The following is a 576,716-nucleotide window of genomic DNA, read 5'->3' as shown; positions in this document are numbered from 1 at the left end:
CAAGTGAGATTTATACCTGGGATGCAGGGCTGGTTCAATATCCGCAAAACAATTAACGTAATTCATCACATCAATAAAAGAAAGGATAAGGACCATATGATCCTCTCAATAGATGCAGAGAAAGCATTTGACAAAATACAGCATCCTTTCTTGATAAAAAGCCCCAAGAAAGTAGGGATAGAAGGATCATACCTCGAGATCATAAAAGCCACATATGAACAACCCAACGCTAATATCATCCTCAATGGGGAGAAACTGAGACCTTTCCTCTAAGGTCAGGAACAAGACAGGGATGTCCACTCTCACCACTGTTATTCAACATAGTATTGGAAGTCTTAGGCTCTGCAACCAGACAACACAAAGAAATAAAAGGCAACCAAATCGGCCAAGAGGAGATTAAACTTTCACTCTTCACAGATGACATGATACTCTATATGGAAAACCCAAAAGATTCCACCAACACTGCTATAACTGATTCATGAATTCAGCAAAGTTGTAGGATATAAAATCAATGCACAAAAATCGGCTGCTTCCTATACACCAACAATGAAGCACCAGAAAGAGAAATCAAGAAATCTATCCCATTTACAGATGCACAAAAAAACATAAAATACCTAGGAATAAATCTAACCAAAGAGGTGGAAATCTACACACTGAAAACTATAGAAAGCTTATGAAAGAAACTGAAGAAGACACAAAAAAAATGGAAAAAGATCCCATGATCCTGAATAGGAAGAACAAATATTGTTAAAATGTTGATACTACCCAAAGCAATCTACATGTTCAATGCAATCCCTATCAAAGTCACACCAGCATTCTTCACAGAGGTAGAACAAAGAATCCTAAAATTTGTATGGAACCATAAAAGACCCTGAATAGCCAAAGCAATCTTGAAAAAGAAAACCAAAGCAGGAGGCACCACAATCCCAGACTTCAAGCTATACTACAAAGCTGTAATCATCAAGACAGTATGGTACTGGCACAAGAACAGACACTCAGATCAATGGAACAGAATAGAGAACCCAGAAATGGACCCACGAAAGAATGGGCAACTAATCTTTGACAAAGCAGGAAAGAATTACCAATGGAAAAAAGACAGTCTTTTCATCAAGCGGTGCTGGGAAAACTGGACAGCAACATGCAGAAGAATGAACCTCTACCACTTTCTTACAGCATACACAAAAAGAAACTCAAAATGGATGAAAGACCTCAATGTAAGACAGGAAGCCATCAAAATCCTCAAGGAGAATGCAGGCAAAAACCTCTCTGATCTTGCCCACAGCAACTTCTTATTCAACAAGTCTATGGAGGCAAGGGAAACAAAAGCAAAAATGAACTATTGGGACCTCATCAAATAAAAAGCTGCACAGCGAAGGAAACAATCAGCAAAACTAAAAGGCAACTGACAGAATGGGAGAAGATATTTGCAAATGACATATCAGATAAAGGGTTAGTATCCAAAATCTATAAGAAACTTCTTATTACACTCAGCACCCAAAAAACAAATAATCCAGAGAAGAAATGGGCGAAGGACATGAATAGATACTTCTCCAAGGAAGACATCCAGATGGCCAACTGACACATGAAAAAATGCTCAACATCACTCATCATCAGGGAAATACAAATCAAAACCACAATGAGATGCCCCCTCACCCTTGTCAGAATGGCTAACATTAACAACTCAGGCAACAACAGATGGTGGCAAGGATGCAGAGAAAGAGGATCTCTTTTGCATTGTTGGTGGCAATGCAAGGTGATGCAGCCACTCTGGAAAACAGTATGGAGGTTCCTCAAAAAACTAAAAATAGAACTACCCTACGACCCAGCAGTTGCACTACTAGGCATTTATCCACAGAATACAGGTGTGCTATTTAGAAGGGACACAGGCACCCCCATGTTTATAGCAACACTATCAACAATAGCCAAAGTATGTAAAGAGCCCAAATGTCCATCAATGGATGAATGGATAAAGAAGATGTGGTGAGTGTACACACACACACACACACACACACACACACACACACACACAACGGAGTATTACTCGGCAATCAAAAAGAATGAAATCTTGCCATTTGCAACTACGTGGATGGAACTGGAGGGTGTTATGCTCAGTGAAATTAGTCAGAGAAAGACAAAAATCATATTACTGCACTCATATGAGGACATCAAGAGACAAAACAGATGAACATAAGGGAAGGGAAGCAAAAATAATTTAAAAACAGGGAGGGGGACAAAACAGAAGAGACTCATAAATATGGAGAACAAATTGAGGGTTGCTGGAGGGGTTGTGGGAGGGGGCATGGGCTAAATGGGTAAGGATCATTAAGGAAACTACTCCTGAAATCATTGTTTCACTATATGCTAACTAATTTGGATGTAAATTTTAAAAAAATAAAAAATTAAATTAAAAAAAATAAAGTGAGGGAATAAAGAAACATTTCTCATGCCAGTAAGAAAGCCAGTAGCAATACTTATATCAGGCAAAATAAACTTTAAAACCAAGACTTTATTTCTGTTCCCTTTGGGTAAATACCGAACAGTGAAATTGCATGCACCCAATATTTATACCAGCATTATCAACAATAGCCAAACTATGGAGAAAGCCCAAATATCCATCAATTGATGAGGGTATAAAGAAGGCGTGAGGTGTGTGTGTGTGTGTGTGTGTGTGTGTGTGACTGTGTGTATGTGTATATATATGTAGACACATACACACATATATATGTATATACATATATACATACATGAATACATACGTACAATGGAATATTACTCAGCCATCAGGAAGAATGAAACCTTTCCAATTGCAGTGATGTGGATGGAGCTAGAATATATTATGCTAAGTGAAATATGTCAATCAAAGCAAGACAAATACATGATTTCACTCGTGTAGTTTAAGAAACAAAACAGATGAAAACATGGGAAGGGGGCAGGAAAAGAGAAGAGTGGTAACAAACCATATGAGTCTGTTAATGATACAGAAAATTTGATGGTTGATGGAGAGAGATGGGTGGGGAATGGGTATTAAGGAGGGCACTTGTGATGAGCACTGGGTGTTGTATGTAACTGATGAATCACTGAATTGTATTCCCGAAACCAATAATGCACTGTATGTCAACTACAGCTTAAATTAAAAAATAAATAAATAAAGCTGTAACAAGAGATGAAGACAGACACTATCTCATAATAAAGGGGACAACCAAACAAGAAGATCCAAGGATTGTAAATTTTTATGTACCCAACATGCCATCACCAAATATATAAAACAATTAACAACAAACATAAAGGAACTCATTTATAATAATGTAAGGATAGTAGAGGATTTTAACCCATCACTCACATCAACATACAGAAACTCTGAACAGAAAATCAACAAGAAAACAATGGCTTTGAATGACACAATGGACCAGATGGGTTTAACAGATATATTCAGAACACTCCATACTAAAATGGCAGAGTACACATTCTTTTCAAGTGCACATGGGACATTCTCCAGAATCAATCACATTTTAGGTCACAAATCAGGCCTCAACATGTACCAAAAGACAGGGATCAGACCAAGCATCTTTTCTGACAAAAAAGCTAGGAAACTTGAAGTCAACCAGAAAGAAAAGAAAAGAAAAGAAAAGAAAAGAAAAGAAAAGAAAAGAAAAGAAAAGAAAGAAAGGAAGGAAGGAAGAAAGAAAAAAAGAAAGGCCACAAAAAAAGGGAGGTTAAACAACATACTACTAAATGAATGGGTCAACCAGGAAATCAATGAGAAACTACACTGAAACAAATGAAAATGAAAATGCACTGGTAAAAACCTTTGGAATGCAGCAAAAGCAGTCTAAGATGTAAGTATATAGCAATATAAGCCTACCTTAAAGAGCAAGAAAAATCTCAAACAATCCAAACTTACAACAAAAGGAATGAGAAAAAGAACAATCCAAGCCTAAAGACGGCAGAAGGAAGGAAACAATAAAGATTAAGGCAGAAAATAAGTGATATAGAAACTAAAAAAACACGATACTGCATCAATGAAACCAGGGGCTGGTTCTTTGAAAACAGTAATCAACTTGAAAACCTCCTAGGCAGACTTTTCACAAAGAAAAGAGAAAGGACTCAAATAAATAAAATCACAAATAAGAGAGGAGAAATAACAGTCCACACCACAGAAATACAGTTAGAAGATAATATTAGAAAAAACTATATGCAGCAAATTGGACACTCGGAGAAAAATGGATAAATTCCTTGAAACACATAAACTACCAAAACTGAAAAAAGAAGATAGGTAAAATCTGAAACCAGAAAGAAATTGAATCAGTAATAAAAAAAAAATATATCTCCCCCAACACAAGAAGAGTTCAAGGCCAGCTGGCTTCACTGATGAATTCTACTAAACATTTAAAGAAGAGGTAATATCTATACTTCTCGAATTATTACAAAAAATAAAAAAGTAGGAAAACTTACAAACTCAGGCTATCAGGCTATCATTACCCTGATACCAAAACCAGATAGAATCCACTAAAACCGAAAACTGCAGGGGCACCTGGGAGGCTTGGTCGGTTGACTGTCCGACTCTTAACTTCAGATTAGGTCATTATCTTGTGGTTCCTGGGTCCAAGTCCCACATTGGACCCTGTGCTGACAGTGTGGAGCATGCTCAGGCTCCTCTCTCTCCCATCCCTCTGCCCTCCTTCACCTTTATGTACTCTGTCTCTCTAAGTAAATGAATAAACATCTAAAAATATATTTAAAATTTTTTTAAGTAAAACTGCAGACCAATAGCCTGATGAGTATGTATGCAGAAATTCTCATTAAAACACATTCAAAATAAAGTCAACAATACATTAACAGAATCATCTACCATAATCAAGTGGGATATATTCCTGTGCTGCAAGGGTGGTTCCACATTCACAGATCAATCAACATGATGCACCACAGCAATAGAAGAAAGGATAAAAATAATACGATGCTTTCCGCAGATGCAATATGATGCATTTGACAAATGTCACATCCATTCATGATAAAAAACCCTCAGCAAAGTACATTGCGACTCAACATACCTGCACATAATAAAGGCCATCTATGAAAAACCCATAGCTAATCTCATCTTCAATGGGGAAAAACTGAAAGCTTTTCCTCTAAGGTCAGGAACAAGGCAGGGATGACCCCTCTCACCACTATTACTCCACATAGTACTGGAAGTCCTAGACACAGCAATCAGACAACAAAAAGAAATAAGAGGCATCCAAATTGGCAAGGAAGAAGTAGAACTCTCGCTATTTGTAACTGACATGATGCTCTCTATAAAAATCATGAAAGACTCTGATAGAAATTGCTAGAATTGATATATGAATTTGACAAGTCACAATATACAGAAATCAATGTACATAAATCTATTGCACCTCTATATACAAATCATGAATTAACAGAAAGTAAGGAATCAATCCCATTGACAGGTGCACCAAATACCCCAACATACCAGGAATAAACCTAACCAAAGAGGTGAAAGACCTATACTCTAAAGGCTATGAAACACTGAAGAAAGGACATGAAGCACTGATGAAGAGGACACAAAGAAATGAAAATGCATTTCATGTTCATGGATGGGAAGAACAACTACTGTAAAAATGCCTACACTCCTCAAAACAATCTATACATGTATTGAAATTCCTATCACATCAACAAAACATTTGTCACAGAACTAGAACAAATAATCCCCAAATTTGTGTGGAATGACAAAAGACCCCAAACAGCCAAAACAAACTTGAAGAGAAAAGAAAAGTTGGAGACATCACAATTCCAGACTTTAGGTTATGTTACAAAGCTGTAGTGATCAGAATAGTATGGTACTGGCAAAAATAATAATAATAAGTAAAAAAGAAAAAGAAAAAAACATACAGACGCATAGATCAATAGAATGGACAAAGCAGTGCGTTGCTGGCAGCATGCATGGTACTAGCTGTGTCTGCAAATGTAGGGAAGGAAATGGCTAGTCTTAAAGGATCAGAGGGATAATTCCAGACTACTAAAGAAAAGTCTGTTCCACACACACAGTCTTCTATGTCCAGGACTACTCTCCACCCAGCCCTTCACCACCTCAACAGCTCTGTCTGGCATAATAAGAGCTGAAATGATGAGGAAGAATTATGTTTTCCTATCATTCATTTACATCTTCAATGCATTTCAAGTTCATACTTGTCAGTGGTGTAACATAAGGTTCTAAGCTTTATTCTTATGCATGTAGATATCCAATTTTCCCAGCACCAGTTATTCAAGAGACTACTTTTCTCCACTGTGTATTCTTGACACCCTTGTCAAATACTAGTTGACTGTGCATGCATGGGTTTAGTTTGGGCTCTCTATTTCTGTTCCATTGTCTTGTGTGTGTGCTTATGCCAGTGACATAACTGATTTCGTTAGTGTTACAATACAACTTGAAATCAAGAAGTGTGATGCCTCCTGTTTTGTTCTTTCTTGCTTTGGCTACTTGGGGTATTTTTCTGGTTCCAAATACATTTTAGGATATGTGTTTCTAATTGCATAAAAATTGCATTGGAGTCTTGATAGAGATTGCACTGAATCTCTAGATGACTTTGGGTAGTATGGACATTGTATCTATATTAATTTCTCCAAAATATGGACATGGGATGGCTTTTCACTAACTTGTGTGTTTTCCATTTCTTTCATCCAAATTGAATTTCTTCCATTTTCCACACAGGTTTTATGGTTTTCTGTAGAGGGATCTTTCACTTCCTTGGCTAAATTTATTCCTATATATTTTATTGTTTTTGATGTTATTGTAAGTAGGATTGTTTTCTTCTTTTTAGATACTTTTATCAGTGTGTAGGAATGCTACAGAATTCGGTATGGTGACTTTCCATTTTGCAACCTTACTGCATTTCTTGATTAGATATTAACAGGCTCTTTTATATTAAACTTTTTATTTCATTCCTTTATTTTAAAAAATCATTTTATTTGGGAATAGCTGACACACTATGTTACATTAGTTTCAGATGAACAACATAGTGACTGGACAAGTGTATACATTCGGCTACACTAACACAGGTGTAGCTATCATCAGTCACCATGCATCGCTATTCCAGTACCATTCACTATGCTCCCTACGCTATATCTTCTATCTGTGATTTATTCATTCCATAACCAGAAGCCCGCATCACCCAATCCCCTTCACATATCTAGGGCATCCTCGTCTTGTGCCTGCTATTAGAGGAAAATCTTTCACAATTTCAATATTGAGTATGATGTTAGGTGTGGGCTTCACATTCATGGCCTTTCTTATGTTGAGATATGTTCATTCTACACTGAATTTTTAAAGAGTTTTTTAGCACAGATGGATACCAAATTTTCTCAGAACTTTTTTCTGCATCTATTCACAAGGTGATATCAGTTTTCTTTTTAATTTTTAAAACTTATTTATTTTTAATTTAAATTTTTACACAATTTATGTATTTATTTTTTCAAGTTTTTATTTAAATTCCAGTTGGTTAACATACAGTGTAATATTACTTTCGGGTATAGAATTTAGTCATCATTCACTTACATACAACACCCAGTGTTCCTCACTACTAGTGCCCTCCTTAGCCCATCACCCATTTAACCCATCCCCCACCACCTCCCTTCTAGTAACCCTCAGTTTGCTATTTTCAGTTAAGAGTCTGGTTTCTGGTTGATTTTTCTTTCATTCAACTATGTGAGGGGTCACATTTATTGATTTGCATTTCTGAAACATCCTTTCTTTACAGGGAAAAAAAACCTTTCATCACAGTAAATGAGCCTTTTACTGTGCTGCTGAATTTGGTTTTCTTTTATATTATTGGAAAATTTTCATCTATATACATCACAGGGATACTGGCCTATAGTTTTCTGTTCAGGTAGTATCCTTTACTGGCTTCCTAACATAACAGGGTAATTACACTCTCATGAAATGAGTTTCGTGGTGTTCATTCCTCTTCAATCAGTGAGAGGACTGCTGTTAGTTTCTTCTACAAATGTTTGGTCAAATTCATCAGTGAATCCATCTGGTCCTGGGCTTTTCTTCACTGGGAGATTTTCAATTACTGATTCAAATTACTTTCATTGGTTATGTTCTGGTATTGATACAGTCTTCCATTAATTGGTCTGTGAAAACCTTCTCTTTCTTCCTGATACATTCTTGGTAGGTTGTGTGTTTCTAAGAACCTATCCATTTCTTCTAGATAGTCAGTTTGCTGGCATTTAATTTGGCCATAGTCGTCTCTTTGTCTCCTTTATGTTTCTGTGGCATCAGATGTAATGTCTTCTCTTTTATTTATAATTCTTTTGATTTGGGTCCTCTCTCTGTCTTAGCATACTCTATGTACAGTCTTGTCAATTTTGTTTAACTTTTCAGAAAACCCACTGTTGGTCTTCTTCATATTTTCTATTGATTTCATGGTCTCAGTTTCATTGGTTTCCACTCTCATGTGTATTACTTTCTCCCTTCTGAGAACACTGGACTTAGATTGTTGTTTATTCTACTTCTTTGAAGTTAAAGTAGGTTGTTCATTTGCGTCCCAAATCTATCATCCATACATGCAAATCCAGTGACTCATCAGAGAACCTTCAATAAATCTTTCCTGTCCGGTCTCTCATTCTCAGAACTCTGAGAAACAGAACTAGAAAATTTATTTGAAGACACAAAAGATGAAAACTTCCCTAATGTGGGGAAGGAAACAGATCCAGAAGCAGGAGGCACAAAGAACCTCCAATATATTCAACAGAAGCAGAACCATACCAAGTCATATAGTAATTAAAACGCAAAATGCCGTGATAAAGAAAAATTTAACAGAAGGAAAACAAAAGATGACAGTTACCTACAAGGGAAACCTCAGAAGGTTATCGCTGGATGTTTTTCAGAAGAAACTTTGAAACCGGAAGTAAGCAGCATGGTATGATAAAGGTGCTGAATGGAAAACATCTGCAGCCATAGAGAGTCTATCCAGCACACTGTCATTCAGATGGAAGTAGAGATCAAGGGGGTCCCAAATAAAAACTAAGAGAGTTCACAACCAACAAACCACCCCTGCAAGAAATGTTAAAGGGGACTCTTTGAGTGGAAAATAAACACCTAAAGTGACAGTATTAAAGTATGAAACGCTAAAGCAATAAAAATGAGTATTTGTCAAACATCAGTCAAGGTATTCGCGATATAAAAGATTTTGAAATATGATACTACATATCTACAACACAGGGAGGAGAGGAGTAAAGAAGTGGCTCAAACTTAAACAACTATCAACTTAACATAGACTTCTATATGCAGAAGTGGTTACGTACAAACCTAATAATAACTACAAACAAAACACCACTAATACATGTGCAGCGAATAAAGACAAGCAATTTCAAATGTGCTACTAAAGAAACCCAGCAAACCATAAAAAAGGGAAAGAGAAGAAAGGATCAGAAAGATTCAGAAACAACCAAAATCAAGTAATAAAATGACAAGTACATGTCTATCAATTACTTTCAATGGAAAGAGAATAAATGTTCCAATCAAAGGCACTGGGTGACAGATGGGGCACCTGGATGGCTCAATCGCTTGAGATTCTGACTCTTGATTTCAGCTCAGGCTGTGGCCCCAGGATCATGGGATTGAGCCCCATGTTGAGCTCTGCACTGAGCATGGAACTTGCTTAAGATTCATTCCCATTCTCATTCCCCTCCTCTCTCTCTCTGTCTCTGTCTCTCTGTCTCTCTGTCTCTCTCTCTCTCTTCCCACTCCCCCCCAACCTCCCATGCCTGTGCTCTCTCTCTTAATAATAAAAGGCACTGGGTGATAGAATGAATAAAATATAGGACCCATCTATCTTCTACTTACAAGAGAGTAATTATAGAACTAAAGTATCAAAAGAAAACTTCAGTAGCAATACCTATATCAGAAAAAATAGATTTAAAAATAAAACTTTAACAAGAGACAAAGAAGGACACTATAATAATAAAAAGCATAATCCAACAAAAGATAAAACAATTGCAAACATACATGCGCTCAACCTGAGAGCATCCAAATACACAAGTCAAAAACAAAAGTAAAGGAATTGATAGTAATACAATCATAGTAGGACACTTTAACACCCCCAATGGTATCAATGGAGAGATCATTCAATCATAAAATCAACAAGGAAGTGGTGACTTTGAATGATAGAGTTGACCAGATGGACTTAACTGATATATTTAGGACATTCCATCCTAAAACAGCACAAGACACATTCTTTTCAGGTACACATGGAACATTCCCCACACTAGATAAAATATTAGGTCATAAAACAAGCCAAAACAAGATCAAACACATCGAAGTCATACCATGTGTCTTTTCAGACCACAATGCTACGAAAGTAGAAGTATACAACAAGAAAAAAAAATCTGGAAATAAACACAAAAACAAGGAAGCTAAATAACATGCTCCTAAACAATCAATGAGTCAACCAAGATATCAAAGAAGAAATCCAAAAGGACATGGAAACAAATGAATATGAAAACACAACAATCCCAACTTTTGTAAATCAGGAAAAGTGGTTCTAACAGGGAAGTTTATAGCAATACAGGTCTGCCTCAGGGGGAAAAAAACTGAAGTAAACTCCTTAACCTTACTACAATAAATGCTAGACAAAGGACAACAAACAAAACCCCCAAACAGCAGAATGAAGAAAATAATTAAAAGTAGAGGAGAAATAAATGATATAGAAATTGAAACTACAGAAGAACAAGATAAATGAAATTAGGAGGTGCTTCCAAGAAAAGATCAATAAAATTCATAACCCCTAGCCAAACTAATCAGACAAAAGAAATGACACATATAAATAACAATGACAGAGAAGAACAACCAACACCAAAGAAATACAAACAATAGTAAAAGAATATTATGAAGAACTATATGCCAACAAGCTGGACAAACTGGAATATATGGATCAATTCCTAGAACATGGAACCTACCAAACTGAAGCAAGATGAAATAGAAAATTTTAACAAATTGTTTACTAGCAAGGAGACAGACTCAGTAATCAAAAATCAGCTAACAGACAACAGTCCAGGACCAGAGGACTTCACAAGCACATTCTATCAAACATCCGGAGAAAAGTTGATGCCTATACTTGTCAAACTATTCCAGAAAACAGAACAGGAAGGAAAATACCCAAATTAATTCTATGAGGCCAGCATTACCCTGACACCAAAACCAGATAAAGACACCATAAAAAAAAAAAAAAAGCTAAACTAAAGGTCCATATAGTTCATGCACACAGATACAGAAGTCCTCAACCAAGATTTAGCAAACAGAATCTAACAACACATTCAAAAAGAAAAAATAGTCCACCAGCATAAAGTGGGATATCTTCCAGAATGCAAGGGTAGTTCCATATTCAAAAATCAATCAACCTGCAATATCACAGTAATAATTGAAAGGATAAAATACATACCATTTCTACAGACACAGAAACATTATTTGACAAAGTACAACTCCCATTAATGATAAAAGCCCTCTAAAAGAAGGCTTAGAGGGAACATACCTCAGCTTAATATAGTCTATCTATGTAAGCCCACAGCAGACAACGTACTCAGTGGAGAAAACGGAGAGTTTTTCTCCAAGGTCAGTAAAAAGTAAAGATCTCCACTCTTACCACTTCTATTCAACATAGGTACTGGCAGCCTTAGTCACAGCACTTAGCCAACAAAAAGAAATGAAAGGCATTCACATTGGGAAGGAAGAAGTACAGTTTCACTATGTGCACATGATGTGATACTCTATATAGAAAATCCAATAGACTCCACCAAAAATCTACCAGAACTGAAACCTGAATTTAGTAATGTCACAGGATGGAAAAACAATGTGCAGAAATCATAGCATTTCTATAATAATAAAGCAATAAAAGGGAAATTAAGGAAATAATACCAATTACATTTACACACACACACACACACACACACACACACACACACAAATAATAAGATACCTAGGAACAAACCTAAGCAAACAAGTGCAAGACCTTTATTCTGACCACTGTGAAACACTGATGAAAGAAACTGAAGACAACACAAATAAATGGAAAAGCATTCCATGCTCATGCACAGAAAGAACCAGGGGCGCCTGGGTGTCTCAGTTGATTAAGCGTCCGACTTCAGCTCAGTTCATGATCTCATGTTTCTGGGTTTGAGATCCACGTCAGGCTCTGTACTGACAGCCCAGAACCTGGAACCTGCTTCAGATTCTGTGTCTCCCTCTCTCTCTGCCCCTCCCCCATTCGTGCTCTGTCTCAGTCTCTCGAAACTAAATAAAATGTTAAAATTTTTTTTTTAAGAAAAGAAAGGGGCACCTACCTGGCTCAGTCACTTAAGTGTCCGACTTCCACTCGGATCATGATCTCACAGTTTGTGCCTTCGAGCCCCACATTGGGCCATGTGCTGACAGCCCAGAGCCTGGAGCCTGCCTGGGATTCTATGCCTCTGTCTCTTCCTGCCCCACCCGCACTCATGCTCGCTCGCTCTCTCTATCTCTCTCTCTCTCTCAAAAATAAACAAACATAAAAAATTTTCAGTAAATAAATGAAAAAGAAAACCAATATTTTTGAAATGCCTACACTACCCAAAGCAATCTACAGATTTAATGTAATCCCTAACAAAGTACCAACAGCATTTTTTCACACAACAAAACAAAAATCCTAAATATATATGGAACCAGCAAAGATCCCAAATTACCAAAGAAGCTTTGGAAAACAAAAGCAAAGCTGGAGGGATCACAATTCAAGACTTCAAGTTCTAGTCCAAGGCAGGAGGCAGTAAAACAATACGGTCCTGGCAGAAAAATAAATACATATGTTGAGGGACAGAATAAAATATTCAGAAATAAACCTACAGTTTTATGTTCAATTCATCCTCAACAAAGCAGGAAGGAATATCCAATGGGAAAATCAGGCTCCTCAACAAATGGTGCTGGAAAAACTGGTCAGCTATAAGCAGAAGAATAAAATTGGACCACTTTCTTACACTACACACAAAACTAAATTCAAAATGGATTAAGGTCCTAACATGAGACATGAATCCATAAACATCCCAGAACAGAGAACAGGCAGTAATGTCTATGGTAACAACCATAGCAACATTTTTCTAGGTATGTCCCCTGAGGCAAGGGAAATAAAAGCAAAAATAAACTCTTGGGACTTCATCAAAATAAAAAGCTTCTGCATAGCAAAAGAAACAATCAGCAAAGCTAAAAGGGAACCTACTGAATGAGAGAAGATATTTGCAAATGACATATCCAAAACAGGGTTAGTATCCCAAATATATAAAGAATTTGTGCAAATCAACCCACACAAAAATATCCAATTAAAAAATTAGCAGAAGAAATGAACAGATCTCTCTTCAACGAAGATACAGAGATAGCCAGACGACACATGAAAAGATGCTTAACGTCTCCCCTCAGCAGGATAATGCAAATAAAAACTAAAAGGAGACATCAATTCATACCTGTCAGAATGGCTACAATTAACAACAGAAGAAACAAGGGTAGAATGGGTTGCGCAGGAAAAGGAGCTCTCATGCACTGTTGGTAGGAATGCCAACTGCTGCCACACTGTGGAAACAGTATGGAGGTTCCTCCACAAGGTAAAAAATGGAACTACCCAATGATCCAGCAACAGCACTACTGAGTATTGACCACGAAAATACAAAAACACTCTTTCACAGGGATACATGCACCCCATGTTTAGGCAGCAATATTTACAAGACAAATTATGGAAGAGCACAAGTGTCCCTAGATAGATACATAAAGAACTGTATATATGTATATGTACATATGTATGTATATATATATATATACATATATATATATATATATACATATATATGTATGTATGTATATGTGTATGTGTGTATATGTATATGTATGTATGTGTATATATATATATATATACACACACACATACACACACACACACACACACACACAATGGAATCGTACCAGCCATAAAAAAGAATGAAATATTCCCATTTGCAATCACACGGATGGAGCTACAGAGTATACTTCTACGTGAAATAAATCAGTCAGAGAAAGGCAAATACCATATGACTTCACTCACGTGTGGCATTTAAGAAACAAATGACTGAAGGAAAAAGAGAAAGAGAGATGAGCCATGAAACAGGCTCTTAACTCTTGAGAACTGATGATTACCAGAGGTGGCGGGGTGGGGGATGGGTGGAATCACTGATGTGGATTAAGGAGTGGACTTATTATGATGTGCTTTGGTGATGTAGAAAATTGTTGAAACTAACAGAATGCTTGAAACTAACAGAACAGTGCATGTTAACTATTCAGCAAATAAAATATACTAAAATAAGTAACAGCTTTGAATATAAGTGGACTAAATGCTCCAATCAAAACACACAGGGCGTCTTAATGGATAAAAAAGCAAGACCCACCTATGTGCTGCCACAAGAGTCTCATTCCAGAGCTAGAGACACATGCAGATCAAAAGTGAAAAGATGAAACACATTCATCAGGCAAATGGAAGTGAAAAGAAAGGTGGGGTAGCAATACTCCAATCAGGCAAAATAGACTTTCAAACAAAGACTGTATCAGGAGAGCAAGAACTCTACATAGTGATAATGGGAACAACCTACAAGAAGACGTACCAATTATGAATATTCACGCAACCAACATGGGAGCACTAAAATATATAACACAGCTAACAGCAGACATAAAAGAAGAAATTCACAGCAATACAATATTAGTATAGGATTTTAACATCACCTTAAAACAATGGACAGATCATCCAATCAGAAAATCAAAAAGAAAACAGTGGCTTTGAATGACACATTGGACCAGATGGATCTAATAAATATATTTCACACATTCCATCCCCAAACAGCAGAATACACATTCTTGTTAAGTGCACATGGAACATTCTCCAGAAGAGATCACGTGTTAGGCTACAAAACAAGTTTCAACAAATTCAAAAAGATGAATGTATCTCATGCATCTTTTCTGACCACAATGGTAGGAAACCACAAATCAATCACAGGAAAAGAATCAGGAAATGCAGGATAAATAACATGCTCCTAAGCAATGAATGGGTCAACCAAGAAATCAAAGAGCAAATCCAGAAATATAGGGAGACAAATGAAAAAGGAAACACCAGGGTCCAAAATTCTTGGGATGCTGTGAAAGATCGAAGAGGGACGATTACAACAAACCAGACCTCCCTCAAGAAGAAAAATCTCAAATAAAGCATCTAAACTTACACACGTAAAGGAGTTAGAAAAAGAACAAATAAACCCCAAAGATTCCGGAAGGCTTCAAAGAAACCAGAAGCTCATAGTTTCAAGGAATAAACAAAATTGATGCACCTTTAGCTACACTCATCCTCCTCCCCCCAACAAAAGAACTAAACTAAAAGCAGAAATTAAAGAGGATAAATAATGACAGACATCACAGAAATACAAAGGATTATAACAGAATATCATGAAAAAATATATACCTACCAAACGGACAACCTACAAGAAATGCATCAATTCTTAGAAACATCACATCCAAAAGTGAACCTGAAAGAAATAGAAAATTTGAGCAGAATGATGAATAGCAATCAAATTCAACCAGTAATCAAAAAACTCCCAACAAACGAAAGGCCAGGATCTGATGGCTTCAGAGCTGCATCCTTTCAACCATTTAAAGTGGTAACACCTGAGGGGAGGAGCCAACATCGTGGAGAAGTAGGGAAATCTAAACTTCCCTCTTCTCCAAAACAAAGAAGTATTGAAGCCAAAGGACTTTGAATCCCAAGAGTCCGGGAGGAAAAGAGACAGTCGCAATTCCAGGAACCCACCGGGACAACCTGACAGGCCATAGGTACATGATTGTTAACTGGGAGAGATGAAATGAACAGAGGGTGAGATCCGCTTCTTTGGAGAGACAAAGGGAAGAGAAAGGGTGGCTGGGGAAACTAGGACTGTATCTGGACAAGAGAGAAACCTCAGACCAGGTCAGAGTAAGATCCAATCTCAACTGCAGGGTGTGCTGCAAAGTGGGGCCAGCTGCCCAGATCACGAACCGGGGGAGGAGGGGAGCCAGCCCTGGGCTCAGGGGCTAGGTGAGGAACCCAGTTCACACTAGGAGAAAGCGATCTCCTCCCTGGAGTGCTGTGGGACAGGACAAAGCCTGCCTGCACCCACCAGCTAGGGACCACATATAAGGTGGTGCAGAGAGACACTTCCCCAGTACTGGGGCCTGTGGAGCAAGAGTTTGAATCCCAGCCAAGTGCCAGGCACAGGAGTCAGGGGAGCGAGACAGACTGCCTCATTTGTATCCATGGCACAGTGAGGACAGCTCGAACAGAACGGTCTGCAGAGGAGAGACTTTGGGGAGTATCACCATTTTTCTCCCCATGACCACCAAGATAGGGCCTTAGGGATCAGACAGCAGAACCCACAGTGGACATCCCCTCCTCCAGAACTGTGTTGCTACGCTGCCTGGTTTAATTCTTGGGCAATTCTAATTATATAGATACATTCTTCCTTCTTTTTCTCCTTCTCGTCTCTTCCCTCCTCTAGTCAGGTTACTCTGGTTGTTGGTTTGTTAAAGAGACATATTTAATCCGTTTTCTTGATACATGTTCCACACCTCCTTCTTTATTCTCCATTCTTTCTCTTTGGATTAAGCCCTATAGCTCCTGTTTCTGGACAACTTTATCTTACTTCATTCTTCTCCGCTTCATTCTTCAGTTTCCTTTCTCTCTCTCTTTGGATTAAACTGTATAGTATGTAGTTTTTCTGTCTAGATAACTTTATTTTCTTTTTCTTTTTTTCCCCACCTCCTTCTTTATTCTCCTTTCTCTTTCTCTGGATTAAGCTGTATAGTTTCTCTGGTCCATTTTTACTCTTTCTTTTCCCTGCCCCTTTCATGTCTTTCTTTGCATGGGATAAGGCCTCTTCCATCAGCACTGCCTCAACTCTGTGGTTTACTTGTAGCTGGTGTTTCTGGTTTTTTTGTTCTAGGTTTTTTTAGTTTGTATGTTTGTGTGTTTGCGTGTTTTTGTTTTCTGGTTGCTTTTTGTTTGTCTGTTTGTTTTCCTTTCCAGGGCTACTTCAATGAACAAGTTAAAGCACACGTAGTGGAGGGTCCAAAATATCACTATGAGTTGTGAGATAAAGGACCCAAGGTCACAACAGGAGAGAGAAAGTAACACTCTCCACAAAAACATCTCGGGAAGGGCCAAGCCCTGGACAGGGCATGGCCCCTCTTTAATATAGAAGTGCTCGCAGGTGCGGGGCACCTAACAAGCTTTTAAAACAGAAAACTAGCCAAAATGATGAAATTGGAGAGTTCTCCTCAAAAGAAATTCCAGGATGAAATGACAGCTGAAGAATTGATCAAAAAAGATATACACAATATAATTGCACAAGAATTTAGAATAATAGTCATAAGATTAATTGCTGGGCTTGAAAAAAAGCATGGAAGAAAGCAGAGAATCTATTGCTGCAGAGATCAAGAAACTAAAAAACAGTAATGATGAATTTAAAAATTCTATAAATGAGCTGCAAAATAAAATAGAGGTGGTCACAGCAAGGATTGAAGAGGCAGAGGGGAGAATAGGTGAATTAGAAGACAAAATTATGGGAAAAGAGGAAGCTGAGGAAAAGAGAGAAAAAAATTCTGTATCACAAGGGGAGATTTAGAGAACTAAGTGATTCAATGAAACGGAACAATATCCTTACCACAGGAGTTCCAGAAGAAGAGAGAGAAAGGGGCCGATGGTGTACTTGAACAAAACAAGGTGAGAACTTCCCCAACCTGGGGCAGGAAACAAACATTGAAATCCAGGAGGCAAAGAGAATTTCCTTCAGATGTAACTTGCATCAATCTTCTGCATGACATGTCATAGTGAAACTGGCAAAATACAAAGATAAAGAGAGAATTCATAAAGCAGCTAGGGATAAACGGGGCTTAACATATAAGGGTAGACAGATAAGGGTAGTAGCTGACCTGTCTACTGAAACTTGGCACGCCAGAAAGGAGTGGCAGGAAATTGTCAATGTGACAAACAGCAAAAAGATGCAGCCAAGAATCCTTTATCCAGCAAGACTGTCATTCCGAATACAAGGAGAGATCAAGGTTTTCCCAAACAAACAAAACCTGAAGGAATTCATCACCAATAAACCAGCCCTACAAGAGATCCTAAGGGAGACTCTCTGAGTAAAATGGTGCCAGAACCACAAAGAAAAGAGACATCACTACAAGCATGAAACCTACAGATAATACAATGACTCTAAACCCATATCTTTCAATAACAACACTGAATGCAAATCAACTAAATGCTCAAATCAAAAGACATAGGGTATCAGAATGGATTAACAAAACACAAGACTCATCTATTTGCTGCCTATAAGAGACCCATTTTAGACCTGAGGACACCTTAAGATTGAAACTGAGGGGATGGAGAATAATCTACCATGCTACTAGAAGTCAAAAGAAAGCTGCAATAGCCATACCTATATCAGACAAACTAGATTTTAAAGTAAAGGTTGTAACAAGAGATGAAGAAGGGCATTACATAATAATTATGAGATCTATCCATCAGGAAGAGCTAACAATTATAAATTTCTATGCACCGAATTTGGAGGCACCCAAATAGATAAAACAATTAATAACAAACATAAACAACCTTATTGATAAGAATGTGGTAACTGCAGAGGCATTAACACTCCACTTACAACAATGGACAGGTCATCTAGACAGAAAAGCAATAAAGAAACAATAGCCCTGAATGATACACTGGACCAGATGGACTTGACAGATATATTTAGAACTTTTCATCCTGCAGCAGCAGAATATACATTCTTCTCTAGTGCACAGAGAACATTCTCCAAGATAGATCACATACTGGGTCACAAAAGAGCCCTCAATAAATATGAAAGAATTGAGATCATACCATGCACACTTTCAGATCAGAATGCTGTGAAATTTGAAACTAATCACAGGACAAAGTTTGGAAAACGTCCAAATGCATGGAGGCTAAAGAACATCCTACTAAAGAACGAATGGGTCAACCAGGCAATTAAAGAAGAAATTTAAAAATATATGGAAACAAAAGAAAATTAAAACACAATAATCCAAACCCTTTGGGATGCAGCAAAGGCAGTCCTAAGAGGAAAATACATTGCAATCTAGCCCTATCTCAAGAAACAAGTCCCAAATACAAAATCTAACAGCACACCTAAAGGAACTAGAAGCAGAACAGCAAAGAAACCCCAAACCTAGCAGAAGAGAAATAATAAATATCGGAGGAGAAACAAACAATACAGAACCCCCCCCCAAAAAAGCAGTAGAAAAGATCAATGAAACTAAGAGTTGGGGTTTTTTTTTGAAAAACTAAACAAAATTGATAAACCTCTAGCCAGGCTTCTCAAAAAGAAGAGAGAGGACCCAAGTAGATAAAATCATGAATGAAAAGGCATTTCTTGTAACCAATCCCTCAGAAATACAAGCAATTATCAGAGAATACTTTGAAAAATTCTATGCCAACAAATTGGACAACCAGGAAGAAATGGACAAATTCCTAAGCACCCACATACTCCCAAAACTCAAATGGGAAGAAATAGAAAATATGAACAGACCCATATCTAGTAAAGAAGTTGAATCAGTTATCAAAAATCTCTGAATAAATAAGAGTCCTGGACAAACATGGCTTCCCTGGGGAATTCTACCAGACATTTAAAGCAGAGTTCATATCAATCCTTCTGAAGCTGTCCCAAAAATATAGAAATGGAAGGAAAACTTCCAGACTCATTCTATGAAGCCAGCATTACTTTGATTCCCAAAGAGACAGGATCCCCACAAAAAAAGGAAAACTACAGGCCAATATCCCTGATGAACATGGATGCAAAAATTCTCAATGAGATACTAGCAAATCGAATTCAACAGCATATAAAAAGAATTATTCACCATGATCAAGTGGGATTCATTCCTGGGCTGCAGGGCTGGTTCAATATTCACAAATCAATCAGTGTTATTCATCACATTAATAAAAGAAAAGAAAAGAACCATATGATCCTGTCAATCAATGCAGAAAACATTTGACAACATACAGCATCCTTTCTAAATAAAAACCCACAAGAAAGTCAGGATGGAAGGAACATACTTAAAGATCATAAGAGCCATAGATGAAAAGCCCACAGCTAATATCATCCTCAATGGGGAAAAACTGAGAGCTTTCCGCCTGAGATCAGGAACATGACAGGGATGTCCACTCTCACTGTTGTTGTTTAACATAGTGTTGGAAGTGCTAATATCAGCAATCAGACAACAAAAGGAAATCAAAGGCATAAAAATTGGCAAAGATGAAGTCAAGCTTTCACTTTTTGCAGATGACATGATATTATACATGGAAAACTTGACAGACTCCACCAAAAGTCTGCTAGAACTGATACATGAATTCAGCAAAGTCGCAGGATACAAAATCAAGATACAGAAATCAGTTGCATTCTTATACACTCATAATGAAGCAACAGAAAGACAAATAAAGAAACTGATCCCATTCACAACTGCACCAAGAAGCATAAAATACCTAGGAATAAACCTAACCAAAGATGTAAAAGATCTGTATGCTGAAAACTGTAGGAAGCTTATGAAGGAAACTGAAGGAGATACAAAGAAATGGAAAAACATTCCGTGCTCATGGATTGGAAGAATAAATAGTGTTAAAACGTCAATACTACCCAAAGCTATCTACACATTCAATGCAATCCCAATCAAAATTGCACCAGCATTCTTCTCGGAGCTAGAACAAGCAATCCTAAAATTTGTATGGAACCACAAAAGACCCCGAATAGCCAAAGTAACATTGAAGAAGAAGACCAAAGTGGGAGGTATCACAATCCCAGACTTTAGCCTCTACTACAAAGCTGTACTCATCAAGACAGCATGGTACTGGCACAAAACAGACACACAGACCAATGGAATAGAATAGAAACCCCAGAACTAGACCCACAAACATATGGCCAACTAATCTTTGACAAAGAAGGAAAGAATATCCAACGGAAAAAAGACACTCTCTTTAACAAATGATTCTGGGAGAACTAGACAGCAACATGCAGAAGAATGAAACTAGACCACTTTCTTACACCATTCACAAAAATAAACTCAAAATAGATAAAGGACATGAATGTGAGACAGGAAACCATCAAAACCCTAGAGGAGAAACCAGGAAAAGACCTCTCTGACCTCGGCCAAAGCCATTTCTTACTTGACACAGCTCCAAAGGCAAGGGAATTAAAAGCAAAAATGAACTATTGGGACCTCATGAAGAGAAAAAGCTTCTGCACTGCAAAGGAAACAATCAACAAAACTAAAAGTCAACCAACAGAATGGGAAAAGATATTTGCAAATGACATATCGGATAAAGGGCTAGTATCTAAAATCTATAAAGAACTCACAAAACTCCACACCCGAAAAACAAATAATCCAGTGAAGAAATGGGCAGAAGACATGAATACACACTTCTCTAAAGAAGACATCCAGATGGCCAATAGGCACATGAAAAGATGCTCAACGTCGCTCCTCATCAAGGAAATACAAATCAAAACCACACCGAGATACTACCTCATGCTGGTCAGAGTGGCCAAAATGAACAAATCAGGAGACTATAGATGCTGGTGAGGAGGTGGAGAAACGGGAACTCTCTTGTACTGTTGGTGGGAATGCAAACTAGTGCAGCTGCTCTGGAAAACAGTGTGGAGGTTCCTCAAAAAATTAAAAATAGATCTACCCTATGACCCAGCAAGAGCACTGCCAGGAATTGACCCAAGGGATACAGGAGTGCTGATGCATAGGGGCACTGGGACCCCAATGTTTATAGCAGCACTTTCAACAATAGCCAAAGTATGGAAAGATCCTAAATGTCCATCAACTGATGAATGAGTAAAGAAATTGTGGTTTATATACACAATGGAATACTACATGGCAATGAGAAAGAATGAAATATGGCCTTTTGTAGCAACTTGGATGGAACTGGAAAGTGTTATGCTAAGTGAAATAAGTCAGGCAGAGAAAGACAGATACCATATACTTTCACTCTTATGTGGATCCTGAGAAACTTAACAGAAGACCATGGGGGAGGGGAAGGAAAAAAAAGGGTTAGAGATGGAGGGAGCCAAACTGTAAAAGACTCTTAAAAACTGAGAACAAACTGAGGGTAGATGGGGGGTGGGAGGGAGGGAAAGGTGGGTGATGGGCATTTAGGAGGGCACATTTTGGGATGAGCCCTGGGGCTAGTGTAAAAAAAAGTATTGTTATCTTTTTAACAAAAAACCCAAAAGCCTCCTTCTTTTTGACAAGAGAAACCTGTAGCTCACCTCATTGCGGGGAAATGGCAAAGCCCATTGTACATATGTCCTGAGAAACTTTGCATTTATATTACACTGTCCTCAGGCAGGTTTGCAGTTGAATTTCCAAGCCCTCACAAGCATCGCTACATCAATCCCACAAAGTCAATCATCAAGAAGATGAATACGCTTTATAAGACACTCATCTAGTTCCGGTCATCTTACCAAATTGAGTACATGGAGAAGCTGGTGGAGGAGGGGGAGGTGGCCCATAGCCCATGACTGGTAATGAAGGGCAATCCATGGGGTACAACCTAAAAGGCGAACCTCGGAAAGGACCAGGCCCTCTTGCATACATAATGGCCTGCAGAACAGAAATGAAAGCTGTGTTCATAGGACAGAACCAAGCACCAACACCAGCAAAAAGCAAAAACCTAAAGAAGCAGTGCTCATCTCCTGCCAGCTTTCCCACCACCAGATTCCAAGCGGGCAGCATCAGCATCAAAAGACTCTACCCATACTTTGGGTTCTGCTGAGAGCTTTGGGGGTGGGGAATGGAGGCTATGGGAAGAAAATAGTGTCCCCATATGTCTGCAAATGTAGGACAGCAAGGGCTCTTGTCCTAGAGGACTCATGGAGTGAATACGGAGTAAATTAATAAAATAGCATATTCCCAATATGAAGGCACCTAAGTCCAGGATCAACCACCACCCCTCATCCTCCTCCACCACAGAGGCTGCTTATTTGTATGTGAAGAATTACAAAATGAGAAGAAATGACAATGCCAGTGTCCACACATGGAATCATAGCCCTCGTGGCTCAAAGCTCTTCCTCTAAACCCCCACCTGTGCCCAATCTGCTTCTCTCCTGACAATGGGGTCTTCTCCACTCTGGAAGTGCTGCTATCCATGGGCACAGACACACATGGGGCAATGGGAATCCTGAGGTCATGCAGAGAACCTGGAAAAGCATGTTCCTAGAGAAACATGTTACCTATACATGTTAGTTAGGCTTAGGTAATTTATTTTAATTCAGTGGTACTTCTCAGTTTAAGTACAGTATAATTTGCAGGGTAATCATATCCTCTGGAAAAATGAACTGAAATTCTAATTAACAATTAACACAAATGCACTTTCATTTCTGCTTTACATTTCCATGCTTCACCTGTAACACTGACACAGGACACAAGAGAACGTGCTCATGCGAATACAAATGAAGGACACACTGGGGAATTACAATGCAGGTAATAACGGATTTTCTCTCTTCGCCACTCATGTTCCAATGCATGTTTTCTTGGATAAATATGTCACCTCTTATAGTTCAGAGTATTTAGACTGAGGGCAAATGTGAAGGGATTCCAGACAGCACATTTACAAAAGAAGAAAGAGAGAAAGAAAGAGAGAAAGAAAGAGAGAAAGAAAGAGAGAAAGAAAGAGAGAAAGAGAGAAAGAAAGAAAGAAAGAAAGAAAGAAAGAAAGAAAGAAAGAAAGAAAGAAAAAGGAAGGAAGGAAGGAAGGAAGGAAGGAAGGAAGGAAGGAAGGAAGGAAGGAAAAAGAAAAAAAGGCTAAATGTTGATGGGTATGAAATTTATTTTGTCTAAGAACACTCTAAATGACACATTCTAAAATAAAGTTGGAGTGAAGGCATTTTGCATTTTCATACCATAAGGATAACCGTGGATTTTCTGAACACGTTAATCCCCTAGACAGAAACAGAACAGAAGTAACAGCAAAAGCAATGATTTAACTTTGAGGAGGTCCAGAAAAAATGAGGCAGGCCAGAAGACTTCCAGGTGGAGTGTGGTGTCATCCTCCTTGGGTTATTTCCAGGAACACATACTGGAAAAGCCCTCAGGTCCTCAGCCCTGACCATGTTTGGCTTCTAAACTTACCACAAGGAGTTGACGGGATGAAAATAGAGAAGCCCGTAGACACTTGGGTTAAGGTTGTACATTTTGAAAATAAGAAAAACAAGCAGACATATTATGCAACACAAAAAACAGACACAATGCCAGGAGAGAGTGCTGAACAGAAAAATAAGGGTTTCCACAAAGAGTTACAACTGAAAATGTCCACAGCACTTACCTTGTCCTTCTTGGTCCTTTTGGTAGAGTCAGTTTTGTTGTCAATCACGGGAGCAAAATCTGTATCTGCAAAAGACCCGAGAAGGGATGGAGGTTTATTTTGATTGGAGTAGATTGTGCAGAGACAAAAAAAAACAAAAAACAAAAAACTAAAAACAAAAACCATCACCTCATTCCTCAAACAACTTAAACTCTTTGGCCCAGTCACATCCCAAATCACATGCAGAGGGGGTTATCCCACATGCTTCAGGCGATCCCAAGGTGAAGGGGAGAACCATCCGTTAAACTTTGAATGAAGACCTGTTATAGCCCTGGTTCAGGTGCTTTCATGACTCATCAAACAACTGTGGATGAGTGAGGGCTCAACTGGATAGATACACGTTAGGCTGAGCCTCATGCCTCCCACTGCCCAGCACATGGACTGTGTACGGCACACATCTGCTGAAGCGCCATGCCTGCCTTTCTGTATATGGCCCCATTCCATCTCCACAAGAGACATATGTACCAACACAGAGTGGGAGAAATGACACAAAGATGATAGGGATCATGAGACACTTGAGGAATGTAGTAATTGCGGTAGACACATTTCTCTTGCATTATAATGCCCAGTGGTAACACCTCTGCACTTTGTCCAAGACTCAACAACAACAAAAATTAGATGAATGTGTTTTGCAAGTCAACACATACTGCTCAGATCATCTTACCAAGTGGTGTAGGTGGAGGGGTTTAGGGTGTTCCTCAGGGCCACCAAGGTTCAGGAGGTGGATGGGCCCAGGAGCCCATAGGGCGGCCTTTAGGGTAGGGTGTGCAGAATCTTCCAGTTAAGAGAGGAGACCCCCACGGATCCACACTGCCCTGCAGAACAGAAGTATCTGCTACATTCATATGCCAGACAAGAGAACCAATATCCAAAGGAGCTGAAACCCAGAGAAGTACGTGTCAGCACCTGCCACCTTGTCCGCCACTAGGATCCAAGAGAGTAGCATCACTACCTGAAAACTCTATCCTCCCACTGGGTACCACCTACAGCCTAGGCAAATACTGTCACCACATGTCCCTGCCCATGTCTGAGAATGGAGAACAAAATGATCCCATCTTAGAGGATTAAAAGAAGTAAGTCCAAACAAATGAAGTAGCATATTCCAGACAGGCAGACATCTATGTCCAAGATTACTCTGCATCCCTCCACTACAGTGACTGTAGAAGCTCTGTTTTTGGCATCTTCAGAACACACACACACACACACACACACACACACACACACACAATTCAGTGCAAATAAACAGCTCATTATCTGCACACACACAAAAAATCACAGCTACTACTGGGAAAAGTTCTGCCTGCCGGCCCCTCACTTTGCCCCCCTCTGCTTCCCTCCCTGAGAAAGGGGTCTTCCCCATCTCTCACTGTGCTGTCAAAGGTCTAAGAGGACACTGGGGAGTTGGGGGGTGCCTGGCATTTTGCAGGGCAACTGAGAAAGTGTTTGCTGTGACAAACATATTACTTGTCAATGTCTACTAAGCCCACATGTGTTTATCTGAATTCATAAGGAATTCTGATTTTGAGCACACTACAAGACACAGAGTAATACATCATATGGGAAAAAAGAGGAAGGAATTCATGTAACAGAATTAATGCGAACGTGTTTTGATTTTGGTATCAATTCCCAGGGATGTGTCATGAGTGATGGTATCAGCTCTAATAACGGATTGGAGACACAACTGAAGGACTTTGTGTGCAGAATATTTTTTACCTAAGATACAGCTTGAAGGATTCCAAACAGCTCATTGACCAATGAAGATGTGAAGGTGGTGAGTTATGACAATGACTTTGTCATAAATTGTACAGAGCACACAATATCAAAATAGAGGGGCATCTTTTCGCATTTCCAATTAACACATAGCTTTAACACGTAATCGCATGACCAGAAAAAGGAAAATAACAAGAACATTGATCCCACAGAGAGGCGGTATGGTAGGAGTCAACAAGCCTAGAGACTTTAGTATGGAGCGCAGTGTTATCTTCCTGTGGTATTTCCAGAACACATGGGAAAAGCAATAGGGTCCTCAATCTCTAAGTTCCTTTGGCCACTAAATTTACCAGAAAAAAGGTGACAGGCTGAAAAGAGAGAAGCCTGTAGACTCTTGGGTTAAGGATGTGCATTTGGCAAATAGAAACAGGCAGACATATCACACAACACACAAAACAGGGGAAAGGCTGGAGAGCACGCTGTATCGCAAATGAGGGTGTCCCGACAGATGGACAGCTGAAAATGGCCCCAGCATTTACCTGGTCCTTCTTGGCATTTTTGGTAGAGTGCTTGTTGTTGTGACTCACGGGAGTGACACCAGCTTCTGGATCGGCTAAAGTCTCTAGAAGGGATGGAGGTGTATTCTGCTTTTAGTAGACTGTGCAGAATTGAAACAAACACCACATCTTGTGACATCTTAAACTCTTCCCCACACTCAGGACCATGAAGAGAGGCAGAGAGTAACCCACAAGCCTCAGGTGACCCCGACGATAAGGGGGAAATCCATTCCCTCATCTTAATGAAGAAACCATAGGGCCCTGGTTCTTGTTCTTCATAATTAGTCAAATAACTTTCAACAGGTCAACTCAAATGGAAATCTGGAAATCGTCACCAAAACAGCCATTTCTTAATATACATTAGGGGTAATAAATCACCATCTCATGATAGATAAGAATTAAAATGAGAGTGTCAACTGGTATAACATCAATAAATCCTCAACAGAAGAGCATGGGTGTGTTTCTTCTGGCTCCAGAAGAATTGTTCAATCTTTCAGCTTATCTATAAGCTTCCTTTCACATGTGAGCAGGTATTATATAACTATTTCTGAATAGAAATCTACTTAGACTAATTATTACAGTCAAGAGAAGAGATCTGACCCTGACCCTTGAGAAAGATTCCACAGGGCCTTGGTTCAGGTGTTTTCATAACTGATCAAGCACCTGTGAATAGCTCAGGTCTCAACTAGCTAGAAATAAATTTAGGGGTGCGTGTCATCCCTCAGAGAGCCCAACACGTGGTCTCTGTAACAAGCTACATACTAAGGAGTGCTATGTCTTTCCACCTGTATAAGACCTGTTTCTTCTGTATAAGAGACAGTTGCTGCCCAGCTGACCATTTGGAAATGACAGCCCATTTCATGCATGAACTGAGAATGTTACAATGCCCTCAACCAGGTTGACCTGAAAGCCCTGTGATGCCATCACTGCACTTCCCCCAAAGACTCAACAAGAAAAAAAGATGAAATGTGTTTTACAAGTCAACTTCTACTATTCAGATCATCTTACCAAATGCTGGAGGTGGAGGGAGAGGTGGAGGTGGAGGTGGAGGTGGAAATGGAGGGTGAGGTCCCAGAGACCACCAGGGTGGAGAAGGTAAGGGTGGCCCCAAGCCCATGAACGGTGATGAAGGGCAGCCCATGGGATAGTGCCCCATGGAGGGCACTTCTGGTAAAGAAGGAAATGCTCTGGCAGCCATGTTGACCTGTAGGACAGAAATTAAACTTTTGAGATGTGTTAGGGTAAAAGGTGAAAAATCCAACACCAACGCCAACACTAACATAGCTGAACCACAATGAAGCAGGAACAGTGCCTGTCTCCTTCCCATCCACCTGGTTTCAACAGGGCAGCATCAGTGCCACAAAACTCCACCCCTCCCACTGGGTCCCCCCTAGACCTTATAGGAGTTTGAGGAGCCAAGACAGAAATTTCTGGCAGCATGCATGTTACTGGCTGTGTCTGCAAATGGAGGAAGGAAGTGGCCGGTCCTAGAGGATCAGATAGATAATTCCAGACTACTAAAGAATGTCTGTTCCACACATCCAGGCATCTATTTCCAGGACTACTCTCCATCCAGCCCTTCACCACCTCAACAGCTCCATCTTGGAATATTAAGAGCAGAAATAAGGATGGGAAATTATGATTTCATAGCATTCATTTAAATCTTTAGTCCATGTGCAGTTAATTCTTATGAGTGGTTTAACCCCAGAGACTCATGAGAGAACCTTCTACAGCCCTTTCATGCCCGAGCTCTGATTCTCAGAACTCTGTAAGGTAAGGATGGCCAGCCACACCCTGCTCTAAATGTAAGGAAACAGGCTCTAAGAGGAATGAAGGTAAAAGTCTTGCAAAAGGTGAAGCAGGAGTTGATACCAGCTCTGCCTGCAAGGTCCTGCTGGCAGCCTCTGCTTACCTGGCTCCCTCTCTGGACCTGCTGTCCGAAGCCACAGAGATCTCTGGGGAGATCACATCCCTAAAGGGGAATTGGGAAAAGTGTTTTCTGCAGGAACAGTGCCACCTACAGGAGTTAGTTAGGAAAAGTTATAGACAATATGTGAATTCACAGGTAATGCTGAATTTTTACGTACACTGTGACACACAGACTAATTTTTTCCCGCGGGAAAATATTTTGGAATTTGAAATGACAGAATTAAAATGAATATGTTCTGATATCAAATGGAAAAGACAGTTAAGGTATGAATAGAAGATGCCAGCTATAACAGCTACAGAGGCCATAAAAGAACCTGGTTACATGAACATGGCTTCAGCTCTTTTCCAGAAACTGGCACATCAGACCTGACTTTCACTCTCTGTTCCTTCAGTTCCAGTGTACATTTTCTACTGCCAATATGTCTTCCCTGAGAATTCATAATATTTTTACTAACTGAACAGCTGCAATGACTCTGCAAAAGCACATTTCCCAAAAGAGATGGGAAAACTGATGAATTATGAAATTTAGAAAAAAATAACCTTCAAATAAGAGCATTCAAAATTGCTAAGCACCTCTCAGAAAGTTGGGCTTTTCATGTTTTTCAGTTAGTGAGAATTACAATCGATGTTCTAAACAGGTTGGCGACTAACTCTGGATAGAAAAGGAGTAAAAGAACAACAACACTACTGTTTCAGTTTTCAGGAACATTCCCATGAAAGGGGGTCTGGAAGAAGTGAGCCAGGCCAGGAGACTAAGTGTGCAGTGAGATGTCATCCTCCTCATATTTCCACAAACACACAGTGACTTCCCTGTGGTCCTCAGCCTCTAAACACTTATGGCTTCTGGAGGCACCACCAAAGGTGGCAAACAAGCTAAGAACAGAGAGGCCCATAGGCTCTTGGCAAAGAGTTTTACTCTTTGTAAAGTAAACAACACCATAGATATATGTCAGAACACACAACCTTGAGACAAGACCAGGAGAGAGTGCTGTATAAAGAGACAAAAGATTCCAGAGAGAGACTTACAACTGAAAATTGTCACATCATTTCCTTTGACCTTCTCTGTGCCCATAGTAGGGACAGAATTCTTGTTCCTCACAGAAGCTGCACCAGGTTCTGCATTTGATAGAGGCCAAATAAGGGATGGAGGTTTATTCTGACGTGCATAGACTGGGTGGGAAAAAAAAAACCTCCGTGCCTTCCTCCACCATATTACACTGCTTGCTACAATCAGGTCCCTTACAAGAAACAGAGGGTTTTCCACATGGCACAGGTGACCGCTTGGGACTCAGGGGAGCCTTGAGGAAGGCACCAGAAGGCTTTCATTAGATATTTGGTAATCAACCACCTGTGGATATGTCAGGGCTCAATTCATTGGAAATCAACACTAAAAGGGTTTCCTAATACACATCATGGGAAAAGACAATTTATCACAGATTAAAAATGAAAATAAGAATGGCTTAGTTAGGATAATGTCGGTAAACATCAGCATGAAAGCACACTGTCCTTTTCTACAAGGCATGGGTGGGATTTCTGAAGTGGTTTACTGTACACATCATCTGCCTTATGTATCTGACAAGGGATTATGTCAGGATTCATGAACAGAAATTGCCTTGAAGAGACTAATGCTATAGTAATGAGGTAAGGAAAGGTTAATTCCATGTGTGGAATGACCTGCAAAGCTTTAGAGTTACACTAATAAAATAATATGAGAGGAGTGAAATTTCACAAGTATTTACTTTACTAATGGAGTACTATAGTTCACAATACAAAAAAAAAAACTTTCAAAGAATAAAGAGACCTCTAAACAGAGGAAAGAAATGTCTGCTTTCTTTATAGAAAGCATATTTTCTATGGAGCATTTATCCAAAAGCCAAATCAAGAAAGCTCATTGGGACATACAGCCTGCAATTCATGCTGTTGTTCACGTTATTCATGTGAAACAAAAGAAACAGCCTTCAACATTGTCTCAAGGTGAAAGGGGGGCTGACCCATGTCCATTCTAGCATCCACTCTCCAGTTAAGTGTAACTGGGAGGTTGCAGGGGGGCCCACAATCATTGGAGGGGCGTGAGCTACACCACTCACAAGGGACAGACCCAAAGAGCTCTGCTGGCTGGGGGCATCTGAGGGAAACAGTGTACTGTCACCACTGTGAGACAACTTTGCCCTCTAGTAACCACCTGGGACTGTTTGCAGGAGACCAAACAATTACACCCACGGTAACAAGAAGCCGATTGTGCGGATGTTGCCACAGAAGTTAAACTACTGCATTTCACAATGTGCTCCATATCTCTCCATGGAGGGATCTCCCTGTCAGGTCCTCTTGCCATTGGTTTGTGCCTCCTGAATTCCTCTGGAAGCCTCTGTCTTTGGATGACTTCCAGTCTTGAAGATCGAGATGAATCAGTTTCACTAAGAGTTACCACACCCAGGCCTCCACTGGACACCGAACGGTTTAGCCTTTTTAAAAACCTCACAGCACCCTTAAAATAAATATGTCAAAATCCTGTACCTGCACTTCAAGTAGGCCACCTCCCTGCTCTGCTCTGCCACCGCCCTCTCCTGATCATGAGCCCTGAGGTGGGAGGGAGAAACACATCCACGTTCAGCTGTGGCAGGGTGTGCACAAGAGGAGGAGAGAAAAACATTCTTACCCAGTTGTCCTGAGCTGCCTTCTCACCAAGAGCCATCTGAAAGAGTCAGCACATCAATAAAAACCCATGTGGAGACATTCAGTGGCCCATTATGATCATCTGCATTAGGTGCTGAAGCACTCAAGAACTACTGGGCAGAGTGCAGGCTACCTGGTGTCCGAAGGTGAGCTCTGACTGCTGCAGCTGTTCTTGTGTTTCTTTTACTCTTCTCCTGGGCATGAAATGGCTTTCATCAGATGAAGCACCATGTTGAGGGTGATGTTAATTGGCCCAGGTTCCCAGTATAGTAACTGAACTCTTATACACACAACCCAATCATATAAGACACATTTCACATGAGGAGGAGAGTAGAAAGCTCAAAGCCATCGCTACATCATCTTGGATTTATTATTTGATGCCTGTGGGGCTCCACATTGACACGGTCTCCTTGACTGTGGTGACAGCTCCCTAATTCTGCAATGAGGATCTTTCATTGTAAAGTTCAAACCTTTTCTTTGTATCCTCATCATATTTCTCATGGTTACAACAAGTGGGTCTCTCAAACGGGATGGTCATACTTGTCAATGTGATTCATCCTCCACCAAACTGCTTCCTGAGGTTTGTAATCATGTCCAGCACCTCCAGAAATATGTTCAGGAACCACATTTCCACATAGCCTGGCCAGCACCGGGGATCAGGAAATCTTTAGTGACTTAACTTGTTTAGATTAATATTTTTAATTTAACATCTGGAAAACGTCACATTTCTCTTGAAGTGTCTATATAAATAAATGTCTCCTGAATATTTGTGTATATTTGTGTGCTACTTGGGTCTAACTGTACAAAGTTTCAAAGTAATACAATGGGTGTCGTGTGAGATGCTGGTAAGAGCTGAACTCACTTGTAGTTCCACAGCTCTTTTCCAGCTAATTTCAGTTTCTCCTCTGTGGCCGACAGCTGCTTCTCCCCTTTCACCAGCTCCCATTCTTTCAGTCGCAGCTTCATTAAAGGGAAAGAAACATAGATTACCTGGTAGCCCATGTGAAATTCTGTCTTTTTCCCTCCCTGAAATCTGAAGGCAGGTCTCAAATGTGCCCTCTCCCATTCCCCGTAAATGCACAGATCCACAAACACAACCAGGGGAAAGCACTGATACCCCCTATTAAGGGACTAAACAAATGGAAACTCCAGAATGCTGGCAAGTCTTTGGCAACACTGAGCTTCTCTTCATAGCTCTCTATTCCTACTCATCAATACATCACATAAATATAAAAAGCCCACACGGGGTGCACTCAGGCTCTTGTGATTGGGACAGCATAAGCATATTTCTTTTCAGTGTACAAAACCAAGCCTGACCAACTCATCACAACTCAACACATAAGGATCACGCAAGGGTTCCTGACTTTCTCCCAAGAGCCCTGAACTCTCAATCAAGGCTCGGGCCATGACACTGCCATAGAGACATCTTTCTTGGACATGGTGTCACTAACACTGTACAATGACCTACTGGACATTTCTACACTTCATGAGGGAACTCCTGCCACCTGACTCAAAGACATCAGTTGAGAAGAATGCAAAATACACTGACGAAAAGAAAATGATGTGAATTTCCCACTTTAAGAATATTGTCTCCTGGAAAAGGAATGTGGGGAAGGGAAGGGAAGAGAAGGGAAAAGAGAGAAAGGAAGGAAAACTGAATTCACAGTAATGCCAGCACCTCTGATCTCCTGCCAGACATAAACTCCCATCTCATCTGCAGCAAGATACCATCCCAGTACACATGAATTCTCCTCCCAATATTTCCTACCCAATGTCTAGAGTTTAACAACAAAATATATACATATGGCAGTCATGTTGCTACGATGGGGCTGAAATGTAAAGAACAATGAAAATGAACCCTGAGGTTTCCACAAAGTGAGGGAAGGTGCAGATCACAGAAATCAAGGCAGAAGGGAGAAACACAATTCTTTACTGATTACTATGGTAAAAGTACGGTTGGCGTTAAATGTGCTCAAAGAAAGAAAATTATCCCCACTGTCTGACACATCTTTTCTTACGACAGTGTTTGTAACAATTCCTGAAAGTCTTACTCTTCTGTGAGCTTCTTTGTCCACACATTCCATCACAAACATCTACATTCTTCTTCAGCATGTCCCATTTGGGGTCCTTTGCCCCTTTGCCACACCTAGGTGCCTCACAGTTGTCCCCCAGTTCTCTTTTGCTGCCCGTCAAGCATAAAACAGTGTACTTGAGGGTGCGCACCTGTTCCCACGAGTGTGGCAACGAGCGGGGAGAGGAGAAAGAACAGGATTCCCAAGGCAGGAAGCCACTTTTTACCTTTCCAGAGCAAACTCATTCTACCAACTGCGGTTTTCTTCCCTCTAAACAACACCTCTTCCAGGTTTATGAGACGTCAAGACTCTCTGCATCGAATCCTTGATGCATGCACTCGTATCCCCTGACTTTAAGACAGATTTGAGAAAGGTGGAATGACTACAGAAGAAGGTGAATGTACTTACCACTCCTAAAATGTATACTTAAAAGTTTATGCTGGGAAACTTTCTAACGCATGTATTTTACCACAGTTAAAGAAGAGAAACTTAAAAAGGAAGTAGTGGTGTTCACTTCTGATTTATATAACAGTTGATGGTAAATTTTTTTACCTGATTCTTGTGTACCTTAAGCTGAGCATTTTCTGTCTGCACAGGCTGTACCTTCAGACTTCGATCTCACTTCCTGTTCTTCAGACTTCAATTTCACTTCGCTGGTATGAACTTCATTAAGGGAGAGGTGAACCTGAGCAAAACATTCTCTCTAGTGACTTCTTCCCAAGAAGAAGATCACTCAGTAGATAACATATAAATCGAATATTCTAAGATATGAAAAATTTGTTTTTCTTCAAAGCTAAAGTGTACAATGGAAATCCTGCAGGAAATAGAGGGAATTTACTTCTGAAACTTCTGAAGTGTTTACTAAATTAGCACCTTTCAAGTTCTTTATAGATTTTTCCTTTCCCCGATTTGCAAGTAGGATAGAAACAAAACGTGTACCAGGCTTTCCAAACAAACACAGGACAATGTGTCACAAAGAAGCATTGTCAATAGCACATATCCCACTGTCAGTCCCTGTATCATTAAAAACAGTCAATCCAGTTTGGGCCAAAGAGAAAAGCCAGACACATAAAGAAATGAAGGATGAAGAGAACAGTGGAAGGTGTAAATGATTCAGAGCAACTATGTTGGTTTTGACACAATGGAACTGTAACTGGATGACAATGAAAAAATCAAGAAAGTGTAAAATCTTTCAAGCCAAACAGCCCAATGAATGACTTTTCTTTATGGAAGAGAAATACTGTCACCAGATTCTCTTTCAAAATTCTCTGCTCTGCATTAAGAGGACCAGAACTGTTCAACATGGCAAGAAACTTCTAGTGCTCTCTCCCAGCAGCAGTGAATGATACAAAAATTAAGCCAGGGTTATGAAAACAAATTCTGCCTCACTCCTAAATAAAAGAGGTACTGTGGTGTTACTGCTTGAAACAGCAGTGAACAGCATGGAAGGTTGAGGGGCTCAATTCACCTAATGACCAGAAGGGCACAGACATCAAATTATCGTAACTCAGGAAGCCCCGATTCTTGACATTCTGATTTCTCTCAGATTGCAACGAAGCATGCACACTTGGAATGATGTCATTGAAAAATTCATTAGTGCACTCAAGTGTCTCACTGTTATTCTTCAACAAAACACATAGTCATCAGGAATACTTACTCATTACTTTTACTTCCATTTTTAAGGGACAAAGAAGGGATTTTAATACTGTTTTTAATTTGTGTTTTGAGAGAGAGCCAGAGCAAGTGAGCATGGGAAGGGCAGAGAGAGACAGAGGGAGAGAATCCCAAGCAGGCTTCCCACCATCAGCACGAAGCCCAATGCAGGGCTCAAACTCACGAACCATGAGACTATGACTTGAGCTGAAACCAAGAGTTGGATGTTTAACTGACTGAGCCACCCAGGCACCCAGGACAAAGAAGGGATTTTTATCTTATATCTATGTGCTTCGTAAGAGGGAAGCTTATTTTGCCATATGGTTTCTTGAGCACATTTCTTTGCTCCATTGATCTACACAAATACGTAATAAAGGATTCAGAATTCAAAAATATTAATTACGCTGACATAAAAACCTATCTCTGGTGGGTAAGTCATTACAGAAATAAATAATGTGGTATTTTACATATGTGATGATTGCTTTGAATTTAGCCTGTTAGAGAATGGAATGAAATGGGACATCAGGATGAAAGAGGAGATGGCAAAATCAGTGAACCAGAAGTGAACGTAATTCCAGGTGAAATCAAGAAAATGAAAAAAAGGGGGGGATGGTTATACCTTCTATTCACAAATGGATATGTTTTCTGCACGTTTTGCATTTTCCTTAATGTAGTACTTAATCTTATCAGAAATTTGATCTAAATTAACCAAAAAGGTAAAACAGCAATCTCTTAAGATTAGTACCAAAAGCAGTAAAATCAAATTACCCATTGTGTCAACAGCAAAGGCACATGATCTGGCACTGTGGTCACATATAACATTTTGGCATTACTGTGGTCCCTGAAGAAAGCAAGTTTTAGTTAGTGGCATTGTATTTTTCTTTCTCTCATTCTCTCCTTCCTCTCTCTCTCCCTCTCTCTCTGTCTCTCTCTCTCTCCTCTTTTTTTTCTTTCAGAGAGAGAGAGAACACATGAGTGGGTGAAGGGTAGGGAGAGAGAGAGGATCTTAAGCATATTCCAGGCTCAGTGCAGAGTCCAAGGCAGGGCTCAATCCCATGACCTTGTGATCATTGCCTGAGCCAAAATCAAAAGTCAGATAAACTACTGACTGAGACACCCAGGTGTCCCCTAATATCCCATCATTAAGCAACATTCTTCTTAGAATATATGAAGAGTTCAAACTACTCTGACATCACCAGAGGAGAAAAGGAGAAAAACCAAGTATCCTACATACTTACATTCTGTCCTTCATTATCAAATAAACAAATCAGTGTAATTACTTTAAAAACAAGAATCAAAAAGAAAAAATAACCCACCTAATTTCTTCCAGGTTTCCCCCCACCTTCACCCACCCTTTAAAAAGAATGAAAGGGGCACCTGGGTGACTCAGTCAGTTGAGATCCAACTTCAGCACAGGTCCTCATCTTACCGCTCACAAGTTTGAGCCCCATATCGGGCTCGCTGCTGTCAACACAGAGCCTGCTTCGGGTCTTCTGTCTTCCTCTCCCTCTGCCCCCTCCTCACTTGCACTCTCACTCTCTCTCAAAAATAAACAAATCCTTTAGATAGATAGATAGATAGATAGATAGATAAACAACAATAACAATAATAAGAGAGGCGGGCACCTGGGCACCTAATAAGTTGATTTTGGTTCAGGTCATAATCTCACAGTTGGTGAGATTGAGCCCCATGTGAGACTGTACTCAAAGTGTGGAGGCTGTTTGGGATTCTCTCTCTCCCTCTCTCTCTGCCCCTCCACCACTCATGCATACACTCTCTCTCTCAAAATAAGTAAATAAACATTTAAATAAATACTGAGAGAGAAATTATTCTAAATGTCACTTGTTTGGCACTCAGAGGCCTCCAACGTCTTTCTGCTGCTCCAAGGGTCCCATCCATGAGAACTAGGGTGGGATGCTCACTCAGGTGCATATGGCCTTGGAATCAAACACACTTGGGTAAAATCTCAGCTTTACTACTCACTAGCTAGAACCCTGGATAACTCCCCAAATCACAAGATGGTGAAAGCCCAAGATCCAAATGTTACCACCTGCATCACTGGTAAACACCATGCAGGAAACACTCACCTTACACGTGGATAGCACAAAGACAGCACGTAGAACAGGGCCCAGCACTCCAGAATCTTCTGACAGGCATTGAATTCTATCATTCGGTTCCAAACTGCAACCTTACCTTCTATTTGTACAATGTGAGAGCTCTGCTGCCCTGAGGTCACCCTTCTCTATACCAGCAGTGCTGCATCCCCATTAGCAACACCAGAATTTGAGGACCCGCTATGTGCCGGGTCACTTAATCAGCACAGTCCATGAAGCCCATTCACAATCCATTAGTCCCATTTTGCATCTTGTTCACTTCCGCTCAGTCTCCACTGGCATTAGAGGCTCTCTCCACCCAGGACTCATAACACATGTTTTAAACTTCTTTACTGATACACACGTGGTGTGGCAATATCTGACTTCTTCTCCAAGCCTTGAGCTTCTTGACAGGCTCAGATAGTGCCTTAATCTGTACATTTCCCCCAGTGGGCAGATCATGCCAAAATACTCCTGCCACTGGATTCTTAAACATTTAGGACCAGAGTTAAACTCATCCGCTTCTCTCTAATTGTCTGATTTTTTCCTCTACTTGGTCACCTGTGCCAGTTGTCTCAGGCAACTCAATCTGTGTTGTCACTTAGGATGCAAACAAGGAGGCTAAGTGGCTAACTAGTTAAGAGGCTAACTAGACTTGATAATCAATGTCTTTACTTCTAGCTGAATTAGAAACCACAGTGAACGGCTATATTAAGAAAAGATTACAGGGCACCTGGGTGGCTCAGTAGGTTGAGCATCCAACCCTTGATTTTGGATCAGGTCATGATCTCATGGTTTGTGAGATCGAGCCCCACGTCAGGGTTTGAATATTTTAAAAAGAGATTTAAAAAAGAATAGATTACAAGGAAAATAGAAGCCCAAAAGCTTACCTTCATATAATAGGCTCTTTACCTAGAAGAGGGACAAAGAAAATTAAATTTGATATAGAAACAATATTTTTTATAAAAGTAGAGTTCATGTCAAAAAAGTCAAAATCATAATCCAATGTGGTATTATAATAAAGGTGCGGTTCAGCAAAATAAATTATTTTCTTAAGTGTTGCAATTCTAGTATAGTTAATATACAGTGTTATGTTCGGTTCGGGTGCATGTATTAGGATTCAACAGTATTGTACATTACTCAGGGCTCATCAGGGTAAGTGTACTCTTTAATCCCCATTACCTATTTCTCCCATCCCCCCCACCAACCTCCCCTCTGGTAACCATAACTTTGTTCTCTAAAGTTAGAAATCTGTTTCTTGGTTCGTCTATTTTGTCCACCTTTGCTCATTTGTTCTGTTTCTTAAATTCCACATATAAGTGAAATCATATGGTATTTATCTTTCACTTGGCATTATATCCTCTATTTCAATCCATGTTGTTGCACATGGCAAGATTTCATTCCTTTTTATGGCTGAGTAATATTTGTGTGTGTGTATGTGCGTGCGTGTGTGTTTGTGTGTGTGTATTAACGTATATATCACCTCTTCTTCATCCATTTATCTATGGATGGACACTTGGGCTGCTGCCACAATTTAGTTATTGTAAATAATGCTGCAGTAAACATAGGGGTGTGTCGTAGACTATAAGTCTAAAGTTCTTTTGGCCAGCAAAAGAGCAGATGCAGGATTGAAACAAGAGATGGCTAATGTCCAGGAAAAAGACAAGAGCCCCAAATAAGGGTTCTTGCCTCATATTTATTCAGATCAGAAGGCTTGCAAACATGATGGGGGCATACAAAGAGACAAAGAAACTAGGAACATTAACTTGTGGATGTGAGAGGGGGGAAGGGGATTTTGAAGATATACAGTGTTTGGGGTTTCAGTCAATATAAAACAAAATCCAGGCACCAGGCAGATGGGTAGATGGTTGTTAACAGCAGACAGGAGGTGCCGTGCCTGTTTTTCTTTCTCAGCCTAGGGGATGAGACAGATAAGGGGAATAACCTCAGGTTAATAAGCCACCTTTTCTTTTGTTAACCATCTCCACTCCGGGCTGCTTTGCCTGAATTGCAGTGGCCCAAAGTCCAATTCACCAATTTACCCAACCTGGCCCTATTTTCCTATGAAAGCAGCTTTCTGCTATACTATTAAATTTGGGGTGTTTTCACCCTGAATATCTAATCTTGTTATTTCTGTGTATTGGCCACCTTTGCACCATTTCTATTTCAGTCCTTTGCCCCTCTATATATATTTGGGGGCTCAGCACCCCCTCCCTATTTTGGGGTATCTTTGCACCTCCCTATTCCTGGCACCTTTGTTCCTCCCTATTCTCAGAGTGTCTTTGCACCCCCCCATTCTTGGGGTGCCAATCTGGTTTACCCAAACTCGGTTGCATTATCTTGACTATGTATTTCTTTGTGCCTTGTTGACCCATTGGTGTAAGCCCAGGGGATTCCTAAGCTTATCCCGCACAGCGGTACTTATATCCTTTAGAAGCAGTTTTTTTTTCTTTTGTATTCTTTAGGTAAATACCCAGTTGTTCAATTACTCCAACACAAATTAGTTCTACTGTCAATTATCTGAGGAAATTCCATACTGTTTTTCAAAATGGCAACAGCCTTTTGCATTCCCAGCAAAAGTGCATGAGGGTTCCTTTTTCCCCACATCCTCGCCAACACTAGTTTTTTTCTTGTCTTATTGATTTTAGCCGTTCTGACAGGTGTAAGGTGATATCACGTGGTAGTTTTGATTTGCATTTCCCTGACCATGAATAATGTTGAGCATCTTTTCATGTGTCTGTTGGCCATTTGAATGTCTTCTTCACGGAAATGCCTGTGACTTCGGCCAATTTGTAAATTGTATTATTTGTTTTCTGGCTGTTGAGTTGTATAATTTCTTTATATATTTTGGGTATTACTCCTTTATCAGCTATGTCATTTGCAAATATCTTCTCCCATTTAATAAGTTGCCTTTCAGATTTGTCAATTGTTTCCGTCGCTGAGCAGGAGTGATTTATTTTGATGCAACCCCAATTGTTTAATTTTGTTTTTATTTCCTCTGCCTCAGGAAACACTCTAGGAAAATGTAGTCATGGCCTAGCATACTAAAAACTTAGAAGTAGAACAAGCTATAGAAAGAATTTCCTTTCTACTTGCTGATATTTTAACAACCATTTCTATGGAAAAGAATTAAGCTAGATATCTTTTGACCAAAAGCTCTGTTTCCATTCTATTAAACAGATACCAAACTACTAATCTTCAATAATGAAAATGGCAGACTTACTTTAACTTAATTACCAATGCACCATTTACTTGAAATTCTTTTTTGTCAAGTCCAATAGCCATAACAAACTCTAGAACCACAAATATTTCAGAGATTCAGAAAAAGACAAAAGTAAAGGCAAAATCTTTACACTAAAAGATGCCTCTGACTCACCAGAAACACTGGAGAAATGTCTCCTGCGGTTGGCTATTTCCTGAACTGACAAACAATTCTATCAAATCGGGTCCTATGATTTTTCCCACATCACCAACAAGGTTTTCAAATGAGAAAGGAAGTGGGAGATGGCTAGAGAAAACACACAAGCAACAACAGAAATGAAAACAAACGTTTCCAGAAAGTGCAAAAAGTGCTTCCTTGACCAGAGTCACTCCCTAAGACATTATAAAATTATAGCAGGTACTTGAGACGTCACAGAGCGATCTGAACAAAGTAAAGGAAATCATAGGAAGTATGTTCTCAGACCACAAATGACTCAAACTAGACGTCAAGAACAAAAAGTTCTTAGTTGGACCATGACAAAAAAAAATGAGATTAAACAACAACCTTCTCAAAAAGACAGGGATTCGAGGGGAGTTGGGTTGGGGGATGGCTGAAAGAGGTGAGTAGATCAATAATACACTTGTGATGAGCACGAGAAATGCATGAAATCACTGAATCATATGGAACACCTGAAACTGATATTGCACTGTATGTTAATTATAGTTGAATTTTTAAAAAAAAGTCCATGTAGGTCAAAGAAGACATTTCTACAGAAATTTTAATGTATTTAGTCTAAATGATAATGAAAATTGAACGTATTAGAGGGAAATTTGTAATATTGAGTGCAAATAAAAGGTCCAGCTATAAAATTTTCTGCTTAATTATGATTACAAGTCTATCTAAAGGTACTTTAGTATACTCACAGCAAAAACAGTTCACTGGAGGTAAATTAGACAAGCATTATTTCCCATGGAGGCAGGAATAATGCTATGTTTCCAGTGAATTTCAAACATATCAGAGCCAAGAGGGGAATGGTCAGGCAAAATATGGACAGGCTGAAATAATATTGAAGATGATGAGGAATCTTAAAGACATTTACAATATATCTGTCATAAACAATCATCTTTATAAATCCTCTACCAGCCTCCAGGAGGTTAATAAGCACACCTCTCAAATGTCTCCTCATGGAAGAGCGAGAGGACAGATGGCTTACAAAGGAGCAGGAACAAACTTGTGGGGGTGATGACTGTGTTTGCTATCTTACTGTGGTCATGGTTTCATTGCTGCTTACATATGTCAAATATCAACGAACTGTATTCTTTAAAAGGCTGTTGTTATTCTATACAAATTAAATGACACTGAAGCTGTAGGAAAGATGTAATAGGCAACACTGAGAAGTTTTATTTTGCTGACAAAACATATTTCAACTGTGTTTTAATAGTAAGAATTTGTAAGCCAATATATAATAGAAAAATTAAGAAAATGCAAATTTATAGTAGATAAGAAGTCAATGACTTCTAGTGTACATTCACAAAGTACCTGGATAAAATCCTTTGGAATATCTCCAAACTATGCCCCAATTCATGGAAGAATGAAAGAAAGTAAAAACACAAAATGTACTAGAGATACAAATGAGATTGTTCTAGAGAAAGATGTTTATAGATATGGATATATCTGAGAGAGACGGGCAACTGCTATGATAATAAAATGGGATTATTCTTCCAAGAAAATAAATTACATATTATGGTTCACTTTTTGATGTTTTCATTCAATGTTCACTTTGATTCTGAATCACAGCTCAAAATGTCAGATTTCTGAGGCACATAAAGATTTGCATAATCAGGTGATCGTGTATATTTTGATAATATCTTTGGGATTTTAGGTTACCTGAACACACATCTCCAAATAGCCAATGAAAGGAATTCATGTTTCTATTTCATGGTGTTGTGCTAAAATCAATCAATAGCAACTCTGAAAATTGATCTCTCAAAGAATACAAAATTCCTGAATATGGTCACCAAAACAACAGAACACATCTCATTCTACAAAAACTGGACTTAAAAGCATTTTAGGAGCAAAACACTCACAATGCAATTCACACTAATTCACATACCAAGCTTAATTTTGTGCAAAGGAACCTGTCTAGAAAGTAGCCTCTGAAATGTGTAACATTTTCATCTTAAGCTCTCAGAGATGAGGTCACAAAAATGTGTAACGGTGGGAAATACTCACTGTCTTTGACTAGCCACTGTCTGAAAGAAAGAAGTAGCTGGAAGCACAATGGTTGATCATGGGGCTCTAATGCACCAAAGACAGACGCCATCTTTTCATGAAGGTAAAACATCTTTGGCTGTGGGCACTGTTGGTGCATCTGGCAGCTGTCTGACTGCTGATATTGGTAGTTGATGCTGAACTAGATTAGATCCAATGGGGCCAATAACACTAGGTTCTCACAGTCAATGGCCATGAGTAGGTGGAGGTGGAAAATGCAAGACAAGATAGTTGATGGAAGAATTCAGAGATGAGGTAGAGAGAGAGAGCTGAACCAATCTGTGAGAGGTAGCCTAGGTACAGGGGGAAAATTCTCATGAAGATGATCAAGAATTTTCCTCCTTCAGAGTCTCAAAAGAAATAGAAACGATTCTATTTAGATGGGAGGCATTCGTATGGAATGATTCTGCCTCAATGCAAGGGTTATTCCTGACTACTGGGACTTTCCAGATCCCACTCTAAGGATCTGGTATATGCCAATCTAAAGAAATCTACTTATCTCTATGGTGTTCTCTGTTTGTCTGTCTGTGTCTCACTCTCCTAGGGGTACAAGTTTTGCTTTTCAATATTACAGTGAAATAGTCACACTAGGTACCAGGTATTTCATTATATTTGGACAATATTAAGGACATTCAGAACCCTTCTTGCTTTGAGGAAATCAACACTCTGCACATACTTAGCTGAAGAAAGGACAACAATTCTTTCACTTCCTGATCATGTCGCTCCTCGTGATTTTCCTATTGTAAATATCCAAGCAAGATGCAGCCACTTAGTTTCTTCTGGGCTTATGAGGCTCCCATCAACACAGTTGGGCACAGAATCCCTGGGGACAGCCTCCAAGACCAGAGACAAAGGGATGACTCAGAAGTTGCTAAAAGCCCACAAACCAGGAAGCACAGAGCCCAAAGACATTTCACTTTTTAACACTCTAGTACCAACGCCAATGCTTCAGTTACCACTGTTCCCAGAGCTACCAAACTTCACAAATATGAACAATGTGCTGATAGGAAAACGAACTACATAGAATATGGACCCTAAGCTTACAAAGCTTGAAGCAGGATCTTAACAGGGCTTCCAGGAGCCAGTCTAATACCCATAGTTCCTATTAAATAAGAGTTCTTGACATTTTTAAAAACAACTTTAATGAAATAATTCACACATCGTAGAAACACCTATTTGAGTCAGTCAGCTCAATAGCTTTTAGTATCTTCACAAATCCTTCCTTCTTGACACTATAAAACTACTATGTTTGGGTTTACATCCTGTCACCACTGCTCTTTTTGGACCACGCAGCACAGACAGGACCCAGAACTTGATGTGGACACTTGTGGCCACAACCACTTCAGGCTGGGGGAAAAACGTGCCCTGTGGTCCTCAGTCTTCAGGAAGAAATGAAGTTCTTCTGAAGTTCCCATAAAAAGCCCCATGGAAAAGCTGTTATTTAACCACAGTGTGAAATAACCCCCAATAGGAAGGGAGAATCCACCGACGTCCATGTTTACTCACATTTGTGTTTGGGTAACCAGGACACCCAAGCACAAGGAGCCAGAAAAGCAGCCTCTGCACCTTCCTGTCCTGGTCCTTTAAGGGGACTCTAGGGTTCCAGGCAGGAGGTGGAGACAGGGGGTTAGCAAGGGAGGAGTGGGGAGGGGTGGGAAAGGGAGAGGGGTGGTAATTGGGGATGGGGGAGGAGTATAAAAAGGGGGTGGGGTTAGGGATGTGTCAGGAGAAGATGGGGGTCAGAGACAGTACCAGGATCAGATCAAGTACAAGGGGGGGGGGAGGGTTCACACAGGCTAGTAGGTCAGCAGGTCAGTAAATCACTAGGTGAGCAGGACACAAACAGCAGGTTAAGTGGACTCTCAGGAGCAGGTGGAGCAGGGGAAGATCCTTCTTCTTCCAAGCCCTCACCTGTCTGGGTGTTGCCTTAGCAACCCAGAGCCTTGATACTCTCTCTCCACCAATCAGCTGCCCTCACCCCTGGTAGAGCCATATGGACACCCCACGTGATCTCATTTTAAAAAGCCACTTCCCACCTGGTGCACCATCACGTGCCATCCCAACGACAGTTCCTCTCTGGAAACTTGGCCGACCTTCTGGTTTCTGGGCCCTCCCAACCCAGCTCCCCGTCACCTCTTCTGAGTGCTCTCTGCTTCCTTTCTGAACTCCCATCTCCCATGGGCAATAGCTGAACAATCGAGAAAGCAAAGGAGGACACAACTGCAAGAACAATCAAATACACAAGCAGACAGGAAAGTATAACCCTCTCTCAGTAAGTCAAAGCAGATAGAACATCCATAAGGTAGTCATCTTGATAGCAAACCATCTGAATCCCACAGCTATATCCATATATGTGTCCACATGGACATAACACTGTAGAGGACACATTCACTTTAGGCACAGAGGATACAGTTACAAACATTCACCCTATTTATTACAGCCATAAGGGAAATTTCAAAGGAATGAAATGATTTCAGAGAAAGGAAATCACACAAAGCATATTTTGGTAATAGAATGTGCTAGAAATCACTAATAAAGAGGTAACTAGAAACTCCCATATGTTTAGAAATTGAGAAGTTCCTCTAGAAGTAGAATATGAGTCAAGAAATCCCAAAGAAAAAGAGCTATATTTGAACTGAATGATAGGTGCACGATAAAATTGTAATAAAAAATGTCTCCTGGCCTGGAATATCCTGGAATATTAGTGTGAGAAGATTGTCTGGTCCCCAAATCATCTCTAGTTGACCTAGGCATTTTAACACCACAAACGGTGGTGGATCTGTCACTTATCTGTGTGACCCTCCTACCTATTGGCATGGGCTGTACATTATGAACCATACGGGGGGGGGGGGGGGAAGGGGGGGTGGTGAGGGGAAATCCAGCTGACTCACAAGGGATCTCCTGCAATCTCCAGGAATGAGAGCATTGTAAGAGAAATAGTTCATCAGCTTCTCTCCTGGGGGAACTGGGACAATATCCAGATTGTTGGCAGTACCAGGTGTGCTGGGCGAGGAGTGCCAAGCAGGTGGGCATAGGCCAGGGACCCAGGTGACTAGACAAACCTACTGTGATCACCTGTCCTGGGCTCTGTGCTGAGCTGAGCTTCCTAAATAGTTTCTCTACACGATTGACTCAGTGATTCCCCAACTGAAAATCATTGCTCTAAATCCCCTCACTTTTATTTTTATGTAAATTTATTGTAACAGGAACCACTCTGGCACTGCTAAAATAGCAAAGCAAGGGCTCCAACCTAAATATAAAGAAACCATACAAAACAACGAAAACCAAAACAAAGCAGGAGTGAAAAACCAATAGTGTTACATTCCCTTTAGATCCTGCTGCCTACCTAAAGAGCCCCAGTGTTGGGCTGTCCTGGTTGTACAAGGAGAGGCCAGCTACAGAGGGGGTGGAGTTTGAATGGCCCAAAAGTGAATGGGAGAGAGGCCCTGACTATAAGAGGGCCTAGGGAATTCCATGAAGGGTGGCCAGGATCACCCTGATTATAACTGGAGCAGGAACCAGGGAAAGAGGAGGCAGTGAACAGAGTTTGGGGGGCCTTGAACAAGTGAGATCATTCATGGAGGTGAGAAAGTGTCCCCAAAGCCAATGTCAGCCTCCCATCTGGGGAGTCCTTCGTGGTCCCTGGGGGCAGGGCCAGGAGCATAGAGTTTGAGATCCAGTGTGCTGCTTAACAACTGTGTGAGCCTGGGCTGGTTTCCTACAGTAAAATGGAGTGTCCATGCCTGTGTCCAGAACTGTGCTGAGGACAAGAGGAAGCCATGTGCTATGCACTAGTGGGTATCAGTGTCACCACCTCCCTGGGGCATGAGTCTTCCCAGTCTGGTGCCTTAAAAGTTGCACAGCTGTTAAAGGCAACAAAGGTGAAAACCTCAGTTCCCTCCAGTTTCAGGCCTGTGGCAATCCTTTGCCTTTGCAGACATCACCTCTCAGGACCCAGCGGCAGTACCATCTCTAACCCCTTGCACAGATGGGGAACCAGGCTCAGAGCCCTCAAGGGGAAGGCTAGACCCAGGCTGAGAAAAGGCTCACTGCTGACTTGGGTCTGGGAGGGGATGTTGGGAGAGTGGGAAGCTGGGGCCTGGGGACTCCAGAGGGAGCAAGGGCCACAAAGATGCTTGGCCCCATAGCCCCACTTTGCTCCAGGTCAGCCTGTACAGAAGCTGAGGCCAAACGAGATGGCAAGGTCACAGCCTGGCTCCTGCACCTCAGGTTGCTGGTCATTCATCTCTGTGGTGATGATAGTGCTGTCATATACTAGTCCTGATGATGCCATTAGTGCTATTATTGCTGTGGGAGCAGGCACAGCCCACTTTGACACACCCCAAGGATCCTGGAGAGACTCGCCTGTCTCCCTCACCTGACCTGGTCCCATGCAACACCCCACTCTAAGTATACCCTGTCTCTGCCCTGTGCCCCTGTCCCTGTGGCCACTCTATCCTGGCCACTCTCTGGAATCCAGGCCTGGGCATGTTGCATCCACACGACTCCTGAAACAGAATGCTATGGGCACCAGTGACAGTCACAACAAAGTTTATTACAATGAGAGGCAAGGCCGACCGATCGGGACCAAAACTCTTGATAAGAGTGTGGCCTCGAACAGCCGGGGTACAGAGTTTTTATAGCCGATCATATCGTTTTATCATCACCTGGGAACAGAACAAAGAAAAAGTTTCCAGGTGAGTTAGAAACAGTTGCCTAATGAGGTGTTTATTTTAGACTTTCTGCCTCCAAGATGCAACCAGTGGATCTCTTGACCCTGCCTCTGATGCTCTTTTCTTTGAACTTTTGTTTCCGTAATTGGTGAAGCCTAATTTACAAGAGTAAGAGGCGTAATTTACAAGAGTAAAGCAAGGCTGTTATCTCTTAATCTGCAGTGTCAACACAAAGCTGTTATTTTTCAAGCTAAGCATTAGCCCTACACTACAATTTAACCCTTACAGGCACAACCCTCCATAAGGCACTGACATGGGGCACATGCCCAACACAGGGTTGGAACCAGGAAACCATGGAACCCCTTCCATGACAACTTAGATGGGAAAGGTCATGCCAGGGTCTGTGCACCCCTTCTTCTTGTAGTGGCCTCCACTGGAGTGCCAGAGCTGTCCTGGAGTGTGTGTGTGCGCGCGCGCACATGCACATGCACTTGCGCACGTGTGTGTAATCCGCATCATGCGCCTGTGAGTTGGAGTTCTGTTTCTGTGGTTATATTGACTGTGGATATGAATTTCCTGTTATTTGGCTGTTTTCACGTTTTCTGATGAGGTTTTGGGGTGACAGTGGGGTTCGTGGGGAAAGGATTTTTGAAGTCATCTTTGGTGCAAAAATGTGATTTCATTAAAGCACGGGACAGGAGCAGTGGCCCTGGCTGAAGAGCTGCCCAAGCACCATGAGGAGAGACTAGTTATATACTATGGAGCTGGGGGGAGGGAAGTTTCCAGTGAGACTTTCATATGCTAAATAAGACTCCCAGGATCCTGGAGGCCTAGCTAATGTCAAACTAGGGTTGTTTGCCCTCTAGCAAAGCATTAGCATTAAGACACAGGGAGTTCCTGGAGAAATGTTTCACTCTGCTGGCCTCAAGTATCTGTCAATGGGCTGCAGATTATAAGGAAATTTAGTTCTATCTGCCATTCCCTTCTGCCTTAGTTTCCTACATCACTATGGAGGGATGATGTTGGGGCTCTAGGAAACCAAGTCCATAGGTTTCTGGAGATTACCATTGCCTTTGTCTCGTGATTTATTAAGATATTTATAAATAGATGGAGACGGCCCTGCAGGACTATGATCTCTATCTGTTAACCATTTGTTTTTCTTTTCTTTTCCTTTGTTCTTAGGCAGCCAGGAGTGCCCAAGGATTATCACACATATCCCACCTGAGGGTGGGGGCGGGGGTTTGAGGCCTGGCAGCTTGCCTTATGCTCCCTCATCATTTTCCTCTTGTGTTTATCTGTATGCATGTGTATCTCTGTGTCTGTGTCTCTGAATGAGCATATGTCTGCTGTGCAAATCTCTGTGTCTGTGACTGTATTATCTGTATCTCTCAGGTACATGTGTCCCTGTGGGAGTATCTGTGTATTGTGTCTGTGTGCGTATTGGTTGTATGTATGAATTTGCTGTCACTTTGAGTGTTTCTGATTACAACTGTGTGTGTGTTTTCTGTGTCCAGTGTGTGTAGGGTTTGCTTCTTGGGAGTGTTGCACATGTCCCTGAAAGTGTGTATGTGTGTATCCCTGAGTGTGTGTATCTACGTGTGTGTGTATGTGTGTATGTGAGAGAGAGAGAGAGAAACGTGTGTGTGTGTGTGTGTGTGTGTGTAAGAGAGAGAGAGAGAGAGAGAGAGAGAGAGGGAGGGAGGGAGGGAGAGAGTGTTCCCCTCTGGGTGTCTATGTCTGCAGTGTGGGTCTGTGTGTGAGCCTGTCCATGAGCCCATACCTGAGTCCCCAGATGAGGCTGTGGGTGGTTCCATGCCTGTGTGTCTCTGTGTTTGTGGTGTCTATTTCTTCCTCTGTGCATGTGTACTTCTGTGCACCTCAGAAATGAGCAGTTGCAGAGGGTACCCTTCAAGGGTGACTGGAGTGGGTGAACAAGAGACAATATATGCTTCCCCCACCCTCAAGCTCAGCTCCCTCTGCCCATTTTTCTCTCATCCTCCCATGTCTCCCCTTGTGATGCCATCTCAGTCCCCAAGGATGGACGGAGTGAAGGGTCAGCTCAGGATCACAGGCCAGCAGCTGGGAGAGCTGCAGATGGCAGGACAAGGTTATAAAGTGTGGTGTGGGGGGCCCTCTGGGCCCCTAGCAAGGCTGAGGGATTCCTGTGCCCTGGGAGGGGTGCATGAGTGTTTCCATCTAGGTGGCATCAGTATTAAAAAGTAACTTGAGTTCCTCTGTGTGTGGGTTTCCCCAACTAGACTTGTCTGTATATCAGGCATCAGAGGGAATTTCCCCCATTTCCTCTATAGGCCACAGAGGCCAAAACGCAAATAAGAGTGGGAGCATTTGAAAGATGTACATATTCTATAGGACCCAGTAGCACCCACATTTCTGGAGACAGTGGGCTGTGCATGGAAAATTATAAAACTCTGATGAAAAAAATTCAAGAAAACAGAAACAAATGAAAAGATATCCTATGTTCACAGATCAGAAGAATTAATATCATTGAAATGTCCATATTACCTAAAGTTATCTATAGGTCAATGCAATCTCTATCAAGATTCCAATGGCATTTTCACAGAAGTAGGGGAAAAAAAACCTTAAATTTGTATGTAACCACAAAAGATTCCAAATAGCCAAAGCAATCTGAGGAAGTATATAAAGCTAGAGGCATCATACTTCCTAATTTAAATTGTATCGCAAAGTTACAGCAATCAAAACATTATGGTACTGGCATAAAAAAAAAGACACATAGGCCAACAGAATAAAGAGCCCAAAAATAAACCCATGCATATGTGGTCAATTAATTTATAACAAAGAAGGCAACAATATACAATGGGTAAAGGACAGTCTCTTCCATAAATGGTGCTGGAAAAACTGAGTAGCTACATGCAGAAGAATGAAATTGAACTCGTATTTCATAGTAGTCACAAAAACTAACATACTTAAATGTTGTACGTGAAACTGTAAAACTCCTAGAAGAAAACCAACAGGAAAAGACCCTTAATATTGGTCTTGACAACATTTTTTGGATGTGACACTAAAGCACAAGCAATAAAAAATAAACAAGTGTAACTACATGAAACTAAGAAGCATCTCACAGTAAAGGAAATTGTTATGCCCAGAATTTGTGATCCCCAAAGACCGCCAGGGAGCCGAGTCCGATGTAAGAGCAAAAGAGCCTTTATTCGAGCTCAATTCCCTACCTGCAGGACGCAGCGGTGAGATACTGGGGAAAGAGAGCGAGTTTCAAAAGGACAAAGGTTTTATTGGGGCCTAGGGGCAGTTGGTGAGGTAATGGCTGTGGCCTCAGCCGATTGGCTGGGGAAGGGTCGGAGTCCTGTTAGGCAGGTGTGGGGAGGGGTTGCTCAAGGGGAGGAGGTGTGGTCAAGGTGAAGGACACAGAACAAGATGGAGTCGGCTGGTGTAGGCCCGCCCTTTCAGAAATTATCAACAAAATCAAATGTGAACCTACAGAATGAGAGAAAATATGCGCAAATCATATATCTGATAAGGGATTAGTATCCAAAATATATAAAGAACTCATATCACTCAATAGCAGAACCCACACCTGGTAATTTTTCTCTTAGTCTCTCAGAGCTTACAACTCTTGATCTCAGGGTCATGAGTTTCAGTCCCACGCTGGGTGTAGAGATGGCATAAACAAACAAACAAAGAAACTTAAAAAAAAAATAGAACTAGCATATGATCCAGCAAACCCACTCTGGATGTACAACCAAATCTGTTTATTCTCTTGGGAAACAAAATCACTACCTCAAAGAGATATCCACCCCTGCATGTTCATTGCAGCATTATTCAAAATAGCCAAGACATGGAAACAACCAAAGTAACCACTGACAGATGAGTGGATAAAGAAGATATGATTTATACATATGTGGCATATAGACATATATATATAGATATGTCTATATGACATATATATAACATATGGATATATGGTATGTCATATGAATATCACAAATATGTTGAAATATTATTCAGCCATAACAAAGGAAACCCTCCCATATGTGACAACAGGGATGGACCTTGAGAGCATTATGCTAAGTGAAATAAGTCAGAGAAAGACCAATCTTGTATAATACCACTTATTTATGAATCTAAAAAAGTCAAATTCACTCATAGAAACCAAGAGCAAATTGGTGATTGCCAAGGGCTCAGGATGGAAATATGTTGGTCAAAGTGCACAAGCTTCAAGAATATGATGAGTAAGTTCTGGGGATTGTGCAGTGTCGTAGACTCTAAGTCTAAAGTTTTTTGTCTAGCAAAAGAGTGGATGCAGGATTAAAACAAGAGACGACTCATGTCCAGGAAAAAGACAAGAGCCCAGAATAAGCGTCCTAGCCCAGTATTTATTCAGATCAGAAGGCTTGCAAACGTGATGGGTGTGTACAAAGAGACAACGAAACTAGGAACATTAACTTGTGGATGTGAGGGGGGAAAGGGGGTTTTGAAGATATACAGTGTTTGGGGTTTCGGTCAATATAAAACAAAATCCTGGTGTCGGGCAGATGGGTAGATGGTTGTTAACAGTAGACAGGAGGCCCCAAGCCTGTTTATCTTTGCCAGACTAGGGGATGAGACAGATGGGGGGAATAACCTCAGGGTTAATAAGCACCCTTTCTTTTGTTAGCCATCTCTGTTCAGGGCTGCTTTGCCTGCAGCACAGCGATCCATAGCCCAATTCACCAATTTACCTAACCTGGCCCTATTCTCCTATGAAAGCAGCTTTCTGCTATAGTACTAAATTTGGGGTGCTTTCACCCTGAATATCTAATCTTGTTATTTCTGTGTATTGGGCACCTTTGCGCCATTTCTATTTCAGGCATTTGCCTCTCCCTCTCTACTTTTGGGGGCTCAGCACCCCCTCACTATTTTGGGGTGCCATTACACCTCCCTATTCCTGGCACCTTTGTGCCTCCCTATTCTTGGGGTGTCTTTGCAGCCCCTATTCCTGGAGTGCCAATCTGGTTTACCCAAACTCAGGTGTGAGCATTTTATTGACTTTGTATTTCTTTGTGCCTTGTTAACCCATTGGTGTAAGCCCCGGGGGATTCCTAAACGTATCCCCCACAGGGCAGCATGTGACAACGGTTAACAATACTGTGTACTTGAGAGTTGCTAATAGAGTTAAGTATTTTTAGCAATCCCCCACTCCACATACACAAACAGGTAACAATGTGAGGTGTTGGATATGTTGACCAACCTTACTGTGGCAATTATTTCACAATATATATGTGTACCAAATCATCACATTGTACATCTTGAACTTACATAATGTTATTTGTCAATTATATCTCAATAAAGCAAGAAAAAAAATCAGGTCAAGTATCTACTTCCTTATACAGCCTTTCTGGGGCCTTTTTCCCATCCAGTGAGAGTTGACTCAGTTCTTCTGTTCCAACCATACCATGGAATATGTTCTAATAATAACATTAATCACATTTTATTACACTTATCTACCTATATGCCTATCACCCACGAAGAGACAGGGGACTGTCTTTGAGGACAGGGACTATTTTACTCATCTTTATACCTTTCATGACTAAAATACAGCTTGACATAATTAGATTATAAATGGAGGGGAAAAAGGATTATAAATGGGAAATGAATAAACTTTGCTTATCCAATAAAAATTCAAACTGGAAAAAAAACTGCTGTCAGAAATTTGGCTCAATCTTCTCAATCATGCCTTAATAATTCTATTTGAGGGGCACCTGGGTGGCTTGGTCAGTTAGGCATCCGACGTCGGCTCGAGTCTTGATCTCGTGGTTTGTGGACCAAGCCCTGCGGCGGGCTCTGTGCTGACAGCTCAGAGCCTGGAGCCTGCTTTGGATTCTGTGTCTCCCTCTCTCTCTCTCTCTGCCCCTCCCCTGCTTGTGCTCTGTCTCTCAAAAATAAATAAACAAAAAATTTTTTAAATTCTATTTGCGCTGACAACAAGGTATAACTTTTTAAAAAACCAAGAGGGAAACAAGAAGTTGTGACATATCCTGAGGTCATACCTCAGGCATGAGGTCATGCCTACATACGTAATGCCCTTAAAGTCTGAGGCAATGAACATAATACAAAAAAAAAAAAAAAAAATCTGTTTATTCTCTCGGGAAAAATAACTGTTTACACAAATGACTGATATGTTTTACATGGGAATAAGTGCTCACTTGTAAGGAATTTTCTATTTGGTAGTGTGCTTTTTAAAAACGCAGATTCCTAAAGCCCATGCCAAACAAGCCCTATTGGATCTCACTTTCTGAGCAGGTGTAACTTTTGCAACATTCCCCGATGTTTCCTGACGTTTGACCACAGCTTCTCTACCCCCAGTTTATTGTCAAGAGTCCCAGGTTCTACTCCTGGGGGCTGGGGTTGTTTTCCCCTATTTCCTGACAGTTCTTAGAACTGGAGATTTTCTTCTCTGATTCAAACCTAATGGCCCAATTATACATAACTTTCTAACCTGAAATCTTATTATTGCAAAGCACATTTTTGCTTTTAAAATTACTTGAAAGTGGGAGATAACCCAAACATTCACTGGCTTATCTGATTAAGATTCTAAGCCCTTCTGATTACATCACACCTGTCCTCTTCCCTCTGCACTAGCAGCATCCAATTTGCTTCAGGGCACAGGCTTATGGGCTAGAATCTGATCAAACCTAACAGCAGAGTTGCAGAAAATATACATATATGTCATTATGCTGTCATTAATGTCAGTAAGTGAATCAATATAAGATTTTGTTGTAGTAAGTTATATGCAGTACCTATTGGACACAAGTGGTAGAATTTTTCTTATCAATCAAAGCAATACTATTATAGTATTTTCAACAAATTTATAACACTGTAGAGGTGAATTAACAATTAGTGATCCTCACAGATGCCAGTTTACCAAGATATTATTCTATTCTCTTAGGAATGGAGCTATAAAGCCCTCCAAATAAGACAATAGATTATTTTACAATTTCATTGTTGGTCTCATGGAACTTTTCCAATAATCTATGAGGTTTTCTGAAGGTGTTAGAATTACATCCATTCGAACAACAGAAAATATACAGGTTTCTATTTATATCTATCACGAGTCAAATGTTCAAACAATAGCTTTTTCTCAGATTGGTGCCACAAATGCAAAATAATCCATACCCAATGGAGCCTAACAGAGAGAATTCCTTACATTCTTTTCTTATCAGAGAAGTAGGCTCTGCTTTGAGAGTGGCTGGGTGTTTTTATCTGTCTTTTCACTAATTTTACTAGGAAACAAATGCATAGATTACTTCCACATATAAATTCACAAAGCTGTAGAACAAAACATCCAGAAGGGACTTTAGAGGTCAACCTCCTTGTTCAAGGTCAGTGGCAAAAATGGGACTAAAACCAGATCTGCTCTTTCTACTGTTCCATAAATTCAGTTTAGTTAATTTAACATATGTATATTAGATACCAGCTTTGTATAAAGGAAATATCTTTTGAAGCATAATGTTTGTAAAGTACAAATGTCCCAAAATATCTGCCACAAATCCCTCCTTCAATATGACACCATCTGTTGATAAAGTTTTTGTTAAAACAGAATGCATACCCAGTAGCAATAACATAATCTGAAAAGAGAAATTCTTTGTCCACCCATGACTCATTCATTTGTCCAGTCAATTATCAAGGATAGAGTAAGAGTCTTCCCATCAGGCACAAGTAAGTCTAAGGGTAAATAGGTCCATCAGAGATGGTTCCTACCCTTGAGTTTACTGGCTAGTGGGGAGAGACGGAGATATTAACTAAGGACTAACAGCATTATGATCAAGGCAAGGAAAAGTTGAGACAGTGGTTTAACATTTAGCCTGAAGGAAGTCAATAAGATAACATTTGTGATGGATTTGGAAGTACACCTGGTCATCTTTCTTTAAGGTTTGAGTGCAATTAATGGGATGCTATCTCTGCTATGCTTGGAGTTACCAACGACCAGGTACTGTAACAGAAAGTTCACTCATTCTGAATCTCTCAGATTCTCTTCTCTTTCATACATCAAAACAGCAGTGGGTTTCAGTTTTGCCCTAACCCAGTTTGCTAAGTGGAGATTTAAAACCTGGCATCAGCAGGCTGTGTTGGAAGCATGGTACTGGAGGCTCAGAACTTATCTCAAGGAGTATGGCAGCATCTATTCACAGCTGTAAAGATTCTGAGGATGGAAGAACACACTCCCCAGCATTATGCTCAGAGAAGGGTCCAGGACTCTGAGTATCAATGCTTTGTCATTCCCTCGCCTATGCATATTCGTAAGGCATAAGGCAGCCCCAGAGTGGTGAGGTCAAGTCACGTTTTTAGAGACAGCCTGTCACCTCAAGGGTTAGTGATTATGGAGTTCAGGCTGTGAGAGGAACCTTTTTAGGAATAATGGCAAGAACTGAACAGAAGGCTGTAGGGGGCTGTGCTCCTGCAGAGGAAACTTTTTCCAAAGCCCCTATGATGACAACTATACGGTTCGGTTGAGATGATGTCTTGCCCTAATGGGCCCAGTTTTCAAGGCTTCCCTGAGCCAGTTTTTCAGTCCACCAGCCCAGCTGCTTACAGGAGAGCTATCTGGCTGGGTTGGGACTAGTTCCAGGGTTTGCTGCATCATAGAAACAGAGCACTCTCTTTGCTTCTTGCCACAACTCAGAACTATTTCTGATCCGATGTCTCACCATGACAGTAAGAGTTGTCACCTTCTCCAACACCGTTAAGCACCAGAAATGAAATCATAACTCAACCTTTCTTCCTGAAATATCCACAGACTCCTTTATGCAAATTTATCCAATCATTTTTAAGAATACTTAGATGCCATCACTAAGAGAAACTGGCTTCCATAAGTCAAATGAAAGTCTCTATTCACCTTTTCTGCAGACCTCCTTAACACAACTTCTGTCTCTAAGCAGCATAATACAATGGTTGAAAGTATAGCCTTTAGAGCCATATTCCTTGAGTTTAAAATATCCTGGCTTCACCACTTACTACCTGTGTAAATTTAAATGTCCTGTGTCGGGGCGCCTGGGTGACGCAGTCGGTTAAGCGTCTGACTTCAGCCAGGTCACGATCTCGTGGTCCGTGAGTTCGAGCCCCGCGTCAGGCTCTGGGCTGATGGCTCGGAGCCTGGAGCCTGTTTCCGATTCTGTGTCTCCTTCTCTCTCTGCCCCTCCCCCGTTCATGCTCTGTCTCGCTCTGTCCCAAAAATAAATAAAAAACGTTGAAAAAAAAAATTAAATGTCCTGTGTCAACTCATCTGTAAAATAGACATTACAATAGCTCCTACTTCATGGGGTTGTTATGGTACCTATAAAAGAGATAAAGCATTTAGATCAGTCAGCATAATATAACCGGTAGTGATGATGATGATGATGGTGATGGTGATTATCATTATTATTTTAGTAAAAGAAACTAGGAGCTGTTTTCATAAGAGAGGAAAATCTCTCTGACAGGATGCTGTATTACCAAAAGATTTTTTAAAAATTGCAAAACAAACAGCATTCAGGACATCTCAGAGGAAAGAGTTCATATAAAGATACGAAGGTATTCGATCTTTGAACATGTATTTATTAAAGCCCTGTTCAAAGCAACAGGGATACAGGCATTCACAAAACAGACCGTACTCTCTGTCCTCATGGAGCTAATACTCAATGGGGGAATTGGGGAACAGATAATTTACCAAAAACATAAGCAAAATGATATAATATATGAGCTCGGGATGAGTATTATGGAAAAAAATAAATGGGTATGAGAATTCAAAGTTTGGAAAGAAGGTGTAATTTAGTTAGGGTAGTTGGAAAGTTTTATTGACAAGATAGCATTTGCTCTAGGGCCAGAAGGAGGGAAGGCTGCAATCCATGTGTATAGTTGAGGAAATCTTTCCAAGTTTCTTGCAAAGTTTCGGAAATAAAAACTTGGTGTGTTTGAAAACCAGCAAAGAGGTCGATATAGGTGGAGTAGAGTGAGGGAAGGAGAGACTGGTAGAAGATAAGGTCAAAGACTAGCAAGGATGGGGGCAGATAATATAAGATCTCGTTAGCCACAGGGTAATGACTTTGGGTTTTACTCTGAGAGAGCTGGAAGACAATGCAGAATTGTGAGTGGAAGAGTCACACAGTCATACTTCAGTTTTTAAAGGACGATTTTGGCTTCTGTGTTAAAAAAATAATAATAAAATTATGAGTCAGACAGAAAGCAGGATACCAATGAGAAGATGGCTACAATGTTCTAGATGAAGAATGATGGTAGCTTGGACCAGGGTGGTAAGTTCAGAGAGGATGAAACGGAGTCTGATTTAGAAGTATTTTAAAGGTAAGGCCAACAGTACCTGCTGACATTCTGGATATGAGGGTAGGGTATGAAACAAAGTGGGGAGTCAAAAAAACTCCAAGATATTAAAACCCAACACCTGGAAAAATAGAATTTATATTTACTATGGGAAGAGGACTGTGGAATGAGAAGGCTGTAAGAGGATCACGATTTTCGTTTTGAATATAATGTGTTTGAGATGTTTGTTAGACAAACAAGCAAGGGCATCAAGTGGAGAAATAGGAGACAGAAGTTCAGGGGGAGGTCTGGGCTGGTGATTTAAATTTGAGGATCATCAGGGGGAAAGGTATTTAGGAGAATGATAACAGCAAAAAGAAGAGATGTAAGGATTGAGATGGGGAGCCTCCAATATTTAAGGTTTGGGGAGAAACAGGAATCAGCAAAGAAAACACTGAGTAAGAAGAGACTTGATCGATATGGTATATTGTAAACTAAGTGATGAAGCTGTATCAATAGGAGTGTCTTAGTTCTGATTAATATAACAGAATACCACACATGGGTGGCTTATAAACAATACAAATTTATTTCTCAAAATTCTGGAGTCTGGAAGTCCAAGATCAAGGAGCATCATGGTCAGGTTCTGGTGAGAGCTCTCTTCTGGGGTGCAGATTTCTCTCTGTATCCTCATGTGGCAGAAGCAGAGAAATGAGGCAGGCTCTCTCATGATTCATTACAAGGGCACTAATCCCATCCCTAAAGACATCATCCTCATGACGGCACCTAATGCTAATTACTTCCTGAAGGTCTCACCTCCTAATACTATCATATTGGGGAGTAGAATTTTAACATATAAATATAGGGTAGAACAAAAACATTCAGTCCCTAACAGTGAACATTGGCATTGATCTAAATATTATTGATAGGTCAAGTAAGATGAAGACTAAGAATAAAGAAAAAGTCTAGTATTGCCCAAGGGACTTAGCAATATGGAGGTCTTTGGTGACCTTGAAAAAAACAAGAAGCCTGATTTGAGTAGCTTCTAGAGGTCATGGATGAGAGAAACTGGAAAAAATGAATGTATCTCTGGTTTAGGCAGAAAAAGGGGAATGGAAACATGGAATGGTATCTAAGAACGAGGAATGGGATCAGGAGAGGAATATTTTTCTTAGGGGAAAAGCAATAACATGTTTATATGCTTTGGGGATGACGCAGTCAAGAGGGGGAAATTGACATGCCACGGAGGTGAGAGTTGCCAACATCCTAAGTAAGAAGGAAGGAATTGAATGTAGTGAATCTAATGGGATCTAATGTAAGGCTGGAGGGGCTGGCCTCAGGCAGGACCATAGACAACTCCTCCCTAGGAGCAGCAAGATATATCTCCTAACTAATTCTGCTTTTTCAGTGGGATACAGTACAAAGGAATCAGCTGAGACGAATGAACAAGGCTGATGTATTAGAGAGGTGCCTGGGTGGCTCATTCAGTTAAGCATCCGACTTTGGCTCAGATCATGATCTCACAATCCGTGGGTTGGAGCCCTGCATCAGGCTCTGTGCTGACAGCTCAGAGCCCGGAGCCTGCTTCAAATTCTGTATCCTCCTCTCTCTGCCCCTCTCCTGCTTGTGCTCTCCCTCGCTTTCTCTCTCTCTCTCTCTCTCTCTCACACACACACAAATAATGAATAATCATTAACAATTTTTTTTAAAACACTGATGTATTACAGATTGGAGGAGTGAAGGAAAGCTATGGAGCAGTCATGTAGGTGAGTGGACCAAAGAAACACAGTAGGATGGCAGGATGGCACCACCACCCGATTAATATTAGCACTTAGGGGGTACCTGGGTGGCTCAGTCAGTTAAGCATCCGACTTCGGCTCAGGTCATGATCTCACAGTTTGTAAGTTCAAGTCCCGTGTCAGGCTCTGTGCTGACAGTTCAGACCCTGGAGTCTGCTTTGGATCCTGTGTCTCCTTCTCTCTCTGCCCCTCTCCAACTTGTGCTCTGTCTCTCTATGTCTCTCAAAAAGAAATAAATGTAAAAAGAATTTTAAATATTAGCACTTAGGAATTCCAATGAAACCAAGCAGCTGGAAAAGGCAGGCACAGAAGAGGTGAGAGTGAAGAGTTGGAGGGTTTGGTGAATAGTATAAAAACTAACCCAATAGGGGAGGAGCCAAGATGGCGGGACAGCATGGAAGTTTTTTTTTTTTCCATCTTGCATCCATGAAATACAGCCAGATCAACACTAAACCATCATGTACACCTAGAAAACTTATTTGAAGATTAACACAACAATCTGCACAACCTGAACCACAGAACTCAGCAGGTACACAGCGTGGAGAGGTGAATGGGGGATAGAGAAGCCACAGAGGGCTGGGAGCTGTTTTTGCTTCCAGAGAGATGACAGAGATGGGAAGAGAATGCAGGAAAAGCAGCCACCTCCAAAGCAGCTAGAGAGAAAGTAGAAAACTGGAAATAGTCACAGGGACTGAACTAAAAAGGAAGAAAGGAGAAAGGAGACGGTTTGAATTCCATTAAGATGCTGTAAACAGGGGAGTGCAGAATGTGAAACTCCACAACTCAATACCTGGTGGTGCTGTGGTGGGAAAGGTGAATCCCCAGGAGCAGAGTGGGATCCGGGAGGTCCTTGGGCCACCCAGGTAGAAGAGGTTCCACTGCTGGAAGGACATTTGCTATAGGTTGTGTGGCCACCTGGTCCCAGCAGACCCCAGAAAACAACCACATTTGCTGGTGCTGGAACAGGGTCGTTGAGGGTGAAGTCTGGTGCCAGATGTGGGTTGTGATTTTGCCATAATCCCTGAAATGTTGCTGCTATGGGATGGCGTGAACTTTTTCTGGGGCGGGATGGCACCCAGCTGCAGTCTCTGGGCATCGGCAGCAGCACGATCCTCTGAGTGGCTGGCACCTGGCCATTGCTCAGTGAGACCCTCCTTGAGAGGATCTGAGCAGGTCAAAGCCGCAGTCCCTCAGAAGTGAGGGGTCAGGAAACACAGCCGCATCTGAGATAAAACCCAGGAGGGAGGTGCACCTGGCAAATTGATGGCTTGGGCACGGACAGTGTTAAGGCAGGGAGTAGAAAGAAACTGGAGACAAAGGATGGGTGTCTGATTGCTGTTCGCGCAGAGCACAGAGTTCCGACACTAGAGACTGGGTAGGTGGGTGACGCCATTTTCACCATTCCCCTGCATGCACATACACACCAACAAGCGCCACAACATTCCACCCCTGCCCCCCCCCCCCCGTAAGCTAAGCAGCGCCACCTAGTGGAGAACAGAGCCGTTACACTAAGCCCCGCCCAACTGGGCCAAACTCACTATTCAAGAACACCACAAATCTCTGCACCCACTTAGTTTATGGACTACAAAGTGCTTCATAGTTTCACTTGTAGGGGAAAGTGATGTAATTTCAATCATATTTCACTCTGTTCGTTGGTCCATCTATTAAATTTTCTTTTTATTTATTGCTCTTCTTTTTCTTGAATACAGAAAGGGAAAAAATTACTTTTATTGTCAATTATAATTAAAAATATTTTTATTTTTCTGCTATATTTTGTACTTTTTTGTAATTTTTTCAAATTCTATTTTACTTCCATCACTTAATTTTATTCTTTTTCATTGTATTCTTTTTCTCAAATTTTCAAACATTTTCCTTTTTTTCCCCCTTTTTATCTAATCTATCAAGCTCCTTTCAATAGCCAGACCAAAACACGCCTAGGATCTAGCATCATTTATTTGATGTGTGTGTGTGTGTGTGTGTGTTGTTTTTAATTTTTTAATTTTTCTCCTTATTAATTCCTTTTCTCCCTTCAAAATGACAAATCAGGAATTCACCCCAAAAGAAACAGCAGGAACAAACGACAGCCAGGGACATAATCAACACAGATACAAGCAAGATGTCTGAACCAGAATTTAGAATCACGATAAGAAGAATACTGGCTGGGGTTGAAAATAGGTTAGAATCCCTCTCTGTGGAGATAAAAGAAGTAAAAGCTAGTCAGGATGAAATTAAAAAATGGTCTAACTGAGCTGCAATCTCAAATGGACGCTGCGGCAGCAAGGATGGATAAGACAGAGCAGGAAATCGGCGATAGAGAGGACAATCTTATGGAGAATACTGAAGCAGAAAAGAAAGAGGGAGACTAAGGCAAAAGAGCACAATTTAAGAATTAGAGAAATCAGTGACTAATTAAAAAGGAACAATATGAGAGTCATGGGGGTCCCAGAAGATGAAGAGATGGAAAAAGAGGTAGGAGGGTTGTGTGAGCAAATTATAGTGTATAACTGTCCTAACCTGGGGAAAGATAAAGACATCAAAATCCAGGAAGCACAGAGGACTCCCGTAAGATTCAACAAAAAACGACCATCAATAAGATATATCATAGTCAAATCAACGAAATACTCAGGCAAGGAAAGAATCATGAAAGCAGCAAGGGGAAAAAAAGTCTTTAACTTACAAGCAAAGGTAGATCATGTTTGCAGCAGACCTATCCACAGAAATTTGCCAGGCCAAAAAGGAGTGTCAAGATATATTCAGTGTGCTGAATCAGAAAAATATGCAGCAAAAATTCATTATGCAGTAAGGTTGCCATTCAAAATAGGAGAGATTAAAAGTTTCCCAAAAAAAAAAAAAAAAAAAACTTAAAGAGTTCATGACCACTAAACGAGCCCTCAAGAAATTTTCAGGGGGATTCTCTGAGGGTTGAAAAGATGAAAAAAAAAAAAAAGACCAAAAGCAACAAAGACTAGAAAGCACCAGAAAACACCACCAGAAACTCCAACTCTATAAGAAACATCATGGCAATAAATTCATATCTTCCAGTACTCACTCTAAACATCAATGGACTAAATGCTTCAATCAAAAAAGACGGGTAACAGAATGGAAAAGAAAACAAGATCCATCTACGTGCTGTTTACCAGAGACCCACACATTAGACCTAAAGACACCTTCAGATTGAAAGTAAGGGGATAGAGAACCATCTATCATGCTAACGGTCGCCAAAAGAAAGCCAGAGTACCCATACTCATATCATACAATCTAGATTTTAAAATAAAGACTGTAACAAGAGATGAAGAAGGGTGTTATATCATAATTAAGGGGGTCTATCCACCAAGAAGATTTTACAATTGTAAACATTTATGTTCCAAATGTGAGACAACCCAAATATATAAATCAATTAATTACAAATATAAATAAACTCATTGATAATAATACCATAAAAGTAGTGGACTTCAATACCCCACTTACAACAATGGAAAGATCATATAAATAGAAAATCAACAAGGAAACAATGGCTTTGAATGATACACTGGACCAGATGGACTTAACAGATATATTCCTAACATTTCATCCTAAAGCAGCAGAATATACATTCTTCTCCAGTGCACATGGAATGTTCTGCAGAATAGATCACATACTGGGACACAAATCAGACCTCAACAAGTACAAAAAGATCGAAATCATACCTTGCATATTTTCAGACCACAATGCTAAAAAACTCGAAATCAAACACAAGAAAAAATTTGGAAAGACAGCAAATACTTGGAGACTAAAGAACATTCTATTAAAGAATTAATGGGCTAACCAAGAAGTTAGAGAGTAAATTAAAAAGTACATGGAAGCCAATGAAAATGATAACACGACAGCCCAAAACTTCTGCGATGCAGCAAAGGTAGTCATGAGAGGGAAGTATATAGCATTCAGGCCTTTCTAAAGAAGGAAGAAAGGTCTCAGACACACAACCTAACCTTACAACTTAAAGAGCTGGAAAAAGAGCATCAAATAAAACCCAAAACCAGCAGAAGAAATGATACAGATTAGAGCAAAAATCAATGCTATCAAAACAAGCAAACAAACAAACAAAAACCAGTAGAACAGAAGCTGGTTCTTTGAAAGAATTAACAAAATTGATAAACCACTAGCCAATTGGATCAAAAAGAAAAAGGAAAGGACCCAAATAAAATCAAGAATGAAAGAGGAGAGATCACAACTAACACAACAGAAATAAACCAATAATAAGAGAATATTATGAGTAATTATATGACAATAAAATGTGCAATCTGGAAGAAATGCACAAATTCCTAGAAATATATAAGCTACCAAAACTGAAACAGGAAGAAATAGAAAATTTAAACAGACCCATAACCAGTATAAAATTGAATTAGTAATAAAAAAATCTCCCAAAAAACAAGAGTCCAGGGCCAGATGGCTTTCCAGGGGAATTATACCAAACATTTAAGGAAGAGTTAATATCTATTCTCTTGAAGCTGTTCCAAAAAACAGAAATGGAAGGAAAACTTCCAAACTCTTTCTATGAAGCCAGCATTACCTTGATTCTAAAACCAGACAGAGACCCCCCCATAAAAAGGAGAACAATATACCAATTTCCCTGATGAACATGGATGCAAAAATCTTCAACAACACATTAGCCAACCAGATCCAACAATACATCAAAAAAATTATTCACCACGAGCAAGTGGGATTTATACCTGGGATGCAGGGCTGGTTCAGTACCTGCAAAACAATCAATGTGATTCATCACATCAATAAAAGAAAGGACAAGAACCACATGATCCTCTCAATAGATGCAGAGAAAGCATTTGATAAAATACAACATCGTTTCTTGATAAAAACCCTCAAGAAAGTAGGGATAGAAGGATTATACCTCGCAATCATAAAAGCCATATATGAACGACCCAACGCTAATATCATCCCCAATGGGGAAAAACTAAGCACCTTCCCCCTAAGGTCAGGAACAAGACCGGGATGTCCACTCTTGGCACTGTTATTCAACATAGTATTGGAAGTCTTAGCCTCCGCAATCAGACAACACAAGGAAATAAAAGGCATCCAAATCAGCCAGGAGGAGGTCAAACTTTCACTCTTAGCACATGGAATGAAACTCTATATGGAAAACTCAAAAGATTCCACCAAAAAACTGCTAGAACTGATCCACGAATTTAGGAAAGTGGCAGGATATAAAATCAATGCACATCAATCAGTTGCATTCCTATATACCAACAATTAAGCAACATAAAGAGAAATCAAGGAATTGATCCCATTTACAATTGCACCAAAACCCATAAAATACCTAGGAATAAATCTAACCAAAGAGGTGAAAAATCTATGCACTTAAAACTTTAATGCATAGTTTTTTTTTTCAACGTTTATTTATTTTTGGGACAGAGACAGACAGAGCATGAAGGGGGGAGGGGTAGAGAGAGAGGGAGACACAGAATCTGAAACAGGTTCCAGGCTCTGAGCCATCAGCCCAGAGCCTGACGCAGGGCTCGAACTCCCGGACCGCGAGATCGTGACCTGGCTGAAGTTGGACGCTTAACCGACTGCGCCACCCAGGCGCCCCTACACTTAAAACTTTAGAAAACTTATGAAAGAAATTGAAGACACAAAAAAATGGAAAAATACTCCATGCTCCTGGATAGGAAGAAGAAATGTTGTTAAAATGTCAACAGTATCTAAAGCAATCTACATATTCAATGCAATACCTATAAAAATAACACCAGCATTCTTCACACAGCTACAGCAAACAATCATACAGTGTGAAAAGACCCTGAATAACCAAAGCATCTTGAAAAAAGAAAACCAAAGCAGGAGGCATCACAATCCCAGACTTCAAGCTGTATTACAAAGCTGTAATCAAGACAATATGGTACTGGCACAAGAACAGACACTCAGATCAATGGAACAGAATAGAGAACCCAGAAATGCACCCCAAGATGTATGGCCAACTAGCTTTTGACAAAGCAGGAGAGAATATCCAATGGAATAATGACAGTCTCCTCAGCAAGTTATGCTGCGAAAACTGTACAGCAACATGCAGAAGAATGAGACTGGACCACTTGCCCACACCATACACAAAAAGACACTCAAAATGGATGAAAGACCTAAATGTAAGATAGGTAGCCATCAAAATCCTCGAGGAGAAAGCAGGCAAATAACTCGCTGACCTTGGCCTCAGCAACTTCTCACTCAACACGTCTCTGGAGGCCAGGGAAACAAAAGCAAAAATGAACTATTGGGACCTCATCAAAATAAAAATCTTCTGCACAGTGAAGGAAACAATCAGCAAAACTAAAAGGCAACCAACAGAATGGGAGAAGATATTTGCAAATGACATATCAGATAAAGGATTAGTATCCAAAATCTATAAAGAACGTATCAAATTCAACACCCAAAAAGCAAATAATCCAGTGAAGAAATGGGCAAAGACATGAATAGTCACTTCTCCAAGGAAGATAACCAGATGGCCAACCGACACATGAAAAAAATGTTCAACATCACTCATCATCAGGGAAATACAAATCAAAACCACAATGAGATACCACTTCACACCTGTCAGAATGGCTAACATTAACAACTCAGGCAACAACAGATGTTGGCGAGGATGCGAAGAAAGAGGAACTCTTTTGCATTGTTGGTGGGATGGAAACTGGTGCAGCGACTCTGGAAAACAGTATGGAGGTTCCTCAGAAAATTAAAAAGAGGACTACCCTACGACCCAGCAAGTGCACTACTAGGTATTTATCCAAGGGATACAGGTATGCTGTTTTCAAGGGACACATGCACCCCAATGTTTATAGCAGCACTATCAATAATAGCCAAAGTATGGAAAGAGCCCAAATGTCCATCGTTGGATGAATGGATAAAGAAGATGTGGGGGGTGTGTGTGCATATATATATATATATATATATATATTTCAAAAACAATGAAATCTTGCCATTTGGAACTATGTGGATGGACTGGAGGGTATTATGCTAAGCGAAATTAGTCACAGAAAGACAAATACCATATGACCTCACTCATATGAGGACTGTAAGAGACAAAGCAGATGAACATAAGGGAAGGGAAACAAAAATAATATAAAAACAGGAGGGGGGGAAAACATAAGAGACTCTTAAATATGGAGAACAAACACAGGGTTACTGGAGGGGTTGTGGGAGTGGGGATGGGCTAAATGGGTAAGGAGCATTAAGGAATCTAGTCCTGAAATCATTGTTGCACAATATGCTAACTAATTTGGATGTAAATTTAAAAAAATAGAATTATTAAATAAATAAATAAATAAATAAATAAATAAATAAATAAATTTTTAGCTTCATTTTTCTGAGAAACAGAGAGAGAGAGAGAGAGAGAGAGAAAGGCTGGACACAAGTGGGGAAGGATGCAGAGAGAGAGGGAAACACAGTATCTGAAGCAGGCTCCAAGTTCAGTGCCGTCAGCACAGAGGCCAACCCAGGGTTCATACCCACAAACTGTGAGACCATGACCTGAGCAGAGGTGGGATGCTTAACCCACTGAGTGACTGAGGCACTGCAAAAAACGTCTGACCTATAAGGAACATCACTGCTACATCGCTGATGAAGGGACGTAGAAGGGGCACATGTATGACCCCCTCCTGTGCCGTGGTGGGGCAGAGTGCATGAGTGACACAACTCCTTTGCTGAGGCGACGACGCAACGGTGACCCCCCCTCCCCAAGGGCAGGGGCACATGCGTGAACCCCCTCCTGTGCTGAGGGGTGATGGGGCACATGCATGAACCCCCTCACTCATTGAGGGGAGCAGAGCGCAGGCAAGATCCCCTCCTTTGCCAAAGGGTGGGTGCAAGCATGACCTAACATTTACCCTAAGCCCTAATTCTAATCTTACCCCTAACCATTACCTTAACACTTGCCTGCTTCTTTAGCTGTGAAAGTGAAAAGAGCCATTCAGGAAACGTCATATTTAATAGTGGCATCACTACTCCCTCACCGATGGGTTGCAAGCGTGACACCTCTTCATCGCTGATGTAGGTGTATCGAGGCTGTCCTAGAAGGGCAAAAAATATGATTCGTGTACTGTAGGCAGCTGTTAGGGATGCAGTGATGAGCATTCATAGTAGGGCTCAGGCATTGGTATATGATCTTAAGATCTGAAGACCAAAAGTAGACAACCAACTCCGAAGTTGAGACCAGGTGAATTTCACAAGACAAGCAATAATGCTAGTATGTGCAACAAGAAATATTTGTCCTTGTATCAGCTTCTATCAGAGCGAATAACCATGGATAGTTAACGATAAAATGAAAATAACCTAACTGTAAAGTCGATATCAAAGCAATTGTTGACCCAACACAGATAGGCAATCAAGGAAAGATGAAAAGAAGTAAAGGAACTCAGCGAACACAAACCCTGCCTGTTTACCAATAAAATCATGTCTGGCATTTCTAGTACTAGAGGCCATGCCTGACCAAGGAGATTTGTGAAAGGGCTTTGGTATCCTGACCGTGCAAAGGTAGCATAATCACTTGTTCCCTAAATAGTGACTCATATAAATGGCCACACGAGGGTTTTACAGACTCTTCAAATGGGTGAAACAGACCTTCTCATGAAGAGGCGGGAATAGGACAAGAGTCAAGAAGACCTATGGAGCTGCTTTAAACTGTTTTTACCTTCATTTCATCCCTCAAAGAGAGAGGGAGAGAGAGAGAAAGACAGAACACGAGTGGGGAAGGGGCAGAGAGAGAGGGAGACACAGTATCTGAAGCAGACTACACATTCAGAGCTGTCAGCACAGAAGCCCACCCAGGGATCAAACCCACAAACCGTGAGACCATGACTTGAGCGAAGTGGGACGTTTAATCCACTGAGCAACCAAGACACCACCAAAAACATCTGACCTAAAAGGAACATTACCTCTATATCACTGATGAATGGACGCAGAAGCGGCGCCTGCGTGACCCCCTCCTGTGCTGAGGGGAGGCAGAGCACATGAGTGACACCATTCCCTCCCCGAGGCGATGGTGCAATGGTGACCCCCTCCTTCACCACGGGGGGGGGGGTGGGGGTGGGGGGTGGGGGGGAGGCCATGCTGAACCCACTCCTGTGCAAAGGGGGGCACGCTAATGCCTGAAAACCTTCCGTGCCCAGGGGGGAGGAAGCATGACCCAAGTCTTACCCTACCCCTGATGGTAATGCTAACCCTAACCCTTACCTTAAGAGATGTGTTTCTTCAGCTGTGAATGTGAAAAGAACCATTCATGTAACATCACATTTAATAGTGACATCACTACTCCCTCCTCAAGGGGTGACCCTCTCACCCGCTGATGGGGGCATGGGGGCGAGGCGAAAGCCTCAAACACCTCATGGGCTGAGAGGGGCGGGGCACCTGTGCAAACCTTCCTCGCAGAGCAGGGTTGTGCACGTGCATCACACCCTCCCACCACAAGGAGTGGCTGTGCACACGTGTGAACACCTACCGTGCCAAGGTGAGTGGGGCACATGCGTGAACGCCCTCCCTGGCTGATGGGGGGGTTGTGTGTCTGCGCAAATGCCCTACCTCACGGAACGTAGGTTGTGGGCATGCATGAACACCTTTCTGCCACAGGGGCTGTGTGCATACGAAGGGGGGCTGTACGCATGCATGGACACCCTTCCATGCCAAGGGAAGTGGGGCGCATGCGAGATCGCCCTCTCTCCCTGATTGCGGGGAAGGGGGTGTGCATGTGCAGACACCCTACCTCGCTGAGCCTGGTCGTGCGCATGCGTCAACACCCATCAGCAACTAAGGGGTGCTGTGCACATGCGTGAACACCCTCCTGCACCAAGGGGAGTGGGGAGCATGTATGAACGTCCTCCGTGGCTGGGGGGTGTTGTGTGCATGCGCGAATGACTACCTCCCAGAGAGAGGGTTGTGCGCTCCCTAGAACACCCTCCCGCCACGAGGGGGAACAGTGCGCATGCATGAACACCCTCTGCCAAGGCCGCGGGGTGTGGGGGGGGAGGGCGGTGGATGCGTGTACACTGTTTGGCACCGAGGGGAGTGGGGCACATGCGCGATCGCCCTCCCTGGCTAAGGGGGTGTTGTGTGCATGTGCAGATGCCCTACCTCACCCAGCAGGACTGTGTGCATGCGTGAACAACCTTCTGCCACGAGGGGGCGCTGTGAGCATGCGTGAACTCCCTCCCTTGCGGAGGGGGGTTGTGCACATGCACAAATGCCCTACCTCATCCAGGAGGGTGTGCACATGCGGGAAAACCCTCCCACCAGGAGGAAGGGCTGTGCGCATGCGTGAACGCCCTCTGGCATTGAAGGGCGCGGAGATACATAGTTTGCACCTTCCCTCCCTGAAGAGGGGTGATGCACATGCGTGAAACCCCATCCCCAGTGAATGGGCGAGGAGCATAGCGCAACACCCTCCCCTGCCTGAGTGCCATCTGGTGCGTGGGTGAACGCACTCCCATACCAAAGGGGGGGAGCGCACTAATACTTGAAAACCTCCCGTACCCAGGGAGGAGATGGCTTGACCTAACCCTTGCCCTACCCCTGATGGTAATGCTAACCCAAACCCTTATCTAAAGAGCTGCATGTTTCTTCACCTGTGAAAGTGGAAAGAACCTTTCAAGAAACATCACATTTAATAGTGACATCACTACTTCATCCCTGAGGGGTGAAGCTGTGCATGAGTGAAACTCTCACGTGGGAACCTGAGGAGAGGCAGAAGTCTATACACTACCTCTTGGGCCAAGTGGGACGGGGCGATTTGTGAACATCCTACCTTGCAGAGGGTGGTTTCTGCTCAGTTCCACGCCAACGGAATTGGGGCACATGAGCAAAAGGCCTACGTCACTGATGGGGCATGATGTTCATGCGCAGAGGACCTGCCCAGTGGAGCAGCATTGTGAGCATGTGTGACCACATTCTGTCATGAGGACGTGTTGTCCTCATGCGTGAGCAAGCTTCCCCAAAAAAAGGGACTGCGCGCATGCTTCAACATCCTTCTGCACGATTGAGCGTGGGGACCATGCGCGATCACCCTATGTCTTTGAGCGGAGGTTTTACATATACACAGACACCTTACCTCAAAAAGTCTGATCATGCGCATGCCCCAGAAGCCATCCAATACCAAGCAACACTGTGCGCATGTGTGAAAGAACACCCTCTCGCTCCCACAGTGGGGAGTATGCGCAAACACCCTTGCTAATGCTTGAACCACTCCTGTGCCAGGAGAGACGTGGCTTGAATTAACCCTTATTCTACTCCTGATGGTAACCCTACCTTAGCTAACCCTAACATAAATCTCCTAGCCCTAACCGCTTAACCCTAATCTCTAACCCTAAACCCAACTCCGAAACTCCAATCCCTAAACCCTAACCACTAGCCTTAACACTCTAACCCTAACCCCCTAGAGCTAACCCTCTAACTCTAACCCTAAACCCTAACTGCCAAACAGTAACTGCTAACCCTAACCCTCTAACGCTAAACCATAACCCCTAACCCAAAACATGACACCCTAACCCTCTAATCACCTAACCCTACCAAGTAACCCTCAGCCTCTAACCCTAATCCTCTAACCCTAAACCCCTAACCCTAACCCACTAACACTGAACCCTAACCCTACACCCGAACCCTGACCCCTAACACTTAACCCCTAGCCCCAACCCTAACCCCTAACCCTAACTCTAACCCCTAGCCGTAACCCCTAACCTGAACCCAAACCCAAACCTGAACCCTAACCCCACCCCCCCATTTCTAAATCCAACCTTCCCTAACCATCAACCCTAACCCTTAAACCCTCACCTCACCTTGATCCTGACCCTTTACCCTGACTTTATACCCTGACTTTCACCTTGATTCTCAATTTACTCACCTCTTCTTAACCCTGATTCTGACCTTTAACCCCTACCTTTATCTTTTACTTTGGCCATAACCCTGAATGTCACTGTAAGCTTTACCCATCCTCATCCCATCCCCATAATTTATTCTGGACACAGCCATAGTTCTTTAAACCCTAATACCTCTTCTAGTCATATAACATCAATACAACACAAAACCAGAAAAAAACATATTTGTATCCCTTTAAATACAGATCTAACAATCCTCCAGAGAATACAGCGATATAAAACCAAAGCACATAAAAGAATCACGCACCATAAGCAAGTCTACCCCAGATATTCAAGGGTTATTCAACACGCTGAAACCAAACATTGTTATGCACATTTTTTTAAATGAAAACATGTGATCATATTAATTGATACAGAAAAAGCTCTAAACAAAATCCAATGCTAGTTTATGATACGCACACAAGAAAGTCAGAATAAAGAGTAATTTGTTTAATAAACCTACAGCAAAAATCATTCTCAATTTTGAAGACTGGAAGGTTTCCTCTGATACCGGGAACAAGGCCAAGATGCAGGCTTTTCACTCATTACTCAATACTGTACTGAAAGTTCTATCCAGAGCAACGAGGGAAAAAAAAAGTCATCCACATGTGAAAGGAAAAGGTAGAACTACATCTATTCAGAAACCAGAGATGACATCATCTTATATAAAGGACTTCCAAAAAAAAAATCAACAAAAATTATTGGAGTTAGTCACCTAATTCAGGAAAGTTACAGGGCAAAATTTTGATGCACAAATATCTCACTTATTTTTATACACTCACAATGAATCCTATGAAGAAGAATTTAAGAAAACAATTCCATTTTAGGTAACATCATCAATAAAATACTTGGTAAAAGATGTAAAAACACTGCTGAAAGAAATTAAAGATGATCTGAAATGTACTATTGCTAAATGGCGATAGTACACAATGCAACATGTAGATTCAATGTGATTCCCAGGAAAATTCACAAAGGCCTCTGAGAAGAAATGCACAAGCTCATCCTGACAGTCATATGGAAAATCAAGGGACTACAAAATCAATAAAACAATAAAAAAAATAAAAGGTAGAACTCATACTTCCCAATTTCAAATCTTCAAACAAAGCAATAAACATTGTGATACTGTCATAAACATATACATACAGATCAGTGGGATTTAATTGAAAACACAGAAATACACCCTTTCATCTATGGTCAACTGAATTTTGACAAGGGTGGACAACATGCCATTATGGATACAATGGTCTTTGCGACAAAAGGGTGCTAGACAACTGACTATCACATGCGCAGAGGAATGAAATTGGACCCTTACCCTCACACCACATACAAACATTAACTCAAAGTGGATCAAAAACTCAAATGTAAGAGGTAAACTTATAAACTCTAGAAGAATAAATGGGGATAAATCTTCATGAGCATTGAGTTTAACAATGCTCTTAGAGCTGACACCAAAGCACAAGCAAGGGGAAAAAAGTAGATAATTAGTTTCCTCAACATTAAAAACCTTTGTAGATCAAAAGGTGCTATCCCAAAAGGGAGAAGACAATACCTAGAATGGAAGAAAATATTCGCACATTATTTGTGTTGTAACAGTCTGTTATACAGAATATATAAAGAGCTTTTACAACTCATCATCATCATCCACAACAAATAAGTTTTAAAATGGACAAAGGACTCAGATATACCTTTCCCCAGGGAGATCATGGTGAATAGACATGTAAAGATGTTAAACATTAGTCCTTATGGAAATGGAAGATTTGAACCAACATTAGATACCCTTTTACACACACTAAAATTGCTATAATCAAGAAAACTACAAAATAACAAATGTTGGCAAAGATATTGACAAATTGGAACCCTTAATGTGGAAATGTAAAATGGTGGAGCCTATGTGTAAAATAATTTGGCATTTCCTCAAAAAGATAACAACATAGAATTACCATATGGCTCAATAACTCTACTCTTAGATGTATATCCCAATGAATTGGAAACAGTAGTTTAAAAAAAGAGCACGTGCACAAACATATACAGCAGCACTGTTCACAGTAGTGGAATGGTAGAAACTATGCCAATGCCCCGCGGTGGGTGAGTGGATAAACAAACTGGGGCAAACCCACGAACAGCAATATCATTCTGTCCTATAAAGGAATGAAGTAACATGGTGAGGCTGTAGAGAACAGTGCAGTGGTTCCTCATAAAGTTAACACAGGACTCCACCTCTGCACACACGTACCCAGAAATTGAAAGCGAAGCCTTGAGCTGACATTCCTGTTGCTGTGTTCATAGCAGCTTCTTCACAACAGCTAAAACATGGAAGCAACCCAAGTGACGGCGGGACAGGTGAATAAATAAACAAGATGTGGTCTCTACACAATGCAACAGGCTCAGCCTCACAAAGGAAGGGAATTCTGACACCTGTTACAACATGGACTGAACCTTGCAGTCATCGTCCTGAGGGAAATACGCCAATCACAGGAGGTCAAATACTCTCTTCTTTACAAATAAACCCGCTTTTGCTGGTAGAAACTGGAGGTGTTGTTTTTAAGGTAAACAGAACCAATGAATAAGCACACTCGCAGGATATGAGACCAACACACAAACACCACATGCACATCTACACACTCCTGACGACCCACAGGAAGAAGAAAGAGACCATCCCATTTACAACCGCATCAGAAGGAACGACGTGCTGGGGGGGGGGGGGGGGGGAGGTGGGTAATCTAAGCAAGCAGGTGACAGGGCAGGCCTGCTCTCTGAGGACAGGACACTGGGGACAGAAACGGAGGAAGACTCACAGGGATGGAAAGCCACTCTGTGCTCCTGGACGTGGAGGAACTGACACTGTGACCACGTCCGTCCTGCGCGGAGCGATCTACAGATCCTGGGCCAGATCCGGCACCGAACTCCCCAGGACTACGTCGCAGACACGGAACAGACACCCCGACCAGAGCGGCCAGAGCGACTGGAGCGCAAGCACCGCCCGGGCACCTGCTCCCAGACCGTGAACCGCATGAGGACGTGGCGGAAACCGAGTTGGTGCGGAGCAGGAACACGGACGCGCGGCCCCGGGGCCCAGAGCGGGAAGACCCGACGGCCGCGCGCACAGCCCCGCGGGGGACACAGTATCACCGCGCACGAAGCGGCGCCGGGTCCTTCCCCCGATGAGTCCCCTGAACACCGACCCCCTTCAGCGTCCCTGCCCCGGAAGCTCCTCCTCTCGGGCTTCGCTTTCTCCTCACCTGCTCCTCCCCAGGCGGGTCCTGAGGAGACCGGGTTCTTGTCGATGTGGACGCGGCCCCACGTCCTCCTGAATCCCCCACGGCGGTCCCGAGGAAACGTGGCTCCTGTCACACAGGAGGCGGGCTGAATGCGCGTGCGAGCGCCTGGCTCAGGCGCCCCCTTGCAGGCGGTGGAGGTAGTGCTGGACATGCTGGGCTCACAGGTCCACGGAGGCAGCGCCCCTTCCTGGCCAGGAGCTGAATCCATGACATTTTGGAAATTGAAACTGACGCGGAGCCCACTATCCCCTAACTGTGCCAAAAATAGTTAAGGAACAATTAACTGGAAACCATATGAAATGAAATGTACACACAAACTTTACCACCTACACCAAAATTCACTGGAAACTGTAGAGAAATTTAAAATGCAAACACAAGGGGCAGCTCTTGCTGCCCACGGTCCTGTCCCTGTGCTTTAATAAAATCACCCTTTTGCACCAAAGATGTCTTCAAGAATTCTTTCTTGGCGTGGGCTCCGGACCCCGCAAACCCCACTATCACCCCCAAAACTTCATCATTTATATGGCACCCATCATGTGGGGCAGTCTTTTCATCTGGATTCTGGGCTGGTGCAAACTTGATGAGTACTCTTTCCTTCCTTTACCCTCTTTCAGGGTCTTTTGAGAAGTATGGTCTTATTGGAACATTGTCATGTCAATCGCTCAGGCTGCCATCCCTTCAAGCGTGGCTATTCTACCCGGAAGAGAAAGCCTGCCTTATGGTTGGAAGTTAGCACCCTAGCCAGAATGGTAACATCTTTAAGAAACTAAGATTGACTATGAAGCATAATGCCAATAAAGCCCCTTGGAAATGCTGGCCTGATACCTTGCTTACAGAGTTCCCAGCAGCCTTACCAGGTGAGTAAAAAAGTCACTTCCTGGAAGGTACAGGAACCTCAGGATACTGTAAAGACCTCATGAAAAGGAATCTGCCCAAATCTGCAGGTTTTGCAGACAGGTCTGATGCCAAGTACTTGACCTGGCTTTTGGCCTAGACAGGCTACTAGAATTTCAGTCTAGAGGTTCCTTATGAAAGGTTCCAGCAAAGCAAATTTTCAAAGATCTATATGCTCAATCATCAGTCTTGCTGAGCTTATGTAATTATTAGCTTGTGAAAACTGGACTTGTTTTACAAATGAATTAGTCTTGATTTGGCTTCCTCTGGAAATGAGGGTTTTTAAAGAGAAAAACTATGTTTCAATAATGCACCTTCGTGGATGTAAAATTCTACTTCTGATAGTCTACAAATATTGTTTACCTAAGCTGGAAAACTTGAGATAAACTTGAAAAAAACTGTCACAATAGCATAGGTATGGACAATCTTCTTGCTTGTTATTCTGTGCAGAGAGTAACAGGACCCCATGGGCATATGATTGCTTAAACAACTAAAATTGGGATAATTGCATATGGAAAGTCTTTTCTCACTGTAGACCTATAAATAGACTATAGCGCTTTATTTCATTATTCACTTGAGGCAGGGTTAATTGATACATCTCTAAATGAATATGCAAGTCATAGCCTTGCTTAACCTGATCTGACTGTTACTAGAAACCCACCCCATATAAATCCAGGAGACATGATGTATTTAAAAGACTGGAAGTCTAATACAGCAGGGGTTTTAACTCCAAAATGGAAGGTCCCCTTACTGGGTTGTATTATGTACTTCCACTACAGTAAAATTAGAAGGCCATTCTTCATGGACTCACATATCAAGAATTAAACCTGAACCTTCTTCACAGGAATCTAGTATGCAAGCTGACATGCCTTCTTATTCCTGTGAACCAGTGGAAGGCCTCAAATCTCTCTTCAAATGACAGTAATGGACTGAAGGAAAATTACCAAAGGTTTGTGTATATATGCTTCTCTTTCCCATAACATGACCTTATTTTGTTGTCTTTTTCTGTGTCTTCCTGCCTGGTGATGTTACGGAATCAGGCTGGAATGCTGGCGGAAAAACCAAGTGGCACTCGGAGATCTTGGTGAATCGGAGATTTATTTAACGCCGGCGGGTTCAGAGGAGACCACTTCTCCAAAGATCTGAGCCCCGAATGAAGGGGGGTGAGGGTAATTTATAGTTTTCAGCTTCCATATCTGTGGTGGGGTTTCATGTACGTGGCAAACAGGGCAAGAAGAACCCGGAAGAGGTCTCTAAGGTAGAGAACAGAGCTTGTTTTAGTCCTGTCAGCCATCTTATGGTGTAAAACTTTATTCATTTTCCCAACAGTCCCCCCTTTGATGACTTTTTAGAAATATTTTCTTAGGCATCACCTTTTAGCTCTAGGGGTTGGTACCCTCGGAAGGCTAAGATACATGCTGCAGTTTGGCGAACAACAGCATTTTCAATAAAACATACCAGGGTATTTAGTATACAGGGGCCGATGGCCACAAGTAAAATTACGGAAAGGAGGGGCCCTGCCAGGGAAGGGAGCCAGGACGCCCAGTCTGTGAGATCCCATCCTCTCCATTGACTGATATTTTCCTGTCGTCTGCATTGAATTCTTTGAGTTCCTTAACCTTAGTCCTGACTATTTCTGATTGGTTTACAAAATAGCATTCCTCCCCCAGAAAGATACAAGTCCCTCCTTTTTCTGAAGTGAGGGGGTTGAGGGCTGGCCTATTTTGGAGGCACACTGCTGCCAGGGAGTTTATTTGCCTTTGTCAGGTTCCCAGGGAGTCTGCCATCTGTTCCATGTCCAGCTTGTTGGTGCCGTCTCTATTAGCCCGACAGCAAGAAGCAAGATCAGGGCGATGACACCAGTAAGGGGCAAGGGCTGGCAGAGTTGCATCTGAACCCCTGGGCTCAGTCTACATGTTGATTCCTCAAGCTTCTTCCATGTGCAGGCCAGCCAGCTTCCAGGGTGTGGCTGGAGCAGGGCTGGAGATCTCAGGGGCCAGTGTCTTTTTGAGGGTCAGTTTAAGTGGGTTGACTGGATCTGGATCACTTCGCCAGGTTGAGGGTTCCTCTGAGTTGGCCTTCTTAAGTCTGGAGTGATGGACCCATAGGGTGATACCTGAAACTGAATCCTCTATTTGGTTGTATATCTGTAAAGTCCACCTCCAAGTCTCAGAAAGGGGTGGGTTTCTGGTAAATGTCAGATAAGTTTTAGGGAAGATATGGTTTGCATATTTAGAGATTCATCCTGTTTTCCAGTTGTCTAAATAATCATATGCCCATGGGGGTCTTATTGTTATCCCCACAGAATAACAAGCACAGAAGATTGTCTATACATGATATACTGTGACAATTTTTCTGAAGTTTACCTCAAGTTGTCTAGTTTAGGCAAACAACAAACATTTAAAGAATATCAGAACTAGAATTTAACATCCATAACAGTGCATTGTTGAAACATAGTTTTTCTCTCTAACCGCCCCCCTTTCCAGAGATAGCCAAATTGAGACCAGTGCATTTGTAGAACAAGTCCAGTCTTAACAAACGTGGTCTAATTATTTAGTAAGTTCAGCAAGAATAGCGATTGATCATGAGGATCTTTTAAAGTTTGCTTTGCTGGAACCTTTTATAAGGAATCTCTGGGTTGAACATTTAGTAGCTTCTCTAGGCCAGAAGCTGAGCCAAATACTTGCCATCAGACAGGCCTGTAATACCTGTAGAATAGGTCTAATTCCTCTTCATGACGTCCCCAAGATATCCTGAGGGTCCTGCACCTGCCAGGAAGTGACCTTCTTTACTCAGCTGGTGAGGCTGCTGGGAACTCTGTAAGCAAGGTATCAGGCCAACATTTCCAAGGGACTTTATGGCTCCATGTTTCATAAAGCCAACCTTAGTTCCTTAAAGCTCTCTGGTCATATCTGAGTCTATGAATGTCACTCTCAAATATGACATTCCAGTCAAAGCCTTGGTAAAATAACCAGTATTTCCAATGGTGACCTGTTACAAGATGAACAGATTCTTACTGAACTTATGCAAACTGTAATTGCCATGAAAGAAAGAATACTCACTGAGAGTTTTTGAATTTCAGGGGAGTTATGTAGAGAGAAAAGATAAATGTTTCAGTTTGCAAATGAATATGACATTTCTGTATATCATAGATATCTTGAGAGAAAGTGTCCTTAATCTGGAAGAGCAAACATTAGAGAACCAACAATATTTCCAACAAGAATCACAAAACTATAATCTTCCTGAGTTCATTTAATCCCATGTTCCTAATTCTTGTTCATTTTGAATGCAGCTTTTTAGTTCTGGAAATTCTTACCCATTTTAATATTAATCTTAAAGATGTCAAATACCTGTATTTGTCCCCAAAGTCCTTTTTATAAATCTCCTTGAAGAAGAAACACATTTTGTGAGAGAATAAGAACAATTATAAATGACAAAAATCTCAGAAATAGACATTGTTAAAGATCTGATGAGAGTTCACTATGATGCAATTGACAAAGAAATTCAGTTGTTTCTGTGACACATAACAATTCAAGTAATCAGAATATTAAGTGATGACTGTATGCCAAAACATTAAAACATTAGGAAATGCATATATATTTGGGCAGTTACAGCACTTACCTGTGCAATACAATCTAAGGTTTACCATTGTACGACAGTGCTTTTCCCAATAACTTAGCATCCCAAATAAAAGGGCCTAATTGGTCAAAAAGACTTCATTTACAACTTAAATCCTGGGAAGTTTTTTAAAACCTTAGCAAGTTATAAGTACAGCCTAAATAGGTTTACAGATGATTACAAATCTTAAGACTTTATTTATTCAACCAAGGTGGCAATAAAAGATCCAAAAGGTCAATGGATAGCATTATGTAGTTCTTACCAAAACCTAGCTCCCTTAACATTGAGAAATTTTAAACTAAGTGATCAAATACCTTATAAAGATGAAACCTAAAACTTTGGTTTTCCCGGAAAACAAACCTTTGTTTGCACTGTCTTATCAAGAACAGATCAGCAGTCCAAGAAAACTTTGTAATTTGAGCAGAGAGAAAAGCAGAATTTCAACCTTATACCAGTATACTTTTAAAATTCCATTCATCTCAACCTTAGTCTATCCTGAGCACACATAAATTCCTTGGGATTGCCCTTCATGGACCTTCTACAACTTCCCTTTGCCTTCAAACTTTGTCCCAAAGCCATTTCTCTCCAAATAACCAGTCTCATTTAGAACAAAATTACCTTCTTCTACCCTCAACAAAAATGTATTTCCATTCCTTGTATCTTTCTTACATACCTCCTACTTTCCTACATACAGGGTTGCTTTCCCTATTTCCATCAGTCTTAAGTACACTTAGCAGAATTTTAACTCTTAAGAAAACTTAGTCTCCAATTGAGGACTTAGTAACCAACTGAGAGGTATTTACACCAGAATTTTTCTTACATGGTAAATTCATCAACCAATTAAGTACAAAGCATGTTTTCCAATAGGTCCAAATAGCCTTAATTTCTCTGCAATAAGAAGTTAAAAATACAACCTATGTTCAGTAATCAAAGCTTTAGCAATTCATTCTATTTGGAAAAGACCTAGATGTCCAAGAGGGTGCACTTTACTCCTTGACCTTGAGGATGGGAGGAGAAGCCAATGGTGCCTGAGGCACTGAGGAGGGTATAGGAACCAGTTATGTAGACCACACCCAAGTTGGTGCAGAAACAGCAGGGGGAGGGGAAGGCAGAAGAGGCAAGGTGCCAGTAAAAGGCAGAGAAAGAAAACCTAATTCAAAACCTTAACTCAGAGAGAGGAGCAGACGCCATGTTTTTTCCACCAAAGTGGAAATATGGAGTCCACATCAGGCCAGAGAAGACTGGGAATTTCCCCAAAACAAATGGAGTTTCAGAAACTGCTTGGGAACATTCCTTAAAGTCCCCATCCCGAGGTAGACTAACCACATTTGGCTCCAATTATAGCTGTTAACCTGGGAAATGAGGGAGAATCCCTCACATCCATTAGGCAGAGGAAGAGGGAGAGAGAGTCAGTGTCCCCTTCAGTCTGATTCTATCTCGGCCAGACCAATAAGGTCCCCTTCTCGAGGTTCCTCCTGATATCGGCTGGGTTTCCGGGACTTTCCCTGGTTGTGACATTTATTCTTTTAATGTCCTTTCTCCTTGCAGTAGTCTCGTTGACCCCTTGCTAAGGAGGTTCTGGGCCTTACACCTTTTGGCGGGTAGACCTTCCCCATCCTTCTGTTGTGGCTCTGTTGTGCCTCTGGAGCAAACAGGGTGTAAGCCTCACATAGCCTCTCATAATAATCCCTGGGGGAATCCCCTTGCTGCTGGGCCTATTCATGGGCTTCTCTGCCCCTGCTCTGATCCCCTGGAGGAGAGCCTCTTGGTACCTGTGGATGTGGATGGGCATCTGGAGAGTGTCTGTGCCTGACTGAGGGCACAATCTGGCCACTGGTCCTTGTGGGGGAGGGTTCTCTGGGTCCGTGAAGGGAGGAAAGATGGGCAGCACATCCAGGGCTGGAGGAGAGGCAGACAGAGGAGGAATTTAAAGCACAGGGGCAGGGGGGAGGGAGCACGGTGAGTCATAAGGTGGCGGAAAGATGGGATCTTCTTCTGGGTCTCCTGCAAACACTAGGGAAGTGGTGGGTTGCTTCTGTGGTTCCCTGGGTGAGTCTCCAGATAAGGCAGCTAAAACCTTTGCCTATCTCTGCTTGCTATGGATGAATCGCACCCAAGGCAGAGGATTTGAGGCAATTTCAAGCCAGGAGTCGATGTATGGAAATCGATCAGGGTGACCTGGGTTCCCAGTGACTATCAGCCAAACCTGCTGCACTACTTGAGCATCTAATGTCCCTTCCAAGGGACATCCTACATCGAATATGGGCCATTCTAGTTCACAAAGGTCCTTAACTTCCCAGGTGTCGTTTTTACCCCATAATCACCTGAAAAACCCTTTTTAAAATTTTTGAGCATGACCTCTAAAATCGTAGGCTTACTCTGTTTTGATCCCATTATTAATTCCTTTCTCGTGTTCGGTGTCATGGAGACAGACAAAGGGAGGGTATCCCCTCAGATGAGAGAACCAATCAGATACTCCACTGGTTGCGTTCCCGTGGGAAACTTTAGGTGAGGCTTGGCCATAGTGGATTCGGCTTTGTAACTTGTGACTGGAGTCTAATCTGATGCCACCCTGGACTGTATGCTTTTCACTGCAATGTAGGTGAGCCCACTCAGACTCCATAGACTTGTGGGGACCTTAAGGGTGCCCGTCCATGGAGCCACAAACTCGAACTCGACTGGCAAGCCTCGCCAAGCCACACATTCACACACACACACACACACACACATACACACACACACACAAACACATACACAGCAGAGGCTACTACATTCCCTCCTGCAAAATTTTCTACCTGTGAGATCACTCAGGTCTCCAGGCAGTGATCAGGTCCCCCTTCCACCCTTTTGGGTGGGCCTCACTACTTTGGGGCTCTGGCCTTACTGGTTCCGATGTCGAGTCCAGTTCCCCACCTACCAGGCCTCTTTGAACCCGGCGGGAACGGCAGAGCGGGGCTGGCCAGAGGCAGCTGGACAGGAGACTGACGAAATTCAGGCAGGGGGCACTTTCTCCTTTGCTGTTTCTTCACTCCATCACCATCTCGCTGTTCTTCCAAACCGGTGGCAACCATGGGCCAGCGCAGTTGGTTTTCCTGGTCAGGGAGCCAAATATGTTACAGAACCAGGCTGGAATGCTGGTGGAAAAACCAAGGGGCACTCAGAGGTTTTGGTGGATTGGAGATTTATTTAATACCAGCGGGCTCAGAGGAGGAGACTGTTTCTCCAAAGATCTGAGCCCCGAATGCAAGTGGGAAGGGTAATTTATAGTTGTCAGTTTCCATATCTGTGTGGGTTTTCGTGCACAAGGCAAACAGGGCAAGAAGAACCCAGGAGAGGGTCTCTAAGATAGAGACCAGAGCTTGTTTTAGTCCCATTGGCCATCTTTGGTGCATTACTTTATTCATTTCTCCAATACTACCTCTAGGTTGGAACCCACAAACTCCAGTTAATCAGTCTAGTGCTCTCCCTAATGAGTCCTCTGGACAACTGGGTTCTCCTTGCATCTTCCACCACCCCAGCCTAAACACATTAACCATTATCTCCAATGACTCAAGGTTCACCCTAACTCCTATCCTCATATCCTAAACCCTCATTCCCTAAACCATTACCACCCTATCCCTCTAATCTCTCAAGTAATAAGCACTCATCCTCAAAACCTTCTAAACCCACACCAAATACTGTCACCCCCTTACCACCTAAACAATTACCCTCTCAGACCCTCACTCACTCACCCTTAAACCATCACTTCCAAATTCTGAACCCACTAGCTCCCCCCCACACCACCCACTGAACCTCCTAAACCCTCCCCTACAAACATCCACCAGCTTACCCCCTCATCCACTCACCCACAAGAAATATTTCATCTCAAACCCAATAACACTCTTCTTCCCACCTCCTCACACAAAAACACCCAAATCATAACGGCGTGTGAACACAAAGCCATATGCCACAAACCCAAAACTGTACACCATTAAACAATAGAATCCTAAAACCATAATCTATAAGCCATATACCACGATGCACACATCATCAACCAGAACCATTATCACAACCAAAGCCAACATAAACATTCACAGCAATACTATTCACAAGTGGAAAATGGTACAAAATATGCAAACATGCCACAAAGGGTAAATGAACATACAACATGGGGTAGATCCATAAACTGAAATGTTCTTCCAACATATCAAGAAATGAAATAAATTTGTACAGCTACTGAGGAAAACTGAATGGGAGTTCCTCAATATCTTAAAAATATAATTAATTAATATACCTCAGGGTATATACCCCAAATATTTGGAAGCAGGGACTCACTCTGTAATTCTTCTCCAAGATTTGTAGCCCCATCATGCACAATAGTCAAAAGGCTAACCTGACCATTGAAGAGTGAATGGGTGATGTATACACAATGGAATATTACCCAGCCATGCAAAGGACTAAAGTACTGATTCATATTACAATATGGGTGAACCGTCAATTCACTACGCAAGAGTAATAAACCAATCACAGAAAAGAATATTATAAGATTCTACTTGTTTGGGGTATCCAAAATAATTTGATTCATGTGATCAAATTCACCAAAAAAAGTAAAATATGGTTTCCAGGCAGATGGGGAAAGAAGAATGGGGAGTTAATGTTTAATATACACAGACTTTCACTTGGTCAAAATTTAAACATTCTCAAGGTGAAATATGGTGATTTGTGCACAATGGGAATATATTTAGTGGCATACAACTCTAGACTTAAAGTCTTTCAGGGGCGCTTGAGTAGCTCAGTCAGTTAAGGGTCCAACTTAGGCTCAGGCCATGATCTCACAGTTTGTGGGTTCGAGCCCCACGTTGGGCTCTGTGCCAACAGCTCAAAGCCTGGAACCTGTTTCAGATTCTGTCTCTCTCTCTCTCTGCCCTTCCACTACCCAGGCTCACTCACTCGCTCTCTCGCTCTCTCTCTCTCTCTCTCCCTCTCAAAAATAAATAAACATTTAAAAAACTTTTAAAAATTTAAAAAAATCTTTTAAATGGTCACTATTATGTTTTGTAAATTTAACCACAATTAAAGTCATGACTGAAGTACTCAAACATGTCACAACATGAACAAAGACTGAAAACATACTAAATTACAGAAGCCACACAGGAAAGGCTGCCCAGATTGAAGCCCTCTGTGATCTTTAAATCCATCATGGTTGTGAAGTGAGTGAAAGTCTCAAGAACAGTAAAGTGGGTCACAACAGGAGGAGTCATTGTCACAGAGTTCAGGCAGGTGATGACAGTTGCAGTTGCCTCTGGATTAGATTATAATGAAGAAACCATAATGATTTCCGTGTTTGGGAGTTCTATGACAGTTCCTGGGGAAGATGTCCCGTTTTGAGTAAAAAACAAAGAAGTATGTCATAAGAAGGGGCAACTGTGTAAAATGACAGCTGGTGAAGCTGAGTATAGAGATAAAGAGTATTTCTACACTACTGCAGACTTTCTATATGTTGGAAATTCATGGAAACTACATTACTTCTCAAAACAACCATATTAGTAACATACCAGAAAAGTGTAGAACACATCAAACTTCATGATGGAGGCCAAACCCTACCGGGACATAGTTCACAAGGTGCAACATATTACTAAAGGACCTTGTGGTAAAATTATATTAGTGGCCATGATGCTGTGGATGTTGTGGATGACCTAGGATATGGTAGAAACACGCCATTTTGATTTCCCATCTTCCACCACATCACTCCACAAAAAAACAAAACTAAAAAAAAGTTACATAAACAAACTCAGTGAAATTGTAGGATACAAAAACAAGATACAAAAATCATTACATTGGACAAACTCATAATGAACCATCAAGAGAAGTTAAGAAAACAATTAGGAAAAAACCTTACCACAGACGAGAAAAACCTATACCATGAAAATGATAAGACATTGATGAAGAAATGGAAAGATATTATGTATTCCTGGATTATAAAAATGAATATTATAGAATTGTCATTTTACCCAAAGTGATGTATGAATGTAATCCCTCCTGATCAACATTCTAGTACCATTTTACACAGAAGTAGAAAAATCCTAAAAGGTGCATGAAACCACAGAGGACCATGAATAGCCAAAGTATCTGTATAGAGAAGAACAAGCCGGGAGGCATCACATTCCCTGATCTGAAACTATATTACAAAGCTACAGTAACCAAAACAGTATGCTATGGGCTAAGAGACAGAAAGACCAATGGAGCAGAATGGACAGCCCAAAAGCAAATCCACACATATGTGGTCAACTAATTCACAACAAAGGAGCCAATAATATGCAATGGTGAAAAGACAGTCTCTTCAGTGAATGGTGCTGGGAAAACTGGACAGCCCCAAGTATAACACCAGACCTCTTACACACCACACAACAACTGATGGAAAACCCACAAGAGCTAAGAGGAAGGAGGAGCACCAGTACAGAGGGCAGGGCTGCCCTGAAGTCAATGAGCCCTGGTGTCCTGATGGGATTTATTCCCAGTGAGGACATTGGCGGGACCTTCAGTGGTTCTGATTTCCTCCTAAGCTCCCCTGATTAAGTATCAGCAAAGACAACGCTGGGCTCAGGTGTCTCCTGGTGATGTTTCCAACTCTGAAACAATGGTTTTACAAAGGATGTACTTCAGAACTTTCCTCAATGAGTGAAGGAAGAGGGCAATTGAAAGGGATGAGCCCTAAGAAGCTTTTCCTGCAAGGGCCCCTGTGGGGAAAGGCAAGGACCAGACAGCGGGGAAATGATAGACAACAGCACCCCAACTGCCTCCCTTGCACATGGGAAAGGCCCTGCTCTGAGGGCACGAGGACCAAACACCCACTTCCATGCCAGGGGGCTCCTTCTCTCAGTCCTCGCTGAGGATGTTATCCTGGGGAGGGGTGTTCCAAGTTTGCACATGCATCTCATTGTTTAGGGTCAGAATCCTGATCGGGAACCCCTTGCCCAAGTATGTGATCCAGGTGACACTTTGGTCATCAGACATATCAGCCTTTACCTACAAGGGGGCCCTCCCATGAAGACTTCTGAGAGGTGGGCCAGAGAGGGATAAAATGGGCTGTAATGGAAGGTTCATGCCTTACCCACGAACACCATCTCTGGGCCCCTCCAAGTATCAGAGTCTTGGGGGATTCCAGCCAGTGAATCCGATCTCTTCCCCTACTCACTCTGAACCCCTAACCCCAGCAACTGTCTCCTCAGCCTTCACACTGGGATCAGACAAGTTATTTAACACATCAGGCATTCAAGGAATTCTTGTTGACCACTGATGGGCACAGCTTATGCCCAGGCACTAGTCCTCCAGATACATCATGCCAAGCAGGCATCAAAGGAGATACTAGAGTGGCATGGGTAGGAGGGAGCAGCATACTGGGCTGGACCAGTTATAATATTCTATTTTTAATATCTTATAAGTGCCTACCTTGGCACAGGCCCCAGCCAGTCACTGGGGTTACAGAGACAGAAAAGCCCCATTATATGCAGGAAGGGCATTGCAGGGGGCCCACTGACCCCAGGCCCACCAATGACCACACAGCCCTGAGCATTGCCATGACCTCTGAACACACCTACAGCTGGCCCATCCCCAGAGCACCAGGCCTGGGTCTTAACCATGTGGCATCTTTCCTCAAAAACACAGGCCTAGAATGCACCCACCACCCACTACAGCCCTCAAGTTTCCAGAAAGCCCACATATTCTGTTGGATATCTGTGGGCTGGATGGGGATAAGCCAAGAAAGTGACACCCCTGTGGAATCAATGCTGAGGAGACTGTCTGACTCAACCCTATGGGTCCTTCCCTCTGGACCCTTGAACTTCACCCCTGGACCTCAGGGCTGGTGAGCAGGGCTGGGCTGAGAGGCTCTCTTTGCATTGTTGCTGATCTTTCCTTCCTCAGATGTGGCTTGGAACCTTGGAAATAAATGCTGAGATTAACTTTTTCAAGTGTTTTCCTGACACAGTGGTTGAGGCCAAAGATGTCTTGATGCTGCCATGGATGGGTCCACAGTGGAGAGCAGTCAGAGCTGGGGACAACTTGCTGCCCTCCACGTCCCTGGGCTGAGGTCCCTCACTGACCTGGTAATGGAATTTCTCAGTATCTGCTGGTGGCAGGAGAAAGTGGAATCGGGGTGTACAGGGGTTGTTCCAAAACTATGGAAATCTCTCTATAGCAGCCCCGAATACCTGGTGGCTCTGCTCTGCATACTGGATCCCCTTAGAAATTACACCTGGGATCAGATTCTGTTAGTTCCCAGTTCCAGCCTCCATGCCAGCAGTCCATCTGCTTGCGCTGAGGCCAAGTACAATGTCATGGAAAGGAGGCCAACCCAGGGCTGATCCCCACTTGGCAGCGGCAGCAGACATGACACAAGCCATGGGAGGGGAGCTTACAGGAGGGTCTCAACTACAAGACAAATCTTTAAGTTGCTGCTCCACAAATGCTGCTCATTTTCTGGAAAAGCCTTCTCAGTCAACTGAGATTTTCAGAAGTATCTCATCGGATTTGATGTCAACTAATGTATTATGAAAGGACCTTATTTGATCTTATTAATTTGATGCAGCTGAATTAACAAACATGGGTCCTATTTACAAAATTCACCAGGTTGCCAATGAATAGACATCTTGAAGTCAGAAAGTACTGCATTGGGAATCCAGGTCCCCAGCGTCATCCCTTTGCAAACTGTGATGTTTGCAAACTTGTGAAGACACAGGATGTACTTTGCAAGGACCAATGATACCCTTGATCCTGAGAAGGTGAGAAGGATACAAGCTTGAGTTATGGCTGACGAGCACAAGGTAGAGATGCCTGGGCGATCCCAGGGCCTACTGGGGCTTTGGCACACACGTCTGCAAGACCAGGCCATGGCTCATTGAACCATAAAGCAATGATGTTCCCAAGGAAGCAGCCCTGACACCCCTGCCCCATCTACTGGCTTTTTTATTTCTTGGATCTGCTGCTCACGGTTTCCCCATTCTTGCTCACGTCACTGCTGCCAGCATGCCTCTCCTGCAACAGCAACCACCTCCTACCTTCCATGGTCTATGTTCCAGGCATCCTGCAGCTTCACTTTTTAGAACACAGCAGAGAAGAGAACCAGCAGTCAGGAGGTGGTGCCTGAGGGCTGCCCTTGCATGCAAAGTCATGCCATCACGGTGACTGTCTGGACATTGTGTGGCTACTTAGGGCCTCCTGGATGTCTGGGTTATCCACACACATGTCACACGGTCACATGCACATATGTGAGCAACTGGCTATGCCTAACTCTTGTTACCCAAAATGTTTGATCTTACAGAGGCTACAGCCCCACACACCAGGTGACATTTAATCTCCTGAGGTTGATGACCCTGAGGAACAGCTGTTTCTGGGCCAGCCCAGATCTTGTGTCCTACTCACAGAAGGAGAACACAGGGTTTGTTTGCTACGGCCAGTTGCCTCCATAATTGCACAGTCCCTCAAAGGCAGGCAGGAAGTCTCCTTCCACCTCTGGAGCACTGGGAGGAGCTACAGCTGGAGGAGGTGGTAAAGACACTGCCTTGTCTCTGCCAGGTGCATTGCCGGACAAGCTACCCCAGAGGTCATGGACCACAAAGGCTCATCGACCAATCAGTATGCTGGAATCACAAAGTTCATTAAATAAATGAGACATTTATTAACGAAGGCTCATCGACCAATCAGTATGCTGGAATCACAAAGTTCGTTAAATAAATGAGACATTTATTAACGAGCACATTACCCGAATCCAGAGGTGCAAACATTAACGTGCCCAGTCTCACTCTGACACATTAGCCTTTCCTGCTTGTGGGGACCAGAGCTCAAGTCTGAGCAGGAGTCCCACACCTGGAAGGGCCCAGGGCAAATGGCATACACTGGCTCCATCAGACAGGCATGGGGACAAGTATGCCTTGTCACAGCATACCTGCACAGCCCTGAGTGTGCAGATGAACACTTGGCCTACATCATACCTGAAATATATGCCAGTGCACCAGCTTGACCCCCAACAGAGAGGCTACAAGGAAGGTTGTGGCTTTAAAGACATGACTGCACAGAACAGAGGACAGGTTCATCTGGGACTTCAAAGGCAGTGTCTATGGAAGGTGGAGACCCCTTTGTGAGACAGCTGGCAATGAGTCTGGAGATGCAATACCTCTATGGTCTGAATGGTCGTGTGCCCCCCAAGCTCGTGTTAGCATCCCAGCACCCAAGATGATGGTGTTAGGAGGTGGGGCTTGTGGGAGGTGGTTAGTTGAGGAGGATGGATCCTCCATGGATGGGAGTGGGGCCCTTACAAGAGACCCCACAAAGTTCACTCACCCCTCGCCCAAGTGAGGACACAGCAAAGAGGGGCTGTCTGTGAACCAGGAAACATGCTCACATAAACACCTGATCTATGGGCATCTTGATCTTGGGCTCACTACTCACTCGGGGCGGGGGGGGGGTGGTGCACAAATAAATGCCTCCCGTCCCCATGGGGAGAAGATTGAGGGGTTCATGCAGACCCTTGGGCAAGGTTCTGCACTGCCTGGACTCATGGTCAGGCCCCAGCCTAAGCCAGACCCTGCTCTCTACCGTCCTGGGGTGTGTCACCCCAAGCCAGGATGCCCCCTACGCCAACATCCCACAGAACATGCAGATGATGAGGTGGGAGGGGAGGGGTGTCTCCAGAGCCCAGGCCAAATGGCACGGTGGTGCTGCTCCCTTCCCCAACCTGGTCTTAGCATAATTCTCAAGCTTCCTGGATATATCAGAAGCAGCACAACATGCACAGAAGGGCGGGTGACACTGCCTGAGGACACTGAGCTTCGCAAGGTGATTCCAGGATGCAGTCCTCAGAGATTCTTCAGGGGCCCGGACACCCTTGAGAAACAGAGAAACAAGAGACAGTGTGTGCCCTGTACAGAAATGGAAGGGGGTCTCCGTGGTGATGTTTCTTCCCAGGGGGCACAATGCTGAGGTGAATGTTCAGTCTCCCACTGTGAAGGCACAGGGAGGAGACTGAGGCTTTCAGAACTAGCTTCCCTCTCTCATGCTGCATCCCCTCACCCCATGCTCTGCAAGAGCCCTGCCCAGCGAGCCTGTGAGCCGTGCCCCCTGCACCACAGCAAAGTGGAGGAAGGCCTGGAGGCTTCTCTGGTCAGGGTCCCACCAGCCCCTTCTGGACACAGTGCCACACTGCCCTGCCTCTGGTCCTGTGCATCTGCACGAGGCTCCTGGCAGTCTCCTCTGAGGGCCTCTAGCTTCACTGTGCACATGGTGTCCAGCACAGGCACACGGCTAGGCGGGGCTCCAGAGAAAGAACATTCTGCTTCAGGAGGACAGATAATTATCTCATGTTGGCCACAGTCAATTTTCTGGGTCTGGAGTTCACAAACAAAATTCCTCTCTTTGAGAAGGCAAAATAGCTTCTACCTTGCTATCTGTATAAATGGTTTGTACTGAAACCAATCTCTCTATTCTTTAAACAGGATTGGGGGACGGGGGTTGCAACATTGTTTCTGGGCTCCAGGCTCTGCTGGCAACAGGGAACTGACCACGAAGGAACATTCTCAGAGACCAAACAACTGACAGGTGGTGATGTTTAGGGAGGAGCCTGGAGGTAACAGCAATTAGGAGCCTTCAAGGAGACCTCAGACCCCCCAGGGAAGAGCAGCCCAACCGCCAACCAGTGGGGCAGGGGAAGACCACGCCCATGAAAGTACCTGGCCTCTGGCTTAGCAACCCAGAATTTCCCACTACTGATAAGTTAATGAAATGAACCAAAGGTGTTAAACAGGAAAACAAGGGGCACCTGGGTGGGTCAGTTGGTTGGGCATCCGACTTAGGCTCAGGTCATGATCTCATGGTTCGTGGGTTTGAGCCCCGCCCCGTGTTGGGCTCTGTGCTGACACCTCAGAGCCCAGAGTCTGCTTCGGATTGTGTGTCTCCCTCTCTCTCTGCACCCCCACCCTCTCGTGCACGCTCTCTCTCTCGCTCTCTCTCTCTTAAAAATAAACATTTAAAAAAAAACCAGGAAAACAAGGTGGCCCACAGTGGCTAAACCAGGAGAGGGAACCTGATGCAGTCAACTTCAAAAACAAGAAGTCCTCCAAAGAAAGGAGGTTACAGAGAGATGCCCCAAAGCTTGGCTCCTAGCTCCTGGGAGGCTCTAGGCCTGAGCACACATGGACTGAGAAGGACTTCCTTTATGAAGGACCACTGTCAGGAAAGCTTCTCATCTGGGGTGAGGCCCCATGGGTTGCCCTAGATGGGAAAGCCACCTGCCCCTTCAGGGGATAAGCTACACCGAGGCTCAGCCCCAAGGGGCCCACCTATTAGATGTGAGAAAAGAATGAATTTGGGGCACATGACTGGCACAGAATTATTAAGCAAAGAACCCAGAATATCACCATGACATTTCTATGGCTGCGATGGAGCTGTAGATGGGGATACTGTGCCAAAACCTTACCCTGGCCCACATCATCAAGAGGCCCATGAGCCTAGATTCTAAGCCTGACATGCACCCTAATGCTGGTCCTCCACTCAGCCCTCCGGGCAGATCACTGCCCTGCTGGCTATTTGGCCACTGTCACTGCCACCTCCCTCTGGCTTTAAAGGGGCCCATCTCTTATATCTAAGGAATAAATGATAGAGGGGCCCATGACCAGCATAGAATTATTCAGCAACAGACCCAGAATTGTACCATGACCTTTCCATGGCCTCTATGGAGCTATAGATAGGGATCCTGAGCCTAAACCTAACCCTGGCCCAAACAACTGGCTGCTCCCTGAGCCTGAAGCCTAGGCCTGACCCACACCCTAACATGTGTGCTCAACTCAGCCCTCCTGGAGATGACTGAACTGGTGGTGGTTCAGCCCCGACCACCTCCCGGGGCCACTTCTTAGCCAAGGCTCTTCCCCTAAGGGGACCTACCTCCTAGGTCTGAAGAGAACAGATTGGTGGCCCATTACTGGTGCAGGAATACTCAGCAAGGAACCCAGAAAATATCCATGGTATTTCCACAGCAGGGATGGAGTGGCCAAAGGGGATCCAGAGCCAAAACCTAACACTGGCTCACACAATCATCCAGCCACTGAACTCAAATCTAAGCCTGACACACCCCATAACACACAGCCTCAACTCAGGCATCCAGGGAGATCACTGCACTGATTGTGGTTGGGCCCCTGGTGCTTCCTTGGACCTAACACTAACCCTAGCCATTGCACTTGCCCTAGGGAGCCCATCTTTTAGGCTGAGATAAGAAAAGCTTTGAGGGCAATGAGCAGTGCAGAATCTTTCAGCAAGGAACCCAAAAATTTTGCCATGACATTTCCACAACTGGTATGGAGCTGTAGAAGGGTATCCTGAGCCAAAACCTAACACTGGCCAAACCATAAGCCACCCCCAGAGCCTAAACCCTAATCTGACCCACATCCTACCACATGCCCTAAACTCAGCCCTCCTTGGCGATCACTGAAAGGGAGGTGGTTCGACCCCTGCTGCCTTCCAGGACCAACCCTAACCGTAGCCATGGCCTGGCCCAAAGGGGGTTCCACACCTCCTAGGTCAGAGGAAAGAATGGATATGGGGTCCATGACCTGTGCAGAATTATTCAGCAAGGAACTCAGAAGTTTGCCACAACATTTTCGTGGCTGGGATAGTGCTGCAGTAGTGGATCCTGACCCAAAACCTATCATTGGCCCACACGATGGCAGACCCTTGAACTTAAACTCAAAGCCAGACCAGTGCTGTAGCATGTGCCTTCAACTCAGCCCTCCAGGGATATCACTACACTGCTGGTGGTTTGGACCCTGCTGCCTTCTGGGATCTCACCCTAACCTTAGCCATGGCACTTGCCCTGAGGGGGCCCACCTTTTATGTCTGAGGAAAGAAGGAATTTGGGGCCAAGAACCAGAGCAAAATATTTCAGCAAGGAACCCAGAATTTTGCCATGACATTCCCAAGGCTGGGATGGAGTTGGAGGAGCAGATCCTGAACCCAAACCTAACCCTGGCCCACCCAATTGTCTGGCTCCTGAACCCAAACCCTAACTCTGACCCACGGCCTAACACATGCCCTCAACTCAACCTTCACTGCAGTGCTGGTGGTTGAGCCCCTGACACCTCCTGGGGCCAAATCCTAACCCTAGTCATGGCTCTGGCCCCATCCTGAATAGGATGGGAAGTCACAACCGGTCAGACCTGGGTCACCTGCCTGAGCCTCTGGCAGGATGTGTCCATCATATAACAGAATCTTGGGTCTGGGTGGGAGCAGAACCCTGGCAAAAAAAAAAAATGGTGCTGAACAGACAGAACCAGCACAGGTCCTAATGTGTTAGATAGAGCCAGAGGGTGAATGTGAAATCACCGTGCATTCCTTTGGGGCCATCGTCTGCTGCAATAATAAAGAGATCTGAAATACAGTGGCTAAATAAAGGTGTACATCTCTTTACTTGTTACATAACATTGCCAGAGATGGACAGGTAGACTGTGGGCAGCGTGGCTGTCATCCACCTGCAGGGAGGAAGGGCAGGCTCACAGATTCACTGGGACAGGAAGTGGCATACATCAGCTCTGTCACATACTATTGACCAGAACTTAGCCATGGGGCCGCTTGCAGCTGCAAGGGAAGCTGGGATGTGCACTCACTAGCTGAGTGCCCAGGTGCCCAGCTACAAGTGTACTACATTAAGGAAGGGGAAGTAGATGGGCGTGCCAAATTAGGAACTGCCCCCAACACTCTAGTGTAATTAGCACAGTAATAAACGTACATGGAAACTACTCACCCAAGAGAATTCTAGAGTTGACAATACCGTGTGCTGGTGAGGATGTGGAGCAGTTGGTGGGGACATGAAGTGGTAAAGCTGCTTTGGATATTGGTTCAACAGCACCATTAGAGGCAGAAAGGCACATGTGCTCCAACCTGTCAGTCACTCTTCTGGGTATAGATCAACCAAATTAAGGGCACATGTTGACCAAAAGGCATATACGCGAATGCTCACAGATTTACTGTAACCTGGAATTGCACTCAGCCGTGGAAAAGGAAGGGTCCATGCCAGGAAACAGATGAATCTCTGAGACACAGCTCTGAGTGTCAGGAGTCCCACACACAAGCACGCAATCTGTATGTTCTATCAAGTCTGGTTAGAGAACCCACCCTGACTGGAGCATTCCTGGTGGGCAGAGGCACCTGGGTCTCTAATACCCCAGGGCTTGAATTTTCCCACTACCAACAGGCTGGCAGGGCATGCTGGCCTCATTGTCCAGATAAGTGATCATACAGACAGGGGCTGATGGCTTTGGCAGGGGTGGAGGGCACATATTTTCATTCGTCCTGGTTAATAGGCCAGGTGAATGCTTCCCTCCAGAAGAAGCTGCCAGATGGTTGCCTGGTGGCCAAACCACTTACACTCACATCTGCACTTGGCTTCTGTTGCTGGGTCCTGCCCAGTGCACATGCCATTTGCTGCCCCATGTCCACCCATGCTGGGGTTGAAGGCTGAGGAGATGTTCCTGTCATTTCCCAAATGTATATGGTGACAGAAGATTTCACAATTCTGGTGGGAGAAACATACCAGCCTGGGAGACCCTGATGACAGGTGGAGTCAAGACTCAGACACATCTGCACAGGTTTCTGACCCAGATTGGCTGGGAGTCCCATGTGCAGGCTGATGCCCATTTTGGGGAGCTCCCGGAGAAGTTGTCCTTGCAGCTGGCCCTCCCTGCATCCATCTGGCCTCAACTAATCCTCTAGAGAGGGTCGGTGAGACCATCGATGCCTCAGCAGGATTTTGTTGGGACACAAACTCCTTGGCTCACTTTTGTTTCAAAGACAAAATGTGGGATGCGGGATTCAAATGACGGGCTACTGTTGGCTTCCTTGCTCACATTTCTATGTTCTTCCTTCTCTAATCCAAACAGAATCAAGATTTGACCTTATTTAGGAGCTCTGAACATAGGCCCTGCCTGACATAAGAAGCCATATCTGGGACCTTCCCCACCCAACCCCACACTCGTGGAAGACACCGTCTTCTTCCTACTCACTGGCTCCTCACTTCTTTCCTTGCCAGAAGAATCGAATTCTGCATTTGTGTAGCAGGCAGAGAACCCTTGACTCTGAGAAGAGAGGGTTCCCACATTCCTTTGGGGTAAACCAGTCACAGCAAAAATGCCCCTTTCCTTTGCCCCTGATTCCAAGAAGTGAATGGCACCCTGCAAGGCAAAAAAAAAAAAAAAAAAAAAATCAGTGGGCCCCCGGGTGGCTCAGTAAGTTAAGCATCCGACTTAGGCTCAGGTCATGATCTCATGGCTTGTGGGTTCGAGCTCCACATCGGGCTCTGTGCTGACAGCTCAGAGCCTGGAGCCCACTTCAGATTCTGTGTCTCCCTCTCTCTCTGCCCCTCCCCTGCTCATATTCTCTCTCTCTCTCTCTCACTCTCAAAGATAAATAAACATTAAAAATTTTTTTTTAATCAGTTGGAGACTCCATCGGCTTTCCCCCCTGGCCCCTTCCTTCAAGCATGGGATGTTGGTGTCAAGCCTGGAGCTCTGGTAGCTATTTTGTAATTAGGAGGTGGCCAGCATGAAGGTTAAAAGTCCTCATGCAGGGAATGGAAACAGAGGTAGGACATGTCTAGCTGGGGGGCATGATTCAGCTCTGGACCCAGCTCTATTTCTTCAGTGACACCACTAAATTTCATTAATGTAAGACCCCCCTCTGAGATGGCCGTTCTCATATTTGCAGCCCAAACTTCTTGTCTGGAAATAGCTTTACCAAATATCAGCCTGATTTTGTGTTACTTCACACAAACATTCATTCCTGTCCAACCCGGCTGAACTGCTGTGTTTTTCATCCCTTGGCCTGTAAACATCATTCGTCAGAAGACAGGGCAGGTGCAGGGGGGCTGGAGGGTGTCAACTCCAGATGGAAGAGGAGGTGAGAGGCTGCCTGCCAACCCTATGGATTGTGAAGTCCATGTGCAGGCAAGAGAGGATCTGACCAGATAGCTGTGTCCTGAGGTCAGAGTGGGGCTTTGAGATGGTTGACCTCCTCCTGGGTCCCCATAGCTCCCCAGGTGGGCTCTGTGACCCATGGAAATCCTGAGGCTTCCATCGAGGAGGCTGTGCAGCTATGCCCACTTCTCTTGCGACACCTGCATGGGTAGTGTCCATGTGACAAGCTGGATTCTGAGGGCACCCAGCAGAGGGACCACATGGAGTGATAGAGACAGACAGACTGAGAGAGAGAGATACAGAGACAGGGCCTGGCCTGTGTGTGGCAGGTCTTTCAGAGGAGGCCATGTTCCAGCCTCTGCAGCCCAGGTCTTGGTCACAGCACTGATGGGCCCTGGGCTGGATCCCTGCAGAGTAGGGTGGCCGACCCTGCTTACCAGGGTCATTATGTTGTGTCTCAGGGAACTGCTGAGGCCACTGCACAGAGAAACATCTCAGGCTATTGGAGATCCGTGAGCCTGGTGGAGCAAAGAGAGTAGACCCATCGCCTGGCCCACCACCCACAGCCTGCCCTCCCAGCATCTAGAAGCTTCTTTGGGGAGGGCAGGGCTGGCAAGAGAGCCAGAGGGATGTATGCCACCAAGGGCAGCTAAGCTTGGACCACCCAACTGGACTTTGTCAGGGTCACCCACCCCAGCATCCAAACCACAGAAATGCCCTTATGGAAACAACAGGCATGTAATGTTCTGCACGATTCTGTATGTGGCAAGTGGGGCCCCACTGATTTTCCCAGGGCCCCAGCAGGCCTGAGTGGGGTGCTAGGGGCTCTTCACTTGTCAGGAAGCCCCCAGGCACTCCCCACAAGGCGTCTTGAATTCCAAGCTTCCCCATGCACAAGGGGTCCAGGCAGGTTCCCCTAGACCACCTCCCACCTGAGGAGACCAGTGTAGAGACCAGCACAAGTGATGCACCTGCTGAGGCAGAATCACGGCACATCTGGTCGACATATGGTCCACTGCAGGCAGATGTCCGGGATGAATAGGATGGGGGTGTCCGCTCCTTCCTGTCACCCCCAGTGTACCAGACAGGTTCACAGGTGGCTTCAGTCCTAGAAGGTGATGGCCCTGCCCTTCTGTTGACCCACCTCTATCCATCTACCTGGAGTCCCTGGAGAGCAGGTAGTGGCACCACTAGTTCAGGACACCCTAACTATCAAAGTGAGTACTAGAGACACATTCTCGTGGGCCTGAGGCTTACACTTTGCACCTGTGCCCCCAAAATCTCCACACAGGCTAGTTGTTTTACTTTTAAAACTTTAAACATTTTAGTAAGAACTGCATCTATTTAGGGTGTTCAGCACAGTGATCTGAGGCGTGCATATCAGTGATGTGATGGCTTGAGCCAAGCTCTGGACCTGCCTTCCCACTCGGTTACTGTCTGTGTGTAGTCATAGCACCTGAGGTCACACACATACAGTACAGCGCTGTCAGCCGGTCACTGTGCCAGGTGCCAGGTCTCCAGACTTCCTCCTGCATGACTGACACCGTGTGCCCCACAAATGATGAGGCCAACTGATCCCGACCTGTCCCTACACCAGGTCGTTCTGTGCTCAGCTTCTGCCTGTTCTTCAGATTCCACGTGTAAGTGACACCACACAGCCTTCTCCTTGTGTGTCTGGCTTATTTCATTCAGCATAACATCCTCCAGATCTGACCGTTCTTTTTTTACAGCTGAGCGATATTCCTTCATACGTACATCAGTCAATGGATGGACACTTAACTTGCTTCCATGACTTGGCCATTGTGAACAATGCTGCCATGAACATGGATGTGCAGAGATCTCTTCCAAACAGTGATTTCCTTTCCTTTGGGTAAATACCCAGGAGTGGAGTTACTGGACCATCAGGTGGTTCTGTTTTTAACTTTTTGAGGAACCTCCAAACTGTTCCCCAAGGTAGCTGCACCAGTTTGCATTCCCACCAACAGTGCAGGAACGTTCCTTTTTCTGCACATCCTCATCAATACTTGTTATTTTAAAATAATAAAGATTTAAACAGTGCCCTCATTGCCAGCAAAGAGCCAGGATGTGCCCAGAGAGACAGTCTTTTGGCCTGGGGGAAATAGCCAGAATGTCCTGAAACTCATTGACGGTGGCGAGTCTCTCTTGGCCACCCCATTTCCCCCGAGCTTGTAGGAATACTCAGCAGGAAGTTAGGGATTGGGGACACAAAGGCAGAGGGAAAGGAATGAATGAGAGACACAGAAACAGGGAAGAACTGGAGAGCAGGTTTTGTGTGGGGTGGGGGAAGGCCAGCCTGGAAACAGGTCCCTGCCATCCAGGTTGCTCTGAGCAGGTGGGTCCAAGAGGTGCTGGCACTGTCAGTCAGGTGGGAACATTGCCTTGTCAGCCACTGTGAACCTTTATGGGCAGCAGGGCCATTAGACATGTTGGTGTGTCTCAGGAGGACCTGATATAGGCCCTGAAACTGCAGACTCTGTGATTGTTAATAATGATTCATGCCAACAGCTTTTTAGTGTCCATGGGCATTTCCTCTGACCACACTCACAGTAGCAATCGCGTGTGCATCAGGTCTGATGGTCCCAAGCACCTAAAGGCATGTGGCCTCTTCCAAAGTTTCACCAGCTCTTCCATTTCTCTGCTTGTCTCATGGACACCAGGAGAATGGAGGGTGGGAGGTCAGAACAGCACCTTCCTGGAGGCCCCACAGCCACCCACAGCCAGTGGGATTATCTTGTCACTCATGCAGAACATTCCTCCAGGGAAGACATTATAGGACAACAAGTCAGAAGTTCCACTCATGGGCTTTCCCCTGAGATAAACCTCCATCAATGTAGGATCTGAATCCAGAAAGATCCCAAGGGAAACTCTCCTTTTCATGTTCCAACTTGGATGAGAGCTTCCCTGGCTTCAGTTGTGTTGTGCAGCCTCTCAGGCCCATCAGGGGCTCAGTCGCACCTGCTGCAAGGCTGGGCACCCCTTCTTCCTCCCTGGGAGGCGATGCCACAGGATTTTTCTGCAGGTGCACCAGGTCTCCCCAGGAGCACTTGGCCTCATTTCTTCCCTCCAACTGTAGCACCCTGTAAGCAGGGCAGGGGGGTAATAGAGGAAGATGTGGGACAGAGGCCCCTGGGGTGAGTGATGACGGGTTGGTGCGTTCAGGAGCACATGGGTGCATGCAGTGGGGGAAGGTTTGTGCGTGTAGGAGGCAGGTGAGTGTGGGGAGGGGGCAAGTGTGTGTGTGCAGGGGGGCCCACAGGTGAGTGCAGGGGGCACTGGGTATGTACAAGGGGGCAGTTAAGCTGCTGGGGGCATGCAGAGGGGGAGAGACGGCCAAAGGGTGTGTGCCAGGGGTACTAAGGTCAGGCCCATCATTGTCCTGGGGTCAATCCTGGGCAGGGACTCAGGACAGTCCTTGCTGCTTGAGGGTGTGATGTGGGTTCCAGCAGGGGATGCTTTGCCTGCAGGGTCTCTTGTCCAAGGTCAAAGGTGGCTGTAACAAAGAATTAGTCAATTAGAGAGTGAAGACCCCTGTCAGGGTAGAAGGAGTGAAATCCTCTTCCTGTTCTTGGCGTCTTCACTGTTGACACTCTACCTACCACGATGCCCCCTTGGGGAGGCAGTGTGGCAGTATGCGTACCTGAAATATGCAAGTGTAGGCCCATGAGTGAGGCTGTGATGAGTCTTCCCTGCAAACATATGCAAGGGTCCTCATCAGACGTGCTTGGCTGCTGTGAGTGACTAAGAAATCACAGTGGCCGTCTCCAAGGGGCCCACAGGGACCAATACGTGGTGTGGCACCACCTCCCAGGGGCACACGTAGCTTTTATCTGCGTCCCTCACAAGGGAAGAAATGGGGAAGACTGATATCCAGCTGCAGAGACCTATAAAAAGTAGAATTCCCAGTGCATCCTTGTCTCCTATTTCCAAGGGGACATCAGTGATGAAGTGGATGGACACTTCTCCAGAGCTCTGAGCCTTGTCAAGAGCCCCCAGCGACTGAGCCACATGAGCCAGGGTGCAGATGTGACCCTGAGGAATGACAGTGCCATGCCTCCAAATCCATGGCTTTTCTCTCCTCAGTGGACAAAGCCAGAGCCAGAAGCATTTTTGCATATGGTGCCACCAACTGCAGCTTCAGCGGGCTTGGTCTCACAACTATGGATCAGTACCTGATGTCCCAGGCAGGGAGCCCCTCTGTTCTGTCTGGCAAGCCATGGCATTACCCCTCCCAGCCAGCCCCAGTTCCTCAGAGCCTGGCTACTCTCACGCCTACTCCAGTGGGCATGTGGTGCCAGAGCCCCAGCCTGATAGGAAATATGAGCCCTCCTTAAGCCTCCTCCAGCAAGACTGATACCTAGCCCCTCCTCAGGAATCTGCAGCGTGGGAGGACTGCAGCTCTGCCCAGATAGCCGGAAGCATGGGATTGCTCTTCAACTTGCCTCCCAGCTCAGCCCACTATAAGAAAATACACTTCCCCCCAGATCGCGCATCTGCCAATGCCAACCTTGCAAGTGAAAAAAGCCAGTCTCCAGAGAGAAGAAATGTGTTCTTTTATTGAATTTCGGTCTGAAGAAGAGAATTCCTTTTCCCAAACCTGCTCATGATTTTCTACTGTGAACCTAGAGGGTCTAGAGACTGTACTGTCCTTTCTTTCTTTCTGTCACTAAACAGTATTGCACCAGGAGCAAGTTTCTGTTCTCCCTAAAATTCTACACTTCTGTGCCTTGGCACCTATGCGCTATTACAGGAGTACTCAAACTTCAGTGACTCCCCAGCATATGAAATGTTTAAAAGAGTTCAGTGATGGGCCCACAGAGGCTCATCCCACCCTCCCTGCACCCAAAGCCCTCCTACTTAGAAATCACAGTCCCTTCGCCCTCTACCAGCAGGGTCTTTGGTGTTGTATGGGGTTATCCCACTTTGCCAACTGAATGGAGGGGATCTGAGGAACAACCTGAAGCTTTCTAGCCTCACCAAGACTGTGGCCAATTGCACTCCAGCCTCCACCAGAAGCAAAATGAACTTACAATGTGAAACACCCATTGAGGAAGAGTTGAGGCTGGGCATTCCCTGCATCCTCAGAGTATGGAAGGATCCTGAAAAGGTTTCAGGAAGGCTCTCATGAATAAAGTACTTTCTTTTTTTTTAATGTTTTATTATTTATTTTTGAGAGAGTGAGTGTGAGCAGGGAAGGGGCAGAGAGAGGGGGATCAGAAGATCCAAAGAGGGCTCTGCACTGAGAGCCGTAAGCCTGATGCAAGTCTCGATTCACAAACTGTGACATCATGACCTAAGCTGAAGTCAGATAATCAACTGACTGAGCCACCCAGGCACCCCAAATGAATTTCTCCGTTAAAAAAAAAAAAGTGATTCCAAATAGACTCACTGAGAAATCTGAGAACTAACTTACTGGGAGTTAGTTAGGAAACTGCCCTATCCCAAGATGGGCCTGGAGTAAGTTCTGTGCCAAGAGCATTTCTTAGTTGCAATTCCAGAAGTTTCTTTCTGCTCTCACTCTGAGGATGAGGATTCTGGCCTCTGATATACCCCATAAGTGCTCCCCTGGACCTTGGTGACACCTGACAGCCTGCCACCAGGGCCCACCTGGCTTCCACAAACAATGAAACCTTCCCTTCAGCTCTCTCACTGTTAGGGACATCTGGGAACTATTAGCTCTCTTTTCAGTACAGAGCTGCTGGGGCCACCCACGTGGATACCCACAGCATCTTAGACAAATTGGTGGTGAAAGACAAGGCTTAGTCCAAGACATGGGAGCAGGACCTCCCTGCAGATTGTTCCAGATAACCTGACAAATTTCTCCAAACTCATTCATCCCTCTGACCTAGTAGACACCCTTGTGGCCAGTGTGAGCTTGGCAATTAGCCCATGAGAATCCCAGAAGGCCTTGATGTCCACGTTCTCCATTCCATGTAGCCCGCACTTGTCTCTGAGCAATAACTCAGAAGGTGAATAATAAAACTACTTTTTTCGGAAAACAAAACAAAACAAAAAACAAAGAGAAAGGTTTAAATATGCCCAGACACAGGAAGATGCTTCTTCCATCAGCGACTCTGGCATAAACAACATTACAGTGGACTAGGTGGCTTGAAACAAGGCACATTTACTATCTCACAGTATCCGTGGGTAGGAGTCCGGGTGCAGCTTACTTGGGTTCCCTGAGAGGAAGGTGTGGGCTGGGGATGCAATCCCATTTGAGGCCCCCACGAGGCAGAACCTACCTCCTCATTCAGGCCTGTTCTGCCTCCTAGGTCTGAGGAAAGAAAGGATTTGGGGACCAAACCTAGGCAGAATTATTCAGCCAGGAACCCAAAGTTGAACATGCCATTTGCATGGCTGGGCTGGAGCTGCAGAAGGGGATCCTGAGCCAAGCCTAACCCTGGCCCAGACCATCAGGTCATGAGCCCAAACCCCCAGCCTGACCTGCAACCTAACACGCGTCCTCCACTCAGCCCTCCAGGCAGATCACTGCACTCCTGGCTATTTGGCCAATGCCACCTCCCTCGACCTAACACTAACCCTAGCCATGGTTCTGGCTTGAAGATGGCCCATCTCCTAGGTCTGAGCAATCAACGAGAGAGGGGCCCATGACTGGTACAGAGTTATTCAGCAATGAACCCAGAATTGCACCATGACATTTCCATGGATGGTATGGAGCCGGTGATGGGGATCCTGAGGCAAGACCTAACCCTGGCCCAAACCATACGCCATCCACTGAGCCTAAAGCCTAGGTCTGACCTGCAACCCAGTATGTGCTCTCAAGTTAGCCCTCCAGGGAAAAAATTCAGCTGGTGGAAGTTTGGACCCTGCCACCTCCCAGGACCCAATCCTAACCCTAGCCATGGCTCTGGCCCTAAGGGAGCTCATCTCCTAAGTCTGAGGAAAGAATGGATATGTGACACATGATTTGTGCAGAATTATTCAGTGACGAGTTTTCCATGACATTCCCATGGCTGGGATGTGGCTGTAGACGGGGATTCTGAGCCCCAACCTAACCTTGGGCCAGGCCACCAGCAGGCCCCTGAGCCCAGACTCTAAGCCTGACCAACACATGTGCCCTAAACTCAGCCCTCCAGGGAGATCACTGCAGTGCTAGGGGTTTGGCCCCTGATACCTCTGGGGACCTAACCCTAACCCTAGCCATGGCTCTGGCCCCTTAGAGGCTCATCTCCTAGGTGCGAGAAAAGAACGGATTGGGGACCCATTACTGTCACTGAATTACTCAGAGCAGAACAGAGAAGCTGGCCGGGACATGTACACAGCCCAGATGGAGCTGCAGAGGGGATCCTGATCCAAAAACCTAAGCCTAGCTTGTGCAAGCAGCTGGCCCCTGAACTTGAACCTAAGCCTGGGCCACATCCTAAATCGCGCCCTCCACTCAGTGCTATGGAGAGATCAGTGCACCTCTGACAGTTTGGCTTCTTCCACTTCCCGGGACCTAAGCCTAACAGCATTCTCACTCCTAAACCTTAACCCCAGCCTAACCCAAACCCTAAACCCTAATCCTAACTCACACAATCAACTGGCCCCTGACCCCAAAGCTTAAGCCTGACCCGCCACCTCATCCTTGCCCTGAACTCAGCCCTCTGGAGAGGACTCCACTTTGCCGGTGGATTGGCCCCTACCCTCACCCAGGTCCTAACTCTAAAGCTAGCCCTTGTTCGGCCTGAAGCGTAGGTCTGAGGAGAAAACCAGTTCAGATCACATGACCTTGCAGTATAGTCTGCCAGGAACGCCAATGTCACTGTGCTATTTGCAATGAGGATGGGGCTACACAGTATTATTCTGATTGAAAACCTAACCCTAACCTATGCCCTCCCCCTAAGCTGCCTTGTTTTAGGTCCTTGTCTGCTCGGATCTCTGAGTGGCCCACATACATGCTGTCTAGGCCTTGCCAGCCATGTACTCCTGGGGACACTCCAGTCTGTAGAGCACCCGAGACACTTAACAGCCCCTGCACAGCCTCAGGACAGAGGAAGCCTACCCCAGGATAGTCCCTCTGAGGTGGCAGTCAGATCCTAGCTGACAGTTCCAAATTGAACTGGCTGTCTGATGGTGTCCAGCACTGGAGGCTCCAAGGTGTCCAACCACCCCTCTCAACTTTGCTCCAACGCATCCCAGATTACTCCAGCTCTGCCTTCTGGGCAGTACACGTGATTTTGTGTGATACGACTTGGACTGTGTAGGTACCAAGTACCTCTGGGAGCCAGTTCTCAGGCCTGGGTTCTGCATTCAGCTGCCCTTTATAAAGTCCACGGCATCCAAGGCCTGTGGTGGCCATGAATGCACAGTTGGCTCATGCTGAGCTGCCCTCCAACTGGTCACTGCCAGGCTAGTTTGCCTGTAGGGGCTCTGTTGGGCAGCTGAGTTCACACCAGTCCACCAGGGGCCTGCTCAGGGGCTGGGCTCTACCTATACTTCTCTGTTTCAGGTCCAGACCTCCCCTGGAGCCTGAATAGCCCATACGTGCACAGCTGGCTCTGTCTCAGCTGGTCTTAGGCTGTGCATGAGCATTCAGCTCCTGTGCCACCCAGCCTTGACCTACAAATTAGTTCCTGGCTGTCAAGCTGGGGCCAGTCTCCCCAAAATGCCCACTCCCAGGGTGGAAAATGCTTCCTTTTCAAAATTCTTTCAAGGAGGCTACTGCACCTGGCCACACACAGTCCCCTGTGGAGTGGGTGCCTAATGTGACTCATAGCTTCTAAAACAGCAAAGGCTTTCAAAGTTCTGTGCTGGGGACAGACTGGCCTCCTGGCAGCCTGATCAGGAGCCTGGGCTCGAACATACAGTCCTTCATTTCAATAGCAGGCCTCATTTTGAGGCTGGGCTGCCCATGGGTGGGCCCTCCCTCTTCCAGCCTCTGCCTTGGCATGTGCAGTGGGCCCCTGGCAGTCTGGCTCAGCTCATACAGGGCAGTCAGCCACTTCTGTCACCCTGCAGTTTTTTGTTTTTGTTTTGTTTCTGTTTGGTTTTTGGCTGGCTACCCATGCCAGTGGCCAGGCCCTGCTCTGGCAGGGCAATCCATGTCCCTATGGTGGAACAGACTCAGTGTGATGGTTAAGGATTGGAAAAAAAGGCAGGTGCCAGATACCCCTAACAGCTTCTCCTGTTACCAGCCCCATTTGTCTCATCTTGCCCTGTTTCAGGCCCCTGGCTACACTGACTGCACCACCTAGACCGGGGCATCTACACACTGTGAGCTGGTTTGGAGCTACAGGGGTCACTCCAGCCCTGTGAAGATAGGGCCCATCCTCAATCACAGGGAAAGACTTCAGAGTGGATAGCACCCACATCCGTAATATCTTCCTGAGCCTCCATTTAATGGTAGGGATTGTCACTGGCTGCCACTAGAAAAGGTCCCAGGTTTCTCCAGCAGTCAAGGCTGCCTAGGTGTCTCTTATTGGTTTTTACCTAGACCATCCCACAGGTGCCCCACCTGCAGATGCGGTCCAGATTCCTCCAGGCCTGCCTTCAGGGCAAAAAGGCGTTTGTTAGATTTCATCTTAGAGTCAGGCAGAGTCTGCCTATCCCAACGGCTGCCCTGTCCCAGGTCCCTGAGCCCCCTGACATGTTCTGCCAGCTCACATGCCCATCTTCACAGAGTCAGCAGCCTTGCAAGCCTCTAGAGTGAAGCTTGTCCTGACTCCTATGGAGCCTCCATGCAGGAGAGAAACCTCACCCAGAAAACCTTGCTAAGGCTTTGTTTCCAACTGGCAACCATCAGTCCCCGTTCACTCCCGCTGCCTGAGGGGGTGAGGGTTTTCCCAACCATCTAGGCTCCCAGATGTGTCCAGAAGGTGGGCATACTGGCCATCCCTTGCCTTCTGGTCAGGGAGTCCTGATTTCTCCCTCTCTGCCTTGTGTGGGTGTGGAGTCAAATCAAGCAAGTTGTCATGACCCTCCCAAGGGCCTGTTCCTGTGCCCTGGGCCCTCCTTACAGCTGCCCTACTCCAGTTGTCTGTGTGGTCTGTTAGCTCCTTCAGACCCAGTCAGTCAGTCTTGGGGTGCCTTTCTTCAGCCCTGTGGATTTGGGCTTATCCACAACCAGGCTATAGCTTCCAGGCTATAAGGACACCACCCACCGAAACTCATTCCAAGCTGGCTGCTTTTAACTGGCTACTGTCACTCACCCTTCAGACAGGCTGCACAATGCATTCCTGGCCTTCTCCAGAACTCAAGGCCCCCAGGTGTTGCTTTTGGCTGGAGTCCAGTGGGCAGGCCCCGATCTGGCAGGGCAAATCCAAGTTCTCCGGGTCTGCCCTAAGGGAGACCAATAGGCCCAATGGTGCAGGTTCAGTCTTCAACGAAGCCTGCCCAATGGTGCAGGTTCAGGCTGCCATGAACCCCCCAACAGTTCCCACTGTCCCCCCCCCCCCAGCCTGGCTGGACATTGTCCTGTTCTGGGTCCTGGCTCCCCTGACCTGCTCCACCTGCCCTCACACGGTCAGCACGCTGGTGGCTGGCCCCAGGCTGCCAGGCGTATTCTAAGCCTGTGAACATCTGACCTGACCCGTCCACCTGCACAGCATCCAGGGTGCAGAGGCCACACTCTGAATGGCCTTCTGGGCTTCCTTTGATACTAAGGACTGTTGATCCCTTTGGGGACTAGCACCTTCTGTGGGGTCTGAGGCTTCTTCAGCAGTCAAGGCCTCCAGGTATCTCTTCTCAGAGGGGACCTCCCTACCTCCCATGGGGCCATGCCAAGGTCCTCCAGATTCTTCCAGGTCTGCCTTCAGGAAAGACATGCACATTTGTGGAGTTGGAAGCTGAAGTTGGAGGCAGAAGCCAACGGCTCCCAGTTTCCTCCTTCTGTGGCCTGGCATCTCCCTACAGCTGCCTCCTTGCAGATTCCTGGGTCTACTGGCTTGCAGGGCCTGCAAGCTCACTGACCCTGTCAGGGAGCCTTGAGGAGCCTGGGAACTCCAGGTCTGTGGAGCTAGGGCCAGCCCTCAGACCCCTTAGAGCCTCAAGGGTGCAGTGACCACACGCAGCCAGCATCTTTCTGATGGGTGGGGGTGGGGTGCAGTTTTCTACTTCCAACCATCACCCTCCATTTGCACAGGCTACCTGATGGGGTGTCAGTCACTTATAGAACTGGAGGCTCCTGGAGTCTCATGTGGCTGGCTACCCACAGATCGTGAGCTCTGGCAGTGTACACAGTGCTCCTACAGGCGGAGTCTCGCATAAGGAAAAGGATATTGTGCGAAGAACTTCTTTGCCTTTCAAGCAGTCGAGTGAGGATGTGTTCCAACAATCCACCTCTGCCATGGCTGGAACCCCCACTGTGACTATGGGTCTCTCTCAGCAGAGGACCACCCTGTGTACCCACTATCTCTAGAAATAAGGGCAAAACTAGGCCCTATAGAGTATGTAGATGCTCCAAATGCCACACCCTGTCTTCCTGGAGCATCCCTGGAGCCTGTGGACAGGGAGCAGGGAAATTCTGGCTGATGCCTGTCCGCATTGTTCTCATGGATGCAATTCACCACCTGAACTGCAGTCACTACTCCACCAACATGGACACCATCCGGATGGAAACAGAAACACACCACAGTAGCCAGATCAGGCAAGGCCCAGTGCAGAACTTGGCTGCTTGGCTGGTGATCACTCATGGGCATGTAATCCATTAGATGGAGAGCTGGGCTGTTCTAAAGGGATGAACAATGAGAAGCCGAAAGGCGGATGATCATCAATAAGCCTCTGTGGGGTCAAGATTATGTGGAAAGACATTTGGGTTTATCTGCAAGACCCTGAGGTGGTCCTCACTGTTTTTCATATCCTGGCTCATAAGGCACTGACAGCTCCTGGTAATCAGGCAGCAGATGCCCCAGATGAGGCATGAACCCCATAGCAACAGACTTTTCATAGAGATATTGCAGGCTGGGCACGTAGACAGAGTGGCCAACACAGTACCTGGACGGGTGGCACATTGCCACTGGTCCCAGGTGCCCTTGAAGCCCAGTGATTCGGTTAACACAGTGACACCATGCCCTGTGTGTTGTCAACAATGCCCAACACAACTGCCAAAGAAGCCCTGAAGCTTCCACTCCAGCTCTCAGCCGGGATGAGATCAGCAAACTAATTATAACAGCCCTCTCCCTCCAAGTGAAGATTGTAAATATGCCTTAGTTTGTGCAGACACTGCATGTGGCCTAATGCAGGCTTTTCCCTGTTGTCATGGAAACCGGGCTGCAAACACTAGGGGACCAGAGCAGCTGAGGACCATGTATTGATAAGCTCGCTGAATAGTGATCAAGGGGTTGACATTTCAAAGATCATAATGTGCACGACTAAGGACAAGAATGTGGCAGTGACTGGGGGTTCCATCCTCTCTTCTGCATCCCACAAGCAGCAGCTTTGGAAGAGAGAACAACGGAGTATTCAAGGATCAGATTAAATTAGTAACAGGTAAAACCACCTAGGGTGGGTGGACTAAAGTACTATCCGTTCTTTAATTCATTTGAATTAAAGATGAATTCAACGAGTAGGGTCTCTTGTCTCATATGCCACACAGGAAACCCCTGCTGAAGCACCCAATACCGTAAGGGTATGGAAGTTACAGGACTCAGCCACTGCCCTGATCAATGTGCATGCTGGAGAGAACAGCAAGCCAGATCACACCTCAGAAAGGAATTTGTACTTGAATTTGCAATGGGAAGTCCTGCTGGCATAGGCAAGTTATTTTGCACCCCGAACGATGGGAAACTATTCAGTCTCCACCAGGATCCCACTGTACTGCTTCAGTGAAACCTGTTACAATGCACTGTACCTGGAATGGAACATATGGCATAAAAAGAGGGGAGAAGGTCAGGGTTCTGGTCTGCCAGATCCTCCCCACAGTTCATCTCTTGACACCTGACAGGACTGTCTTCCATGGCCAACGTCACTGGCACACACAACCTGGTCAAATTCCTAAAAAGGCAGCCATACTAACATCTAAAGATCAGGCCACAAAGGTCACTCTTGTAGAAGGGAGAGACCTCCCCCCATGCAAATTCCTACTATTTCTCTTTTTGACCTTAGACTCTGCTGCTCCCGTGGTGTCCAGTCACATGATGAGCACCTAAAGAATACACCTTCCTGGAGAGAGCCCATTCATGCAGGAAATCAATTCAGGTGTTCAGTACATGGGCACCTGCCCTCTCTAGTTCAACAGGATTGCCATGCTAGGTATTGCCTCTCCAAGAGACAATTGGAAGGCCCTAAAGCATTACATTAATTGAGAACAAGGTAGGTCGAGCACTCTCGTTTCATCTGATATTATCAGTAGTGTATTGATAACACCGGTCATGGGTATTCTTTTTCTATTCTACAACCTATAAAGGCATCCCATCAAATCACTCACTGGAAAGGGCCTAGAAAGACCACCATCAGACCCAAACGAGGTTATGCTCAGGTTAGGAATGGGCTTATGTGGCTTTGGCTATGGACCATTATATCAGGGCACCCCTTTGTTGAAAACAGAAATATCACTCTAAACAAAATCAACCCAATTGCACCAACAATGTGGGATGGATACCACTGAGACTACATCCATCCTGTCATATGAAGGGAGAGTGACTGGTTGGCAATGACTGATCACAACACCCAGGTATTTGGAGGGTAGCCCCTAATGGGATCCCACGGTTTTGTGGCACAAATATCTGGCCATGTCTTCCAGTTGGGTGCTGAGTCATTGTACCTTTGTTTTCCCTAAGCATAACAGTTGACAACCTCCCTCTCCTTCAAGCAGATGCACATACTTGCTGCTTCACGGCTACCGGGCTGCTGTCTTTGTTTGCTCCACTGGCTTTGCTGACATTGCAGCACATAAAGCCCTTACTGAATTCACTCAGTAACTCTTGAGGGACAACCAAAAAAAAAAAAAAAAAAAAAAAAGCCTGCCTTTACCAAACATCGAAATGTCTCTAATGAAAACAGTAGTCCTCTAAAATACAGTGACCTTGGACACTGCTGTTGTCTTGCAAGGAGGCACCTGTGCCATTATCCAAACAGAATGTTGTGTGTTCATGCGTGAGGAGTCTGCTAATGTATCGTATTTCTTAAATCACATGAGGACATAAGTGAATGCCCTGAGTGATCCAACCATAGCCATGGGGATTTAATAAATCAAGGGTTGTAATCATGGGCCTCTTAGTGGAAAAAGCTGCCACTCATTTTCAGAATCACTGTCTTAATCTATGCTTTATCTTGCATGTGCCTCTATTATTGCTGTGGCATCTGCCTCAAATGCCACCAGATAGCTGGCACAGGAGCCATGTCCATGCTAGTGAAACCCCTTCTTGACTGCTCAGGGCACATTGTAGAAGAGAGATTAACATGAGACTAACTGCTGCTCACAGAGGTTGGTGTTTTGGTAAAGGTCACTGACAGGATATTACCAACACTTGCCATGATCTGGACCAAGGAATCTGGAGGCTCCTCCTTCGCTTCCTTGACCTTGGAATGTGGCTTTTGCTCACCTTCCCCACTCCCAGAGGCTGCCCAAAGGATATGGCCTTGAGATATTGATATGGTGTTGAGACTATGTGGATGAAGTGCACACACTCTGACTGAACTCTATTACAGCCTCTATATAAACTTCTAAGATATGGAAGGCAGGTGTGGAGGTCTACTCTTTTTGCTGCTCCCAAGACAAGCCATAGATGTAAATTACCTTGCTTCTTAAACCTGCCACCTACCGATCTGGAGTGCTCTGACCCTTCTTTAGTCTCTCCTTGCTCACCGACCAAGGGCTGGTTTCAGATTAAATCTGGGAAGCCCCCAAGGAACTTACAACTGTCACTAATTAGATCATTAACAATAGATCCATGGACACTATGTCCAGACTTTAACAGAAAAGTGACACTTTGGGGCGCCTGGGTGGCTCAGTTGGTTGAGCGTTTGACTTGGGCTCAGGTCATGATCTCATGGTTTATGAGTTTGAACCCTGCATTGGGCTCTGGGCTGACAGCATAGAGCCTGGAGCCTGCTTCCGATTTTGGGTCTCCCTCTCTTTCTGCCCATTCCCCGCTCATGTGCACGTGCACACATGCGCGTACTGTCAAAAATAAACATTAAAAAAAAAGTGACACCTTGTATTCTGTACATAGCAAACTTAGCATATAACACACATCATTATCCTTGGCAGTATATGCCAGTCTTCAAGCTTATACCACATAATTCCTTCCCAGCAACATGGAATTCTCTCTTAACAAACCTTCTCATGATCATATTAGAAGTTATAACGGTAGCCTATGACCGGAAACTTAATAGACAGGGCTTTGTAGACACATACAGATCCCCAAAATGTGCTAAATTTTGTCCAACTTCATGTATGCCCAATGTACAATTTATGCCATATGCAGATTTGCTAAAAAGAAGAAAACCCTTACAATTCCTTGTTGAACTGGTAGAAGGTTTAACTGGAGGAACAGTGGCAGCCACTTTTTCTCAAATGCGAATCAACCAAACCACATTAAGTTTTAAATAGTCTGAAAACAAACAAGCTCAATTTCACACAGACGTTATGTCAGCTTTGTCATCGCTGGGTACACAGATGGATAAAATTAGCAATATATTACAAAATATAAGTGAATTCACACAGAATTAAACAAAGTGATAGAAATTTGGCATAAGGCAATCAGAGAAATCACAAAAAATAACAACATATTCAAAATTGACATGAAAGAGGTTTCTCTAATTGTTGCAGTCAAGATTGGCTGATACCAGGAATACTCTTACAACAGCTATAATCTTGGGGGCAATCCTGGTTGTCCGAGATGCCAGACAACCTGGCCACAAGTGAATACCACACATCCTAATGACTGTGATTCCTTGGGTAACCGTGATATTAGAGTACTGGCATTTGAAGGAGGAAACAGGACATCGGCTTACCACCTCTTTGTGGTTCCACAATATCAAAGGGGAGCGCAGAGTGAACCTACAGGCCACAGGAAACCCTTTATGATGGAAGGATAACATGTTCTTATAGAGATTGTGGAATGGAATGAAATTACCCTGTAACTCTGAGACCTTTGACTTTACCTATGGTATGAGTAGTTATGAATATGACCTTGATGCCTCAACCAGTTACACGTAATACAGGAACTTGGTCCAGTATAGTATGCTCTAAGCCAAGCCTCAGCCTAACCTACTAGAAACAAGAGAAGAAAACAACACAAAACGATGAGATGTATACAATTAGAATGGGTCATGAATGCAACAAAAGAAGAAAATATTACCAGACAGCAGAGAAGATAAAGGAACTATTAAAATAACCAGGGTAGGAGCACCAGGGTGGCTTAGTCAGTTAAACATCCGACTTTGGCTCAGGTCATGATCTCACGGTTTGTGGGTTCAAGCCCCATGTCGGGCTCTGTGCCGACAGCTTGGAGCCCGGAGCCTGCTGTGTGCCAGATTCTGTGTGTGTGTGTGTCTCTCTGTGCCCCTCCCCCTCCCCCACTCATTCTCTGTCTCTCCCTTGCCCTCTCCAAAATAAACAAACATTAAAAAATGTTTTTAATAAATAAAATAGCCAGAGTAATATTTCACATTAAGCTTCCAAAAATTAATCTGATAAACCTAAGTAATATATTAGAAAAGTGAAGACAATAAAGAAATATTTGGAAGTTGAGACTGAAAAAATAATTTTGCAGGAATTGAAAAGAGAAAAAAAAAAGTCATTCTCTAAGATATTGACAGCCCTGATTCTAATGTTATGGCAACCAAACATGTCCTAGATGGTGCTATGCAAGCTAGTACCCCGGAGTGCCTTATAAAAATGATCTTTCCTTGGAAGCCTAATTGTCAAGGAACTTAAGTGACTGGCTTAACAAGTTTAACTTTTGATCCTTTGATAATTGGATACAGGACCTTGCTAACGGTCTTGTTCTTGTGCTTCTATTGACCATATTAAAGATACAGTTCCTTAAACTGATCATCAAATTATGGTGTACAAGTATGTGCATCAAAGAAAAAATACAAAATACAATTCAGTGTTTGTGATGAAGACTATAAGTGATGTAGAATCACAGGGTGGATGGATATTTCTGAGAACTAGAGTCTGTATAGGATATTAGGCCCTAGTATGAATTGGTGTGTGAGTGATTTGAAATCGCAAGATAGATTGTTGTGTGTTGGTTTGATATAATTTCAAATCCACTCATTTATGTCAAAGACAAAAAAATACTGTTTTTTATATTGAAGTTGTTTTGATATAAGAATGCAGTAGTTGTATTGGGATGTCATTGTCTCATCTGCTCTCACCCCTAAGAAGTCAGCAGCTCAGCTGCTGTGGGGACCCTGCTGGAGGCTCATCAGTGAAGATGTAGGAAGAAGCAACCATGACAAGGGAACACACAGAGTATAAATACTGAGAGTTGGGAGACTACCTGAGAGTGTTCCGTCTGGACATGGCTATTATTTGCTGATTTCAGATCTCTCTCCAAAGACCTTATAACTACTCATACCTGCCACAGGAAAGGAGACAGGCAGTGGTGAAAGCCATGCAGAGGCCCCTTAGCCAAGTGCACCTCACTCATCAACACCAGACTCTCCTTCCCTAGAAACAAGCTCCAGGAACACCAAAATGCACTTTGACTCTAGCAGCTGGAGGTCAGATCTTAGTTGGAAAAGGTGCCTCCCCATGTGCCAATTGCTATAAAATTACACCTTGAGGGGCGCCTGGGTGGCTTGGTCGGTTAAGCGTCTGACTTCAGCTCAGGTCACGATCTTGCGGTCCGTGGGTTCGAGCCCCGCGTCGGGCTCTGTGCTGACAACTCAGAGCCTAGAGCCTGTTTCAGATTCTGTGTCTCCCTCTCTCTCTGACCCTCCCCTGTTCATGCTCTGTCTCTCTTTGTCTCAAAAATAAATAAACGCTAAAAAAAAATTTTTTTTTTAAAAATTACACCTTGAGTAAATTTGAACTTGATTCCTTTCATCTCCCCTTGCCTGCAACAATAGTGTGATTAACTTAGCATTAGTTCAGACCATGTGATTTCTTTAATGGTAAATTTAAAAGCATTAATTGTCTGGAGATACCTGCACAGTGAACCAGTGTGGGAAAGGGAAACAAAAGGCAAGAGAAATAAAAGCAAGCATGAACTATTGGGATTTCATCAAGATAAAAATCTTCTGCACAGCAAAGCAAACAATCCATAAAATTAAAAGGCAGCCTACAGAATGGGAGAAGATAGTTGCAAATGACATATCAGATAAAGGGTTGGTATCCAAAATCTATAAAGAACTTATCAAACTTGACACCCCCAAAACAAATAATTCTGTTAAAAAAAATGGGCAGAAGACACAAATAGATACTTTTCCAAAGGAGACATCCAGATGGCTAACACACATGAAAAGATGCTCAACATCACTCATCATCAGGGAAATACAAATCAAAACCATGATGGGATATCACCTCACACCAGTCAGAATGGCTAAAATTAACAACTCAGGCAACCACAGATGTTGGCAAGGATGCAGAGAAAGGAGAACCCTTTTTCACTGTTGCTGGGAATGCACACTGATGCAGCCACTCTGGAAAACAGTATGGAGGTTCCTCAAAAAATAAAAAATAGAACTGCCCTATAAGTCAGCAACTGCACTACAGATATTTACCCAAAGGATACAAAGGATACAATACTGCTGATTTGGAGGGGCGTGCACATCCCAATGTGTATAGCAGTGCTATCAACAATAAACAAACTATAGAAAGAACCCAAATGTCCATCCACTGATGAATGGAAAACGAAGATGTGGTGTATATATACAATGGAATATTACTCAGCCATCAAAAATAATGAAATCTTGTCATTTGAAGAGACATGGATGGAGTTTGAATGTATTATGCTAAGCAAAATAAGTCAGTCAGAGAAAGATAAATACCATATGATTTTACTTATATGTAGAATTTAAGAAACAAAACAGACGAGCATATGGGAATGGGGGGAATTTTAGAAAAGAGGAGACAGGGAAAGAAACCACGAGAGACTCTTAAATATAGAGAACTGAGGGTTAATGGAGGAAGGAGGATGGGGCATGGGCTAGAATGGGTGATGGGCATTAAGGCATTTGTGCTGAGCACTGGGTGTGTATGTAAGCGATGAAGCACTGAATTCTGCTCCTGAAACCAACATTTCCCTGTATATTAACTAAAATTTAAATTTCAAAATTTTAAAAAGATATGTTGGTAAAGACAGTATTCATCCGAGCATCATTTGCTTCCCCAAACCCAAAAGACAATAGACTTCAGTGGACACATGCAAATTTGTGTAGATTAATGCTTGGAAGTAGGCAGATGCCATGTAGTCCACTAGGCTACTTCTGTGACGTGGCCTCTCCAGACACTTGCCCTGTACCAGATCCCTAGACACCTTCCCCTGCATGGCTCCAGGATGCTCAGTGGGCACCCCATCAGCCCACAGACGGTAGTCGGGTGTTATCTGAGACTGTGGAGCCAGGTTGGTCATGAATCACACGCGCAACCGCCAGGCCAGAGGGAGCCCACCACCCAAAAAGCTTTCTTAGACATACCTCTCAAGTGGCCAAGCTCAGTCCCCATTTAGAATGGCTGCCTGGTGATCCCAGGCTTACCAGTCCTCAAGGCTCCCAGGTGTCTCTGAGTGAAGGCTATTCTCGCAGCCCAACGAAGTCGTGGAAGGGCAGTCCAGACTCCTCCACCTGCACCTTCATAAAGCATACGCACCACTGTGTAGGATATAATTTGGAACAAGCAGGTGCACTATAAACCCAACAGCCTGTTCCGGAGACCGAGACTCAATAGGCACTTGCCCCGTTCATAGCCACTGGCTTTGGGAACCACCACAGCTCGCTCCTGCGCAGAACATGCCTTGTCAGCCTGGAGGTGGGGGAGCACTCATTCAGCTGCCTAAGCAGCTGGCCAATGGGATCAGCCCCACCCCAGCCTCAATATCTTTGAGCAGCAGTTTTAAACTGGCTACAATTAGCCGCAATTGGGGCTGGCTGCATAAACAAGCCCCCACGTCCTCCAGAACCCGGCACTCAGGTGTCTCTTATGGGAGGATAACACCGTGAACTCAGACGCACCCGGGCAAAACAGTCCAGTTTCCTTCAATTCTGGCTTAAAGGGAAATACACCCATTTGTGCAGGTTCAGGCTGAAAGGTGGATGGAGTTTATGTGTCACCACCAGCCCATCCTGGAGACGCTGCCACACCCGACTCTTGGCCCACGTCCCGGGCTCCCTGACAAGGACAGCTATGGGCTCCATCAGCATCGTAAGACCCACCCCCGACCAGCGATGGTTCAGAGTAGCCTGAATCACTTGAACAGCCTCCACATTGAGGGGTGGAGGGAGGGGAAAGGCACCGACCCAACACATTCTGAGGTGACGGCGTGAAGTGGTGAAAGTCAGTCCCCACTGAGACTGGTTGCCCGCCTGCCGAGGAGCTCGGGGCTTCCCGGGAATCAAGGCTCCCAAGTGTCCGTTAGAGAAGAATACATCTGCAGCCACAAAGATGCCAACGGCCAGGCACTGCGCACTTTCCAGCTTTACCTCCCAGGGTGACACAGGGGCACCTGCACAGGACAGGGCTTGGGATCACGTGGAGGCCTTGGGCCGCCCGGGGCGCACTCCCGTAACCGAAACCGTCCACACACAGCCTTCTTCTAGGGCCCTGGCTCCCGGCGCATGCGCAGTCGGCACCCAAACACGGGATTCTGGGAAGCCGGCTCTCTGGGACAGCCCGCCTTTCCCAACCGCCCTGAAAGCCTCCAGGGGAAAGAGATCCCACCCCAGAGACTGTTGCAGCGATGGCAGCTTCAGTGTGGTGGCACTCAGTCCTCATGTGGCCTGCCCGCCCAGTGCGGTCCCTGATTTGCCAACAATCAAGCCTCTCCCGGGGCCCTTTGTGGGGGGAGTCAGCAGCCAGCAGGTCCCCACCAGGTGCCAGAAGGCTGTGCAATTACCCTCTGATTTGCCTTCAGGGGAAATATGTGCCTCTGTGACAACTAAGATTACAGGTACCCCCGAATAGCCTGCTCTATGACCCGGCCCTGTCCCAGGTCCCGTTGGCCTGAAGATGCACTTCTGCACCTGCCATCCCACTTCCGGCTGCAGGGGATGCTCCGGTTCCTTGGAGCACGGGGTGACCCCCAGAGCACCTGAATGGCCTCACACCACAGCAATCTTTGAGAACATGTTTGACAGTTCCCAACTGGGCGGGATGCCTGATGGGAGCCAAGGCCCCTCCAGCGAGGGAGGCTCCCAGAGTTCCCTCTGGAGGGTAGCCAGACCATACCTCTGGACCCTCCCTGCCAAGACACTCCAGATTCTTTCCAGCTCTGTCTTCAGGGGCGAAATGAGTGATTGTGTGGGATATGACTTGAATTGTGCAAAAGTTCTATACCCCAGGTGCCCAGCCCCAGTCTGAGGCTCTGCTTATGGTTGTCCCCTTTAAAGTCCAGGCCATCAGACACTAAGGCACTCCTGCATCCACATTCACCCCACCGTCAGCTGTCTTCTGCCTGTATGTGGGTCAACATTGTCACCAGGCCAGCTTTGCCTTCCATTATCCCCCTTCCTGTTGGTGCCTGGCTGCTCTCCTGTAGCACGCCCCCCCCCCCCCCGCCCTCTGCTGCCCTGCCCTCCAAAAGCATGGGGTCTCTACACATATAAATCAGTTTATAAGAAAAAGCTGGCATGTGATTAATGCTTTATTTTCTACTGCTTCTTGAGTAAAGGGTAACTTTCTTATTAAACATAGTATGAGAAAAAGGAACCGAATGTGTGAAGTTGCTTATGCTCTAAGAGGCGAATGGAAATTAATCAGGAACTACCCAATGTCTGGACAATGCCAACATGACATGGATTTGATACATATGCTAATAAATAAGCTGTGAGCACATAGCAGATATACTAAACCTAAAACAAATGAGTCCACGCTTCATTTTCTACTTTGTGGATGTTGAAGTAGATGTTTCTTTGCAGAGGTTTCTTCTTAAGTTTGTTTAGCCATCTAGAATGAATAAACTAAAATAGGCTTCATGGAACTAGCTTGTAGTTCAAAGTCAACTACTTGTATTCTGTTTCTAGTCCTGCTACTGGTAACAGTACCCAGCATATTGCAACAAATATAGTAAATTTTAAACAAAAGTTTTATGAGTGGGGTCTAATATGGCACCTACCCTAAACCATCTTATGATAACTATTATAAAATGATAAAATAACTATGATCAAAATGATAAATACATATTGAAAATTTCCTCAATATTGTGCAGATATTTTTTTTCAAGGATGACATATATCTGACATGAGAGACAACTTTCCATGTCCCTGTCAAGTATTGTTAATTGTCTGTCATTCTTTCCTGCTGACCATAAAAGAGTCTTCAAAATCTTGCGTAACAATATTCCAGACACTTTCTACCACCTGATCAGAGACATGTAAGTTGAAACCTAAATTTTATTAGATTTTATGAGGGTTAAGAGGGGGTGGTATAAAACCATGTAGAAAAGGAATTCAAGAGCCACATCCTTTCTCTACAATTGCTAACATTGGCTGAATGTGGATATTTGCCAAGCACTATTTTCTGAGTCTAAGATATATGAACTCATTTAATCCTTACAAAAACCTAATGAAGGAGATAATGTTAGGTTTTCTCCTTTCTTACCTGTAGAATTAGATAATGAGGCCCAGAAAAGTTAAGAAATTCAGGGAAGAAAAGTCTGCTAGAACTGATACATGAATTCAGCAAAGTCGCAGGATACAAAATTAATGTACAGAAATCAGTTGTATTTTTATACACCAATAATGAAGCAACAGAAAGACAAATAAAGAAACTGGTCCCATTTACAGTTGCACCAAGAAACATAAAATACCTTGGAATAAACCTAACCAAAGATGTAAAAGATCTCTATGCTGAAAACTATAGGAAGCTTATGAAGGAAACTGAAGGAGGTACAAAGAAATGGAAAAACATTCCGTGCTCATGAATTGGAAGAATAGATATTGTTAAAATGTCAATACTACCCAAAGCAATCTACACATTCAATGCAATCCCAATCAAAATTGCACCAGCATTCTTCTCGGAGCTAGAACAAGCAATCCTAAAATTTTTTTTTTCTAAATTTTTTTTCAACGTTTTTTATTTATTTTGGGACAGAGAGAGACAGAGCATGAACGGGGGAGGGGCAGAGAGAGAGGGAGACACAGAATCGGAAACAGGCTCCAGGCTCCGAGCCATCAGCCCAGAGCCTGACGCGGGGCTCGAACTCACGGACCGCGAGATCATGACCTGGCTGAAGTCGGACGCTTAACCGACTGCGCCACCCAGGCGCCCCAATCCTAAAATTTGTATGGAACCACAAAAGACCCCGAATAGCCAAAGTAATATCGAAGAAGAAGACCAAAGCAGGAGGCATCACAATCCCAGACTTTAGCCTCTACTACAAAGCTGTAATCATCAAGACAGCATGGTATTGGCACAAAAACAGATACATAGACCAATGGAATAGAGACTCCAGAATTGGACCCACAAATGTATGGCCAACTAATCTTTGACAAAGCAGGAAAGAATATCCAATGGAAAAAAGACAGTCTCTTTAACAAATGGTGCTGGGAGAACTGGAAAGCAACATGCAGAAGAATAAAACTAGACCACTATCTTACACTATTCACAAAAATAAACTCAAAATGGATGAAGGACCTGAATGTGAGACAGGAAACCATCAAAACCCTAGAGGAGAAAGCAGGAAAAAACCTCTCTGACCTCAGGTGCAGCCATTTCTTACTTGACACATCTCCAAAGGCAAGGGAATTAAAAGCAAAAATGAACTACTGGGACCTCATGAAGATAAAAAGCTTCTGCACTGCAAAGGAAACAATCAAAACTAAAAGGCAACCAACGGAATGGGAAAAGATATTTGCAAATGACATATCAGACAAAGGGCTAGTATTCAAAATCTATAAAGAACTCACCAAACTCCACACCCGAAAAACAAATAATCCAGTGAAGAAATGGGCAGAAGACATGAATAGACACTTTTCTAAAGAAGACATCCAGATGGCCAACAGGCACATGAAAAGATGCTCAACGTCGCTCCTCATCAGGGAAATACAAATCAAAACCACACTGAGATACTACCTCATGCTGCTCAGAGTGGCTAAAATGAACAAATCAGGAGACTACAGATGCTGGAGAAGATGTGGAGAAACGGGAACTCTCTTGCACTGTTGGTGGGAATGAGAATTGGTGCAGCTGCTCTGGAAAACAGTGTGGAGGTTCCTCAAAAAATTAAAAATAGACCTACCCTATGACCCAGCAAGAGCACTGCTAGGAATTGACCCAAGGGATACAGGAGTGCTGATGCACAGGGGCACTGGTACCCCAATGTTTATAGCAGCACTTTCAGCAATAGCCAAATTTTGGAAAGAGCCTAAATGTTCATCAACTGATGAATGGATAAAGATGTGGTTTATATATACAATGGAATACTACTTGGCAATGAGAAAGAATGAAATCTACCCATTTGTAGCAACATGGATGGAACCGGAGAGTGTTATGCTAAGTGAAATAAGTCAGGCAGAGAAAGACAGATACCTTATGTTTTCACTCTTATGTGGGTCCTGAGAAACCTAACAGAAGACCGGGGGGAGAGGTGGGGGAGGAAAGTTACAGGGAGGGAAGGAGGCAAACCATAAGAGACTCTTAAATACTGAGAACAAACTGAGGGTTGATGGGGGGTGTGGGAGAGGGGAAAGTGGGTGATGGGCATTGAGGAGGACACCTGTTGGGATGAGCACTGGGTGTTGTATGGAAACCAATTTGACAATAAATTATATATTAAAAAAAAAGAAATTCAGGGAAGAATGCACATCTGGTAATCTTCAGAGCTGGCATTCAAGCCCACACATTCTGGGTCTCGATCCTATACTCTGAACTACCAGGCTGAAAATAACTGTAGGAGTGGCAGGTAACATATAGTGACTAGAAAAAGTTGGAATCATGAAAAGAAAGAAAGAAATGATAGGACAAGAAAAGAACCAAAAACCAAATCAGTATTTATAAGCATAATGTTTTTTGTAGGTTCAAAACTATGCTTTGAAAATGTATTTTACCATATATGTGTATTATGTGCATATACTGGATGTGCATTTTATGAATATATATTATATATTATGATAAACTATATAGATGTATATATGTGTACATACCTTCTTCTACAATAACAAGTCATATCAACAATATGGCAACATGTTAATAGTTTTTGAAATATAAGGAAACACAAAATTTGACCTTTTCCAATTATTCCAAAGGCTAGTCCATTTTCTGAAGAAGAGTGAAGGGTAAATGTCGGATGGCGAAATCGCAGCATACTGAAAAGGTTAAGGCAAAAGCAGAGTGTTGCTATAGTTCTTTCAGTCTGAGACATGATAACGAGTAAACTTATTTTATTCTGAAATAATTCTTTATGGTGAAATGAAACTCTATTTTCCTGGACAATGATTGGAACAAAAATGCAAGATAGTGGAGTTCAAGACTCATTTCCCAAATGTCATTACTAAGGTTTTTTCTAATGATTTAGAAAGAAATTCATAATGTTTGTGCATTTCCTTGAGCACCTGCCTGTCTACCTACTGTTTATTGGTGGACAGTGACAAAAGCCTATGGCTTGCAGTATAGACATTATAAACAGAAGAAAGGTGAACATTTTTTCAGATTTTGTACCTACTTCTTTTTCATGGTTTTTACTTCAATGTTCTAGATAACATCGTACTTAAGGTGTAACTGTTATGAACATGATCTGGTAGGTGTAATTCCCCTTAACGTCGAATGAGGTGGCTACTTAATATGTCATTTTCATAAGAGTCTGAAAAACATGAATCAATAGCCCTATGATCCACTTACCCTGGATAAATTATCCATCACATGACATTAGCAAAAAAAAAAAAAAATCATACAGTTGGTCAGTGTCTCTAGCTATTTTCTCTTAGCTTTTGTTAACTAACAAAAACCCAACCAATTACACTTTAAAGATTTAACTGGCTCTGTGAACCAGTTCTTCAACCGGGCAGCAGCCCCCTAGCAGGTAGAGGGCAGCTCCAAAGGGCTACACAAAAGTAAAGGTTTTTAAAGATAGAAGGGGAATGGAAAAAAGGAATTAGCAAAGAATCCATTATTTTAGGCAAGGTCGCCCTTATAAGGGGAATTAAAGGAGACTGTCAGTTCATTTCCTAGTGCTTACCAGGAAATCCCCATGTTGACTGGTTAAAGGTTACATTCCTGGGGGTTGAAGCTGTAGTTAGGTTAGGTACTAAGTCTTGGTTTGCTGATGTGGGGCCTTAACTAAGTGACGCCATTTGGGGCCTATGGTTTTCTTTTTAACAGTACAAAAATCCCAAAAATTGATTCCAACATAAGAGTTTTTTTATAACTTGTGACTAGGTGTTACCATTGAATTCATCCTGGGAAGATGCTTGAAAAAATGACTGTGGAGACTTTCATGGCTGTAGCTGTAATATATACAGAGTAAAGAAGAAAATTCAATCAATCATTATAATGATTAGAAAAAAAATAATCTGCATTAATTAGCCAGGTCTTCCAGAGCTTTCGTGGAAGGCTAGTCACATATAAAAGTAAAGACTCACACTATGAGTCAACATTTTGTACAGTAACAGATGTTTAGTTATTTTCAACTTCCATCCCTGTTAGGATGCTGGACTATACTCCTACACAACCTTTGAGTAACTTGCTCAGTTGGAAAGCTCATTAGATAGAGTTCCTGAGTACAATGTAGAGGTGTGGGTTAGGAATTCATATTCTTTTCTGCTTCTCCGGGGACTCAATCTGCACACTTTACACCAAAGGGCAGAGACTCTAACTAGTGTAGGAACCCATCTCTGGCACCATTCAGGTGTAGCTGTGGGGACCATTGGCATGACTCTCATAACCACCACCACCCCCCCCCAATTGGCACACAATGATGAAGGAAAACTTCAGACTGAAGAAGGAGGTCATATCTGCTTGTTGGAACAAATGCAGTTCATACCTAAATGTCACTTGGAGAAACGTCTCTTCCTTGGCCTTGATGCTGGCAGGCTGGGCCAGGAGACACAGAGGGGGTCCTTCAGGACCAGCCAAGAGGGTCCCGGGCCACACCAAGGATGGAAATGAAGCGTGAGCCAGCAGGAGGTGAAAGCAGAGTTAATTGAAGGTATAGAGAAAATGCAGGAACGGACCGAGGGTCTGGCAGACTCATAAAGGAGACAGTCTTGTCTTTGTTCGGGGTCTGGGTTTTGTTTTGTTTTGTTTTGAGGATTAGGTCTGGTGCACCTGTCCTCTCAGGCATCCAGGAACTGGTGAGAACAAAGACAAGGGCCCAGCTGTTATTCCCTGGAGCCAGGAGGTCTTAGCATTGAGATGTTTAGTTCTGGAAGTCTGGAATACAGGTATAATAGCTTCATCTGGTCATCCTTACCCGGCCCTTTCTTAGATATTACCTGTTCTAGAGAAATCGTTAACTTCTTGTCTCTCACATGGACGACATTCACTGTTTGCATTCGACGCATGTGTAGAGGGGGATACCAGTTCCTTGCAAGAATAGAAGCCAGAAAAGGAGCAAAAAGTCTATTTTTATGGAGTCTTCAGTTTCTCTCAGCCTGAAACTGGAAATTGGTCCCGACAGTGATGCTACCGGTTGGTCGGTCTGCCTGGTTGGCAAATACTGCCGCATGGTCTGGATGGATAGGACAGACTTCTCAAAGTCAATCTGTTCTCCTCACCAAGTTACAGCCACTGGATTTACCATTTCTTTCTGCAGAACCTAGTGTCCCCCACACATGCCCAGCTCTTGGCCCTGCTCACACTGTCTCCAACCCCTAATGTACATCCCCATCTATTATTTTTTTTAATATGCAATCCTTTCAAAGCCAAATCTTCTCTTTACCCACACCCTTCCATGATTAACACCATTGTCTGTCTCTGCATTGGCAAGTAATGGACTTTACGGTGTTCAGATACAGCCCATTTTTCCTCACCTGGAGACTGAAAGGTGAGTTTTGCAGTGAGACAACCACGCTCCAGTATTTTCTGTCAAGACCACAGGTAAATGTGAAGCCTCTGTTGTGAGGCAAGTCTGGGTTTTGTTCCCAGCTCTGGCACCTATTCTATATTTAAGTTACTTAGTTTCTAAAAGCCTCAGTTTTCTCATTTCTAAAACGAGGGTATTAATAGTGTTTACCTCATACAGTTGTTATCAGCATAAAGTTAGATTAAATTCAATAATGCATGGAAAGCACTTATCATGTGCCTGCACACAGTAGAGGCTCAGGAAACCTTTCTTGTAGTTGTGTGCTTCTTATACTCCTGTTTCTTTACTGGGCTGTACGCTCTTTGAGATCAGACATTCATTTTTCATTTTTGGTCCCTAGCAAAGTTTTAAGCAGACGGTAGATTCTGGTCACCCACTTGATATACGTAGTAAAACCATACTGAATTTGTGTTAATTCTCAGTTTCAGAGTAATACAAATAGCAGAGTAAAACGAGGCAGTGGGACTTCATTTTGTTCACTGGTAGTAGGTCTGCTATGAGGTGTGACTGTGGCTTGGCCTCCAGGAAGCAGCTGTATGGTCAGAGTCAGACATCACTGGGCTGCCCTCCTTACAAGCGTCCAGAAAGCACCGAATTTGAGCAGAGAAATATGACTGTGAGAACAGGATGAACAAATACATTTAATCTGATTAATCATTTTATTTTTATTTGTTAGGCTGACTACAACAGGAATACAAGAGTTAAAGCCAGTGGCTTGACACTTGTGCAGGATAGTCATGCTTATGGCCATCCTCTGACAATATGCCTTTAATTAAGCTCTTGTTGGAATTTTTAAAAACCTTTCTCAAAACGTGGTTGCTTTCTTTTCATGTTCCAATTGAAAGGAAATTGGAAGAGGTGCCAATTCCGTCGGACTCTGAGGAGATCTACTGACTTCAGGACATATTAGTTTTGCACAGTCACAGAGGTAGCACTTGATGACTGAGAAAGCCACAGTCATCCCTGTTGCAGCTCCCAAAACTTTCATCTTGTCAGGTCAGCCCAACTTAAAAGACACTGAGGAATGTGAGTATCTTTTCTGGATTCTTTGGAGTCAAGCCCATTTGCTGTCACAGAGCACCCCTTGGCATAGAGGCCAATCTCCTTCATGGCACAACACAAAGCTTTGTGGGTGTTAGGTTATTTTAACTTGCTAATAGTGCATTTGCTATGAGGCTGATTTTTACAACTTCTGGCTCAGATGCTGTCACAAAACATTTGAAAGCCTACCTTTTCTGTATTACTAAATAACTTCTCAGTAAATGATACCCACAAATACAAAATCACTGAGTGCAAATTTCAGTTGCATTTTGTGATCTGGTTACATAAAACTACTTTGACTTAAATTAATTCAAAGTTGGGGCTAACTAGATTTTTGTGACTATTTTATCTCTAAAATGAAGTTAAAAATTTGCATTTGAAACCTCTCTTTACTGAATTTAAAGAAACATTTCCAGTTAATACCCAGCATCATTTAAATGTTGGTAGTCTGTGTAGTTGAAAAGATGAACTTTCACCTCTCTCTTTTAATCGTTGTAGATATTGCTTCACATCGTAAGAGCAGCCTACGTGGATGCCTACAAACGCACATCCCTGCTTCATATATTTTGACAGAGGGTAGAACATACTGAGAATAAAGGTAAGTATTTGCAAGTTCCCTCCACAGTTTCCTTTATACCCAATGCCAAATGTGGGATTTACCTGTAAATGCCTCAAAAAAAGCACAACATTATGCTATAATTGGACCAAATAATCAGTTGTGACTTTGATACTTCTCCAATAAAGGATTCATTATTTGGACAATAATTTTTCAGTCACAGTAGAAATCAAAAGATAAAGAGGTTTTGAGAGTCCATATTGGCTACAAAAGAAAACAGGACAAGCATTTCATATACACTTTTCTATGTGCACTCGCGTGTGTATGCATATGCACATGCACATACACACACAAACTAAACCATGTTCCCAGGGCTCAGTAGAGGAAGCACTTTTTCACTGTTAAGTGTAACGTTTTCAAAGAGGTGAACTGGCAAATTTAGGAAAGATTTAACCCAATTTTGCACAGATATTACCAATCATATTCTGTGAGGGCTTAGAGCAGATGATTAAATAGCATTTTCCAAACAGCTACAGGTTATCTGTCCCTAGATTTCAGGGCTGGAAGTCACCATCAGGGAATCCATAAGGTAGGCAAGCAGTTACCTGAAATCACCTTCAAGGTAAAGACCACACGGAGAGTGTGCTGTGTCAGCCTCCTCCTACCAGCCAAGACAATCCCCAGGCAGACACGAGATAGCAAGCACAGCATCACGATTGTTATGCTCAAGAAAACATCAAATAGTCGGGCATGATTTTCACCATAATCCGCAAACTTTAGCCTGAACAATGAAATTTAATCACCAAAAATATTAAATATTAGGGTTTCAGATAATGGAATTTCCCAAGTTATCTTTGGACATTTTCTTGTCTAAAAGATGGTCACAATGGCACTTAAAAAGTAAATTGGAAAATAATATGGCTTCAAGTAGACAAATAAATAGTATTTTTAATGGACATCTTTGCATTATCTATTGCCTTCCTCTTGCTTTGGTTCCGTTGATAATTTCTCCCCAAGTTTTCTAATAAGTTCTGCGAGGTCTTCTGAATTCTGAGTTTTCTCTTCAAGGAGCTCATAGCGGAGGCTTGAGATGTCCTGTTTAATTTCCTTCAGTTCCCCTTTAAAAAACAAGAGAGATAGGAAGTCAACTATAAATATATAATGCAGAGAAACTAGTGATTCTGGAACAGAATGAAATCAGTCAGTTCCACACACATCTGTAGTTTGAATCCTTTCAAAGGAAAAAACTTCCTAAGGGGGCAGGTTTCAATTTTCTCAGCTAAAGCTTTTGGTTAATGAAAAGGTTATAGAGAAAAAATTATAACAAAAGTCCCAAGGAAATTGGAAGAGGTGCCAATTCCGTCGGACTCTGAGGAAATCTGCTGACTTGAGGACCTATTAGTTTTGAACAGTCACAGGGGTAGCACTTGATGGTAGTGCCTTCTACTGAGAAAGCCACAGTCATTACTGTTGCAGGTCCCAAAACTTACATCTTGTCAGGTCAACCCAACTTAAAAGACACTGAGGAATCTGAGTATCTTTTCTAGATTCTCTAGTAAAAAGGAAACATTCATGGCAAATGTTTGCAGGATTGGGGGCAAGAGCCTTTTACTTTTCCCAACCACTTCCTCATCCCTGCAAGCCACTCCCCAAAAGCAACAGTTACTTATGTCGCAAGTGACACCTGCCCCAACTCTGGAAAAACAGCCTATTTTCCGACACTATTTAGTAGTGCTGACGGTTGGTGAGACCCTCCCTCTCTTCCCTAGGAGGCTCACCCTCCCCAAACCGCTCTCTCCAGCTTTTCTCCAGCTCTACATCAGGGTTGCACCCACACTCAGGCTCAGGGGCCGGCTGGTCCCTGTTCAGCTCACCTTCATTCACGTCGTCACTCTCCCGATCTATCTGGGCTTGTAAGACGTATCTTTTAATGAGCCTCTTCATAATTTTCTAGACAAAGGAGAAACCCAGCTCAGTTTTATGTTTATGACAAATCTTTCATTTGGAATAACTGTCTGGGTCTTTCCCCTGCAAGGACCTTAGAAGTAATGCTAACAAAGACTAAGAGGATTTACCTGGCATGGAACGCACACTATTGGCAAATTATTACAGCAATTTTTACATTACCAGAGCTAATGACTCACAAGTTAATTCTTGAGAAAAGAATAGGCTTAGCAAAAACATCTACCCCTTGATGTTTACTGCTTATATTTTACTTGCAAAGTAGTAGAGCAAAACAATGCCTTTCATTTGAGGAGCTTGACGGTGTGTATAGTACTGGATGTGGAAATGGCAAATTAAGCAAACATACACTCATTTATGTTTTGACCTCCCTTACCAAGAAAGGTAGTTTTGATTTTATACTTGCTAATAATTCAGAAACATCTAGTTTCTTTTTTTTTAGTGCATTACTTCTATTTTTTAAAATTTATATTAGCATATAGTGCAATAATGATTTCAGGAGTAGAATGCAGTGATTCACTCCCTACATATAACACCCAGTGTTCATCGCAACAAGTGTCTTCCTTAATGCCCTTTGCCCATTTAGCCCTTCCCCCACCCACAATCCCTCCAGTAACCCTCAGTTTGTTCTCTATATTTAAGAGTCTCTTATGTTTTCCCCCCTCCCCGTTTTTATATTAGTTTCCCTTCCCTTATGTTCATCTGTTTTGTATCTTAAAGTCCTCATATGAGTGAAGTCATGATATTTGTCTTTCTCTAATTTTGCTTAGCGTAATACATTATAGTTCCATCCACATCGTTGCAAATGGCAAAATTTCATTATTTTTGATTGCTGAGTAATATTCCAGTGTGTGTGTGTGTGTGTGTGTGTGTGTGTGTGTGTGTGTGTATGTATACACACACATTCCACATCTTCTTTATCCATTCATCTGTCAATGGACATTTGGGCTCTTTCCATAGTTTGTCTCTTGTCCATAGCACTGCAATAAACATTAGAGTATACGTACCCCTTCAAAACAGCATACCTATATCATCTGGATAAATACCTAGTAGCGCAATTGCTGGGTCTTAGGGTAGTTCTATTTTTTAATTTTTTGAGGAACCTCCGTAATGTCTTCCAGAGTGGCTGTACCAGTTTGCATTCCCATCAGGAGTGCAAAAGGGTTTCTCTTCCTCCACATCCTCGCCAACATCCATTGTTGCCTGAGTTGTTAATTTTAACCATTCTAACAGGTGTGAGGTGGTATCTCATTGTGGTTTTGATTTGTTTTCCCTGATGATGAGTGATGTTGAACATTTTTTCATGTGTCTGTTTGCCATCTGGATGTCTTCTTTAGAAAAGTGCCTATTCATGTCTTTTGCACATTTCTTCACGGGATTATTTGGTTTTTGGGTGTTGAGTTTGATAAGTTCTTTATGGATTTTGGATACTAATCCTTTATCTGATATGTCATTTGCAAATAACTTCTCCCATTCCATTGGTTGACTTTTAGTTTTGCTGATTGTTTCCTTTGCTGTCCAGAAGCTTTTTGTTTTGATGAGGTCCCAGTAGTTCATTTTTGCTTTTGTTTCCCTTGCATCCAGAGATATGTTGAGTAAGAAGTTGCTGTGGCCAAGGTCAAAGAGGTTTTTTCCTGATTTCTCCTCTAGGATTTTGACGGCTTCCTGTCTTATGTTTAGGTCTTTCATCCATTTTGAGTTTATTTTTGTGTATGGTGTAAGATAGTGGTCCAGGTTCATTCTTCTGCATGTCAGTGTCCAGTTTTCCCAGCACCATTTTTGAAGAGACTGTCTTTATTCCATTGGATATTCTTTCCTGCTCCATCAAAGATTAGTTGGCTATATGTTTGCAGGTCCATTTCTGGGTTCTCTACTCTGTTCCACTGATCTATGTGTCCGTTTTTGTGCCAGTACCATACTGTCTTTATGATTACAGATTTGTAATACATTTTGAAGTCTGGAATTGTGATGCCTCCAGCTTTGGTTTTCTTTTTCAGAACTGCTTTAGCTATTCAGGGTCTTTTCTGGTTCCATACAAATTTTAGGATTGTTTGTCCCTGCTCTGTGAAGAATGCTGGTGTTATTCTTATAGGGATTGCTTTGGGTACTATTGACATTTTAGCAATATTTGTTTCTCCAATCCATGAACATGGAATATTGCCCCCCCCTTTTTTGGTGTCTTCTTCAGTTTCTCTCATAAACTTTTTATAGTTTTCGGTGTATAGATTTTTCACCTCTTCGGTTAGGTTTATTCCTAGGTATTTTATGTTTTGTGGTACAATTATAAATGGTACTGATTCCTTGATTTCTCTATCTGCTGCTTCATTATGGGGGTATCGAAATGCAACCAATTTCTGTGCATTGATTGTAAATCCTGTGACTTTGCTGAATTCATAGATCAGCTTTAGACGTTTTCGGTTGAAATCTTTTGGGTTCTCCATATAGAGTATCATGTCATCTGAGAAAAGTCGAAGTTTGACTTCCTCCTTGCTGATTTGGATGACTTTTATATCTTTGTGTTGTCAGATTGCTGAGGCTAGGACTTCCAACTATGTTAAAAAACAGTGGTGAAAGTGGACATCCCTGTCATGTTCCTGACCTTGGGGGAAAGTTCTGTTTTTCTGCATTAAGGATATTAGCTGTGGGTCTTTTGTATATGGCCTTTATGATCTTGAGGTCTGATCCTTCCATCCCTATGTTCTTGAGGGTTTTTATCAAGAAATGATGCTGTACTCTGTCAAATGCTTATTCTGCATCTATTGAGAGGATCGTGTGGTTTTTATTCTTTCTTTTATTGATGTGATGCACCACATTGATTGTTTTGCGGATACTGACTCAGCCCTGTACCGGATTCAACAATACATTAAAAGAATCATTCACCACGATCCCACTTGAATAAGTTTGGAAGTTTTCCTTCCATTTCCAGTTTTTGGAACAGCTTCCAAAAGTAGGTGTTAACTCTTCTTTAAATGTTTGGTAGAATTCCCCGGGAAAGCCATCCAGCCCTAGACTCTTGTTTGTTGGGAGATTTTGGATTACTAATTCGATTTCTTTACTGGTTATGGGTCTGTTCAAATTTCCTATTTCTTCCTGTTTCAGTTTTGGTATTTTATATGTTTCTAGGGATTTGTCCATTTCTTTCAGATTGCCTAATTTATTGGCATATAATTGCTCATAATATTCTCTTATTATTGGTTTCATTTCTGCTGTGTTGGTTGTGATCTCTCCTCTTTCATTCTTGATTTTATTTATTTGGGTCCTTTCCTTTTTCTTTTTGATCCAAGTGGCTAATGGTTTATCAATTTTGTTAATTCTTTCCAAGAACCAGATCTTGGTTTCATTGATCTGTTCTACTGTTTTGTTGTTGTTGTTGTTGGTTTTGACAGCATTGACTTCTGCTCTAATCTTTATTATTTCCCATATTCTGCTTGTTTGGGGTTTTATTTGCTGTTCTTTTTCCAGGTCTTTAAGGTGTATGTTAGGTTGTGTATCTGAGACCTTTCTTCCTTCTTTAGGAATGCCTGGATTGCTATATACTTCCCTCTTATGACTGCTTTCACTGCATCCCAGAGGTTTTGGGCCGTCATGTTATTTTAATTGGCTTCCATGTACTTTTTAATTTCCTCTTTAACTTCTTGGTTAACCCATTCCTTATTTAGTAGGAAGTTCTTTAATCTCCAAGTATTCATTGTCTTTCCAATTTTTTTCTTGTAGTCGATTTTGAGTTTCATAGTGTTGTGGTCTAAAAATATGCATGGTATGATCTTGATCTTTTTGTACTTGTTGAGGCCTGATTTGTGTCCTAGTATGTGATCTATTCTGGAGAATGTTCCATGTGTACTCAAGATGAATGTGTATTCCACTGCTTTAGGACGAAATGTTCTGAATATATCTGTTAAGTCCATCTGGTCCAGTGTGTAATTCAAAGCCATTGTTTCCTTGTTGATTTTATGCTTGGATGATCTGTCCATTGTTGTAAGTGGGGTGTTGAAGTCCCCTGCTATTATGGTATTATTATCAAGGAGTTTCTTTATGTTTGTGATTGACTGATTTATATATTTGGGTTCTCTCAGGTTGTGGGCATAAATGTTTGCAATTGTTAGGTCTTTTGGTGGATAGACCCCTTAATTATGATATGATTCCCTTCCTCACTTCTTGTTACAGTCTTTATTTTAAAATCTAGACTGTCTGATATAAGAATGGCTACTCCAGCTTTCTTTTGGCAACCATTAGCACGATAGATGTTTCTCCATCCCCTTACTTTCAATCTGAAGGTGTCTTTAGGTCTAAAGTGGATCTCTTGTAAACAGCATATAGATGGATCTTGTTTTCTTATCCATTTTGATACCCTTTGTCTTTTGATTGGAGCATTTAGTCCATTGACATTTAGAGTGAATACTGAAAGATATGAATTTATTGCCATTATGTTTCTTGTAGAGCTGGAGTTTCTGGTGGTGTTCTCTGGTCCTTTCTAGTCTTTGTTGGTTTTGGTATTTTTTGTTTTCTTTTGTTTTGTTTTGTTTTGTTTTGTTTTGCTTCATCTTTTCTCCCCTCAGAAAGTCCCCCTTAAAATTTCTTGCAGGACTGGTTTAGTGGTCATGAACTTCTTTAGTTTTTGTTTGTCTGGGAAACTCTTTATCTCTCCTATTTCGAATGACAGCCTTTCTGGATAAACAATTCTTGACTGTATATTTTTTCCAATTCAGCATGTTGAATATATCCTGCCACTCCTTTCTAGCCTGCCAAGTTTCTGTGGATAGGTCTGCTGTGAACCTGATCTGTCTGCCCTTGTAGGTTAAGCATTTTTTTTTCCTTGCTGCTTTCGTAATTCTTTCCTCGTCTGTGTATTTTGTGAATTTGACCATGATATGCCTTGTTGATGGTTGGTTTTTGTTCAGTCTAATAGGAGTTCTCTGCGCTTCTTGGATTTCAATGTCTTTGTCTTTCCCCAGGTTAGGAACATTTTCCATTATGGTTTGCTCACATAAGCCTTCTACCCCTTTTTCTCTCTCTTCATCTTCTGGGATTCCTATGATTTGGATGTTATTCCTTTTTAATGAGTCACGGAGTTCTCAAATTCTTGTATCATTCTTTTGCCTTAGTTTCCCTCTTTTTTCTCTACTTCATTATTTTCCATAATTTTGTCTTCTGTATTGCTGATTCACTGCTCTGCCTCATCCATCCATGCTGCCGTGGCATCCATTCAACATAGCATGTCAGTTATAGCATTTTTTTAAAATTTTTTTTAACATTTATTTATTTTTGAGACAGAGAGAGATAGAGCATGAACGGGGTGGGTCAGAGAGAGAGGGAGACACAGAATCTGAAACAGGCTCCAGGCTCTGAGCTGTCAGCACAGAGCCCGAGGTGGGGCTCGAACCCACGAACTGCGAGATCGTGACCTGGGCTGAAGTTGGACGCTTAGCGGACTGAACCAACCAGGCGCCCCAGTTATAGCATTTTTAATTTCATCCTGACTAGATTTTACTTCTTTAATCTCCGCAGAAAGGGATTTATGCTTTTTTCAAACCCAGCTAATTCTTATTATCATGATTCTAAATACTAGTTCAGACATCTTGCTTATATCTGTGTTGATTAAGTCCCTGGCTGTCATTTCTTCCTGTTCTTTCTTTTGGGGTGAATTCCTTCATTTTGTCATTTTGGAAGAAGAAAAAGAATTCGTAAAATAAAAAATAAAATTATAAAGTTAAAAACAACACAAAAAATTAAATAAAGGGAGCTAGATCCTAGATATGTTTTGATTTGGTTTTGAAAGAAACTTGATAGAATAGAGAAAAAAGGAAAAGAAAAAAGGTAAGAAAAATTTTTTAAATGTTTAAAAATTATACAATAAAATAAAATGAAATGAGGTAAAATAGAATTTAAAATTTTACAAAAAAGAAAAAGTGTAGTAAAAATATTTTTAAAAGTTTTAAACTGAAAAAAAAATTTTTTTTTCTCTTTCTGTATCCAAGAATAAGAAAAGAAAAAAACAAAAAAAAGAATAGATGGACCAGAGAACAGAATGAAATCCAAAATAAATTACATCCAGTTTCCCCTAAAAATCTAACTAGGATGCACTTTATAGTCTGTGTAGTAAGCAGGTGGAGAGACTTGTGGTGGTTCTCTAGGGCATGTTCTTGGAGGGCGCAATTGGGTAGGGCTTGGTGTAACAGCTCCGTTCTCCACTAGGTGGTGCTGCTTAGCTTAATGGGGTGTATAGGTGTGGCGTGCATGTGTGTTTATGCACAGGTGCGGGAGAGGTAAAAATGGCATCACCCAGCTTCACAGTCTCTAGCACCAGAATTCTATGCTCTCACTCAGTGGCAATCAAGCACCCCTCCTTTGTCGCTGGCTTCTGTCTGCTCCCTGCTTCTACACTGTCTGTGTCCAAGCTGTCAGCCTGCCAGGCACCTCTCTCCCAAATTTTATCTCAGATGGGGCTGTGTTTCCAAACCCCTCACTTCTGAGAGCCCTACAGCTTGGACCTCCTCCAACATTCTGAGGGAGGGTCTCACTGGGCAATGGCCAGGTGCTAGCTTGCCCCAGGTAACATTAGTGTGGCTGCGCTCTTGCAGAGGTTCAGAGAATGTGGCCGGGTGCCTGCTTGCCCCAGGAAAAGTTCATGTGCTCACACGGCAGCAGAGGCTCAGAGATTATGGCAAAACACAACACACAGCTAGCACCAGGTTTAACCATGCCCTGGCATCTTTGTTCCAATACCAGAAAACATGGCTGTTCTCTGGGGTCCACTGGGACCTTTTCCTATGGGGAGGTTGTATGGCCTCCACCAAATGCCCTCCTAGCAGAGGAACGGCTTCTCCCCTGCGGCCCATGGACCCCTCACACCTCACTGTATGCTCCTAGGGACTCAGAGCTCTGTCAGAACTCCCTATCAGAGCTCTGCCAGGTATTGAGCTGAGGAGTTTCCAACTCTGTGTTCCCCTGTTTACAGAGTCCTAATGGTACTGAAACCCTCTTCTTTCTCCTTTCTCCCTTTTTTGTTCAATCCATTGTGGGTGTTTTCACTCTTTCTCTTTCTCTCCATCTACTTTCAGGGGGAGTGCTTTTCCTATACTATACCGCCTGTCTCTGTCCCCTCTCTGCAAACAAAAACAGCTCCCTACCCTTCACAGCTTCTCTCTCCCCCAGTTCACCTCTCTGTGCCGTGTACATGCTGAGTTCTGTGGTTCAAGTTAAGCAGATTGTTTTGTCAATCCTAACATCAATTTTCCACATGTGAAAAATGGGTTGTGCTGATCTAGCTGCATTTCAGGGATGAGAGAAGCCGAGAACTTCCAGGCTGCTCCACCATCTTGCCCCTCCCAGTGCACTGGAATGTCTAGTTTCAATGTAACAAAGTTTTCCCCCATCTGGGCTTCAACCATGAGAATGTTGGAAATGCAGGAGGTTCAGTACCATGTGCAGGAAGTCCTGGGTGGATATATAGTTAAACCAAATCTAACTCTCTAAACCCCAAATTAAATGGTGGACAGTAAAATTCCACTTTTAAGAACTTATTCTAAGGATGTAACTGGGTGCATGGACAATGTTCATAGTAGTACTACTTATAATAGTAGAAAAAACTGTTAAAGTTCCATCAATAGGAAATTATTTTAATTATCATATATTTGTACAAAGAGTACTATACATCCATTAAAATTAATATCAATATGTTTTGTGAAGTGAAAAACTGTTAGCCATTATTTAAGTACTATTAACTCCTTTATATACTATATATACAGTTATATAATATTGAAGTATATGTAAAATTATACATATACACATAATCACCTGGCAGAATATCACCAAATAAGTAGTCTTTAAATCTCAGTAGTGGGTTTTGAGGTACACTTTATTCTCTCCTGTATGTTTTTTTGTGAGGATAGACTTTTTACAATGAACATATAGGCCTTTTACAATGAACATGTAGACTCTAAGCTCTGGGATGCCAAGACTTCATCTATTTTATTTACTTACGTATCTCCAGTCCTGAGAAAGTATAGGCACATATTTGTTGAACTCATGCATTATTTTGATATTGAGAAAAACAACATAATAGTTCATTTTCACTTAAAGAATCACATAGTTTGGGATTTTAAATATTACAAATAACTAGTCTTAGTTTTCTAAAAAAAAAAATCATGCTTACCTGATACTTTCCTGGAGGATTATTGAAACTATTTAACTGGAAATCTTGTGAGCTCCTTATACTTGATTGTTTACTATGCCCAAGCTGTAATTTGAAAAGAATCAAAAATTCTTATTTTTCTTCTAAATAATGTAATGATATTTATTAGTTATATATAGGAATTTATAAGTTACATGTATAAATTTTTCATTTAATTTGCTTTATAGTCTATCTTCCAAGACGAACCAGAGGCACCTGAGGGGTGCCGGATCTCTCAATGGTTATTCAAGGTTGTCTGAGGACTTTCATAGACTTTATGGCTATCAGTCATGTAGTCATAACAGTCATGCTTTAACATTCTCACAGGCACATCTCTGAGAGAGGAGGAGGCAAACAAGTTGGGGAAGTGATGGTGGTGATCTAAGAAGTCCTCTGTTAAGGGAGCAACAGGCCAGCATCCATGAGCACTACACCCACACTTGTAGGTGGGTGCCTGAAGTAACACAAGGGTAAGACTTTGTTGTGAGACAGAGTTCAGGGGCCAATAAAAAACACATTAATGCATTTGAATTTTAGGATCTACATAGTATCACATTTGGGCAGTACTTTTGAAACCATATATTTGCTTGAACAGGCAAATAAAAAAGATCTAAAACAATCTGCAATTAAGGTGGTAAAGTCCTGTATACACACGCTAATAGGACACCTGGGTGGCTCAAGCTGTTAAGCGTACAAGTTCATCTCAGGTCATGATCTCACGGTCCATGAGTTCGAGCCCCGCATTGGTGCTGTGCTCAAAGTTCAGAGACTGGAGCCTGCTTCAGATTCTGTGTGTCTCTCTCTCTGCCCCTGCCCCACTCATGCTCTCTCTCTCTCAAAAATGAATAAATGTTAAAAACTTTTTTTTAAAAAAAACATGCTAAGAAAATGATTAAAAAAACTCTTCATGGCATTCTCTAAAAGGAAAAACATGGTTTTAAAAATAAGTAAGTAGGAGAACCTGAGCAAAACACATCAGCTTCACATTTGTGTTTTTGTTTTTGTTGTTGTTGTTGTTTTTGGTGTACAACTGTTTTCCAAGGGACAAGAAACTTCAAGACCATCTTCAAAGACAGTGATGATTCATATTTCCCAATGGCATCTAAGTTGCTGTAAGTAAATCTCACTGAGAATTAAAGTCCTTAACTTCAGTGCCTTGATGCTTTAAATGGCCACATGCTGACCTAAAACAGCTATGCACACATTCATCCAGTAAACACTGGACATTGATGGAGGGCCCTCTATATGAAGATGCTGTGCTATGGATTCTGGGTATTCAGTGAAGAACATAACAATCATTATCTTGCTAAGTTATATGCACAGGAAGAATATACTAAGGCTGATAAGATCCATAAAAACACAATACGCAATTTTGAAAATATTAGCACCCCTTTTCATGTAGCTATTTCCCCTTGTCTTTCAACCTCTCTAACAGTGTCAGCAAAATATCCATATTCTTTCACTTTATATTAACTTTAAACATAATTAAGATAAAATTATACAATTGGCCAAATGAACCAAAGAGAGGCAACTTGGATTCTCTAATAAAAGAGTGCTTGACAGAAATGTGAAGACTAAGGCTCTGCCACAACAGCTCTGGAGCAGCAGGTGAGATGCTGGAACTTTCTGCACTGTGTCCAACAATGAAGGGACTAGTCCAGTGGATACCTATTCTCCTTCAAGTCCTACTAATCTATGGATGTGGGAAACAAATGCAAACTTCAACATGTTTTTAACAATGTAATTTTTAATATTTATTCTTAAAAATAGTTATTCATTTATCTTTATGATGATATAATGCTTCCTGGCTTTCAAACTATGACTTATGCTTTAAGGGCACCATTAAACGTGACAAGATTCAAGCCCACTTTCATCCCCCATTTTTCATGATATAGCATGGAGGGTGAGGACAGGTTCATAATCAGAGGAGAGGATCCAGACAAAGGGATCTTTGTGCATTGTGCCTTTGACTTATTTACCACCTATTCATTAATTTACAACCTCATGATTGGAAGTTATTAATTTGATGTCTCCTTCTTTCGTTAGGGGCCACTACTAGTACATCCAAAAAGTGTTCATGGAAATAAGAAAGTGAAAAAAAATATGTTTCTTTGGGATTTTTATTTTTTTGAAGATGAAGAAACCTTAACATTTGATATGTCAATCACCTCCAGTTAAGGCAGCTCAGGACACTACATGCCTATAGGGGCGGGGGGGGGGGGGATTTAATAATATATCAACATCACCCAGGCCTTCGTTCATTCACTCATTTCTATTTTAAGGGCTTTGCGTGTGCTGTTCCCAGTTCTTGAAATGCTCTTTTCCTGACTGGCTTATTAGCTCTGCCTCCTCTTTTGGGTTTTAGCTTAAAACATAAGCTCCGCAGAGAGGTTTTCCTGCCCACCTTATGAAAAATAGATCTGGAGCCAGCTAGGACACTTACTTTATTCACTGGCTTGGTTACATGTTTGTCTACATCCTGCTGGGCTCTATGGAAGGAGAGATTTTGTTTAGCTCACCTCACTGTCCCTGGAGCCAGAACTGCTGGCAGATGGCAAGTGCTCAGAAAGCACTGGTTGGTGAAATAAAGGAAGGAAAAAGTGCTTCTGGGTCCCTGATGGGGTTCACTGGCTGCTAGACACCTTGCTATAGAAAACAGGTTCAATCGAGGTTTGTGAACCAGTTGGCTGCAGCTCAACATAGATGGTAAAGGTACATCTAAACCGTAAAGAACTGAACTGAAGGCATGAGGCTGATGCTGTACCAACGAACACACCGGAGGGCACAGCAGAGGTAACGGTGGCAGGTATGTCAGAAAATGGCATGCTGTTCATTTGAGAATGTGTGTGATTACAGATTGTCCAGACTGTAGATCTTGAAGCGTCAATGGCCACAGCTTCTGTGTATTCGTAACATTTCAGTACAACACACAGTACCCCCACCACTTCATGCTCTCAATAGGTAGAGTCCAAAGATTCTTCATTCCAACAGTTATTGACACTTTGGGCTGGACAAGTCTTTATTGTGTGGGGCTTCCTGTGCATTGTAGAATGTTTAGCAGGATCCCCGCCCTCTACCTACTAGATGCCAATAACAGCTCCCCTGTCCGGTTGTGACAACCAAAATGTCTCCAGGTATTACAAATGTACCCTGAGGTGCCGGTAGTGGGGGCAGGGGATGGATCACCCCTGGTTGGGAACCACTGGTATAGCTGAATGGTATATGGCTAAACAGTTATAAATTCACATGGATCACTTTTATGTGACTAGTTCTTCTCTAAATCGGAAATATAAACTTGGATACAAATATAACAAAAATTTCTAATCAATTTCTAATACATAATAGTCATATAATAAATACTTGTTACAATCATATGAAAGAAAGGGAATGTAAGGATAAATTTACTCAATGGTGCAAAGAAGCGCTATTACCACTTGGTGGCAGAAAATTCTAATGTAGAACTAAGTGTTCCATGGCCAGCTATTCAAGCAGGCTAGAAAGTAAGGGGGATTCAACTGGCCAAATGAATAGTATTTAAACCTTAGGGATGTGGATATCTATAAATGGTAGTGATGTGTGAAATGCAACGGAAGTGGCAGCAGGAAGAGCTGGCTTTAAGCTTTGTTCCTGACTCATGTGAAAATACACTGATTCTGAATGAGCTACTGTCTATCTTTGTTTTTATACCACATCTCCTGCATTCTTTATGTTTTCTCTTGTTCATTTCCTAGTAATTATTTTGATATTAGCATTTAGAGTAAAGCCAGGAACAGAGCAATGAGCTAAAAATGTACAGATACCATGTTCAGTCCACAGGGATGCAGACATGAAATGCACCACGTGGGGGCAGTGCTTATAAGCGCTTGCTTTGGAATCAAGTAGATTTGAATTTGAATTCTGGCTGTTTGAAATGAGACTGTGGGCAGGTTACTTCAGCTCTACTGTCCTCGGGTTTCTAATGCATGAAATAGGGGAAATAATATTACCTACCTACTAGAGGTGGTGTAAGAATCAAACAGGAAGGCTGTGGGATACACCGCTGGACATACAGTAGATGCTCTACAAGTGTCAGCAGCTATTACTGTTCTACAGAAGGATAAATATCTACTATGTGGATTTAGTCCTATTTCATGTTTCTTTTTCTTTATTTTTATTTTTAGTGTTTATTTTTCTTTGAGAGAGACAGAGACAGAGACAGAGAAGAGCATGGGCATGGGAGAGGCAGAGAGAGAGGGAGACCCAGAATCCAAAGCAGGCTCCAGGCTCCCAGCTGTCAGCACAGAGCCCAACATGGGGCTCGAACTCACGCACTGAGAGATCATGACCCGAGTTGAAGTCGGAGGCTCAAGCGACTGAGCCACCCAGACACCCCTCATGTTTCATTTTAATCTAGTCTAGTCTACTCTGCTGAATATTACTGTTCACTGATGTGTCCATGACAAAGTCATTCAGGGAATGAAATATTCTGTGATTCCCATGATTCCCACACCCAGATGGGCCTTAGAATATCCTAAGGCCTAACTAAAGTACACACTTCCACACCCCAATGCCAGAAATTTTAATTCAATATGCCTGGAGAAAAGGATTGGGAATTTGCACAAAATCAACATATATCAGTTATATGTGACTAATAACAAAAAAAATCTGCACATGTCACTCAACCCAGTGCCAAACAGACAGAAAATGCTAAAATGACATCTATTGCATAGGACGCCAGAGCCTGTCTCCAACTGACAACTTGAAAGTGATCCCTCCTGGAGCTCGAAGAGAGCGGTTATTCAGGAAGTTACCAGCATCTTCAGGTTTATGCATCATACAGTGTGGCAGAGATGGGACTTGAGTTATGCTGGCCTCTCAGAATTTATCTGAAAAGCTAATGCTAGCAGCCAATTCAGGGACCTTCAGAGCTAAAGGATATAACCAAAGATAATAAATAGGTCTTCTCACTTTGTTTCAAAAAGTATTTTTATGTGGCTCATTCCACTGATTTCTATGGTGCACCCAGAGCACGTGTGGAGGTGATGTTGGTGGAACCTATCCACTTTTGTCCTCAGGGAGTCAGAAGATCTGAGTGAAATGGAAACTTAAGCATTGTTTTGGAAGTAGACTTCATGAAAAAGAGAGCAAATATTGCACAAATTGGTAAGAAAGAAGGAACCGTGAGAGTTTTTCTTAGTCCCTATCAGGGCCAAGCACATTCCAGTGGAAACCCACTTCAGTAACAATAGGCAAACTTGACTGAAAATATAAACGTGTGCTGTAAAAGCACTCTCCCAGGAGTGTAGCTAATGTATCAAGCAAAAGCAAGCTGTGGGCGTCAGTTCTGTTCATCACAAGCTTACATGGCAAGGAAAAGTAAAGGAGATGGCTGCATTATGTCAGTCCTCTAGGAACCAAATGCCAAGACACAGTAAGAAGTAGGAGTTGTGGTCAGAATCATGCCTGTGACAGGTAACAGGGAGTAGGAGCAGGGGGTAGAAAACGGTCTTAGACTGTGGGGCTTGGCTCACCGTGAAAGAGGGAAAGGTAAAAAGACCAAAAAAGTCAGCCAGCCTGACTGGGAGCTCCAGCACCAACTGCTCCGAGGCAACCCTGCCCTGGTGAAGAAAATGACGGACAGGTAGAGAGGCTCTGCTGGATGTGTGTATGCCCACCCCCACCCCACACTGCTCAAGGGCAGTGAAGGAGATCTCCGTTGGGTCCTGGACACTCCTCTATCAGTTTAATTTTTCCTGCTTTACATCACTATCCCTGTATTTCATTACCCACAAGTACCCAAACATATATGCTTAATATCTGTCTTAAAGATATACACAGTTCTTTCTTCTGATTAACTGGACATAAGCTTATTTCCATCACTCAATAACAGATCTTTGAGGCATTATTAACACAATTAAAATCTTTAATGTATATATTACCTGTTTCTTGAAATTGCTTCTGAACATTTGTCCTTTTTTCTGAAAAGATAAGCCTGGACACACATATGACTTCATGTTTTCAAATATGAGCTTACCTGTTTTTTGTCAAGTGATAATTTTGAAAGGTCTTCATGACTTCCCCAAATTCCAAATTTCTTTTCTTCATTTCTCTTTTAAAAATAGATAGTAAGATGAGTACAATTGCTAATTCTTCATTTAGAATTACAAAAACAATTTCATTCTTTATTCCATATCTTAAAAGCCATCTGGTCTGATTCTGTAGCAAGTTTCAAGAAGAGAAACATGTTCTTATTGGGTGCTTCCCATTGGTGAGAACAATGAATTCTCTCAGGTTGCTGTTCCATTAGAACTGTAAACTCCATTAATTAATGTAAGTAAAGGAGTATTAAGTAAAGGGAGAGACATTCCTGCCATCAACCCACTGAGTTCTAGAAGTTAGACATCCAGAAGAGTGCTATAGATGGCCTGTTTCTCCAAAATTTTACACAGTATAGTAATAACTACATTTAAAGCAGGTTTTGTAATTCTCAAGGTCCTGGGGCGCCCGGGTGGCTCAGTCGGTCAAGCGTCCTACTTCGGCTCAGGTCATGATCTCACAGCTCCTGAGTTCAAGCCCTGCATCAGGCTCTGTGCCGACAGCTCAGAGCCTGGAGCCTGCTTCAGATTCCGTGCCTCCCTCTCTCTCTGCCCAAACCCACTTGCATTCTGTCTCTGTCTCTCTCAAAAATAAACAAACATTAAAAAAATTATAATTCTCAAGGTCCTTTTACATACTCATTTCATCTTTATGATGTAGATATAATTTTTATTCCCATAGTACAGTTGAAGAAACTAAAGCTCGGGGAGTTTATTATTTATTTGAGAACCCCAAATGGTGAGTGGCAAGCAGAGCAGGGATTAGAATATTTCCTTTTCTCTCAGTGATAGAATCTTAGAATGGCTAGAAACTTTTACGATCATTTGGCTCAACTGCCCACTCACCGTTGGAATATCTTCTATAAATTCCTAATATTGGTCATTCAGCATTTATTGATTACATGCAATGATGGGGAACTTACTACTTTGCAAGACAGCCCACTCTGTTAGACAGATATTTTCTTTGATTTTTTTAATGTTTCCTTATTTTTGAGAGAGAGACAGAGCGTGAATAGGTGAGGGGCAGAGAGAGAGAGACACAGAATATGAAGCAGGCTCCAGGCTCCAAGCTGTCAGCACAGAGCCCAATGAGGGGCTCAAACTCACGAACCTCAAGATCATGATCTGAGCTGAAGTTGGACCCTCAGCCGACTGAGCCACCCAGGCGCCCCTGGACAGATGTTGTTGTGACAAGTTTGTTTTTAAATAGAACTACAGCTGAACTATTTGCAACTTTTGCCCATGGCATCTCTCCCTGTTTTTGAAGGGACAAAAAACAAGTATACCCCCTAGTCAAAACTGAGAGTTCTAAAGATATTCGCCTTGTTCCCCTTCAATCCTCCTTTTTTGGACGTAATCCCCAAGTCCTTCAACTCCCCATCATATGACGCCTTACATGCACCTGTTCCCATGCTGGCCCTTCTCCTCTGAATGCATCCATCTCTCATTGCTTCTCCTGGATGTGGTTCTGCACCAGCAGAGTTCCTGCACAGGGTAACTGCCCCTCCTCCATACACAGTGGCACACAACTTTCCACACTTCTGAATATACTGCTAACCCTCATCTAAACACTGCACCTCTTCTATGTTTCTTGAGATTGCTTCCTGCATAACTGTTTCCATTTAATACCCCTAGATCTTTCTTTCTTGAACTACTTAATGCCAAGCCTAGACTCACATATTACATGTGAGTAATTGATTTCTAAGTTTTCAGTGAAGAAGGTAGAGTCTGTCAAATTCCCCCAGGCTACTGATGCTTTACCAGGCTGTGTGAACTGAACATGAGGTGGGGCTTGTGGCCACAACAGCAAAAATGGGGCCAGAATAGCTCTCCTTTCAAGTACCCTCTACAGACAATGTAATACATTATTATAGTTACATTTCATGAATTTTTCCTGTATTCTTTTAAGTAGGAAATGTCCAAAGTGTTCCTCTCAAGTAGATACAAGCCAAAGGACTGTGCTCATTTGGCAATGATCGGACGTGTCATCATGGATCACTTCTTTTAAATGATCCTAGCATTTAAAAACATAATTTTAAATTATGAAGTCAAATTACCTTGTTCATCTCTGCATCCTCCTGGAAACCTTTTTTATGGGCCTGGAACATCTCAGAAATCCATTTTTTAAGCCTCAGTAAGAGATAAAACAGGGACTTTGGACTTGGCACCAGGTTGAAGGGAACAGGTAATGTTCTCCCCTCTTCAAAGTAGGAAAACCAAAGCTTGGCCCTTGCAAATTTCCACTCGACATCAGCATCGTCCTGTGCAAACACATACGTCAGTTCAGCAGAGAGATGTGAAAACTGAATTACTGCGATGTGACCCACAGTGTGTACCTAGGCAGGAGCAATGGTGCCTGCAAACACTCTCAGGCCCCAAACACCACTCCAAGATTTTTTTAATGTTAAGGTTCTACTCACACTCTCTCCAAAATCTGTCTGAAATTTTATCAGGCTTAGAGAACTACAGATCTCAGAATGTGCTTATGTTTATAAACACCCTGAAAAGTATACATGGATTTTTCTACATTCTGAAAAGAACACTATGAAAAATTATTCACTCTTTTGTTCGACACAAGATCATAAGTTTGATTACTTTGGGACACATTCCAAAATTTCTGGAATAAAAGTTTGTATTATCACTCCAGATTCGAGAAATGGTCACTTTCGAAAATCACTACAAAAAAGATTTGAACACTAGTGGTATTTGTAAGCAACGATTTTTAAAAATAAAATGTAAATTCAAGCTGATATGGTATTTCTAAGGTTTTTTTTTAAAAAACAATAATGAATCTGACATTTCTCCTCCTTATGACCTACTACCCACCACACACATTGATGTTGCATTTGGAACCAAAGAATTAAAATTTTCTAGATTACTGGACAAACAACTATATGAAACAGGCAAAGAACAAAAGGAAACATAGCCTATATTTTCACCACCAATGAGGAGTTGATGCCTGGCATAAGTTAAAAGATGTAGTCACAGACTATACACATGTACAGAAATCATACCTCAATTTCCTGGAATGAACTGTTGATCATTGCAATTAACATATTTAACAAAACAATGACCATTGTGACATTATAGACTCCATAAAGAACATAACCGATATTTTCAATGAATTTGTGATTATAGTTGATGACCACCGACTTCACTTCAGAAAGTCCAAATATAGCCCAGAACAGTGTCTTAAAACTCTCCTCAACTCTGGGGAAAAATAAAGAGAGAAAGGAAATAATACAGTGTATAAATGACAATAATACCATAAAAAAGTGAGTTGATTGTGTGTTTGCAAATTACTAAATATTCATGAGAAAATCCTTTACTTCTATGAACCTCGGTTTTCCTTTCTGTAAAATGAATACAATAGGTTTTATTTCCCAGAAGGTTGCAGGGCTGAAGTCATACTGTGCATATGAACCAGTCAGCTCAGTATCTGGCACATAATAGGCACTCAATAAATGTTATTAACATAACTTCATAACCACAGATACTAACATAAGTAATCCATGGCTTTGGTAATGGAGTGTTAAATGTATTACTTAATAAAAATAATACAATGTTAGAGTCTTATTAGGTTTCCTGCTCATCTATACTTCTACTCACATCCAATAACAGTGTGTGTCTTAAGGAAAATGTGACAATATAAACATAGACGCTGTAACCAAAATCACTGACAAGTCTTAGGTAGGAATTTCAATGCTTTACACATAATTACTGACCAATGTTAAGCCCAGCCTAACCCAGCTGGTTTCATTTCTCTGATAAACTGCACTTTATGAGAATAGGGCTAACAACAGGTTATGCTTCAGTTGATGCTTCATATTGGAACATGGACCACCTAATATCTGAGTAATCTATTCTAAGCATATTTTCTAAAAAACCACTGTGGCCGTGGTGAACCTCAGTCAAAACTGGGGTTGATAACCAGGATCTTCTCAATGAGAAGATCTGACAAAATGAATTAGGAAAGAAGCTGTTCTCCCTGTGCACCACCCCCCCAAGAGCCTCTAATGAGAAGGCTGTACGAGTAGGAACACACATTCTAGAGTCATGGACAAGAGGTTACATACAGCCTGGCTTGTCCATACACTAGCATCTCTGTGAAATTCAGCAAATTATTTAACTTTTCTGAGCTTTGTTTCTTCTTTTTGTGAAATAGAGATAATGAAATGTTGTGAGTGAGGTATTTTCCCAGAAGAACTGGCACTAAAATGTTAACTAGTATTGCTTAATGACAGGAAGGTGCCTATATTTTCAAGTTCTTCCAATTAATTTAAAAATCCTCTCATTGCTAAAGAGAAACTGGAGATGGAAGTCTTCACTGAAACATTGTCTATCCCATAGACACATATGAACACACGTAAGCTATCCTATAATTAATCTGCAGTCTCCATCATCAAAACATCCAAGATGACATACGTTGTGAAAGCTTCATTTTGTTTTGCACCAATGTAGTAGGAGTAGAGGTTGAACATTCCAATCATAAAGGCCACAAACACCATGATGAATATGACCATGAACTTGAAGATGTCCTTCACTGTTCTTCCAAGTGATATCTGCAGAGGTCCAAAGCTTTCATTGGCTGGTAAAATATAAGCTATTCTTGAGAAACTTAGAACTACAGCAATTGCATAAAGACCTTCAGATATAATTTGAGGATCAGAGGGGTCCCACTTTATCCTGGCTAGGAAAGAGAAAACACAAGAGTTATCATGAGTTTCTTTAAGTTGTTTACTCAGGCAACTTCTTTTCTGCCACTAAAGAAATATAATTACATTAGCCATCAAGTCTCTAAAGGAAATCTGTTATCTTACAGGGCTTCTATAAGGGTCAGGTATATGGGAGCTTCTGAATATACTGAGAAAATGAGCCCCCTGGTCTGCCGGCAATTTTCCATAAGCATACAGCAAAATGGTTAAGAGCTAAAACTAGGGACTCAGCATATGAAAAAATTCCAGTGTGTGTGTGTGTGTGTGTGTGTGCGTGCGCACGCGCGCGCACACGTGCACACACATCCCTACCAGAAGAACAGGTACAATTATTTAACTTTTCTTACTTTCATTTTTCCATCTTTAAAAATGAGACAATACCACTCCACCTTCTCTCATCTACTTGCAAATTCATTAAGTCAATGTATAGTCAGTGTTCAGGAAGTGCTTGGTGCTCCATAATTGGTAGCATTAATTATTTAATCTTAAACTTATAATTACACTATAACGCAATTTGGGGCTTGCAAAGTGCAGTTATTTCAACTAGAAGTCATTTTTATTGATCACTCAAATAAGTATTTTTACCATAAAAATGTAGTAATTATTCATTTTTAAAAATTTTCTGGCATTATTATATTAGTTCATCAATAGTTCACCCAATATTAGTTCATTGGGTTAGTTCACCCAATAGCTCACCCAATAGTTCATTGGGTTCATCAAAACCCAATTAAGAAACCATTATGAGGAAAAATGCAAAACAATGCGTAAGAAAGAGGAAAAACATGATTTGCTGATTTGTATTTGCTTATTTGTTGGGAAGTAAAATTAGTAAAGGATACAAGAAACTAATAAAAGCAGTTTCCTTTTTTATAGTAAGTTAGTACAATGTATGGATAGCTTTGACTTTTTAGAATTCTGTATATGAAAAAGTATTAAACGTTAAAGTAAATATTTTAAAAATAATAAAAAGATCTCTATGTGATCCAGCCAACAAACCCACGGAGATGTCAACTGAATGTTAACAGATTTCTTATCAGAGCCTTATAGTAAGTACCGACAAGGGGTCTATTCTCCACCCACTAGGTCTCTTCAAGGAAGGGTCTTCCCTCAGCAAACAAAGGCATCTCTTTCCTTGCCCTCCCCCACCCTGAGGTGGATCACCTCATCGGACTCCTATTTTGGGACAGCAGATAAGCGAGCGCAGTTGCTTCGGCTCCACCCTCCTCTGCTCCTCCGCTAAGGGACCTCACACCACCATTGGCTGCCATTCCTGCCTTGGGGGGGACTGCCCTACCCATGTTGTCCAGAGACCAAAGGATGCACCTGCCTGATTCTGGAGGGAAATTTCACTGAGCCCCTTGGCTAGGAGACCCAGGACTATGTCATCTGCCTGGAACTTGATTGGTATTAGAGGCCACGCTCCAGCCTCTATCGCTTTGTTTTGTTTCTCATCTGCCTGGCAGGTTCGAAGCCTGGCAGGGAAACTGTGGTGTCGTGTATCAGGAGCCATCCAGAGACACCAGCAGCTCCCTTGCTGTCACACAGTTTATGTGTTTTGAATGGAAATGGTACTCAAATGTGTACTGTTTTTACTAGACAAGAAGAACAAAAAATCTAAGACCTAAGACAGGCATTCCCAGTGGAGTTTGGTAGTTGTCAACTGATCGAGGAGAGAGAGCGGGAGGCATCCAGCCGGCAAGGAGATCAGGAAGGGAGAAGCCAAAAGCACACGTCTTCACACAGATGCTTCTGAAGATGCCAGTAATTCTGTGAGAACTGAGCAGGAGCCAAACTACTAGTCACTTCCTTTCATCAGAAAACTCTGCATATCTATTAACTTAAGTTGACTGTGCACTACAAACTCACCCAAATTGTAATACTTCACATTGTCTCCCAGTGTCACTTTGGTCAAGTCCTTCAAAGTATCATTTGCATCAATGATGTGTTGGGCTTTGGAAGCATGCCAAAATGCCATGAATCTCGCAATGAATGATGCAGCAAAGATCGCCAGCATACCAAAATCAAGCATATTCCACAACTCAAACAAGTATTCCTTGGGGCCTTCCGTCCAAATTTCTTTACATTCGGCCCATATCATGCCTGCATTGGAAAGGGGTTAAAATAGACCCAATTCAATTTCATTCCAGCCTTAGCTCTTCAACAGAACAAAGTAAGTTTGAAAGGTCTTGGCCTGACATTTGAAGCCCTTCAAAATCTGGCCTCTTCCCACCCGTCCAACCCTAAATGCCACGTCCCCACAAAAGCCACAGTCCAGCAGTATCAGTGCATCAGCTAAAAGCAGTCCGACAAGGTTCAAGCGTGTCCAAACAATCTCTGGTATCCACAGATCCTATACATAACAAGTGTATTTATGACATGTTCACGGCGGACTCTTCATAATAACCAAAACATCCAAACACAGCTGCTCACACAGGTAAAACCTAAGTGATCGTGGACCTCCACAGATGGAGTATTATGCAGCCATGTAATATATATTTTAATTACTATGGAGTAGTGGCCACAAGCACAGACCTCACAGACCTCCAACTACAGGAACTTACTTGGCTAAGGGCCTCAGCAACCGCATTCTGGAACCGTGGGCGCTTTTCCCCCAAGGCCATGCTTCCCAAAGGCTGCTTCCAGCTGGTGACTGAAGGTACCCCTTCTTGGGAGACCCTGGGCTTCTCTGATGCCTGACTTCGGCTCAAGTATTTCCTGCCAGCTTTGCTGACCTGTCCTCAGACTGAATAGACATCTGAGATGCTTGTATCAGACCTTCCCTCCTTGCCCTCTTACCTCAGGATCAGACTTGCCTCCCCCATCTGACAGCCCCTGAAACCTTCCTCACTCCCCTCCCCATTCCCTCTCAGTGAACGCCCTTTAGCAAAACTGTTGGCATTTAACCCTGTCTCTGCCTGTGCTTCTTGGACGGCCTAAGACATGCTGGAAAATGTTTATGGCATAAACATTTAAACATGCTAGGTAAAGGAGTAAAAAGTGTCATAGAGTCTACGACTTTATGTTTAAAACCAGCACCATATAGGACTGCACAGAGTCACAGGAGCATATTATTCATGGTCACCTCCTGCTGGTGGAGTAGTAAAGACACTACACTCTCACAAGAAGTCAGCATGCTGCTTAGGAGCACAGGTTTGGGATCGGAGTGCCATGGCTTGGGACCCCGTTCGTCCACTCATTGGCAGTGTGATCTCTGGCACATTATTTAAACTTTCTAAAGCTCGGTTTGTAAAATGGGGATGACAGTGGTTTGTATCTACCTCATAGGGTTAACACTTAAATAATGCGTGTAAAATGCACAGGGCATGTGGCACTTGGAAAAAATAACACCTAATATTTATTGAGCACTTACCATTTTAAATTTTCTACGACTGGCACATACTTTATCTTTTTTTAAAATTTTTTTTAAGGTTTATTTATTTTTGAGATAGAGGCAGACAGAGTGCGAGTGGGGGAGGGGCAGAGAGAGAGGGAGACACAGAATCCGAAGCAGGCTCCAGGCTCTGAGCTGTCGGCACAGAGCCCGACGCGGGGCTCGACCTCACGGACCGCGAGATCATGACCTGAGCCGAAGTTGGACGCTTAACTGCCTGAGCCACCCAGGCGCCCCTACTTTAGCTTAATTTAAAGGATGTTACTGTGTTAACAAGATGTTGCTTTACACCATTACCTTTAAGATATTCTTTCCAACATTGTACCTACTTCTAGAGCCATCTGCAGAAATATAACCCAAACTCCAATGATCGATCAAGCCTACCTCTATTAAGAAGTCTGTCATAGTCCCCCGGCTGAAACTCATCTCCTCCCCTCCCCAGCAAGCACCTGCCCCACATCCTTACGCTCGTCATGACCCTCTATCACAGAGCCCACACACAGCTTACTGTGGGCTTTTCTCAAAACGGGCATTCTGCGCACACAGAGGAAGACAACTTCATTACTTACTTGAGTGCTTCCAAGGTACGAGGGATCTAGGACTGGATTCACACCTATGCCAGTGGGTCAGGTTAAAACAAGAAATCCTTCCTATGTGCTGGTACACACCCCCCAGGCACACAGTGAGCAGGAGTGAGGGAAGCCTCCTCCAGCCTGTCCCTCTGCAGGCTGCAGGAATGTGGAGTGCCTGCAGCACAGGGGCCGAGGCACCTCTGAACGCCATCCAGCCTAGTTGTGTAGGGCCTTCCGTCCTGCTGGACTGCAGCTTTTGTGGGGACGTGGCATTTAGGGTTGGACGGGTGGGAAGGGGGCCGATTTTGAAGGGCCTCAAATGTCAGACCAAGACCTTTCAAACTTACTTTGTTCTGTTGAAGAGCTAAGGCTGGAAAGGAAGGCTCTCCCCCTCCTCTCCCACCTGCCCGCCACCTTTCCTCTCCAGACATAGAATTCTTGATGAAACCTCATCTTACCAAAGCTTAAAAAACAAAACACAGTGAATTAGTCTGCCTGAAGGAAGCTTCCGTCCTGTTCACTCCAAGGAGCCCTGGGGGCTGCCAGGCACAGCTGAGAACCCCCCAGCCTGGGCAGCTTCTCGGGGCAGGGGAGACTTCTACCTGGGTGTCAGCCGGAGACAGGTGGCCAGACTGCTGAAGGCTGCCCGTCCCACAACTGGGTTTTCGAAGAATCGCTTCAGTGTGCATCTGCCGCAACAGCAGAGAATGAGCAAACGCCCTCTGCCTCTAAACTTCTCGAAACAAAACAGAACCACCTGTGTGCTCATTCTGTCTATTCCCCAGGAAAGGCCGGTTTACCATGAAGCCTGAGCCCCGTTTCATCTTCTTTCTCTTCAGATGAGGCTCTCCAAATAAATAAGGGTCCTCTTACCCGCACCCTCCAGAGCAGTCTTTCCCAGTCTCCTCAAGAGCTGCTCCATGGCGGGGACACTCACTGCCGTGGCCGCTCTCCTGGACATGCTCCCGCGTGTGGCGCTCAGATGTGGTCTGGACACAGACGGCTCACACAGTGCCCCCCGGGATCTTTGCACATTGGCATCACCAAGCATGTCTCCCCCACTGTGTTCCTGCTGCACCCCCCTCTCAGGGGTGTCAGCTCGCCAGTCAGCCTCATCAAGCTCTCCTGCAGCTCAGTTCCATAATTCAGCATTCCAAGTTTGTCTCCAGTAAAAACTGGATAAATTTGCCTTCTGCGAACAACAGAAGGCCTCAAGCCCACTAGCTGACCCAAATAGGCCATTTCTTACTAATATTTCCAGAAGGCACAACAGCTTTCTTTCCAGAACAACTCCAAGAAGAAAACGATTACCCACGTCAGAAACCAACACACAAGTCTGACTAATGCTGTAATGCTGAAGCTGCCTGCTCTGGCTTTTCCTATAAACTGACCCTGTGAGCGAATCTGGGAATCTCAGGTAGAAAGGGTGCTGGGCCAGCAGTTCTAAGGAAAATGTATTCATAACATTAAAAGTTAACATAACATTCCTGGTTTAGATTTCTAAGTGAAAAGGGGAAAACTTCTAATGTTTATAATAAAATATTAGTATGAGGTGCATTATATTTGATAAAGGATAAAAATGAACATTCATTATATCTAATCCCCTTACACAAAATCGAATGTTTTCAAAGTTTCATCTTGAACTAGAATCTTATCTTGCTTGTTTTCAGTAGGAAATACCACTCCTATATAAAAGTAACAGACACTCTCAATGAAAAGTCTAATAACCATAACTACCTGAAATTTATTAAACATCTCCTACGTGCCAAGCACTGTGTTACATACTTTATACTCACACACACACAGACACTAGCACACAGGCGGTTAGTTTACTAAGATAAAGGCAATGTCCAAACGACTGTTCTTATTTTAAATCCAATGCTCTAAGTTGGAATGTAATTTATTTCTTGTAGTTCTGTGATATAAGGTAAATATCAGTTACATTGGAAAAGAAGTAGTGAGAAATCACACTCTTCTTCTTTATCCAAGGCTTATATCACCCTCGGTGATGTAATTCACACGGTAAGCCCTCATCCTATTTCTCCGGGGTGCTGTATTTTCTAGTACTTGGTGGGCATCTTCGCCTGAAAATCCCCAGGGCACTTCAAGGGCAGCTACAACCCAGACTTAGTCATCAGCTTCTCATTCTCCAGGCACCAATGGTGATCGTCCCTCCGTTCTCTCCCTCTCAGAGAAGTGCAGCACCGCCGAGTGGTCCGGGGTGGAGTCCACATCTCTCCCTCCATGGGCACAGTGCACCACCAGCTCCCCGAGGCCTGAGTCTCCACCCTCACCCTGCTCTCAGGGAGCCAGTGGTGGGCTCTCAGCCTCCATACTCACCGTCCTCTGGCTAAGATGTGACAGAGCCATCACCAATGCTGAAAGCCACCCTCAGCCATCTTGCCTCACTGTCTGCCATCACCCATGCCCTCAAAGGCACCTGCCTAACTCCTTACATTTCAAGGGTGCCTGGTGCACCCTAAGGCCCTAGCCTCACATGCAGTGTTTCCACACCTTGTAGCGTCCGTACTCCCCCAAAACCTTCTGCCCAGCTAACACTACCTCATCTCCAAAGTCTTAGATGGAAGGTACCATCCAGGGAGGCTGCCTCTGCCCTTTCCACAACCCACCCCGTTCTAGACTTAGATGTCCAGTCTGTGTACATTCACAGTACCCGAATTGTGCCTCAATTACAGTATTTGTCTCAGTGGTTTTCATTATTGATTTACTTATTGAGCTGACCCCCACACTTAACTCTCCTGGCTGCAAGGACTGGGTCACATTAAGCTCAGGATCCTCCTGACCTAACGAAGGCACCACTTGCCTATTTAATCTATTCATTCGTAAAATCCAATTGAAATACCTTTCTCGTTTGCATTATGTTTAAGGGCAAGCCATGTGTACAAGTGATTCTGATGACAAATAGTGTATTAGTTAAGACTGCTTTCCCTCTGCCTCACCTGTCATTGGGAGATCTAAAGGAAATTACTCAATCCTCACCTGAACACTGTAAATAGATGCTGGTATCATGTTACAGATTACAAAACCAAGGTGCAGGGAGAGTGTGTGAGCTCAGGCATGTGAAGGGCTTTGAACAGTTCTTGGTACATAATAAAGTTCAATACATGTGAATGACTATTAGCTTTGGTTCCCATTACATCTCAACATAAAATCATGCAGTCGTTGTGACATCTCAAGTCCTAGCTCTCCCAAAACATGAATGGGAGTACTTAGTCCCTGGCAGGATTCAATTAATACTATCTTATTGTTTCCTCCTGGGTTTTTCTTGGAAACTTAAAAAGCACATGGCATGTGACAAAGCTGTGCCCCAATAATGAACCCGAGATAACTGTGTTTTAAAAACAGAAAATGATGCACTGTATCGTGCGGAATGTACTTGCCTAGCTGATGTGTGAAGGAATCAGTGTCATTCAAAGTGCTAAGCTGTGAAAAAAAAAAAAAAGAACAAAACAAAGATGACACAGTATCGGTCTTTACCTATTACCCAGGATATAATGAGCATCTCCATCCATGAGAAGCAGGACGTTTTCATCCTGAACAGCTGTTTTGCATTATCTGTGCTGGTTTCATTGGGAAGGAGTTTGGTGCCTTCAAATCTGTCAGCAGCATTCATCACCAGCAGCCCCAGAAAAATGGTGAAGGAAGCAGCGTGTGCCACAAACTTCATGAACGGTCCGCGCATAATCTTCCCCATCTGCCACAGTGCACAGCAAAAGAAAATCTTAACTTTGTTTTGTACACTGTGCAAAACACACACACGTGTGCACAAGAATAAATGTCTGGATACTGCAATATTCTCCTAAGAAGGTTACGTATATTTATATAATTGATGAAAGAACAGCAACTCTTTATGCTGTGCTAAAATTCTGGTCACATCCGTCATCCATATATGCTGCTATTCTGGATTTATGTTTAAATAAATTAACTTTTGTGTTAAATGATACTTAAGTTCTAAAAATATTATATAACTCTGACAAATAGTATTTTACAACAAAAGGCAGGGCATGGTATCATCATCATTCATAAAAAGCAAACTACTCGGGGCGCCTGGGTGGCTCAGTTGGTTAGACATCCGACTTCAGCTCAGGTCATGATCCCTCAGTTCATGGGTTCAAGGCCCGCGTCGGGCTCTGTGCTGACAGCTCGAAGCCTGGGGCCTGCTTGCGATTCTGTGTCTCCCTCTTTCTCTGCCCCTCCCCTGCTCATGCTCTGTCTCTCTCACTCTCAAAAATAAACAAACATCAAAAAAATTTTTTTTAAGCCAACTACCTTACTAGGTACAAAGTGCTGAGGAGGCAGCAGTGAAACTACTGAACTGAATCTACTTTGCCTGGACCTTGGTCGACGTTGGCCTTGCTTGCTGCCCTTGTGTGTTTCACGGACACGCAAGCAATGCCGGTGTTGTGTGTGAACAATTCCAAGGAGAGAAATCCCCACTGAGGACAGGGCAGCAGGGCAGTTCCCATTATACATTCGGAACAATACCCTGGAAAGACACTGGATTGAAAATCCAAAATTTTCACGTCAGGTTCCAGTTTCATTCCCTCATTAGCTGAGTGGCAATGAGTAAATTTCCTAAACTATGTAAAAATCAGACTCTCTGTGTGAACTATGGAGGCAGTGAAAGCTCTTGTGCTTCTACAGGCCCAGATTAGTTTCCATCTGAGACGCACAAATCCCCTCGCTACAGCAGAAGGATGCTTCGCGTCCGAGATGTGTCTCAGGGGCTCTGCGCACCCCCTAAGATGGTAACCGCCACCCAGGAGGTATGGACAGGACTCTTCCTTAGGAGAGGGTTCATAACTTCCAACAGCCTTTCAAGCGAACCTATTATTCCAGAAAAAAATGTGTAAATTGATAAACACACCACCAGCACTTAGCCAGCACTTGTTTGTGCCAAGTACTGTTTTCAGGGCTTTACTCTGTGAACTCATGTCACCATGACAATGGTTCTAAGGGCAGGTGCCCCTAAAATGCCACTGTTGTTGATGAAGAGGCTGACAAAGGTCCAGACACTGGCCTAAAAGTCACACAGCTCATACGTGGTGGAGCTGGAGCCTGAGAGCAGTTCTTGTTTCTGAGTTAATGCCTCTATATGGTTTACAAAACAATTTCATATTTTTTCATTGAGGTACATAAGTATGTCAGTTCTTCTAGAAAAAAAGAAGCTCCTTCTAATATTGAAAAAAGGTAAATAGTACAATGGAAGGAATATAATCAATGTTCTCTGTTCCTACAGACTTTACTTGTTTATGTGGTTTTCAAAACCATAAAAGTTAAAGCTGAAATAAATCACACAGTTTAGTCCCTTCTCTCTTGGTATTTAGGATCTTATGTCAGAATATCAGAATGCATGTGCACACAAGTATTTATCTCACTGTATCTAGATCGAGCTAGCTAGCTAGCTAGCTTGAAGCCAATGGATCCAGAGAATTAGCTATATTTAGATATACTGCGGAGCCAATCCAAAGTTACTTTGTAAAACTCTGCTGTAATAATGTCTAAAAATCCTACTTTCATAAGAAAACTCATTAGATTGAATCAAACAGTGTGTTTTTTTAAGATCCTGTTTAAGTAGAACTCTCAAATAATTGAGTAAGTGTAAAGCAAACACAAATGGGTGACACAGTAGGTTTGATTTTGTTTTGCCCACTGTCCTTAACTATGTTTCCGTACAAATATGAACTGTTACAGAGGTTGGGGATAAAAATGGAGTTGAGAATAAGCAGGTTGGATCACTCTGGGACATGAGGTGAACTGTCCTGGACAGTGTCCTGTCCCTCAGGGCAGAGTGTGCGATTCCCCACTTCCACTGGGGTGTGGCCCTTGTGTAATATTGGCTCCTTCTTGATTTTATTCAGAAGGGGGAGAAGAGACTCAAGCCAGGCATTTTTGCTGTTATGAAACATGCTGGTTTAAAGGGGGAAAAAGCAAACAAACAACAAGCAAACAAAAAGTTCATTGGCAGGAAACTAAAATGGTGTGTTCAGACATTTATCATACCCTCTATTTCTTATTACAAATCATTTAGAGTTTTGTTTCTCTTTTAACTAAGGGAGATTTTTGGCACCATTCAGTGGACTTTAAGAATTGAAGTGAGTTGTCCATTTTAGTAAAATTTGTCATTTATACATTGTGGGATGTAAACAAATTTCTAATAAGGTTAAAGAAGGGCACTAATCAATTGAATAAGGTGCATAATTAATGCACCTGACAAATTTTCGAGGTTATGCACTGAAAGAAATACTTGGCTTTAAATATTACATATTATACTTTTTTCAAGTATTTTTAATGACTAAATACCTAACTCCAAAAACCGATAGAAACAGAAAAGTTTGAAGATAGCTTAAGCTAAAATGGTTTGAAATCACAGCATGACCTATTTTTATTTTATTATTTTTTTAATGTTTACTTATTTTTGAGAGAGAGAGAGTGAGGGAGGGAGGGGCAGAGAGAGAAGGAGACACCGAATCCAAAGCAAGCTGGAGACTCTGAGCTGTCAGTCCCCTGACGCAGGGCTTGAACTCATGGACCATGAGCTCACGACCTGAGACAAAGTCGGATGCTTAACTGACTGAGCCATCCAGGCACCCCTGACCTATTTTTATTGTAATGATCATAAAACATATTTGGGTTATGGTGTTAAAAGAAAATAAGTGAAGAAAAGAAAGTTTCTGAAAGAAGAAAGCAGACTTGAGGAAAGAAAACCCAAATTTAAACAGGAACAGACTCTGTTAAGGTGCACAGGCTTGCAATTAGATGCCTTAATTTTCATGGATGTATTGGAAATTTTTTAGTATTTAAAATGATATTTTAAATAAAAGCATTAATTTTGAGCAATCTTCCCCCATAACCTGTGAATAATGTTTATGTTCACTGCTAAGGGAAAATTTGTCAAAATCGATTATATCATAATGCTTCAAAGGCTAAATAACAGGCAGTAAAATAGATTTTAGATATTAAAATAAAATACCTTAACAGTGTCCTTATAATTTAATTATTTGCCTCAAGGTTCCTACACAAGGATGAAAAACAGATGCCAAGAAAGAAACATGACCAGGGAAGAAGAAAATAGTAAAGGAAATCAGGTTAATTGGGATTCAGTCAAAATCTAAGAAATTCTACAGACTGCCCCAAATAGTCTCCTGTCAGAACAGCAAGCATTCTGGAAGGCATCATGCTTCAGAACTCACTGGATATGGAGAAGGACAAATACTCAGTTTAGGAAGATATTGTAATTTTACTGAGCACAGGGTAATCAGTGAACAAGGATAATTCAAAACATCCCCACCCCCACATACTTCATTCAGCTCACATCTCTGAAGACTCAGGAAATGTACGTTAAAGAGAGAAGAGACAGTAAATGCATAGATGGAGCCCATGTGCCCATAAGGATGGGTCAGAATTTTTGTTTCAAAGTGAAATCTGTCATTTCTGTGAAAAGGGAACAAAAAGAAAACTGTACCTTTCTAGAAGAAAATCTATGCTGCAAATTTCTAATTCTAGTAAATCTCACTATTTTCATCATTTATGTTTTACTTATAAAAGCTCAGTTTTGGGGCCTTATCTTTTTAAAGGAAAAACAACGTATAATGATAGCTTTTACCCTCAGGAGAAAACGCCCAGTTTCCAGCGGGTTTCTATCATCGCCACCACAAAGAATAATGTTGTTCCCTCTCCGTAGAAAGTCTTGCACCTATAAACCATTTAGGAAGGTCCTAAGCTAAAGCATCAAGTATGTGACTATGTAATAAGAAGACAGTATGTTGGTAATGGGGATACATGTGTTTGCATCCATGTGTTACAAAGTTTGAAAATGAGTCAGGCCCACATTAAGAACAGCAGATATTGAACTGGCATTTTCACAGAGCACACGGATGGTCCAGCTGACATTTCAGCCACATAGCTTTAGAATTATTTCAGTCTGACTTTCAGATTTGAAACTTAAACGTTACAGAAATGTGGTTTCAAAAACATGGAAGAATAAGATTTTTGGCAATGCAATTCTGTGCCTGTTAACAGAATGATAAGTCCACATGTTTCACACTTGTTCCATCACACTAAAGAAAGGCTGGATCCATCTGAACATATTTTCACCAAAGTCTGGGCACATGGATTTTGCTGATAGGCTATCTTTGCTGTCCAGTTACGGATGACTCCATCCCTAAAGTAAATATTCTTGACTGAACCAAGCATCACATTAGTATTTACACGATTATTCTTTCTTTAGATTAAGATTTATCTGGTAATATGAGCTAAATAAATACAAAAAAAAAATAACTTTAATCTCAAACTTTGTCAAAGGAGGAATAAAAGACAAAAAATGTTTATCTTTTAGGATTATATTTGAAATATGTGCTCAATGCATACTATAACCTCAAAACATATATGAATTAGACATGCCTACAGAGAGGATGGAAACATAGTAACTAGGTTTTCTTTCTCAGTTTAACAGTGGTGCTATTACAGGTTAATTTTCTACCCACTTTTCCCCTTATTTCCTATAGCAAATAGATGTCATTTTTGTAATATTAAAATCAATAATATTATTTAAACCCAACTCTGACATCTATGAAATTTTCATTTGGAAAACAGAATTTTCCTTGCTTAACTGGCTCTGATATATACAGCTTGACCTACTTGTAGGTGACGATAAGGTCCAGGCTTCACAGACATACCTTGCTGCATGGAGCAAACCAGTAAATGAGAGCCAGGAAGGGCAATCCGACAGCAACCGCCAGGACCACGAGAAACTTAACCGCCATGGTCTGCTGCCGCAGACCGGAGAGGTTCTCATACCATATGGACAGAAGCTGCTGTTGACAGTTTGGATGAGCTACAAACTAGCAGGGAAGTGACAAAACATTTAATAGCTTGATTAAAGAAAAGTTCACCAACTCTTGGATTCTAAATATTTTGTTCTGTGGTTTCCCATGAAAACTACTGTTAGAAATAAAGAGTAAACATAGAACATCTAGCTGACAAGCATCAAGCAAGGCGGCAGGAGGTTCTAACATGTATTATATAAATTCGAAGATTCCAACTTATCAAATTTTTCCTTTATAACTAACGGGATTTCCTTGAAAGTATAGAAAAAATTCTGAAATTTAATATTATAAAAAGATTCGTAAATGCTTCACATAAGGACTTTTACATTTATATGTTATTTTCCATCTAGAAACAGTGATGTAAAGATCCTACTGGCCCAGGGGTGCCTGGGTGGCTCAACTGGTTAAGCATCAGACTCTTGATCTCGACTCAGATCATGATCCCAGAGTTGTGGGATCAAGCCCTGCATTCCTGCACTGGGCTCTGTGCTGAGCATGGAGCCTGCTTGGGATTCTCTCTTCCTCCCGCTGCCCCTCTCCTGCTGCTCTCTCTAAGAAGAAAGAAGGAAGGAAGGAAGGAAGGAAGGAAGGAAGGAAGGAAGGAAGGAAGGAAGGAAGGAAGGAAGAAAGGAAGGAAGGAGAAAGAAAGAAAGAAAAAAAGAAAGAAAGAAAGAAAGAGAAAGAAAGAAAGAAAGAGCAAGAGAGAGAAAGAAAGAAAGAAAGAAAGAAAGAAAGAAAGAAAGAAAGAAAGAAGGAAAGAGAGAAAGAGAGAGAAAGAAAGAGAAATCCTACAGGCCCAGATGTTTAAATACTTTCTTAAAACAGCATGCCATCTGTTCTGCACTGACCTACAATGCTAAACTTATTAACTCCCATTTGTATATGGGTCTGTTTCTGGACTGCCTATTCTATTCACTGATGTATTTTTATTTCTGTGCCATAAATTCTTTCAATTAACAAAACTTTATAATTACATTTTACTTGTTATTTTTCAGAATTTTTAAATTCTCACATATTTATTTTCTACAAAGAATATATGGCAGGGGGCAACATTATTTAATCTACAAAAAGCAACAATGCAAAATAAAAATTGATAAAAAATGTTGAAAGGTTAAAAGAACTACAAATGCTTAAGGATGGCTCATCTCGAAGATCATTAAAACAAGAAACAATGTTTATCTTCTCAGAGTTGCAAGATTTAATAACACCTATTGTGAGTAGAAAAAATAAGCCCTCTCATACACCTCTGGCATGTATGTAAACTGGTGCACTGTTTTTAAAGAAAACTTAGCAAATGTTTTAAATTAACAAAAACCTGAAAAAAGTAATAAACACCCTTAAATAGTAAGCTGATTAAATGAAATAGTGATATAACAACACAGCCTTTGAAAAGATGAGATGGATGTTTATTTACTGAAATGTGAAGATGTACAAGATATGAATTTGTGGAGAGTAATATAATGGAGAGAAACTACTCTCCATTAAGAATTGAGAAGACAGGGGTGCCTGGGTGACTCAGTAGGTTGAACATCAGACTCGTGGTTTCGGCTCAGGTCATGATCTCATGGTTTGTGAGTGTGAGCCCCCGCTTCAGGCTCCATGCTGATAGCAAGGAGCCTGCTTGAGATTCATTCTCTCTCTCTCTCCCTTTCTCTCTCTCTCCCTCTCTCTCTCTCTCTCTCTCTCTCTCTCTCCTTCTCCTCTTCTCTCTCAGCTCCTCTCTCTCTCTTTCTCTGGAAATCAATAAATAAACATTAAGAAAAAATAATTGGGAGGATCAAGGGAGCCTGGCTGGCTTAGTCAGTGGAACATGCAACTCTTAATTTTGGTGTTGTGAGTTCAAGCCCCACGGTGGGTATAGAGAGGTTGCCTAAAAGTAAAATCTTAAAAAAAAAATTGGGAAGATAGAAAGGGGGCGTATCTATACTGTTTTATCCTTAAAAAGTATAGTTTTAAAGATACGTAACCTAAGAAAGCAATCAAGAATGGGAAGTGCTGCATGAAGACAGAGACTGAAAATGCCCCACAGATACACAAGGTGCAGGAGGAGATTCAAATGTTCTAAAGCAGGAACTGAGGGCACTGGTCCTGGATCGGAACACAACAGATGGGACCTGGAACGGAGTCTCAAACACTGATGTTCCTCTCACATGACCAACGCCTTACCATCTGGACACACGAAGTCATTTCTATACCATTAGTTAAGTAAAGGAGAGTGGCTGGCAATCAGGGCATAAACACGTCCAGATGTCACAGACTTGTGTGGAGTGTAGGTTACATGACTCACAGCTAAGCACGTATGATTAGAGAAACTGCCTCATGCAACTAACTGTTGGTTAGAAAAACCCAGCTCGAGCTGATTATGCCAACTCTTCAGCCTTATACAGCAGCAGTAATAACGGAAATGATGTAAATGGGGCTTCAGGTCTGGCCTTACTTTTTTTACTTCATATTTAATGGCAAGTTTCAAGCGGCTGAGATTTGGACGGCTGTGATCTCCCCCACCATGATACACTTCGATGTCCCCGTTCAGAATGGCCTCCACTTCTTCGGTATTTCTGCACAGATCAAGGAGTCCGACAACAAAATCCTTGCACTGCATTGACAGTTTTTTGTAGTCATTCTGGGAAAGACAAAGCAAAACAAAAAACAATAATGGAGAAGTAGCACATTTACTAGGTGACGCAGTGGAATTTATCAGTCACTTGACAGTTGGGAGAGGAAACAAACAGAAAAATTCTATCTTTGGGTTGACTGTTCTTTTAATGTGCTTTAACTGCTGTTCTACTGAGTGATTTCTGAAGTATCTTAGCACCATAAAGATGTTCTTCATATCCAAAGAAAGGAAATTTATCTAAAACGTAAGCAAAGCTATTGAATAGTGTACTGTGCCCAAGTCACCTATAGGATCAGGAGAATATGAAGTAAGCAACTTTCCCCACAGCAGGATCCTACCACTTTGCGTACATCATGTCTCATGTTCATGACTTCACCAGCAAGCACATCATGTACATTTGGCAGATCTTTGTAAGATCTTGTAAACTGTTGGTAAACTTGAGAAACACAGGACATGTGGAGAGATTCCAGAGAAAAGCAAACATATGTCATTTATCTATGTAATAAATTGTATTGAGAAACTTAGCGTACCAAAATCAGGGTCCAAGACAAGATCTAATATAAAGTCTGAAAACCAGGATTCTTCTTTGGAGAAAAGAAACCTTAATGCAAATGCTTCTGTTGTGATTTGTTGATGATGACCTAATATTACGATGGGAAGACTTAGGAAGTATAGATTATATTCAAACATAAAAAATTCACATCTTGAAAAGATGCCCTACATCACTGATGACCAGAAAAATGCAAATCAAAACCATAATGAGATACCACCTTACATCTGTCCGAGTGGCTAAAATCAAAAAGCCATGTGTTGCCAAAGATGTGGAATAAGAAGAAGCCCCCATGCACTGTTAGCAGGAATATAAATGGTACAGATGTGGTGGAAAGCAGTATGGAGGCTCCTTAAAAAATTAAAAATAGAAATACCATAGGATCCAGTAATTTTAACACTGGATATTTACCCAAAGAATATGAAAACACTAATTCTAAAAGATACACGGACCCTGATGTTTGTTGCAGCATTATTTACAACGGCCAAGAAATGGAAGCAGTCTAAGTGCCCATTGATAGATGAATGGGTAAAGAAGATGTGGTGTGTATGCTATGGAATATCACTCAGCCATAAAGAAGAACGAGAACTTGCCATTTGTGACAACATTATGGTATTATGCTAAGTGAAATAAGTCAAATAGTGAAAGACAAAGGCCATAGGATTTCACTTACATGTGGGCTCAAAACAGACAAACAAAGCAGGAACAGACCCACAAAAAGACTGGTGGATGCCAGAGAGGAGAGGCATGTGGGGGATGGACAGAATGGGTGGAGGGGAGTGGGAGATAAAGAATTCTAGTTATGAAATGAGTAAGTCAAGGGGATAAAAGGCATACAGTCAGAAACACAATCAGTGATACTGGAATAGTGCTGTTAGGGGACAGATGGTGGCTATATACACTTGTGGTGAGCACAGCATGATGTGCAGACATGTTGAATCACCATGTTGTGCACCTGAAGCTGATGTGACACTATGTGTCAACTATATGTCAATTAAAAACACAACTCTGTCTAATGTATATACACCAGGTATTAACATCTTCATGCAGGTCTTTCTAATACTTCCTCCCCCTTTTTTCTCTTACATTGAAATAAGGCCATTTATAGGTCAATGTTAATCAAGAAAACCTATCAGCTTGAGTTTGTTGCATGGCAAATGGATTATATTACCTAATTTAACCTTTAGGTCATCTTGCTCAGTTTGGTTAAATAATGTGTCCAAGATCATGTAGCCACTAAGTGTCAAAATCAAACATTAAATACAGCTGTTAGGCCCCAAACCCTCTGCCTTTAAGGACTATGCCACTTTGTCCCTTCTTTGTAGAAAGCTTTTCTATTTTGAAAAGTGGGAAGAAGTAGGAAGCACGTAGGGCAAACACTATTCCCATTTTCCACATCAAAAAACTAAGGCTCCCTGAGGTCACATAGCCTCAGTGGCAGAGTTTACTCTTAGAGTTATAGCTTTGCTAGTTATTTCCGCCATCCTGAAGCTGCTGGTGTGTTTAGAATGAAAATGTCCCTTGGGAGAATCAGGAGAGGAAGATGGTGCAGTTCGAGCAGCTCTGGATGTTAGGCAATAAGGAGGTATTTTAGGGAAGCCTATATGGGTGTGGGTGCAGCACCTACCTGGGCTCCTCTCTGTAAATCCTGCCAAGTGACCTATTACAATTCAGTGGCTTCTAAACAGGCTATGCCTTCCTAACTGCGGGTCCAAACAGACTCCATGAAGGCAAACTGATGAAACAAATCCTGCCTAACGGAGACTGGCTCATGCTCCTTCTAAACAGGTATCTAGTCAGATAGTACAAGGAAGTCACAAGGAAACAGCTTTATCCTTTTCATGAAACAGTCAGTTAGGGTCACAGGGACAAATGTTAAGGTGTGCAAGTACATATGTTCCCCATGTCCACTGTCTATAGAGTGGTTAGGGGCTTGGGTTTTTCCACTCAAATACACCTGTAATCAAATCGCAGATCCTTCAGTTTTTAGCCATGTGATCTTAGATAAATTAAAATCATTCCATGAGGTAGGCGCTATTATTATTCCCATGTTACAAATGAGAAAACTGAGTGTTAGTTAGATTAAATAAGTGTTAAAGAAACTACACGTGCAGGGGCACCTGGGTGGCTCAGCTGGTTGAGTATCTTGGTTTCGGTTCAGGTCACGATGCCAGGCTGGTGAGATTGAGCCCCGCATCAGGCTCTGCGCTGATAGCTGCAGAGCCTGCTTGGGATTCTGTCTCTCCCTTTCTCTCTGTCCCTCCTCTGCTCATGCTTGCTCTCTCTCAAAATAAATAGGTAAACATTAAAAAAAATAGCTTTAAGAAAAAAGATTGTCTCTCTCCCTCTCTTTCTGCCCCTCTCTGCCTCAAAAGAGAAAGAAAGAAAGAAAGAAAGAAGAAAGAAAAGGAAAGAAAAGAAAAGAAAAAAGAAAAAAAAAGAAACCACACATGCAAAGTACTTTGCATGGTGCTGAGCATCTGGCAAGCATTCCATAAAACACATTTATTTTATTCTATATCATCAAAGGCAAGATCTGAAAACAGGCTGTTTCTTGACATTTGTAAGTATCCTTGCAGCTAAAGGCAAAAGTTATCTTGCTCTGAAACGTCTTTTCCCTCTTTCTCAGCCTCCTCAAATCCTATGCATTCTGCCCATACGCAGCTGAAATGCCATGTACCTGTACCTTCCCTGAAAACTAATCTGAACCAAATGTTGCTTCCTCTGGATTCCACAGCACATCACTTACAGTCCATCTAGTGACTTCACTTCTCCCTCTATTGTATATATTTACGTGTGCATGTGTCTCTCAAGTCACCGTGACTTCCACCAGCTTATTCATCTTTCTGGCCTCAACAGCACTTCTCGCCATGCTGTGAACACAGACACAGTTCCAGAGGAAACAGAACCTGGCTGTAGGGTACAGCACGCCTGGACACTGGTCCCAACTCTGCCAATCACCAGTTGTTGGTCTTGGGCTTTAAGTGACCTTTCTGTGCCTCCATGTCTTCATCTGCAAAGCAAGTAAGGTTCTCAAGGTTGTGATAAGAATTAGACATAAATGTAAAGTCTATAGAACGTGTCTAAATGGTGGTGACCACAAGTGTTACGACATATCATTGTAACAAAGAGCTTGTTGAAAAAAAAATACAAAATTACCTCCTGTCCGCAGTAGCTAGCACAATCCTCAGCACCTATGGAAGCTTATTAATACACCTTGACTGATGAGTGAAGAGTGCAGTCCTTAACGTTACAGACCTACCTTGAACTCCTTCTCAATGTTGGCCAGCACGGCCAGCTCATTGCTGAGTTCTAAAGCTGTCATGACTGGGTCTTCACTAGACAGTGACAGGTAAGCTGGACTTGCCAGGCCCTTGTAGGCATTAATCCTAGATCTGGAGTGACTAAAGGAGTCATGCTTCTGTTTCTGGCTGCACTCACTGCACTTGCAGAAATAGTCATGAGGCCGTTCAATCCGAGCACCCTTCCGCAAGAGGGTATGCACGATTTCATATTCCTGGCAGTGGGCGGCCAGAATGATTGGAGTCACATCATGAGAGAACCGTGTTCCATCTTCATCATAGGCATAAAAATCATCTTGCTGCAGTTCCGACTGGCTGGGGCTGGTTGCTAACCTCTTGCCTTCAGCAAAAGCTGGATGACTGAGAATAGCTTCCACAATCCGAACATAACCTTTACTAATAGCTAGAAGCAAAGCATCCCCAACACGAGAGAGGTTTTCTTTCTTGAGAAGAAGTTCTGTAATTTCCAGATGCTCGTTGGCCACGGCCAACTGCAGGGCATTCTGGCCCATGTAATCCACACAGTTAACATTGAGGGACAGACATTCTTCTAACATCTTCCTCACCACTGGGATGTTGCCATATTCAGCAGCATCTAAAAAACGTTCCTCCTCAATAGATAAGCTTGTTGAGCGATCGTTAAACATGTAAGCTGGTCCTCGGTTGGCTAACCTTCTCCCCTTCTCACGGAGAATCGTCTGCCGCCGGTGGGCCAGTCTGTTGTCGGTGTCCTGGCTATAAGGAAATAGAAAGATTGGGAACAAATCATATTAAGAGCATTTTAGTGAGCCAAATGACTTGCCATTCAACTAATGCAACCCTCAAGTATATGAGATGTTGTCTCATCATCTCTAGACCAACTATAATAGAAATGAGAATGCATTTATTTGTTAATGGATTCCAAGAACTTCTTTAAGAAAGCCAAGCACTTTGCAGATTTTAATGTTTCCATTTGGAGTGGAGACTCTGGCAATTCCTATAATCTCTCTGTGCCATTGAAATAAGGATTAATGTGAGTGTTTCAATCACAGATAGTATAAGAAAGACCCACAATCAGTCACCAATATTATATACAGTGTGAAAATATTAAAAAATAGACAAAATAGTAAATCCATTTAACACATACTTACTGGTTCCCTCCTATGCTAGGGCCAGGCACTGTATAAGGCCCAGGAAAATCAATGGTGACAAAAGTAGAAACTTTTCTGCCCTTATAAATCTTATACTCTACTGGGAGAAACTGGGAACTAGAACATTGCCTTGTTATCAGTTGTTTGTCATGATAAACCTATAGCAGGGTTATGTAGCATAGCTTCCAGGAGAAAGTTAAAGGCTAAAAATGGAAGGATGAGTACAAGTCAAGTGAGGGTATGCTTTAGGAGGGTGGGACAGAGGTTGGGTACAGGTAGAGCGCTTTCTCCAATGGAAGGGTCAACCAGACACTATAGCACAGGTTTCATTAATAGGAACAGTTAAGACTTGGACTCTGCTAGGTGTTCTAAAAATCACTGGAAATGAGAACATTATGAGTAAGGCACAGGTGGGAAGGAACACTTCTGTGATGGAGATGGGTCAAAGAGATGGCCAGCCTTTAGTGCAGGCCTTCAGTCTGTGATAGGAGACAGTGATCCCTTCTCTAGTCAAATGCTACAATGGACATTTTCTTCCTTATTGATTTATAACTGTATGTCTTAAAGTTTACAGCTCAATCCTTATCACTGTCACTAGCCACAGACTCAAAGGTACAATTCACTGCAGAACAGGGAAGGGCCATGTTAGGAGGGTGGGGGCTGAAAGGAAGGAAAAAGGTGTGGTTGGTGATAGATATGATAGATGTTTCCTCTCTTTGTAAATGTTTCCTAGAGTCATCCCTCTGAAGACTGTCACAAATTTCCCAGTATGAAGACAACTTAAATTGGTCCAAAGACCCCATAAATGATCTTCCCCTCCAATGTGGCCTAAATATCTTTCTCTACGAGTCCTTAACCATCTTGAAATCCAACATCCAGGTAGTGTTGTCTACGGTTCTGTGATTCCCAAAGAAATAGCAAGATGTCAGCCAACTCACAAATGATTATGATTCTCCAAGGAGCTTGCACAGTATGCTGCCATATTAACCAACGTTTTCCATAGACTCATTCAACAGTGAGCCCTCCAGCCATCCATGGTGTCTCTTCAAAAGTGACCAGCCTGATGTGTTATTTTTTTTTAATTTTTTTTTTTAACGTTTATTTATTTTTGAGACAGAGAGAGACAGAGCATGAACAGGGGAGGGTCAGAGAGAGGGAGACACAGAATCTGAAACAGGCTCTGAGCTGTCAGCACAGAGCCCGACGCGGGGCTTGAACTCACAGACCGTGAGATCATGACCTGAGCCGAGGTCGGCCACTTAACCGACTGAGCCACCCACGCGCCCCCCTGATGTGTTATTAAAGAGACAACTTTGTAAATTTAAAAAATGATGTCACGGGCAATGGCTACAACACTAGTAATTTCTAAAGTCAGTCTTTTGATATTGTATGGGGAACTTTTGTTAAGTATTAAGGGAATGATTTCTACATGTATTTTGCTTTCTGTAACTACTGCTTTGTTTTCCATTCCATTTTTAATGTTATCAAAGTTGTGCACATACACAAATAGAGGACTCTATGTGCTTTATGAAAACAGCAGCCCTCTGTGTTTCATTTTCCCCACTTCCTGATCCCCAGAGGCAATAATGTCACTATTTTAGCTTATTATTTTACAATTTAAAAACTTACAGCCATACAACTTATTAATATTGTTATTTCTGAATTTCCAGGTTTGCAATTATCTATGGAATTCTCACCAAAGGTGAAATTCAGCCCACTTTAACAATCTCCCTGCCCCTGCACACACACCCCCATGGACACACCTCAAACACACCTCATGGCCCTTTATCATTCCAGGGTAGTTGCAGCATAACTTTGGCTAGATAACTACAATAATACAGTGATAGTCCTAGCTGTGACAAGGAGTGTACCATGGTGTCTTTCAGGATACTACTTCCCTATGTCCTGAAACCCAGGTGTTAATAATTCTCTTCCTGTATTCATATGCTTAATGTTCTGTGTACTTATGACCAATGCAACAAAATTCTACTCTCCTTTGGTCTAAATCTTGTTTTAATTCATCCAACATCCTATGTATTTTTTTAATTTTAGCCTCTTGAAGAGTCTTTTCTGTAGCCTCCTGATCTGCTAACCTGGACATGGTTACAGTCTAGACTCAAACGTATGTTGTCTTTGAATCTTCCTTTGGCATCATCCCAACAATTCTCTTTGCTTTGCTTTTATGTTGGGTTCCTTGTGTTCTGAATCCCAGACTCTCCTCTTTCTTAGATCACTCCTGTGCCCTAGTATAGCACATGCTCCACTAGCTGACTGACAAAGTATGTGCAGGAGGTAAACTTCTTGAGATTTTGCATGTCTAAAAATGACTGTATTATTGACAACCTTGATTGGTAGTTTAGCTGGGTAGAGAATTCTAGGTTAACAATAATTTTCAAAGCTTTGTACTGTTACATTCTAGTTTTTGTAGTTGCTATTAGGAAATATGATTCTGGATGTTCTCTTTGTCTCTGTTGCCCTAAAATTACATAATTTTTTGTTGGAGGGAACCTCCTTTCTTCTGTGGTTCTGTGCACTCAGTAAATCTTTTCATCTGGAGAAATGGGTGCTTTTCTGAGAAATATTTTTAACTCATTTCTCTGATAATTCTGTTTCCTGCTGTCAGTGTTGTTTCTGGGACTCCTTTTGGATGCTGGACATTCTGGGATTACCACTAAATTTTCTTATCTTTTCTGTCCAATTTTCCAGTTAATTGTGGGTTTGTTGTTTGGTTTTTGTTTTTGCATTACACTATGGACATTTCTTTAACTTTATCCTCTAATATATCTTTTGAAAAATATTCTCTGCTGCTATGTTTTTAATTCTCAAGAACATTTTTTTTTGTTCTTTACAATAACTTTTCTTCAAGACAAAGACACATTATCTTCTCTTACCTAATCCAGAGACATTAGTGATAAAGACCACACAGACCAGAACACTTTAGAGAATTTACTCCTAAGTTGCTTTTTAATGTACATTATGTACTGTAGATTTTGTATTAGAGTTTTTCATCCAAAAGCTAGTGACCTTTAGTAGGCATACTTTTCTATTTAAAAGAAATAAAATTAATTCTAATGTCTCTTCTAAAAGAATGCAATTTTCCCTCATAAAAAAATTTGCCAGCATCTAATGTCAGTTTTGGTGAAAGGCAATTCTTGGAGGTGAGTTTTTAGAAGAGCGGCATTATTTCTGACTTAACAGAATGGATGAAGTAGAAGCATGGAGAGTCTCGTCACATGAGCAGCTATCATTCTTCTTCCCTCTAAGATTCTGAACCCCTTTCCCTCCTCTCTGTCACTCTTCTGGCCTCTAAAAACCCCTTCCAGCGTGTATTACCCCACAGCTGCTGCTGTAGATTGTAGACTAGAGGAACCACGAAGATTAGGGGGAGAGGAAATGTTGCTAACCACAGAGAATGTGTTCAAAAAGAAAAACTGTAAAATGAAGGGAGAAAAGAGCTAAGATCAGGGGCTTTATGAAAGTGAGATGAAAAAGTACTATAGGGAGAACTTGGGGAAAGTTCCTGTAAAAACAAAACCAAAAAGGCATAAAATGGACACAAAATAGTACCAAGAACCAAGCCTCTGTTTTGTTCTTTTTCTTCCATAAGAATAAGAGAAATAATTACTCCAGCCTATGTCATAGGATTTTTCCAGGGTCAATTCAAATCACAAATTGGAAAGCACCTAAATTTGAGTTTCATTTTTTTTTACAGCCACAGGTTTATGCATTTATATGAACAAGAAGGTCACCAACTTTACTACTTTTCAGCTGTTATTCACATGGAATACCCATGAAAGGCAAGGACTGAGATGGTAATTGAGAGGCTTTTGTCTCTTTAAAAAAAGGAAAATCATTATAAGTAATTTAACTTATATCTCAATTTTTAGTTTCCAAAGTACTATTTGTTCATATAACACCTCTAAATTTACACAGAGGTAGTTTTGTGACATCTTCAATTCTAGAATTTTAAAAGACTGATTTATGACTTTAATGCCTATTTATCTGAATAATGGCAGGCTCTATCCTAGCAAGCCACTGTTCCAAGGATACGTCCCATTTTCTTCTAGACTGTTATGGCTTTCCTACCTATAGCAGCCATTCTTTTGAGGAAAGAGCAAAAACATTTCCATAGAAAATGTTTTCTTCACGTTTAAAGCATCTCTTGTCCCATTGTGGCAACCATAAATATTAATCCTATGCAGTGACATGAATTTCTGACACATTTTTTGGAAAGGCCTGGATTATCATTACCTCTTCAGTACTTTGTGGCCAGTAAAGACTGATACAGGACACGTCTAGAGGCATTTGAGATTGCCCTAAGGAAGATAACCACTGCATGCTCTCGGAAGGCAGTTCTTGCACTGGTAGTGAGATAAACCAAGAGCTGCCAGTATGGTGACCCAACAAAATGCATACTTTGCTGCCTCTGGTCTTCCCTAACTGCAGTCTCAAAGGCTCCATGTATTGTATTTTGCCACAAGTGGTGTTGCTTAGCCCTGCATTTCAAATGCAAAAGCAAAACGTGTAAAACCACTTTTTCAGGAACGCACATTTTAAGACTTTCAAGAAAGCTATGAGATGCTGCTAGATTACATTACCCCTCTGGGGGATTTTACAAGGCTATACTGTAGAACTGTACATTAATTGCAAAGTAACCTCATAAAACCACCTACTAGAAAGAGGAACAACCGCCCAAAGCAATATATCAACAAAAGAGATATTGTCATTCCAGCTAAAGGGCACATTTTTGCAAAGTCAGTTCTTCTATTTAAGAAAAATATTTATTAAGAATTTTTCTTCATCCATTCAGCCATATATAGCAGGATTAAATGTTTAGTAACCTACATTTTCATGTCTGTATTTTAAAAATTTGTTTTATCACAATATTTAAATACCAGTTCTAGGAAGGAATGTAACTAGCCACTGCCCACTTGGTACTCAAATACTGATTAAGTCATGAAAATCAACGGTTTTTACATACCTCATTTTCCTGATTCTTTTTGCTGGCGAAATATTGCCTGTTGCCCCAGACAGTGAGAGATGAAATAATCCATCTCTATTGAAAATGCCAGCAATGCAAATTAGCTTCTGAGTCGAATGGACTGTGTGCTTTGGGTCCAGAGTATATGTAGTAATTCCTCTATTTCCTGTTCAAATATAATGTGCTTTTATCAAATGGAACTGCTCTTATACAAACTAAGCTTTACATTAAGTATCTAACTTAATTTTTTATTTTGTTTCCAAAATACTTGAAATTTTAAAATCAAAGCACAATTCTACCAAAGAAGACGTGTGAAAATATAAATGGCACATAACTATCCATGCGGCATGGAACGGCCAAGATAGCAGATTGTTAGATTTAATCTGGGAAGGTGAAAATAAAGGAGATTCTAGGATATATATTTTATTACCTGCACGATTATACAAGGAAAAATTGGGACTTGAGTACTTACAATTAACAGTCAACACAACTAGCAATTCTGCAGACCACTTTAGAAGGATGAATGATGAAAGTAGTTTTGTTCTAATTTATAACAATGAAATTATTTTCACTTTATCTGCTTAATTCCTGGCCACACACCCCTGGCCTTCCCTCCAGGGTTGAGGGAGCAGTAAACAATTAGAGTGGTTTTCCTACATCCAATGAGAGCAAGGAATATTTTGCTTTATCACCAGTGGATCCCCAGTGCTTAGCAGAAAGGCACACTGCAAACCCTCACACAATTGTCTAACTCATGCATCTTTCTCATCAAAGGAATTAAGGTCAAAGCCCAGAGCCCATTAGTTCCGATTAAACCAAGAGCAAATACAAGGTACAGCCCTACAAACAAAACACGATGGTTGAACCTCAGTGTGTCCTGGGGTATGTACATCATTTTATATTACTTTCAAATTAGCATCGAGCTTAATAGGGAACAGAGGAAGTTGGAAGACATATCTTTTTAAGGGCGTCTTTGTGACGGCCTTGATCCAGAAGTAGAGATTTTCTTGTCCTTTCCTGTCACTGATTCTGCTCTCTGCATGTCCTTGACACTACACATAAAGCATAAACCCATTTTCACAACATATTACCAAATCCCTGTGACTTCCAGAGAGTTTTCAAGATAGAAATTCTATATATATTATGATTCAGTTAGCTTCAATTTTCCCCTGTTCACTCAAATACTAACTTACTGAGTGATCCTTCACACATCACACCACCACCTTGTTCCAAGAGTGAAACACAGACTCCTGAACTGCTCGTCATGTTCAGTTGGGAGCCAGCTGGTTGTGTGTAAGTTACATATTTTTTGGTTATTTTTATCACCGATTGACATTTGCTTGTATAAATTAGAAACCCAACTACGTAACAGAATGAAAATAGTAGTAAATAATGAAAGTTATAGAAACTTTCTACATGATAACTAAGTCTGAAATGTCACTGTTTCTTTTTAGCCTCCACTTTCTGGATTATTCTAGGTATCATGGCTTCCTCCTCTGAAGTGTTCTTTGGTTGGTCTCTGGACACATGCATCTATTTTGGTCTATTTTAGTAGAGTACTCTTGAGAATATTAAAAAGTTGATGTGTAATACAAGCAAAATATATCCTAATTATCTCATCAAAGAAAGAGATTTAAACTATTTGCTTCTAATAGCAGAAGCTGTCATAGTCCTGTGTATTACACAAACCTATTTTCCCATTCCACAAGTAACCTCTGTGTAAGACAGATTCCAGGCTAGAAAAAAACCAGCATACTTAAACTGGGTAATAGGAGCAATTTAATGAAGAGACTCTAGGAATGTGTGGGCAGGAATTAGGGAAATACAACATGGTGCCAACACTTTACCCAGGTCTAGGATGGTGCAGGATTAGGCCTGAAAGGGGCATGAGGAGGTAATAGTTACTGCAAGTTAGGATAACTATAAGGATAACACTTGACAGAGTTTCTGACCTTTGGAAGAGGGCAGCAGCCAACACTCAAGGAGAGAGTTAGGGGAACTTATACCCTGACCTCCCTCTCTCGTGACCTCTGTTATCCCACAGGGACCTCCCATGGGCTGCACCCACTCAAAGCCTGGGGACAGAGGAGCCCACTGATATAGCCTGCACAGGTCTGCATTGATGTCCTCCCTAAGGAAGAGGACGGTGTGCGTGCAAAGTAGAAAGTGGACCAGAAGAGCCAGGCCAACAACAGCCAGCACACACTCTAAGAGTGAGTCTGACTTTGCCATGATTAACTCCCTCAGAAACTACTGATGAAAGCACATGCAGAGAGAAGATGGCAAGTGTACAATGTGTTTATTATGAACCCAGAGGCATCAGTTCTCATCTTTCTAGGCTTATTTTCCCTTCAATAAGCTAACTATCAGGAGAGACACTCATATTCAACTTCAGGCAGTACACTATCTTAAAAAATGAGCCCATAACTAAGATTCATCCACCTGAATTTTAAGTTAATACTCATAAGAGGCTTAACATGAGCAGTTCTGACTCTGAGGGTGGGAAGGATAGTAATGTAATGTCATAGAAACATTCAGAATTGTTGAAATTGTGTGTTCAGCAGATGCTGAAGCTGTTGACTGCTGGAGGTATCCATGCTAAAGGAACGGCCTTCACTAACAAGTCTGGAACACGCTCCCAAACTCCACCACAGGGGCCAGATCCAACTGCCCACGGGGCAGGTTAAATCTACACAAGCCTGGCATGAACAAGAGAGTGCAATACAGAGGGGACGATGACTGCATGACGTGGGGAACACTTCAACTGATTTAGAAAACAAACTTACAGAATGCCTTTCTTTGCTGATTTTAGACAGCTCTCAAACCTCATATCCACCATCAAGATCTTAACAGTTCTTCCTTCCTCCCTCCCTCCTTCCTTCCTTCCTTCCTTCCTTCCTTCCTTCCTTCCTTCCTTCCTTCCTTCCTTCCTTCCTTCCTTCCTTCCATCATTTCAAACATTTACTGTCCCAGGCACTATGGCAGGCAATGGGAGATTCAGCAGGGAAGGACACTCAGAGCGCAGAAAAGAGAGCACTGGTTAAAGGCATGGACGTAAGAGTAACTAGACACAGGTTCAAGTTCTAACCTGCCCATTGTTGACTCTCTGGCTTCCTAAAAAATAAGGATTATAATGATCTTATTTCCCAGGATTGGTGGGAGGGTTACAATATTGTGTGTATTTTACTTGGAAAATGTTATTTATAGCCCTGTCATGATACTACAAGTCTTAGACATCTTAAGAACGTTATGCAGTACTCATTATTCTCATTGACGTAAAGATAATGCAAGCCATTTAGTACTTGATAATAGTAAGTGCTCAATATGTAGTCTTAACTGTTATTATTCTACAGTATTTTCAAGTAATTTGTACTTGTCATAAACTGAAATACACATATCCACCTTCAGTAAAAATGAGGTATGGCAATTTGGTAGAGTTTGATTTTGATCACACTTATTGTGTCAAGGAAATTGTAAGTTTACTATATACTTACCCCTAGGTTTTTAGCTTCTACATAAGACTATCAGGTGAACTCCTATGAATATGTATATTATATTAACTAACTTCACTAGAACTGACAGGCTGAGAACTGACATTCACTAAAAGTTTACTATGTGCCAATCACTTTATCAGTGTTGTTTAATTTTCCTGTAGTTGGTGAAGTTGGCTTTATTACTTCTGCTTCACACATAAAGAAATGTTTTGGGATTTGTCCAAAACAGAGATGATACACATTGGGGAAAGTGTTGTTGTTGTTATTATGTTTTAATACAGCTGAAAAAAGCTAAGATGGAATACCCTTAAAACAAAACAAAAACGAGGCCTCTACAATTCCTGTATAATACACAGAAAACTCTTTACTAAACTCATACTAACAATAAATGGTAAAGCAAGATTGTATACTTAGGTTCACAGATATTGTATTTCATTTTTATATCTTATTTTACTATTGTGAAAGATAGAGCTATAATTTTAAGTTTAATAAAATTAACAGCATGTATCCCCCACAACGAGCCCCCGTCTGAGGACTAGATCACTGATAACCTTGAGAAGCCCCGTTGTGACCATTCTGAATCACTATCTGCCCCTACAACGCTACCTGGCCTTTGCGGTGAACGTTCCTTCAACTTTACTATTTTTTTTAGCTATTCCATCTTTGTAGCCCTGAACAATAGAGACTGGTTTGCAAAAAGGAGGTATTTAGCACAAACCCAACAGAGGAGGGAAGGGAAACACTGCCCCCGCTGGCAGAGCAGAGGCGTGCCTGCAGCTTTTCGGAGAGCTCATCCGCACCCCACCCCCACCCCACGTGAGTTAGTTGGAGTGACCACGAGTGGGTCCTGGGACACACAGGTGACATCAGGCTGCTGTTCTTGCCTCTCTTACAGAGGAACAGGTCAAGGCAAAACCCCTCGGAGGGAAGGGAGGACTCACCGTTTCTCTACTCTTCCGTAACACCAACATTGTTAGCCAAGGTCTTTTGCACCATCTCCTTTTCTGTGTTTTCAAAAACCAATTTCACCAAAACAAAACACTGCATTACACTGCAGGCTTCATAGTGTGACTATAGCCATAGTAGCTGGAAAGCTCCCACTTCCACTGGGCCAACAATGGAACGTGTCTGCTTCCATTGGCACAGCTACATTCCGCTGTCAGGGGCCTGGTCAGCAAGCTGCAGCAGGAAATGGGATTTCCAGGCGGCTGGAGCTATAAAAGTTATACGACTTCCCTGAAGATGGGTGAAAAGGAAAACCACTGAAACCATTGCTTTGGGGCAACACAAAGCAAACTCGCTGACTAACTCCTAGAGGCTTTGGAGTCACATGTACAAAAAACAAGGCTCTACTTTTCTATGGAAAAGTTATTCTTATTTTACCCTTCTTCCTTCATGGCAAAAACAAACTTCAGTCCCTGTACAGGCAACCCACACCATTTTGATGAACTGCATTATATTGCTATGCGAGTAAGTTTAAAATTGAGAACGGGGCCCAAGTTTCAGGTTTTCTCTATGCATCCTACTCGGTGATTCCTTATTAACACCCTGAGTCACAGAGTGAATGTGAGTGCACGGGATATATTTCTGCATCACTTCTGCTTTATCCACCAAGGCACTAACAGTGAAACTACAGACCAAAATGCCAGGTGAGCACTTAGAAATGGTGTCTTTCAGGGGCGCCTGGTGGGCTCAATCAGTTAAGTATCCGACTTCGGCTCAGGTCATGATCTCACAGTCCACAATCTCACAGTTCATGAGTTTGAGCCCTGCGTCAGGCTCTGTGTTGATGGCTCAGAGCCTGGAGCCTGCTTCGGCTTCTGTGTCTCCCTCTCTCTTTGCCCCTCCCCCACTTGCATGCTCGCTCTCTCTCGCTCCCTCTCAAAAATAAATTAAAACATTAACAATTTTTACAAAAAACAGAAGTCGGTGTCTTTCAACCTTCTCACTTTTCAAGTACCTGTCTTAAGTTTTTTAAGAAGAGGAAATGTGTAAAAATTATTTTCTAATGATATAGACACTTTCCATGTGAGGAAAGTAAGGCCCCCAGTAACTTACCCAATGTTAAACAGCTACCTATAACCTTAAACTATTGACTCCTTCTTCACCCCAAGACGTTATCGATGTGGGAAACAAAGGCAAAAGAAAAAAATGAAATTTCATTACTACCCATTGACAACTCCTTGAAACAGGCAGAGTGACCTTCCTCTGGGAGCTCAGCTGCCTGGATGATGACATTTTGCTAAATGTCATCTTAGCCTGACGCCTCAGGATTCTGTAAATCTACTTTAATATGTATAACTTCCTTTGGAGGGGCGCCTGGGTCACTCAGTTGGATGAGCATTTGACTTTTGATCTCAGCTCAGGTCATGATCTCACAGGTTCGTGGGTTCAAGCCCCACATCAGGCTCTGTGCTGACAGTGCACAACCTGCTTGGGATTCTCTCTCTCCCTCTCTTTCTGCCCCTGTGTCACTCACTTCCTCTCTCAAAATAGATAAACTTGAAAAAAAAAGACACCTTCTCACAAGGGGCTTTAAAAGTAAAACCCCAATCTTTAAATTCTAAGTCTCCACTTCCTGCTTTTTCCCCGCATCTTACCACATATCACCATCATCTATATTTTACCTATTTGTCTTATTTATGATCTGTCTCTCTCACAAGAATGTAGTCCTGTGAAGGCATTCTACACAATTCCCAATGCCTGGGGCAGTGCCTGCACTTGTGAGGTCCCAGGGAACATCTGTTGAATGAATGGAAAAGTGTACAGATACAACCTGAATTGACTGGTATAAGGAAATGAATGTCTCTCCAGTGCCGGCATTACACAAAGTTTTTTTAGGAGGTCAATAAAATCTATAAAGCTCTCCCAGATTAGAAACAGAAAAGAGAGAAAATACAAATTACTAACGCCAAGAAAGAAAGAGGTACATCATTACAGATTCTGCAGGCATTGAAAGGACAGTAGCATATGAGAGACTACCTCATGCTTACAAATTTCATAACTTGGACTAGCAAAAACATTTTTAGATACAACACTAAAAGCATGATCCATGAATTTTAAAAAACTGGTACGTTGGGTGTCATCAAAATGAAGAACTTTCACTTTTTGAAAGACACTGTTAAAATAATAAACAATAAGCCAGAGTTTGGAGAAAATGTTTGCAAATCACATATCTGATAAATGAGTTGTAATCCAGAATAAAGACTGTACAATATTCAGTAATAAAAATCTAATAAAAAAGAGCAAAAAGAACCCAATAATATGAAGAATCCAATTAAAATAAGCAAAACTTTGATAGACATTTCACTAATGCTTAAGCATGAATGATAAGCACAGAAAAAGCCACTCAATGTTATTAGCCAACAGAGACGGAAATGATGACCTCTGTAAGGCACACTGCACATCTATGAGAATGGCCAAAATTAACAGGAATAATTGTGCCATACTCCAGTGAGGATGCAGGACAATGGGAACTCTTTTCTGTTCCGACTACTATTATTTTACTACTACTACTATGCAAGATTTCCAGTTCACTAACATCCCCTTCTGTATATGGAGAGTTCAGACACTTTAGCGCACTGTTGGCTGTCTTGGTGCAGGAGACGGGGCTGTGGACCCTTCAAGTTGTTGGTTATCTACCTTATTCTAAGACAAAACCTTTTTCCTTTTTGCTCTTTTTCTCTTTCACTAGCTAATAGCCAAAAGACACTTCACTTTTGCCTTTCTCTCTAGATCAGACACATCATGAAGCATACTTTTTCAAAGTGTGCATGCTTCCAAGTCCTGTCTACGCTCTGATCTACCGGGGCACCGTCTTTAGGATTTTTCAGACGGAAGGTCAGCTTAGTCTTTCTGGCAGTAGTTTTAGATCAACCCAAAGCTGTTTGCTAGTTTTCTTCTGATCTCTCTCCCGTAGTTTTTCTTGCTCTGTCCTTGCTTGTTCCGGAGCAGGCCAGGGTGGAGGAGGGCAGGGGAGCAGGATGTGAGAACTTGCATTAGGATCTAGTAGGATTTTCTCTTGCGGTTATTTTGAACTTTGGTCACCTCCTGTTGTAGGGGCCAAGGGCAGGCTGCCCCAAGATGGGCCACTTTGTCATGAACATTATTCTGCGTAAAATCAATCCAAACCCAGCAGATTCAGGAAAAGCTCTTTACCTCCCCCTCAATTGCCTGCTTGTACCAGGAAGAGATATTAACAGAGATTCCTCTCCAGCAAAGGAACTCATCTGTGTAACAGAGCAGCCCTGTTTTCCCAAACATCTCCTCTCACCTTCCTGCTAATGGCCTTCATGTCCTCTGTGTCTGCTTCCTGTCCTCCAACTTGACCCCAGTCCTGAGCTCCCGGAAACATCATGATGCCTCACTGTTTTTGGAACTCCTGGTTTGTGTGGACTCCCTGTATGTACTCCTAGTAGATGTGATTTTCTCCTGTTAATGTGTCTCATGCCAATTTGATCTAAGTCCAGCTAGAAGAACCACATGGCAGGAAAGGTCCTCCTCCCAACACTGTCTTCAGGTTATGCCATAGGCACGGTTTCTGTGAAGTTTATTTGCCTCTTCTTATTCTGTATTGTCTCTGGGATAAACCAGCAGATGGGAAGCTGAAGAGTAACCACTGTCTCTCACTAGCTGGAATTTTCTCTTCTTTCTTCTTTCTCATGAAACATTTTGAACCAGTCATACCAGAAGTAAAACATATATTCCACTAAACTTTGGAGACTAATTCTGTAATAAAACTAATTTCAACCCTCAATGGAGAGTAAAAAAGCAAAAAGCCCATATTTTCCCTAAGGTTAGGTAGGCGTCCATTTCACTGACACTTATTTCTGGCTTACTTGGAAAGACTAAACCATTTCAGTGGTTCTACATTTGAGATGACCATTTCAGGCGTGTGAGTAGAAAATAAACTTGTTTAAAATCTAAGGTTGCACAAAAAGATTAAGAATGGATATGGTGATTCTCTGTGAAATTTTCTTCCTCTTCCATGTCAACATTTGAGGAAAACATTCTTTCCTCTCTTACTTCTGTCATCCCTGTGTTCCTTTGTCATTTTAAAATTATAATGGCTCTTAATTTGAGAGACATATCTCTGAGCAGACTGACTTTGTGCTTGCCTGAGTCAGCGGGGAACACTCACTGCTACCCAGAGCCTTCCTCCAAATGACTCCTTTGCATTCCTTCCATCTAAAAGTAGCCTCTCTTCAGGGGCGCCTGGGTGGTTCAGTCGGTTGAGCGTCCAACTTTGAATCAGGTCAAGATCTAGCAGTTCATGAGTTCGAGCCCTACATCAGGTTCTCATAGCCTGGAGCCTGGAGCCTCCTTCAGATTCTTTGTCTCTCTCTCTCAAAATAGGCTCTCTCTGGAGCCTTCTCTCTCTCTCTCTCTCTCAAAAATAAATAAACATTAAAAAAAAAAAGTAGCCTCTCTTCATATTACTTATAGAGGCCGCCTTTGGGCAAATAGGCATTGAGCAATGGAATACAGACAGTCCCATCAGACAACCCACCTGAAAACATCCACAGGCCCTAACTAACCAATGGGCTACTTACAAGTGCGCAGTTACCAAAAAAGGGAAAGTTCCATACATCAACTCCATCCTATCTTCTCCTTTGCCCTTTAAAAACAGCTCCCCACCCACCGCCTCCTGGGAGACAGTCTCTCCTCTGCTGTACTGGTGCCTTCAATAAACCTCTATGTGTCTGTTTTGCCCAGGTGAATTTTGTCACCATCGGTGCCACTGGCTTCCTCCTGATCATCCCCCCACGTTTGGAGGTCCCCATCCTATCAAGACAGACACCTCATTACTTTTATCTATATTGTGGTCTTACATATTTTTTTTTTTTACAAATTTGGAATTGTACGCCCATCGTGGACACTGAGTAAATTTACCAACATATAAAGGGCCTTCAACATCTGTCAGGCCTTCAAGTGTAATTCTACCACAGTGCAAGAGCTTTCATTAAAAAGTGGAGTCTTTCATTTCAGTATATCCTATTTCTCAAAATCGTGAGTAGTATGTGGTAGGGTATGTATGTATACAGTATATGCAATCTTGATCTACAAAATACAACAAAATCTCATCACAAAGGTTATCTATGGGTGACTGGGGAATTTCCTACAGTGCTTTTTTTTTAAGAGGAAATCCAGAATTTTAATGGCATTTTTCCAGATAAAATTTTTATTCCACTCTTTAATAAAAATTGTATACATTTAAGGTGCACCACATGATTTAATAGGCATATACACAGTGAAATGATTACAACAATCAAGTTGATTAATTTATGCCTCTGCTCACACAGTTACATTTTTCCTCTGCATTGAGAGTACATGAAATCTACTCTCTTAGCAAAGTTCTGGTATTGATGAGGGATAGAAGCAGAGAAATATTCACATTTAGCCCAGAGAGCTGACCCATACCCTGCCTGGTTCTAAAAAGCATCAAATACGTGCTGGCTGCTACAGCCTTAAAGGGGCTCATGACTGCCTGCACATCTCACCAATAGTTCATATCAAACTGCATGATAAGCACCAGAGAAATCTTGCAAAAGTAGTTTTACAAATAGAAAACTGAAGAAGACATTTATGATCTAATACTCTGCATGCCCCCTCCTCCTTGAGCACTAAGCATATATGCACCAGCTTCATACAGCAAAAGTACAGCTCGTTCTGCCCATGGGTCCGGTCCCCATGTTACTTAAATAAATTTCATAAGTTGCACCACAAAACGTCCAGTGAGGCTCAACAATCTTACAATGATCGGTGCAGAATTGCTATCATTGTTATGCTCCACATTAGATCTCTAGACTGTCTGCACTACACAACTCAATTTTGTGTCCTGGACCAATATGTCTCCATTTCCCCACCTCTCTGTCCCTGGGCATCAGCATTCTATCTTCTGCTTCTGTGTAGTCAACTTTGTAAGAGTCCACATACGAGTAAAATCAGCCCACACTACTTTTTAAGTAATTTATTTTTCTCTGATACAAAAAAACACCTACTTCATTCATTTTCCAATCCTTTCTCACTTTCTAACCTTTAGACATACATATGCATCTAGAAAATTTCATTTCCTAGCTTAAAATAGGTAAATACTTTAAGTAGAAATCTAAAAGGAATTGTTAAAAACATGAAAGTATGTAAAAATCTAGTATTTTTTATTTGATTTGATTTTTGTATAACCATGGAAGAAACAAACAAAATGAAATTAAACATCTCCAAGTAATGATGTTTTTGGAACAAAAAAACAACGGTTGTTAGTCTAACCCTTGCCTTGGCAAAGCATGTTGGCCCTGGAGCCAGGTGGAATTTGGTTTGTCTTCCAGACTTGTGACTTATACAGAGTGCAATCCTGGGTGAGTAACTTAATCTCTGAGATTAATTAATTCTCTGATAATGCGGAACAAGAAGACTAACCTTGCAGGTGTGTTTTAGTGAGTAGGAACAATTTCACAGTGGCCCATGGCAAGATGCTTAGCCCTAGAGTTTTCAGGATTTGGTGAGGGAATGGAAAACAAGAGACTAGGATGAAATGTGTATTTCTGGTTTGGATGGAAGGATCTGAACTGAGACCGAGATGATGGGAATGAATTAGCCAGGCAGAGCTTCCGTAAGGGAAAAGATGATGGTCTAGAAAGCAGGGATGAACGCACAGAAGGAAGAAGGTGAGCAAGAACATGTAACATATCTGTGGAATTCTCGTTCGTTTAATACGCCTTGAAGGTCAAGGGCAGCAAGACAAGTAGAAATCGGAATGGTAGGAAAATGGCAGTGCAAGGCTGGAAGGTCTCTCAAATTATAATGTTTGGACTTTATTCTGAGGATGATGTGGACACAACGAAAGCATCTAACTCGGGTTTGGAGTGGAGAGGAGCAAGGGAAGAGGCCAACGACCAGTTAGAAGACTTGTGGCTAAAAGCTGAGTGCCATACAGTGGCGGCCTGAGGTAAGGTAGCAGGAATGGGGTCTGAGGAGCACCCTGGGAATGCCTTCCCTGACCCCAGGTTGGGGTGGCTGCTTCTCTTCAGTACTCCACAGCCCTCTGTGCTGGCTGCCTCCACCACAGGGTGCGTATTGCTGTGTGTTCCTGTGACGCAGCAGAGGGTAAGTCCCAGGTAGACAAGAACCATGCTCTGTCTCCAGCCCTCACACAGTTTCTGGCGTGCGGAGTTCAAAACATATGCATTAGTAAAAGTGTAAATATGAATTTCTCTCTTCTGCTATACACCTGTGCTTGTAACAACGACCACTCACAGGGATGATGCAGACACCTCTAATTAATGGAAGTGCCTCCAAAGGAGAGAGGACGACACCATTATCCTCATAAAAGTTTTGAGTGCTGGGGCGCCTGGGTGGCTCAGTCGGTTGGACGTCCGACTTAGGCTCACGTCATGATCTCATGGTTCATGGATTTGAGCCCCATATGGGGTTCTCTGCTGATGGCTCAGAGCTTGGAGCCTGCTTCAGATTCTGTGTCTCCCTCTCTCTCTGCCCCTCCCCTGCTCATGCTCTGTCTCTCTCTCTCTAAAATAAATAAAACAATAATTTTTTTTAAATAAATAAAAGTTTTGAGTCATAATTTCCATGTGAAATTATATTAAACACTGAACATTAACTTAACTACGGTATATTTTCTGCCCTTAGAAGCTTATATATAAGCTATATATATTTTTAACTGTCAAAAAAATAAATTTCTGTATATTTTAGTTTCCTTTTTTTCTTTTTAAAATCAGGATTAATTTACCCAAGGGATACAGGAGTATTGATGCATAGGGGCACTTGTACCCCAATGTTTATAGCAGCACTCTCAACAATAGCCAAATTATGGAAAGAGCCGAAATGTCCATCAACTGATGAATGGATAAAGAAATTGTGGTTTATATACACAATGGAGTACCACGTGGCAATGAGAAAGAACGAAATATGGCCCTTTGTAGCAACGTGGATGGAAGCTAAGTGAAATAAGCCATACAGAGAAAGACAGATACCATATGTTTTCACTCTTATGTGGATCCTGAGAGACTTAACAGAAACCCATGGGGGAGGGGAAGGAAAAAAAAAAAAGAGGTTAGAGTGGGAGAGAGCCAAAGCATAAGAGACTCTTAAAAACTGAGAACTGAGGGTTGATGGGGCGTGGGAGGGAGGGGAGGGTGGGTGATGGGTATTGAGGAGGGCACTTTTTGGGATGAGCACTGGGTGCTGTATGGAAACCAATTTGACAATAAATTACATATATTGAAAAAAATTAAAATAAAAAATAAAATCGGGATTAACAACTATAGTTACTTTTAATTGAGTGGACCTTTCTAGGTGTTATTCCTAAATTGCCTCTTTGTTTTTATATGCAAATATTTTCTAGAATTTTCTGAATATCAAAAGATGATTTAATTAAATATTCTTAGTTCCCAATATACAGGGAATGTACTTTTTAAAGTATAGCTGATTAGGTCATGTTTATAATGAGTTATACCATTTACTGTATACATAAATGCTGAAGGCATTTACATAAATAAAAAGGCTACAATTCAAAACATTGTATAGATACAAGGCTGTGCGGTCTCTTGTAAACAGTATTGACGCTGGACAAGGAAACATAGCTGGCAGTATAAGAGTGATTTTAGTTATCTACAATTTTTCAGGAATAAAAATTATTTCTTCTTTGTTCTTTTTCTTTTTTTGCAATGCATTTATTTCCTGCTGAAATCTGCATTTCCCCTGAAAATGCCAAATGGAGTTTCTGGGTTTTGCTCTGTTAAATCACTTCCTCTGCATCTTGGTTAAACACGTTTTCACTAATTTGAAAAACAACACTCGAAACCACTCTGTTCAATTAAAATTGAAGCCTCTAGATGCTTAAAAAATTTATGAAGCAAAGTCTTGCTTTGCTTGATCATTTTATACCCATAATGATTGAACTGAGCAAGCAAGTGTTCCTCTATAACAATGAGGGTAAACGTGAATTTCACAATTTACATGTTTGTGACAAAGTCCCAGTATTACCTATTAACCAAATAGATTATATGCATTTGTTAAGTGGTGTATGGAGTATGTGTGTGCACGTGACATCTAATTATTTTAATGGACATTCTGCAGCTTTTATAAGAACAGCACTATCTGAAACTTATTCATTAACCAACTTCATGAAATTATTTATTTACAAAAGGATGCGTCTTAAAATGAAGTAACTAAATAATAACTCCTTTTAAACTGTGTTTCGTACTTTGTTCGGCTTACTGCTAACCCAGATACTTTCTGGGATGCAATGGAGCATAAACTATTTTTAGCAATATCTGCCTGTACATCCATATCTATAGCCAGATTTATATCTATTTGAATAAACAAATATGTTACATGTGTGTATTCTTCATGCTTTTAAGCACGTGTGATGGAAAAGGCAAAAGGCCAACTAATGGAGTATTACGCAACTATCAGATCCTGAGAAGCCGACATGCACAGATGTATACCCACATGATCCGCCACTAAAATGCAGATCATGATGCAGCGTGTGCAGTATTTACAAATACGATCTCATTATGAAATACTCTGGTTAAAAATTATCTTTAAAATGCAAATAATAGCTCAGAGTGCGTCCAGTCTCAATATTACATGGGTAAAGCATGACGAAGAACTGCTTAGCTTGGCCTTGGGCACACATTAAACGCTCCATAAAAGCTCTTATCATTATTTTATTATCGCTGTTGTCACTATTAACTCTTACAGGAAGTCTGTTTTCTCTTATCACAGAAATCACTGGGGCTGTGGACCGCTGCCTTTGCCGTGGGGAGTATTCTCAGCCTGGGCACGTTACAATAACGTATGTGAAAGTAAACACACTTAGGGGTGTGAGGTCATAAGTAAATATGCCAATAACAATTATTGGAGCCAAGCACAAAACGTTCTTAGGTGTTTCCGGGAAGTTTAAGTTGACCTAAGAGTGCATGTGAAGGAACAATTTATAAACTAATACCACAGGACGACTGACATCTGGAATCCGGGAACAGAAGCGATTCTTCCAAAGCTACACATCCTGGAGACGTGAACCACGGACAGTCACTGTTTTCCTCCTTTTAACTCCTAATGAACTGAACTGCAGTTGAAACCAAGCAATAAAAAAGCACACCTTCTCAGGGCGCCTGGGTGGCGCAGTCAGTTAAGCGTCCAACTTCAGCCAGGTCACGATCTCGCGGTCCGGGAGTTCGAGCCCCGCGTCAGGCTCTGGGCTGACGGCTCGGAGCCTGGAGCCCGTTTCCGATTCTGTGTCTCCCTCTCTCTCTGCCCCTCCCCCGTTCATGCTCTGTCTCTCTCTGTCCCAAAAATAAATAAACATTGAAAAAAAAAAAAAGCACACCTTCTCGGGAATTCCCAAGTTCCTTAACTTCCAGACTTGTGAATCCACAGGATTTCACTTTGTGACACAGAGGCTTAAAGAGCAAAAGGCTAGAAAAGCTTCACACTTCAGGAAAAGCCGAGTGAGATCAGGAAGGGTTAACGGAGGGCACAGACTGCCCACGGGAGCAGCAGCGGTCACACCCCAGCTGGAACACGGAGGGAATGGAAGTCTACGCCAGGTGCCGGGGCAGCGTCCCGCGTGAACGCCCTGCCTCTGGAGCATTCTCCTAAGGGAACCAGCACAGGCTGCTGCTTCATGACAGAAAACTGAATGGTCTGGGTGAAAGCATGAGCACACACCGAGCTGTCCTTTTTGTCTTTTGAGAAGGTCCTCTGATACACACAATGTTCTTAAAATTGTTTGCTTTAACTCAGAATCATTGAAAGGCAAAGTGAATCAATGCTGAAGACTGGGCAGAATAGACTGCTGTTCAGAAGTGGATAATCTCAGAACCAAGAAGAATTTCAGAAAACATTTATTTGTGAAATACTCAGACACCACTTACGTGTGCCTGCCAGGCGCATTCCAGACTGTGTCCTGTAAATAACAACCCAGTCCTCACTAGAATCCTACGCAGCACTTTCTGTGGGCGTCTCCACTGCACAGAGTGGTCACTAGGGGACAGAAGCACAAGCGAGTTCCTCTTGGGCGCCCAGCTGCTATGGGGCAGAGCAGGGACGGAGCCAGGGAAGTCTGCCTGCAGCCTGCATGCTTCACCCCCTCACCTGGGTAGGCTGTTAGCTGGGCTCTGGGGCTGAAAGGCTCTGACACTGCAGACGGCCAGCACACAGGGTGTCCGTTCTGACACATATTTTGATTCACAATTTGGACTCTAAGAACATCTGATGGTTGTTGGCACAGGAAGGTTATTTGCCAATTGCTTTTCCTGAATCCCAGGAACATAATGAGGGAGTAGAAGTAATTTGAGGCTTTTTGTATTTAACTCAATTTTACTGCCTGCTGTGTTTTCAACCAATGTGAACACACGGGCCCACATCAACAACTGTTGCACACTCACCCCCATGCCCAGTCCTCAGTGTTGATGCTACATGTTCCACTTTCCTCTTTGCATCCGCCACAACCAACCCAGCCCCTCTCCTCCCTGGTCTCCTTGCTCCGCTGAAGTCCCAGAGCGGCTTACCCATGTGCTTGCAGAGCACCCTCTTGGCCTCCTCTCGGCCTGTTTTAGCCACCGCAGAGACAGAGGGCAGAAGCCGGCTCTGCAGGTCAGCAAAGGGACAAATACCCTACAACAGGGGCGTCGTCACACGGAGAAGGACCAAAATCAGACTAATCACTTGTGATACAGAAGCAAAAGCAAGGACAGAGGTCAGGCCCAGGAGCCATACAGTTGGACCCATGGCACATTTCTCGGCAGCTCAACCCCTGGAGCCTCTGCTGGAAGGTCCCTTCCAAGGCGTGGGGAAGGACTCTGGCAGCTGGTATTCATAATTCTGTCTTTCCTTTAAACAGAGCCCTTAAAATTATATAAGCATCAGGCCCTATAAAGCCTAGATCAGCTCATGGTTAAAGCTATGGTTTTAATCACACCTTCAAGTGGCATTCGGTTCAGCTACTTGGAAACTAGAAATCAGACAAAATGCATCTCTTGTGCCACACAGACAGCCTCCTAGCACCTTGGAGAAACTCTTACTCTGTTCTATAAACTATGGAGTCTAACCTGAGTTGGAGGCAGATCTTCTCCCTTCCTCTTTGCTTGCTAGATTCCTTCATGCTAGACGCTACCTGCCAATCTGGAAGCTTCCACTCCATCTAGTGCTGGAGGCTGCTCTCCCAGGACAGGTCCCTGCAGTCAGGACGTTTTCTCAGACCCTGCCCTTCCCCAGCGTCTGGTACTGCTCTCGCTCAGCTCGCTCTCACTTCTAATGTAACCCGCGCTGCTGCCCACGCTCAGTATCGCTGCAAGATACAACCACAGGAATTGTTGTAAAGTTATGTAAACCACATCACCCTAAAACAGACAAGTCCATCTACAGTTACATTTCGATAATGCCAAGGAAGGTAGAAGAAGAAGAAGAAGAAGAAGAAGAAGAAGAAGAAGAAGAAGAAGAAGGAGGAGGAGGAGGAGAAACGGAATGATAAGACAGGCAAAAGATCAATAGCTCCATACATTCTTGATCTAGTTGAAGATTAAATAAAAACCAATATGCATTTAGAAATAATGGTTCCTTTAGCAAGAGATGGCTCATGTCCCTTTAACACACCCACTTCACAGCAAAGTGATGTTTTAATCCAGCATGATTTTTCAGAAGTTGAAACAATGGTTTATTAGGAAATCCTGACTTGCACAGCAGAAACTGTGTAGTTCACACACAGCTATAACATTTATGTGAGAAAACAGACACATTCGCGTCATTTGGGATGCCACAGCAATGAAGAAAGGCAGAATAACATAAAGAGGAGTTCAAAAGTTTCCAGAATGCTCGAGGTAAGATGTTCTGGTTAATTTACTTTTGTGGTTACCTTAGTTACTAGTCAAAGAATTCATGCATTCTATTTTTTGCTTTAGAAAAACCTCTGTTCTTGAAAGTCTTCTTTCAAGAGTTTATCAACTTCTGTGCCATGACAATTCAATCCATTTTTTTTTCATGACTTGGGACTGCAGAGGACTATAGGATCATTATTTGGAACAACCTCAAATACGGGAAATGTAGAAAACTGGGCTGACTCTACGCATGACTTGGTAGTTTTGTAAAATTTTAGTAAAATCGATGATAATAGACTTTTTCCCCATTATGGTTTGCCTACTCTGTTGATAACAGAACATAAAAGCATTACTAACTGAGGGTACTAGTTAACCAGCTTTTACTGGGTTAGAAGCAAGGATGGAGGGACACCTGGGTGGCTCACTTGGTTAAGCAACTGACTCTTAATTTGGGCTCAGGTCAGGATACCACAGTTAGTGAGACTGAGCCCCACATCAGCTTCTGCGCCGACAGTGCGGAGCCTGCTTGAGATTCTCTCTCCCTCTCTCCCTGCCCCTCCCCGACTTGTGTGAGCCCTCTCTCAAAAGAGAAGCAAGGAAGGAAGGAAGGGAGGGAGGGAGGGAGCAGAGGAAGGAAGGAAGGAAGGAAGGAAGGAAGGAAGGGAGGGAGGGAGGGAGGGAGCAGAGGAAGGAAGGAAGGAAGGAAGGAAGGAAGGAAGGAAGGAAGGAGGGAGGGAGGGAGGGAGCAGAGGAAGGAAGGAAGGAAGGAAGGAAGGAAGGAAGGAAGGAAGGAAGAAGGAAGGGAGGGAGCAGAGGAAGGAAGGAAGGAAGGAAGGGGGGGAGGGAGGGAGCAGAGGAAGGAAGGAAGGAAGGAAGGAAGGAAGGAAGGGAGCAGAGGAAGGAAGGAAGGGAGGGAGGAAGGAAGGAAGGAAGCAGAGGAAGGAAGGAAGGAAGGAAGGAAGCAAACAGAGGAAGGAAGGAAGGGAGGGAGGGAGGGAGCAAAGGAAGGAAGGAAGGAAGGAGGGAGGGAGGGAGGGAGGGAAGGAGGGAGGGAGGGAAGGGAAGAAAGGAGGGAGGAAGTTAGGGTGGTTAATTAAATGACCTGCCTGGAAAAGTTTTGAGAATTGATAGGCAAATTAATGACTATGAATGTGAGAACATCCTAGAAATAATATCCCCTTAAATATAAAATAGATGGCATCACACTTGGTTTCAATAAATGCAAAGATTAGAGCAAGGAAGGTAGCAGACTTTTCTCCGCCCCAATCCCCTATATTTAGACAGTCATTCCCTTATCCATTCAGTCAATGTTTAATCAATATCTGCTATGTGTTGGGAAATGGCATAATTTGGGAAATAGGCAGACAGGTTCTCTCTTCATGAAACCTCGAGGTTAGGGGAAAACTGGCTCAAAAATGTAATTACCATGCTCACAGTGTTCCTGAGAAGTTTAGGGTGCTACACACTCAAGCTGTATTCTCCAATCTAGGGTAAAGATCTGGAAAATCTTCCTGGAAAAAGTGATACTTCAGTTGAAATCTGAAACCCAGAGGAATAATAAGATATTGCAGCTGAAAGAGAATGCATTATGGAAAGAGAAAACTATTAATGTGATGGCCCCTAAGACGCTGGCTGGCATGTTTGAGAAGCCAAACATAGCCAGTAGGGCTGGACAACCAGAAATCTGGCCGGGAAGCTGGCCCTTAGGGCTCGAGTGTCAGCCAGGGCCCCATCCTTCAAGCCGCTGTGGCTATTCCTGGATTCTGGGGAGCCAGCGATGGGTTTACGCCATGGAGTGGTGCCATCACATTGTTTTGAGAGCTCACAGGAAGACAGGATAGAAGGTGGAAGTGGCAGATGCAAGACCATTTAGGAGACTATCACTGTGCTCCGCATGCGAGGTGGCCGCACTGTGGGGACGGCGAGGAGCGACAGATGTGAGGGACACTTGGAAGGCAGAACTGGCAGGATTTTTAGAATGACTGGCAGTGAGTGAGGAATTAAGGACTGAAGGGGTTAAATGCTCACCAGGTGTATGGACTGAATGTCCAGGGTTAGAGTGGAGCCATCACACCTAGAAGTAGGACTTCAGGGATGCCTGGGTGGCTCAGTCGATAAACGTCCAACTTCAGCTCAGGTCATGATCTCACGGTTCATGGGTTCAAGCCCCACATTGGGCTCTGTGCTGACATCTTGGAGCCTGGAGCCTGCTTCAGATTCTGTGTCTCCTTCTCTCTCTGCCCCTCCCCCACTCACACTCTGTCTCTCAAAAATGAATAAATGTTAAAAAAATTTTTTTAGAAGTAGGATTTCAGGGCAAAATCATGCAGTGTGGAGGGTCACTTCCTTGGGGATTTTTTTTTTTTTTGAGAGAGGGGCTGGGGGAAGTGCTCACAGCAGAGAGGAGAGAAAGATTCTCAAATCTCAAGCAGGCCCTATGCTCAGCACAGAGACCCATGCTGGGCTCAATCCTGTGAGCAAAAATCAAGAGTCGAGGCTCAACTGACCAAGCCATCCAGGTACTCCCCTTTGGAAAATCTTTTAACACAATTTTACCTTTTAATATTTATATAGAATTGTAAATATATCCCTAGATATATTCATTTACCTTACCCCCATTAGAACATAACAGTTTCAAAATAACAATACCAACACTACTATCACGTATAAAACCCCTGGGAACCTGTTTTCTGGTATTTGGACTACCCTCCATGTAAGCACATGGCCATCATACACTCTCTCCCCTTCCATGTCCTGCAGTCCCAGTTCCAAAAGTAACCATATATTAAATGCCACCACAAAGCCTCATTCTGATGTTTCTCTAGTCATCTGGAGAGTCAGGAGCACGTTCTCTGAAAGCTTCCTCAAAAACGTATCTTGAGCACTATTTCCCTGAGTTCCTGTATGTTGTTCAGTTTGTCTGTACCTCTTATATCTAAAGGTCAGTTTTCTGGATATAAGATCCCTGGCTAACGTTTCTTTCCTGGAGCATCTTAAATGTGTTACCTCATTTTCTGCTAGCATAAAATACTGCTGTCAAAAAAAGGCCTGATAATAATCTGAGTTTTCTGTCCTTATGAATCACTTGCCGGTTTTCCTCAATGCCCAGTCAGCATTTTCTTTGAAGTGCAATAATTTTACTAGAATGTAGCTTAATGTTGGTCACCCTGGGTTGATATTCTTAGGTGCTCATTGTGTTTTCCACATACAACTTCAAATACACTCGAGAAGTTTTCTTGAGTTACTCTTGTAAGTGGCTTTTTTCTGTTCCCTCGCTCCATTTTTAATTTTTCCAGAGACCTCAATTATCTTTATGTTAAATCTTTATGTTGAATTGCGTATTCTCCATGTTTTTGTGACTTTCTCTCATCCTTCTTTAAATTACCTTCTTCTCTCTTTTATATTCAACACATTGTCTGTTTCCACCTTTTGTTTCTCTTAAAGCACGCTCTATTGTATTTATTTCTTGTGCTACATTTTTTAAATTTCTAAAACCTCAGTTTTCTTACCTCCATTCTGAAATTTTCTCATTCTGCTTATTATTGTTCTTTCACATTCTGTGTCATATTTTTGCCTTTTAGTTTGTTTTTGGAAAAAGGCTATGTCTATACTTTTCTGTTGCCTGTTTCACCTGAATTTAGCCTCTGAACTTTTAGAAGGAGGCACAGTTCAGGGAAACTTGGCTACTGTCACAGAGCTCCCTCTTCTGTTGCTTTTGAACAGCAGCATGCTTCCTGAGATTTCCGGGTTCTGTGCCCCTCCCAGATTGGGTGAGGCTGAATGGTCCCCCAAAGTTGCCTGTGTCCTAATCCCTGAGACCTGCAGATATGTAAGTCACATAGAAAAATGGAGTCTGCAGGTGTAAGAACACTGATTGACCATAAAATAAAACAAGGGAGAGAGCCAGCAATTATCCATGTAAACCCAACCTAATCCCATGAGCCCTTACAGCACAGGACTTTCTCCACCTGGAGGAAGGAGAGATGAGGTAGAACCAGAGACAAGAGCATGATGACATGTGAGAAGGAGATGATGAGGAGGGCCACACAGCACAGAATGTTCACAGGCTCCAGAGATAGAGAATGAGTCTTGGGACACACACCAAGGACGTTGGACCCTCAACCACTGGGCTGTGCCATTGACCTGAATGGGTGTGGACGTGGATTCTTCCTAGAACCTTCTGGAAATAGCCCAGACGGCTGATGCCTTGGTTTCAGACTCAGAAGAGGGAACCAGCAGAGACCACCCAGAATTCTGAAGTACAGATCTGTGAGATGATATATTTATGTTGTTTTAAGTTACTAAATCCGTGGCAATGTTTTGCAGTACTAACTGAAAACAAACACACCCACTTTCTTTTAATGGAGTTTATTATTTAGGGCAGTTGTGGGCTCACAGGAATGTTGAGCAGAAGGTATATCCCTTGCCCCACTTGTCGACAGCCTCTTCTATCATCAACACCCTCTACCAGAGTGGCACCTTTCTCAGACTAGATGACCCTGCACGGACATACCAATGTCACCCAAAGACCCAGTTAACGTTGGGGTTCTCCTGGCGCGGGGCTTCCTATGACTTTAGACAAATATATAATGACATGTTAGTGTCGTACAGGATGGTTTCACTGCCCAGAAGTCATCTGTACTGCGCCTGTCCATCCCTCCCTGCCCTCCAGCAACCACAGCTCTTTTTATTGTCTCCACAGTCTTGTCTTTTCCAGAAGGTCACAGACTTGGAACCATACAGACTGGAGCCTTTTCAGATCAGCTTCTCTGACTTAGTAAAACGCATGTAAGGTTTTTCACGGCTCATCCACTTCCATTTGAACCTTCTTCTTCTTTTCTCTGTCATCTTTGCCATGTTAATTTTAACTCCACTCCTCATTGTGAGCTCTCATCCCAGAAAGAAGCTCTGTAGGCTGAGTTTTGAGACCTCACGGGGTCCAGACCTCTCCTGTGTCTAAGAGCCACCGTAAGCCCTGTCCTGGACTCCACCGCCATTCCCGCACCCACTGCTGGCTGTTGTGAGCTGACCTGCCCTGCTCCTCGGAGGCCACGCAGAGTGTCCCTCTGTTTTCTGCAAGACACTGATACCAAGCAGGCCAGGGGGCTGCTGCTGGTTTATCTCATCAGCCTGCATTTTTGTGGTTTGTGGAGATACTCTGTCACCAGTTTATTGCCCACGTGGTCAATCAGTTTTTGGTTTTGCTAAATCGTTGTCTGTGCGAGTTGGAAGACATTAAAAATGCTGCATCTTCTGTTGTCACCATCCTCTCAGAATCCTGCTCCTAATCTAGACATATTTTTGAAAAATTGTTTGTAAAATTATTCTTCAAAATTAGGACACATTTGAGGTCATGTGTAGTGGTTTCTCATTGTATTTTTAGTCTGCTTTTTCATGATGACTATTGATATTGCACACTTTCCTTTGTGTTTATTCCTCATTCTTATGTGTTTCTTGAGGAAGAATCTATTAAAATTTTTTGCTCATTAAAAAAAAATTAGGCCACATTTCAATCACCAAGTGGCAGCTCCTCTTGTAAAGAAATTTAGTAGTATGCTTCTTTGTAAGGACATTTACTTAAAATGTATTTACTTATGTCATAGGACATCGACTTTGCGAATCTGGGGTGTCTATGAAGCGAGGCCATCTGCATATTACTGACAAGGTGCATCAATTCTGAGAAAATGGCACGTGGTGAAGGCAATAGCCATTCATAGTCAATCACTGAAGTTTCAGGGGGATTGTTCATCTTTGTTCTGCAATTAATTATTGACTTGAAATACTAAATCATTTTTAAAGCTTCCAGTTACGTCAAAAAACAGCAAGGAATTGTGTGAGTTACATAAGGAGATGAAAAAGTTATTCAAAACTTCTTAGTCCCTCTTAGCAATGAGCTATGCATAGGTATAAAACTTTCGATTTTCCAGGAAATGCCGAAACAATTATCAGCAGTGGAAATGAGGCAGCACTGTGGGGCAGACACACGGAAGACTGCCTGGGGCCTCTGCTCTCCAGCTGCAGTGGGAAAGGGTATCAGCCGACTCAGAGCAGATGAAGAAACAGAAAATAATGCAGGGTCTAAAGAATAATTTGAGAACTCGGTAGATTTAGGTACTCAAAGCAGTTATCTTTTAAATTTTTATTACTCTTAAAGACATGAAAGGCAAGACATGGTATACTTTACAGTACATATTTAAATTTTTTATCATATGCATATTTTTCCAAGATTATGTAGTGTTAAAAGTCCACATTGGGGTGCCTGGGTGGCTCAGTCGGTTAAGAGTCTGACTTCGGCTCAGGTCATGATCCCAGGTTTCATGGGTTCAAGTCCCATGTCAGGTTCTGTGCTGACAGCTTGGAGCCTGGAGCCTGGTTTTGATTCTGTGTCTCCCTCTCTCTCTGCCCCTCCCCCACTCAAGCTCTGTCTCTCTCTCTCTCTCTCAAAAAAAAAAAAAGAAAGTCCACATTTATCTTATACGTCCAGAGCATACTGAAATTGATTCTTGTTTATCTGTGTGTCATACCTAAACATGACTGGGGCAGGTGGAAAGGATGATACAGGGTGAGGGAATTCTTCATGAGTGATCTCTGATCAGAGGCTCCACACATGCCTACTTATGCCAAGGACTGCAAAACACCTTGGAGGATGCTGGGCTGGAGGATGCCTTTTCCAAACACCACTCAGTGCTGGAGAAAACCAGCATTACTCTACTAGTATTCTTCACAATGTAGGAACTAAAAGATCAGAGTATGTCAACATATATGCATGTTTAGCATTGTTGATGACAATGTGTTCTCAAGTGGCCTAGAGTGGGGACCTTAAGCAGAACTCCTCCAAGCAGGATCCACCCCTGTACTTTCTATTATTTTAAAATTTTTAATGTGCCTCAAAGTCTGGGGTATCTGGAAATACCAGGCAACTTTTGGACAACTCAGATTTGGATCAGCAGTTGTCAAAATGTTAACAGTAGAGTGGCTGGTAGATGCTCTATGAGAAGAGAGGACAGATCTCTAGATAAAGTCTTAAAATAACTGAAATTAGAACCATTATTATATTTAGTTTACTGATTGTCTCCAGTGTCTACTTTCTTGGTCTCTACTGTCCTCACCATTGTAATTCAAGGACACAATCATCTGGGATACAGAGTCAAACAGAAGTGCAGGGTCTGTTGGGCACCAGTCTCAGGCACTCATCTAAATAGGTAATAAATTATCACTGCAACCAACCATAAACTAACTCCTCATGAATGAAAAAAAAAATGTAAATTGGTCACTCTGTTTAGTCCCAGTGATGAACACAGTGCTCTTAAATGAAAGTCTAAAAACATATCCTGCTGAGACATCTAGCTTAGTTGGGTAGTTTGCAAGTTTGTCTTGTGTAAATACTGATTTCAACTGGCTGATAATCACTACCAAAACCAGCAGTCACACCCCGCTGATATTCAGAAACCAAATGATGCCTGTAGCATGATTTTTACCTTCAGTGAGTGCTTCATTATCTAAAATTTAAACCTATCATGAGTGTTAAAAAGTAACATTACTAAGAAAAACATAAAACAAAACTGAAGAGAGAACAGTGTCAACTAAAAAGTAGAAATATTTTGCTTTGAGGCCAATGAATAAATTATCCAAACAAATTTCGAACAAGTCTCTATAGCTACATTCTCTAAGCTACCATTATGCTTAGTGAATGTGATATGTGTATAATTATAAATTATTTAAAAAAGGAAATGAAAGATGAACCTAAATAGATTAACTTTCTATGGACATTAGACCTCAACATAAGAGGTAAATCTTTAAAAGCAAATAAATGAGAAAATATTTGTGACTTTAAATTAGACAAAGATTTCTTAGCATGAAACCATTAAAAATTGATAAACTACACATCATCAAAATTAAAACCTTATGCTCTTTTATAGACACCCAGAAAGTAGACAAGCTACACACAGCGGAAAAATATTTACAAAGCACATATGTGACAAAGAACTTGTGTCCAGAATATATAAAGAACTCCTATAACTCAGTAAGACAAATTCTCCAAAAACTGGACAAAAAATTTAGAAGACATTTCAACAAAGTAAATATAGAAATGGCCAATAAGCACATGAAAAAAAAAGCTCAACTTAACTAATAATCAAAAGGATAATTACAAGGATAATTACTAGGACTTATACATTGCTGCTGGAAAATGCAAAATTGTACAGCTACTTTGAAAAGTACTTTGGCAGTTTCTAACAAAGTTAAACATATACCTACCCAATGACTCATCAATCCTACCCCAAGATAAATGAAAACATATGCTCAACAAGTGATTGCATGCAAATATTCAGAGCAACTCTATTCATAATCAAGAACCAGCTATGACCCAGCAACTGCACTACTAGGTATTTATCCAAGGGATACAGGTGTGCTGTTTTGAAGGGACACAGGTACCTCAATGTTTATAGCAGCACTGTCAACAATAGCCAAAGTATGGAAAGAGCCCAAATGTCCACTGATGGATGAATGGATAAAGAAGATATGGTGTGTGCGTGTGTGTAAATATAGATATATAGATATAGATATAGATATAGATATAGATATAGATATAGATAGATATATACAATGGAGTATTGCCCGGCAATCAAAAAGAATGAAATCTTGCCATTTGCAACTACTTGGATGGAACTAGAGGGTATTATGCTAAGCGAAATTAGAGAAAGACAAATATATGACTTCACTCATATAAGGACTTTAAGATACAAAACAGATGAACATAAGGGAAGGGAAGCAAAATAATACAAAAACAGGGAGGGGAACAAAACATAAGACACTCTTAAATATGGAGAACAAACAGAGGGTTACTGAACAGGTTATGGGAGGGGGAATGGTCCAAATGGGTAAGGGGCACTAAGGAATCTACTCCTGAAATCACTGTTGCACTATATGCTAGCTAACTTGGATGTAAATTAAAAAAAAAATTCAATAAAAAGAAAGAAACCCTGGAAACAACTCAAATGTCCATTAACTAGGGAATAGACAAGTTGGTATATTCATCCAATGAAATGCTACTCATTAATAAAAATAAATGAACTATGTTCAAAAACATTCTGCTGAGCTACAAAGGCCAGAAACAAAAAGTATGTGTGACTTTAAGAAACAAAAAGTATGTGTGATTCTATTTGTTTGGCAGTCTAGAAAAGGTAAAATTATAGGGACAAAAAAATAGGTCAGTGATTACAGGGGCATGGGATCAAGAGGGGGAAGTGATTGCCAAGAGATAAGAGGGAAATTCTGAAGTGATAAAATGTTCTATATCCTGATTTTGTTGGTAGTTTAATGACTGCATGCATTTGCCAAAACCTATTGAACCATATGCTTAGGGTGAATTTTATTGTATTTAATTTCTAACTCAATAAAAATTTTTCTAAAATTAGATTTCAGGCCAAGTGAATCATTGAGACCCTTTAAAATGCTGTGGAAATTTACTGTTCAATTTATTTACTGAACAATTTATTGTTCAAATATTGCTGCCAATGAACACCTCTCCAATGAACCACACACAGTCATCTTCAACAAATGACATGTTTAGACTTAAGATGAGCACTGTTTGAAGGAAAATCTAATTATTAGCTTGCCTTGATCCCACACATCAATATCCAGTGCCAAAAAGTCATATAGAAAGCAGATATTTGCCCAGTGTCTTCATATTACTTGTGACTTTTTGGACTTTCAAGGAATGGAGTTGGAGTACCAGCAGTCTGCTATATGTACAAACTCTGTCCTATCATTTAACTTACTTTAGGAATTTGTTGGGTTTGATTTGTAAAGATCACCTACTCCTTTAGGTCTGTGACTCCTGTAAGAGTTATGTTTCTGAACAAGAAATAGGTCTGTACTGATATTTATTCACACCCACATCATGTATGTGTACCCATAATATGGCCACCATATTTGAAGAAAAAATTGATATGTTCACAACACACACGGCCTGTGCTTTATAATCCATAAAATAGCTTTCTTGAGGCATCACATCGAATAGTCTGCTTGGGCCTGTTGAATGCTAGTCCAATACTCTGTTAACTATCAGAGAATCTCCTGGTGAAAACCACACAGCTGGATAAAGCACACATCCACTTTAGCACCAGCACGTTCCTTACAGTTCAGCGACCACATTAGAAGTTCTTCACCATTCCTTAACACAAGGCTGGTGATGATGGCCATTTTCTTCTTCCCACAACCACTACCTCTCTCCGTTTGCTTTATTCTACGGAGACAAACTTTATTTTTCACATCAGCTACTAAACAAAGGCAGGAGTTTCACCTGACCCTTCATCCTTGTAGTATGCTTTGCGCCATCTGGTTTTCACACAGATGGGCCCTCTGTTTATTTGTTTTGCCTGTGACTATCAGCTTGGTCCATGCTATGAATAGAGCAATGCAGAAGAGGAGAAAGAAAAGGTGGATTATTTGAATTCATCCAAGAAGGAGAAAAGTGAAGAGTCTGGCAACACACTGCAGAGCTCTTTATACTCATGCTCACTGAGAAGATAAAGGCAGCAAATGCAAAGATTTCCAGGGAACATGGAGGTCCTTCAGTAACAATTTAGTGAATAAATACATGTATAAATGAACAAATAAGTGAAGAAAGTGGCCAGAGAAATTGCAGTTTGATCCCAGATTTTCAACTTAGTACCTAAAAATATGGACAAGCCACTTAATCTTTCTGAGCCTTGTGTTATTTTCATCTGCAACATGGCAATAATATCACTTACTTTGCAAAACGGATTTGAAGATTAAACATAATGTACATAAAGCATCTCACACATCATTTGGGAAGTACTGAATTTCATAAAAGTAAAGTACAGCTGCAGGAAAAAATGTTTGATAAAATTCAACTTCTATTTGTGATTAAAAAAAAAAAGTCTCTTACCAAACCAGGAATAGATGGGAACTTAGTCTGACAAAACATAGCTATAAAAAACCAGGAAATGCAAAGGGCCAAGTGCAGCTGAGAAACTCTTAAAGGAAGAGAACACGTTGGAAAGACTTGCCCTATGGGATAAGACTGACCGTAGTACAGACATAGAATATTGACATAGTGGTAGAAAAGCAGACCAAAAGAACAGAATCAAGTAGTATCAACAGACCTATGGAAATTTTATACAGAGAAAGTCTTTGGAGAAAAAGAATTTCAATAATGATGCTGGGAAAATGTTTTAACTGAAAAAAAAATGTTTTTGCCCCTACTGAACGTAAACAGTCCCAGGTGGAAATATGACCTAAGTGGGAAAAAACAAACCAGTTAGGATTTTAAAAGATGGTATAGAAAAAAAATGGTCATACCCTCAGGGTAAGGAAGGACTTCTCAATAAGACACAAAAAGTACCAACCATGAAAGAAATGTTTGTTAAACAATAGATATTAATTTAAGAACTTATTTTTATTAAAATAAAATAATTAAAAGACAAACCACAGAGTAGGAAAATATAACTGTAACACATAACCAAAAGCAGCATAGTAAAAAAAAAACTCCTAAAAAGCAATTTGAAAAAAACAGTCAGGCGACTAGAAAAAAAAATGAATAAAAATCTTAATCAGGCACTTAATAAAAAAGAGGATTATCAGAGTGCCTGGGTGGCTCAGTGGGTTAAGCAACTGATTTCAGCTCAGGTCATGATCTCGCGGTTCCTGAGTTCAAGCCCTGGCATTGGGCTCTGAGCTGGCAGCACGGAGCCTGCTTGGGATTCTCTCTCTCTCTGCCCCTTTTCCTCTCTCTCTCTCTCTCTCTCTCTCTCTCTCTCTCTCTCTCTCACACACACACACACACACACACACACACACACACACACACACAAAGAAAAGAAATAAACTTAAAAAAAAGAGGATTACCAAATGGGCAATAAATATGTGAGAAAGGTGCTCAACCTCTTTAGTTATCAAAGGAAATAAACTTATAATGCAATACCACTGAACTTCGTCCAGGTTTGCAAATATTAAGGCATCTAAAAGATTTGCTGTGGGTTGAACTGTGCCCTCCACCTGAAGTTCTAACCCCACTACCTGTGAATGTGACCTTACTTGGAGACAGAGTCTTCACAAAGGTAACCGAGGTAAAATGAGGTCATTAGGGTGGGCTCTAATCTATTATGGCAGGTGTCCTCATAGAAAGAGGATATTCGGACCTAGAGATGCATACGGGGACATAGGGAGAAAGCAACCATCTGCAAGGCAAGGAGAGAGGTCTGGCACAGGTGCTTTCTCACAGCCCTCAGGAGGAGCCCACACCATTCTGACAACATGACCCCAGACTCTGGACTCCAGGGCTGTAAGATAATAAATTCCTGTCGCTAGGCCACACAGTGTATGGTATTTTGTTACAGCAGCCCTAGCTGGTTAATGCAATATCTAAGTCAAGTGTGTTCGGGAATGCACAAGTGTAGTTAGGAGCAGGGTTCTCATATTGTTGAGGGGAATATAAACTGGTACAACCAATAGTTCTGCATTACTTGGTTAAGGTTAAAGATCTGATCTATCCCAGGTCCTAACATCTACTCCTAGGTATGTACCTAGAGAAGGGCTGTCCAATAGAACTCTCTGGAGTGACAGAAATATTCTGGAATGTGTGCCATCCAGTACTAAAGCTACAGTACTAATAGCTACTAAAGGTATTAGTCACATGTCTATTGAATACTTGAAATGTGACAGACCTGAGGGACTGAAGTTTTAATTGCATTTAATGTTATTAATTTAAACATAAATAGTCGTCTAGTGCTTGCCATAGTTGGCAGTGCAGGCTTCCAGCAACTCAAATAAACATGCACCAACATATACAGACAGGAATGTTTCTAGTAGCATTGATTATAATGGTCCAAACCTAGAAATAACACAAATGCTTATTAATAATAGAATGGATAAATGATGGTATATTAATACAATAAGAAACCATACAGTAATGAAAAGGAATGAACTAGAGCTACACACCAGAGTGATGAACCTCAAAATTATAATATGAACAAATCAGGCAAAAAATGAAAGAATATAAATGACAGTATATTTCTGAAGTATAAAAATACATAGGAAACAATAAAGGAAAAACAAGAAATGATAATCACAAGACTCAGATTGGAAAGAGGCCTTGTGGGGGATTCTGGGTTTTGGTAATGTGTTTCTTGACCTTGGCAGTGGTTAGATGGAATTCATTCTACAATTGTTATCTAAACTGTACATGTATATTTTCTTTACTTTTCTGAATGTGTTGTATATGTCTGTCAATAAATAATGAAGGCAAAAATAAAGTTACCATTCCTCTTAGACATTAGGTTTTTTTAATTATTTTTATTTTTGTTCATAAACACATGAAATGCACACACATGAAACCATAGAGAATTTCAGTAGAAATTCAAATCCTCACATTCTTTAATGTATCTGAATTCTTCAATTTTAAGGCACACTCCGATGACCACATACAAGATACTCTCCTAACTGACCCTCTCTTACATAGCCCCAAATTTAACCAATGTTTGCTGCTTGGAAGGACAATGCACTGGTGCTCTTTGCACACTGAATGCTTGTGGCCAGTGCACATGGTCCAAGAGCTCCAACAAAAGTCAGGTGTATATGTTTACTAATAGAATAGGAATGTAAAATTAGATTTGTCAATTCTATGAAGAGTAATTTGGATATGTGGGGAAGAATTGATAAGGATGAGTCTGTTAAGAAAAAAAAAACTGCTCTATCATTAGATTGAGCAAAGCAACTCTAAGAAGGAGAAAAATCCTAAAAATCTAGAAGGATCCTATACTCAGATTGCTTTGGAGGAGTTTTTAACTTCTCATTATATGTTAACAAAACTGATTATTGTAAATTAAAAATGATGCATTGTAGTGTGGTTGATGGGAGAAAGACATGTAGTACAATTAGTGACTCCAAGTCTTAAATATGCTCAAGGTAAAACCCTGACACTACATCAGAATATTGGTGACTCAATCCTAATTTATATTTCAACTTAAAGTGTTAAGCAATGAGTAAGGCATTTTTCATAAGTCTGTGCTTCAATTCATTTTTCCAATTAAACTATTAACTGTCCCAGTAGGGTCAGATCAGAGGGCATTTACTGTATTTTCAATAGGTTCATGTAGGAAAAGTGAGCAAGAGGAGAGCACCCAAAGTGTGGTTTTAAAAACACTCCCCGTGGATAGCAGTAGTTTGCAAAAGTCCTGTCTACACCTTCTGCCTCCATCTCCTTAACCATATACTCTCCCCAACTTACTCCAATCAGTATTTTGTACTCATACTCCACTGGACACTTTTTATCATGGTTGTTCTTGACATCTCTCTTGAAAATTCAGTCAATTCATCTATTCCCATCTTGCTTCTTGTCCCAGCACCAGTGACAAAAACAAGTATTTCCTCCTTCTTGAAAAATTTGCTTTCTCTAGTTCGTAAGATGCCAAATTCCCCCATTCTTCTCCTATCTTATTGGCATCTCTGCTTCAGTCCCTCCTCCTCTGCCTGACCTCCAAATGTCAGAATGTCCAAATATTTTCTCAAATTATAAAATCAGACCATATATACTTTAGAAAAAAATAATAAATAAACTCTAATAGTTTCCCTATTTCCACTCACCTCTTAAAAGAGTTCTTCCAGGATCTGGCTATAAATGTCAAATCAATATCCCCAGATCTGAATTCCTGACTTATTGATGCTACTTCATGATACCTGATAGGCATCTAAAATTTAATATGACAAAATGGTACCCTTGTATTCCATTTTTTCCTGTTATTCAGTCTTCCTTAGCTCAGCCAATGGCCACTCCATCCACCTTAGGCCAGAAACCTTGGAGGAGTCTTTAATTGCTCTCTTTTCCCTACATCTAAAATGTCAACAGGTTTCTCAGTTGTTGTATTTTCAAACTATACCTGGAATCCAATACTTATCAATATGTCTGCTTCTAAACTCCTGGTGTAACTCTCCATTATCTCTTGTCTGGTCTCTTAAGTAACTCCCTCACTGGTGGTCTCCTGGCATCCGTTCTTGCCTCCTATACAAAGGTCCAAATATTTTCTCAAATTATAAAATCAGACCGTATATACTTTAGAAAGAGGCAACAAATAAACTCTAATAGTTTCCCACTCAAATAGTGTCAAACTCTTTCCCAACACCAATCAGGGGGAAAAAAATCAAATGGTAGCTGGGAGTGTGATTACATATGGTTCACACTGCTCCCCATCTACTCTGCTCCAGACACAGGGTTTCTTGTCACTTCTGTTCCTGGTTATGCCAGGCTTGTTTCTGTTTCAGGATCTCTCTGTTCTACCTGGAATGAGCCTCCCCTCCAGACCTGCACATAGTTGTCTCAGTACTGTCATTTAGCGCTCTGGCCCTCAGACAGTACTTTCTCGCACAGCCTGGCTAACATAGCTTTCCATCTTATCATATGTCTCATTGCAGAATTTTATTTTCCCAAAGTAATACTTACCTGTCTCTAAAATTACCTTGGTTAACTTAGGTATTTGTTAGGTTCCCCCATGAAAATGTAGGCTTCAGGGGCAAGAATTGGGATCTAAACACTGGGTTACAGTTTTCAGCCTAAAGTGTTGAAAAATAATAAACAACTGAATGAATAAATAAGAGAAATAAGACAGGGTCTCAAGACTACGGTCTCAGGTGGAGAAACACCAAAGGAAGACACCCATAAAGGCCTGTTATATTCAATATTCTTGATATCCCCTAAATACCTTGATACTTAGAGGAGCTAGGTGGGCTCTGAGATTTCCAGGTGCTTACAAATACTAGCATGGTGAGACTTCCCTTTATGATATGGGAAATAGCAAAGTAGCTCAAGTTCTCCAAAATCTGCACAGAATGAATGGCATTGAACAAAAGCTCTGCCACCAAGGACATTTTTCAGGATTCTAGTACCTGTGTTAGAAACATTACACAACCTCCTTAGTTCAAGGTAAGGAGAACTTATGGCCCCTGCAGGTTTAGTACAGGCCCTATCAATTGTGCCAAGCATACCCCCAGGGATCATCAATTTCTGCAATCTATAAAACAGAGAGTTATCAGAAACCTTTTACAGAAGACAGACTATCTTGTAAGGTATCCAGGCGGTAATCTTTCTGCAAGTTTCAGACTTGTGTCCTAAGAGATTGTGCTAAGGCCAGACAGAGACTAATCAGAGAACAGACATACACAGCTGTATTTCCTTTGGTCTCATTAGGCACTATATGCTCCTAGTCTGCTGTCTTTTTTCTTCCTACTCATTAATCTCCAATAGTCAATGTTACACAGAAAACTAAGAAACACTAAAAATGAAGCTACTAGTCAATTCAACAAATATGCTACATTCAAAACATATTCATATACTTCTCATATCTAAACTGTCTCTGGGAAATACAATCATGACTCCACTACTCCTTACAGTGGTTCAGAGCATGAAAGACGTACCTTATACAATGAAGCTATTATTTCAGTAATGGGACTTAAATGGGATTTCTATAAAACTGACCATAATCCAAGTAAACTCCAACAAAGTAGGCTTTCTGAAATACACTTCACTCATTCGTTCCTTTCTTGTACTAAATACCAGGCATTTAAAATTGACCACCTCATTTAATCTCCCCAACAGACTTAGAGAAGAAGTATTGTACTTCATCACAGATGAGGAAAGAGGTATTTAAAGAGGTCGGGTAGTTTGTCCAAAGATAAAACAAGCCATTTAACATTAGACTCCAGTTCCATGTAACAGCAAAGCACACACCCTTTTCACTGCAGGAGAACTATGTCCATAAACAGTTATGCTTATTTGTAAGAAGAAGACTGAAATGAAACAACTACCAAAAACTTTAAAAAATATATTCCATACAATGGAATGCAATGCCCCTCCTAGAAAATGAAATAAGTTTATGGAAATGCAGGATTCTACATATATATATAATTGAGTGCAAAAAAAAATCACAGTGTAGAAGAGTATGAAAAAAATCACAGCACAGAAAAGTATGAAGAAATAATACAATCTTACTTTGTAAAACACACACACACACACACACACACACACAGTGTTGCATATGTGGACATTTTCTGAAAGGACATGAAGGGAAATATTAGTGAGTAACTCCTGGTAGTGGAACTGAGGTTAGAGCTTACAAAAGGTGACTTGCATTTTCCCTTATTACTTTCTGTATTTTCTGATTCATTGCATGCCCAACTATCACATTTTTACAAAGGAGAATCAAGCTGTCTTTTAAAAACATGGTGTGATGTTCAGGTAAGAAGAAAGGTCTACTCAGCAACATGCAGAAGAATGGACCTGGATCACTTTCCTACACCATACACAAAAATAAATTCAAAATGGATGAAAGACCTAAATGTGAGACAAGTAACCATAAAAATCCTAGAGGAAGGGCACCTGGGGGGCTCAGTCAGTTACACGTCTGAGTCTTAATTTCAGCTCAGGTCATTATCTTATGGTCATGAGATCGAACACAGCTTCAGGTTGAACATGGAACATGCTTGAAATTCTCTGTCTCTCTCCCTCTGCCTCTCCCCCACTCACACACTCTCTCATCTCTCTCTCAAAAAAAATACTAGAGGAGAACAGAGGCAGCAACTTCTTTGACCTCAGCCACAGCAACTTCTTAGTAAACACATCGCTGAAGGCAAGGGAAACAAAAGCAAACATGCACAATCGGGACTTCATCAAGATAAAAATCTTCTGCATAACGAAGGAAACAATCAACAAAACTAAAAGGCACCCTACAGGATGGGAGAAGATATTTGAAAATGACATATCTGATAAAGGGTTATGATCCAAAATACATAAAGAACTTATAAAACTCAAAACCCTAAAAACAAATAATCTAGTTAAGAAACGGGCAGAAGACATGAATAGACATTTTTCCAAAGATCACATGTAGATGGCTAACAGATACATGAAAAGGTGCTCAACATCACTCATCATTAGGGAAATACAAATCAAAACCACAATGAGATACTACTTCATGACTGTAAGAATGGCTAAAATTAACACAGGAAAGAATAGATGTTGGTGAGGATGCAGAGAAAGGGAACCTGCTTACACTGTTGGTGGGAATGCAACCTGGTGCAGCCACTCTGGAGAACAGTATGGAGGTTCCACAAAAAGTTAACAATAGAACTATCCTGGGGAGGAGCCAAGATGGCGGAACAGCATGGAAGTTTTTTTGTGTGTGTCTCGCATCCATCAAATACAGCCAGATCAACACTGAACCATCCTGCCCACCTAGAAAACTGATCTAAGGATTAACACAACAAGCTGAACAACCTGAACCACAGAATTCACCAGGTACATGGTGCGGAGAGGTGAACTGGGGGAGAGAGAAGCTGCAGAGGGCTGGGAGCTGTTTTGCTTGTGGAGAGAGGATGGAGACAGAGGGGAGAGTATGAAAAAGCATCCCCCCAAAAGCAGGTGGAAAGAAAGTGGAAAAGTGGGAACAGCCACAGGGACTGAACTAAAAGGGAAGAAAGGAGAGGGTTTAAATTCCATTAAGAGTATAAACAGGGGGAGCACAGAGTCTGGATACTTGGCGGTGCTCTGGATACTTGGCGGTGCAGCTGGATACTTGGAGGTGCTCTGGTGGGAAGGGCAAATCCCCAGGAGCAGAGTGGAGTCCAGGGGTCTTCGGGCCACATGGGAGAGGCGGTTCCCCTGCTGGGAGAACACCTGGTAGAGGCTGTGTGACTCCCCCAAAAGCAAGGCCCCAGTGGACGCAGGGGTACAACCACATTCGCTGGAGCTGGAACAAGATCATTAAGGGTGAAGCGTGGTGCCAGATGCGTGTTGTGATTTTCCATAATCCCTGAAACACTGCTGCTACAGGATAGCGTGAACCTTTTCTGGAGCGGGCTGGCACCCAGCCAGTCTCTGGGCATCGGCAGCAGCACAGTCCCACGAGCTTTCCTGGAGGTGGCCAGCACCTGGCCATCACTCATTGAGACCTTCCTACAGAGGGGCAGAATGGGTCAAAGCTGCAGTCCCTCAGGAGTTAGGGGGCAGGAAACACAGCCATATCTGAGATAAAACTCAGGAGGGAGGTGCCACCTGACAACCTGACAGCTTGGTCACGGACAGTGTAAAAGCAGGAAGTGGATGGAAGCTGGAGACAAAGGACAGGTGCGCGCTTGCTGGTTGGGGTGAGCACACTATCCAATATTAGAGACTGGGTAGCTGAGTGACACCATTTTCACCGCTCCCACGCATGCACATACACATCTACAAGCACCACAACAATCCACCCCAGTAAGCTAAGTAGTGCCATCTAGTGGAGAACGGAGCTGTTACACTAAGCCCCGCCCAACTAGGCCAACCTCACTCTTCAGGAACACCACAAATCTCTCTGACTGCTTAGTTTGTGGACTACAAAGTGCTTCACAGTTTGAGTTCTAGGGAAAAACAATGTAATTTCAATCATATTTCAGTCTGTTCCCTGGTCCATCTATTCAATTTTATTTCTTTTTTTTTTCTTTCTTTTCTTTCTCTTGAATACAGAAAGAGAAAAAAATTATTTTTATTTTCAATTTTTGTCAAAAATATTTTTTTCTACTATATTTTGTACTTTAAATAACATTTTCAAATTCTATTTTACTTCCATAATTTCATTTTATTCTATCTCATTATATTCATTTTTTCAAATTTTCAAATATTTTCCTTTTTTTCTTGTTTTTCTCTTTTTCCCCTTTTTTCTCTATCAAGCTCCTTTCAGTAACCAGGCCAAAACACACTTAGGATCTAGTATCATTTATTTGATTTTCTTGTGTGTGTGTTGTTTTTAATTTTTTTAATTTTAATTTTTTTACTTCATTAATTCCTTTTCTTCCTTCAAAATGATGGAACAAAGGAATTCACTCCAAAAGAAACAGCAAGAAGAAACGACAGCCAGGGACATAATCAACACAGATACAAGCAAGATGTCTGAACCAGAATTAAGAATAACGATAATAAGAATATTAGCTGGGGTCAAAAATAGATTAGAATCCCTCTCTGCAGAGATAAAATAATTAAAAGCTAGTCAGAATGAAATAAAAAATTCTATAACTGAGCTGCAATCTTAAATGGATGCCATGGAGGCAAGGATGGATAAGGCAGAGGAGCAAACCAGCGATACAGAGGACAAACTTACGGGGAATAATTAAGCAGAAAAAAAGAGGGAGACTAAGGCAAAAAAGCATGATTTAAGAATTAGAGAAATCAGTGACACATTAAAAAGGAACAACATCAGAATAATAGGGGTCCCAGAAGATGAATAGAGAGAAAAACAGGTAGAAGGGTTATGTGAGCAAATCATAGCAGAAAACTTTCCTAACATGGGGAAAGACACAGACATCAAAATCCAGGAAGCATAGAGGACTCCCATTAGATCCAACAAAAACTGATCACTAAAAAGGCATATCATAGTCAATTTCACAAAAATACTCAGGCAAGGAAAGAATCATTAAAGCAGCAAGGGAAAAACGTCCTTAACCTAAAAGGGAAGACAGATCAGGTTTGCAGCTGACCTACCCACAAGAAATTTGGCAGGCCACAAAGGAGTGGCAGGGTATATTCAATGTGCTGAATCAGAAAAACATGCAGCCAAGAATTCTTTATCCAGCAAGGCTGTCATTCAAAATAGAGGGAGAGATCAAAAGTTTCCCAGGAAAACAAAAATTAAAGGAGTTCATGACCATTAAACCAGCCCTGCAAGAAATTTTAAGAGGGACTCTCTGAGGCAATAAAAGACAAAAAGACCAAAAGCAGCAAAGACTACAAAGGACCAGAGACCACCAGAAACTCCAACTCTACCAGAAACATAATGGCAATAAATTCATATCTTTCAGTACTTACTCTAAAAGTCAATGGACTAAATGCTCCAAAAAAAAAAAAAGACATAAAGTATCAGAATGGGTAAGAAAACAAGATCCATCTATATGCTGTTTACAAGAGATCCACTTTAGACCTAAAGACACCTACAGATTGAAAGTAAGGGATTGAGAACCATCTATCATGGGAATGGTCAACAAAAGAAAGCCGGAGTAGCCATACTTATATCAGAAAATCTATATTTTAAAATAAAGACTGTAACAAGAGATGAAGAAGGGCATCATACTATAATAAGGGGGCTATCCACCAAGAAGACCTAACAATTGTAAACATTTATGCTCCAAATGTGAAACACCCAAATATATACATCAATTAATCACAAACATAAAGAAAGTCATTGATAACAATACCATAATACTAGGGGACTTAAACACCCTACTTACAACAATGCACAGATCATATAAACAGAAAAATCAACAAGGAAACAATGGCTTTGAATGACACACTGGACCAGATGGGCTTAACAGATATATTCAGAACATTTCATCCTCAAGCAGCAGAATACACCTTCTTCTCCAGTGCACATGGAACATTCTCCAGAATAGACCATATACTGGGACACAAATCAGCCCTCAACAAGTACAAAAAGATCGAGATCATATCGTGCATAGTCTTAGACCACAACGCAATGAAACTCGAGATCAACCACAAGAAAAAAATTTGGAAAGATAGCAAATACTTGGAGACTAAAAAACATCCTACTAAAGAATGAATGGGCTAACCAAGTTGTTAGAGAGGAAATTAAAAAGTACATGGAAGCCAATGAAGATCATAACACCACAGCCCAAAACCTCTGGGACAGAGCAAAGGCAGACATAAGAGGGTAGTATATAGCAATCCAGGCCTTCCTAAAGAAGGAAGAAAGGTCTCAGATACACAACCTAAACTTACACCTTAAAGAACTGGAAAAAGAACAGTAAATAAAACCCAACACCAGCAGAAGACAGGAAATAATAAAGATTAGAGTAGAAATCAATGCTATTGAAACCAAAAACAAAAACAAAAACAAAAAACAGTAGAACAGATAAATGAAACCAGAAGCTGGTTCTTTGCAAGAATTAACAAAATTTATAAATCACTAGCCAGTTGGATCAAAAAGAAAAAGGAAAGGACCCAAATAAATAAAATCAAGAATGAGAGGACAGATCACAACCAACACAGCAGAAATAAACCAATAATAAGAGAGTATTATGAGCAATTAAAAGCCAATAAAATGGGAAATATGGAAGAAATGGACAGATTCCTAGAAACATACACTACCAAAACTGAAACAGGAAGAAATAGAAAATTTTAACAGACCCATAACCAGTAGAGAAATCAAATTAGTAATCAAAAATCCCCCAAAAAACAAGAGTCCAGGGCCATATGGCTTTCCAGGGGAATTCTACCAAACATTTAAGGAAGAGTTAACCTATTCTCTTGAAGCTGTTCCAAAAACTAGAAATGGAAGGAAAACTTCCAAACTCTTTCTGTGAAGCCAGCATTACCTTCATTCCAAAACCAGACAGAGACCCCACTAAAAAAGGAGAATTATAGACCATTTTCCCTGATGAACATGGATGCAAAACCCTCAACAAGATATTAGCCAACTGGATCCAACAATACATTAAAAAAAAATTATTCACCACAACCAAATGGGATTTATGCCTGAGATGCAGGGCTAGTTCAATATCTGCAAAACAATCAATGTAATTCATCATATCAATAAAAGAAAGGACAAGAACCACTTGATCCTCTCAATAGATGCAGAGAAAGCATTTAACAAAATACAGCATCCTTTCTGAATAAAAACCTTCAAGAAAGTAGGGATAGAAGGATCATACCTCAAGATCATAAAAGCCATATATAAAGACCTGGTGCTAATATCATCCTCAATGGGGGTAAACTGAGAGCTTTCCCCCTAAGGTCAGGAACAAGACAGGGGTGTCCACTCTTGCCACTGTTATTCAACATAGTATTGGAAGTCTTAGCGTCGGCAGAGAAGACAAAGAAATAAAAGGCATCCAAAATGGCCAGGAGGAGGTCAAACTTTCACTCTTCACAGATGACATGATATTCTATATGGAAAACCCAAAAGATTCCACCAAAAAAACTGCTAGAACTAATCCATGAATTCAGCAAAGTGGCAGGATATAAAATCAATGCACAGAAATCGATTGCACTCCTATACACCAACAATGAAGCAACAGAAAGAGAAATCAAGGAATCAGTCCCATTTATAATTGCACCAAAAATCATAAAATACCTAGGGATAAACCTAACCAAAGGAGTGAAAAATCGATACACTGAAAACTATAGAAATCTTACAAAGAAATTGAAGAAGACACACAAAAAAATGGAAAAATATTCCACACTCCTGGATAGGAAGAATAAATATTGTTAAAATGTTGATCCTACCCAAAGCAATCTACATATTCGATGCAATCCCTACCAAAATAACATCAGCATTCTTCACAGAGCTAGAACAAATAATCCTAAAATTTGTAAGGAACCAGAAAAGACCCTGAATAGCCAAAGCAATCTTGAAAAAGAAAACCAAAGCAGGAGGCACCACAATCCCAGACTTCAAGCTATACTACAAAGCTGTAATCATCAAGACAGTATGGTACTGGCACAAGAACAAACACTCAGATCAATGGAACAGAATAGAGAACCCAGAAATGGACCCACAAATATATGGCCAACTAATCTTTGACAAAGCAGGAAAGAATATTCAATGGAATAGACAGTCTCTTCAGCAAGTGGTGCTGGGAAAAGTGGACAGCGACATGCAGAAGAATGAACCTGGACCACTTTCTTACACCATACACAAAAATAAACTCAAAATGGATGAAAGACCTAAACATAAGACAGGAAGCCATCAAAATCCTTGAGGGGAAAGCAGGCAAAAACCTCTTTGACCTTGGCTGCTACAACTTTTTTTTTTTTCTTAACATTTATTTATTATTGAGAGACAGAGAGAGACAGAGAACAAGCATGGGAGAGGCAGAGAGAGGAGGATACACAGAATCTGAAGCAGGCCCCAGGCCTGAGCTGTTAGCACAGAGCCCGACACGGGGCTTGAAACCACAAGCCACGAGACCATGACCTGAGCTGAAGTCAGACGCTCAACTGACTGAGCCACCCAGGCGCCCCCTTGCTGCTACAATTCGTTACTCAACACATCTCTGGAGGCAAGGGAAACACAAAAGCAAAAATGAACTATTGGAACCTCATCAAAATAGAAAGCTTCTGCACAGCAAAGGAAACAATCAACAAAACTAAAAGGCAACTGACAGAATGGGAGAAGATATTTGCAAATGACATATCAGATAAAGGGTTAGTATCCAAAATCTATAAATAACTGATCAAACTCAGCACCCAAAAAACAAATAATCCAGTGAAGAAATGGGCAAAAGACACGAATAGACATTTCTCCAAAGAAGACATCCAGATGGCCAACCGACACATGAAAAGATGCTCAACATCACTCATCATCAGGGAAATACAAATCAAAACCACAATGAGATACCATCTCACACCTGTCAGAATGGCTAACGTTAACAACTAAGGCAACAAAAGATGTTGGCGAGGATCTCTTTTGCTGGTGGGAATGCAAACTGGTGCAGCCACTCTGGAAAACAGTAGGGAGTTTCCTCAGAAAATTAAAAGTAAAACTACCCTATGACCCAGCAATTTCTCTACTAGGTATTTATCCAAGGGTATTTATCCCTGTTTCAAAGGGGCACATGCACCCCAATGTTTATAACAGCACTATCAACAATAGCCAAAGTATGGAAAGAACCCAAATGCCCATCGATGGATGAATGGATAAAGAAGATGTGATATATACATACAATGGAGTATTACTTGGCAATCAAAAGAATGAATTCTTGCCATTTGCAACTACACGGATGGAACTAGAGGGTATTATGCTAAGTGAAATTAGAGAAAGGTAAATATGTGACTTCACTCATATGATGACTTTATGATACAAAACGGATGAACATAAGGGAAGGGAAGCAAAAATAATACAAAAACGGAGGGGGACAAACACATAAGAGACTCTCAAATATGGAGAACAAACAGAGGGTTACTGGAGGGATTGTGGGAGGGGGGATGGGCTAAATGGGTAAGGGGCATGAAGGAACTACTCCTGAAATCATTGTGGCACTACATGCTAACTAACTTGGATGTAAATTTAAAAATAAGTTAAATAAAAATTAAAAAAATAGAACTACCCTGGACCCAGAAATTGCACTACTAGGTTCCCAAAGGATATAAAAATACAGATTTGAATTGGTAAATGCATCTCAATGTTTATAGCAGCATTATCAACAATACCCAAACTATAGAAAAGGCCCAAGTGTCCACCAACTGATGAATGGATAAAGAAGATGTGGCGTATATATACAATGGAATATTACCCAGCCATCAAAAAGAATGAAATCTTGCCATTTGCAATGATGTTAATGAAGCTAGTGTGTATTATGCTAAGCAAAATCAGTCAGACAAAGACAAATACCATATGATTTCACTCATATGTGGAATTTAGGAAACAAAACAGATGAATACATGGGAAGGGAAAAAAGAGAGATGGGGGATGTAAATCATAGGAGACTCTTAATGATAGGCAACAGACTGAGGGTTGATGGAGGGATGTGAATGGGGAATGGGTTAATTGGTGATGGGTATTAAGGAGGTAACTTGTTATGATGAGCACTGGGTGTTATATGTAAGTAATAAATCACTAAATTCTACTCTTGAAACCAATATTACACTATATATTAACTAGAATTTAAGTAGTATTTTGGAAAGAAAAAAGACGAAAAGTCTACTTTAATCACTCGAAGTGACTAGAGAGCAAGATACAAAATTAAACACCCATGTTAGATGAAAAGAACTCAAAGCCTAGAAATACACCTGATTTATTCAATAGTTTGATTTTAAAAAGGATGTATCTTAAAATAAAGGAATTATTGTTGAAATTATAAGAGGATATTTTACTTCTTCCTTTCAAACTGGGGTACCTTTTACTTCTTTTTCTTGCCTGACTGCTCTGGTTAGGGCTTCAGAACTATGTTGATAAGAAGTGGCAAGAGTGGACACTCTTGTCTTGTTCCTGATTATAACGGAAAGTTTTTAGCTTTTCACCATTGAGTATAATGTTACCGTGGGCTTGTCTTATATGGCCTGTATTATGTTGAGCTATATTCTTTCTATACCTGATTTGTTGAAATTTTTACCATGAATGTATGTTGAATTTTATCAAATGCTTTTTCTGCATCCTTTAAGATGATCATGTGATTTTTATCCTTCATTTTGTTAATGCAGTGCATCACATTTATTGATTTACATGTGTTGAATCATCTTTGCATTCCAGGTATAAATCCAGCTTGATCATGGTATATAGTGTTTTTAATGTGCTAATGAATACAATTTGTTAATATTTTGCTTAAAACTTCTGCATCAATGTTCATCAAGTATTTGGCCTATAATATTTTTTTCCTTGTACTATCTTTGACTGGCTTCTGTGTCAGGGTATTGCACCTCAAACTATGAATTTGGAAGTCTTCCTTCATCTTCAAGTTTTTGGAAGTGTTTGAGAAGGAGTGATATCCATTATTTTTTAAATGTTTGATAGAAGTCACCAATGGAGCCATCTAGTCCTGGACTTTTCTTTTTTAGGAGATTTTTGACTACTGAATCAACCTCCTTACTCATTGTTGGTATGTTCAAATTTTCTTTTTCTTCATGATTCAGACTTGATAGGTTGTATATTTTGAGGAATTTATTCATTTCTTCTAGGTTATCTCATTTACTGGTACATAATTGTTCATAGTAGTGTCCTACAGTTCTTTGTATTTTTGTGGTAATGTCTCTTCTTTCATTTTCAATTTTATGTATTTGAGTCATTTTTTCTTAATCAAGCTAAACATGATTTTATTATAGATATATACATACATATGTATGTATATATTTACATATGTACATGTATATGTACATATACATGTATACACATGTATATATACATGTATGTACATATATGCATGTGTATACTTTTATACATGTGTATATATACACATTAAACCATTAAAAAACACCAAAACTTCTAGAATGCATAAATTCTGTAGTTTCAGGATACAAAAATCAATATATAAAAATTAGTTGAGTTTCTATACAATAATAAAAATCTATCTGTAAAAGAAATTAACAAGCCCATTTACAATAGCATCAAAAAGAACAAAATACCTGGGAATAAATTTAACCAAGCAGGTGAAAGAGCTATACAGTGAAAACTAGAAAACATTAATGAAAGAGACTGAAGATGACACAAATAAATAAAAAGATAACCCGTGTCCTTGGATTAGATGAATGAACATTATTAAAACATCCGTACTACCCAAAGTGATCTACAGATTCAGTGCAACCTCCATCAAAATTCCAATGTCATGTTACACAGAAACAGAAAACACAATCCTAAAATTCATATGGAACCTCAAGTGACCCCAAATTGCCAAAGCAATCTTGAGCAAGAAGAACAAAGCTGGAGGCATCACACTTCTTATAATCAAAACACTATGCTGTTGGAATAAAAAAAAACAGATACACAGATCAATGGAACAGAACAGAGGCCCCCAAAATAAACTCATGATATATGGTCATCTAATTTTCAATAGAGGTTCCAAGAACACACAATGGGGGATAGACAGTCTCTTTGATAAATGGTATTGGGAAAACTGGATATACACATGCAAAAGAATCAGAGTGAACCCTTATCTTACACCATACACAAAAATCAAATCACAATGGATTAAAGGCTTAAACATAAGGTCTGAAAACATAAAATTCCTAGAAGAAAACAGGGGGATCTCCCTGACACTGATCTTGACAATAATTTTTTGGATCTGACACCAAAAGTACAGGCAACAAAAACAAAAATACATCAGTGGGAGTACATCAAAATAACTTTCTGCACAGTAAAGGAAACTGACAAAATGAAAAGGTAACCTAAGGAATGAGAGAAAACATTTGCAAACCATGTTTTTGACAAAAGATAATATCCAAAATACACAAGGAACTGTTAAAATTTAACAGCAAAAAAACAAATAACCTAATTTTAAAATGAGCAAAACACTTAAATAAAAATGTTTTCAAAGAAAACATACAAATAGCCAACATGTCTATGAAAAGATGCTCAATGTTTTCAATTATTGGAGAAGTGCAGATCAAAACTATAATAAGAAATTACCTCGCAACTGTCAGAATGGCTATGATCAAAAAGTCAAAAGTTAATAGAATTCTCAAGGATATGAAGAGAAGGGAGCCCTTGTACATTGTTGATGGGAATAAAAAAAGGTGCAGCTATGATGGAAATCAGTATTATGGTTCCTCAAAAAACTAAAATAGAACTACCACAAGATCCAGCAGTCCTGCTTCCGGGTATGCAGCTAAAGGGAATAAAATCAGTATCTCAAATGGATACCTGTAGCCTTATGTTCATTCAGCACTGTTCACAACAGCCCAAAAATGGAAACAATCTAAATTTCCGAGGACATAATATATACATCAATATATATCATGTGTATATATATATATATATATATATATATATATATGATTTTATTCAGCCTTAAAAAAGAAGGAAACCTTGCCATTTGTGACAACATGGTTGGACCATGAGGGCTCTATGCTGAGTGAAACAAGTCAGACATGGAAAGACTAAATGCATGATGTCACTTGTATATGACATATATTAAAAAACAAAAACAAAAAAACCCATCCTGAACTCATAGTGAAGAGAGTAGAATGGTAGTTTACCAGAGGCTGGAGTATGGGGGGGAAGGGGAACTTAAAGACAAAACAAAACAAAAGGAAATAGAAACATGGTGGCCAGGAACCAGGGAAAGAGGGTCATGGGAGTTATTGTGTAAAGGGTACAGAGACCCCTTTTGCAAGCTGACAAGCTTTCTAGGGGTGGATGGTGGGGAGGTTACACCACAGTGTCAATGTACTTAATACCACTGAGCAGTACACTTGGAAACGTTTAAAACTGTCTTATTTTATATGCATTTTACCATAATAAAAAAGTTTAAATAGTTACAAAAGAAATTATGTGAGAAAATTACATGAACTGTATGGAAAACTAATTACTCATATAATTTGTACATATTGTATCATATAAACAAACGTGAATAAAATATTTATGTGTTTTATTCAGCAAACTAAACAAAAACAAACCCAAGAGCAAAAAAGGCATTCAATATTTATCATATCTGTATTATAATAAAAAACTTAAGTGCGATAGAAGGGACCATAATGAAATAAAAGTTTTAAATGTTTATAATAAAATAATTTCAATGAAAAGAAAGTGGCTGAGAGAAAAATGCTACATTGAATAATATTAGAAGAGGGTTAGGTACTGTATTTGAAAAGAACTTATATAAAATTATGAGGATATATTAAGGCTCTATAGATAAATAGCCAAAGTTCATGGAAATATAATCCACATGATATAAAATATAATTGGTAAAGTAGTACATGTAAAAATATTCAACTAATAACTAAATGCAAATTAAAACTAATAAGAGGCTTATTTTTCATACACTAAACTAGCAGTAGTATAAAGAATGATATCACCACAAGTGTACAATACTGAAGTGAAATTTATATCTGCCCTTTTTTGCTGATGACACAGAAACTGGAATAGCCTTTTTGGAAAGTAATTTAATAATACAGTCAAAGAATCATGAAAATATTTATATTAAGTTTTTATGTTTCATAAATTCTACTTGTAATTTATGGGGCACCTGGGTGGCTCAGTTGGTTAAGCATCCACTTCAGCTCAAGTCATGGTCTCACAGTTCGTGAGTTTGAGCCCCACGTCAGGTTCTGTGGTGACAGCTCAGAGCCTGGAGCCTGTTTCAGATTCTCTCTCTCTCTCTCTCTCTCTCTCTCTGACCCTCCCTGGCTGTGCTGCCTCTCTCCCAAAAATAAATAAGCATTAAAAAAATTTTTAAAGAATCTAAAGTATATAAAAAATATGTAAGATATTTTTGGCAACACTGTATGTGAGAACAAAAATTTCTGTTGTTGCTTTTATGAAAATATTTGTGCAATAAATAATATTTCCCATAACCCTAAAACACAGTATGGTGTTTTTAAGGAGCAAAAAGGAAAAAGAAAATTTAATTTCAATCACAAAATTTATAATATTTATCATAAGCATGAATAAATAGGGACAGGGAAGTTGATAATTATGTCATTGTTTATGTATAAATGTCTCTTAGACATTGATACATCATAAAATATAAACAGATTAAGTTAAAAAATATATGATATGTAGACAGCAGGTGGTATAATCTCTCTACATTTGGAAAAATGTGCTCTTATTAAATGTAATACTTTTTACTATTCTATGTTGCTGTATTTCATTGCTATTTAAAAAAATTATTTACTTATTATATGTTAATTATGTTCACTTAACAGTGTCATGGGTTAAAACATGATTCCTATATTTTATCGGATTGTAATATTTATAATAAATTAAACCATGTGATTTAAAAACGAAACATTTAATTTTGGTACAGCATTAACCAATGTTAAAACTATCATTTCCATTAAGAGTAGTTATATGACTACAGTCATTATGTATAGTCTGGTGTGCCTGGAGAAAATGCTTCTGTACTTCAAAATAAGAAAATATTTTATCCGTATAAAAAACATATTTTCAAGTCAACATACTTCTATAAGTAAATAATTCAATTTCAAACTCCTGGAAATGAGTATTTAACATTTAATCAGTAAGTACATTCAGTAAAACTACTGACCTAATTAAAAGGACTAAATGCATATCGTGGATTCACCCTCATAAGCATAACATACTAAAGCATTAAGAGTAAACTGTTTTTATGGCCAATTTAAGGTGACAATCTTAACAACAAAATCTTTATATAAACAGTTTGTCAAAAAGAAAGCCACAAATATTAGATTTGAGCATTGTAACTATTTTTCTTTTTTGGCATAATTTCCCTTTTTAAAAAATAAGTGAATGCATTAAACTAATGAGCCTCTGCATAGCAAGGGAAAATCTTCAAAGAAATGAAAAAAATAACCTGAGTGAGAGAAATATGTGCAAATCATATATCTGATAGAGGGTTAATATAGAAAATGTATAAAGAATATATACAACTCAATAGCAAAAAGACAAACAGTCCAATTAAAAAATGGGCAGATCTAAATAGAAATCTGTCTAAAGACATATGATGGCCAAATGGTACAAGATGATCAACATCACTACTCATCAGGGAAATGCAAATCAAAAACACAGTGAGATACCATCTCATATCTGGTTAAATGGCTATTATAAAAAGATAAGAAACAACAAGTGTTGGAGAGGATGTGAAGAAAAGGGAACCCTCATGCACAACAATGTGAAAGTAAATCGCTGCAGTCACTTTAGAAAATAGTGCACAGTTCCCTTAAAAAATTAAAAATAGAATTACCATATGATCCAGTAATTCCACGTCTGGTATTTATTCCGAGTAAATGAAAACACTAACTCAAAAAGATACACATATCCTCATGTTCACTGCAGCATTATTTACAGCAGCCAAGATACAGAAACAACTTAATCCAACTATGGAGAAATGGATAAAGAAAACATGGAAGAGGTAGATGACAGATAGATAGATAGATAGATAGATACTAGACAATGCAATATTATTCATCCATAAAAAGGAATGAATTCTTGCCATTTGCAAAAACACAGATGGACACTGAGGGCATCATGCTAAGTGAAATAAATCAGACATACAAAAAAACAAATACTCCATGATTTCACTTATGTGAAATCTAAAAAAAGAAGAAAAAAAAACCCTCATCGATACAGAGAACAAATTGGTGGGTAGGGGGGAGGGTGGGAAAAATGGGTGAAGGTTTTCAAAGGTACACATTTCCAGTGGGCCATGGGGTGCCTGGGTGGGCCATGCGGCGCCTGGGTGGCTCAGTTGGTTAAGCATCCAACTTTGGTTAGGGATATGATCTCATGGTTCCTGGGTTTGAGCCCCGTGTGGGGCTCTGTGCTGACAGCTCAGAGCCTGGAGCCTGCTTTGGATTCTGTGTCTCCCTCTCTCTCTGCCCCTCCCCTGCTTGTGCTTTGTCTCTGTCTCTCAAAAATAAACATTAAAAAAAAATTTTTAAATAATATAAAGAAGCCGTGGTAATGTCACATACAACATGTTGACTGTATATTTGTGTTTAAATAACATATAATAATTATATATAATAATACTGCTTTGCATATTTTAATGTTGCTAAAAGATCTTAAAATTGTTCATCACAAGAAAAATAATTTTTGTAACTATGTATGCTGATAGACGTTAACTAGACTTACTGTGTTGATTATTTTACTACATATCCAAATACTGAATCATCATTTTGTGCACATAAAACTAATATAATGTCATATGTCAACTATATCTCAATAAAAAATAAAAATAAAGTGAGTTTAAAGGAAGACAAAAAAAATCATGTTATTTAAATTACTCTCCCGAGAAATAACTTTTAGAAATACCTGATTTATCATTTTCAAACCTAAGGTAAATTGCTTCTATTACTTCCTCATAGTCAGAGTCTGAAATATTTTTCTGTAGTTATGAATAATTTTAATTTTTTAATTTCTTATTTTTTTTATTTTGAGACAGAGAGAGCTAGAGAAGGCTGAGGGGCAGAGAGAGAGAGAATCCCAAGCAGGCTCTGCACTGTCAACACAGAGCCCCACACAGGGTTCAACCTCATGAACCATGAGTTCATGACCTGAGCCAAAATCAAAAGTTAGACACTCAACTGACTGAGCCACCCAGGTGCTCCTGTCGTTATAAATAAATTTTAAGTCAGTTTTCCCCCAATATACTGTCTCTGCCAATTACTGCTCAAAAAGACTCCTGAAATCCAATTATTATTCACAGCTGAATCTACAATTTCTACACATTTGTGTTCAAGGCAATGGCAGTCCTCTGTTTCACACTATTATTTTCAAGGATGTCTGTACAGTAAACAGCTTTGGAAGACAGAGATAGCGTCTCTCTGCAGGGCCCAGGGGCCACTGTGTGACTGCCCACTACAAAGATTCAGTTTCCCTGAGGTCAGGGTCCCTCTCCTGCAGGACAGCTCACTGCGATCACAGCACCACCTCGTCCTCATATCTCCCTGTGGAAACTGGCACTTGAACTGACCCAAACATGAGGCACATGGGTACCATTACTGCTCTGACAATAAACTATTCTTTACCTCCAACCCAGGTTTGTGTCCTCTACCAGCATCCACAAAACTGGGACAGGCTACCTTGTAAGGCTGCAGGGGAAGTAAAATCCCAAGCTCTAGACAGTTCTGAACATCAATATGCTCATATAATTCACTTATAGCTTATAAATTTTTGCAGGACCTACGAAGGTCTGATTTCTCTTTAAGTGAAGCCAGGACCACCCTTGTTCAGCAGGTGACCCCACACTGTAAGAGAGACAAAAAATAGAAGATGCAAAGAAATCACACAGCCCATATCTGAAACAAGCAATGACCTATTTTTGAAAAACTAATAATGAAGTCACACGAGGCAGAATTTTCTAATCGTCCAAGATTACTTGGTTCTAACTATTTTTACCACCATCTGTCTCAGTAATTTATACATCAAGAGTCAAAATGGTCCAGGAAGCATCTAGACCAAAGAATAAAATTTTGGTCAATCCATTCTGGCGCAAAACAGAAACTAAACAGGTGAACCAGAAACCTTTTAAGTTTTGCTTTTAAGACATATTTTTCTTTTCTCCATTTACGTTTGTTTACTTGTTGCCCCAAGCAAAAAGAGGGCAGTGGTTGATATTCCAACAATGAACTCTAAAGGAAATTCAGTCTTAGCTATCAGGTTACCTACTTTAAAAAAAAAAAAATCAATCTAATTAGATTATAAATGTCTCAAAGTGCACATATTTCCTATACAATTCCTACGGTATTCTTTTTCTGTTGGTAGTGGAATCTGTCTTTCCCCAGTGGACAGGGATCGGGTCTAATTCTGGGTTCCGGGCTGTGCCTAGAATAACATGTATAAATGCTCTGGTGTGAACATGAATGGTGATAACAGTACAAATACTTTACCCAGTGTGCCTCTTTCTGTTTCAAGTGCCAGAAACGAGATGACAATATCAGAACCAGGAAATTGCTCTTTTCTTCAAAAACAGAAAAGAAACGAGGTTGTATTCAGTCAATGTGAAAAGAGAAGTTTACAGTGGGTTTGCAGAAATTCAGGAAGTAGGTTATTACTGGGAAGTAAGATAGGAGCCGGAGGGGAGGGGTAAACAAAAAGAGGTAGTCAGTCCCTTCTTCCTCTGCCTGCCTCAGCTGCCAATGCTCAAAACCATGAACCTGAACCAGTCCTGCCCAATTACTCTAGAAATGAAACAGGGCTCATGCAGAAACCTGACACACCTGAGCTCTTCTGTATAACCTTCCCACATCTGTCCACCCCAAGGGCAGCTTTTTTATTTTTTTTATTTTATTTTATTTTTTTTTGCTTTTGTGTCTCCCTGACTAGGCTTTGTAACCCTCTCCCTTTCCTTATTATAGCTGATATCTTATTTCAAACCGGATAAGTAAAAATAATGAAGATGACACCATAAGCTGAATCCCAATATCTGACTATCAGTCACCTCCTGCCACCTTGCCCACCACCACCAGATCAGACCATCTGGAGGCTGAAGTTAGTCTAAACCAAGTGATGCTTGGATCACTTTGGATACTATGATCTAGAATGCTGATCAATACTTTAGAACTCACCTAAAGCATGCTCCCAATATTTTCCAGCTCCCTTCCCCTCTCAGCAGCTCAGCATACATTGTATCAGGTCCACTAAGTTATAAATGAGAAAGCCCCTTATTATAGTCACATGTTTTGGTTTCCATACTTAGTTCTAGAAGAGTAAATGCACCTCATTCTGTCCACAAAAATTTATGTAATATTTATCAGATATCAAGCCCATAGCAATAGGGTGTATACAAAGAAAGATAAGACAGTTGCCAAAAAAAAAGAAGCATTTTGTAAATACTGTGTACTAGATACTACTGTAAGTGTTCATAGTTTGGCGGGAAAAACACTCACATGAGCACTTTCTGTGTTTAAATACCTCACTAGAGGTATGTATGATGGATACAGAAATACAAAAACAGACAGGCTGAACTTGGCCTGAGTTTGAAGCTGAATTCATAAGTTATTTTCTGTGCACTGATAGGACACAAAAACGTTCTGTAAGTGAAGAGGAAGGAAGAATCAGCATGCAGCGGGGTGGGGGGACAGACCACTGGATACAATGGAAAGAGTGTATGAGGTTGTAAACTGTCATTTCAACGGCAGCACTAAAAGTGGAAATTGTTCTTTTTCACTTCTATTTGGTTTTATTTGTTTATTTAAGGGGTCAGTTTCAGAGAAGCTGGACAGAAGAGTTGTGATTTGCAAATAATTCTTTTTTTTAATTTTTTAATGTTTATTTATTTGAGAGAGAGAGAGAGAGAGAGAGAGAGAAACAGAGAAACAGAGCAGGAGCAGGGGAGGGGCAGAGAGGGAGGGACTCACAGAATCTGAAGCAGGCTCCAGGCTCCGAGCTGTGAACACAGAGCCCAATGCAGAGCTCCAACTCATGAACCACGAGATGATGACCTGAGCCAAAGTCGGATGCTTAAACCACTGAGCCACTTAGGCACCCCAAATAATTCACATTTTTAAACTTTATTTGCATTTATGTTATCCTTGCTATATTACCAAGGCACTAAGCCTACTCACAAGGTGAGCAACAATGGAAAATTAACTATTAAGAGAATAAGCAAAGCCTGAGCACACCGGAATCTCCATTTTCTCTTGCCTGCATGACCGTCAGTGTAAAACACATGGATTGGGACTATGGTGAACTCCCTGGCTCCGTGGACAGACGCTGGCCTGGACCGCACCCCCAGTGCCTGGCCAGTCTCAGCTGGTGGCTGCTGGGGCCAGCTGGAAACAAGAACTGATAAGCTGTCGGTCTCACTGCATCTCTCTGACTGTTTTACCCAGTGAGGGTGAAATCCAGTCAATATACCTCAATCTCTAACTCAAAATGAAAAGGAGTTACTCTAACCACCAGGCTCAGACAGAGAGCAGAGGGTCCCATTCAGAGCTGGGTGCTCCCTCAACAGATCACTGCCCGACCTGCCCACCCTGTTCTCTCCTCCTGTGGGTTGGCCACAGAGCTCCCTCCTCCCTCCCAGAACCATCCTCCTTCAGCTGGTCTGGTTTCTCTATTTCAGAGTCTTCAAACATGCCACAAAGATCCTTCCCAGAGCGTCACACTGCTCCAGGCTGGACTCCCTCTCCTCAGCACCAGGACAGTCACTCTGTGCCAGCCCTCCAGGAGGCCACAGGGACTCTGCAGAGAACGGCAGAGCTCAGGCTTGAAGTCATTCCCTGGGACATGTTGAGGACGTGGAGGGTGCGTTCACTGGGGTACAACCCACTCTCCTATTGGAGAAATCAGCCTTCTTCACCTAGTCTTCAAAGGCAGAATGTCTGCAGCTTAGTGCCAGCTGCTCTAGAACATATGGGAGGCTCTGACTTTCTCCTGCTCCAAATGCCTCTCCTGTCAACATGGCCACATAGCATCCTACTCTCCCACCACGCTCTGTGGGAGAGTAGAATTCCGTTATTCTCAAAAGGCTTCCTCTTGGCTCCCCTATCTTTTCCTGTCTAGAAAGGGTCCTGTGTGCTCACTTGATTTGCTCACAGTCTGAGTCTGGGAAGAGATAGCGTGGGTATTTTCCCATCATAATCCTTGATGTGGATCACTGGCTCTCCCCTCCCAGTATGAGTACCCTGGGCATATGGCAAGACCCAAGGGCATACAAAGCTGTGGAGAAACATATTACATTTTCCGGGAAAAGTGGTGATAGAAAAATGATTTTATTTTCAGATGAACATGGAACAGTATGGACAAGATGCCACATCTAATGTAAAACAGATGTCAAAGACTATCTGAATTTATGGTAGGTGATACCAGTTTTCATGAGAACCAGTCAGTCTTTCTGCAGTCAGGGTTATAAAATGCTGAGAACTTTATGAAAATAAAATTTTATTTATAAAACTTTGGGGAGCACTATTTCAGCTATTCCCTGGAGTGTTTCTCCAAGAAGTTACCTCTGTAGATTTCCACAGTTAATACTTTAAATCTTTAAACCTTAATAACCATGACACCACGGAAATACCTCTAACTGAAGGTGAACTGGTTGGTTTTGTTTTTAACAGGGAGCTAACAGAATTTCTTGGTAATTTGAAAGAATTTTCATTGCAGTGTTTTTTCCAGAATTTATGTTTCCATATGCTTGAAAGCATCTACTCTCAATTCTATCTATCTTTTTTTACCGTTCTTTTTTCAAAGCAATAGCTGAGCATGTTGTGGAAAAGTAGTATCTGTCAGCCCAAGTTGAGAAATAAAAATTAAAACTCTTATGACATCAAGATGATAAAATTGTTTTTTGTTATTTGTTTGTTTTGTTTTGGAGAGGGGAGGTGAATGAAAAAGGAGGTTTCATTGTGATGGTATATTATCTAGCAAAATGTGTTCAATCTCTAATTAGGATTTCTTGGAAACTGACTTTGTATTCATTCTAAATCCTTAAAAACCATCTGCCTGGGAGTTAGATTTGGTCTATAGTCCTTTTGTAATTCTTTGAGTTTTAAAAACCAGTTTTATATATTTTTATATATAAGTTTTATATATTTCACATATAAAATCTTACTTCTGGCTTCTTTAAAAAAAACAATCAGAGGATTTAGAACGTGGTCCCTAGTGCCTCATGGCCACAGCTGACAGGGCTAAGGGGAGACTGTCATTTTGAAGCAGGGCATCCTCTCAAAGAGATTCTGTCCCTAATTTACATCATACTTGATTTAAGTGTTTTCATTACTTGCCTAGGATTAGAGTACACTAGGGAGTAGACTAGACTGAGTAGACTGAACCATCTATCCTTCCAGACGTCGACTTTTCAGAGTATGACACCTCGCTCCGAAGCTAACACCTGTACCGCTAAGCCCTGGCCCTGCCCTTGAACACCCACAGCCCCACGCAGCAGACCATGTGTGGGGAGAGCAGTGAGACACCTCTGCTCAGAAGGGGTGAGAGCTCTAAGAAGCACGTCCTGCCTGGGGCTCAGGGAGGGCTGCACTCTCTGAAGGACTGTACCTGACAGAGCAGGAGGCAAGTGGAGCACAGGCAGAGGGGCCAGGAAGGAGAAGCGTGAAGGGAGGCAAAGGCTTATCCAAGATCAGGAAGAAGCTGGGCCAGCTGATGCTGGACAAGAAAGGGGTCAGACCGTACGTCTGTCTACTGGCTGCCCCACGTTAGCACCTCAGCTTAGATCTGATGGTTATCAGCGACCTGATCCACGTGAGGGGTGGGACAGTCACCAGGTCTTATAGCATGAACACCTTGGTCATCTACACTGGATTTAAAACCTAAGATGCACTGCATACATCTCTCCTTTTTGGAGTTAGGTTCAGAGTGGTCAATTCTTGTTCTGATTACTCAAGGGTGCCATCATAAATGTTAATCATTGCTCCAGGCTGCCAACAAAATACCAGTGCCGCAGGGGGGTTTGAGGGTTATGGAAATTTTTCCTCCTACACTGATAATACTCTATCTGAGTAACTCATCTTCTTTTTATATTCACATAAAACTGTTATGCAAATTGACAGCAATTGCTATAAACGTAAGAAATTCTGAAGTACTGTCTCCCCCTTCTATTTGTTGTTGTGATAAGCTAAATGGGAGGATCAAACCCATTAGAAATACACACAGTAAGTCTCTTATGCATTAGCTTCATGCCAACTCTCTTATTTACTCAGACGCCCATCCCCCACCCAAGCTTTAAACACAAGTTTTTCTTAACTTTGCCGCAGGCTCCTGAGTGTGTCGGAGGGCAGCAGCTCTCACCCTTTGTGCCTGTCTGCTCTGCAGCTGATCTGGGTGTCAAAAGGGAGAGACGGTCCCTTAGGCTGGATGCAGATGGTACAGGCTGGGCTCTACAACAGCACTGCTTCTCACTCAACAAAACCTGTGACGAAGCGTGCCAGGATCGGGATTCCAGGAGTTACCTGAAATGCCCTACAATTTAATTTCTACAAAACAAAATCCTCTGATATTTTGGTCCTTTCACATGTAGTAATGAACTGCCTGGTACATTCCTCATAAATGCATACAATACACTGTAGCATCACGTAAGCATGGTTTCAAACTGACAGGACGAGTGAAGCGAGCCTGTGGTAAAATAAATATCTTGCGATGCTAAAACTCCAAACCCACTTTGACCTTGAATGCTTCCTAATTCTTCCTTCTCCAATCCTCCTGAAAACGGGTAGGACAGGTCATTGAAGGGAAGAGAAAGATAAGGGATTAAAAATAAAGATTGTAACTAAAGAAAGAAGTGTGAAGAGGGAGAACAGAAACTAGGGTAAATCACCCTATTTCAATGGGACTTGCAAGGATTTGAATAAGCAGTTATATATTTAGTATCTACAGATTTGGGGGCAGTCCCCAAACTCAAGAAGCTTATGACTTCACCCTGAGTCCCAGAATGTTGCCTGAGTAAATCCCTTTGCAAATCACACTTTAAAATCCCATCTCTATTCTCTTTCCTTTTTACTCCTTTCATTACATGAAAATGCTTCTTTGTGTACAATCTGAAATTTTAGATTAAGTGGTTGAGGTTCTGTCCCGGATATTCCTGAGGAGGGTGGGAGGCGGTCAAGTGTGGGTCCATCACAGGCAGGGAGAAGTTGGGCTGGGATGTGCTGAGCATTGGGGCAGCTCAGAGGGAAATATAATAAAAACAGAAATCAGCTGTACCTTATGGGTATTTATGATAAAAGACCCAGAATACCCCCTCTGGGTGGCTGTGAAAAGATCACACATATAAAAACTTAAGAAAAATTTGTGTACACGCTTAGTTTTATTATAATGAAGAAACTTGTATCCTTTTAATGTTTAAAACTGAGCATCATCTTTCCTTTCCAGTGAAACAAAATTTAAAAATAAACAGGAAATATATGAAATAGAGAATGTCAATTCCAAACAAGATCGTATAGGTTCCGCTGAGTCTCCCATCAACTGGCGGTGCTTAAGTCATCATTAGGAGAGAATTTCATTTTAAAAGTGTCATCTTGGGCCACTTGGGCCAGTCAGTGAGGGTCAGACTCTTGATTTCAGTTCAGGTCATGATCTCACAGTTCGTGAGACTGAGTCCTGTGTTGGGCTCTGTGCTGACAGCATGGAGTTGGCTTGAGATTCTGTCTGTCTCCTCTCTCTGTGCCTCTCTCTCTGTCTCAAAATAAATAAACATTTTTAAAGTGTCTTCTTCAACTGGAAGGCTGTCTGTTAAACCCCATCTCAGGATTACAGTGTGATTTAAAGGAGTTAATATGTGCCAAATGCTTAGGATAGTGCCTGACACATAGTAAGCTCCTTATTAATGTTTCCTCTTGACAGGAATCTGGAAAACTAACCTGTGCAAAGGGTGAGAATAGCACTGACCAATATAGTAGCCTATAGTCACAAATAGCAATTTCATTTTTAATTCAAATTAACTACTATTAAATAAAGCTAATAATTCAGTTCCTCAATTGCACCAGTCACACTTCAAGTGCTCAATACGCAAAAAAGTTATACTGCACAGTACTATTTAGAAACGGATAGACGGTGGTGATGATGGTGATGGGTGATGATAGTGATGGGTGATGATGGTGATGGTGATGATGGTGGTGATGATGGTGGTGATGGTGATATTGGTGGTGATGATGATGATGGTGATGGTGGTGATGGTAATGATGGTGGTAATGGGGTGATGGCAAAAACAACAGAGACCTGGGGGAATGGAATGTGTTGAGTCAGGCACCCATTAAATATTGAGAAGGTTTTGTTGTATGAAGTGCTGAGGAGGCTGTGTATGTGCAGGTGTCTGTTTGTCCCATGTGCCTACAAGGGTGAGGTGGGGCTGGTGGATCAGGAAAATTAATTTTAAGGAGACTTGAAGGGTAGGTAGATTTTAGGTAGGAAAACATCACAGAACTTTACAGCTATTTATTACATGTCTCCCTGACTAAAATCTAGATTCCATAAACCAAGACTCTGGATTGCTCACCATTTTTATTTCCTGTTCCTTGTACAGTTTACTGCATAAGAAGTGCTCACCACATGTTTGCTGAATTAATGAATCTGCAAAGGCAGATATGAATGGAGTGAAGCTACAGGGAAAAGGAAAGAGAAGGCAGGATGTGGGGAGAGACTGATGGTTCTGGCAGATGGGGTGAGCAGAGCACAGTGCAAGGAGGTGAGTGTGGAGAGGAGAGAACAAAGGTCAGTGCAGATCTGCCTTTTCATCCTTTTACCCAAGAATTCTCCAACTAAGGATGGCCTGGGAGAAAACAGGGTTATATGTTTGCTACATGAAGCCACAGAAATGGAGAATATCCATGCATGCACATATTGCAAGAATTGAAAGACCTTGCTCCCCATCCCCCATAAAAATGTGAGGGAAGCTTAGCGGTTCAGGCTACGCTAATACCCTCTGCTGTTAATTTGTTTTCTGACCTGGGCAGACCTACAGGTAGCCTACAATGTCTTCTTAGGATTGTTTCATAATTATTTGATATTAGAAACAACTGGAACATTTCTGTGTGGATATCCTGGGGCACATGGATAAGAGTTTCTCTTGGGTGGTGGCTCTCAAATTTTAGCACATATTGGAAAAGTATCACCTGGCGGGCTTGTTAAAACACAGTTTGCAGGTTGCTGTATTTGTAAGCAGAATCTTAAAAAAAAAACATTCATAATTACAGAGAACAGATTGGTGGTTGCCAGTCTGGGGTTGGGGGTGGGCGAAATGGGTGAAGATGGTCAAAAAGTACAAACTTATCGTTTTAAAATAGTTAAGTCCTGGGGATGTAATGTACAGCACAATGACTGCAGTCAATAACACTGTGTTGTTATATTTGAAAGTTGCTAAGAGAGCTTACAAACTCTCAGGAAAAAAATTTGTGACAATGTGTGGTGATGGATGTTAACTAGACTTACTATGATCATTTTGTAACATATCCATATGTTGAATCATCACGTTGTAGCTGAACCTAATATAATGCTGCATGTCAGTTATATCAATAAACATAAATTTTTAAACAAAAGCTTGAGAAACACAAGGATTTATATTTTGCAACTCAATGTACATGAATAAAATTTAAAAAATCAATTATTATAAATAATTTTCCCACACACAAAATTCCTCTCAGGCATTAGTAAACCTCAGTCCACATACTTATTCAATTGTTTATTCAAAGCATATTTATTGGGGCGCCTGGGTGTCTGACTTTGGCTCAGGTCATGATCTCACAGTCTTTGAGTTCAAGCCCTGCTTTGGGCTCTGTGCTGACAGCTCAGAGCCTGGATCCTGGTTCGGATTCTGTGTCTCCCTCTTTTTCTGCCCCACCCCCATGCACACTCTATCTCTCAAAATAATAAATAAACATCAAAAAACACTTTTAATAGGGGCGCCTGAGTGACTCAGTGGGTTAAGCATCTGACTTCAGCTCAGGTCACAATCTCACAGTTCATGAGTTCAAGCCCCGTGTCAGGCTCTGTGCTGACAGCTCAGAGCCTGGAGCCTGCTTCCGATTCTGTGTGTGTCTCTCTCTCTTTTCCCCTCCCTGCTCATGCTCTGCCTTGCTCTCTCAAAAATAAATAATAAAACATTAAAAAAATTTTTTTTAATTTTAATAAATAAAATTTAAAAAGCAAAGCATATTTATTGACTGTCTGCTATGAGACAAGTTCTATTCTGGGCACTAGGAATAAAGTAGAAAGTGAGTCCACGTCTATCCCTTCATTGAGATTATACACTAGAAAAGACACATGGGAAAAAGTGAAATAAACATCATGACTTCAGATAATGTAGAGACAAACACTAGTCAGCCAGAGACTACTTCCTTCCCTCCTCTCTCTAACCCCATCTTCCTCACAGCAAAGGACACTCTCCTCTTGCCTAGGGTCCAAAGGCAGAAGCAGTGACTGCTTCCCTCTTTGCACAACCCGAGATACTACCAAGTTCTCCAATTCCTACGTGACTCCAATTCCCAAAACCAGCCGACCACTCCTTTCAAAATCAACGAATCCACAAATGTTTACTCAGCATCTACTACTTCCCATGGTGAATCTGTCAGGCCAGAGAAGAAGGGAAGAGAAGGACGCAGAAGACGTGTGACAGACAAAGCAGGCCAGAGCTGATGAGGACTCAGCAAGTGTCTGCTCAACCCAACTCAATACAGCCAAACAAGCGCCGAAGTGTCAGAGGAACAGAGGGAGGAAGCCAGGATCTTGCCATAGGGAGGACCAATCTCATAGGCAAAGCAAGACCATATTCGTTCAGTCGAAAACACCCATCTCTTGGCATTTTAAAATCTTTAAAATTGGATTTCATGGGGTGCCTGGGTGGTTCAGTCAGTTAAGCATTCAACTCTAGATTTGGACTCAGATCATGATACCAGGGTTATGGGACAGAGACCCATGTCAGGCTCCACGCTGAGACTGAGTGTGGAACCTGCCTAAGATCCCCTCTCCCTCTCCCTCTCTCTCTCTCTCTCTCTCTCTCTCTCTCTCTCCCTCCCTCTCTCTCTCCCCCTCTCTCTCTGCCCGTCTCTCTGCTCACACTCTAAATAAATAAACAAACAAACAAATAAATAAAATTGGATTTTATCTTACGATGTTAATGCCTTCAACTGGATGAAATACAGCCATGACATGCTCTGAGAACTGTGTAGAACAGTGGTCCAAAGTGAGGCTGTACATTTACACACGCGTGTGGCTGGACTCCACCCTCAGAGATTCTGCTGCAGCAGTTCTGGAGAAGGGTCTGGTGACCGGGATGTCTAGGAAGTTCCCAAGTGATACTGGGCACATTCTCTGAGAAGTCCTGCTCTGGGGCAGCAGTCTTAACCTGAAGAACCCAGAACCCTGGAGCACATGAAAACTTGGAACAGGCACATGACAGGAATAGTTTTACTAAGATCTATTTCCCAATTCTCCATATCCACATGTACTCTTTCCTAAAACGTCCCCTAGATTTTCTTCAGAACACTTGTGTAGTCGGTCAGTCGTGCTGACTCTCCACTCCCTCCTCCCTTTCACACTCCTCTCTTTACAAAGGGAAGCATAGCCCTGGTACACTCTTAGCATTGCCCTAATGTGTAAAGGCTCTTGAACATTACAGAAACGTCCCAAGGTGCAAGCTAAGCCTGCAGTAATCAGGGCACTCCAAGTTTCCCCATCCACCTTTTTAAAAGATACATTTCTGATAATGAGCAAACAAAATAAAGTCCAAGATCTAATCCTGAACTCACTACTTCCTAGTTGTGAAGTCTTGAGAAACTCAATCTCCCTGTGTCTCAAATTCTCCAACTATAAAGTGCAGACAAGTATAAGTTCCTTTAAAGAGTATTGTGAGCAGTAAGTAAGTTAATATAAGCAATTAGAATTGTCCTTAGCAGATACAAAATGCTCTATGGATTAGCTATGATTATTATTGTTGTACTTATTAAGTGTAATAATAATTCAGAAGAGGTTTTTAATTTAAAATTTTTATATAGGTTTTATTTTGGTTCAGAAAACCAGACAGTCTTACAATAAAATAAAAGCTTTTTTTTTTAATGTTTATTTATTTTTGAGAGAGAGACAGACAGAGCATGAGCAGGGAAGGGGCAGAGAGAGAGGGAGGGAGACACAGAATATGAAGCAGGCTGCAGGCTCCGAGCTGTCAGCACAGAGCCCGACGTGGGGCTCGAACTCACGAACTGTGAGATCATGACCTGAGCCAAAGTCAGACACTTAACGGACTGAGCCACCCAGGCGCCCCTAAAAGCTTTTTTATCAATAAAAAGCTTTCAAGAAAAAATATGTGTAACGTGACAGTTATTTGAAAGCATGATTTCAAGTAAAAGGATGGAAGCAAATGTTAAAGAAGAGCTTGTGTGTTTTTAAATTGATGGTGATGAATATTGTACTGCTAGCATTTAGATTTAATAACATCCAATTTTAAAAGTGATGGATCTATTCTATTTCCAAATATTAATTTTCACAGTATATTGGTAATTACATCCTTTGCAACTATGTGACCCCATGATGAAAAATTTTAGATGGTAACAAAGATGTGTGGTGGTTTATACTTTTTAACATTCTTTGAGAATAACCAAACTGAATATTATTACTCAGGCCACTGCCAAGAGTAAAACTGTTGGGTTTTAAGGTATTCTCATCTTCACCTTTATTGAGTGTTACACACTTTTTTTCTAACAAGGCTGTATCCTTTTGGTATATACTCCCCCCAGCTCGGTATAGGGTTTCATTGACCAACATCATCATAGATACTTGATATTATCAAGCTCATTTTTTTTTGCCTATTTACTAGATGTCAAATGAGATCTTTTTGTGATTGCCTTGACATTTTCAAGATTACTAATAGGACTGAGGGTGATTACTTGTCATTTTGTGTTTCGGCTGCCGTGAGAAAGCTATGTAACCTTGCCCATCTTTTAACGAATTAATAAATTGTCAGTATTTTATAAGTGGTATCTTTTTTTCATCTGCAGTGTTATCTTTCCTTTGTAGTTATGATACTTTTTGATAAACAGAGTTCCTTAATTTTTACGCATTAAATTTATCAATTTTATAATCTATGCTTTGTGATTTTGTGTATGCATAAGAATCCTTTCCTACTCCAAAGTCATTAAAATTTTTTTAAGTTTATTTATTTATTTTGAGAGAGAGAGACAGCAGGGTAGGGGCAGAGAGAGAGGGAGAGAGAATCCCAAGCAGGCTCCACACTGCCAATGCAGACCCTGACACGGGACTCAATCTCATGACTGCAACCTGCAAGATCACAGCCTGAGTCAAAATCAAGAGCCAAATACTTAACTGACTGAGCCCATTAAAAATTTAAAGCAACCACAAACATGCTTTGTCCCTTAAAATTCATCTGGAAAAGACTTTTGTGTAGGATGTGAGGTAGAGATCTAAAGTTTGGGTTTTTTTTTTTTTGCCCATATGGCCATACAATTTCCTTACCACCATGTAATAAAAGATTTTTTTTTCTCATTGAATTACCTAGACACCTCTTTCATATAAATTTGATTCAATTAGTCTATTATGGCCATTTCCACCAGCTTAGTTATTATAACCTTATGATGTATTCTGATATCTGGTAAGTCCCTCCAGATGGTTCTTCTTCAGGAGAGCACTGGCTACACTTTGGTTCTCTCCACATCTGTGCAAATCTCAGAACCAAGGTTGGCCAGTGAGCTCAGCTGGTTAGAGCATGGTGCTAACAAACTTTAGAATCAACTCGCTAATCTTCAGAAAGAAAAAGTCTTAAAATTTTTATTGAAATTGTGGTGAATTTGTAGATCAATTTTGGGAAAAGGCTATTATCTTTAAAATAATCAAGTCTGAATATCTGTGAAGACTGTATATACTTGCATTTCTATGAATATTCTTTAATGTTTTTCAATATAATTTTAATTTCATTCCATTAAAGTCATGCACTTTTTTTTGCTAGATTTATTCCTAAAGACCTTAAGCTTTGTGTTTTCTGTGAATAGTAATTTTTATATTGATTTCTAAGAGTTCAGTGCTGATATAAGTAAATGTAATTGATTTCACATATTGGTCTTGTACATAACAATGTGCTAAACTTTTATTTCTCACAATTTGTTTATGGAATCTGGGGATTTTACTATGTGGACAACCTTATGCTAATAATGGCAGATTTTTTTGTCATTTCATCTTTATTGAGGTATAACTGACATATAAAATTATAAGATATTTAAAGAAAATGTGATTATTTAAAATACATATAGATTGTAATATGATTACCCCCATCTAGTTAACACATCCATCATGTCACAAATTTATTTTATTTTTTTTTTTTTGGTGTGAACATGTCAGATCTACTCTCCTAGGAAATTTTAATTCCACAATACAATGTTATCAACTATAGACAACCATGGTTTATATAGATCCCCAGAGTTTACTCATGTTACAGCTGAAAGTTTGGACACTTTGAACAACCTCTTCCTATTTCCACCACCCTCAGCTCCTGAAAACCACTTTTCTACTGTTTTGGTGAGTTGTGTGTTTGTTTTAATTTTTTCTTAACGTTTATTTTTGAGAAAAAGAGACAGAGACAGAGTGCAAGCTGGGGAGGGGCAGAGAGGGAGGGAGACACAGAATCTGAAGCAGGCTCCAGGCTCCAAGCTGTCAGCACAGAGCCCAATGTAGGGCTCGAATCCACAGACTGTGAGATCATGACCTGAGCCGAAGTCAGACACTCAACTGACTGAGCAAAAACACTGTGTTTGTTTTTGAGTCCACTTATAAATGATGCCATGCAGAATTTGTCTTTCTCTGTCTGGCTTATTTCACTTAACATAATGCCCTCCAGGCCCACCCATGTTATTGCATACTGCAGGATTTCCTTCTTTTTCATTGTATATATATCACATCTTTATTCATTCATCCATTGATGGGCACTTAAGTTGTTTCCATATCTTGGACATTATGAATAATGTTCTAACACTCATATAATAATGACACGGTTCTATTTCTTTATTTACAAACTTACCATTTTTATTTCTTTCACTTTTTTCTATGCTTATTGAGGCTCCATTACATGCTTACAGGAGCAGTGATGTGGGCATTGTTTTGCTCTTGAATTTAAGAAGAAATGTATTCAAGATTTCAATATTAAGAATATCTTCCTAAAGATTAGTGGAGATTCCTATTTCATTGAGTTTTATCATGAATCAATACTGAAATTCATCAAATGCTTCTGTCTCTACAGAGGTGATCATATATATTTTCTATTTTAATTTACTGATGTGGTGAATTACATAGCTTATTTACTTTACATTCTGGATTTGGTTTACCAACATTTTGTTCAGAAAATTTTGTATTTATATTGATGAATAAAATTTCCCTATAATGTTATTTCTTTATACTATTTTGGATGGTGTATGATGGTTACAATGATTCCATTGTAAGAGTTTGTGTGCGACTGAAATTATCTTTTTTTTAATGTTTATTTATTTTTGAGAGAGAAAGAGCATGAGCAAGGGTGGGGCAGAGACAGAGGGGGACAGAGGATGAAGTGATCTACCTTTAAGAAATTTGTAGTTGGGGGCACCTGGGTGGCTCAGTTGGTTAAGTGTCTGACTCTTGATTTTGGCTCAGGTCATGATCTCACAGTTCATGAGATCAAGCCCCACATCAGGTTCTGTGCTGACAGCAAGGAGCCTGCTTAGGATTCTCTCTCCCTCTCTCTCGGCTCCTCTCCTGCTCACATGCTCACTCTCTCTCTCTCTGTGTCTCAATTTAAATAAATAAACATTTTAAAAAGCAGTTTGTTACTGGTTAGAAGATGGTAGTGGAGTAGGAGTACCCTATGCTCACCTCCTTCCACAAACACAACTAGGTAACTGCCAGATCACCCTAAATACTCCAGATATCGACCCAAAGACTGACAAAACAAACTCCACAACTAAAGGGAGAGAAGAGGCCACATCAAAGAAGGTAGGAAGTGTGGAAATGCAGTTTTGGGGAAAAACAGACTGGGGACTCCACAGTGCAAAGAAAGCCACAGTCGTGGAGAAGGGAAAAAGACAGACTAGCACACAAGGGAGCACATGGGGAAAATGACCTCTTACTTGGGAAGTGAGAGGGGCCAAATTTCCTGAGTTCTTGCCACCAATGGGGGGGGGGGGGTGGCTTAAAGCCTAGAGTTTCAAAGGTCAGAAGGCTTGGCTGGGAGGAAGCCCAGAGGGCACTTCCCTAACTCCTGGGGAGAAGGCAGGCAAACAACCTGGAGATGGACAGCATGGAAAATTCACCTGAGGAACACCTGGGCACACAAGGCAGGTTACTTGCTCATCTCAGACCATGTCCGAGATACGCAGCATTCACAGAGAAACCCCTCTGGCAACAAAGGAACTAGCTGGCACCATTTCCCTCCCTTGCCCCTTAGTGTAAGCACAGGGCCACCTGCATGAACAAGCACAGTGCCAACACTCATTATGTAACTTCCTTCCACCAAGACTCACTGCCCCCCACACATTACAGTGAAAATGCCCTTCCCAGTCATGCACCGCTCACCCATCCCAGAGAAGCCAGGTCCATATCCTTGCTTTCACCACATCTCCTGACACAGGAATTTTGCAGAGCCTCAATTCTAGGGGAGGTGGTGACAGGTCCCATTTCACAAGAAGATCAACAACACACCTAGTTACAACTCACCACATAAAGGCCAGGGACCAAACACTGCCCACAGCAGGCAAAGAGAGTCTCTGAATACAACTGGCCTGAAGGATAAAGTGGCCATAACACGACAGCAGTGCATATGCAGCACACCCTGGAGACACTCCCAGAAGTGCCAGACCCTGGGGAACAGGGGACACTACACAGCAGGGCACTACACGACCTCTTCCTCATAAGGTTATTACCCTCAAGTGCAGAAGATGCAGCTGACTTTCCTAACACACACAGAGGCAGACAAAATGAGGAAACAGAGAAGTTTACAGAGAAGAAACAGAGAAGGTCATGACCAGAGAATTCAGGCAAAACAGATATGAAAAATACATCTGATAAAGAATTTAAAGTAATGATCATAAGGATACTCACTGGAATTGAGAATAGAGTGGAAAGCATGAATGAGACCCAAAACACAGAGATAAGGAATAAAATAGCAGAGATAAAGGGCTCAATAAATGAAATAAGAAACACACCTGACAGCATAAACAACAGGATGGAAGCAGAGGAATGAATTAATGATCTAAAAAGCAGTCTAATGGAAAATAATTAAGTTGAACAAAAGAGAGAAAAAAGAATTACACAAAATGAGAAGAGACTTAGGGAACTCAGTGACTCCATCAAATATAGTAACATTCATATTACTGGAGTCCCAGAAGAAGAAGAGAGAAAAGGGGGCAGAAAATTTATTTGAAGATACAATAGCTAAAAACTTCCCTAATCTGTAAAAGGAAACAGATATCCAAATGCAGGAGGCACAGAGAACTCCCATAAAAATAAACAAAAGTAGATCCACACTATAACATATTGTGATTAAATTGACAAAATACACTGAAAAAGAAAAAAATTTTTAAAGTAGCAATACACCCACAACCATATGGTCAACTCATCTTCAACAAAGGAGGAAAGAATATCCTATGGAAAAAACACAATCTCTTCAACAAATGGTGCTGGGAAAACTGGACAGCAACATGCAGAAGAATGAAACTGGACCACTTTCTTACATTACACACAAAAATAAATTCAAAATGGATGAATGACCTAAATGTGATACAGGAAACCATCAAAATCCTAGAGGAGAGCAAAGGCAGCAAATTCTTTGACCTCAGCAGAAGTAACTTCTCACTGGGATAGCCGGATACAAGGGAAATAGAAGCATAAATGAACTATTGGGACCTCATCAAGATAAAAAGTTTCTGCACAGCAAAGGAAACAATCAACAAAACTAAAAGGTAACATACAGAAAGGTACAAGGTATTTGCAAATAACATATCGGAAAATAATCTAGTTTCCAAAATCTATAAATAATTTATCAAACTCAACATCTAAAAAATAAATAATCCATTTAAGAAACGGGCAGAAGAAGGGCACCGGGGTGGCTCAGCTGGTTAAGCCTCCAACTCTTGATTTCAGCTCAGGTCATGATCTCGCAGTTCATGAGTTCAACACCCTCATCAGGTTCTGCACTGACAGTGCTGAGCCTACTTGCGATTGCCTCTCTCCCAATCTCTCTGCCCTTCCCCTGCTCTCACTCTTTCTCAAAATAAATAAAAATAAACTTAAAAAAAAATGGGCAGAAGACATGAGTAGACACTTCTCCAGAGAAGACATCAGATGGCTAACAGACACATGAAGAGATGCTCAATATCACTCATCACCGGGGAAATACAAATCAAAGCCACAATGAGATACCACCTCACACCTATGAGAATGGCTAAAATTAACAATTCAGGCAACAACAGATGTTGGTGAGGATGCAGATAAAGAGGAACCCTTTTGCACTGTTGGTGGGAATGCAAACTGGTGCAGCCATTCTGGAGAACATATGGAGGGAGGTTCCTCAGAAAGTTGAAGATAGAACTACCCTAGACCCAGCAACTGTACTACTAGGTATTTATCCAAAAGATACAAAAATGTTGATTCGAAGGGGCACATGCATCACGATGATTATAGGAGCACTAGCAATAATAACCAAACTATGGAAAGGGCCCAAATGTCCATCTACAGATGAATGGATAAAGAAGATGTGGTAAATATATACACACAATGGAATATTACTCAGAAATCAAAAAGAATGAATTATCATTTGCAACTACATGGATGGAACTAGAGAGTATTATGCTAAATGAAATAAGTCAGTCAAAGAAAGACAAATACCATATGATTTCACTCCTTTGTGGAATTCAAGAACAAAACAAATGATCAAATGGGAAAAAGAAAAAAAAGAGAGAGGCAAACCAAGAAACAGACTCTTAACTATAGAGAACACACTGATGGTCACCAAAGGGGAAGTGGTTAGGATGATGGGTTCAATAGGTGATAAAGATTAAGGACTAAACGGTGATGAGCACCGGGTGATGTATGGAAGTGTTGAATCACTATATTGTACACCTGAATCTAGTATTATACTGTATGTTAAATAACTGAAATTAAAACAAAAACTTAAAAGGAAAAAAATGAAATGTTAAAATTTATAAAATTCTCTGAATCCATCTTTTCTTTATGAGAAGATTTTTATATACTGATTCAATTCCTTTATTTGTTATAAAAACCATTTAGGACTTCTCTAGCTTCATGAGTCAGTTTTGGTATGTTCTATTATTCTAGAAATTGGCCACTGTGTGTTAAATTTTCAAATTTTTAGCATCTGAAATATTTTCATTGTAATTTATCTTTAAGTATTTTAAAACTTCTATTATGATTTCTTCTTTATCCATGAAATGTATATATAAATGCATAATTTTCTAATTTATGAAACTCTTTATTTTTGCTATATGAGAGTTCCTTTCCTCCACATCCTCACCAATACTTGTTTCCTGAGTTTTTTATTTTAGCCATTAGGTGTGAGATGACATCTCATTGTGGTTTTGATTCATATTTCACTAATGATCAGTGATGTTGAGCGTCTTTCCATGTGTCTGTAAGCCATGTGGATGTTCCCTTTGGAAAAGTGTCTATTCAAGTCTTCTGCCCATTTCTTAACTAGGTTATTTGTTTTTGGTTTTGAGTTTTATAAGTTCTTTATATATTCTGGATACTAACCCTTTATCAGATACGTCGTTTACGAATATCTTCTCCCATTCCATTGATTGTCTTTTACTTTTGTTGATTGTGTTCTTTGCTATGCAGAAGAGTTTTATTTTGATGAAGTCCCAATAGTTCATTTTTGCTTTTGTTTCTCTCACCTCAGGATATTTATATAATTCAATTGTATTGTGATCATACAGTCTATGAGATACATATCCTTTGCTACAATTTATATGTGCTAGACCCAGAAGCAGAGCCAACAAATTTTAATGTTTCACATGTGCTTGAAAAACAGTGGACATTCTTTAAATAGCCAGATTTTATGTCAAATAAATCATGCTAGATCATTTAACTTTCAAGTTTTCCTTATTTAAAAATGTTATTCAACCTATTGAAAATTGAGATTCCCCACTATGATGGTAGGTTTTCAATACGGCTTTTAGAGTTCCTTTATATTTGCTTTTATTTCTAAGGCTACTTCATGGTAGGTATGCAAGGTTTTTACTTTTACACCTGAAAGATGAATTATACTTTTTATAATTTTGTAGTGGCCCCTCTATTTCCCTACTAACAGCTTTTCCTTTAAAGCATTTTTTCTTTTGGTTTAGTGTACCTACCCATATTTCTTTTTGTGCTTTCTAGATATATCTTTCTTCCTCTGTTGATAACCAGTTTTTCCATATCCTTATGTTTTAGGGATATCTCATATTTAAATGAAAAATAGCTAGATTAAGAAAAATCCATTTTGCAAATCTGTGTTATCCCCTTGGTGAATTTCACCAGTTATTTTTATTATCTTAACTGATATATATGGACTTGTTTTTACCATCTCATTTTTGGCTTTGAATTTATCCTGTTTCTTTCTCTAGGCTTCTTTTCCCTTACTTGTTTTTTCCCTAGTTCTTTGTTTGTCTGCTTTCCTCTTCCTCTTTATTTTCTCTCCAGTGATCTGAGGAGTTCTACTCTATTTCTACTTTTGTGTATATTCTTGTATAGTCTACCTTTGATGTTAAATCATCATCCACTCCCAAACAATACATCTTTAGGATTTTTTTAAGTATGGTGACTTGCTCCCAGCTTACATGACATTGTTGAGTATTTTATTTCTGTCCTTTTTTAAAACTCACACATTAGCAATTAATAGTATAGGAGAATGGTTAAAGTTACCTATATATGTATCTGTTTCATTGCTCTCCTTCCTTTCTTACCTCAGACCATCCTCCTAGGAAAAGTTTCCATTTCCAAAATACAGTACAGACTGTCCCTGGTTTACAATGGTCCAGCTTACAATTTTTTTACTTCATTATAATGTGAAAATGATCTGCATTCAGTAGAAACCATACATCAAATGCTGCATTTTGATATTTTTTCCAGGACCAGCAACATGTGGTATGATACTCTGGTGATGCTGGGCACAGCTCCCTGTCCACCAGGGAAAACCACTCTGCTTTCCACTTCCAGTACAGTCTTCAATAAATTACATGAGGGGCGCCTGGGTGGCTCGGTCGGTTAAGCGATCGACTTCGGTTCAGGTCATGATCTCACGGTCCGTGGGTTCGAGCCCCGCGTTGGGCTCTGTGCCAACAGCTCAGAGCCTGGAGCCTGTTTCAGATTCTGTGTCTCCCTCTCTCTGTGTCCCTCCCCCGTTCATGCTCTGTCTCTGTCTCAAAAATAAATAAACGTTAAAAAAAATTTTTTTTAAAAATAAATTACATGAAATATTCAACACTTTATTATAAAATGGCTTTTAGGGGCGCCTGGGTGGCGCAGTCGGTTAAGCATCTGACTTCAGCCAGGTCACGATCTCGCGGTCCGTGAGTTCGAGCCCTGCGTCGGGCTCTGGGCTGATGGCTCAGAGCCTGGAGCCTGTTTCCGATTCTGTGTCTCCCTCTCTCTCTGCCCCTCACCTGTTCATGCTCTGTCTCTCTCTGTCCCAAAAATAAATAAAAAACGTTGAAAAAAAAATTTTTTTTAAAAATAAAATGGCTTTTATTAGATGATTCTGCCCAACCGTAAAATAATGTAAGTGTTCCAAGAACCTTTAAGGCGGGCAAGACTAAACTATGAAATTCAGTAAGTTGGGAACGAGTTATTGGGATGTAACCCCATCATAAATTGAGAAAGATCAGTACATCCTTTACATGTCCTTTTCATGTGAATATGGTGGTTATAAACTCTTTTGGGTTTTTTTTCCCTGAAAATGTCTTTGTTTCAAACTCTTTCTTGAAAGAGAATGTTCCTTAGTACAAAACATTAATGTAACTTTGAATATGTCATTCTGCTACCTTCTCTTGCCAATGCTGCTGTTAAGAAGTTCACTAAAATAAAATTCTTTCCTTGGTAGGTGATTTGTATTTTACTCTCTGGCTGTTCACAAGAATTTTTTTTTTTTTTTTTTTTTTTTTTTTTGAGAGAGAGAGACTATCCCACTTGCAGTCAGCACAGAGCCCAATGCAGGGCTTGAACTCACAAATCATGAGATCATTACCTGAGCCAAAATCCAGAGCTAACCAGCTGAGCCCCGCGGTGTCCCATACAAGATGATTTTTAATGAAGTTGGTATAATCCAGTTCTAGTTCCTTGTACCTGTGTGCGGATCTCTCTATTCTCTCATTTTGTGGCTTCTCTGTAGCCTTATCTCTCACCAGTTCTTAGGACTTATACACTATTTTTCCAGTTATTTCCTCAACCACAATTCTGTTTATTGTTTACGGGATTTTGAATATATGTAACCTGGTCTTTCCATTTCTAGCCTCTACATGTCTTAACCTCTCTCACAGGTTATATTTCTTTTCTTTCTGCATTTTGAGAAATTTCTCAATGTGTATCTTCCAGGTTACAGCTAACTTTTCTTCCCTTACAGGCAATTCTGTTTCAGGCTACATGCAATCTTCCAGAGCTAACTCTGGTCTATCGATCTTTGTAACTCACTGATAATTTTTATTTATGAAAGTTGTATTATTGTTTTCTGGGGTTTTTTTTCAGTATGCTTGCTCATTTTGAACAATTTTCTTATGCTTGTTCACTTTTGGGATTCCATCTTTATTTCTTTACACAATTCATACAAAATCATTTTATACTCTTATTGCTAATCCTTATACGAATTCCTTCAACAGTTTATACCTTGTATGTGGTTTCTGCGGACTCCTACTCATGATGGCTGTTTTCTTGTGTTGGGTGAATTAAATAAATACACACTCAAATCAAGGATCACCAATCTGCACAGAAGCTAGGGGATTGGAGTTAACTGAGGAGTCCAAGGTGGTGTCCTGAACCCGATTTCAGGAATTCTGCCTTTCATGAGAACTCACTCTGCAATGCTGCTCTGCTAGCCTAAGCCTTTGTACATGTGTATTTACGTGTACAGACAGGGGCTGGGCTGGTTACTTCCCTTACTTCCTGCAAGCAGAGAAATATAAATTGTTTTATGCAGAACCTAGTTGTTTTGTAATAAGATGACTGCCAACATACATCATCGGAGGCAGAATTTCAAAAAAGTCTTTCAAAACCTCATAATATTTAGAAAAAGAAAGCCAGCTAAGTGATAATGAGCTTATTTAACAAGAAAATGTTCACCCCTTGGGTAATTCTACCCCATAAAATCTTGGGTGATCTGAGTAAGAACAAACTTACTCCACATCTTCTGAAATTTCAGATAATCCACATCAGGAAGAAGGTCAATATGAAGATAAAAATAAAATTTCTTGGTCCTTTAGTACAAATGTAAAATTACTTCATCTTATTTTTATTTAAGAAATAAACTTGAAAAGTCATTTTTCTCATACTTTCTCATAAAACACTAAATTACTTTCCTGACATTGTATCAAGTGTAAGATACAGACATGTCATTATTCTCCTAAAATATATCAACGGTACCTGGTATACAGTAGTATTTGATGAGAATTTGCTGGATAAAAAGACAATATTTCGCAACTTATCCAATAATATCTGATCATTGGATCCTAGTTAGAAAAATGAATGTTTTAATCTCACGGCTTTATTCTTAGATGAATACACAGTAATGGTTTTCTTGATTTAAATTAGCTTTAGTTCCTAACTCTGGTTTTCATAATGAATCTAAATTAAGTGGCTGATACAACTGAATACCAAAATGCTAGTGGAGTTTAAAAAATGTCTAGTATTTATTTATTCTTGAGAAAGAGGGTGGAGAGGGGAGCAGCAAGAAGAGAGAATCCCAAGCAGGTTCCACACTGACAGCGCAGAGCCTGACACCGGGCTTGATCTCGTGAACCATGAGATCACGACCTGAGCCGAAATCAAAATGCTGAACCACCTAGGTACCCCTCCAGTGGGATTATTTTTAAATGTTACTCTTAGGCAATACCCTGGTAATTCTGATTTAGTTGGACTTTCATAATTCTTAGGGAATCTATATTTTTAAAAATAATCCAGGTGATTCAACAGCCAGATTTGCAAACCACATCCTCACCCTCTGGTATATGTGTTTAGACAAGAAGCTGCTAATATATTCTCAGTGTTTACATCACATAATGTGCAACACTGCTCCTTTAGTAAATACCTCTCACTGTAATTTTCTAGTGAGTGTGTCTCAGACTCTTGCATGTAAGAAGGGGGTGAAGATAACTGCCAAGCCTCTCTGGGCAGACGGGGGATTATAATACAATTTGAAAATAATTGATCTAACTTCTAGAAGACAGATTATAATGAAAAGCAACTAAATGACTTTGACTGTAAGGTTTGCCCAGGCACAACTTGGTCCAAATCAAGGTCCAAATCTATTATCAATAATATGCAACTTTCAGACCATTTTCACTTAACCATTCCTTTCCCACTTTCTCCATTTTAAATTGGATTATTTCATTTAAGTATTGAAGACTTTCCTAGATATAATCAGTTTTGGTCTTTGGAAGTTCAGTTTTTATAAAATTATTTCCATGAGCTTACATAAAAATCCAAGAACCTTTCCTCTTACCATTTTAGTAAAAAGAGAAAAGATAAATTCCCATGGGTGTTTTATCAGCACAATGCAAAAAAAGAAATAGTTTATATTCATATTTTCTTGTTTGTAGGATTATCACAGATATTGAGCACCATTTCAGGGCTCAAGTATATACCACATGCTCTTGGAATTCATCAAATGACCTGCGCTGCAAGAACAGAATCTGACAGTGTGGTGTTTCTGAAAAAGCTAAGATGAAAACACGGCACCTTAATGCCAAAGTCTAGCAACACCATTTAAGGACCAGAAAGACAAGCATTTCAGAGATAAGGCCAATCCACTGACATCAGTTTGTACAAAGCAAACACCGATTCACTCATTCACCAAACATTTAATGCTGAATAGTCCTCAGTCACTGTTCACAGACTAGATCCCTGTCCTCGTGGAGATGTGGTTCTCCTGGAGGGAAAGAGGTCCAGACAGCGAGGGGCAAAAAACAAGCGAGCAAGCAAGCAAGCAAGCAAACATGAGCCCAAATAAGCTGTCCAATATGAGCTCAAGTTCTGGTTCAGATGCCTGACAGCCATAAAACGGGAAGGCACCTTGTGCTTTTGAACCTCTGCTTCCTCTTTTACAGACGGAAATCCTAGACCCTACCACACAGGTTTGCTGTGAGGATCAAAGTAGTTCACCACATAAAGCAAGACTGTCATAGTCTTATCTGTGTTTTAAAGTCAGCGAGAGAAGAAAGTTCAAACCTCGTAAATGTGGGACACACCATCAAGGATAGCCTTTGCCTCCTCATCTTTCCTGCCCCACGTCTTCTGTCATTTACGCTAACAGCAAACACCAGAAACTATTCAGCAAAATAGGCTAGCTCCACATAATTGCAAAGTCCTGTTAATTGCCCAGCACCAACAGCGTTTGGTCTATCAGGGAATCCACAAGTTCTTTAAGAAAATGTTGCGTCCACTGTTCTGACACAGAGGACACCTCCACGTGGGAAAACATGGGCAATGAAGTCTCTGAGTTGCAAAGCGACTCAGAAAGTCCATTTCTGGATGTGAAGGAGCTGTGGGAATACTTTAACCAAATTTATTTTCTTTATATTTCCTCTTCTCATATGTGTATAAGAGTTACATGTGACCAAATCTGTATCTAAGTACAAAGAGCTGTTTCAATAGATACAAAACAAAAACCTAAAGTATAGTTTAACTGACAGCATTTTTTGCTTGTGTTTTGAATGTATATAAAATATCAGGGCAGGGGCGCCTGGGTGGCTCAGTCGGTTAAGCGTCCGACCTCGGCTCAGGTCATGATCTCACGGTCCGTGGGTTCGAGCCCCAAGTCAGGCTCTGTGCTGACAGCTCAGAGCCTGGAGCCTGTTTCAGATTCTGTGTCTCCCTCTTTCTGTGTCCTCCCCCGCTCATGCTCTGTCTCTCTCTTCTCAAAAAAAAATAAACGTTAAAAAAAATTAAAATAAAATATCAGGGCAGGCTTCACAATTGATAGAACTTTAGATTCAATGAAATATGGTGCCTGGAACATCAAAGGAGCTTAAACAAATATTTACTGAAAGAAAGTAATGCATTCTGCAAAATGGAATACAATGTCTGGCCCTGAATGCCCTCCAAGAAAAGATGTTCTGCAGAAAACGTTGCCCTGGGCAGTAGTGGGGATTCTCACTGTGCCCAGGGATCAGCTTTGAAGTCACCACAGCAAGCCACCCTTCAACCCTTCAATGCACAATTCTTCCTCAAAGAAGTCAACATAGTAGCAACAGACCCGAGTTTTATCTGTAACAGTTTAAGTACCTAAAAGAATTTTAGGCTTTATAAATCATGTCATTTCCAATTATTGTAACTTTCAAAATGATTTTGTTGGAAATCCCCACAAAGAAAACTCTTCCGAGTTTTGTGTGAAGGTTTTGTGCTACAAACCAGAGGCACTGGAATTTGAAAATGAAATCGGCCTTGAATAGGCATCGGTCTTCACATGGCTATCCACACTGTCACTGCCTTCCAGTAACACACACTTTCAGATGAATACCACGGAAAATGCCTTTAAAAATCATGCACATCATGCATTGAAATCCTCACTTTCACACCTCACACTGGAGTGAGGTCAGTTTTTCCAATACAGCCTGCGTTACCGCACAAAATCAACTTCATCCACATGACAGGCAGAAATGAAGCCGAAAAGAAAGCTTCCTCTCTTGTGATCTTGGAAGAGCCATCATCAGTTTATGTACCATCTGGTAAAATTAGTAAGTAATCTACAGATTATGTATGGAGTTTTTGTATATTCACGATTTTCTTTTGGTGACAAAGATTGGCTGTGTTTTAAAACCTAGTTTCCCTGTTTATCTGCAAAAGTGATAAAATAGAGTTTTCCACTCCTTCCTTTCTTCCTTCCTCTTTCTGTCAACTACTAAGTGTGCAATCTTTAGCAAGTCACTTACCCTCTCTGCTGTGGTGCTTTCTTCTTTCCTATCAGGGATTATAACAGTGCATACCTCATAGGCTTGTTAAATAAGTATTAAATCAGGTAGAAGGTATGCAGCACTTAGAAGAGAGCCTAGCACTTGGAAGCCCCTCATAATTTTTATTATTTTCATCTTTATTAATTTTATTACTGCTACACATAGTCATGTAAGGCCAAGGTCGAAATAAATGAATAAATAGATTCCTAAGTTAGTGAAAGAGCAAGTGGAGTATAAAGCTTGGTCTTTAAAGATGATGATTTCAATAGAAAGACAAGGCAAAGGTGAACATATGTGTCACTGCTCATCATAACCTTCCTTCCTGCCTCCTCCCCTCACCCAGAGTACAACCCAATGTCAGGCGCATGGGACAGCAATCTTGTTTCAGGGGATCAGAGCCCACCTGTGCTCTCTCAAGTAGCCATGAGAAGACGGAGAAGAAGAAATGACGAGGGTGCCCTCCAGGAGCACATGTCACCACATACCCCACCGAGCAACCTCACAGCCTTCTGCCCGCGTGAGCCAGCCCGCACTCCCTAAGATGTGCTGCCTGTCCAACCCCCAGCGACTTACCAGCTGTGCAACTGCCTCCACATCGCTTAACATGTCTACATTTCTGCACTTTTATAAAAGGGACATTAAAAATAGCCAGGTGACCACTCTGGAGAGGAAACTATATTTGCATGATAGCAAGAAAAGGGCCTGCTCCAAGGTAGGTATTCAAAACTGTTCGTTCCCCCCAGATATATGTAAATATTTTCGATGCCTTCTCTACTGAAGCAGCACTGGCACTACACTGTCAATGATTTTGGTTAACATTTCTCCCCTTCGTCCTGGCTGAGCTACCCGGATCAGGTAGAGAACAGGTGCCATCATGTATGTTCTGCTCCCTGTAACACTCAGTCCTGATTGCTTGCTGCCAACAGACGTTCCGTAAGAAACGAGTCAATCAGTTCCGAGGGTTGAAGGGTCTTGACCAGCGTACCAACTTTAGACGCCAAAGTGTAACCGGAATTTGGCATTTGGATGAGCACTTCTGCCTGGACTGAAAGCAGCAGAAGATTCCTAAACAAAGAGCAATCACAAGTGGTAATTTTACCCAACTGGGTCCAATGATATTTCGCATATTTTATAAAGGAGTGAGAAACACAAGAATGGACTCAAGAAAATGTTTTCATTTTATGATCTACTCTCTAGGAGCAAAGATGAATTGCCTTATGAAGTTACTTCTTACAACACAAGGGACAAAACTGTCTAGAAAAAAACCGATGCAATGTCTTCCTAGAGGTAACATTCTGTTACAGAATAAATGTGGGCCTTTCGGTACATCTGGCAATAACTCCACAACCTACAAAGCTGACCCCCTAAAAAAACAGGTTCATGATCATAATTTGTTATCAGCGGATGTTGATTACTTCAAGCCAGAGGACATTTGGAAACAAAATGGGTAGTTTCTGTTGTGCAAAACAGATCTCCAAAGTGGTCAACTAGAAAAGACCCACAGTAAATCCAACAGGCTGGGGCAGATGTCCACTCCTAAAAGCAGGGGAAGCAAATCCGAAGGTGATTTTTACATTTCCTTCTCCCCTGCTAGCAGCTCCCAAACTGCAAACCCTTAACCAAAGTCCAGGTCTTGCTTTATGGGTTTTCTGAAAGGTCATAATAGATAATAGGATTCTCTATGACATCTAAACCACTACATACGAATCCCTTTTTATGCATATCCATATTTAAAGAGATCCTATCAGCAAAGGAACACTAACTTGGTATATACAACATTACATTAATACAGAATAAACAATGCTTTTACGTGAAAGAAAAACCATAGTTCTTTCAAGCTACACATGACATAACAGGAATCAAGAGACATTATGAGTGCATTTCCATTGTGTATATTTTTATTTTAAAACTTATGCACTCAAGTATCTTGTTCCTAGTTCATTTGTATCTTGGTATATTTCCTCTTATCTTTAATGTTCTGCAATTTCAACATGGTATGTTGAAATGGGTTTAGTTTTGTGCATTGCCCTAACATTGTTGTACTTCAATTCATCATTTCTGGAAAATTATCACCCCTTATCTATTCAAATGTTGCCTCTCCGTTGTTGTCTGTATTCTCTCCTTCTGAGCCTCCTCCCTTCTCGCTCCATAACTCACCAATGTTTATATTTATCATTTAGTTCTGTCTCTGGACCCTGGCTATTATCATCAATTATGCTATGATTAATCTGCATTTTAACCCTTCCAGTGAGTTTTTTATTTCAAAACTATATTTTTATGTATAGACTTTCTATTTGTTTTTAAAAAAATAAGTCTTTTATTTTCTTAGGGTATGATTTCTTCTTATATGCTGTCAACATTTTATACCCACCCATTTTCTATCTCTTTCATGTTGTTGTATTATGTCAAGTCTTTAAGTTTAAACACTGCTGTCATGCCTTATGCTGACTCTGCCTCATGGACGGTATCATCTGCTCACGCTCAGTCTTGGTTGATTGTTTCCCTGGGTGTTTGGTCATGTATTTCAGGGAGCATTTTCTCAGCCGGCTTGCTGTTTTCTTGAAAGTCCTTGGCACTCTAGGTGGTTGGTTCCAGCTTTCAGGATGGTTTTGGGTTTTACTCTTTGAGGAGCCCCAGGGCTATTTTTCTACTTGAAGATTTCTAGGTCAGCAGGTGGTGTGCAAAACAAAAACAAAAACTCACATGACACGCAGGCTAAAAGAACACAATTCTTAGGGGAAGATTTCTTTGCCTCTCACTAATAACGTTTCTTGTTCTCACTCTGTGCTGGTGGTATTTTTCCAGCCTAACCGTTCATTACAGTAACGGTCCTGGGTTTATGCAGGAGGCAGGCATGTCTCAGTCCCAGCTCTGCGCCTTATCTGGGACCAAGGCCTTCACTTCATCTCTGTCCATGCAGACGTCAAACTCCACCTTCTGTGTTCACACAGAATCCCTGGGGCAGCCACGGCATCCGTTCATACACAGGCTACCCTCTGACTTTCAACTTCTCTGCTTCAGGTACATGGTAATAATCCTTTCTCATTGACTGATTGGCTGATTACAAAATTAGTTACTGTTTTAAAATCATGTCAAATATTTTATCCAGTATTACTAAGTGTTTGTAATCATGAGCTTTTTAGATGATCTCAGTCTACTGCATTGCTTTAGTGTATGAATACTTTACTGTTTAATTATTCACAATCATTTAACCAATTAGTCCTTCCAAAGCAGAAGTTTAGTGGAACTGTATTTCAGATCCTGAGTAGTTAGAAACCCTTCACATTATTTTTTACGTCCAGGATTCTTCCCCTTGTTTAGAAGTAACGGACTAGAGAGACATATTTTTAAATTCTAAATGAAATAACTCTCTGAAATACCTCCTGGGATCCTGGAAGGACATGGACCATTTCCTCCTAATCACCATTACAAACTGATCAAAATACAGTATATTAATTGATTTGTGAGAAAACTTGGGGGAAAAAAAAGGGAAACAATCTTCTTTTTCTAAACACCATTTGAATGTTACCACTTATACTATTAAGTCCTTAAAATCTGTAACTGCTCTCAAACAAGATGATTTGCCATACTCCTCAGGAATAGAAGCCTCATGATATAAATAATGTAACATAAAAATCTTTCTACATATACAAACTATGAAACAGAATATTTTGCAAAAGTCATAGAATTTATCCCACAGAAATGACAACTTGCAATGATTTGTGATCTTATAAAGGAAAAATCTCAATGATTTGAGAAAATGGTGAGGCCCAATCCACAGTGCCTCTTTCACAAATAGTAAGCCTCCCACTCTAGGAAAAGACATGAAATTGTTTAAATCAAAGTCAAAAGTGTAAGGAAGGGCTTATTTCTATTCTCCACCAGAAGGAAGCAGTCTTCTACAGCTTGATCTCATATATCATAGGTGGGGAATGCTGTTGTTGATTAAATTTTTACTTACTAGATTATTCCACTGGAAAAACAGAGTAAGCAGTGATGAACACTATAATATATATAATATAATTATATATAACATAAAGAATCTTGGGAAATAATAGATTTAGACAAAAGCCAAGTCTTACTCCAGAATATGGTTCACTCTTAAATTCATCATACTATCTTCAGCATGATACAGGGGATGTTCATTACGAATTGAAGCAATTAAAATGTGTCATCTGTCTACTGCCCTGGTCTATGCATTTAGTTGTCTGAGATTCCTGAACTAAGAGAGAAAAATACTTACTTTCTAGATAGTAGGTGATGTTAAGAAGTAGACAAATCAGTAAGGCAGGGGGATCACATTTGCATAAAGCATTGGAGAAAGTTTACACAACAACTTGGAACCAGTGTCTCTCACCACTAATTTACAACCACAAGTTTTTAAAATCAAATTATTTTTCTCACAGACATAGTAACAAGTGACTGACTATAGAATGATCAGTTGAAAAAATTTAAATTTTGTCTATAGGACAGTCTAATTTTTAAAAAGCAATGTAGCTTTCTAAAGTTGTTTAAGTTAGCTTCAGACAACATTACTAAATATATAACCCTCAGGCTTAGTAGATCTCAAGTCTAAGCCAATTAAAAAAATCACTTACGTTTTAAACATATACCCTGAAAGCAAATTTGAAAACAGCTGTATTCAGAATATCCAGGATCGATTTGTTTTTCCTGGTTGTTTTTCTTGGCATAGATCCCCATGCTCCTCATAGTGTGGTCCATGGACCAGGAGCCTCAACACATCTCAGAGATCGCTGTTAATGCAGAATATCGGGCTGCACGTAGGCCCTATTGGAGTTACAGTCTGCATTTGAACAAGATTCCCAGGAAATTCGTATGTCCATTAAAGCATGAGAGACACTGTGCTATAAGACACAGAAGTGTTTTCTAATTTAAAGTCAAGGACAAGACTTCATTGGGGACGATGAAAATGTTCCCGGTGTTTCTTCACAGCTCTGTAGATGCATTAACCACTGACCTGTACAATGTAAACGAGTGAATTCCATGGTATGTGAAATAGACCTTAATTTTTGGAGAAGGAAAAAAGATAATAGTAAATGCTTTCAAATTGTACAGCACATAGACGAACGGTACCAGTTCCAACTTACTTCTTTTATCTTGGGAAAAATTAGATGCACCGTTTCCGGGGGCTCACCTCTCCTGAGAAAGGGAAGGGCACCAGGCCTGGGCTCTGGGCGGACCTGACCAAGACTGAAAGGACACGGGTCCATAACAGGGGTTTGCCAGGAGCCTGCCCCCACGACCCCACCCCCGACTCCACCCCCACCCCCAGCACACACAGCTATCCCGGAACCGCTCTCGGCCAGGAACCCGGGAACCGCGTGCGGAAAGAAAGTGACGCTTCAGGAAGCCACACTAACCAGAAGGAGCCAAGCGACAGGAGCAGAAACGCTATCTGGGCCGCAAGTGCGCTCGGGGTGGCTGGGGAGGGAGGGAGGGAGGGCTTGGCCCTCATTCCACTCCCCTCCCCCCAGAAAAACCTCCAGTTTCTTAAGTAAAATCCCCTCGTTACTCAGAGCTGGCTGCAGACGACCTCGACCCCCTCGCCGGGACCGCGACCGCGGACGAGTCTCCCGCCCCGCACGTCCGCGCACCTGCGCGCCCTCGCGCGCCCTCCGTGGGAGCCGGGTGCCAAGGGGTCGGGGAGAGCCCGCGGGTCGGTGCCCTAGAGTCGGGCGCTGAACGACCCGGGGAACGGAGGGGCAGGGCCGGGCGGGTCCACTCCTGCAGGGATACCTTCCAACTTGTGCTCGACCGGCAGCCTGCTGACCGAGCTGGCCGCGAGCAGGGCAGGGGCGGGCGGGGACCCCGCAGATCCCAAGAGTTCTGGCATCGCCCCGCGGACCGAGTCTAGCGGCCGCGAATCTACCCCGGTCCCCCGTCCAGACCGTGACCCGCCCGACAGGGCGCCCCGGGGTCGCGCTCCTCCCCCAGTCCCGCCGACATCCCCACGAGCGCTCACCGGGGACACACAGCGACGCGCCCTCCCCCGCGCCCGCCCGTGGCGACCCCTGCCCGTATTCACACGACGGGTGGTAGCTCCCCCTTGCCCCCCCCCCCGCACTCACTCGCAGCGGTGGTCTCCCCCCCACCCTCCTCCCGCACTCACTCGCATTGGTGGTAGCCCCCTTCGATGCCCCCCGCACTCACCCGCAGCGGTCGTAGGCCCCCCGCACCCGCAACCCCCACCCCCGACAGCCCCCCAGCACTCACCCGCAGCGGCGGTAACCCCCGCACCGCCACACCGCACTCACAGGAGGGGTGGTAGCCCCCCGCACCCCTACATCCCCCGCACTCACAGGAGGGGTGGTAGCCCCCCCCGCACCCCTACATCCCCCGCACTCACAGGAGAGGCGGTAGCCACCCCCCGCACCCCTCCCCCCCAGCACTCACCCGCAGCGGTGGTAACCCGGCTCCGGCCGCGGGGGCTGAGCCTCGCCGCCGTCCCCCGGCCCCGCGTCCAGCAGCAGGTAGTCCCGGCTCTCCTGGCGCCGTGCACCGACCCCAGCCGCCCTCCGGGGAGACCCGGCCCTCCGGGGCGCGAACGCGGGGCTCCGGTTCATGGCCGGCCCGGGACCCGCTGGCCGGGGCGCCGCGGGGACCAAGTGCAGGGGGGGCGTGCGGGCTGCGCGGCTCCGAGCTCCGCCAGCGGCTCCAGGCCGGCCTGGGGGCGAGTCAGCACTGGGGGCGCAGCGGGGGCCCCGCCCGGAGCGCGGCCGGAGAGGGGGCCCCGCGGTGTGGGGGGGGAGGTGGGGGGGGCGGAGCGAGCAGAGGCGGGCGCGGGGCCCGACCCACGAGTTACCATGCCGACCGGACGCCCGCCCTGCGCCCGCGTCCTCCCGGCCGCCCCCTCCTTTAAAGGGATCGAACCCGGCTCTTGGAGAGGGTTGGGGCGGGACAGCCGCGTGCTCCTGCCGCTTACTTTCCTTCATTCGTTCCTCCCTCCCTCCTTCATTCTCTCCTTCTTCCCGCCTTCATTCTTTCCTCTCTCCCTCCTTCCCTTTCCTTCCTTCCGTCTCTTCTTTCCCCCTTCCTTCTTTCTTTCTTTGACTTTTTCTTTCTTTCCTTGTTTCTTTCTTTTTTTTCTTTCCTTCCTTCCTTCCTTTCTCTCTCTTTCTCCCCCCTAAAAGTCCGCTTATTTAGAAATCATACATATTGACAACTTTCTAGAAGTTCCTTTAGGTAAGTTTCTTGTAGAACCAAAGGAACTTTTTTTTTTTTAGAGGACAAGACCCTCTCCTTTCTCCAGATTGTCTTCATTTTTTTAAAGCATTTTCTCTCCTATTCCCAACCCCTGGAGTTACTGCAACGCTTTACTTTAAAATGAACAACGTTCCATGTTCCCAACACCAGATGTGCACAGTTCCTGAGCAAACCAACAAAAATAGGCAGGCATTTTCTGATGATACGATAAAGAGGACAACAAGCTGCTTACTTCAGAGGAAACCTTTCCTTCCATCACTGCAAATGCTGAAATTATTTCTCGGCCAGATGTTCCCCACATTTCTAAACTGTTTTTAATGTTAAGACTGAGTTTTAAATTCTGATTTAGTCTTCACAGATGTGAGAAAGCTTCTCAGTAAGGATGAATCCATATCTGTAGTAGTTGAAGCAGTAGTCAATTAGGAATCCATCGATTCATTCATTCAATGAGTATTTAATCAATGGCAGCTGTGTGTCAAGCAGCATTTTAGGATTCAGAGGTAAATTTGCCTGATAAGGGCCCTATCTGCCTTCAAAGAGCTTTCATGGAAGAAAAGACACAGAGTAAACAGGCAAATGAAAAGTACCAGACAAAGCCTACAATGAAAATAAGGCTGATGTGATACTAACTGGGACTATTTCAGGTTAGGTGGTTAAAGGAGACCTCTTAGAGGAGGTGCCAGTTAGGTGAAGAGACCTGGGGAGGAGCCAGACTTGAGAAGATCAGAAGCCGATTACAATTGGATTGAAGACAGCCAGACTGTCTGAAATTCCAGAGGAAAGGTACCTTCGCTTCCCACGAACAGGTAAGCAATGCAGTGCATATTGGAAGCGTGAGCAAAAGCAATCAACTTGATCGAGGGGGAAAGATAACAAATTCAGAATATCTGACTCTGCCAGCACACTAGGAACTAAAGCTCAGAGAGGCTGGGAAGCAGTGTCTCTCGAGGGCCTCAGCCTGTGTTTGGCACAGGTATGTGGGATGGATGGATGGACGGACAGACAAAGTGTAGACCAAGAAAATAAGAAAACATTCTTGACCACTAAAAGCACCTTTACCCAGAAAAACTAACCTCTGTCATTCTGAAGTGTATTGTTCCTGATTTAAGAATCTCTTTTTGATCTCTCAACATCTGGAGCCATGATTTAAAATTTTTATTGTTTTCTGGTGATTATACATAGCAATAAGACACTCTGCTTGAAATGTGTTTGTTTATGGTGAATACTATCTGTAAGAATTCAACAGCTTTGATACTTGAATGAATTAGTTAATAAATGTTTAATTTAAATAGCGCCAAGGTAGTCTGCTTAGAAACATCAAGGGTGGGAAACAATTTAGTGGGGGAAGTAATATTCCCATGTTTTCAACCTGACTCAAAGTCTGTGAGTCAAAACAAAGTTGGAGAAGACCGATGTCGTTAGTTGAAGTACTAGTCTTTAACTTAAAAAAAAAAAAAATTGGGACAGAATTACTTTGCTGTTACAGTTAGTTGAGCTGTTTGTGTCTTTTCTCATAACACTGTTTTTCATTCTCAGGTACCAACCTTCACACTGAAAAAATTATTACCCTAAACTTACAATGTGACATCAGTTTATTGTTTTGCAACACAGACATGCTTTTCCCTACTATTTGACAAACACTGACTACTGGACCAGTAAATCCCCATCTTCACAGGTGGAGAAAGGCAGTGCACACAGGATTGGGAGGTTCTGAAGGGCTTCACGAGGGACTAGGAAGAAGTTAACATTAGTAGTCTGATAGCATGTGTTCTTATTTTAACCAATCCCCTAACTGAAAGTTTGTGATTGCAGAGAAGACGTTTGATCTTCTGCTTCATTTATTTACCAGCAAATGGATATATGATTACTGCGGGCTCATCTATCTCTTTCTGTGTGTATGGTTATCTATGAAGTTTTGTCTCTTCAATTACATTAAAAAACATGGTGGAACAAGAAGACAAGACAACTTCTCAGCTAATTAACATGTTTTAATCAAGTGCAGCAGTGTTGAGTAGATCTAGACCAGTGAAGAAAATTGGGTGAATGAAAAACGATAGTTCTCAAAGTGAAAACCTGTCGGATGAGTGAAGAATTCAGGATTCTCACAGAGTTAAAAAGTATCATGTAATTTCATGTGTTTATGTAGTATGTTGATGGTACGGAGATAAAACAGAACATTCAGTTGTAACTCCAAGATACGGGGATGAAGGTGGGCTTTGTACCTCTATGGGGGCAGGAGGGATGCATTAAGAAAGGACTGTCAACTCATTGCATACATCTGCACTGTTTGATTATTGATTAACTTTTTAAAATCTGGCATAATTATTATAACAGTATTTTGACAAGTCACTGGAGGCAAAATGAATAAGAAAAGGGTTGCCCTCTAGAGGGTCACAGGCTAAGAGCCCAAAGGGAAAGAAAACAGAATTGCCTCTGGCATCAGGGACAAAAGGCTGAGAAAACATTATGAGATGCTTAATGACTCGAGAAGAAGCTAGGAAGGGGTCACATGGAAGACTTGGGGCGGCTGCAGATTATGAGGTGCTGGGGCTGAGAGGAAGCCACTGACACAGAGCTTTGCTGGGAAATGCAGTTTGGGGTTAGCTGGCCAACTGCTACAAGTAATGGTTGAGTCAGCAATTCATCTGGATAATTTAAGGTATGCAGACCCTGAGTTCTGACTCCTAACTTGTGTAGAATCCACAGAGGGAAAAACAAAAACACCCTACAAACTTCAAAACGCCTGATCTTCTATCAGTGAAGACCTTGTGTAAATTAACATTTGAGTGAAATAATTACAGGTGCTACATCTCTGAACCTCTGTATCTTAATTTTTAAAGTAACGGATTATAATAACTACATTTAATATCTCTGCTGCAGGGGTGCCTGGGTGGTTGAGTGCCCGACTTTGGCTCAGGTCATGATCTCGCGGTCTGTGAGTTTGAGCCCTGCGTGGGGCTCTGTGCTGACAGCTCAGAGCCTGGAGCCTGCTTCGGATTCTGTGTCTCCCTCGCTCTCTGCCCCTCCCCCACTCATGCCATGTCTCTCTCTGTAGCTCAAAAATAAACATTTAAAAAAATTAATATCCCTGCTACAGCTAAAACTTTATTAATGTTAGGAACATATGAAATATTAGCAACCTGTTTTTTTTTTTGCTTTAATTTGAGCTTAACATAGATGTCCAGAATCCTAACATTACTATATAGGCATTTTTTTATGTTTATTTTTGAGATAGAAAGAGAGACAGAGAGAGGGAAGGGCAGAGAGAGAGGGGGACAGAGTATCCCAAGCAAGCTCCACACTGACAGCAGCAAGCCCAGTGTGGGGCTTGAACTCACAAACCATGAGATCATGACCTGAGCCAAAGTCGGAGGCTTAACCGACTGAGCCACTCAGGTGCCCCATATGGTATTTTTTTAAATAAAGGATGAAGTTTTTTTTCTTTAGTGTTTACTTATTTTTAAAGCAAAAGAGAGAGTGTACAGGAGGTGGCAGGGGACAGAGACAGAGGGAGAGAGAGAGAATCCCAAGCAGGCTCTGCACTGTCAGCACAGAGCCTGATTCTGGGCTTGATCCCATGACTGTAGATCATGACATGAGCCAAGATCAGGAGTCGGACGCCTAACCAACTGAGTCAGCCAGGTGCCCCCAATGGGTATTTTGTAAGCCCTTGTGATTACCATGGTTTCACTTAGAACAAGTCATGTTGGACTAAATTAACTTTTCTTTGGTAGAATTTTTGGAATGCTTTCAGTAAACTACTGAACAAGGACATTGTGTAATATATTTGGCACCAAAATTTAAAAATGTGAGCCAGGTAACAGAGGAGTGGTTCATAGTCAGGAAACTGTTGAGAAGACTGCTGATTTATGGGTCAGTGTCACCCAGGTTCTGTAAATAAGGATGTATTAAGAACGTATGGAGCTCCTTTACAGGTAGTTATTTTCCTATCACTGGAAGTATTCAAATACAGCCTGGACCTCAGTTTTCTACATATGCTAAGTGTATGCTAAAGTTAATGAATGCCAACTGTGGTAAATTAAAGAAACACTAAAAAAAAAAAACAACACTAAAATCCTTTAAGAAAAAGTACAAAATTTAAAAATCATTTTCATGGATCCAAAATTTACAGTTGATAAAATTCTAATATCTACTCCTAATGTATGTTTAAAATAAAAAACTTTGTACACTAAGAATAACACACACATCATTACCATGGTGAAGAATACCTATTTCAGATAAAACCAACAGGAAGATATACTAGAGATGCTCCCATCAACATAAGGAATAAGATAAAGATCTGACCGTACATTACTGTTACTCATTAACTAGGAACTTCTACAATATGATAAATATAATGTGATAAATAAATAAGATAAAAGGTTTTAAGACAAATATAAACCTATTAGTTGACAGATGATGTAATTGTCTGTTAAAAAAATTAAGATTTTTAACTGAAAACTACTAAAACTGAGAAATAAGAAATGTGTTTGGAACAATGTTAGAGAATAAAGGAAAACAGAAAATTCAGTGGTTTTCCTAATGCTAGCAACAGCCAGTCAAAACATAGTAAAGGCTACAAAATACAAAATAAATAGAAATAAATTTAACCAAGAATTACAAAACCCATGTAAATTGTAAAGCTTTAAAAAAAATGAGTCAAAGTGTACATAAATTATACATTTTACTGATACTTGGATGAGACTGGAATTAAGTTTGTAGATGACTTTAGGATGTAGTATTTTCAGTATTTCCCCTCTGTGGATGGGTTTTCTCTCATTTATTTTTTCTAAGAATAAATGTGACAAAAGCAAGTAAATTCATTTTTAAAAAGCAATGAAAGGAACTTGCTGTATAAAACATTAAATGATTTAGTAAAGCCACAATAAATAGCTTGGTATTCACAAAATAGAAACATTAAAAGACTAGAATAGAAAGTTCAGTCAAAGACTTCAGGATACAAAAGATTTTATAGTATGATGTAGAACCTATCTTAACTCACTGGGGGAAATGAATCCATATTGAATTAAAGAAATTTCTGTCTCCATCTCTGCCGTAAAAGAAATGGGATCCAGGTGTGCCTGGGAGACTCACTTGTTGAGCGTCCAAGTCTTGATCTCGGGTCAGGTCACGACCTCGCAGTTGATGATTTCAAGCCCCACGTCAGACTCTGTGCTGACAGCGCAGAGCCTGCTTGGGATTCTCTCTCTCCCTGCCTCTCTCTGCTCCTCCCCTGCTCGTGCTTGCTCTCTCTGTAAGTAAATAAATAGAATTTAAAAAAAGAATATAAATAATGGGATGCATTAAATTTCAAAAACCGTAAAACCTCTAGATTCAGGTGAACTTCTTTTTTAATGTTTAATCTTCAGGTGGAGAATGCCATTCTAAGGATTCACCAAAAGAACTTACTAATAAAAGCAAAGATTTACATCTGGGTGTATTAAATGTAATATATATAATGAGAATTGTGCTAAGGCCACCCACCCAAACCACTGTGTCCCTGGAGGGCGTGCAAAGAGGACGGCATTGAAAGTCCCAGCATTACTGTGGCTCATGGGTCCTTTGGCAGAACTCGCCTCTCAAAATTCAGAAAATGTCTTCCCATTTGATTCCGATCAGCTTCACGGGCCAGTAATCACACACACGTTTTTGGGGGCTGCGTTTCTTATTTCGGCCACATTTCATTCCATTGTCTCCTGCCCCCTTCCTTCCTCACTCTCCTCCCAAGAGCAGAGCCCTGCAGTCCTCAGGCCTCGGTTGAGGAGCCCCTCACCCCTCACTCCTGCCCCCCCTAAATCCATCAGGGATGTACACACCTGGGATTTGACCCGTGATTGTATACGACACAGTTATACATCTCTGTGGGTTCAGTAATGTCACAACGTCACGGTTCCCTGTTTGGGAATGAGAAGCAGCAGCCTCTTCACTGCCGAGGAATCTCTAAACCGGAGGACTGTGGGCTCTCATCACATCTGCAGACTTTCTGATACTCTTCACAGCTCAGCCTCTTCCCTTGTGGGACTGGGACACAGCCAATGGCAGCCAGCACTTGCTAGGGACGTTTGTATTTGTAAGCCCTCCTTAGAGTGAACACCTCGTCTTTAACAAAATTATGTGTTATGTATACCGATACAATTTCACATACCATTGGTGGGACATTGTCAAAAATCACAAGTAGATTTTTTTTGAGAAGTAGGGAAGTTTATTGTGACAGGATTTGGTTTTGCTGTGATAGGTATGGTTTGATTTCTCATCTCTTTTAAAGTTTTAATTTTTAAATAATTTCAAATGAAAAGTTATAGAAAAGTTTCTAAAAAGTGGAAAGAACTCACATTTATCTTTTACCTATATTCACCAATTATTACATTTTTATTTATCTTCCAGATTTGGTACATCATCATCGCTCTACAATCCCATTACATTTTTTCGCATCCACTGGATAGGAAATTGAAGATTTCATACCCCTATACCCCAAAATATCTCAATGTGAATTTCCTAAGAACAAGGATATTCAGATACAGCTATCATGACCAGAGATTTTAATATTATATCATTCCCTTGTCAATCTTCTGATCTTAATCTGATTTTGCAAATTATTCTGAGAATGTCCTTTTTGTCAGTTTTGTTTGGTCCAGGATCCAGGGCAGGCACACGCACTGCACTTATGTGGCACGTCTGTTTAGTCTCCTTTGATCTGGGACAGTTTCTCAGCTTGTCTTCTCCATGGCATTGGCATTTCGAAGGCATAGGTCATTTATTTCTGTGGAATGTCCCTCAGTTTGGGTTGGTCTGGCATTTCTTCATCATTAGATTGAAGTACTACTTACTGGCTAGGAATACCACACACACACACACACACACACACACACACACACACACACACGGTGCCTCAGTATACTTGCATAAAATTTGGGAGATTATGTGTTCAAATACCTTTTTCTGAGCCATCCTCCCCTCTCCTTCCTTGACTCCAGATGCAGATAAATTATTCTACTCAATATCGTCCCAGCGATTCCTAAAGCTCTGCTTATTTTCTTTCGTTCTTGTTTCTTCTTCTTCAGATTAGATATTCTCTATTCTTTTCCTCTGTCATCTGAATTCCTCTGTGAAAGCCATGCAGCGACTCTCAAATTTCAGATGCTGTATCACCCCCAGCGCAAGTCTACCAACATCTCCCCTCACTCCGTGTGGAGCTGGAGCGGCCCCTTTGAATCCCTGGCTTGCTCACCCCAACATCTGGACCATTACTGCTAATAAGTAATGGTTTACATGTTAATTAATTTTGGATTGTATCCTGGGAAAACTCTGGAATATTATGTTTTGCAGACTAGAAAGCAATTTTTTTTTTTTGCCTCGAAAGCAATTTATTTGACTGAAATTAAATTGCAGGCTGTTTCTCCTGTTTGGCAGTTCAAATCTCAGTTTGGTTCTTCCACATTTACTTAACCCTTTGTGTCTGGTCCTTATGTGCACAGCACAGGGTCAGCAAAGACTTGGTCAGAGTTTACTCACAGAACTTGGGAATCACCCCACCCTGGCTCCCCGTTCAGGAATCTCCCTCCACTTCCCAGCTGTTGAAACTGCCCTGAATTCTGGGCTCTGTTGCACAGGCTGTGAGCACTCTAGATGCCGGGGTTTACCCCCCGTCCTTGGTGGCTGCTTGGCCTGTCCCCAAATAAAAGCTATAAAAGGGAAAAACTTATTCCATGTGGGCCTCTTCTTCCAAGTTTTCTCTCAAGAAATCCTGACTAAATTATTCATTCACCCTCAGTGCCTTTGTGTGTTTTTTGTATCTTGTCTAGAGTTAATAGTTGTTACAGAACGAAAAAAAAAATGTTTTTAATGTTTGTTTATTTTTGAGAGAGAGACAGAGACAGACACAGAGACAGAGACAGAGACAGTGTGCGAGAAGGAGAGGGGCAGAGAGAGAGAGGGAGACACAAAATCCGAAGCAGGCTCCCGGCTCTGAACTGTCAGTGCAGAGCCCAACGAGGGGCTGCCCCTCGAACTCACAAACCACAAGATCATGACCTGAACCAAAGTCAGATGTGCACCCAACTGAGCCACCCAGACGCCCTGAGGCTTACAGAAAAATAATTTGTGATATAGAAGTAGGCACATCGTAGTTGAACTGCTAAAAACCAAAGACAGATGATTCTGAAGGAAGCCAGTGGAAAATAACCCATTATTCATAGGGAAACAGCAGTTCAATTAACCCATGATTCCTCCCTCGAGGGCCAGAAGACAGTGGTGCCGCTTTTTAAAATCTTATCAAATCTGGATTTTGAGTCATAGTTTGACTGCGTGGGCACAGGGAAAGTTAACCCTTCTTAGCTTGTGTATGATTTGATCTTTATATCTGTTGTATCTGCTCCGTTTTAGAGTTTGTGCTGTCGTAAGGGGTGACAGACGGATTCACTCCTTTCTTCTTCCACATGGCTATCCACTCACCCCAGCAGCATTTGTTAAAAACTTCGCCCCTGTCCCAGGGATTTTAGATACGACCTTTCTTAGCTTTCCCCTTCTCTATTTCCCTAGCTATTCCTGTATGCTTATTTTTCCACATGAACTTTGGTTCTAACTTTTCTAACTCCAAAAAAAAAAAAAATCCAAACAAACAAACAAACAAAAAATAACACTTTCTGGAATTTTTATTGAGTTCACATTAAAATTATAAATTAATTCAAGCAAACCTGACATATTTGTGATTCAGAGTTATCATATCCAAATACAAGGGATGTCTTTTTTATTTGCTCAGGTCTACTTATGTTTTGCAGAATTGTTCTAAAGTTACTTTCTTTCTTGTGAAGAACATTCCTAGGTTTAAAAATTTTTATCCCCCTATTTTAGATATGGTTAATGTTCCATTATATTATCTAAACAGTTATTTTGTTGACAAGAAATCCATTAATTTCTGTGTTCATTTTACATCTGGATACCTTCCTGAACTCGTTTATTGTTTTAGTTTATCACACATGATTTAGAATTTTCTAACAATACCATTATATCATTTGAACTAGAGATAGCTTTTCTATTTTTTTTTCAAATTCCTATGACTAGCTATTTCCTGTTGCCTAATCTCATTGGTTAATGAGACCAGTGCACTTTAAAATAGTAGACTAAATATATGCAGGTATTTAACTACATACAAGTGGAGGGGGAACACCTGGGTGGCTCAGTCAGTTAAGTGGTTAAGCATCTGACTTCAGCTCAGGTCATGATCTCACAGTTCATAGGTTCAAGCCCCACGTCAGGCTCTGTGCTGACAGCTCAGAGCCTAAAGCCTGTTTCAGATTGTCTCTCCTTCTCTCTTTCTCTCTGCCCCTCCCCCATGCTCTCTGTCTCTCTCTCTCTGTCTCTCAAAAATAAACATTAAAAAAAAACAAGTGTGTTAAAAAAAAACAAGCGTGTGAAGTGTGTGTGTGTGTGTGTGTGTAAGAAAATATCCATCAATTCCTGTTTTCTGGAAGTTTTCAATTTTTTTTCAAAAAGGCTTTCTAAGCAACTATGGAGATAATTATATGATTTTTCTTCTTAGATTTATTAATATGGTCCATTATATGAATGGATATCTTACTATTGGACCATTTTGCAGTACCAGAATAAATCCCAATTGATCATTATATATTACTTCCTAAATATGGTGTATGATTTTGCTCTCTAGTATTTTATTTAGGATTTGCACCAATGTTCACAAGAGATACTGATCTATGACATTCTTTTTGTGCTCTTAAAGTAGATGTTTTGAAAAGCATTCAGCATCAACAAAGGGAATGTTGTGAGATATTTTTGGTGCTAAAAGAAATTATGTTACTTTATACAAAGCAGATATTGGTTAACAAATAAATTAGGTGTCTGGTGATTAGGAAATTATATTTCAAACATTTTGTACCCTAACATGTTAGTTTATAAAGACTACAGATACTTATGAATAAGTTCTTTACTGTGTTTTAGTAACATTTTAGGAAATTGGTTGAGGGTTTGGCATTAACATGAATGCATTAGAGGGTTTTTTCCACATAATAATACATAGGGTCCTTATTAGTGTTTTTGCATAAATGTCATTTTTCCATGGACATATGACTGATGTAATTTCTCGTATAACAATTCTCAATAATAAGACCTCAAAATGCATAAAACAAAAAGTAATAGATCTACAAACAGAAATCCACCATCTCAGAGATTTTAACATATCTCTTTTCATATGTGATACGGGAAATCTTTTTTACTGAAAGATATAAAAGATATGAATAGATTGGCAAACTTGACCTAGTAATCAAACATAACAACACATTATAGATGGACAAGCAAACTGAGCCAGACTGTGTCGGTAGCCTGTTTGTGAATGAAATGTGATGTAAGAATGGCGTTCAAATTTTAAAAGAGTTGTGAAAAAATGAAATTAAGGACAAATGTGTGACAAAGACCAGATGTGGTCCACAAAGTCTAGACTATGTGTTATTTGGTTATTCATAAAAAAGTTTGTGCTAGACAAGCTACAGAGGACACTCCTTATAAATACACCTGGAATATTAAAATAGCAAAGAGAAACTCATAATGAAAATTAGAGGGGTGCCTGGCTGGCTCAGTTGGTTGCACATCTGACCCTTGATTTTGACTCAGGTCATGATCTCACAGTTTGTGAATTCAAGCCCCGTTTGGGGCTCTGCACTGACAGCATGGATCCTGCTTGGGAGTCTCTCTCCCTCTCTCTGCTGTTCCCCCCACCTCAAAAATAAATTTAAAAATGGAAATTAGAATAGGGTTTTTAATAAACGATAAAAATGCTGCTGTATCTACTTGTAATATGTTCACCAAACCCAGTTTCATTTTCCTCTTTCTGAGCACGTAAGAAAACATTTGTGAGTTATGTTGGAGCCACGTAACTAGCTATGAGGAATTCTGAACATTTTTGCACACTAATTGACACTCTTCCAACTGATAGATGATATCTATGTCCCCTTGCCTTGAATTGGGATCAACTCTAACAACTCACTCTTGGCCATTAAAATGACACCTAAGCTCTAAGGCAAGATACAAGAGGCCTCACTGTGTCCATTTAGTTCTCCTGGGTCACATGTATTTGAAGTCAGTCGGTTAGAAGTCCATATACCTCGAGGCCTCCATGCTGTGAAGAATGGACCATGGGGAAGGGCTCCCTGGAGGTATTCTGGTGAAAAGTCCCAGTGCCAGCCATATGTGTGAAGATATTCCCGATTTCAGCCCTTAGCCTTGAAGTGACTCCCAGCCAGCGAGTCTTACGGAATACCTGATGCACAAAATTAGTGAATGGAATAAAATGGTTATTTCATGCTACTAAGTTTTGGGGTGCTTAGTTACACAGCAATAGTAACCCGAACACGAACCAATGGAATAGAGGTGGGAACTATATATACCACCTGTAGACCTAGCCACAAATCCCTCCTACTATTAAGTCTCTTCTACAGTGGCTCTGTCCATGATGCTTGGTGTCACTGTAAGACGGAAGGAGCCTGGTTCCTTGAGTGGAGCTGGGTCAGTGAAACCCACCATACACTCACACATGAGTGAAAAAAAACTCTTCACTGTGCTGATACCAGATTAATAGCCCATCCTATCATACAAACACAAATACGTTCTGCAATTTGAGGGATGAAACTAAAGCAGAATTTATGGAACTTATCTCTAAATCCAAAAGTTGTAATGAGCAGAGTGGTGAAAATTAGTGACCTAAGGCATCCATTTCAAGATGTAATAAAAACAAAAGCAAAGTAAACCCAAAGAATGTAGAAGAAAAGAAATAATGACAACAGAAAACAAAGGAATAAAATTCAATTATGAAAAATATAAAATTAAAAAAATCCAGTTTTTCTAAATTAATGAAATTGGTAAACCTAATGTAAGACTTACAAAGAAGAGAAAAGGCAAAAGGAAGCAATTTCTAGAATTGCAAATGGAGATATCACTGCACATCTTGATGCAGCATCAGGATGGTTTGAGGACCCAAGGAGGTGGGGTCCTGCAGGACCAGCCAAGACGGTGACTGGCTGCATGCAGGACGGAAATCAGACATGAGCCAGCAGGAGGTGAGAGCTGTGTTTGTCGAAGACACAGAAGAGAGCAGGTATAGGCGGACCATCAAGGGGACACAGAAAGGAAAGGAGCATGAGTCTCATCTTCGCTCAGGATCTGGGACTTTTACTGATGACAGTCTGGCGCACATGTCCTCTCAGGCATCCGGGACCCGGTCAGAACAAGGACAAGGTCCAGGTATCCATCCTAAGTCACTTACTACCTGAAGCCGGGGGTCTTGTGTTGAGTTGTCTAGCTCTGGCGGTCTGGAATACGCATGCGATGGCTTTGTCTGGTCATTCTCACCTGGTCTTTCTTTAGATGTGCCGTCTTCTACAGAATCATTAACTCCTTGTCACTCACAAGGAGGACATGCACTGTTTGCATTCGAGGCATGTGTAGAGTGGTGGTACAGGTCCTGGCAAAAATAGAACCTGGAGAAGGAGCAAGAAAAAACAAACTAACAAACCTTTGTCTTTCAGGGGGTCCCTTTGGTTCCCTTGTGTCAACCTTACAGATATTAAGAATCATGGGAAAATATTATAAACAAGGTTATGCCTGTGTGAAAGCTGAAAAAATTCCGAGAAAAGGGCATCTTATCAAAACTAACACAAGAAGAAATAGGAACTCTTACCAGTCCTATATTACAAAAAATTGAATCAGCATTTAAAACTGTCTGATAAAGAAAATGGTGCCAAGTGACTCCACTGGAAAATTCTACTGAGCATATTGAGAAGCAATGAATCTAGTCTTAAACTAACTCATTCACAGAAAGTAAAAGAGGGTACGTTTTCCAATTATGTTTACAGGACCAACCTAGTCTTACTATCAGAACAACCTGGATAATGTAAGACAGAAAACTACAGGTCAATCTCCTTCATTGCTGTGCACTCACAGATCTCCAGAAGTCCAGACACATGTGAGCGAGCCAAAAACACAAATACCTAAAAATCAGGTACATTGTGAGCAAACTTGACTTTATCCTATGAATAAAAGGGGGTTTAATATTTAAAAATCAAACAAGTTATTTACTGCATTAATAATTTCAAGGAGAAAACTCAAAAGATCACTTGTCTATTTCCTGTGTTTGGTTTTTATTCTAAGTGAATAATTCTGGATGTGGGTAAAGATTTTCTAAGATCCGTGCAATTTTTCACCTGCTTCTCATCCGTTTGCCACGTGACTTTGCAGAGCCTCCCACTGAAGAGGTGGTTGATTTCCTCACCTTTTGACCCTGAGGAAGACTTCCTTTGGCGGGGTGTTAGCAGATGTGATTCCCTCAGAGCTGCAAATGCTTCCCACTTCCTCTACTCCTCCCCTAACATACCTGCTTCTGCCTCAGGGCCTTTGTCCTTCCTGCTCCCTCCCCCTTGAGAAACCCTCCCTTGCAGATATCTGCACAGCCCACTTCTTGCCTTCATCCCCATCTCTGCTTGATTGTTATTTCATCAGGGAAGGCTTCCCTGAATAGTTAAAATAGTGCATCTGTGAAAGAGAAATTCAAGACATCTCTCTAACCTATTTCCCCAGTTTTCTTTACAGCATGGAATTGGCTGTCTTCCGGACTGGATTATGAGATCCATGAGTGCAGGGACTTTTTCTATCTTACCACTGAATCTTTAGTGCCTGGAACAGTGACCGGCATATGGTTTGTTTTCGAGGGCTATCTGCCACCTCAAAAGCATGCCTTGAATCTTACGGATTCAACCACTTGAATATTTATCAATTTATCAAAATATAATGCACTAGAACCTGATATGTGTTGGGATAAGGCTGAGGAAGTAAGAAGTTACTAGAAGATAGAATAGTTACTTAAGATGTGATTGAGAGTTTTTAACCAGAAAGTACTTAACCATGGAAAGTACACACTTGCCATTAATCTTTCCAGCTATCCCACACACAGAGAGAGAATCACAATCTGGATTTTCATAAAAAGCTATAGGAGGAATTAGAAAGAAGAGAAATGTTTTGGAGAATTTGAAGGAACAACTCAGAAAAAATAAGGAGTAAGAAATCTAAGCACGGATGAAGAATTAATGATCATCATAGTGTGCCAGAAAGAAAATGAAAGAGGCATCTTCACTCTAATAAATGTATATTTGTGAAATAAAAAACACAGAACCATATGGACTCAAATGCACAATATAGAGTGATCTATAAAACCAGAAATTAAAGACAGGAAAAATGTGTAAAATTATTTAATTTTCTTTAGTTGGAACCAAAATATTGAGATGTTAAGAATGTGTCTGCATAATTGAATATGTTGTTTAGTAAGTAGGCAGATGATAAAGGATTGATGGTTTTAACATAACAATGGTGTGCATTAAAATACAACTGGAGACACAAATACTTTCAAGGAAGTGACTCAGTAAGTGCAGCAGTCTTGTTCAGACCATGTAGATGTTTTCAGAGCCTTAATGGAATGACTAGATGTTTGAAGAGGGGGAAAAAAACTATGTGCAACAGAGTAAATAGCTTGCCTAAGTGAGCCTAAATTAGTCTGAGCTATTTTTAGTCTGTGATTCTGCCCTAGAAGGCCCCTGGGAATTGGAGGGAACTATGGAGAGAGAAAATTTGTTTTTTCCCAGCTGAATAATACCAAGATATTCCTGAAATACATTTGAAAAGGCTTTACATTCCAAAGATAACTCAGTTTCTGTCAGTCACAGAGAAAGTTTATTTTTATAACACATTTCCTCCAGTGGGTCCTCTCTTTTTGCTATAGGCAGTGGAAATAGGGAAGTCAACTCTAGGAGTTAATTTTAAGTCAGATCCAAAAAATGTTTGTTTTTTTTTCAGCTTGGGAAAAATTATTTTTAATTTTATCTGTCTGTATGTCTCTGATTATCCCCTCAAATCCAAATCCAGACAGTTCTCATTTTTTTTAATGTATTGAGACTCTCAGTTTCTGGTCCAACACATAAAAGTGTTGGAAGTTATCACTTCAGCCTAACAAGGAAAAAACTGAGAAAACTGAAACATCAATTATTCTTCTTAGATTCATACAGGCAGGGAGGTTATAGGGCAAACGTCCAGAGAATCACAAGTGGACAGGGCAGAAACCTCCCTGGGATCCAGTACTGAGCTAGGAAAACAGGAACTGTAGTTAATAAATTGCTGGAGAATATGCTAACTAATTTGGATGTAAATTTTAAAAAAATAAAATAAAATAAAATTTATTAAAAATAAAATAAAATAATAAAATAAAACAAAACAAAACAAAATAAAATAAAATAAATTGCTGGAAACACAGTAGGGATAATTCTGGGGAATAAAAACTCCAGGGGACTCAATTACTGAGGTGAGGAGGGGCTGGGGAGGGGCTTGTTTATGAATTTTACCTCCCGAAATTCCACCGGATTCTCACAGTGAATATCAGAGGAAAATCTCCCAGTGCTTTCTGCAGTGGGAGGGGAAAAAAGGACCATTTTAAAACACACAGAGCATTCTCTTCTTCTTCATAAGGTCTGCCCTCAGGAGAAACTAGTTAGCCAGAGCTAACCTGCCAGTGTTTTCCCAGACTGTAAGTGACCAGGCAGAAGGAAAATGCCCAGCTCTAGCTCCTGCTGCCCATTCCACTCCAGGGGGCAAAGGGCAGACTGAGAAACTGTGTCAGGTTCACAGCCTAGAGGTGAAGGCTCACCGAAAGACAGATCTAACCACAGGACTATAGAACGCTTCTCCCCGCCCCATATTACTGAAAGCCTATTTGTAACAGTTCCATTTACCTAGGACATGTCCAACGAACAGTTAAAAAAATTGCAAGATATGTTAAAAGACAGAAAACAAAACAAAAGTTTGAAGAGATGTAGCAAGCATCCAAACGAGACTCAGATATGGCACGGATCTGGGAATTATGAGACCAGGAATTTACGAGCTATGATTAATATAGTAAGGGCACTAATGGAGAAAGTACACAGAATACAAAAGCATATGGCAGTGTAAAAAGAGACATGAAAACTCTAAGAAAGAATCAAAAAGAAATGCTAGGGATCAAAATCATGATGACAAAAATAAAGACTGGCTTTGGTGGGTTTGTCACTAACCTGGGAGCAGCTGGGGAAAGGACTTGCTGCTTGAGAATATCCCAACGGAAACCTCCAAAACAAAAAATCAAACTGGAAAAATCAGAACAGAATATCTAAGAATTATTCTGCAGTTCGGCATAATGGGAATACAAAAAGGAGAAGAAAGAGACAAAGGAAAAGAAGACCTTTAGAAATTAATGACACATAATTTCCCCACATTAATGTCAGATACCAAACCACTGATCCAGAAATCTCAGAGAACACCAAATGAGATAAATGCCTCCAGAACTACACCTAAGCATCTAATTTTCAAATTACAGAAAATTCAAGGTAAAAAATACTGAAAGAAGCCAGAGTGGGAAAAACACCTTGCCTGTGGAGGAGCAAAGATAAGAATTATATCTAGCTTCTCCAGTATCCTGCCAGCAAGAAGAGTAAAGTGAAATCTTGTGTTGAAAGTTAGCCAGTTAACCTGTCAAGTGTTTTCCCAAACCACCAACCTAGAATTTTGTACCCTGTGAAATTATCCTTCAAAAGTGAAGGAGAATAAAGAATTTCTCAAACAGAAACTGAGAATTGAGTGAATTTGTTGCTAGTAGACTTGCCTTGCAAGAAATGTTAAAAGAAGTGTTTTTAGGGAAATAGAAAATGATATACATAGGTCAGAAATTTGGATCTACAGAGCACGGAAGATCATTAGAGAAAGAGTAAGTAAAGGTAAAATAAGAACTTTTATTTTTCTTATTCTTAATGGATCCAAGTGATAACAGTTTCTTTAAAATAATAACAGCAACAGTGTATTTGATCATGTACACTCATGTGTAGATATATGCTTATATACATAAACAGGAGCAAATTGAGTGACAGCAATGATACAGAGACAAGAGGGGGAAATTGGGATTATTTTGTTACTATGAAGTACTCACAACTACCCATGGTGTTGTGCACTTTAAAAAGTGGACTTCTATTAACTATAAATGTGTGTTATAAGGTTTAGGGCAACCACTAAAAAAAGGGTAAAAAATAAGTATAAGTCAGCAATAATATGTTGTGTAATTAACAATTTATGAAGAGGACACATATTAAGTGTTCTTCCAAAGTTAAATAAAATTAAAATTAAAATTAAAGAAATAAAATTGATATGCTAAGAGAGGTGAGAAAGTAGAATCATAAATTGCTCAACAACCACAAAGGACAGAAAAACAGTGGGAGACAAAACAGGAGCAAAGAGCAAGGACAACAAACAAAAACAATAAAATCTGGATTTTGCATTGTCTACAGTTGAATATTAATCCAACTATAGACAAAATCACTTTGAACATCAGTGGTCTACACGCATGAATTAAAAGAGACTGTCAGAGTGGATCAAAACCAAGATGCAGTTATGTCTTCTATAAGAAACCTACCTTGAATATAAAGACACATCTACATTAAAAGTAAAAGGATGGAGAAAGATGTATTACGCTAACACTAATCAAGGGAAAGCAGGACATGCTGATCTTGGACAGAGCAGATTTCAAAGTAAGGCAAATTACCAGGAACAAAGAACGGCATTACATGGGGTGCCTGGGTGGCTCAGTCGGTTAAGCCTTTGACTTAGGCTCACGTCATGATCTCACAGTTTGTGAGTTTGAGCCCCACATCGGGCTCTGCACTGACAGCTCAGAGCCTGGAGCCTGCTTCAGAGTCTATGTCTCCCTCTCTCTCTGCCCCTCCCCAGTATGCTCTCTGTCTCTCCCTCTCTCTCTCAAAAAAATAAATAAAAAACAATAAAGAATCTTTCAATAAAAAAAAAATAAGGGCATTATATAATGATGAAGAAATCAATTCTCCAAGAACACATAACAATCCTCAACATAACACAAGAGCATTGGAGAACTTGAGGTAAAAACTTGATAGAACCACTAGAAAGAAGAGCTAAACCATGAGCACAGCTGGCGGGTCCAGCAGCCCTCTATCAAAAATGAACGGATTCAGCAGTAGCGTGATGGTGGAAGTCAGCAATTGGATATAGTGGACATCTGCAGACGACCTCATGCATCAACAGCAGAACACACATCTTCCTCAGGCTCACGTGGAACACACCCAAGGAGAGACAACATATTGGGCCACAAAACACCTTAATTGCTCTAAAACTATTTACGTCTGCTCTCAGACCACAGTATAATTAAACTAGAAATCAGTAACAGAACAATGGCTAGAAATTCCCCAAATACTTGGAGGTTAAATAATATACTTATGCCACAATTTTGTATTATGCTAAAATAAACAAAATAGAGAGCCTAGAAATAGACCTGTACAGTTCCAGTTAACTGATCTTTGATGAAGGGGTGAAAAAATACAAAGGAGAAAAGAGAAGCTTGTCAACAAATGGTGCTGAACAACTAGACATTCCCATACCAAACAACAACAACAACAGCAAAAGAATTTATACACACACCTTTCACTCTTCATGAAAATGAACTCAAAATGGATCACAGACCTAAATGTAAAATGCAAATCATAAAACTTACAGAGAGTCACATAGGGAAAAAAAACAGAAGGCCTCAGAGTTAGTGATTGCTTTGTAGATAATAACACCAAAGTCACAATCCATGAGAGAAACAATTGATAAGCTGGACTGAATGAAAATTAAAATTTTCAGCTCTAAAAAAGACATTATCAAGAGACTGAGAAGCCACAGACTGGGAGAAAACATCTGTAAAAGACATATCTGAGAAAATACACAATGAACTCTTAAAACTTACCAATAAGAAAATAATGAGTTGAGACCAGTTAAAAAATGAGTTGAGACCTTAGTAGACACTGTGACCTAGGAGATACACGGATGGAAAATGAGCACCTGAAAAGAAGCTCCACATCATGTGATCAAGGAAATGGAAATTATAAAAGAAGTACCACTACAACCACCACCGGAATGGCCAGAAGAGAGAAAGAACACTGACGACATGGAACAAGGTACGTCTTGTTCACTGCTGAGTAAAAAGCAAAATGGCAGTTGCTTTGAAGACAGTTGTGGTTTTTTACGAAATGAAACATGCTTTTACCAAACGATCCAGCATTCTCCTTGTTATTTACCCAAAGAAACTGGATGCTGACTTCCACACAAAAATCTGCACATGCATGTTTATAGTAGCTTTATTCATACTTGCTGAAATGTAGAAGCCACCAAGATGTCCTTTGGTAGGTGAATGAATAAATAAATCCAGATGATAGAATTTTATCATGAAAAGCCATGAAAAGACATGGAGGAAACTTAAATGCACATTGCTAAGTGAAGGAAGACAATCCGAAAAGGCTACAGACTGTGTGCTTTCGAACTATATGGTGCTCTGGAAAAGACAACACTATGGAGACAGTAAAAAGATCACTGGTTGCCAGTTGTTAGGGCGGAGGAGGAATGTGCAGGCAGAATGGAGGATTTTTCGGGCAATGGAACTACTCTGAACAACACGATAATGGTGGATGCATGTCACTATACGTTTATCCAAACCCATAGAGCGTGCATCAAGAATGAACTTCCATGTGCACTATGGACGCTGGGTGACAATGATTTGTCAACGTAGGTTCATTGATTATAACAAATGTATCACTCTGGTGGGAGACGCTGCCAGTGGGGAGGCTATGCCTATGTGGGGCTATGGGCACATGGGAAATCGGTGTCAACACCTACCAATTGTGCTGTGTACCTAAAACCATTCTAGAAGATAAAGCCTATTTTTAGAAAATATTTTGAGTTCCACTTGATGTCTAGCACTGTCAGAGATGCTGAGACACAGAGGTGAACCACATATATGGTACCAATTCTAAGAAGCTCAGGCTGTTTTTGTTTTGCTGGAAAAACAAATGCACTGTGATGGCGTCTGTGATGGGTTAACAGAATGGCCTGGGGATGCCTGGGGCAGGGACTGCATCTTTCTCTAACATCAGCGGAGACATCATAGCATCAAGAGACTGGCCACTAGGAGTTAGGGCAGGTGGCAGGGGCGTCCCCAGACCTCTGGAGAGCTCAGTCTGATTGAAGCCAAGATTCGAAGCAGGAAGTGGAGAAAGAAGAGATGGCCTGACTTCCAGGGAAATCTAACTTCCCAGGGAAAAGTATATTCCTGAAAATTCCAGTCTCTTTGAATACTAAGCTCAAAATCTCTCCTGCTCACGTTCTTCTTCATATCCTCCTCCATGAAGCCTGATTCCATTTATTTTCTTTTCCTAAAAAGTTAGTAGTCTTTCAGAAACTAGGAAAATCAGTTTTCCACAAAATATTGACTTGTATTCTCAAGATCTTCCTGGCCCAGAAGCAAAGGAGGAAACATTTCCATGTGTTTATCTGTGTTTGTCAAGGACACTTGTAAGATACTCAGTGAGAGTGTGAGATAAAGCTACCCCTGGTTCCTAAACTATTATGCTGATATTCCTATATAATGTTTCCTTAGTGTAGGACAAACCCCTACAAGTGGCTATGTTCCCCACACCATTTAACAGAGTTTTTGCCTGGGGAGTGGACCTACTGATCACAGCAGCTGCTGTGATTGAGGTTGGGAATCACACTATGGAAATCTGGAGGAGGAATTCCTCTTGGAGACAAACATGAAGAAAGAAAACATTCTCACGGCTAAAAGGTAACCCCTGGGTAGCCTTAACTTCTGTTGTGTATTTCTCATGGGCCATAAAGATTATGAAGCACACAAGTTAAAAACTACCGTGGCCCCTTCCCACCAAACACACATACCACATCCCGATTCCCTTGTTAAGCTGGATGTTCCACCCCGTGTGAGGATGGTACAGTCCTGACATACATTCACTTCTATGCTGGTTCACCAGCCAATGCACAAGTGCCTCCCTAGAACCTTCCTCCTGAAAGTCTTCTCAAGAATTTGTTTCCTATAATATTCTTTCTTTTATATCACAGACTAAATATTTGTGTTTAAAAATATAAACCACTAAAAATAAAAATCATAATCTACCGCCCCCCAAAAAATCAACATTTGATGTATATTCTTACAAAATTTTACCTTTCCATTTATACTTTTCTTTTACAAAAATGGCATAGTCTATAGATAGAGTTTGTATCCTTTTTGTTCACCTAACCACAAGTGGTAAATATCCCCACATGCGATTTAAATATTCTTTTAGAATAGCATATTTAGTGGCTGGATAGTATTCTATTATATGGCTGTACTGTAATTGTTAAGAAGGATGTCTTATGGTTCCATTAATTTTGTATTGTGTATTTGTAAGCCAGAACTTTTCAAAATATTTGAAAAGTGGCTGTCTCAGAGGGTTTGAATATTTGAATTTTGTCTATATTTCTCCCTTCGCATTCAATAAACATTTAGAAAGTTCCATCTAGGTATCAGGTACTCTGCTATGCCTAATGAGGACAAAAATTAATACATTTAATAAAGATTCTCATTAGAAGTTATGTAACTACTAAGAAATCTTAACCCTCTTTAATCTTTACTAGTGCAAGAAAAGTTCAGAGATGAACCTTGATGAATAACTATCCAAGTTGAATTTTAATGAGTGATTTGGAATTAGTTAGATGAAGAGTGACATGGGAGGTGTTTCAGGCAGAGAAAGCATCTGTTCAAATCCCCCCAAATCAGAGACAGTGTTATTGTCAGGGAGCTAGTCCCGCATCCCTAAGATATAAGACAGGGCAGGCACAGGAAAGATACGACTGCAGAAATATGAAAGATCAAGTCATGCCCAGAGGCTGAGTCATTATCCTCAAGTGGATGGTGAGTCTTTGGAAAGTTTTAAGCAGACAAGTGACAGAATTAGGTTTTAGAAATAGCACTCTGGTGGGGCGCCTGGGTGGCTCAATCAGATGATCGTCCAACTCTTGATCTCGGCGCAGGTCAAGATCTCACAGTTTGTGAGTCTGAGCCCCGCATCAGGCTCTGCCCTGACCGCACAGAGCCTGCTTGGGACTTTTCTCTCTCCCTCTCTCTCTCTCTGCCCCTCCCCGGCTCATATATACTCTCTCTCTCTCAAAATAAATAAACATAAAAAAACTTATATTAGAAATAGCACTCTAGTATCAATACAGGAAATGGACCAGAAGGAAACAAAAGCCTGAAAACATGAGGATGTATAGGAATACTGACTCATGTGTTCCTTTTTCTTAACTAGAAATATGACCTTTTATTTTTTTAATATAACTTCTTGTCAAGTTGGCTAACATACAGTGTATACAGTGTGCTCTTTGGTTTTGGGGGTAGATTCCCGTGATTTACGTATTCTGATTCAATCATTTGAAATAATGCTGCTTTTTGATATACCACTGGATACTGTCTTCCAAGTCCAACTGGCGCTGACCAATTCACTCCACTCACTCTGGATATGATCTCTTCATCAGTTAGAAACCACTCAGGTGCGCTAATGCCTGCCCACATCTTTGCATCCACTCAGTGCTGTCCTGATGTTAAGGGTCACTGATCTACCAGTAATCCTACCAAAAAGGAAGAATGCACAGTATATAAAAATATTAACAGAATCTACTCAGGAATAATAAATTTACTTTCTCCCAATTTCTCCTCCCATGTTACTTTAATGGAACCAGAAAACTTCTCTGGAAGGTCAGGTCTGCCTGAAGTTTCAAGTAGAAATTGAGTAAACCCCAAATATTGTGAGACATTTAGGTCTCTGACCACCTGTCTGTTTTCTCACCATTACAATAAGGAAATAAATCTCACGAGTTATTAACTATAGGTCTTTTCCATCAGAAGGAACTTAAATGGAGCCTTAGAAGATGATCATCCAAGTTTTTACTACAAAAGGTGGTACGAACTTCTCTGTTCTCCACCTTCTTTGACTTACCGCCTTGCCAAATGGGGCTCCATTGACTGCTGTAGATGGAAGATAAATATTACTTGTCATAAATTAAGCTTATTTGATAAAGCTGTGGCTGAAGTTCAAGTATTATTACTTTCCTCTGAAAATGTTTTTTCTAAATTCTCACTGCCACACTGGTGAAACTTTGTATATTCTTAAGCAAATCTGAGGCTGGATTGCAAACGAATTTGTTAGTCCAGAGGAGGCCATTACACATACCAAAATCTCTCTTTGCCTTTCTAATATCTGGTCACTTGAAATACATTTTTCCTTTTTGAACTTAATGAAATTCCATCTTTTCTGCATGCAGTCAATAACAATTGCTTATTATAGAAATGCACTGCTGAGTTGTCAGTTACATATTGCATTGGGTATCATTGAGAGACCTTTTAAAACCATACATTGGTCTTGTTATTCGTTGGGAAAATAAAATCCAAATCCTTATTGTGGCTCAAAACCTTACATTACCTCCTCTACCTTTTTTTTACTCCTTCAACCTCACTCTGTAACATTCCCCTAGGTTTGCAGACTTTCCTACCGGACACAGCTATGCAGGTCTTCAATGGCCCTCAATCCCTGATGCACAGCATTGTCTCTTTCACCCTGGATTTATTGCAGGGTACCAGGAATGCAGTAGCTCGGGGAACTGCCCATCTGTCAGAGAGTCATTATGGGCCTGGCATTCTCTGAACTGAGCAACAAAGTTCTAGTGACCAGCTACCTTTTCCTAGGATCTATTCTTAGCAAAGAACGAAGTTGATAGTGACAGGAGATTTCATATTGTATTATGGCAACGTGGTATAGATTTCCTTTGACTTGGTCCAATAGCCAGGGAGACAGATCTCAATTGCTTGATTTTTTATGCATAAAAGAACTACTTGGTACCATTGTTCCTCTGAAAGAGATGGTGTAACCTGAAGGATTTGGGCACTCATGGTCCGGTCAGCATTTATGGTTTAGCAGTAAGACCACTGGGTTAGGGCAGAGGAGACCTGAGTTCTTGTCCTGACTTTGTCACCATCCATACACACACTTGGCACATTGAAGACCATAAAAATACTTAGGAATAAATTAATGTGTTCTGTGTTTGACTAAGTCTCTTTCATCTTTCTGGGCCTTTTTTCTCTCCACAAAAATAATGAAAATGTTGGATTATTTCATTTCTAAGACCCCTGTAACTCTAAAGCAGCGTGACCTAAGCTAAGAATGTTTTCCAGAGCTCATTACTACCCTTCACACTAAACCCCTTTGAGCAAGATGAAATTGATAGTTAAACTAATACTTTTAAAAGTATTTTTAAAAACTTTACTTCCTATTACATGGGCACTATAAGAATGGTCTGAGCCACTGGACAACAGCTTCAAGTTTCCCTGTGGCTAATGTAGAACTCTCACAGAAACTTTCTATTACATTTCTATTTTGTAGTCCTCTAGGTTAGGTTTTTCTTATTCATTCGCTTCACAACTAAATGTCGGCGTGATAATCCACGCTCTGATTCAAGATTTTCAGGGTGTCCCTGACTGGCTCACAGGGATGGGTGTTGGTGAGGTCGCTCCTACCAGTGACAGACCACAGGTGCCAGAGAAGCTGCAGTAGTGCCCTCAGGCCACCAGGGGGAGCCCCCCAGGACAGCTCTGAGCACATCACAAATGTTTCCCAGTCCCATCCTGCTTCCTGCATCACCCTTGGCTTCGTGGGGCGGCTTCTCCCTCACTTGCTCAGATGCAGTGCTCTAAGCTGCTCACAGCTCTGCGTTACCCCACTGGTTGTGGTCCCTCACTTCCATGCCTCCTGGTTTGACCCAGGATCAAATCTGTTGTTCATCCAAAGGACCCAGAGCTCCAGGAACATGAAGGGCTTGGCATGAACCATCTCAGCTTGCTCTCCATCTGATCTAAGTGATTATCACTCTTGGCCTTTGCTCCAGCTCCTTCTCCTTGGACTTGTTTTTCACACTTGGCAGCTTTCCTGCTGCTGAAGAAATGAGCCACTGAGATGTCCCTCACTGTCCAATCTTCACCATCAGGCTCTTTGATAATATTGGGACAAACACACTTATTTAAAGAATGATACCGTTATGTAAATATCTCAAATTAGACATTGGACAAATCAGTATACTCGACCAGTAATATTAGATCAAGCTGCGTCATTCTAAAATATGGATTTAAGATAGAAATTCTGTGCCATGTTTAATGTATCAAAATTCACTTTCTTAGCTTTTGTGCCAGAAGTTCACATATTCACAGATTTTTCAGGAAGACAGTTTAACTTTCAGAAGTGGTTGGGCTCAGGATGTGCTTTGTTATATGACATTTACAGGTGATATTTACATAACCCTTGTATATCAGCTCTCTTAAATTTGGTTTGTTTTCTACAGACTCTTTAAGGCTCTGTGTCTTGTGAACACTTCACCCAGATAGACTCTGTTTAGAATCCAGTGTAACTGAAAAAGTCCAGCAGTCAGATAACCCAGACAGTCTCAACTTCATTCTGTTTTAAGCTCTTAAACATATTTAAGTCTGCTGCTTCTCTCCCTGAAGCAGCAAAAATAAGCAAGGGTGACCTTTACTATCCCACGTCAGCAGAACCAATTCCTTTGAGCCTCCCTTGGAGGATTTATAGACATCCCCCCGTTAATCCTAGGATCCTCACTTCCTAGATTTACCTGCTCCCACTGCCTTGGTTTTCCTTCTCACATATATGAACTTAATACCTAAGGGGAGACTCTAGGTTAATTTTTGTTTCTCTGAAAGGATGTGACATGTACCATAAACAAGTCAGAGCTGTACTGAAAACCAACATAGATATTAGGAAAGATCAGGAGCTCATTCTCTGCATATTGGTGAGAGGGCCAACAGCTTTTGCCCTGTGCTACAGTAAGTATGTATGACAGGACAAAGTAAGTATGACAGGAGAGAAAGGGGAGAATCTTTAATTCTATTTTGTTCATGACCAAGCACCTACAACTTTGAAAAAGTACTTCAACCTTTTTTCATTCCTGTTCTCATGTCCTAAGATAAAGTTATAATATAGGAGCTATCAATCACTGAGCAAGTGTTATACATCAGGAACTACATGTACTAGACATTTTTACTCTGATAGTTTAAGAAACATGCCTGTCAGACAGCTAAGCGGTAGACCTGAAGTTTCTGATGGATCTGTGTGAGTCCAAAACCCAGGATCTGGATCTCATGGCCTTTCCATATTTCTTTACCCCAATCCATGCGATGGGAAAGGCAGGTGTAGGTGATCAGATATATTAAAGGAAGAAAATCTTCCTAGTATTGGGTGAATGACACAAGGACATTTCATTGGTTTTAAGGGGGTGTGGAGGGAGGAGGAGACCAAAGAGATTAGTTCAGCAGAGTGTATCCTTCCTCCCACCCCCGTGCCCCAACTTTCCCAACTGCTCACTGGGGCTTGGTTTTGGAGATTGGCTTTAGTTCTGAACACCTGTTAAAGGACTTGTATATTTTAGTATTTCCGAATACCGACCTATGGCAAAAGTTTTAACGATCCAGGTTAGAGAAGAAAAATAATGAATTTTACATGAAAGTATCAAATTGATGTAATATCCTATATTCTAAAAGATGTCTATCCTGCTATTCTCAGAATCACTGAATAAAAATGTTTAAAAGTAAAAATAGTTTCTAGCTTTTATTTTATTTGTTTTTTAAGGCTACATGGAAACTCTCTCTGAAATCCTAAAGTTTGCAACCATAATTCTGACCAAAGGAAGGTTGCGCATGAATGGTTCAGGAAGATTAATCTAACAGGCACGTGCAGAAATTGAAGAACAGAAATACAGGCCTTGAAGAGATAAAGAAACAAATGCCTGATCCAACATGGCGGCGGGAGGACTAGAAAGAAGGGATGGGATGCAAGGCGTGTTTCAGAGTTACACAAGTGGGTCTCTGTGCCACGGGAAAGAAATGAAAGGAAAGAATCATTGAAGACACGTAGTCATGGTATGATTGGCTAAGCCTGCATAGCCAAAAGTCTGCAGATTAAAATTCAGGGAGCCTCCCAATCACCACGAGGAAAGCAGACCTGAGTGAAACCCCAGAGAGAGCCAGTGGGGTTGGAGAAGACGAGGGCTCGACAAACAGTGCCATGCTCATAGCTGCTGCATAATCATTGTTGTCCGCTCTCAGTTATACAATTTTCATCAGACTTAACATGCTCCAAATGTAACTGTGGGGACTCACTTTAAAATGCAAAAGCAGGGGCACCTGGGTGGCTCAGTCGGTTAAGCGTCCGACTTTGGCTCAGGTCATGATCTCACGGTCCATGGGTTTGAGCCCCGCGTCGGGCTCTGTGCTGACAGCCCAGAGCCTGCTTCAGATTCTGTGTCTCCCTCTCTCCCTGACCCTCCCCCATTCATGCTCTGTCTCTCTCTGTCTCAAAAATAAACATTAAAAAAATTTTTTTTTAAATAAAATGTGAAAGCAAAGGTTCAGAGAAACTGACTTCATATGACTAAAAGTGGTGTGTGAAGTTCTGAACACAGGCCAGAGAGCACCAAGGGCACGGGACGGAAGAGCACCAGGGGTACAGGACAGAGAGCACCAGTGGCACAGGACAGAGAACACCAGGGGAAAAGGCCAAAGAACATGAGGGTCACGGGCCAGAGAGCACCAGGGGCACAGTCCAGAGAGCACCAGGCCAGGACGAGCACCAGGGCACAGACAGAGAACACCAGGGGCACAGGACAGAGAACACCAGGGGCACAGGGCAGAGAACATGAGGGCCACAAGACAGAGGTTACCAGAAGCACAGGCCAGAGGACATGAGGAGCACGTAGCAGAGAGTAGCAGGGGCACGGGCCAAAGAGCACCAGAAGCACAGGACAGAGAGCACCAGGGACATGGGTCAGAGAACCTGAGGGGCCCAGGCCATAGAGCATCAAGGGCACGGGCCAGAGAGCACCAGGGGCAGGGGCCTGAGGACACCAGGGGCACAGGGCAGAGAATACCAGGAACACAGGCAAGAGAGCACCAGGGGCACAGCCAGAGAGCACGAGGGGCAAAGGCCAAAGATCACCAGGGGCACAGGGCAGAGAACACGAGGGGCACTGGGCAGAGAACATGATGGGCATGGGCCAGATAACTTTAGGGGCACAGGCCAGCGAGCACAGGGCCACAGGGCAGAAAGCACGATGGGTACAAACCAGAGAGCACCAGGGGCACAGGACAGAAAGCACGAGGGGCACAGGGCAGAGAGCACCAGGGAACGGGCCAGACTGCACCAGGGGCACAAGCCAGAGAGCAGGAGGGGCACACGCCAGAGAACACAAGGGGCATGGGCCAGAGAACATGAGGGGCACAAGGCAGAGAGCACCAATGTCAAGGACCAGAGAACACCAGGGGCAGGGGCCTGAGAACACGAGAACATGGGCCAGAGAGCACCAGGGACACAGGCCAAAGAGCACCATGAGCACAGGGCAGAGAACACCAGGGGTATTGGGCAGAGAACATGAGGTCATGGGCCAGAGAGCACCCAGGGCCATGACCAGAAAGCACGATGGGTATAAGCCAGAGAGCACAAGGGGCACAGGCCACAGAGCACCAGGAGCATGGGCCAGAGAGAACCAGGGGCAAAGGCCAGAAAACAAAAGGGGCACAAGCCAGAGAGCACAAGGGGCACAGGCCAGAGACCACCAGGGGCACAGGCCAGAGAGCATGAGGGGCATGGGCTAGAGAGCACCAGGGGCACAGGCCAGAAAACACCAAGGGCAAGGGCCAGAGAGCACCAGGGACACAGGGTGGAAAACATCAGGGGCACAGGCCAGAAAGCACCAGGGCCACGGGCCAGTAAACACCAGGGGCACAGGCCAGAGAGAGCCAGGGCCACGGGCCAGAGAGCACCAGGGACACGGGCCAGAGACCACCAGGGACACAGGCCAGAAAACACCAAGGGCACAGGCCAGAGAGCACCAGGGGCACAGGTCAGAGAGCACCAGGGCTACAGCGTCTGCGTCAGAAGCCCCCCTTCGAGTCTCAGCCAGATAGCTGGTCGGAGAAACTGAAGAGGCCGAAGCAGTCCAGTCTGGTGGCCCCAGGGGTAGACTGCTCTGAAGTTGATTAGTGACAGCAAAATGGCAATGGTGCCTTGGGCCCCTGCCGTGTGCCAGGCATTGTTCTTGGGCCTGAAACCAGAGAGTCAGTTAGGTGTCCTGCCCCAGAGGAGCCAGTGGTCAGGCAAGAGAGATGGTATAGTTGAGTCACAGAAACTCAAGAGATGCCTGAACCTCACCACCCCCAATTAGCTGGGAGGGGAGAGGCGTGTAGATGGTTCTGCTTCGTACACAGGAGATTCCCAGACTTCTATCACACACAGGCATCGAAGGAAATTCATTGAGAAAGAAAGTTGAGCTTTGAGTAACATCAGGTATATTTTAATTGTTACTAAAGCATGAAAACCCTGGACAGAGTTTCCTTTGCGTTCATATATATTCCCATCAAAAGTATGGGTTTTTGAAACTAAGACTGCTCCAAAAATAAAGTTTGTTTTAAAGTAGGAGTTTTCTTTTCTCACTACACAGAACAGCAGGAGGACGCTAACAACAGCCATCATGAGGCTCCTGCTGGCTCAGTCGGTTGAGTGTCTGGCTCTGGATTTCGACTCAGGTCATGGTCTCCAGGTAGTGAGACAGAGCTCCCATCAAGCCCCGAGTCAGGCTCCACGCTGGGCAGAGGGCCTGCTTGGGACTCCTCTCCTGCTATCAGTCATGAGCACGCTCTCTCTCTCTCTCTCTCTCTCTCTCAAATAAAAGAGAACAGCCATCATTTAAATTTTACATACTGTATTTGGCTTTAAACATAGTCAGGGCTTCTGAGGCCCTGACTTAGATACTGCACTTTACCCGCTGTTGCTCTGGTTCAGCAATCCACAGTGACTCCCTACTTCCCATCCCCTTCCATCAAGTTTCCTTAAGTGTGACCAGGGGCTAGTAGCCTAGACTTACCCTCCCTAGGACTCGCACAAGACCTTCTGAGGCCCTAGCAGGGGCGTTCCTGTCCCCACACAAACATCCACAGCGAGGGCTTGTGCCAGGCCGGGCATCCTTGCCCTTCTGTGTGTGTAGAGCTGCAGGGTCAGGGAGATGAAGCCCAAGTCTTTCCAGTTGCACTGCCCAGGGTCCAAGTAAGCTGGCCTCAGCTGGATTAGGATGACGGACGCAGCATTCCTTGAAGACTGGGAGTGCAGGTGCAAAGGAGAAACCAGAGCGTTTCTTTCCCTCTGTCCGCAGCAAGGTTTCCTTCTCCAGCCGGAACGGCAGCCTCTTTGTGGCTCCAGCCCCTACTCCGTGGACCCTGTGGCTCCGTCTTGCACTGGGTGACCCTGAATCTAACACAGACTCCTCCGTCTTGCCTCCAGCCCAAGAATGATAGGGCCTCGAAGTGCTGCCTCGCTTGCCCTGTGGTCTTCACAGGGTTCCTCCCACCAGGGGCAAATTGTGAGCATTGCTGTCCCTGTTCCCAAAACTCAGAATGTTCTGTGAACTTGGTTGGGTGCTTACTGACCCAATGCTCACAGGAGGGAAGGTTTTTACTGTGTGTCTTCAGGCATCGTCTTCTTAATTAGCCTTCACAGTAATCCAAAGGGATATGTTTTATACTTTTATGCCTCATCTCTCTAAACCTCCAACTCACACAGTTGGTGACAGAGGCCAGACTGGAACTTGGGTCAAATTACTTCTCACCTACTTGTTCATTCATCTGTTCAACTAGCTCATAAACCCTGCCGAGTCTGGGTCTGTGAGTGTCCTTCTCAAGTCTCCTCCACGCTGTCACACACAACTGGGAACACTGGGGGTAGAGGCTTAGCACGCTGATTAACTGGGTAATTGTGCAGGAGGTATTGGCCACGGGAAACCTGTCTTCTGAGGCTGCGTGCTCCCATCCATGCTCTCTCATCCCATCCTACACAGGCAGACTTAGGGAGGAGCGAGCCGGCCAGAGTGAGGAGAACCACTGGGGTAGAAATGCTTTATCCTGCAAAGGGTGGCCGCCAGGGTTCACGTCAAGTGACAAGGCCTCAAGGTTCTAGAAACAAAACGAAGGACTTATTTCAGGAGGGCAGAGCAGAGACGACCAGACGGCAGAGATATGCCCTGGACAATCTCTTTCTGATGTGCACAGTGGAGTATACTCAACAGGGCTGACTACAAATACACAGAGCTGGACAGGAATGGGACAGGAATGCAGGCAGGTCCCAGCCAGCTGGCTTCGCTGTAGTCACAGATGCCTGATGGAGTCCACAGACCTGGTGAGGAGAGGGCAGCTCTGGCAGACAGACCTCCATGGGAGGCCACTCAAACTCACACTGGAGAATTTAATTCCTTCCGGTAGGTGAGCCCTTTGGTATGAAATTCTGTATGATCTTTATCAGCTCTGAGGAGGATGACACCATGCCCGGCTCAGTGACACAGCATGACAGGGACAGTTGCATATGGCAGCTGGTTTGTAGCTCGGCCTCAGGGCAAGGCTGACAACACCCACACTACTGGACGCTGTGTGATCTATTAGATTTCCTCTCCTTTTCAAGAAAGATGTGGCAATTTCCCTGGGAATTTCACATTTCTAGTGTCCATTTACTTTGAACAAAATAGGTTTTCTCAGGGAGATTCCTGGGGATGCTTGGAACTACCTTCTAACTCCTTTCTTTCCAGGAAATATTGTCCAGTATTTCCTCTTTGGCCATGCCTCCCCTTCCTGTTCCTTCCCATCAACATAACACATGTGTCCTTTCCCTGTTTAAGAGGAAAGAAAGACTTAGAGGAACTGATCTCACAGGGACAAGTAAAGAAAGAGTGTGAAGGTGGAGGTCAATAGAACAAAATCCAGCAGTAAAGTTATTATTTTTCTCAAGCCTTATTAATGCATAATTGGTATATGACACTGTGTAAGTGTTAAGTTGTACACTGTGATGACTGGATGCCTGTATGTGTTGCAAAATGTTTACCAGGGCAGGATTTGCTAACACACCCTTTACCGCGTGGAATTATCGTCTTGTTATTGTTTGTTATTGGGTTGAGAGCGTTGAGGCGCTACTCTCGTAGCGACTTCCAAGTATGCAATATGGTTTTGTTAACTATAGTCACCAGGCTTACAACTCCGACCCCAGGAATATGTTCATCTAATAACCACAAGTTTGTACTATTGAACCAACACCTCCCCATTTCCCCAGGCTGCCCTCCTTGGAAACCACAATTCTACTCGCTGTTTCTAAGTATTTGGATTTTTTAGATTCCATACAAAAGTGAGATCACACAGCATTTGTCTTTCTCTGTCTGACTTACTTCACTTAGAATAATGCACTGTAGGTCCAAGCAAATTGCCACAAAGGCCAGAGTCCCTTCTTTCTCTTTCCTTCTTTCCCTCTTTCCTCTGTGTATTCATCTACCACATCTTCTTTCTGTATTTATTCTTCAGTGGACACAGGGTTGTTTCTGCATCTTGACTATTGTGAAGAAAGTGGCAGTGAATGTGGGGGTGCAGACAACTGTTTGAGAGATAACAATTTTCTTTCCTTCAGACATATTCACAGAAATGGAATTGCTGGGTCATATGGTAGTTCTATTTTTAATTTTTTGAAGAAACCCCATGCCTTTTCTGTAATGGCTGTAACACTGTACATTCCCACCAACAGTGCACAGGGTTTTCTTTTGTCTTCATATGTACCAGTTCTTCTTACCTCTTGTCCTTTCAATAACATTCATTGTAACAAATGTGAGGTGGTTTTGATTTGAATTTTCCTGATGATTACTGATGTCGAGCACTCTTTCATGTACCTGTTGACCATCTATCTGTATGTCTTACTTTGGGGAAAAAAAAGTCTATTCAAGTCTTTTGTCAAGTCCCCTACTATTAATGTACTGCTGTTAACTTCTCTTTAGGTTCTATTAATATTTGCCTTATATATATTTAGGTTTTCTGATGTTGAGTGCAAAAATATTTACAATCTTGGCTGAGAAAAGAGAGAGAAGTAGGGTGTTGGTTAGAGGAGGATACATGGATGAGTATATGGGATAAACCTATGGCCGGATAACACAGGAGCACAGGTAGATTTATAAGACTCGTATTAAAGAAGAACAGCCTTTCTTTAAGAAAGGGAGTTGGAGGGTATCATGCTAAGTGAAATTAGTCAGTCAGAGAAAGACAAATATCATAGGACTTCATTCATATGAGGACTTTAAGAGACAAACAGATGAACATAAAGGAAGGGAAACAAAAAAATATATAAAAACAGGGAGGGGGACAAAGCATAAGAGACTCATAAATATGGAGAACAAACAGGGGGTTACTGGAGATGGTGTGGGAGGGGGGATGTGCTAAATGGGTAAGGGGCATTAAGTAATCTACTCCTGAAATCATTGTTGTACTATATGCTAACTAATTTGGATGTGAATTAAAAAAATAAAACTAAAAAGAAGAAAGAAAGAAAAGAGAAAAGAAAGAAAAAAAAGAAAAGAGAAAAGAAAAAAGAAAAGGAAGGAAGGAAAGAAGGAAGAAAAGAAAGAGGGTGTAAAAGAGTAAGAATCAGTGTCATGTAGAGGAGTTTGGTAGAGTGGAGAAGGGTAATGGGAAAACTTCTGACTAGGTTCTTCTAAATGCTTTTCACTAACTTTATGTCTTATTAGTTTCTCATTAGGTTAAATACGGATTACTAAAGTAGCATTTATGCAGCTCAACAGTCTGTTTTCTCTCAGATCCATTTCCTCCCCTTTCCTTCCTATGCCCTGCATAGTAGAGAGATACACTTCCTAGGATCTCTTCCTTCTGGCCTCATAGTAACTCTGAGTAACTTGTGTCACTGGCAGAGAAGAGAGAGCCAGAGGAAGGGATAAATTAGGGTATTTCTTCCTTCCCTTTTTCTCTCTGCTTCTTACGGTGTCTGGCAGCAGTTACATCTCACCATGGCTCAAGATCCTAAAAAGCTGTGTTCTCAGCTTTCAACCAGCAACTCCCATCTTCTTCTGGCACCTTCCAAATAGTCCAGCTTCTGGAGTCTGCCATCATTTCTTCTGTTTCTGCTGTTCCTAATGTCTAGATTGCCTCAGCACCTCCTATTGGCTTTTCATCATTTCTACTTCTGTTTAACCAAGTTCTTACATTAAATCTGTTCTATTGGAAAGAGCTAAAGTGATTTCTCTTTTTCCAGTTGGATGCTAACTGATAAAGCATCCATCCCATCTAAATCATTTCTAAGACCACATGTAAGGTGATTCTAGTGCCAAAATAGATTAACCTTAATTAGATGTCTTCTTTCCGAGTCACATATTCAACTATAGCCAAACCTTTCCAAAATAAAGATCATCAACTATTCTAATTTTCCCTTTTTCAGACTCACTATTGATGATAAATGTAACATGATGTTGCACACTGGGTTTTAAAATTATTTTTTAATTATTGAATACAATTAACCATGAAAGTGAATTCAAAGTGAATTCGAGCTAATAGAAGAAAGCTGATAAATGAGGGGAGCACTTTTAAGAGGAAAATGTGTCTGAGATTCCATGAGTATACTGAAGATATGGAATGCTGCATAAATAGAGGAATTCACTTCCTCATCCGGATGGTCATCTCCTATCCTGAGAAATGCTATGCACACATGTGCATGGAGGATTTTCAGTGTCCACCCACTTCTAGAGTTGGAAAATAATTGTCAGACTAAAATATTCACATGAATTTTGAATTTTATGTTATGAAGTTTCATTGTAACACTGAGATTCAGTCTAGTTCACCCAGCTGTGAGGAATTAGGAAGCAGGAGCAAGGTCACCGAAAGAGATGATGGAAGGGACTAGAGCAGCTACTATACCCACAGCCTGGCATTCACCTCCCCTGCTCCTGGGAGCCAGGGCTGCACACCTGGGTTATGAACAAGTGAAAACCCACAGTCTTGTACCTCAGCTGGTTCCTCAGAGCTGGTCAGGAAACCTGCTGCGACTTCTAGGTACAGCCCACTCTCAAATCCTTCACCCTATTCCCAACCTTCAAAATCCACCTCCAATCTTCTATGTATCAGCTTCCTCCTCATTCTCTGCAGATTTCCCCTCCTGTTTTCTAGGGTCAAACTGAGGTCCCCATGGAGTCAACACCTTGATTTCTTTCCCCACCTGAAAATTTGTCTGTGTCTCCCATTCTCTTCAGCTGTAAAAATGGAGTAATAATTATACACATTTAATAATACTTTGGAAGGAAGATCAGATAACCGCAAGAACACTGAGGCAGGTGTGGCAGATAGTGATCAGTAGTTACCATTGTTGCTCCTATTACGGCTGTTGTCCAGACCTGACCCAACACTTGTCCTCAATCCACACCAGACAGCCTCTTAGGGGCCTCGCATCAATGTAGCTCATCCCTCCCCTGTATTTGCTGCCATTTCCTCTCAACTAGTTCTTTTCTCTCAGCATCTAAGATCAATTCTGTGACATCTGAAAGAGAAAAACCTACTCAAAACTTTTTCCTCTGCTTTGTTTTCTGTTCTGAAGTCACTCTCTGTGTTTTTCCTTTGCTTTACATCAAGCTCCCAGAAAGCTACTCAGAACCTTCCATGTCCACCTCCTTCCTTTTTTTAAATATGAAATTTATTGTCAAATTGGTTTCTATACAACACCCAGTGCTCCTCCCAACAGGTGCCCTCCTCAGTACCCATCACCCACCCTCCCCTCCCTCCCACCCCCATCAACCCTCAGTTTATTCTCAGTTTTTAAGAGTCTCTTATGGTTTGCCTCCCTCCCTAACTTCATTTTTCCCCCTCCCCCTCCCCCTCCCCATGATCTTCTGTTAAGTTTCTCAGGATCCACATATGAGTGAGAACATATGGTATCTTTCTCTGCCTGACTTACTTCCCTTAGCATATTACCCTCCAGTTCCATTCATGTTGCTGCAAATGGCCATATTTCATTCTTTCTCATCGCCACATACTATTCCATTGTGTATATAAACCACAATTTCTTTATCCATTCAACAGTTCATGGACATTTAGGCTCTTTCCATAGTTTGGCTATTGTTGAAAGTGCTGCTATAAACATTGGGGTCCCAGTGCCCCTATGCATCAGCACTCCTGTATCCCTTGGGTAAATTCCTAGCAGTGCTATTGCTGGGTCATAGGGTAGGTCTATTTTTAAATTTTTTGAGGAACTCCACACTGTTTCCACCTCCTTCCTTAACATGAAGCCACCATGTTCTGGCCTCTACCCTGCAGAAACTGCTTCTCAAAAGCTGCTTTAATGTGCCAGATACTAAATCTAATGGATGTTTTTGGTTCTCATGGTATCTGAACGCTTGGGAACATGGACACTCTCAAGAATTTCTTCCTTTTAGACACTCCCCTCCTCCCTCCTTCCTGACACCCTCCTCCCCCCTCCTGGGTTGATTTTATGCCCTTATAACCATGAGTTTGCCTGCTTAGCATGGCATTTGACACATGTTTAGGGCTCAGTAAACATTTGTGCAACTATCACGACACCGTTGATAATGACAGTATGCTGAGCAAAGATGAGTTTTCCTTGGGGATTAAGTGCCTTTTAATGTCTAAAGACTATTACGTCTGAGTTACAGACATGCTCAAGATAGAAAGCTGCCTGCCTATATCAGTGTAGAAATTAGGCCATTCCCTGAACTATCTTTTCTTAATAGCATAAAAAGCCGATTAGCCAGTCCCCAATTAACCATATTTAAAATTATGCAGGTTTTATTTGCTATCTTTAGCAGAAAGAGGCACACGATAACAGAGCTGACTGTGGATTCTGCTTATCATCTTGTTTGATTTTTAACAGGTCATGAAGGTTCTCATTATAAAAAGTCTCCTGGCTGCTTGCAGGTATGGGCACTGGGATATAGGCAAGTGAAGCCTCGGCGTGCCCTGTGAGAATGCGGGCACCCTCACGGGGAAACAAACGGCCATTTCAGGTTTCCCAGCTGGCATGGATGGTGGTAAGATGCACCTGTTAGGGTATCTCAAGTCTCTGATTAGTATTCAGAGGATTTGCAACTGAGGCACAGTAAGAATTTCATTGAAAGTGCTCTGCGCTGCTTTCTTCATCACAGTCTGCGTATCTGTCAGCATAGCAGAATCAAATGTGGTGACAAAGGCTCGTTACCATAGCCTGACAAACCACAGGACCCACTTTCCTTGGCCCACTCTGTTCATGGAACTATGACCACCCACATCTGTTTCACTTGTTTCTTAGTTATTTATTAGTTAATTTGCTCACCCGGTCATGTTTCCACACACACTATGCATAGACTATAGGCTATAGACTTGGTCCTGGTGAGTCCCAATTCCGGAATCCCCAGTGGTGTCTACATGGCAGCAAAACCACCCCAAGACTACTTTATGTCTGACCTTTCTATCCCAAATGACACTGCTCTAACCTAAGTCCTTATTGCCTGTCGCCTAGACTACTCTCATCACGTTCTGACTAATGTCACAGACTGGGTTGCCTGGAAAACACACCAAGTGGAGTTTAGCATGCAGGATGTTTGGATGAATACCTGTGGAAGGAAGGAGAAGGAAGAAAGAGGGGAAAGAGAAAGAAGTCTGGCTGCAGTCAGGTGCCAGGACGGCCTGAGGTCCCCCCCCCCCCCCGCAACCACATACACACACCCCATGGGATGAATGACCCACAGAGCAGTCCCAGATGGGACAGGACGTCTAGGCCTTTACGGTTGGGTACAGAGCAGCCTTCGGGTGTGAGTCTTCTGCAAGGGGCCCAGCCGGAACCAAGGTAGCTGTCTGCATGAGCCAATCCGTGGCCAAGTGTGGTAAGTGTCGGCTGTCCATGAACACCGGAGGAGCACTTCCCACTGTTCACTGCAGCAAGCTTCCCTACCTTCACCGACTCCCCATCAGAATCCACACACATATGTGCCCATAATCATCTGTCAGCCTGGGCTTGATCACACAGTATTGCTGCTCAAAGACCTTCCCATGCTTTCATTGGGCTAACAAATTCAGTAAAACTAAATTTGGCTAATTCTCCATCATTTATCCCCTACAAACCTCCTTTTTAAGTTTTGTCCACAATACTACTTATCAACCTTCAATTTAGTCAAACCACAATCCCTAGGCCAGTTCAGGCTCCTGTTGTGCCAGATGAACAGTGTCCATGTGACACTGGGTGGACAATCTGGAAAGGCATTTTAACGAAAGATCTGTGTTCACACACATCCACTATTCTTACCTTTGCCTCTGGTGTTTCCTCCCTGAATGTCCTTTCCCCCAGTTTCTAACTGTAAAAATTCTACTGCACTTTAAGACCCAGCTGATTATGTTATTTCTTCCACATAATTTCTCATGCAGAGAATGTCAAGTGACTTTTGTGAATCAGGATGTTTAATATTAAATTTTACATGATTCAGTCTGTGGCGATGCATCTCACCCCCACCCTCAAAACTGCAGACAGACTTGCATAGGTGATGCTTCTGAGACATCACAGGTGGGGACCTGGTTCACTGTCTCGAACATCTCAGAGACAGACAACAGAATGGTTGCAGGAGGGAACTCTTGAATAAGACCAAGGGCTTAAAACCACAAGTCTGGAGTGGAACTGGCCCATAAAAATTTAAATCCCTGACAAACTGCACACCTTGGGCAAGACACACTATTTCCCCGATACAAGGGATGGAGACCTCCAGCCATTTAAATTTTAAATATTAAGCCAAAGAGTCTATGAATTTAAGATCTGTGACCTGCTTACACCGTTTATAATTGGATTTAATGTATAAAATGAATGGGATGGATCAGATGGTTTCCAGGGGCCCTTCATGAACTACAATCGGGGGGACGTGGGTAAAACTTTCTGTTTGCATGGTCACTTTGAGGGCGTTCGTGTTGGTGAGCTGTTTGAGAACACAGGCTTTGCCTTGATCATTCTTCTGTCACTGAAAGAACAGTGTCTCACACATAGCGGATATTCAGGGAATCTTTAGTAGATGTTATTGAAGCAATCCCTCATCACAAGTCAGTTCACCATGAGGAAAACAGCCAGGTTTACCCTTTCAGGTGATTGATTTGATAAGAGAAATAAAATATTTCCAGTGAATAAGCCTTAAAGATACCTTGGTATGTGGTCTTCTCATTTCCTCATCCTCTTGAGAGCCATCAGCTGAAAGGGCCAAACATCACAGCACAGAATGATACACTCAAATGTGGGAAAATCTGAGTCTGGGGGAGGAGGAGCTTTCATTACTTTTTTGGGGGGACGGGGAGGAGGAAGGGTCCTAATTCAATGACATAACAAATTTAAAGCAGTTATCCCAACATTTAGCAAACATTTGTGAAAAGCCAGCTGTTGTTTACTATTTCAATAATACTTGTTTCCAGAGGTTGACCTTAAACAACAGAGTTCAGGCCCAACCATCTGTAAAAGGTCAAACACCACAACAGGTAGGAGTGGAGCCAGTTGTGCAGAGGGGGTTGGTTGGGAGGGACATGGAGTCTTACCTGCTCCCTACTCTGTCAGCCCCACAGCCCGGGCCCTGGCTGGCTCCAGTACATGTAGCCGAAAATCACTACTATCTCAGATGACAGAGAAAGCCCCTCTGGCTTGGATTCCATGGTTCTGTGATTTCAGTCTCTAGGCCAGGGAAATCCCAGTGTAAGAAAACACTCAGCAGAGTCCACGAGGCTGCCGGGCTGCTACTGAGCTCCATACACACATCCTGTAAGATGCAACAGACACGAATTATTTTAAAACTGAGAAAGCAATCATGTCCTCTGAGATGGTCACAGTATTCAAGGCTCATGTTTTATTTTGTTTTACGTTAAGCAGGTGTATCAGGCAGGGTCTTGGGAGACATCACACCCAAAGAGGAAAGCAAAAAGAATTTTAGGAAGAGATGATGTGAGAGGCTCTGGGCAGGTTCCAGGAATGCACAAGTGGCGAAGAATCTGGGACTAGAAATGGTGAGAAGCATCTACCCTAATTTGACTTGAAGGGGTGGAGGGGGTGGCTTTTACCGGAGGTCAGCAAAATGTATAGTTGTGGGAGAGAAGTCACCGGAAAATAATGGTGGTCTTAGTGGAATGCAGCTACTGCAAACCCTCTACCACAAAACTTAATACTCCCATTTCTCTCTCCCTCTCCCTTCCCACTACCAGTATCTGGCTGGTAAGAGTCACCTGCAAAATCCAGTCAGAAGCTAGACAGTGAACAAGTGTGAGTGAAACAGTCAAAGATGTCAGTTGACTTGCAGAAGCAAACAGAAATATTCCCAATAGGTGATCCTATATAGGGTCCTATATAGGATACACGACCTATGGAGCTGGTAGTACATATTAAGGACAGAATGCCAGATGGATCCAGGAAGACTGAGTGAAAAGCCCGCAGTAGAAAATGCAGTAGGAAGTCATTACCTTGAATTCTAGAGTATGGCTGAGGGAATCATAAGAAAAATGATAGAGAAAAAAGCTGGAGCATGAGAAGAAGACAGGGAATGAAATGGGGAAGGGGTTTAACATCATGGGTCATAACACATGCTGAGTTGGTCAGTCAAAAGCCCCTCCATCTGTGGATGCCATCACTGAAAGTAGAATCAAATGACAATCTGGGTAAGTGTCCTCATATTTATTATGCCGTCTTCACTCTTCATGAGAAGTGTGCCAAGTCTTAAATTATGGTACAACCCTGGGAACTGAGATAGGGACTAAATAGGAAATTTACAGTGAGAAGAAAAATGACAGAATTTGAAAACCATAAATAGCAGAATATGAAACTTACAAACCATGGTTTATAAATATGTTCCATTGTTGCTGCTATCCAAGATAAGTATTCATGTGGCATTATTTAGGATGTTAAGCTGTTTATCTCATGGAGCCAGAAGGGAAGGTCATCTTGCTGTTATCATAGGTTTGTAAGTGTTGCTCACAGTGTGATATAGTTTGCTTGCAATAGGCAGACATTAGGGCAATTTCTGTTGTTTGTAGACTAGAAATTATGGCTTTTTTTTTTAATTTCTTTGGTTAATAAGAGTTTAAACTTTTGGCTTGAAATTCTGAATAGCAATTGATGTTGTTTCATTAGCACTTATAATTACTGTTTTAAAATATGCAGCATTAGTAAGTGTTTGAAATCCACTGAGATTAGTGTCATTCTAAAGGAAAAGTGTATTGTAGGCTTTGTTGAACATTTTCTTGTGTGTATTAAACAATTTTCTTATTCTATCATTCAGTACATATTTTTCTTTTTTTTTTTGGTCTAATTGTTAATGCTTTATAAATACATGCAATGAAATATACAAATCTTAATTACATAGCTCAGTGAATTTTCATGTGTACATCCACGTAACCACCACCTCAATTTGAAAAGTTATACAGAACATTTTCATCCTAATCAAAAATCATAACAGATCAATTTGTTTGTTCTTGACCTTCATCTGAAAGGAATCACATATTACGTACCCTTTTGGCCTCTTTCCCTAATTATAATGTTTTGAGATTCTTCCGTGCTTTTTCATGTATCAATTGTTTGCAGTACACTCACACCAATACCCATTCTCCTGTTGATGAATATTAATCAGAGGCAAGAGAGGATCAGTCACTGCCATTGCAGGACAATAGTCCTGAGGCCCTAGAAAGCAATAAATGCAGCCACCTCTGGAAGACTGTGTGTCGGATGTGCCACACAGCCTCCAGGGTGGGTGCGTGATCACACTGGTTCTGGCCCTGAAGACTTACACAGGGTAATGGATGCCTACTACCACCCTTCGCATTCCCACTGGTATAGACCAGGTGGAATCTTAGTCAGACCACAGATGATACGAGCCCATGCATAAACCTATGACACAACTCAAGCCCTAACGTGTCCTATGTCCAGCATGAATGGAAGTAGCTCCAAATCAGTGTGTTGGCTTGGTTCTGGTGATCTAATCTCAAGGCCTGTGGGAGAGATCCACTCAGCAGATTGGAATCAGAGGTGGCCTGCTGGAATAAGGGTTCTGACAGGTGTGAGGTGGCATAAGGGTTCCGGAATCACTCTATAAGTTCAAGTTTCAGAGGTCAGGGGGCAATAGATGGAACCCACAGGTGTCGGATGGTTAAAGGGGATTGGGGACCATATACATCCTAATCTGGGCTTGAGGCACCCTTGTCAGCATGGCACTGCCTTCCCATGTTTGTCCCAGGCACTTTGGGGAGATTTAGAAAATTTCCCAGGCAAATACTTTCAGTGGGGTCTCTTGAGACAAAAGTCTAAGGAAAAGGGTCACCTCATTTGTTTAGGTCTAAAGGTGGCACTGGAGATAAAACTTCACACTATGTAGGCATATTCAATCACCATGATTTATACTTTAAATATCTGACAATATACATCAATTATACCTCAGTAGACCTGAATTTTTTAAAAAAGAGCTTTATGTTGATCAATTAAATTTGAGATGCCTACTAGATACAGAAATAGGGATGTGGTATAGGCTCTCAGACACACAAGTCTAGAATTTAACAGAACTGTCTTATGTAGGTATTTAATTTGGAAATCATTAGAATATCATAATATTTAAAGTAATGGAATTTAGTAAGATTGAATCTGGAAAAGATATAATCAAAGAAGGAAAGAAGGCTCATGACTCAGTTTCATGACTGAAGCATTACAATAGTAAATGTTAAAGTCAAAGAGCAGAAATTCAGTAAGGAAACAGTATCTTTGAACAGCACATTAGACCGAATGGACATAACAGATATGTATGGTACACTTCATCCTAAAGCAGCAGCATACACATTCTTTTCCACAGCACATGGAACATTGTCCAGAATACATCACATTGGACAACAAAACAAGTCTCATTACATTCAAGAGGACTGAAATCATATGATGCATCTTTTCTGACCACAACAGTATAAAACTAGAAATAAATTACAAGAAAAAAAACTAGAAAAAATACATACATGGAGATTAAACAACATGATACTGAACAACCAATGGGTCAATGAAGAAAGCAAAAACTCCATGGAGACAAATGAAAATGAAAACACAATGGTTCAAAATCTCTGGGACACAGTGAAAACAGTTCTAAAAGGGAAATATTTGGTAATACAGGCCTACCTCAAAAAACAAGACACAGCTTAAAGGGGCACCTGGGTGACTGAGTTGGTTAAGTGTCCGACTTCAGCTCAGGTCATGATCTCACGGCTTGTGAGTTTGAGCCCCACATTGGGCTCTGTGCTTACAGCTCAGATCCTGGAGCCTGCTTTGGATTTTGTGTCTCCTTCTCTCTCTCTACCCCTTTCCCACTCGCACTCTGTCTCTTTCTCTCAAAAATAAATAAACTTGAAAAAAAATTAAAAAAAAAAAGAAACAGCTTAAATAAACAACACATGCTTACACTTAAAGGAACTAGAAAAAGAAGAACAAAGCCCAAGATGAATAGAAAGAAGAAAATAATAAAGACGAGAGAGGAAGTAAACAGCAAAGAGACTTTAAAAACTGGAAAATAATCAATGAAACCTAGAACTGGTTCTTCGAAAAGATAAACAAAGTTGGTAAGCCCTTAGCAAAAGCCATCCAGAAAAAAGAGAAAATACCCAAATAAATAAATCAGGAATGAAAGAGAAGTAGCAACCAATACCATGAAATACAAAGGATTATGAGAATACTATGAAAGATTATATGCCAACAAACTGGACACCCTAGAAAAAATGGATAAATTTCTAGAAACATACAGTCTTCCAAAACTGACTCAGGAAGAAACAGAAAATCTAAACACAACAATTACTAGTAACAGAACTGAATCAGTTATCAAAAACTTCCCAACAAACAAAAAGTCAAGGAACAGATGGCTTCACAGGTCAATTCTATCAGACATTTAGGTAAGAGTTAATATCTATTCTCCTCAAGCTATTCCAAAAAATAGAAGTGGAAGGAAAGCTTCCAAATATGTTCTCCAAGGTCAGCATTACCCTTATATTGAAATCAGACAGACACCACAAAAAGGAAAACTACAGTTCAATATCCCTGATAAACATAGATACAAAAATCCTCAACAAAATTTTAGCAAACTTCATGCAGCAATACATTAAAAGGATCATTTACCATGATTAGGTGGGCTTATTCCAGGGATGTGAGGATGGTTCAATATTCACAAATCAATCCACATCAGGGATGTGAGGATGGTTCAATATTCACAAATCAATCCACATGATACACCATACCAACAAGACAAAGGATGAAAATTGTATGATCATCTCAATTGATGCAGAAAAAGAATTTGACAAAATTCAACAATGATTTATGATAAAAACTCTCAACCAAGTGGAGTTAGAGGGAATATACCTCAACATACTAAAGATCATACATAAAAAACCTATAGCTAACATCACACTCAATGCTGAAAAACTGAGTTTTTCTTCTGAGATCAGGAACAACACAAGATTGTCAACTCTCACCAGTTTTATATTACGTAGTACTGGAAGTCCTAGCCAACACAATCAGACAAGAAAAAGAATAAGAGGCATCCATACTGGTAAGGAAGAAGTTAAACTGTCACTATATGCAAGTAACATGATAGTATATATAGAAAACCGTAAAGACTCCACCACAAACCTATTAGAAGTAATAAATGAATTCAGTAAAATTGTAGCATACAAAATTAATACCCAGAAATTGGTAGAGTTCCTATACACCTATAACAAAGTAGCAGAAAATTAAGGAAACAACTCCATTTACCATTGCACAAATTAGAATAAAATACCTAGGAAGAAACTTAACCAAGGAGATGAAAGACCTGTACTCTGAAAACTATAAAACACTGATGAAAGAAACTAAAGACAATACAAACAAATGGAGAGCTATTCCATGCTCATGGATTGGAAGAATCAATAGTATTAAAATGTCCATACTACCCAAGCCATATAGACTCAACGCAATCCCCATTAAAATACCACAGTGAAACCAATGTTACATTGTGTGTCAACTGTATTCAAATTTAAATTTTTTTAAAAAAATAAATGTTAAAGCCAAAGAGAAGGGGCCAGCAAATAATTCTGAAAAAGATTCATTCCTGAAGCTGTAGGGAACCAGGACTCAACCTTGTGTACTCCCACTGACTGGCCCAGCATGATAACTGACACCAACACGACCAGAGCCCTGCACACACACTTCTAATGACACACTTGCCTCGTTCACGTCCCCAGGCTTCGGTGTCCATGACTAACCTAGAAAGAAGCCTAGTTTGTGATGACCCTTTCGGGCTCGATTCCTAATTGTTGCTGCTTCCCTACGTCCCCTTATTTGCTCCAAATGTTACGAGCTTAGTGAGCTACCAGCATGTCTCAGTGTTCATGCAATCTAACCCTGTGCTAAAAGTATTCCCAGATAGTGACTATAAAATTAACAGCCATGAGTATTTATTTTAGTGGTTTTATTTGGGGCCTGAGGTGGCGACACTGAGATAGTATCTGTTAAGCTGTGATACTAGCTTAGAAAGTTGTTAAGCTGATACTATCTTAGAAAGTTGATCTCTTTAAGTAAAAAATTATAATTACCATTTTCTTTATTAATATTTAATATTAGGATAAGGTAAGTGAGCTATGTGTGTATTCAAAATATCCTACACTAAGCTGTTTATGTTCTGAAAAGTGTTTTTACAGTTGCTATTTATAAATATATATTCATGGCAATTTTTAAAAATAATTTCTGTTATATTCCAGAACGTGTGAAGATATATTTTGGTATAATTATTTAGATTGTACATGTTTTTGCTCTAATTTGATTACACCGATGATTTCAGTGCTTTTCTAGATTTATCGTAACATTGGAACTGTAATGACTCTTTGTGGTGTACTTCTAGGATTCATGTCAGAGGCAGGCCAACATCTTACAACACAGTGTCCTCATTGTTCCCCTCTCCACCCAGTACTCAGGGCGACCTGCCACTCAGAGAGTAAGGCCTGTTACTGAGTTAAATGATAACTCTGGTGGGCAGCTTCTGGAATGGCCTCCAAGACCCCTCTCTCCTGGTATTCACACCATGTGTGACCCCCTCCCCTGGAGTTTGGGTGGGACTTAGTGACTTGCATCTAAGTAATAGAATATAACAGAAGTGATGGTGTATCAGTTCCAGATTCAGTTATAAAAAGCCTGTGACGTTCACCTCAGAAACTCTTTTGTGAACACTCTCTTGTTCTTTCTTGGATTGCTTGCCCTGAGGGAAGCCAGTTGCCATTTATAGGGACACTCAGGCAGCACAAGGAGAGGTCCATGTGGCGAGGTACTAGACAACGTCCAGTGAGGATGTGGCCTGCCAATGGAAACAGAAGTGATTTGGAGGTGAACGCTTCAGCTCCAGTCAAGTCTTGAAATGACTATTATCCTGGGCAACAGTTTAGCTACAACTGCACAAGAGAACCCAGGACAGAGACACCCTGCCAGGTCACACAGCATTCCTGACCAGGTAATCAACATTTACTGCTTTAGGCCATGTGAGTTTGGGGATATTTTGTTGCACATTTACAGGTAACTAAGGCAATGAGTAAACATGGTCACCCTAAAGGGCTGACTTCCTCTCTAAAACCTTCCAGAACACTTCACTTCTTAAGGGTTCACTTCTTAGAGTAGAAGTCTAATGGTCTGCTGGTGGTCCCTAAGTCCACTCAACCCTGCACGTGGCCACTTTATAGAATGCCTGCAGTTAATCCTTTCTGCATCGAAGAACTGAGAGCAGGGGAAGGTGATACAAATCATCAATTGACAAATTACTCTATTTATTTATTTATTTATTTATTTATTTATTTATTTATTTATTATTTGAGGGAGAGAGAGAGAGAGAGAGCATGAGCAGGAGAGGGGCAGAGACAATTCCAAGCAGGCTCTGCACTGTTAGCGAAGATCCCAATATGGGGCTCAAACTCACAAACCTTGAGAACATCACCTGAGCCGAGTCAGATGCTTAACCAACTGAGCCAGCCAGGGGCCCCTGAAGTCATTAGATCTTTAAAACAGTAATTTGTCATGACTCCTGGGTGGCTCAGTTAAGCGTGGGACTCTTGATTTTGGCTCAGGTCATGATCTCACAGTTGATGAGATCAAGCTCCATGCAGGGCTCCGTGTACAGACAGTGCAGAGCCTGCTGGGGATTCTCTCTCTCTCTGCCCCTCCCACCTCCCAAATAAATAAACACTTAATAAATTATTTGTTAAAGATCTAATGACTTCAAAAGACCATAAACAATGTAAATATTCACGTTACCACTCACTACCTGCAACTGCAGTTGGCCAACCTCACTCATGGGATGACGCTCAGGTGTGGTGGTTTCTATTTCTCGTGATGATGTCTGTATCTCGCTATCTTGATGTTTATATCTTGCTACCTTTTCTTTAAAAATTGTTAATTTTTTTTTTTTTTGAAAGAGAGACAGAGCATGAGCATGGGAGGGGCAAAGAGAGAGAGAAGGAGACACAGAATGTGAAGCAGGCTCCAGGCTCCACGCTGTCAGCACAGAGCAGGACACGGGGCTCAAACCCATGAACCATGAGATCATGACCTGAGCTGAAGTCAGACACTTAACTGACCGAACCACCAAGCGCCCCTATGTCTTGCTATCTTAACATCACTGATGTTTGTGTGTTGGGGCACTAGACCATCAGTCAGGTTTTAGTTGTGTTGCCTGGCAGTCCTTTCCTTTTGTAGATATGAGTCTCAATTATCAGTAACTGTGAATGTCACCTTAAGAGCTGTTTGAAGACAAACTGGTTTTCGGCCCAAAATGATAAGGAGCATGGGTGCAAGTGATACAGCATCAAGGCCCTCATGCTACTGATGTTTCTGATGTTGCTTCTCTGTTGACGTAACTGCTTTTCAATTTGCACATTAAAAAAATCTTGCTACCCTTAGCCCTAGTCCGTGTGCCACTAACTGCCTCATTCCACACGTTCCCCCACACATGACCTGCCCTGCTATTTATTAGTCTCACTGGATTTGGACCTTGGTCCTACCCTCTTAGCTGGGATGTGCCAAATTCTGCTATTCAATCTGATATCCCCTCTAGGTGGCCAGAATTTACATGCATTGAGCTCTTCGACTCACTGGTCACCAGCCTATCCAGAGAGTCCACAGGTCATCCCATGGAACCAGCCTAGATCAGCTGCTTGTGTGTTACCATGGAAACCATGCTATTCTGGCCTGGCTGGACTGCCCCTCATCACCTCACTGCGTCTGTTCCCAAGGAGCAGCCAGCTCTGTTGGATTGTCTATTACCTTAGGGTCAGGTCTGATGACCAGGTCTGCTCTCTTCTTCCACCTTTGACAGCATATCACAAATTCTCTATTCCAGATACTATGTTCTCAAGATAGTTAAGACTTTCATCTGTGCTCAGATCCAAACTCTATCCAGGCTAGACCCCCTTAACCCAGCCTCCTGCCTTCCCATTCCTTTCTCTTTCCTTCCTTCCTCCGTCTAAGGATTTACCCTTCACATTTTCTGTATCCCTCTGGGCTTCCCCTTCCCCCACGACTCAAAGTAGAATTGTTCCCTCACTTCCTTGCTCTCTCTTCAAACAAGGTCTCATTTGCATTAATAATCTATTGCATGTTAACATAGGAAAATAAATGTAGGAGTATCACACACACACACACACACACACATCACACTGGTATGTCACATGGATTCGAAACCTCTCACAAAGTATTTATAATAGTCACCCCCATCTCTACTAGAGGACAGATTGAGTTTGGCCAAACTTTATTTTAGCATCTATTCCTAGATTCCTTTAGGTCATGAAGAATTGGCATATTTGAGGAACGAAGGGGCCAGTGTGGATAAAGTATGGAGAGTGACTGTGCATACGAATGCAATGATGTTGAAAAGATGACAAGGGCCACTTTAAGCAGACGTTAAAGGCCCCCTAGAAGTTCAGATTATATTTGTCATGCAAAGGAAGACACTAGAGGCTTTAAACTGAGGAATAATAGGATCATGCCAGATGCTATATGAAAAGTAGACATGGAGAGCCAGTGGGGAGTCAGGAAGAGCAGTAGGAAGAGAGGCTAATGTGGTACTTCCACAAGGTGGTGTCAGTGAGGGTGAGCAGACACTCGTAAGCGGAGAGGTGCTGTGGATATAGAAAGTCTAGTTCTTTCTGATAGAGTGGACTGGGAGAGTAGTAAGAAGGAGGAATCAAGCAGGATATCAGAGCCGTTGTGCCAACACTTGGGTAGATTATAATGACATCTATTGTGAAGGAAGAGCCTAGGGGAGAAATAGATTGGGGGGGTAGGAATATTTATTTGTGGTTTAGGAGTCCAGCTCTGAACACACTTAGGTGTGAGATGACCAAAGAGTAAACTTACAAGCAGTGCCTACCGAAGTGTGGAATTCAGAGGAGAGGTTGGTGGATGATGGAGACCCGAGAGCCACAGGGAGAGACAAGAGAGGAGGGGTCTCTGAGGAAATGAGGAGCAAATACCCAGCAGATGCGAGAAGCTGCTGGCAGTCATAAATGCTAGGAGAGGACAGTGCGGAATTTTGTCAAATGCTTGTTTTGCATCTATTCACAAGATTGAATACTTCTTTATTGTTTAATATGGTTAATAACATTGATTTTTTATTGTTAAGCCAACTTTGCATTCCTAGAGAATAACGAGACTTAGCCTTTTTTTTTTTTTAATATATTAATGGGCTGGTTTCCTAATACCTTGTGAAGGATTTTCACATTATATTCACTGCTCATGATAGATACTGTTCTATAATTTTCTCTTGTTGTCACGTGTCTGGAAAGTTTTGTTTTTCTTATCAGGGTTGTACTGGTCTCATAAAACCAGCTGAGCAGTGTGACTCCTTCCTATTATTTGAAATAGTTTGTATAAAATTAATATTCTTTCTTCCTTACATGTTTGTCACAATTGAAATATCTAGGTCTATAGTTTTTCTCCTTGTTGGAATTTTGTTTCAAAAACATTCAGTGTCACACAGATAAAAGGTTATTCATATTTCAATTCCATCTTGTGTCTATTTTGAAAAGTTTTTACCAGAAAATTTTCTAATTCAGTAAGTTGTCCAACTTATTGTCGAATTTATAGTTTTTATGCTAGCCTCTTTTTTACCTTGTTAGGTATGTAAGAGTGGTAGTTAAATTGCTAATACCAGCAATTAAAAAGAAGATGTGTTTTGTTTTATTTCTGGATTTACCTAACCAGATTTTTAAAAATATATTTTATTAATCTCTTTAAAAATGGACTTTTGGTTTTGTTAATTTTGTGTCTGTTTTCTATTGATTTGGCTTTCACGTGCACACCTTTTTGAAGCTTTTTAAGTTGGAAGGTTAAAAAAGCAGGTTTAAAATTGATGATATACAATATAAGGATTTAATGTCACAAACTTTACTCAGCACTATTTTAGCTGCTTCCAACAATTTTTATATATTGTTTTCATTATCTTTAAATTGTGAGTACTTTGGGGGCTTCTGGGTGCCCAGTCGGTTAAGCATCCAACTCTTGATGTCAGCACAGGTCTTGATCTCAGGGTCGTGAGTGCAAGCCCTGAACTGTGTTCCACACTGGGCATGAAGCCTATTTTTAAAAAAATATTGTAAATACTTTTAAATTCTATTTTTTCCCTTTTATGCACAGGGTATTTATTTCTTTTAATTTTAATTTTTTAGTTTATTTTTTGAGAGAGAGAGGGAGAGTGAGAACAGAGGAGAGGTAGAGAGAAAGGGAGAGAGAGAATCCCAAGCAGTCTCCACACTGTTAGTGCAGAGCTCCATGTGGGTTGAATCCATGAATGATGAGATCATGACCCGAGCTGAAATCAAGAGTTGTATGCTAAACCAACTAAGCCACCCAGACGCCCCATCCACAGGATATTTAACAGTGTGCCGCTTAATTTCTCCCTTATTTGGGCTTTTCTAGATAATTAACTTTTTAAATATTTATTTATTTTTGAGAATGAGAACAAGAGCGCAAGTTGGGGAGGCGTAGAGAGCAGGGAGGAGACAGAGGGTCTGAATTGGGCTCTACACTGACAGCAGAAAGCCAGATGCAGGATTCTAACTCAGAAACTCTGAGATTATGACCTGAGGTAAAGTTGGACACTCAACCAACTGAGCCACCCTGGCGCCCCTAGATAATTAATTTTTAATGATTTCTAATTTAATGTGATTTTTGTCAGAGAACACCCTCAATAAGAGTCAATCTTTTCTAACTAATGAAGGATTTTTTTATGGCCCAGCATATAATCTATAGTGATATGCATGTTCTGTGTGCTTGAAAGGGGTGTGTATCCTTTCGTTCTGTTTATTGGTCTATACACGTCAGTTGATCACATGGCCGATCATGTTGTTAAACACATTCTACATTCTTACTGGTTTGTTGTCCAGTTCTCCTGCTAATTAAAGAAAGAGGGATGGTAAAATCCCACACTATGATCTTGGATTTGTCTACATCTCGATTCGTCTGTCCATTTCGCTTCATGTATTTCAAAGCTGTTTTTATGTACATATATATATATACATGGTTATGTCTCCCTGATGGGTTTTCCCTTTTATCATTATGAAATGCACTGTGTCCCTTGTCTTCAAGTGTGTTGGTATTTAGATAGCTACACCAGCTTTCATATACTTACTCTTTGAATGGTATATTTTTTCCACTCTTTTACATCCTACATACCTGTGTCTTTATATTGATAGTGTATTTCTTGTACACAAGTCAGATACTACTTTTTTTAAATAAAAAGCAATCTGATAATCTCTACCTTCTAATTGTAGTGCCTAGTTCATTTACATACAATTCTTTATATGACTGCGCTTAAGTCTGTCATTTTACATTTTGATATCTATTTGTCTCACTTATTTCTCCCCCATAGCCTTTATTTAGCATTAATTTGGCAACCATATTATTGCATTTTAATTTCTCCTTTTTAGGTGTACATCTCCTCTTTAAATCGCAGCTCAGGGACTATATCATGCACTTTAACTTGTCACATTCCACATAGATTTAATATTCTACTGCTTTTCATAAAATGTAAGAATGCTGCAACATTACAATTCCATTTACTCCTTCTTCTGTGTTACTGTTTTCATATGTTTTGTATCTGCATAGGTTATAAATTTTGTTTTGTTTTGTTTTACTTGATTGTATGTACTTTACAAAGCTCAGGAGAACAATTAGTTTCTACTAAATTTACCTGCATATTTAAAGTCTCTAGTGCTTGGGGCGCCTGGGTGGCTCAGTCGGTTGAGCGTCTGACTTCGGCTCAGGTCCTGATCTCACAGCTCGTGAGTTCAAGCTCAGCGTCAGGCTCTGTGCTGACAGCTCAGAGCCTGGAGCCTGCTTCGGATTCTGTGTCTCCCTCTCTCTCTGCCGCTAACCCACTTGCATTCTGTCTCTGTCTCTCTCAAAAATAAATAAACATTAAAAATAAATAAATAAAGTCTCTGGTGCTCTTCATTCCCAACTGCAGATGAGATTTTTCATGTTGGGTAATTTCTTATGCCTAAAGAGTCTCTTCAGTATTTCTTGTAGTGTCAGCACTGCTGCTGAAGAATTTTCTCAGCTTTTAATTATCTGAGAAAATTGTTACTTGTTTTTACTTAACTTTATATATTGTAGAAGGATATTTTATTGAAGGAATTCAGAATTGACTTTTTTTTTCTTCCAGTACTTTAAAGATATTGTTCCCTGAGTTCTGGTCTCTGCTAGTTCTGCTGGAAGGTCAGCATATGATTGTCGCTCTCTATTGATGAATCATTTTTCCTTGTCTGATTTCAAGATTATCTATCATGATTTTCAGCCGTTTGACTATCATGTGCCTAAGGACGATGCTCTCCATATTTATCTTCTTCAAAGTTGCTGAACTTTTTGAATCTATAGGTTTCTGTTTTCCCAAGTTGGGAATGTTCCAGCCATTATTTTTTAAAAATATTTTTTGTCCCACTTTCTCTTCCTTCTCTCTTTCTGAGACTACAATTATATACATGGTCTCCTTTTGTGACAGGATTCCACAGGTCCCTAAGGTGCTCAGCACCTACCTCTTCATTTTCTGTTCTCTCAGTTTCTCAGAGAAATATAGTCATCATCCAATTTTAATTTTGGACTCGCTCTTTTGTTGTGCAATCAAGATGTTTAATATGCTATTAAGTCCATGCCATGAATTTTGTTTTAGAAATGTTATAAATCATTTATATTATCTTAGTATTTATTTTATACTTCAGTCTTTTTATTTTTTAGCTTAGAATCTCTTTTGAGATTTCCTACTCATCTTAAACATATCTTACAACAATTGTGTGTTCATTTTAAATACATTTTGTAGTTCAGGGTCCAGTCAGGAGGTAGAAAACACACCAATAATTTGAATAGGAAAAACATAATAGAAAGAATTATTAACTAGTGTCAGGGGATTAACCACTAAGAGGTAAAGAGAATTCTAAAGACTATATAAATAGCAGATATTGGGAGCCGAGGCATGACTAGACGTGGAATAAATCACTTCCCCCCCACCCCGCCCCTGCCAAGACTGAGATTCATACATCATTAGAGAGGCTATGGTGTTAACACATAGAACAGCAGGTAAGTTCACGATGTATTCCAGGCTAGGGATGGCAAGCAGGAAATCACCTCCTGGTGTGCCCGCCCCCAAGTGGGAAGACATGTGGGAAGATACCTGCCGACCTGCTGCTGAGGTTCACGGGGAAAGCCACCTGCCGGGCGTCACACTGTCTTCTGGCAGCCTCATACTGCAAGAGCCAGAATTGCTTTTTAATTAAAAGCACAACAGAACCGGGAAGAGAAACTCCTTCCTCCTGCAGCCTCCCCATTCAGGACCTTCTGTTAACAAAGCTCAGTACTGGGACAGCTGGCAAAAGGGGAATGTTTACAGACTCTTGCTCCAACATCACAAAGCAGGTCACAGAAAAGCAAAGTCGAGGCTGAGAAACGGTAAGTCGATAACGTCTAGACGAGCATAGTTACAAGAGCTGCTGAAAATTCTTGTCTGCTAGTTCCAACATCTATGTCATCTTAGGGTTGGTTCTTCTGACTCATTTTTCTCATGACTGTGAGTCACATCTTCCTGCTCCTTTGCATACCTACTGATATTTAATAAGTACTAGGCCCTGTGCACGACGTATTGCAGAGACTCTGGATTCTGTTACCATCCTTGGGATGGTGTTGATTTTTGTTCTGGCAGGCAGTTATTGGCTGATCACACTGAACTCAGAGAGACTTGGTTTTATACTTTCCGGAGTAGGTCTCATGGTTTACGCTTAGACCTAGAACCCTTTAGGTCTGGGACACAGTCTTTGCTCCCACGGCTTGAACCTTGTGGGGTTTCTGTGAATAGGGTGAATTTACCAAGTCCTCCAACATGGCCAGACTCAAATTCTAAACTCTCTCTTTTATGAAGAGCAGCAACTGAAATTTCTTTCAACCTTTCATCTGTTGCTTTCTGTCAGGTTTTCCCCAGGCAGACGCGTATCAGGAGTTAGCCAAGGATTTGAGGGGACTTTATACACAGATCTGTGACTTCCTTCTTGCCACAATTTCTCAACTCAACTTCCAGCTTCTCTAGCGGCTCCCAACTCTGTCTTCGGATATCTCAACTCAATAACACAAGAGCCTTCAACTTATTTCCAGCTTCTCTGTGCCTTTCAGACTAGAGAGTTATCTCAGATAAAAGCCATATTAGAATGTATCCGGTCCAGTGAGGTTTTCCTCCTTTAAGGGTGATATCATTTGCAGTTTCTATCCTGCTCTTTGTCACTCTCAAATTCCTGAGATAAGCTTCTCTGCTGCTACTGGAAACAGAATCAGACAAGATGATTTCTGAGGGACATTCTTATTCCAGCTGCTCTGGATCCAATTTCAAGGAGTAAGTAGATTGTAACGTACATAGAAATGAGTCTCTGCATTTATTGAAGAGCTATAAATTGTCATTTTAGTACAATATGTATTGTACTTCAGTGCATACTGACTGTTCTGGATGGAATATTATCCAGGAGTATAATAAAATGGAAAAATAGGATAAATGTGCCCATATAATGATTGGTCTGATTCCCACTTTCAGAGTCAGTCTGGAGTATTATGTCTTCATGATAATTAACTGTTTAGTCAACTGAGCAAAGTAAGTGTCTGACCATAAAGAAGAGATCAGCACAATGTAACCATCCGTGTTGTTCTCAGACCTGCATAATCCTCCCCTTTGGAAAGACAGAAGTGCTTCTGCACTGGTTCTCTGTTGCTGCCCCACGATCCACTGAACGTGGATGATCTCCTAGACACCAGGTCACAGTGCACAGCTGGCAGGAGTGGAGTAAGTGGGGAAAGGATTTATGGCTCAGTGACCAGCAGACATCTCCAGTGGCCTGTTTCTGTCTCCTCTCATTAGCTTGTCTGAAGTCCTATTTCCCTGTGACTGTAAGCAGCTGCGCGTGGCTCCCTCCTTGCTCAGACAGACCTCTAATAAACCCAGTCTCAGGTAGTACTTGGTCCAGGTGCCAGAGACAGACTTAGTAAGAAGAAAGGCTCTTCTCTGTGAGGATCAAGGTCATCAACCTCCATCTGCAGAAAGGATGCTTAGAGGTAGCCTATCCGGATTCCTTTTTCTCTATTTTATTAAGTACTTCTATTGTTCTTCTTTTCTCACCATAAGATAAAATCTTACACATTGTAAAAAATAATGCAGAAAAAAACATAAAGAGCATATTTTTGAAGATAGCCCTTCATCTTACCACCCAGAGGTAGTTATAAATGTTCTGCTGTGCAAACTCATACACACATCAAATGCATGTACAGCTTCCACTTTGACCAAATGTACATCATCATTAGTTTTAGTGGCAGCATATTATATGGATGCACTAAACATTATGTTATCAATCCTCTAGTGACAGGTATTTTTTAAGATCTTAGTACATACATTTTTTAATTTTTATTTTACTCATTCTTATTTTTTTGTTGTTGAGGTGTAATTAACAAATATATTTTTACTTCACAACATGTAATAAATATAAATAAAAAACGTAATGTATTTAAAGTATACAACATGGTAATTTGGTATACATCCCACAATGTAGCTAATTAACACACCCATCCCCTCGCACATGTATCCCTCAAGCATTTTTTAGAAATTTACTCTCAGCAAAATTTCAGGTGTACAATAAAGTATTATCAACTATGGTCATCGTGCTACACATTAGCTCCTCAGAATTACTGATCCTTTAACTGAGAGGGTGTACCCTTCGACCAACCTCTCCCTATTTCCACCCCTCCCCCAACCCCAGCAACCGTCAGTCATTCTACTTCTGTGTTTCTACGTCTTTGACTTTTCGATTTTTTTAGGTTCCACATGTAAGTGATACCATAGAGTATCTGTCTTCCTCTTTCTGGCTTCTTTCACTCAGCACAATGCCCTCCAGTTCCATGCATATTGTCACAATTGGCAGGTGTCAATGGACACAATACTTAGGTTGTTTCCACATCTTGTCTGTGGGGAATAAACCTCAGCATATAGTTTAATTCTTCAGAGACGCTTCTTAATCATGTAAACTTCAGTTACTCATTAATACCATAGCTTATTTTAGTTCCCTACAATGCATTTATCATTACTTCATGTTTTTATGTTTGCCATTGATTTACTTGCTCATTGTGATTTTTTATAGATTACAAATGACAAGAGATTAAGGACATTCTTTTGTTCATCCCTCTATCTCAAATACTAAGAATAATGTCTTGCACAAAGAGAGGTTTCATAAATCTTAGTAGTGTCAATGAAAAGTGACAGTGTGGTGTCCCAACTGCTTTGAGAAGAGGGTAAGAATACTGGCCAATATGCCTGTAACTTCAGACTCAGAACCTGTGGGTCAACATAAGTCAGACATTAGGGCAGAGAGATGACTTGGAGGGTGGAATAGGCTAAGGCAATCATCTAACAGAGAAGTGTAATTTCAGGGAAGCAAATCATCTGTAGAATCTCCAACAACAGTGTTGGGAATGTAAGGAGGAAGGATTTCAGGCAACAGCCACAGATAAAAACAGGGGAGCAGGAACCCCAGGCAGTTCAGCAGAATTCTCATTTCTCTTCCCTTCACCCCCCAGCAGCCATGTCCCTGCGGGCTCAAAGCCCTATATATTCCCCCAAATATTTCACCACTGATTGAGAGTCTCACCCAAATTATTTTTGGCATTGACAAAGTAAGGTCCCAAGACTGTTGCCTGAGACCTAACTGGTCTTAGACTTGTGCTGGAATAGTCTCTGTGGAGAAAAGAACATAACGTGAGTATGTGAGGGAGGGTGATATCAGTAAGATCCAAGATTGTTATCCTAAAATGCAGTACCCATTAAAACCAGCTCAGAACTTCACTGAGTACGTATTATGTGCCTGTGCTAGTATTCCCAGTTGTTTGACCTCCCCATGGTCCAGGTAATTGCTGTAAGAGTGCCAGGCTGAGGCTGTGGAGCACATGATGGGACCTAGATCCAGGTCGTGAGACATGGAGGACATTGGGGTCACTCCCAGCTGTAGATGGTAACAGGAGCATAGGGACAGAGAACGGGATCTGCCCAGACAAGGACCTGGCATCAAAGATGCAAAAGGGAGGGGTGCCTGGGTGGCTCAGTCAGTTAAGAGTCCGACTTCCACTCAGGTCAGGATCTCATGGTTCATGGGTTCAGGCCCCGCATTGGGCAGGGCCTCTGTGCTGACAGCTCAAAGCCTGGAGCCTGCTTTGGATTCTGTGTGTCTCTCTCTGCCCCTCTCCTGCTTGTGCTCCGTCTCTCTCTCTCTCTCTCAAAAATAAATAAACATTAAAAAGAAAAACAGAAAGATGCAAAAGGGAGTGATCTGTGTCCTGAAATGGAGCCAGCACACAGAACAGGCAATAAATCACTGAGTAGAAGGGAGATGGGCACTGAGCCAGGACTCCGACCCAAGAGTTTTGGGAACCGAGGGTGGAGATGAAGGGTGGAATCAGTCAAAACAAGCCCCGAGTACTGTTGATTGATTCACTGCACATGTTACCAAGGCAGGAACTCTGGCAAGGATGGGGAAGTCCACATATGGGACCTTCCATGGCAAAGATGCCTCTGCCAGCACGGGCAGGAATCAACATGGTTTCTCTGTTTGGGGTGGCTGGAGGCCGACCTCGGAGCATGGTTTCCTTAGGAGGTCAGTATCGGACAGGGCACTTCAGCATTTAGTGTCAGCAAACCTTAAGGAACTCCCGGGGCCGGCTGGGCAGAAGCAGCAAGTTACCACCCTTCCTTCCTTCGTAAAAGATCCCCTGCATTATTTGGCAACAACAGCTCCAGTTAGGAACTGCCTTTCCCAGCCTCTCCCTCAGCTGTAACTCGCTCACATGGCCCTCAGCAACATGTCAGATATGTCTAAAAACCGATGCCTTGCTCTGCGGGACTTGCAGGACAGCTATGGAGGCTGCTCCGGCCGCTCCAACTTTTTCTCTGTCTGCTTTTCCTTCTTTATGCTACTGATGGCTGTAACCATTAACAGACATGTTGGGCCAGGAAGTGCCCTTAAGACTGGAAGCTGGGCCTGGAAGATGTACTAAAACTTGCAGAGGCCCCAGAAGCACAGGTGGAGCTGCCAGACCCATCACGACACAGCTTTCTCTGAATTTACTTTCTTTGTTGACTCGAGAAAGAGATAAGGCCCTTCTAGCTTTAGTCACTGGTTTTTCCATTATATGCTGCTCTCCCTAACCTGCATTGATAGGGCCGGTTATGGGTAGGGTGGGGCATGATCCCCACCTCCTGCCGCTCATGGCCTTGTACAGCTATCTCCCTTGCCTGTGGGCAAAGCCTGGCATTTGCTTCTGTCTAGTCGAGAACGGCAAAGGTGACGGGATGCACTTCTGTGTTTATATTATGTTCATAAGACTGTGTCTTGTTAGCAGAGTCACTCTAGAGATGGTCTCCCTAGCTTCCTGTGAAGAAGTGGCCATGCTGGCATGGTACCCACCTGGCATGGGGCTCGGGGTGGTGTCCAGGATCTGAGAGCAGTTGGCATCCAACAGCGGCAACAAGCCAGGGTCCTACAACCGAAAGGACTGTGGCCACCCTGAGTAAGCCTGGAAGTGAATTCTTCCCCAGTTGGCCTCCAGACGTTGACGCCACTTAGCCAACACTGTGATCACAGCTTTTGGAGACCCTAAGCCGGGAATGTGGGTAAGCTGTTCCCAGACTTTGGGCCTCCAGACACTGTGAGATAATGAACGTGTGCTCTTTTCAGACCCTGGGTGGGTGGGTGCCGCAGGAACTTGCTAGCACAAGGACTCTAGACTTCATCTGTGGGTCTCAAAAGCTTCTTGTGGTTGCTGTTTGCCTTAGCCTATGAGTTTATGACTTCATTATTTTGCAGAATGTGTGGATGTGGAGTTCACAGTTACTTGGCTTCACCTAAAATATAACAAATATTAAATAAACATTAAAAAGTGAAAGTGTGATCTTTATCCCCAAGAAGTCTGTGAAATGCTCTTGCATGCTCTCTAACGCCATCACCAAGTACGGGCAGGAAAGTCGCCAGGGCCCGTTCAGTCTCGAGAACAACAGCAGGTGAGACCCTCCTTTTCTTGGCACAATATGCCACACAAATGCGATGCTGGACAAAAAGCGGGCATTCTGAATCAATGCACTTTTTATACTTAAAAAGGAAAAAGCAAAAAAAACACAGATTCACTTCTCCCCGAAGACAGGATAAAGACAAGTAAACACTGAGATTTTCAGACAAAAAGGTGCTGTGGAAGTGCAGAACGTTATTAATTAACATAGTTGTAAAATTTTAGGTTCCAAGGAGAGAAAAATCTTGGAAGCAATTATAAAAGTCATTATATAACATTTAGATTAAATAAACAGTTCTCTTAAGGAAAACAAAACACTGAATTTTCCTTTGATTTTCCAAATATGAGTAATCCAATTCGCTAGCTCTCACCTGACAATCAGTGGTATTGAAAAACTTGCAGATGACCCAGTAAACACAGAGCTCCTAACAATGTCACCCCAATCAAATGTATTGTGTTAAATCAAACATAATTGCTCCCCGTGTCATAACAGAACATAAATGTCACAGAGGCAGAGGCAAAGGATATGCATTCACTTCCTCTTGACTTAAAAAGTGAATAAATTCTAAATAATAAAGCAACTTGTGAGCCAGTGCTTTCCCACAAGTTATTCTGGGGAGAACAGGCATGTATGAGAGTGATAGGTGTTTGTATTTAATTCTTTTTTTACTTTTCAAGAACTGGAAGTTCTGGAGCGCCTGGGTGGCTCAGTCGGTTAAGCGTCCGACTTCTGCCCAGGTCATGATCTCACGGTCCGTGAGTTCGAGCCCCGCGTCGGGCTCTGACAGCTCAGAGCCTGGAGCCTGCTTCAGATTCTGTGTCTCCCTCTCTCTCTGACCCTCCCCCGTTCATGCTCTGTCTCTGTCTCAAAAATAAATAAACATTAAAAAAAAATTAAAAAAAAACTGGAAGTTCTAAGTATGTTAATTATCCACACTCTATGTCCCAATTAGAGACGAAATACATGAAGGGCTAGTCATCAGTCCAATATTTATAACTAAAATAAATCTTTTGACATGCAGCTTAATTTTCTAGGTTCAAAATATTTTTCCAACTAGGAATTTTACTACTACAAGTTTGTCTCAGATATGACCTACATCAGTCTTTGCTTCTTCCTCCAACCTCTACCCCACCAAAAGCAACAAATAACTAGAAAATTTTCTATGCTGATCCTTAAATATTCCATATGATTCTTTGGAAATAAAATATTTTAATGGAAAAACGTGTCAGCCAACAACTGTACATCTTAATTCTGTTCCATAAGCCTTATGGTTGGTGACCTGCATCTGGTAACGGGTTAACCATCATTCTCAGCTGTCGGTGATGGTATAAGCTGTTAACGTTTTGTAACTTTGGGAGAAATTATGTACTGGGAGTGGAGGGGAAATAACGTGGTGTCTGAAGCTGGTGGTGTTTGACTCATACCAACATAAGTGGGTCATGAGATTATTATTACAAAAATTAAATTTCCACATGCTTTTAAGTTTCTGACAAATGATAACATATAAGCCTCATGTATTTTGTGCCAGATTACTGCTCTTTCCTGAGCTTGGGAATCTGGTCCCTTTTTAGCATGATGTTTTAGGTTAAATAATTGTCTATATTAATGATAATACTTAATTGTTAAGTCTTAATTTATAAGGAGTTTTTAAAAAGATCATGCTGACTCTTCAGGAGAAGGAGAATGGCTCAAAGATCCTAAAGTGGAAAATAACAAAAACAAAAATGAAAACGAAAACACCTCAAAAAAAAACAATTCAGGAACATAGGTCGAGGACAGTGTCCTTATGAGAAAGGGAAGTTCACAGAGTGACAGCTGGGGACCAAAAGGGGGAATCAGGCTGCATGCTCAACCCACAGATTACATCGAAAGGTGTACACTCTCCATGAAAACTTTCTCTGAAAACACAGATAACATTGAATAGCATGTGGTAATTTATAGAGGAGTTTCTCATCCATTATCTTAAGCTTGAGAGTCATTCTGAACCTGTGTAGTTGGCATCAATCATTCCCGTCAAAGGCATTCATGGTCATACACTCGTAAGTGGCTCCTCCAAGTGTTTTTTTTTAATGGGTGCATTTTATTGTATATAAACGGTATCTCAATAGAGTTGCTTTTATTTTTTTTAATGTTTATTTTTGAGAGAGAGAGACAGAGCGTGGGGGGGGGGGGTCCAGAGAGAGAAGGAGACACAGAATCTGAAGTAGACTGTAGGCTCTGTGCTGACAGGTCAGAACCCACGAACCGTGAGATCAAGACCTGAGCTAAAGTCGGACGCTTAACCGACCGAGCCACCCAGGAGCCCCTTGAGTTGATTTTAAAATACAAGATCATGGAGTATTTTTTAAATGTCTTCTTGCTTACCATTTTGAGAGTGGCCTCTAACATTGCATTTCTTTCTTTCTTTCTTTCTTTCCTTTCTTTCTTTCTTTCTACTTCTGGTAGATCTTTTCTACACATTTATTCTGTGGAGATCCTGAAGGAAGAGACCATGTTATCCATCACTGCATCTCACACAAAGCATAGAACACCATAGAAAATCTATACTATTGTTCTTAGCAATGAGCCTAAGGCTCCACAGATTTCTGGGTGTGTGTGCATGCATAAATAAAGTGAAGGCACAGTAGAATTTCAATAAAATTCCAGAAAGAAATCCTGCATTACTACCAACCTCTTGACTATATCCATGCTCATAATCATCCTACTTAATATAAGAGATGCAGGAAGGGCCTGGAGAGCTCAGAGCTTCACAGTTTGGGAAAGACTATCTCATAGGCCAAGTATGTAAGTAATAAACAATTAGCATAGCCTAATCTGAGTGTTCTTGAGCAGTGTTTCTCAAAGCTTATTGAAGATTTGTTAAAATGCAGATCCTATGTTAGTAGGTACAGTCTGCACTTTCTAACAATCCCCAGGTGGTGCTGACATTTCCGGTTCCAGGTAGCTCACACTTTCACTGGCAAAGCTCCAGACTGGATACCGTGATCCTTCCATTATTACATGCAGTCTCCTCTCTCCTTTCCACAGCTGCTGTCATTTGTATCAATATTTTGTCACTTAAATATGTCATCTGTTGTGTTATTTTTTTCTATTTTCTCACGTATAAATATATCACTTTTCAGTACAGCATCTGATAAAGTTCTTTTGAATAAATGAACTATATTATAGGAATCTGAAGGGTATAGTCTGTGTCATGTAAGCCTTTGATTTCTTCAATGCTGACAACATAGATTATATAGAATCTGAAAATCAAAATTAAAAATGTTTAAATAAAAAACTGGAATAAAGTTTGAGCTGATGGTTTTGGCTCTCCAGAGATATTCAGGAAAATAGGAAACAGTCCTGGACTGAGAAGAGACGGGAGTCTGAGGCAGAGTCAAAGAACAGAGCGCACCCCTAAGTCAAAGTCAAGACTCACAAGGCTCGTGAAGCTGAAACTCCACCTCTCATTACCCACCTGCTGTGGTTTGTCACCTTGATCAATCCTGACAATGGCAGAAGAGCAGTGAAGGCAGAGACCTTCCCATCAAGGTCTTCACCAAGACACACGACACAAGAGACTCTGTGCCCAAGTGAGGTGCCCAAGCACGACACACAGTCTCCTGACCCCTGGACAGCGTTACCCAGCATTCCTGACACTGCCTCAAGTCTCAGTACTCGACCTGCCTGAAACAAAGATTTTATCCAGACACAAGGACACAATTCACCTTGCTGCCTGATCAACAGATTAAATAGTGACAGACACAAGGAAGACTGTGATTCTCTTATAACCTACAAGTCACGATTGTTTAGGATATCCTTCATGTAGTCTTGGTGGCTTGGGCTAAATTTAAGGGGGCTGTTGTGAAAGCACGATGGACTACTCACAATGAGGACAAAACAAGGGATGAAGAATGAAGCTGTGATGTCATGGTCATCGGCCCAGGAAGGGACTTCCCATCTTAGCAAAATCAGGGGAGCAGTTCATGTCACGCCACAGGTACAGAGAACTGGGGTGGACGCCCGGAGCTCTTGCCTCTTGGGCCACTGAGCAAACACTAATCAGAAGTTTGATTTTTTAAAAGTATTGTAGTAGCTAATAATTTTTAAATTTATGACCTAGTTTTTCTACTCAGTGTGGAAATCATACTGGTTTAAAATGAACATACCCAAATGACTCACAAGATAAATTAGTCTCAGAAAGATGCACTGCCTAAAATGGACAAATGCTGAAAATGTTTACGTTTTATGCCTGTGTGATCCATTAGGTGTGCTGCACAGAGCAGCATTTTCCTTTCTCGTAGGACATAAAAGCAAAACATCTTGAAAACAAAGCAATGATAAATAGTTATTTGGCAAGACGATATTGAAAAAATAAATAACCAAGTCAGTGATTCAGATGTTTTTTGGACAAACCTAACTGCTCCCTTCCGTGATTCCAAGTTACTACTTGAAATATTTATATATTTATCAACTTGGATTTAGAGTTGAATCTAAGTTGGTAAATATAGTTTTAAGCCTCTATTTGCATACCGATATATGAAAGATGTAAATGTTTAAACAAAGAAGTATTACTTCCCTAAAATGGACTTCCCCCATAGATGTAAGGTGTCAGCAATATTATTAAATATAATTAATCAGAGTCTCTCATTTTAAGAGGAAATAGGACCATTCAAGTCATTAGTTTCTTTTTCACTTGAAATACAATAACCATTCTACATGTTGTAACTTATTTTGAAGAGAAGAGAATATACTATTTTTTGGGAAAAGACCATTTTGCTTTAGTTTCTTGGTTTGACAGCAATGGTGACCATCACCAAACATATTTCAACAAATTACACTGATGGGAATTCAAGAAAATGGAAAATAAGGCAAATTTATACATAAGTAGATTTAAATTATCAATATTTTTATTAAAGAATAATAGGAAAAATCAACTAAGAATACATAGCCCATTCTCTATTTTTTAATTATTTGGAATAGTAATATTAAAGAGGTTTTACTATATACAGTATTTTATGAATAAAGATCAGATAGTTGAATGGGAATGCAAGCTGGTGCAGCCACTCTGGAAAACAGCATGGAGTTTCCTCAAAAAATTAAAAATAGAACTACCCTATGACCCAGCAATTGCACTACTAGATATTTATCCAAGGGATACATGTGTGCTGTTTCAAAGGGACACATGCACCCCAATGTTTATAGCAGCACTATCAACAGTCGCCAAAGTATGGAAAGAGCCCAAATGTCCTTTGATGGATGAGTGGATAAAGAAGATGTGGTACACACACACACACACACACACACACACACACACACACAATGGAGTATTACTCGGCAATCAAAAAGAACGAAATCTTGTCATTTGCAACTACACAGATGGAACTGGAGGGTATTATGCTAAATGAAATTAGTCAGAGAAAGACAAATATCATATGACTTCACTCATATGAGGACTTTAAGAGACAAAACAGATGAACAGAAAGGAAGGGAAATAAAAATAATATAAAAACAGGGAGGGGGAGAAAGCATAAGAGACTCATAAATATGGAGAACAAACAGGGGTTTACTGGAGGAAGTGTGGGAGGGGGGATGGGCTAAATGGGTAAGGGGCATTAAGGAATCTACTCCTAAAATCATTGTTGCACTATATGTTAACTAATTTGGATGTAAATTTAAAAAAATAAAATTAAGTATTATGTTGAAAAAAAAGATCAGATGGTTGAAGACAACTCTTATGAATATCTTTGTTTGAAATAACTCCTTATATAAGAAAAAGAGCAAAATATGAGATTTTATTTGATTTTTTCTTAAAAGAAGTTATTCTTTTGATAAATTTTCTATCCATTTTAATTAAAGCAGGTAGTTCTAAATTACTTTATATGATACTTGGCTAGATATTATCAGGCATTCATTAAAAATGAATTTGACATATCATTGATATCAAGATAAATATCTAGAAGGGAAAGGAGATTAACACAAGAAACTACAAGCAAAATGCTTAAATCCATAATGTAGATTCAATAACTAACATGGAAAACAAGAGAGAGATACTAGTGTGGCTGGTTTGATCACAAATAGCTTTCGTACAGATTAGTACCCAAATCACTAAGTTATTCTACCTCTGATCTGTTCTTTTTATACATATGAATAATCTATTAAACCTACTTTAAGTTAAATTTCTCTTTCAAAGCTGACGGTATTCTGCATAGATCAAAGAGCCTCCTAACAACTCATGCCTCTGTATGGGAACCACCTAGTTAATCACCTGCTTAGTATGCGGAGCCGCTCTGGAGGTCCTAGACCACAGACGCCTCTCCAGCTGTTATTTGTCTCATTTGTTAATTTAAGCCTCAGTAGGACAAAGGAAATTCTGTACTTAATCATCCATTTTAATTTCCTGTATTCCCTTACTTTTGACTTGCTGATGGGAAGAACAATAAAGGACAACCTCTCTGGGTACCACACTGGCCTCCTCAGGCTCCTTATTCAGCTCCTCCCTGCACCTTCTGCTATTCTTACTTTCACACATTCCTTCTTTCCTCCCTCTCTTCCTTCCCTCCTTAATTCCTTTTTTTCTCCCAAATCAAATACACGGCTGAGCACTTTCAGAAATGTGAGTTTGGGAACTGGAAAGGCAACAAAAAAGTCTTGGGAAAAGGTCCAGGTTTGAAAATCACAAACAGTTACCATTGAGATTCTACTATTTACTACCTGTTCTACTCTGGCCTGGTCTTCTCTTTCATCTGTAAAATGAAAATAATAATAAAAGTTTTTTATACACTTGATGTAAATATTAAATGATAAGACATATCTGAAAACACTCTTGAAACTTCAAAATCTTATACTGTTACGGAACCAGGCTGCAACGCTGGCAGAAAAACCAAGCGGCACTCAGAGATCTTGGTGGATCAGAGATTTACTTAACACCAGTGGGCTCAGAGGAGACCATTTCTCCAAAGATCTGAGCCCAGAATGCAAGTGGGAAGGGTAATTTATAGCATCATCTTCTGCATTCGTGGAGGCTTTTGTGCCCGTGCAGCAAACAGAGCAGGAAGAACCCGGAAGAGGAGTCTGTAAGCTAGGAACTAGAGCTTGTTTTAGTCCCGTCAGCCATCTTACAGTGCAAAACTTTAATTTGTAATGTTGGGAAAATATGTAAAGAACTATTGTAAGTTGCATATGCCCTCAAAGTAGGTATTAATTGGCCCTCGATGCCTAGAATGTTTTTTAGGGTGCCCCATTTGCCTAAAAATGCCTGGAGTTGTCACTCTTGAAGTTTACTTTTAAGTGAAAGCTGGAAGGGAAAACACCTTTTAAGATTCATAAGTAAACTTAAAAATTTTCAACAGTGTTGTCAATGAAAAGGCAACCTATCTGCTTACTAACATATTAGGAGTGGTTTTTTATCAAATCAGAATAAAGAGCAGACTCTGAAAACATAAAATGGAATTAGGTATTGATGTAAGAGCGAGAAGGGTGGCAGGTGGGAGAGATTAAACTTAGAAGAGAAGTTCAAAGACCACGAGAAGACTCAAGATTTAAACAAACCTGGGAAGGAAAGGGAGGGGTGTCCCAAAGACTCGGGCTTTGATTACAAACCACCTCCCACAATATAGTGTAACTGCCTGTTCACATGTGTGTCTCCCTAAATGAAATGTAAGCACCCTGCCAGCAAGAATTACATTTCCTGACCTCGTGCTTCTGTACATAACTGGCAAGGAACAACTGCGTAAGTTGGAAAAAAGTCTGTTTCTGTCTTCTGAGACCTGCCCTTCCATCCACTGGCCCACTATCTCATCTTTCTTCCCTTGTCACCTTCCGAGCTCCCAAGCACGTTTGGAGTGAACAGCAGGAGGAGACAGTGCATGGAGTGCTGTCACCTAAGGGGAAGGGATGCAGGTCCTGTATAAATGGAAATTCACACAACTGAGCACCTAAATTCCACTGAAATTACTGATGTGGAGTACACTGAGGACTTGTTGCCCCTCGTGCAAAACTGAACTTGGGGCACAAAATAATCTGCTCCAACAAGATTTCAATCTATGAACGATTGTAGATGAGGATTAAAAATCGTCCGAGAGACCGTTCTTTTCCAGTGAGTAGTTTCAGGAGTGTCGGTCCCAGAGAGCTCAGGCTCAGACTGCTTCCCCAGGCCAGGGAGGTGGGTGTGTCACAGTTCGTTTCCTGGGTCAGAGGGGAGGGAGTTGGTATGTTTGCTGTCTAGTACCGTTGTGTGCGTGGTTATTTGTTAAGTGTAATTAGCAGCGCTCCACAGTGAAACTCATTTCCAGCCACTGTGATATATGGGGAAAATGCCTGCAGCTTGGACAGACGCCATCCATGTGTCTTTCCTGAGGACAGCGATGAATGACTCTGGCTTTGAGCCAGGGTCACTGTCACTGGCATGCCTGGGAAAATGCTAGAACAAGTCATGATAAAGTCAACTTGTAAATGCATCTAGAAGAACATGGCTCTGTGAAGAACACAGGTTGTAAAATTAATCTTGTATGCTGAAGTCCAGAGTGACAGGAGTTGGGTAGTTTAAGAAGATCTGTTGTAGTTAAGTCTGTAAGGCTTTGACCCTTCTTGCATGAAACCACCAACCCACTGGAAAACTAATGGAGATGAGCCAGGGAAACAGGAGTGTCCTCCTCTGCAGGGATCCAGTGAAATCATGCTGCAGACTCCACTTGCACTGTATGTGGGACATCTGGTCACAGAGGGAGATGGTCCCAGTCAACCCTGCTCTCTGGTGCTACACAGGTACCTCCACACTGTCATAAGCAACATCTTAAGTTTAAAAACCCTCCTGTGACCACACTTCCTCCTCTGGCTCCATTTTTCTGATCATATGTATGAAAATTTCATTGAAAGCATTGTCCATAATCATTGTCTCCAATTCTTCTGTTGCAGAACAAGCAACATAATTAGCTGAGGCTGGTGTAAAATAAAAGTGTAGACCTTTTATTCAAATTTATTAAGAATTTCAAGACAGTGATAGCAGGGCATTAAGCCATGGGTTAAACTCTTCTGAAGGTGGGGCATTCATTGTCTGGGGCACCTGGATATCTCAGTCAGTTGAGAGGATTCTCTCTCTCTCTCTCTCTCTCTCTCTCTCATTCTTCCTCAAGGGAGAAAAAAAGGTGGGACATTGTGTGACTGTACGGATCGTCCATCCATGAAGCTGGCCTGCTCCATTGTCCTCTGAGCCTTCTCTAATCAGGCTTTCATCTGCCACCAATTCCACTAACAGAGTCTTGTCAATGTCAGCAGTGGTTTCCACTCATTTAAACCTAATAGTCACTTCTCATCTTTACCTTCCTGGATCAATGAATTTAGCAGAGCGATTACTCCCTTCTTCTTGAAGCACTGTCTCTACCTCGTTCTTTATTTTGGACTTCTGACTTCCTTAACTACAAGACATGTTGCTTCAAGCCACTATATCTGTGGTAATTTGTTGCAGCAGTAAAAGTAGCACACGGTCCTCATCAACACAGTCTCCATATGTTGGTCTGCCCCAGGCTCACACCTAGGACATCCTGCTCCTCAATCTATATCCATATCCAAGTAGCCTTAAAATACCAGCTATCAGAATGAAAATCAAAACTACAATGAGTTATCACCTCATGTGTGTGAGAATCGCTAGAATCAAAGACAAGAAACAACAGGCGTTGGCAAGGAAACAAAGGGGAGCCCTCTTGCACTGCTGGTAGGAATGCAAACTGGTGCAGCCACTCTGGAAAACAGTATGGAGGTTCCTCATAAATTTAAAAATAGAACTAACATGATCCAGCAATACCACTTCTGGCAACATACCCACAGGAAATGAAAGCACTTTCTCAGAGAAATATCTCACTGCAGCGTTATTTGCAACAGCCAACACATAGAAACAACGTTAAGTGTCCACTGATGGATGAGTGGGTAAAGAAGATGTGTGTATGTGTGGTGTACACACACACACGATGGAATATTATTCATTTATTAACAAGGAGGAAATCCTGTCATTTGTGATAACATGGATGGACCCCGAAGGTGTCACATTGAGTGAAGTTAGTCAGACAGATACTGTATGATCTCACTTACATGTAGAATCCAGAAAAAAAAGCAGAACTCTGCATCAAAGGCCAGATTTAGTGGTTCCAAAGGTGGGGAGTGGGTTGAGGGATATGGGTGAAAGTTGTCAAAAGGCACACACTTCTGGTTATAATATAAATCAGTTCTGGGTGTGAGGGACAGCATGGAGACCATAGCTAACGTTACTATCCTATATATTTTAAAGTTGCTAATAGAGTAGATCTTAAAAGTTCCCATCACAAGAAAAGAAATTGTAACTGTGAAGTGATAGCTGTTAACTTCTCGTGGTAATTATGTTTCAATATCTGCATATATCAAATCATTATGTTGTATACCTTAAACTAATATAATGTTACACATCAATTATATCTCAATAAAGCTGGAAAAGAAATAATAAAATAAAATACCAGCTAAGCATTGATGACTCCCAAATTCATCTCTCTGGATCAGACTTCTTCCCTAAACTCCAGATTATTATAGCCAATGGATCACTCGACATTTTTACGTAAGTGTCTAAAAGACATCTCAAGGGGCGCCTGGGTGGCGCAGTCGGTGAAGCGTCCGACTTCAGCCAGGTCACGATCTCGCGGTCCGTGAGTTCGAGCCCCGCGTCAGGCTCTGGGCTGATGGCTCAGAGCCTGGAGCCTGTTTCCGATTCTGTGTCTCCCTCTCTCTCTGCCCCTCCCCCGTTCATGCTCTGTCTCTCTCTGTCCCAAAAATAAATAAATGTTGAAAAAAAATTTTTTTAAATAAATAAATAAATAAATAAAAGACATCTCAAATTGAACATGTCCCCAGAAACAGTAAATGATAGCTCCAGCTCACTTCCTCCAGTTTTGTGGGCTAAAAACCTCAGTTGTATCCTTGGCTCCTCTCTTTTTCTCTCCCTCCACCTGTTTGGAAATCCTGGGTCTCCAAAATAAATCCAAAATATAGCACTCCTTACCACCTCCCCTGCTTCCACTTCTGGATGGAGCCACCATCCTGGTCAGTTGGAATATTACAACAGCCTCCTAACTGGTCTCCCAGCCTCTAACTGTCCCCCACAATCTAGGGTCAACCCCGCAACCAAAGCGGTTCTCTTACAATATTTGCAATGCAGCCTCACTTCTTTGAAAAGCTTTTTTAATGGTCTTTCATTGCACTCAACAGGCATAATCCCTACAATGACCCAGGGGCTCTATGTGATTTGGGGCTTTGCTGCCTCTTTCACCTGCTCCCCTGCCCCCCACCACTCCGACTCAACCACTGTTGCTTTTGCAGCCCTTATTGCTCTTCCTGGAACATTCTCAAGCAAGCTCTTGCCTCAGTGCAATGAAATGGAAATTCCTTCTACCTGGAATGGAAATGCACACATTCTGTCTTACTTTCTTCTTTCTTTCAGGTCCTCTGATCAGCCGCCATTTTATTCCTGTCACTATCCCTGAACACTTTCCCCATTCAACTCCTTGTCTTTTGTATCCCGTTTTGTCTCCATAGCTCTTTGGCCACGTAACACCCTGTACGCACACTTACTTGTTTCTGTAATGTTTGGTACCTGCTACAAGAACATGGGCTCTATCACAGCAAGAGCACTGACTTGGTCTCTAATATGTTCCCAGTGCTGGAACAGCTACTAGCTGATGGAAAACACTTGAAAACACTTGTTGAATTAAATGAATGAATAATGGCACAAAGCTAGTAGTACTGGAGTCACCATTTGCCAATTTATTTATTTTTCCAATCTGGCAATTTCTAACTAACTTATCAGTGGAGTTCCATGAATAAACCATAGCCCATCCCACATTTTGAAATGAAAACGAGAAGACTATTACTAAATTCTGAAATGTCCATTAATTTCAAGATAGCCTGTGACCACTGTGACCCAGGGGCTGGCTTGATGAGAAAACTAGCTAGCCTTCTCTCTCTCCCCTAAATGCACATGTCATGGCAGAGCTATCTTATAAATCAGGAATTTTCAACTGGAGGTGATTTTGCCCCCTGAGGGGACATTTGGCAACATCTGGAGACATTTTTATTTGTCACAACTGGGTGAAGGTCCTACTAGCATTTAGTGGGTAAAGGCCTAGGATGCCACCAAATAGCCTATAATTCACAATCCTACAAGACAACCCCACAGGTAAGAATCCCATCTAAAATGCTGTAGTGCCAAGGTTGAGGATGTATATTCTGCTATTGTTTGGTAGAGTGTTTCTAAAATGTCAGTGCAGTCACACTGATCATAGTGTTGTTCTAGGCTTCTCTGTGTCTACTGATTGTCCTTGGACTTGTACCGTCAATTGAGACATGGGTGGGGGCTCTTCAACTATCATTGGAGATCGATTCCTCCTTTTAATTCTATCACTTGGCTTTATGTATTTTGAATCTCTGTTATCAATATACAAACACTGCTATGTCCCCTGGATGAAGCTACCCTCTTATCATTATTGGATCACCCTATTTATTGTTGGAAAGATTCCCAAATCTACTTTATAATAAACATAGCTGCTCCAGCTTTCCTTTGATTAGTGTTAGGAAGTCCTGTTCTGTCCTTTTACTTTCAATCTGCTGGTGTCTTTATATTTAAAATGAGTTTCTTATAGACAGTACATAGTTGATCCTGTTTCTTTGTCCAGTCAAACAACCTCTACCAGTTAATTGTGCTGTTTAGATCATTTAAATTTAATGTGATTTTTGATATGGTTTGGTTTAAGTCTACCATCTTGCTAGCTGTTTTATTTCACCAATCTACTCTGTGTTCACTTTTTCTTTTTCTGCCTTCTTTTGTTTTCCTTGAGTCTTCTTTATAATTCCATGTGATAGGCACAGTTCTGCCCAAGACTGTTACCCCTGATGTCCACACCCTGTATATTCCTCTACCCTTGAGTGTGGACAGGACTTGCAAATATGATGGAATTTCACTCCCATTATTAGGGTATACCATGGTAAAGATGAAGAGATTTTGCTACAATTAAGGTTCCTGGTGATTTGATTTTGAATTAATCAAAAATGAAATTATCCTTGGTTGCCCTGACCTAATCAGGTGAGTCTTTTAAAAAAGTATCCAGTTCTTCCTTGAAGAGGGAGATTAGAAGTAAGAAAGATTCTCTTGCTGACCCCCATGACATAATGGTGTAAGTTCCTATGACGTGAGCGGTACTGAAAACAGCACAGTGGGAATGTAAGGGCAGCCCTGGGAGTTGAGAATGGTCCCTAACTGAACAGTGGCAGAGGAGGAGGGGTGCTTGCAATGAATTCTGCAACCTGAACGGGCTTGGTAACAGATCTTCCCTCTTCAGATCTCCAGATGAGAATGAAGCTAAACCAACCTCTCCGTTTTGGTCACATCAGATCCCAAGCAAAGGGCTGAGATAAGCTGTGCCTGGTTTCCTGACCCACAGAAACTGTGAGATACTCAATATGGTTGTTTAAGCTGCTAAATGTGTGGTTAAGTTTTACGCAGCAATAGAAAATTAATACATTACATTTAACTTCCTTTATTGGCTTATTAGATACACCTTTTTTTTTTTTTTTTTTGCCATCATTGCTTTAGGGGTAATAGTGTACACCTTTAACTGATTCCACTTTTAAGTGGTTTTATACCACATTATCCATAATATAGGGACTTAGAGCAGGCTACCTACATTTCATCAATCCTGATCCTTGTGCCATTGTCTACATTTGACTTCTATGTGATAGAAACCTACAATACACTGTTACTATTTTGCCTCAAGCAGTCAATTATCTTTGAGTTATTTTTTAAATAAGAGAAGTTCTCCCTCCCTTATCTGCACCTATTTTTACCATTCCCTGTGCTCTTCAATTACCATCTGGCATCATTTTTAAGTTGTCTGAAGGACTAATGTTCACATTTCTTGTAGTGCAGGTGTTAAATTCTTGTATGTTTTGTATATGTGAAAAAGTCTTTATTTACCTTCATTTTTAATGATTCTTTTGCTGAGTACAGAATTCTAAGTCAGCAGAGGTTCTTTTTTCCCCTCTCAGACCTTTACAGATTAGTTCACTGTGTTCTTGCAGGCAGGGATTTTGGTAAGTCAGATGTCACTCTCAGCTTTTCCCTTGTGGCTGTTTTTAGTTTCCTTGTATTACCCACTTCAGCAGTTTATTACAGTGTGGCTTGGTGTAGTTTTCTTCACGTTTCCTGTGTTTGTGCTTTGTTGAGTTTTGAGGATTCATAGATCATTTATAGTCTCCAAGAATTTTGAAGAATTTCAGCCATTGTTTTTTTTTTCTGCCATTCCCCAAAGTCTCCTCTCATTACACATATCTTAGGCAGCTTCTTAATGTTCTGTTCATTTATTTTCAGTCCTTTGCTTAATTTGAAGCCATTTCTATTATGTCTTCAGTTGCTAATTTTCTCATCTGAACTGTCTGACCTGTGATTAATACCTTCTCAGATATTGAGTGTATCATGTCTAGAAGTTTGATTTTGATCTTTCTGGAAGGGAGCATCTTCTCTGTCTTTTATTAGTATCTTCATGCTTTCCTCTCCACTTTTTGATATAATATTTTGGTAATAGCTGTTGTAATGTCCTTATCTAACAATTCTATCATTTTCATCATTTCAGAGTCTATTTTTATTAATTTCATTTTCGTTCTGATATAGATTATATTTTCCTGCTTCTTTTCATAACTGGTAGTTTTCACTGAATGGCAGACCTTGTAAATTTACATTATTAGGTGTGAAATTCTTTTTATTTCTTGAAGTACTATTTTAGCTTTTTTCGAGGACTCAGCAAAATTATTTGGAAACAAATAAGCTTCCAGGTTCTATTAAGATTTGTTAGGGACCAGGGCAGGCTCTATCTAGTCTCAGGGCGTTTCAGATCTTACTGCATTTAAATACCCTCTGAGTACTTGACCCAGTGCCATAGGTATTATGAGATTCTTCTACTCTGGCTCTTGAGCACATGAATCACTCCAACCCTGTGTTGGCTCCAGGAATTTTTCACCTGCTCCTTCACAGTGGCTCTTGTCCTGGCCCCACATCGTCTCCTCGTGTGCATGCTCTAATCAGACGTGGGTGAGAATGGAGAGAAACCATCTCTGGATCTCCAGTGCTGCATCTTTCCAGGTCTTTCCTTCCGCGTGGCATTCCAGGAAGAATTCCAGATGCCTTGTTCTCCCTGAATTCTCTGCTCTGTCTTCACAACTCGGGGAGATCATACACTCTGTTTCGATTACTCCTCTCTGCACTGTGACTTTGGAAATTCCCTCCAGACAGTAAACTGAGGCAATCATAGACTTCATTTCTCCATTTCCCTTCTCTCAGGGATCACTGTTCTATGCTGCCTGTGTCTAATGTGTAAAATCCATCATTTCATATAATTTCATTGTTTAAGGCAGGAGAGAACAACCAATCCCAATTACTGTCATGACTAGAAGCAGAAATCTGTATCTAAGTCAATTTTGTAGAACAGAATGGGCAACTGGCTTCACCATATATCAAGTTTTCTTATAAAAATATAGCAATGTAAAGAATATAATGTTAGTGGGGTGTCTGGGTGGCTCAGTCGATAAAGGGTCTGACTCTTGATTTCAGCTCAAGTCATGATCTCACAGTTTGTGAGTTTGACCTCCCATCAAGCTCTGCACTGATGGCACAGAGCCTGAGTGAGATTCTGTCTCCTCTTCTCTCTGCCCCACCCCCACGGGTGCGCACGCGCGCACACACACACACACGCACGCGCGCGCACACACACTCACACACACACATTCTCTCTCTCTCTCTCTCTCTCTCTCTCTCAAAACAAAAAATAACCTTAAAAATAATATATAAGCCTCTCTCTTCCTCAGAAACTTAAAACTAGAAGCACCCTATGATCCAGCAGCCCCAGTTCTAGGACTTCTTTCAGGAGAATTGAAATCGGGGTCATGAAGAGATATCTGCCCTCTCACGACAGCCGAGATATGGAAATAGTGTAAACACCCCTTGTGGATGACACATGAAGAAACTGGTGTACACGTGCATACAGTGGAGTGTTCATTCGGCCTTTAAAAAGAAGCGAATCCTGCAATATGCAGCAATACGGATGAACCCTGGGAACACAATGCTGAGTGAGATGAGTGGTTACAGAAGGACAGGGATGGTATGACTCCACTTCGAGTGGTCAGACAGGAGCAGAGTGTGGAGCGGTGGCTGCTGGGGGCGGGGGGACAGGAAGGTGGACTCGCTATTCAGCGAGTGTAAAGTTTCACTTACACAAGGGGATTAAATCCTGGAGATCCGTGCACAACACTGTCTCTATAATTGTACTCTTACAAATTTGTCCAGAGGGTAGATCTCCTGTTCTGTTCTTACCATAACTGGTTTTAGGAAAGAGCTCCTCTCCTATTAAACCTTAACTCTATCAGAGTTTGATTGTGCCCCTTGTCTCAGACTTCTCTGATGTGCCTTCTGAAAGCCAGAGTCTAGAACAGCTCCCAGATCAGTATTCCTCAGAGCTGAATGGATATTGCCTTTATGCAATCGTCAAGGCTTCTGTTATCTGTGTCACTGTCACGTGACAGAAATCCTGTGCTCCCCCTCTTTTTGCACTTGCTGCTTTAACTTTCAGGCTGAAGCCCAGATCCTCAAAAGGAGGAGCCACGTCTTTGTATCCACAGTGCTAGACACACCGTAGATGCTCACAAATGTGTGTCAAACGACTGGATCCGTGGCTTTAAAAATCAGTTCTTTAGGAGTCAGCTCTGCTGCTCTCCACTGCCAATCTATTCTAGTTTAGGACAGCATCACCTTTATCTCCAGTACTGGGGGTGACTGTTCTCATGGACAACACAAAGGAGTTCTTTATGACACAGGTACATGGAAGACTCTTAACTTAAAGTATCCAGGCTCCAGATCATGAGTTGCTGATTCATTAGCAAAATATAACACACATTTGAACAACTTTTTTCCTTCCAATCACTGTACATTCGTACCAAAGAATGCTGACACAGATAAAATCATAGCTGGTTCAAGTAAGGATACTTATACTCAGAATACGGTACAGTTTTAATACCCAGATTTTCAGGCATCCACCCCTATATTCCCTGATGATAACAGGGAATTGCTGAAGGCATTTAGGTAGGACTTTGTCCTTACTCTTAACTACACACTCTAGTTTCATATCACTTTTGAAGATTAAATGAGAAAATATCTCCAAGGTTCTATAGAGACTATTTGCAGGGGAAATCAGTTCATTAGCATTTTACAGCTGAGGCTGTCTAGGCTTCCAGAAGGGGTGTGACCTGTCCAAGATCACATAGAAAATGGCAGAATATGAACTGGAACCTAGACCCACCAGCATTCCCATGGTTTACTGCATTTTAGTTCTGTCCAGTCTCCCCACCAAGACAATAGCAACATTGGAGCTGGGGCTGGGGTGTAGGGCTGTCCCCAGGGGAGCCTGGTGGGGCACAGTGACAGGATGTCTTTTCACGGCTCTGTGCCATGGCCAAGGCAGCATCTGAGAGCTGGGGTCGAATCAATAGATCATCATTAAGAGGACCTGCGATAGAAAGCCAGAGAGACTATCCAGCCAAGCTTTGGTCTACAAAGGGCTCAGCAAAGAGAAGAAACAGAGCACAGGCTGGAGAGGTGAGAACAGGGTGGAAGCACAGGCTGCAAGTCCACACCTGGAGGTCACTCTCAGCGGGAGGACACAGGTCTGTGCTGGGGGCAGTAGGCAGGTGGGTACCACGGACCAGATAACCTACAGATAAGCTGCTCCCATCTGCTGTAGCTGTCCTGCACAGGACAGTTAGGGGGAATCTTCCTCTTTACCGCTTTGAGAGCTCACATTCCCCAAAGCAGACAGACTGGAAAGCCACACTTTTGTTCTGTGTTTGGTTGCCCCAAAGTGCAAGGTAAAGTGTGCAAGCCTAACAAAGGAGAGAAGCAATTCCCTCAAGGCATATTTTCTAGAAAATTTTAAGTGAACAGTTAGTGAGCTCACTGACACAAGCCTTAGTCTCAGGTAGGTTTCCTGCCCTCGATCTACCCTCATAGCTTATCACAGATTGCATCCTTCCACTGATGAACTTGAAAATCAAATACATTTGCAGTGGGACACTGGAATGGGATTTTATTGCATGGCTACCGCTCAATTGCAATTTGAGTATTATTGGCCTGAAACCAGCTTTAATTCAAAACATTGTTTGAAACTAGGTCAGATGACATGTCACAGTAGTGGGCTTGGTCTCTACTTGTCTGCTTCAGGTTCTGTGACAAGTTGGCACATGTTTTATGTCCAGTGTATCTGTCACCTTCTACATAATTTACAGTTTCCTCAGTCAGAACAACATGGCACTGTCTTTGTTCTAGGTTATGTAACCATTAATAATTTATTTTATAAATAAAAATTTTGCTGACATTCCAACTCAGCAAATACTTCCATCCTCAGTGGGAAGGAAACGAAGTGGATGCTCTATAGTAGGGTTGGAAGAGCTATGATATTGTGTTTCTCAGGGAAAATCTTGCCCACAAAGCAGTGAATTAAATTTATAGACTTCAAAGCGATTCTGCCAGGGGTGCGGAACTGATAGGTTTAAGGAACTGAAGAGTAAAAACTAACTGAGAAGTTAGTGAGGCCAGAATTCTATAAATCTTTTTTGTTTTATAACAAAACAAAATTCTTATTTAATAATTTTGGTTATTCTTATTTAATAATTTCAATAACCCTAAAATATAGTTATATTTATATCTACTTTAAAAATGGAAACAAAAAACAAACAAAAAATCCCCAAGCTTCCTAAAAGTTAAGTAATTTGGTCAAGTTACCTGAAAGGACCAAGTTTTATTCAGGGCTTGATCTAGACCTGCCTGACTTCGTATGTGTGACAAAGCAGTGCAAGGTGACATGCCAGGCAGCATGGGCCACCCACCAGCACTCATCGTTTCCCCTTCCTTGATAAAGCCCAGTGTTGGTAAGGTGTCCACCGTCCCCACATCAGTGTGCAGGTCGGGGCATCCTTGTCTGTTACTCAAGGGCACCTGAATGGGCAGTCCTCACCACTCCTCTTGAAATGGCAGGGTAGAGCAGGAATGCATCGCAGGTGTGGTGGTGACACATTAGGAGAAGTCGGGGGGTGGGGGTGAAAGGACAGGGGGTGGGAAATGCTTTGGGGAAAATGTTTCCTCTTTCTTTACAGAGAATAAACAAGACACAATGGTCTTCATCTTTGGGATATAGAGTTGCTGGAGTTGCTGTCAACACCTGACACCAGCCTGGGGGAAAAGCCACTGCTGAAGAGGGCAGATCAGAGGAACGAGAGAATCTTGGAGCTGATCTATTAAGTAACCCTACAGTGCACTACCCCCCTACAATTCCCTTCATGAGATAACACATGCCTGCATTCACCCTTGTTTAAATCCTGGTTTCTGTGTCTAGGAGCCGGAACACCCTAACTGGATCTGAGACCACATGCCCGGGCTCAACCAAGCTACCCCTTGTGGATTTCATGGCAAATGGAATAGAAGGTCCCAGACTAAAGCACATTCATCCAAACAGGGCAGGTAAAAGGATCGCTGTGGCCAGGACTTGTCACTGGTACTTGTAAGGCAAAAGGTTTAGGAAATCAGGGGCCAGCTGGTAGAGAGGCAGGAACATTTGTTGGAATAAAACCTACAGCTCATAGCAAAGCAATCTGGCTCGTTTCCTACACAGAAGCAGAGCATGTAATGGGCACTCAGGACAGGTATCCCCGCCCGTCAAGCTGGGTCATCTACAAGGGAAGTAGAAAGGAATTGCCTGGCACGGGCTATGCTCATGTAATCCATCTTCCAAGAGTTTCTTCTGGGCAGCTATTTTTTTTATCTAAAAGAAAAATTTCAAAACCAATTATTCCCATGACCACTCTGCATTCATTGGCTTAGAGATGTACTTTAATGTATTAAACAGTGAATTAGTAGCAGTTTTAATATGTCTAATATCTTGGTGAAAATTCTGAGTTTATAGTTCTGGTTAACAATATTCGTGCTGATTAGAGAGGGGTGGTGAGAGAGAGAGAGATTGAGAGAAGAAAGAGAGAAAGCCTAACAAATTCTAAAGCTCAGTCAGTTCTTGTCACTAGTCACATCCCTTCTTTTCTCCCAGGATTCATAACAGAGAAACACACTTGCAGCATCTTATGATTCTATTTGTTAGAAACAAGAGAAATGCCCACCAAAAAACCCTGTGCAAAGGCACTGGAACAGCTCCCCTGGGGAAACTGGGTCACCATTAAAGTATAGACTTATACAAACGAATCAACATCAAATTACCATTATCTTCTTCCATGTTCCTATGTTTTTCCATTGGGGTTGACCATGAAAACAGGCCAGCTTCACAGCAGGCTCAAGAAAAATGAGGAGGATAGTGTACCCTGACTTAAAAAGGCATCTGGCCAGATATGATTCCCTGTAATTTTTTAAAGACATAAAAAGAAATACAAATAAATATTTTTAGGTAAACATTACATTTCCTCAGGTAATGGAAATGGTAGGCATAGTTCCCATCTAATAGTGAAGATAAGGCTACCCTACGACTCAGCAATCACACTAACAGGCACGTATGCAAAGAATACAAAAATACTGATTCAAAAAAAAGATGAAGATAAGGTAAGAAGTTTTACTTATGCTTTCTAGTAATCTCTGATGAAATCAGGAATTGAACTCCTAGTGAAAGATGAGATTATAATACAAATACACTAACCATTGGGCGGGATATTGTTTTTAACCCACATATAACTGAAAATTGTAATTCCTCTTACTAAGACAATTTAACTCAGAGGTGATGGAAGCCACTGTGACTTTGTCAAGTGGATCCCCAGGAGGAAGGATTCAATACCACGGCATGTATGCAGTTATGTTTCCCACAGTTTTTCCCCAAGGTTTCTATAGCCTGTAGCTGTACTTCAAGACTATTAGACACAGGGCTCAAGTGGAGACTGATACCTAGACACCCAAAGCATCATTACAGTCTCACTGTTAGATGGCAGCATCGGGAAACCAGAAAATACAACAGTCCTGGCCAGGCTTAAAGCGGGTCCTCTAGGTCTACGGATCCATATGGTAGTAACTTCCCTGATCACCAACTATATAACTAAAATAGTCATAAACCCCATGTCGGTTTCTTCACCTGTGGGGTGAGAGGCACCAATGGGAAGCTTCTGAAATCACTACCCTCCCCCAGCCAAGATGAAGGCATTTGGAGGTAAGCAAGGGCATCTTTAGAGACTTAAAAGATGCAGAGGAGCTAGTCCTTATTATGCTTCTTCCTGGCAAGCATGCTGCAAGCTTAGAAGAACCAGGGGAGATTTGATCCTTCACATTAACAGTCTCTTCTGTTCTAAAAGATACATTTAAGATATAAATTTCCTTCTAAGGTGAATCGAGAATTCAAACTTAGAACAGCTTGAACACCATAAAATAAAACATTTATCTCAAGGAACACTGATTTAAGTCACCTCTCTGCTAAAAGACAGTAATTATTGCATGACATCCCATTCTCAGGTTCCATTTCAATAAATGTTCATTGATCGCCCACCAATCAATGGTAGGTACTAGGTGTGCAACAATAAACTATGTAAATCTGATTGAACTTTCAGAGTAAAGAGAAGCATGGAGAAGTAGTAAGGAATAGAGACCAGACAGCATACACCTATAATACAACAGACTGCGCTGTGCTGAGGTCCCAGGGAACGCCTAAGCCAGCGTCGGTGGACACGAGTGCGTGGTGATGAACCTGAGGAGAGGACAGGGGTACGTGTTCCAGGAAAGGTGAGGAAACTGTCTCTGGCAGAAATGCCAACATAGGTAAAGACACGGAGGAAAGAAGCAGTGTGGTAGATGCCAGGGACAGGGAGAGGCAGCTGTTCTGGCCCCAAACTGCCAAGAGTAGCTCTCTCCTAGAGATGTGCTGCCGTGCATTCTGGGTTTCACATGGAAGAGGAAGACTCCGGTGAGGAACTTGGAGGGAAGCAAGCGTGCAAAGCTCAGAGGTGCAAAGCACCTCACCCTCCCTCTTTTCCTCTTTCCCTTGCCCTCACTCCTTCTCCTCCTTCTTTCTCCATATCTATCTCCTTTCGGGCAAGGGTGATTTCCTTACCTTTGTGTGAGAAACAGATTAGAGCCCAGGCCAGCTTTTTTTTTTTTTAATGTTTATTTATCTGTGAGAGAAAGCAGGGGAGGGGCAGAGAGAGAGGGAGACACAGAATCCGAAGCAGGCTCCAGGTTCCAAGCCTAGAACCATGAGATCGTGACCTGAGCCGAGGTCGGACACTTAACTGACTGAGCCACGCAGGCATCCCGAGCCCCGGCCAGCTTTTTAAAGGCATGTCCAAAGGCGTGTCTGTCTCTGGAAAGCATCATCTGCTGTACTGGCCTAGTGCCCCATCCGACTGGTGGTCCCCAAATCAAGGCTTGTGGAGAGAAGGTTTTAGGAAGGCTGGCAGGGGCTTTGAAGACACAATATCTAACCTGGTCGTTTCCTAAAAGTAAAACAAAGACTTTGATTTCTCACACCTTTGTGTATTTTCTCACCTGAGCCTCCCTGAGGGTAAAAGAGAGTTGAAATCTGATTAACCAGGATTCCTCTGAACCCCATCAGGTATTAGTACTGGTAGGATGTGAGCTCCTAAAGGGGGTTTTGAGAGAGATACCGCCAAGATCAGGTAGAAACTCACCTTCATGGACACTAACAGCCATTGTCATTCACTGCACTGTGGGAGGATTGACTTCAGTCACAGTCCCGGCCCCTCATATCCTACCTGCTTCACTGATACTTAAACTATAAACCTTAAATCCCAACTGACACCAACTACTCCACCCTCATCCCTCACAGGACTCACTTGTCAGCATCTCAAATCCTCCTTATTTTGAGAGGTAGATGGCAAAGCAAACAGCAGCAAAATCTGACCAAAATGGTGATGCAGGAGAGCCCCTCCTGCCCTCCACAGGGACAAGCAATTAGAAAGCTGCCTGGGAACAAAACAAGCACCAGGAGACTCTGAAGTCCACAGAAGAAACTTCAGCCACAACAACAGGAAACAAACGAACAAACAAACCTGAAAATAACCACACAAGCAGCAAAGGAATTTAGCTTCCTTGTGCCTACAGGTGCCATGAAGCTGGCACCGCTGGGCAGCAGGAGGGAACTCCCCAGTTAGCCTCCCTAACCAGGGAAGGAAGCCGGCAGGCAGTGCAGAACAGTCGGCCTCAGCTCACCCAGATGAGCTAAGACAAAGCACAGGGAGAGCCAGGAGCACCGGAGGGAAGCAGGGGCTCCCAAGAGCAGCCACCCAGTGGGAGCAGCCTGGGCCCACCCAGCAGAAAGCCCAGTAGCTTTCACAGCCGAAAAAAAAAAGCAGTGGACAGCACAGTGGCTGCAGACCCATGACAGTATTGAAGGTCCAGCTAGATCAATCAGCAAGAAAAAGGAAAGGCATCCAAATCAGAAAAGAAGTAGTAAAGTTGTCTTTGTTTGTAGATGATGTGATCTTACATATAGAAAACCCTAAAAACTGTTGGAGCTAATCAATGAATTCAGTAGCTTCGGGAATCAAAATCAACATACAAAAACCAGCCGTATTTCTAAACACTAACAATAAAATATCTGAAAGAGAAATAAAGAAAACTATCCCATTTTCAATAGTATGAAAAACAATAAAATATGTGGGAATAAATTTAACCAAGGTAGGGAACAATACCTACAATAAAAACGACAAGACTTTGACAAAAGAAACCGAAGAAGACACAAAAAAGGAAAGATGCTTCATGTTCACAGATCAGAAAAATTAATATTGTTAAAATTTCCACACTACCCAAAACCATCTTATAGACTCAATGCAATCCCTATCAAAATTCCCAGGACATTTTTCACAAAAATAGAACAAACAATTCTAAAATTTGTATGGGAAAAAAAGACTCCAAATAGCAAAAGCAATTTTGAGGAAAAAAACAAAAAAACAAAGCTTAAAGCATCTGACTTCCTGATCTCAAACTATACTACAAAGCTGTAGTAATCAAAATAGTATATTGATAAAAACAGACCCACAGACCAAAAGAACAAAAATCGAGAGCCCAGAAATAAATATTCGTGTATGGTGTCAACTAACATTCAACAAGAGGGTCAAGGATAATGCGGGGGGGGGGGGGGCGGGGGGGGTGAGGAGATTATTTTTTAATCTGACACCAAAAGCACAAGCAATGAAAGCAAAAGTCAACAGATAGGACCACCTCAAACTAAAAAGCTTCTGCAAGAGAAACTATCAACAAAAAGGCAGCCTATGTAATGGAAGAAAACACTGCAAACCATGTATCCAATATACATTGGATTGGATACATATCCAATATATATATTGGATAATTCCTTATCCAATATATATAACAAACAACTCAATAACAACATCAACAACAAATCTAATTAAATAATAGGTAGAGGACCTGAATAGACATTTTCTAAGGAAGGCATGCAAGTGGCCAACAGGCATGTAAAAAGGTACTGGACAGCACTCTTCATTGGGGAAATGCAAATCAGAACCATAATGAGACCAACATACACCTGTGAGAATGGCCGTCATCAAGAGGACAAGAAATAACCAGTGTTGAGAAGGACATCAAGAAAGGGACTCTTCGTGGGGTTCCTGGGTGGCTCAGTCGGTTAAGCTTCTGACTTTGACTCAGGTCATGATCTCATGGTCCGTGGGTTCGAGCCCCACGTCGGGCTCTGCGCTGACAGCTCAAAGCCTGGAGCCTGCCTTGGATCCTGCGTCTCCTTCTTTCTCTGCTCCTCCTCCATTTGCACTCTGTCTCTCTCTCTCTCAAAAGTAAATAAACATTAAAAACAATTAAAAAGAAAAGGGACTCCTCGTGCACTGTTGGTGGGAATGTAATTTGGTGCAGCCACTGTGGACAACAGTATGGAAATTCCTCAAAAATTTTAAATAGAACTAATATATCATCCAGCAATCCTACTTCTTGGTATATTTGCAATGGAAATGAAACAGGATCTCAAAGAGATATGTTTTCATTGCAGCTTTATTCACAATAGCCAAGATAGAGACACAACCTAAGTGTCCTTCAGCAAATGCATGGATAAAGAAGGTGTGGTGTTCCCATCTACAACAGAGCATCACCCAGCCATGAGAAAGAAGGACATCCTGCCATTTGCAACAGCATGGAAGGAACCTGAGGGCTTTGTGCTAAGTGAAGTAAGGCCAAGAAAGACAGTTACTGAATGATAGCAGTTGTATGTGGAATCTAGAAAAGCCAAGGCCCTAGAAACAAAGGGGAGAGTAGTGGTTACCAGGCACAAGGGGGCGAGGAGAATGGGGAGACGTTGGTCAAAGGGTACAAGCTTCCTTTATACAATGAATAAAATATAGGGAATTACCATACAGCATGGTGATATAGTTAACACTGCACTATATACTTCAAAGTCAGGAAAAGAGTTCTTAAATATTCTCACCACAAAAAAAGAAAGGGCAATTATGCGATGTGATGCGAGTGTTAGCTAACAGTCTGATGGGAATCGTTCTGCAAGATAGAAATGTATCAAATCAGCCGTGTGCGCATTAAACGTATACAGTGTTACATGCAGTTGTACCTCATCACAGCTGAAAAAATAAATAAACCAGCCAGTAGCTAGGCAGGAATATTTATTCCCATGGTCCGTTCAACCTGTTTGAGTTTCAAGAGCTATTTGTCTCTATTTTTAGTAACAGCATATGTATCAGAAATCTATGAGAAATGATCCCTTTAATTTACATGACATACAATGAAGCAATCTCACTTCCTGGGAAATTTAATGGGTAAAATATTTTAATTTTGTTTCATCAAGTCTCCATAACCGACAAATTTACTGCAAATGGGTTTCGTCTGTCACCAGTTACCTTTGGAGAATTTTACCTTACTGTGCTTTGGTTTCTTCACGGGTAACAGAATAATATTACTTTCCTTCAGTGTTTTGTGAGGATTAATAAAAATATATGTAGAAAGTCTAGCACTTTTCTGGCAGACAATAGTTCTCATTTGCTGAACACCATTATTACTAAGGTCTGGGGATGCTGGAGATGTTGGAGAAAACAAAACAGCCAGGAGAGAGTCCCAGTAGGATTTATTACCCAAATGAGCATAGCCTGTGGGTTCCAGAAGATTCACATAACTTGCATGTGTCAGGTTGGGTCACTGCATGGATGGTGGGATAATTCTCCAGGTAGAAGTGAGCTAGGTTTTGAAGACCTTCAGTCTGAATATCCCTCAGTTACGAGAATGGATGTCACACAGATTCTGAGCTCAAGAGAGGGGTCTGAGCTGGAGATGAGGATGCAGGAGTTATCGTGTGTAGGTGACCAAGGAAGACATGTGCGTGGAGGAGTTGGGGCTGAGGGCTGAAGAGGGAGGCTTGGGGAACATGACATTTAGAAGATAAAAGAAGAAAGACAGCTTTGGACTCTTGCCCTGGAAAGAGTGTTAGACAACAGTCTGCTGGCCCACACGTGTGGGAAGCCCTAAAAAACTATCTTAAAGAAAAGGGAGAGAGGATCTGAAAGAAGCTGCTCAGATAAAACCACTTATTTCTCTGACTTCCAAAAACATAAACAAAAATCTAAATTGAGTCAACAGAACATACCATGTTCGAGAGAAGTGAGACAAACACACAAGCAAGTGAAACAGAGCTAGAAAGCACCACACACAAACCCACTCCCTCTTGTGTGCTTGGTCCTTGTCCTCCAACTGGGCACTGCAAGCCGGCAGGTTTGAGGTTCACGCTAGAAAAGGACTTTGCAAAGGTAAGATGTTGTGACACGGAATGGGCTGCCTTTAAAGGTCCTGAGCTGCCAGTCCCTGGAGAAGCTAGAGACTGAGGATACTTTGTCAGGGAGGTGTGTGAAGGTACTGTGTGATGGTTCATTTTGTGTGTCCATTTGACTGGGCCAAGGATGTGCAGGTGGGGGCGCCTGGGGGGCTCACTCGGTTGAGTGTCCAACTTTGGTTCAGGTCATGATCTCATGGTTCATGGGTATGAGCCCCACGTTGGGCTCTGTGCTGACAGCTCAGAGCCTGGAGCCTGCTTCAGATTCTCTGTCTCCCTCTCTGCCCCTCCCTTGCTCACACTCTGACACTCTCTCTCTCTCTCTCAAAAATAAACATACATTAAAAAAAAAAAAAAAAAGGTCATGAATGCCACCTTCTAAAAAGGATGTGCAGGTGGCTGCTCACACATCATCTCCAGGTGTTTCTGCGTGGGTGCTTCCAGAAGAACTTAGCATCTGTCTCAACACACCTCATAAAGAAGATCCGCCATCACCAGTGTGGGCCCCAGGCCGCATCCAATCTACTGAGGGCCCAAAGAGAGCAAAAAGGCAGGGACGGGAAATATTTGCTCCTCTGCTTAAGCTGAGACACCCATCTTCTATTGTCCTGGGATTCCAGCATTCCCATTCTCCAGGCCTTTGGACTCAGACTGCGACTCAGCCCTTGGCTGCCCTGGTCTTCAGGCCCATTTTCTTGGTTCTGGAACTTGCAGATGCTACATTATAGGACTTCCCAGCCTCTGTGAGCCTGTGAGCCAGTCCCTTGTGGTGATGTCACTGCAGCCCACTGATTCTCTGTGGGAATGATGCTGCCTGTTGGGGGGTGGGGGCAGATGATTATGTGTGAATATGTGTGAGTGGTTGTGGACATCACAAAGATTGGAGGGGCACTCTTGATTTTTAGTGATCAGGCACCACGGATGTGAGAAGTTCCACACTGGCTCAATTGATTGCAGAGAAGGTAAACTATGTGATTCTGAGGAAGAACTAATCATACAGCCTCATGAGAGATTGCTAATGCAATGATAGGAAGATTTCAATGAAATATCTACTCCATATAACATTTCGAGAAGAATCAATGATTTAGTAAAAGTTCCCAAAAGCAACTGGGAGTGTGTTGCAATTAACTGAATTTTCCTTGCAGCAGGATGAACATATTCTGTGTAATAATAAAGCTTTTTTAATCACACATATTAGCTTTTATAAAGGATTAAAGAGTTTGCACGGCAATGTTAATTTTCAAAATTACTTGAAATAGATAAAAAAGAATCATCAAAATTTAGGTGCTTAAAATCTTTATAAGTACTTCATAGAAAAAAATACTTAATGCCTTTACATTAGAAAAACCAACGGAGCACCAGCAATCTTTAGCAATGTGAATGTGTAGCAAACTTTTGAAAAGCAGCACTAAGCATTTTGGAGATTCATTGCCTTGTTCATTTACCACATTTAGTCACCAAGATTGTAAATGGGACGCTCCACAAATCAGGGAGTACTATTCAGCGCTATTAATACAATTAAGAGCAGTGTTTTAGACTCTGCAGTGACATTGAAGAAGAGTTTGAATGTCTTAAACATGGAAATAAGGGGATTCTCTAAAGAAAACTGTCTAAAAGATTTTATTTACTATTTGACACTGTTGTTCATATTTTCACTCAAACAATGAAAAAATAAATATTAAAAATTGAAATAGTGTGACATGATATACTTCTTTGATGTGTATTTGAAAAGTTAATGAGATTCTTACTTAAACGCAGAGAACCAAATCAACCTCAGCAAAGCAATGAGAATCATTTGGGGATTTAACCACAGACCATTTATTTATTACTTTAGTCACAGAGGATTTTCAAGTTTCATCTTTGTAGCAGTTAAGATAAGAATGAGCTCAAAGAAAATAAGGCGACAAATCAGTAATACTGTTCAAATAACTAGATTAGCCAAAGAGGACAACAACAACAAAGAACACTACTGCATTGAGATGTTATCACATAATGACAGGTACAGTCTCTCCTGCAGGGTCCCAGCTAGGACAAGTGGGTGGATGACACACCTGAACTGAGTGACACAAGGAACACGCAATGAATGATTCTCAAAGACACTGTTAGAGAGGAAAAAATCACAAGAGGTACTTACTGACACCAGTAAAACTAAGGCATCAGCTAGCTAGCTCCACAATCAAAGTAATCATACTTGTTGACTTAGCGAGTGGGAAAAAACAGAAAATATGTGTGTGGGTCTTGCCCCCAGTTCCTGCCACAGAGCTCTGAAGCCCTTGACATTTCCTGAGTGATAGGATTGATTTTCTTCTAATAAGATGCCTCTCGTTGGGCTACCTGATGACTTCAGAATGAAGGCTGAGTACCAGAAAGACCAAGCCATGATTAAAAGCCAGGAACTTTTGCTCCGACTTCCATCCTCCGGGAAGGGGGAAGGAATAATGCAAATCCAATCAATACCCAAAGTGTTATGGTTGGAAAAACTATATATATATATATATATATGTATATATATATATATATATATATATATGTATATATATATATATATATATGTGTGTGTGTGTGTGTGTGTGTGTTTTATACTTATATTATTGTACTTCATATTTATATGTATATATATTTGTCACTAGTACTTTTAGGCATTTACACTATGTGCCATGTTCTATAATTAGTGGGTTTGATTATAATGTCCATGTTTTTATTCATTCTGGCATTACTTCTTTAAAATTACTGAAGGAAGGGCTTAGAAATAATTAAACATACTATAATATGCAATCAGGTAGGAAATTTATTGAAATCCTATGAAATCATTATAAATGTACATCTTGAAAAATGGTTAACGTAGGAAATACCCATACTATAAATCAATGATTAAAAAATACAAATGAAATTATATGTCCAATATGATCCCAAGTCTATAAATAAAAATGTACATGACCACAAAAAGACTGGAGGGAACTACAATGAATTATTAATGATGATATAATCTCAGAGTGGCAACATTACTTTTCTTCATATTTTTAAAAACATGACCTAACAAAAGCAGGGATAAGGAACATACCTCACCATCACAGAGGCCATATATGAAAGGCCCACAGTTAATATTATCCTCAATGAGGAAAAACTGAGAGCCTTTCCCTATAGTCAGTAATATGACCAGGATGTCCACTCTCACCATTACTATTTAACACAGTACCGGAAGTCTGTGCTTCAGCAATCAGACAACAAAAAGAAATAAAAGGCATGCAAATCAGCAAGGAAGAAGTTAAACTTTCACTATTTGCAGATGACATGATACTCTATGTAGACTTCACCAAAAAATTGCCAGAACTAATACATGAATTCAGCAAAGTCGCGAGATCTAAAATCGACCAGCTGAAATCTGTTGCATTTCTATACACCAATAGCATAGCAGCAGAAAAAGAAATCAAGGAATTGATCCCATTTGCAATTGCACCAAAAACAATAAAATACCTACGAATAAGCCTAATTAAAGAGGTAAAAGATCTATATTCTGAAAAATATAGATGGCTTATGAGAGAAATTAAGAAAGACACAAAGAAATGGAAAAGCATTCCATGCTCATGGACTGAAATAATAACCATTGTTAAAATATCTATCCTACCCAAAGCAATCTACACATTTACTGAAATCTCTATCAAAGAGGTTCTGTATTCTTCACAGAGCTAGAACAATCCTAAAATTTGTATGGAACCACAAAAGACCCAAAATAGCCAAAGGAATCCTGATAAAGAAAAACAAAACTGGAGGCATCACAATTTCAGACTTCAAGCTATTTACAAAGCTGTAATCATCAAGACAGTATGGTACTGGCACAAAAACAGACACTCAGATCAATGGAACAGAACAGAAAACCTAGAAATTGACCCACAAATATATGGTCAACTAATCTTTGACAAAGCAGGAAAGAATATCCAATGGGAAAAAAAAGTCTCTTCAAAAAATGGTGTTGGGAGAACAGGATGGAGACATGCAGAAGAATGAACCTGGACCACTTTCCTACACCATACACAAAAATTAATTCAAAATGGATGAAAGACCTAACTATGAGACAGGAAACCATCAAAATCCTAGAAGAGAACACAGGCAGCAACCTCTTTGACCTCGGCCAGAGAAACTTCTTACTAGACACAACGCTGAAGGCAAGGGAAACAAAAGCAAAAATGAACTGTTGGGACTTCATCAAGATAAAAAGCTTCTGCAGAGATAAGGAAACAACCAACAAAACTAAAAGGCAACCGATGAATGGGAGAAGATATTTGCAAATGACATATCTGATAAAAGGCTAGTATCGAAAATATATAAAGAACTTATCAAACTCAACACCCAAAAAACAAACAACCCAGTGAAAAAATGGGCAGAAGACATGAATAGACATTTCTCCAAAGAAGACATCCAGATGGCTGACACATGAATAGATGTTCAACATTACTCATCATCAGGGAAATACAAATTAAAACCACAATGAGATACCACCACATACCTGTCAGAATGGCTAAAATTAACAACTCAGGATGTTAACAACAGATGTTGACAAGGACGCGGAGAAAGGGGAGCCCTCTTGCATTGCTGATGGGAATGCAAACTGGTACAGCCACTCTGGAGAACAGTACGGAGGTTCCACAAAAAATCAAAAATATAATCATCCTACAATCTGGCAATTGCACTACTAGGTATTTTTACAAAGGATACAAAAATGCAGACACAAAGGGGCATGTGCACCCCCCCCCAACGTTTATAGCATCACTATCGACAATAGCCAAAGTATGGAAAGAGCTCCAGTGTCCATCAACTGATAAATGGATAAAGAAGATGTGGTATATATCTGATGGAATATTACCCAGACATCAAAAAGAATGAAATCCTGCCATTTACTAGATGTGGATGGAGCTAGAAGAATGTATTATACTAAGCAAAATAAGTCAATCAGAGAAAGACAAATATATCATTTCACTCGTATGTGGAATTTAAGAAACAAAACAGATGATATAGTAAGGGGGTGGAAAGGGAGAGGGAAACAAACCACTGGAGAACAAACTGAAGGTTGATGGAGGGAGGAAGGTGGGGAATGCACTTAGATGGGTGTTGGGCATTAAGGACGGCGCTTGTGATGAGCGCTGGGTGTTGCATGTGAATGACGAATCACTGAATTCTACTTCTGAAACCAATAGTGCACTGTATGTTAACTAGAATTTAAGAAAACGTGTTATGTTACCATCAGAGAAAAATAAGCTATTTTAGTCATTATATAGGCACTATAATTATAATGTTCAGTAAAAGCTCTCTTAATGGGAGTCTCTGTTCCCTTGCTCCATATTCTCCTGATTCTTTCACATACTGAGCACTCAGAGTCAGCATGAAGCTCTCCAGGATGCTCCAGCATTAACGGTCCCAACAGTTAAGTAATGTTTACAAGGGTTGAGCATTGTTTCCCAAGTTTGTGCATGCCAGCTGCACTTATTATTGCTATGCTGTAATTTAATTAACTAGTATATAAATAGTTGAAATGGGAGCAGGGAAACAAAGAAAGCTGCTGTTTTTAAGAACCAAACTGAAGGTTTTGAAAGGACTCCATCAAGTCTAGTCAGTCGAAGGAAGGAAGGAAGGGAGGGAGGGAGGAGGGAGGAAGGGAGGTAGGCAAAATTTGCCTTACTGTGTGGGGCTAACAATTTAAAAGAATGGGGTGGGAGAAGGAGAAAAATCTGGAAAGATTCAGCACTCAGATGACTTTGTGTGTTTAAGTTCTCCAACACCCTAAAGAAATGGATGCTGGAAGAGTAAATGCTGTCTTATTGGTATGACTTATTCAAGAAAAATTGTGAATAATCCAGTTAATGAGCTTGTACCAAGGTCCCGTATCTGGCTCCCATATCAAAAGATTGGTGAAAAATGCACATTTAGGGTTTTAATTTAAAATAAAATGTTTAACATCTATGTGTGTTTTCGTTTATCAATGCCCAGCCCAGGTTTTTCACCAATACTGACAGAATTATAGGACAGCAGCCACGTTGTGCTGTGAACGTCTTACATTTAGCCTGGATTAAGCTAGGGTGTGAAGAAGGCAGGATGGGGTCTGTGACCTCGGTTATAATCCTCTGTCTCTCACCCACTAGCTATGGACTTCTGTGCATTGGGCACATCTCTTAACCTCTCAACCTTAATTTCCTTACTTGTAAATGAGAACTTTTGGGTGGAACATGAATTCAAGTCATTTGCACTGAAATAACAATTCTACTACTTGTTAATAAACATTTATAAAGTAACCACTAAGCTTACAACAATAGAAAAACAATATATTTCAATCATTTATGGTATACAGTATCCAATTAAAAGTAGCTTTGCAGGGAGAATATATGAAAGGGGTATAAATTTAGCCATATCACTTTTTTTGCAAAGGAGAGAAGCAGAAAATCACATTTATAAACTTGAATACATACAATAAATTCATATATCCAGTATTAAAAATCATTGTTAAGACTTTAGGAAATGCATCGCCTTCTCTAAGTTAAATCTGGTGTGAAGCTATTTTATTGTTAAATAATTTAACACAACTGAACTACGAACGCAGATCTATTTCTGAATTGCTCTGGTACCTAGAAAAGTCTCTCAATCGTAACTTGCAAAGAAAAAAATCTATTTTGTCATTTACTCCCTGCCCAACCCTACCCTAAGGTGTATGAATAATTGAAGAGTTTGTGTGAACATGTTCCATAAATTAACAATTATTATAAACTTGGCAAGGAAGCCAAATGCCTGGAGTGACCTCCATTCTTAGGCCCACTGACTGCAAGGGCCCCACTGACCACCAGGAGCCCACTAGCCACCAGGGGGCCCACTGACCACAATGGCCCCACTGACCACAAGGGCCCACAGGGCTGCTGTTAGGGTCTCTGAATCCTGCCAAATTGCCTATTCCCAACAGAGAAAGAAAAACACCCACCCTAAAGTAGTCCAAATGTCCTGGGGGGAAAAATGCCCCCAAATATCCCCTTCACCAATTCGTGTTTTATATAAAGAGCCAATCAAAAGGCAGTCATCAAGCAGCTGATCATTCTGTTGACAGCAAAGTTCAGACTTAAAACCGAAGTGGCAGAAAAGCACGTTCCAAGTAAAATCCGTTACAAACATTTTCACTCGGGTTCAGCTCATCCAAATGCTTCAAGTATGAACCAGTGTAGGTATTGCATGCAGGGGGGCCCAAAATGATGTGTATTCCACTGTAACATTTCAGTTTTTGACTCTCACATACACATGTCTGTGTAATCATCTTTCACGCTCTGCATTTCGAGAGGTGGCAGCGACAGTGAAAAGAACCTGGAACTTACAGGGAGGGTTTGAGTCAAGTTCCTTGTTTTTTTGTTGCATTACTTTGGAGAAGTCACTTGACTTGTTAGAATCCCAATTGTGTACGAAGAAAGCTGAGACTCTAGTATGTATGTTGCTTGCATTCTAGTGATTAGAGGAATCTAAGAATATAGCAAGTGCTTTGTAAACTCTAGATTCTACCCATCATTTTCCATACTTAAACATTAGTAAGTATTCAGCTATAAATAATGTGTGCCTATTACTTATTTCCTTTACAAATTATAACCTCCACAACATTTTACACAACTTGCTATAGTTCAGAGAAGAAACTTAGTTTCTTTTTGTGTATATGTGCTTGCTTATTTATTGATTGGTGTAATGAACACCAGGAATACCACCTCTTCCCCGCTCAAGTTTAACACTTCCCCCAAATAGCTGATACTCATTCTTTGTCTTTATTCTTAATAACATTTTATCATGCATATATTTTTTAGGGGTATGTTGTTTAAGCTGCCTTTAATTTTTTTTTTTTAAGAGACAGAGACAGGGTGAGTACACATGGCAGAGGAGGAGCAGAGAGAGGGGGAGAGAGAGAGAATCTCAAGCAGGATCCACACTGTCAGCACTGGATGTGGAGCACTAACTCACGAACCCTAAGATCATGACCTGAGCTGAAACCAAGAGTCAAACGTTTAACCAGCTGAGCCACCCAGGTGCCCCAAAGCTGCTTTTAATTTTTAGCGTGTATCCTGCTATATATATGCAATCTGCTGGAATTTGCTCAAAAAGCTACAGGACTCATTTTGAATGCTATAGTAGTTAAAACAGCACAGGGACAGAGAAATTGACCAACAGGATGGAATAGAGAGTTTTCATCAGATCTATATAAAACTAAAATTTAGTTTCTTCATTTATAAGAATTTTTAACTACAAGATCTCTGAGCTTCCAACAGATGAAGTGATTGGCCCAAGGTTACAGAAATACTGAATAGTCCATTTATAGGATTCATACTTTACATTTGCAGTTTTTATTATAAAAATATATTTGCCTTGCAGTCTATTTTCTTGTGGTGGTAATGGTTGTTTCAACATCTTTATCGAGCAGCTTACATACCAATAAGTTTATCTGTTGCAATTGTAGAGGTCAGCAATTTTTAGTAAATTCACAAAGCTGTGCACCCACACCACCAGTGATCTCAGAACATTTCCTCACTCCCTCTGGCCCCCTTCCACAGTGTTGCGAGGTGCCCATTCCCAAACATTACTCCCATTTGTAGGTAACCACTGATTCACTTTCTATTGCTTATAGATGTGACTTTTCTGGAAATATGACATAAATAGAATCACACAATAGATAGTCTTTTCTGTCTGGCTTTTTCAATTAGCAATAGTATTCTTGAGGTTTTGCCATGTGGTAGCAGGTATCAGTAATTTGTTCCTTTTTACTGCTAAGTAGTATGCCCTTTATGGCTACATCACATGCCATTCAGCAGCTGATGGATATGTGGGTGTTTCCAGTTTGGGACAATGGTAAACAGTACTGCTATAGATATTGGCAAATAACTATTTGGGGGGGAGCATGTATTTTTATTTGTTTTGTGCAGATACCTAGGATTAGAATTGCTAAATCATATAGTAAAATTATGTTAACTTTTTAAAGAAACTGCAGACTGTTTTCAAAAGCAGGTGTACCATTCCATTCCTCAGGATTGTATGAGGGCTCCAGCTGTGAGTTTGGTCAGCATGATTGTAACCATTCCAGTGGATGTGAAGCTGTACCTTGTTGTAGTCTTAATTTGCATTTTCCAATGGCTAATGATATTTAACATCTTTAAATGAGCTTATTAGTTTGTACGTCTTCTTTGTAAACTGGCTGCTCAAATATTTTGCCAATTAATACAAATTTCTAATTGACTTAATTAGATTGTGTGTGTTGTTATTCAATTGCAAGCATTCTTTATGTATGATGAATATAAACCCTTTATCAACTATATTATTTGTAAACATATTCAACAAGTTTTTAGCTTGTCTTTTCATTTTCTTAATTGTGTCTCTTAAAGACCATAAGGTTTTCACTTTGATAAGATCCAGTTTATCGGTTGTTTCCTTTTGTATCATGCTTTTGGTGTTATACCTAAGAAATCTCTGCTTATCTCAAGGTGTCCTTACTTCTCCTATGTTTTCTTCTAGAAGTTTTATTGTTCTCATTTTTACTTTTGGGCGATGATCAATTTGGAGTTAATTTTTGTATATGGCATAAAGTAAGAATAGAAGCTAGTTTTTTTTCCTTTTTAAACACAAGATACCCAATTTTTTGAGTCACATTCATTGAAAAGACTATCCTCTTTCCATTGAATTTTCTTGACAGCTTTGTTGAAAATCAACTAACCATAAATATAAGTGCTAGTTCTGGACTTTCTGTTCCATTCCATTGACATAAATGTCTATCCTGATACCAATACCATCAGTCTTGATGACTGATATCATCATACATTGTATAGTGTATGGTGAGCATAAGTCCTCCAACTTTTTACTTTTCTATATTGTTCTGGCTAATATAAGTTCTTTGAATTTCCACATAACTTTTAGGATCACCTCCTAAATTTCTATTTAAAAAGTCCAATGTGATTAGATGTGCCCTAAGTTCTCTCAGCCATATTTTGTAGTTTTTAGTACATAGGTCATCCACTTCGTTTTTATCCTAATTTATTTTTATTTATCCTAAATAATTTATTCTTTCTGATGATACTGTGCATGAAAATGTTTTTGTAATTTCCTTTCTGTATGGTTCCTTGCTAGTATATAAGAAATGCAATTTATTTTTGTATATTTACTTTGTATCCCCAAAGCTGTTTTTTTAGTTTTTATTTAAATTCCATTTAATATACAGTGTAATATTAGTTCCAGGTGTACAATATAGTGATTCAACACTTCCATACATCACCCAGTGCTCATCACAAGTGCACTCCTTAATGCCCATCCCAAGTGCACCTCCCTGTGGTGACCATTAGTGTGTTCTCTGTAGTCAAGAGTGTATTTCCTGGCTTGTCTCTCGCTCTCTTTTTTTATTCCCTTTGCTTGTTCGTTTTGTTTCTTAAATTCCACATATGAATGACATCATATAGTATTTGTCTTTCTCTGTGTGATTTAGCTCAGCATAATACTTTCTAGCTCCATCCATGTCATTGCAAATGCCAAGATTTCATCCTTTTTGATGACTGGGTAATAGTCCATCATATATATACCACATCTCCTTTATCCATTCATCAGTAGGTGGACACTTAAGCTGTTTCCATAATTTGGCTGTTATTGATAGCACTGCTATACACATTGGAGTGCATGTGTCCCTTCAAATCTGTATTTTTGCATTGTCTGGGTAAATACCTAGTAGTATGATTGCTGGATTGTAGAGTAGCTCTACTTTAAACTTTTTGACAAAACTCCATACTATTTCCCACGATGGCTGCACTAGTTGGCATTCCCATCAACAGTGGATGAGTTTTTTTTCCTCCACATCCTCACCAACACCTGTTGTTTCTTGTGTTGTTCATTTTTGCCATTCTGAAGGTGTGAGGTGATATCCCATTGTAGTTTTAATTTATATTTCCCTGATGATGAATGATGTTGAGGATCTTTTCATGTGTCTGTTAGTCATGTGGATGTCTTCTTTGGAAAAATATGTATTCATGCCTTCTGCACATTTTTTAATTGCATTATTTTGTTTTTGGGTGCTAAGTCTGATAAGTTCTTTATAGATTTTGGATACTTTCCCTTTATCAGATATGTCATTTGCAAATATCTTTTTCTATTCAGATTGTTTCCTTCGCTGTGCATAAGATTGTTTTTTGTAGTCCCAATAGCTTATTTTTGCCTGTATTTCCCTCACCTCAGGAGACATATCTAGATGCTACAGCTGAAGTCAAAGAGGTTTACTGCCTATGTTCTCTTCTAGGATTTTTATCATTTCAAGTCTTATGTTTAGGTTTTTAATCCATTTTGAATTTATTTTTGTGTACATTGTAAGAAAGTGGTCCATTTCATTCTTTTGCCTATGGGTGTCCAGTTTCCCAACACTATTTGTTGAAAAGACTGTCTTTTTCCCACTGGAGATTCTTTCCTGCTTTGTTGAAGATTAATTGATCATATAATTGTGCTTTATTTCAGGTTTTCTATTCTGTTTCATTGATTTATGTGTCTATTTTTGTACCAGTGCCATACTGTCTTCATGACTACAGCTTTGTTATAACTTGAAGTCCGGAATTGTGATGATACCTCCAGTTTTGCTTTTCTTTTTCAAGATTGCTTTGGCTATTTGGGGTCTTTGTAGTTCCCTACAAACTTTAGGATTGTTCTAGCTCTGTGAAAAATGCTGTTGGTATTTTGATAGGGATTACTTCAAATGTATAGATTGCTTTGGGTAGTACAGACATTTCAATAATGTTTGTTCTTCCAATCCATAAGCATGGAATATCTTTCCATTTCTTTGTGTTCTCTTCAGTTTCTTTCATCAGTGTTTTATAGTTTCCAGAGTACAGATCTTTCACCTCTTTGATTAGGTTTATTCCTAGGTATCTTATTGGTTTTGATGCAATTGTAAATGGGACTGATTTCTTAATTCATCTTTCTGCTGCTTCATTATTGGCATATAGATCCAAAGTTGATTTTAATACATTACTTGGTTCTATTTAAATTAGTTAACTTCAAGTTTATCTCATTCATTTCCTATTTATTTTGCTACCATTAGTTTTTGCTTCATATTTTTTCATATACCTACATTTCATTTTATTAGAATTGATTAAATTAACTCCATGCAATTGTACAATATTTTGTGCAAATATTCTGAATAAATGTGTGATTCTTAATAGCTTTTTTCCCTGGGTGTTATCCAAGAAGTTCATTCATATCAATTTAATTTGTACAAATTAAAATCATGTGGGTAAAGGCATCAAATACTATTCTTCAATATCATTACAAATATAAATATGTACTTATTTTATTGTCAAAATTAAACTCAGTAAAGTATGCATTTTTTGAGAATCTAATTATTTGTGCTTCGGTCGTGAGTTCAGTCTCATAATTATTTGTGCTTCCTCTAGTGTTAAAATAAACTATGTACAATTTGATAACTTAGTTTAACTTAGAAGTTATATTCAGAGATGCTGTGGTCTGTTGACACATATATGAGTTTGTCATCATGTACTGAATAATATTCTAATGCAGCATTTTCCCAAACTGTTTGATAAGAATGTTTTTGGTTATGAATAAAGAACACCTTAAGCAAGTAAGTTTGGAAAATTACAGGATAGCAAAGCTAAATAGCTCTTGTTTCTGAGGGACTTCTCAAAGCATTTGTTAATATAGACCACACCTCTCAAGAGGAAAATGCATCATGTTTTTTCTTGCCACATACAATTTCAAATTCAGCAAAGGTTTTTAGGCAAAAAAGCAGCTATGCCTTAGTGGCCCCTCAGTCTTCAACTTTGTTCTCCAGCCCCATAAATCTAAACTAAAATATTCACTGATTTCTCTGCACCTAGTGCCTTCCTCTTCCCAGGCAAAGTCTGGGTTCCATGTCTTGCCCCATCCCACCAGTCAGCACAAACCCAGAGGATGAAGTGACTCAGGAAAGAACATCAGCTCAGTTCACTGACTCTCCCTTCACCTGGATTTTGTCCCTTACAGCCCTCATTGGGTCAGCAGCCATCTAGTATTGAAACTTGTGTTTTAATTCATCTTTCCAAATTGTTTTTATCACGAAGACTGGATTATCACAAGCTGTTGCACACTATTCAAAATCTTGTCTATCCGAAGCAAATATGCGAGGAAAGTAAAATAGCACCTATAAATATTGAAAAGTAGGACAAAACCCTTAATTTCTGATGATATTATTTTGAAAACACCAATGATCAAACTAAAAACCAACTAGAAATAAGGTGGCCAGTGAGAAAAGATGCAGGCAGCTCTGTCTCCCACATGTTGTCCCTGGCTGCTCAGAAACCATAAGGGACCATTATGGGACCATAAGGTCCCCATAAGGGACCATTAATAACAGCAAAACAACAAAACTTCAGCAAGACACACATAGATTCTTGAAGGAGAAAATTAAACTGCTGCACTAAAAGGAATAGGAAATGACTAAGAGTAGTAAACATTTGAATAGAAGAAATAATAAAGGGCAAACGGTCAACATGTTAAGATGCATTTGAATATGTGATTTAAACAGATATTTCTATGCCACATCTAATATTTAGCACATTTATTTATTTAAAGCATAGCTAGGTATGTGAGTTAAAGATGTGGAAAAGATGGTAAAATTAGTAAACACAGATTCTCCATAAATGTAGTGGGGCCCCTCTGTTTAGAGTGTAATGCCTCAGAATCCAAATGGGTTGAGACATGAACAGATGTTTCACACAAGAGAAAAAATAAATTTATAAAAAAGTATAGAGTGAAATATTTTCATTAGTTATCAAAATTTATAAATTGAATAAATAGGAAGATACTACTTATCATTTATCACATCAATTTAGCAAAAATTGATTTAGCACATATAATACTGTACATACATGAGTGTATGTGTGAAATGATAAGAATTTGGAGAAATTAAGCATTATTATACACAGTAACTGTGTAAATTTTACAAACTATTTGGAAGCAATTTATATATCAAGAGTCATTTAAAAAATAGCTCCCTTACTAATTATCTTGGGCAAAAGTCCAGTTTTTTTAAGTTTTTTAAATTTATTTTGAGAGAGAGATAGCAGCAGACAGGGGAGAGAGAGAGAGAGGGAGAGGGAGAGGGAGAGGGAGAGGGAGAGAGAGAGAGAGGGAGAGGGAGAGAGAGAGAGAGAGGGAGAGAGAGAGAGGGAGAGAGAGAGAGGGAGAGAGGGAAAGAGAGAAAGAGAGAAAGAGAGAGAGAGAGAGAGAGAGAGAGAGAGAGAGAGAGAATCCCAAGCAGGCTCCACACTGTCAGCACAGAGCCTGATGCAGGGCTTGAACTCACAAACCGCGAGAACATGATCTGAACCAATACCAAGAGTCAGCTGCCTAATCAAATGAGCCACCCAGGCACCCCAGGCTTACTATTATGAATAGTGCATTCAGTGTTTTTTCATCATATTTATCACATTTAGAAAACAATATCTAAAAACTTCTTTAAATTTTCTGATGGTAACAAAATGCCAGTTCAGTGCTACATTCTCAGTACCTAGTGCACAGCAAATTATAAGGACTTAAAAAATATTTTTGAATGAATAGAGTACCTGATTCACATCTTCTCAATAAAACATTATATATTTAGGATAACTAAAAAGCCTAAGTAGCAATATAAATATATGTTGCAATAAGTAAATAGGATATAAACTTTTATGTATCTTCTATGTATACTGTCATTAAACTAAGTAAATAATATATATATGTACATATACAAATAATGGAAGAAACAATATTAAGGTAAGTTCAACTATGAAAGGGTGATACCAAGTTATTCATCATGAAATACTGGAAAGTCATAACTGAAATGAATCTCAGTTTCCTGATCTGTTACACATGAATGAATTTATAGTTACAGAGGCACATAGGAAGAGGTGAGTCAGATAATATACATAAAAACCATTTTACAAAGATCTTCACAAATGATAAGCAGTAATTTTCATGATTCACCATGAGTTATGATCTCCACTGATTACTAGTATTTGTATGTTGTGAATGAGTGACTATTTCATCTGTGGCTTAATGACTTCCCTAGAAAAATAGGAACCAACATTTGAAAGAAGTAGAAAAGGAAGGAGGAGGAGGAGGAGGTAGAGAAGGGAGAGGAGGAAAAATAAGAGATAATTAGATTTATCATCTAGTTTGTCATCTATTTTGCTCTTTTAAGAAATTAATAATAAATTAGGCATGCTGTATATGTCAATGAGTTTCAAATTTTCAAATCTGGGTCAAAGATTTACTGTGTGTGTGTGTGTGTGTGTGTGTGTGTGTGTGTGTGTGTGTGTGTATGGAAATATAGGGAACTGTTTTAAGGAAAACCCAACAACTACTGAAGTGAAGAATCTTGTGTCTGATAGTTTTCATGTCATTAGATTCTCATAATTCTCATTTGCAAGATTATTTAGGAATATTGAGCATGCCTTGAGTATGGCTATGATGAAGATATTATTAGATAAATTAAACTCTATTAGATAGACATTTTGGTTATTAAGCAATATTTTCAGATGGTTTAATTTTTCCCATTAATTCTGGGCACTAGATATTGAATACCATTGTACAGGTTTAATATATTTTATATTTTTTATAGTTATTATTTTAAATGGTGATAGTGCATAGTAACTGGGCAGTTACTGCATGCTAGACACTTTCATAAACAGTAAAGATAAGGTGTGAGCCAAAAAATGTTTCTACTAATTAGAAATCGACATCTGAACACATTAATATTAGCAAATCTAGCTATTCAGAACAAGAAACTACAAAATGAAAGGAATCTCTGGAGCTTCTATTTATATTTATAATATTTATAAATACAGACAGAAATAAGTTGTTCAACAGATGAGTCTCTCTTCCCCAAATTATTACAGTTTTCACTTGGCATTTAATAGAATTCATTATTTATTACAATATAAATTCCACTCTCTGCTCCATAGGGATTGGCCCAGCTGCATCCCCTGCCATTAGCATCCATAATATCTGGTGCATAACATGGCACACTGGTATGTGCTCAATAACACTATGTATATACATATGTATATATATATATATTTATACATATATGTATATATATGTATATATATACACACACACACACACACCACACACATACACACACACGCATATATAGTGCTTAATAACATTATTTTGCAGAATAGGTTTGTTGTCATTTGTTTAGCCCTCTTAACTTTTACAAATGATGAGAATATGAAATTCAGTGACAAATTTCAAACAAAAGACCAATAATTCGATCAATTCAGTAACACAGACACAACACTTGAGGGAGTAATCTCTGTGTACAAGCAGAGTGCTAATGGTTTCTTACATAGAAGGTCTGTTTTCTGGTAATATTTACACCATGTCATTTTTTTTCTGAATCTAAACACTACAGTCAATTTAAAAATCTGGATTACAATTAGAACCCATTGGGAAATAATCTACCAAATGGATCATAGTACTTTTAGTTCAGATGAAAACTGGATTAATATACAGATTCTCTAGTCAAAAATGTCCAATATGCAGCAGGTATGTCCAGTTGCCTGATAAAGACATGACCATATGTGTGTGATTAACTATATGAGTACTTTTTTCTCAGAGCATATGTGGATATTCTTTTAGAAGTCAATTTCACTAAACTGATATTTCTTTTCCAATTCTCACAATATAACTATAGACTAGTTTGGGGTGCCTGGGTGTTTCAGTTGGTTAAGCGTCCAACTTCAGCTCAGGTCATGATCACAGTTTGTGGGTTCAAGCCCTGTGTCAGGTTCTGTGCTGACAGCTCAGAGCCTGGAGCCTACTTCTGGTTCCATCTCTCCCTCTCTGTCCCTTCCCCACTTGCAGTCTGCCTCTCTCTCTCCCTCAAAAATAAACAGTAAAAAATTTTATAACTAGACTAGTCCACAATCTTGAGAACAATAAATTATGGGTGAGGGAAGCCCTAGAAATAACTAAGGAGACACATTCAGTTTACTGTGTATCAAGGTGCTATTCACATTAGCAGGAGTGGAAATACTGTTGCCATTTTATTGCAGAATAATGCTTCTGTTCTCAGGGGATTTAGATGATGAGCAGCTCTTGGGAATTGAAGAGTCTTCAGGACTGTTCTAATTATAACATTCCGTATTTTTGCAACCACCACAGAGTTTAGACTTTAAGTTTACAAAGACATCACTCAATGACCTTACCTAGTAAGTTTCCTTTGTAGACCATATACCACCATCAGGACACTCAGTTCAGATTAGTAAAATGTTGTCTTTTGTTTTGTTTTTCTTCATAAGTGTATTCTTTAATCCCCATCACCTATTTCCCCCATCCCCCCATCCTCCCACCCCCTGGTAATCATCATAGTGTTCTCTGTAGTTATTTCTATTTCTATAGTCTATTTCTTGGTTTGCCTCCCTGTTTTTCCCTTGCTCATTTGTTTTGTTCCTCAAATTCCACGTGTGAGTGAGATCATACAGTATTTGTCTTTCTCTGACTGACTTATTTCATTCGGCATTATATTATACTCTTTAGCTACATCCATGTCATCGCTAATGGCAAGATTTCATTCTTTTTATGGCTGAATAATATTCCATCCACTTCTTCTTTATCCATTCATCTATCAATACACACTTGGACTATTTCCATAATTTGGCTATTGTAAACAATGCTGCAATAAACACTGGAGTGCATATATCCCTCTGAATCAGTGTTTTTACTTGTGAGGTAAATACCCAGTAGTGTGATTCCTGGATCATAGGGTGGTTCTATTTTTAATTTTTTACAAAACCTCTATACAGTTTTCCACAGTGGCTGTACCAATTTGCATTTCCACCAACAATGCAAGAGGGCTCCCCTTTCTCCGCGTTCTTGACAACACCTGTTGTTTCCTGTGTTGTTAATTTTAGCCATTCTGACAGGTGTGAGGTGATATCTCATTGTGGTTTTGATTTGCATATCCCTGATGATGAGTGATATTGAGCATCTTTTCATGTGTTTGTTGGCCATCTGGATGTCTTCTTTGGAGAAATGTCTGTTCATGTCTTCTGCCCATTTTTAATTGGATTATCTGCTTTTTGGGTGTTGAGTTGTGTAAGATCTTTATATATTATGCATACTAACCCTTTTAGAATTTACCATTTGCAAATATCTTCTCTCATTCAGTACGTTGCCTTTTAGTTTAATTGTTTCCTTCACTGTGCAGAAGATTTTTATTTTGATGTTAGTCCCAATAGTTTATTTTTACTTTTATTTCCATCACCTCAGGAGACATATATGGAAAAAAGCTGCTACAAGTGATGTCAGTGAGTTTACTGCCTATGCTCTCTGCTAGGAATTTTATGGCTTCAGGTCTCACATTTAGGTCTATAATTCGTTTTGAATTTATATTTGCAAACAGTGTAAGAAAGTTGTCCAGTAGGGGCGCATGGGTGGCTCAGTCGGTTGAGCGTCCCGATTTCAGCTCAGGTCATGATCTCACAGCTTGTGGGTTCAAGCCTCGCATCAGGCTCTGTGCTGACAGCTCAGAGCCTGGAGCCTGCTTCAGATTCTGTATCTCCTTCTCTCTCTCTCTCCCCCTCCCTGCTCATGCTCTGTCTCTCTTTGTCTTTCAAGAATAAACATTAAAAAAAATTGTTTTAAAGAAAGTTGTCCAGTTTCATTCTTCTGCATATTGCTGTTCAGGTTTCCCAGCACAATTTGTTGAAGAAACTGTCTTTTACCTTTGGGTATTCATTCCTCCTTTGTCAGAGACTAACTAACCATTATACTTGTGGGTTCATTTCTGGGTTTTCCGTTCCACCATGGATCTATGTGTATTTTTATGCCACTACCATACCCTTTGAATAACAACTGCTTTGCAATATAACCTGAAATCTGGAATTATGATACCTCTAGTTTTATTTTCCTTTTTCAAGTTTGATTTGGCTATTCAGAGATCTCTTGTGGCTCCATACATATTTTAGGATTTTTGTTCTAGTTTGTGAAAAATGCCATTGGTATTTTGATAGAGATTGCATTAAATCTGTAAAATACTTTGGGTAGTATTGACAGTTTAACAATATTTGCTCTTTCAATCCATAAGCATGGAAAGTCTTTACATTTCTTTGCATCCTTTTCAATATCTTTCATAAGTGTTATGTAGTGTTTAGAGTACAGGTCTTTCACTTCTTTGGTTAAGTTTACTCCTAGATATTTTATTGGTTTGGGTACAACTGTAAGAGAGATTATTTTCTTAATTTCCCTTTCTGCTGCTTCATTATTAGTGTATAGAAATGCAACAGATTTTTTAATGAAAGTTTTCTCTTTAACAATATATACGGTTTCTGGGACAAAGTTCAGAATAGAAAACAAGGTAAGAACTTTGAATTAGATTAATTTTGAATTCTTAGTTTTGGTTTACCCAAGGATATAAGGTGATCACCTTCTTAAGGCATTTGGTATTATCTTGTAATGTTGAAAAATCACATACACTTCATCCTAGTAATTCTCATTATAGGTATATGCCTGAAGGAAATTCTAGCACATATGCGAGAAGACTTGTCCAAGAACATTGATAGTATTCTTCTTACTAGCAAAATGGTGAAAAACCAAACCCCAAAAGTCTGTTGATAGGAGAAGAAATAAGTAAGTTGTGGTTTATTTGCACAATGGAATAGTATACAATAGTAAGAGTGAATGAACTACAGCTGCATGTAACAACATAGGGGAATCTTAGAAGCATGATGTTGAGTGAAAAACACCACACTTCTCCAGGCTTCATATAGTATGATACCACATTTTATAAAGCTCAAAAACAAATAAAGCTAAACAGTACATTATTTAAGCACATATATGCATGTAATAAAAATATAAGGAATGAAAGTGATAGAATTATAAACCAAAATTTCAGAAGTCATTACCCACAATGGGGGAGAGAGGAGGCTGGATGAGGGAGGAACATGTAAGTACATAAGAGTTATTGGTAATGATACAGGACCTGATTTGGATTGTTGATTGTGATTAACTGTTAATCACATGCTTTATTCTTTGTATTTATTCTTTAATATGAAACAAATACTATATTAAAAGAAAAAATATATATAAATAATTTTAAAATATGATTAAAAATTGACTAAATACTATGGATTATCCAGTAAATATTATTCTCCTCTAGTAATTTTAAGTAAATATGTAGTCTTTTCATTTACTTATTTATTTATTCTCCCCTTACTGTAGAAATACACTGAGTCAGGCACTATGCTAGCTAGGTACTAGGGATTCAAAGACAGTCACCATCCTTAAGTACCTTATGATCTGGTAAAAGAAGTTTAACAACACGATTTCAATTCTCCATGAATAGGAAGGATAAATAAAATGTTGCATAAAAATGATTAGAACATAGTAACTACTTGAAAATATTAACTATTAATAATATCAATATTAATAATATTAACTAAAATTATTATTGCTATTACTGTTGCTATTTGAGTGGGGTGGGAGGAGTAGCCTTGAGGACACAGAGGCTGAGCACTTATATTCTTCAAGTAGTACACTTTTTCTCTTGCTAACCCAAAGTGTATACAACAATGGATGTTTCTGTTTCATAAGGCGCCTCTGAGTAAGCAAAATGTGAAAGGTAAGAGAACAAAGCAAACCAAAGACTATTTAATCTAAGCTCTACACCACACTGCCCGTTCTTTTAATATTTACTCTCTTTATAAATGTTTGCTCTTCATGTTGCTCTGATAATTCTAAGAATGCAATTTCCTCACAGAGCTCTACTTATCTTTAGAAAAGCAAAACTAGACATAGTTTATAGGCCAAATGGGAGAACAAAAAAACAATACATATAACTGAGAGATTTTCAACTCTGCCTCCTGAGTCACACAGCTCTAATCCAACAGCCGCCTCTTAAAGTCCTGGGGGTAAACTAAGGCCCCTCGTCAGATGAAGGAATCCACACACATCAACTGATGGTGTTTTAGCCTGGGATTAAAATTGGGAGTATAAATACAGTCTGCTAAGTAAAGAATATTAAAGCAAAAAAGAAATTAAACTTTTTAGAGAAAGTTATACACTTTTGTACATTCTTACACAGAACAATTGCCACCACTGTATAAAGTAGCTCACGGCCAAAACTATTTTACTCAGGTCTCAGTGGACAACACTACCCAAGGCCTGAACCATATAAAACCAAGAGTTTAGATGCTAGATGCCCACACGAATCACACAGGTTTAAAATCAAGTCTTCAACCCAGTAATGCTGATCACTGGAAATTTCAAAACTATCTCCGCCCAATGAGTAATTTAAACAGAGAAGCAAACATAGCCCTCGACAGAGGTTCCCCCATGAGCAGTCCTGTGGACACCCGCTGCTCCCGGCCACCTGCTGCTTCCTGACTCAAGTTAAAGACTGAAACGAGTGGCTGATTCCACCACAGGGAGCAGCTCCTCATACAAAGCTCCCTCACAGAGTGAAGTTCTAGCCAAAGCATGAGTGCTCAGATCCTCTGTTTTACTGGAGTCAGAGGCAAGAAAGGGCTCTCATTTCATCTTTCTTATCTTTTCTGACCTTTCTACAAATAGCCCAAAACAAAGGGGAAATAATCCCTCTAGTGGTAAAATATATCAACAGCAAAGCACAGGCTGAGGTGGCCCAGCTAGAGTTGCCTGACTTTGATTGCAAAAGGTAGACAACATTCAGAACTGTGAGGCAGGCAGGCAGGACATGCATGCCAGTGATTTTCGTCATCAGATAAAATACAGATGTCCAGTCAAATTTGAAATAGTGAATATTTTTGTATAAGTATGATCCATGCAATATTTGGGATATACTCACGAAAATATTTGTTGTTGCTTATCTGAAATTCAAATTTAATTGGTCATCCTATACTTTATCTGCGAAATCTGGAAACGATACTAATGATGGATTTCAACAATTACAGCAACAGTGTCTGACTGAGCTCCAAACAGAAATCCCGGGATCACCATATACTCAGCAAAAATGGTTCGATACACGCCCATGATGCATATGGCCTCCCGACACAGTCCAAATTCACAGAATACTAGAATTAATTCAGTTAGAAAATATGTTGCACCTTTGAAGCTTATAGCATAAAGTTGCATGTTAAAATATCTCATCATTTCTGTTGCTAATATATTCAGATGACTTTTCTTTTTTGCTTAAAATTTTTATTTTGCAAAATTAACAGACAACTACAATACATTATTTTGAAAGCTAGGAAAGACAAGCTAGAAAACAAAGCCTTATAACTATTCCCACCAACCTAGAGAAATATTGATACCAGATGACTTTTCGATATACAGGTATAAGTTCACGCCTTATTTATTTATTTATTTATTTATTTATTTATTTATTTATTTTAAAGGGCGGGGGGGGAGGGGAGATTGTGAGTAGGTAAAAGGGGCAGAGAGGGAGAATCCCAAGCAGGCTCCACGTAGACCCCGACTTGGGGCTCAAACCCACCAACCATGAGATCGTGGCCTGAGCTGAAATTGAGTCGGACGCTCGACTGAGTCCCCCAAGAGCCCTGCGTGCCATTAATGACTGCTTTTTCATTAACGTATTCATTCTTAAATAGGACTTTACCCACATGGAACTTACCTTCCCGTGGAAGGAGATGAAGTTACAAATAAAAATATGATCCATGAGAGAACCCATGACGCGAAGGAAAATGAAGCCAAGCAGGAGAGAGTGTGTTGGGAGCCGGGGTGAAGCGCGGTGTTTATGTCAGATGATGACGGCCTATACCCGCCCCCTCAAATAGGGACACAAGAGGAGGCCGGGAGTCAGCGCTGGAAGCAGTCCTCGCAGTGACCGGTTTTACCTCAGGGAACACAGAAGCTTCCGGAAAGTAAGTCCTGCGCGTGCGCAGCTGGACGCAGCCCGGCCGCAGGGAGGCCCGAAGCCTTCGGGCGGGCGATGCCAGCGGCCAAGCTCGGGGGTGACACGCTCCGCAGAGCCAGCGAACAAGCAGGGGAAGGGACACACGACCCCAGCCCTCAAGGGCCTTCCTGCGGCGACAACCGAAGCTTGGTATTTGTGCGGAAGATTATACCGTCCCACCCCCAGGGCGAAGCAGTGCGCATGCCTGCCGCCGCCAGTCTTCCCAGCAGGCTGTGCGGGCCGGCGCGTGACCCGCCTATGACCCGGAGAGCCGAGTAGGCAGGCACCGTGCGGCGCGGGGGGGTGGGGGGGGGAGGACTTGGACCCGCATCCGGATCCGGAGCAGACGTGCAGCTGGGTTCTCACCCTGGGCAGCCACGTCCGCGCTGGCAGGCAAGTACTCCGAGGGCGACAGTGCGAGAGTATGTCCTTTAAGTGCGGGGGTCGGGCACCTGGGGGCAGCTGTTAACCCTCTGGTTCAGCTCAGGTCATGACCTCTCGGTTGGTGGGTTCAAGTCCCGAGTCAGATGAGCCCCGCTCGCCTCTCTCTCTCTCTCCCTCCCTTCCTCTGTTCCTGATGGGATTCTCTTTCTCTGTCCCTCACTTACTTACGCCCTTTCTGTCTGTCTGTCTGTCTCTCTCTCACAAAATAAAAATTAGAAAAAACTTAAAGTGCCGGGTTTGCTTCTCAGCCTTTGCGCAAAGATGGAGCGGAAGGGACTTGGAGAAGGCATCGTGTGGGGCGTTTCCGGGACAGGGCCATCCAACGTGGCTGAAACTAGGGGGCAGAAGTGGTACCCACAGGGGGTCCCTGGGGGACTCAGTGGGTTAAGCGTGGGACTTTGGCTGAGGTCATGATCTCCCAGTTCATGAGTTCAAGTCCTGCACCGTGCTTTGTGCTGACGGCTCAGAGCCTGGAGCCTGCTTCAGACTCCGTCTCCCTCTCTCTCTGCCCCTCCCCTGCTGGCGCTCTTTCTCTCTTTCTCAAAAGTAAATAAACAACAACAAAAAGAAGTGGTACCCACACTACTGAAAACTTGCCCCATTGTAACCAGTTTTGTCTGATGATGTCTTTTAGGCAGAAATGACGTATAAACCAGATTGGCAGAGACCAAGCACACTGCTTCTGCACACCGCACCTCGAGACCTTCTTGTGGAAAAGGAGGACACTGCATGCTGATTTGCAGGCAAGTGCATGTCATCTGACAGCCGCCGCTCCCGTGGGAGACCACTTTCCACTCCTGACAGTCCTGACCGATGCTGGTGGTGCTCACGTGACAGAATTCGCCTCCTAGATCTCAGAGGTACCACAGAAGCCACGGCTGGGGAGGGGATGGGGGCAGAGCATGGAAATGCCACTGATTAGAAACAAATCTCTCTTCCAGCCCAAAATGGTCTTTTGTTATTTTAAAGTGCCTTTGAGGAAAATATTCAGCTAATTCGGAGTTCATTCTGTCAGGACTGCCATTCTTCTCCCAGAAGGCTTGTCTTCCTCCTTCACAGGATGGATTCTGCACACAAAGGGGAAGTCCCACGTGCCTGGGGGTTGGGGGGCAGGGAGTCCAGGCCATCTTGGGCGGAGGTCCAGATGGAGAGGATGTGGAGGACACATACCCGCAGCTGAGTCCGCTGGCCTCTGTCCTCACCACCCAACTCCCGGAGTGCTCGGCTGACATCACTGTGGCCTGTGCTGTCCTCATGTCACTTGGTTCTGGCTGTCACCCCCACCCCCGTCTGGGTCTCCCTGCTCTCTGCGCCTGGCCTGGCCCCAGCCGGCCGCACTGTGGCCTCTGCCGTGTGGCCCACACAGACCTCAGCAGAGGGTTCTCGCTCTGCTACTGTCAAGTCCTACATGAGAACACTGGGGAATCTGCGTCTCCCCTGTGCTGGAGAGAGAAGCAATCTCCAGCATCCTCTCTGTCCAAACATGCCAGCTCACCATCTCTCTTCTGTTGTGTTCACTCCCCATGAAGGGGCCTCCTTCCTGAGAACCTTAATCTACCTAAGATTTCTCTACTTCTTTGATATCCACCCCACACTTCCTTCTTTACACAGCTTTAGTGCCGTATGATTCACTTGCCATGAAACTGATCCCTCGTAATGCCCAGATCAGTGCATTTTCATAAATGCATAGGGTGCACAGCCATCACTGTGGTGCAGGCTCAGTGCACCTGCACCTAAATGTTCCCTCACACTCATCTGTAGTGGGTCTGATTCTCACTGAGTGCTCTCTGTGCTGGGCGGAAGCACTCCCAATGCCAGGCTGTTGGACTGGGTACTTAACCAGCTTTTCCACTGAGGACAGCTGAAAATCAGCACTAGGTGTGTGAGGTGTGATGTTCAGATGAATGATAATTTGTATGAAAACTACCAGGCCAAAATGTAGGATCAGGTGAGAACCCACCCAAAAAAGGTACGAATGGTTCCCCAAACTATTTTGGCCCTGAAAACGCCCAAAGGAACAGACAGCCGTGAGCAGAACTGGGGTTTGAGTGGCTTCTTAGAACACAGCACCTAAGGCAGCCGGGGCCCACCTGTCAGGAAGCCTGAGGAGCTCCACTGTCCCCTCTTTCCATAGGGACCCTCAGAGGAAGAGCTAACATTTCTCCAGATTTGCAGCCCAAGTATTACAAGGAAGCTGAACACTTATACTTGGGTAATTGGTCGTACAAGACCAGCAATATGCAAGGGAATAGGACAACATGAGACATGAGCGGGAGAAGCCAGAAACAATGGACAGACTCATAAACACTTCATGTAGAAATTATCATACATTCTGTGAATTTTTTTAATCTTTAACTGAAAGGAATCAGACACTGAAAAGTGAGGAGGCAGATCATAAAAAGCATTAACTAGCAAGTCTTGAGCAGAAGATACAGTAACTGAAACTTAAGTCCCTATGATGCATTTTATCCAGTGTTTTTTGGCAAACTTCCCCAATTCTCATCCTTCCTTTTATTCTTCCTATTATTCTATCCTCCAGCCTCACTGAACTCTGGAATCTGGAAACAAAAGGAGCAGGGGGTATTGGCAGCTCATCAATTAATGTGTCTGCACATAGCTTCTTATTTGATGGTTTGTTAGTGCCCTTCCTAGAAATTGACATCCAAACTCTTTATTGGAAAAAAATAAAATAATCTATCTCAAAACTGGGCAGGGATTCTGCGTTTATTCAGTTGCTTTCTGTTGGATTTCACAAAAACCCATCTTGAGCTTAAAACATAAAAGGAAATCATTCTAACAACACCATATTTTCATGGCATCCAACTACAGAATTTCTACATGACCTCAGAATAAAAGTTGGAAAATGGACTCAAATATTATTCCTTCTCTCACTCCTTTCCATCCCCCACACTTGTTTCTCTTAGTTTCTCAGCCTCCCTGTCCTCTGGAGAAAGAAAATGACCTCATACTCCCTTATCTCAGATCCATCACCCTGGTCCTCTGGCCAGGGTCTGTACTATCTCCAGAGAGAGAAGGAGATGGGAAAACAAAATATTAACCATCCACTATCATGACAGCACTCATAAGTGTTAAACTTCTAAGGTTCATCTGTAGTTTCTGTAGGTCTGACAAACTGTATCAATAAAACCGTAATCAGTCCTACAGGAATACATAAAACTTCCAAAAAGGAGGGGAGAGGAACAAGAGGCTTTTTCTTCTGGTTCCAGCCAACAAGTTTATTTCAATTAACCATTCTACCTCAGACAAGTAAAACAGGAAGAAATAGTTTTTAATAGTAAAAACATGTTCTGACCTGTGTAGATACAGGGTTTTCTTTTAATAGTAACTTGGTATGAATTTTTCTGTGTGCTATGGTTCACAATAAAAAGGGGTTTAAAATATCTGAATGAATGAATTCCCTAATATATAAAGAAGTTTCATAAATAACTTTATTTATTTATTTATTTATTTATTTATTTATTTATTTATTTATTTAGAGAGATAGAGAGAGAGAATCCCAAGCAAGCTCTGCACTGTCAGCACAGAGCCTGACTCGGGGCTTGATCCCATGAACTGTGAGATCATGCCCTGAGCTGAAATCAAGTCAGACAACTGACTGAGCCACCCAGGCGCCCCATAAATAACTTTAAAAATATAAGTAAGGAATAATAACAGTAACATCACAAAAAAGAAATAGAGTCAATCATCAGACAAAAATATGCTCGCTTTCACTAATAATCAAAATATGGAGGTTTTAAAGAGGTTTTTTTTTTTCCATCATCCAACTGTTAAAAATTAAGAAGACTTTATAGCCAGGGTTGATAAGAATGTGGGGAATCTGACACTGCAATGCTAGTCTGCAGCACTCCGAAACAATGAACTGTATCTATATACACCATCATAAAAAGATCACCAAATCACACTGTTAGCTGTAAAACATAAATTGCCGAACAATTGAAAACCCAAACTGTGTTAAGACAGGATGAGCAGAAAGAAGGGACCTGTGGAATGTAGGTCATAACCATCTGGCCATGGGGAAGATGGTGAGGCCCTGGGGCAGTTACAAGGACCACAAATAGCTCAGTGGGCCAGGGGCAAAAGTCTGGAAGCAAGGAGAACAAGACCGTACTCAGGCCATCAGCAGTTTACCAGCATTAAAAATATGTTGAAGGTCTAGGAACCCAGATAATACAAATAAGTGCCTGGAATTCACAAAATGCAATGTAGCTGAAACTGCATCAGAGACAGAAACAGATATGAAAAGGTAAGTCTGGTACAGAAATCCGCAGAAGTTATTCTAACTATGGGAAGTATGATTGTGCTTGTGCTCTGCTCCTGGAGAAGACAAGAAAGGAGGTGACAGTTCATGGGCTGCTCACACAGGAAAAAAACAAGAACTTTTATTCCAAGTATATTCATGGCAAAACAATGTGACTCAATCCATGGGGAAAAAGATGCAGCATTGTGCTATCTCTGCGACCTCTGACTCGAGACTAAACTCAGCTTTTGGCTACCTCCTTGCTAACCGCAGTTGTACATCAGAACAAAAAGTTCTATCAAACAAACGTCTGACATTCTAAACTTTGAGAAAAGCGAGTACTCTCAAAACACACTGAATTCAGAGGACACATGTCAACAAAAAGTGACCTAACAATTTCCCTGAAGCAGAGAGAGAAGGGATGGAGTTGCTGGCCCCAAGAATACTTTCATTTCACCATTACACTCTCGCCTGCAGCTGATTTAGCATTTGCTGCCAGCTCCTCACTGCCCACAACTTAACCTGTAGAATGGAATCTTTTTTTTTTAACGTGTATTTATTTTTGAGACAGCGAGAGAGCATGAACAGCGGAGGGTCAGAGAGAGAGGGAGACACAGAATCTGAAACAGGCTCTAGGCTCTGAGCTATCAGCACAGAGCCTGACGTGGGGCTTGAACTCACAGACCGCGAGATCATGACCTGAGCCAAAGTCAGACGCTTAACTGACTAAGCCACCCAGGTGCCCCTAGAATGGAATCTTTTAGATTACAGGAATGTAAAATACATCAGGATAAAAAATAGAGCCCTCTTTATTTATTTTTTTTAATTTATTGTCAGGTGAGCTAACAAGCAGTGTATACAGTGTGGAATGAGCCCTCATTAAACAGTCATTGTATTTTTTTCTCCATTGCATTTCATTGCAGAAGTACAGCAAAAATAAAAGGTTTTTTGCATTTTTATTCAAAAAATAAGTCGTTTCTATCTAGGTATAGGTGATGCAGTGAGCCATCACAGATCTCAACAATCCATTTCAGTGGGTCTTCAAATCCACGTGATGAGATATTTTTCTTCTAGTTTCTTTTTCACTAACATCTTCTGCCTCTGGAATGTGAGCAGGGCCCGTTAGGAAAAGTTTCCTTTGCGTCCTCTCTCATCTGTTCCTGCTGCACCTCCCTTCTCCTCCCCCTTCTCTCTAAAGTTAAAATCTGCCCAGGGCAGTTGAGAAGCATTCCTCATAAAATTCTTATATTAGTTATATTATTACAAAAACATGTAAATATAGAAGTGAATGTGTTAAGTGTAGCCTAACCAACATTATGTTATAGAAAAAAATATAGATAAAATAAGTTCATCCATCATCTCAATACCTGAAAGTATTACTAGTTATATTTTGCGCTGTTTCCCTAATCTTTTATATAAGCATATAAAATGGAAGTGTATTGCATATATTTTTTGAACTTTGTATTCGTTCAAAATATGCCATGAATATTTTAATCTATTAAGTTAGTTAAATACATGGCATAATATTCCATCATATAGATATATCATGATTAATCTTATACCTTCTTGTTAGATTCCAGGTTACTTAAATGATGTTATATTATAAATAATGCTGAAGTAAATAGCATCTTAACTAAATCTTGTATATATTCCAATTTCTTAAACACGGTTTCCTAAAAACGGAATTACTTGGTGAAAGGTATGAATATTTATAAGATGTCTGCAGCTTGCCCCATATTGCCCTGCAGAAAGCAGGTACTGATATACACTGACCCAGGCAGTTCACAGAGTACAAACCTTACTTTACCTTCACGGCACTGGGCATCATAATTTTTTAAGCTTTATGCCAAATCCAAAAATAAAAATTTGGTAACATTATTTTGAATATTATTGTTTTGATTTTTAGTGAATTAGAATATTCTTATAGTGAAGTACTCAAAGATATTTTTCTTCACCTGTAAGGAAACATTATATATTTGCGTTAGTTTTTGCTATAATTTGTCCTTTTCCAAATTGGTAGCTCACATTTTGATTGCCCGTATCGGGTTTTGTATACAGAGATGTTTAATTTTATGTAGTTGAAATAGCTTTTTTTTTATGTTTTCCCATTATCTCAAGAGGCCTTCCCCATCCCACATCAAATTAAAATACACTCCTATGCTCCCTGGATTATTTTATGTATACATGTAGCTTTCATCTCAAAACCGTAAGGAATATCTTTAGGTCAAAGGATTCTGCTCCAACAACTACTACTTAGACAAAGCCTAAATGTTTTAAATATCTCACTTTAGGGGCGCCTGGGTGGCTCAGTCAGTTGAGCGTCCAACTTTGGCTCAGGTCATGATCTCACAGCTCGTGGGTTTGAGCCCCACATCAGGCTCTGTGTTGACAACTTTGGATTCTGTGTCTCCCTCTCTCCCTGCCCCACCACTGCTCACGCTCTCTCTCTCCCTCTCGCTCAAAAAATAAACATTAAAACAGTTTTTTTAATATCCCATTTTATTTTTTAAATAAAAGTTGTCATTTATTTTGAATAACACATTTTCTAAAATCCAAAAAAGTACCATTTAGAAGACACAGGCATATCCTATCTCAGAAATTACACCAAGCCTGAAAGCTTTAGAAAACTCCAATAATCTCCAATTTGGTGGCATGGAATTGCATTTGTTTTGTCCTTACCAACTGCAACTGCCACTCCATAAGAAGAAAGTGGCACAATCAAGCTAATGTGCAGACTGTGTTGTTGTCTTATCCTGGATGTGGGCAATGTCAAGTAAGGTGTCGGGAATGTTCTAACTGAGCAGCACAGAGGAGCCCTGAGGAGGAAGGTGTTAGACAATACTGAAGAGGAGGCTGAAGCACACTGCAGAAACAGGTATTTTCATTTACTGGAAGCAGTGTACTATATAGTCTTTTATTTTTTAAGTTTATTTTTTGAGAGAAAGAGAGTGAGTGAGGAGGGGCAGAGATGGAGAGAGAGAGAATCCCAAGCAGGTTCCGAGCTGTCAGCACAGAGCCCCACATGAGACTCAGTCCCATGAACTGTGAGATCATGACCTGAGCTGCAGCCAAGGGTCAGAGGCTTAGCCTACTGAGCCACCGTGTCTTTTGGGTGTGTCTGAACTGGTTGAACTCCTTGGCTAACTTTCTTTGTCATTAAACTTTTTCGTGTTGCTTACTTTGTACACGGTCAGTCATGTTTTACCTGAGAATGTCGTCCAGCCGTCATGTGGGAGCACACACACAGATCTGTTCTGTTTACCACATAAGCTAGTTGTGTTGTGAATAAAACCCCGTGTTCAGCTACTGAAGATCATAAAACCATGATAATACTTCACTGAGCTCACTTTGGAAAACCAAACAAGTATTTATTTAGCATCAAAAATGAAGTGGCATGGTCAAAAAAAAAAAAAAAAGAACATTCAGATGAAAACTGAAATATTCAAGCATTGAAATTATGTCTTTACAAAGTAAAACATCTGCCTAGCTGATGTTGATGTATAATTTTATTCTGAACATTGAGCACTGCATAGAAGTAGCCACATTTCATATTGATATTCACTTCATACTTTCTGTGAGAGAAAACCTGTAGCAGTCTGTGGTTCAGTTTGGATATGCTCTTTTCATCAACTCCACTTCACCCGCTCCGTGGACTAATCGCAAGCTTACTTTCTTGCTGTAAAGCTCACGGGTGCTCTCTGAGGCGGTTGGACATCCCTCCCATGTGCCTGCTCTGCAGCCCCCTCAAGTCCTGTGCCAAACGAGAATGACTTATTTCTTTCCAAACGCATTTATGCAGGTTGTACTTATTGTGTAATTAACATATAATTTCATTAAATATTAGGTAAACGGTGAACTATCAGCGTAAAAAGAAAATCGTTTCTCTGAACAACTCCGTGAGTACTTTAGAAAAACTCAATAAAAAAAATTTTGAGGTGAGTCCTGGTGGCTCAGCTGATTGAGCATCTGACTGGCTTTCAGCCCAGGCCATGATCTCACAGTTCATAAGTTCGAGCCTCACATCGGGTTCTGTGCTGACAGCGCCAAGCCTGCTTGAGATTCTCTCTTCTCTCTCTACCCCTCCCCACTCACATGCGTGCTCTCTCTCAAAATAAATAAACTTAAAAAGATTTTTGAAGGTAAAATTGCTGTTGATTTGTCACGGGGAAGATAACTTAATAGAGAACAAGATCATAAAAATCTTTATTGTGTTGCAGTGCTGAATTCTTACTTGACTTACAAGAAAGTAGGAATAGGAGATGCGGACACTGCATGGTGGGGGAGATTTACATGAGAATTTGGAGAGCTGGCCCAACCCACGTGCTCTCTTCCCAGGACCTGGAAGAGACTACAGTCTCCCCATCACCCCTCTATCAGGACCACTAAACAGAAAGTTGCTCCCCATCCTGCACGCCTGTTGCCTGATAGAAGCCAATGCTAAGCCATCTCCAAAGGCCCACTCTTATTCTCTGTCTGAAGAACACCATCACATGTAGGGAGGGAAGAAGGCACAAGAGCCCACAACTAGCCAACCAGCAAACTGCTAACTGGTTCACATCTCTGATCCCACTCAATCCTCATGTAGGGCCAGCATGAGAGTGTCGTCCTCATTCTAGTGATAAAAAAAAAGGGGGGGGGCGGGGCCAGGAGCAGGTACACACAGCCATGGACCCCCGGCTGAGATGTGGTAGGGTCTGGGCTTCTGACTCTAGAGGCTGGTTCTCTCTGCTTCCCCATTTCTTTAGCAATCAAATACTAACTCCTATTACAAAATACCAAGTTAGAGGAAATTTGATTTCTCTCAACTTCAACCTTTGAGTCTGGTATAATGAATTTTAAATGAGTCCACTAGTCAATAAAAGATAAGAAAGTGTTTATTTTTTTATTTTTTACTGGAGACAGAGCAAGAGTGCAAGCAGGGCAGCAGCGGAGGGAGAGAGAAAGAGAGAATTTTAAGCAGGCTCCACACTCAGCACAGAACCCAATACGGGGTTCAATCCCACAATTCTAGGATCATGACCTAAGCCAAAACCAATAGTTGGACACTCAACTGACTGAGATACCCAGGTGCCCTAATAAAGTATTTATAAATCAATTGAAAGAAACATACCTTCAAAACAGCTATCCCATAAATTTTCAAAATTCACAAGGATAATCTTATAAAAGAATGTATTTACTTTTACAGTTTTAAAGTAAAAATGCTTTAAATAATATAGACAAAACAATGACTTTATGGCTAAGAATTTTCCCAATATCCCATTCCAATAGAAAGACAGTTTTTTAAAATTCTGTATGCTATATAATATTGAATGCATAACCTCATTGTATTATCTGAAACTTTGTCCTCAAAAATGGTATATACTTAAGTGGATCCTCAAACTCTCTCATGTTCCTCTACATGACCAAAGAAGCATCTGCTCTAGAACTTTTGTCTTACTTCTAGTTAAACTTGTCAGCATTGATTTTAATATCACCAAGACCTCCATTGCTTACTACTTCTGCTTTGACATGATTTTTCCTACTGTACTGACATAGACTGATTGACTAATTCATTCATTCATTCACACACTCATCAACTCATTAAAACATTCACTTAGCAAATATTTCCATTTCTTCTAACACTTATCACTCTTCTGGACATTGAGGATGCAGTGTTAAGGAAGTCTCTGTTTCCTTGGGCAGTGTACTGTCTGTATTTTCCAGCCCCTGAAAACTGCAAGACAGAGGACAGGAACAAACACCTGGATCTGGCCAATTAAATAAGGACAAAATAAATGCAAATTATTTTTGAGCCTGGCATCAGAATCCTCTCAATGATCCTTAACATGCACCTTCTTCCTCATCTCCTGGATGGATACAGGGATCCAGCAAAGGACTTTGAGTTCCTAGGCATGGTGAAGCCACCAGGCAGAAAGAATCTGGGTTCCTAAAACACATGGAAGATCATTTATCCAGCAACCATTACATGAGTGAAAAACAAACATGTATCCTAACTGGTGCTGCCATTATGGAACCCGGCACAGGGTCTCCTTAAAAAATTAAAAATAGGCCCACCATATGATCTAACAGTTCCAATTCTGGATGTATCAGTCTGGAGGATAATAAAACTGAAACATGTTTTTCAATTTAGTCTGGTTCCTCTTGAGTCCCTGAACAAAGCTGATTTGTAGAGGTGGAATATTCTAGGCATAGGCTTTTTAAATTGTCAACTTAGACTTTGACATATTTCAATTTATTACTTTTCAACCATAAAGTTGGCATATTTGCTTTAGAATAACAGTCCTCCTTTTAATCTGTTTATTTATGAAATACACCACTTTCCTCTGGGCAAAGCTGCAGCATGGGCTCTGAAATCTAAGCAGTGATTTGACATAATGTAATTACCTGTAGTCAGCTTTAAGAGGAGACTAGGTAGTGGAGACAGACTCTTGCACCTGTGGGCAGGACACATAAACTCCGGAGGTTAGCTTTTAAAGAAAATTTTAGAAAGTATAATATGACAAAGTCATATCAGCTTAACATACAGACCTCACACAAATTCTCACACACACACACACACACACACACACACACACACAATGCTAGTGAACAATAGGGGTTATAAAACTACCCAGAATCTTAGAATAAAGTTTAAAGGTGATAATATGGTACTCCGTGTCTTGTTGAAGGCAAAGAGGAAATCAAAATGCTTAGGATTGGGGAGGTTTTCTAGAAACTACCCCTTTTATATATTATTGATTAGAGTTTAAACTGGATTAACTTTTTTTAATAAAAATTTATTTTTCTTTTTCTTTTTTATTTTTTAAGTAATCTCTATACCCAATCAGTGCTTAAATTGAGTATTCTGAGATAAGAGTCACACACTCCACTGACTGAGCCAGCCAGGTGCCCCTTGGATTAACTTTATAAAGGCATATTGGGGTCTCCTGGGTGGTTCAGTCGGTTAATCGTACAGCTTCAGCTCAGGTCATGGTCTCACGGTTCATGAGTCCAAGCCCCATGTCAGGCTCTGTGCTGACAGCTCAGAGCCTGGAACCTGCTCCAGATTCTGTGTCTCCCTCCCTCTCTGTCCCTCCCCTCCCCCCTCATGCTCTGTCTCTCTCTCTCTCTCTCGTTCACACACACACACACACAAATAAGCATTAAGAATTTTTTTTAATTAAAAAAATTTAAAGGCATTTTGACAGTATTTTTTAAAAAGTATATGCCCTTTGACACAAAAACTCCACATCCAGAAATATAACTTGTATAGACACGTGCAAAATGTACATTTTCAGAGATCTTAGAGCACTCTTACTGAAACTGATAGTTCCAGGCCTACATGGTCGATGCTTTCCTAATGTGCTTAGAGTTCATCACCTGTGTGTAGGGCCTCTGGTAGACCTCTCTCAAAAATAAATAAACATTAAAAATTTTTTTATTCAAAATACTATTCTAATGGAATTTTTATAAGCATTACATTATAAATTAATATACGAGTTGTCTTTTATAACATTTAGCATTTCCATTCAGGAATGTGGTATACAGCATAATTTAATCACTTCTACCTTTTAGGGCCCATGGTATATTTTTTCAAATCCATCTTGCTAATATAATATTAAAGAATAGAGTAGGGGCACCTGGATGGCTTAGTTAACTGTCTGACTCTTGATTTCGGCTCAGGTCATGATTTCACAGTTCGTGGGATCAAGTCCTGTGTCAGGCTCTGTGCTAACAGCCCAAAGCCTGTGTGGAATTCTCTCTTCCTCTCTCTCTGCCTTTCCCCCACTCGCATGCACACATGCGCGCGCTCTCTCTCTCTCTCTCTGAAAATAAATAAACAAAGTTTTTAAAAAAGAGTGAAGTATAGAAAGGCAATGTAGAAAAGCAAATAGGTTCATGTAAACAGACATACATACATTGCACAGTATATACCCACCTAAGTAACGATAAAGATTTGCATTAGCACCTGAGATGTTTTCTGTACTGCTTGCTAGTCATTGCTGACATATTGGAAACCCACTGGCTCATGTATGTTTATTTATTACCAGCTTCATTAGTTGGGGTCATGGCAGAAAAGTAAATGGCACACTCAAATGGATAATTGATAAGAATTTTAAGAAAAGTCTCTTGATGAAGGCATGAGCAGGATTAAGAATATAACAAGAGGTGATAAGACGCCAGGGACTGGCAATGATGGGAATCCGTTACCTTAAGCAGCCTGCAGGAGCAGAAGAGTTATGTCTCCATATGTTATGTCTCCAGTGCCCGGTGAGAGGCGTAGCCGTAGGGAAGACCACCTGAACAAACCCATGGCCTCCCAGGGAATAAACAGTAAATACCATTATCTCATTCTGCTTCTACACACTGCTCTCCAGCTGACGCTTCCTATTTGCTGAATCCAACCAGATGACAAAGAGCAGAGGTGGTGTGTTTTGAAGAACTCAGCCTCCCTACCGGGGAGAAAGGTGCAGAAAAGGACACAGCACTCTCAAGACCTAGAGAGAGCAAGGGAATGAACAAAGCATGGCTTTTTATTAGAATTGAGACCCATGCATCTGTAAAAAGAGTGAAGAAGATTTACACATCTTGACAAGCTAAATACTGAAAATAGTGAATAAAATCAGGTTAGAAAATACAAGTTCAGTAGGCTACAAATCATGTGTGTTTATTCTAATGACTTATGAAGACCTAGAAAGCAACAATATTAATTTCATGTACATGAACCTTATTAAAAATAATACCAAAAAGTAAAAACATGGAGGGGGAAAATATATACTAACTTCAGGGTTGCCTCTGGGACTGGAGAGAGTGAACAGCATGGGAATGAGAAGGCTTTCACTTCTGTATCATTTCATTACATAGACATGTGATACTTTCTAAAATCTACGTGGTGGTCATGAATTTCTGTTAAACTTTCTCTTGACTTTTTCGTATGATTTTAGTACTTCATAATTAACTATAAAATTAAATGTTGGTGCAGGAAGGAGAGAGCGAAAGAGTAGTCACCTTAGAAAAGGCAGCGGCGTATATTTCTGCAGGTACAGATCAAGGTCTGAGTCAGGACGCCCAACTGCAGAGCAGAGAGTGTCTTCCTGTGTTCCTCCAGCACATCTGGCCCATCAGCCCAGCCTGTGTGTCCTTCTCGGGCTGCTGTCATCTCCCTCAAAGTCAGAGGACTTGCAACCATATTCTGGTCTTAAATTTTCCTAAGCCTTAGTTTTAAATGGTGCTGACGCTTTTTCTCCTTTCCTGTGACTTGGTTCTAAGAAGTCATAGGGGCGTTTGGCTGGCTCACTTGGGGGAAGTGTGCAACTCTTGATCTCAGGGTCATGGTTTCAAGCCCCACATTGGGTGTAGGGAATACTTAAAAACAAAATCTTAAAAAAAAAAAAAAAAAAAGAATCCAAGATAACCTGCATTGGCTGCTGGTAATGATGGTTGGCACTGTTTTAGACTGAAGCTCGTAAGAATGAATCAGTGTAAATGAATGAGTTTGTGTTAAGGTTCTGAAGGCATTGTAGTTTATCTGTGTTCTGTTCTCTTCCTTCATAGTCTATAAATTCCTGTGGGGCACAAAACACTTTTCGTTTATATGATTTATCTTTGTGTCTCAGCACCTGGCACAGTGCCTGACATCAATCAGAGAAACACTTGTGTTCAAGCTATAGTGAAAATTTAGGAGTGTGGAGCATTGCACAGTAAGAGCAAAATCAAAAGAAGGGGACTATAGGAAAATAATTTGGGGAAAGGCTATATCTTACAATGAAACACACTTAATACTAATTAGGACAACATTCATAATACATTTATCCTGTGTGTGCCTTGGTTATGAGGTACAAATGCTATTCTATAATGGGTGCAGGTGTGGACTTTAGCTGTTGCCTTTTCCTTGATTTTGTTTTAGTTTCTTTACTTTCCTAAATTTGAAACTAATGGAAACTTGATAAAAATAATACAACAAGCACTTGTGTATCCTTTACCTAGAGAAGGGTCCTTTATACCTGTTTTCCCCATGGATTCGGCCAGTGGATTATGCATTTGGTTTGATGGTCATGCCCCCTTAGTCTTCTTTAATCTAGATGGGACCCCCCCCCAAAACACACTTTCTAAATTCTTCATGACATTGGCATTTCTGAGGAGTTCTGGTAATTTGCCTTGCAAACGTATCTCCATCAGGATTTATCTGATGGTTTCCTCACTTTTAGATGCAAGTTAAATATTTTTGGCAAAAAATGTCGTTTAGATGATTTTGTGTGTCTCAAAAGATGTTTACATCACTGCAGGGAAAATATAATGTCAGTTTTGTTCCAATATTAATGATGCTAAATCTGATCACTTGATGAGGTTAGCATTACCACAACACTTCTGTGAAGATAATTGCTTTCTGTTTGTAATTAAGAAGTAATCTGTGGGGTGATGTTTGACACTGACTGTGCCGTTATTGCAGTGAATCTAGTGTCCATTGAAAAATCTAGTTTGAATTAATTATTACATAGGTTTTGCAAAATAATGATTTTCTAATTCTATCACTCATTCTACATTTAGTAGCTACAAGAGTTTTCCCTGAACACACAGCTTTACTGCTGTAGTCACAGATTCTGGTTCTGCCTTCAGTGTGGGATAATCCATTACACTGTTATGATTTTGTTGCTCAGATTGCCTCACGTCTCACCAGGAGGAACTCCTTGGCCTCTGGATCATTTTAACGCACCGCCGTAGATTCTTGAGCACTTCTTTGCTTTCTGACCCAACAGTGTATTACAGGCTGTCGTTTTATGTTCCCTTCTCCACACCTGGAGGCGGCCTTTGCTCCGGGGACCCTGGTGCCTGTGCCTGTTAGTAGGGCCACGATTCAGATCTCAGGGCCGCTGCAATAGACATGCTCACAGCGACATAGCAGGAGGCCACGTGGGCCCCACCACCACTGCCTCCATGCGTCTCCACTGCAGTAACTCCAGTGCATCTTCTGACAAGCAGTTCAGCTTCCTCTCAACAAATTCATCACACTGCGGTCAGAGTGACCTTTCCAAAAATCACACCCGTTCCTGTCATACCCAGGACAGAAGCGTGTGCGTGGATGCACCCAGGCACCGCATGATACACTTAAATCCATTTGATGGCTGCCTTTTGGGGTAGGATAGACACCAGAATCATTAGCATCATCAGAAAGACCCCGCATGGCCTGTCCTTCCTGACACTCCAGTGGCTTTGGGCTACTTTACCCCAGTGCCACATCAGTATGATTCATATCTTTATAAGAGGAGGAAATTTAGACAGACATGAACAGAGGGAAGATGGTGTGGAAAATAATGGAGAAAATTACCACGTGCAAGCCAAGGAGAGGGGCCTGGAACAGACCCTGCCTTCAGGCCCCAGGAGCCCTGCAAACACCTCGATCTCAGATCTCCAGCCTCCAGACTGTGGGAAAGTAATTTCTATTGCTTCAGCCCCCAGTCCATGGTCCTCTGTCATGACAGCCTGAGCAGATGAATCACTGCCTTTCCACCTTGTTCGCTCACAGCATTTAGCACAGGGCATCTCACACCACAGACACTTGATAAATGTTTTTCCGTGTGACTTGAATTAATCACCACGTTATAGTGTATGGCTTCCCAATTACAGTGTAGATACTGTGGCCTTCAGAACTGACTTCAGGGGCACCTAGGTGGCTCAGTAGGTTAAGTGGCTGACCTCGGTCCAGGTCATGATCTCAAGGTTCGTGAGTCTGAGCCTCCCCATTGGGCTCTGTGCTGACAGTGTGGAGTCTGCTTGGGATTCTCGCTCCTTCTCTTTGCCTGTTCCCCACTCGTGCTGTCTGTCCCCCCCCCCCCTCTCTCTTTCAAAATAAAGACATATAAAAATTTTTTTAAAAAAAGGAAGCACCATCTACTTCTTAGCAAGTTTTAAGTGTCCAGTATTGTTAACAGTGGCCATCATGCTGTGCATTAGATCTTCATAACTTATTCATCTTGCGTTACCGAAATTGGTACCCTTCGACTATCTCCTCATCCCCTACCTACCCCCTCTGCCTCTATGAGCTTGACTATTTTAGATTCCACACATAAGTGAGATCATGTCAACAAAGTTGTTTAAAAAAAGAAGAAAAAGTGGCACGATCTGATCTGCCACCTAGGTTTGAGAAAGCAGACATTGGTAACTGATGATTTCTCTCACTTTTTTTAATCCTTTAAGGATAGACTAGGATGCTTCTGTGTCCCTGTGAGTCCGTGTGGCCCTAACAGGCCAAATTTTCCTATAATTATTCAAGAAAATGTTCTAAAGTCCATTGGGATAACATCAGTTGGCTTGCTGCTCTCACAACTTGCCTGGACGGATCCACTCCACTTGAAACATCGCAAATCAACACTGTTCTTACTTTTGGGAGAATGGCGTCTCCTGCACTCAGGCTAGGCTCCTGCTCTGTAGTCAGAGGTAAAGAATGTACAGGGGCTCCCCAGGTAACACACCCCAGCACACCCAAATGCCCTTTCCTGCCCACGTCCATGAGCATGCCGTATTCCAGATTACTTCACTTTCAGAGTTGCTAGATCGTATTCCACCCCCAATTCACCCCCATGATTTTTATCCCCAGCTGGGACAACTTCCCACCTGCTCCCATGAACCATGAGACATTTACCCCCACAGGAGAACCATCACCTCTTCTTCCCTTATGTCCAGTCATTTGGGAGGTAAAAAAAAAAAAGGACAACAGAGATCTTTAGGGAGTTTTCTATGGCAAATTAATTACTTTCTACTTTTTATATTCAGGGAGAAGTACTCCGTGATTAAAAATAAGTGGGAAAAAGGCTCACGTTCAAAAATAGACACAGCTTTCCATCTGCACCGATATGCCCTTTGATAAAGACGTGTGTTCATTTTCTTTCAATAATCCCATGTCCTGTGACTGATTTCTGAGAGAATGTGGCATTACAAACTCCAGGTGGGTCACAGCCCAGTAATGATATCAGAGTATAAACCATCATAATCCTTCCATTAAACTTTGAGCAATCACAATACCACCACCAATGATAGTGAAAGAAAAGCCTTTTTCTCGAGAAGCACAGACCATTTATGGGAATGTTTGAGCTGCCTTTCAGTAAACACAGACACGTGAGTCAGCCATGAGCTTGAGTCTGGGGACGGGGGAGAAGGTGGCTGACAGCAGCAGGTTTCATGTCCCACGGGTGCATGGTGCGTACATGTGGTGGCCCTCACCATGAACATTTCGACCCGTTGAGGCTGTGATCTTTTCTCTGAAAATGAACGCTGGCTTCTAGATATCTCACGGCTCAGTTCATAATAGCTATATTTGTGCATTTAATTTATGGTGTTTCCTTCGATCATCCTTTAAAAACTCTTCACTAAATTGAAAACTCTACCCATCAGGTATAGCAGATGCCACTGCCCTGTGTCTCGTCCCCACAGCTGCAGCTGGGATGACCGGTCTGGGCCAGTTGCCAGCACCCCATCTAAGGCATCTCATCTCCACTTGTGCACACCAAGTCCTCTTCAGAGGCAAAGAGCTTGCTCAGCCCTGCACAGCACAGCCCAGGAGCGTGGGGCAGTGATGGCCAGAGCCACGCTAACCAGCGGGGCGTGGGACCAGGCAGAGAAGTGCCCTTTAGATGCACAGTCCCAGGCAGCATTCCCTATGTTTCTCAGACGTTTTTGCAAAACTGCGCCGGCCTCGACTTCAGGGACTCCTCATGATGTGGGTCTTCCTCTCTGCCTAGCTCATGGGCCCCCTCCCAGTCAGAGGACCTGCTCCCAGCTTCTCGTCTCAGGCTCTGCTTTCAGGAGAGGCCAAAGACAACAAATACCTTCAAGTCTAGTGTCATCTAGATGTGAAGTTTAGATACGAATCAAAGGCAGTGAGAGCAACTTGGAAAAAGTGTCCTCTAACCATTAAGCACTTTGTCAGTTTAGCGCTTACCAGCTTACCACTGCTGAGCGCTGTTGCAGGCACTGGGGACCTGCTCCAGGAAGTGGCTATTAGAAATAGCAATTCACTGAGTTAATATTTGTAAAGCACTTAGCACTGTGCCTAATATATATTAAGTAGTATGTGCCAATTAAATAAATAGAAAGTAGATAAACGGACTATGTCCTGAGTATCTACTGATTATATCTCCAAGTATAAAACCATCTCTCAGCTTTTCAACAAACTCCAACAGTCTTTTTAATTAAACTTTTGAGATAATTAGACATTCAATAAAGTCGTAAGAAATAATAACAGAATGACCACATGTGCCCTTTATCTGAATAGCGTAATTTTAATTACAGTGCTAATCAAAATAATTCAATTTCCCTATTTTCTTTTTTCATTTTGCCTGAAACACAGGGTCCAGTGCTTTTTTTATTGAGGTGAAATTTTCATAACATAAAATCTATTTTGAAATGGCATTTAGTGATTCATAACATTGTGTGACTACCCATTCCAAGTTCCAAAACATTTCATCAGCCAAAAAGAAAACCCCGAACCCATTAAGCAAGCACTCCTTGTTCTTCCCTTCCCCCAGCCCCTGGCAACCATCAACCTATTTATTGTCTCTGTGGATTTACCTGTTCTGGATAGTTCATGTAAATGGAGCCATGCATTCTAAGACCTGGCTTCTTTCACTTAAGCACGATGGTTCTGAGATTCACCTACATTATAACATATACAGATACTTCATTCTTTTTTATTGCCAAATAATAACCCCTTGTATATACTTACCACGTTGGTTATCCATTCATCCACTAATGGACATTTGATTCTTTCCACCTCTTGGCTATTGTGAAAAGTACTGCTGTGAAGATTCCTGTACAAGATTTTGTTTGAGTACCTCTTTTCAATTTTGGGGTGGCGAATATGCCTAAGGGTGGCATTGCTGGGTCATATGGTAATTCTATGTTTAACTTTTTCAGGAACCACTAAATGATTTTCCATAGTGGCCACACCATTTTACATTCCTACTAGCAGTGTGCACAGGTTCCAATTTCTCCACATCCTTGTCAACATTTGTTAATTTCATCTTTTGTAGTAGTAGTAGTAGTAGTATAGCCAACCCAGTGGGTGTGAAGTGATATTTCATTGTGGTTTTAATTTGCATTTACCTAATGACTAATGATGTTAAGCATCCTATCATATACTTGTTGGCCATTCATGTATTTTCTTTAGATATATGTCTATTCGGCTTCTTTGCCCAAAGTTATCTTTTCACTTTCTTGATAATGTCCTTTCATGCACAAAAGTTTTTAATTTTCATGGCATTTAGTTTATTTGCTTTTTCTTTTGTTGTTTATGCTTTTGAATTATCTAAGAATTCATTGCCTAATCCATGGTCATGACGCTTACCTCTTCTTCTAAGAGTTTTATAACATTAGCTCCTACATTTAGGTTGTTTATCCCTTTTGAGTTATTTTATATAGTATGAGGTAGGAGTGCAACTTCATTCCTCAACACATGACTACCCGGTTGTCCCCTTTACAGTGGTCTTGGCACTGCTGTTGCAAGTCAATTAACTGTATGTGTGAAGATTTATCTCTGGGCTTTTTATCCTGTTCCATAGATCTTCATGTCTATCTTTATGTCAGTGCCACACCATTTTGATTACAGTAGCTTTTTATTAAGTTTTGAAATCAGGTAGTGGGAGTCCTCCAACTTTGTTCTTTTTCAAAATTGTTTTGGCTCCTTTCAATACCATATGAATTTGAAATTTGGCTTTCCTATTTCTTGAGAGAAAAAAAAAAGGCTATTGGAATTCTGATAGAGATTACATTGAATCTGTAGATCACATTGGGTAATACTGCTATTCTAATAATATTAAGTCTTCCAATCCATTAACATAAGTTGTCTCCATTTATTTAGGTCTTTAACCTTGATTATATTTATTTATACCTATTTATTTTGGATGCTATTGTAAGTGAAAGTTTTCTTAATTTTGTCTTTGGATAATTCGTTGCTAGTGTATGGAAATAAAACTGATTTTTGTGTACTGATCTGCAGTTTTTTAGAATTTGTTTATTAGCTGTAATTGTATTTTGTAGAGTATTTAGGATTTTATATATATAAGATCATGTCATCTGTGGAGAAAGGTAGCCTTACTTCTTCCTCTCCGATTTGTATGTCTTTTTTTCTTTTGCTTGCCTAACTGCTCTGGCTAGAATGTCCAGTATAATGCCATGCTGAAGTGGCAAACATGGGCATTCTTGTCTTCTTCCTCATCTTATGAGGACTGCTTTCAGACTCTAACCATTCAGTATGTTAGCTGTGGATTTTCCATAAATTCTCTTTGTGAGATTGAGGAATTTTCCTTCCTCCAAGCTGGTCAAGCTATCTTTATCATGGAATGCTGCTGAATTTTGTAAAATGTTTTCTTACATGAATTGAGGTGACCATGTGGTGTTTTTTTTCTTAATTGTATTAATGTGGTATATTATATTGATTTTCATATATTGAGCCTCACTTGAATTTTGAATACATCTCATTTGGTCACAGTGTATAATGATTGTAACATGCTGCTTGATTCAACTTTATTGAGGATTTTTACCCATATGTTCACAAGGAATGTTGGTCTCTAGTTTTCTTTTCTAATGATACCATCATCTGGCTTTGGTATTAATGCTGGATCTAAGGCAGGATAGGATATAGCTGGATAATATTTTTAACCCATTCTGCCAATCTTTGACTTTTAATTGGAGTTAGTCCATTTACATTTAAAGTGGTTACTACCAAGGAAGGACTTCTGACATTTTTGTTTGTTTTCTATATTTCATCTTTTGTTCCTTAGTTCCTTCATTATTGCCTTCTTTTGTGTTGAGTTGTTTTTTATAATGTATCATTTTGATTATTTTATTTTATGTATAATTTCTAGTTATTTTCTTACTGGTTATCCTCTGCTGCTATAACTCTGGCCCTATACAGCTCTATCCCACCCCTTTATGGCATTGTCATCATGAATTAATCTTTGTATGTCATGTAACCATTAGCATAGATGATAATTTATGTCTTATGCATTTGTCTTTTAAGTCATACGGGGGGAAAGCAGAGTTACAAACCAAAAATACAATAAAACAGTTATGCTGTCTCTTGTATTTACCTATGTATTTGATTTTACCAGTGTTCCTTATTTCTTTGTATGGCTTCAAGTTCATTTTCATCTGAAGAACTCCCTTTAGTATTCCGATAGGGCAGGTCTACTAGTGATGAACCACTTCAGCTTTTGTGTATCGAGAAATGTCCTAGTTTCTCCTTCATTTTTCAAGTATAGTTTTGCTGGATATACAATTTTTGGTTGGCAGGTTTTTTTTTTTCTTTCAGCACTTTATATATGTCATTCCATGCCTTCAGATTCCATGGATTGTGCTGAGAAATCAGCTGTTAATCTTGAGAATCACTCATATGTAATGCCTTTCTTATCGCATGCTCTCAAGACTCTCTGCCTTTGACTTTCAGCAGTTTGATTTTAATGTGTCTCAGTATGGTTATCCTTGTGTTTGTCCTCCTCGGAGTTTGTTGAGCTTCTTGGATATGCAGATTTTTGTTCAAATTGGGGGAGTTAGGGACCATTATACTTCAGATATTCTTTCTGTCCCCTTCTCTATGTCCTGTCTCTTGGGACTCCTATGATGAGTATGTTTGCATGCTTGATGATATCCAAAAGGCCTATCTTTTTCCATTCCTTCTTTCTTCTCCCCACCCTGCATAATTTTAGTTGATCTGTCTTCAAGTTTGTTGGTTCTTTCTTCTACCTACTCAAATATGCTATTGAAACCTACTATTGAATTCTTCAGGGATGAGCACTGGGTGTTGTATGGAAACCAATTTGACAATAAATTTCATATATTAAAAAAAAAAAAGAATTCTTCTTTTATGTTTCTGTACTTTTTAGGTCCAGAATTTCTGTTGGGGTCCTTTTTATATTTTCTGTATCTTTATTGATATTCTCTATTTGTTGACACATCATTTTACTGGTTTCCTCTATCTCTTTGCCCATGGTTTCCTTTAACTCTTTTAGCCTAATAAGTCAGTTGGTTTAAAATCTTTGCTTCATATGTCCACTGTCTGTGCTTCCTAAAGGACAGTCTCTGTTGATTTCCTCCATGAATAGGCTATACTTTTCTACTTTTCTCTGCATACCACATATTTTTGTGAAAAACTGGATATTTGAATATTATGATAACTAAAAATCAGATTCTTCCCCCTCCTCAGGTAATTTATTTTATTTTATTTTTGCTTGTTGTGGTTGTAGTGGTTTGTTTCTTTTATTATTTTTCTAAACTATTTTTGTAAAGTCTGTATTCTTTGTTGGGTGTAGTCTCTGAAGTCTCTCTGTTCTTTTGGCTTGTAGTCAGCTAGTGTTGTGGAGGTTGTCTCGAATACCTAAATGAGAGGAAGGAAAGGGAAAGGCTGAAAGAGATAGGAAAGGAAATGAAAGAAAAAAGAGCCTCTCCCAACATTTGCAGATTAGTTGTCTAAGTTTAGTGTGTAGCCAGGCTATTTACAGCTCTGCATTAGCCTGCACTTTGTGAGAGGTGAAAGCTCCAGGTGTTCTCTGGTCTTTCTGGGCATGCATTCTGCCCTGGGCATGCACATGGCTTTCTAGATTCCCTGGTGTATGCAGACACTTTGCAATACCCTAATCTCCCAAAGAAACTCTCTCCCCAGTTTCTCTTTCTAGACTGTTGGAGTGTCAGGTGTTTTGTGTTGGTTTGTTTGTTTGTTTGTTTTGCCTCAAATTCAGTCTCTGCCCCAGAAGTAGCACGTTTGTTCATTTGCCTTACAGTGTTTCCAAGGAATGCCCTCTACATAGCCACTCTTTCACTGTGACAGAGCTCGAAGTCAGGTGGAACAGAAGCAACCACCCTACACCAGCCCTTCAGATAGTCTCCAGATGGATCAAAACAGACAAAACACAGTTCTTTGAGGATATTATCTTTTCTGCTCCTTCCAGAACCAGAGACTGGGGTCTACCCTGGGAACTCAGGCTGCTATCTTCAAGATCATCACTAGGCCAGGAAGGGAAGTGAGGCAAGAGCAAGCAAAATTCCACAAAGTTTTCCTTATGTGTAAGTTGCACTCCCCACCACCACCTTTTTTGTACCACATTTTCTTGCTTTCTGTCAACCTTTGGCTGTTTTCCAGAGTTCTGACAGAATTGCTTTTGAGAGGTTTTGCTTTATTTTTTGTTATTTCCATGGGGGATGGGCTTTTGGAGTTACCCACTCCATCTTGTTTGCTGACATCACTTTCCCTGGTAGTTTTTAAAAATTTCATCCTTAATTTATAGAAACTTTCAGAGAGGTAAAAAACTGGTAAGAAGTATTATCACCAGCCACCAGATAATAACTTTCATCACAATGTCTTGACCATATCTATTTATACAAAATATATTTAAATATGTATTTAGAAATGTTTGTAATAGATGTCAGCATCATTTGTGAAAATGCACATACCCGAAGAGCAAAAGCAATTTCAATGGCATGGGCTTCCACTTCTTTAACACTATTCCATTTATATATAGGCTTATGTCAATTCCACACTCAAAATCCCACCACTTTCTTGGAACAAAAACCCACAGTCAGGGCTTGGGATGATGGCAGAAAAACACTCTGCCCACTTTAACATGACAGGACATCGACCAGCTGCCCATGGTCGGCAGCAATGGGTGAGAGAGGAGCAGTGAGTCAGCAGAGTCTGTTTTCAGCCTGTGTGCCCTGCCTCCCTCTCACCAATGCGTCTACTCATCCCTCTGGAATCTAGATCCAAGTGAAGATAAGCCACCGTAATGAAGTTTGAGAAACACTCTCATATGCACTGATCTCTCTTTCCTCAACTTCTAGAGAACTTAGTTCTAAAATTTATTTTTGTTTTTTATAAAATAATGTATGTACCTAAAACTCTCAAATGATAGTAGGGTAGTACTCTTTAAAGATTGAGTCATTGAAGGCAGAAAGAAAGGAAAAGAAAGGGAAGGGGAGGGGAGGGAAGGGAAGGAAAAAAAAAAACCTATTATAACCCTATTATAACCTTTTACTTCTGTACCCTTCGTGAAGCTAGACAAGTGGGATGCATTCCCAAAGTACCCCGATATCATCTTCCTTGATAGGCCCACAGACCACCACCTTAGTCATGAGTCTCCATATTCTTAATAGTTTTCCAGCTCCTGTTGTTTTCTAAAAATAACATAAATGACAAAATTATAAATGTGTCATCAAGGCAAAAAAGTCATCAATTTCTTAAAAAGGCAAGTTCATACTACATATCTATGCTTTTCCTCCATTCCAGCCAGTCCAAGCACCTTAGACTCACATACCTATATTTGAGAAAACAACATGTTTTCCAATTTTGCTTCAAATGGTTGAAGTATTTTCAAAATATATAATAAAACAAATAGTTGGAAAAATGTATGTACCAAGAAAACGTTATTTAGGGAAAAGTATCAAGCATCACAAACATCTTTTGGTTTTTGTTTTGTTTCTGAGTCATGCACAATTAATAACCTGTCCAATTGTCTTTTTTCCATCTGAGAGAGATGTTGGGGTCATAGTGATATGGAGGTCAGAATACTCCCTAGTATGGCCAGGGGAATAAATCTGCACAGTGCATATGATAATAAAATATGGATTATGAAAAAATGAGTAAAATGCGCTCACTTATAAAAGTGTTCTTGGTCTTTTTTAAACAAGAAAAGGACAAGAAGCAATTAGTATATCTTCAAAGCAAGAGTCAAAGAGGTAATGAAATCCTGTAGTTGAGGTTCTTAGCTTGTTATCAAGGGTTTTTTTAACCCAAAGAGATGAGAACATGTTAATCAAATTGATAAATTAAAGTTTTCCACACTTTGAAGAGTGGAATCAAAAAACTCATCAGTCTGTGCCTTGTAACAAAATTCCTATGTGTTGATGCACTTTAAAATTATACATTAGTGTTTTTTTTAATCTGACAGTTTGATTTGCCATGAAAAACATTATTCCTGGTTTCGTGTGATTTACATGATGAACAAAGGATCTGCGGAGCTCTCCTTCAGAACCACTATGTCCACAAAGTGGTGTTCTCCCTTGAGAACATATACAGAAACTTAAAATAATATCCAGAAAAATTGAGGCAATGGTAGGCATGAAATGGTTAACTAGTATTATGTATTATTTGCGGTGTTTTTGGGTTTTTTTCTGGCAAAGATTTGTAATGTATTCATCTTCTCTATAGTTTTTGTTTATGGTTCTTCAGTAGGCCGTTAGTCTCTTTGGATGTTCGTGCATTTTATGACTGAACAAAACAGTATGTGCGGAAGGTATATTTATTTTAATGAAGATAGGCTGCAGATTTAAGTGACTCTAAATGGAGGCTTACAGTCATCTTTTACATAAAATTGCTGTACCTAAGATCACTGAAGTCTTCCTACTTATCCAATAAAAGCATTTTCAGTAGCGTCCTGGCAGTATTGACCAGCTGAAATTTTTTCCTTAGCTTCTCCAGTGACACTCTCTACCAGTTCTTTACCTGCTTCTGCTCTCTTAACCTCCCTGTTGTCTTCAGAGGCTCCCCTTCCTCCATCTGTTCCTTACATATTATTGCCCACACTCCATATGGAGTTAAATATCAAAAAAATCTTTCAATGTAGGGGGAAAGTGCTAGAAGAAAATGCTAGAAGCTACTTAAAAATTTTTTAGTGTTATTTATTTTTGAGAGAGAAAGAGACAGAGCATGAGTGGGGGAGGGGGAAGGGCACAGAGAGAGACACACACACACACAGAATCTGAAGCAGGCTCCAGGCTCTGAGCTGTCAGCACAGAGACCCAACATGGGGCTCAAACCCAGGAACTGCGAGATCATGACCTGAGCTAAAGTGAGACGCTTAACCTACTGAGCCACCCAGGTGCCCCTATACAAAGCCACGTTAAATGGTTGCGTTTGAAGTTGTAGATATATAGGTAATTTTTCCTACCTTCTGCTATTTTCCAAATTTTCTTCACTGAAAAAAAAAATACGATTTTTTTTTAAGTTTAAAGAATAAAGGGGAATTCCCCAAGTTCCATTTCTTAATGTTTTTCTCTTCCTACTATATGTGTACTCCTCTGATAAATGCACTTTTCCTCTGTTTTCTGTCAAATTTGCAGCAACAAATTCTAAGTCTACATAAGTTGTCTCCTTTCCAAAAAGTGTGCCCAAAAACTTAATGTGTGAAAGGAAAGTAAAAGATATATGTACATTTAGGGAAATTTACACTTCCAAAGAGCTCAAATTTGTTAAGCAAAGTCAAGCCAGGTGTCTGTCCTACTCCTACATGGATCTACACATGGGTCATAGGGATCAGAGCAGGATATCTCCAGCTTAACATACTTTGAGCACCTGAAAGAACCAAAAGTGAATACATCTTCATTTTGTCAGTCTTTTCAAAGAACAGTTTCCTGCTCTCATTGATATGTTGTATTTTTTTTAAGTTTCTGTTCCATTTATTTCTGCTCTAATTTTTTAATATTTCCCTCCTTCTGCTGGTTTTACATTTTGTTTGTTCTTTTTTCTAGCTTCTTTAGGTGTAAGGTTATGTTGTTTATTTGAGACTTTTGCTTTTTCAGCTAGGTCTGTATTCCTATATGCTTCCCTCTTAGAACTACTTCTGCATCCCAAAGGTTTTAGATTATTGTATTTTCATTTTCATTTGTCTCCATGTAAGCTTCTATTTCTTCTTTGATTTCCTCGTTGAACCATTCATTGTTCAATAGCATGCTGTTTATAACCTCCATGTATTTGTGCTCTTTCCATATTTTTCTTGTGGTTGATTTCTAGTTTCACATCATCATGGTCAGAAAAGATGTATGGTATAACTTTGATCTTTTTCAATTTGTTGAGATTTGTTTTGAGGCCTAGTATGTGATCTTTCTGGAGAATGTTCCACGTGCACTTGAAAAGAATGTGTATTCTGCTGTCTTATGATGAAATGTTCTGAATATATCTGTTAAATCCATCTGGTCCAGAGTGTCTTTCGAATCGTTGTTTCTTGGTTGATTTTCTGTTCAGATGATCTGTCCATTGATGTAAATGGGGTGGTAAATCCTCTACTGTAGTGGCATAACTATCAAGTATTTCATTTATGTTTGTTATTGACTATGTATTTGGGTGCTTATGTTAGGTGCATAAATATTTACATATATTAGATCTTCTTGTTGGATTGTCCCCTTCATTAAAATATAATGTCCTTCTTTGTCTCTTGTTACAGTCTTTGTTTTAATATCTAGCTTGCCCAATATAAGCGTTGCTACCCTGGCTTTCTTTTCGTTTCCATTTGCATGGTAGATGTTTTTTCCATCCCCTCACTTTCAATCTGCAGGCGTCTTTAGGTCTGAAGTGAATCTCTTGCAGGCAGCATATAGATGGGTGTTATTTTTTTTTATCCACTCTGTCACCCTGTGTCTTTTGAGTGTTTAGCCCATTTACATTCAAAGTAATTGTTGACAGCTATATTTATTGCCATTTTGTTATATATTCATGGTTGTTTTTGTAGTTTTTCTCTGACCCTGTCTTGTCTTGCTCTCTTTCATGGTTTGTTGGCTTCCTTTAGTGGTATACTTGGATTCCTTTTTCTTTATTCTTTGCATATCTATTACTGGTTTTTGGTTTGTGGTTACCATTAGATTTGTATATAGCTTCTTCTACATATAGCAGTCTGTATTTGATGGTCACTTAAGTTTAACCCACTTATTATTCCCCACCCCCACCCCACAATTTAGGTATATGGTGTCATATTTTACATCCTTTTATTTTATGGATCCTTTGATTTTTTTCAGGAATACTTATTTTTATACTTTTGCGTTTCTACTTTTCATACTCTCACTTATGGTCTTTCTTTTCCACTCAAAGAATCCCCTTTCATATTTCTTGTAGGGCTAGTTAGTGGTCATAAACTCCTCTAGTATTTGTTTGTCTGGGAAACTCTTGATCTCTCCTTCTATTCTGAATGACGGCCTTGCTGGACAGAGTACTCTTGGCTGTAGATTTTTCCCTTTCAGCACTTTGAATATATCCTGCCACTCCCTTCTGGCCTATGAAGTTTCTACTGAAAAATCCACTGATAGCATGGTGGAGTTTCCCTTATATGTATCTGTCTTCTTGTCTCTTGCTGCTGTTAAATTCTTTTCTTTATCACTACTTTTTGCCATTTTAATTACTGTGTGTCTTGCTGTGGACTTCCTTGGGTTGATTTGGTTGGGGATATCTCTGTGCCTCCTGGATCTGGATGTCTGTTTCCTTCCCTAGATTACAGAAGTTTCCAGCTATTATTTCTTCAAATACATTTTCTGCCCCCTTTTCTCTCTCTTCTTTTCCTGGGATCCCTGTAACGTGGGTGTTATTGTGCTTGATGGAGTCACTGAGTTCCCTGAAACTGTTCTCAGTTTGCATATTTTTTTCTTTCTCACCTGCTGAGCTTGAATACTTGCCATTACTGTCTCCTAGGTCATTAATACATTTCCTCTGCTTCTTCTAGCCTGCTATTTATTCCATCAAGTGTTTTTAATTTCATGTGTTGTGTTCTTCATCTCTGATTGGTTCTTTTTTAACTCTCTGTTAAGGGTCTCACTGATGTCCTCCCCTTTTTTCTCCAGTCCAGTGAGTATATTTATGATCATTATTTTAAATTCTATCAGGCACGTTACTTATATCTGTTGTGCTTAGGTCTCTTGCTATGGTTTTGTCCTGTTCTTTCATTTGGGACATAGTCCTCTGTCTCCTCATTTTGTGTAACTTTCTGTATCTGTTTCTGTGTGTTAAGGTCAGCTACATTTCCTGCTCTTGAAAGTAATGGTCTTAGGAAAAGAAGGCCTGTAGTGCCCTGCAGTGCAGTGTCCCCTGTTCCCCAGAACCTGGAGCTTCAGGTAGTGTCTCCTATATGTGTTGCGTGTGTTCTGCGGTTGAGTCCTGGCCTCTTTTTTCCTTCAGGCTAGCTGTCTTTAGAGGCTTTCTTTGCCTTTTGTGGGCAGTGTTTGGTCCCCAGCTGGGTGCGATGTGTTTTAACAAGGTGTGTTCTGGTCTGCTTGTGCAATGAGACCTGTCACCACAGCTACTGCCAGAACCAAGGCCCTGCAAAAGGCACCAGTCAGGAGATGTGCTTTGGCCAGGTTTATGCAGGTCTTCTGGAGGATAGGACCTGCAGCCCTGGGACCGAGACAAGCCTGACTGAAAGGGCAGATGCACCGAAGCACAGAGGTTGGGGCTTGGTGTTATCAAGTTAGGTAGTGAGCGTTGGCGCTGCTGGTTCCTGCAGGTAGCTGCATGTTTATGATGGGAGGTGGGGGGGGAAATGGCACCTGCCAGCTCCTTTGCTCCCAGAGGGTCTCTCCTAGACATGCTCTGAAGTGAGTAAATCACTCTCCCTCTCATCTGCCTCAGGCATTTTTCAAACTGATGCTTCTATGCTGTATCTCCAGAGACTGTTTGTTGTGCTGTCTCTAAGGATGGGGGATCAGCTTCCTAAGACCCTCTGGGTTCTCCCAGAGCCAAACCTACTGAGTTTTTTAAGTTCCAGATGTTAAGTCCTGCTGGTGTAAGAACTCACAAAATTCATCCCCCCTCACTTTCAAAACCAAACATTCTCTACCTTTAGTTGTAGAATTTGCTCTGCCAGGTCTTTGGTTATTGTCCAGGTTATTCACCCTGATGTGCGTGTCATCTGGTCATATCCATAGGACGAGGTGAACTTAGGGTCCTCCTACTGCACCCTCTTCCAAGTGTCTATTTTGTTTTAGGGTGATATTTCTATATTATAAATTTGATGAATAATTGGCTTTCACTAAGTATTTGCTGAGTGCTTGAATTTGAAATTGGTGAAAATCACTATCCCTAATCTCAAAATGCTTAAAATATACCTGGAGAAACAGAGACTGACAAACTAGTCTAATTTTTCCACTTAAGCCATTGTACATTTATACTTTTTATTACTTTCTAAAGTGATCTTGTTGCATTAAGATACTTTGTATTGAAAATCATTTTAACTAAACTCCTTAATAAGTTGATATTTTAACAGGAAATAGTCATGGTATGTCATAGTAATATATTTAATTTTTTTGTTTGTTTACTTATTTTGAGAGAGAGAGTGTGTACATGCAAGTGGGCGTGGGGCAGAGAGAGAGAGGGAGAGAGAATCCCAAGTAGGCTCCACACGGTCAGTGAGGAGCCTGACGTGGGGCTCGAATTCACAAACCGTGAGATCATGACCTGAGCCGAAATCAGAAGTCAGACACATAACCAACTGAGCCACCCAGGTGCCCCATAGTAATTTATCTAATTATTAGGATCTAATGAGGGAAAAACCTTGGCACACTCAGTATGTTATTCATGAATAGGTACCAGTCATGTTATAGGGTATGGACAAGGGTTTTACTGTGATACAGTTGAAAGTCTTGGACTCAGTCTGCCACGTGGCTTGTGGTAGTAGAGATTTCTGAACACAAATATACCTGCTCTATAGCACTGAGTGGCATAATCTCTTAAAGCAGCTGCTTGGGAAGATCCTGACTTGTTCTAAATAACTGATGGTTAAATATGCAGAAAAAATGTTCTGTAAATGGTTATTAATTTTTTTTAATTTTCTTCTTACTTACTTGGTTTTTATATGTATATAATATTCCATTGATTGGCCCAACAGAATAATGTATCAGGAGCCAGAGCCTTGCTAAAAAGGAAATTAATGTCACCGGCAATGGTGATAATAAAAGAATGGTCCGTTGAGGCTCAAAAAATGAATAAATACATATATACATAGAGAGATTCCAGCAAGTACATCTTTCTACTATTAAGCTTAAAGTAGCAATTTACTTTTACAATGACCACCTACTGCTTAAATTCCTCTCATTAATTTAACTTTTATAAAACTTGTAGTTTTGTTTTAATTTGTAAATTTGTGTTTGATAGTCCTAAAAAAGCTCAAGTAAGAAGGGATTATAATTTCATGTGTGTACATATTTAAGAAATACCATATTATTTAAATCAACAGTGGAAGTCATTGAAAAATATTTCCCTATAAATGAATTTCTATATTACTCAAGATTGAGAAACACAGTTAAAAATGATGGACAAACACTGAGTTTTAATTAGGAAAAAGTAAACGTGTTTGGCATGGCATAAATGATTACAGAATCTACTCCAACTTTATTTCTGCCATTTCCCCAAACTAGATAGACTCCTGCCCAGAGCTCCTTGTTGTCCTCTAAACGTGTCCATCCGCTCACTGGTCCAGCCTCCACGAAAGAATGGCAGTAACCTCCTAAGCCTCCCACACTGCTCAGTGCTCACCTATGCCTCTGACCTGTTGCAAACACCTGCTGGGAAGCACCCAGTCATTCTTACAGACTCAGGCAAGAAGTGACATACTCATTCACAGCCCCTGCCCCCAAGAGTGGCTACTCTCATGGGAGAAGGAAACGCTAATCAAGTGATGAAGGAAGGGTATTCTAGATTTAGGAAACACCATTTTGTAAAGAATGATGTTGACAGCAAAGACTGAAAGAATAGTGAGAGAAGCAAGGGAGGGAAGGGGCCAGTGTTCAGTAGGAGATGGACCTGTAAGTTTTGGTGATGGTTGGGTGAGCCTGGTGAAGGCTCCACAGGAGTTCCAAAGGACTAAGTGGACAGCAGGGTCTTTGATTCAGGAGCAGGATGCCACCAGAGAAGGCCAAATTCTGTTTTGCCCCTGCTTCCTCATAACCTGAGCTTAATTTCTCTGCCTTGACATTCTCCTCAGTACAAGTGACAAGGAAAAGAGGAGGGGGTGAGGATAGGGCAGAGGCAGGAATGCAAAAGACATGCAGGTTTTACAGAATTATTACATCTTTTGCTTGGCTATTTGGTGACCAGATCTACCTACAGTAGTTAGCCTGGAGTATTAAAATACATTCTCATCAATGTTTTGAGTAACTCTGAAGCTGTGTCTGGCTGTGGGCACGCTGAAAACCTAGAATTACTGCCATTGTGGTTTGCATTTCTGTGTCACCTCCCGTGAGTATTTTTACACATGGAAGGTTTTTATCCCTACAATTTTCTGAAGATAACTCATGATGGCTTCTGGAGACTAAGGGATTTAGAAAGGGACCACAGTGACAGTCGGTGACAGGCCATTAGCTGCTCCTGGTAAGAACACCATGAGTGAAAACACTTAGCAATAAAAGATTTGGGGCTGACCCTCTAACAGAAACATTATCTTTACAAAGGTCACAATCACCAATTATTATTTTTATCTGAAAGAGTAGGGAAACCATTACCAGACCTATCATAGAAAGGTCATCCCTGATCCAGGCCATACTCCCTGACCTTGGGATTCAGATGGGAGCAAGAAAGGGGGGAAGAAAGTCATGCTGGACAGAAAATAGATAATCTCACAAGATGGCATGTGGCCTTTAGAATGACCAACCCGTGAGGGCCTGGAGAGTCTGAGTTGGCTGACCCACAAGCAAAGTACAGAATTTACATTTCAGCCTCAAGCCTTTGCCAGAAGCTTGAGAACCAGATGCCTTTTGACTCTTCACACTTACTTCTCTAAATAAAACATCATGAAACATGAAAAAAATAATGGCAGTACCAAGGAAAAAGTAGAAATGAATTGACATCCTGGAGTATAAGGATTACAGGAGGCTCCTCGGGTGGTTAAGTCTTGCCATGTTTCAGACCTGATGGGAGCACTGTGTCCTTGGCTTGGGAGCCAATTCTTAAATATCTATTTGCATTTATTGTAGCAAATAGGAGAAGCTGAGTATGATGGAGAATTACCAGTTTGCAGATTTCCTGAAAAGCCAACAGAAGAAAGTGAACAAATAGGAGTTCCCAGAGCTAAAAGGACAGACTCTGGAAAATAAGGTGAATGACCCAACCGGCAGGGACAGTTGGCATTTGTAGATGGAGAGGTAAGAGGGAACCATTTACATGATAAGTGCTCTGCTATAAATAACTTCTAGACTTTAAGATAAGGATGTCAAGCACACAATGATTATCATATCGCTGAGACAGGAATCATTGTGTAATCTTTTTGTAGCCCCTACCACATGTAGCCTTCTTGTGAGTTTATATTAACTGAATTTAAAACATCATAATTCTCTTTGTCCCTTTTTTCCACATCCAGATTTGTGTTGCCTTCATCTATCCCAATTCAGTTGCATTACTAGTCTGCTTTTAAATAATTGGCAAACACCTAAAATAGCACACATCACTGGCCATATAGTCTATCTCATCTGACACCTAGCAACAGGAAATATATTTTATATGGCACAAGTCAGGCAATCAGCAACCATTTTTTTTAAGGTCCTATTCATCCACTTTACGGAAAATCACCATTATTATCTATTCAAGAGCTTTGATGCATCTGAGTACATGAGGCTCTATACTGCAATTACTTTTAGTAAATATAAAAATAAAATATGTTGCCACTCATCCTTTATTCTGAGTTTGTAGTTTTTAATCACATAAATTTTTGTGAGAATCACACAGGCATTCAGTGACACTGGTTCCACCACTTTTCCTTCATCATCTTGTCACAGGGAACCCTCCCCCCACCCTCCATATATAAATTTAGGCTGAAAAAAAGCATCAGTAGTGGTACGTGATCAGTGTCTGGGCCACTTGTTCATGTAAGCCTACCTGTGTCTTGTGCACAGGCCCTAAGATGTACCACTGCCATCATACCACAGAAGGCTTCTCATTCCCCTCATCTTATGACTTGGTGTATCTGGCAGCATGCAAATCATGATGGGCACTGCTGGACTCATGGCCACTTAGGCCCCAGGTGCGATGCTCAATTTGTTTTAGAGCCCAGGAGCCAGGAGCTGTTTGAATGGTGTGTGGTAGTTGTGAGCTATATAAGGCTTGTCCTTACTCCAGAACTGTATAGGTCTGCATGTGTTTCTCTATTTGGTCTTCCAGAAACTCCAAACACCATCTTTCTTTACCAGATAACCTCTGGAAGTGTGGGATCTGCTGTGTCATGTAGCCCAAGTAGCAGAACTGCTCGTACTGCAAACTAGACCAGCTACAGTGTCCTTTCTTGACCTTGACCTGAGTCCCTCTCAGGGAGAGAATCCTTTCATTTCACTAAATACATTGAGCATTAAAGTAACACCTAGTGGAGAATGTGTTGACTACAAAATCCAAAGAGCCCTACCAAACTTTGTGGGAGTAGGAAGTACAAGGTGACATAACTGTCCCATATTCTGGAAGGCACGTGAAGGTAAACCTGGACCACTAGATCCCTAAAAACTCTACTAATGTGTCATGTCCCTGAATTTCTCTAGAAAAACATGTGTGGTTTTTCCTGCCTTCTGGAGCAGAAATATTTTTCCAGAGCTTTCAGAATACTTGCCAATTCTTGTTCATCTGATCCCATTAACATAACATTATTAATATAGGGAAGTAGTGGTCTTCTGCAGAATGTTCAGATAATCCATGTCTCTTTGGACTAAATTATGACTAATAGTAGAATTAATGTAGCCTTGGATAAGATATTGTATACTGCCAACCCTCTCTTGTGATATCATCTGTTTCTAATCTTCCTTCTTGATGAATAAGCAACAGAATGCATTTACTGTATCAATGGCTCACACACCATGTAGGCAGAGCAGTGAATCTACTCTAGCAAAGATACCACGTTCAGCACAGCAGCTGCCTAAGGTTATCTTACTTGGTTAGGTTTCTGGTGGTCCATTGTCAATCATGTCACAGACGAGACTTTAGCTAATCTGACAGGTTGTTCTGAACCTAGAAGGGCTTTTCAGAACTGTCCTAAAATGAGACCAAGAGGTCAAACCTTTAAACACCACCACCCCCCACCAGCCAATCACTGGCAGAATATTGTTTCCTGGGCAGGATAGTACAACCCTGAATGATCCGTTCCCTGAAGTATCTGGTAGGGGATTAACAAATGTATGCTTAGATGTAAATGACTAGGAATGATAACATCACAAAAATATGCATTTATATATGATTATTAGGATGTAGGCACCACACTCTACTAAATGCTTTACATGCATTATTTTCCTTGATTCTCACAACAGATCAAACTATAAGGTAAATACTAAAAAAGACGTTGAAACCCAAGCAGGCTGACCTGAGTCCATGCTTTTCATCTGAAGCTATAACCAGTAAGTCCATAAAATGGAAGTAAACCATTCTGAATGACGAATTTTTAAAGGAAAACTCTTATTTTTTTTAATTAACCTCAATTCTCTCGTTTTTCCCAAACATATTCAAGTTCTTAGAGTGATACTCTAGAGTCTATAGCATACATTTCCATCCTATAAATATTTTCATGCACTCTTCGATCTTTTGGCATCATTTCAAGGTACCACAATAAATACTAAATGCTGATGTCTAAAAGTACAAGGGAGGCCACTGCAGGTCAACATGATATGGCCGGAGGCCATGGGAAGGGAATGTTGCTAATGAGTCACCCAACTTTTTAGAGACTATTTTAGACGTCTTCTTAAAGCATGAGTATCTTTATTTACAGGTTTTCCAGCAACAACGCTTAGTTCTAGTCTGCCTTCTCTTTCAGAAAAGTTAGCTGCAGTATAAGCTTGAAAGTCATCCGTAATGTAAGAGAGAACTGCACCCAGATGTGGGACATTAATCAATGTAAATTGACGGGATCAAGCCATAACTTCCCTTTTAGGAAAATAAACGTTTATTTTTAGAGCTCCATGATCATCATTCCCCCGCCCCCCTCCGTTAGGATGTTTCACATCAGGATGGTGGGGAGACTTCTGGTTTCAGTCCCTAGGCGCTTCTGTAGAGCAGCTGCTCATGGGTCCTGGGGTGTACCTGCTACCACCAGTGAGTTGTCCACTGACACCAGCTCTGGGGAGAGTACCTTCCCCCAGCTACTTGTAAGAAGTTTTATTATCTGTGATAGGGATTTTCATCCTCCTCACCTTCACCTGAATCCCTCTGTCTAAATAGTGGCTGTCACGAAGTAGGCATTCAATCAACTGTTTTGAATAAGATAAATAAAGGAATAGATCTTAGCAACTGCTACCCCTCCCTTTGGCAGAAACCACTAATGACATCTGCTTCAACATCCACTTTACCACTTTACTGCTCTAAATTTTAGGTATTTCTTGCCTCTGGACAGCTCTTAGATTTCTGGCAGCTGGTATCTCAGAGGGAATTTCTAAGTGCTACTTCTGTTGAGCAATTCAGGAAAGAGTCCCTGCCGATTCCTCCAGGTAAAACCCTCAACAGCTCTTTCAAACAACAGCTCTCTTCGGCCGTGGACCCAAAGCTCTGTAGACTCGTAATCTGAGTACAAATCCAATAGCGATCACCAAGTCACAGGGCTAACTGTTAGTTTCCTATTCCTGTGTGCCAGGTCGGCACACCACTCCCTCCGCTCTCTAAGGGAACCCCTTCGGGTAATTGAGGTTAACAGTAATTCAGTTCAGCAAATGTGTCCTGAGCACATACCATGAGGCAGACATTCTTCCATACACTTAACGTACATACAGCTCGTTAATTTCTCCTGAGGACTGCAAACTAAGTTAAATGTGAGAATTAGCTTTTAAAAACCCCAGATTCCCCTGCAAATATGGTTTGGTTTCTTACATTTAGCGCTTTGGAATTCACAAAACACCTTTACGTATATTTCATAACTTAGAGCCTCTCATCAGTTCTGTGAGATGGACGTATTCTCATTTTACAGATGAAAACACTTAGAATGAGCAGTTACCTAAAGTCACCACCTCATAGCCTCCTCAGTAGACAGAAGACAGCAGAGTTGGGTGTTTTACTCAACTCAGGAATGTTTTCCACTGGATCTCTGTCTACTTTTAGGGACTATGGATTTTGTTGTTGTTGTTACTCAAAGTAGATATTTACTGATTTATTTATATATTCTATTTTCTTAAGTACCCATTCAAGATACTGGAAATGCAATCTATAAAGCACCTTTTCTCAAGGCTGTTTTACATTCTAATAGGAAAAATAAAACACATTTAGGTATCTATGAGCTAAAACAGGAAGTGAAACATGCCAAAAATAAAAGAGATATCACTTCCAGCTGGGGAAAGAACACTTAAGATTTTCTGCAAAAAAAGGACATTAGAAATATGTGACTAAAACCAAAAAAATTCTATTTCATGATCTTTGCAAAACATCCTACTATTTTAGTAAATTACAAGGTAAGGGGGAAAAAAAGCAGAAGAAAACCGTGACCCATTTAAAGTTCATGACATTCTTCCTGCATCAAAAAAATTGAACATGAAATACATATGCATAAGTTTCTGCACAGGCAAGTTGTGGATGCTAAGTTAGAGGGTCTCCAGCCACCCCAAACTCATTTCTCATGGAAGAAGAGTGTAAATTGATACAAAATTATTAGCTTCCCACTTTAGCTGATTAAAAACCCGTTAGAGATAAATCTTAGTGCTGGCAGAGTCATCTTCCTCCTGGTTAAACTGCATGTGTTAAGTGGATTTCATATTCTTCCTTGTTCATTCACTTGATTATGCATAACACAAAAAAGTGGCAGTCATGTACAATCCAGATTTGAGCCAACCATAAGCACATCCTTAGAGCCAACGCAATTACAGTCGGCTTAGACACCAGGTGGGAACTCATCAGCCACTATTGTCCTCTTACAGCCAGTGTGCTCATCAAAAATGTTCTTGCATCAACAACTAGCCTGTCTTATTTTTCATGCCAATTTTTCTTCCAACTTTAAAGTATTCTGCTAGAACCGAGAAGGGACATAGTTTTGTTTTTGCTTAAAGAGGCGACACTTGCAGCTCCTGGCTGTTTTGTTGTTGTTACGTATGTCTCCAAGGACAGTTACTGTTTGTTTTGATATTCCTTTCAATGTGCCATTAAGATAGGAGGTAAAATCATTTTATCTGAAAAGTTTTGAAACTTGACATGAAAGACCCCAAAACCATTGGAATACAGTTGGGCAATCACAGACTTGAAACCGGGAGTGCAGATGGAGGGAGGACCTGAAGCCTGACAGCACATAAGCTCATTTTATGACAATAACCACAATTTACATCACTGAAACACTGAGGAAGATTGTAAATAAAGCAGTTTGACTACATTTCACATCTGCAGAGTGCTTCCTAAATGTGTACTCTACAAATTTTTGCCATTCATACTTTTGGATGTTTTTATATGCATATTAAACTGTAAGCAGATATTTTCCTTTTTCAATTGTAGAAACTAAAGTTCAGAGGGCTAGGTTTTGAGCAAAGCCACATGATGAGCAGGTGGAGGAGTCAGGACATGAGTGAATCTCGGGCTTCTGGTTCCCAGCCCCGGGGCTGTCACCACCTGCACTCACGCTCACATTGAGTGGTTTCAAAATGTGAAAATGCAGAAAATGCTTCACTGGGCACAAGGGGTCCTGAGCAAGTGACGTACAGACTACCAGTAAAAAATGGGCTCACAGTACTTAAATCCTTTTTAAAAGATTAATTGAAGCTACTCAAAGAGAAAAATTAAAATTAAAAACAAAATGTCGGGAAGGCTTGGGGTCATCAGATGACAAGTAGAAAGTTAAAGTTGGTGTAGGGTCATTTTATGACAAAATTGAATAGTAAGATTTGTTATTAACAGACAATAATAATTGGAACTTATTACTTCCGAGCACTGGACTAAGTTCCTCAAGCACATACATCATTGAACCCTAACAGTTTTATGAAGGAGGTACTACTGTGGTCTCCATCTTACAAATGAGGAAATGAACAGAGAGCTCATGGAATTTTCCCAAAGTCACAAAGCTGGAAAGTACACAGACAGGATTTGAACATAGGAAGTCTGAGTCCAGAGTCTGAATCCCCACCACTCACATTACCTTTACCACAACTAGTCGCTGAATCCAAACTATGTCAAAATGCTCTGCTGTGTACCTCCCACACAATCACTACTGGGGACCCTGGAATAAATGTAATCCTCATATTATACATTTTATGCATAGAAAAAGCAAATTTTAAAGACTAAATGGGAAATGAAGGGGTCTGAGGAGGGACTTCCACAGAGTCAGAAGAGCAACAGGAGAAAGTGGTCTCACAGAAGCCAAGGGAAGGAGGCTCTCAGGGGAGAGGAGGCCTGAGGATGAGAGAATGAGGCTTGAGGAAAACAGGATGCCAGGTGTCCATCTCAGAGGTCATCGGTGACGGTGACAAGGCAAGAGTCCTTTCAGGGAAGCCATTTTGGGGAGGGGTGGAAGTCAGCACCAGGGTCTGGTGGAGGCCGCGAGGGAGGGCGTGTCAGGACAGCAAGACAGCCTCAGGGAGGGAGGGAGCAGGACATCACTATAAAGACATTTGAGCTCAAGTGGGGACAGCAAGAGTCTCTATGTGGGGAGATATTTGACATAAAAGAAGGGGACAAGACAAATCCCTGAAGGGGGGAAGCACCCGTGAGGGGTCGCCCTCAGTAGGGGGAGGGCTGGCCGGTTCAGGATGTCTCCATGTCAACAGGGGACTGAGGAATTGGAAGGAGATGCTAAAATCTTGGTTTATTTTGATGGGTGGAGAGGAGGAGAGACGGCTGGTGGAGAGCCATCTGAGCGCACAGGGTCATGGGAAGACTTTGTTCAAAGGATGAGAAAATCGCTATCAACAAAAAGCAGATCAAAGCCTAACGTTGAGAACACAAGGCCTGTGGGACAAGATTAGTAACAGTCTGTCACTGGGGACAGTACCGTACCCCACAGAACACTCATGTGTTTCGGGAAATGAATTTATTAATCTTCACCATGCTATCTTAGGACAGGCAAAATCACTGTGAGTCACTGGTTATGTGAAACTGCTCCCACCATGGAATTTTGATAATTGTTTCCAAATTAATTCTTCCTCAAAGATGCCCTGCTGCCTTTGCCTGTGCAGCCTGCCACCCAGAGCCTGCTGGCCCGCAGCCCACCCACCTGCCCCCCTGGGTGCCCCCAGAGGCTGCTGGCCCCCAGCCCTCCCTCAGCTGTCCCATGTTCCCCAGAGCCTGCCAGTACCCCCCCGCCCGGCTGCCCCAGAGGCTATGGCCCCCAGCCCTCTCCCCTCCTCCCCAGCTATCCCCTATCCCCATGTGCTGTCTGCTCAGACCCTTCCTGCTGGGATTAGTGTCTCTCCTGGGCCTCACTACTGCAAGGGGGGTCTGCAGACCCGAAGCCTGGACAGCTGGGAAAGGCTCCAGCCTCCCAGACAGACTCATCAGGATCCATATTGTGCCCACACCCCCAGGCCAGCTGTGCACACAGTATAGTTTGAGAAACACTGGTGTGGACTTCGGTGCATAATCGTCTTACCTGTAATGAAGTCAGCTTGCTTCTGTCTCTTCCAGTTTCCAATTGAGATTTCCAAAAGAAAAGCGGTCATCTCTCATTCATATTCCCTACAGCTCATTTGCTTCTAGAATAAAGTTCCAAAGTCCCTCAGCTTAGTGTAGACCTCTCCTCCCTTCATCTTCACTCTCAGCTTAGTGTAGACGGCTCCTCCGTTCGTCTTCACACTCAGCTTCTACTGTTACAACCGCCCATCCCAAACTGCGTGGCTCTGCCCGCAGTCACACTCGGCCATGCCACCTCCTAGTTCCTCTTGATTGTACAGGTGCACTGTCACCTGTGCACAAGACCTCATCCACACACCCCACACACAGACGGGCTCTTCCGGCCACTATTATTTCTCTGCGTTAGAGTTCTGTTTTGTCAGTGTAAACCCTATAATACGTATTTCTTTATCTGCTTCACCACGTAAAATATTATGTTGATGATGGCAGGAACTGTATTTTATTCTTCTTACAAACCTAGCATGAATTCTAGCACCTGGTCAACACGGTTATAATGGAGCTATTGATACAGGTATGGATATGAGTGTAGAGATTGCTTTAGGTAGCTTACTATGATGTTATATATTTGGTTTATTTAGGGTATATTAGAGTTTATACATATAATACTATTTAATTAGCGTATATATTAGTGTATACTTAATTTGTATATATCCAGTTTATGTTTGCAATTCATAAATATATTTGGTTATGTGTTTCTGTTTGCGTGTCTTTAGTGTATGTGGATTAGCTGAGTTTCTCAGTAGAAAATATGAAGAGAAGATCGTGAGACTGTATTAAAGATGGGGGGGTGGAGAAGGCATTTTATTCTCACAATGACTAATACAACTGCATAAATACCATGAGCTTATGGCGTTAGTTTTTGGCCAAGGCTTCAGATGCTAAATAGTTCTGCGAATGTCTAAACCATCTCGGTTGTCAGACTACACTTGGCAATCATTTTACATCAGGCCCTGCGTGACTTCAAGTTCTTCCAATTCCTAATGAACACTTGCAATGAAAAACTTGTTAAAACATATTTTCAATAATCAATAAATGAACAGTGTTCATAGAAAACTTGTACAAAAGTGGAGTTGGAGAAGGAGTGGTACGTGCCCCCAGGGCAAAGGAAAGAGGGGTCTCTGCCCCCAGAGGAAAGAAAAGGAAAGAATTCTTGGAGCCCTACTGTATGCCAGATGCTACCCTGGACATATGACCTCACCCTCTCTCACTCTTTCCCTCATGACAGCCCCCAAAGGTAACAGCTGTGTTATCCTCCAGGAATATTTTTAAGTCTATGTATTCATAAATTATTAATTATTTCATAGAAAGGGTCACATATTGAAATCGCTAGAATAAAAATGATCATCTTAGCACTCATCTCTCAGGAGGAATAACAGTGCCCATCTTACTGTAGACGGTCTCACAACTTCAGTGCAATCTCTTAGGCAACTTCCTGCATCACAAGTAAACATTGACCTAATACTGCTTTAAGAGCTGAATGTGGTGAGAACCTTACTGGGAAGCTTTTTTGGTCAATAAATACTAGTTTCCTTTCCCTTTACCCCAGGTCTGCCAAGCCGCAGTAGATAATTACCAAATCAATCCTAGAGTTTTATATAACTATTACAGATTGCTATTCAGAGACAATAATGTAAAAGAAGCTCAGTCTGCATATTTTCACACAAAAAATATGAAAAAAAGTGTTTTTAATGTACCTGGGTGGCTCATTTGGTTGTGGCCAGGCTCATTTGGTTGATTTCGGCTCAGGTCATGATCCCAGGGTCATGGGATTGAGCCCCAAGTTGGGCTCTGCTCTGAGCATGGAGCCTGCTTGGGATTCTCTCTCTCTCTCTCTCTCTCTCTCTCTCTCAAGTAAAAATAATTTTTAAAAAAAAATATGAGTGAGTAGGGGCGCCTGGGTGGCTCAGTTGGTTAAGTGCCGGTTAAGTGTTGGTTAAGTGTGGTCATTATCCCACAGTTTGTTGGTTCAAGACCCACATTAGGTTCTGTGCTGTCAACTCAGAGCCTGGAGCCTGCTTTGGATTCTGTGTCTCCCTCTCTCTCTGCCACTCCCCTGCTTGAGCTTTGTCTCTCTCTCTCTCTCAAAAATAAAACAAACAGGGGCGCCTGGGTGGCTCAGTCGGTTAAGTGGCCGACTTCAGCTCAGGTCATGATTTCACGGTCTGTGAGTTCGAGCCCTGCGTGGGGCTCTGTGCTGACAGCTCAGAGCCTGGAGCCTGTTTCGGATTCTGTGTCTCCCTCTCTCTGACCCTCCCCTGGTCATGCTCTGTCTCTCTCTGTCTCAGAAATAAATAAACGTTAAAAAAAATTTTTTTGTAAATAAATAAATAAATAAATAAATAAATAATAAAACAGACATTAAAACAATTTCTTTTAAATATGAGTGAGCAGTTCTTCAGCAAGTAGAGACTCTTTAATAAACTAATGGGGAATTTCTAATTTGATACCACCCAGTAGGTCCCAGTATCAGTGTATCAAGACCTGTTTTAAATGGTGTCACTAATGTAGTCTCAGAATATGAGTTTCTCTCAACATTATTTTCAGCTGTGGTTTCCTATCCCTGTAAGTGTAATGCTTTATGTACCCCTGGCATCATATGATTTCTGTGAGATCATATCAATCATTTTACACAATGTATATTATGTTTACAATGAAATCAGTGTTGCCCACGAGCAAAGCACTGTTACCAGACCTGTGCTCTCTCTGCGCACCCGCTGCCAGCGCCGGTGTCTTGTACCATTTGGGTTCAGTCCTTCCCTGACTGGTGAAATCGACTCCAAGTCTGAGAATCATAACTAAGGAAACAATAAATTCTTCTCTTTTTTCAGTAAAACAATAGGTATTGTAAATGGAGTCTTAGTTTCAAATTCACTTCTTTCTCTCCGTACATCCATACTTGTTAAATTTTTGTTGAATGCATGACTTCACACTCTAATCTGATTACAAAAACCAGCCCTAATAATGGAATCCATGTTTGTCTGTGATAAATAAAGTACAATACATAGGTGCACCTGGGTGGCTCAGTTGGTTAAGCGTCCAACTTTGGCTCAGGTCATGATCTCATAGTGTGCGGTTCAAGCCCCACATCAGGCTCTGTGCTGACAGCTCAGAGCTTGGAGCCTGCTTCAGTTTCTGTGTCTCCCTCTCTGTCTGTCCCTCCCCTGCTTGAGCTCTGTCTCTCTGTCTCTCTCTCAAAAATAAATAAGTTTGTTCCTCTTATTTAAACCTCTTATTAAACCTTTTGTATAATTTAATTCACCCTTTAGTAGACTTAGACCAATTTTAGGCTGATAGTGTGTGATCATGGGTAAATTTAGCTCGATAATGTGCACATTTATGAAGAGACAATATGCGCCCCCAGGAGAAAAGTAAAATGATAGTGTGTTAAATGAAACAGCATGATTTTGTACTCTGTTTTATTTCATTCACCTTGAGTTGTTAATCTCATTTATAAACAACAGAGAAACAACATGTCGTGGGAAGGCATGAGCAGTAAACCATCTTTTCTGCGTCTCTTGCTTTTCTTCGCGTTTTCCCATTTCTGCCCCTCTGGCAACCACAGCCCCACTGCCCGGTGCTCAGGTCCAGGTGTAGGAAGAGCAGCTCTGACCACACAGCTGGAAAGAGCGAGGTCAGCGTCAGAACACCCCCAATACCCAGAGACGTTCAGGCAACAAGCGGGGTCTGGGACCTGCCTCACATAACCGGCCTTCATGTTTCTGCTGCCCAAAGCCTATGCCTTCTATGTTTTCCTCTGTGATCACCAGAAGAGTCCTACTTAGGAAAATCGGCTGATAGAAAAAGCCTTGTTCTCTTGGGTAGTTGAGTTTTCCTGGGACCCTTTCTCCTGATTCAGGAGTAAAGAGCAGCATCCAAATACACCTTATGTCTCACACACATTGACTTTTGTTCCCTTACAGTCTGTGAGCTACACAGCACCTTATAAATGTTAGCAGCAACTTCACTTTTCCAAGAGGTATTTAACCTTGTTTTTTAACACAAGCAAAGATTCTCTCATAAATCAAAAACTCATTCCACTGACAACTGGATAGCACTTACGAGAAAACACTAACGGAGGAAGTTTCTCATGGTACTGTATGTTGTTGCAAGTGAAAAATTTGAATGAGTGAGGATGTCAGACTTGTACTCAGAGCAGCCAGAAATCTGGTGGAGAGGATACATTGAGCCCCTGGGGAAAACGGAGAGAAGTAACAGAAAACATCCTCTCAGCAGCCCTCAGCTCAGTGAGGAGCACAACATCACAATGTTCCTAAGAAACATGACTTTTTAGAAGTAATTTTAGAAGTAGTAATGTTCCTATTATGTTCCAGGGAGAAAAGGTTGATCCCACACATATTTTAGTGAGCAGTGAGGCTTTGGGTATCACAACTAACTCAAATACATGGAGAGATGAGGAAGAAGTCTTCCCTACTACTAAATTACATTCTTCCAAATTCATTCTGACTTCACTTCAGAGTATTGTATTTGCTAGGTGGCTCTCCCACGTCAGCCTGCATCATCAGGGTTATCTGGAGGGCTTGTTCCAACAGAGCAATGAACCCTAAGCCCAGAGTTTCTGATTCACTAGGAGTGGGATGGGGCCTGAGAATTTACATTCCTAGCAGGTGCCCAGGAGATGCTGCTGCTGATGGTCCAGGGACCTTGCTTTGGGAATTTCAGGAGGCTTAAGTAATAGACTACTGTATTTATGACATCACTCTCTAAAATTCATGATTTGTTTGTGATGAGAAGTAACCAGCTAAATGGAAAAGAAAAATGTCTCCTCTGATGGCCTGACGATGGTAAGAGAAACTTATATTAGGCGATTTAAAAATTCATTCTTTCAAAATACAAGATGCTGTCAGGAATCCTGTAATTGGTCAGCTGCTGGGACAGTGGTAAAATGCCTAGTGCTTAACCCAGGTACCAGGTCAGTTTACAGTGTCATGAGCTTCACGTTGGAAAGACCCTGAGTGGGTAACCAGCCAGTGTCACTGGTGCCATTCCCAAAGCAGAGACTATCTGAATAGGAGCGACGAGGAGCATGAACTGAAGAACTGAAGATGAGGGAGAAGCAGGGCTGTGAGAGAACCTTGGAAAAGCAACGTCTCACCTGTGGTCCACCAGCACCACCCTCCACCCCCACCTGCTCCAGACCACGAGAGAAATCTTGGCTTACTTCTGAAAATAACCTTTCCACTCTTGGGTTTGTGGCGGTTGTCTTTCCTTTGCTAACAGTGGAAACTTCCTGCTGCTGTTTTTGACTAAACAACAACACCATCAGAGCCACATAAAAGTGATATGTTTCATCTGGTTTTATTTAAAGAGGATTCGTGTTATAACATTCCTGGAGGGGAGTTTGACCGTATAAGTCAAAAGCTTTCTGAAAAGCATATTCTTTTTGACCCAGAAAATCCATTCTTGGAATTTATTCTGAGGAAATCAACATGAATGTATCTTCAAACATGTAGCAACTTGGATATTTGTCAGAGAAGTGTTTACTTTTAAAACAATGGAGAAACCTAAGTGTCTAATGATTTAATCTTTAAAGATTGCTGGTACATTAATATTGGCATTTAAATATTGTAGAAGAAATTTTAATTAGCTTAGAAAAATATTTAAGAGAGAGTGTTACATTTTAAAACACAAATTTAAATAGTATGCTCTAAATTATTAATTTTTTAAAAATGTGATAGGGACATGTGAAAGTCCATAAGCATCCAGTCTCTACTTAGACACTAAAAATTTTTTAACACTTTTTTTACTTGTCCACATTTTTAACACTTACTTGCATTAAGTTTTATGTGAAGAAAAACAAAATTTTTTTTTTTGCAGTGCCAAATTTAAAAATTTATTATAAAGTCACAGACTCAAGAGTCTGTGGAATTTGCCTAAAGATAAATATGCAAATCAACAAAGCAGAATTCAGAATCTAGGAAAAATTGTTACCGGGTCATGATCTTATGGTTGGTGGGCTTGAGCTCTGCATTGGACTCTGTGCTGACAGCTCAGAGCCTGGAGCCTGCTTTGGATTCTGTGTCTCCCTCTCTCTCTGCCCCTCTCCCATTCATGCTCTGTCACTCTCTCTCAAAAATAAATAAACATTAAAAAAACTTTAATAAATAAAGAAATAAAGAAATAAATAAGGTTAATTTTATTTTCACATATAAATTAATTGTTTGGGCCAGGTTAATGTCAGGATGGTAACTCTGTTCACAAACAACAGGAAAAAAGAAACTAAGTTGATCAGTGGAAATACTCAAGAGACAATTTAACTCCATTTAACAAACAAAAGCTTTTTTTTTTCCCTGTGAAAATATCCAAGGGTGAATAGGAGCTGACCAATCTTTAAACAGAGTCACATCAGGGGCGCCTGGGTGGCTCAGTTGGTTGAGCGTCTGACTCTTGGCTTCAACTCAGGTCATGATCTCGCAGTTCGGTTCGTGGGATCGAGCCCCTTGTGGGGCTCTGCGCTGACATTGAAGAGCCTGCTTGGGATACGCTCTCCCTCTCTCTGCCCCTCCCCTGCTCGTGCATGTGCGCTTTCTCTCTCTCTCTCAAAATAAATAAATAAATATTAAAACATTTAAAATAAAAAGATAAAGACAGTCACATCACTTTGTTGAACGAAACCCTTGACTATTAGGATTCTGCCAGATACGTTATCTTCTCACTAAAAATAAATGAACAAAATATGTGAGATTGTGTTTATTTGGTGTCCAGTGGACAATGCTTCTGCTCATAAGAAGGCAAATATTCCAATACCTACAAATTAAAGAATATAAACCTAATTTCCTTTCATTGCCGTGTCCTCAAACGTTGTACATGAAGGCCTGGCTGGCACCACCGTTTGCAGCATGGGAATAGAACCCGCCCAGGAGCATGGAGGCATGTCCCCTCTGGCTTGGAGCGTCAGGGCTGGCCCAAGGCTCTGACCAGGACACAGAGCTTAAACTACTGCAAGTTCTTCGTGATTTAAGGTGACCTCAGAACTGGATCCTACCATCTGAGTTCTGTTTACAGTTTCCGTAACTGCTCTGTGGTTGTGTGATTACTCAGACAGCCCAAGATTCTCAGACACCTCAACTATAATTGTTTCAGAGAGATGATTCGAAAAGTTTGAAAAAGGTGATCTCTAAAGCGAAAGATTACCTCTGGCTCTGCCATCTTTATTCTAGGCACTCCTTGGTGCTCGCTAAGTATTCTTCACTTTACAAAAACGCCACAGACATGAAATAATTACACAAATAATGCACATTATTCTAGTGGGCCTTTTTAAAAATATAAGCTGGAAACAATTATAAAGCTATTTATAAAAACTCACTATTGGAAATGGAATTTTCTGTTTGTTCTGAACTAAGCAATGAAAGACAACTTCCTATTAAGAAATCAAAGACTAAGGAAATGCCTACAAGCATTAATGACAGTTTTCCATCTATTTTTAAATTAAGTTCATTAGTGACTTATTTTAAATATTTCATTGTAGACTATATTTAATTTTTATGTTTGTATGTAACTGAGTTTAATCCTCATTTTTGAGCACTCAAATGAATTCATATCCTTGATTTAGTTTTAAAAAAAAAGAGCATCACTTCTGAAGTTTCGGGGTCCTGTTTGCTTAACTATTACCTTGAGTACCACTCAAGTATTCATGAAGCTTTTACATTTCCACAATCCATTCACATAATTTATTCTTGTGAGCGTCAAATCACATAATTTTGCACAGGCAAAAAACATAATTATTTTTATTTTTTGAAGTCGAGGAATGTAAAAGAAAACTAATATTATAGTTTACCACTTAGTCACTGAGTTGTTTTTTTAAGTAAAAGTTCTCATTTAAACCTCACTGATACTGGCATTCTCTAGATGAGGAACATTCTCTAGATGAGGAAACAGAAACTCAAGAATTCTGAAATAATAATAATGGGTTCGGGGTAATAATTGGTTAAATATATAAAAACATCTATATTTTATGACTTCATTTATTTGGGTATTTCTAAATTTCAAGTTAAAAGATATTATAACTCCTTTAGATATTTGAAAGTTTTCCACTTAATATTCTGAAAACAAATATCCTTATCTTCAAGGCAATTCAAGCATGTCTTTGTACCTTGCAATCTAAGGATTCTTAAATCATTTATTAAAATAGTCAACATGAGAAATTGCAATATTCAAGGCACCATGTATTTGCAAACATCGATAAAATAAGGTTCTCCAAAAGTTAATTTTGTTAGGCAGATTAATTCTTCCTTCTCACCCTTCATTTCTCTTATTCATTTACCCATCCATCCATTCGCCCATCCATCTGTCCATCCCTCCCTCCCTCCTTCCCTATTATGGGCAGTGACTGCACCATGGGTTGAGATGACAGAGAACCCCCTGCCTCCCAGGAGCAGGGGAGAATCAGAGAAAAGTGACATAATTTGAAAAAAAAAAATGACATTATAGAATGTGACCAAAGAGCTTAGGGCCTACAGAAAGAAGAGACTATAAATATTTATATTTTTAGTGTACCTTTGCCAGTCCTTTGTCATTTTTTAGTTTGACATTTGAATAATGTCTAAAATACCTGATAAAAGCATCAATAGTCCCATTGTGAATTTTAGTTGCACAAAGCAGCGGTTTTTAGTGTTTTCCACAAGTGAGTTCCATGTAATGTGAAACTGTTCGATATGAAGCCAGAAAAAGAAATGGAATTGATATTTTACTTTTTTTAATGTTTATTTTTGAGAGAAAGACAGAGTGTGAACTGGGGAGGGGCAGAGAGAGAGGGAGACCCAGAACCCGAAGCAGGCGGCAGGCTCCAGGCTCTAAGCTGTCAGCCCAGAGCCTGGCGCTGGGCTTGAACTCACGAACCATAAGATCATGACCTGAGCTGAAGTTGGACGCTCAACCCCCTGAGACACCCAGGTGCCCCTGGAATTGATATTTTTAAAGAACATACGCAAAATTTACCCAAATAGGAAACCCACAGTGATGGAAGTTTTCACAACCAATGATAGGACCAGGACACAAGAATGTAATGTTTGCCTCAAAAATTCAAAACCTGCACTATCTTAATTTTTCTGTGGTGTATATAAAGAATAGGATACAGAGGGGCACCTGGGTGGCTCAGTCCGTGAAGCGTCCCACTCTTGATTTTGGCCAAGGTCATGATATCATGAGTATCATGATATTGTGAGTTCAAGCGCCACGCCAGGCTCTGTGCTAACAGGGTGGAGCCTGCTTGGGATTCTCTGTCTCCCTCTCTGCCCCTCCCCTGCTCATGTGCACGGTCTCTCTCTCTCAAAATAAATAAACTTAAAAAAAATTTTAAAAAAATACAATAAAGACAATAAAGGACTTATTGTGACCCCTGTAATTTCCAGGTGTATATGCTTGTGGTGCTTCTGACCTGGAAGAGATCCCAATGACACGATCCTCCTGCACTAATTCCTGAACAAAACTGGGGCCTTGGGTGAAACAGAAGCGGCAGTTTTGAGACGTTAGTTGCTATGATCGGCCTGCAGAAAGAGCAGAGGCCAGCAGTCTTTGGAATTCAGGTAAGTCCTGGGGAACTGGACTCCAGGAGGAAGACGGTGCCACCCGTCAGTGCACCTACGTCTCCGCCCATGGGCGCGCCCTCCTTGCGGGACCCTCCCCACTCCTGGGACACCTGACTTTCCACCTTCGAGGGTCCGCTGGATCCACAGCCCCTGCTGCCCCCGCGTCAGCTGATCTGGAGGGTCAGGGTGGGGGTCGGGGTGATGGTGAAGAGCAGATCCTGCGCCCACCCGCCTGCATCTGTGTCCACACCTGCCGCTCACTCGGGAGGTGCAGGAATTTAGGCGAGGAAACAGTCTGCCCTGATGAGAATTCCAAGGCACACACAGCATGACAGATCGGTTCCACACACGCTTCAACGGTTCGTTTGGTTGTCTGAGCTGTGGATAGATTTCGTGTCCGGCAAACCTGTGGGGCAGAGGAGGGACGTTGTTAGAGACTACCAACAGCTCCATGTGTAAATTCAGATGCGGGTTTGGGGTGATGCTCCCATATGACGATGATGAGGCCCCCAGGGTGACTTGAAGGATCAGCTGATTCTGACTCATATTACTGCATTCTTTCTCTTATAACATATTGGTAAAGAAGGAGAGAAGTTATTTGGCTTTGGTTGTTTCGTGGGGGTTTTTTGAGTATAGTTGCCACAATGTCATGGCAGTTTCAGGTGCATGACGCAATGACCTGGCCAGTCCGTCCACCATGCTGTGCTTGCTACACATGTCCCCACCTGTGACCATCCCAACTCTTACCATATGAAATGTGTCCCCCGTGCTGTGCCTCTTATTCCTATGATCTTCTTCCATAACTGGAAGCCTGTGTCCCCCACCCGAAACCCTTCACCATTTTGCCCACCCCGCACCCCCTCTGCTCCAGCAGCCACCAGTTTGTTCTCTGTATTTATAGTCTAAAAGTTATTTGAATGGTTTAAGGACAGCCCCCCCATATGTCAATAAATTGCTTCTCAAAAGCCTTTCAAATACTATTTTACAAAATCATGAATGTGTCAGATATTCTTAGAAGCAAAGGGAGAGATCTATGAATAAGTTCAGCTGTCCCTAAGGTGAGTAAAATAGACAGACTCGCACATACACTGTAAAAATGTGAACATATCGCCTGGAGAATAGAATCCAAAAGTATAAGGTATATAGCGTGACCCATAATCCTAAAAGGATAAGAGCCCCTGACACAAATGATCTATGGAGTCTCTTCTACTCAAAAATTCTGCTCTTCTATTATTAAATTTCCTAGTAGTAGATAGCTAGATCCTTGTGGCCAGGGTTTCTTAATTAGCATGGATTGGACTGTAATTACATACTATTTTAAGCTTCAAAAAAAGAATGAAATTAACTTCTATTTTAAGACAATACTAAAATGTTTTTGTCCTTTCTGTCTTTGGATCACTGCATTTTGGAACTGAGAGGACGCATGAACTTTATGCTACAACAGAGGACTAGCCACAAATGCACTCGTATCGGGAAGGTCACGTTACCCCTTCATCACAGTAAAGCACTTCTCCAACCACAGATAGCTGAAGCTGTGCACCAACATTTAGAGAAATGTTCTTCCTCCAGCTTCTCATTCCCATTAATATATATATGCATACATATATATTATATATTATCATATATTATGCCTATGTGTATATATATATACACATAGGCATCTGGGTGGCTCAGTCAGTTGAGTGTCCAGCTTCAGCTCAGGTCACGATCTCACAGTTTGTGGGTTTGAGCCCCATGTCAGGCTCTGTGCTGACAGCTCAGAGCCTGGAGCCCGCTTCGGATTCTGTGTCTCCCCCTCTCTCTGCCCCTCCCCCACTCGCATTCTGTGTGTGTCTCTTTCTCTCACCAAAATAAATAAACATTAAAAAAAATTTAAAAGTATAGATATATATCAGTTAGAACCCAAACAGAATAAATTCAGTATAGGAGCAAGACACAAAACAGGAGAAATCAGGAAGTATCTTCATCTTCTTTGAGCAAACTTCTTAACCTCCCCCGGGGCCTAGGTTTCCTTTGTTACAAAAATTAAAAGGTAGGGAATCCAATCTCCTCCCTTTCCCCCCATCTGCCAAAACCTCACTCAGCCTGGACGTGCCTCCCTCGAATTACTTCTGCCTGCTTGAAAAGACGGTGGAAGAAGACCTGGAAAGGGTGGAATAAGTCCTTTAGAACGCGGTGTTGACTCACAGAGCCACGATTCTCAGATCAGACACAACGATTTTGCCTGTATTCAGAAATGGGAGGTTGAAAGATGCCGTGAACATGTGATTTGAAGACCCACAGCTGTTTGGGAGAAAATAGCAACAAGAGACCTTTAGGGATAGATTTAGTGAGATTATTCATTCGTACCCCGTTGTGTACAGAATCAGCATACGAGGTAAAAGGCGGGCTGTCCTGCTCCCCAGAGAGCGGGTGAGTGAAGCACCAGAGCTACAGGGAGAGATTTAAGGGAAATACTTATGTTGCTGTTTACATAGTTTTTTCTATGTTGTGTGTCAATTAAAATTGTTCAAAGAGGAAAAATAAAACCAACATATTATAACTTAGATTTGAAGATTAATATTTAACTTTTTAATCAAATCTATGTGTTGCCTGCAGCCAGGCTCAACAAACTATAGTTTGTGAGCCAGTAGCTATTTTTGTAAAACGAGTATTTATTGGGGGTGTGGGGAGGGACGTGAGCATCACGCAACATCGGACATCCTTCCTCGTCTGGCCTCATCCTGACAATTAAATGTCGTATCAGTAGCTTATGGAAAGGGAGTGTGTTCTACCCCAACCTTTGTACCATTTGACCTTCACCCATCTCGCCCACCCCAGCCCATCTCCAGCAACTCCCAGTCTGTTCTCTTTGTCTCTGAGTTAGAGGCCACACATAAGTAAGATCACGTGGTATTTGTCTTTCTCTATCTGACTTATTTCACTCAGTATGATGCCCTCAAGGTCCATCCAGGTTTTGCCAAATGACAAGATTTTCTTCTTTTTTATGGCTGAATACTATTCCATTGTGTGTATGTATCACATTTATCCAAGAGAAATGAAAACATCTGTCCACAAAAACACAAATCTCAAGTCTATTTATAACTATTTTCTCCATAAGAGTCAAACAAAATAAAACAGAACAAAGCCAGGAAACAACTCACATATTGTACCAGATGTAGAGTTGGACAGATTTTAATGCATTCATTCCATGGAAAACTGCCCAGCCACAATAATGTACAAACTACGAAAACATAGATGTGTATGAACTTCAAAAACAGCCTATCGGGGCGCCTGTCTAGTTCAGTTGATTGAATGTCCAGCTCTTGGTTTCAGCTCAGGTCATGATCCCAGGGTCATGGGATTGAGCCCTGCCTCGGGCTCTGTGCTGAGTGTGGAGCCTGCTTGGGATTCTCTCTTTCTGTATGCCCTTCCCCTGCTCACATACACTCTCTCTCGCTCTCTCAATCTCTAAAATCACACACACACACACACACACACACACACACACACACACCCCGTATCCAACTAAAGACACAGTGCACAAGAGAAACAAGATGGACCAGGAAGAGGAAAAGAGGGAATTTTATATTGGGTGATGACGTGTCCTCTGCTTTAATTGGAACAGTTTTATTACATGGTTGCTTACATATATCAAAGCACATTAAATTGCACGCTTACAGTTTACATACAATAAGACAACAGATTTTACTTTAAAAAAAAAAAGGAGAAGAAGAGGCCCTCTACACACCAGGTGCTGCAGCCACAAAGAAAGCCCACCCAGCCTCCCTTCCAGAAAGGACTTGCTCCCCACCTGTGAGGAGTGGTCTGCAGACAGGCTCCCAGCTCTCCGCAGCCCAGGCAGGGCCTGAAGGACTGGCTTGCCCCAAGTCCTGTCCCTCCCGGGCATCCTGCAGCCCATGGCTGAGTGGGCCACACTGACAACAGTACTGGTTCCAGCAGTGCCCACGCCCCGCCAGCCTGGGCCTTGCACACGTGTGACGCAAGCCTCACTTCTCCCCAGGCCCAGCGTGGCCTTCTCTCTTGTTCCCTTTCAGGGCATGACCCCTGGCACGTGTCGTCCGCCCTAAACTCCAGCTCCATGCCCACTTCCAGACAACCCACATGTGACGCCACAGCGTCCCGTTCCCACCGAACTTCCCCGAAGTTTCTTTGGCACATGCCTCAGAACCCTGCCACCAGGACATCCCACCTTAGCTCACTAACAGCCGGCACACTGGAATGTTCCGATCAGCAGGAAGTCATGTGCAGGCAGCAGAACATGGTCGGCATGCTGGAAGTAGGGACCTGGGGGGCAGGAGGCTGCTTGCAAAGGCCGCACAGGCTGCCGGGAGCTCAGTGAGGCCACTTTGGTACCCTGGGTCCCACGCTAACAGGAAGTCATAGGAAACCCCAATGGGCCCTGAAAATATGCCAAAGAGGTGGTAATTGGAACCAGAGACCACAGATTTGTGTGCAAAGGGCTGCTCAGAGAATTATGCCAAGAATTACCATGCTTTTTAATAATAGTTTATAATTACTACATAACTTCACTAAAATAATTAAAATAACGTCAATCCTACACTAACACTTCCAAACACCTGTTCAGCTAGTAGATGTATACCAGTCATTTTATCCCTTCGTTCGTTCAGCAAATATGTACTGAACACCTACCATCCAGGCACATACAGCCCACGATTCATAAGTACATTCAAGCTGCAGGTCAAGTTTCCACAGCGTGCTCTGCAGTTACTGGATATTTCTACCACCTGACACATCTGTGCGGAGAAAAACTCCAGGTGTGCATCATGGTGTGACAACCTGCTGGTGCCCGAGTCTGGACATCCATGACCGCTGAGCTGAGGGTTCCTGCCACCGGTCCCTGCTTTGCTTTCCCGGGCCTTTTTCAGTTTCTTTCTTTGTCTTCCTGAGGCACAGTCGGGTTATGTCACACGAGTTTCAGGCACACACAGCTCCACACGTTGTGCCCTGCTCACACGGCCTGTCACCAACATAAGGCTACTCGGACCACTACCACACAGCACTGGTGTCCTCCCCGTGAGGTCACGTTTCATCCCCGTGACTTGTTCTCCCATCACTGGCAGCCTGTGTCTCCCCCTTCCCTCCACCCATTCTGCCCATCTCTGCCTACCTCTCCCCTCTGGCTACCATCAGTTTGTTCTCTGTATTTATGGGTCTGTTTCTGTTTATTTGTTTGTTTGTTTGTTTGTTTGCTTGTTCATTTTCTGTTTTTTACATTCCACATGTAAGTGAAATAATATGATATTTGCCTTTCTCTGAGTTGGCTCACTTAGCATAATACCTTCCAAGTCCATCCATGTTGTCACTAATGGCAAGACCTCATTCTTTTTTGTGGCTGAGTAGTGTTCCTGTGTGTGTGTGTGTGCCATATCTTCTTCATCCGTTCATCTATCAGTGGGCACTTAGGTTTATTCCATGTCTTGGCTGTTGTAAATAATGCTGCAATGAACATAAGGGTGCATGCATCTTTTTGAATTAATGTTTTCATATTCTTTGGGTAAATGCACAGTGGTGGAATTACTGGATAATATGGTACTTCTCTTTTTAATTTTTTAAGGAAACTACATACTGTTTTCCACAGTGGCTCTGCCAGTTTACACTCCCACCAACAGTGCACAGGTTCCTTTTTCTCCACATCCTTGCCAGCACTCGTTGTTTCTTGTCTTTTGGGCTGTAGCCATTCTGACAGGTATTCAGGTGCTATCTCATTGTGATTTTGATTTGCATTTCCCTGATGATGAGTGAAGTTGAGCATATTTTCATGTGTCTGTTGGCCGTCTGTGTATTTTGTTTAGAAAAATGTCTATTCAGGTCCTCTGCCCAGTTTTTAATAAGATTGCCTGGGTTTTTTTGATGTTGAGTTGTAGAAGTTCTTTATATGTTTTGGATATTAACCCCTTATTAGATATATCATTTGCAAATATTTTCTCCCATTCAATAGGTTGCTTTTTTGTTTTGTGGATGATTTCCTGCACTTTACAAAGGGTTTTTGTATTCATGTCATCCCAATAGATTATTTTTGCTTTTGTTTCTCTTGCATTAAGAGACATATTTAGGGGCGCCTGGGTGGCTCGGTCGGTTAAGCATCCGACTTCAGCTCAGGTCGTGATCTCACAGCTCATGGGTTCGAGTCCCACATCAGGCTCTGTACTGACAGCTCAGAGCCTGGAGCCTGCTTCAGATGCTGTGTCTCCCTCACACTCTGCCCTTCCCCCACTCGAGCTCTGTCTCTTCTCTCTCTGTCAAAAATAAAATAAAACATTAAAAATTCTTAAAAAGGAGACATACCTAGAAATATGTTTCTTTGGCCAATGTCAAAGAAATTATTGCCCGTGTTCTTGTCTGGGATATTTATGGTCTCAGGTCTAACTTTAGGTCTTTAATCCATTTTGAGTTTATTTTTGTGTATGGTGTAAGAAGGTGGTCCAGTTTCATTCTTTTGCATGCTGCTGTCCAGTTTTCCCACACATTTTGTTGAAGAGACTGTCTTTTCCCCATTAGATATTCTTGCCTTCTTTTTCATAGATTAATTGACCATCTAAGCATGGGTTTATTTCTGGGCTATCTATCTTGTTCCATTGATCTATATTATCTGTGTTTGTGCCAGCACCGTACTATAGTTTTTCATAGCTTGAAATTTGGGACTGAGATACCTCCCAAGATTTTTCTCAAGATTACTTTGGCTATTCAAAGTCTTTTATGGTTCCTTACAAATTTTAGTATTATTTTTTTCTAGCTCTGTGAAAAATGCTGTTGGTATTTTGACAGGGATTGCATTGAATCTGTAGATTGCTTGGGGTAATATGGACATTTTGACAATATTAATTTTTCCACTCCATGGGCATGGCAATGGTATATCTCTCCATTTTTTTCATCTTTAATTTCTTTCATTAAAGTTTTATACTTTTCAGAATACAGACCATTTACCTTCTTGGTTAAATTTATTCCTAGGTATTTTATTCTTTTTGGTACAATTATGGGATTGTTTTCTTAATTTCTCTTTCTGCTACTTTGTTATTATTATATTGAAACTCAACATATTTCTGTATGTTAATTTTGTACCCTGCAATTTTACTGCATTATTTCATTAGTTCTAATAGTTTTTTAGTGTGTTTTTTAGGTTTTTTATGTGTTTTATCATGTCATCTGCCAATAGTGACAGTTTAAATTCTTCCTAACCAATTGTGTTGCCTTTTATTTCTTTTGCTTGCCTGATTGCTGAGACTAGGACTTCAACACAGGTGGTGAGAGTAGACATCCTTGTCTTAATTGTGGTATCAGAGCAAAAGCTCTCAGCTTTTTCCCACTAAGTATGATGTTAGTTGTGGGTTTGTGATATATGGCCTTTATTATGTTGAGATCTGTTTCCTCTAAGCCCACTTTGTTGAGAACTTCTTTCATAAATGGATGTTGAATTTTGTCAAATGCTTTTCCTGGATCTATCAAAATGATCATATGGTTTTTATCCTTCATTTTGTTAATGTGATGTATCACGTTGATTGGTTTGCAAATATTGAACCATCTTGTACCCTGGAACAACTCCCTCTTGATCGAGATGACTGATTCTTTTAATGTATTGTTGGATTCAGTTTGCTAATATTTTGTTGAGGAGTTTCGCATTTATGCTCATCAGGGATATTGGCCTATAGTTTTCTTTTTTATGTAATGTCTATCTGATTTTGAAGTCAGGGTATTACTGGCCTTGTAGAATGAATTTGAAAGCTTTCCTCCCTCTTCTACTTTCTAGAAGAGTTTGAGAAGAATAGGTATTAACTTCTTTAAATGTTTAGTAAAATCTATCTGGTCCTAGACTTTTGTTTGTTGGAAGAGTTTTTTGATTACTGATTTCAGGGCACCTTTTGAAATAACTGCTTAGCACTGAGCCTGTGAAAAGGTAGTGTCCTCTGCCCAACCACCTTATAAGTAAGAGGTACTTTCTACCCTGCTTTCTACCATCTCCTGACCCATGGCCTGGAACAGAGGACTGCTGTCCCCCAGATCATTCCCGAAGTTCCCCTCCCCCATATCTAAGATCTATAAATAACAAATCTTGTGACTTTATTTCTTTGGTGTGGGAGTATTGCTTCTCAACAGATCTGTCTGTACTACCTATGCTATACCTCATGGAATGGAGGCACATTTAACTAGTACAGATTATATCATTAGCCACTCCTTTGTGGAATTGTTATACTAAGACCTTATTCTTGACACACTAAAATATATCTTTGTGAATGATTTGTGTGAGCACTCAAGTACATTCAGGTGAGATGAGTACCACGTAATAAACTATTCAACACCAAGAAGCAAACAGCAGGGAAAAGAATTATTCAAACACATACTTTGAAAATTAAAGGTACATTCATTATTACAACAAAGGAGAGCAGAAATGCCTCTGCATCTGTTGGGTCCTCTAGGAAGCAGATGCCCAGAAGGAGGTGGAGGAGGAGGTGGTGGAGGCGTCTATGAAAAATAAATGGAAAAGGGAGCAGGAGCAGACTGTGATGCTAGCATTTGGACTCGTGAAAAGAAAGGGAGAAGCCAGGCAGATTGAGCAGAGAGGCCCTAGCCGGAGGTGCACCTCTGCAAAACTCTCACTTGGCCCCCTTTGAGCTCTGGAGCAAAGATGGCTGGTAGAAGAGTCCCGTGTTGGGCAGAAAGGGTACTGTTATTCCCGCGGGGCTCAGCCAGTGCCTGAGCTGCCTGGGAAGAGGGGGTGGTTGCCATCCAGATGCTGTGATGCATCCAGAAGGTGCTGCCAGTGAAGACCGTCAGCTACCTGCACTCCTCACAGCTGGTCAGCAGGTTTCTTCTTAAAGGAATATCTAAGCCACGGAACTCCATGGCTGCCACCATTTGCTCTATTCATGGGGCAACTGATAAATGGGAGTCACGCCATCCATCCCTGTCCCCGTGACCACTCCACTCCAGTACAGAGGGACCAATGGCAAGGCGAGCTAATGTCGACTGATCAAAACATTTTATCTGTGTTGTTATTCAGTGTCTTTTCCACGGTGGGCACTTGTTTTCTGGGGGACATTACCCGTGATGTAAAACCCTTCACACTTCAGCTCTACTCCCACACGTCCCTTCACAAGCCTCTCACAAGCTTTCTTGTGTTCAGTCTTTCAGCTGTTTCCCTTTCTGGCTTCTGACCAACCAGCCAGACCACTCACCACTACCTGAGAGGATGTATGTGTTTTTATGCATGTGTGCATGCACACACATACACACACACACACTCACACTCATACACACCCTTCTTTTCTCACCTCAGGCCCCTTATTCTACACAATAGCAACAATCAAGTCCAATACTCAAAACTCCACGATTAGGAAAATTTTCCCTACCACGGTCTTGCAGATCCACACTTACGTAAGGCTACAGTGTACCAGGTATTCGTTTTTGGATCTCACTCATATACCAACCCAACCAGTCCATAAACCAGCTCTTTTAGCTTGCGTATGTGACTCCCCTGGTGGCCATAGGTGCAAGCTGACGAATGATGCTAATACCAACCTTGAAAGTGGCAAGGGGGTCTGGGATACTGTTGGTTTGCAAACTGGCCCCCATGCTTGGAGGGCAAGGAGAGACCAAAGAAAGAGGCAGGCCACTCCAGATTGATAAGCGGCAGTTTTAACAACCAAGGGAGCTTGCATACAAGCCTTGTCTTGGGCAGCTGTAAAATGAGTAACTCTCCACACCTACACGTCTTAATGGTTTGTATAGAGGTCTTGAATGAGTTCAGTCATGTATTCAGTCCCAGAAATCTCAACACATTGCTAGCTCAAAGCTGAGTCCTTGAAAATGGCTCCCACTGTGGAAACAGTGGGCAGGATGTACATTCCAAGGATAGGAGCAGGGGTGAGGATCCTCTGATTGCCAGGTTCAGCTTCCAGGTCAACCGGTGGTCATGTCCTCTCGGTGACCTCCAAAAACTACTTGCTCTTGCAACTGACTCATGTGCTCTGGTTCAGCTGAGGCTCAATCCCAGATGTGCCATTTCCATCTTAGGATGGAAATCAATCTTATGACTTGCTGCTTCTAAGAGAATCAGATTATAATGGCTACTTCTGGAAGTATGGTCATTTGGTGAAAACAGGCAAGTGTTTCTACTTTGCCAAGGTCTAGTAACACAACACACCAGGATCTGTCTCTTGGAAGGCATAAACATCTCTGCTACAGAAGGCATGGTTCTGCCACGGAAACCCAGGGGCTTGCATTTAATTCTCCCACTGGGGTTTGCCATAAACTGCACACTACCTCTCTCCCCACAGCTGGCATCTCCACATCATCCCGTCAGCCAAATAGCCTGGAAGCGCGAATTGCACTACAGCCCAGTCCTTATGCAGAAACTCTTCCTGCCTGGGCGCTACTCAAATCTGTCAGCCTTCTGGACGATGCAGCATATGGTCTAGAATACAAGTCTTAGGTACAGAATGTGCTGCTTTCAAAGCCCAGAGAGACCTAAGAGATACTGTGCTTCTTTCTTTGTAGTAGAGGATGCAAGATGGAGCAAATTATCTTTCACTCGAGTAGCTGTCCCAGCCTGACTCTGACCACTGGACTTCTAAGAGATTTCCCTGCCTGGCAGGTTCCTGAGTCTTTGAAAGGTTTGTCTCCCATGCTCTGGAATGAAAGTGTCTTACCATGGTCTCCTGCTAGCCACGTCTTGTTTGTCTGACTTAATCAAGATGAGGTCATCAATGTGATGTTCTGTGGGATGTTCAGATGGTCCAGATCTCTTCTGACTGTATTTTGACAGAGAGCCCTAGAGCAAAACTGTCATGTGCATTTCTGCCTGTTCCATGGGAATGCCAATAGTTTCTAATACTTTTTTTTTTTCTGCTTGGAACAGCAAAGAAAGCATTAGCCAAGGGTCGTCTGGGAGCTCAGTTGGTTGAGCGTCTGACTTCGGCTCAGGTCATGATCTCATGGTTCATGAGTTTGAGCCCCACGTTGGGCTCTGTGCTGACAGCTCAGAGCCTGAAGCCTGCTTCAGATTCTGTGTCTCCCTCTCTGCCCCTTCCCTGCTCACACTCTGTCTCTCTCTGTCTCTCAAAAATAAATAAAAACATTAAAAAAAGAAAAAGAAAGGAAGAAAAGAAAGTATTTGCCAAATCACTGTGTGTATACCATGTGCCTGAGATCTTATTAACATGCTCTACCAATGAATCCATACCCAGCACAGCAGCCTCAATAGAGGCTAATACTTAGGAGAGCTTGTGTAATCTCTCTGCGGGACAGAGACAGGTGAAATAAACAGATGGGTGATGGGGACCACCACCCATGCTTCCTTATGATCCTTAAGGGTGGGGCTAATGTCTGTCCCATCTCTTGAGATGTGAGATATAACACTTTTTTTTAATTCATTACTATCTTGGCAGAACATAGAGGGTAGGAAGGAATGCATGCCCTTTTAGAGGCCTCCCCCACCACAGGCCGAGGCCTACTATGCTAGCTACTCCAACTGCTACGTATGTCAATCCCTTTTGTGTGTTCCTGAGCCAAGGAAATGATCACCAGTCCCCCAAGTCCTGGGCTCAGTAGACCCACTCTAAGCTGAAACCTGGCTACTACTTCACTCATTACCCAGTAGGAAGCCACAGAGAAACTTCTGGTCTATGAGTATAAACGTCAACTCTCAAGTCCTATGTCGAATAGTCCTCAGAACATCCGTGCACCAGCACCCAAGGAAATAGACATAGGTCCCTTTGAGGAAAGATCAGAAGAATCATCATAGTGTAAATTCTTTATGGCATCAGGATCCTTTCTCCAGAACTAGGATTGCCATATTAAGTAATAAAAATATAAGAACCTAATTAAACTTGAGTTTTAGATAAACAATTAAAAAAAAAACTTAGCATAAGTATGTCCCAAGTATTGCCTGGGATTTACTTACATTAAAACATCATTCGTTGTTTATCTGAAATTCGAACTTAACTGGGTATCCAGTATTTTAGCTGGCAATGGTTCACTGCCCACCTCGTCAGTGAACAGGTTCCAGGTGTGAGAACCGGATTGAGTCCAAATGCAGAGGAAGATACTGTTATTGGTGGTAGTGGGGTGGGGGCAGACCTCAGTCTCCTGCCCGTGTATTCTTGCCTTTCTCTGCATTTAGCATGTGGGGCACAACTCTATGCCCCTGGGGACCACAGTTCCCTCAAGGCCAAGCCGCGGTGGTGATTGCCTTTGCAGCCTTGCTGACCTCACAAGTAATCGTGGCCCCTGGCTTCTGGAAGTTCAACATCATCGACAGCTAGTGGTCATATGACCTCATCCCTGCCGCCATGAGCCCAGCTCTCCGGCCCTACTGTCAGTCCTGGCTTGGAGGGAGGCCACGTCAACACCCTGACTGGCCCACCACTGACGGCAAACCCATCCCTCAGGCCCTCCCAGTGAAACGATACAATTTCCTATTGGCTCATCTGGCCTCACATAGCACACCCTTCAGCATGCCCCCTTTCCTGCATCTCTTAATACTTTCCTACAGTCTGACCACGAAAGACTGGACTTGATGTCCTCTCACAAAGTTGAGTGAGTGCATGCATATATTTGCACTCCAGAGTTAGAGCAGGTTACCAGCGGCTGGCACCGAGTGATGAGATTATAGGAGACTTTTTTCTTTATGCTTTTACATATTTTCTAAGCTCTTTTTTTCAGAATAACGAAAACAATTTTTAAAAATAAAAGTGATGACAAAATCAAGCACATTGGAAAGGATCCAGAATCTCCTGGAGCAGCAGTAACCATTTCCTTCCAATTTAGGTTTTGGGCTGTGCGGAGACTGGGGCACTGCCATGTCCGGGGCCGTTTGATGGGCCTAAGTAAGGTAGATGTCAAAAAAAACAACACAGTCATTTGTGCCACTGTTGCATAGGAGCTTAAAAAACTAAAAGCCCACCAACTGAGGTAATATTTTTTAAATTAGAGCCAGATTACAGTTTTCAGAAAATTCAATCCACTTTCATTCGTATCTGGAATTATGTCACGCCTTCTCCTGCTGTGATAGAACTGAATGGATTTGGACCGTGTGGGTATTAAGTAGAGCTTTTTCAGTTTTTCGCATTCTGAACAAATTCTCTATTATTGATTGATCTTAAGAGCAGCTCTAATTTCATGATTTGAAAATGTACTGGTGGGCACAAGTATTTACTACGCTTTTCTTAAAACGGGGCATTTAATGGACTCACAAAACTGAGCCACAAAAGATGACATCTGCACCCACCTCCCACACCAAACATCAGCAGAAAGTCTTTTCCTGGCCACTCACCTTTATTTTATAATGTGCCCAAGCTACCAGAAAATTGCACTTCAAGAGCCAGAAGGAAAGGAGGGGATGTGGGCCAGAATTATAGGTAACCAGGGGATTCTGTGTGCTTCTCCTGAGACATTCCTCCTAAGAGTTTGCAACGAAGATGCTGAGTACGCAGACTGTCACTTCAGCCTTCACCACATAATGACATGGCGTGATCAGGCGTATCATTAGGGCATGCTACAAAATGTTGTTTCTTCCTGCCTCATTCTGGTTTCCCCAAACCTGAATCAGTAATTCCAGTGGGTCAGTTCTCCCCAGAATAGAAGTATCTCCAGAACCTGCTGGAGATTACTGCGATTCCCGCCACATCACTGCGATCACTGCAGTAAGATTTTGGAGCGGGACCGTCTTGGGTTCAAGTCTTGGCTCCCATGTGTGACTTTTGACAAGAGGCTTAATGTCTTTGAGCCTAGATTTCATTATTTATAAAGTGAGAATATCTACCACATGGCACATTTATAAAGATAAAAGATCATGTATGTACTTCGCATTATAAGTAATACAAAGTAAATGCTCAACAAAATGATGATTAGCCTGTGTTTTATACCTTAATATCTGCTCCAACCTCGATTATATGACATCCTCCTGATGGGACTGTCTCCTCCCTTCCCTCTTCAGGCCAGCATCTCCTTGCTTTTGCCACAGCCCCTGTGTTAAAAATCTTCATCATCATCACACATTTTCCCTGCTGAAAAGTTGCATCACGATGCTTACTGAACAACTCTCAAATCCTTGTCTCGCCATGAAAGTTCTCTGTGCCTTGACTCTTGTTCCCTTTCACTTGTGTCTTTCACTGACAGCAACATATGGACACGTGCCGCGTGCCGGGTGTGGTGGACGTAGTGTGAGCAAGACCGCATCCCTGCATCCATGTGGCACATGTAACCAGCTGCAGTCACTACCCAGAGCTCACTGCCCCCCGGGAACACCTCACTCACTTACCTCATTAATGAAGGCATGAATACTCGTGCCTCGAGTAACAAATAAGGGCTGCAACGTAGGCAAAGGTGAGGACAGAGATCCATCTCATTGAAGGGAGCGTTCAGAGGAAAGGAAGACAAATACAAAAATGGGAAATCCAGTCTCTGGTTTTAGCTTTAACACTAATGGGAGTGTGGGGCGAGGTGCTACAGGAGCCAGTGCAGGTATTTACAGCCATGCAAGACTCCCAATCCAGTAGAGGTGGTTAGAGACGCTTCGCAAACAAATTGTCATGAGTGTAGGCCCTGAAAGATGGGTAGGATTTCTACAGCATTCCAACCAGTGGGAAAAGCATCAAACCAGGCCAGTCACCTTGGCAACCAGGTGTCACATTACCATCAGAGAAACTGTGCATGTAACGATCTTAGGATTGCTCAGCTGCAGGCATTCTGGTCATCGAAAAACAGCCGTTCTCAAATGTTGGTGTCCGTCGGCCTCATCTAGACAGCTAATGAATGGCCCAGACTTACTGAAGTAGACCAGTCTTTACTAAACTTCAGTAAAAATGGGCCTGAGCCTGTTTTTACCAACTTTCCCGGGTGATTTTTGAAACACGTTACATTTGGAGAACCACCGCCTTAAAAACTAAGCCAGTGCTTTTCCAAGTCTCGTCCGTGACCAGCAGCAGCAGCAGCTGGGAGCTGCTTACAAATGCGGGAGCTCGGAATCCACCCCAGACCTACTGAATGAGTATGTGTGTATTAATATTATATCTGGGTGATTCATGTGGACGCTTAACTGTGACAGGAACTGATTCAAACAAGTGGCTCTTAACCAGAGTTTCACACTGGAATCACACTGGAAGTTTTAAAATTTACTGATACCTGATCATACCCTCAGATTCTTACCATATTTGTATGGGCGTGGCCTGGACATGGGTGAGTCCAATGGGAAGCAGAGTCTATAACTCACAGCTCGAAGGAATTTCCAGGTGTTCATGATTCTTTGTAAATACACCAAAGTAATATGGGCTCCTTGATATTTTTTCCTTGATAGTTTTTGTTTTTTTGTGTGCATATGTGTATCCAAAAATTGGATTGTACTGCTCACTAATGGAATTTTTTTTCACTTACAATTATATCTGGTTAACTTACATGATGTAATAGTTCATTTATATCTCTGTAAACCTGAAGAAAAATCTGATTTGAGAGAATGATAAAGCAATTATGGTAAAAAATGGCAAGATTTGGAGAAGTTAGTGAAAGGTAAAAGGAAATTCCTTGTACTAATTTTTACACTTATCCCTTGAGTTTGAAACTATTTCAAAATAAAGAAAAAAATCACATATGTAGGACCTCTCTCCTCATTCTTTTTTCTAGCTGCATAGTATTCCTTTTACAGATTATACTGTATTTATTTCATTTAACCAGTATTCTATTGATAGACATTTGTTTTTTTTCCTGTCCCCTATATTACCAAAAATTTTCAAAGTTAACATCCTTTTATTTTTTTTTACAATATTATTCCATTTATTTAAACTGAAAAAAAAAAAAACTTTACCCATTTCTCCCAACACCCCTCCCCACCCCCCAGCCTCCTACAAGCACCAATCTGTTCTCTGTATCTATAAGTTTGGTATTTTTCTTTGTCGGTTGGTTTTAGAGTCCACATGTAAGAGAGATAATACAGTATGTCTTTCTCTCTCTGACTTACTTCATTTAGCATAATGCCTCAAGTTCCACTCATGTTATCACAAATGGCAAGATTTCATGTTTTATGGCTGAATAATATTCCACTGTGTCTGCATACCATATCTGTTTTATCTATTTATCCACCAGTGGACACTTAGGTTGTTTCTGTATCTTGGCTCTTGTAGGTAATGCTGCAGTGAACTTAGGGGTGTATATATCTTTTCGAATTAGTTTTTGTTTTCTTTGGACAAATAAATAAGCAAAGGTGGAATTGCTGGATCATATGGTATTTCTATTTTTAAATTTTTGAGGAAACTCCATCCTGTTTTCCACACGTCTGCACCCAGCAACAATGCAAGAGGGTTCTCTTTTCTCCATATTCTCGCCAACACTTGTTATTTCTTGTCTTGTTGATGATAGCAGTTCTAGCAGGTGTGATGTGTTATTCATTGTTATCTCATGGTTTTTATTTGCATTTCCCTGATTATCAGTGATGTTGAGCATCTTCTCATGTACATATTGGCCATCTTTGGGAAAATGTCTATTCAGGACTTCTGCTTATTTTTTAAACAGATTGTTGGGGGGGGTTGTTTTGTTTGATATTGAGTGGAGTTCTACATATATTTTGGATATTGGCCCCATTGGCTCATACGTGATTTGCATTTATTTTCTCCCATACAGATTACCTTTTTACGATTTTTGTTGTTGTGCAGAAGCTTTTTAATTTGATATAGTCCCAAGTGCTTATTTTTGCTTTCATTGCTTTTGCTTTTAGTGTCAGATTCAAAAAACCATCACCAAGACTTAGGTCAGGGAGCTTACCTCCTATGTTTTCTTCTAGGAGTTTTATGGTTTCAGGTTTTACATTCAAATATTACAGGTATTTATCTTCATTCAGGTATTACATTCTTTAATCCATTTTGAGTTAGTGTTTGTGTGTGGGGTAAGATTGTGGTCCAGTTTTATTGCTTTGCATGTGGCTGTCCAGTTTTTTAACACCAAATATTTAAGACACTGTCCTTTCTCCATTGTATATTCATGGCTCCTTTGTCATAAATTAATTGACCATGTATGTGTGGGTTTATTTCTAGGCTCTGTATTCTGTTCCACTGATCTGTGTGTCTGTTTTTATGCCAATACCTTACTGTTTTAATTGTTATAGCTGTGTAATGTAATTTGAAATCAGGGACTATGACGTCTCCGGCTTTTTTTTTTTTTTTTTTTTTTTTTTTTCCTGTCTCAAGATAGCATTGACTATTCTGGGTCTTTTGTGGTTCCACACAAATTATAGGATTGTGTGTTCTCCTTCTGTGAAAAATGCCATTGGAATTTTGATGGGGATTGCATTGAATCTGTATATGGCATTTAGTAGTATGGGCATTTTAACAATATTAATTCTTCCAATTCATGAGCATGGAGTATCTTTCCATTTATTTGTGTCATCTTCAATTTTTTTCATTAATGTCTTGGAACTTTCAATGTACAGAACTTTCACCTCCCTGATTAAATTTGTGCCTAGGTATTTTATTCTTTCCTATGCATCTTTAAATGGGACTATTTTCTCAATTTCTCTTTCTGATAGTTCATTATTAATGTAAATGCAACAGATTTTTGCATATGAGTTTGTATCTCCAACTTTGCTGAATTTGTTACTTTTAACGTCTTTAGGGTTTTCAATATATGGCAGTATGGAATCTGCAAGCAGTGACTGTTTTATTTCTTCCTTTCCAATTTGAATGCTTTTTCTTTCTTCTTGCCTAGTAATTCTGGGTGGGACTTCCAATTGTCCTATAAATTAAAAAGAAATCTAACTGAGGAAATTCAAGGTAAATTCCAGAATATTATAGTAAGCTAACTTTTGGCTAACTAACTTAATTCTGTATTTATGTACACATTTAGGTTATCATATGTTATGGAAAAATGTGACAGACTCTGTGTGTCACATACGTAAGCACTTTAAGTTATAAAAGGGCCCAGAGCCAACAATTACAGCTGGCAAAAGTGTCTAAGAATTGTTTAATTGGTTGGGAAAAGCAGATGATTTTAAGATTCTCCTAACAAGTCAGGACCTGACATTTAAGAGAGCATTCTGTGGGGCATCTGGGTCGCTCAGTTGGTTAGGCGACTAACTTTGGCTCAGGTCATGATCTCACAGTTCAGGGGGCTGGTTCGTGGGTTTGAGCCCCACATCGGGCTCTGTGCTGACAGCTTGGAGCCTGGAGCCTGCTACGAATTCTGTCTCTTCCTCTCTCTCAAAGAAAATAAATAAAAATAAAAGAGAGTATTTTGAATCTTAGAAATCAATAATACTTGCATATAGACCATGTCTGAATTATCATAAATTCAGAACGAGCATATAATTTTGTTTTACAATTAAGGTTGCATTCTAATGATAATATATATTTTATAGTCATAAAATTAATGACTTTTTCAGTCAGAGAAGACAAATACTGTATGATTTTACTATTATTGGAATTTAAGAAAGAAAACAAACAAGGAAAGGGGAAAAAAAAGTGAGCGAGAAAACCACAGAACAGACTCTTAACTGCAGGCAGAGAGAGCACTGAGAGCTACCAGAGGGGAGAGGAGTGTGGAGGGGAGGGGGGCGGTGGGGGAGGGGCTGGGGAATAAGAGCACACTTACCTTGATGAGCACCAAGTAATGATGTACGCAGTTGTCGAATCACCATATTGTACACCTAAAACTAACATAACACTGCAACTTTACTGGAATTCTAAAACTTAACTTAAAAAAATTAATGACTTTTTGTGGCATTCAAATAGACATTTTAAAAAGAAAAAAATCTTGGTGCAGGAGAACCATGCATCTTTATTTTCATTAATTAATTAGTTAAACTTATTTATTTTAATAAATTAATCTCCTATTACCAGTAATATTTAAGATTATATTGCCATCTGCTGGTGGATATTTTAAGGTTAGTTTTAAACATTAATGATATAATGCTTATTTTGTTTTAAATTAAGGCTAACATTTTTGCTGTTGTTTTCAATGAATGTATATTTCCTATTAAAATTTTAAAACTCATAGGAGAACACCATTGAACCATCATATAAATCTGGAACATAGTTAAAGTATATTCTAAAATATGCTCTGGGAACAGAGGATTTATGAGAGTACTGATGTGCATACGGGGGTGTGGCTCATTGTCACTCTCAGTTCCAGACTAGAGGATACTTTGCTGTGTCACTACAGCTGAGTTTGTCGGCAGCCGGAGTAGAGATGTATTCTCTGGCAAAGGCACGGACACTAAGAAAGCAGACGAGGGGCACCTGGGTGGCTCAGTCGGTTAGGCGTCCAACCTCGGCTCAGGTGATGATCTCACAGTTCGTCAGTTCAAGCCCCACATCGGGCTCTGTGCTGACAGCTCGGAGCCTGGAGCCTGCTTCGGATTCTGTGTCTCCCTCTCTCTCTGCCCCTCCCCCACTCACACTCTGTCTCTCTCTCTCAGAAATAAATTAAAAACATTTTTTTAAAAAAGTAAAAAAAAAAAGAAGAGGGGACACATGTCACTCTGCAGGAGGAATGTCTATGCTCCATTGTCTTTCCACACAAGGAACCACTAGCTGTTAACAGGAAGCATGGACCATTTCTGCACATTCAGGGAATGCTGAGGAGCGAAAATTTAGGGTCATCTACCCAGATATCCCTATCTTTGGTGCTAGGGGCCCAGATTCTCCCAACCAGGGCCCTAGATGTGACACAATGGATCTGTCTTGTTTGGGCATTTTAACCATTTTTGACATGCTGTCAACTCTAGCAGTTGGATGCTGGCCTTCATCATCGTTCTCTGCCTTCCTGGTGTCAGGAAATAAACATTTCTTTTTTTCTTTCTTTTTGTAGTTTCAAGTTTTTACTCAAATTCCAGTAGTTAACATACAGTGTAATATTAGTTTCAGGTGTACAACATAGTGACTCAGCGCTTCCACACCTCACCCGGTGCCCATCACAGCAGGTGCAATCCTTGATCCCCAACACCTGTGTCCCCCATCCGCCTACCCACCTCCCCTCCAGCAACCCTCAGTTTGTTCTCTATCGCTAAGAGTCTCTTTTATGATTTGCCTTTCTTTTTCTCCCCTATGTTCATGTGTTTTGTTTCTTAAATTCCACATGTGAGTGAGATCATATGGCATATGGGATTTGTCTTTCTCTGATTTCACTTAGCATAATACTCTCTAGTTCCATCCACGTCACTGAAAATGGCAAGATTTCATTCTTCATGATGGCTGAGTAGTATTCCATTTGGGCTCTTTGCATAGTTTGGCTCTTGTTGATAGTGCTGCTATGAACATCAGGTTAACATTTCTTTATATACAATTAAATAGGCCTCTGGCTTTCATACCCAATTTCAGTTGCCTATTTATTACCTTTCTGAATCATGAAGATGTGTGGCAATAGCAATCCAATTCGTTCGTGCTTATTGCTTCTGCGTCCTCCATATCTCACTTGGAGGTGATGCTTGCACTTGCTGGTGCTTCCTTTCCCATGACAGACCACCACAGGGGGCCACCAAAGGAAAGACAGACCACCACAGGAGGCTACCAGGGAAAGTTTCTGTGTGTTTCTCCTACCAGCAGTGATGGGGTTCTCATCACCAGTGCGGCAGGGAGTGGCCCAGCTCCAAAACCCCATCTTATCACCTGATTTTGAGACTGCGTTTTTTAGGAATTAGCCCTTACAAAGGGAGCGAAAGGAAGCAGAACTGGGCAGAAGGAGAAGTGAAACTGCAGTGCAGGCCCAGCAATTGCAGAGTGCACATCGCACACCACAGTTGTCCCACCTTGGGCTGCAACACCAAGCCCTTTTGCCTTGTGCTACTTATCAGTGGATGTGAGCTTCCCCAACCAGCAGTGACCTTGCTGAGCAAGGTGATCCTGAGCTCCCAAGGGAGCTGGCAACGGGAAGCTGTCTGCGCACTGCCGTCCCCACAATGGGGCTGAGTCCCCACTGGAAGAGGGATCTGGGCAGCACATCTGGACACCCATCATGGGGCAGCAGCAGAGGGAGACCCAGGCGGAGATGGGAAACATTTGCAGGATGCTGCTGCCTGGAGCTGGCAAACGGGGGGAGAAGGTATGGGACTGGACAGGGAATGTGGATGCCTGGAGCTGGCAAACGGAGCAGTTTCGGAACTAGACAGGGAATGTGGAGCTGCTGGGTCAAACAGGCACCAGACTCACCTTGGGCTTCTTCAGTGATGCAAATGAAGGATTCAACTGTCCAAACAGAAGCGGCCAGGAGTTGCTTTCTTGATTCTCAACTAATGGATAGAAATTTGGACTCAGAGGCGGCCCCAGGTAGGTTCTGACTTCCGTATTGTAATTTCTGTCACTTGAGGACTTCACAGCATAGAAATCCTGAGTGCATTTAGAACATGTGAATTGGACAATCACTGTCTACCCTCACTTGCATCCTGTCCGGGATGCAGAAGGCTCGCCCTGCATCGAGATGCAGGGCAGACACAGGCCAACATCTGCAAATTCCTGGAGGCGTGGTTCTCCACAGGGCAGATATGCTGGCCAGAGACACTGGGAACCAAATGGCTTCCCGCATTTCAGAGACACGAAATTCCACAAAATCAATAACAGCTCTTCATCAGAGAGCTCTACAGCTCAAGCCTTTTCTGACTCTGCTCATCGTTATTTGAACACGAGATCACTTAGATCAAGACAGGTGAGCAGGCCAGTAATGTTCAACTCTGTTTGTGTAACAGAAATTCTGAGTCTTGAAAACAAGGGTCTAATTAAGCCTCCAATGCAGACAGCCATGACCTGCACCCAATTCCTAGAACTGTGTTAGCTCACAGACCAATCCTTTGAATAGGATGGAGGCCGGCAGGAACAGCACGCATAGGTAGCCAAATTGTGCAGTGCGTAACTTTAGAAGACCCCATTCACTACAAGGATTGTTTAGCAGCGTAAGACAGTAAGGTATGTTGAGGACCAGGTGCTGTTTTCCAATCTATCCAAAGTCAACACTGAAAGAGAGGTTTGCCTGGTGGTGAATCCTACCTTAACAGCACGAGTAGGCATGGTGGTCCAGCCTCCTAGCTTTCTCTGGTGGGGGCGCTGAAAGTCTCAAAGAAGAAAGTATTGAAGAAAGTAAAATACCCAAACCTCTCAGGGATTGTTGGCTGTTAGTCTTGGTGGTTAATTCCTGGAAAAATAAAATGCTACGTGGTCTTCTTATCACTATGGAGACTTGCAGGGTCAATTGTAAGTGGATGTTTGACCCAAGGCTGCTCTACCATAAGCCCACCTGGTTATTTCCCCAGTTCCTCAGTATTTAATGGAGTAGATATCCTTGGCCACTGGCAGAATCTGCACAATATATGGTAGAAAAATCCAAACCCAAGCCCCTTTGGCTCTCCAGTTCTATCATGAGTCAATCAAAAGCAACGCCTCAACCATGTAAGCATCTCTAAAGTCTTGGAGAAATTCAGGGTAAGGATTTATACTACACCTCCACTTAGTTTCCTGGTTTGGCCACGGATGAATGTAGATAAGTCTTAGAAAATAAGAGAAATATTTTAAGTTTAGTCAGGTGGAGACTGCCTTTACCCTTCTTGTGTGTGAAACCCTGACAGTAACTAACAGTGTCTAACGGCATCTGCGACCCCACCCCAACTGGTGAATAGCTCTCCCTCAGAGAGTGAAGACATATTAAGCCTAGAAAAGTGTTAGAAACAACCCTACGATCTCACACTCTCTCTAAGGCTGTAAACTCAGGCTCCGTTCTATTGCCTAACCCAGTTCCTGGGGAAGCATGGGGACAAGGAAGGACACGAGACAAGCCGAGGCTGCAGGAGGAGAGGAAACAACTATCCTGCAGCCTGCCAAGCAATCCCAGGCCAGAGCACCTACGGACAGGAGCCACGGAACAGGCTCTGGAGAAACAGACGGTCAGTTCCGCTGCGGCCCCACTAGAGGGAGCAGGAGCCAAGCTGTGGCTGACGTCCAGAAGCGAAGTTTGTGCTAAGTGTGTTCTGACGTCCTGCCAGGGGAGGAAGAGGGAGTGGCCCTTGGAGAACAAAGGCGGCAGGCTTGCACAATGGGGCTGGTCCTTGGCAAGCTGGGAAGCAGCCTCAAACAGCAGGATGATTCCGTAAGATTTCCATTGACATTTCCAATCTGCTGTGACCCTTTCAGAAAAAATCCATGCAGAATTTGGGACCAAATGTTTCAGGCTTTACAGAGATTTAGGGCAATCCATTCTTCGTTTCTCAGCAAAGAGAATCAACCCTTAAATATAGTGGACAACAGTTCCTGGAATAGAAGGCCGGGCCACCAGGAATGGCTGACTCTCAGGCCAAGCAAGACTCAACTCCAACTGTGGCTGCTAGTTCAGTTCTTTCTACTCTGCTGTTGTTCTTGCTGGTGACCAGAGGTGACTTTTCAGTACACGCCAAGGACCCTGACGCCTCACATTTCTGACATTAACATCCCCTACCTGTAAATTCTGGAGACGTGGCCTCTAGGATGCAAACCTTCATTAGGGAGTTCTAAGCAAGGTTTGCAAATTTAGTTGCCTCCCTTACCTCCCAAGGTTCCCAGTTTCTACAGCTATGATTACTTGTCAGGATCCCTGTTGACAATCCCCCGCATAAGTTGATCTTCCACCTGTGCCTACGATGTCACTCAGCCTGGTTTACAAGAGGCTTAACTCACAGCTTCTCCCCGACTTCAAGGAAAAGGTCATTTGGAAGCCCTAGGATTTTATACCCCTCACCGATAGCACTCCACTACAGCTTATCCCCAAACAATTTAAATTCCTAAAGTTGTAAACACTGCATATTCAAAGAGGAATCATCCATCATTGCAGCAGCCAAATGAGGGGTGTGTGGAAGTCTAGAGAGAGCCCTTTCTCTAGCAAGAAATAAAATGGTTCTTTCCAGGGGCACCTGGGTGGCTCAGTCACTTAAGCATCTGACTGTGGATCTCAGCTCAGGTCTTGAATTCAAGGTCGTGAGTTCAAACCTTGTGTTGGGTCCTGTGCTGGGCATGAAGCCTACTTTAAAAAAAAGAAATGGTTCAGGGGCACCTGGGTGGCTCAGTTGGTTGACTCTTGGTTTCAGCTCAGATCATGATCTAATGGTTTCATGGGTTCAAACCCCACACCAAGCTCCATGCTGACCGTGTGGGGCCTGCTTGGGATTCTCTGTCTCCCTCTCTCTCTGCCCCTCTCCCTCTCATGCTATATCTGTCTCAAAATAAATAAGTAATTTTAAAAAATGGTTCTTTCCATTTAAAACAGAAACATTTTGCTAGTCACAAAAAAGTAACCATTTCTAAATTCAGGCAGATTAACATTCTTGTTTGGAAAAAAAACCCCAACTCCAAGCCTTCCCTGGATAGGACCCTGCACTCTATTAGCTACTGTGGACCCACTGGAACACCACCTATGCAAACTATGAACCATAGCCACCAGAAGACCCTTCTGCATTCCCCACCATACCCTGTCAAGAAGTCATAAAGGGAGCTCTGCCAGGTCTGGTACTATGAACCAGACAGGGAAGGGTTAAGACCACAAACACCCAGTTTGTGTAAGTTCCACTCAAGACTCCCTCAACTGCTTACACATGCCTCTCCCACAGCCAGGCACTCTCTTGCATGGGCAGAATCTCAGGTCTAGCATCATGCCTGGCAAACAGTATGGATAAATCCCTCTGAAAAAGATTCTCCAGATCCCACGTTGGAGTAAAAGGAAGTACATCGTCCCCTATCCCTGCCTACAGCTGGAGAAGCTGCCTGCCCGCAAAGTTTAAGTCCTGGAAAGGATTAGAACAACAGGGCATCTGGCAGCTCAGAAAAGCCTGACTGCTGACCCCACCCCCAGGATGAGCCCCTCCCTTAGAACGAGAGGCAGATGTGTCAGAAGGTCATGTAGGAAGTCTCCTCCCAGCCTGAAGGGAGCTGACGCCAACGTGTATTTAGCGTCCGGGAAAAGAGTGCATGTCCAGAGCCAATGTAATAGAATCCCAGAAAGAATAACAGACAGAAAGGAAGAGGAACTCAAGGAAGCCTGGAAAAACTAGGAATTAGAACTATTTCCTCCACATCCTACTGGAGTGGCTATTTCTTCAGCACAATGAGGCACAGGCTCCAGGGCTCACAACTGCTTAATGCCTTGTTTAGAAGATTGGATTGAGGAAATGAGACATGTGCCACCAATGATGGAGGACCAGGGATTTTTGTCTGCAAGTCCCAGGAATGTTTAATCTCAAGAATCAATGGCTAAGAATGGCTATTATCAACAAGACAAAAAGTAACAGATACTGGCGAGGATGTAGAGAAAAGGGAACCTTCTTGCACTGTTGGTGGGAATGTAACTTGGTGAAGCCACGATAGAAAACAATATGGAGGTTCCTCAAAAAATTAAAAATAGAAATACCCTATGATCCAGGAATTCCACTTCTGAGTTCCTATCTGGAGGAAGTGAAATCATTGTCTTAAAGACACATCTGTACTCCTGTGCTCATTGCAGCAACTTAAGTGCTCATTTAGCAACAGATGAGTGGCTAAAAAAAATATGGTATATGCATACAAGGGAATATTATCCTGCCATTTAAAAAAAGAAGGAAATCCGGGGCACCTGGGTGGCTCCGTCGGTTGAGCATCTGACTTCAGCTCAGGTCATGATCTCACAGTTTGTGGGTTTGAGCCACATGTCAGGCTCTGTGCTGACAGCTCTGAGCCTGGGGCCTGTTTCTGATTCTGTGTCTCCCTCTCTCTCTGCCCCTCCCCTGCTTGCGCTCTGTTTCTCTCAAAAATAAATAAAACGTTTTTAAAAATTAAATTAAAAAAAGAAGGAAATCCTGCCAATTTGCAGGAACAGGAGTAAATTTGGAGGGCTTTATGCTAACTGCAATAAGTCAGAGAAAGACAAACACTGTATGATCTCACTTATATATGGAATCTTCAAAAAAAACCAAATTCATAGAAACAGATTGTAGATTAATGGTTTGCCAGGTGGGGGAAATGAGGAATTGGTCAAATGGTACGCACTTCCAGTTATAAGATGAATACATTCTGGGATCTAATACACAGCATGGTGACCATAGTTAACAATACTGTATTATATGCTTGAAAGTTGCTAAGAGACTAGATCTTAAATGTTCTCACCACCACAACAACAAAAAAGTGAGGTAAAGGATGTGTTAGTGTTATGGTGGTGATAATTTCACAATACATGTGTGTACCGGGGCGCCTGGGTGGCTCAGTCGGTTGAGTGTCCGACTTTAGCTCAGGTCATGATCTTGTGGTCTGTGAATTCGAATCCCACGTCAGGCTGTGTGCTGACAGCTCTGAGCCTGGAACCTGCTTCGGATTCTGTGTCTCCCTCTCTCTCTGCCCCTCCCCCACTCATGCTCTGTCTCTCTCTCTCTCTCTCTGTCAAAAATAAATAAACATTAAAAAAAATTTACAACACATGTGTGTATCAAATCATCACACTGTACACCTTAAATTTATACAGTGTTATATGTCAATTTTTTCTCAAAGGCGGAGGAGGAATCAATCACTACAGTGACATCAGAAAAATGGTTCAGTAATAAACCAAGAAAAAGAAGATGAAATTGAATTATTACAGAGGTTCAAGTAGTCCAAAAACAGGAAGGTAGAAAAATAAAGAACATATGAGACAAATAGAAACAAAGAGTAAGGTAGTTGATTTCAACTAAATCATATCAATAATTACATTAAAAGTTTATGGTTTAAAATCCCCAGTTTAAAGGCAGAAATTTTTAAGACTGGCTAAGAAAACAAAACTAAACTATATGCTACCTACAGTTAAATACACATTTTTTTTCAATTAAATACACTTTAAACATAAAAACACAAATATATATTTTTAGGCATGGCATGTCTTTGTCCATTCCAACACTAGTCAAGGAAAAGCTGGAATGACTACCCTAATCCAACAAAGTACCCTTCAGAGAAAAGAGTATTTTTGAAAATAAAGAGGGTCATTTCCTTTTAATAAAGTGGCTAATTTATTGAAATGAAAGCAGATGGAAGCAGAAATAGTTTAAGGAAAGTGGCCTGGAATCTTGGCAGTGGAAGCACATGGAAGTAAAGTAAAGATTTGTGAACCCCCTGGCTTATTGGAGTTCATGGAGAGCATAATTTCAATTTTCATAGATTCTCTCTAATGGCCAAGGCATCATAAATAACCAAAAACTAGATGTACACAATTTTGCAGTTAGTCAGAATAGGAAGTCTATAAAACTTGATTAGGATTTTAACATGGAGGAAAAGTTGACCGTTACTTAAAGATAAAGCCCACTGAGATCTCACATCAGCATAACCTTTAGTATGAAGCATAGCATTTGTGTTTTCCCACAAGATTTTTAATCCAGAATTAAATGAGACGACCCTTGATTTATTCTCCAGTCCATGACAAGATTATGTATATAGGCACAGGACACTTTTAGTAAGAAAGTACTAGTATAATTTTGACTAGTTAATTTTGTAATGATTTTACTTTAATTTATAATGTAACCACTATATGGTTTAAGATTAATTTGATTTTTAACATAGTTTATGATACTACCAATATCAACAATAAAATGTAGCGGGAGATTTAGTGAAAGACATCTATAAGATATTCTTCTGTTTGAACCTGAGTCCTACAAATAATCTCCAAAATTAGTCCTCTCTATAATCCTCCAAGAATCTTTAAAAGCAATGAGAACAATGGGGGGAAATGGTCAGAACCAATTGTTACAGAACCTTAGAAATTAACCAAAGGCTTGCAACAATCTAGGAGTAATTTATTCAAGAAAAATGGCTCAATCTTGGTAAGAACAGTCAGATTTGTGGTTTTAAAATTTGATCTATTTCCATTCTTCTCCTCAGATCAGCCATAGTTTTGAAAAACAGTAATCTGTAATCACAGTAAAAATCAGCATCCTAAAATACACTGGACAGGGTAGAATGGGGTCAGAGCTCCTTCAAAGCACATTCACAGAGAATTATCATGATTTTATCTACCTGATGGTTCCCCAGAAGAAGCCACTCATAATACTGTCTTTATTTTACCTTACTTGGAACCCTTCCACTGCTAAGAAGTCTTTTCCCCAGGGGCCTTTGCTGCAAACAATTAGAGGCAATTACATAACGTGGCAGCTGCCTAAAGCAATGGATAAGAGTTGGCCAAACAATAGACTAACCAAAAAACTTAAAAGGAAAAGCTGGCAAATAAAATGTCCATAGGGGCTCCAAAAAGTTGTATAACTTTTAGTATGAAGCTTGGGGATATTCCTGGGATTCTTCTAGTTTAATGGAAATCTGGAAGGCTATTTGCATATACAGAGCTGTTCTGCCCCCACAAGACTCTGCACATTCTCAGGAAAGACCTAAGAAGGCCCTAAACTCGCACCTCTGGTTCACTTTGAGGTTCCACACAAGGAGAAAGTGAAGGCTAAACCAGAGTTGTCAACTTCCTGATGGAATCTTGAAGGCATGTCCCCAAAACACACACAGAGCCACTTAACAGACTGGGAGGCATATTGGTTCTGGACATTTAAGGAAATCTCCACCAAATCATTAATTGACCACTAAGCTAACCAAGCAAACCCTTCAGTGGGGACACATGAAGAGGAATAAGGACTTTACAAAATCAATTTTGAATATTCACTAAACAAATAACAACAAAAGCAGCAAAAACAAAAAGCCCTAGGGAGTGAAAAAGAATCTGAATTCCAGAGTTGCCACATTAGATTATTTTAAATGTTCAATTCCCAACAAAATTTATAAGACACACAAAGAAACAAGAAAACACAGCCAACATCCTGGACAAAAAAAAAAAAACAAAAAAAACAGTCAAAGGAAGCTGTCCCTGAGAAAGTCCAGATACTGGACTTCGTAGACAAAGACTTTAAACCTGTTGTTTAAGTATATTCAAAGAACTAAAAGTGACCATATATATATGCTTACAGGAAAGTGTAAGAATGATATATCATCAAATAGAGAATATCAACAAAGAAATAGAAATTCGTTTTTTAAAAAAAGAACCCAATATAAACACTGAGACTGAGAAGTACAATAAGTGAAGTGAAGGAGCCCAGGAGCAGATCTGAGCAGGCAGAAGAAGCGATTGAAGAACTAAATACAGGTCCATTGAGATTACCCAGTTTGAGGACAGAAAGAAAAAGGAATGAAGAAAAATGAATAGAGCCTCAGAGTCTCATAGGGCATCATCAACTCTACCAATGTATGCAAAATGGCAGTCCAGGGAGAGGGGAGAGAGAAAGAAGCTTCGACAATATGTGAATAAATAGTGGCTGAAAACTTACCAAATCTGATGGAAATCATTAATCTAGATATCCAAGAAGCTCAGGAAACTCCAAATAGAAGACACTCAAAGATAAGGTAAAAATACTCTAAAATCGTAGCAAGGGTCGACAACTCTGAATATACCAAAGGTCATTGAATTGTACTCTGTAAATAGAGAATGTTGGGTGTGTAAATTGTGTAGATGTGAAATTATGGCTCAGAAAAAGAAGAGCATGAGGTGCTGACACCTGCTACAACAGGGATGAAACTTGAAAACATGACGCCACGTGAAAGAAGCCAATCACAAAAAGTCACATAGTGTATGAGTGCGTTCACATGAAATGTTCATGCTAGTTCCACAGAGACAGACCATAAATCTATAGTTGCTGGGGGGGGGGGGGAGCACGGGGAGGAGCCAAATGGGGTGGGGTGATTGTTAATGGGTATGCGATTTCTTTTGGGGAGATACAGATTTTGTGCAATAACATAGTAGTAATATTTATAAAATCTCGTGAATATACTAAAAATCACCAAACTGTAGACTTTTAAAGAGTGGCTTATGGTTTATAAATTATATCTCAGTTCTTCAAAAAGCAATCCCCTCTTCCCAAAATATTTTCAGTGCTGGAAGGAGGTAAAACTATTGTTAAACTTGTACACGATTATGGGCATTCTTGCGCTGGAAATTTGGTGAACTGAAATGTTCAAAACAATACCTACTTAGAACAATACTCATTGGGAGACAGTTCTTACTTTGAAAAATGGGTTTTTCCCTATTCTATAGATAGCCAAGGTTTGGGGGAAAAGAATAACACATAATATATAATTTGAAAGGCATGACTTCGTTCAGAGGTTTATCTCTGGAGGTGCTGGGATTCTGGCACCAACATTTATTAGAGATAAGGGCAGTGAGCTAATGATCTATGATGTGCCGTTTAAAGTTCGCAGTCTGCTGATGTGGGGCAGGACCAGTTTGTTTATTGATGGCTTATACCCGGTGTAACCAGTCGAACAGCCTGACTTGGCTATGTGACCGAGAGAGACATAAAAGACCCTGATGGAAATGTCTGAGTGCCTCTCCCAGAACAGAGATCCATCATCACACAGCTCTTGCCAGTTCAGTCTGGAGACATAGTACATCCTGGCACAAATAACAAGGGCACTGGGGAGCTACGTGGGGATGTTTCTTGGGCTCCTAATGCTTGCTTAGACTCTTTCTCCTTCCATGCTAGCTATAACCTTTGCCCTCGCTGATCCTGCGCTGAGAGGCCTGCTAAGTCTTCTGGTTTCTGATCTAACACACTCGTACCAGCGATCATTCCAGGCTGCAGACTGTTCTTTTTATCAAAGGGAAAGGAGGAGCAGCGTCAGAAACTGTATTTCAGTGAGGCTCTCAAAATCCTGTTAACAAGTGTGAGCAGAGAGTAGTCCCCCCCCCCCCCAAGGCAGAGCCAGCATACCCAGCAGGGGTGCCGGAGAAGAAATGCCCAAGGGAATGTTGCCTCAGGAGCACCTGGAAACTCAAGCCAGTTGCCCAATTCAAGCAACCACAACTGGTGCATTCTACACGCAAGGGTGCAGAAGTTGTATTGGTGAAGGAGAGGCTTTATGTGGCTCAAGAACTTTCTTGGTGCGTCTGGAAGTAAGGGCCAGGCCACCAGGCTCTGAATCTAAGTACCCAGCCCACATCATCTATCACCTAGACCATTGGTCTAAGTTGGAGAATCTCACAACCTTCCAAGACATTGGTGCAAAGTTATGAAAAACATCCTCCCATCACATCTGGGTAGAGAAAGCTTTGAGGCTCTGGTGTCAGTCCTGGTCCCCAAGAGGATGTCTGCACCTACCTGGGCAAATGGAAAAGCAGTGAGTTTAACACACACACACGACACACACAATACACGTGTGCACGCATACAACACAAACAGTCATGCACACACAACACACACACAATACACATGCACACACGTGCATACATATGCGCATGCACACACAACACGCACACAATAGACGTGCACGCATACAACACACATGTGCACACAACACGTGTGCACACAGCACACACACACACACACACACAGAACACATACACAATACACATGCGCACACTAAACAGAGCTGACTTAATTCTTCCTCATACTTTTGTTTAGGACACAAATCGTTTTTCTGCCCAAACTTCTTCCGTTGTACGCTCAGGGACGGCTGTGTCAGGCCGGTGCACCTGCAGCTGAGCCCCTGGGAACTGCATGCAGCCCCAGCCATGGTGTCATCTGGCTGCTCGTCATCTGCAGCCGAGCCCAGAGCACCCGGGACACCTGGGGGGTGGGGGGTAGCACCGCCTGGCCGGGGCTCATAAGCCAACTGAGACAAGACGGTGGTTCATGTGCACGGCAGCTGCAGTACAAGGAAATATGTGTCTGTTTCAGAGCACAGGTTTAATTCACATGTTGTGTCCAGATGATAGAACACTGAATAAAGTAGTCGATTCTCAGATTATCAGCTGCTTTCACACTTTTGGTTTATGACAGTAAGTCTGTTTACTTCTTGAATATCTAGCAGGTTTTAAGAGTCTTAATCTAAGATATTTATGGAGTTTTATGTAACAAAACTTCCATCCAAGTGTGAAATTACAGTATTGTTAAAGATGTAAATTAAATACGTTTCCAAATATGCTTCTCAGAAATTTGTCTAACTTACAAAAATCAAAGTTCTCATTACACCATTTCTTTTGGTTTCAGAAGACTAGCTTTGCTGAGGTACAAACTGCTTCAGGCAGTAATGGAAAACAAAATGCCTCAAGTTCTATTCCCAGCTGTTTAATGCATTAAATTCTGAAGTGCCACGTAACAAGCATTTGGCTTCTTAATTTCTGCTTTTACAGCAAACAAAAAGAATGAATGTATTAAATGTATTAAACGTATTAAACGTATTAAATAATACTAGGAGCCATGAAATGAAAATAGTCTTTTATATGCTTCAGTGTTACCAATTTTTCTCATTTCTGGTTCTCAGAGCTTTTCTAGTTATGCTTGTTTATCTGACATGAAGGCGCAGGTCCTGTGAAAATCTGAAGTCCTTTAGACAGTAAGCAACCGTTATAAGCCCCATGGCAAACCTAGTTTGGGCAGATCTCAGTGGACTACAGAGCTTTGTTTTTGTTTTCTCTTTCCTACCTCCATATCTCCACTTACATCAGCATACGGCTCTCTAGGCTCATTCTTGACAAAGCATGATAACACACTGGGTACAACAAGCAGACGGGGGCAGGGCCAGACATACGTCAGCCTCCACGGTATGCACCACCCCTGGCTGTTTTAGCACGGTGGACGGTACAGAAGATCCGTGTTCCAGTGCAATTCACCTACACATAAGGAGTATAGCTGTGGGTGTATGTTGGAGTCAGTTGTCTTTATCAGTAAGCCGAGAATAATACCAGGATTGTTCTGAAGACTAAACCAGATCAGTGAGTAAATACTCAATGTCCGCTATGACTGAATATTCCTAATTAGTATGTGGATTTGTTATGTAAAACGGGATAAGCGGTTTCCTTCTGACCATTCATCAGCTCTGGACCAGTATTACCAAATTAGCCTTCAGCAAGCTTATGCCATTTTACGTTACAACAAAGAGCACGGGGTAGCCCATTTCCCAGCCTCCATACAAACACTGAACTGTGTTACCTCATATAAACACTGACTCCACAGGTCCAGTATTAGGTCCTAAATTTCATGATGATTCATGACATAATTTCATGTTTATTGACCATTTCTATTTTGTGAATTGCTTTTTACGGTATTTGTCTATTCTACAGGGATGTTCTCTTCTTCTGTTTTAGGATGCATCATGCATGGGGAGGAGAATTTGCTAAAGTAGTTGTTTGTCAGGGCACCTGGGTGTCTCAGTCGGTTCAGCGTCCAACTTCGGCTCAGGTCATGCTCTCACGGTTCCTGTACTGCCAATGCAGAGCCTGCTTTGGATCCTCTGTCTCCCTGTCTCTCTGCCCCTCCCTGCTGGTTCTCGTTCCATCTCTCTCAAAAGTAAAGAAACATTTAAAAACAATTTTCTAAGTGGTCATGTGTCAAAATACTTTTTCTAGTTTTTCACTTGTCTCTAATTTTACTTGTGGTGTTTGGGATACGTGGAAGCCTCGAATATTCAAGTAATCAAGTGAAATCTTTCTGCCTTTGAAATAAAAAAGATTTACTGGTATGTTTGCCTAATACCTAATGATTTTTGTTTTTTTATGTACATATTTAATCAACCTCAAATTCATTTTTATACAGTATGATGTTCCTTTTTATTTTCAAATTGTTAGCCATTTCTCTCCATTAGCATTTATCAATCTGTCTCTTCCCACACTGATAGGAAACTCTTCTTTTCCCATGCCCTTCATTATATATATTTTTAATAATCATAGAATTCCTATTCTGGTGACCTTTTGGTTTCCTCGTTGTACCTGTTTTACTTCTGTCACTTTATTGTGGGGGCAGAACTCAAAGACAGCCCTCGAGATTCCTCGCCTTTCTGACCTATACCTTCTCCCAAGTTTCAATTAAACACTCATTTATGGACCCCTTGGAGAAGATGAAGGCTCAAAATCAGTTAACCTTAAGATAGGTAGATTATTCAGGTGGGCCTGACCTAGTCACCTGAGCCCTTTAAAAGCAGAGAGTTTTCTCTGACTGGACTGGCTGACTGCACGGGAGGAGTTAGACAGATGTGTTCTGGTCGGCCTGGAAGGAAACAGGTGTGCATCCTGCAAGCTATCCTGGGGCCACATGGCGAGGAATAGCAGGCAGCCTCTGGAAGCTGACAGTGGTCCCAGCTCCCAGCTAGATGGACCGCGGGGACCCCAACCCTACAACCTAAGGAAATGAATTCTGCCAACAACCGATGAGCTTGGAGAAGGTCCCTGAACCCAGATGAGCCCTCAGCCTGGATGGTATCTTGATTTCTGCTCATGAGACCCTGAGTAGAAAACCAACCCACTTCTTGCCAGACATCTGATGCACAGAACTGAGAGCTAATAAGTGTCATTTAAAGCCACTAAATTTGTGGTAATTTGTCACATGGTAATAAAGTAACTAATATATTTATTTTTTTAAGTTTATTTTATTTATTTTAAGAGAGAGAGAGAGAATGGGGGAGGGGCAGAGAGAGAGAGGGAGACAGAATCCCAAGCAGGTTCCGTGCTGTCAGTGCAGAGCCTGATGCGGGGCTTGAACTCACAAACTGTGAGATCGTGACCTGAGCTGGGACAAGAGTCGGACCCTAACTGATGAGCCACCCAGGCATCTCAATAACTAATATATTTATAATGCCCTTTCACAATCAGTACATCAAAGCCCCATCAAATTCTTTTTCAAACTTAGCTGTTCTCATTCATCACCTTCCCAGAAGCACTTCAGATTTTCTTTAAAACAAAACAAAACATGGGGCGCCTGGGTGGCGCAGTCGGTTGAGCGTCTGACTTCAGCCAGGTCACGATCTCGCGGTCCGTGAGTTTGAGCCCCGCGTCAGGCTCTGGGCTGATGGCTCAGAGCCTGGAGCCTGTTTCCGATTCTGTGTCTCCCTCTCTCTCTGCCCCTCCCCCGTTCATGCTCTGTCTCTCTCTGTCCCAAAAATAAATAAATTAAAAAAAACGTTGAAAAAAAAATTTTTTTTAATAAAATATAAAAACAAAACAAAACAAATCCCATTGACCTCTCCTGGTGTCCTTCTTTCAAATGTATGGATTACTTGGGAGACAGATGTGAATGGCCCAGGGGCTCACCGCCTCCCTCCTTAGGCGGCCTGCCAAGGAGCAGGCGGCTCAGCAGAAGGAGCGGGTAGCTGGCACATGCACTGAGCTTCAGAGGCTCCCCTTTCCCAAAGGTCCCTTTCTCAACCATGAAGCTTGCACTGTTACGAGACTGCCCTCCCAGAGCACTGCTCACTGGGATCCACAGGCTCTCCTCCAGCCCGCACACTCTTCCCAGTAAATCCGCCTCCACCAGGAGGCAGCACGCATCAGTGACCCCCTGACCTACGAGCTCCACACCTACTGTTCCCAGCTGCTCTTGGTTCCCACACCCACCACCCCGTCCATACCCATTGCATTCAGTCTTCCAGTCAAAGACCAAGACTGTGTTCCTGTTTAGAGGCATTTATGTTCCTCAGGGATGATTTGTAATTATTTTTAAACAGATTATAACTTGTTTTTAGACTGCTTCTAAGTACTGTAGTTCTCAAAGTCATTATGACTGCCAAGCTTTTTCTATTTATAACTAATATATGCTGGGATAAAGAGAAGCGTGCAGGGTCTATATATTTTTCTTTTGATTTTTAACCGGACACTGTTTCAGTGTTTACTAATAAGTAAGGTGTAAGTTGACAAAAAATAATGTATTTTTATTTTTATTCCTTTTTTTTAAGTATTTGTATTTTTACATGGGACCATTTATCTGGGCCAGTTGTCAGACCCAGGAAGAATGAATCTATAATGATGCCATCCAGACCCTGGGCACATGACTGCAACCTTTCGTGCCCATTGCTCACACTTGTGCATGTGCTCTGGGGATAGTAGATAGCAAAAAAAGGAACATTTATCTTTTTTTTTTTTTTAAGTTTATTTATTTTGAGAGAGAGAGAGAAAACGAGCAGGGGAAGGGAGGAGAGAGGGAGACACAGAATCCAAAACAGGTTTTGCAAGCACGGAGCCTGATGTGGGGCTCAGACCCACAAACTGTGAGATCACGACCTGAGCGGAAACCAAGAGTCAGATGCTCAACCTACTGAGCCACCAGGTGCCCCAAGAACAGTTGTTTTCATCGCTTAACTGCTCTCACAGGTCAGGTTGCTTCATTTCTGGGAACCTTAAACTCAGGATTATTAACCAAAGTATACCTTCTCCTTTGCAATGGCGTATGAGGCCTCTTGATAGAACGTCTCACAAGGCACCCTGGTGGCCACTGTCCCTCAGCTATTCAAAGTCAATTGTATCTCACTACTCTCCAATCCAAACAGATTAAAACTTCTTGCTGCTCTCTGGATCTCTTTCCCTCAACATCTCAACATTTATTTCCGTTCTGCTTTTACCAGCAATGTTCCCACTATCTCCATAGCCTTCACGGTGGGAAAAAAAATGTGCAGCCCTTAGACTTTGCTGTGCAGTAATGGAGACTGCCCCTCCATTGGCAAGAACTCCAAGGTCCAGAGTCCACACTAAAGACATGGCTTGCTAAGTAGCAAAATTAGTTCCTGAATTTGTAGATAAATTTGTTTCTGATGCTCATATCACTGCCGGTATAAAAAAACACAGTTCTGGGCTCCTCCACGTAGTAGACACCTGACTCCACTGCCAGGACACAGACTTAGCGGGGCCTCCATGAAATGTGTGAGAAGCCATGGGGACCAATGTCCACCCATCCGTGACTTTGTCCCGTGTGTATCTGGGCATGATTTATTCACAGCTTTGAGAGGAGATCAAAGTGAAAGCGATCTTGAGTGGTGACCATGTCATTTTTGCCGGTCCCTGAACTCAGCTCGGATTCTCTGTTCTGAGCAAGCTTAGCCCCATTCTGGGCTGATATCTCACCTAGATAGCTAGATCCTCACATGTATTTTTACTCCAGTCCCCTTCCCAGCTCACCATGCCACCCTAACTCTTGACAAAGTACTTTTCTGTCCAATACTAATTCTTAATTGTTTCCCTCGTCTTTTTTGTCAATAACTGAACTTGGCCCAGATGTTCGCTGCTGTGTTTTCCCACGGAATACTTAGGCCTCCAACTCTTTCCAGCTTAGTGGAAAAAGCAGAGGGGACAAGCTTGTTCCAAGAGCTACCTCTAGACCACTGAGTCATGGCTCTTTTCTCTGCTGTCCCTCGCTTAATCAAGGTCCTACCATTCCTACTGGCTTAAGAAAGTTAAGATATAAATGTGTTTTAGAATGCAACTGATCAGGATATGAATGTACAGTAAATTTATTACAAACAAGAATAAAATTATTAACAATGATAAAATGTGGGGGGAAAAGGACTTTATTTGTGCAGGAAACTCTTATTACCTGTAAAATATTGTGGAACTACCCGGAAATAGTAAAGTTTTTAAACTATGTGTATAGTAATGTGCACAAAGTTATTCCTTGTCATTGTCTTTAATAGAAGTTATGTATAGATTACATAGTTAGCCATTTCCAATGAATATGGAAACAAGCATAATGCTCTCTTCAGTTTTCCTAACCATCTACGATAGTACGTATGCTTTAAAGAAAAGGACAATTCTTGGGTCCCTGGGTGGCTGAGTCTGTTGATCATCCGACTTCAGCTCAGGTCATGATCTCCTGGTTCATGAGTCAAGCCCCGCATTGGGCTCTGTGCTGACCGCTCAGAGCTGGGAGCCTGGAGCCTGCTTTGGATTCTGTCTCTCCCTCTCTCTGCCCCTCCCCAACTTGCACTCTGTCTCTCTCTCAAAAATAAACATTAAAAAAAAAAGAAGAAGAAGAAAAGGACAGTTCTTGGAGAAGACAACAAATTCCAGGAAGACAAGGTGCAGTTCACTTAAACTTTATTACATATTATTAATATAGTTCGTAGTAAGAGCATACACTAAGTCAGGTTTTCTTCTATAAAACTGTATAAAATTAAAGATTTCAAACTGAACTCTTAACACCTAGATGCCATCTATAGTTAAATTTTGGCTAAAATGTTTGAAACACTCAGTAAAAAGAGAAACTATAGAAAATCTTTTATATGTTACCAAAAAAACCTGTGGACCACACATTACAATTTAGAAGGAGATTACTTAAAATATGGATTGTACGCTCTTCTAATTTTCATTGAAACAGATTTAATCCTGACAGGGGAATTGTTTCTGGTCCATGTGCCCCACTGAATCCCGGTCGAGACCAATTTTCCAGGGAAGCGATGAATGCCGTTTAGATTTGCCAGACCACACTGGCTGAACCACCAGCCAGTGTTGTTACTGAGGCGACTACAGCTTTTCACAGACTGACCACTGACCAGGCATGCAGGGTGACATCCGTCATTATCGACATCCGATGTGCTGAAAGGCATTGCATTTTGGTTATCTTCTTTTCTGAAGCCCCGGAATCCATCACCTGGGCAAAACAGATTTTTTAAATGACCAAATTTAAAGGTACTTTTTGTCATTTTAACTGGCCTTTACCAGACTATCTTAACAAAGCATGGCATCTAGAACTAAGGTTTACATTATTTTCTACTAGCTATCATATTAAAGTCTCCCCTCCAGTTAGGCTGAGCACTGGGTGTTGTATGGAAGTGATGAATCACTAAATTCTACTCCTAAAGCCATTACCAGCTTGGATTTAAATAAAATTTTTAAAAAGTAAAAAATATGAAAACAAACAAAATCTCTCCCCCAGATTGCAATATACCAAAATCTGGTAATGAATTCCTCAACATGATAGGCATCTTTAAGTGGCTATTTGGTACCAAATCACAATCCACAATGGAAGTTTGGCTCTGTAGACGGAATCAGATAATTTAGGCCAAAAATGGTGCTGTACAAACCTGTCATACTTTGGGGAAGGGTAATGTGGTAATTGGTAATTTAGGGAAAAGAATAATTTCTACGTAATAATAATACATAGTAAGTTTTCATGCCACCTCCATCCTCCATCACTTTAAATAAAGAGGCATGGATGAAAGGGAATCTGCTACATTAAGAGGCTTACATTTGTAGCTGCACAAGTTGTTTGGTTTTATTTAGGGGCCCCCAGGTTTATATCACATACGCAGTTACCTCAAGCATATAATCAGCTACCTTCCTGAGGTGAGCCCAGAATGGCTCTCCACATGACACATGGAGAGTAGCTCAAGTACTACCATTCCTAAAAGGTCCACACTGGGTTCTGCGTGTATGGTTTCCCTGATACTCGCCAAAACCTGAAAGAGTAAGTATCTTGGTCAAGGCAGCCCATGTAAGTAAGTAGCAGGGGCAGAAGCCATGTTTTGTTTGAATCAAACTATATAAACAGAAGGTTCTAATTAGTCCCATGACACCTAGATTTCATTTGCAGTAAACTGTGCTCATCTTTTGGAAACACTAACTTAAAGTAGAGCTGTGCTAAATCTTTGAAGAATCCAAAGCCCACATTTGTTTCATCATGTTCCAAATGTTTGGCATCTCTTGAGATAGGTCTTTGAGGAGCCTGGAGAACTTGATACGTGGTAGTGGCCCATCCTGTTCGCCAGCTGTGCTGAATATTAAAGCCTCTTACTCCACACCTCACAGGAAACAAAATGCCCACATTGCAGGTATTTGCAGGGAGAGTGTGATTTTCAACACCCACACAGTGCAATGCCTCTCAGATTTCAGATGAGACAGCATTGAAGGAGCATTGCCTAAGTTGTATGGTCGCTCCACAGACACTTTCCCTGAACAAAGTCCACCCATCAGAAGGGAAATGCGATAGGAGCTCCCCACTGGATTATATTTATAAACAGTTTTTAAAATATAATGCATAGGCCTGTTTTTAAGAAATAGCCCATTAAAACTCAGTATCATGTTTTCTGTGAAAGTGTAGTTACAGAACATGCCCTTTGTTTTCTCTGGGAACCCAAATAAATCTTTGCCAGTTTTAGAATCAGGAACATTTGTCCTTCTCCTGGGAGAACTGTTTGCTCAAATGTTAGAATTTCATATTTATGGTTTTTCTTCGAGCTAAAAATCAAATTTGTAGCTCATCTCTACCATGCACCTGATCACACTTAACCCCTGGTTTCATCTGTGTTTCTATCTCCATGTCCCATTGGCATCTTTTCTTTATTTTGATTGTATTGTGTGATCAACTGTTGAAAGTTCGTTTACAACCTCACTGGGAAAATTCAGAGTAGGGCATAGCAAAATTTGAGGATTCTGTAATGAAACACTTGTGTAATGACACACTGAGTCTTCTAACTAGATCTCAGTCCAATAGAGAAACCCCCCACACACTTTTACTAACACAGTAGCTTCCATATTTAGATAGTTCTTTACACTTTTAGAGAGGCAGCATTAAAAATTGCATATTGTAACTCTTGAAAGTTTTCCTTATCTATCAAGATTTGAATTCCAGACTTTTTACCTAACATCCCAAGGTGGACAACTGCACCAGACAACTCTTCACTCTCAGAAATTTTCCTCCCACTGTGCCTTGACTCAGCTGCTTTCTTTGCCAACATTCATTTGCCAAAAGCCTATCCCTTCCTGCAAGCACACATTAGTGGTTCTCAACTATAAGGTTGCTAATACGTCCATCTTTGAATACAAATACCTGGGCCCAAACTTACTGAATTGGATTCTGCAGTAGTTTGTACTTTTAAAAACCTTCCCACATTGGATCTAACATTAACTCCTTGTCGGAAACCACCCTTCCATAAAGATTTTCCAGATGCGATCAGTGGAGATCATTCTCTCCCTCTCCTAAATGTCCAAAGCTCTATCAGTATTCAGTATTCCACATTTCTGGGTTTATCTCCCTTCTATATTATAATCAGTTAAAGAAGTGGGAACATATCTCACTCACTTTTGGATTTCTAACACTAAATATACATAATTAACAAGTACCATGATGAGCAACAACAGGAGAGTTGAATTTAGTATTAACTCAAATTTAAAATTTCAGCATCAAATTATAAATTTAACATGAAGTATTTTGAAGTTCTTAAAAATTAAATTTATTTGGAAATGAGTAACGCACCAAGGTATAGTGGGGAAAAAAGCCCACCAAACTAGTGGCTCTATCAACCTGGTTTCTTGCCCTGGCTCAGGTGTGATGAGCTGGGGCAAGTCCCTAATGTTTCAAGTTCCTTACCTGTACACTGAAGGAGATCGGCTCTAACATTCTGTGATTCCTAAATGCCAGCCTCTCAGAACATGAAAACGTCAATAATTCCTTCCCAGCCTGCCCCACTGACTCTCCTTCTAAAGAATCAGCTGCCATGATACATGGAAAATAGTCTTAAAGAATATAAGCTCTTCAAAGACACAAGGTGGGTCGATGATCGTAGCAGGGTTTCAAAACTCAGTTTTCTCATCCCGAATCTACTCTGTTATCAGTTATCTGGCATAGACCAAGCGAAATAACATTACTTTTATCTTCATCTAATATCAAGTCAGCTATATTTATCCTGCATCACTGGGGGGGAGAAAAAACTTACCAGCATTTCCTGAATACCGTCCTAAATGCATCTTAAAAAAACTTGTTTCATCTTCTAGCCAAAAGTTGTCATATGATGCGTAAGCAAATGTGTCGTCTTCAGATTCCAATGCAACATGCAGCATAAAACTGGTGTTTTTCTGATTTACTATATAAAAAATCTTTTTTAGTCCTAGCCAAAATTCACCTGTTTAAAAAGAAATGTTTTTTTAATATATTTTAATACAACTTATAATAACTCCTTATTATTGAGGGTTTGGTGTTAGTTTTTAATACTGAAATGGCTCACATAAATTATTTGAGAGACTAGATAGCCCTAGCTCAAATTCAAATTATCAGTGTTTGTCTAATTTACAAAAAAGAAAAAAAATACACACACAAATACATTATATAAATAAATATAAATATAAATATTATATATATATATATATATATATATATATATATATATATATATATATAATCTTCCTATTTCACTAGACTGGGAATAACTAGACTGTTTCATTTTTATCTCACCAAATTAAATTCAAAAAGTCATTTAACAATTGACCAAAAATTCAAGATCTACCTTAAGGCATGTCAACAAAAAGCTGTTGAAATACTGTGGCAGGTAACAAAATGATGTGTACTCAAAAATGCTAAGAGTTTTAACCTCCAAAGTGGCAGGTTCTAAAGAAACATTTCCTGAAAATGCTCACTTGCAATTATTTTTTCTGTCTTTTAGAATGATGCTCTGTGAATATTTCTTCATTACAATGCACTTTGTCTGTTACCCAGGTATAAAAATGTAATGTAATGTAATGAATGAAAATGAAATGGTGTTTGTAGATCCAGGATGAATTAGTAAATGTAGTGTTTGGACGGCATTCTTCTTGCTGTTCTAGCTAATGGTTTTCGACCCCACTCCCACCCCCCATCCCACCCTCACCCAGCCTGGCATAGCCTCTATTCTGGAATATATCCCTGTACCTGAATCATTAAATTCCTGAAGGAAGGAAGGGTCTAGTCCAAAAAAACTTGAGAGAGTTGGGGGACAGTGTGACAGCATTCACATTGTTAAAATTCTAGCTAAGATACCATGTCCCTCTCCAGGGCTCACGAGAGGCACTAGCTGCACCCCACTTGGAACTGAAAAATACCGTAAGGAAGCGCAGGAAGAAAGGAGGTATATAGAAAGAAAGGTGGGTCTGTTTAGTGTCCCCAGCCCAAGACACTCCAATGTAAGTGTCCTTGCCATCCTGCCCCTCTACCCAGCCCCTAATTTGGCTTAACAGTATATTTTCCTTAATCCCAAATTTTTTTTTTTTTTTTGAAATATACAAAGTACAAGGCAGTCTGTTCCCATGAACTGTACCTGCCTGAAGACATTTTTCTCAAAATTCAGTTAATTTCCCCATAGAAATAAGCATAAAGTGAGGAAGATGACAATTTGGAGCCTGTAGATCTAGGACTACTTGAATCAGGAGGTAGCACTTACCAGAAAATTAGGGGTCATGCTAAGAAAACACAATATATTAGCTGCACTCTATAACATGGCAGCTATTCAGCTTTATTCATAATACATAATACATAATTACATTTCACATCCTTTCTACAATCACTAGCATGCAGTGGGGTTTTTGGCAACACAATACCACCACTTACTGAATCTTTAGATGACCTTATTATGGGATGTTAAGGCTTTTAAATTAAAACAGCAACTTAAAATAACAGCATAAAAGTGATCAAAATCATCTGCAAAAATTCCAACATAGGTAAAATTCTGCAGTGTTCACAAATACTAGAATTTCTGTTTGCTGGCAAAAGAAATACTGTCATGCAGCAATAATGTAAACAGATTTTACAATTCTCTTGAGGTTTACAGTTTTCAAATTTTGAGGCATTGATTCTTACTGATATTTTTATACACTCCTCCCAAGTCATATAATTTGAATCCGTACACCATGTACCTCGATTCTCCATTGGTGTAGACCCAGCACACACCTCAAGAATTTCAAGGTTCATGACAACCCTGCCTGCCATTCAGTGTTCCTTTCTACAAAAGGTTGTTGAGTATCTACCAGAATTCTGCTGGGTGCACAGTAAATACCTAATAGATACCCATTTTAGAATTTTCACTCAACCCCATTTCAGCAGGTATCCAAAGATAATGATTTCCATCGCCCAACCGAAAACCCACATGTTCTAAAATAATACATGAAGAGAAAGTCCTATTTTGATATTCACAAGGATTTGCTATTTTTACTAATGATTTTGACCAACAGATAAACTATCAGTGTCATGCCAAAAAAAAAGAAAAAGAAAAAGGAGAAATAAAATATGACCTAAAAGGTCACCAAATCCGTCCAGATAATCACACCACAGCCTCTGGAAATCAGTGATCCCGTCAACCCTTTTCTGTATCACAGTCCATCCACCTCCTCTATAATCCATGTCACACATCACCTAAAACAGGCCCAGAAAAGACAAAAATCACATACTATCATTTTCACTCATTGATGGAAAATTTATGCTTCACCCTCAAGCCTAGAGAAAGAGAAGACCGTTGCACTAAAAGTTTCAATGCAATTGTATGCTATTAATATATTCAGACATTTTTAAATCCATAGAAAGGACACTTTATTAAAAGGCAAACTTGAGGCCAACCTAATTACAGTCTCCTGTGTCAGTCATTCCATTACAGATGCAGTGTTGGTAGCATTTGAGGTCACCCTCTTATTCCTCACGTCCACAGATAGTTTTCAGTTGAGTGGTGACCCTGCCAACCTGTAGCAGAATGAGGAATCTGCTAACTCCTTCATATTAAAACAGTGATGTTTTTTAAGTTTTAACCACATATGCGTGTGGGCCTGTCTTTGATCCCTCTTTTCCCCAGAGGCATGAACGGCCTATGTCCAGATGGGATCTTCAGACAGGAAGGTGTGATCTGTGCCTCACCACAGCCTGTTATCCTGGGTGCATCTGTCAGTGCTCTGTAAAACCCCCCTAAGAGGACAATGGTAAGGACGCAGAAAATCAGATGCAGTTGTCCCCATTAGAAACTTCCTGCTCACAGAGAAAGGCAGTGTGGAGGAAGTTAGGGAATCAACACCTTCCCATGATTACAAAAGGTAATAACGCTTCCCACTCTTCACAAAATTAAAAGTCTTCCTTCCCTCTCCATGTGGGTTCAGGCTCAGTTTTGAATCTGTAGGTGAAGCAAGTTAGGTAATTTTTTTTTTTTAACGCTTATTTATTTTGGAAGGAAAGACAGAGTGTGAGTGGGGGAGGGGCAGAGAGAGAGGGAGACACTCTGAATCTGAAGCAGGCTCCAGACGTGGGGCTCAAACCCATGAACCGTGAGATCATGACCTGAGCCGAAGTCAGATGCTTAACCGACTGAGCCACCCAGGCGCCCCAGTTAATTTTTTAAGTTTTCAGTTTATTTTATTATTTGAGAAGGGTGGAGAGACAGAGAGAGAAAGAGAATCCCAAGTAGGCTCTGCACTGTCGGCACAAAGTCTGACTCAGGGCTGGATCCCACGAACTGTGAGGTGCTGACCTGAGCCAGAATCAAGAGTCGGACACCTAACCGACTAAGCCACCCAGGCGCCCTGCAAGTTAGATAATTTTAAAATTATTTCCCTCCTAAATCCCAATTTTTTAACATCTGGTCAATGGATGTCAAAAAGCAAGGTTAGTAAAAAAAAAAAAAAATTAGTGAATAATGTTGGTGATTTCAAGATGAGGAACTGGTGGTTTATCTATTCAGAAAAAAAAACTACTGTGTAATGAAGATTATCAATAAGGTGTGAGATTGGCATCATAAACTTTCTTATGCACAAAAAAGCAAGCAGAAAAAAATATGTGTAAATAACTTATACGTTACCATATATATTACTATGTTAGTATTATATGATATTATATATATCCTGCCAATAATAGATAATTTCGGATAGAAGTTTCCTCCAGAAATCCTAGACATAAGGGTAATGTATTTTGTTCAATTTAAAAATGGATTAGCTTCTCGATCTGTCTCATAGTGTAGTGAAAGCGGTTTCTTATTTATTAATTTCTTATATAACCACATACAATCGTTTATCACCCAAAGAAAGTATAACCACGTACAGGAAGGGAAATCTAAGTATGTTTGGCAAGCTCCAAGGCACAGCACCGCACTGCTTTCTAATATCCACAAGCTAATTAAAGCGAGTGTTTCTACTGCATATTTAGATTGTATATAAGATCCTGCACGAAATGTACCTACTGCAGAGTGTAAACATGACACCTCACGTGGAAAAGCGAAAGACTCTCAGGTCCTTTTACTGGCTTGTGGTTTGGGCAAAGAATTTCAGAAAACCAAAATTGGGAAATTGGAACTTCTTCCCGTTTATTTTAAAAATTTCAAGGAAAAATAAAATATGAGAAGAATTAAAATTTTAATATTAATTAAATAGATAGGTTGCTTATCCTATTCCACATAATAAGGGAAGACTTTACCTCAAATGGGTAACTAGATCCTTCCGGGTAGATTATATATAAACCACTTGGTGTTTTGGTGACAGAGCCAATGGTGTCTTTAATATCAGTACAATCTAAACCTAGAAAAGTAAAATTAGTTATTTAGGATATTTTCAAGTGTACACTTAAGACTTAATCATTTTGCTGTAGAGATCTGACAGTGCTATCTGAAATTATGAATATAATTTCCATTGTGATATGATTTTAACTTCTTAAAAATAAAAAAAATGATCTCGATTTTAGAAATCAGGAGAAAATACATGTAAGAAATGAGACTGAAGAATTTATGTTGGAATAAACCTTCACTAATAACATCACTGTTAGTGATTAGCCCTCCATACTACTTAAAATTTTCATTTGGGACCCACATTGATTTAATATAATTTATAATCATGCATTCTCACCCAATAAGTAATTCCCTTTCAGGAATCTAGGCTTATCTTGGGGACATAATGTGTAAAGGAAGTCTATGTGAATGGGAAGGAGAAACCCAAATGAATAAGTTGATTACTAGTGACACATCCTTGACTACTGGAGACTGCAGAGACTCTCGCTGGGGACCACTGTTACAAAGAGCCAAGGGAGAGGACAAGGAAATCCCTCCTCCCCAAGAGGAAATTATGCCTGCGGCCAGAGCCTGCACTGCCACCTATAGTTAAAAGTGTAGCGCCCCAGAATTGCCTTCTCCAAAGCATCCCGCTTCCCGGGGACTGGAAGCACATTCTGTGGGTAAGGGTGTTACATTTATTCTAAGACATTTTACTGTGTATTATCTTCTATAGTTATAAAATAAAATCAACCCTTATATTGTTAATCACCTGGTGAAACAAACACACGAAAGCCTGAGACTCCAGAGCCAAAAGCCTGCTTACCGCCCTAGCTCTTCTCGGCAGCCGAGAACCCTTAGCGAACTCACCTGCCCGCTCTTCTTCTATCCTTTTAATAGTACTGTCTACTTTGTAGTGTTATTCTGGCAATTTACATACAAGGCATAGGGAGAGCACTTAGCACAGTGCCCGGCACACAATACGTGTGCAGAAAATGTCACCTACAGAAAATTCACTGTAAAAAATTGTTTGCTTTCCCCTTATTGCTGGAAGATATAGATCCGTTGCTTGTGTTCTGAATTGCTAAGACATTCTCACACAACCTTATGCTCAGAGCTGTGCTAGACGTTCACAACGAAGGACCGATCTGGGCTGGAATCTCCACTCTGCCATCACCATTCACATAAGTATGAACGCATTATTTAGATTTTTCTGGGCTGCATATCCCTCCTCTGATGATCCTCATCACCACAGCAAACCCTTCTATTGTCTTACATTCAGGCAGTATTCGAAGAGCTTTTCGTGTACTTAGCTATGCAATCCCCACAACAACTGTGAGGTACGTACTGCAGTTTGCTGATGAGGAAACGATCGAGGAAACAGGCCTCAGTGATTTGAAGACAGGTGGTCTGACCTCAGAGTCCACGCTCTTAACTACATGAGCTAAAATAAAATACCATGCGGAAGTGCCTTAGTACCTTACACTTAGGAGACTCTCAGTAATTGTGTATTTCCTTCCCTTTGTAAGCAAAAAAATCATACAGTAGGCCCTCAATAATAGTTATTTACTTGGAACTCTGGTGTGAATTCATAATTGTAAGAGTGATGGGCTATTTTTCTTAGAAACACAAGCCTCTAGGAATTACTACACTGCAGTTGAATACAAAAGGTTCTAAATTCCAGTTTATTTCTGTCTTAAGTTCCTTTTTTATTTCAAACTTTATGTCCCAATTTGAAATATTTCAGACAATTCAAAAAAACTGTTTGCAGGCAGAAAGAACTCTGAAAACTTTCTTTTCTTCTGGCTGAAGACTAATTATGACTAAAATGTAAAGGACAGCCCAGAAACTAGTTACATAAAAGTGTTCCATGTGCGGTGGACTCGGGTTATCTGTGAACAGCCACGGCTTTTGGGCACCTGGAAAAGTTTCCCGATTCAGGAAAGTACATTTGTCTGGGCGGACGGCGGCCTCAGGGAACGTACTACTCCTCCAGTCTGTTAGATAATAAGGAGCTGTATTTTATAAACAAAACCTCTCAATGCACCAACCCGTCCAGGAAAATTTTACGCAATAAAAGTCAAGTAGTAAGAGGCAGAAATAGAAAAGTTCTCACCATGTGACTGCACTGGCCTGTGAGGAAGAGGGTCCAACTGTTTTCGGAGAACTTCTGTCGTCAGAAGGAGAACTCGATTCATGAGCTCGTTAACCTGAACACACGGGCGTACCTTTCAGCATGTTTATATTTGAACAAAACTCCTTCCTCTGAATTGTGTAGCTGGCGTCCCTCAGCCTCTTACAAAGCAGCTCCGTGGTGTGTAACAGTGTCCGCCGCCCCACCCTGACGCCCCCAGCGCCGCAGCAAGGCCGCCAAGGCACCTGTCCAGTGGGCGCCGTGTACCCCACAAGTGGCTCACACCTGCCCAGGTGGGCTTGCAGGCCCCTCGTGGACGCGAAGGCACCGGGCGGGGGGTGGGGGGAGTGGGGGGCGCCGTGTACCCCGCAAGTGGCTCACACCTGCCCAGGTGGGCTTGCAGGCCCCTCGTGGACGCGAAGGCACCTGGCGGGGGGTGGGGGGAGTGGGGGGCGCCGTGTACCCCGCAAGTGGCTCACACCTGCCCAGGTGGGCTTGCAGGCCATTCGTGGACGTGAAGGCACCTGGCGGGGGGGGGGGAGTGAGTGGGGGGGCGCCGTGTACCCCGCAGGTGGCTCACACCTGCCCAGGTGATCTAGCAGACCCCTCGTGGACGCGAAGGCACCTGGCGGGGAGGGGGGGGGGTGAGTGGGAGGCGCTGTGTACCTCCCACTGAGTGGCTCCCACTCCCGCTGAGTGGCTCGCACCTGCGTAGGTGGGCGGCTCCCCCGCCGGTCTCCCACCCTCGCTCACCTCCAGACCGGTCCCCAAGTGGGGGACCTCCCACTTCCCCTCCCCGATCACACACTACTGGCTGCCCCTGTACACCTGCCTCCTGCCCGCACCGCTGCAAACAGCAACCCCGAGCAGAAGAGACTCTGCTTTCTGAGCCGTCTCTGCGGCTTCCGAAGCAGGTGTGCGTCTTCGGAGACTCAAACCTCCGGCTCTCGCACCTGGAAAGCTATCCCCTAGCGCGGACCTCGGAGTTCTCTTCTGCAAAACGCTGACAGCGTTCACAACAGGCTTTCAGCGCGTCTTCCTGTCCCCTTGACTGCGCACCCCTGGAGTGAAGGTCCATTTTTTTATGTTTGTTTTTGTTTTTTAATGTTTGCCTGAGGCTTCCTGGGATGCCTCTAATTGAGCAGGCAGTAAACACATGTCTAGACACAAATGCATTAAAAAATTAAACAGTTGCACCTCTAATTGTATCGCTGTATCTGTGCAATAACAATACAAGAGGAAAAGGTCCGTACCTGACTGGATAAATAATCCAAGGAGGTTTGTTGCTCATCCATCATGTTTCTTAGCAGTTTTTTGGTACTTCGTGTGTAGGAAACAATAGAATTTTGCAAATTTCCTTAAATCATAATAAAAAGTGTTTGCTAAATATTGTTAGAGAAAATACGGTGAAAAATAATGAGCTTAAATGATTTGGGATAAACATAAGACACAATATATCTCCATCTATCTAAATACTCCAGTTAGTATAACTTTTGTTTAACTCAGGATCACCCAAGAAAATAATTGTATCCACACTGGTTAATGAAACTATGCTTTCTAATAGTTTAGATTACCCCCAAATAAGTGAATCTGATGTAACAGAGAGACAGCATTTTGAATATTAATTTTCACTTTATGAAATGAGAGTTACAGGGGCACCTTTGAGGCTCAGGCAGTTAAACGACTGACTTCAGCTCAGGTCATGATCTTGTGGTTAGTGAGTTCAAGCCCAACGTAGGGCTCTGTGCTGACAGCTCAGAGCCTGGAACCCACTTCAGATTCTGTGTCTCCCTCTCTCTCTGCCCATCCCCAGCTCGTGGGCTCTCTCTCTCTGAGAAATAATAAATGAATAAACTTTATAAAAAAAATAAGATGAGAGATATGGAAGGAGGAGGTCTGGGAGTCCTCAATCCTTATCATATAAGAAAGGAAAAGGCAATAATCTATATCATGCAAGTTAATTTTCAAAATAAATATTTCTTTTGTTCTATTGATGCTATGTATTTTTATATAAACAAATGGCAAACAAATATAAATGATAAATCTTTTTTTTAAATTTTTTTAACGTTTATTCATTTTTGAGAGACAGAGAGAGACAGAGCGTTGAGTGGGGGAGGGGCAGAGAGAGAAGGAGACACAGAATCTGAAACAGGCTCCAGGCTCCAAGCTGGCAGCACGGAGCCCGATGTGGGGCTCAAACTCACTGACCACAAGATCATGACCTGAGCCGAAGTCGGACACTCAACTGACTGAGCCACCCAGGCGCCCCTATAAATGATAAATCTTAGAGTTTTGGTTGGTTGGTTTCTGATTGAACTATTTTCCTTTTTTTAGAAGGTTGTTTTTTTTTTTTATATCAAAGGAATCTTACTCAGAGAATAGTTGCAAAAACAGTTTAAATAACTTTCCTAAATCATTTGACACCAGGCTGCCATGATGTCCCTGGATATTTCAGTCTGTATTTCTTACACCAAAGACATTCCTTACAACACAACTCTCAAAATCGGGAAGTAATCATTGACTACCATGTATTCCCCAGCCTCATACAAATTTCGCCCTTTACAGCAAAAGCATCTACACATTATTGCACACATTATTCTTTAAGAGGTGACTTTACCTCTACATTCCTAATTTTCACATTAATAATCCTTGGTATCTTAAAATGCACCCCATCCAGGCTCATCTCTCGTTTCTACTTTCAGTCTCTTGCTTTCCATTAGAGCCTTCCTGGATTTAGGTGTCTGTCTTTATGGACCTAAGTGCAACTCACCGGTTTGAGAAATAGGAGATGCTTGTGTTGCACATAGAATTAAACACATTAAAGTGGGCTTTTTATGCTTTCTGGCCTAGGATTTACATCCTTTAAGACCTAGACCAGATCACCACTCCCTCCCTTTCTGATTCTCCTTCTTCATCCCACCCCCCATGTGCATATAACAGGCCATGAAAATTCCCACACCGTCACTCAACAGTTGCAAACAAAAATCAAGACCTTGAAAGTTTAGTTTTACATTTTGCTACATAAATTGGCTATGAATTTGTAATATGCCTAATGTAGTATTCATTCAGTATTAATGAATTTCTCCCTCAAAACTAAGGTGAAATTGCGTCATGGCTCAGATGGAAGTTTGAGAGTAGCCTCTGGTGAACTGATAAAACGTAACTCTCAGTGCCGTCTGGCTCGGCCCTCTCCTCTGCTGCCAGCTGAGAGGGCTACCTGGAAGGATTCATTCATTCATTTACCAAACACTTACTAAGCACCTACTATGTGCCAAACACAGAAAACCTCTGACCTAGAAGGATCAAGATACATATAAAATGACCCAAACAAAGCTAAGGTGTATTTCTTTCTATGTATTCCATACCTTAGAAGTAATAAATCATATACTCTTATAATTGTGATTATTTTTATTACTTACTACACATGAAATGTTTTTCTTCTCGTGTAATTTTAATTTTAACATCACACAACTCTTCACAGTCTTCCTTATAAACAGTATCATTACTTTTACTCTCATCTTTTGCATTAGATACATCTTCTACAGTGTTGACTCCTGGAGAATCCTTGACATTAAAAAAATAGAAATGAGAAAAGAATATATGAAGTATGTTACGTGACCTATACATAATAAATATAAGAAGAGTACATGGAAAAGGTGAAATCTCAGGACATACACAAGGATGGTCACTAGACAAGAACATAATGAGCTGGTTAGAAGTCTACAAATAAACCTTATGGGTAAATTTTAAGGATCAATAAAAAGTATACATTAATTCAATATTTTTGCTCTCCCCTTTTCTTCCAAATACCAAAAGGATATACTTAGGGTCTACTTTCTATAACCGTGACTCCATGGCCTTTATCCTTAACTTTGGCATGTTTCCACATCTGATACAGCGCTGAGCCAGCCTTCTGCCAAACATCTGGGAATCTGAAGTTCCTTGAACAGAACTAAGAAGGTTCCCTGATTATTCTCCATAGATTACATTTCTATGCCAAATGGACTTTCTGCCAGCAATTATCAGGAATTAGGGGTAGAGATGGATGTGTGGGAGGCTTGTCACTTTTATGTAAGCTAAAGTATTTACAGATTTAAAAGGTAAAGTACTTATTGATTTGAAAGATATCAGAACAGAAAAAAAAGCCTGGGATTTTCCTTTGCAAAATCAACAACAGATGTCATCTTGAAAAGCCAGCTACCAGCCGCCATTCCAAAGGTATTTATTCTTGTTAGTAAATGCTGGTTTTTCTACATAAAACATTCTTTGGTGGAAGTTATACAGATTTAAATAACTTTTTAAAAGAAAATAGTAACAAGCTTTATCTTCCTTTGACCTGGATATTGAGAGAAAGGTGAAAAGCTAATCATAGTATGAAAGGTATTTGCCACCTAAAGATGCTTATATTTTGTTACATGGACCTACTTTTAACTTCTTATTCTTTCCCTTCTACTCCTGTAATAATAGGCATCCTAGATGTTTTCAAAAACCTGACAACAACTACATTTTTCCAGATCTAAAATAAGGTTTTTAAATTTTGAGTATTTTAGAGAACTATATTATTATTATTTCCGTAGCTTTCCTAAAATTTATCTTTATGAAACCTTGGAACTTTGGAATTTGGGATTGATATCACGGTAATACATTGTAGAACATTTTAAAATCATAAACCAGTATTTAAATATGCAGAGATTCAAATCACCATCTACTCAGAGTATTGCATATACTTTATTAGCTCTCACTTTCACATTGTTTTAAATGAAATTTTCTAGTTTCTTGGAAAAGGAAGCACAAGACTGTGTTTGAAATATAAACGTTTATAAAATATTTATTTTTTTAAATAACAAAGTAAATTTTTTATTACCTACCAGGTATTTCATTATCAAAGTTAACCAGAAAGTTGCCAGCTGGTTTTTAAGTTAGGCCTGTAATTTCTTTAAAATTTTTTTCACAAGAAATATGTTAAGTGTCAATCCTCAGTTATGGTTTCCTAAGTTTAAAAATAATATTAAAGCAGAATCTCAGCATTTCTAAAAACTTTAAGTTTTCCATAATTATATTGGATGGTACAATTAATCTTTTCAAATTTTAAATATGTATCTTGAAAACTATATAATCATACTTCCTAGGTCAAATAACATTGCTGAAATTCTTACCGTAGAATGATGTACACAGTTACCTTGTATAACTTCTCCACAAATAAAAATAAATGTATTTAAGAATAGAAGTGAAGCTTGAGGCAGATACATCATATTCTTCTTGGAGAAATGAAAAACTTCTTCAAATACTAGTCAGCTCTCTGTGGAAAGAACTACAGTGCATAGAGTCTTCAGTTAAAAACTTCTGGAAAGTGTACAACAAAAACAGAAGCCAAAACTTACTGGTTCCATGCCCTCGTTTGAAACAACACCCTTCATACGAAAAACAAAGTAGCCTCTAGAGATCCTGTCCTTTTTAAGTTATGCAAACCTTTTTTTATCACTACATGCCTGCTTTTAGAATACAGGCAATAACTAGATAAATAAATAAATGGATGAAAAGTGAATTTATAAAGTCATCTAATGATAAACTATTCCTCAATAACTGTAAACCAGTTTGCATAAAAACAGTAAGGAAGTAGAAATGAATGATGGAGTAGAAAGAATGTTATATTGAAACTGTTTTGGGGCATCTGGGTGGTTCAGTCCTTAAGTGTTGGACTTCATCTCAGGTCATGATCTCGCACTCTGTGAGTTCGAGCCCCACATCAGGCTCTGTGCTGACAGCTCAGAGCATGGAGCTTGCTTCAGATTCTGTGTCTCCCTCTCTCTCTCTCCCTTCCCCCACTTGTGCTCTGTCTCTCTCTCTCTCTCAAAAATCAATAAATGTTAAAAAAAAAAAAGAAAAAAAACCTTTTTACGAAACACCAAGCAGAAATGCAACCAATGTGGACATGCAGGGAAGCTAATTCAGATGTAAAATATGCTTCTACCTATTTTAAATTTAGCCACCAATGATGGTCACACGAATCCTATCATTACCAAATTTTAGAACTCTGATTTGTATGTTTTACATCCGTATTACTAAAACTTCAAAAATTATTAACATAAGGGAACTATTGTTATTGAAAATGATCACTCTCTCAAAGCTGATAAATCAATGTCTGTAATGACTCTTCAAACACTCCCTTACAACAGTTCCTTCTCTTCAGTATAGAAGAGACATGTTTCTATACTGAAGACTATAGTATTCATTACGCTAAAATAAAATAAAATAATCCAAAACTTTCCTGAGTCTTGCTTCCTATTCAAGGTATTATTTTCTCCATTTCATTTGCCAGCCTCAGAAGTACCAGATGGGGACCATGCCATGGTTTTAATGGCACTAATATAGTGACTGGGACCACAGGCACTAAAATGTTAATTAATGAAATAATATCTTAAACCAGTTATGTATTCTCTGACTTTACTTCCTCACCACCACTGTTTAACCCGACCACTTATCTCCTACTCTCCTGAGGAGTTTGGGCAAGCCGGCTCTGGGACCAATCTGCCTGGGTTTGAACCTTGACTGCACCACTCCTTTGCTCTGGGACCTAATATCACTATAGCTTGATTACTTCCTTTGTAGAATGAGGACAACTGTGTGGATTCGATGATTTTTATACATAAGCACCTACCACAATGCATGACAAAAACAAACATCCAAATGTTAGGTATTACTATTATTACTATTATTTGACTTGATCTATATTGCAGTTCTAACATTGCTGACAATATTGATGACCTTTATCATCTATATTAGGAGTAGATGAGAAGTTACCTCTAATCCTAAATTTCTAGTTGAGATCTTGCAAAATTGTGACACCTATAGCAGAACTTCAGTAATTTTACATCAGCCATCAGATGTTAAAATTCTTCGTTCTTTCACACCTTTCCCAGAGACAAATCCAGGAAATTCTTACCAGAGCAAGAAAATACTTCAGCAGAAGATGCAAAAAATAGCCTCAGTCAAGATGAAAGTGGAAGCTCAAGGATTGTCCATCTCAGGCTGCTTTGTGTAATTCACAAGGTTTTTATGGTATTTAAATTAGATAAGCTATGTGAACATGCTTTGCAACCATAAAGGCATTATTGTTGGTTTCTTTTGTAGATAGAACATCATTAACAACTTATGAGACGTGTGAGTGAAGTGGGGTGTCTACTAGACATGTCCTAATCAGCTCATGTCTGAAGCCCAAGTCTTATTCCTCCCCCTTCAACTTGCTCCTCCCCATCTTAGTAACTGGCAATACCTTTCATCCACTTGGTTCAGGCCCAAATCACAGAGTCACATTTGACTTTTTTTTCACTCACAACCATTTCACTCACTTGCCACAACTATTCATCAAAACATCTTATTGGGTCAAGGTTGAAAATTCTGAGCACTTTTTGGGGCGCCTGGGTGGCTCAGTCCGTTGAGCGTCTGACTTTGGCTCAGGTCATGATCTCGTGGTCTGTGAGCCCAAGCCTCGCGTTGGGCTCTGTGCTGACAGCTCAAAGCCTTGAGCCTGCTTCCAATTCTGTGTCTCCCTCTCTCTCTGCCCCTCCCCTGCTCATGTTCTGTCTCTCTGTGTCAAAAAAATAAAAATAAATAAAAATGTTAAAATTCTGAACACTTTTTACCACTTCAATCACCACCATCTAATCTCTCCCCTGACCTACTGTAATGACATTCAAACTAACCTCCTCATTCCTAGCCTTATCAACTAGAGTCTAAGTTTCCTTATAGCAACTAGAGTGATATATTTCTCTCTCTCTCTCTCTCTCTCTCTCTCTCTCTCTCTCTCTCTCTCTCTCTTTTAAATTTGAGAAAGGGAGAGCATGAGTTAGTGGAGAAAAGAGGCAGAGTGAGAGAGAGAGAATCCCAAGCAGGCTCCATGCTAATCTTGGAGCCAGACATGGGGCTTGATCCCACAACCCTGGGTTCATGACCTGAGCCAAAAGCAAGAGTCTGGAGCTCAACTGACTTAGCCACCTAGGTGCCCCTAGAGTTATCCTTTCTAAAGAGTGACTTACATCATATTTTTCTCATACTCAAAACTCTCCAATGGCTCCCTCTTCATTTGAAGTTGGATATTATACTGATTCCTTGAATACTGTCTAAATCCCTGGTAAGGCTCAAGTACATCCACAAGGCATTTCTACAATTTCATGTCCTCGCGCACTTCCCCTGCCTCACCCTCTTCTAGACACAGTGTCTTCTCTCTGGTCTACAAATATGTCAAATATAGGTCTTCCCTCAGAGCTTTCTGTATCTACAGCACCCTCTGCCTCTGACATTCTTCATCCAGACATCTGAATGGTAACCTCCGTTCTTCGTTCAGACCGCTGCCCTAATTTCCCTTCTTCTGAGGCTTTCCCTGAGCACCCTACCCAAAATACAGCTGGGTCAGTCTCTGTCCCCTACACTACTCCATCTCTGCTTATAGTGCTTTTCACTCCCTAATATATTCGGAGGGGGGAGGGGAAGAAAAATAAATACAAGCTTCATGAGCATAGGGACTTTGAAGTTTTGTTCACTGCTGTATTCCCAGCACCTAGAATGTGCTTGGCACATAGTAAGTGTTCAATGTATATTTCCTTAATAAAAGAATGAAGTTTATTATTATATAGAATATATCATGGTTTTAAAGTGCAAAAGAATTAAGCATTATATTCAACTCAGATGTCTTCTGACAAAATATAGAGATTTTAGTGTAATATTCTTTTTTATTGCTTGAATCCTACTTGACTTTCTGCCAAGAGATAAAGTTGATAACTGCCTCAAATTATCTTTCTATTATCCAAATATCTAATCGTAAAGGCTCTTTCTTTAGAATCTAGGACTATACAAGTCAAATAAACACGAAAACCTAATATTTTGAAGAAATAATTTAAAGGTTAAAAAAATCCTATGATTAAAAAAAAAAAAACAAAAATAACTAGGGTGCCTGGGTAGCCCAGTCAGTTAAGTGTCCTACTTCAGCTCAGGTCATGATCTCACAGTTCAGGAGGCCGTTGACGGGCTGTGTGCTAACAGCTCTGAGCCTGAAGCCTGATTCAGATTCTGTGTCTCCCCTCTCTGACTCTCCCCTGCTCGTACCTGCCTCTCTCTCTCTCTCTCTCTCTCTCTCTCTCTCTCTCTCTTAAAAAAAAAAAAAACAAAAAAACTAACAACGCTGTTTAAATTTTCTTTTCTTCTTGGTCATCATTGTAAAGCAACATTTGAACAAAGAATGATTATATAAACAAGCATTTCCAGGCAATTGAGAAACCAAGCCTTGCTTCTTAATGCTAATAAACCATGCAACAAAGCACAAAAGTGCCAGACTAATAACAAAAGTTAGACTTTCGAGAAGTCTAAGCATGACTAAATACTCCACAGGAGTACTTAGTCCCACAACAGCAACCACAATCTTCTGTTGTTTGCACTGTGTGTGCCCTGCCCGCTTTTCTTCCTCTCTTTCAAATAGGCCCTAGAGAGACAGACTTGTGATGATAGGTCAGCGCCCTGGCTAGGCTGGTCTAAAACTTGCCAAGATAGCTAATGATCCATGTATGCACAGTTAGCCTCCCTTTGTCAACATTATACATTCTATCCTCTAGGCATGGTCCTGAAGGGAGCTTATGTGTTCTGTGTTTTAAGTCAAAGCTGGATATGTTGTGGCACTTTAAAATCTCCGTCACCAGATGACATTTTTGAGTCACTGCATCCAACTTGGCAAAAACGGTTTTAAATAGTTTCAACTGGAAAAGTTTATATTTGAACTCCAAAAATGAACAAACTGATTCACAAAGGCAGAGGCATTTTCATGGTGGATGAGTGATTTTTATTTGGTTTGTACATTCTGCTTCCAGTCTGGGAGTTTTTCCACCGGAGGGGAAAAAAAAAAAAGAACCCTGGCTGAAACAGAATTTATATGTACTTTTCTAATGAGCTCCAACAAAAAGTTGCAGCCTTTTTTTCAAAACTTCACTAGCAAAGCCATTACATTAATGGCCCTAAACTCGATTCTGTTCTCCACGCCCCCTGCAGCAATGTCAGCGTGGTGACCACCGTAGGCACATCCTCCCGGGGGATCTATGTCCAGGCCACACTGGGGTGGTCGGCTCCCAGCGTCTGGCAGCGAGACACGCAGCGTCCGGAGCCTCTGAAAGGCAGACCTTTCCAGCGGGGAGCTGGCAGACAAGAAAGAGACTGCGGAGGGACTGGCCGAGCATCCCGGAGCGGCGCGGGGATTCGGGGCAAGGAAATTTCCACGTCAGCAAACCTTGTCAGGGATGCTGACTCCCAGAAGACTCCCAGCTGGAACCCCACCGGAGTCGGCGGTTCCAACACAACCCCGGCCACGCCGCCCGGAAAGATCCGCACCGCAAACCCCACCCCGCTCTCAACGCTCCCGCGACCACGCCCCGCGAAGGCGGGGGTAAGACTGAACCCGGCGCTCAGGCACCGCGCAGCGAGGGGCTGCTGCGCAGACTCGGCTCTGGGAGAGGCCGGAGCCCCGCCCCCGGCGCCTATTGGCTGCCCGGAGCGCCGTGGTTTCGGTCGCCAAGGACGCGGCGTCCGTTGGTTGCCAAGATGGCGGCGGCGTCGGCTGGGCTGCTGCCGCCCCCTCTGCCGGTGCCCGGCAAGGTCGCCGCCGCCACAGCTACCGTCGCTGCTGCACGGGAACCGGGGCTGCCGCGGCCAAGCCTCCGGCGCCCGTGACGCGAGGCCTGAGAGACGGAGTGGGGGGGGGAGGGGGGCCGAGGAGGACGACGGGGCCGGGGCTGCCATGAGGGAGGCGCCGGCGGCGGGCCGGACGGCGGCGCTGAGGTGAAGGATGCTGGCCTGGAGGCCTGGAGCCCGGAGCGCGGTTGCGGCGCGCGGCACCGAGTGTTCGGAAGCCCGCGACGGAGCCCCCCTTAGCCCCCGCTCGGGCCGCGAGTGCCGCCGGCCTGGCGCCGACCTGTATCCTTCCAGGAGGCGGCGGGGGCCGGGTGCGCGGAGGTGACTGGGGTGCGCGCCGGCGGGGATGGGCAAGGGTGAGCAGGGTGACGGCGGTGCGTGGAGGTGACGGGGATCGGTGGCTGGGGTGAGGGCGGTGCGTGGAGGTGATGGGGATGGGCGGCTGGGATGACGGCGGTGGGGCGGCGGGGGGTGACGGCCGTGCGTGGAGGTGACGGAGATGGGCGGCTGGGGTGACGGCGGCGGGGCGGCGGGTCCCCGGCCCCGCGAATGAAGCTGCGCGCGGGACGCCCCCACCCGGCTCCGACCCGCTCAGCCCGGCTGACGAAGCTGTGCCGGGCCCCGCGGACGGAGGCGCGGAGCCGGGACCTGGCCTCTCTTCCCCGGGACTCGGTGCAGCCCACCTTCGGTCGAAAATTGTGCGAGTTTTGTTGTCCGAATCCGTGGGCCGATTTGAGTCCTGCAGAGCACGGCAGCACAGTCAGAATTAGCCCCTGTGTCCGCGAAGGGCGCGTTGGCGGCGGTGGGGACCGTCCGCAAGCGAGCGGGGAACGGCGTGTGCCCTGTTCCAGTTCGTCAAACGTCCGGGTCGGTCGGTCTCTCTCTGTCTCTCTCTGTGTCTCTGTCTCTGTCTCTCTCTCAGACACACACACACACACGGAGTATGAGTGGGGGAGGGGCAGAGAGGCAGCCCCAGAGGCAGCTGAGCCCAGCTCAGAGCCCCAGGTTCCAGGCTCCGAGCTGCCAGCACAGAGCGCGACGCTGGGCTCGAACTCTCGAGCTGTGAGATCATGGCCTGAGCCGAAGTGGGACGCTTAACCAGCTGAGCCACCCGGGCGCCCCTACGGCAGTAGAAATATTGCTGCACCCACCTTGCCTCTTTCTTCCCTGCCCAGCCTCCTACCCTACTCTTGATTTCCTGCACATGCTCTCTCGCCCACGTCCTTGGTTCTTTGCAGCCCTGGTCTTCGGCCTCAACCACCCCGTAGCTACTACAGTCCTACTTCTCTGTTCCTTCACTCGAGTAAGAAAAATGCTGCAGAGGAGAATCACAGAACAACACCGACCGCCACCACACAGACTACCAGTTTCCAGCTTTACCTGAACAAGAACAGGGTCCTCTGTTGTTCCTCTTAACGCCTGTGCCAGGTCGACGCCTCCAGCTCTCAGTGGACTGTCCTTCCACTTCCTAAGACAGCAGCACCACGAAGGCTCTCAGGTCCCTCCTCACAAACCCCACAAACTCCCATACTCCCAAGCACCACCCCCTACCCCCAACCTTGTTTCCGGCTCACTGATGGGATGTCACGGTGGAAGGTGTGTCTGTTCACCTGTGCCCTTATTTGCATAGCTTTTCTTCACCTCAGCACCCCTGGATTGTAAATTATCCCACCGCTCTTATAATTTACCTTCAACTGCTGATGCCATTCTTTCCTTCCCTACAGCTTTATAAACACACTCAGGCCTTGACTATCCTTAAAATTAACTAAGACTCAAACCCCTTGATCCTAAGAACCCTTTTAACTTTATTCTAGTATCTTCTCACTCTCTGTATTCAGACCTCTGAAAAGAGTAATCTAAATTCGCCATCTCTACCTTGTGTCACACTTGGTACTGCCTTCTGAAATAAACTTAATAAGATAGAAGTATAAAGTTGTAAAAGAATACAGACAGAAAATAGAATCTCCTATTTTTTTCCATGTGTTTGAAGGTATAGGACGTTTACCTTTGGAAAGGAAAGAAATTTTAAAGAAAAGCTACTTCAAAGATGACTCATTAGTTTAAAACTTTAGTGTAAGGAGAAATTGTGTCAGTGCAATGAACTGGGGAAAATACTTCCACTATAGTAGATGATTAATGTCTACACTGTCTACACTACACTACAACACTAAAAACTATAATGTATATATATTTTATATATATATAAACATATATTTATATGTATATATATAATTTTTATATAATATATATATTTATATGTATATAAACAACACTAAAAACTATAATATATATATATATATATATATATATATATATATATATATATATATATATCTTGTCCTGTATGCCTGTGGAGAATTTTCTCCAAGGAAATGGTTCAGTGAGGTTTTATTAAGCCATTACTATATTCTAAGCACCATGCCATGCATTGGAGTTCTAGAAATGTAGAGACAGATGTTTGTAGCATGTACTCAGGAAGATGTCAAGTTCTCCAGTGGCTAGAAAATAGGAGAGGAACTGTGTGCGGTGGCCCCAGGCAGATATGGGGAGTTAGCCAAGGAGGTGCTGGGTGGTGGTAATGGTATGAAGCGCCCGGTCTGTTCCGTCAGTGTCTTCATGTGTCTGGACATAGGATTCATGCAGGGAAACGTTGAAAATTGAAGCTGAACAGACAGACCGGATTATAAAATGCTTTATATATTGGGTCTAGAGGTAGAGAATTTATTGCAAATGTGACAGGGAGCTATAGAGAACAACAAAGAATGAGAAATCCAATCCAGATTTGCATTTAGCTGGTTTTGTGGAGGTTCGTAATGAATGTAAAGCTATGCAGTCTCATTATCTGAATTCATAATACCTAAAAGTACAATTTTTTTTCCCCAGGGAAAGTGAGATGTGTCTTCAGTGCTAATACCAATTCAGAATCTTTTTTACGTAAAACATTTGCTGGCCATATGCTAACACTAATGTATACACATATTAATTGTTCCGCAAAAAATCATTGCATCGTTAATATGAGGCTGTGATTACGTCTATCAGATAGCACTGACACTCATCCACTGAAGACAGCCATTGTCCTTAACTTTGTGCTACCATTAGAGATATGAAAATCCATCTAGAGAAAAATTTGGAAGAAGAGCGCCAGATATTACTGCAGCAACAAAAAATATGTCGAAATCGAGCTCGTAAATATTTTGTGGAATCAAACCGGAGAAAAAAGTAAGTAATCGTATTTTCTTCAGAATTGTAGAAAATCAAAGTCATTATACATTAATAGTTTCTCTACTTTGTAGCATTTTATGAACTTAAGTCGTGACATTGCTTTGTCTGTAAAACACTGATCAAGATTTTTGTCCCTTCATAAATTTTCTTACCGTTTTTTTGCCTAAAGCACAAAGATGTTGGTATGTTGTCTAATTACACTGACTGTGACCATAGCAGTCTTTTCTTGTCATAGAACTTCCTATAACAGTGTCATGTGACTGCAAAATGTACTGTTCTCTTTGTCTTCCGTATCATTTCATGACAAATTAAAAGATGACCAATTAGAGCCTTAGTCTCTAATGGAATGTAACTTGATTTTGTTATTCACTTCTATATAATTTTTTATATGGCTGTCTTCATTCATCCAATCAGAAAAATGGGGGAAAATATAAATAATTGTGGAAATATGATACAAAGAATATTATAAATGACTTCCATAAAAAAAATGCAGTTTTCTAGTGTAAACTGGAAGCCTAATAAAGTAAAAGTGTAAACCATCCAGTCACTGCTTCACAGTTTTCAAGGTTTCTCTGAATTATTAGATTTTGGTTTTTTAGACAGATTGGTAATAATGTTTTTGCTACCTTGTCTATATTTCCACAATACGTCAATAGCAGCAAATCCCTAGCGTTTATCAACTGCATCATTGGGCATGTGTTGCAAATCCCATTTGGGGAATACAAAATTGTTTACCTGTAATTTTTTTCTGGCATGGTATTTCTCTTTAGATTAACTCTTTCATTATCTGGTATAAAGTTATTCAATGAAGTTTTGTTTTGTATTTGTGTCTTACTGTGTTTCCCCTACCTTTTGGCTCTGGGGACCTATAAAAGGCACGTGCCAGGTGTTCAATGAAGATGAATAGTCATATGTTGAAACAGTCATGGAATGAGGATTTAAAGCTAGATCAAATATCTAGGTTTAAATCCTCATTCCATGAGTTAGAGCAAGGTATTTAATCTCTCACCCTCAGTTTCTTGTTTTTATGATTGGAATCAATAACATGTAACTCAAGGGATTGTTATGTAGAGCAAAAAGGTAATGTTAGAAGAGGAATAGTTGAAAACATGTGGAAAAATACGTATCACAGTGTCTGACCAGTACTGCTTCTTCCTTATTTAGTTTATTTTGTTGATTAATAATACTTGTCAATTGTGTGTTTTCTAATAATTGAGTTGCTTTGTAAAATAGCACAAAGTGACTTCCTGTTTTCTCTCATCAAATACTTTTCTCATCAAAAAAAAAAATTCTGATGTAGAAAGAAGAGAAATTTTGGTTTAAAATTCTAAGAGGACATTTTTCCAATATAATTTAATTATGTTTTATTTTTGTTACCGTACAGTGCTGTGTAAAGACATGTAAAAATTTCCTTTTAAACACTAATCATTTCATTTTTTAAAATTTTTAAAAATTTTGTTATTTTTTTTAATGTTTATTTATTTTTGAGACAGAGACAGAGCGTGAACAGGGGAGGGGCAGAGAGAGGGAGACACAGAATCTGAAACAGGCTCTAGGCTCTGAGCTGTCAGCACAGAACCTGACGCGGGGTTCGAACCCACAAACTGTGAGATCATGACCTGAGCCAAAGTCGGACACTTAAACGACTGAGCCACCCAGGTGCCCCAAATCATTTCATTTTTTATGAAGGGGGCCAAGTTATTTGTGCACTCCTGAATTTCAAAATGTGTCTATTATAATGGCCTTTTGGGCCTTGCTGTTATCTATTTATGTTTTACTTCATGTAAGTTTATGCTGTCCGCTCCCATCATGGTCACAGTTTCTGTCTAAAAACCATTTTTTCCTACAAGCAGAGCTGTTCTCCTTCCACTCTTAGGTAAGTTATACTTTGACATTGTCAGTGCTGTGTCCCCAGTAGTATTCAAAGAAAGTGTCCGTAGCATCAATTTTTCTTTATTTATTCCCATTCATTGCTTAAAATCACGCACATTTAATTTTCTTGTTATTTACTACTGCTTTGCTTTTCTATCTGCCAGTATTTTTCTTAAATGTTTTTATCACATTCTCAAGTTTTCCATTCTTCTATTCAGTATCTGTAGAACGGAGTCCCCTTTCTTTTACTCCAAGACCTCCTACCTTCTGTAGATACTGCCCCCATATGTACTGGCTATCTGTAGGCCTAATGCATAACTGGCATTCTGGGACTTTCCCTTTTTTGCTCTTGGGATTTGGAGACACAGTTTCTTATTTCCCATAGCATCCCTTTTGTTTTGTTTTATAACAGTTTGCTGGAGCACATCCTCACATAGTTTTCTATTATGCTACTTGTAGACCAAGTAATCTTAAGATACACACACACACACACACACACACACACACACACACACACACAAAGAAATTAACTATTTCCTACATTTTTAAAAATTTCAATTTTGGAACTATCTTTTATCTGTAACTAAAAAGGCATCTATTTACTGAAGAAGCATAACTGGTTGAGTACAAATGATTAAACATTATATCAGGAGAAAAAATTTTTGTTTATTCTATTATTAAACTTTAGAAATGACGATCTGATTTAATGTGACTTCATAAGGGTAAGAAATTGAAACAGATGTTAAGAAGAGTCCAAAAGGAGCCTCAGGTAGTTGTGGTTTTCTTTAAGTTTGTTTTAATTTTGTTTGGTTTGTATTTTTTTTTTTTAATTTATTTGTTAAACTCCAAGTTAGTTAACATACAGTGTAGTATTGATTCAGGAGTAGAACCCAGTGATTCATCACTTACATGTGACACCCAGCGCTCATCCCAACAAGTGCCCTTCTTAATGCCCATCACCCATTTAGCCCATCCCCCCATCCACCTCCCCTCCAGCAACCCTCAGTTTGTTCTCTGTATTTAAGTCTCTTATGGGTTGCCTCCCTCTTGTTTTTATCTTATTTTTCCTTCCCATTCTCCTATCTTCTTCTATTGTGTTTCCTAAACATATGAGTGAAATCATATGAAATTTGTCATTTGCTGACTTTGATTCCATGGATCTGTGTGTTTATTTTTATACCAATATCATACTGTTTTGATTAGTCTAGGTTTGCAGCATAGTTTGAGATCAAGAAGTGTGATACCTCCAGCTCTGTTCTTTCTCAAGATTGTTTTGGCTCTTTGAGATCTTTTGTGGCTCCATATAAATTGTAGAATTATTCTGGTTTTATAAAATATGCCATTGGTATTTTGACAGGGATTGCATTGAATCTTTAGATTGCCTTGTGTGGTATGGACAGTCTAACAATATTAATTCTCCCAATCCATGAGCACAGAACATCTTTCTGTTTGTTTGCATCTTCTTTTTTTTTTTTTTTAATTATTTACTGTGGGGGGAGCAAGCAAGTGAGGGGCAAAGAGAGGGGGCAGAGGATCCAAAGTGGGCTCTGCACTGACAGGCTGACAGCAGTGAGCCCTATGTGGAGCCTGAGGTCACGAAACACAAGATCATGACCTGAGCTGAAGTCGGACGCTCAACCTCAACCGACTGAGCCACCCAGGGGCCCCTTATTTGCATCTTCTTAAGTTTCTTTCACCAACGTCTTCCAGTTTTCAGTGTAGAGGTCTTTCATCTCCTTGGTTACATTTATTGCCAGACATCTTATTCCTTTTGATGGAATTATAAATGGGATTGTTTTCTTGATTCTCATTATTAGTGCATAGAAATGAAATGGATTTCTGAATATTGATTTTGTATCCGCAACTTTACTGAATTTATAGATTCGTTCTAGCAGTCTTTTGGTGGATTCTTTAGGGTTTTCTGTATATAATATCATGTCATCTGCCAATAGTGACAGTTTTGTTTCTGTCTTTCCGATTTGAATGACTTTTTTTTTCCTTGCCTAATTGCCATGTCTGGGACTTCCAGTACTCTATTGAATACTAGTGCGACGAGTGAGCATCCCTGTTCTTAGAGGATCACCATTATGATGTTAAAGGTGGGATTGTCATATATGGCCTTTATTATGTTTAGGTACATTCTTTTCTACCCACTTCGTTGAGTGTTTTTATCATAAATAGATGTTGACTTTTGTCATGCTTTTTCTGCATCTATTGAGATGTTCATATAATTTTTATCTTTCATTTTGTTAATATAGTGAATCATTTTTTTTTCAACGTTTATTTTTTTGGGGACAGAGAGAGACAGAGCATGAACGGGGGAGGGGCAGAGAGAGAGGGAGACACAGAATCAGAAACAGGCTCCAGGCTCTGAGCCATCAGCCCAGAGCCTGACACGGGGCTCGAACTCACGGACCGCGAGATCGTGACCTGGCTGAAGTCGGACGCTTAACCGACTGCGCCACCCAGGCACCCCTATAGTGAATCATTTTAATTGATTTGCAGATGTTGGACCAAGCTTGCATCCCTGGAATATATCCCAGTTGATTCTGGTGTATGACTCTTTTTTTTCTTTTTCTTTTTTAAAGTTAATTTATTTATTTTGAGAGAGAGAGAGAGAGAGAGACACGAGAGGGGCAGAGAGAGAATCCCAACCAGGTTCTGCACTGTCAGCGCAGAGCCCAGTGTGGGGCTTGATCTCATGAACACTAGATCATGACTTGAGCCGAAATCAAGAGTTGGACTCTTAACCAACTGAGTCACCCAGGCGGCCGTGGTTTATGATCCTTTTAATGTATTGTTGGAATTGGTTTGCTAATATTTGTTGATTTTTACATCTGTGTTCATCAAGGATGTTGGCCTGTAATTTCCTTTTTTTGTGATGTTCTTGTGTAGTTTTGCTCCCAGGGTAATGCTGACCTTGTAGAATTTGTTTGGAAGCTTTCCTTCCTCTTCTATTTTTTGGAAGAGTGTGAGAAGTATAGGTATTAAATCTTCTTTGAATGTTTGGTAGACAATACCAGTAAAGCCATCTGGTCCTGGACTTTTGTTTTTTGGGGGATTTTTGATTACTGATTCATTCTCCTTACTAATAATTGGTCTGTTCTGATTTTCTGTTTCTTCATGATTCAGTCTTGGAAGATTGTGTGTTCCTAAGAATTTTTTCATTTCTTCTATATTTTCCAATTTGTTGATGTATAATTGCTCCTAGTAATCTGGTATGATCCTTTGTATATCTGTGATATCAGTTGTAATTTCTCCTCTTTCATTTCTGATTATATTTGTTTGAGTCCTCTCTCTTCTGTTCTTGGTTAGTCTAGCTAAGGATTTGTTGATTTTATCTTTTCAGAGAACCAGCTCTTAGTTTCAGTGATCTTTTCTATTGTCCTTTTAGTCTCTGCATTTCTTTCTCCTCTGATTTTTATTATTTTCCTTCTTCTAGTTTGGGGCTTTGTTTGTTCTTTTTCTAGTTCCTGTAGGTGTAAAGTTAGATTGACATTTTTCTTGTTTTTTGAGGTAGACCTGTATTGTTATGAACTTACCGCTTAGAACCGCTTTTGCTATATATAGATTTTGGTACGTCATATTTCTGTTTTCATTTGTCTCTAGATTTTTTTTTTGAATTTCTTCCTTGATTTCTTCTCTTACACAGCTGCTCAGTAACATATTGTTAAACTCCACATATTTATAGTTTTCCCATTTATCTTCTTGTAATTAATTTCTAGTTTTATACTATTGTGGCTGGAAAAGATGCTTGATATGATTTCAGTCTTCTTGAATTCATTGAGACTTGTTTTGTTGTCCAATGCATGATCTATTCAAGAGAATGTTTAATGGGCACTTGAGAAGAATGTGTATGCTGCAACTTTTGGATTGAATGTTCTGTGTATATTTATTAAGTCTGTGTAGTCTAGTGTGTTTTTTAAGGCTGATGTTTCCATATTGATTTTTTTTATCTGAATGATCTATTGATTAATGAAAGTGGGTATTGAAGTTTCCTACTGTTATTGTATTGCTTTCATTTTCTCTCTTTAGGTCTGTTAAAATTTGCTTTATATATTTTGGTGCTTGTACATTGGTTTCCTATGTATTTATAAATTTTATGTTTTCTTGCTGGATTGACCCTTTTGTCATTATACAGTACCCTCTTTGCCTTAAATTACAGTCTTTGTTTTCAAGTCTCTTTTGTCTGATGAGTATAGCTCCTCCATCTTTCTTTTCATTTTCATTTACATGGAATATCTTTTTCCATCCCTTTCTTTCAGTCCATGCATGCTTATTTCTGAAGTTAGTCTCTTGTAGGCAGCATGTAGATAGGTCTTGTTTTTCTTTTTTCTTTTTTTTTCTTTTTTTTAACTCTTCAGTCACTGTCTTTTGATTGGTGAATTTAAGCCATTTACTTTTAAAATAATTATTGGTAAGTATACACTTATTGCCATTTTGCTCATTGTTTTATGGCAATTTTATTGTTCTTTCTTCTCTTGTCTTTTGTGATTTGGCTTTCTGTAGTGTCATGTTTAGATTCCTTTCTTATTTTCTTTTGTGTATTTGTTATAAGTTTTTTCCTTGTGATTGCTGTCAGATTCACATAAAATATCGTATGTAAATAACAGTCTGTTTTAAGTTGATAGCAACTTAATTTTAAGCATATTCCAAAACTTTACCTTTTTACAACACCCCCCAGCTTTTATATTTTCAATAACACATTTTACATCTTTTGTCCTATGTTTCCTTTAATTAATTATTGTACTTTTAATAATTTTAACTACTTTTGTCTTTTAACCTTCATGCTAGCTTTATAAGTGATTGATCTACTACCTTTGTTATATATTACCTTTTCCAGTAAGGTTTTTACTTTTCTGTGTTTTCTTATTAATTAGTGCCATTTCTTTTCAACTGAAAGAAGACCCTTTAATGCTTCTTACAGAGCTGGTTTGGTGGCGATGAACTCCTTTAACTCCAAATCTGTCCTTCAATCCTGAGTGGTAACTTCACTGTGTAGAGAATTCTTGATTGAAAGATTCTGTTTTCTTTCAGCATCTTAAATATGTCATGCCACACCCTTCTGGCCCATAATGTTTCTGCTGGAAATTCTGCTGTGAGTTTTTGGGGTTTCCCCTTGTATGTAACAAGTTGTTTTTCTCTTGCTGCTTTTAGGATTCTCTCTTTATCCTTAACTTTTATCATTTTGATTATAATATGTCTCAGTGTAGATTTCTTTGTGTTCATCTTATTTGGAACTCTCTGGGCTTCCTGGACTTAGATGTCTGATTCCTTCCCCTGATTGAAGAAGTTTTCAACCATTATTTCTCACATAATTTTTCTGGTTCTTTCCTCTGTCTTCTTCTTCTGGGATCTCTATAATGCGATTATTCTCCTTGATAATTGTCCCAAAGGTCCCTTAGGGTATCGTCACTGTTCTTAATTCATTTTTACATTTGCTGCTCAGTCTCTGTGAGTTTCATTGCTTTGTTTTCCAACTTACCGATTTGTTCGACCTCATTCAGGCTGCTGTTGAACCCTTCTAGTGAATTTTTCAGTTCAGTTACAACTTTCTGTTCAGTTACAACTTCTGTTACAAGTTCAGTTCAGAATCTCTTATTCCTCCAGCAAACATTGCATACCTTTTATGTTTCTGTCTCTTTGTTGAGGTTCTCTCCGTGTTCATCCATTTTTCTCTGAAGTTCGGTGAACTTTATAACTATTACTTTAAACTCTTTATTAGGCAGATTACTTATCACCATTTCATTTAGTTTTTTCCTTTTTTTAATTTTTTTTTAACATTTATTCATTTTTGAGAGACAGAAAGAGCACAAGCGGGGGAGGGACAGAGAGAGAAGGAGACACAGAATCTGAAGCAGGCTCCAGGCCCTGAGCTATCAGCACAGATCCTGATGTGGGGCTCAAACTCACAAACCGCGAGATCATGACCTGAGCCGAAGTCGGACACTTAACCAACTGAGCCACCCAGGCGCTCCTCATTTAGTTTTTTCTGTGGTATTATCTTGTTCTTTCTTTTGGAACGTATTTGTTTTTCTCCTCCTTTTTCTTGATGCTCTGTGTTTGTTTCTATATATTTAGGTAAGACAGCCACCTCTCCCAGTCTGGAAGGGGTAACCTTATGTAAGAGATGTCTTACGAGGCTCAAAAGTGCAGTATCCTCTGATCACCAGAGCATGGCACTCAAGGATGGTCTTCTGTGTGGGCTGTGTGCACCCTCTTACTACAGTGAGGCCATAGCTGTGCGTGCTAGTGGGTGGGGCCGGGACTCAGTCTCGCTGCAGGAAGCCCCTGTGACTGCTGTCATGGGTTGGCAGGTGTTGTCATGGTTGGCAGGTAGGGGTGGCTCCCGACCCCAGTTGCAAAGCACATTCCTGACTGTGCAGCACGTTGGTGGGCACAGCTTTCAGGGGCATAGGCATTGGTGCTAGCAGATTAGAGGAAGAATTCCACAAGGGTGCTCCCTGGTACTAGAATTAGGAAGGTAAACTGAGTGGCTTCTGCCATTGTCTCTTTCCCCAGGCGAAAGTCCCTGCTGTTTCCAGTCCCTCCCACAGACTTTTTAAGGTGAACGAATGGGTCTCCTTTCCCTATTGTCTGTGTGCAGTTCAGACTAGTGTTTGAGTCTGTGCCAAAGCCCGTTAGAGTGAGTTTTCTGTTCCCTATGGTTTTATAGTTTTCCTGAACATAATCCCTGTTCACTGTTTTGGGGGCTCCTCTCTCCTGTGCAGGATCTAAGGTTTGGGATATGGAGTTGGAATCTCTTACTCCTCCAGCAAACATTGCATACCTTTTATATCCCTTCTGATTGTGACCCATAGCAGCTGGGGTGTTGTTTTCCCCTAACAAGTTCATGTTTCTGCCTCCCTCTCTTACCGATGTTGCCCTTTTATCCTTTGTTGTGGAGGCTCCGTTCATTCCATTTTCAGGTCCCTTTCAGTGGGAATTATTCCATACATAGTTGTAGATTTGTGTCCAGGGGAGGACATGGTTCAGGACTTGCTGTGCTGCTATCTTGGACCCAACTCAACCTCCAAATAGTTTTAAAATACTAATGTAAGCATATAGACTTAAAAGATCAGATTATCAGACAAAATTCCTATGTAACTAACTGGCAGAAAAAGAGAAAAAAAGGACAGAATGGGGAAATTTTCCCAAATAAAGAGAACAAAGACTACCAGGTAATAAATGAAAGGCAAATACTTTGGAAGAGTCGCTAAAATTTGTAAGACAGATTTCTTAAATGTCCTAAAGGCAGAAGAAAATTCGCTAGAGAATCATGTAATGAATTACCTGGTGAACATGAAATATGGGGTAACTGCATTATCTGTTTGGGAAAATGATGAAGTTTGAAGTTTCCCATGAAGCCGGAAATATATACCCTTAGAATAAATAAGAAGAAATTATACTTTACATAGTAAGTCATGTTTATCAAACCTCTACATGTGGATATATATCGTAAGCTAAAAAATATAAATAGATTCAAGTAGGTTTAGATATCAGTATGTGTGAATATCCATGGTAATATTATCCATAATATATTAAAAGAAAAATTCAAGGAATTTAAGACATTTACAAGTGATTTTTGAACATTTAAAAATAATCTAGAAGACAGCCATTTATTCACTAAAGTAATATTTGCTGGGAGACTTAAAGATTTCATATACTGAAGAATAAAAAAGTAAATGCATGATTCCTGCCCTCAACTTACTAATAGTGAAGGAATAAAGGCTGGCGATGCTATGCGATGAATACTGTGACGTACTATGGAAGCACATTCACATAGTCCGGAACAAAGAACTCCTGGAAGTCTTGTTAGATGACCAGGAGTTATCCAGGCGGCCGGAGCAGGAAGGGAATTTAACTCAAAGAGGACAATATGTGGGGAGGTTTAATGTTGTGGAATATAAGAGAGAAACGTTATGTGACTTACACACGGGAAAATGTGGAAGAGCATTAGGAGATGAAGCTATAGAGTGGGTAAGGAGATATTTCATAAAACCACTTGTGTGCTGATCTAAAGCAATTAAACCCTGTCCTTAGTACTCGGAGATGCTGTTGAAGGAGGAAAACCAGAGTGTCATGACTGCATTTACATTTTAGCTGATTACAGCCAAGGACTAGAGGATGAAATGAAAGCACCTGGAGACAAGAACAAAAGAACAAGTAGAGAGTTGTTACACTGACCTGGCAAGAAGGGGGGGAGGGTCACTGGGGGGTCTCAAGTCATGGGTGGTGCATAAGGAGCATTGTCAAAATGGGATACTTACGGATTTTGTAAACCTTAACGTTTTTAATACCAGTCTTTCTAAATTTCTGTGATCTTTTATACAAATTATGATAAATTTTTGATTTTTCCTTTATGCCCTAGGATTATTATGATAAGCATCAAATATTCCCTGTTGTGTTGCTGTTTTGCCTTGAGCTGTTAACCTTTATTTAGTTTATAATAGTAGCCTGACAGGTAAGCTTGGTGAGTTTATCTATTAAAGATTTTCTCTCTACTGGCTGAAATTTCTTTTTTAAATTGAAGTCTTTATTTTAAGATAGTTGTAGATTCACATGCTGTTGTAAAAAAAAAAAATAGAAATCCCATAATACCCTTTACTTAGTTTTCCCCAATGGTAACATTTTGCAAAACTATAGTTCAACCTCAAAACCAGAATAATGACACTTAGGCAGGCAAGATACAGAACATTGTCGCAGAGATTCCTGAGTTGCCTTTTATAGTGACACCCACTTCCCTCCCACTCCCACCCTCTGGAGATCACTAATCTGTTCTCATTTCATCTCAGGTTTTGCATTTCTAGAGCGCTCTATAAATGCCGTCATACTGTATGTAACCTTTAGTGATGGACTTTTTTCCCTCGGTGCAACACTCTGGGATCCGTCCAGGTTGTTGTGTGCACCAGCGGTTCACTGTTTTTATTGCTGAGTGTTCTCCCTGATGTGGGTGGTGCACCAAAGGGGGGTTAACCTGAAGGACATCTGGGTGATTTCCAGTTTGGGTTATGACAAATAAAGCTGCTGTAAATACTCATGTATATGTTTTGTGTGAACAGAAATTTTTATTTCTTTGGATAAATGACTGAAAGTACAATTGCTGGATCATATGGTGATTGCATATTCGTGTTTTTAAAAAATTGCCAAACTGTTTTTCAGAGTGACTGTTCCCATCACCACTGTAAGATTGATCAGTGTTCACATCCTCACCAGCTGGCACCAGTGTTGTTAACAGTTTTTATTTTTTCCATTTTTATGGGTGTGTAGTAATAGCTCATCGTATTAATTTTCATTTCCCTAATGGCTAATGATGACAATATCTTTTCATGTCCGTATTTGCTATCTATCCTCTTTAATGAAGTTTCTCTTAATGTCTTTTGTACATTTTCTAATTAGATTACTTGCTGTTTTACTGTTGAGTGTCAGAGAACTGTATACATTCTAGATACTTTGTCAGGCATGTGCTCCTCTGGAGCTTAGCTTTTCATCTCCTTAGTTGGGTCTTTCCCAGAGCACAAGTTATTATTTCTATGAAATCCAATTTATCCACTTTTCTTTTTATAGATTGTGCTTTGATGTCAAGTCTAAGAACTCTGTGCTTAACGACCTAGATCCTAAAAATTTTCTCTTTTTCCTAAACGTTCTATTTTAATGTTTTATAGTTAAGTCCATGATTCATTTTTAAAAAAATTTTTTAAGTTTATTTATTTTGAGAGAAAGAGAGAGGAGAGAATCCCAAGCAGGCCCATGCAATCAGCACAGAGCCCGACACAGGGCTAGAACCCACAAACCGTGAGATCATGACCTGAGCCAAAATCAAGAATCAGACACTTAACCAAATGAGCCACCCAGGCACCCTCCCCGCATGATTCATTTTGAGTTAACTTTTGTATAAGGTGTGAGACTTAGGACCCCCTCATCAGAATTCATTTGAGCGTATTCGTGTGGGTCTATATCTGGGTTCTCTCTTCTGTTAATCTCTTTTGTTAAACCTCCACCAATACTTCAGTTTTTATTGTGATTATGTAGCTATATAATATATAGTTACATAATTATTCTTGTGTAATAAGGTAGGTCTTCAAATCACATAGACTGATTCCTCCCACTTTATTCTTTCTCAGAATTATTTTAGGTATTCTAATTCCTTTGCCTTTATATATAAAATTTAGAATAATCTTATCTGTATCTGCAAAAATCATTGATGAGTTTTTTAATAAGAATTGCATTATACCTTTACATCTATGTGGTGTGGAGAGAACTGACATCTTTTCTTTAATCAATCTGAGTTTTTTATTTCAGTTATTGTATTTTTCAGTTCTAAAATTTTCAATTGGTTCTTCTTAGTGATTCTGTAATCATCTATTCTTGAGGCTATTTTTTTCATTTGCAAACATGTTCATAATTGCTGATTGAGCACTTTTATCAATCATGGCTGCTGTAAAATCTTTGTCAGATAATTCTGACATCTCTGTCATTTTGGTGTTGATATCTGTTGTCTTTTTTCACTCAGTTTGAGATCTTCCTGGTTCTTGGAATAAGTGGTTTTCTATTAAAACCTGGACATTTTTGTATTATGTTATGAGACTCTGGAACTTCCTAAAGTGTCACCTTTAGCTGGCTCTGGCACCATACCAGCTGGGGAAGGCTATGGGGGTGGACACTGCCTCACTACTGACAGATGGAGGTGGCGGTCTAGTTCACCCCTCAGTCTCTGTGGACACCAGGTTAGGGGAGGGGCCCCTTATTACTTCAGGGAGCGTGGGCGTTTCCATTGACACCGCAGTGTGTGTGGCCTCATTACTGCTAGATGTTGATGGAGAAAGTCTTCCTCAGACACTACCCAGTTGGGCAGAGATGGGCAGCGACTCATCCTGCCAGACTCCGGACCTCTTTTCTGCTAATACTAGGTGATGAGGAGGGCCTCATTACCACCAGGTAGGGATGAAAGCCCGGCGTTCTGTTCAGCTTCTCTGACGTCATTCCAGCAGGAGGGCTGGGGGTGCCCTGTTACTGCCTGGCAAGCGTGGAAATCCAGGCCCCCCAGCAGCCTTTGCTGGCAAGGGTGGGAGCAGAGCCACAGTGTTTCTTTAGTGGTATTTGGATAGAGTGGTGGGCTGTTGAATAAAAGTTTTCTGTCTTGCTGGGTTGGCTTTTCCTCTCCTGGGGCTAGAGAGAGCAAGCTTCGTTTGGCTAGTTTATTTGTTTATTTTGTCTAAACCTGTTGACATATACACATTGCCTGATTCTTCCACTCCAAGTATGGGATATTTGAAGCCAAAAGAAAAACCAGGAAACTTACCATCGTGTCGTTCCTCAGGTCCCGCGGTCCATGGTTACTCTGCTTCCTTCTTTCCACCTTTTACTTTTTTATTCTTTTTTTAAATATATGTAATGTCTAGGATTTTTATTTGTACTTAGTGAGAGAAATGGCAGGAAGTATGTGTACTTCCATCTTACCTGAAGCAGAATTTGTTTCTTTTTGATGTTAGTATTTCTCTTTTAGAACTAACCCCTTCGCCTTGCTTTTATATTTCTAATACATTATGACCTAGTAAATAGAAGATTTTCATTAGAACTGAATCTGAGATAAGAATATATGTGAATAAGGACCTAGGAGACTCTCTAATGATTAAAACTTATAAACTTTAGTTAACTGATGTTGGCACGGTTTTTCTGGCTGACATCTCAGTCTTTGAAAGAAGTGAGGTGCTGTTATGGTTTCCTTTTGCAGTCCGTGCGTTACTAGTCATGTGTGGGAAATCAGACTATAGATCTTTGTTGTTTGGGTGTTTTTTCCTGCACTGGTGTCTTCATGGCTGTTTGAAACTTTCCGTTTATTTTCTTTTCCAGTCAAGGGAAAGTCAATCAGTTGGAAATAGGATTTTTCAATACAGGTTTTTGGGATCTCAAATAATTTTAAGTGTTAACAGTTAAAGGATTAACTGTGACACGTGTTTCTTTGACAAGCAACGAAATGTGACCGTATATTCCTGTATTTAGTGTTATTTCTTATAAGCTACTGGCATTATCATGTATTTAAAATCTTATGCTTTATTCCTGAAAACTACTCTTTCTCCAGTTATAATTTTTTAATTGGAGTGCTGTTTTGTTCTATTTTTAAATTTGATTTCTAATTATTTCAAAATATAGTTTTTAAACTTTTAAACTAAAAAAAAATGATCATATCTCTAGAATATTGTACCTATTTAAATCTTAAATACAGTTCCATCCAGAAAAAAGAAATACATTACAAAAGGCCAGCTTTCCAGTTCTGCCTGTGTCTCCTGTGACTTCAGGTGCTCTTAATACTGTGCTTAGGTTCTCTTGTTAAAGTTGTTGCCGTGACAGTTATTTCTTCACTTTTTAAGAATATTTCCAGCAGAAGAAAATAATACTCCATAGTTGTAGATTCCTGGGAAAACAGAACAAACAATCTGACATGCGACCATCATGTGATGCGGGGCTCACATTGCGCCAAGATGGTCTACATGTTTCATGGGGCAGAACTGTACACGTTAAATAGACCCTTCAAAATTTGCTGAAATGCATTATTCTAGTAGCCAAGATAGGAAAATAATCTAAATGTCCATCAGCTGGCGAATATACAAAGAAAATGTGAGAGATACATACACCATGGAATATCATTTCAGTCTTAAAAAGAGGAGGATACCCTGCCATTTGTGACAACATGAATGAACCTGGAGGACACTATGCTAAGTGGAATGAGTCAGACACAGACAAAGACCGCATGGTCTCACTTATATGTGGAATCCAGAAAAGGTTGAACTGCAGAGAGGGGTGGGGCAAAAGGAGAGCTATTGATCAAAAAGAACAAACTTTGAGCTGTGAATAAGTTCTAGAAATCTCATGTACAGCATGGTGACTGTAATTAATTAATAGTGTATGGTATAGTTGAAATTTGCGAAATGAGTACACCTCCAGTTTGCTCATCAGCAAAAAGCAAAAGATAACTATAGGAGGAGAGGGATATGTCCACAGCTTTGGTTTGGACAATCATTTCACAGTGTTTACACATATAGACATTATATTGTACACCTTCAATATATACAATTTGTGGTTTTCTTTTCTTTTTTTTTAGTGTTTATTTTTTTGAGAGAGAGACAGAGCATGAGCAGGGGAGGGGCAGAGAGAGAGAGGGAGACACAGAATCTGAAGCAGGCTCTAGGCCCTGAGCTGTCAGCACAGAGCCTGATATGGGGCTCGAACTCATGAGCTGTGAGATCATGACCTGCGCTGAAGTCAGATGCTTAACTGACTGAGCCACCCAGGTGCCCCAGTTTATGTTTTCCAAGCACAAATCAGTAAGTGAATTTTTTTAAGTTGCTAAGACAGGCCATGTTTCTTCCATGAAAAAGGCTAACTCCAAGGGGTTGCACTGAATGTGTAGATTTTGTGAGCAGTATCAACATTTTAACCATGTTTGTTGTTCCAATCCATGAGCATGGAATGTTTTTCCATTTTTTGTGTCTTCAATTTTGTTCACAAGCTTTGTGTAGTTTTCAGCATAGTTTTCAGCATGTAGATCTTTTATCTCTTTGGTTAGCTTTATTCCTAGGTATTTTAAGGTTTTTGGTGCAATTGTAAATGGGATTGATTCCTTGATTTCTCTGCTGTTTCATTATTGGTGTATAGATATGCAACTGATTTCTGCACATTGATTTTATATCCTGTGACTTTGCTGAATTCATGTATCAGTTCTAGCAGATTTTTCGTGGAGTCTTTTAGGTTTTCCATGTCGAGTGTCATATCATCTGCCAATAGTGAAAGTTTGACTTCTTCCTTGCCAATTTGTATGCCTTTTATTTCTTTTTGTTATCTTATTGCTGAAGCTAGGACTTCCAGGACTATGCTGAATAACAGTGGTAAGAGTGGACATCCCTGTCATGTTCCTGACCTTAGGGGGAAAGCTCTCTGTTTCCTCAATGTGGATGGAACTAGAGTATATTATGCTAAGTGAAATAAGTCATTCAGGATAAATATCATATGATTTCACTCATGTGGAATTTAAGAAGCACAACAGATGAACATAGGGGAAGGGAAGCAAAAATAAGATAAAAACAGAGAGGGGGAAAACTGTAAGAGACTCGTAAATACAGAGAACAAACTGAGGGTTGCTAGAGGGAGGTGGGTAGGGGATGGGCTAAATGAATGATCAGCCTTAAGGAGGGCACTTGTCGGGATGTGTACTGGGTGTCATATGTAAGTGATGAATCAATGGGTTCTTGTGAAACCAATACTACAGTGTATGTTAACTAACTTGGAGTTAAATAAATAAATTGAAAAGACATAAAAAGTGATGATTACCTTTAAAAAAGACTGATTCCAGGGTTAATGGGAAGCAGCACCATGCTCTTCCAGCTCTGCCTTCTACAGTGGCAGGAGCAGGTGTCTTGTTTTTATCACCAGCCCCATCTGTTCCCAGAGTACTTACCACAATGCCTGGCACATAACTGCATGAAGGGGAGTCGGTGATGAGGGAAAGAACTACATCAGTCACCTCTACGATTGCTTATTAAAACTTTCTGTCTACGGACTTGAAGCTGTATTACAAAGCTGTAATCATCAAGACAGTATGGTACTGGCGCAAGAACAGACACTCAGATCAGTGGAACAGAATAGAGAACCCAGAAATGGACCCACAAACATATGGCCAACTAACCTTTGACAAAGCAGGAAAGAATATTCAATGGAATAAAGACAGTCTCTTCAGCAAGTGGTGCTGGGAAAACTGGACAGCGACATGCAGAAGAATGAGCCTGGACCACTTTCTTACACCATACACAAAAATAAACTCAAAATGCATGAAAGACCTACGTGAGACAGGAGGTCATTAAAATCCTCGAGGAGAAAGCAGGCAAAAACCTCTTTGACCTTGGCCACAGCAACTTCTTACTCAACACGTCTCCAGAGGCAAAGGAAACAAAAGCAAAAATGAACTACTGGGACCTCATCAAAATAAAAAGCTTCTGCACAGCCAAGGAAAAATTAACAAAACTAAAAGCAACCGACAGAATGAGAGGAGATATTTGCAAGTGCCATCTCAGATAAAGGGTTAGTATCCAAAATCTATAAAGAAGTGATCAAACTCAACACCCAAAAAACAAATAATCTAGTGAACAAATGGGCAAAAGACCTGAATAGACACTTCTCCAAAGAAGACATCCAGATGGCAAACCGACATATGAAAAAATGCTCATCATCACTCATCATCAGGGAAATACAAATCAAAACCACAATGAAATACCACCTCACAGCTGTCAGAATGGCTAACCTTAACAACTCAAGCAACAACAGATGTTGGCAAACATGCAGAGAAAGAATCTCTCTTGCACTGCTGGTGGGAATGCAAACTGGTGCAGCCACTCTGGAAAACAGTATGGAGGTTCCTCAGAAGATTAAAAGTAAAACTACCCTACAACCCAGCAATTGCACTACTAGGTATTTATCCAAGGGTATTTATCCCTGTTTCAAAGGGGCACATGCACCCCAATGTTTATAGCAGGACTATCAACAATAGCCGAAGTATGGAAAGAGCCCAAATGTCCATCGATGGATAAAGAAGATGTGGTGTAAATATATACAATGGAGTATTACTTGGCAATCAAAAAGAATGAAATCTTGCCATTTGCAACTACTTGGATGGAACTAGAGGGTATTATGCTAAGCGAAATTAGAGAAAGACAAATATCATATGACTTCACTCATATAAGGACTTTAAGATACAAAACAGATGGACATAAGAGAAGGGAAGCAAAAATAATAAAAAAAAAACAGGGAGGGAGACAAAAACATAAGAGACTCGTAAATATGGAGAACAAACAGAGGGTTACTGGAGGGATTTTGGGAGGGGGGATGGGCTAAATGGGTAAGGGGCATTAAGGAATCTACTCCTGAAATCATTGTTGCACTATATGCTAATGAACTTGGATGTAAATTGAAAAAATAAATTAAATAAAAATTTAAAAACAAAACTTTTTGTTGAGCCCATCACTGAGTTCAGGAGTAGAAACTTCTGTCCTTGATCACATTCCATCCCTGGTTTAATTTTATTCAGTCTGGAACACACATTATTTCCTATGGTCCTAGAAAGTACTGTGTGAAATTATTATTACTTTGTATATGCATTTGAGCCCAGAGAACAGTATTAAATACTAGTGATGGTAACTTGCTATCAGAATTGCTCCCTGATTATAGCAAAAAGAGCATCACCTGTTAGCTTTAGAAATTCACCGCTCCTCACTGCCGAACTTGGCTGAACTGGTATTGTCTTATTTTCTCTTTCTCCCAGCTTACTGTTTTGGCATGCTCTTCCTTCTACCTAGAGCACTTTTCTCCACTCACTTCTTTTCATGACTGGCCGTATTCTGAATTTTTAGCTTAAATGTTATGTTTCCAGAGAAATATTCCCTGTTTCACCTCATTTAAGGTGAGTTCCCTTAGGGGCACCTGGGTGGTTCAGTCAGTTAAGCGTCCGACTTCGGCTCAGATCATGATCTCATGGTTCGTGAATTCAAGCCCTGCGAGCCCCACTGTGCTGACAACTCAAAGCCTGGAGCCTGCTTTGGATTCTGTGTCTCCCTCTCTCTCTTTGCCCCTCCCCCATTCATGCTCTGTCTGTCTGTCTCTCTCTCTCAAAAATAAACAAACATTAAAAAAACTAAAAATAAAATAAGTTCTCTGTCTTGGACTAGAGTTTCTTTACTTCACAGCACTTATGACAATCAGTAATTCTTTGTATACTTGCTTTTGTTAGCTTGCTTCATTAGATTATAAATAACTGCATAGGGACACCTGGGTGGCTCACTCTGTTGAGAGTCCAACTCTTGATTCGGCTTAGGTCCTGATCCCAGGGTTGTGGGATCGAGCCCTACATCAGGCTCCATGCTGAGTGTGGAGCCTGCTTAAGATTCTCTCTCCCTCTCTTTTTCTCTCCCTCTGCATCTCTCCACCACTCATGTGCTTTCACCATTTAAAATTTAAAAAAACAAACAAACACAGATCACATCTATTTTTGCTTACCGTTATATTCCCAGCAGATAAATTATTAAAATAATAAATAACCGCTTTTAGAAGTGCTCTGATTATATTTGAAGCTGATATATGAACAAGCATTCATTCAGCAATTATGTATTAAACATCTTTCAGGTTCAAGGCTTGGTGTTAGGCACCAAAATTCCAGAAATTAAAATTTCAGTCCCCACACTCAATAAACTTAGTATCTGATGGGGGATAGTTAAAATACAATTAATTCTTTTATTCAGCAATTCTATGTAGTTCCTATTATGTTTCAATCACTATGTTATGTGCTGACACATTATCTGTCTTGTGATACTTAAAGTCTAATAAGCAATACAGAAAAGTAAACAGATAATTACAATTTAGTAAGATAAACACTATGGTAAGTTAAGCTTAGGATTCCATGGGAAGGCAAAGTTGTGTATGTGTTGATGTTGAGAATAGAGGTGCCTTGAGAAAAGTTATAAAAAGTCTGTTATATGGTCTCTAGGAAAGTGATTAAAAACCAGGAAGAGTCAGACTGCCTAGCTTAGACTCCCTGTTTGTTCAATTTCGTGATTATGTGACCTTGAAAAAATTACTTACCCTTTCTAAGACTCATTTCTTTCATTTGTAAAATATTCAACTCCCAGAATTGTGGGCTAAAGCAAGACCGTACACATGAAATTCTGATGCACTGCCTGGCCATAATAAATGAGTGGTGTTCTATTCCATTTTCACAGTCCATCTTATGTGCAGTGATGAACTTTGCTTTGCCAGAAGCCTTCTCCCAAACTTACTTTCTCCATCAGTCCCTACAATCATGATTGTATCCCCTGTCCCAAAGACAAAAGTTGGTTACATAAGCAATTACCCATAAGTGTAGTTGGTGCCTTTTGGAAGAGAGCAGACATGGGAATGTTTAACCAAAAGGAAAACTAAGACAAAGGAGTTGAAGACATGTGATTGTATTAGAAATGTGTTAGAACTCAAATTGAGGTAAATATGGATACAAGTAATTTTTAGGTATGGAACAAATTCTCTGCTTACAGCTTCTATTTTTGTTTATGATAAAGAATGTGGGAGGGAAGGAGTAGGGGATATTGTGGGAAGTATGTTAAGACACTATAATAGATACTTGATAGACACACAGGATGAGGCCTGAAGAGTCACTATTGCTTTTCATTGTCTCTTCTAACCATTGCACTTTTCTTTAAAATCCCTTAGCTCTTTTATTTTTTTAACTTTTTTTAAGTTTATTTATTTTGAGAGACAGTGTGCACATGCACTTGCACATGAGTAGGGGAGGAACAGAGAGAAGGAGAGAGAATCCCAAGCAGGCTCCACACTGTCAGCGCAGAGCCCTGCGCGGGGCTCTGTCTCGCTAAGGGTGAGATCATGACCTGAGCCAAAATCAAGTCAGACTCTTAACTGACGGAGCCACCCAGGCACCCTTTTTTTTTAAACTGAAATAGAGTCGACATATATTGTTACATTAGTTTTAGGTGTACAACGTGATTGGCCCTCTCTGTACCTTATGCTCCCCATAAGTGTATCTATCCCCATACAACACCGTCACAATATCATTGACTGTGTTCCCTATGCTGTGCCTTTCATCCCCCTGAATCTCCCACTCCCCTCCACCCATTTTGCCCCTTCCCCCATGCCTCTCCCCTCTGGCATGCATCAGTTTTTTCTACTTGTGGATCTGTTTCTACTTTGTTTCTTTTGCTTTTTAGATCTTCTAGGTGAAATCTTATGGTATTTGTCTTTGTCTGACTTACTTCACTGAACATAATGCCCTCTAGGTCCATCTGTGTTGTCTCATATGGCAAGATCTCATTCCCTTTTATGGTTAAGTAATATCCCAGTGTGTGTGTGTGTGTGTGTGTGTGTGTGTGTGTGTGTGTGTACATATGTATATATTTACATCTTTTTTATTCTTCTATCGATGGACACTTAGATTGCTTCCATATCTTGACAATTGTAAATAATCCTGCAATAAGCATAGGGGTGCATATATCATTTTGAACTCATGTTTTGTTTTCGAGTAAAAACCTAATATTGGGATTACTGGATCATGTGATATTTCTCTTTTTAATTTTTTGAGGAGCCTTCCTACTGTTTTCCACAGTGGCTCTACCAGTTTGCATTTCTGCAACAGTGCACATGAGTTCCTTTTTCTCCACATCCTCAACAATACTTACTATTTCTTACCTTTTTAATAACAGCCATTCTGGTAGATGTGAGGTGATACCTCACTTGGTTTTGATTTCCATTACCCTGATGATTGACAGCCATCTTTTCATGTACCTATTGGCCATCTGTGTATCTTCTTTGGGAAAATGTGTATTCAGGTCCTCTAACCATCTTTAATGGGATTATTTGGTTTTCTGGTGTTGAGTGGTATAAATTTTTTTATTTATATTAGATATTAAGCCCTTATCAGATATATCATTTTGCAAATGTCTTCTTCAATTGCCTTTTCATTCTGTCAGTGGTTTTCTTTGCTGTGCGAAAGATTTTTATTTTGGGGTAGTCCCAATAGTTCATTTTTGCTTTTGTTTTTCTTGCCTGAGGACATCTATGGTTGATGTCCAAGAGATTATTTGGATATCTTTTGTTTTCTTCTAGGAGTTTAATGGTTTAGAGTCTGACATTTAGATTTTTAAGTCATTTGGGGTTTATTTTTATGTATGGTGTAAGAAAGTGGTCCAGGTTCATTCTTCTGCATGTCACTGTCCAGATTTGTACCAGATCGTTTGCTCTTGGAGAAGTGAGAAGCCTCCTAAAGATCCCCGGCCCTCCAGCAAATTTCTGGGGTTAGTAACTAAATCTTCTTCCTGTGTGCCCCAGGCACTTTGCGAACTGCTGTTTCTATGCCTTAGCTCAAAAGCTCACAGCGGTGGTCTGTCAGCTGTCTCTTTAAGGGCAGGGACTCTGTTTCCTGTAGTCCTCACCCTCTCCCTCTCCCGGGGCTAAGCTCACAGATTTTAAAGTAACCAGAGTTAAGCCTATGATTGTAAAATGTCAAGAAGTTTGGCTCCACTGGCTTTCAGAGCCAAATGTTCTAGGGATCTGTCCTCCCAGTGCAGGGCCCCTGTGTCTGGGGAGCCTGGTGGGGGGTCCAGTTCCATGCCTTCTTCATGCCTGTGGTGACCCTCCCGTTCGTTCGTGGTTAATCTCACTGGAAGTTTGGTTCCTGGCCACATCTCCACCCTCCCACCCATCTTGATGTGGCCTCCTCTCTACTGTTAACTGTGGAGAGACTGGCCACTCTTTGGGTTGTTTTCGGGGTTTGCCGACCCATGTGGCTTTTACCAAGGTGTATCTGTTGGGTGTGGTGAGCTTCGGGTCCTCCTGCCCCACCGCCCTCCCAGGCGCCCACATTGACTCTTGTTACAAGGCTCCTCCCGGGTGGCCCCGGGTGGCCAGGTGGCCGCAGCAGGACAGAGCTGTGTCTTCCACTGCACTGATGTCACGCTGTGCTCCTCCCACTGCTGAAGCCATGCTGGCCACGGCCCACTCTGAGCCCTTGAATGGAAATGTGTCTTCCTCAGCTGTGGATGGGGAGATATGTCTGTCCTCCCAGAGTACTTGAGGTCTCCAGTCCTTGGAGCTACACCCATAGCTCAGCACCGATCACATGTCCTTGACACTGTTGGGAGAGGGGGATGGGTATCCACCCCTGATAAAACCTCTCCCCCCCCCGCCCCCCCACCGTGAAATAAATGGTCCCACAGCACAAAGGGGAGGCAGCAGACCCTTGGTCCTCAATCCTCTTCCTCCCCATGGAGACCCTCCCATGTCTTTTCACTGGAGCATTTAGACCATTTACATTTAAAGTAATTATTGATAGATATGTACTTATTGCCATCTTGTTCATAGTTTTCTGGTTGTTTTCATAGTTCTCTGTCCCTTTCTTCTTTTGCTTTCTTTCCTTGTGATTCATGACTTTATTTAGTGTTAGACTTGGCTTTCTTTCTCTTTCCTTTTTGTATCTATTATAGTTTTTTGCTTTGTGGTTATCATGAGATTCATATATTATATCCTAAGAATATAGCATCACATTCTAAAAGAACTTCATTTTTACTTCCTCTTCCATATTTTATGTATATATTGTCATATTTTACATCTTTATGTTTTTTGAGTTCCCCTTAATTAATTTTTTAGATAAAATTGATTTTACTGCTTTTGTCTTTTAACTTTTTAGCTTTACAAATGATTGCTCTTATAACTTTAGTGTATATTTGCTTTTACTCATGGTATTTTTTCTTTTTATAATTTTCTAATTATGGCCTTTTCATTTACACTAAAAGAAGTTCCTTTAACATTTATTGTAAGGCTGGTTCCGTAGTAAATTAACTCCTTTAATTTTTGTTCGTCTGGGAAACTCTTTATCTCTTGTTCTATTCCGAGTGATAGCCTTGCTAAGCAGAATATTCTTAGTTCTAGAGTTTTTCCTTTTAGTACTTTGAATATATCATGTCACTGCCTACAAAGTTTCTGTTGAAAAAAATCAGCTGATGGCCTTGTGGCATTTCCCTTATACATAATTAGTTGCTTCATTTTTGCTGCCTTTTTTTCTTTTTTTTTTTTTTTCCATGTTTATTTGTTTTTGAGAGAGGAGAGAGACAGAGCATGAGCTGGGGAGGGGCAGAGAGAAAGGGAGACACAGAATCCAAAGCAGGCAGCACAGAGCCTGACGCAGGGCCCGAACTCATGGGCTGTGAGATCATGACCTGAGCAAAAGTCGGATGTTCAACCAACTGAGCCACCCAGGTGCTCCCCCCTTTGTTGCTTTTAAAATCCTTCCTTGGTTTTTCATCTTTGGTGTTTTAATTATTATGTGTCAGTGTAGAGAGAATTTCATGGGTCCATCTTGTTTGGAACTCTGTGTGCTTCCCAAACCTGGATGTCTGTTTCCTTCCCCAGGTTAGGGAAGTTTTCAGCTATTATTTGTTCCAATATGCTTTCTGTTCGTTTCTCTCTCTCTTCTCCTTCTGAGATCCCTGTGATGCAAATATTTGTTTGTTTGATGTTGTCCAAGAGATCCTTTAACCAATCTTTTTGTTTTTCCTCTTTTTGCTGTTGAGCTTAGGAGTTTTTTTTTTCCATTACCCTGTCTTCCAGATTGCTGATCCATTCTTCTGCACCTTCTAATCTCCTGTTGATTCCTTCTAGTGTATTTTTCATTTCAGTTATTGTATGCTTCAAATCTTGATTGGTTCTTTTTTAATGTTTTCTATCTGTTAAAGTTCTCACTTACTTCAACCACTCTTCTCCAGTTTGGTGAGTATCTTGAAGACCATTACTTTAAACTCTTTATCAGGTAGATTTGTTCTCTCCTTCTCATTTAGTTCTTTTTCTGAGGTTTTGTCTTATTTCACTTAGAGCATATTCCTTTGTCTTAATTTTGCTTTACTTTCTGTGTTTGTTTCTATGAATCAGGTGGAACAGATAATTCTCCTAAACATGATGGAATGGTCTTGTGTGTCATTGTTCCTTGTGTAGACTGTGCGTGCCGGTGACTGGAGCTATGTCTGGCATGGGCTGGGGATCCCAGGGCCATCTATGCTGTGACTACCCTGCTGGAATAGCCATAGCTAACGTGGATATGGGCCAGAGTGGGTACAGGGTGCCCTGGTCCCCAAGATCTTTTAAAGCACATGCTATCTAACTATACTGCTCACTATTACCTGTCTTACCTGTCTTACACTATTACCTGTCGTAATAATATCACTATTATTATGATGCTCTATAGATCCTCTGTGTCATTGCTTGAAAGTTTTAGCACCTGGCTCTTCTTGCCTCCTTACCACTGTCATGCCCAGAATTCGTGATCCCCAAAGACCACCAGGGAGCCGAGTCCGATGCAAAAGCAAAGAGCCTTTATTCGAGCTAGCTCGAGCTCAATCCCGTACCTGCACCTACGCAGCGGTGAGATGCTGGAGGGAGCCAGTTTCAAAAGGACAAAGGTTTTATTGGGGCCTAGGGGCAGTTGGTGAGGTAATGGCTGTGGCCTCAGCCGATTGGCTGGGGAAGGGTCGGGTCAGAGTCCTGTTAGGCAGGTGAGCGGGAGGTTACTCAAGGGGAGGAGGCGTGGTCAAGGTGAAGGACACAGAACAAGATGGAGTCCGCCGGCGTAGGCCCGCCCTTTCAACCACTATTCCAGTGATCATTCTTTATAATTTCAGTATCTTCATAGATCACCCATTCAACATAGTGACCTATCATTTTCATGAACTTCACCCATTCAATGGCATCTCACCTCAGCTACCACCAATTATTTCTCCACCTCCAAAATTTCAGTTCCTGGAATCTCAATCTATGATCTGTACCACCTGCCTCTCCGCGTCACTTCCTCTTGTACCCCGAGTTTAGCAATTGTAAGACCCCACCCCAGTCCATCTATCTTATCACCCTTTCTTTGTTATTCTTATCCCTTGAGTTCTCACTTCTATTCAGACTGAGCTTCTCACTCCCTAGTTTGTCTCTGTCATTCCCTTGCATATACTTTCAAATCCATTATCATCAGTCTCCACTCCTCAACAACCACTGTTCTGATTTCTGTCATCAGAATTAGTTTTGCCAGTCCTTGCACTTTTGTTAATGGTTTCTTTTACTTAATGTTGAGATTTACCCATGTCATTGCATGTATCACTAGTTTATCCCTTTTTTAGTGCTGAGTGGTTTTGCATTGTAAGGATATATCATAATTTGTTTATCGATTCTCCTATTGATGGACATTAGGTTGTTATAATTGAGGCTATTAATAAAGCTGCCGACTGAAAGATAATTCAAGCTGAAATTGTAAAACATGAGAGAATCAGTTACTATAAGACATCTTGTTCTGGACATATGTTTCATTTCCCCTGAGTAAAAGTAGAATTGCTAAATCCTAGGGTACATTTGTGTTTATCCATATATGAAACTGTCACAAAGTTTTCCGAAAGGACTAACCATTTTACACACCCACCAGCAATGTCAGTCTTTTTAATTTTAGCTGTAGAGTAGATATGAAGTAGTTGTAATTTGGACTCCCCTGCTTACCTATTTTTTTTGTGATTTTCGTGACATCTCCGTTAATATTTTGTCCGTTTAAAAAAATTTTTTTTAACGTTTATTTATTTTTGAGAGAGAGGCAGAGACAGAGCATGACTAGGGGAGGGGCAGAAAGCGATGGACACAGACTCCGAAGCAGGCTCCAGGCTCTGAGCTGTCAGCACAGAGCTGCGGCAGGGCTCGAACCCATGAACCGTGAGATCATGACCTGAGCTGAAGTCAGACACTAACCAACTGAGCCACCCAGGCGCCCCATTTTGTCCATTTTTAATTGGATTGTCTTCTTTTTAAGTTGTAAGATTTTTTTATATATTCTGGATATAGTTCCTTTGTCAGAGATATATATTGCAAGTATTTTCTTCCGGTCTATGGCCTGCCTTTTTATTTACTTCATAAAATCTTTCATAAAGCAGTTTTAAGTTTTGATGAAGTATAGTTTGTCAGTTTTTTGTTCTATATTTAGTGATTAAAAAAAAAAAAAAAAGCTTGAGGCATCTGGGTGGCTCAGTCAGTTAAGCATCTGACTTCGGCTCAGGTCATGATCTCGCGGTTCGTGAGTTTGAGCCCCGCGTCGGGCTCTGTGCTGACAGCTCAGAGCCTGGAGCCTGCTTCACATTCTGTGTCTCCCTCTCTCTCTGCCCCTTTCTGCTCATGCTGTGTCTCTCTCTGTCTCAAAAATAAACATTAAAAAAAAATAAACAATATTTTAAAAAAATGAATTGGCCATGTATGTGGGGGTTTATTTCTGTATTCCATATTGTATTACATTGGTCTGTTTATCCTTACACCAGGACTACACTGCCTCGCTTATTGCGGCATTATGGCAGAGATTTTCAACAACGCTGCTGACATTTTGGATGAGATGTATTACGGGACGTATCCTGGCCTCTACCTACTAGGTACCAATAGTATGCCCAGTGGTGGCTCAATTAAAAATGTTTTCAGACATTGCCAAATATTTACTGAGAGGGAAGGGGCAAAATTGCCCCCAGTTGAGAACCACTGTTTCATAGTGAAATAAGGCAGTGCACACCCTCCAGTTTTGTTTGCTTGTTTGTTTGGTGTTTACTAATTTTTTGAGAGAGAGAGAGTGAGCAGGGGAAGGGCAGAGAGAGGGGGAGACACAGAATCCGAAGCAGGCTCCGAGCTGTCAGCACAGAGCCCAAATGCAGGGCTTGAAGTCATGAACTTTGAGATCATGACCTGAGCCAGAGCTCAACTAACTGAGCCACCCAGGCGCCACACCCTCCAGTTTTGTTTTAATTCGAGATTGTTTTGTCTCTTCTTGGTATTTTTTGCTTTTCCATATAAATAACCTGCATGGTTTTGAACATACCATGATGAACATACAGATCAATTTAGAAAGAATTGATATAACAATATTGAGTCTTGTAATACATGAAATCCATGAACACAGTATATTTCTCCTTTCCTCTCTCCTGTTTTTTTCTTTTTGTTGTTGTTTGTATAATTTCTTTTAGCAGTATTTTCTGGTTTTCAAAGTGAAGTTCTTACATGGGTTTTGTTACATAATTCCTAAGTATTTCAAATTCTATGATGCTGTTTTAAATGGATTTAAATTTCATTTTCCATTGTTATATGTAGAAATATTGATTTTTCTACATTGACCTTGTATTCTGAGAACTTGTTAAATTCACTCATTAGTTCTAGGAGTTATTTTTAAATTCCTTAGCATATTCTGTTTGTATAATCATGTCATCTGAAATAAAGGGAATTAACTTCATCTTTCCAATTGATGTGCCTTTTGTTTTTATGTTGGCCTTACTGAACTTTTTAGGAGCTCCAGTGTAATGGGGAATAGAGGCAATATAATGAGCTTTTTTGCCTTTTGTCCCTTTGGAGAGGGAAGTATTAACTATTTTACAGTTAACTGTGCTGCTAACTATGGATTTTTGATAGTTGCCCTTTATCAGATTGAGGAGGTTTCCTTTCATTCCTGGTGTGCTGAGAGTTCTTATCATGAACATGTATTCAATATTGTCATACAGCTCTTCTCCTTTATTTGGTCAGTGTGGTTAATTTTACTGATTAACTTTGACATTTATTTATTTGTTTGTTTTAGAGCACGTGAGCAGGGGAGAGGGGCAGATGGAGACGGGGGGGGGGGGGGAAGGAGAGAGAGAGAGAAAGAGAGAGAGAGTCTGTGCCCAGCACAGAGCCCAATGCAGGGTTTGATCCCACGATCCTGAGGTCATGACCTGAGCTGAAATCAAGAGTCGGATGGATGCTCAACTGACTAAGCCATCCAGACACCCCTTTTTCTTTTTTATTTATTTTTCTTTTACTGATTAATTTTGAGATATCAAGTCAGCCTTGCCTTCTAAGGGTAACTCTCATTTGGTGATGTGGGAGTTTTCTTAATAAACTGGTGGATTTTATTTACTAATATTTTGTGAAGGATTTTTGTGTACAGTTTGGTCTATAAATTTCTTGTAATATCTTTGTGAGGTTTGGAGATCAAGGTTATACAAGCTTTATAAAATATGTTGTGGGTGGTGGGGGGAATGCCTGGCTGGCTCAGTTGGATAAGTGTCTGACTTCAGCCCAGGTCATGATCTCATGTGGGTTTGAGCCCACATCGGGCTCTGTGCTGGCAGCTCAGAGCCTGGAGTCTGCTTCGGATTCTGTGTCTCCCTTTCTCTCTGCCCCTCTCCCACTTGCACTGTGTCTCTCTTTCTCAAAAATAAATAAACATTAAAAAAAATTTTTTTAATAAATAAAATATGTTGAAAAAGTGTTTCCTCCACTTCTATACTTGGAAAAAGGTTCTATGATTGTTATTTCTCCTTTAAATGTTTGACAAAAAGTAATAATAAAAAATCTGAACAGGGAGTTTTCTTTGTAGGAAGCTTGCTAATTATAAATTAAATTTATTAATAAAGTTTTTAAATAAATTAATAAATTTATTAATAAAATAAAAATTATTTTTTGTCAGTTTTGCTAAGTTGATTCTTTCAAGAAATTTATCCATTTTATCTAAGTTGTTGAATTTATTAGCAGAAAGTTGGTGATATTCTTTTAATGTCTGTGGTATTGGTAGTGATAGCCTATCTTTCATTCATGAGAGTGATCATTTTGTTTACTTTTTTTTTCTTCACTCTTTTTTTTTTTCATTCATCATTCTTGGTAGGAGCTTATCAATTTTACTAAGGTTTTCAAACACAACTTTAGTCTGTGTGGTCTCTATTTTTTAGTTTAGTGTTTCATTGCTTTCTTCTTTTATTCATTCCTTTCTTCTTACCAAAGAATAAAGTTGCATGTCTTCCATCTTCTTAAAGTGGGAACTAAAATCACTGATTTAAAGTTCTTATCGTTTTCCACTGTAGGCATTTAAAGTTATAAATTTCCCTCCGGGGGGGCGCCTGCGTGGCTCAGTTGATTAGACATTCGACGTAGGCCCAGACCACCGTCTCACGGTTCATGAGTTCAAGCCCCACATCGGGCTTGCTGCTGTCAATGCAGAGTCTGCCTAGGATCCTCTGCTCCCTCTCTTTCAAAATTAAATAAATATTAAAAAAATAATAAGATAAATTTTCCTCTGAACAACTGCACTCAATAAATTTGGTATGCTGCATTTTCATTTTGTTCATTTTGTTTTGCTACTTCCCTTTTGATTTCTTTTTTTTGACCTATTGCTTATTTGGAAGTATGTTCTTGTTTTTTTCTTAATTTCCAGTTATTGAGCTTTTCTAGATACCATAATTGATTTCTAATATAAATCTATTTTTTAATTGGAGAACATACTCTAAGATTTAAATCTTATGAAATTCATTGGCATTTGTTTTATGGGCCAATGTAAGATTTCTTATGTTGCACTCAAAAAGAATATGTATTGCAATTGTTGGGCCTAAATAGTTGTTCTGTAAATATCAACAAGGTCAAGGTAGTTGATAGTGTTCAAATCTGTATTCTTACTGATTTTTTTTTATGACTGTTCTATCAATTATTGAGAGGTATGTTGCAATATGCAACTATAATCATGGATTCATCAGTTTCTCCCTTTAGTTCTTTGCTTCATGTATTTTGAAGCTCTCTTATTAGGTGCATACATATTTATGATTTTTATGTAGTCCTGATGAACTGACCCTTCTATCATTATGAAATATTGTTTTCATCTCTGGTAATACTCCCTGTCTTAAAGCCTACTTTGTCTGCTATCAATTTAGTAAATGTCTTCTACTGTTTCATCCTTTTGCTTTCAACCTGTCTGTGTTTGTGGAAATCCTCTTGTGTCTTGGTTATATTCAGTCTAGCAAGCGCTAAATCAGAAACTGTGAAGAACTGTATAGGATCTGAGGTTTTGACAAGCAAGCTAATTTTTTTAGCTTACCACTATTTCGTATGTATTGTGGCAGGCTGAAAGAAAACAAACTGTGTATCACTCGTGGAAAAAGCGTAGCCAAAGCAATGTCTTGTGTCAGTTTCGTAAAGTCTACTCCCCAAAGGGCAATGCTGTGAGGGCCAGATGGCTCCTGCACAGAGTAGGAACTAGTTCATTACAGACTAAGAACCACGACACGTGGAAACTACATGGCCGCTGCTATCCCCCTCTTCAGAGAGAAGGAAACCTTATGTTTGATCTGGAGTGTAAGCACTCTTTGGAGAAGAGAGAGATCTTTATCTTCGCTACCCCACGTCTCCAGGAAGGGAGACCTTTCTTTGCTTTACTATACTGCACTGTCTACACACACACTCTTAAGTTGGCTGTGAATGTCTTCATTCAGAGAACCTGGGCTGTGCAGAAATACGAAATATTTACAGAGAACTGTCTCCCAAAAACAAGACTCTGCCTTGTGTTTAGTCTTTTTACATCTAATAATTCTTAAAGCAGTTTGATGTAGGTCTCTCATTTAACTATGTTTTCTATCAGTTCTATTTTTTTTCTTCTTGTTTCTTCTTCCTTTCCTGCCTCCCTTTGAGTTAGTCAAAATATTTTCAATTTTACTGTTTTTGTAGTGGCTCCTCTAGGCATTATAATATTCATTCTTAACTATTTAGAGTTATAACTGGACCATTTCACATAAATATAAGGATCCTTCAACTTTATGATTCTGTTAGTCCCACCCCCATGTTGGCATCCTTTTGCTCATGGATTTTCTTTATGTCTGCATGTTATGAAGTTCTCAATACAGTGTTGTAATTGTTGCATCAAACCCACTATCTCCTACCTACCACTGGGGTAAGACCACTTAAATATACATATCCCTACTTCCCAGAAGTGTACTTCCCTAAATCTGAGTTATTTAGAGTAGAATAATGCTCCAGCCAGTGAAGGCCTTTGGAAGGATGGTTAATAGTAATGCATGGCACTAAAAATCTTAAAGACTTCTTACCTACCACCTCTCAGCCCCATGCTTTCTGAAGAGGAGAACCACTTGACAGTTTCTCAACCAGTGAATTGCAAGCCTCCTTTTCCATTTTTTTCATTGTCTAGCAAATAATTATTGAAACACACACATATTTTTCACAAGCAAAATTAATTTTTTTGAAACAGATGAAACTAGAGAATATAAACTCAAGTGCCCAGGTACAATCAGAAATAAATGAAATAGGAAAGTTAAGAAAAATAGGGAATGTGTGAATAGGAGTTCATACTTGACAAATCTTACATATTTTCCAGAGGAGGTGGAAATCAAGATTTTTACGTAAATTGCATGGATTTTTAGCATACTTCAGACTTATCATGACAGCCAATTTTAAACTTTTGGTCTAAAAGAAAAAAAGAAATATACAGCATTGTCCTGACTGCCCCATAATTTGTAAGACTGATTCTTTCACCAATGAATTAGCTCTTCACACTCCAGAAAATAGTAAAGAATGCTTCCACAGCAGGCTTTGGGAGGTGGAAACATGTATGTAGGCCTGCCAGGCCTGGATAAGGTTCTGGAATTACCACATATAAAGATATTAAAATTCTTATCTAAGGGCCTTTTTTTAAATTTGTTTCTAAGTAAGTAGACTTTTGAAATATGAAAACATCACTGTATAATAAATCACCAGTTTGAAGCTGTTTTCTGTATTGAGATTTTTAAAATTTAATCCCTAATTCAGTTATCTACTTTGTGTTTTAAATATAGAGCTTTTGAAGAGAAACGAAAAGAACAAGAAGAAAGAGAACAACAAATCAGAGAACAAATACTTCAACAAAGAAAAGAGAAGTTTGAAGAAGTCACTGAAAAATTCCAACGTGCCCATATTCCTCTTTCACAACGGAGGAGAGCAGGTACCTTAATCTCTAGAACAATCTGAGAGCAAAAATGAAAGTTATATCTAATATTCAATGTTGAGTAGGCAGTAAAATGATAAATTAAGAAAGAAAATATAGGGGCACATGGGTGGCTCAGTCAGTTGAGCGTCCAACTCCGACTCAGATCATGCATGATCTCACAGTTTTTGAGTTCAAGCCCTGTGTTGGGCTCTGTGCTGACAGCTCGGAGCCTGGAACCTGCTTCAGATTCTGTGTCTTCCTCTCTCTCTGTCCCTCCCCTGCTTGCCCTCTTTCTCCCCCTCAAAAATAAACATTAAAAAAGAAAATTAAAAAAAAAAAAAAAGGAAGTATAAATTCAAACTAAAAAAATATGCCTTTGAGTAATAAGGTTTTAACCAAATGAAAAATTGTAATTTGATTTAGCTTTAACTTGGAGAATATTTTGTTGGCTCTATTAGTAAATTTTGAAAGCTTGCAAGTTTGATTCTACTATATCCTGGCTCACAATGCTTTGTCTTTTTAAAACTGATTTAGTAAAAAGAAAATTTAACATTTAGGTTCAGTAAATTAGTGTCACATTCATTCTGGTATTCACATTTTGGTTCAAATTCCTGTTTGAGAAACATTTAAATAAAAATGAAGTGTACAAAGTGATACAATCCAACAATCTGAGACCTAGAAGCTATTAAGAATCTAAATATGAGTATGGTTGATTCTTTGGTATCACATCTACATTTTTTATACCTTAAATAGCAACACAGAATTAAGAATAAAATGTCAAAGCTTCAAAAAGAAAAGGACAGGCAGAACCTTTATGTTCAACAAACATACGTTGTACTACATTGTACTTAGCCCTGGGCTGAGACAGAGAGAAATCTAGTCCTACTCTACCATTAAAGATCTCACAGCTTATTTTGGAGGTGAGAATAATGTAAACAATGTCAATAAATACACTGATGATTGCTGTGGTAACAAAATATGTGAAGCTCTGTGTGAACACAGAAGGAAGAAAACTACAGCTGTACAGGGACATCAAGGACATTATCCCTGAAAAAATGACTTAATTTAAATCTTGAAGAATGAGCATTTTGCCATGCATAGAGAAAAAAATTTTTTAATCCCCAGTGGAAGGAAAAGCTTTCGCAAATAAATTATGTATTTTGGTGTATCCTGAAGCATAGGGTGGGGAAAAAGTGAAGAAAAATGAATGTAAGTCTAAAAAACTAAGTTAGAACCAGGACCCAAAGAGCTTTGCATATCATGCTAGGAATTTTGTCTTTCTCTAAAATGCAATCCACTTAAAGGTTTTTAATTGAAAATGAAGCCATTACTGTGTGTCACAGTGAGTAAGGGCAGGTGGTAACACCATTAAAAATAATAACAGCTTAAATATGGCGGGGTTTATTTCTCCCTCTGATAATATGAAGTCCTGAGGTAGGCAGTCACAGCTCGTTTGGGGACTGTGCAGTATCACTGGGAACTCCAATGCCTCTGTCTCTCAGCTCAACTATTCTTAGTTTGTGATTTATATCTTCACCCTCGTGGTCACATTGTACCTGCCAAAGCTCCAGCCATCATGCCATGTTGTAGGCATGAAGAAGGAAGAATTGTAAAGGAAAAAAAGTTGTACCTCTGAGCTCCTTTTAAATTATGTTCCTATAAATATCCATCTGTCTGCTTAGTGTAATTTACAATTGGCAACTTCATGTGCAGGGGGTACTGAAAAATGAAAAAAAAAATTTTTAAGGCTCTATTGCTACTCCTCTAATTATTAATGTAGGGTCTGTTGCCAAGGAAGAAAGGGAAAATGGATATTGGGTGGGAAACTTGGGGTCTCTACTATAATTAGATTTATTTGTTAGAAAGATAATTACAGTTACAACATGGATGTTGGGTTCCAGTAAAGACACTGAAGTAGATAGACTAGTATGAGACTATTTCATTATTTGTGGCAAGAGAGGTCCAGCTGCTAAATTAAAGCACTGTACTGGATGTGGAGGGAAGTGGTAATATATTCAGGAGATGTAATCAGTAGATTTCAGTTACAATCAATGGAAAGTGCCAAGGGTCCAGGTGGAGAACAGTGCCCTAGGATTTTGCAGAGAGCCTCACACGTTTTTAGACATTTTTACAGAATTAATGATTTTGGCAGATGATCATATTAATCAGGGTTATGGATGAATCAGATTACAAGTGTGAATGATCATTAAGTTTTAAATGTATTGATTTTGAGCCCCCTTTGGCTTGTCCAAATGGAGAAATCAAATCAGCAACTAGAAATGTGGGTCTGAAACTTAAGAACAAGATACAGAATAGAGATGTATATATTTAAGAGTCACTAATGAATGGAAATATAGTTGATAAATGAAGCCATGGGAAAGATAAACTAAACAACAGGATATAGACCATAGATTGAGGGTAGGGCCTAAAATAGAATCTTAACACATACCAGTGTATACTGTAGGTAGAGCAAGAAAAACCAAAAAATGGATTTTGAGAAGTCGTTGTCAAAATTAAAATATATATGTAAAACCTTGGTTTGTGAGCATAATTTGTTCCGGACACATGCTTATAAACCAAAGCACTCATATGCCAAAGTGAATTTCAAGAACCATTGGCTCAGTTCTGATCATGTGACATTTGGCATCACTCCTTTGTCTTGCAACGAGTTGCAGCAAGTGCAAGCCACTCATTTATCTAGTTAAAATTTATTAGAGAAATTTCATCTTACGGAACACTCACAGAACAAGTTCCCCGAAATCCAAAGTTTTACTGTATTTACATTTGCTTGTATTTGCATAAAGAAACAGTGAAAGAATATACAAGTGACCAAGGAGAGCAAGACTTCCAAATGTATCGTGTATATTTTTCACTTCTGAGTGTGAATATGTCACCTATGCAAAATGTCAAAATAAATTTTTTTTTAACGTTTATTTATTTTTGAGGCAGAGAGAGACAGATCATGAACGGGGGAGGGTCAGAGAAAGAGGGAGACACAGAATCTGAAACAGGCTCCAGGCTCTGAGCGGTCAGCACAGAGCCCAATGCGGGGCTCGAACTCACGGACCGCGAGATCACGACCTGAGCCGAAGTCGGCCGCCTGACCGACTGAGCCCCCCAGGCGCCCCTGTCAAAATAAAATTTTAAGAAAAGCCAGTGCTATCAGTGAAGAACAAGAACAAAGCTATGAAAGACTACTACTTAATTGACTGTTAGTTCACTTTATTCCCAAACCCTGAAGGCTAACCGCAAGCTCACCAGGAAGCCTGGTGGTCGGCTCTTCCCTGTGCTACAAAGAAGGGCAGCAGGCCGGGGGTTTGAATGAGGTCAGAAAACCGTTGGAGTGAGCATATTAGGGTAGAAGAACTGGAAAAACCAGAGCTCCTGGGCTCAATGAAGGAATGCAGCTGTGGTCTGCAGTAAGACTTGAAAAATAACAGGCTTCCAGTATCCCCAGCGCATGAGGGGTGGTAACCTGGAGTCGTTAGATTAACAGCAACAAGAAGCAGTCATGGGTGGTCGTACACTGATCTAAGGTAGTTTTCATTTTCTGAAGTATAACTGACATATAATATCCTATTCATTTCAGGCATTCATCATTGTGATTCTTTATTTTTATATGTTATTAAATGATCCTGACAATAAGTCTAGTTCCATCTGTCACCACACAAAATTCTAACAGCGTCACTGACTGTTCTCCCTGTGCTGTACATAACATCCTCATGACTTACTTATTTTACAACTGGATGTCTATACCTCTTAATCCAACCCCCCAACCTATCTCACACTTCACCAGCCCCTCAACCTTTGCCCTCCCTAGTAACAGTTTGTTTCCTCTCTCTGTGAGTCTGTTTGTTTTGTTCACTTGGTTTGTTCTGTTTAGATTCCACATGTAAGTGACATCATACAGTATTTGTCCACTGTCTGACTTATTTCGCTTAGCATAATGCTCTCTAGGTCCATTACATTGTCTCAAATGGAAAGATTTCATTCTTTTTTGATGGCTAAATAATATTCCATAATGTATATATACCACATCTTCTTTTTTCTTGAATTTTTTTTAACATTTATTTATTTTTGAGAGACAGAGCATGAATGGGGCAGGGGCACAGAGAGGGAGACACAGAATCCGAAGCAGGCTCCAGACTCCTAGCTGTCAGCACAGAGCCCAATGAGGGACTCAAACTCACCGAACTCTAAGATCATGACCTGAGCCGAAGTCAGACATTTAACCAACTGAGCCACTCAGGAGCCCCAGTATACCATATCTTCTTTATCCATTCATCTATCAGTGGACACAGGTTGCTCCCATTTCCTGGCTGTTGTAAATAATGCTGGGGTGAACATACAGGTACATCTGTGTCTTCAATGTAATGTCTTTGTTGACCTGAGTTAGCATTAAAATTAGTGTTTAGGCTCTCTTTGATAGGCATCAAGTGGTGAAGGTTAATAAAAGCAAGTCTCAGACTCTAATCTTGTATGACTAGACACAGAACATTCATACAGCTTGTTCAGTGAGCTGAATAAAGTCCCAGCTTTCTGTCCTTGTAGGTACTCTAACTATACCTTCTATGAGAGGTCTGCCGAGATACACACAGCCACATTCCAGAGACAGAACTGTGCCATCTGGCATTGGACATTGAGAAATGTTCCTGTATTAACGGTCAGACACAAGGCTGAGTAGACATCAAGACTCAGAGATCATCGATAGGGTAAAGGATATAGACCTCCCTGCATTCTTATTCCCTGTTCATGTAAAGGTAGGGAGTGATTAAAATATATTTATGAAAATGCACTTGTCTTGAATACTTTTAATTTCAACAAAGAAATCCCATTTTTAACATTCAGCAAGATATTCACCAGGCTGTTCTTTTCACCAACAAAAACCCATGTTAGACATTGAGTATACCAATTAGAAAACCAGTTGATATATAACACTTGACAATATCTGCCTCAAAAGGATTGGTCCTTTATGATTGGAATATCCTGCAAGCCCTGTCATACAGCTGTGTTCATCAGAATATTATGCCATCACCTCTTAATTAAGGAAATGGACTGTCTCTAGAGTTCCGTCTGAACTAAAGCATACATAATAATGTACTGGCTTTGCTTTAGAATTTTAAGGTAAATAACAAAGATTGCAATAATGAAAAAGCCTGAAAACATACAGGGTTTTTAAAGGAGAAGGAGGAAAGACAGTTTGGAGGTGTCTGTAGAGAGCTAGAAAGTCAGCTACCCTACCTCCAGGCCTTGAGTTTTCTGTAGTATGTGATGCAAAATAATGCCTCCATTTAAGCAGGTGAGTTTCCATTTAAGACAGCTGAGTTTCAACTTGACCACATAAGTGAAAGGGTATTTTGAGAAGTAGGAGAGGTTGAGTACGTTGAGACCAACGTGCCCAGGAAAAGGGCTTTGCAAAGTGGCTACTACGCACGCAAAGTAGAGTTGGGTAAGAGGTTGTACTGTGTAGCATGTCAACGAACGTCCACATGGTCTATGACCTCGAACAAGATACTTACCTTCTCTATGCCTCAGTTTCCTCCATTGCAAAATGGAGATTCAAAGAGCATCTGCCTCACAGGCTGTAGTGAGGATTACATTTGTTACAACATGCTCAAAAATAATGTCTGTAATGGTAAGTACTCAGTAAACATCAGCTGGTGTTTTTATACCTTCCCCTTTTCTTCATAAGAATATTAATAAATTTTGTCAGAAATTTATGGAGTCATGAGATCAAATACAGTGTGGTTTGCATGCCGGGATGAAGGGCCTGAACATTTCTCAGTTTTTTTTCCAGATAAATATTCTTAAAATTGGTGACGTGAATTTTGAGGTCACAGTTTCTCTTTGGGTAATTAAATATCTAAATTTAAAATATTTACACTATTCTAAAAAATATTTTCTTTTTTCAAAAGTTTTAAAGTATTTATTGGGACGCCTGGGTGGCTCAGTCGGTTGAGCGGCCGGCTTCAGCTCAGGTCATGATCTCACAGTTCGTGAGTTCGAGCCCCGCGTTGGGCTCCATGCTAACAGCTTGGAGCCTGGAGCCTGTTTCAGATTCTGTGTCTCCCTCTCTCTGACCCTCCCCCGTTCATGCTCTGTCTCTCTCTGTCTCAAAAATAAATAAAAACGTTAAAAAAATAAATAAAAAATAAAAGAAAGAGTTGCTTAAATAAATAAATAAATAAATAAATAAATAAATAAATAAAAAAGTAGTATTTATTATTGACCAGTTAGAATAGAAGATGAAGTGATTCTATACTATTTGATTTTTCTTTGTTCTCTTAGCTTTTCAAAAACCAGTTCCTCCTTTGGAAGAAGCCCTCAAACAAATTCAGGAATCCAACTTAAAATCAGAAGTAAACCTTCCCTCTTCCCATAGACCAACAGTAAATTGGAGGTAAGTAATCTATTATTATTATGTATAATTATTAATATGTAATAATTAAATAGCTTTCTATTACTGAGTTTGTAGGCCATTTCATCAGTTACTCCTCACCCTTGTAGAGTTTAATGTTTTATTTTCACAGATTAAATTAAGGTAGAGTAGAATATAAATTGCTTCCAGAATAAGGCAAAATTCTAATTTATTGTCTTTCGTATTACAGTGCTGCCTATGTTGAATAAATTTCTATGGAAACTATCATTCAAACCATTTTAAAATATTGATGTTCATTATTTATCTTTACTGCAAGGAAAAAATAGTGTTGAATTGTAGTGATATATTTTTAGATAAAAGGAGTAACTGTATGGGAAAAATGGGTGTTTCCTCATGGAGAATCTTTCCTGGGTGTCTTGAAAAAGGTAATGGCTTGTGGTTCCTCTCCAGGAGCTTAAATGAATTATTAGAAGCAATAGAGTCGATCAACCATCACACAGTGCCCTGTGACATCTTTTATGTCTCCATTTATTTATTATAAATGTTTATTAAAGCTACCACTTGCATAACATTAGTCAGGCTTTGTAAAGGGGATATGGGGAAGAAGAACGTGGTAAAATACAATTCCTAGTGTACAATCTAGGAGAGAAGTGTAATACTTCAAAAAGTATAGACTAGTACCCCAAGAGTAATGATAATAATATGTAATATTTATTTATATAAAGACATTTACAATGGAGACATTAATTAATGTTTATATTTTGCCTGTACATAATGTTATTTACTAAAGTACTTCCATTTTTAGAATATCTGTGGCCAGTAGTTCCCTTGATCAGAGCTAAGAACAATTCATTTTCTCAGTCTTCATTGTAGTTGAGGAAAGACCTCATGGAATAGAAGATTCTTCAACAAAGCTTTGAAGAGACTAGGGATTAATTATGAAATGAGTGAGCCCTGGTACTCCAGACAGAGAGGGATGAGTGTGTGTGCAGGACAAGAGTGGTAGAAGGAGTGATGTGCTCTGGGAAGGAGAGCACGTGGAATGCCAGAGCACAGAATCCCAGTAGCCTGTCCAGGCAGGAGACTGGAGGGGTAAATGCGTCTGTGCGCTAAGGAGTGCACACTTTATCCTGAGACTTCGAGACGAGTCAGTGAAGGATCTTAAGTAGAAGGGGGGGTAAGATCAGCTTTTCTCTTTTATCATTTATCATTCCAATCTACACATGTGGATAATGGATTAGAAGAGGACAAAACAGGAGGCTATTCCAATATGTCATTGAAATTATATGAGTTCATAGCTCGAGAGAAAGATACAGGCTTAAGTTGATTCAACACAGCTCATGGATGAGACGCAGCCATGGAGAGTGTGACCGTGATGGCAGGTGTAGGGCAGAGCCCTGAAGAATAGCAACATTTAAGGATGTAGAGAACAGGCCCACAAATAGGAACAGAAGGTTGACGTAGGACGGAGTGGGATCATGCAAACTAAAGAAGTGTGGAGTTTCCTGGAAAAAAAGCAGTTAGTAGAGTTCAAATGGCTTCCAGGGAGTTAGTGACATAAAAACTTGTTACCCTGACATGAAACAGGTGGCACATAAAAAAGGGGTGACAGAAAAGAGGTGGATAAAGGAAGTGCAAAGCCAACAAAGAATGACGAAGTGCCCCAGGTACTGAGAATAGAATCAGCATGACCGTGACCACCTCGGAGCTGAACCGGAAGCTCTGCAGCTGCTGTGGAAGAGGGCTGCTAGCCAGCCCGTGGTCCTGGGTAGGGGAGCATTGCTGAGGGCAGAGGTCAGGCTAAAAGGACAGTTCTCAAGTGCCTCTTCCCTCTGTCGTCCTGTCTCTTGTGCCTCCCATCAACCAAACTGAGCCATAAATCAGAAGGCAAAGGATCATTTAGTATCTGCCAAGCAGAGAGAAGTGGAGAAGCCCAGAAAGTGAATCTGGAGGGGAAAAGACAGTGTCCACTATAGAAGCAGTGCGTCTAGGGGCACCTGGGTGGCTCAGTCGGTTGAGCGTCCGACTTCGGCTCAGGTCACGATCTCGCAGTCCGTGAGTTCGAGCCCCGCGTCGGGCTCTGTGCTGACCGCTCAGAGCCTGGAGCCTGTTTCCGATTCTGTGTCTCCCTCTCTCTGACCCTCCCCTGTTCATGCTCTGTCTCTCCCTGTCTCAAAAATAAATAAAAAACGTTAAAAAAAATTTTAAAAAAGAAGCAGTGCGTCAACTATATTTCACAATAAAAAAGTCACAGTGGTGACTCTGTCAGAGTAGTTTCAGTGAAGTGATAGGCACAGGAAAGAGATTACTAGAAGTTGAAAAGACATGGAGAGCAAGAAAGTAAAGATAAGAAGCGTAGTTTGTCTTCAAAAGGAAAAGAGTGATAGAAGGATAGCCAGAAAAGATGTAGGGCCCAGTCAGGTCCCACAGACTGATGAGTAACAGAACGTGGTCTAGAAAGACAGAGGAGGGCAAGCATGTGGAGCATCTTACGTACCTAGTTTGAGCTGGACGAGGATTAGCATGGGTTACACTATGAGTGAGATGTGGTTCTCCTCTCGGGAAAGGTTTGCAGTTACGTTAGGACACACACATAACACTGTGTAAGGGGAGCTGTAACGGGAATATTAGCCAAGGGCAACGTATGAATCGCGAAGTTGGAAAGAAGTCCTAAAGGATGGGTGCACATTGTCTCATGAAGAAGCAGAGGCCGAGTGTAGGCCTGTTCAGGCCTGCAGTGTGGTAGGAGGAAATAGGACTCGCTCAGAAAGACAGGACTGTAGGGCATGTTGCTGGAAGGACAGGAGATGGTCCAGAAAATGGACTGAAATTGAATGTGAAATGTTTTTATTTCTGGCTAGGAAGTTTGAGCTTTGTTCTATAACTAGTAGAAAACCCATGCAGGTGATCGATCAGGGAGTGATCTCATCCTCTGTTGTTTTAGAAAGATAACTGGTATGAGTGTTGGAGAATGAAAAGGATGGAGAGACACTGAAGGCAAAGGGCACAAGACGAAATTAATGGGATGATCCCAAGGAGAGGTCGTCACTGCCAATGCTGGACTAGTACAATTTTGTATAGCGAGGAAATGATAGATCTGTTAAAGAATATAAATATTTTGAGTGATTAGAAGGAAAGGATGAGAGAAGAAGAAATGAAAATGCCTTTTCACAAAACAGAGAAGTGACATACAGAAATAAGAGTTTAAGAATGTTGATCGACTAGACATATACAAATTGGAGCACAGAGTGATTAGTGGCAGGAAAATCAGGAGGCACAGCCATGAATTTAAAAGGACTTATGTTAAAAGAAAGTTGAAAGAAGGAAAAGACATTTCATAAAAATAGATTATAGAAATTAGATTATGAGTTTGGTGTATGAGGGAATAAAGAAAATGAAAAAAACGAAATCAAAAGGAACTGAAATTTTGAGGTAATTTGGTGACTTTAAAAAGAAACAAAATGAAACAGTACTGGTTTGGTGAGATATTGCTGAATTTCATTTGAGGCTTCTAGGGGCGCCTGCATGGCTCAGTCGGTTAAGGCTCCGACTTAAGTTCAGGTCACGATCTTGCGGTTCCTGAGTTCAAGCCCCACGTCGGGCTCTGTGCTGACAGCTCAGAGCCTGTATCCTGCTTCGGATTCTGTCTCCCTCTCTTTCTCTGCCCTTCACCCAGTTGTACTCTGTCTGTCAAAAATAAACATTTTTTTTTAATTTTTTAAATAAGTAAATAAATTTCATTTGAGGCTTCTGAATTGAGGGGATAAATAGCCAAGTAGAAATGTATAAAAACAATTTGACCTAAGATGAAATGAGAGATCAAGCTATAGAAATACATTTGAAAGTCATGATTATGTATATTGTTGCTTGTTACATGTACTAGTGTCTCCCCAACCGGATGTGATAAAGGCTCGATGTCACACGTGCAGGTGCTGTGCCAGTGGTGTTCCTGGCTCAGTGCTGTGCATGTTGGAGGCGTTCAGTAAATACTTGGAGTGGAGAGACGTGAACACTCCTCAGAGAGTATGAGCTTGATCTGAAGCTTAATTGACGAGGAGGGTATTCAGGAAAGGCAAACACTGGGAGGGAACCACAGACGAGGGAACAAGTCGTGTGTGGAAGGGCATGATGCCATGAAAGAGCATGTTGTGTTACGGGACTGAGCACAGTTCGGCCTGTCCGGTGTGCACACAGAGAGGAGTTGGGGCAGATAGGCTGGCTGAAAGGAAGCCACAAGTTAACTCATCAAGGGCCTTGTTAAAGAGTCTGTCCTAAAAACAATTACTGAATGAAACATTCCACGCGTATACTTCAGAATGACTGTCAGAATGGACAAAAGTAGGGTAAGGCTAACGGTGGGAAAATCAGGTCAAGTGATACTTAGTGAAAATGAAGACCTCGTGAGAGCTGTTTAGGAGGTGGAATCGAACTGGAACCAGGGGTTCAGGAGGAGTGAAAGGGACGGAGATTGGTCAGTTACGAGGTAGTGACACCGTTTATCAAAAGGATTGTTAAGGAAGGAGAGGCTTAAGGGACAGAGCAACTGGCAAGAGGATAGCAAACTGTCGGGACACATGTAGGATATTCCCAAGTCAGTTTCTCATGGTTAGAAATCTCAGCCACAAATATAGATGTGATCGTTGCCAACAAATGGATGGAATTAAAGACGTGGCTCATGAGTTCAGCTAGGCCATCGGACTCCCACAGCTACAGCAAGCCGGGTTTGGCTTCACTTAGAGGACAGAGCACACTTCATGGCAACGGACAAGATTCTATTTCAATAGGAGGAGTCCTCGTGGCTCAGCACAAAGCGGTCAGTCTTTGCTATGCCCCTCGCCCCTCGAGTGACATCTCACCTGTAAGGAAACAAGGTCCCAGTGGGTGGGCGTAGAGCCACCCTGGCAGAAACCCCATCTCCCAAACAGGAACCAGTATTTCTGGCGATGGCTCCAGAGCAGCGATGCCGCCGAGGTCCATGTGAGACACGTGTCCAGGTACACGAGTTACCACACTCAGGGAAACCCAGAGCTGTAGCTTGATGTCAGCTAGCTGTGGTGTATCCAACCAGTCCTCTGGATTGTACGCAGGGTAGGGACGGAGAAGCAAGGAAGTGGGTCATGTGACTCTCAAAAAATCCCAGCAAGATAAAAAAAGTGATTCTTTCTGTCAAGAGTACAGCTTGTAAAAACTCACCAAAATGCATAGTTGTTTTTTTAATTTAAATGAAGTTTCAGAACTTTACTGGATTTCAATACATTAGCTTTTACATCAAAACTTTATAAATTAAAATTAGAGTTCAGACTGTATCTTTTTAACAGAATTACCTGGAGTAAGGAGATAAAATAATTGTATCTCTTTTAACCTTTTGGAAAGTTTTTTTAGTTTTACAAACACATTTAAAAAATCATTTTTTTTTTATGTTTATTATTTTGAGAGAGACAGAGCATGAGCGGGGGAGGGGCAGAGAGAGAGGGAGACACAGAGTCGGAAGCAAGTTCTAGCTCCAAGCTTTCAGCACAGAGCCCGACGCGGGGCTCAAACTCACTGACTGCGAGATCATGACCTGAGCCAAAGTCGGACCCTTAACCGACTGAGCCTCCCTGGCACCCCAACAGATCGCTTTTAAAGCAAGAGTCCATTTCAGTGTTTAGCCATTCTCTGGATTTTAGAAGCGAAGTACCAGTCTAGATGAGCATCCCTAAGGGCGTGCAGACCCACAGCATACGTTCCTAGTCTTGGTTATGCTGGAGATTTTGTCTTGCAGTGTTAGGTTAAGCAAATCAGATTAATTCTCTTTGGAACTTATTCTCCCAACACTTATTGTAATGGCAAAGTGTTTACCAGATACTTAATGAGGTGGTTTGTGAAAAATACCATCTAATTCAAAAACACTATTGCTACTGAACACCAGATTGCACTGTGTAGTAGTCAGTCCCTTAGGGTATTTTTTTAAATTGTGGGTCATTTTCTGATTCCCATTTTGGGGGTTCTTAAATCTTAGCAAGCATTACCAGTAATATGTACCAAAAGTCCTTTTAAACTTTATTTATTTTAAAAAAAATTTTTTTCTGGGTAGAAAAAGAGAGTGAGAGCGAGCAGGGGAGGGACAGAGAGAATCGTAAGCAGGCTCCACAGTCAGCACAGAGCCCACCTTGTGGCTCCATCTTGCGAGCCATGAGAATATGACCTGAGCTGAACTCAGGAGTGGGACGCTTAATGGACTGAGCCACCCAGGTGCACCTAAACTTTCTTGAAAGTTTGAGCAATTGGCTGTGTTTGAACAGTAAAATAATAATCCAGGATCAAGCTGTGAGTGCCCAGAAGGGAGACTGTGCTAGGTGCAGTGTAAAAGCTATGGTCTTTCTTCCCCCGCTGTTGATAATCAAGGTATGAAGTCAGAATGCTTTAAGCTTAGGAAACAGCCGCTGACAAGTTTTGGTTACAAGTTTTGGCTGCTGTAAAAATGCAAAAGAAATTTTTTTGTACTTTTTTTTCATTTAATTGGAATAATTTTTAAGTTTCTGCAAGTAAGGTAATTGTAAATTTAAAGCAGTAAGCATTTATTGGTGAATAATATACATATTCCCATTCCAAGAAATATAAGTAAATGAAGTTGAAATAAATTCTTTAAAGTTTACTATAAAATAATCCAGTGTATAAAGGACAAGCAAAGAGAGGAGCTCAAGAGGGAACGTGAGAAGGAACACCCGGGGACGTAGGGAAATAACCAGGAGAGCAATGGCATGAAGACCAGGGGATTCCAGTCGGGAAGTGTCCGTGTTTGCACCTATTCGGTCAGTTCGTCAATCACGAGCGAGAGCTGGGCCCCGAGCAGCGGAGGTGGAGGTCAGCTGGCAGCGGCTGAGGGACAAGTGGGAGTCGAGGCAGGGACAGCAATAGACTTTCAGAGTACTTGGCAGGAAGGGGAAGATGACAGACATTTACAGGAGCTTTTAGGGTCCGGGAGGAATTTAGAGTAATAAAAAATCCCAATCGTTTAGTATAAAAGTAATATGCATTTTTGTATACAGGTTTTCCTTGCTCACAGCTTTCTCTTCCCACGAACCAGTTGTTATCCTTTGTGATATCAGATATTTTCAATAAAAAAGGCTCTTTAGTACTAGAAATGAAAGGCTAGACCTTTTTTGCTCAACAGTGTACAGTTCTTTAGAGTCTTAGAAGAGATGAAGTATCAGAATAACTTTGATTTCCCTGTAGCAAACGTAGCTAGCACTACACCCAATCTGGGCTAGGACCATTAAATAGCACACATCATCTTTGTTTTATGAGACGTGCTCTCCATTCTAAACTAGAGTATATCATTTTCATATGCTATTGTAATATATTCTTTTGACCATGACTTCATGACATCTATACCCATGTATGTATATATGCATACATATATATATACATATATATATGTATATATATATATGCACTCACACACACACATAAATGTTACGTATTTAGAAAACAAATGTATACAGAGAAATTTTATAATTTGTATATAACAAATTTACAGAGAGAGCACTATGGCTTACTTATTAAAAAGGTGAATTTTTCTCCACAGATAACAGTATTAAATAATATGTATGAAAATGTTTTGTAAATTATAAAGTGCTATACAAATATGAAATATCAGGATATTGAGGATCAGGTATTAATAGAAATACTTATTTGTACTATTTATTGAAAATATGATTAAGCTACAAATATTGTCACATCAAAAATACATTGCATGTGGAATATAAACCTAAAATGTGTTAAGGAATAAAGTAATGCCAAGAAGTAGGGAGCATCCAAGGAAATTGATTCTATTGGTACTCAAACACAATTGTTCTAATGTGGAAAATATCAGTGGCAGATAATAACAGTACGATGTTGGTAATGTGATAATCTAAAGGAAAAAAATTGTATGAAAAACTGGAGGGCATTCAATGCTGAAGCATCAAGAACAATCAGAGAAATAAATCCATATGAAAATAGAAGTTGCTCAGGAAGTAATGAGATATAAGAATATTAATAAGGAACTAACATTAAAAATACAAGTAATCAGCCTTCCATCATGAGCAAATCTTTATCACAAGGATAACTTACTTCACCCTTCTGGTAGATAAAAGGTAAAAGAAGCTGTATTTCCCCCAAATTAAAGTTTTATACTTTAAAATGATGATGTTAGATATCTATCTCCAATATCCATGTATTTGTGGTGAGACAGGTGATCTTGAGCCACATGCAACCCTGAGAAATCTGGTCACAGCCCAGCCGTGGTCCACTGGACCTCTGTTTTCCTTCCATACCAGTAATGTAAATCAGATTTTTCTAGCCCATGTTCATTATCCAGTTGACTGTCAGGCCTCCAAGAGGTGAAAGTACTCTTTCGAGGAAAGAGAAAAGGGGTCGTGAATAAACTACACACAGCTCTCCCCACATGTGCAAGGACGCTGGGTGATGAGAAGAGTGTCATGCATGGACCCTCAGGACCAAAATATGATACGAATCAAGAGCCTAGAGACAGCCTAATGAACATCAACAACAAAAAACATCTTAATGAGGCTGTCTCTCTACCTGCCTGTCCAAATGCTTTTCCACCTGTGCAGATCCATTCCTGCCTGTCCAGCTGTTCCCACACCTTATCCCTGCTTACCTGTTCAGCTGTCTCCTGTGCGGGCCCCACTGCTATCCCACCGTTCCCAGATCCTCCCTAGCTGTCCCACTGTTTCTACCCCCGACCAGCCCCAAGCCCTGCCTGTCCGCCTGGCTGTCCCCTCTGTTCCTCCGAAGACCTTTTTACCAGCCCCAATACTGTCCTCCCCGGTCACGTATCTTCCTCACCCCCCAGCCCCAGTAACCACCAGCTTTTCTAGCAGCTTCCCCCGTCTACCAGCCCCAATGCCTTCTGGCCAACCTGACCGTGTGCCCCACCCACCCCGAAGTTCTGTGGTCATCCCTGATCCTGACTCACAAGGCCAGTTATTCTGCAAAACTTTCAGACCCAGACATTGCCCCCCACGGCATTGTACTCCAGCCACTCTAATGCCTGCCCTTGTTCGTCGTTCCCTTCCAGCTCGACTGGTTGTATCCCCAGTCCCCATGGAAGCTCTCCCTGCTTTGAAGCCTTCCTGTTTACCCAGTCAGCCAGCCCCTCATCAGCCAGCCCCCACTCTCCCTGATACCAGTCTGGTGCCTGCACATCCCACTATCTTAGATCCTTTCCGGTCAGCCCAGCGGTCTGTTCCACAAACCACAACATTGTCAGATCTGTCCCAGGCCTTTGTAGACCATCCTCTGGCCTCAGTCCCCTGCCATCTGCCTCCCTGTCACTCTCCCTGCTCCTCTTTGTCTCCATCACCTTCCACTTCCACATCCTCTCCATCCATTCTGTCCTCTCCCTTCCTCTCCTCTCCCACTTCTCCATCCCTACCCCCTTCATCCACCCCTCTTTTTTCCTCACCTCTGCATTCAGCTCCCTCACCATATTTGCCTCCAACATGTTTAAATTTTCCCTTTCCAGCCTGTCCTGTTTCTTCCTCCTTTCCCCCCGTGCTTTACTCTCCCTCTCTTCCTGCCTCCCCATCTCCTTTTATTCCTGTTCATCCCCTCAACCCTCCTCCCTGGGGGAAGAAAGTAGAGAAGAGAAGAGAAGCAAGTGGAATAGAGAAGAAAGAAATAGAGAAGAAAAAGTTGAGAGACGTCAACCTTAAAGGTAAATAAATTGAGTTTATCAGATATTTTGTAGATTTAGCAACATTCTGTTTGGGAAGGGTGACTGAAGGGGAAGGAAACTGTAAGAGTAGGAAGCCTACAAGGAAGAGAGAGAAACATACTCCCAGTGCTCAGGGGCTTGCATTAAATACCCTCCCTGTGGTCACAAGAGGGTAGTCAGGAATCTAGGCCCTGACTCTTCCATTTGTCCAAATAAAGACATATATGCGTATTGGAGATAGGTATATGGTACATGTGGCCGTGTGTCCTCTAAACATTTTTATCCTCACTCAATGAGGAATAATGCAAGTGAATTGGGAATAAAGCCCTTGGGGTCCATTCCACTGGCTATAATGCAGCAGCAGTCAGCTCTTTGGTATACTTCCTCCCCATCCCCCTGAAACACTGCTCCTTTGTTCTTTGCTTTTCACTGTGTGCATATGCTGAAATCGAACATGCTGTAAGTTTCCAGAAGATGCAGAATTTTCATAGAAGGTGATGTCACCCACTAATAATTTGTGGGTGCACTCGCGCACTAGAAGTAGACCCTGTACTAAAGATACCCTTTCTGTGGCGTGAAAACCATGTTTACATTTGTAAACAAGTGTGTATACTGTCCTCCCTTAAGTAAGACCCAGGCTCCCAAGCCTAGTAAAGTAGGATGGAAATTCCTGCCTCCCCTGACAGGCAATTTTCATATTTTCTGTCTGCTTGAATCCTCAACGAACTTTATTTGGGTTATAGGAATACCTACCAGCTATCCCATTGACTCAGAACTAAGGGTAATACAGCATATTCTTATCCAGATAGGAATGCTCTTAAAGAACTAAGGATTGACTCTACATATCTATAGGAATTCCTTCTACCTCTATCCCGAACAATAGAGGAATAACATTTAATAATCAAAGCCGTGAATAATGGGGTATTCCCACGTCAAGGTGGAGTACTTTATTGGCACTATAATCCCACACCCATTTTATTCTGTTGACTGCCTTAAATTCCCCTTCCAGTATCCTTACATGTGATTATCTGAACACACACACACACACACACACACACACACACACACACACACACCCCAAACATAAATGTGTCATTTATATATAGAGAGAAACTAACTTTATTTAAATGTACTAAATATTTTTTGTGTATGGTTCACAGAGCTATAGATAATGCCTTGCCTTCATCATTGTCAAAAAATGGTCACAAGCATCAGAAACATCTCTTATCCAAAATCAATTGTGATAAAGAAATGAAGGAAAACAACAGGGCAAACTTGGCTACTAACAAAGATGCGTTCCAGCTTAAACTGGAAGAAACTCAGAAACTCCTAGAAGATCAGCATCTAAGCAGTTTGCAAGTATGAAACTATAAATGTTAATATTTTAATATCTAGTAATAATTCTGTCCCATCTCTGCATATTCTACACTAAAGAAAAGTATGCCATTCACCGAGGATAGCACATGGATGAATCAACACAAATTCATCACAGATACTACAGAAATAATTTTTTAGATTTTTCTACCTTTTGTTCACTTTTCACTCTGCTTTCTCTATTCTTTTGCCATCTCTCATATTTGGAAAAATATGTTTTATGAATGTTATTTTCTGATCAAAAATGAAAGCTATTTTAAGTAAAATGTAACATAAGTATCATTGTTAGACACTGGATTATAAAAAGCATCTTTAAAATTTATAATACATGTGGACATTAGGTTCTTAATGAAAATATGTCGCAATTAGCTAGAAATGGCATTTCTGTTCTAGCTCTCTGATCAGGCATTCACTTTGTTTTCTTTCCCCACAAATGAGTATGAGTTTCAGCTCATTTTCTTGAAACGTTTGCGCACTTTATTTTTCATGAGTAACTACACACCTTTATGGGATTCTTAATAGGCTGGTATCAAGATTAAATTCATAACCTTGGCCTGATTTATCCAATAACTAACCAATTGTGACAAAGCTAAAAAATAGCAAAGCAGGAGACTTCTGGCTATGATGAAATGCCTTCCTGCTGTAAACAACCATAATTCTGAATAAAGTATCTGAAACAGCTGTGTCTAGACATTAGCCAACAGGCACTATCAGCTGTGATCTCAAAAACAGGTGAACAAATGAGAGGAGCCCTATACTCACTTAGGCTTTTTAACTGGACATATTCTCTGGACGAGCCTCAAAAAAATCCACAGCTAACCCACTCTCTGTCTCTTAAAGACTAAAATCTAGTCAGACAACATAAGGTCCATGATGTCCAATATTCCATCAAAACTTACCAGACACGTAAAAAAAATAAAAAAATAGGGCCCATAACCAGGAGAGAAATTAGTCAATATAATCAGTTACACAGAGGGCAGAGATGAAAGATTAACAGGCAGGGAATTTAAAACTGTTTTTGTAAATATTTTTAGGGAATTAAAGTAAAAATGATTCTGTTGGAAAAAGATATTTTTTAAAGAACCAAATAGACCTTCTAGATCTGAAAAATATTTGAAATGAAAATTTCACTGGGTGGACTTAACAGTGCAAGCATTACAGACAAAAAAAAAAAAAAATCAGTGGCCTTGAATACATGGCAGTAGAAATGATCCATATTGAAGCATTGTAAGAAAAAAGACAGGAAAAAAATGAACAGAATCTTGAGATGACATCAAGCAGTCTAACATACATTTAATTAAAATCCCAGAGTATTAAAAGAAATAATGGCTGAAAATGTCTCAAAGTTGGCAAAACTGTAAATCCTCAGATCCAAATAGCTCAGCAAGCTCCCCAAAGGAGAAGTATGCACACGTGTACACACTCACACACACCCTGCAAAGGCGCATCAACATTCAGTGCAGCTACACAACACAGGGAATGTAGTCAGTGGTGTGATAGCTTTGTGTGGGGACTGGGGAGGCCACACTGGTGGTGAGCACGGCATCACATACAGATTTGTGGACTGTGTTGTACACCTGAAACTAATGTAGCATTGTGTGTGTCAACTGTACCCATTTAAAAAATTATTTTGAAAAATTTACCTAGAGAGAGAAAAAGATCCACCTACACATGTGGGTGAACAAAGACAAGACAGACCACATTAACTGCAGGACAGAAGGCAGCAAAGCATTTTTAAAGTTCTGAGAAAGAACAGAAAACTTCCAACCTAGAATCCCGTATCCAGCTAACAGTATCCTTCTAGAACAAAGGCAAAATAGGCATCCTAAACAAGCTGAACACCACTGTGCTACACCAGCATCTGAGCTAGAAGAAATGCCACTGGAAGTTTTTCAGGCAGAAGGAAAATGATACCAGATGAGAACACAGTTCTGTAGTGACAGCAGATTAATGGTGGTTAGTGGTGGACAGGTACGGACTTTCACGTTAGATATGGTGGGTCTGGGTGAATAATTCGTCAAAATCCATCAAACTATATACATTTAAAATGCATTTAGTAGATAAGTTTACCTCAATAAGGTTGATTTTAAAACTAAAACACAGAAATACTGAAAGACAACAATAAATTAGTACAGCTACATCAGTAACTTACAAGCAGAAGTTGAAGCTGATTATAGGTTTCATTTCTTAGGTATGAGAAAAAATCTGGGGGAAAAGATAGTTTAGTGAAATCAGAAATTACTAAACTTCTTTCCAGGTGCTTTGGGATATGAGGCCATCAGAGACCTATGACAACAGAAATCTTAGAGCCATGAATATCACACATACATCTAGAAAGACCCTCAAACCCAGATTTCTACATCTTATTACATGTAAACTCAAAGGAAGCCCTCCTGGGTTTCCTTATCATTGTCTATTAAAACAGCTCATCTGCAGAAACAGGCATTGAAGGACCTAAGCTCTGTTTTGTTCTCCCGATTAGGCTAGTGACCGACCATCGCTTTAAAAAGACCCCATAGTCCTGAAGGATGTGAGAAGTAGGTGGTAAACGCTAGGAATATCAAACTCTCATGGATCTTTTTCAAAACTTACTTCATGATAATATATCAATAAGCATCAACTATACAAACTAAAATATTTTTATTCTGTAATCAGTTTCCTGGGTTTCTTCATTTATTTAATGGGCTAGAAAAATAGTATATTTTTGTTTAGGATCAGAATATTTAAATTTTCTAGAATTCATGAAAAATCTTTGAGGACAATGATTTCCTTTTGAGTCCATTTAACTTTTTGCCTAGGATTTACAATCTAAAATCCTCTTGAATATATTTATTGATATGTGATACAGATCAGTACATTCTAGGTATATGTGAGAAATTAGAAATATCTTTAAACATATACCATACTTTGAAGTAATCATGAAATTTTATTAAAGACTGATAAGTTCCATTAAATTTCATTGAAATAGTGATGAGAATGTCTATGAAATTCATAGAAATTATTACTGTTTTAAGTCTCAGAAAAGGAGTCATTAAAATCCAGAATTCTCAATTCTACATCCACATTAGAATTACCTGGGGAACTTTAAAACAAAAATACCAATACATGAACCCCGTACCAGTCTTAAAGCAGCAGGACCCAGGCCTAGTTATTTCTACGAAGCCCCTTATGTGACTGCACTATGCAGCCGGAGTGGAGAACTCGACTGTATAGACCACAAGATTAATTGTTATACTAAGATGTAGCCCTACCTACAGGAAGCTCATGTTAGGGTCACAGAACTGTAGGGATCTCATGCAAATCCAGTGAAGGTTTCAGGGGAAAAAATACCATTTGTAAATAACTATTTTTCAGAATTTTCACTTGCTGTTATGAAACTTTCAAGAAACTCAATACTCCAAATGGAATAGCAATAGCAAAATTATTTTCTAAGCTAGAACTGTGACTAGAATAATTAGGTAGTTAGTTCAGGTGTAGAAATTAAAGCAAACACACTTTATTGTAAGTCTTTGTTGGCTCCCTCTTTTTCACTCTGAGGACTACTCCAGGGATATAGACTATTTATATACTTACAGTGTTTGTAGTCATTATTTTATATGCCAAGGACAATGGGTCTCAGTAACAGTGGGGTGTTGAATCATTAATTTTGGCATTTGAAAAGTTCTAAGCTATGGAACAATGGGTTTTTTTTTTTCTTTCAGAAATTTTGTGATGAAGTTAATCAAATAACAAACTCTGAAACCCTCTCAAGTATAGACAGTCTCGAGGCTGGGGAACATGAAGAAATATATTTAACAATTAACAAGGAGCTTTCCACATCAAACCAGCAAAATTCTGTTTCTCTCAAATCAGTAAATCTACAATCAACAAATCTAAGCTGCTTTGATGAAGATAAACTGTCACTCTCTAAAACTCAACATATAAATAATTGGCTCATAAATGTACATGATCCAGATACTCGGACTGTCACTCCTTTCTCAGATATTGTAAGTAAACCTAATGTTCTATCTTCTTGTGAACGTTTTAACGGTACAGAACAAAATCCACCTGTGGAAAGAGTCGCAAATACTGCTAATAATTCAGTAACCTTTGTGTATAGTCCTCCCGTATGTGTACAAGATGGAAAAAACAAAGAGGTCTCCAAAACCAGCGCTGTGAGAACAACTCAGTCCTCTACTGGAGTGTTCAGAAGAGAGAGACCCTCTGTTACTGAGAGCCCGGCATTTAAGTTCAGCAGGTTCTCTAACCGCCCCACTCCAGACTCCCTAACACAGGAAACGGCTGCAACTACAGACCAAGGGAAAAATTCCGAATTAATACAGGAAAATAGAACTACTTCAGTTCCTACTTCATTTGTACCCACGGCGACACCTTTGTTTTTGCCTAATATGCAATCAGCCAGGCCCCTACCAAACAGCAGCCTACGTATAAAAGAAATCGACCCAGTGCAGTGTTCTGATAAGTTAGGAGAATTGAAAAATGTAACAGATGAGAAGATAAAATATTTTAATTGTAATAAGGAAGACTGGCCTTTATTTTCACATGATTTTCAAGTTGCCTATATACCTCACAACTCTGATTCAAAAGATAGAAAACAAAAAATAGCGGAAACATCAACATCAGTGTCTAACGTAGTCTCTAACTGCGACTTAATCGGTCAGCACAAGAAAATGAAATACAACATTCATGAGAGAAACGGTGTAAGGTTTCTTAAAAGTATTTTAAAAAAAGAATCTAAATACGAACACGATTGTTTTAAGGCACTAGTTATAAACCGAAGCTTTAAGTTCGGAAATCAAAGAGCAGCAGCTATCAGAGATAGTATTGAATTAACAAAAGAAAAAGGTACAGAAATACCAAAGACTATTAAAAAACTGAGGTGGTTTGATGAAACTGGAGATACAGAAAAAACTGCTGCGGATACTCATTCATTGAAGAAGAGAACAGAACTATCTCAACAGTGGTCTCAACCATTCCACGTTCAGCCTAAAAGTGGTGCTGCCAGCAACATCATTAACGCTCCTGCCTGTCCTGTGAATTCTGCTGAGGGAACAAAGCCCACGGAGGGCTCTATCTCTGAAAATGCCGCTGCTTTAGGAGAACCTGGAACAGACCGTGTGCCCGAGAGCTGTCTCATACCTTCAGGTTATGATGTTGCTAAACAAGCGTGGCCAGCCTCAGAAAAAGAGGAAAGCCAAGCCCCTATACCTAGTGGTAATTCTAAAGCTCAGAAAGCTCACCCACGAAGAGGTGGCGCAAAAGTCGTGAGGAGAACAAGATGTGCTCAAGCCCAGGCACACTCTGAGTGTACCAGCAGAAAAGGCTCTGTCGTTCAGCCACAGTCCGCAAGCAAAGCTGACGCATTTTTACCAGCTCGGGGTAGACTGACTGTGCCTCATCCTCCCCCTAAGTCTCCGTCGCATATGAGGGGTGGTAAAGATACACAGGTGTCTCAGTGTCCATCAGTAACACTTGAAAATTCTCAAAACGTCATGACACAAAACTATTTTAATTCACAACCTGTGCTTCCAACAGAACACAGGTTAAATGAATGGAATCAAGAAAGTAGTTTTCCGCCCTCAGATGTTTGCTCTGAATTAGCCACTACGATGCCTTCTCTGCCATACTGTTCTCCTGAGTGCCGAACTTTAGCAAAAATACATCTTTCAAACGGCACACAAACGGTTGCCCAGCAAGGTGGAGTGTTTCACTGCACCCACAGATGTCCTGTTTATGAAGAAAGTCATCACACTGTGACTCTTAGAACTACTAAAGAAGAATCTGTTCCCTTGTGGAAAAGACGAAATAATATCCTGGGTCAAAATGAAAAGGCTGCTGGTAAGAAAAAACTTAGATATTTTTATAGATAAAGCGTACAGCTTTTAAATTCATGTGAAATTTTTCTCATTGAGGTATAGCTGTGTACACCCTATAGATATAATATTAAGTAATAACTTAGCCTTATAAAAATAACTAATCTCATGAGGCACCTGGGTGGTTCACTCGGTTAAGCATCTGACTTCAGCTCAGGTCATAATCTCACGGTCCGTGGGTTCAAGCCCCATGGCGGGCTCTGTGGTGACATCTCGGAGCCTGGAGCCTGCTTCAGATTCTGTGTCTCCCTCTCTCCTCTCTGCCCCTCCCCTACTCATGCTGTCTCTCTCAAAAATAAACATTTTTAAGAAAAATGTTTAAAAGTAAATACAAATTACTAATCTCCCTTAATAGTCTATCCTTGTCTATCTAGCTGAAGCTTTTAAGAGAATGACCCAACCTTTGCTCAACTAAAATTAGAAACTTTTCCCAGCCTCCATTTTTTTCTGTGACTTTTCTTGTTAGTTTAAAAGAGGAAAAACAGGGGCGCCTGGGTGGCTCAGTCGGTTAAGCGTCCGACTTCAGCTCAGGTCACGATCTCACCGTCCGTGAGATCTCTGGGCTGATGGCCCAGAGCCTGGAGCCTGCTTCCGATTCTGTGTCTCCCTCTCTCTCTGCTCCTCCCCCGTTCATGCTCTGTCTCTCTGTCTCAAAAATAAATAAACTTTAAAAAAAAAAATTAAAAAAAAAAAACAAAAAAACAAAAAATAAATAAAAGAGGAAAAACAAAGAACAGGGTCCAATTCTTATTCCATATCTTTCTGTCATTACATTACCCCAGTATTATAGTCAAAATTTCTGTCAAAATAAGCACAGTGAAAAATATTTTTAATTAATTATTCTAAATAGGTAAGTAAATGTGGTTATAATACTTTCTTTCATTTTTCTTTGAAATGTTAAATTGAATAGTTACAAGCTAATCATAGGTGGCGTTTGACCTTCCCATTCCCTTTCCAAAAGAGCGGCTGCTCTACTTTTAGGTGTTATGTATGCTGGGTTACCTATGGGGGAATGATAGCATTCCTTTATACATTTTTGAAAATCAGTTCCCTATAAAATGCCATCACCCTTAGTAGCTGGTTAACTCCTGGTGAAGCTATTTTCCTCTGGAGGAATGGACTAGAAGCCCATAAATTTGCCTACCAGTAGTAATCAGTTGCCTATTGAGAAATAGATAGGACTTGGGAAAAAGTCAGAAAAGCAATTCTTTCCTTTTCCCAAAGGTATGACTAAATACTAAAATGATGTAAAGAGGGAGTCAGTTTAAATTTTAATATTCAAACTCTTCTATAATTAGACTGTGAGATTTTAAGGACAGAGGGCTTTTATTGTAATTCATTACATGGTGCTTGGTCATCACCCAAATTTTTCTTAAATTGATGGACACAAGTCATATCAGCTAAATGCAAAGACTCCAATCTAAAAATCTTCAGTAGTTATCTATAAAAAGCTAAATTGTTTTTTTCATTTTATTTTCTTCTCATCAGGACAAGTGCCCTCTTTCATTCCCATCCCTTGTTGCCCCAACCCTCACCCTCACTTCCCCTCTGGTGACCCCCAGTGTGTTCTGTGTAGTTCAGAGTCTGGTTCTTGGCAAAAACCTACATTGTTTTAAATTATTTTCCTCACTAAAGATTTTATTCTCTTTTTATCTAGTCATTATACAATGTGACTTTAGTTTTCACCCTACTTCTCCCCCCCCAAAAAAGATGAAAGCTTTATATAGATTGGATATTCTAAAGTAATGATAAATTAATTATAATGGTTACTTTTTTGAGTTCCTAGTCTGTGCCAGTTACAGTGCTAAGTGTACACTTCGTGTCTCATTTAAGCCTCACAACAAGCCTGATAAATAAGTATTTTTTAAAACCCCATTTTGCAAAAAGGAAATTGAATTGCCCAAGGTCAAAAGCCAATAAATACCAAAGTTAGCATTTCACTCCAAATACCTGTGGCTCCAAGTCCCAGGCATTTTGTACTAAAACTGTATAATAAATGTAGGTATTAAGCAAACATCATCTTTCAGAGCCTGAGCTGATCAGGAAAAATATAAGGAAACATAATTTCCCAACAACTTAAGCATGGAAGAGTAGCATATTAAAATGATGTTCTCATTCTCAGATGAATGAATATAATGTATGTTCATCTGGAGAAGTGAATATGTTTCTAACATTTAATCGTAGAGGTAGTTCTTCAGGGTAGTTGAGCAGGAACACTGGAAAATATAATGAATTTAACAGTTTTAGTCCTGCTTTTTTTTTTTAATATTTTTTAATGTTTATTCATTTTTGACAGAGAGAGAGAGAGAGACAGAGTGCAAGAAGGTGAGGGGCAGAGAGAGAGGGAGACACAGAATCTGAAACAGGCTCCAGGCTTCAAACTGTCAGCACAGAGTCTGACGTGTAGCTCGAACCCACGAACCGTGAGATCATGACCTGAGCTGAAGTCAGACACTTAACCAACTGAGCCACCCAGGCACCCCATTTTTAGTCCTGCTTTTAATATTTCTTTTTAATTTTTCTTGACCTGGAGATCAAGTCACATGCCCTATTGACTGAGTCAGCCAGGTACTCCTTTTTAAAAACATTTTTTATCAGGCAAGCCTGTTTTTAAAGAGATACAAATACTCAAACTGTTGTGTGTTCTTCGTACGTAATCATATTCAGAAAATCCAGTACTAACAATGCTAAATACGTGGTTTGTCCAAACTATCTAAATATTAAACATTTCAAGTGAACCCTTCACTGTATGGAATTAGCAAAATGACCCATACCTCACACCATACACACAATCCCAGATGGACTATAGATATAAATAACGAAAGTGAAACAGGAAATAACGTAGGGAATATGTTTATGACTTTAGGGTGGGCAAAGATTTATGTGAACGTAAAAAACACCATTAAGGGCAAGATTGACAAATTGTACATTAAAATTACAAATTTTTTTCATCCAAAAGCACCTGTAAGATAATGGAAAGGTAAACCACAGAGAGATGTTGGCAGTGCCTAATACCAAGAAAAAGCTCATATCCAGAATATATGAAGAATTCTTATAGGTGATAAGAAAAAGACAACCCAACTATATCAGTCAGGGTTCAACCAAAGAAGCAGGTCCAGTGAGATGTATTCACCTTTATTGCAAGGGACTGGCTTCCGCGAGTATGAGAGCTGGCAAGTTTGACATTTTTAGGGCAGGCCAAGAGGACGGGCAAGCCAGAGCTCACAGGGATGCACTGAAAGTTGTGGTCCACAGGCTGAACTTTGTATTCTCTCAAGGAAGCCTCAGTCCTGCTTTTAAGACCTTTGAACTGATTGAATCAGACGCACACAGATTATCCAAGGTAATCCCCCTTACTTAAAGCAAATTGATTGAGCTAAAACCATCTATAGAATACCTGCACAGCAACACCTACAATAGTATTTGACTGAACAATGGGACTGTAAACTAGGTGGTACATCAGAAAGACCAGCACACCCATTTTTTAAAACAAAATATTTAAATAAGATTTTCAGGGGCGCCTGAGTGGCTTGGTTAAGCAGCTGACTCTTGATTTTGGCTCGGGTCGTGATCTTGTGGTTGTGAGATTGAGCCCTGTGCCAGGCTCAGTGCTGGGTGAGGAGCCTGCTTGGGATATTCCGCCTCTCTCTCTCTCAAAATAATAATAATAATAATAATTAATAGTAATAATATGTTTTTCATATAGGAGGATAGCCAAAAGGTCAATAAACATGATAAGATCTCAGGCTCAGTCCTCAGGAAAATCCACATTAAAACAATTAGATACAACTACGTACAGCAGCATGGCTGAAATTAAAAAGATCCAATACTAAGTGTTGGCAAAGATGTGACACACCTAGAAACTCTCATATCTGCTAAAGTTAAATTCAATTAACCTTGAACAACACAGATTTGAACTGCACCGGCCCACTTACAAGTGGATGTCTGCAGCACAGGACTGTAAATGTATTTTCTCTTATGATTTTCGTATCGTTTTCTTTTCTGTAGTTGACTTTACTGTGAGAATACAGCATATAATATGTATGACTTACAAGATACGTGTTCATCTAGTGTTTCTGTTATCAATGAGACTTCTTTGTTAGCAGCAGGCTCTTAGTTCAGTTGTGAGGGAGCCAAACATTGCAGAGTTTTGGCCACACAGAGGTCTGAGTTGTTCAAGGGTCAACTGTGATGGGCATGTCCTATAACCCCACAATTCCAGTCTGACAGAAAAAGACATGTCCACGAGCTGTATAGCCAGGATGTGAAATTACCTCAGAAGTCCTTCAACACTGATATAGAAAGAAAATGAAATCACATCACTCATTCCATGAAACACCACAATGAATGAAAATCAGGGAGCCACTGCTAGGAAACAGTAACACAGATGAGTCTCACACCATAACACTGTGCAAAAGAAGCCAGTCACAAAAACACACATTCCATTTCTATCAGGTTTATATTCATCTTCTATCAAGAACAAGCAAATCTCTGGTGGGGGGCGGTATGTGAAAACAGGGAAGGAGGGACGCATTCTCAGTGCTGGTTTTACTTCTTTTTGATTTGGATGGCTGTGCAATCTGGGTGTTTATATGGGATCTGTATACCCATAATTTGTACACATTTCTACAGGCAGTTTTACTTGGATTTCTTAAAAAGCCAAATGATGTCAGCATATAAATCCTTTGAAATATGATTTCAAACAGGATGCATTTTTTTTTCCTTTTCCAGGTAGTATCAAGAATATCTTCAAAGAATAAGAAATGTGATTACTAGAAAGAACCAAAGATACAATTGAGTTTAACTCCTACATTTAATGGATAAGGACATTGATACACATTATAAGTGAAATTATAGCTTGAGATAACATAGCTAGATTAAAGCAGAGGCAGGATTTTGTATTACAGCCCTAGTGTTCTTACCTTACAGTACATCTAGTTTTCATGAGATCAGAAGTTTTTTTTAAATGTTTGTTTATTTTTGAGACAGAGCGAAAGACAGAGTGCAAGCGGGGGCAGGGCAGAGAGAGAGGAAAACAAAGAATCCAAAGTGGGCTCCAGGCTCTGAGCTGTCAGCACAGAGCCCGATGCAGGGCTCAAACTCACAAACCGTAAGATCATGACCTAAGCCAAAGTCGGACACTTAAACAACTGAGCCACTCAGGCGCCCATGATGAGATCAGAAATTTTTTTTTTTAATGTTTATTTTTGAGAGAGAGAGACAGAGCGTGATCAGAGAGAGGGAGACACAGAATCCGAAGGAGGCTCCAGGCTCTGAGCTGTCAGCACAGTGCCTGATGTGGGGCTCGAACTCACAAAACATGAGATCATGACCTGAGCCGAGGTCAGACGCTCAACTGACAGCCACCCAGGCACCCTGAGATCAGAAATTTAATCAGAGACCCTGAAGCAAATTATTCTAGGTAAGGATTAGATAGTGTGCTGGTCACTATTCCAGGCACTTTACATATGGAGACAAATTTAATTCTCACAATAACTCTATGAGGTAAATAATATAACTTCCATTTTATAGAAGAGGAAACTGAGGCAAACAGAGGGCTAATAACTTGTGTAAGGGACATTGCTAGGCTATATGGCATAGTCAGGATTAAAATGGAGGCATTCTGTCTCTAGCATCTATGCTCTTAACTACTTAGCTATTATGCTTGTTTAAAAAAAAAAAAAAACACAACTCAGGGGCCTGGGTGGCTCAGTCAGTTAAACTTTAGACTCTTAATTTCGGCTCAGGTCATGACCTCACAGTTCCTGGGTTCAAGCCCTGTGTCAAGCTCTGCACTGACAGCACAGAGCCTGCTTGGGATTCTCTTTCTCCCCCTATCTCCCATCCCTCCCTCCCTCTCTCTCTCTCAAAAAATAAATAAACTTTTAAAAAATAAATAAAATGCCTTAAAAGGCATAATTCTATGGAACTTTTAACTAACCTTATTGTGGTAATCATTTTGCAGTATATGTGTGTATGCAATCATCAAATTGTATGCCTTAAATTTACATAATTTATATATCAATGCCATGTCAATGAAGCTGGAAAATCAAAAACTAATTTTTATTGTATTTTTTACTTGAATTCCAGTATAGTTAACATACAGTGTTATGTTAGTTTCAAGTGTGCTGTATAGTGATTCAGCCATTCCATACATTACTCAGTGTTAATCACGTTAAGTGCTGCTTCATTATTAGTGTATAGAAATGCAACAGACTTCTGCATATTAATTTTGTATCCCACGACCTTACAGAATTAATTTATCAGGACTAGTAGTTTTTTGGTGGAGTCTTTATGACTTTCTATGTATATAATATGTCATCTGCAAATACTGAAAATACTACTCCTTCCTTACTGATTTGGATGCCTTTTATTTCTTTTTGTTGTCTAATTGCTATGACGAGGGCTTCCAGTACTCTGTGGAAGGCTGTCCATTTTCCATCGCTTTTCTTGTACCTGACCTCAGGAAAATCTGGTTTTTGTCATTGTGTATGATGTTGCTGTGGGTTGTTCATACATGGCCTTTATTAGTTTCTATCCTTTCTCTTGTTGATGGTGATGTAACACAGTGATTGATTTGCAAATATTGAACCACCCTTGCATCCTGGGAATAAATCCCACTCGATCCCGGTGAATGATTTTTTTAATGTATTGTTGGATTCAGTTTGCTAATATTTTGTTGAGGAATTTTGAATCTGTGTTCATCAGAGATATTGGCTTATAGTTCTCTTTATTTCTTCAGTACCTTTTTCTGGTATTGGTTTCAGGGTAATGCTGGCCTCATAGAATGAATTTGGAAGTTTTCCTTCCTCTTCTATTTTTTGGAATAGTTTGAGAAGAATAGTTATTAACTCTTCTTTAAATGTTTAGAAGAATTCACCTATGAAGCTATCTAGTCCAGCTATTTTGTTTGTTGGAAGTTTTCTGATTACTGATACCATTTCATTGCTGATAATGTGTCTGTTCAAACTTTCTATTTTTTCCTGCTTCAGCTTTGGTAGGTTATATGTTTCTAGGAATTTATCCTTTTCTTTTAGGTTGTCCAATTTATTGACATAATAATTTTTCATACTATTTTACAATCATTTGTATTTCTGTGGTTTCTGTAGCTATTTCTCCTTGTCCATTTCTGACTTTGGTTTATTTGAATCTTCTTTTCCTTTTTATTTATGAGCCTGGCTAGAAGTTGATCAATTTTATTGATTTTTTCAAAGAACCAGATCCTGGCTTCATTGATCTGTCCTATTGTTTTTATTGTTTTTATGCCATTTATTTCTGCTCTAATCTTCATTATTTCCTTCTTTCTGCTGTTTGGGGGTTTTGTTTGTTCTTTTTCTAGCTCCTATAGGTGTAAGGTTAGGTTGTTTATTTGAGATTTTTCTCGCTTCTTGAGGTAGGCCTGTACTACTATAAACTTCCCCCTTAAAACCACTTCTGCTGCATCCCAAAGATTTTAGATAGTTGTGTTTTCATTTTCATTAGTCTCCATGTAATTTTTTATTTACTCTTTGATTTCTTGGTTCACCCATTCATTGTTTAGTATTTGTGTTCTTTCCAGAGTTTTTCTTCTGATTGCTTTCTAATTTCCTAGGGTTGTGGTCAGAAAAGATGCATGGTATGATTTCAGTCTTTTTTAATTTGTTGAGTCTTGTTTTATGGCCCAACAGGTTATCTACACTGAGAACGTTCCATGTGGACTTGAAAAAAATGTGTATTCTGTTTTAGGATGAAATTTTCTGAATATACTGTTAAATCCATCTGATCCCGTGTATCATTCAAAGCCACTGTTTCCTTGTGATTTTCTGTTTGGTGTAAGTGAGGTTTTAAAGTCCTATGATTATTGTATTACTATGGATTGGTTCCTTTATGTTTGTTATTGACTGTTTTAGGTATTGGGGTGCTTCCATGTTGGATGCATACATATTTACAATTGTTAAATCTTCTTGTTGGATTGTTTCCTTTATGATTATACAGTGTCATTCTTTGTCTCTTGTTACAACCTTTGTTTTAAAGTCCAGTTTGTCCATGTAAGTATTGCTACTCTCGGCTTTCTTTTTACTTTCATTTGTATGGTAAATGTTTTCCATCCCTTCACTTTCAATCCTCAGATGTCTTTAGGCCTGAAAGGAGTATCTTGCAGGCATATAGATGAGTCTTGTTTTTTTTTTTATCCACTCTGTCTCCCTGTTTATTTTGATTGGAGCATTTAGTCCATTTACACTCCAAGTAATTATTGGTAGGTATGTAGTTACTGCCATTTTGTTAATTGTTTTATGGGTTTTTCACAGTTCTTCTGCGTTCCTTTCTTGCTCTCTTCACCCACAGTTTGCTGGCTTTTTTTAGCAATATACTTGGATTCCTTTCTCTTAATTCTTTGTGTATCTGTAACTGGTTTATAATTTATGGTTACCATTAGGTTCGTATCTAACAGATTCTGCATATAGCAGTCTATATTGAGTTGATTGTCACTTAAGTTTCAACCCATTTTTTTCACTCCTCTGCCCTCCACATTTTAGGTATATGGTGTCATACTTTACATCCTTTTATTTTATGAATCCCATGACTGATTTTTTACAGATATACTTATTTTTACTGCTTCTGTGCTTCCTATTTTACTTACTCCTACTTATGGTATTTCCTCTCTGTTCAAAGAGTCCCTGTAACATTTTCTTGTAGGGCTGGTTTCATGGTAGTTACGTCCTTAAACTTTTGTTTGTCTGGAAAACTCTTTATCTCTCCTTCTATTCTGAATGATAGCCTACGTGGATAGAGTATTGTTGGTTGCAGGTTTTTCCTTTCAGCACTCTGAATATATCCTTTCACTCGTTTCTGGCCTGCCAAGTTTCTGCTGAAAAATCAGCTGATAGCCCTTTGGGATTTCCCTTGTATGTAACTGTCTTCTTTTCTCTTGCTGGTTTTAAAATTCTCTGTCTCTACTTTTTGCCATTTTAATTACTATGTGTCTTGGTGTGGACCTCCTTGGGTTGGTTTTGTTGGGGGCTCTCTTTGCCTCCCGGATCTGGATTTGTTTTTCCTTCCCCAGCTTCGGGAAATTTTCAGCTACTATATTCTTCAAACAAATTTTCCATCCCCTTTTCTTTCTCTTCTCCTCCTGAGATCCCTATAATGCAAATGTTACTATGCTTGATGGTGTCACTGAGTTCCCTGAGTCTATTTTCATTTATTATTATTTTTCCTTCTCTCTGTCTCTTGTTCACTTTCATTGCTTTCCATTCCTCTGTCCTTCAGGCTGCTGATTCATTCTTCTGCTTCCTCTACTATTCCTTCCATCCAGTGTGTTTTTAATTTCATTTATTCAGTTCTTCGTGGATTGGCTCTTTTTTGTTTTCTATCTCTTTGTTAAGGGTCTTACCAAAGTCTTCCACTCTTTGCTTGAGTCTCATGAGTATCTTTATGACCATTACTTTAAGTTATCTATCAGAAAAATTACTTATCTCTGTTTTGCTTAGCTCTCGTACTGTGAATTTTTCCTGCTCTTCCACTTAGAACATATTCCTCTGTCTCCTCATCTTGTCTGTGTGTCTGTTTCTGTGTGTTAGGAAAGTCAGCTCCATCTCCTGCTCTTGAAAGTAGTGTCCTTATGAAGGAGAGAACTTTCCATGTCCTGCTGTGCTGTCCCCTGTTCCCCAGAACCTGGCCCTTCAGGGGCATGCCCTGTATGTGATGTACACCCTCCTGTGGTGGCTGAGCTCCCTCTGCCTTAAGTCCAGTCGTCTGCACAGGGTGTCTTTGCCTATTGTGGGCAGGGTTTTGTCCCTGGGCTGTTTGTGGGCCAGTCTGGGGCCACCTTGGGTTTGAGTTGAGTCAGAGCAGGGGTTCGCCAGAGATGCAGTAGCACCGGCCTTGTGCTTGTTGCTCCCTGAGAAGTTTGTTGGTGAGCAGGGCCTGCCATCAGACCAGATGTCTGACCCCCCACCCCCACCCACTACCGCAGCCAGTTGGGACCGGTGTGTGTGGTTGTCTTCCCCTCCCCCTGGGGCAGGACTCATTTTGGAGTGGCACTGGCCCTCGTTGGGGCTGCTTGCGCCCCGCCAGGCTTGCAGCCCCGGTTTGGATGAGCTCTGGACCCCAGGGGAACACGGAGGCAGGGCAGGCAGTATTAGCAAGGTTTGCAGTAGTGCTGTGCAGAAGGGGACCTGTAGCTGCCAGGACAGAGGCAGGCCGGGCTGGGGGGACTGGATCCCCAGCAGCACACAGGGCAGAACACAGGGTTAGGAAGGTTTGCGGAGTCTGCTGAGGGAGGAGACCTGGAATCAAGGCCTGGCTGGCGGAGCTGTGAGCAAGTCAGGTAGTGAGTGTAGGCCCTGTGCTGGTCCCCTCAGGTGGCCATGTGTTTTGCTGGGGGCAGGGGGAGGGGGAAGCAGGGGACTCCTGGAGGGAATCACTCCCTCCCCCCTGGAGGGATACTGGGAGTGATCCCTGCCCCTCAGCACTTGCCCTGAGATGACTAAACACATCTCCATCCTGTGTGCCCGAGGTGTTTTTCAAATTGCTACCTATACTGTCTCTTTAAGGGTGCAGACTCCGTTTCCTCCCACCTTCCCAACTCTCTGAGCCCACTGATTGTAAGAACTCACAAAATTCGGCCCCCTCTGGTTTTCAAAGTCAAACAGTATAGGGAGTCATCTTGCCCATGCAGGGTCCCAATGCGTCTCTGTTTCTCTCCCATGAGTCTCTCCCTCCCAGGGGCCCCTCAGGGTTCCATTTAGCTCCTGACGGCACCTCTGCCTCTCCTGCCCTCTTCCTTGTGGCCGATTCTCAACGTTCAACTGTGGAGACCATTCTGCCAGCCTTAAGGTCATTTTCCGGGTTATTGATGCTGATGTGGGTGTTCTCTAGTTGTATCCAGGGGACTAGCAAGGTGAGCTTAGGGTCATCCTGCTCTGCCACCTTCCCCAGAAGTCTCAGAAAATAGAAGTTAACTTACCTAACTTTTTAGAATTGAATATCCACAGATTTTTCAGTGATGTACATTAAAAAAATTTTTTTTAATGTTTGTTTATTTTTGAGAGAGAGAGAGTACAAGCTGGGGAGGGGCAGAGAGAGAGGGAGACACAGAAACTGAATTAGGCTCCAGTCTACGAGCTGTCAGCACAGAGCCTGACGCGGGGCTCAAACCCACGAACCGAACCGTGAGATTGTGACCTGAGCCAAAGTCGGAGGCCCAACTAACTGAGCCACCCAGGCACCCCTGTACATTTTTTAAAAGTACATTGATCTATATACAATTTGTAGAAGGCATAAGAAAGTTATTAATGAAACAGAGAATGGAGTTAAGATTTAAATCATCTTTTCTTTTTTTCTTTTTTTTCCAGGAATCTACATCTTATTTTTATTTCTTACTTCAACAACAAACAGAAAATTTAAGCAAGGTATATTTTATAGCACTAATAAAGGATAGAAAGTTTTAAAAATAAATGTCATAAAAGAAGTATAGGACCTTAACAGGGAACATCAAAAAATTTTAAGGGAAAACACTTAAGACCCAATACATAGAAAAACAATCCTTAATGACTTTCTTTAGTGTCATTTATCTGTTCCTCTATCTCCTTCATTTCCTGGAACTGGAATTTACATCTTAAGCCTTGGTATATTCAAGTTAAATATTTTTAGCTAGTTTACATCGCAGGTGATATTATCTACTTTATATTTAATCACAGCAGGAAACATTTCTGGTTATCTCAGCATGAGTGAGGCTAAGAATAACCACTGAATTAGGGTGATTGACTTGATTGGAATGGTCTTCAGATTGTTATTACTTATCATTGATAATAAAATTTTTTATGGTCATTATAACATTTATAACAAAAGTAAAGAATCTAACAACAGTTTCCTTTTCCCATTGACATTGTAATCTATTTCTTTTGCTAATACAAATATACTTCAACTTCAATTGGACTTTTTCATATCATATATTTAATCAAATCATCTTTTCTAACTGAAGTGGTAAATCAGAGTAATAAAGTTCAGTTTGGCAAATATAACTGTAAAGTCGTGGCAATTTTTACAGTTTTTCTTATTGTGAAATATATCTTAGAAGAGAAATGTATAAAAAAAAAAAGAAATATACAGTACAAAGTAAAGACTAATAATAAAAAAAGAACTCTGTACCCACTACTCAGTTTTAGAAACAGAAACTTACTGGGGCTCCTGGGTGGCTCAGTTGGTTGAGCGTCTGACTTCGGCTCAGGTCATGATCTCACAGTTCGTGGGTTCAATACCCACGTCAGGCTCTGTGCTGACAGCTCAGAGCCTGGAGCCTGCTTCAAGTTCTGTGTCTTTCTCTCTCTTTCTCTGCCCCTCACCCACTCATGCTCTCTGTCTCCCTCTCAAAAATGAATAAACATTAAAAAAGAAAGAAAAAGAAACTTACTGGTATTGCTGAGATCTCATAAGCCCCTCCCCAGCTGTATCTCCTTCATCTATTACAGACTAGACCACTATATAGGATGGTGTTAATTGTTCCATGCTTTTTTTTTTTAATGTTTGTTTATTTTTGAGAGAGACAGAGAGACAGAGTGTGAGGGGGGAAGGGGCAGAGAGAGAGGGAGGCACAGAATCTGAAGTGGGTTCCAGGCTCTGATCTGTCAGCAACAGAGCCCAATGTGGTGTTCGAACTCACGAATGGTGAGATCATGAACTGATGACCTGATGATGACCGGATGCTTAGCCGACTGAGCCACCCAGGTGCCCCTGTTCCATGCTTTTCTTTATCATTTTACCGCTTGTAAATTTATCTCAACATATTTTTTGCCTAGTTCTGTAATTTATGTAAATGAAGCCATTTCATCTGATTCTGTGATTTGCTATTTTCAGTTTTATTTTTTAGATCCATTATTATTAGTTTAGGTGTACTTCATTCATGTTCATTACTGTATTACATTTCATTGTATGAATGCACAAAGGTTTTTCATTCTTCTGTCATTGGGCTTTGGGGTTGCTTCCAGTTTCTTGCTTGAATCAATAATGCTTCTGGGAATAGTTTGGTATGCCTGCTGGTACACACGTTGCTGGGTCATAGGGTTGTGTATTTTTAACTTAACTAGGTGCCAAATTATCTTCTGGAGCCATATATGCTCATCAAAACTGACAGTCAGACATGTTACTGTTTTCAGTCTTGTGGGTGAGAAATAATGTCTACTTAGAAAAACTTGCACTGCCCTGGTTACGAATGAAGGGAGCGCTGTCCTATGTTTGTGTACCATCTGCCTTTCCCCTTCTGAGAGATATCTGCTCCTTGGGTTTTTCCTTAGTGATAGAGTTCTGCATATACTCCAGGATTCTGTGTCATTTTATGCATGATATCTATTTTCTGCCAGCTTGTGACATGTCCTTTCCTTTTTCTTGATGAATATAATTTCAGTTAAATGTGGTCTTTTCCTTTGCAGCTTCCCTATATGTAGTTAATTAGTTTTTTTTTTTTTACAGTTCCAAGAAAAAGATCTCTGTCTTGACATTGTTTTTTTAAAAAGAAAAAAAGTCCCCCCACCCAAAAAGAGTTTGCTCTAGCTGTTAAAAATGTAATATAATTTTAGGCAATAATAAACAGATCTTTGGAAGTACTACTGCGCTCTATTTCATATATTGTCTGTATATTTCGGTGGCTATATAAACAAACCGGGGTGACCCCTCCAGAAGTAGGGGGTGGGTCTGAAGACCAATAAAAGAACACAAGTTTAAAAGACATTGTAGCTGTGTACAAATATTTGAAGATGTATTACAGGAAAGAAAGAGAAAACCTAACTGAATGAAGGGTGAAAATTGCAAGGATACTTTCAGTTCGGTGTAAGGACAAGTTTGAGCTAAAACCACCAACAATGCAAGAGGTGGGGGCTCCCCTTCACTAAGCCATTCGAGCTTCGTCTACCTGTGAGTGAGATCTGAGTGAACGGTTGACCTGTTAATTTCTAAGATCTCTTCCAAAGCTGTCATTCTTTGGATATCTGCAGAATTTTTCCTTGTGTTTATATGTAAGAATACTATACATATTAAATATGTAATAATTAAAGCTTAGTAGCTTTGAGTTTTGGTGGTAAAACTATCATCTAGAATTTTCATATGAGACTAGAAATTTGGCCAGAGATGCCAGTGCAAACTATATTTTTTTGCAAATATCCCAAGGTTCTCATCTGTCCCTGGGATCAATAATTTACAATCAATAAAACTGAACACCTACACAAAGAATAATAAAGCTCAAAAACAAATAATTATGCTACAAATCAACAAAGTACAAAAGTGTGGGCAGATCTTGACTCCAAAAGATTTCCAAACAGGCTTGAAGGAAGAGAAGAATTCTTAACACTGCAGTCATGTGGCCAAGGAAATTTTCCTTTCAAGTATTTTCATTTTATCTTATTTTATTTTCATTTTTATTTGAGAGAGAGTGAGCGCAGGCAAGGGAGAGGGGAGAGGAAAAGAGAGAGAATCCCAAGTAGGCTCCACGCTCAGTGTGGAGCCTGATGTGGGACTCAGTCCCACGACTGTAAGATCATGACCTGAACCCATATCAAGATTTGGATGCTTAACACACTGAGCTACGCAGGCACCCCTCATTTAAAACATTTTTAAAACTCCTAAAAAAGATAGGGACTTTTCAAGATTTAGTGAAAGACACTTCCAAGCATAGAAAACAGTGTAGAAACTCGTATTGATGCCCAGATGATCTCACTAAAAACTATAGCATTTAGCATACCTAGCTTAGCATATTAGCATTTAGCTTAGCCATGTGGGTGGGAATAAAAATAATAACAGAAATTTTTAAACTATAGGATGTGACTTATTAGTGGATTATGAACTCATTGAGTTGTGATCGGAATTTTTTTAATGAAATATAATTTTAAAATCAGAATGTTCTAGGATAGAAACTACCAGAGGGCATCATATATTATAAAGGTAAGTATGTTTCGTAGAACATCCTGGATCACAATGCAAAGTATCTTTCTGTGAGACACAGTCAAATCAGAATGAAAGTTGCTAGCGTAGAAGGTAAGAGCTAGAATTTAGATTTTAGAGACTGCTTGGAGGTAAATTCCAGCTTTGTACTTTACTAACTTTGTGACCTTAGGAAAGCTACTTTTCCTTTCCTGTGCCTAATTTTTCTGTAAAAATAGTGATGATAATAGTGCCTACGGCCCTTAGAACAATCCCTGGGCAATTATAAATACTCAATTAATATTAGTCTGTTTCTTGGTTTGCCTGCCTCACATATGATGGAAGCCTACAAAAGTCTTTTTTAGACTCTTTCCCATTTTGTGAGGAGTCATTCGGACGCTGTGAGATAGCAACAAATCCACCTACCAGGGCACACATTACAGTTTAGTTACACTACAGGAAGTGAGGGAGCACTAATTAATGATACCAGTGCCAACCTGTCACATGGAGAACCTGTACTGTCCTTCCAGGAGAGCTTTGTTTTACTATATGCAGTATATGACCGTCTACAAACCGTGCAAACTGACAAGGGCACCAGTGTCAACTGTATGTTACCGTAGTAAAGTTGAACTTCTAATTTTTAGATTATAAATTTAAATTGGAACTTTAGGGGCACGTGAGAGCCTCAGTTAAGCATCCAACTTTGGCTCAGGTCAGGATTTCACAGCTCATGGGTTCAATGCCTACGCTGGGCTCTGTGCTGACAGCCCAGAGCCTGGAGCCTGCTTTAGATTCTGTGTCTCCCTCTCTCTCTGCCCCTGCCCTGCTCACACTCTGTCTCTTAAAATAAATAAGCATAATTAATTAATTAATTAAACATTTAAAATAAATAAATAAACATTTTCAAGATAAACATTTAAAATAAATAAACTAAAAATAAATAACATTTAAAAAAATAAACATTTATTTAAAATAAGTAAGCATTTTAAATAAATAAATAGAAATTCTAGTAGGTTCTTCCTACACAGCAGTGATCTGTTTTGCATATCCCCCTGGCATTCTAGCACCACACCTCAGAGGTCACTGGTCTAAGCCATAAACTCAGAAGCAGAGATTTTGTTTAATTCATCATTGTAATTGTGTCGTGCATGGTACATATAGCAAGCTCAATAAGAGTTTTGTTTTTTTAAATATTTTTTTAATGTTTATTTTTGGGAGATAGGCAGAGCGGGAGAGGGGCATAGAGAGAGAGGGAGACACAGAATCTGAAGCAGGGTCCAGGCTCTGAGATGTCAGCAGAGCCCGACGCGGGACTTGAACCCACAAAGCGCAGGATCGTGATCTGGGCCGAAGTAAGACACTCCACCAACTGAGCCACCCAGGTGCCGCTCAATAAGAGGTTTCTGACTGCATGTATGAAACTTGAGGTTTTCTGTGATGTTTGAAGGTAACTCAGACATTTGTGCATATATACTATGTACTCGTAAATTTTGACATTTTGCTGGCATTTGTTTTAAGATTCTACTGTTTTAAGAAGAAAACGAATTGTTGAAAATAAGCAGAGGCGTCTTTTAGAACAGAAAAGACAAAATTCTGGATCTGTGGGACAGAAGTACAATGAGCAAATGAATGTGAGTACAGAATTAGTAAAAATCTCAATTCTGTGGTGAAAAATTGCTTGGAAAACAATGTTCTCAAAGGACTGTGCTTTTGCTATAAACTGTGGACCACTACGTAAATATAAGTGTAGCCAAAGGCATTATGAGACAGCCTGGGAATCTATTCTAGGAACTTACTGTACTAGACTTATTTGCTATACTCTAATTTGCCTATATGATCAATTCCTAATGAAGCTTTGAAACCAACTTTAACAAATCACCATTATTCTTTTTTTTTAATTGTTTCTCTTTTTTTTAGTGTTTGTTTATTATTGACAGAGAGAGAGAGAGACAGAGCGTGAGTGGGGGAGGGGCAGAGAGAGAGGGAGACACAGAATCTGAAACAGGCTCCAGGCTCTGAGCTGTCAGCACAGAGCCCAACGCGGGGCTCGAACTCACGGACAGTGAGCTCATGACCTGAGCTGAAGTCAGACGCTCAACCGACTGAGCCACCCAGGTGCCCCAACAAATCACCATTACTCTTTTATTTTGTTATTTATAGTCACCTCTGGATTACCAACATGTTTATTTACAACAAAGTTTTTAAATATACATTAAAAAAGAAAAGTAAGTTAGAGCCCTGGATAGAGGAAGTATGTATGTTAATCATGAAGACTAATCTAGTTTCGTGTGTTTAAATATCGTCTTTGGATCTGAGCTTCCTGGAAGACATGGCAAAAGGAAAACAGGATGAGGGAGGTGTACAGTTCTCAGGAATTATTGATAATGATGCTGTTGGGGGTTCAGTACATTAAAAGACACTTCCCACTGAGGCTTTTCTGTAGGGCATGTTGAGTTCATAACAGATCTATTCCTATAAACAGTCAACAGTGAATGAATAAGGAGTTTCATATGGCTGTTTGAGATAGAGATCTTCAGTAAAAGTCAAAAGGTTAATAACAGTAATTTTAAAATTAGTGGAGGTGATTCTGTGAGAGCAAAGTAAACAGAGGTCTAGAGGTCTTACTGATCCAAGGATTGAATTTAAAATATTAAAACATCTAGATGGGTGAGTAAATCACATTTCACTTGGAATTTCTACTTTAAATACCACTTCTTTTGATTTTTTAATAGAACTGGAATAGATTGCCTTATGAAGAATTTATATCCGAGTTATGAGTTGAGGATTCTATTGTTTGTATATCATAAGAACTATTAATTTTTTATATGGATAAGATTTTTAATATGAAGAAAACCACGAGATATTCTTAATGGCAAGACAAAAGTCATGTAGTTGTATGTATCGTGTGAATAAAGCTGCCCCGCTACCGACATACTCTTACTGCTTCATAACATAGTGCTCACTCACAGACATAACTTACTGATTACAAATACAATAATGCCTCCTAAGTCCTTCCTTTTTAACCTCCACATTGTTCACATCAAACATCTCAAAATCTGTCAAGTGAACAATTTTTTTCTTTATTTTTATTAATATATTTTAAATTCTAAAGCAATATGTACTTGTTCTAACCAAAAAACAAACAAAGTTTTAAGTGCTTGTGATTAGTGCCCTCTCCAAATTCTTTTTATTTTTCTGGGTCTTATTCTGTCCCATGTGTTCTCCCTCTGCACTCGGTCTTACTGTTTTTAGAGTCTGTTTTTGCTTTTCTTTCCAGAAGCCTCACTCCCATCTTTACACACATCTTCCATTCACACGGCTGTTTAAACATCTTCCAGAGTCTTAGCGTTAGAATAGGTGAATCAAAATCAAGTTTTGAAGTTTAACTTTCTCATCCCTTTTGTTTTGTTTTGATTTTTGTTTTTTTGTTTTGCTTTCTAACTAAGGATCCTACTACACAGGGGTTCAGTCATCCAGCAGTGCCCACCACACCCCCACAACCAGTCACCATGTACTGGGAAACGTGCTTTATCCAACTGGATCTGCCCAGCCCACCACTTCCACATGGAAAGCACCTGAAAGAGACCAGTGAAAGCTAGAAAAGGCAGAGATGCCACTTGGTGCCTGGACTGGGTCAGTCCAGTGAGCCTCCCATCTGCGGTGGAGGCCAGGCGAGGCCACCCAGGCCATGAAAGGAGGGCTCTTGGCGCAAACCTGCGCCAGCGGCTGTTTGGATCCGGCCGAGCACAGGCCCGGGGTGGGGAGTGGCAGCCAGGCCCTGTCCTGTGTGAGAGGCAGTCCCTGCCCACTGCAGGGCATTTTGGGGTCCTTCCGGGCCGGAGAGCCGAGCGGTGCACCAGCGGCCAGTGCTGTGAGAGCTCCGGCATGGCCGTTCCGAGCCGGACACCTGTCCCAGACATCAGTCACCTGCGGCCGCCCCGCCCTTGCAACGACAAACGGAGGTTAGAAGCCTCAAGGGAAATGTTTGCTGTTCCTTTAGGCAGCACCTTACTTCCCTCTTCCAAGCATCCACGACAACACAGCAACCTGAAATTTTTTCAAAGTTGACATAAAATATATATTTTTTAATATTCAGGTACCCTAGAAAGGACTTATTCCAGTAATTCTTGATTTCTAATAATAAAAAAAAACCCTACAGGTTACATGAGCAGTGATAACCAAAAACATATAGAGTGAATATGGGTTTGTTTAATGTATAATAATGAATTTTTAATATGGAATTATGTTCTGATTTCGTGTTATATTTTTATAGAATTTTGGACAAAGTGTCCAGCTAAGTTCAAGGGAGCCAAAACAAACAACAAGGGGTACTTCTGATGTTGAAGAAGGTATGTTTCGGTTTAAAATTTCTCTCTGAGCTTTGTTCCCCATGATTTCATATTTTGTTACTTGTATTTTCCTAAGTGCACACATACCTGAGCGGTGAACCACCATGTGGGGGCTGAGCCGCCCTTGCCCTGCACATTCAGGCTGTTGCCAGGTTTTTTATTCTAAATAATAATGTATTGGATGGATGTGAGGACGATCTGGCTGCGACATCTGTCACCCCATCGATCACCAGGGTTGATTCGGCTGATCTGGCTGGCTAGGCGGGTGTCCCCTTCCTCCCTCACCGGTCCATGTGCCTCCCTTCCAAAGCTGAGCGCTGGGTCGAAGAGGACGACATTCCCCTATAGAGGAGGACCGTGCTTCCATCAAGGGTATACGATTAGCTGCGCTCCCCTGCTAGAACCTCCAAACTAGCTCTCAAGGTCCATTTGTAGGAAAACGTAAGGTAGTCTAGCTTCCAAGACTCCAGACACATCCACATGAGGTGCTGCAAGTGGCAGTTGCCTTTCTTAAAAAAAAAAAAGAAAGAATAATAATAGTAATTAATAATAATAATGATGATGTTGATGACGATGATGTATTGGACATCTTTCTACATGAAGCTTTTTCCTCACTTTTCAACCATTTCCATGAGACGGAGATTCCCAGAATTAAAATTACGCTATTTTCCATGTCATTGACATCCAATAAATACTTGCTGAGTGAAACTCTGTATTACATGAATACTGGATCAGAGGGAATAAGCATTGTTATAGCTGTACATATATATCCCTAAAATACTTTCCTGAAAAACATCATTTAAAACTTTTCTGGGATGTGAACCAACTTGAGGTGCAATTATTTCTATGATTTGCTTACATGATAGGCAAAGAAATTGTGTTTTATTGTTGATTTGTATTCCTTTTATTAATAACATGCTTCATTGTTTTGTATGTGTGTTAACTTGTGATGATTTGGTCCTTCATACTCTTACTTCCTGTAGGTACCGGAGCTCGGGTATTTCCTTAGTGATTCCTGCAAATTCCTTAAATGTCAGGAGTTCTTTTCTTCATATTAGTTGCAAATGTTTTTACTACTTTATTATTTGCTTTTTATTCCACTTATATGTTTACATATAGAAGTCTTCCTTTGCATTTTTTATTCAACAGATGACAGCTAATTTCCTGCATACAAGTAAAGATTGGATACACTGTAATGAACAAAATATATAAAAGTCTTGCCCTTCAAAAATTTAAAGTCTATTAGGGAAGACTGGCCTTTAAATAAACATGTTTTAGTCTTTTCTTAGTGATTTTTCCATTACTTTTAAGATCAAAGAACCTTTCCCATACAGAAATTCAGAAGTGTTTATTTCTTTCTCCTCCAGATTGCTTTAATGGTGTGATTCATTAAATTAAATTCTTTAGTTACCTTTGATTTTGTTTAAACATATGATGTAATAGAAAACTGCAAATTGATTCTTGTAAAAGCAACAAACTAATTTCTTGAGTTATCTCTCCCTTCTCTCAAGACTCTGATGCTTCTTTGATAAGTTAAGTTCTTCGATCTGATTGGGTCTTTTTTCTAAGCTGTCAGTTCAGTTCAGCTCATTAGCTCACTTTCTAACTTTTCCTTACTTTCCTTTTCTTTTACTCTTTTTTATCTTAATTGTTATTATAAAGACAATCTAGAAGTGCCTGGGTGGTTCAGTGAGTTAAGTGTAGGTCTCTTGGTTTCAGCTTAGGTCATGATCTCACAGTTCCTGAGTTTGAGCCCCATGTCGGTCTCTGCACTGACAGCTTGGAGCCTGCTTGGGATTCTCTCTCCCTGTCTCTCTGCCCTTACCCCTCCCAGGTGTGTACCCTCTGTTTCTCTTTCTCACGCTCAAAAAAAAACCAAACAAACAAACAAAAAAAAAGACAATCTACTTCATCATCTCTTTGTACTACCAGTGAATAACAAAAACACAACACAGGAATAATCAATCTAAACATGCTGCATTTTTCCTTTAGCTCAGATAACGTGCCAGGAATGTTTATTGCCTCGCCATCACTTTGACTTTCTGTGTTTTAATTAGGGATGGGAACATGCTAGATACGAATAATCTTGATAAATAAAATGCGAAGTAACAGAAGATTTAGAGGGTTTCTTTTTGTGAAGTGAATACATACAAGCACATGTCGGTTAAGTAGGTGTAAGAGAAAATCCCAAAGAGAAAAAAGGATCGAAGAGTAATTAATGTAAAGTTTCTGTAGTTTCAGATAGTACTTCTGAGTTTTTGATGGCTGAAAACCTAGTGAAAGCTTCAGTGCCTGAGGATGAAATTCTCACTGTCATAAATAGCAAGCAGCTACAGAAACCAAATCTGACTTCAAATAAGACCCCGCCGTTCAACATCTGTGCACTGTCAGCTGATGAACAGAAGATCCTACAGTCCCTCAGTCGTCTCAATGAGAGGCTGTCCTGTAAGTGTGGAAGATCACCTTTTGTGAGAAATGTTACACTTCGTACTTAGATAATTGTAATTTAAAATTTATTTTAACTTAATAATTAGAAATAAGAATCCTCAAGATGGGTAGTCTCACAGAAAATCCTCCCTCCATAAAGTTGGGCCTCCCAAAGAGCTACACCCCACAGACACACACACACATACACGGGTGGAAAAGCATGTACATCTTGAACTTCAGCATTGAGCCAATGAGGGAGGAAAACAGGCAGGCTTTGTTCACCTCTCTGTGTCTGTGTGTGTGTCTGCGTAGGTTGTAGCTCTTGCCCTATGTTTTGTTAATAGCAGCCTCATACTAAAGGAAATGCTAAAGAATGCACTTTAGCAGACCAAAAGTAATTTCAGATGGACAGTCTGAGAGTGTAAATTTGAAAAAACATTGGATTAAATACTAAATGTAATAAAGTAGTGTGTGTTTCAAAGAAAAAAACATTACCATTAGAATGCCTACTAAAGGGAGCACCTGTGTGGCTCAGTCAGTTAAGTGTCCCACTCTGTTTTGGCTCAGGTCATGATTTCACGGTTCGTGAGATCGAGCCCCACATCGGGAATCTCTCTCTCCCTTTCTCCCTGCCGCTCTCCTACTCGAGTAATGTGCTTGCTCTCTGTCTCAAAATAAATAAACATCTTTTAAAATGCCTTTTAAAAGTAATGCATAAGTTGGGAGAACATAAATGGTGTTAAGTTGCGCTGGGATTCTTCTTAAGGAATTTGGTGCAGATTAACTTTTTTCCATTCATATATAGTTACATACAGTGTTATATTAGTTCCAGGTGTACAATATACTAATTTGACCATTGTATACATTACTCAGTGCTCATCACAATAAGTGAACTCTTTTTTTTTTAAGTTTATTTATTTATTTTGAGAGAGAGAACATGTGCATGTGGGGCAGAGAAAGAGAGAGAGAGAGAAAATCTCAAGGAGGCTCTGCACTGTCAGTGTGGAGCCCAACTCGGGGCTTGATCCCACAAACGATGAGATCATGGCCTGAGGCAAAGTCAAGGGTTGAATGCTCAGCCGACTGAGCCACCCAGGCACCCAATAAGGGAACTCTTAATCGGAACTCTTAAAGCTGAAAATAAAGAAGATAGAAAATATGTACCAAACAAATTCTAACCACAGGCAAATTGGTTTCAGTGTCTTATTATGAGACAAAATAGAAAACATTAAATTACATAAAAAAGATCATGATGACCAAAGTTTTAATTCAGGGATTAACCAAGAAATTAAAAAGGAAATTAAAAAGTACATAGAAGCCAATGAAAATGAAACCACGACAGTCCCAAACCTCTGGTACACAGCAAAGGCTGTCATAACAGGGAAGTATACAGCAACCCAGGCCTTCCTAAAGAAGGAAGAAAGGTCACAGATACACAACCTAACCTTACACCTAAAACAGCTAGACAAAGAAGAGCAGACAAAGCCCAACACCAGCAGAAAAAGGGAAATAATAAAGATTAGAGCAAAATTCAATGATATTGAAATCATAAAAACAGAAGAACAGATCAATGAAATCAGGAGCTGGTTCTTTGAAAGAATTAACAAAATTGATAAACACCTAGCCATTTTGATCAAAAAGAAAAAGGAAAGGACTCAAATAAATAAAATCACAAATGAAAGAGGGGAGATCACAACCAACACAGCAGAAATACAAACATTAATAAGAGAATATTATGAGCAATGATATGCCAACAAATTAGGCAATCTGTAAGAAATGGACAAATTTCTGGAAACATATCAACTACCAAAACTAAAACAGGAAGAAATAGAAAATTTGAACAGACTCATAACCAGCAAAGAAATTGAATTAGTAATCAAAAATCTCCCAAAAAACAAGAGTCCTAGGCTGGATGGCTTTCCAGGGGAATTCTACCAAACATTTAAAGAAGAGTTAACACCTATTCTCTTGAAGCTGTTCCAAAAAAATAGAAATGGAAGGAAAATTTCCAAACTCATTCTGCGAGGCCAGCACTTCATTACCCTGATTCCAAAACAAAGACCCCACTAAAAAGGAGAGCTACAGACCGATTTCCCTGATGACCATGGATGCAAAAATTCTCAACAAGATACTAGCAAACCAGATCCAATAATACATTTAAAGAATTATTCATCACAATCAAGTGGGATTTATTCCTGTGATGCAGAGCTGGTTCAATGGCCACAAATCAATCATGGTGATACATGACATTAATAAAAGAAAGGATAAGAAGCACAAGATTCTCTCAATAGATTCAGAGAAAGCATTTGACAAAATACAGCATCCTTTCTTTTTAAAAATTTTTTAATGTTTATTTCTGAGAGAGAGACAGAGCATGAGTCGGGGAGGGGCAGAGAGAGAGGGAGACACAGAATCTGAAGCAGGCTCCAGGCTCTGAGCTGTCATCACAGAGCCCGACGCGGGGCTCAAACTCACAGAATGCGAGATCATGACCTGAGCCGAAGTCGGACACTCAACCGACTGAGCCACCCAGGCACCCCCAAAATACAAAATACTTTCTTGATAAAAGCCCTCAAGAATATAGGGATGGAAGGATCATACCTCAAGCTTATAAAGCCCATATATGAAAGACCCACAGCTAATATCATCCTCAATGGGGAAAAACAGAACTTTCCCCCAAGGTCAGCAGAAGTCTCCCACTATTGCATGAGGGTCACAAAATTCTCTGGCACAAAACTTGTCAGAGATACAAAGCAAAGTTGACAACTGTGAGGACAGAAAACTTCCCTGCTCCCCCACGATGAGACCAAAAAGAGCAAAGTAGCAAGCACTAGAACTCTGCCAGAGGAGAGGCAGGAGCCTACAGAGAGCCTGGCTGGGTTGTGCAGGCACACAGGAAGGCCAGACACTAAGAGTGGAGTAGGAACATTGAAGAAAAAACCTCCATGACCCTGCAGAGACATAGAACAACACCGGAGGGATGTAAACCAGTGAGGGACTAAAGGCACAAACAACAAAGCCCAAACCCAGGGGCACCTGCTGGCTCAGTGGAGCAGGGGACTGTTGATCTCAGGTCAGAGTTGAAGCCCCATGTTAGGTGCAGAGCCTACTTTAAAAAAAAAAAAGTCTCGGGCTCCTGAGTAGCTGCATCATTAAGCATCTGACTTTGGCTCAGTTCATGATCTTACAGTTCATGAGTTCAAGCTCTGCATTGGATGAGCTCAAGCCCCACTTCTTTCTCTCTTTCTCCCTCACTCTCTCTCCCTGTGCCCCTCCTGGGATTCTTTCTTTCTGTCTCTGCCCTCGCTCATTTGTGCCCTTTCTGTCTGTCTCAAAAACAAAAACAGAACCAAAAACTCAATTCCTGGTGATTAACCACACACACGCCCCAGTTGCCTAGCAGAATAGGCATCCCCATTTCCTGGCATAAGTCCTATTTGCCTCACTAACCACCATTGTAAACATAAAGTTTAGCTTTCAGTCAAAAATTAACAAACACCAAAAAAGTGAGGAAAGATGCTCACTGTCAAGGGACAAAGCAGGCAGCAGACACAGACCCAGAGGTGACTCACACACTGGAACTCTCGTGCAGATGCTTTAAGTGGCTGTGACTAACGTATTAAAGGTTCTAGGGGGAAGGGAGGCAGGTACACATGCTGCAGCCTCTTTCTGCTGGAGGAGAGTCCCAGGCAGCTGGATGCTACATGCTGCCCTCACAAGGTGCCAGCGCCTGTCCTGGGGTCCCAGGCAGCACACCAACAGAAAAGCCACAACTGCTGGGGTCATGTTCAGACAAGCTATCGCTCCATATTGGAAAAAAGGGATACCAGGTAGAGATTAAAGTGAACTCCTATCAAATATCATATATAAAATTTAGTGCCAAATTACTGTGATTAAAGATTAAATATGAAATAAAATATATAAAGCTTCTGAGAGATTATATAAAAATATTTTCTAACCTCAGGGTAAGGAAATATTTCTTAGAGCACATGGAACATGATCCAAAGAGGAGAAAAATAATGAATTTGACTATATCAAAATTATAAACTTGTCTTTGTATCAAAACATGATTAAAACAAGGAAAAAGGCATGATGTGAGAGAATATTTAGAACACGTACAAGAAGGACTCCTATTGGGGCACCTGGGTGGCTCAGTCAGTTGGGCTCTGTGCTGTCAGTGTGGAGCCTGCTTGGGATTCGCTCTTTCCCTCTCTCCCCCTCCCCAACTCACACTGTCTCTGTCTCTGTCAAAATAAATGAATAAACTTAAAAAAAAAGAAGAAGAAGGACTCATATTCACAGTATATAAATAGGGGTGCCTGGGTGGCTCAGTTGGGGTTGAGCCTCCGGCTCTTGATTTCCACTCAGGTGACGATCCCAGGGTTGTATGTTGGACTCTGTGCTGGGCATGGAGCATAGAGAGGCTCGCTCGCTCTCTCTCTGTCTCTCTCTCTCTCTCTGCCCCTCCCCCACCTCTCTCCCATCTCTCTCAAAATAAATAATCACTTTTTTTTTAAAGCAATGGAATACAGTTACATATTCCTCAGAAAGACACAGGTTTAACAGTGGGGGATGCCAGGCATTGGTAATGGTGTGCAGCGGTGGGAGCCCCTCCCTCAGTGCCTTTGGGGTGTGAGTGGGTGCAGTCTCTTGAGAAAATGTCCTGCCATCATCGGATAGGTTGAACATGAACAGACCCTACAAGCCAGTAATTTCCCTTCCAGATACATGCCCTCGAGGAAGCCTGCACGTGTGCATCAGGAGACATGCAGAAGTATACAAAGATCATCATTGTTTTTAGAAGCCCCAAACTGAAAACACCTAAATGTGGAATATCCATGTGCCGCTGTTCAGCAAGGAAAATGAACAAACTGCAGCTACACACATCATCATAGATGATTCTAAACAATATAATTTGGGGCAAAATAAGGCAAATCACAGCACAAGAGCAACAAGTCAGGAGGAGTTAAGAGACAGATGAGTGAGGGGACCCTGGACTTGTCCCTCAAACTCGGCTAGATCAACATCAAACCATTGTGAACACCTAGGAAATCGATCTGAGGATTCACACAATGATCTGCATAGTTTGAGGGAGAGAACGCAGCAGGTGCATGGTGCTGAGAGGTGAACTGGGGGGCGAGAAGAGCCGGGGTACCTCGGGTGGGGGGAGTCGTTTTTGCCGAGAGGAGAAAGGGGGAGAGAGCAGCACCTCGAGTTTTTGCAGGAAAGCACTTCCCCCCGAAAGCAGCTAGAGAGAAAGAATGAAAACATGCTCTGGGGACTGGACAAGAAAATGTTCCCCAGAACCATTGATGGGGGAAAAAGGAGAGGGTTTCAATACCACTAGGTTTTTATAAACAACAGTGTGCCAAGTGTGACGTTTCAGAGGTCAGCACCTCAGAAATACAGCTTTAAAAAAAACCATTAATAAAGTAGGAGGCTTTAATACCCCACTCACAGCAATGGACAGATCATCTAAGCAGAAACTCAACAAGGAAACAATGGCTTTGAATGACACCCTGGACAAGATGGACTTAACAAATATATTCAGAACATTTCATCGTAAAACAGCAGAATATACATTCTTTTCGAGGACATGGAACATTCTCCAGAACAGATCACACACTGGGTGACAAATCAGCCCTCAACAAGTACAAAAAGATGGCGATTTTACCATACATATTTTCAGATCACAACAATGTGAAACTTGAAGTCAACCACAAGAAAAAGGTTGGAAAGCCCTCAAACACATGGAGGTTAAAGAACATCCCACTAAAGAATGAATGGGTTAACCAGGAAATTAAAGAAGGAATTTAAAAAATACATGGAAGAAAATGAAAATGAAGACACAACAGTCCAAAACCTTTGTGATGTAGCAAAGGCAGTCCTAAGAGGGAAGTATATTGCAATCCAGGCCTATCTCAAGAAGCTAGAAAGGTCCAAAATATACAACCTAAACTTACACCTAAAGGAGATAGAAAAGGAACAGCAAATAAAGCCAAAAGCCAGCAGAAAAAGGGAACTCATAAAGATTAGAGCAGAAATAAATGACACACAAACAAACAAAAAACAGTAGAACAACAGATCAATGAAACTAAGAGCTGGTTCTTTGAAAGAATTAACAAAATTGGTAAACCACTAGCCAGACTTATCAAAAAGAAAAGAGAAAGGATCCAAATAGATAAAATCACAAATGAAAGAGGAGAGATGACCACCAACACCACAGAAATACAATCATAAGAGAATACTACGAAAATTTATATGCCAACCAACTGAGCAATCAGGAAGAAATGGACAAATTCCTAGAAACTCACAAACTATCAAAACTGAAACAGGAAGAAATACAAAATTTGAACAGACCCATAACCAGCAAAGAAATTGAAAAGGAAAACTTTGAAACTCATTCTGTGAAGTCAGCATTGCCTTGGGGATTCCAAAACCAAGGACCTCACTAAAAAGAATTACAGGCCAGTATCCCTGATGAACATGAATGCAAAAGTTCTCAACAATATATTAGCAAACCAAAGTCAGTACATTAAAAGAATTATTCACCATGAGCAAGTGGAATTTATTCCTTGGCTACAGCACTGGTTCAATATTTGCAAATCAATCAATGTGATACATGACTATAATAAAAGAAAGGATAAGAACCATATGATCCCATCAATAGTTGCAGAAAGAGCATTTGACAAAATACAGCATCCATTCCTGATAAAAATCCTCAAAAAGGAGGGATAGGTGGACCTCAAGATCATAAAAACCATATACAAAAGACCCACAGCTAATCTCCTTAATGGGATAAAACTGAGAGCCTTTCCCCTATGGTCAGGAATAAGACAAGGATGTCCACTCTCACCATTACTATTTAACATAGTGCTGGAAGTCTTACCCTCAGCAATCTGACAACAAAAAGAAAAAGCATGCTAATCAGCATGGAAAAAGTCAAACTCACTATTTGCAGATGACATGATACTCTGTGTGGAAAATCCAAGAGACTCCACGAAAAAGGTGCTAGAATTAACATATAAGTTCAGCAAAGTCACAGGATATAAAATCAGTGTGCAGAAATCTCTTGCATTTCTCACCAATAATGAAGCAGCAGAAAAAGTAATCAAGGAATTGATCCCATTTGCAATTGCACCAAAAACAATAAGATACCTACAAATAAACCTAACTAAAGCAGTAGAAGATATAGAGGCGCCTGGGTGGCTCAGTCGGTTAAGTGTCCGTGGTTCAGTCAGTTAAGCATCCATCTTCGGCTAAGGTCACGATCTCACTGTTCATGGGTTCAAACCCCGCATTGGTCTCTGTGCTGACAGCTCAGCGCCTGGAGCCTGCTTCGGATTCTGTGTCTCCCTCTCTCTCTGCCCCTCCCCCGCTCATGCTATGTCTTTGTGTCTCAAAAATAAACAGACATTAAAAAAAATTTTTTAATAAAAATAAAACATTAAATAAAAACAGAAGTAAAAGATCTATACTCTGAAAACTATAGAAAGCGTATGAAAGAAATTGAAGTGGACACAAAGAAATGGAAACGCATTTCATGCGCATGGATTGGAAGAACAAGCATTGTTAAAATGTCTATACTACCCAAAGCAATCTGTGTATTTAATGCAGTTCCCATTAAAATACCACCAGTATTTTTTGCAGAGCTAGAACTCACAATCCTAAAATTCGTATGGAACCACAAAAGATCCTGGATAGCCAAAGCAATCCTGAAAAAGAAAAGCTGGAGGCATCACGATTCCTGATTTCAAGCTGTATTACAAAGCTGTAGTCATCAAGACAGTATGGTACTGGCATAAAAACAGACACATAAATCAGTGGAACAGAAGAGGAAACCCAGAAATGGACCCACAACTATATGGTCAACTCATCTTTGACAAAGCGGGAAAGAATATCCAGTGAAAAATAGACAATATTTTCAGCAAATAGTGTTGGGAAAACTGCACAGCAACATGCAGAATGAACCGGACCACTTTCTTACATCATATACAAAAATAAATTCAAAATGGATGAAAGCCCTAAATGTAAGGCAGGAAACCATCAAAATCTTAGAGAAGGACACAGGCAGCAACCTCTTTGACCTCAGCTGGGGCACCTTCTCACTAGACAACATTGCTGAAGGCAGGGGAAACAAAAGCAAACATGAACTATTGGGACTTCATCAAGATAAAAACTTCCACACAGCGAAGGAAACAATTAGCAAAACCAAAAGGCACCCTACAGGATGAGAGAAGATACTTGCAAATGAGGTATCTGATGAAGTGTTAGTATCCAAAATCTATGAAGAATTTCTCAAACTCAACACCCAAACAACTAACAACCTAGTTAAGAAATGGGCAGAAGACATGAATAGACATTTTTCAAAGGGGACATCCAGATGGCTAACAGACATGAAATAATATTCAACATCACTCATCATCAAGGAAATACAAATCAAAACCACAATGAGATACCATCTCACACCGGTCAGAATGCCTAAATTATCAACACAAGAAACACATGTTGGCAAGGATGCAGAGAAAGGGAAACACTCTTGCACCGCTGGTGGGAATGCAAACTGGTGTGGCCACTGTGAAAAACAGTATGACGATTCCTCAAGAAACTAAAAATAAAACTACCCTACAATCCAGCAATTGCACTATTAGGTATTCACCCAAAGGATACAAAAATATAGATTTGAAGCTGTACATGCACCCTGATGTTTATAGCAGCATTATCTATAATAACCAAACTATGGAGAGAGCCCAAGTGTCCATCAACTGATGAATGAATAAAGAAGATGGGTGTATATATTCAATGGAATCAAAGGGAATTAACTCTTGCCATTTGCAATGATGTGGTATAACTAGAATGTATTATGCTAAGTGAAATAAGTCAATCAGAGAAAGATAAACAGCATATGATTTCAGTTGTACGTGGAATTTAAGAAACAAAACATGAACATATGGGAAGGTGGAGGGGAGAGAAGAGAGGGAAACAAATCACCAGAGACCCTTAAATATGGAGAACAAACTGAGGGCTGATGGAGGGGAGGCGGGTGGGGGATGGGCTAGATGGGTGATGAGTATTAAGGAGGGCACTTGTGATGAGCACTGGGTGCTATATGTAAGTGAGGAATCATTGAATTCTACCCCAGGAAACTACATTGCACTGTAAATGAATCAAAATTTAAATTTAAAAAGTAATAAAAATTCAGAACAAAAATCAGGTCAGTTTTACTTATTTGAAGTTCAGAAACAGGTAAAACAAGCAATACGATATGCATGTATACTCATGTGCTATAATTATGCAGACACAAAGCCCATGTAATTGGTCACCTCTGTGGGCAAGGAAAGGAAGTGCAATCCCCAGAGAGGCATGGAGATGGGAGCTCTGGGAAGTTCCTAAAATAGTGATAATGTGCACATTTCTCAGTCTAAGTCATTACATAGACATTAGCTTCATTATAATTAATTGCAATATGTATATATGCTCTATATGTTTTTTGTGTTAATTTAAAAATTAAAATTTAAGAATAAAATATTAATAAGAGTGCCTGGTGGGCAACTCTTGGTTTTGGCTCAAGTCATGATCTCGAGGTTCATGGGATTGAGCCTCACATTGGGCTCCACGCTGACAGTGTGGAGCCTGCTTGGGATTCTCTCTCTCCCTCTCTCTCTGCATCTCCCCTGCTCATGCACAAGTTCTCCCTCTCTCTCTCTCAAAAATAAATAAACTTTAATAATAATATATTAATAAAAAGCAGGGAGCTACAACCCCAGAAGCAATATATAACTAAGGGTGTAAGATGTCCAATTATGAAGATCAAGAGTAAAAAACTCAGGTCAGTTTTTTTAGAAGGTTTTTTCCTATTGGATACTTCGACATGCTTAAATGCTTCACATAAAGGATTCTGCTTGAAGGTGTTTTTTTTTTCTTTTGCCCAGACCCTTGCTTTTATATGGACCAAAGCTTAAGCACTGAAAAGGCAAGAGTTGACGAATTATTCAACTTTTATGCCTTAATAGCTAAATAAACATCTCTTCTTTCCTGAGATACTCAAAGAATCAAATTTACCTTTTGTTTTACAAAAGAAGAGGGGCACCTGGGTGGCTCAGTCAGTTGAGTGTCCGACTTCGGCTTAGGCCATGATCTCATGGTTCATGGGTTCCATCCCCACATCAAGCTCTGCACTGACAGCACTGAGCCTGCTTGGGATTTTCTCTCTCATTCTCTCTCATTCTCTCTCTCTCTCTCTCTCTCTCTGCCCCTCCCTCGTTCATGCCCTGGCTCACTCTCTCTTGATTGCTCTCTCGCGCTCTCTCAAAATAAATAAATAAACTTTAAAAAGTAATAAAAGTACTGTATTTTTTAAAAAGGAAGAAAAAAAAGACAAGAAAACCCAGCATTTGAAGGAAGATTGTTATAGAATAGTCAAAGTATTAGGAATTTCTTTTTATCAACATTAATTTTATGTAATTGTTTATCATCAAATTACTTCTATTTCCTAACCTAATACAAGGCTAAAGACTGTTTCTGGTGACCAAAGAAGAAAGTCTGTTCCCCACGTTGAATATTTGACACCAGAACTTAACATTTGATTCTTCTCTGTCAGCATACGTAACTGAATTATTTTTGTGTCATGGAATTATTTCAGATGTACAAGAAACCATTTGCAAAAATCCATCCATCAAAAATACCTTACAAATAATACCATTTCTGGTAAGTACTTTAAGAAGCTTTTATTTCTCTCATTTTAGGAAATGTCATGATTTTGTGTGTAAGAATCCTGTATTGAAATTAATTTTTCTTGATATTGGCTTTTAGGGAGTTTTTCTCCCAGTCAACTTTCAATGATGAGACGTTTTGTTAGAATCAGCAAATATCCTTCCATTTAAAACAAGCCAAATATATAGGACGCCTGAGTGGCTCAATCACTTAGGCATCTGACTTCAGCTCAGGTCATGATTTCAAGAGTTCTAGCCCCACATAGAGCTCTGGAGCCTGCTTTGGATTCTGTGTCTCCCTCTCTCTGCCTTCTCCTACTTGCACTTACTCTCCTTCTCTGTCTCTCTCAAAAATAAATAAACATTTTTTAAAAATTAAAAAAAATCAAAATATAAAGTTTTTTCCATCCAGAGTATTTCATCATCCATGGGAACAGAAACTGATATCATTGCACTACTGATATGTGGTATATGGGTATGTAGCCTAACCGGAAAATTGTTGGTTATTTTACCATGGTAATGATCCCACCCTTGCCCATCTCCCTTTTGTGTTTTCAAAGTTCAAAACTAGACATCATTATTTGGAATTTTGTTTTTGTTTTTTGCCTTGACACTGGATTCTGGTAAAGATACACATATAAGTGGCAATTTAGTGCATTAAGGAATTTTCAGTCTAACAGGGAGAAAGAACACACATGGATAGTGTATACAAATTACCATAATATGAATTAAGACTATGTGAGGCACCTGGACTCTTACTATCCCCAACTTAGGTGTTCGACAAAGAAATGCATTGTTAGAGGGGCGCCTGGGCGGCTCAGTCTGTTAAGCGCCCAACTTTGGTTCAGGTCATGATCTCCCAGTTCATGGGTTCGAGTCCCACATCGAGCCCTCTGCTGACAACTCAGAGCCTGGAGCCTGCTTCAGATTCTGTGTCTCCCTTCTGTCTACCCCTCCACCATTCACACTCTGTCTCTTTCTCTCTCAAAAATAAATAAACATTAAAATTTTTTCTAAAAAAAAAAAATGTTTTCTTAGAGAATTCATTGGATGCTTGCTCAATTGTTTTTCATCACATACCCTCAGTTCTGTAATCTTGACAGGAAAAAGTACGACGACACAAGTATACTTCATTTCTTATTATTTGCTCTTACATAAACAAAGTTACACATTTCCTGCCCACATTTTAGATTTTTGCTGTGTCCTGAGTGTGGTAGTAAAGAAGAAGAAAGAGGCTGCCCCTGCCTTCATGAAGCTTCTTATTTCGGTCTCTGCAAATGGTTCTCAGAAACGGCCTTTTTGGTGTGGCATTGTTGATGCAGTGACTATTGTACAGGAGTCTTTTGGCAACTGTCACTTTGACTCCTGATCTATTTTCTTCTATAATTTCTATAATTCTCAAAAATTATATATCTCTCTGGAAAATTCACAAGAGTGAAGTTTATATATTAATCCACCATGCTGCACCCCCCACATGTGTGTTTTATTACTGTTTTTTGTGTTTCCCCCCATTCTGTCACTCCTTGTGTTTCCTTCTCCCACAGTGTTTGGTGGTGTTGCTTTGAGTTTTTCCTCTTAGGAAAAGAAATGGACTGGCATATTCACTCCTGTTGAGATACTTGGCTTGAATTTTAAAAGATAATTTTTCATTTTTAAAAATTATTTTTTGAAAAATTTTAATGCTTATTCTTTGAGAAGGAGAGAGAGAGCACAAGCAGGGGAAGGGCAGAGAGAGGGAGACACAGAATCCAAAGCAGGCTCCAGGCTCTGAGCTAGCTATCAGCACAGAGCCCAATGTGGGGCTCAAACTCATGAACCATGAGATCATGACCTGAGCCAAAGTCAGAGGCTTAACTAACTGAGCCACCCAGGTGCCCCTCACTTCTAAAAATTACTTTAAAAGACTTAAAACCATTTAAATCATTTAAAAACAATTTCTGGGAAGAAGTATAGTGAATTTCTAAAAGTGGGATTTTAGACACTTGTAACATGAGCAAAAGAAATAATTTTGAGCAGGATCTCTCAGGTGGCAGGCAGTCAGCTTCCACCACTCAGAGCAAGTGCTGTTGTAAGATTTCAGAGGAACAAAATTTGGCCCATCCCTTCCTGTATCCCTTCACTGATTAGTCATAATCATCTTAATGGTACTGGCATCTATCCTCTAGTGTACCTGTGAGGGCTTCTAGAGAGAAGAACCAGTGTAAAGTATTTAGAACAGTGCCTATAACACAACACATGCTAGACACCATTGGGTTGCATTATCATTAGTGCCACTATTGTGATCATCTTATCCATTTACATCGTCTCAAAAAAAAAGGTTGCATCGTTTCAGAAAAAGGTAACATTCCTGAAACTACTTAAGTGAAATGCACATGCAAAGCATAACTTCCTTGTAAATAATAGGAATGATAACAATTTGTAACAATTCATAGTCCCACCTACCTCTCTTTTTACACTATGAATCTTCCTTCCAGCCAAACAAATTTAATGCGTTGTCCTTCAAGTCTGCAGTACTCTGTATGCTGTCATGTTTTTCTCATTGTTCATGTTCACCCCCGCTCCAAACTGCACCAGCTGTACTTTTGCACTACCTTCCTAATCCAACCTATCTAAGCACCAACTTAATGTCACTTCCCCCATGAATCTCTCCATGACCAATCCAGCTTATGATGACCACATTCTCTCTGAACTTAATTACTGTAGTACCACTGGTTTTATACTTCTACTCCATAGGTATTTTTGTGGGTTGTCTTTTTACATGAGTGATCTTCTTTGGAACTATATTCTTGAGGCTGTTTTTCCATTTACCTGTCTACTTCGTAGAAACTAGCACATACTACATACTTGAAAATATTGGTTGAGACTTCATGATTTTTTTATACCTGGTTTTTAAATATATGATGTACCTTTTTCAGGCTACAATAAAATGAGGTGATGTATTTGAACTGGAAACGTTTTTAATATTCTGAAGCAAGATTTTATGCCCCATAAAATACCACTGTTTTCTTGCAAAGCCCCTTGGTGAATGCTAAATGTCAATTAATACTCTTTAATGGCACCCAAATTTTGTTGAGATATATTTAGAAACAAGAATGGAAGCACACTTAGGGATTCCTACCACTGAAAAGTACTGTCCCAAATTATTTCACACACGTTATCTTGTTTAATATTCTAAGCGAAGGACATCAAGGAATTTTCTCAAGTCTCACAAATATTCAGTGGCAGAGCCAAGATTCAGTTTCCCAAGTTTCCCCCCAAAACTCTTCTACCTCTTTTAATTCTTACTTCAGTTGGTGACACCATCCTCCAGACTTCCCAGACAGAAATGTGTATCTCATCCAGGCTTCTCCTTCTCCCATGCCCACAGGCAATATGTCCTCCTGATAATACACCTCAAATCCATCCACTATCTTCATTCCTACTGTTAGTGCCTTTGTTTAAGAATTTATCATGTTTCAGGCGGCAAGGATGGATGAAGCAGAGCAGCAAATCAGCGATATAGAGGACAGACTTATGGAGAATAATGAAGCAGAAAAAAAAGAGGGAGACCAAAGCAAAAAAAAAGAGCATGATATAAGAATCAGAGAACTCAGTGACTGATTGAAAAGGAATATCATCAGAACCATAGGGGTCCCAGAAGATAAAAAGAGAGAAAAGGGGTAGAAGGTTTATGGGAGCAAGCCATAGCGAAAAAGTTTCTTAACCTAGGGAAAGACACAGACATCAAAATCCAGGAAGCACAGAGAATTCCCATTAGATTCAACAAAAACCAGTCATCAACAAGGCATATCATAATCATATTCACAAAATACTCAGGCAAGGAAACAGTCATGAAAGCGGCAAGGGGAAAAAAGTCCTTAACCTACAAGGGAAGACATATCAGGTTTGCAGCACACCTATCCACAGAAACTTGGCAGGCCAGAAAGGAGTGGCAGGATATATTCAATGTGCTGAATAGGAAAAATATGCAGCCAAGAAATTTTTATCCAGCAAGGCTTTCATTCAAAATACAAGGAGAGATACAAAGTTTCCCAGGCAAACAAAAATTAGAGCACGTTCATGACCACTAAACCAGCCCTGCAAGAAATTTTAAGGGGGACTCTCTGAAGGGAGAAAAGACAGAAAACCAAAACAAAACAAAACAAAACCCAAAGCAACAAATACCGAAAGGACCAGAGAGCACCACCATAAACTCCAACTCTACAAGTAACATAATGGCAATAAATTCATACCTTTCAGTACTCACTCTAAATGTCAATGGACTAAATGCTCCAATCAAAAGACATAGAGTAACAGAATGGATAAGAAAACAAGATCCGTCTATATGCTATTTATAAGAGACCTATTTTAGACCTAAAGACACCTTCAGATTGAAAGTAAAGGGGTGGAGAACCATCTATTATGGTAATGGTCGCCAAAGAAAGCTGGAGTAGCCATACTTATATCAGACAATCTAGATTTTAAAATAAAGACTGTAACAAGAGATGAAGAAGGGCTTTATATCATAACTAAGGAGTCTATCCACCAAAAAGATCTAACACTTGTAAACATTTATGCTCCAAACGTGGGACACCCAAATATATAAATCAATCACAAACATAAAGAAACTCATTGATAATAATACCATAATAGTAGGGTACTTCAACACCCCACTTAGAGCAATGGACAGGTTATCTAAATAGAAAATCAACAAGGAAACAATTGCTTTGAATGATACACTGGACCAGATGGATTTAACAAATATATACAGAACATTTCATCCTAAAGCAGCAGAATACACATTCTTCTCCAGTGCACAAGGAAGATATCTAGAATATCTGGACACTGGGACACAAATCAGCCCTCAACAAGTACAAAAAGATGGATCATACCATGCATATTTTCAGACCACAATGCTATGAAACTCAAAATCAACCACAAGAAAAAATTTGGAAAGATAACAAATACTTGGAGACTAAAGAACATCCTACTAAGGAATGAATGGGCTAACTAAGAAGTTAAAGAGGAAATCAAAAAGTACATGGAAGCCAATGAAAATGACAACACCAAAACCTCTGGGACGCAGCAAAGGCAGTCATAAGAGGGAAGTGTATAGCAATCCAGTCTTTCCTAAAGAAGGAGGAAAGGTCCCAGATACACAACCTAACCTTACACCTTAAAGAGCTGGAAGAAGAACAGCAAATAAAACCCAAAACCAACAGAAGACAGGAAATAGTGAAGATTAGAGCAGAAATCAATGCTATCGAAACCAAAAAAAAAAAAAAAAAATCAGTAGGAAAGATCAGTGAAACTAGGAGCTGGTTCTTTGAAAGAATTGACAAAATTGATAAACACCTAACCATTTTGATCAAAAAGATAAAGGAAAGGACCCAAATAAATAAAATCACAAATGAAAGAGGGGAGATCACAACCAACACAGTAGAAATAAAAACAATAAGAGAATATTATTAGCAATTATACACTAATAAAATGGGCAATCTGGAAGAAATGGACAGACTCCTAGAAACATGTAAACTACCAAAATTGAAACAAGAATAAATAGAAAATTTGAACAGGCCCATAGCCAGTAGAGGAATCAAATTAGTAATCAAAATCTCCCAAAAAACAAGAGTCCAGGGCTGGATGCCATTCTAGGGGAACTCTACGAAACATTTAAGAAAGAGTTAACACCTATTCTCTTGAAGCTGCTCCAAAAAATAGAAATGGAAGGAAAACTTCCAAATTCCTTCTTCAAGGCCAGCATTTCATTACCCTGATTCCAAAACAGGACAAAGACCCCAATAAAAAAGAGAACTATAGACGAATTTCCCTGATGAACATGGATGCAAAAATCCTCAACAAGATACTAGCTGACCAGATTCAACAATACATTAAAAGAATTATTCACCACAATCAAGTGGGATTTACACCTGAGATGCAGAGCTGGTTCAATATCCACAAAACAATCACTGTAATACATCAATAAAAGAAAGGATAAGAACCACAAGATTCTCTCAATAGATGCAGAGAAAGCATTTGACAAAATACAACATCCTTTCTTGATAAAAGCCCTCAAGAAAGTAGGGATAGAAAGATCATACCTCAAGATCATAAAAGTCATATATTAAAGACACATCACTAATATCATCTTCAATAGGGAAAAACCGAGAGCTTTCCCCCTAAGGTCAGGAACAAGACAGGGATGTCCTCTCTCGCCACTGTTATTCGACATAGTATTGGAAGTCCTAGCCTCAGCAATCAGACAACACAAAGGAATAAAAGGCATCCAGATCAGCCAGGAGGAGGTCAAACTTTCACTCTTCACAGATGACATGATAGTCTATATGGAAAACCCAAAAGATTCCACAAAAAAACTGCTACAACTGATCCATGAATTCAGCAAACTCACAGGATATAAAATCAATACACAGAAATAAATTGCATTCCTATACACCAATAATGAAGCAACAGAAAGAGAAATCAAGGAATTAATGCCATTTAGAATTGCAGCAAGAACCATAAAATACCTAGGAATAAACCTAACCAAAGAGGTGAACATCTACACACTGAAAACTATATAAAGCTTATGAAAGAAATTGAAAAAGACAAAAAATTGAAAAATATTCCATGCTTCTGGGTTGGAAGAACAAATATTGTTAAAATGTCGATACTACCCAAAGCAATCTACGTATTCAATGCAATCTGTATCAAAATAATACCAGCATTCTTCACGGAGCTAGAACAATCAGTCCTAAAATTTGTATGGAAAAAATTTGTACAGAAAAGAACCCGAATAGCCAAAGCAATTTTGAAAAGGAAAACCAAAGCTGGAGGCATCACAATCCTGGACTTAAAGATGTATTACGAAGCTGTAATCATCCAGACAGTATAATATTGGCACAAAAACAGACACTCAGATAAATGGAACAGAAGAGAGAACCCAGAAATGGACCCACAAACATATGGCCAACTAATCTTTGACAAAGCAGGGAAGAATATCCAATGAAAAATAGACAATCTCTTCAGCAAATAGTGTCGAGAAAACAGGACGGTGAAGTTCAGAATGAACCTGGACCACTTTCTTACACCATACACAAAAAGAAACTCAAAATGGATGAAAGACCTAAACATAACACAGAAAGCCATCAAAATTCTAGAGAAGAAAGGAGGCAAAAACCTCTTTGACCTTGGCTAGAGCAACTTCCTAACGCATCTCCAGAGACAAGGGAAACAAAAGCAAAAATGAACTATTGGGACCTCATCAAGATAAAAACCTTTTGCACAGTGAAGGAAACAATCAGCAAAACTAAAAGGCAACCAATGAAATAGGAGAAGATATGTGCAAACGACATATCATATAAAGGGTTAGTATCCAAAATCTATAAAACTGATCAAACTTAACACCCAAAAAACAAATAATCCAGTGAACAAATGGACAAAAGACATGAATAGACACTTCTCCAAAGAAGACATCCAGATGGCCAACCGACACATGAAAAAATGTTCAACTTCACTCATCATCAGGGAAATACAAATTAAAACCACAATGAGATACTACCTCACACCTGTCAGAATGGTTAACATTAACAACTCAGGCAACAACAGATGTTGGCAAGGATGTAGAGAAAGAGGATCTCTTTTGCACTCCTGGTGGGAATGCAAACTGGTACAGCCACTCTGGAAAACAGTATGGAGGTTCCTCAAAAAATTAAAAATAGAACTACCCTATGACCCAGAAATTGCACTACTAGGTATTTATCCAAGGGATACAGGTGTGCTGTTTCAAGGAGACACACACCCCAACGTTAATAGCAGCACTATCAACAATAACCAAAGTATGGAAAGAGCCCAGATGTCCATCGATGGATGAACGGATAAAGAAGATGTGATATATATATACAATGGAGTATTACTTGGCAATCAAAAAGAATGAAATCTTGCCATTTGCAACTACGTGGGTGGAACTAGAGGGTATTATGCTAAGCAAAATTAGTCAAAGAAAGACAAGTATCATATGACTCAATTCATATGAGGACTTTAAGATACAAAACAGATGAACATAAGGGAAGGGAAGCAATCATATAAAAACAGGAAGGGATGCAAAACATAAGAGACTTGTAAATATGGAGAGCAAACAGGGTTACTGGAAGGGTTGTGGGAGGGGGGATGGGCTAAATGGGTAAGGGGCATTCAGGAATCGACTTCTGAAATATTGTTGCACTATATGCCAGCTAACTTGGATGTAAATTTAAAAAAATTAATTAATTAAAAATTGGTCTCTATAAATAAAAACATCAAGTAAACATTAAATTTATTCTATAAATAAAAAACATTTTAAAAAAAAGAAGAAGAAGAATGTGTCATGTCCCACCTGAAGAGATGTGATCTGTCCAGGGTATCTTTCACACCATCAGCCCAGAGTAATCTTTGTAAACCAAGAATATGAACATATCACTCTCCTGTGTCAGCACTTACCTGTCACCTAAAAGATGAATTAAAACTCCAGAGAACTGCATTCACGACCTTCCCATCTGCACCTCTGGTTGCTCCCCAGCTTGTAAGTTATATACATTTGAGCGACAGGTAGGTCTCCCTGGAGCTCCCTGTCCTTCCAGGGCCCACACTGCCTTCCCCTCATCCCCTGCCTCACAGGACTTGTCCTCTTACGTACTTCTCTCCTACTCATTCTTTCAAGCTTCATTTCACTGCCATTCCCTCTAGGAAGGCTTATTCAGCCCAAGTTTTATCCTGTCAAAGTTTAGAACTTCCTCTTTTTGGCGACTATAGCAGCCTGATTTTGTTCTTTTCATAGAAGTTATCGTACTGGTCTCCTTTTTTTCTTTCCTTTTCTTTTTTAATTTTTTTTTAATGTTTATTTTTGAGACAGAGAGAGCACGAGCAGGGGAGGGGCAGAGAGAGAGGGAGACACAGAATCTGAAGCAATCTCCAGGCTCTGAGCCATCAGCACAGAGCCTGATACAGAGATGGGACTCACGAACCGTGAGATCATGACCTGAGCTGAAGTCGGCGCTTAACCAACTGAGCCCCCTGGGTGCCCTCTTTTTCTTCATTGAACAGATATTGCCTGGGTTTTCACTGTGTCAGACACACAGTGCCTGTGTGTGAGGGCTGGGACTAGAAAGAGGAAAACACTTTCCTGCCTTCAAGTCTCTTGCGTTCTAATAGAGACGACATGCAAACACTGTCCTCTCAGAGGCTTGTCCCAGGGCGTCCTGAAGACACCAGCCATGGCTTTTCAGTGTAAAAACTATGATTCTTAGAAGCAGAATTTTTATTTTGGAATATTTACTTTTTTAAAATAAATTTTATGAATTTATGAATTTAATGAATTTTTACCTAATGCCCTCTCAAGCAACTTCTTTAACCCAATATATGTTGTTAAACTACACCTAGGGTGTTATATGAGTTGCTGGAGCTTCCCTTAGAAAATAAAATTGCTAAATTGTGACTATTTACACACCAGATTATGATAAAAGGCACCTGCTAATCACCTTTTCCAATAGCAAAGGGTGAAGATTATGAATTATTATCATTGGTATGATGCTTTATGTGAAGTGGTACTCATTATGTTGAGGTTGATGTATATGTAGCACTTGAGAATTTGAATTATGAATTTAGTGTTATTAACATCCATAATCTGTAAGGAGATCCACATGTGAATCTGCCTATGAATACTACAGTAAAATAGTGTTCTGAAATTATGTTACAGAACAGCCAGCCAAGGACCAGTCTATCTCCTGATGTTGGATCCAGAGTGCAGAGAAAATACTGATGAAGAATAACAGTAACTATTAAATGGAATCATTATTTTTGATAATCTCCTGTAAATATATCCTAGATTTCTGCATTTGTTAATAATTTAAAATACTATAACCATAAAATAAAGGTAAATCATAACATGGGTAATGGAGATAAATTGACTAGTTTACATTTATGCTACAAGTTTATTATGTATTTTATTGATACATTTTTAGTGAATGGAAATGCTTCATTGTTTTTAATGGGCATGCTTCTGAAAATAAATTCATTATATTTAAAAATACAACAGGATATTTTGTTATTAAAATTATGTATTAGCTGTAGTTGTGAAGCTTTGTTTTTCTAAAATTCCTAATAAATTCTATTAAATTTTGGTACAGTGGTGTAAAAAGTTGATGATTTTTTTAAGTCTCTTTATTTTGAGGGAGAGAGTGGGGGAGGGGCAGAGAGAGAGAGCAAAAGAGAGAATCCCAAGCAGGTTCCAAGCTGTCAACACAGAGCCAATGTGGGGCTTGAACCCACCAACTGTGAGATCATGACCTGAGCTGAAATCAAGAGTCAGATGCTTAACCGACTAAGCCACCCAGGCATCCCTAAAAAGTTTATGATCAGTCAGTAATATCCCACATATATAGTAAAGCTATTTGTTTAAGACTTTGAAGGATCTTTGTTCTTTGGAGTTGTTGCCAAGGGATGTTAAGAAAACCAAAAGAGGGGCAAGGATCTCTCTCTGACACTCTCTCTCTGCCCCTCCCCCGACTCGTGCTCACACGCTCTCTCTCTGAAAATAAATAAATAAATATTTAAATAAAGAAACAAGAAAACCAGAGAAACCCCTTGTATGATCATGAAACTTCATATGATTATCAAAGTTTTTCCATATAATTATGATAATCGCATATGTCTTTATTTTCAATCAACCTTTCTACTTCAGGCTCTCTTCTGGATTGCTTCAGGCTGAGTTTCTGACCTCTCACACCAGTAAGGCTGACAGCATGGCATTTGTAGAGCATGGTGAGATGGCCAGAGTAAAAATCTCTCGTACCAGGCCTGTCTTACAGGTCCTCAGAACTTTGCCCTTGGCCCCTGGAGAGAATGTGCACAAGGTTCCGCCCCCTGAGGCCTCCTGCCCAGCTGGCGGCCTGTTTGCCACCTTTCCCTCAGGGCACCGGTTCCCCCAGCCAGCACCGCACCCTGGGCTCAGCATGCCTTTC

General features: G+C 40.9%; 3 protein-coding genes, 5 long non-coding RNA genes and 1 pseudogene across 22 annotated transcripts; 3 read left to right on the top strand and 6 right to left on the bottom strand.

Annotated features, from left to right (window-relative positions):
* Positions 1 to 23,895: 23,895 nt before the first annotated feature.
* On the bottom strand, positions 23,896 to 27,262 carry LOC128311975 (uncharacterized). The gene is made up of 3 exons (XR_008290752.1): positions 26,699 to 27,262; positions 25,114 to 25,264; positions 23,896 to 24,475 (listed from the first exon to the last, which is right to left on the bottom strand). It is a non-coding gene; the product is annotated as an uncharacterized LOC128311975 (long non-coding RNA).
* Positions 27,263 to 30,001: 2,739 nt separating this feature from the next.
* On the bottom strand, positions 30,002 to 35,100 carry LOC128311973 (uncharacterized). The gene is made up of 3 exons (XR_008290750.1): positions 33,943 to 35,100; positions 31,302 to 32,278; positions 30,002 to 31,222 (listed from the first exon to the last, which is right to left on the bottom strand). It is a non-coding gene; the product is annotated as an uncharacterized LOC128311973 (long non-coding RNA).
* Positions 35,101 to 76,474: 41,374 nt separating this feature from the next.
* On the bottom strand, positions 76,475 to 79,137 carry LOC128311976 (uncharacterized). The gene is made up of 2 exons (XR_008290753.1): positions 78,104 to 79,137; positions 76,475 to 76,648 (listed from the first exon to the last, which is right to left on the bottom strand). It is a non-coding gene; the product is annotated as an uncharacterized LOC128311976 (long non-coding RNA).
* A 19,966-nt stretch (positions 79,138 to 99,103) lies between these two features.
* LOC113596944 (transcription cofactor vestigial-like protein 1) lies at positions 99,104 to 100,715 on the top strand (annotated as a pseudogene).
* Positions 100,716 to 124,654: 23,939 nt separating this feature from the next.
* Positions 124,655 to 255,944, bottom strand: TRPC6 (transient receptor potential cation channel subfamily C member 6). Of its 5 annotated transcripts, XM_053204216.1 has the most exons (15): positions 255,387 to 255,471; positions 171,943 to 172,108; positions 167,900 to 168,021; positions 165,792 to 166,566; positions 161,800 to 161,985; positions 159,213 to 159,377; positions 154,012 to 154,228; positions 148,417 to 148,650; positions 146,261 to 146,525; positions 144,850 to 145,045; positions 143,893 to 144,096; positions 141,775 to 141,849; positions 135,744 to 135,827; positions 127,504 to 127,579; positions 124,655 to 126,747 (listed from the first exon to the last, which is right to left on the bottom strand). In XM_053204216.1, the coding sequence occupies exons 3-15, from the start codon at positions 167,968 to 167,970 to the stop codon at positions 126,596 to 126,598; spliced, it is 2,700 nt and encodes an 899-aa protein (XP_053060191.1). In that variant the 5' UTR covers positions 167,971 to 168,021; positions 171,943 to 172,108; positions 255,387 to 255,471; the 3' UTR covers positions 124,655 to 126,595. The 5 variants fall into 5 exon arrangements, with proteins under 5 accessions (XP_053060191.1, XP_053060192.1, XP_026907738.2 ...); XM_053204217.1 differs by lacking the exon at positions 167,900 to 168,021 and having other exon boundaries at positions 255,387 to 255,489; XM_027051937.2 differs by lacking the exons at positions 167,900 to 168,021; positions 171,943 to 172,108 and having other exon boundaries at positions 255,387 to 255,944.
* A 10,622-nt stretch (positions 255,945 to 266,566) lies between these two features.
* LOC128311974 (uncharacterized) lies at positions 266,567 to 365,616 on the bottom strand. The gene is made up of 7 exons (XR_008290751.1): positions 365,073 to 365,616; positions 315,022 to 315,458; positions 295,570 to 295,787; positions 295,185 to 295,290; positions 286,080 to 287,160; positions 268,554 to 268,681; positions 266,567 to 267,465 (listed from the first exon to the last, which is right to left on the bottom strand). It is a non-coding gene; the product is annotated as an uncharacterized LOC128311974 (long non-coding RNA).
* A 23,351-nt stretch (positions 365,617 to 388,967) lies between these two features.
* LOC128311972 (uncharacterized) lies at positions 388,968 to 449,256 on the top strand. Its single transcript, XR_008290748.1, has 3 exons — positions 388,968 to 389,088; positions 415,696 to 415,869; positions 448,948 to 449,256. It is a non-coding gene; the product is annotated as an uncharacterized LOC128311972 (long non-coding RNA).
* A 4,384-nt stretch (positions 449,257 to 453,640) lies between these two features.
* Positions 453,641 to 469,266, bottom strand: ANGPTL5 (angiopoietin like 5). The gene is made up of 8 exons (XM_015073926.3): positions 469,110 to 469,266; positions 467,373 to 467,517; positions 465,207 to 465,310; positions 463,936 to 464,029; positions 461,753 to 461,853; positions 459,598 to 459,718; positions 457,275 to 457,460; positions 453,641 to 454,210 (listed from the first exon to the last, which is right to left on the bottom strand). Exons 1-8 carry the CDS (start codon positions 469,203 to 469,205, stop codon positions 453,891 to 453,893), a joined length of 1,167 nt encoding a protein of 388 aa, XP_014929412.1. The 5' UTR covers positions 469,206 to 469,266; the 3' UTR covers positions 453,641 to 453,890.
* A 5,512-nt stretch (positions 469,267 to 474,778) lies between these two features.
* CEP126 (centrosomal protein 126) lies at positions 474,779 to 575,881 on the top strand. Of its 11 annotated transcripts, XM_053204214.1 has the most exons (14): positions 477,784 to 477,843; positions 488,090 to 488,182; positions 509,901 to 510,046; positions 510,785 to 510,951; positions 516,320 to 516,431; positions 525,925 to 526,116; positions 527,277 to 527,475; positions 531,192 to 533,328; positions 544,700 to 544,756; positions 549,774 to 549,886; positions 552,529 to 552,604; positions 554,840 to 555,049; positions 565,674 to 565,738; positions 575,432 to 575,881. In XM_053204214.1, the coding sequence occupies exons 7-14, from the start codon at positions 527,368 to 527,370 to the stop codon at positions 575,513 to 575,515; spliced, it is 2,850 nt and encodes a 949-aa protein (XP_053060189.1). In that variant the 5' UTR covers positions 477,784 to 477,843; positions 488,090 to 488,182; positions 509,901 to 510,046; positions 510,785 to 510,951; positions 516,320 to 516,431; positions 525,925 to 526,116; positions 527,277 to 527,367; the 3' UTR covers positions 575,516 to 575,881. The 11 variants fall into 11 exon arrangements, 10 of the variants coding, with proteins under 10 accessions (XP_053060181.1, XP_053060180.1, XP_053060182.1 ...); XM_053204213.1 differs by lacking the exon at positions 525,925 to 526,116; XM_053204206.1 differs by lacking the exons at positions 488,090 to 488,182; positions 510,785 to 510,951; positions 525,925 to 526,116 and adding an exon at positions 474,779 to 474,906 and having other exon boundaries at positions 477,724 to 477,843; positions 575,453 to 575,881.
* Positions 575,882 to 576,716: the final 835 nt, after the last annotated feature.

This window comes from Acinonyx jubatus, chromosome D1 (assembly GCF_027475565.1).
Source record: "Acinonyx jubatus isolate Ajub_Pintada_27869175 chromosome D1, VMU_Ajub_asm_v1.0, whole genome shotgun sequence".
Lineage (NCBI taxonomy): Eukaryota > Metazoa > Chordata > Mammalia > Carnivora > Felidae > Acinonyx > Acinonyx jubatus.
This window is presented reverse-complemented; position numbering and strand designations above follow the sequence as displayed.

Excerpts from the sequence above, each read along its gene's own strand:
- TRPC6 (XM_027051937.2), bottom strand. The coding sequence starts at position 255,925 with ATGAAGGAAAGTAAGCGGCAGGAGCACGCGGCTGTCCCGCCCCAACCC. Across the intron at positions 141,850-143,892 it reads AGGATGCAGAGATGAACAAG|AGAAATGAAGAAAAGAAATT; the intron begins GTAATTTGACTT and ends TATTTTTAAAAG. Across the intron at positions 126,748-127,503 it reads GAGTGACGACGTGAATGAAG|GGGAACTGAAGGAAATTAAA; the intron begins GTGAGCTGAACA and ends TGTTTTTTAAAG.
- ANGPTL5 (XM_015073926.3), bottom strand. The coding sequence starts at position 469,205 with ATGATGTATCTGCCTCAAGCTTCACTTCTATTCTTAAATACATTTATT. Across the intron at positions 465,311-467,372 it reads AGAAAAACATTTCATGTGTA|GAAATTTGCAAAATTCTATT; the intron begins GTAAGTAATAAA and ends TTATGATTTAAG. Across the intron at positions 454,211-457,274 it reads ACGGTATTCAGGAAATGCTG|GTGATGGATTCCGGGGCTTC; the intron begins GTAAGTTTTTTC and ends TGTTTTGCCCAG.
- CEP126 (XM_053204205.1), top strand. The coding sequence starts at position 474,779 with ATGCTGGCCTGGAGGCCTGGAGCCCGGAGCGCGGTTGCGGCGCGCGGC. Across the intron at positions 474,907-477,723 it reads CGCCGGCCTGGCGCCGACCT|AGATATGAAAATCCATCTAG; the intron begins GTATCCTTCCAG and ends TGCTACCATTAG. Across the intron at positions 565,739-575,431 it reads TACAAATAATACCATTTCTG|TGTTCTGAAATTATGTTACA; the intron begins GTAAGTACTTTA and ends ACAGTAAAATAG.